Source organism: Schistocerca piceifrons, chromosome 4 (assembly GCF_021461385.2).
Source record: "Schistocerca piceifrons isolate TAMUIC-IGC-003096 chromosome 4, iqSchPice1.1, whole genome shotgun sequence".
NCBI lineage: Eukaryota > Metazoa > Arthropoda > Insecta > Orthoptera > Acrididae > Schistocerca > Schistocerca piceifrons.
Genome location: NC_060141.1, coordinates 233,448,942 through 233,856,093, shown reverse-complemented (window position 1 = coordinate 233,856,093; position 407,152 = coordinate 233,448,942). Strand labels below are relative to the sequence as shown.

Genomic DNA, 407,152 nt, shown 5'->3' with positions numbered 1-407,152 from the left:
AATCTCGAGCAGCTTGCACCATTTTATATTGTCGAACGCTTTTTCCAGGTCGACAAATCCTATGAAATTGTCTTCATTTTTCTTTAGCCTTGCTTCCATTATTAGCCGTAACGTCAGAATTGCCTCTCTCGTCCCTTTACTTTTCCTAAAGCCAAACTGATCGTCACCTAGCGCATTCTCAATTTTCTTTTCCATTATTCTGTATATTATTCTTGTAAGCAGCTTCGATGCATGAGCTGTTAGGCTGATTGTGCGATAATTCTCGCACTTGTCAGCTCTTGCCGTCTTCGGAATTGTGCGGATGATGCTTTTCCGAAAGTCAGATGTTATATCGCCAGACTCATATATTCTACACACCAACGTGAATAGTCGTTTTGTTGCCACTTCCCCCAATGATTTTAGAAATTCTGATGGAATGTTATCTATCCCTACTGCCTTATTTGACTGTAAGTCCTCCAAAGCTCTTTTAAATTCCGATTTTAATACTGGATCCCCTATCTCTTCTAAATCGACTCCTGTTTCTTCTTCTATCACATCAGACAAATCTTCACCCTCATAGAGGCTTTCAATGTATTCTTTCCACCTATCTGCTCTCTCCTCTCCATTTAACAGTGGAATTCCCGTTGCACTCTTAATGTTACCACCGTTGCTTTTAATGTCACCAAAGGTTGTTTTGACTTTCCTGTAAGCTGAGTCTGTCCTTCCGACAATCATATCTTTTTCGATGTCTTCACATTTTTCCTGCAGCCACTTCGTCTTAGCTTCCCAGCACTTCCTGTTTATTTCATTCCTCAGCGACTTGTATTTCTGTATTCCTGATTTTCCCGGAACATGTTTGTACTTCCTCCTTTCATCAATCAACTGAAGTATTTCTTCTGTTACCCATGGTTTCTTCGCAGCTACCTTCTTTGTACCTATGTTTTCCTTCCCAACTATTGTGATGGCCCTTTTTAGAGATGTCCATTCCTCTTCAACTGTACTGCCTACTGCGCTATTCCTTATTGCTGTGTCTATAGCGTTAGAGAACTTCAAACGTATCTCGTCATTCCTTAGTACTTCCGTATCCCACTTCTTTGCTGATAGTCTATGAAGCTGCAAACGTTGTCGAACTGTTCGTGCAGCGGGTTGTTGTCTTGCAAACGTCCCCATCTGTTGACTCAGGGATCGAGACGTGGCTGCACGATCCGTTACAGCCATGGAGATAAGATGCCTGTCATCTCGACTGCTACCCCGATTCCATATTCTGCTAACAGTCATTGGATCTCGACCAACGCGAGCAGCAATGTCGCGATACGATAAACCGCAATCGCGATAGGCTACAATCCGACCTTTATCGAAGTCGGAAACGTGATGATACGTATTTCTCCTCCTTACACGAGGCATCACAACAACGTTTCACCAGGCAACGCCGGTCAGCTGCTGTTTGTGTATGAGTTATCGATTGGAAACTTTCTCCATGTCAGCACGTTGTGCCGGCCGCGGTGGCCGTGCGGTTCTGGCGCTGCAGTCCGGAACCGCGGGACCGCTACGGTCGCAGGTTCGAATCCTGCCTCGGGCATGGGTGTGTGATGTCCTTAGGTTAGTTAGGTTTAAGTAGTTCTAAGTTCTAGGGGACTTATGACCTAAGATGTTGAGTCCCATAGTGCTCAGAGCCATTTGAACCATTTTTTCAGCACGTTGTAGGTGTCGGCACCGGCGCCGACCTTGTGTAAATGCTCTGAAAAGCTAAACATTTGCATATCACAGCATCTTCTTGCTGTCGGTTAAATTTCGCGTCTGTTGCTCGTCATCATCGTGGTGTAGCAATCTTAATCGCCAGTAGTGTATTTTGTTTTTGCCAGCGCGTTAGTGAAGATAAGTTGACTGATGAATTCGAATTGTTGAGTAGTCCCAGAATGTACGTAAACTGTTTTGAGAAAAAGATTAGTTACATATTTCATTTTTGTAATGCTTTTAAGATTTGTTAACAGAGCTATGTGTAATTTGATGATTTGCATTTATTTTGGATTAATGAAGTTAGATAATACTTGCTGTTTAAATCTCACTGTTTTGACCAATTGTGAATAAGGTAATTGCAATTGTCAGATATTTTTGAAAGGACAAACTTAACTTGCAATATAATTTTAGTAAAAAAAACTGAGTGTTGGTAATTCACCATAATCTGTACCGCCTCCTAGTCCAGGTCATAATTTGTTTAAAGAAGTTGAATTTTCTTAAGTGTTCTCGTTTATCAGTAAAATGAATTTCGTTTGCATCTCAAGTATCATGGCCAGCATTGCACACTGCTGAGCCTGTAGTTAGCATATTCATATTTTTTATGAGAGACCAGAACATATCGCATTGCTCCGTTGCTGCATAAGAGGTAAGACAACTTATTTGTTATGTGAACAGGGCCACATGATTCAGTGCTTAAGTGGCTGAATGTATTTTTGCAACCACTGTATTTCGTTATTAGTATTGGGAGCTGCATTGCCCAATCGATTCGTGCAAAGTTTTGCTAACAATAACACAGAGTAAGCACACCACTTGCGCTTACAACACTCAAAGCGGCAATTCGAGTTCTGCATCCATACCACAGTTCAGATTATATTCAACTCAATGATAAAGTTTCTTATTTCATTATTATAAGGAATGCTACAATGTGTAAACTTTCATAAGAGCTTTAAACTAAACTAATTATGTATGCAAATTTCTTTAGAGATTTAAACTTTTGATTCCACAATTACTCGGAAAAGGAATCTTGCTTTTCGCAGCAGTTTTCTTAGTGGTTGGGACGGAGGACGGCAAACCGCGGGTTCTGAGCCACGAAACGAGTTGTGATGGGAACGAGCTCAGATTTCAAACAGTTTCAGAAAAGGTCAGCTTATTAGAACCCTAATTAAGTTAAAACCGTGTACTGACCTATGTAGTTAACGTCTGAAATATTTGGCTCTCAGAAGAAATTTCAGCCGTTATGTAGTTGATACTGGACTCTGTTGACTAATCAGTTTGCTGGTCACTCGGTTATGGTATCCATAAACGATTCCGGATGCACACTCACAGCTTCAGTTCTGTCTGTATCTCCCCCCTGTTTGCCAATAAGTCCATTTCATACTGTATATGTAAGAGCAGGTGCTACATACCATCTGGCCGACTTTATGATGTTAGTTTTTCAGAGGACATATTAAAATAGACAAAAACGCAAGCCGTTTCGTATTTGTCGTGGATCAGAAGAAATTCTTCCCACGTAGCGCATGTTGAGTGCATAGCTTATTTTTTTCGTGCGTGTGTAGTCCAATGACACGAATTGTAAGTCGCGCTCTGTGGAGATTTCGACCGTATGATTAGAAAGTTTCTTTACAGTTCCAAATTTTCTCCAAACGTTCTGTGTTGTCGTAAAAAGTTTTCATGATGCTTAAGAACTTCAAAACAAATTATGATGCGATGCATTTTAGGAGCTCCTCTAGCTGAAACTAAAATTCGTCGTGTTACCAGGACCGGGAGACCATTTTTCCCCACAAGTGACATATAATTTAGCGCCTTCCCCCCTCCCCCCTCCACCTACACACCCCCCTCGTGTTCACTAGGGTTCCACTAGTTGTCGGTCTTTTAGTGAACTGTCAAAACAAGTTCGCGCCCTCTTGGATTCTGTGCTAGCGACATTAAAAGCTTTCGTGCTCTATCTTGTCTGCTTTTGTTGCTGACACGTATTGCGCGAGCGATGGAGTGGAACGAGGGGATTTCGAGCTGTTAATCTAAGAATAAAGGTACCATAGGTACTTCTGCGGCCTGGGGGCCTCAGTTGTGCGATTGGAATCATGATTTTCTGTCAGAAAGCTCACAATCATAGTAGTAGACGGAAAGTCATCAAGTAAAACAGAAATAATACCCGGCGTTCCCCAAGGATGTGTTGTATGCCCTCTATTGTTCCTGATCTATGTTAACAACATGGGAGACAATCTCAGTAGCCGTCTTAGATTGTTTGCAGATAATGCTCTCTTTTACCGTCTTATAAAGTCATCAGATGACCAAATCGAATTCAAAATGATTTAGAGAAGATATCTGTATGGTGCGAAATGTGACAATTGACCCCGAATAAAGAAAAGGGTGAAGTTATTCACATGCGTACTAAAAGAAATCCGCTAAATTTCGATTACGCGATTAGTTACACAAATCTGAAGGCTGTAAATTCAACTAAATACTTAGGGGTTACAATTAGAAACAACTGCATTCCTTTTTATTAAATACGAAGAGCACAATAAATTTGTTTGAACGTTTGCTGGTTAATACTACGAATATACGAAAGACCCGATCATTGGCTTTACTTACTTTCTTGATAGCTCTAATTACTTGGCTGCTGTTCCACTGTTATGCTAGAGATATTTTATGATAAATAAAAATGTTTTATCTAGGATCACGGTATCTGCCTTCTAACATACTACAGAAGATTTTCTCAAGAAGCATAATTGATAGGTCGCATATACAGTTCACATTTCTTTAATCAGATGTCATTTACATTACGTTCGCCTGTTTAGCTGGGTGGTAACGTGCTCACCTTCCATGCAAGTGGGCCCGGGTTGGAGATTTTCTCCGTGCGAGGACCGGGTGTTGTCGTCACCATCATTTCATCCGCATCACCGGCACGCCAGTTGCCCAATGTGGCGTCAACTGAAATAAGGCTTGCACTTGGCGGCTGAACTTCCCCAAATTTGGCCTCCCAGCTAACGATGCCATACGCTCATTTCCATTTTTATTTACATTATCTTCCTGGTATGTACTTCAATAAAATCACTGAACTGTTTGGTATATGCCACTGCAGATCCCAGGAAGTGTGATATAATGTACGCAGAAACTACTGAAATACTAAACAACTACTAAGAGAAATGTATTCAGTTGCTAGTGTAAATAGTAGCTTTCCTTCAGATTATATTCGCGTCACTCATTAGTGTTTTGGTTTTAAATGTCCTCCTCAGCTGTAATGAGAAACCAGCGGAAAGCATCAACCGCATATGTGTAAAGTGTTGGTTGAATACAAAGGAAAGCGAGAGATGCTATTCAGCGTTAAGTTCACTACCGCCACTCATTTCACGCTTACGCACAAAATCTAAAGCCAAAACTTGAAATATGAAGTTCAGCTTCGACAGGGAAAGCAAAAGGAACTTGTCAACGCAGGTTCGAATCCTGCCTCGGGCATGGATGTGTGTGATGACCTTAGGTTCGTTAGGTTTAAGTAGTTCTACGTTCTAGGGGACTGATGACCTCAGAAGTTAGGTCCCATAGTGCTCAGAGCCATTTTGAACTTGTCAACAACGATTCATACGAGAATTCCAAATGGTTGAAACTGAAGACAGTATTGTAGTTGAAAAGAAAAGATTAAAAGCAGGAATATTGAATACAACTAATCAGGTTCTAGGGAAAAGTAAAGCATCAAACCGGAAAAGAGGTCAGAAAACTTGAAATACAGAAATAGCGAACAACATTTAAAAAATGCTTATAACGCCTATTTACAAACACGAACAAATGGAGCCTGGCAAATATATAAGCAGAAAATAAAGAAAAGAAACAGTCTAATAAAAAGGAACAATAGCGAATCCTGGGAAATATTCATTGCTAACGTCGAACATAATATTCACGGAAGACGAAATGTAGCGATTAAACTTATGAAACACATGAAAAAACGGACAAAGATACTGTAAACATTAACATGATAACAAAAAATCAACGGAAAACGTATTGTATAAGAACTGATAATAACTCTGTAGGCCAAATAGATATAAAATAATTAAAAATAGCCTTGAATGTGTAAAAAAATAGAAAAACTGCTGGCCTAGATGGCATTAATACTGTTATACTAATTAACATAGTCTGTCAGATCCAGAAACAGAGAGAGCCATTTTTCCTGCCGTAATGTTCCTGAAACGGTTTTGTTGCATCTCACGTGTGTTACGTTTTGATGACAGGTCTGATCCAAGAGCACGAAGAGCAAATAACAAGAGCTCTGTGGAATGAGTGAGTCAAACTTTTCAGAGCTATATAATCCTGGAACAGACGTAACTGTGGATGAACACCTGTTGGCTTTCCGAGGACGTCGTACATTCGAACAACATACTCCGAGCAAACCTCCAAAATATGAGATAAAAATATGAACATTGTGTGACAGCGCTACTTCTTATGTTTTGTAGAAACAAATCGATGGAGGAAAATTAACTAGACAAGTACCTGAGAAAAATTAAGACATGAGGGTTGTCATAGATCTGCCATGACCTAAAACAACAAAATATCACATATGACAGTTTCTTCACATCATACGCATTAGGCTAAGGACTTCTCAATAGACATCTTACAATGCAAGGGTCGGTGAGAAAAAAGTTAGCCTAAAGTCCTTAATAATACACTACGTGATCAAAAGTGTCCAGACACATCCAAGAACTTACGTTTTTCATTTGAGGTGCATTGTGCTGCCACCTACTGCCAGGTACTCCATATCAGCGACCTCAATAGTCAGTAGACATCGTGAGAGAGGAGAACAGGGCGCTCTGAGGAACTCACGGACATCCAACGTGGTCAGCTGATTGAGTGTCACTTGTGTCATACGTCTGTACGCGAAATTTTAACACTCCTAAACATCCCTAGGTCCACAGTTTCCGGAGTGATAGTGAAGTGGAAAAGTGAAGGGACACGTACAGCACAAAAGCATACAGGCCGACCTCGTCTGTTGACTGACAGAGACCGCCGACAGTTGAAGAGGGTCGTAATGTGTAATAGGCAGACATCCATCTAGACCATCACACAAGAATTCAAAACTCCATCAGGATCCACTGCAAATACTAAGTTAGGCGGGAGGTGAGAAAACTTGGATTTCATGGTCAAGGGGCTGCTCATAAGCCACATATCACGCTAGTGAATGCCAAACGACGCCTCACTTGATGTAAGAAGCGTAAACATTGGACGATTGAACAGTGAAGAAACATTGTGTGGAGTGACCAATCACGGTACACAATGTGTCGATACGATGGCAGCGTGTGGGTATGGTAAATGCCCGGTTAACGTCATCTGACAGCGTGTGTAGTGCCAAAAGTTAAATTCGGAGGCGGTGGTATTATGGTGTGGTCGTGTTCTTCATGGAGGGGGCTTGCACTCCTTATTGTTTTGCGTGGCACTATCACCGCACAGGCCTACACTGATGTTTTAAGCACCTTTTAGCTTACCACTGTTGAAGAGCAATTCGGGGACGGCGATTGCATCTTTCAAGACGATCGAGCACCTGTTCACAATGCACGGCTTGTGGCGGAGTGTTTGCACGACAATAAGATCCCTGTAGTGGACTGGCCTGCACAGAGGTGTAACCTGAATCCTATAGAACACCTTTGGGATGTTTTGGAACGCCGACTTTGTGTCAGGCCTCACCGACCGACATCGATACCTCTCCTCAGTGCAGCAGTTCGTGAAGAATGAGCTGCCATTCCCCTAAGAAAGCTTCCAGCACCTGATTGAACGTATGCCTGCGAGAGCAGAAGCTGTCATCAAGGCTAAGGGTGGGCCAACACCATATTGAATTCCAGAATTACCGATAGAGGGCGCCACGAACTTGTATGTCATTTTCAGCCAGGTGTCCGGTCACTTTTGATCGCATAGTGTATAACAAACAAAGATATTTTTCTTTTTTTTTTACGAAGGATGTCAGTGTCGTATCTTACTTTCCAAGGAGGAAGAAACAAGTTGTCCTGATGAGCACACTGCACAACAGTGAAGAAAAGATCAACAGGGGAGACAAGAAAGAAAATGGATATTGGACTATACTGCAAGTATCGGAGCAGTTGACACACTGGATCAAGTTATTGGCACCTATGCATACAAGAGGATAACAAATTGCTGGTCAAAGATCGTCATCAATAATATTAGTGGTACGTCTGACTAAGATGCTTTTGTGGTATGGAGAGGTGGTTGGTTGGTTTGTGGGATTGAAGGGGCCAGACTAAAAGGATGGAGAGAAATAAAGCCACGCTCTAAAAAATATTCTTTACAAGAGAAGAATATTTCTCGATGAACTGGGAAGATTTCTAGTTCTTCCTTACATAGAAGCCAGAAAAATGCTGCCACGAAATGAATAATAGGCCGCCACTGTTAGAATTATACAAAGAGGCTGTCTATCAACACCAAACTGCAGCGACGGAAACCAAAACTGCAAATGCGCCAAATGCAAATTCTGCCTATTAAGTTGTGACAAGACATAATGAAGTGTTCAAAGAGTAACAAACACGTCTGTAATGGTCACGTTATGTACCACTGCCAAAATTGTGGAATTAAAGTGAAAACTCTATTCTAATTTTTCCCATGATTGACAGTTTGTACACTAAATAAAACTCTATTGCGGAATAGATCATTGAGGACCAGAGCTTAGATCATTGTTGAGATTGTTGGGACATAATAGTGTAAAATTTGTTTATATTGCACAAAATAAACCTATAATTAAAATTATACTAATTTTTAACATTTTGTAATCATCATATCTTTTAAATACTATACTCAATCTTTATAATCCGAAAGAGCATATGTTTATAGCATTTTTGGAGAAGGTGTCAAGATTAACTATATTTGAAAATAAGAATCTAATCAGATCGAAGATATTAATAAATGAGAAATTTTTAGAACAAGTGTCCCACTTCCATTATCTAGGATGTGATATCAATTTTAACTATGGTAAAGAGACTGAGACTAAGGTCAATAAATAGCAAGATATCTGCGGAACAAGTGGAAGAACTTCACGAAGAAAAACAAGAAACTTAGCGTAAATGAAATTTTATTAAGTTTTGGCTGGACCTACTCTTGTATATGAGTCCGAATCATAGACAGTAAAAAAAAAAAAAAATCACGTATACTAGCAGACTAACAGCAGAGATGAATTTAATGAGATGTTTAGGAGGCTGTAATAAAATGAGTAAACTAAGGACGGAAATAATAAGATCAGATTTAAAAATCTTTTCAATTAATGACAAGACAGAAGGGAATAAAATGAAATAGAAAGATCATGATGACAGAACGACAGAAAACAGACTGGGAAGAAAGATGATGAATTATCAGGCGACTGGGAAGAGTGAACTAGGTAAACCCGTAAGAGTTGGGTGGATGAATGATAGAGACCGGAACAGATGACTACAACACCTAATCCTTGAAAGAGATTATGATGATGATAACGTACAAGTTCAGATACCTAAATTCTTAAGATATTGCAGTATCTCTGTTGTTAAGAAATACGATGCAATGTTCCTTCGGACATTATGCGTGTGTGAAGGAAGATGACGGAAGATGGGAGTTTCGGTTTGGCCCTGAATCTTGCAAGGATAACGAAATTGCCTAAGGCGACCACTCCCTTAAAGCGAGAAATCCGGGTTGGAATCCCGGTCCGACACAAATTTTCACTGTGGTCGTTCACTTATACAAGTGATGGTTGTTCGTATTCGCAACTGTGAATGTATTTCAGATGCCTAAATTCTTCTTTTCCAAAGCCAATTTGCTTACCTCATCAAAAACACAGCGTTTGTCATGAAAAATAATCTTCTTCGAATATCAATGTTTGGCTCTAATTATGTACCGTTGTATGCTGTGTGCCGGTTATTAGCGCCAAAAAACGATACCGCAGCAGTATGGACTCTGCTCATTATCTCGCGTTCTCTTCCCTTCGCTTCAGTGTAAACGCTTGCTGACAATTACAAACGAGTTTTAGTGAACACTGGCGAACTGTCTGTGAATTTTCCTTCGCTTGTATTCGCTTCCAATCACTCTGGCGTAAACGAGGCTTAACACGACCGTGGGTTGTAGAGCACCGGCGCCCATGGCACCAGTCGGAAACTTTTCTCAGCGTGCCGGCTCCGGTAGCGTCCATTGGCGAGGTCACAACAACTTTGAGCCACATTTGCACGGGATACGTCGAGAAGGCCGTGATATATATAAACTATAGTTTTATAGATCATCTGTGACTCTGTTCCGTATCTTAGAAACAATAACAAACTATATATGTGGAATCTGTTCTTTCGGACATGTCCGAACGAACAGACACCTTTGTGACCTAGCAGCCATTATGAATTAAGACCCAAAGGAATTGTAAAAATTGTTTGCGAGCGGGTATTAATTTAAATCAATGCAGAAAGTTGGCGGTTTGGGTCAGACCAAGATTCGAGCCCGGTTCTCCCGTTTACTAGGCAGACGCTGTGATCACTGAGCCATCTTGACGCAATTCTCATCGCCCAAACACGGCCTACCCTTGAACGTCTCCCGTTAGACCCAAATTCTCAGCTTATCACGTATTTCGAATGTAATTTCTCTTGCCCACCATCCTCATTACTCGTAGCATTTCACCGATTCCCGTAAGAGAGGATGGTGCCCATCTGCACTGAAATGCCTGGCCGTCCTCGTCTTAATTATGACGGGAGGCATTCTAGGGAAGCCCCTGTAGTTGCGATGACCACTGTGTCCGGATGTCTCAATGGTACAGTATGGCTTCAGCGGCCGCCCGGAGAGGACGTGCCATTCTTCCACCTCCAGAGCGTGTACGCCCGTGTTTGTTTACATTGCACTTAGCTTGCACACAGGCTTCCTGCACAGCGAGCATGGTGAATAAGTTCAGAAAATCGACAATTTTTGTCGGGAATATGCACGTCCGAAAGCCTTAGATGTGGAACGTTTCCTCCATGAGGTGACGAAAACCTCACCATCTGAACTACTGAGTATCCGTCTCTCTATTCTCAGTAACACCGTTTGCGTCAAAATGATCAATGACGCTGCGTGCGAGCGGGTTTCAGACGCTACCAGACGTTGACTGTAAAATCGGAGCGCTCTATGTCCAACACACGGGACTAGGCACTAGAACTATTCTCATGTTCGAACTACCATTAGAGGTACCTGCAGCGGCTTTCGGGCATACTTCTTTGTACACGCCGATAAGGCAGAACGCTGGGTCCTCTACCTCATATACCATGGGTTCAGATTACCACTGTTCGGGCAGCCATATTCAGTGTTATCTGAATACCAGCGGATGTGTGGCCTTACGACGGATGGTTGCGTACTTGTTCTGGGTGTGGAAAAGAGGGACACGTCAGATCTGAATGTCTGCAGCGATGGATAATACTACCATCGACTGGAAGAACGGTACCTCTTTCGTCGTCTACGATACTTCCGATCAAATGTGTGACGGAACTTAAGTCGCCACCAGCCCCCCGATGGCTCTCGGAATCATATGATTACCTGATGGATAGTTCCGATCGTCTCTGAACCAGCAATGGACGAGGTGACTGACGATATGACTGAACCCACGTTCTCAGTTTCGGTGGACGTGGCCGACGCTGATGCCCGATGTGATTCCTTGGTCGGTCGACTCTCTGGTTGTCCCGACGGTGGCCTTCCTTTCTGACCGGTGTGACTCCTTCCCCTCTTCGAACACGGAAGGACGATTACGTAAACAACGCTCCCCTGAACGAAGCAAAAGGAGGCGCCTAAGATGTCGGAACGGGACTCTTCTCCCTGTCCAAATGACATACTGTCTGTTGACCAAACCGTCTGAGAACGTGGATGACAGCGTCGTCAGTGCGTCTGTGAAACGGCGACCCTCAATGGCTCTCGCATCCTTGGAGCGGAATGTTCCTGCCGCTGAAGACCCTACCGAAGAAGGAACGATACCAGCCGATCAGGCGGCGCCGGCAGGCGTTGAACATATGGATACCAAGGCGATAAAGTCACCACTGTCGTGAAGCTAGGACTCTGAAGAAACATCAGATCCCGTTCTGGAGCCAGCGCCGCTGGGGTTGGCGACCGGCAAACGTCAACTTTTGCGCTGTGCGAGGGGCGCCGCGGGCTGTCCCCGTATTTTTACAGCAGTAACCTGTAGCCCTTCATCCATGTGGGGCGCACAGCAAGATCCATCTCTCCAAAAATAAATGATATGAACTTTGCAACTAGACATTGCACTGTTACAAGTTTGTGCATTCAGCAGTGCTATCACGGATATCAGTATATCGCTTCAACGCCTCACATGGGGTTCACCTTGTCATGGAGTGGAGGTGACTGACGACATCATGCATCTCCTGTCTGCCAGGGGTATGATCTGCTCCACACGTGTCATTATGTCTATCCACCTCCTGGTACGGGGCGTCGGCTTGAAAGGGCACGATTATATACGGAGGAGACTGTCCCGCTTACTTAGGCCGAAACGAAAATCATTTTTTGAAAAGGATGAATACCCGAATTTTACAACGTGCCTGGAGTTGAGTTTCCTTGTTCGTGATCTAGCCATTCGAAAAGTCGGTTAGGCCACATTTATGTTTCCCATGGACTGATTGATGCAGTGCTGGATGTAGAGCTGTGGCCTTTGGTGTTCACTAACCACTGTGCGTACATGTGTACACTGCTTCTTCTCCACCAGGAGGTTTTGAGGAGTACGGCACTATCGGGTCTTAACACTCTGCATCTGTGGGACCCTGATCTTTTCCAACGATTCACTGAGACGTGGACAAGGTGCGAACAGCGTCTCCGATCCTACGCTTCAGTGGTGGGCTTGTGGCTGGAATGTACCAGACTGATGCTCCCTCGCACATTCGTCACTTACGGCACGGAGGTGGCCGCTTGGCACACGCACACTGCAGACTTCTACTTCAACGCCCTCCACCACTTTGATGGAGGGCCATCTTTCATCGAAGTGCAAACTTAATGCAGCATGGTTAAGGCGAAGATAGTAGCGAATACTCGCCGGAAACTTCAGGGGGCTGCGTTGTATGCCCGCAAACCTGATTTGGCGTGGCTGCAGAATGCCTCCACGCATCATATTGTGCACGGTTGCAAACACCGCAAACAAAACCGAGTCACCGAACTCGTCGATGACGGTGCAAAGCAGGTTACCAGCTTCGTGGCCATAGTTGATAGCTTTGTCGAACATAATCGTCGAGTCTACCGTGCCGATGATGGGGCCGTCCTGGAATACGATACCGTCGTCGTGGACATTCCACGTATCCTCACAACCGAGGAGCGGTTACGTTAATGGAATCTTTCACCTTCAAGGAAGTCACTGCCGCTGTCTTCAGGGGTGTACTGTGCAAGTCGACAGACATCGGTGGGTTCCCTACTGAATTTTATCGTACGTTTTGTAGTTTACACGAAGGACGGAGATGCAAAATGAACTGATCACGTCTGCAGCTACGATTGCGCGAAATTTTGTGGGGGGCATTATCGTTCCCTTCTACAAACCGACACGTGGAATTACGACGGTCCACTGTTGCCCTATCACCTTATTTAACACTGATTGCCAGATTTTTGTGCAGGCAACGTGCTGCAGACCCCTCTTACCACGTGTCCTCTCCGCCGACCGAACGACGCCAGGTGGCACAGTTAACGTCCAGACAGCCACTGGAGATTGTCATGACGTGATTGCGCTGGCAGAGGCGTGTAGACTTCGTGCGGCAATCGTAGCCGTAGATTTTGATAACGCGTTTGACAAGGTGCGTCCTGTAGAACGGATGAGCTTCCCTGTCAAGTTCATTAATGTCATTCGGTAGTTCTCTAGCAGCTCTCGTTCGTTTGTCCATCCCCTATTCATGTACGTTTATGCAGTGGCGCTGGTGACGCTCGTAGGCCTGCTGACGGCGCTCTTGCCTGGATTCTGCTAACGCGGTTACACCTTCCGATTTCGCGACTACACAGATCACCTCTGCTGCTGGTTTTTCCTCGGAACTATGTCGCACTGTTCTCCGACACAATTTCGGCTCATGGAAGGGCGGCTGGATTTGTGATGAATGTGCGCAAACCGTGGTACTGTCTATGGTCGCGGGCCATCTCCTGTAGATCTGGCGCCCCTATCCGGTGTCCAACTATCACGGTATAAGTGTATATGCATGTGTGTGTGTGTGTGTGTGACCACTTATCCTGGAATAATTATATATTTTTATTTTTACAATTATATATTATATGATTTTGGTTGGGGTGGCTTTAAATATTGTGGGCTAGCATGAGACTTTTAATTAACTTATACCGCGATAACACTCGTACGGACATCGGCTGCCCCGAAGTAGGTACGATATAATATTTTTAAAAACAACGCGCGGCTCATCGCCTTCTAATAAATAGTTTGCGTGAGCGCTGCTTTTTAGAAAAGAAAATATGCATATTCTTACGCAAACTGTAATTATTAATATGGGTCTCAGGGGCTATTGGTTATTTATGTACCAAACTACACAAAAATTAACTGAGATATTGCGGAATGTAATGATTTTCAATATTTCTTGTTCATTATTTGCAAGGCAAAACTAGAGAGAATCTCATCGGCCATTAAGCGGCCAAATTGAAACATACTGAACTCATTCAGTGCTGCGGATTTTAGTAACTGAAATTTATTACTACGCTTTTTAACTTTGAAATTAATGAAAGACCAAAATTGGGAAGTATCTAGCATTTACATTTAATAACATGAATTGTCAGCGTAATGGCCGATTAAATCCTGCTAGGGGAGATGAGCTCCCTGGACTACGAAGTTCTGTAAAAATCTTGTTAATCTTAATTAATGGTTGCGACCATGAGAGGTGACAACTAAGTCAATAATACACACTTTCTAATAAAAAATATAAGCATATTTTACTAAATTACAACCAAACTTACATTAAATATTACCCAGCGCTACAATGGCGGCCTACCGCTACACGAAACAAAAACAGGAGAGCTCGTTCAATCAAAGCATTGTCTCTGATCTTCATGGCCTATGTTACCCAGAGATTATACCAAAAAAACTGTGTTTTGTTACTTACATCGATGTTTGTGTTTTGATAATATCAACTTACGGTCTTTACTATTTGTTATACATCGCGCACACGTACATAGTCTTGAAATAATTTACAATTAACAAGTCTCATAACAAAAACTTATTTTCCCTTTCTTCAAATGTCGATTTATGTGACATACCGTCACACAACGTATCCGCTATTTTGGATCACCCCCATAGGTGCAAAAGAGCTTGGTCTTACGAACGTACGCTATCATGCGGCTGCGTTTTTTCACGGCCTCGATGTATAAACAACGGACCAGTGTCGGGGCCTCCATTACGCGTCATTTACTTGCCGTTCTTGTGCCCGTGTTCCATTCCTTATCAGTCCCTGTCGCTAGCATAAAGTTCGCCTTTGCACGCATCATGGCGTTAATTATGAAATTCTGTTATGCTCACGCCGAACTCCCACGAAGCTGCCGGCAACGGGCAAAGGAATTCTACATTCTTTTATTGCGTAGTGTCGCCTGCTACGTCTTAGAACTCAAGTTCCAATTGTTGCGGTTGATTTGATTTGGCTGCACATTCATCATAGTTTCTTTCCGGAACGTATCAGGTCGGCTTGGTATTTTGCGACCTTTGGGAAGTACCCAACTAATCAGCGGCTCCATGTGATAGGACTGGCAGACTCTCCCTCTGCGCCGTCTGTCAAAGTGTCGACGATGATCATCACCGCTACAATTGTGTAGCCGTTGCGGATGTATGGTTATTGGGGCGACAAATGTTCGCGTGTTTTCTGCGAGTGGCGCCGCGTTTTATTGACCCAGAGTCCTTTCTTTACCCCACGGTGGAATATTTTCCCGCCACAAGGTCTCGGGCAGCTCTCTGGATAAAGCGCTGGACCTCGGCATATCTACGAGGGCTATACAGAAAGTAAGGTCCGACGGGGTGTGAAATGGAAACTACAGTGCAAATCGCACGAACCTTTGCACAGATGTATTGGGCAGTTTGTATTATGCCTACCGATCGCGTCACGTCGCTATTTTCAGTTCTGAGCGTACATAAAGATACTTAGACAATAGTGTCTCCCGTCAAGTTTGAGGGCCTGGTATGAGATTGCACCTGATATAATGCAGTCCACATAACATAACTGTCATGCGTTTCCTTCTGCATGACACTTCTCGGCCGCACTCTGAAGGGGCAATGAGGATGCTCCTGCAGCGTTTTGGATGGGAAGTGTTCGATCACCCACAGTAGAGCCTGTACCTCACTCTCCCTGAGTTTCATTTCCGCTCGCATCAACCGCTGTCTGTTCTGGCACAGACAACGAGCTGTAGACCAGCGTAGAGAATTGGCAGGAAGCACAGGCGGCTTGCTTCTATTGGGGGTGTCGGAGCGGCGACTATGTGGAGAAGCAGCTGAAAGGTGTAGCTAACTTGCAAATAAAATGTTTTTGATTTTCACAGTGGTTTTCATTTTACGACCGATCGGACCTTACTTTCCGAACAGGCCTCGTATATTGAGATGCCCATCACTCGCACAATTTTTGGTTTCCTGTGAAGAATGCTCAGTATTGTAGAACACTCAGTATAATGTCGTTTATTGAAACTGAACTACACTTCTCGAACAATCACTATATACACACAAAGAAAACAAATAACAAGTAGACGACTATTCATCAACAGCGTCGGTGAGGTCCGTCGGAGCTGGTCGGAGCTCGCCGACGAACTGGCTGTACTGCTGCTGCGCTGGCCTTATAAAGCCGGCGGAGGTCGGCGGAGTACTCCAACTTTCCCTGTGTCTGTGACGCGACCTCTGCAGAAAAAGGTTCGCATTAGTCTCTAGCAAGTTCTGTTTATTTTTGAAGAATTGTTTTCCTCTTGGTTGCACCTGCAAGTGCTTGTGTATGTTATATGGTACACAGGGGTGTCTTGAGTGTAGTCTGCCTGGCAAGGGCCGTCTGTGGCAGACGTAACAACCTGCTATGCGGTAGGCTTTGAAATGCGTAGTTAACTGCGCAGCATAGTTAGCCCAGTCTTCGCTTTGTCCAGTAAACTCTGAATTTAGGTGCTTGAACCTTTGGTGAGTTTTTTTGTCGCTGCCACAATTCCTTTCAGTTCTCGTAAGAATTGTTCAGTACTTTGTCCCTGCAGTCGTATGGCTTTCATCAAAGACACATCTGGAAAAGACCTCGTGGACACTCAATATAACAACACACAAACGGAAAAATAGCACTGCTGCAAGAGAGGATTACTTTAATTGTTGTGTTTGGCTTCTTGGACACTAAGGTTGCTAGTAATAATGAAATTAAGTGGAAGGCTCTGAATAAGTAATTCTTTACTAATTGCAACACAACATTTCATTCCTCGGGCACAGCTATCAAACAGCGCACGTGGACTTGCCCTTCAGAACACACTAAATTAGTCTCGAACACTGAGTAGCGAATTGATACACTTTCAGAATGGCCATACTGTGACTTCACTACAGTGACTAGAATATAAAAGTTATAGGCGCTCGTTGACACAGTTTCGCTAGCGTTGGCGTGCAGGCACAGGGATCCGACCTCGAACTGACCTGGCCTCCTGGTCTCTGGCGGCGCTATTTCAGGACAGAGGGGCAGCGGTGGTGCCTCGGAACTACGGGAGGCACAGCTTCACATATACACTACTGGCCTTTAAATTGCTACACCAGGATGAAATGCAGATGATAAACTGGTATTCATTGGACAAATATATTATACTAGAACTGACATGTGTTTACATTTCACGCAATTTGGGTGCATAGATCCTGAGAAATCAGTACCCAGAACAACCACCTCTGGCCGTAATAACTGCCTTGATAGTCAGGGCATTGAGTCAAACAGAGCTTGGATGGCGTGTACATGCAGCTTCAACACGATACCACAGTTCATCAAGAGTAGTGACTGGCGTATTGTGACGAGCCAGTTGCTCGGCCACCACTGACCAGACGTTTTCAATTGGTAGGAGATCTGGAGAATGTGCCGGTTAGAGCAGCAGTCGAACATTTTCTGTATCCAGAAAGGCCCGTACAGGACCTGCAATATGCGGTCGTGCGTTAACCTGCTGAAGTGTAGGGTTTCGCAGGGATCGAATGAAGGGTAGAGCCACGGGTCGTAACACATCTGAAACGTAACGTCCACTGCTCACAGTGCCGTCAATGCGAACAAGAGATGACCGAGACGTGTACCCAATGGCACCCCATACCATCACGCCGGGTGATACGCCAGTATGGCGATGACGAATACACGCTTCCAATTTGCGTTTACCGCGATGTCGCCAAACACGGATGCGACCATCATGATGCTGTAAACAGAACATGGATTCATCCGAAAAATGACGTTTTGCCATCCGTGCACCCAGGTTCGTCGTTAGTACACCATCGCAGGCGCTCCTGTCTGTGATGCAGCGTCAAGGGTAACCGTAGCCATGGTCTCCGAGCTGATAGTCCATGTTGCTGCAAACGTCGTCGAACTGTTCGTGCAGATGGTTGTTATCTTGCAAACGTCCCCATCTGTTGACTCAGAGATCGAGACGTGGCTGCAATATCCGTTACAGCCATGCGGATAAGATGCCTGTCATCTCGACTGCTATTGATACGAGGCCGTTGGGATCCAGCACGGCGTTCCGTATTACCCTCCTGAACCCACCGATTCCATATTCTGCTAACAGTCATTAGATCTCGATCAACGCGAGCAACAATGTCGCGATACGATAAAACGCAATCGCGATAGGCTACAATCCGACCTTTATCAAAGTCGGAAACGTGATAGTACGCATTTCTCCTCCTTACACGAGGCATCACAACAACGTTTCACCAGGCAACGCCGGTCAACTGCTGTTTGTGTATGAGAAATCGGTTGGAAACTTTCCTCATGTCAGCACGTTGTAGGTGTCGCCACCGGCGCAAACCTTGTGTGAATGCACTGAAAAGCTAATCATTTGCATATCACAGCATCTTCTTCCTGTCGGTTACATTTCGCGTCTGTAGCACGTAATCTTCGTGGTGTAGCAATTGTAATGGCCAGTAGTGTTTTTTTGATATCAGCGTGGGTATTTGTGATTTATGTACACGCGTATAGCTGTTAGAAAACACAATAATGTGAATATATGTACGTGCACAGTAACGATTCAGCTACCAATGGTATTCAAACTGCTGCTCAGTACTATTCAGTGCAAAGTAACTTCAGAAGTGTCGTATAATTTGTCAATGAATTTAATAACTAGACACAGCCAAATGTCTAGCGTAGCTCCGATTGGTGCCGAATAATAGGCGTTCGATTCCCTCTGTCTCCTGAGATTTTTTCCTGAGGTAGGGAGGTTGGGAACGGACTCCACTAAGCCTCGTGGGGCTAGCTGACGAGCTGCTCGAATAAAGAAGGAGAATTCTTCTACGGGGAATAACGGTTGTAGGTACTGTTGACATGCTAATCACATGCCCCACAGTCATAGATCGCTCCAAGTACTACCCCATTGGCAGCAGTCGGAACAGACGTAGATCTAATTCGCGAGTTAAAAAGAAAACATATCTTCAGGAATGATTTTATAGCACTTTTTGAAGTTGTTTCTCATATGTAATTTTAGTTTTTTAAATGAAATGAGTGAGAAGTTTATATGTTTATCTAACCATTGTCCTGGGAACAGTAAGGAGGCGCAGCATTAACATCACGAGATTCCAGTTTGCGCCGTCAACCATACGACTGTCAGTCTCACCTCTGCCCATTTGCACCTCCCACTACACCCGGCTGGGCCCCTCCTATAAACCACTGAGCCGTTAGGTGTGATTGTTTGATTGTTGCAGCTCCTATCAGAACGACAATATTTGAACACTTTCACAGACATACGTCCATACAAAGTTTTCTCAGTCTTATAACAAATCACATTATTGACGGTTGTAACAACTTAAAGGGGGCACGTTCATGAAAAACTCATACTACTTAATAGACGCACCAAATCCACAATTTTGAAGATACTGCGGTGAAATTTTGTAACAGGCATTACATGAAATTAACACGTTTACTGGTAAGTGTCTTGGATTATACACTACTGGCCATTGAAACTGCTACACCACGAAGATGACGTGCTACAGACGCGAAATGTAACCGACAGGAAGAAGATGCTGTGATATGCAAATGATTAGCTTTTCAGAGCATTCACACAAGGTTTGCGCCGGTGGCGACACCTACAACGTGCTGACATGAGGAAAGTTTCCAACCGATTTCTCATACACAAACAGCAGTTGACCGGCGTTGCCTGGTGAAACGTTGTTGTGATGCCTCGTGTTAAGGAGGAGAAACGTGTACCATCATGTTTCCGCCTCTGATAACGCTGCTCGTGTTGGTCGAGATCCAATGACTGTTAGCAGAATATGGAATCGGTGGGTTCAGGAGGGTAATACGGAACGCCGTGCTGGATCCCAACGGCCTCGTGTCAATAGCAGTCGAGATGACAGGCTTCTTACCCGCTAGGGTGTAACGGATCGTGCAGCCACGTCTCGATCCCTGAGTCAACAGATGGGAACGTTTGCAAGACAACAACCATCTGCACGAACAGTTCGATGACGTTTGCAGCAGCATGGACTATCAGCTCGGAGACCATGGCTGCGGTTACCCTTGACGCTGCATCACAGACAGGAGCGCCTGCGATGGCGTACTCAACGACGAACCTGTGTACACGAATGGCAGAACGTCATTTTTTCAGATGAATCCACGTTCTGTTTACAGCATCATGATGGTCACATCCGTGTTTGTCCACATCGCTGTGAACGCACATTGGAAGCGTGTATTCGTCATCGCCATACTGGCGTATCACCTGGCGTGATGGTATGGGGTGCCATTGGTCACACGTCTCGGTCACCTCTAGTTCGCATTGACGGCACTTTGAGCAGTGGACGTTACATTTCAAATGTGTTACTACGCGTGGCTCTACCCTTCATTCGATCCCTACGAAACCATACATTTCAGCAGGATAATGCACGACCGCATGTTGCAGGTCCTGTACGGGCCTTTCTGGATACAGAAAATGTTCGACTGCTGCCCTGGCCAGCACATTCTCCTGATCTCTCAGCAGTTGTAAACGTCTGGTCAATAGTGACTGAGCAACTGGCTCGTCACAATACGCCAGTCACTACTGTGGTATCGTGCTGAAGCTGCATGGGCATCTGTACCTGTACATGCTATCCAGGCTCTGTTTGACTCAATGCCCAGGTGTATCAAGGCCGTTATTACGGCCAGAGGTGGTTGTTCTGGGTACTGATTTCTCAGGATCTATGCACCCAAATTGCGTGAAAATGTAATCACATGTCAGTTCTAGTATAATATATTTGTCCAATGAATACCCGTTTATGATCTTTATTTCTTCTTGGTGCAGCAATTTTAATGGCCAGTAGTGTATGAGTACTGTTTCATTACTGTTTTCTGTTTCTTGGAACTGGTGCTCAGATCTTAGTGACTTCGACAACGTTGCTGGGATACACTGCGTTGTGACTACGTTCGACGACTTGGTTGCACTGTTAATTCTTGCCCATGAAAGATTTCCTGTGGCACCCCCGGTACTTCAGCGCTACTCTTATGTATGTGTGTGTGTGGGGGGGGGGGGGGGGGGAGGGACTGGGGAGGAATGGTGTGGACTATACGTATAGATTGCGTTACATAATATTGCCTGTAAATTATTCCTGCACACTATCAGTCCGTAATTGTTAGGAACTGCAGGTCTTTGGAACGTTGCGAATGAAGTTAATGTGCGTTGCTGCTCTGCAGAAATATATTATTTTGACGCACAACGGACGTACGGTACTCCAGAAATTATTCATAATATTTTACAGCTGTTTTTACGTTACGTGGTCTATGCGTATGCCGTGGCCTACAGATCTTATTTTTAAAAAGCAAATTCAGTTAATACACTGCAGGAAAAGGATTGTACACCTGCAAAGGCGATTTCCATCCAACGATGCCATATGCCACCTGGGGGATAGTGGGTGTACTAATAATGGCTTCAACGTCGTCCATCAACAGATAGTTTAGTGTCTTAAGCTGCCAGAGCGCCTTTAAATTAAGAATTCGACCACAAGAATAAGCTGCAAAATCTGACTGTGAGAAAGTAATTTGACAGTGCCTATCTGGTACATTCGTACTGGCAAGAATGCTGTCTGATTCAACACTGTGAATCATTAAATTTATAAACTGATAAATTGGTCCTGGAAAAACTGTTTTTTTTTAATTATTTAATTTTGGCTTACACGTTACACAGTGGAAACACCATGATACTGCTCTTGTTTTGAAAACACGTTGCATTTACTGAGCTACCACTAACAACTGAGATTCACCTGGTGCAATGTGCTCTCTTTTCTTTTCTTTCTTTTTTCTTGAAAAAAAGGGGCAAATCATACTTGGTTTATAACAGATCTGAATAAATAAAAACTATAACTCATATTTTGGCCGGGACCTTGGATGCAGACGATTAGATGCGATAAACAGTAATGTCAACAATTAGTTTTCTGATCAGAAAAGTTCTATATTGAAAAATTTCCTCCTTCTTTGCTTCAAAAGCATTAACGCACAAAACAAAATTTCAGTTCTTGAGTGGACAAACGGAAGTAGTCTTCAACATCAAATGAGATCTTTTCAAAAATGCATCTCGTAAAAGTGACGTTAAATATTCAACACTTATTCCTACTTCCAAATTCAAATTGAAAATTGTGCATGGCTGCTCATCTTTCCCTGTACTCAAGTCGCAGGATGTCTGAACCAAGAATGCTTAACTACAAACTGCTGCAATAACGTAAAAAATCTGAAACCACTTACCGTAAATTAAATCCTCTTCCACTAAAATAATCATAGTAAAATATTCTTCTCAAAATGCTTCAATCTATATCTTAATCTCCAATCATTAATCAGTTAATCAAAATGATCTACTTTCTCAGAATATAGCTGCAACCGTACCACTCGGCCTGTGCCGTACAGTGGTACAGTACTACTCATGACACACCAATGCCGACTACTGTTTTTCTTATCTCACGATTAACAGTGCGCCAAATCTCCCGCGCATCTTGCAAAGCAGAGATCGTCCAGAAAAGCCTCCAAGCGACACAGGATCTCTGATGACGCTGTGCGCTTATAATTTGCAACAGGACAAATGCGATTACGCTTTCATGACGTCCAGATAGTAGAGAAATGCCCATGAAATTATCCACAGCTCCATATCACAACCCTTAGGCCTTCCGGCCAGAATTTCGCAGAGTGAGATATGAAGCTGAAAAAGGTTAATCCGTAAAATTCGTTAACGAAGTTAAAAACTTCTGACGAACGTATTTTTTCAGTGCAGTTGATGACAGCTATGCTGTCTCTGTTTTAAATCGCACATTTTTTGCTTAATCCTATCAAAGTGCAAATGTCCAAGCGTAAATATTAATCATATGTGCAATCAAAGAATTGTGTACAGCTAACTATTGTAACATATTTCATACGTGGGCAAACATAAACATTGCAGAATCAGTCAATAATGCTTAGTCAGAGTTTTACAAACTCTAATGCAAAACAGGTAACATAATCTCATATGAAACATGCAGTAAAAATATGAGTGAGCTCATTCCTTATCAGTAAAACAAAATAATCTCAGTAAATAGGCACTGACATACATAAAACCGTAATGAAAAACCGTATGACAGATCTCAGTTACAAAAGAATGTATCTGTCTTATAGACTCATGAATTAATATTTTCCTGCTTAAAACTATCCAACATACTGTGGAACACATCTACAACAATTGCATCTACAAAATGCTACTTTCTGCAGAATTTTACGAGCTCGCCTTAAGCCTGTGAAAGTGGATGAAAAAAAATAGAAAGAGTTCAATTTGTTGTGCCGTTTATGCCTTTGGAAAGAAATATGTTACTGCCGAGTCATTCTGTCAAATACAACTTAAATTTGTGCCCACAAGGATACGTATTGTTTAAGAGGTATCTGCTTAATGTACTCCAAATATATGTCAGGTAGAGTGAAAACAACAAAGAGTTAATGTACATCATGGAATAAGCCGAAATCATGTGAAACGAAGTGGTGTTGACCTGCTCACAAAATAACTGTAAAATTAGGAACATGAACACAGGTAGAATCCGTCATAACCAGAATGAACAAACAGTTACCTATAGGCAAAAAAATCGTTTAGAACATCATGACAAATTAAATGTAGTATCCTTCTCACAATCTCATAAACAAATGTTTTCTCAATGCATACGAAATCCCAGTTACAGGCAAATAATTAATAAAGCTGAAAAATTATAAAGTATGCAATCCACAAGTTCCTTAACAATATTCGCATCTTCCAATAAATCAGCAACACATCACTTAAAATATATCACATAAGGCCACTTAACTGTATCAAAATCAAATCTGCGTAACCTCATGTAATTTTTTTTTTTTTTCAAGCCTTCTTCTTCTGACTGGTTTGAAGCGGACCGTCACGAATTCCTCTTCTGAGGCAACCTCTTCGCCTCAGAGTAGCACTTGCAACTTACGTCCTCAACTATTTGCTAGATATATTCCAGTAAGTGTCTTCCTCTACAGTTTTTGCCCTCTTCAGCTCCCTCTGGCACCATGGAAGCCATTCCCTGATGTCTTAACAGATGTCCCATCATTCTGTCTCTTATCCTTCTCAATGTTTTCCGCATACTCTTTCCTCTCCGATTCCGCCCAAAACCTCATCATTCCTTACCTCAGTCTACCTAATTTTCAACATTCGTTCACACCTCAAATGCTTCGATTCTCTTCGATTCCGATTTCCCGCAGTCAACGTTTCAATACCATACAATGCTGTGCCCCACATGTACATTCTCTGAAATTTATTCCTCAAATTATGGCCCATGTTTGATACTAGTAGACTTCTCTTGGCCAGAAATGCCCTCTTAGCCAGTGCTAGTCTGCTTTTGCCGTTCTTGTTCCATCCGTTACTGGTTATTTGCTGCCTAAGTAATCCATAGTGACCATCAGTCCTGATGTTAAGTTTTTCGCTGTTCTCATTTCTGCTACTACTCATTACTTTCGTCTTCTTCGATATACTCTTGAATTTTAATATCGCTCCTGAACATTTCTTTTATTTCCATTCTTCGATATATAGGTTGAACAGTAGGGGCGTAAGAATACATCCCTATCTTACACCCTTTTTAATCCGAGCACTTCGCTCTTGGTCGTGCACTCTTATTATTACGCCTAAGCTCTAGTCCATACTATATATTACCCGTCTCTCCCTGTAACTAACCCCATTTTTCACAGAATTTCTAACATGTTGCACTATATTACGCTGTCGAACGCTTTTTCCAGGTCGACAAATACTATGAACGTGTCTTGCTTTTTTCTATAGTCTTGCTTCCATTATCAGCCGCAACTTTAGAATTGTCTCTATGATGCCTTTATCTTCCCTAAATCAAAAACTGTTCGTCATCTAACAAATCATTATTTTTTTCCATTCTTCTGTATATTATTCTTGTCAGCAACATGTATGCACTAGCTATTAATCTGTCTGTGCGGTGTTCTCGCACTTCTCAGCTCTTGCAGTCTTCGGAATTTTGTGGATGATTTTTTTCCAAAAGTCAGGTGGTATGTCACCAGACTCACACGTTCTACACACTAACGTGCATAGCCGTTTTGTTGCCACTTTCTCCAATGATTTTAGAAATTCTGATGAAATGTTATCTACCCTTTCTGCCTTACTTGATCTTAAGTCCTCCAAAGCTCTCTTAAATTCTGATTCTAATACTGGATCCCCTACCTCTTCTAAATCGACTGCTGTTCCCTCTTCTAGCATATTAGACAAATCTTCCCCTTTCATGGAGACCTTCAATGTACTTTTTCCACCTATTTGCTCTCTCCTCTGCATTTGTGGAATTCCCGTTGCAGTCTTGCTTCTAATTTCACCGAAGATTGTTTTGACTTTTCTGTATGCTGAGTCACTCCTACCGACAACCATTTTTTTTTTGATTTCTTCACATTTTTGATGCAGCCATTTCGTCTTAGCTTCCCTGTACTTCCTATTGATTTCATTCCTCAGCGACTTGTTTTTGTGCATTCCTGAATTTCCCTGAACATTTTTGTGCTTCCTTCTTTCATCGATCAACTGAAGTATTGCTTTCCACCTATGTTTTTTTCAACTTCTGTGATTGTCCTTTTTACAGATGACCATTCTTCTTCAACTGTACTGCCCACTGAGCTATTCTTTATTGCTGTATCCATATCCTTAGAGAACTTCAAGCGTATCACGTAGTTCCTTAGAGCTTCCGTATACCACTCCTTTGCCTATTGATTCTTTCTAACTAATCTCTTAAGCTTCTGCCTACTCTTCATCACTACTACATTGTGATATGAGTCTATATTTCCTCCTTGGTACGCCTTACAATCTATTATCTGATTTCGGAATCTCTGTCTGACTATGATGTAATTTAACTGAAATCTTCCCATATTACTCTGCCTTTTCCATAGCCACCACTAAAATTCCTCCAATACGTCATGATTCATCTTCAAACCAATATAAATGTACCTAAAACATTTCATGATTTAGCCCAGAAATGTTGCCTTTGCCATAATTCGACTCAGTAGTTCTTAGTGAAAACAGAGAATTCTTCCAACATTTTACAACTCCTTCGAAGAAATGTTGCCTCATCTGCCCAATCGTCCAACCTTATTTACCTTTACTTGTAAATTCCACTGTATAGCACTGTCTCTCTGCAAGAAAAATTATTAGCTATTTCTCGTAGCTGTGAAACCATTTTTTAATGTGTTCATCACTTGTTTCACCTTCATTTCATTTTATTTGGTTCACCTAGTCATATCTCTAAAAATAAATTGCATAATGCGTGAAATATAATCCGCAACAGTAAAGCAAATTGTATCAACACATGCATGTGAAGCAGAAGTAGAATTGTTCGCTTTGCATCATTAAAAAATTCAAAATCTACTCCGAAGGCGTCCACTTACATCTAACAAGATAAATGATAAGGTGCATATATACAGGTTCAAATAAAAGTTTGTCTTATTCTGAATGTATACAAATGTCCAATAATGCCATAGGAAAATGCTCGTTGTGGCTGCATTCTCTCTCCAGCAATGTGTTTAGACAGCATAAAAAGTGGAAATTAGGCGTATGCCATGGCTGCGTTTAGTCCGTAACGATTCCACTTCAAATACGTTGGGACGACAAATTCTACGAATGCAGTAAGGATCGCGGTAACTTAAGATGAATTTGGTGGAGAGTTTACGTTTGTGTGATATTCGGTGTGAAGGAACCAAGACTTTTCACCTACCCAGAAATTTCTGTCTCTGTGTTTTGTCTTTTGAAGTCGTTTTCTCTTCTCTGCTGCTTCCTTGATGTTTGTTAGTCCAATGTCTACTATTTGGCTATGTCGTAAGCATCGTTGCTTAGGAATTGGTACAACTTCTCTAAATACGTCTGGTGGTATGTTACTTTTGAACACTAAATAAGGAGAAAGTAACGTAATATCGTTTGGTAAAGAATTAACAATATCCTGAAAAATGTTGCTGTATTTGTCCCATTCTGTGGTTTTTTTTGTTTTGTTTTTTGACAGTAAAGTCTGCTTAATTCCCCCATCTACTTTCTGATTCTTTCTGTTGGATTGAATCACCCACGATAGTGGTATGTAAAATTTGGCTTAATCTTTCTATTGTTCAAAGTACCAACCCAAGAGCTTGATCTAAATTGTGGTCCATTATCAGAGATAGCTTTATCAACATACCCCACTTCTCCCAAGAAGTTCTTAACAAATGCCGCTGAGAAAGTTTTTACAGTTGCGTTCCTCACTGGTGTGAACGAAAAGAGTTTGGAAGTGACCTTGAAAGAAATATACACAGGGTAAATTGTTTAAAGTTTTGTTAGAAAATATTAAATTGAACCAGAGATGGTCAAATGTAGTATCGACTGTGTAGTAGCGTAGCTGCTCAACAGCGATCGGTGATTCAAGGTGCTATGGGTAATGTACTAGAATAACTTCAGATCGAGTGATGTATGGAGGACTCTTAAGAGTAAAGACGTGTTGTATCTGATGTGTGCTGGATACATACTTACTATATAAGGGCAGTAATGATTTTTTATTTGCAAGATGATATGATATTTGCTAATTGTAAAAGGAGTCTCACAGAAGTTGGAAATAATTAAGGTAAAGAAAGTTGTTTTGTTACTAATGCAATGCATGTATTCAGAAATGATGACTGAGACAATGTATAGCACTCACATATAACGATTTTGTAAAGCTCATTGTTAATGTACAATCATTTTGTTGAGCGTGTTAATTGTGAATATTATTAATTTTCAAGGAATCAAAATACATGTCTTAAAGTTAGTGCCATATTGTTACTTACCACAAGTCAATACGAGTTCCCAGATCCATTTCATTTTTTATAAAATATTTTTCTCAGTCATATTCGATTTCATTAAAATGTTTGCTAAGCAACAGCCTTGCACAATAGCTGTTTTGCTGACTATACAATTTGAAGTACTAACAGAGAGCAGTGCGAAGAGCGTTACCATTGCGCATATAAATGTACGAAATTTTATTATTTCAGGAGTAGTATTCATTAAGCATAGGGACCATTATTTTCAAATTTGTCAAGTTTTGTTTTATTACGAGGGTCAATTTGAAATCAATACTATTGCATCAGATTCAGTTTCCGTATTACGTAAATTCATTCAGTTTTGGTTTGGTTTGAAGTTATTGACAGTTTACATTCTCGCAGCTAAATTAAATTTACATTCTTGCAGTCAGAAAAGCTCCATACAGGGTAAAGTGCATAAGGGACGAGATAAAATACGCGTTCACAAGCCATTCTCATTCTAAAAGTTGTGTCTTAGACTACTGTCAGTTACATAATTTCAGTCATATTTGAAACGTGCGTGTTTCAAAGTCTAAAGCTACAAAAATGTGCGAATAACCTTGTCTATTAGTCGTAACAGGTCCATACAACCGTCAATGGCTGCTAAGTGACGTAGTTTTACAGAAATTATAAGGTAGAACTGAACAGAAAATGAAGTAGTTGATGTTTCATCCTTTTGACATAATTTGCATTTAGCTGGAACTCGTCTAATCCGTTTTTCCATACTGAAAATGTAAGAAGTTTGTCGAAGTATGTAAAAATATTTTCGTGCTCCATACTGAGCGTATCTTAAATGAACGTACCATGTAAGTTTTCTAACTAAATCTTCTGGAATAGAAATAAGCCATGTACCCAGGTTTCAGACATTTGAAAAGAATGTTGTTTTTTAAGATGTACAGGAGTCTAACTGAAGAGTTGGTTTTCTCACGACACTGTGGTTTAATGTTTTCCCATATCTTGTTCTGTTGCAATGTCTCTTAAAGCTGATGAAACGTAATTTTCTAATGCCACTTGTTTATGAACAGTAAGCTGAAACTGGATTGATAAAAATCAGTAGATGAACCAGTTTGTGTTCCTCCAATAGATCGTGATAAAGTATGTGCTACAACATTTTCTACACCAAGAGTGTACTGCTCATCTTATTAATCGATCATGAGAACGTTTGGGTGTCATGAGAAATTGCTAGGCTCGGTGGTCTGTGTAAAATTTAGTGTGTCTTCCATATAAGAAATATTGAAATTTAGTGAAAGCCCCAATTATTGTAAATCCCTCGAGCTCAGTGATGGAATAATTACGTTCAGAAGGCGATAATAAGCGACTTGCAAATGCGATAGTTTCTCGAAGAATAACCCCATTTTCTTCAATCTCTTGGTATAGATATACTCCAATTTCCGTCTTTGAACTTTCAATAGCCAAACAAAAGTCGTGAGAAATATAGGGATGTTAAAGTAATGGTGCATCTAGCAAAGCCTGTTTTAAAGTGTCAAATTCTTTGTGAACTTGTTCGTCCCAGCACCAGTCTGTATTTTTACCACTAAGCTGACATAACCGTGGAGTGTCAAGAGCCTTGTAATGAATAAAGCGACGAAATAAATTTATAAGGATAAGAAAAGATCTCACTTGGCGTTTAGTTGTTGGAGTAACAATATGTCGAATGGCCTGAAGCTTGTCCGAATGTGTTTAATCCCAGAAGCTGAAATAGTATGTCCTAAATATTTAGTTGAATTCTATCCAATTACCGGTTTATTCAGAGTAACAGTAATCCCATATTTTGAAAACATTTCTAACAGTGAGTTTAAAGAGCTATTGTGCTGCAGTGAGTATTTTATCGACATATTGATGCCGTACTTTAAGTCTTCAGATAAATTAGTTTAATCCTCTGATAAATGCTGCTGAGTAAATATTCAAGCCGAAAAGGACATTGCAAAATTGGTAATAGATTCCAAAGCAAAGAAACACTGAGCATTTTCGACAGGTTGGATGCAGCCCAATTTGCCAAAAAGCAAAGAAACGCTGAGCATTAGCGTCAGTTTGGATGCAGCTCAATTTGCCAAAAACGAGACTTCAAATCGAGAGTGGAAAATACGGTCACGCCATGAAATTTCTATAAGAATTCGTCTAAGTTGTGTGGTGTGTCTGTTTCTGATACAATGATCTCATACAATGATCTCACTTATTTGTCTCGAATCCAGAACACGTATGAGAGACACGTCTTTCTTCGGTACGATGTGTAATGGACTGTTGTAATGGCTAACTACTGTTTCAGTGATGCCTTGCTGAAGCATAGATTGAATATCCTGTTATACTTTATCTCCATAAATGAATGAAATAGTGTAATGTCTTCCTACAAAAGTATTGTGCGGTTTCACTTGAAATTCTTAAGGAAATTCGCTGATGGTTCCCGGAATGTTGCGCATGGGTTTTAAGCATCTGCTGTAATTGTTGTTTGTCGTGGTCAGATGTGGCTGTGCAAGGGTCTGTCTTAGTCTGTATTACCTCTAAAATGTTTTTTGAGGATTCATCATCTTTATTTGCTTAAGACAAGTCTGTGTTATTTAACTGTGTCGTGTAGCAACGCTTATTTTTGTTTGAGGTTAAGAAATGTAGTCTGTTTATGTCCTGGTCCTCTCTCGACAAGCTTTGTTCGACGTTTAAGGAAATATGAGCGTCGTTTTGTATAGCGGGATGCAAGAATTGTTGAAATCTAGTATTGATTTGTGTTTGTTCAGAAAATCGATACCTAGTATTCTTTTTGTTGTAAGTAGAGGTACGATCAGAAAGTTTTCGAAAAAAAGTGTGAGCGTGCAGCATGAATTCCAGACGTGTATGTGATTTGACATCAATTCCTTTTCCTGCAACAGCACCTTTTATTTTAATTTTGTGTAAAGGTAAAGTAGGACAACATTCGTCTTTGTCACACTTGTTGAATGCTGAATTGCCGGTAACTGTGGCGGGAGAGCATAAGTTTAAAACTGCATTTAAATTGTGTTTTTCTGTTTGTACACTGATGACTTGGTGGAAAATGTGTTCCTGTGGTTTTTCTTTCTCTCATATTAGTAAATGTCTAATGTCTCCTGAACAGATCATATTTTCAATAATGTTGTCTGAATCAGTAATGTCGTGTGCCGCATCGCCGAGCACATCTTCAGGGTCCTGCGGTTCCAGTCATTGTCGACCTCTGCTGTCGCGTCTCTGTGTGTTGGGTGATGAAACTTCAACTTTCTTTGATGTTCTTTGCTGTTTAGGATTATTCAGACAATGCTGTTGTGGATGGAAACTGCTGTCTGGTCCATTTAAAGAGAAATTTTGTTGGATATTTTGAAGTTTCTTCTCCAGTTTTCGTTATCCTGTTCCCAGAACTGTTACTTTGATTCTGATAGTGTTGTCGGTTGTCGTGTGAGTTCTGATGGTATGGTTGTTGTCTGTGATTATGTAAATTGCTATTCCTCTGTACTTAACTATTTCCCGAATTATTATTATGTGTGTGCCTGTGTTTATGTGTGTGACTGTGAACACGACTGTTGATGTGAGGACTTGTTGTGGTGCCTCCTGAGTTGAAGGTCCGCTAGTTGTTGAGATGAAAATTATAACTCTGCTGGTAACAGTTTTGATATGAGCCATTGAAGTTCTAATTGTTATAAGTTTGGTTCTGACATCGGCTGACGTTGCCAAAATGGTTTCATCTGTTGTCATTAAATGACCCTGTCTGACCGCATTGTTTCTGTCCTGGTAATAGTAGTTTTTGTGTGAAAAATCATTATTCCTGTACTGAACGTATTACTACTCAATCTCTAGTAAGTGTAAAACGTCTCCGAATGCGTGAATATTGTCTTTCTGGTGTCCTGTCAGTAGAGAAATGTGTAATGATCTTGTAATTTGCGAAATGCTAAGTTGGATTAACGCTAATGGGCTGTGCAGTTATAACAAATGTTGGTTTTGTTGTACCACATGTTCAAAAATTGTTTAAGCGTGTAAGTAGGCTGTTTAGGTTTTTATGTTGGTAACGCCACGTAGCGCGCTGTATGAAAATCACTGACTGTACTGTGTGCAGTCTGTGGCTGGTTTCCATTGTTGGAATATTTGCTATTGTAGTGTTGGGCAGTTGGATGTGAACAGCGCGTAGCGTTGCGCAGTTGGAGGTGAGCCGCCAGCAGTGGTGGATGTGGGCAGAGAGATGGCAGAATTTTAAGAGCGGACGTTCTGGTTCAAATGGCTCTGATCACTATGGGACTTATCTTCTGAGGTCATCAGTCTCCTAGAACTTAGAACTACTTAAACCTAACTAACCTAAGGACATCACACACATACATGCCCGAGGCAGGATGCGAACCTGCGACCGTAGCAGTAGTACGGTTCCGGACTAAAGAACCTAGAACACCTCGGCCACAATGGCCGGCTGCAGAAGCAGTCAACTGAACAATTGACATAGGAGGGAATAATGGTCCAGTGCAAACGCACCTCCATATTCAATCTTCTCAAACCTTCACACGATCACAAAAGCTATCCAACACGTACTAAGTATTAGTTCGCTATTCGGTCGTCTAGAAGACAACATGGTTATGTCATCTACATTGATACACCCCAACAGGCCTCTCCATTCGGACAGCTCCTACTGTAACGGGTCATCGGCGCTACACGCGCATAGAGTGTACGAACCAGTCTCGGATTTGTGAAGATGCTGCTCCATATGATTGTGTGTTGGTTAGTAGTCACCGGCGTGGTAGTGTCGAGCGCCTTTCTGAAATCTAGGAAAAGCGAGTCTACCCGTTGACAAGTACTTACTGATAACAAGATATCGTGTTTGAATAAAGCAATCCATTTACGTGTAAGATAAGAATCTCAGAAATATTCAGTTCTGTCATTTAGGATTAGGTTTCCGATCGGTAATGACGATGGGACTGACAAAAATGCCGTACCGATGCGTCAGTGTGTTTTTGACTAAAGTCACTATTGTATGCTGCTGGCCAATGAGCGTCAATGTTATTCGAGCGTTGTTGTGTAATGTGGAAACTCGTTAGTGCCCCTCGTGACTTTGTGTTGTGAACAGGCCAAGCGTAACGAGCAACTGCATGCGGCGGTGAGACTGACGCTGCCTCAACAACACGTCAGACGTAACGACGGTCCCCACATGCTGTGTAAGCCAGCACAAAAATTCGGGCAAAAGTCTCCGTTTATCAAGAGAATACACATAAAAACTACCCCTCATAAATTTCACATTTAACTGAAAGAGTGAAAATGGTATGTGCAACATTCTATTGCACCTTAATATTGCATGCATAACAACGCTTGTGGCTAAATTTGCGTTTTGCTATGGTAAGCTGCATCTACATGATTACTCTGCAATTCATAATTACGTGCCTGGAAGAAGGTTCATCGAACCACCTTCAATCTATCTTTCTGCCGTTCCACTCTCGAACGGCGCGTGGGAAAATCTAGCACTTAAATCCTTCTGTGCGAGCTCTGATTTCTCTTATTTTTTCATTATGATCATTTCTCTCTATGTAGGTGGGCGCCAACAGAATATTTTCACAGTCGGGGGAGTAGCCCCTCAGTTAGCATCACGAGGTGGAGTACACCCCTAAAAATGGCAACAGCGCATGGCAGCCCGAACGGTCACCCATCCAAGTGTAACGTCCCCTTAGAAAAATTATGAATGACTGTGCTGATAAATCTCTAAAGTTATTTGATTTTCAAACAGCTGAGCAGAACTGAACATACTCTGACACTTCCCTCTTCACTTATTCTGATGATCGCTAAACAGACACACAATATTGTTTTTAGCGCAACGCAATCTGACTTTCAATAATTCCTACAAAAGAATGGCACTGACTAACAATAACGTATACCTTCCATGAATCACTTACCTCACATAAATCTCCGTTTACTGCAATACAGCGAGCGCCAATACTGTCACCAAACAAAAGATTCTAACTACTGAAGGCACTAACTTCTAATAGGCATTGATAGCAAATGAAAAATTTTGATAGAGAACAAACAATGTATTTACCTTAATAATGTTCAAAAGTCATCATATACAGGGTGAGTCACCTAACGTTACCGCTGGATATATTTCGTAAACCACATCAAATACTGACGAATCGATTCCACAGACCGAACGTGAGGAGAGGGGCTAGTGTAACTGGTTAATACAAACCATAAAAAAATGCACGGAAATATGTTTTTTAACACAAACCTACGTTTTTTAAATGGAACCCCGTTAGTTTTGTTAGCACATCTGAACATATAAACAAATACGTAATCAGTGCCGTTTGTTGCATTGTAAAATGTTAATTACATCCGGAGATATTGTAACCTAAAGTTGACGCTTGAGTACCACTCCTCCGCTGTTCGATCGTGTGTATCGGAGAGCACCGAATTACGTAGGGATCCAAAGGGAACGGTGATGGACCTTAGGTACAGAAGAGACTGGAACAGCACATTACGTCCACATACCAACACCTTTTTATTGGTTTTTTTCACTGGCGCACATGTACATTACCATGAGGGGTCAGGTACACGTACACACGTGGTTTCCGTTTTCAATTACGGAGTGGAATAGAGTGTGTCCCGACATGTCAGGCCAATATATGTTCAATGTGGTGGCCATCATTTGCTGCACACAATTTCAATCACTGGCGTAATGAATGTCGTACACGCCGCAGTACATCTGGTGTAATGTCGCCGCAGGCTGCCACAATACGTTGTTTCATATCCTCTGGGGTTGTAGGCACATCACGGTACACATCGTCCTGTAACGTACCCCACAGAAAGAAATCCAGAGGTGTAAGATCAGGAGAACGGGCTGGCCAATTTATGCGTCCTCCACGTCCTATGAAACGCCCGTCGAACATCCTGTCATGGGTCAGCCTAGTGTTAATTGCGGAATGTGCAGGTGCACCATCATGCTGATACCACAGACGTCGACGCGTTTCCAGTGGGACACACTCTATTCCACTTCGTAATTGAAAACAGAAACCACGTGTGTACGTTTACCTCACCCCTCATGGTAATGTACATGTGCGTCAGTGAAAAGACCAATATAAAGGTGTTAGCATGTGGACGTAATGTGCTGTTCCAGTCTCTTCTGTACCTAAGGTCCATCACCGTTCCCCTTGGATCCCAACGTAATTAAGTGCTCTCCGATACACACGATCGAACAGCGGAGGAGTGGTACACAAGCGTCAACTTTAGGTTACAATATCTCCGGATGTAATTAACATTTTACAACGCAACAAACGGCACTGATTACGTATTTGTTTATATGTTCAGATGTGCTAACAAAAGTAACAGGGTGCCATTTAAAAAAACGTAGGTTTGTGTTAAAAAACATACTTCCGTGCATTTTTTTATGGTTTGTATTAACCAATTACACAAGCCCCTCTCCTCACGTTCGGTCTGTGGAATCGATTCGTCAGTATTTGATGTGGCTTACGAAATATATCCAGCGGTAACGTTAGGTGACTCTTCCTGTATATATATATCTATCAATTCATGACATCCATCTTTACAAATTTCCTTTTTCTGGCAGACACACGTCCAGATCGTCCGCTTATAGTAATCTCTCAAAACTCTTGCATCTCTCTCTCCACATCTACCACTGCTGGCGGCTCACCTCCAACTGCGCAACGCTACGCACTGTTCACATCCAACTGCCCAACACTACACAAGCGAATATTCCAACAATGCCAAGCAGCCACAGACTGCACACAGCACAGTCAGTGGTTTTCATACAGAGCGCTACGTGGCGTTACCAACATAAAACCCTAAACAGCCTACTTACACAAGTGCCGGCAACGCCCGACAGCGCTTAACTTCTGTGATCTGACGGGAACCGGTGTATCCACTGCGGCAAGGCCGTTGCCACATAAATTGCTGTTAAAGGCAATAATAAATGAGTAAATTAAGAATAACAAAAGGAAGTCTGTGTTAGTCACGTGAAGAATTTTAAGGTTTCCTAGATCAGTGGGCCGATGACAAGGAGATTTGAGGTGCTGCTTAAAGACGGAAAATTTTTTCACCTGATCTTTATTTATTAATAGACGCCCGCCAAACCTAACAGCGAAAGATCTCCCTGTCTGACCGATATGCTAGGAGGAACATCCACTACACTTAATTTTATAGACACCTGACTTAGAGAATAAATGGGTTGCTCGTTATGGGTGAGCGTGTATTCCATGGGAGAGCCCTTCGAAAAATCAACTTGGACGTTAGTATGCCGAAATGGCTTAGCCAAACTGTATGAAAACGACCCAAGGGATAGGATAGCCAAACGTGTGATGTCGTACACCGCGGATGTAAGCGAACAATTAATAGTGAAGAGTACAAGGTTTTTTCTTTCAGCACAAACAGTTCACCAGAGATGGGCTGCAACCATTTTTATGTGCTACAATGCTAAGACTGTCTAATTCTTTATTTATATCGCCCTCAGAGAGAGGGAGTTCATCCGTGTTATAACAGCTCTAAAATAGTTGAATTCATAGGGACTCGGATGATTAGAGGATGAGTGGAGTGTTGACACACTAGTAGAAGGCTTTGTGCAAATATCGAAAGCAACTTTACCGTCATTCAGCCGTAGATAGAGGTCAACATAATGTAAGATTCTATATTGGTCAATTATTTCACGGGTGAACATTAACTTAAGACGCAACCGATTAAACTCCTCTGTGACTCAATCTGTTCACGAGTAGCTTTGGAAAGAATCAAAACATCATTCACATATCTATTGTACAGGATGATTTTTTCACTAATGGGAATTTTCGTTTAAAATATTCGGTTTGAACGTGACTGATAAACGCATCGGCCAATAAATCGGAGGGGCAATGGCCATTGCAAGGCCGTCTTCTGGTTTATGAAGTAAATTGTTAAAAGAAAAATATTATTTGTGTTCATGGGACGGTTTCTTCATGGGCGAGTTAGCATCGTTATAGTTTGTTTTCCGGTCTAGTGTTGCTTCATAATTTTAGTTAATATTTTAACTGTCCCTTTATTCTTATTAGTGCCCAGTCATTTGCCAAAGGTGTATTAGCCTATCCATTATATGCCTGTATTTTGCATTCGTGAGATTTTCCTGCTAACTGAATAAACCAGTTTGCCTAAGTTAGGTACCCCTTGTACGCTGCAGCAGCTTTGTTTCCTATTGCCATTACCTTTTTTCGTATTGCTTCTATATGATGTTATGCCAGTGGCAATCTGACTGTTACCTAACATTTCTTTGGGGCTCTGAATCACATTAGACGTTTCGGTTACGGGTAGAAAAAAATTGTATTGGTGATGTATTGTGGATGTCTGGCTGTTACCCTCCAGTTCTATGGAATTCTTAACTCTGCTTGGCACATTGGTAACGATTAGAAATACTTTCTATCGGTAAGTTCAGTTATGGTACAGTATTTTGAGTTGAACTTTATACTGAAGAACAAATGTGGCCCAGTGCTCCAATCGGTGCATGTCTTCCTTTTGTTATTCTCAATTTCTTCATGTACTATTGTTTTTAATAATAATTTATATTTATGACAGTTTCTAATTCCTCCAAATTGTCTGATGATGCCTAAAACGCGAAAGCGCCACATGTGAAGTTTAAGTAAACCTATCTTGTGCAACCAAGACTGTTTTTTTTTTCTGTTCTAGAGATATATTACGGTTGCTGTACCTGTGTCACAGCGGTATTTGTTAAGTGGAGTGGTTTTAATTTATTCTGGCTAGAGCGCTTATCGTGACATTTAATGGTCAGTTCCGCATTACACAGCAGTGTCCGGATACTTTTGATCATATTTCGTATATACACCTCTCGCTGCCGGCCGTTGTGGTCGAGCGGTTCTAGGCGCTTCAGTCCGGAACCGCGCTGCTGCTACGGTTGCAGGTTCTAATCCCGCCTCGGGCATGGATGTGTGTGATGTCCTTAGGTTAGTTAGGTTTAAGTAGTTATAAGTCTAGGGGACTGATGACCTCAGATGTTAAGTCCCATAGTGCTCAGAGCCATTTCAACCATTTGAATCTCTAGCTGCTGCACAATTTCCATTGGTATGTGCCACTAGTTTCGTTCTACGTGGATCGTCTTTGGCACTGTACAAAAAGTCGTTTTGGCACCTTAGTTTCTTACGTGTCATATAATACTTAATGTTGACTTAAATATGCAAGACTAGTAGTGGAAGCTTCTGAAGTTGGTTGTTTGAGCAGCTGAGTAATACGCATCTTCCGTTTCAAGTTTTCATCAACAGTTTTCATCAACAGTGTCCTATTTCCTGGCTGCTGTTCATATACTGCATCAGCTTCTTAGTTACGTGAACCGTCTAGGTAGCTTTCTATGTTAACGGCAAAGGAGTTACAGACCCAGCAATAGCATCCACGTGGGTTGGCTGCCATGCCGTAGTTATGACCCGTGCCGGAGGAATACAGTGACGCTGCTATCGAACTACCGTGATACAAGAAAATTATTATACCAAAAGAACGTCATTGTACAGCAGTAGTCTGCTTCTTTTTTAGTGTAAGGTAGTTCTCAGACGATAGCTAATCTGGGGGGGGGGGGGGGGGACGAAATTTCAGGGACAGTCTGTTCCATACTGCTGTACGACTAATATTGGGAGCATCAACAGTAGTCATAGCATCTAGTCTTGTGCAGAGTGACAAATTTACACTTCTCACGTATGCTTTCCAAAGCACAGTTTATTTCTTTACACATGAGCTTATCCAGCTTGCCTTTAGCCCGGTATGCTGCTGTTGACAAGATTAACAAACACAACTGGGTAGCATTTTTTATGTCTTCGGTCGATCCACAGTCCGTAGTTCGTTGTCAACTATGTATGAGGATGACAGGAAGAAATTCCAGAACAAAGTGACAGAAAAAACATCTTTGTTGAAGTATTTTCTTTTATTTTGTTCTTCACCACCTCCCATGAAATATGGAAAGGAAAGAGCTTGCAGTACAAGAGATGTTTCACAGTATCGACGATGAACAAGTGCTCATATCTCTTAAGGTATGGAAATAAGACTACGTTTATTAGATATTGTTTCTTATTTTTCTCCATATTGCCACATGCAAAGGTTTGTCAATGGGGTTCTGGTTAACACAGCATATACTGCACAGGGTATCTCTCCTAAGAGTGTCAGGCGCAATTTCTCTGGTGTTTCGGCAGATATTTGAAATTTAATTTTTGCAATGTGTAGCTGGAGTCAACCCAACAAATACTGTTCATCAGGTGTTCTATGTCGTTGGAAAGCGTCTGTTTCCCGTTATGAACAAAGTGATTTTTAAAACGGAATTTTACCTATCCATTTGGTGGAGCGGTTCCATATTAGTCTAGCACGACATTAATTTTATGGATATACAGCACATCAAGAGGGACAATACACCAGCAGCGACTGAGCAGCACTGCTGCTTGGTGGCAGCAGTCAACGCTTGCCAGGGTACTGTCAATAGTTGCTGGAATACTGGCTATTATTCCTCTTAATACATGTCGATAAAACGAGTGTCTCACTAGACTAGGTTTTCCCAGATTTCCGAGGAACATTGGTTTTCGACGTTATAACGATTTCTGTGTTATTAGTTATGATTAAAAATTGAAGTATTCACTGAGCAAACGAATTTTTATTATTTTTTAATAAAAAAATTATTTACCTTCAAAATAGGTAAGGTATTCCATCAAAGTACCAGGATTCTCAAAGTGTTGCGTTTCAGAAAAACTTGCGACCGTTCTGTCCAATAGGCTTGTGCAATTGTTATGTCCTAGCCAGTAATGCCACCCGAGCCCGCTGCCAAAAGGTTGGCAGCATCAAAGTCTGGACGCCGTCCGCATAAGCAGCGCCAGCGAGACAGCAAATCGCCGCAAGTCTGCGCGCGCCACCGCTGGCTTCTGGGTTCTTAAGCGCTGGAGTCGCGAGCGCTAGGACAGTTCTGTATTCGCCGCTCAGTTGTATACTCGCCACCGAATTGTGTACTTGCTAGTCAGTTGTGTGTTCATCGTAGCAGAGTTGTTGTTTGTCGTCAGCCGACGCTGACCTAGCCGCTCCGACTCGAACCAGACAGATTTCTGTAGACACCGAGTTCACTACTGTGTTACTGTATCTTCATGAATAAAGATAAGTACCGACTTTTATTTAATCTGAGTGTTTGGGCTTTCATCTTTCTGTTCACTGTTCCAGCGGACCGGTCGGCCCGCTATTAAAAGTGTGGCGGTGACTTCGTAAGCCATTTCTACAGCCAAGTGTTTGTCGCTACGAACACCGCCACAAAACTGGCGACGAGGTCTTCCGAACTCGTGTGCATGACTGGTTCAACTTGTTCTTGTTATACTACTTATAGAGATAAACTTTTGGGGGCTGGTTTAATTTGTGTTCACTATGTCTGCCGAATTACAACAGTTGATCTTGTTACAGAGTCAGCAAATACAAAGTCTGGTGGAAGCAATCGCCAAACAAGCGGCTAATCCACCAACACAAAAGGAACAAGCACAGGCAGCACCACAATTCCGGGCTTTTGAGGAATCCAGAGAAGAATGGCGAGAATATTTCGCGCAGTTACAGGCGCACATGACAGTCTACAAAATCACAGGTACTGAGCGGCAGCTTTATTTAATTTCCACTGCAGGCGCGGAAATCTATCGACTACTTTGTAAGTTGTTCCCGGAATCCCAGCCAGAAGCTTTAGACTATGACGTTGTTGTTAACAAGCTTGCTGAGTATTTCGAGTCGCGAGTTCATGTGGCAGCAGCCAGATTCAAGTTCTTCAGATTAAAGAAACTGCCACATCAATCTAATAAACAGTGGTTAACAGATTTACGGGGCCTCACCCGTCAGTGCCGATTTAATTGTGTGTGTGGAGCTTCCTACAGTGATGTCATGTTACGAGACGCTATTACGCAAAACATTGCAGATTCTCGTATTCGTGCTGCTATCTTAAAGTTGCCTGACCCGTCCTTAGAGACTGTGATGAACATCATTGAAGCCCAAGATACTTTTGACTATGCTGAGTGTGAGTTAGATCAGCCATGTATTTCTCAAATTGCCTGTGCTAAGCAAGTTATGTCACGCCCGCGGCCCCACCGGCAGAGTCAGACTGTAAACACTAGCCGGCCGCGTCATGTTAAACACATTCGTCAGCCGCGTGTGCAACATGATAAAGTTAAGTCTTGCCCTAAGTGTGTTCTTGCACATCCTCGTGAACGTTGCCCGTTAAGAAACGCGGTTTGTCACTTTTGTCAAAGGAAAGGACACATCCAGACTGTTTGTTTGCGTAAACGCAAGAACAATTCTAGTGCTGCCCAGCCCATGGATATTCATGTTCTTCAAAGCCAGCCCGCCCAGAAGGTCGCGTTTAAAGACTCTTCCACGGTTCGTGTGGGTAATAAACTTGTTCGCAATAAGCCACCCACCTAGCCCTCTGCTATGCGACCCAAGCGTAATTCAAACGCTGTAAACAGTAATGTACAGACTGCAAGTGAAGCGGGAGTTGTTCCACCCGCCCAACCCACGAGTTGTCGTAAGCAGCGAACACGCGCTAAACGCGCTGATTTTGTGTCTTCCGCCTCCACTGCACCGATCCAGAGACAGTGTAATAAACTATTTGTGAAGCTACGCATCCAGGATAAGACCTTCAATTTTCAATTAGACACTGGTGCGTCTGTGACTCTCATAAACAGTGCTACGTATGCGGCTATCGGCCGCCCTAAACTTTCAGCGGCAAAACATTCTTTGGCTACTTATAGTGGCGAACAAATTCCTGTGTTAGGTGTATGTAGCGTGCCAGCCACATTCCGTGGCAATACCAAAACAGTTTCATTCACAGTGCTCCGCGCTACAGACAGTGTAAACATTTTCGGATTAGACTGTTTTGACTTGTTTGGCCTATCTATCCAAGACAATGTGTTGCAAATTAATTCTGTTGTTGTTCCTCAAGACAGCATAACCGATTTGTGTAAACGATACAGTGACATATTTAAAGACGAACTAGTTTGTGCTGCGAACTTTGCCGCTCATATTACGTTAAAAGATAATGCTCAGCCTCGATTTTGTCGTGCTCGTCCAGTGCCTCACGCCCTCCGGGCACCTGTCGAAGATGAACTTCGTCGTTGGCAAAACAACGGTGTTATTCAACCCGTTTCAGCGAGCCAGTGGGCTTCTCCCTTAGTTATTATAAAGAAACCGTCTGGCAAGTTACGTTTATGTGCTGATTTTAAGTCGACAGTTAATCCTCAGACTGTCATTGATTCTTTTCCTTTGCCTAGGCCGGAAGAGCTGATGGATAAGTTAGGAGAAGCTCGGTTCTTTTCCAAAATTGATCTCCGTGAAACATATTTGCAATTGCCCCTCGACGAGCAATCACAACAGTATTTTGTCATAAACACGTCGTTGGGGTTGTTCCGTTTTCTGCGTTTGCCTTTTGGTTGTGCGTCCGCTCCAGCTGTTTTTCAGCGTTTTTTGTCACAACTTCTGGCTAATGTGCCATCGTGTTGCAACTGTTTAGACGATATTGTTGTGTCCGGTCGGACGCCTGCTGAACATTTCCGTAATTTGGAGTGTTTGTTTAAAGTGTTGTCTCAGGCAGGCCTACGTTGCAACATCGATAAATGTTCATTATTCCTTACGGAGATGGAGTATCTGGGACATGTTATTAATGCTCAAGGCATTCATCCCTCCCAGTCACATTTAGCAGCTATTCGTGATTTGCCCGCCCCTCGCAATCTGCATGAATTGCAAGCAGTTCTTGGCAAATTGACGTATTATATTAGGTTTATACCTAATGCATCACAGATTGCTGCACCGTTGCATCGTCTCCGCCGTAAGAATGTTCCGTTTGTGTGGTCAGCTGACTGCCAATCAGCCTTTCAGCAGCTTAAAGAGGCTTTATTGAATGATCGTTGTCTGGTCCATTACGACCCTAACAAGCCTCTGGTGTTAGCTTGTGATGCCTCTTCTTTCGGCCTCGGTGCTGTGTTGTCTCACCGAGTCGGTAACACCGAACGTCCTATTGCGTTCGCTTCCAAATTGCTAAACAAAGCTCAGTGTAATTATAGCCAATTGGACAAGGAAGCGTTGGCTATTGTGTTCGGTGTCACAAAATTCCATCACTACCTCTATGGTAGACCATTCTATTTGGTAACAGATCACAAGCCCCTGACGTCACTGTTTCATCCGTCTAAACCAGTTCCTCAGCGGACAGCTCAGAGACTACAACGTTGGGCTCTTTTGTTATCACAATACCAGTATGAGATACTGTATCGCCCTACGGCTCAGCATGCAAACGCTGACGCGCTTTCTAGATTGCCGATTGCTGCGGATGATGTCTTCGATTCCTCCGAAGACTCTTGCCATCAGATTGACGCCGATGAGCATCAATCCCTCCGGGATTTTCCGATTGATTATCGTCAGGTGGCACGTGCGACAGCTACGGATCCTCATCTGAGTTTACTATTACGTTTTGTTCAACGTGGTTGGCCGTCCAAGGCAAAGGACATATCGGATCCTGTGGTTCGTCGCTATTATCCGCAACGTCATCTGTTGTCTGTTTCGCACGGAGTTTTGCTGTTACGCACCGAGAATGACCAGCTTCGTGTAGTGGTTCCCCAAGTGCTCCAATCCAAGGTCCTCGACTTGTTGCATCAAGGTCATTGGGGAGTGGTCCGCACCAAGCAGCTTGCCCGCCGTCATTGTACATGGATCGGCATTGATAAGCAGATTACGCAGATGTCTACAGATTGTTCGACGTGTGCTGAACACCAAGTTGCTCCGCCTCAACGCTATTTTGAGTGGGCACGCCCTGCCGGTCCCTGGCAGCGAGTACATATTGATTTCGCTGGTCCATATTGGCATTCTCGTTGGCTCATCGTGATAGATGCATTTAGTAATTTTCCGTTTGTTGTGCCCATGCAGTCTACAACGTCTGCACAAACTATACAGGCGTTGACTTCAATTTTTTGTATTGAGGGTCTTCCAGAAGTTTTAGTGTCTGACAATGGTCCACAATTTACCTCTGCTGAATTTGAACGTTTTTGTTCTGCCAATGGCATTCGCCATGTTCTTACTCCGCCATTCCACCCTCAATCGAATGGTGCAGCGGAACGTTTTGTACGCACATTCAAGGATCATATGGACCGCCTTCGTGCTACGCACTCTCGTCAGCAGGCCCTCATCACGTTCCTGTCGTCGTACCGGACCACGCCACGCGACGGCCCTTCGCCTGCGGAGCTTCTCCACGGCCGTCGTCATCGCACCCTACTACGGTTGTTGCACCCCCCGGATCGACCCGCCGCTTCTGAGCATCGCACGCGTTTTCAGCGCGACGACGCCGTTTTTTTCAGAGTTTATCACGGTCGCCGTCGTTGGGAACGTGGTACCGTGATAAGTGCCCAGGGTCGCGGTTTTTATACTGTTCAAGGTGCTACTGGGGTGCACAGGAGGCATCAGAACCAGTTGCGCCGCGCTGGCCGCCCGGATTCTGCCGCTCGTTCTTTGTCCACAGATTTGGTCCGCGGCGGGTTCCAGCCGCGCCTTCCGACTTCGCTGCCGCCCCCAGGGCAGCAGCAGCAGCAGCCGTCGCCGCTACCACGCCGACAGCCCGTCCCGTTGATGCCTCCCGCGCAGCTTCATTCGGGAGCGCCCCAGGTGGTCGCTCCGGCGCCTGCGGTCCCTCTTCAGTCGCCACCGCCTTCGGAGCTGATGGACGTCGACCCCTCAGCCGGGCCGCCTTCGCAAGCGGTGGCTGTGCAGCCTGTCCTGCAGCCGCTTTCCTTGGGCACCCCCAAGGAGTCTGACACCGCAGCGCCTTGTCCGGCGCCCACTCAGCAGCCGTCGACGCAGCGACAGGAGACGCTGCCTCTCTTCGTGGGTCCCGACGCCCCGTCGCGTCCAGTACCAGAAGCTGCGCCCGTGGTCACAGGCGTGCAACCTGACCTCGGTTTTCAGTCGGTGTTTCCCGAGGCCCCCCGCAGCCAATGCTGGGGTGCGGATCGGGGACTGCCACCGACAACAGTCTCCGCCCCGGTCTCTTCTGCTACGCCTGCGGCCCGACCCCTCCCCTGCCGTCGACGCTCGCCACGTCATTATTCAACGACGGTGCGGCGATTTGGGGGGGAGGAGTGTTATGTCCTAGCCAGTAATGCCACCCGAGCCCGCTGCCAAAAGGTTGGCAGCATCAAAGTCTGGACGCCGTCCGCATAAGCAGCGCCAGCGAGACAGCAAATCGCCGCAAGTCTGCGCGCGCCACCGCTGGCTTCTGGGTTCTTAAGCGCTGGAGTCGCGAGCGCTAGGACAGTTCTGTATTCGCCGCTCAGTTGTATACTCGCCACCGAGTTGTGTACTTGCTAGTCAGTTGTGTGTTCATCGCAGCAGAGTTGTTGTTTGTCGTCAGCCGACGCTGACCTAGCCGCTCCGACTCGAACCAGACAGATTTCTGTAGACACCGAGTTCACTACTGTGTTACTGTATCTTCATGAATAAAGATAAGTACCGACTTTTATTTAATCTGAGTGTTTGGGCTTTCATCTTTCTGTTCACTGTTCCAGCGGACCGGTCGGCCCGCTATTAAAAGTGTGGCGGTGACTTCGTAAGCCATTTCTACAGCCAAGTGTTTGTCGCTACGAACACCGCCACAAAAGCAATTCCGGTTTGAAAACCATTTTGCTTGTGATGGGAAGCAATACTTACCGTCGACAAACGGCATCGTATGATGGACACGATGAGCGAAAGTTGTTTTGATACTTCGAAACACAACTCTTCTAATGTTCATGTGCTCATAACCTTTAAGGTATGCGTTTTAGAGCACATGTTTGCTGACAATTTTTTTTCTTATTTTCTTCCATACTACCACTTCCTAAAATATGGAAAGCAAAAAACTTGCAGTAGAAGAGATTTGTTTCTCAGTATCGAAGATGAAAAACTGCTCGTAGCTCTTAAGGCATGCATTTTCGCCCCTATGTTTACTGAGACTTTTTTGCTTCTAGTATAGTGACCTTTCAAATGTATGCGTTTACGCCATTAATTAAGATATACGCCATATATAAAGAAAAATGGACTGTCAACGGCCACCATGTCACAACTCACACACACACACACACACACACACACACACACACACACACACACGCGCGCGGGCGCACTTGAAGTTTGTATAATCAAATGTGCAAGCAAATGTTCAGATTAGGAGAACCAGGACTCATAAAGAAAATTAACTACAGTTGTAGCGCGGCAGAGATGCGCAGAAAGGATTACACAAAATCTAAAACGAAGCAAAAAAACCTCAGAGTCTTGAGTAACTTCTGTGGTAAAATATACATTTTTACTCAACTGTAAAAAACTAACAACGAGAATTGTAGTTAGAAACATGTTTAGAGCTGTTTCGTCCTGTATTTATTACGTACATAGATACAGTGAAGGAAATATGTACTGAGAATGGTTCAAAAATAAAGGACGCAGTCAAACAAACAGACTTTTCTTTAGTCACAGGGTTGGAACTTAAAAACAAATAAGATATTAAGAAATATCTAGAGTGTTTCTGCCTGTTTCTCCGTCGTTTGTTAGAAAGTGAAATAATGATGAGATGTATTTCAATGCTTATAAAAACGAACAATATTTGTGTTTATGTGTCATTCGTCAAAACTTAAAGCGAATTAGAGCGAAACACTTGTCTTTCAAAAGCAATTAATTAGCCTATTGCAGTTACATTTGACACATGGTTCAGGGGTCCGAAATACACTTTATCCGTGGGAACAGAGAGGAAACACAACAGGAGAATCAGACGTTCCTGTCGATGACCTTGAACTTGAGTGGCGAAGCGGCTTGATGTATTAGGGCAGTCCTCCACGCAACATCATTGTGTAACTCCACACGGAAGCGTCGGATAATCTGTGAACAACGAGACCGTTTTCAGGTGACACGCCTTCAATTCTGCAGGAAAGAGGAGCAAATGAAAGAATATAAAGAAATTTGAATAATGATGTGGAGATTTCAAAGTAATTTCTAGGTTATCGCAATAACTGTTATATATTGGTCACGAAACATAAGGGGAGGCGTTCAGTAAGTAGTGCAACACACGTTTTTCTCAACACAACTTGGTTTTATTCAGGATTCCAATACACCATATTATTCCCCATTCTTTTGACATCAAAAACCCTATTTCTCAACGTAATTTCCGTTCAGTGCGATTGCTTTACACCACCTTACTGGAAAGACCTGTATGGGCACATGTTACCAGTCTACTGGTCGATGTCGGAGCAGACGTCCTGCTACATCAATAACCCGCCCGTCATACACATACTGCTTCCCGCAGAGTGCATCATGCATTGGACTACGCAGACAGAAGGCGGAGGGTGAGAGATCTGGGCTCTCCTGCGGTGGATGAGGAAGGCCAGTTCGATGAAATTTTGTGATCTCCTCTCTGGTGCGCTGACTTGCGTGAGGCCTTGCGCAGTCATGGAGAAGGAGAAGTTCGTTTGCACTTTTGTGGCGACGAACACGCTGAAGTCATTCCTTCGAGCTCCTGACGGTAGCACAGAACACTTTAGAGTTGATCATCGCAGCATGAGGGAGGACATCAAACAGAATAGCCCATTGAGAGTCCCAAAAGACCGTCACCATGACTTTACCGGTGGAGAGCTCAGCTCTGAACTTTTTCTTTGAAGGAGAGGTAGTGTGGCATTACTCCATCGATTGCCGTTTTGCGTACGGTTCGAAGTGATAAACCTGTGCCGGCCCCTGTGGCCAAGCGGTTCTAGGCGCTTCAGTCAGGAACCGCGCTGCTGCTATGGTCGCAGGTTCGAATCCTGTCTCGGACATGCATGTGTGTGATGTCCTTAGGTTATTTAGGTTTAAGTAGTTCTAAGTCTAGGGTACTGATGACCTCAGATGTTAAGTCCCATAGTGCTTACAGCCATTTGAACCATTTTTGATAAACCTATGTTTCATCGCATGCGACGATGTTAGACAAAAAATTGTCACAATCAGCCTCGTACCGCGCAAGCATTTCCGCTCAGATGGTCCTTCGTCGCTCTTATGCTCTTTGTTAGGCGGTGAGGAACCGAGTGGGCACACATTTTTTAGTACCCCAACTGGTGGTCGAATGTGTCAGTACTGCTGTGAACCGTTGATCACCACAAATGAGAGTGTCCCAACGTTGAAACATTGTATGAAATACAGCTGTGTGCATCCTGCCGGCACGCGGGAGAGAGCATAAGTTTGCGTGACCTTGTTGCGATAGAGACAGACGCCTCGCCCAACGACTTACCGTGCTTTTGTTCACTGCCAGGTCTCCGTAGACACAGTGCAAGCGCCTACGAATTTCGGTGATGCTCTGGATTCCCGCCGTAAGAAAGATTTCACGTTAAACTGTTAGTACCCTTTTCTCCGGCAGGATAACTGAGGTAGATTAGAGACACTCAAGTCACAGAAGTGGCGTCCAATTGAAAGGCTTTCACCTGACCACTGAGCTACACGAAATTATTAGTGGTGACGAAATCTGATCAAAAGTATCCGGATACTATATTTAATATGGTATTCACCAATAAATGTCACGAATCAGGAAGTCTCCAGAAAAAAAATTGTAAAAATAAGTTGTATAAGGGGCAGCCAAATGGAAATGAAACAGATCGAAAAGTAAGTAAACTGTTTATTATTTCAAAGGTGATCTCCATAACTGTTAATAAATTTTTCCCTTTTTGAGATAAGAAGTTCAATGTCTTCACGGAAAAATATTTGCGGTTGTCTGCGGAACGATGATTGTCAGAAGCAAATTGACGTCCACGAATATCTTTCTTCAGGGCTCCAAAAATTTGGAAATCGCATGAGAAGAGATCGGGATTGCGTGGAGGATATGTAAGGGCTTCCCAGCGTAGTCGAAACTACCTGCTCACAAAATGCCGGCCACTTGTTTTCAATGCAAAAGCAAGGCCTTTTTTGCTAGAATTTTCATATTAAATATCAAATAATGACAGAGGACAAGGATTTCTGGTCAGATGAGTGTAGGATAAAATCAACAGCAGCAAAAAATGGTATAACGGGAGTAGGCTTCGTTAAGGGCAGGAAGGTATGGCAGAAACTGTGTTACTGTGAACAATTTAGTGATAGGATTGTTCTTATCAGAATCGACAGCAAACCAACACCGACGACGATAGTTCACGAATACATGCCGAAGTCGCAAGCTGGACATGAAGAGATAGAGAAAGTATATGAGGATACTAAAAGGGCAAAACAGTAAGTAAAGCGAGACAAAAATCTAATAGTCGTGGGGGACTGGAATGCAGTTGTATGGGAAGAGGTAGAAGAAAACATTTCAGGAGAACATGGGATTAGTGGTTCATGGTGTGGGTTCCTGTAGTCATGTCCTAGTTCATGAACCACGGGCAACGTATGAGTGGCCAAGTAAGTGGTCCCGACAGTCGGGATACCATTTACTTTGGAATAAGGCTGGGCATCTCGGACGTATTCTGAGTCGTGGTCACCTTTGTGCTCATACGGCAAAGACTACCAAATCCACCGGTTAGTCCCTCAACCGTTAGGGGTAAAACTCAATGGGACTCAGGGCAAGTAAGGCTAGCAACCTGCTTCCCTGGTACTTTAAATATGATGCTGGCAACAATCAGAGCAAAATGCCTCGGACCTTTGGAGGTGACGGAGTCCCACCTCTAACTGACAAACCAGGGACTCCTAAGATACGACTTGGCAAACAAATGGTAATGAGATGGGGAGCTATTAATATCAATGGGGGCTACTCTGGGAAGAAAGTAGAGCTGGCAGAGGCTGCAAGTAAGATGGGGCTGGACGTTTTAGCTGTTAGTGACATTCGGTTAAGGGGTGAGAAAGAAGAGGAAGTAGGAGAATACAAGGTCTACCTGTCAGGAGTCAAAGCAGGAATATCACAATGGGGTGTAGGGCTTTACATCAGGACAGAAATGGAACCCAGCGTAGTTGCAATAAGGTATGTAAACGAACGACTGATGTGGATAGATTTGACAGTGTCTAGCAAGGGACAGATCAAGATAAGATGGATAGTTTTTATGAGGCACTCAGTGATGTAGTTGTTAGAGTAAAGGACAAGGACAGTGTTCTGCTCATGGGTGATATTAATGCCAGGATTGGAAATCGAACAGAAGGGTATGAAAAGGTTATGGGTAAATTTGGAGAGGATATGGAGGCCAACAGGAACGGGAAACAACTCTTGGATTTCTGTGCCAGTATGGGCTTAGTAATCACAAACTCCTTTTTTAAACATAAGAATATTCACCGGTATACTTAGGAAGGCAGGGGAACCAGATCTGTCATTGACTATATAATAACAGATCAGGAATTCTGGAAGGCGGTGAGGGACACGCGTGTATTCAGGGGATTCTTTGATGACACTGATCATTATTTAATCTGCAGTGAAATTGGGATTGTGAGGCCGAAAGTGCAAGAGGTCAGGTCCATATGTAGGAGGATAAGAGTGGAGAAACTTCAGGATAAGGAAATCAGACACGAGTACATAACAGCGATCTCCGAAAGGTACCAGTTAGTTGAATGTAGTCAATTACAGTCATTGGAAAAGGAATGGACAAGGTACAGGGACACAGTACTAGAAGTGGCCAAAGAATGTCTTGGAACAGTAGTGTGTAAAAGTAGGATGAAGCAAACAGCTTGGTGGAATGACACAGTCAAGGCAGCCTGTAAAAGGAAAAAGAAGGCGTATCAAAAATGGCTACATACTAGAACTCAGGTAGACAGAGAAAGTTATGTTGAAGAAAGAAACAAAACCAAACAGATAATTGCAGCATCCAAGAAGAAATCTTGGGAAGACTTTGGAAACAGGTTGGAGACTATGGGTCAAGCTGCTGGAAAACCATTCTGGAGTGTAATTAGCAGTCTTCGAAAGGGAGGTAAGAAGGAAATGACAAGTATTTTGGACAGGTCAGGAAAACTGCTGGTGAATCCTGTGGATGCCTTGGGCAGATGGAGGGAATATTTTGAAGAGTTGCTCAATGTAGGTGAAAATACGATCAAGAATGTTTCAGATTTCGAGGTAGAATGGGAAAGGAATGATGATGGAAATAGGATCACATTTGAGGAAGTGGAGAAAATGGTCAATAGATTGCAGTGCAATGAAGCAGCTGGGGTGGATGAAATTAAGTCGGAACTAATCAAATGCAGTGGAATGTCAGGTCTTAAATGGCTACACAGGATAATTGAAATGGCCTGGGAGTCGGGACATGTTCCATCAGACTGGACAAAAGCAGTAATCACACCAATCTTTAAACATGGAAACAGAAAAGATTGTAACAACTACAGAGGTATCTCTTTAAGCAGCGTTGTGGGTAAAATCTTCTCAGGTATTGTTGAAAGGAAAGTGCGAGTATTAGTTGAGGACCAATTGGATGAAAATCAGTGTGGGTTTAGGCCTCTTAGAGGTTGTCAGGACCAGATCTTTAGCTTACGGCAAATAATGTAGAAGTGTTATGAGTGGAACAGGGAATTGTATCTATGCTTTATAGATCTAGAAAATGCATATGACCGGGTTCCAAGGAGGAAGTTATTGTCTGTTCTACGAGATTATGGAATAGGAGGCAAACTTTTGCAAGCAATTAAAGGTCTTTACATGGATAGTCAGGCAGCAGTTAGAGTTGACGGTAAATTGAGTTCATGGATCGGAGTAGTTTCAGGGGAGACCTGTCTCCACTGTTGTTCATATTATTTATGGATCATATGTTGAAAACAATAGGCTGGCTGGGTGAGATTAAGATATGTGAACACAAAATAAGCAGTCTTGCATATGCGGATGACTTAGTTGTGATGGCAGATTCGATTGAAAATTTGTAAAGTAATATTTCAGAGCTAGATCAGAAATGTAAGGACTATGGTATGAAGATTAGCATCTCCAAAACGAAAGTAATGTCAGTGGGAAAGAAATATAAACGGATTGAGTGCCAAATAGGAGGAACAAAGTTAGAACAGGTGGATGGTTTCAAGTACTTAGGATGGCAACATAGTGAAAGAACTGGATGCGAGGTGTAGCAAAGCTAATGCAGTGAGCGCTCAGCTACGATCTACTCTCTTCTGCAAGAAGGAAGTCAGTACCAAGACTAAGTTATATGTGCACCGTTCAATCTTTCGACCAACTTTGTTGTATGGGGGCGAAAGCTGGGTGGATTCAGGTTACCTTATCAACAAAGTTGAGGTTACGGATATGAAAGTAGCTAGGATTATTGCAGGTACTAGTAGATGGGAACAATGGCAGGAGGGTGTCCACAATGAGGAAATCAAAGAAAAACTGGGAATGAACTCTATAGATGTAGCAGTCAGGGCGAGCAGGCTTAGACGGTGGGTCATGTTACACGCATGGGAGAAGCAAGGTTACCCAAGAGACTTATGGGTGCAGCTGTAGAGGGTAGGAGGAGTCGGGGCAGACCAAGGAGAAGGTACCTGGATTCGGTTAAGAATGATTTTGAAGTAATAGGTTTAACATCAGAAGAGGCACCAGTGTTAGCACTGAACAGGGGATCATGGAGGAATTTTATAAGGGGGCTATGCTCCAGACTGAACGCTGAATGGCATAATCAGTCTTAAATGATGATGATGCTGATGATGATGGGATTGGGACATGGAAAGAGAGAGAGGAAAGACTGATTTTTCTGTCATAAATTTCAGCTAGTAATAGCATATATTCATCTCAAGAATCACAAGAGGAGGAAGTATATTTGGAAAAGGCTGGGTGATACTGGAAGATTTCATAGAGATTACACCACGGCCAAACAGAGATTCCGATATCAGATACTGGACTGCAAGGCGTGCCCAGTAGCAGATCACAGTGTAGTAGTGATGAAGAGTAGGCTGAAGTTCAGTAGATTAGTCAGCAAGAAACTATACGCGAAGAAGTGGGAAACGGAAGTAGTAAGGCTATAGATACGTCAATAAGGAACAGCTCAGTGGGCAGTACAGTTTAAGAGAAATGGACATATCTAAAAAGGACGATCACAGAAATTGGAAAGCAAAAATATAGGAAAGTCAAAACTACCTTCGGTGACATTAAGATCAGGGCGGTAGCATAAAGAGTGCATTGGGAATTCCATTCTTAAATGCAGAGGAATGGGCGGATAGTTGGAAAGTACATTGGGAAGATTTGTTTGATGTGATAGAAAATGAAACAGGAGTAGATTTAGAAGAGATATGGGATCCTGTATAAGAATCGGAATTTTAAAGAGCTTTGAAGGACTTAAGATCAAATAAGGCTGGAGGGGTTAATAACATTCCATCAGAATTTCAGACATCATTGGGGGAAGTGGCAACAAAGCGATTATTCTCATTGGTGTGTAGAATGTATGAATTTGGTGACATACCATCTGACTCTAGGAAAAATATGATCCAGACAATTCCGAAGATTGCAAGAGCGGACAAGTGCGAGAATTATGGCACAATCAGCTCTACAGTTCATACACCCAAGTTGCTCACAAGGATAATATACAGAAGAATGGAAAAGAAAATTGAGGATGTGCTAAATAACGATCAGTTTGGCTTTAGAAAAGGTAAAGATATCCGAGAGGCAATTCTGACTTTGCAGTTGATAATGGAAGCAAGACTAAAGAAAAATCAAGACAAGTTCATAGGATTTGTCGACCTGGAATAAGTGTTCGACAATACAAAATGGTGCAAGATTTTCGAAATTCTGGGAAAAATTGGGGTAAGCTATAGGGAGAGACGAGTAATATACAATACGTACAAGAGCCAAGGGGGAATAATAAGAGTGGACGAACAAGGACGAAGGGCTCGGATTAAAGAGGGTGTAAGACAGAGATGCAGTCTTTCCCCCTACAGTTCAGTGTGTACATCGAAGAAGCAATGGTGGAAGTAAAAGAAAGTTCAGAAATGGAATTAAAATCCAAGCTGAAAGGATTATAGGATTCGCTGATGACATCGCTTTTCTGAGTGAAATTGAAGAAGAATTATATGATATGCTCTATGGAATGAACAATCTAATGAGTACAGAATATGGATTGAAAGCAAATCGAAGGAAGACTAAAGTAATGAGAAGTAGCAGAAATCATAGCAACGAGAAACTTAACATCAGGATTGGTGGTCACGAAGTAGCCAGCAAAATATCCAAAAATAACCAATGATGGACGGAGCAAGGAGGATATCAAAAGCAGACTAGCACTGGCAAAAAGGGCATTCATTGCCAGGAGAGGTCTACTATTATCAAACGTGGGCCTTAATTTGAGGAAGAAATTTCTGCGAATGTATGTCTCGAGCACAACATTGTATGATAATGAGACATGGCTGTGGGAAAGCTAGAACAGAAGAAAATCGAAGCATTTGAGATGTGGTGCTACAGACGAACGTTGAAAATTAGGTGGACTGATAAGGTGAGGAATCAGGAAGTTCTGCGCAGAATCGGAGAGGAAAGGAATATGTGGAAAACACTAACAAGGAGAAGGGAGAGGATGATAGGACATCTGTTAAGATATCAGTGAATGACTTCTGTGGCACTAGAGGGAGCTATAAAGGGCAAAGACTATAGAAGAAGACAGATGCAGGAATACATCCAGCAAATAATTGAGGATGTATGTTGCAGTGCTACTCTCTACTCTGACATGAAGAGATAGGCACTGAGAGTAATTCGTGACTTACCGCATCAAACCAATCAGAAGACTGATGACCTTAAAGAAATGGTAGTTGCGAAAGATGGACACATGTTAATGCCTATTAAGTTGTGTCTGGATGCATTTGACCAGATGATGAACATCTGGAAAGTAGCAGTATCATATCTAGGTGTCTACACCCCGAGCACCTAAGCAAAACAAGATTTCTGACTAAATTTCCACGACAGAACTCGATTACAAAATATCGTCGAACAATTTCTTGAGTGTACCTCATTAGTCTGGTTACTTTATCATTTAGAATTAGTAGTAGTAGTAGAGGGGTTTTTTGGGCGCACGACAGCAAGGTCTTCAGCGCCCGTTCAGTAACATAGTGAGACGGGTGTCAAGAAAAAAACTCAGAACATTTATATAAAACGGAACACAAAACTGGACATTAACTGAGGGCATAGAAGATCCATAGAAGAGTGGCCTACTTCGTCACGGATTTGTTTAGTGCAGGGGCGTCACGGATGTGGTCATCCAACTAGCAGACACTGCACATCGCTGAGCGGTTTTACCGTTAATAATTCCGAGAGCGGTCCGCAGCTCGTGGTCGTGCGGTAGCGTTCTCGCTTCCCACGCCCGGGTTCCCGGGTTCGATTCCCGGCGGGGTCAGGGATTTTCTCTGCCTCGTGATGACTGGGTGTTGTGTGATGTCCTTAGGTTAGTTAGGTTTAAGTAATTCTAAGTTCTAGGGGACTGATGACCATAGATGTTAAGTCCCATAGTGCTCAGAGCCATTCCGAGAGCGTACTTCTAATACTAGACAGAAAGCATGTTACCAGCCCCTACATTTGTATCACGAAACGAGCACAACAATTTAATCACAGAATTTTCACCTGATACGGAGACTCAGCAACTTGTTTCCACACACTGACCGCAAGTGGAACTGTGAAGATGGGAAACGGCTTTCGTTCTAAACGTTCTTGCCGCCACAGCCCACGAAGTTTCTCTCGGTGTACTGAAACTAGAGCAGAGTCGTAATAAACTGTAATTCATCTATCCGCCTGTACCACTTTTCTTCCTTGTTAAAGGAAAATAGACAAAAAATTAATGTTAGCAATTTTCCCCCACGTAAATTATTCTTCATATCCCAATGTCTACCATCTGCAGGCACAGACACCTACGAAAACAATAAAACGAAAAATGAAATGTCCTCAGCCACCACATACCAAAGAAGACGATGGTTAGAACATGTCGCGAAAGTTGGCAAAACTAGAGAAAAAGTATACGAGCACAGGGTTGACTGCCTGACTGGGTAGACGGTGAAAAGAGCCTGCATTCTATTTTAGCTTTTTTACATTTTCACATGCATATGAAAGTTCAGTTTTCACTCAAAGACATTATCAGAATCATGTCCTGAAACAGTTTCTTTTTCTGCAAGACCGTGCCACAGACTACCGTAAAGTCGTAACACAACACACACAAAAGTTAGTAATACAAATATGTAAATACACCTGATGTAGAAGGTTTAAGCCTTGAAACGCGTTGTGGAAAGTTAATCTGCTTAGTCAGGCAATCAAGGCTCTTTTAGAATACATAAACACCATAGAAAAGCTTCCACTGAAGATACAGCGCGTTCAATTCAACAGAAATTTCCACAGGGGTAAAACCATTCCACGTTACGTCAACACTGATGCCAAAGAAGACACAACAACTGCAAAGAAAACTTTGGAAAAGGCGTGAAAACTATGGAGGAAAAATGATCTGAAAGAACTTCATAGTAAAAAAAATTCAGTGCACAGTTTTATAATGCACAGTTACTGTTAGGAAAGTTGGTTCATTAACTAGAATATGACTCCATTGTTGAAAATGTCAAAAGTTACACCGAATACATTGTGCTGGTAAGGAAGCCAAGTATAGGAAGAAAAAATTAGCAAACCTCTTCAAATGAGTTACTTCCCAAACTGAACGAAAACCACTGAAAGAAACAAACCTTTTACAAAAAAATGGTTCAAATGGCTCTGAGAACTATGGGACTTAACATCTTAGGTCATCAGTCCCCTAGAAATTAGAACTAGTTAAACCTAACTAACCTAAGGGACATCACACACATCCATTCCCGAGGCAGGAATCGAACCTGCGACCGTAGTAGTCACGCAGTTCCGGACTGCGCGCGTAGAACGGCGAGACCACCGCGGCCGGCATACCTTTCACACACCCTTCCTAAACAACATCTACATTCACTGCAGTAGAAGAGGCATTACAGGTTTAAGGAGTGAAACACAAAATTCACAGTTCACTGGACCAAAATGGGTGAGAGAAACTCATCACACAGATTTCAGCCATTGTCTTTGACAAGCAAAAGGACAGAATAGTAGCCTGCTAAAAAATTTATGAAATTATTGAGAAGGACGCCGCAAAACCATTCATAGCACACGGAGAAGGGGATAAGTGCTCAAATGTAAAATCAGAATTAAACTGAGTACAGATAACGCAATAACTGTAAGAAATGACAAGGGACATGTAGATGTGGTGCCAAACAGAGCAACATACATAGAGTAAAACTTGAGACTTCTTCCTACCTAACAACATAAGAGGAATACGTAAAGCTCCAACTGCCAGAATACAAAAAGACAGTAAAGTCATCTAAATAACATAAAGTTTTTGGTCACCATCCAAGAAGCAAGAAACATTGCCTACATTGCCTATAGTGAATTGTGGAAACAGTCCAACATTCAAACTCAACAAAAACTCTTCAAAATTCTTAAATTAACATATACATTTAATAATAATGCACCACTTAGAAAGACAGTAGAATTTACAAAACATGTCAAAATCATAAAAGTTCCTGGTGGTGCCACAGTTACCTCATTTGGCATAGAAAACATTTTTTAATCTTTACCAATAGATCCCACAATACAGACAACTGACTCCAACCTAAGAGAAATATTAAAAAGTCCATTCCAGTCACATTATTGAACTAATGGGCTTTTTAAAATCCAAACTGTCACACATTTATCTCAAATTCGACAATAAACACTACAGACAAAAAGATGGCCTAGCAATGTCGTCAAACTTTTTGAACCGTTAGCTGGAATATTCACAAACAACTTGTAAGACAAATTTTCCGAATTACAACTATGACACCCTCAGAAATATTATCTACTATTACATATATATATATATATATATATATATATATATATATATATATATATATATATATATATATATATATAGGTGATGTAATCATTTTAATCAGTGGCAGAAAAGATTTCTAGACCTGATCATTAGACTAATGAATAACAGATACGATTTCAAATTCATCAGAAACCTACAACAACACACACCTGTCATCCACAAGTCTTTTATCACCTCATAGTTCACAAAAAGCAGCACTCTAGTTTATGATAAACAAAGCAATCCAACTACCACTCTTTGGAGGTAATTGTAAACAAGGAATTAAAATAATAAAACAAAAAGCTACTGCAAATGGCTATAACAACTCCATAGTAGACACCCTGTAACACTCAATGATGGCGAAACAATCACAGCACAAAAATCCAAACATAAAATAAGATCTTCCAAACAATACCACTTCTGGGTAGTATTTCATACCAGATTTCCAGTGCCTTCAAACACAAGGCATAAATAAGTCTTTCATCACTGTCAACAAGATTTGGCAGAAGCTGCCTCATAACAGTAACAGAAGCAGCCCACGCCACTGTACACGTGTATTCAGAATTTAATGTTTGGACTGTGACAGTTTCTACATAGGCCAGACAGGGAGATCATTTGATAATGGGACCAAGGAACAAATCACAGCACTGAAACACAAAAACTGCTACATGTCAGCAATAGCCACCCAACTGCAGGAAAGAAAACACCATCTTCATAACACAAGTATCAGCATCTTACACATCCAATCTAAACGCAGAAAATGAGCCATCCACTCCAAATGTGTAAACATCAAGGTAAACAACCTGAGTACACCCTAAATGACAACATTTACAACTATTTTATATCTGTTTATAACAGCAGCCTGTATTATCAAATTTGCAACACACACACACACACACACACACACACACACACACACACACACCACTCCCCCATCACGTATAGAGACATAAATAAGAAACAGAAGTCGTCAGAATCCCTGCTGCAATATCCGAAACCTACTCGCAACATGTGATACATTCTCGCGACACATGCGAACACCTAGACGGCATAATGTGTTAGATTATGAACAAGGTTCAGTAGTATCGTTTTCTGTGTTTAAAAGCAGCTGCAAGCCTACCAACGAACCTGAGTACGTGACAGACTACGTAACATGCACACCAAAACTCTACCCACACTACCACAACCCCAATAGTACAACTCGGCGTTTATATGCTGAAGCGCCAAACAAACTGGTATAGGTATGCGTATTCAAATATGGAGATATGTAAAGAGGTAGGTGATCTGATTCCCTTTCCCCATCTACTCCTGTTCCTAGAACGAATACGATGCCTATATGTCCCCCCCATCTATTGGTTTCCCCCATGCTCTCCCATCCAAGCCCACTTCCGTGCCTGTACCACAGTATCCCGCCTGGTCTCCATCTCCACATGCTCCTTACCCTCTCCCAAGCTGGCTTCCGCCAACTCCCCCTCCCAGATGATGTCCTCGTGCCTTCCATCTACCCCTCCTACCAGATCTAATCCCTGCTTCTCTCCCCCTCCTCAGGGCTCCCTCTCTCCCTTCTTCCTCCTTTTCCCCTGCTGAACACTTTCTTTTTCCTTTTCACCCCTCACCCCCAAGCTTCCAGGTCCTTTCCTTCTCCACTCCACTGCCCCCCTCCTAACCCCCTCCCAGTTTCCCCCTACCATCTCTCTCCCCCTTTTGGGCTCCCCTCCCTTCACCCGGTGGTAGGTCCCCTTCAGGGCAGTGATTTTTAACATTTTCATTGTGATGTCAATGTTACTCCAGTGCCATGTCCAATGCTATGTTCCACCAGCACCAGCGTGTCGCCAGCATCATTCATTTGTGTTCCCACTGTGGTGGTTCTTTGTTTTTGTGTTGACTCAGTGTTCATTCTCCTCATGTGTGTATGGCTCTAGTCTATGTTGTTTTTGAATCTACCATTTCTACTCATCTCTTTTTGTTCTTGTTAATTCATTATTATATACCATTCCATGTTATGTGTTATTTTCTCATTAGCCTATGTTTTCGCTGTATCTCTCTTGGCTGAAGAGTGGCGTATTGTGCCGCTGCCAGCCCGCCCCTTTTTGGGGAGTGAAATGGCAATAAAGAAAAAAAAGAGGCAGAATATGGTGCTGTGGTCAGCAATACCTGTATATGACAGCAAGTGTCTGGCACAGTTATTAGATTGGTTATTGCTGCTACAATGGCATGTAATTAAGATTTACGTCAGTTTGAACATAGTGTTATAGCTGGCACATGGGCAATGGGACACAGCATCTCTGAGGTAGAGATGAAGTGGGGATTTTCCTGTACACCCATTTCACGAGTGTATTGTGAATATCAAGAATCCGGCAAAACATCAAATATCCTACATCCCTCTGGCCGGAAAAAGTTCCTGCAAGAACGGGACCAATGACGACTGAAGAGAATCGTTCAACATGACAGAAGTGCAACCATTCTGCAAATTGCTGCAGATTTCAATTGTCAGCATGCAAGCCATTCAACGAAACATCTCTGACATATGATTGCAGAGCTGAAGCCCCACTCGTGCACTCTTGATGAGATGCACAGTACAAAGCTTTATGCCTGGCTTGATCCTGTCAACACTGACATTGGACTATTGATGACTGGAAACATATTGCTTGGTCGGACGAGTTTCGTTTCAAATTGTATCGAGTTCATGGACGTGTATGGGTATGGAGACAACCTCATGAATCTATAGACCCTGCATGCCAGCAGGGGACTATTCAAGCTGGTGGAGTCTCTGTAATGGTGTGGGGCATGTGCAGTTGCAGTGATATTGCACACTTGTTCTTTTAGATCACTTGCATCCAATCATGTTCATTGCGCATTCCGACGGACTTGGACGTTTTCAGCAGGACAATGCTACACACCACACGTTCAGAATTGCTGCAGAGTGGTTCCAGCAACACTCTTCCGATTTTAAACACTTCCGCTGGCCACAAAACTTCCCAGACAAGAACATTATTGTGCATGTCTGGGATACCTTTCAACATGCTGTTCAGAAGACATGTCCACCCCCTCGTACTCTTGCTGATTTACGGACAGCCCTGAGGATTCATGGTGTCAGTTCCCTCCAGCACTAGTTCAGACTTAGTATAATCCATGTCACGTCGTATTCCGGCACATCTGCATGTTCGCAGGGCCCTGCACGATATTAGACAGGTGTACCAGTTTCTTTGACTCTTCAGCGTAAGCTCACGTTTCCATATTTGCTTACTAGCAGCCACAGATGACATACTCTATGCTGAAGAAACGTCAACAAAAACACAGAAAATACGCCGAAACAGTGACCAAACTAAAATGCCAAGCTGTGGCCTAAAGTAAATATGGTATTATGAAACTCTTCATAGAACACAATATTTGTACACATGTAATAATGTTATATAGTGTTTATAACTATTTTTACATGTTTCAGAATCAAAGAACCTAGCGATGATGGCGATATTTTCATTGAAACTAGTTTGGGAACAAACAAATAAAACAAAACGTGTTTTGCATAAGGGTGGACCCACGGTCCTATGTTGTTTATAAATTTAAGCGTTAGGAAGTCTTCCTGAAAACATTTGCATGTAGGGTGCTTGTGCAGTAGTGAGACATGGACTACAGGGCCTTCAGAAAATAAGGGAATAGAAGCTTTGGAATATGGTACTACAGAAGAATTTTGAAAATTAGATGAATGGTTCGAATAACTAACCAGGCTGCACTGATTCGAACTGGAGGAGACAGAAACTTGTGGCAAAACTTGAGTAAAGGAATCGGTTGATTCGACATAACTTGAGACATCAATTAGTCATCAATTTGGTGGCGGAGGGTAGTGGCGGGAGGCTTAAAATTGCAGAGGGAATCCATGATTTGAATACAGTAAGCAGGGTAAAATGGTTGAAGCTGCAGAAGTTGCGCAGAAATGAAGCTTGTACAGGTTACAGTTGCAGAGAGAACTGTGTCCAACAACTCTTTCAGCTAAAGACCACAACAAGGAGGAAGGTAATATTTATCAACTCCTTACTGCATTTTCCATCCTTCGTTGTCGGCAAAGGAAGTAAACCTTCCAGTTGCATCACAAAGTTGAGAACAACAGGTATTTAAACTTTATTTTGATAACTGCATGATAACAAAAACGATGTCACTACGTTGGCCATAGCCCGCAGAACGTGATACTCGATTTTTATCATACTGCTTATTTGTATGTCTGTATCTGAAAATGCGACTCACATCAGGCGAAAAAAATCTATACTGAGTTCTAACTGGTGGAAACGTTATTCAGAAGTAGAGAAGAAGGAGAAAAAGGGAAAGCGCGAAATGTGAACAGATAAATAAGGGGAATTTATATATAGCACAAATAAAGATAAAGGTGAAATAACAAACAAATTAATATAAAAAGAAGACAAATATTTTCTGTCGCCGCTTGTCAGAACATATCAGCAATATTTAAAAGGAAACACTTTCCTAATGTTCTGTAAAATTATACTTTTTTGGCCACTCACCGGCATGCAGAAATAAGAGAGCGTGCTGAAAAGTAATCCCTCCAGAAATTTTTATGTAGAAACTGTTGATGGGTTTTTAAATTTCATATTTCACACAAACGTTATGGTCATTCTACGTCATTATTCTTCATGTCTACATATTTGCAGCCCTCTCTCGCTAGAGGGCTCCGAATTGTGGCGTGTAACGTGGTGGCCTGTAACAATTACTCTGAGGTGACAAAGTCATGGGATTGCGATGTGGACGTATACAGATGGCGGTAATACCACATACACAAGGTATTAAAGGGCAGTGCACTGACGGGACAGTCATTCGTACTCAGGTGATTCACTTGAACTGGTTGCCGAAGTGATTGTGGTAGCACGTCGGGCATCAACCGATGCTGAACGCGGGATGGTGATTGGAGCTAGAGGCGTGGGGCACACGATTTCGGAAATCTGTAGGGAATTCAATATTCCGAGGTTTACAGTATCAAGAGTGTGCCGAGGATACCAAATTTCAGGCATTACCTCTCACCAAGGACGACGCAGTTGCCGACGGCCTTCACTTAACGACTGTGTGCAGCCATTTTTGTTTATAGTTTCCGGTGCTAACAGACAAGCAGCACCGCAGAAATCAATGTGGGACGTACGACGAACGTATCTTTTAGGACAGTGCGGTGAATTGGCGTGAATGGGCTATGGCAGCAGACGGCCGATGGGAATACCTTTGCTAACACCACCACATCGACTGCACCGCGTCTCCTGGGCTGATGGCCATATCGGTTTGACGCTAGGTGACTGGAAAACCGTGCCCTGGTCGGATGGTTCCGATCTGCGTTGGTAAGAGCTGATGGTAGGGTTCGAGTGTGGCGCAGACCCCACGAAGCCATGGACCCAAGTTGTCGACATGATACTGTGCAAGCCTGTGGTGGCTCCATAAGGGTATGGGTTGTGTTTACAAGGAACAAACTGGGTCCTCTGGTCGAACTCATCCCATTATTGTCTGGAAATGGTTATTTTCCGTTGCTTGCAGAACATTTGCAGCCTTTTATGGTCTTCGTGTTCCCAAACAACGATACAGTTTTATGGACGACAATACGCCATGTCAGAACATTCTGGACAATTCGAGCAATGATTTGGCCGTCCAGATCACCCGACATGAATCCAATCGATCATTTATGGGACATGCATTCGTGCACAAAATCCTACACCGACAATTGTGGACGGCTATAGGTGCATCGTGGCACAATATTACTGCAAGGGACTTGTTGAGTCCACACCACATCGAATTGCTGCACTATGATGTGCAAAAGGATGTCCGACTCGATATTAGGAGGTGCCCCAGGACCGTTGTCACCTCATTGTATGTCGGCGCATGAGAAACAGTGTGCTGTAATCGAGCTTCTAACACCAGAAAACTTCATTCGCACATGGAGAACCACTCTTTCAGCAATATAATGCCTGACCAAACACGAGCCTGCAACAGGTGCAAAAATCCGACGCCTTGGCTTCACTATGCTCAGTTATCCTACACACAATCCCTACTTGGTCCCATCAAATTTTCATCTGTTTCCAAAACTTAATGAACATCTTTGTTAATGCTAACCCCACAGCGCAAACACTAAACGAGTCTTGTTACTAAATGTTCCCTCTGACTTCTCCAACGACTGTGTTACAAGTCTATACTCTTTGCTATGGTACTCTTTGGTACCTGAGGTTACGTAGGCCTGAGATGTCATTCACGTGTCAACTATCAGTGTTGGATATGCAACCTGCCTGTGTGCTTCATGATATTGATAAATTATGGTTATTTTCGTACGACAGTTTTTCATCGTTATACCTGGTATGCTTACGTATTTTCCATAAGAAACATGCCTTTTTCGATCCAAGAGATACATAATTTTATATCTATTGTCTATAGTGTTGATGTATAGAGGCACAGTTCCTATATTTTCAATATTTTCGCCCGTGTATCCAACACACATTTTTTTCTGATTGTTCAGAATTCCAATGATGATGACCGAAATAACCGACACCGGTCAAAAATAAATTTAAGTATCTACATCTGATGGCAAAAAAAAAAAAAAAAAAAAAAAAATGCTTTTCTTTAAATATCGTATGGCTATGGATATGAGTGTTGCCCAGAAAGTAATGCGTCACACTTTTTCTTCTCATCCGAAAACAACGCTATGACTGCGAAACGGTACGTGTGCATTATTTGAAGTCTCCTGAGTAAGCGCGCCAAGTTTCTGTCACTTCCGACAAATAGTGAAGCTGCACGACAGTTTCAAAGTGGAGTCTGTAGGTGACGTACGTTACAAGCAACGTTCCGTCATTGAATTTCTCACTGCAGAGAAAGAAGCTGTGGGGAATATTGTGTTAAGTCTTCGACAGACGTACAGTTGGTCGCTGGGCACGGAGGGTGAGGTTATTAGAAGGCAGGTCGAAGGAGCTCCACGATTTGCGGCGATCGGGGACTGTCCACAGCTGTCACGCCTGACAAGTTGCAACGAGCTGATGTTGTCATTCGTCATTCGTGGAAGACATTTTGAGGACGAGGAGGAGATGATTCACACAGTGAAGCACTGGCCCCGCCACCAGGACAAGGATTGGTACCGACAGGGCATACACGCCCTTGTTTCGTGCTGGAGGAAGGCCACAGAACGGGATGGAGATTATGTGGAAAAATAGGGCGTGTAGATAAAATACCATTATTGCATGCCTGTAATCCTCATTATGTTTAACAAAGAATTATTGAAGAAGAAAATGCTGTGCGTTACTTTCTGGGCACCCTGGTATTTACTGATAAAGATTATAAAATGATTAAGGTTGCAGTTCTCTGTGACTTGTAGAACGGCAACCAGAGTTCTCTATAGCTGTTCATTTGTAGTTTTGTTACCAGGTCTGGTACGGTATATAAGCGCCATGAACGACTTCAGATGTTGAGCGATTACTCCGGAGGACTCGAAGATGCTACCTATATGTGTGAGACACCGTTATCAGCACCTGACTGAGTTTGAAATAGGCCTTATTGTGGGTCTTCATTAGGCCTACAGGTCGAATCGCCCAATATCCATATCTGTAAGTACTTGGATGTGACAGTGGCTCGATACTGAACTTCACAGGACCGTGAGGGTAGCCATACACGTTGTCAACGTTCTATTTTAGCACACCTGACCACCAAATGGGGGTATCGTCGTGTTGAGAACCAAGTGCACTGTAACCCTTCCACATCTGTTACCCATCTGAGAACAAGTAATGGACACTCTGAAACTTTCTGGGTCATTCCACACAATTGGTTTGACACTAGCAGCCGCCGGGCTAGGGAATTATTCTACCACGCGTAGGTTGGTGTGTCGTGATGTGATCCATGCAAACTTCTGCTCTTTCTATTGCAATCAAGACTTTAATAACAATGGAGAAGGTAATGTTAATCAGAACACTGGGAGGAGCTGTGGTCTAAATAACAGTAGATTTATTCATTCTTAACATCATATCACAAAAGATGGCTAAAGAAACGCCACTTAAACATTTTTATCTTCAATAATATAGGGTCTATGGTTAACAAAGTGATCAGCTGGGGATCAACACACCACACTAACCAGAACTAATCGCTGTATCTGACTTCATAAATGTGACTCCGTGGTATGGCCCAGAACTAAGCTATTATCAAGCATCTACACTCTACTATTCCATTAAGAAAAATATGGTTCCAAAAACAGGGTGCTGAGATGTACTGTTGTATATATTGGAGCCCTACGCCGTAGCAGCGAATACTTTACCCGTCTGCAGGTGAGACCGGCACAGCACGACGCGGTCGCCGACTGGACTCACGGACAGCGATAAATGTTATTAAAAGCGCGCGTCCGGAAGTATGCAAATATGCGGTCTCGCGTTCGGCTGATTCAGAATGCAGGTACCTCCCTATAAGCCTCTGAAACCCCAATGGATTCCAGTGTGCTGGTGGACCCATTTGCTGGTATGCCAAACCAATTTGACTCCGTGACATGGCTAGTTGTGATGGAATACGTCAAATGTTTAGACAGCTGACACAAAATAAATAAGTACACCCACTCGTCACTTATTGTGTGCATGATGCAAGAAGCAGTACCTCTGATAGTTCAGATGGTGACTGGCACGGGCTCTAAGTGGCACACTAGCAAAGGACACAAGTCTCACCATTTAGGTTCAAAATGTTTCAAATGGCTCTGAGCACTATGGGACTCAACTTCTGAGGTCATTAGTCCCATAGAACTTAGAACTAGTTAAACCTAACTAACCTAAGGACATCACACTCATCCATGCCCGAGGCAGGATTCGAACCTGCGACCGTAGCGGTCTCGCGCGGTTCCAGACTGTAGCGCCTAGTACCGCACGGCCACTTCGGCCGGCGACCATTTAGGTAAAGCCACTTTAACACAAGCCAATCACGAGCTGGAGCACGGCATTCGAAGCTGAGAGACCGCTCCTTGCTCTGCATTCACAGACTTGACTGACCAAAAAACTTTAAAAATTAATTGGGAGGAAGGAAAAAAAGATTGTGCTTTGTGGCCTCTTTCGCACACTTTACTAAACGTATGACCTGGATGGAACATAGCCCTCCATAAAAAGATATTTATCTCCCCTATTGCATACATTTCGAACTTTCCAAAGAATGGCCATAAAGTCGCTAAAAGCCTCATGCCTTCACAAATATCTTTTGTAGCAGAGTAGGGAGGCCTGGGCACCTCTGCCCTGTCCCACAGAAATTCGCAGAAACTCACAGCTGTCTCATCGTCTTCCAACCTAACAAGGGCCCATCCTCTGCTTTATTGCCGGTCATCAATGCTCTGCTGACAGCTCCAGCGACTCCTCGGTGCTAGTCAGCCTACCTTGACATGGCCGCCGACCGACCGGCGCCACCCAATGTGTCTGAACAATGAGACCGAGGGACATGGCAGTCTGCAAACGTTTTCACTCAGGTTCCAAAGAAAAAAACGCTCTCCTCGGCCCTCAGCCGCCATACGCTTTTACTGCAGTCAGTTAACTCCGCACCCTCTTCCTTCGAACGCAGGTAAAGCTTACTGCTATTCCTCCACTAGAGCACACAAGCAAGAGCATGAACTACTGCCAAACATTTCATCATATGAATGAAGTCAGATCATATCAAGTATAGCAACCAAGTAATAAAGATCATCTTCCTTAAGAACATTAAGCAGTATGAGACTATATCAAAAGTGAGAGTGGCCTGCAATCTCTCACCCAGAGCGCCGATACGAAAGTTTGTAGAGGGGAGGGGGAGGGCATACCGGGGAGGAGTGGGGTAGGAAGTGCCCTGTTAAAAACCGGCCTAATACTGAATTTTAAATTATTTTGTTGAAAGAAAAACACCTGACTAGTTCACTTTTTCTTTTCTTTTCCCTGAGAGCCACGGCAGGCCGCGGGCCCCTTGCCCCTGGGCACCCTTACCGTGGCTGGGAACCTGGGCTGCTGATGAATGGATTCTCACTGTGTTCGGCGGTGAACTGCGGCTCTGCTCTGTTCTAGATTACCATCGTCAGCGAGGTTCCATTCTTAAAGTGTTTTGGGGAGGCACAGCGGTGTTGCTCCTCGTATCACTGTGAGGAAGCCAGTGGTTATTACCTCAAGTCACAGCTGATACTAATCGAGGGAACACTGGCGGCACACACCGTGTCACAGACATCCTTTGTCCTCGTGTGGTACTTACTATGTGACGACACAATGATGCCATTTTGGAAGCTGACAGTGCTCTTCTACGCATGGCACGCTTCTGTGAACTGTCTGCGTGATACTGAGGTATTCCCCTTGCTGGTTATCCAGATGTGTCCCTACGAGCCCGTGTGTTGGACCACTTCGGACGTTACCTTCGTTCCAGCGCTAGTGTCCATCAAATCAAGGACCATTTTGAACCTGTGGGTCGTCTTAGCTCAGGAGGGTACACAGTAGTTTTGTGCCAAATTTTCCAAACGGACCAGTAGATGCATCGAGGCTAGAGACGGCGCAACGTCATACTGATAAGTAGGGTCGTACTCCCAAGCTATTTTTGTATTTGACTCTATTTTATAATCGGTGAAGTTTTGTTTCGTTTGCTCCACCACTTGCGGATGCTTCACTTTTTTGACAGACATGGAAAATTCTATGTTTTCGTTTCTTAATATACACTCCTGGAAATGGAAAAAAGAACACATTGACACCTGTGTGTCAGACCCACCATACATGCTCCAGACACTGCGAGAGGGCTGTACAAGCAATGATCACACGCACGGCACAGCGGACACACCAGGAATCGCGGTGTTGGCCGTCGAATGACGCTAGCTGCGCAGCATTTGTGCACCGATGCCGTCAGTGTCAGCCAGTTCGCCGTGGCATACGGAGCTCCATCGCAGTCTTTAACACTGGTAGCATGCCGCGACAGCGTGGACGTGAACCGTATGTGCAGTTGACGGACTTTGAGCGAGGGCGTATAGTGGGCATGCGGGAGGCCGGGTGGACGTACCGCCGAATTGCTCAACACGTGGGGCGTGAGGTCTCCATAGTACATCGATGTTGTCGCCAGTGGTCGGCGGAAGGTGCACGTGCCCGTCGACCTGGGACCGGACCGCAGCGACGCACGGATGCACGCCAAGACCGTAGGATCCTACGCAGTGCCGTAGGGGACCGCACCGCCACTTCCCAGCAAATTAGGGACACTGTTGCTCCTGGGGTATCGGCGAGGACCATTCGCAACCGTCTCCATGAAGTTGGGCTACGGTCCCGCACACCGTTAAGCCGTCTTCCGCTCACGCCCCAACATCGTGCAGCCCGCCTCCAGTGGTGTCGCGACAGGCGTGAATGGAGGGACGAATGGAGACGTGTCGTCTTCAGCGATGAGAGTCGCTTCTGCCTTGGTGCCAATGATGGTCGTATGCGTGTTTGGCGCCGTGCAGGTGAGCGCCACAATCAGGACTGCATACGACCGAGGCACACAGGGCCAACACCCGGCATCATGGTGTGGGGAGCGATCTCCTACACTGGCCGTACACCACTGGTGATCGTCGAGGGGACACTGAATAGTGCACGGTACATCCAAACCGTCATCGAACCCATCGTTCTACCATTCCTAGACCGGCAAGGGAACTTGCTGTTCCAACAGGACAATGCACGTCCGCATGTATCCCGTGCCACCCAACGTGCTCTAGAAGGTGTAAGTCAACTACCCTGGCCAGCAAGATCTCCGGATCTGTCCCCCATTGAGCATGTTTGGGACTGGATGAAGCGTCGTCTCACGCGGTCTGCACGTCCAGCACGAACGCTGGTCCAACTGTGGCGCCAGGTGGAAATGGCATGGCAAGCCGTTCCACAGGACTACATCCAGCATCTCTACGATCGTCTCCATGGGAGAATAGCAGCCTGCATTGCTGCGAAAGGTGGATATACACTGTACTAGTGCCGACATTGTGCATGCTCTGTTGCCTGTGTCTATGTGCCTGTGGTTCTGTCAGTGTGATCATGTGATGTATCTGACCCCAGGAATGTGTCAATAAAGTTTCCCCTTCCTGGGACAATGAATTCACGGTGTTCTTATTTCAATTTCCAGGAGTGCAGTATCTATACAGTAGTATAACGTCCAAATGATATGACGTACTCCACTATTCTTGTAATAAGATATTATCGAAATATTTCTTTTTGTTGTGTGTTCTACATCACATTTATTGAGAACTGCTTTTCGTTACACTAAGTGGAAATTTCACATCAGTCATTCTGCTTACAACAGTAAACTACTTAGTTCTAATCGTGATAAAAGTTCGAAATGTGTTGTGAACGTTTGTTATAGGGTGACAGAGGATAAAGATACTGCAGACGCTTCAATATACACTTCACGCACCCTGCAAAGCATCCCACAGATGCGGCTCATGCCGCTGTGATTAACCAATCACAGCCACTTGGCTCGGGCCAGAGTTCAGACGGCGACCTTCCTGCGACCGCTATTTGCAAACTATGGCTGAGGCCTCCAGAACGCTTCAGCCAGGCCTGAAGCCACACGACATGCAGACTTCACTGCGTCCTTCCTAGTCGTGTCACGTAATTGTGTACAACGGCCGAGTTCTCCCAGAAAGTACCTGCACCTGTTTACTGTTCGAATGAGTGTCGAATCTGATGGGCAGTTCGGCTTACGGACACCGATGTTTATACTATTCCTTGTAAAACAAAAGTTTAGTTTAGGTTGTCGCGAAGAAGCAACGTGTTCTACTGTGCTGTCTTGTATAAAATTTAGAAGACATTTGTGTAGCCTAGTTTTGTAGAGGGGCATAGTTTTCTTGCTGGATTCAAAGTAATCTTCAAACTTTCGGTACATTAAACGAATAGTCATTTAAAAGCTGGCCCAATATACAAATGTTTTTAAAACGTTCATAGCCCGGTCTCTGAGGGTTTCTTTTGATATCAGTAAAAAAGGAGAACAGTGTAGCAGGGCCGTCAGTGTTCATTTAACACAAGTGCATCGGTGACTAGTGGATGGTATGCAAGATTCGCATACTCATTATTTAACTCTGCATCGGAGTATGTACTGTGTTGAAACTTTCAGTCAGGTTAACTCTCTGTGCCGGAGTGGGTCTCGAAAGCGGAAACTTGTCTTTAGAAGGGAACTGTCTTTTCGATTTAAGTTTTCCCCCTTTTTTATACAATCTTAAAATCGCCAAAATCGCGCTTTTCAGCATTATGCTCAAAAAGATTTATTGAATTTTGCTTATTTCTTGACTACTTCGAATGCCAAAGAAGAAGTCTTACTTTATGTGTAAGCTTATGAGTCTCGTCCTTTTAAATGTGAAACCTGTTAAAATTAAGCGCCAATTCCTCCGAGGAACACAAAGGTAATATAGTTCGTTGGGCACAGTGAACTGAATTAATTATTAGGAAAAATGACAAATCGTAGGAAAAATAAGATAAAAGTAAAAATAAGTGGCAACAATACTGACCAATAACCTACAGTGATCTAAACACAGCTAAGAACATCCTCTTCTTCTAATATTAAAAGGTATGTATTAAAAAGTTCTGGTATGATATCTTGTAGCTGTAATCAAGTCAGGTTTGCAGGTTCCAGTGCTAATCAGGCATGCAGTATCTGTAATCCTCTGCCTCTGTGTGTCCAGTTATTGTGGGTAATTAATATGGGTAAGTAATACAATGCTTAAGCATTTATGTGTAGGTTTTATGTTTGGAGCTGACTGGGTAGCATTCTAGAACTTGTATCGCTAGGTACCAGTACAACGGTGGGGTAAGGATGCCGCTACATGATATATTTACAATTTGGGAGCATCGCTATGCAGAGCTCCAGATTTTTATCCCTAGTAAGAAATGCGTCTGTGACCACTTCCCACCAACTGGAGTGGACAGCAGTGAGCAATGGTTTGTTACGCACATTCTCCCAGTTGCGTGGCCAATTCCGTCTGCGCCGTCTGTGCAGTACTGGATGTGGAGTGGGTTGTTCCCTGAAGTTTTTATAAGTTTAAGACTTTGGGAAATAAGTATTTATTTTCCTATACGATCCATTTCAAGTATTGATCTTCACTCTGTAGCGGAATGTGCGCTGGTATTTCCTGGCAGATTAGAACTGTGTGCCAGACCGGGACTCGAGCCCTATACGTGTTCTATTCCAACAATTGTTAAGCTCAATGGAGAGAAGTCTTCCGAAGTAAGAGTGATTTCAGGTGTGCCGCAGGGGAGTGTCATAGGACCGTTGCTATTCACAATACACATAAATGACCTTGTGGATGACATCGGAAGTTCACTGAGGCTTTTTGCGGATGATGCTGTGGTGTATCGAGAGGTTGTAACAATGGAAAATTGTACTGAAATGCAGGAGGATCTGCAGCGAATTGACGCATGGTGCAGGGAATGGCAATTGAATCTCAATGTAGACAAGTGTAATGTGCTGCGAATACACAGAAAGATAGATCCTTTATCATTTAGCTACAAAATAGCAGGTCAGCAACTGGAAGCAGTTAACACCATAAATTATCTGGGAGTACGCATTAGGAGTGATTTAAAATGGAATGATCATGTAATGTTGATCGTCGGTAAAGCAGATGCCAGACTGAGATTCATTGGAAGAATCCTAAGGAAATGCAATCCGAAAACAAAGGAAGTAGGTTACAGTACGCTTGTTCGCCCACTGCTTGAATACTGCTCAGCAGTGTGGGATCCGTACCAGATAGGGTTGATAGAAGATATAGAGAAGATCCAACGGAGAGCAGCGCGCTTCGTTACAGGATCATTTAGTAATCGCGAAAGCGATACGGAGATGATAGATAAACTCCAGTGGAAGACTCTGCAGGAGAGCTCGGTACGGGCTTTTGTCAAAGTTTCGAGAACATACCTTCACCGAAGAGTCAAGCAGTATATTGCTCCCTCCTACGTATATCTCGCGAAGAGACCATGAGGAGAAAATCAGAGAGATTAGAGCCCACACAGAGGCATACCGACAATCCTTCTTTCCACGAACAATACGAGACTGGAATAGAAGTGAGAACCGATAGAGGTACTCAAGGTACCCTCCGCCACACACCGTCAGGTGGCTTGCGGAGTATGGCTGTAGATGTAGATGTAGACGAAGCATCTTCAGCAGTTGGTTAGTTTCTGGACGTTCTGTGCTTTATAATACGTTATAGCTTCTTCTTAGGTAGATCTCTTCCAATGCACGCTCGGGGCGTGTATCCCAGCCCACCATTGTTCAGAGATGTAGCGGTGACAAAAAATGTTATCATAGAAACGTTACGCAAAATACGCCGCAGAGCTACGGCCAACGGTTCCCCTCGCTAGGTATCTGGATAATGGGAAGACCGCAGCATTATACTGGAGTGTAGTAAATATCTACCTATTGATGAAGAACTCCTTTTTCAGCCTCTGGAGGACTCATATTTTTCGGTCTTAAGGTCGAATGGGTAGCGCAACATTTTTTGTCCCAGTTGTGGATTCCATACCTCTAGGATTTACTACGATCCATAAACCCAATTACCACCGTCGTTCCTCCCCTGTTGCTCAAGATTTGTTAGTTATACAGGATTTCCGGCCGATTTACTACTGATTTATCCGTGCTCAGTATAGGGCCTCCGACCTGTACATACTCTTGAACAGTCAGGAAATCGTGAGTCCATTCACATAGCAGAGACGTTACTTGATAAGCATGCAGTTTGATTACAAGCCGCTTGTGAGGTACGGTGTCAAAAGCTTTGTGGAAGTCTAGAAATACGGAACCAATTTGAAATTCTATGTCGATAGCACACAACATTTCGTGTAAGCAAAGAACTAGTTGTGTTTCACAAGAACAATGTTTTCTAAATTCGTGTTGGCTGTGTGTCAATAGACCGTTCTCTTCGAGGTAATGTTTGAACACAATATAGGTTCCAAACTCCTGCTGCATATCGACGTTAATGATGTGGGCCTGTAATTTGGTGGATTATTCCTATTGCCTTTCATGAATACTGGTGTGACCTAAGCAACTTTCCAGTCTTCACATACGGATCTTTCTTCGAATGAGCGGTTATATATAATTGTTAAATAGGGAGCTGGGAGCTATCAGTATACACTGAAAGGAACCTAATTGTTATACGGGACTGGAAGACTTGCTGTTGTTAAGTGATTTAAGTTGCTTCACTGCTGCGACGATATCTAATGAGTTAACCATGCTAGCAGCTGTTTTCGATTGTAATTCTGGAATATTTTCTTCGTCTTCTTTGATGAAGGAATTTCAGAAGGCTGTGTTTAATAACTCCGCATTTTCAGCACTGTCACCGGTAGTATTTCCATTGCTATCGCGCAGAGAAGGCATTGATTGTTCCTTGCCGAGAGCGTACTATACAGACGACCAGAATATCTTTTGAGTTTCTGCCAGGTACCGAGACAAAGTTTCGTTGTGGTAACTACTACAAGCATCTCACATTGGAGTCCACACTAAGTTTCGAGCGTCTGTTAAAGATCGCCAATCAAGGGAGTCTTGCGCTCGTTAAATTTGGTTTGCTTTTTACGCAGGGTCTGTTACAGTGGTAGGAGGTGTTTTGTGTACCGAGGAGGATCAACCCCGTTGTTTGTTAATTTATTGGGCTTAAATCTCTCAATCGCTGTTGATATTATTTACTTGAATTTAAGCCACATCATGTCTACACTTACATTGTTAACGTGGGAGAAGTGGAGATTGTCTCTCAGGAAGGCGTCAATCGAATTTTTATAAGATAATTTGAATAGATATATTTTTCGTATATTTGTGGTGGATTTTGGGTTTAGGTTATTGAATCTCGCTACGACAACCCTATATTCACTAATCGCTGTATCCGTTTTGATGCTAAGAGATGAAGCTTGTTTTCTCAACCGTTTACTATTCGCATGGACTTATGAACTAACTGCTCTGAATAATTTCCAGATAATGCGTTCTGCACAATTTCGGTTGATGTTATATGCATACCTTCGGAATTAAACAAGTATTTTCGCCGGCACACCGAGGGTAAATTAAAATCATCACTAACTATAATTATAAGATTCGGGTATTTGTTTGAAATTAGACTTAAGAGTTCTTTGAAATTTTCAGCGATTGTATCATCCGTGTTGGGAGGTCGGTAAAAGGGTCCAATTATTATATTATTCTGGTGGCCAAGAATGACCTCTACCCATACCAACTAACAGGAACTCTCTACTTCAATTTCGCAAGAAGATAAACTACGTCTAACGGCAACAAAAACGCCATTACCACCTGTGTTTAGCCTATCCTTTCTTAACTCGGATAGGTCGTACGCAAAAATTTCGTCTGAACTTGTTTCCAGCTTCAGCCCGCTTTCAGTGCCTATAACGATTTGAACATCAGTGCCTTCTATTATGGCTTAGAACTTCGGTACTTTACCGCGCGGGGTAGCCGTTCCGTCTCAGGCGTCCTGTCACGGTCCGCCCGGCTCCCCCCGTCGGAGGTTCGAGTCCTCTCTCGGGCATGGGTGTGTGTGTCGTCCTTAGTGTAAGTTAGTTTGAGTTAGATTAAATAGTGTATAAGCTTAGTGACCGATGACCTCAGCTGTTTGGTCCTATAAGACCTTACCACAAATTACCAAATTTCCTTCGGTACTTTCCCAATACAACTATGACAGCTCTCAACACTGATACCTATGGTTCCTAGACCTAGGATCTTCCTTTGGTCGACCTGCAGCCATTTCCCCGAGGCCCTCTAACCTAAAAAGCCGCCCAGTCCATCCCCCGCAGCATCCGCTACACATGTAGCCGCCTCCTGCGTCTAATGGGCTCCTGACCAATTTACAGGAACCCAAAACCTCGCCACTCCATTGCACAAGTCGAGGAATCTGCAGCCTACAGAACCGACTGAGCCTCTGATTCAGACTCTCCACTCAGCTCTGTATCAGAGATTCCCAATCGGTCCTGTCTACTGTGCTACAAATTGTGTGTTGAGTTTTCATGTCGCAAGCAAGACTGCCAAACTTTACCACTTCTAAGAGCCGCTCGAAACTAGAGAGAATCTCTTCTGGTCCAAGGCGACACACGTCACTGGCACCAACACGAGCCACCATCGGCAGCTGGCTGTATCCTGTGCTTTTCATTGCATCCAGAAAGACCCTTTCCACGTCTGGAATGACTTTACCTGGTACGTACAAGAATTGCACGTTGGCTTTCTTCACCTCCTTGTCAGTCATGTCCTTTAGGGACCTCAAAACGTGCCTAAGACATCCCAATTACCAATAATCCCACCCTTTGTGGTTTCCCAGATCTTCGAGGCTGAGAGGTTTCCCCTGAAACAGAACAAGTGAATGCTTCTGTCTGAGGGACATTTTCACCCACAGATAGCACCCGGAACTGTCATACAGATTGCCCCCCCCCCTTTCCTCTGGGAAGTCTTTCACGGACTGCCACATCCCTAGGCGGCCTTCTAGTCGATCAGGGGTGAGGGGTAACCTCAATGCTAGCAGTGAATGGGATGGCCACCGGCGCGAGTCGATTGGTGGACTCATGGATCATGCTGGACGTCCGTTGAACCCGCCAGCCATTCCACAGCAGTGATGCCCATCCACTGCAGCCTCAGGTTGTGTAACCATAGCTGACACAGCATGCAGCCAAGAGTGAAGTCTCCTTTACTGATCTCGCCTCCGTATTCAGAAATCACAGTGCCTGTCCATACTGAAGACTAAACTACACAAACAAAGGACTATCAACATGCGCTACGAAACACTACTGTAGATTCTGACGAAAACGCAAGGACTGTGTGTAATAAAACAGATTAACACGTCAAAATTCCAAAACTAAACTACCAAAGCACTCAGCTGAGACTAAATAATTTTCTAATGTTTAGTAACTTGTAAAATGTCACAAAATCGTTTACTCAACGACAGAAACGAAAACGCGATAACTGTTTCTAGTAGATATCAAATTAAACCGCAGAAATTCAAAAACTAATCTTCCAAACCACACAGATGAAACTATATAATCGTCTCCCCGTTAGGCACTCGTAAAATGTCACAAAATCGGTTGCTCTGTCTTGGTCGGTGGCTGCTGACTGACTGACTAGTGCCAACGGGCGATAACCACATCAAAACTAGAGTAGATGATAGTAGTTTCGTCTGTCTAGTAGCTCCGCTTCGATCGAATACAAATTTTCTGAGACGGAGCAAATTTGACTCAAAACGTTTCGGATTGGCTCATGTGTAATCACGGTCTGATAAATCTCAGTGTAAGTGTGAGTGCCCTGAACGTACCTCGGCACAGTTGGAAAAGCAGGACATTCAAAGACTCTATGACATGTGAAAGCTTAACTGCACCATATGCATTCTTAAAAATCTAGTGAAGTCGCAGACACGAATGTCAGATCTCATTAGCTGTACTACGCATCTAATTTTGACCAAAAGCGAACTGCACTGATCTCGTAGCCACATAGAATATTATGGGTACTCTTCTGAGTTGAATGTTGAATGCCCGTGTGGAAAACTTGAAAGCAGCATTAAACGAAGCTAAGAGTCTGTAGATTTTAATTGATGTTCGTTGCTGAGTCATAGGAATGAGTACTGCCATCCACTACTTAAATACTGCTGCTAGATCAACGCCAGACAAGAGTTCATTATACAGGTTGGTCACAAACAGTCTGAGAACATTGTGGTGGTATTTCAGAGTAGCTTATACCGAGAAAGATTTGTGAAGACAAAAATTTGATATGTTGTGACGTTTCCGAGTTAATTAGCATCGAGGTTAGCCAATCAGGCCTTTGCGCGCGCTGACTTAAGGGGCCTGCCAGATACAATTACTGTGAGTTGTTCTCACAGCGTAGATGATAACACACGAGGCTGCTCAGTCTTTTGATTGATTTCGATTCTTACTACGGTCTCCTGCACAATTTTTGTATCGTTCTCTCGATCGGTTTTAGGAAAACCAAACGAAGAACACGTTTGGCGACACCGTTTCTGGTGTGTCGCTTGGATTTGCGCGTCAAAAACCTAACTGGTTAATGTCTATGCTAATTAACTCGGAAACGATGCAAGGTATCGAATTTTTTTTCTTAGCAATTATTCTTCAGCACAACCTTCCCTGAAACACCCTTACAAGCTTCTCAGGCTTCTAATCACCCTGTACACTTTGGTGAGCTGTGTGCCTAAGACGAGTGTGCTACGCAGGCACCGTGCCCTTACAGCTCCACTTCTGGCAGTATCCCCATAGAATGGCTCCTGCACGGAAGCAGAACTTTTCTTCAAATATTATTTGTTTATCTTGGTCAATTATGAAGATCAGACCCTCTCTTACATCTAACCAGGCGTTCCAAGTATTTTACATTACATTTATTACGAGAAGGGTGTTGCAGGTTACATCTAACAAGGCCGTATTTTGAATCTATAGATCCTTAGGCTGATCATGTGATGAGGGTCATACTAGGGGAAATGCTGTCATAGTTAACTCGAAATCAGCGTTTTAAAGCAGTTTGCGCATTGAAAAACTCTAAGGCCGAACTGAAGGTGTATTACTTAGTTGAATACGATGTTACTCTGTAGTTCATGATTTAGTGAATCAGATGTGGTTAAAAAACTTTTAAAATTATCAAGTTCTTCAGCAAGTTGAGATTCGCGTCCATGAAAAAAAAATAGTATTTCAATTCTCAAAACAAGATGTTATAACTACATCAAACTCCCGATGACCTGGATGCAGAAGGTTGGCGATCTTTGGAATAATAAAAAAGAAACCTGAAATATAGTTTCATGGTTATAATAAGTATTTTAACTTAAAATGCACTATTACGCAGATGACTCATATTTTACTTCCGGAAGATAACGCCAGTCAGAGTTTATCTCTTTGTCGCACATCCCTGAAATTTTTTTTCCGTTGTGTCCGATTTTATCTTCAGATATATGCGAGGTGTCCATCCTTGAGGCATATTCGTCGCCAATTACCTCTGTCCATTTGTCTGCCCTAGAAACTAAAAATCGATAGTTTCCAACGCGCAAGTAATGCACTAGGGTTTCGAACGTGAAGTCTAATATGTTTCGTATGAACAGTAAATAGTAGTTTCCGGTTTCCTGTGCGGATTTGCGTTAACCTGTATAACAGGAGCTTGCTGTACATGCAAACATATCTGACAGGCAAATGCAAGATTCAAATGGCTGTGAGCGCTATGGGACTTAACTTCTAAGGTCATCAGTCCCCTACAACTTAGAACTACTTAAACCTAACTAACCTAAGGACATCACACACATCCATGCCCGAAGCAGGATTCTAACCTGCGACCGTAGAGGTCGCGCGGTTCCAGACTGTAGCGCCTAGAACCGCTCGGCTACCCCGGCCGGCGGCAAATGCAAGACAATAAAATAAATGACGAACCAGGAAACGGTCGTAAATAGTTTTATTGGTCAAAAATCACTACCGGTTTCGGCCGATTGTAGGCCCATCTTCAGGTGAACAAAAACCGTCAAGCGCATGGTAGCAATAGACTGAACACAAGGCTTCAGGCAAGTGAAAGCCGCATGTGAATCCGAGATACTATTCTCGGGCTTATAATCGCCCAACAACAGTAGTGATTTTCAACCAGTAAAACTCTTTACAACTGGAACAGTTAATTACCAGGCTCTGTCATGTTGATCAGTTACGGATGCCCTTTTAACCAAATCTTATGTACATATTATCTAATCGTTTTGCGCCTGCGGCTGGTCCCGGCGGAGGTTCGAGTCGACCCTCGGGCATGGGTGTGTGTGTTTGTCCTTAGGATAATTTAGGTTAAGCAGTGTGTAAACTTAGGGATTGATGACCTTAGCAGTTAAGTCCCATAAGATTTCACACACATTAGAACATTTTTTTGCACCTAATCTGCGAACTAATGAAACTTGTTTTAATAGACTATCCAGTCACATTAATTTGACCACCACCTTCGTCGAAGTCAGTGTCCGACACTCATTCTCAGACGGCAGATGGCAACACTTGCAGTGAAGGGTACATAAAGCGTGTCGGGGGGACGCAGAGAATAGTGCTGTCGTAATACGGAAACGGAAGAATTTATCTGACGTTCAAAATGGCAAGGGTGGAAACATTTTTGAAATGGCTGAGTTTGTAGACTGTTCGCTTGATGCGGTGGTTAAAGTGTACTATGGATGACAAAATGGCGCTATTTAAAAGTGGCGCCGAAGCAACTGTGATGCGCCACAGCTCTTAGTTGACAAGGGTGAACGACGACTGCAATGTATACGGGCGAAAAGACATTCAAATGTTGAGCAACTGTCATGGAGCCCGAGTCCCTGACGTTTTACGCTCACTAAACGAACTTATGGCGGAACTCGCTGCTCTTCTTTTGGACTGAATCGTTCGTAGAAAGGACCCACTTCGCCGCGCGACGACGAGCCTTTCTACGTATTTGTGGTCAATCCGTGACGTATTGTAAGTAGGCTGTTTAGGTTTTTATGTTGGTAACGCCACGTAGTGCTCTGTATGAAAATCGCCGAGTGTGCTGTGTGAAGTCTGTGGCTGCTTGGCATTGTTGGAATATTCGCTATTGTAGTGTTGGGCAGTTGGATGTGAACAGCGCGTGGCGTTGGGCTGTTGGAGGTGAGCCGCCAGCAGTGGTGGATGTGGAGAGAGAAATGCCAAAGTTTTGAAAGGTTACTGTAATCGGACGATCTGGACGTGTGTCCGCCAGAAAAAGGAAGTTTGTAACGATGGATGTCATGAATTGACACACACACACACACACACACACACATACACACACACACACACACACACACACACACATATATATATATATATATATATATATATATATATATATATATATATATATATTGTTAGTTCTCTATCAAAATCTTTCATTTTCTACCTTTCCCTATAAGTAGTTAGTGTCTTCAGTAGTTTGAATCTTTTATTTAGCTGGCAGTATTGGCGCTCGCTGTATTGCAGTAGTTCGAGTAACGAAGGTTTTTGTGAGGTAAGTGATTCATGAAAGGTATAGGTTATTGTTAGTCAGGACCATTCTTTTGTAGGGATTATTGAAAGTCAGATTGCGTTGCTTTAAAAATATTGTGTGTCAGTTTAGTGATGATCAGAATAAGTAAAGAGAGAAATGTCTGAGTACGTTCAGTTTTGCTCAGCTGTTTGAAAATCAAATAACGTTAGAGGTTTCCTAGCACAGTCATTCATAATTTTTCAAATGAGACGTTTCAATTTGTTTTTGCTGAAGGTCAACTGCCAATCCATACACCAAGCGTCGATCCTCTACTGGTCTTTCTGGACTTCAAAGCAATTTTCTAGCGTTGTGATTTCTCTAGAAATAACAGTGTCATCGTGAACAGCCTCCTGAAGCTCCCGAGACTATTTAGTAGGTAATTTGCACATGGGGAGTGTTCGCAATTAAAAAGTCTGTTAAATAATTTTTTGAGAGGAAGGACTAAAAAGATAAACCACTTAATTTAATAGATCAAGCTTTATGTATGTCTGATAAGGCTTAAAAGGACCGTTTTGCTTTATTATGTCCACTCATTGAAAGCAATTATTGCCTCACTACTCGTATGAAACATCCAGTAAAATATTTGACATACGATTTGTTATTAATACCGTATTATAAGATATACAAATCTTTTTCCCACTATATTAACTTACAGGCCTTCAAAGTACTCGGTTTTCGTAGTAGCTGCGCTTTTAAAGCCTATAATAGTTTTACAATTGTCACTATTGCATGTTGATATTTGTTGGATCGTGTCTACAGGTGCCTTCCCACCCACCTTTTTCCCGGCCGGAGTGGCCGAGCGGTTCTAGGCGCTACAGTCTGGAACCGCGCGACCGCTACGGTCGCAGGTTCGAATCCTGCCTCGGGCATGGATGAGTGTGATGTCCTTAGGTTAGTTAGGTTTAAGTAGTTCTAAGTTCTAGGGGACTGACGACCTCCGCTGTTAAGTCCCATAGCGCTCAGAGCCATTTGAACCAACCCCTTTTTCTGCAGAATAATATTTCGACAGGAAGCACAAAGTTAGCTGATTGCTTCTCGCAACTTAGTCCTTTAGCTTTTTCAAACTTCAGTCAGCACATGATACCAATTGAGAGGTTCTCCTTGTGTGTTCCCTTTCCTGTTAGTTATGGAGTTTTCCAAAGTTTTTGTGCTAAGAAAGTTCTGTGAAATTAGGTTTATTCCTCTTCGCTGAGTTTATCATACTGATTGAATTGTCAAGCAAGTAAAGGTGGTGTTCTTTTTTTTTTTTTGCTAGCCTGCTTCGATTTTACCAAGGCAAGCCGCAAGAGGCAAGAACGAATGCCTAGAGTCTTGGAACTTCAAGTCTTCAGATTCTACACTCCTGGAAATTGAAATCAGAACACCGTGAATTCATTGTCCCAGGAAGGGGAAACTTTATTGACACATTCCTGGGGTCAGATACATCACATGGTCACACTGACAGAACCACAGGCACATAGACACAGGCAACAGAGCATGCACAATGTCGGCACTAGTACAGTGTATATCCACCTTTCGCAGCAATGCAGGCTGCTATTCTCCCATGGAGACGATCGTAGAGATGCTGGATGTAGTCCTGTAGAACGGCTTGCCATGCCATTTCCACCTGGCGCCTCAGTTAGACCAGCATTCGTGCTGGACGTGCAGACCGCGTGAGACGACGCTTCATCCAGTCCCAAACATGCTCAATGGGGGACAGATCCGGAGATCTTGCTGGCCAGGGTAGTTGACTTACACCTTCTAGAGCACGTTGGGTGGCACGGGATACATGCGGACGTGCATTGTCCTGTTGGAACAGCAAGTTCCCTTGCCGGTCTAGGAATGGTAGAACGATGGGTTCGATGACGGTTTGGATGTACCGTGCACTATTCAGTGTCCCCTCGACGATCACCAGTGGTGTACGGCCAGTGTAGGAGATCGCTCCCCACACCATGATGCCGGGTGTTGGCCCTGTGTGCCTCGGTCGTATGCAGTCCTGATTGTGGCGCTCACCTGCACGGCGCCAAACACGCATACGACCATCATTGGCACCAAGGCAGAAGCGACTCTCATCGCTGAAGACGACACGTCTCCATTCGTCCCTCCATTCACGCCTGTCGCGACACCACTGGAGGCGGGCTGCACGATGTTGGGGCGTGAGCGGAAGACGGCCTAACGGTGTGCGGGACCGTAGCCCAGCTTCATGGAGACGGTTGCGAATGGTCCTCGCCGATACCCCAGGAGCAACAGTGTCCCTAATTTGCTGGGAAGTGGCGGTGCGGTCCCCTACGGCACTGCGTAGGATCCTACGGTCTTGGCGTGCATCCGTGCGTCGCTGCGGTCCGGTCCCAGGTCGACGGGCACGTGCACCTTCCGCCGACCACTGGCGACAACATCGATGTACTGTGGAGACCTCACGCCCCACGTGTTGAGCAATTCGGCGGTACGTCCACCCGGCCTCCCGCATGCCCACTATACGTCCTCGCTCAAAGTCCGTCAACTGCACATACGGTTCACGTCCACGCTGTCGCGGCATGCTACCAGTGTTAAAGACTGCGATGGAGCTCCGTATGCCACGGCAAACTGGCTGACACTGATGGCGGCGGTGCACAAATGCTGCGCAGCTAGCGCCATTCGACGGCCAACACCGCGGTTCCTGGTGTGTCCGCTGTGCCGTGCGTGTGATCATTGCTTGTACAGCCCTCTCGCAGTGTCCGGAGCAAGTATGGTGGATCTATAATATAGGCTAAGCTGTGAGTAAATTAGGTAGGACACTTAGATTTGTTGGCAGAACACTACGGAAATACAACCACTTTACAAGGGAGTTTGCTTACAAATCACTCGCGCCACTCATCCTACAACATTTTTCAAGTGTTTGGGACCTGTACCGTACCAAATACGACTAGCCGGGGGTATTAAGCATATACAGGGAAAGACAAGGCGGATTGTCACAGGTTTGTTTGACGCGTGGGAGGGTGTCACAGATATCTTGAAAGAACTAAAATAGCAGTTTCTTGAAGACAAACGTAGAGTATTCCGAGCATCGGTACTTACGAAATTTCAAGAATCGGTTTTAAACGGTAACTCTAGGAATATACTATAATCTCTAATCGCTCCAAGAGGAATCGTGAGTACAAGATTAGATTAAGTGCAGCAAACACAGAGCTATTTGAATAATCATTCTTCCCGTGCTCCATACATGAATGGAACGGAATAAACCTCATAACTGTTACAATGGGACGTACCCTGTGGTATGTTGAGCATGGAATGTAGACGTAGATCTGCTGGATGAAACTTTAACTACGGACTTGGTTTGACACTTCACTGAAACACTCTGTTTTTATGATACAACGGTAGAGTCTATTGAAAAATAGCCACATATGGACTTTTTTCATGTTCCACCGGAGGCTTGTGACAATCTTAACAGTGAACGTAGTCCCCCCAGACAGTGCCAGCTGCTACGCTGCGACAGATACGTACCCTGGCCACCAGCGTGTAGACCTCCAGCTCTGCGAAGCGCCTGCCGATGCACATCCGGGGGCCGAAGCCGAAGGGCATCGAGGCGAAGGGGTGCGCGTCCTGCGCCTCCGACCGGCCGTCCGGGCCCTTCAGCCAGCGCTCGGGGCGGAACTGGTCCGCCTGAGGGAAGTACTGCTCCGACAGCGACAACCGTGCGTGGCCCATCATCAGATCCACCTGCCGGCATACACGGACAGCTCAGTACGATCTCAGAGGCGCTGCCTTATCGCGGTACTCATTATCGGACCATTCTCCAGGATGGCAGACATTGCCTTTGCGCAAATCGTCTCCTTTCAGCGTATGCTGATGAAATAATAGAAATACACTACTGGCCATTAAAATTGCTACACCAAGATGAAATGCAGATTGTAAACGGGTATTCATTCGACAAATATATTATACTAGAACTGACATGTGATTATATTTTCACGCAATTTCGGTGCATAGATCCTGAGAAACCAGTAACCAGCACAACCACCTCTGGCCGTAATAACGGCCTTTATACGCCTGGGCATTGAGTCAAATAGAGCTTGGATGGCGTGTACAGGTACAGCTGCTCATGCAGCTTCAACACGATACCACAGTTCATCAAGAGTAGTGACTGGAGTATTGTGACGAGCCAGTTGCTTGGCCACCATTGACCATTGGTGACAAATCTGGAGAATGTGCTGGCCAGGGCAGCAGTCGCACATTTTGTGTATCCAGAAAGACCCGTACACGACAAGCAACATTTGGTCGTGCATTGTCCTGCTGAAATGTAGGGTTTCGCAGGGATCGAATGAAGGGTAGAGCCACGGGTCGAAACACATCTGAAATGTAACGTCCACTGTTCAAAGTGCCGTCAATGCGTACAAGAGGTGACCGAGACGTGTAACCAATGTCATCCCATACCATCACGCCAGGTGATACGCCAGTATGGCGATGACGAATACTCGCTTCCAATGTGCGTTTACCGCGATGTCGCCAAACACGGATGCAACCATCATGATGCTGTAAACAGAACCTGAATTCATCCGAAAAAATTACGTTTTGCTATTCGTGCACCCAGGTTCGTCGTTGAGTACACCATCGCAGGCGCTCCTGCCTATGATGCAGCGTCAAGGGTAACAGCAGCCATGGCCTCCGAGCTGATAGTCCATGCTGCTGCAAATGTCGTCGAACTGTTCGTGCAGATGGTTGTTGTCTTGCAAACGTCCCCATCTGTTGACTCAGGGATCGAGGCGTGACTGCACGATCCGTTACACCCATGCGGATAACATGCCTGTCATCTCGACTGCTATTGATACGAGGCCGTTGGGATCGAGCATGGCGTTCCGTATAACCCTCTTGAACCCACCGATTCCATATTCTGCTAACAGTCATTGGATCTCGACCAACGCGAGCAGTAATATCGCGATACGATAAACCGCAATCGCGATAGGCTACAATCCGACCTTTATCAAAGTCGGAAACGTGATGGTACGCATTTGTCATCCTTACACGAGGTATCACAATAATGTTTCACCAGGCAACACCGGTCAACTGCTGTTTGTGTATGAGAAAACGGTTGGAAACTTTCCTCATGTCAGCACGTTGTAGGTGTTGCCACCGGCGCCAACCTTGTGTGAATGCTCTGAAGAGCTGATCATTTGCATATCACAGCATCTTCTTCCTGTCGGTTAAATTTCGCGTCTGTAGCACGTCATCTTCGTGTTGTAGCCATTTTAATTTCCAGTAGTGTAAATATTGACGCAAAATGCAAAATTGTAAAATTAGGCGGCCAATGGGGAAACGTGTAACGCTGAAGCGCCGTTTCACCGTTTTTCTGGGAGGGAAAGGGACATATGAAGACCAGGACATAAAGTCTTTACGAATTTTATTCCGTTTATTCAGATGGATAGTCGCTATGCCTCACAGACTGGCGCGTGAACAATATACGCAAATGTCAGCATTTAAGCTTAATGAAGCCGGTTGGAGTAATCGGCGAATCACTCGACATTTGAATACGAACGATGACACGATCCGACGCTGTTCGCAGAAATGAGTGAACCATGACCGAACACAGCGCTAAGAAGAACGAGGTCGATCTACAGCGACGACAAAACTCGAAGACTGATCAATCGTCAGAGAGACACTCAGAGTCCTGGGTTCATGATGAGCATCGATCCGGAGTGCAACTGGTACTTCAGTGACCACAGCGGCTCCTAGAAAGAGGGCTGAGCCCACGGCACCCCTTGCGGGAACCACCATTTACCTCTGTATACCATCAAACCCCTTTGCAGTGTTCTCGACCACGTTCGACCTGGAATCTCATTGGCTGAAGCAGAATTGTTTCAGAGATGAATCCCACTTCGAAATGAGCCCCGATAACCAGCGAAACCGTTTCTGGAGACGCCCCGGACAGCAGTGGGATACGAACATGACTGTCACCCGCCATACAATCCAAGGAGTGAGGATCTAGAGAGCCAATTCATTTCCCACTACGACCATTTAGTTTTCATCCGCAGCATGCCCCTACAACTAGCTCGGGAGTCTGACAATATAACGCGCCAATTGGACAATATTTGGCACGATATCCCTCGGCAGTACATCCAACAATTCTATAAATCAGTGTCAAGACGAAGACTGCTTGCGTAAGGGCCAAAAGTAGAACAATGTCTTATTAAACTAATGAACTTGTAAAGCTCTTTTTTGAATAAATCATCGAATTTTTCTGAAACTGTAATCATTTGTTTATCTGTAAATTACATCAAGTCTATCGATTTCCGTCGTATTTCAGTAATTCCGTCGTAGTGTGTATTTTTTTAAATTTAGTCTTAGACTGTACCTTGAAGAAGGCGATCAAAAAAATGGTTCAAATGGCTCTGAGCACTATGGGATTTAACTTCTGAGGTCATCAGTCCCCTAGAACTTAGAACTACTAAAACCTCACTAACCTAAGGACATCACACACATCCATGCTCGAGGCAGGATTCGAACCGGTGACCGTAGCGGTCGCGTGGTTCCCGACTGTAGCGCCTAGAACCTCTCGGCCACAACGGCCGGCGAAGGCGATCCAATGGCAAATAACCAGCACGGTTTACGGCAAAATATTTCCTGTGTAATGTCTTTATTCACACAAATTAATGAGTGCTACCGAAAGGAGATCTCAAGTTGATCTCATAAGTTTAGATTTCCAGATAAAGTTTGACACACTTCCTTTCTAGCAGCCTGTAATCAAATTGCTGGCCTGTGTAATATTGTCCAGTGTCGCGAACAGAGAAGTGAATTCCTGTTAGAGAGGCCGCACACCGTTAGTTCTGACTGACGGGAGGTCGTCTAGCGATAATCGATATTTGGGGTTCTCCAGTGGAGCATTACCGACCATCTGCTGTTAATAGTCTTACATAAATGGTTTAGGAGAAATTGTCTGCAGGCCTCTTACTTTGTCTGCAGATGATACCTGTGTTTATCATCTTGACGATCAAAACGAACTGCAAAGTGATTTAGAGAAGATAGCTGCATGGTGCAAAAAGTAGCTATTGCTCTTAAACAATAAAATAAAGTTGACTGTTTCAACTTGAGTAACATACTAAAATAATTCCGCTAAATTTCAGTAACACGATACATTATACAGTTTTAAAGGTCGTAGATTCAAATAAATATCTAGGGATTACCATTACGAACAACATACTTCTTTTCCATCACATAAAAGACGATGTGGGGTAGGCGTTTTATTGGCAGATCACTTACAAGATGCACCAAATACTTTAAGTACATTGCCTACATTACACTTGTTCGTCCTCTGCCAGAATGTTGCTGTGCGATATAGGATACTTACGAGATAGGATTAACGGAGAACATAGGAAACGTTCAATGAAGGACAGCACGTTTTGTATTATTGTGAAATAGGGCAGAGAGTTGCGACGGTCGGCGGAATGGGAATGGGGATGCAAATGCTTAAACCCCGGAGGAGCCCACAACTCCGACGGTCGGCGGAATGGGAATGGGGCTGGCTCTCGTTGTCTAGCTCGGGGATGATCTCCTATCCTTCCTGTCGCCAGTCACGTGTGCTTAACACCTGTTATCGTGCAAAAATAAAATACTCTCGATGCTGCTGACGGACAAGTACAAATGTTAACTAGGGTGCACTCTAAGAGGCTGAAGTGGAATGACGAATCGAAGGTGTGTGTTAAGTTCCTTGAAATGCACAAGCTTTTACTCATAACTAAATAAAGTTCACTGGTGGTATCTTCCAAACAGTTAGGTGCCGGTTTATTTATTGGTTTGACCCCTAAAAGCCATGATGAACACGCTACAAATTTTAATTGAAGGTCTTGAATGCTGAACAACATCGACTGAAATTTAGCAAATTGATCAGTTCCATAAAACACGGCCTAATCCCGAGGGTTTAAAGTTCACTTGACATTAGTGCGAATTCGTTAGTGTCGGATGACAAAAAATATTCGTCCAGACTGGTTTAAGCACAGTTGAAGTGCAGTGGCACTGCTTCAGAATCAGTCACCTAAATGTGGTAAAATAATAGTCCAATCTGACCGTATCAGAAATTAAGTCCCGTTTACACCCCAAAACGTAGTTTAGAATCATCAAAAATAAAGTGTCCCACATCAGCGTTTCGGCGGCTAAGTGTGACGACACTCGAATGGAAACAGAGTCCCACAGCTACGATTCTTGCAGCAAAGTGCCGTTTGCTTACAAAAACGGTCACCAAATACACAGCCGGCCGGTGTGGCCGAGCGGTTGTAGGCGCTTCAGTCTGGAACCGCGCGACCGCAACGGTCGCTGGATCCAATCCTGCCTCGGGCGTGGATGTGTGTAATGTACTTACCATAGTTAGGTTTAAGTAGTTCTAAGTTCTAGGGGACTGATGACCTCAGATGTTAAGTCCCATAGTGCGTAGAGCCATTTCAACCAAATACACAACGCGCGAAAGACACAAGTCACTACTGTGTTCCTCACTGAAAATATCTCAAGTCCTAATCATATTCCGTTTGCACTCACACGTGAAATTCGGCTAAGTTCAACACTTCTGGAACCGCAAAACTGTCACCAAAGTGTCGCGTCGAGCAACACGGGTCCGGCGTCAGCAAAGGCGCGCCGAACTCGGACCTGGAGCTTTTTTTTTTTTTCTTTATTATAATTTTAATCACCTCATACAAGGCGGGCTATCAGCAGCATGTTACGCTGCTCTTCAGCCTTGAGTGGTACAATAATATGACATATAGGTGGCACAGACAATACAATAAAAACGGCGGGCAAAAATGTAGATACAAAAAACAATAAACATGAAGCTGTTCACGCTGGACGAGAAAAAACACTAACACTTGTTGACACGGCGCACATAACACGGATGACTGCGACGGCACACGTGAACAGTGGTGGCGTGACGGCGAAAGAACACTAAACACAAAACGAAGGCACACACACGAGACACTGATGGCGATGAATTCCGGCGCGCGAAAGTCCACCGAGTGTGTACGAGTCCGGGGACCTGCCAAGAGAGGAGGAGGGTGGGTGGGAGAGGGAGAGGGGAGAGCAGAGATGCCACGGGCAGGGGAGATAAGGGGAAGGGAGGAAGGGGGAGGGGAAGCCCGGGGGAAGGGGTGGAGGAAGGGGGATGGGGGGAAAAGGAAAGGGAGGGAGGGTGCCTAAAGGAAAGGACGCAGGAAGTGGGGGGGGGGAGGATCAAAGATGATACAAGGGGTAGATGGAGGGGAGGAGGACATCATCAGGAAGCCACCTTGGGAGAGGGTAAGGAGGGTGGAGCGATGAGACCGGGTGGGACGTGGGAACACAGGCGCGGCAGCAGGCGGGGGTGGGATAGGATGGGCGACACAAGCCTGTGAGGAGGATCGAGTTTGCGGAAGTTGTACAGGATCCGTATCCTTTCAAGGAAAAGGAGGAGGTGGGGGAACGGAATGAGATCGTATAGGATCCGCATGGGGGAGGGGAGACAGATGTGATAGGTGAGGCGGAGAGCATGGCGTTCAAGGATTTGAAGGGATTTATAAAAGGTAGGGGGGGCGGAGATCCAGGCCGGATGGGCGTAACAAAGGATAGGGCGGATGAGGGATTTATAGGTGTGGAGGATGGTGGAGGGGTCCAGAACCAATGTACGGCCGGAGAGGAGCTTGAGGAGATGGAGTCGGGAGCATGCCTTGGCTTGGATTGTCCGGAGATGGGGGGTCCAGGAGAGGCGACGGTCGAGGGTGACAACAAGGTACTTAAGGGTGGGGGTGAGGGCGATAGGACGGCCATAGATGGTGAGATAGAAATCAAGGAGGCGAAAGGAAGGGGTGGTTTTGCCTACAATGATCGCTTGGGTTTTGGAGGGATTGACCTTGAGCAACCACTGGTTGCACCAAGCGGTGAACCAGTCAAGATGGGATTGGAGAAGGTGTTGGGAGCGCTGCAGGGTGGGGGCAAGGGCAAGGAAGGCGGTGTCGTCGGCAAACTGGAGAAGGTGGACGGGGGGTGACGGCGGCGCTGGAGCTTTGTGTCAGTTCTGCTAAAATACTTTCGATCCGAAATGCCCCAAGCCACGTCACGTAACTGCTTTCCATTGACCACCACTTCTTTGCATAAGTTTTTACAAAGAAGATAAATCTTAATTCTGTTTGTACCATTACATGCGCACTCAAATTTTCATCAAAACACACACATTACACAAATTTGTAGCTGCAATAGTTGGCTCAGAATTAATGTTTGAATATTTTTGCGATTGTCTTTGCAGAGTGTGAAAATAGTTTTTGTATATTTGTGCCACTAAATAACATTGCACTTCTTTATGAGGCACCACTTTCCATATGAATTTGAAGCGCTCTTTCTGATGCACTAATGAGGATTTATGTATATACATAGGTTAAACAAATTTGGGCAAAACTATGCAAAAATTATTAATAAACAAGGACAACATATCATAATAATTACAAATATCACAAACTAAACATGTTGAAATGTGTGTAACGACACACGCTATCACGCACCGCCTTGCTATTTGTGTACCTGTCTTGTATTATTTATTTTAATTAATTATTAGCAACAAATTAATAAAACTGGCGTTTTACGAATCAAATATTAACGTTGCAAATTATACAATTATGTTAGTTACTGAGTTTAGGTGAGAATTTTATAATGAGCACTTGCTCTACTCTGTACCAGAACTGGTTCAAAAGTTTTAAATTATTTAGTAACTCGCACTTGTTGCAGGTTTGTTTATTTATTATCTTTTTATGTAAAATTCGTATAAGTCGTATCAGTGTCTCGGCTGATTCATCTCAACTCATTTTTCAGTTGCCGTACTGTAGTTTGTCGTACTAACTTACATTCACGTGTAATCAACACAAACGTGGATAAAGCGCGGTCTTAAAGCCTTGTGCAGGAACGGGATAAACCCTCATGGCGTCACGTAACCGCCAGCCGCTTGAAACTGACACGTCCACGGAGAGCGATCTGCCGCTGATCACTTGCTCGCCGCCGTCTCCCCCGCCGGCCTCAACGACCGTGCGTCCGCCCTTGTTTTTCTTCCCTTTTCTCTCCAAACAACAACAGATGACCGCGCTTTATCCATCTATGTGTTGATTACACGTAAATGTAAATTAGTACGACAAACTACAGTACGGCAACTGAAAAATGAGTTGAGATGAATCACCCGAGACACTGATACGACTTATACGAATTTTATAAAAAAAGATAGTAAATAAACAAACCTGCAACAAGTGCAAGTTACTAAATAATTTAAAACTTTTGAACCAGTTCTGGTACAGAGTAGTGCGATCCGCGACAAACTTTTATCTCCAAACAACAACAGATGACTGCCGTGTCACTGTGACACGCGAACTGGAGTGGCAATCATAGAAGCACAGGCGTTTTTCATTGCCCCTCGCTTGGAAACATTTAGGTATTCGTTTTCCCATGTGCTGATGGAATGGTACATTACTAGTATAGAAGTGTTTCAATGAGTCCTGTGCCAAAGAGGTGTTACTGAAGAACAGTCATATACATGTAGATATTTTACAGACCGTAAAAGATCGAATACTTAAGCCGATTGAAGATTGTGTGAGCACGGACGCTTCAGTGGCGACGTTGTTGGATAAATGTTTCACGGTTTTCATGTCGCGTCAGATTTGAATATGCGCGATTCCAACGACTTTCTGTGTCGTAACTCTCATTATTTAACAGTCACACTACACTGAAGAGAAAAAAAAACTGGTAGACCTGCCTAATATCGCGTAGGGCCCAAGCGAGCACGCAGAAGTGCTGCAACACGACGCGGCATGGGCTCGACTAATGTTTGAAGTAGTGCTGGAGTGAAATGACGCCATGAATCCTACAGGGCTGCCCATAAATCCGTAAGAGTACGAGGGGGTGGAGATCTCTTCTGAACAGCACGTTGCGAGGCATCCGAGATATGCTCAATAATGTTCATGCCTGGGGTGTTTGGTGGCCAGCGGACGTGTTTAAACTCAGACGAGTGTTCCTAGAGTTACTATGCAGCAATTCCGGATGTGTGGGGTGTCGCATTGTTCTTCTGGGTTTGCCCAAGTACGTCGGAACGCACAATAGACATGAATGGATGCAGGTAATCACACAGGATGCTTACGTACGTGTCGCCTGTCAGAGTCGTACCAGGCGTCCCATATCACTCCACCTGCACACACCCCACACCATTACAGAACCTCCACCAGCTTGAACCCTCCTATGCTGATATGCAGGATCCATGGATTCATGAGGTGTTCTCCATACCCGGACACCTTCATGCACTCGATACAATTTGAAACGGTACTCGTCTGACCAGACAACATGTTTCCAGTCATAAACAGTCCAATGACGGTGTTGACGGGCCCAGGCGAGGCGTAAAGCTTTGTGTCGTGCAGTCATCAAGGGTACACCAGTAGGCTCTCGGCTCCGAAAGCCGGTAGCGATGATGTTTCGTTGAATGGTTTGCACGCTGACACTTGTTGATGGCCCAGCATTGAAATCCGCAGCTGTTATCGCAGGAGTGCAATTCTGTAACGTTGAACGAGTCTCTTCAGTCGTCGTTCGTTCCGTTCTTGCAGGATCTTCTTCCGGCCTCAGCGATGTCAGAGATTTGAAGTTTTACCGGGTTCTTGATATTCACGGTACACTCATGAAACGGTCGAACGGGAAAATCTTCACTTCATCGCTACCTCGGAGATGCTGTGTCCCATCGCTCGTGCGCCGACTATAACACCACGTTTAAAGTGATTTAAATCTTGATAATTTGCCATTGTAGCAGCAGTAACCGATCTAACGACTGCGCCAGACATTTGTTCTCTTAGATAGGCGTTACAGACCGCAGCGCCGTATTCTGCCTATATACACAAACAGGCAAAAAGAAATACAAACGTCTCAAAAATGAGATCGACAGGAAGTGCAAAATGGCTAAGCAGGGATGGCTAGAGGACAAATGTAAGGATGTAGAGGCCTATCTCACTAGGGGTAACATAGATACCGCCTACAGGAAAATTAAAGAGACCTTTGGAGATAAGAGAACGACTTGTATGAATATCAAGAGCTCAGATGGAAATCCAGTTCTAAGCAAAGAAGGGAAAGCAGAAAGGTGGAAGGAGTATATAGAGGGTCTATACCAGGGCGATGTACTTGAGGACAATATTATGGAAATGGAAGAGGATGTAGATGAAGATGAAATGGGAGATATGATACTGCGTGAAGAGTTTGACAGAGCACTGAAAGACCTGAGTCGAAACAAGGCCCCCGGAGCAGACAATATTCGATTGGAACTACTGACGGCCGTGGGAGAGCCAGTCCTGACAAAACTCTACCATCTGGTGAGCAAGATGTATGAAACAGGCGAAATACCCACAGACATCAAGAAGAATATAATAATTCCAATCCCAAAGAAAGCAGGTGTTGACAGATGTGAAAATTACCGAACTATCAGCTTAATAAGTCACAGCTGCAAAATACTAACACGAATTCTTTACAGACGAATGGAAAAACTAGTAGAAGCCAACCTCGGGGAAGATCAGTTTGGATTCCGTAGAAACACTGGAACACGTGAGGCAATACTGACCTTACGACTTATCTTAGAAGAAAGATTAAGGAAAGGCAAACCTACGTTTCTAGCATTTGTAGACTTAGAGAAAGCTTTTGACAATGTTGACTGGAATACTCTCTTTCAAATTCTAAAGATGGCAGGGGTAAAATACAGGGAGCGAAAGGCTATTTACAATTTGTACAGAAACCAGATGGCAGTTATAAGAGTCGATGGACATGAAAGGGAAGCAGTGGTTGGGAAGGGAGTAAGACAAGGTTGTAGCCTCTCCCCGATGTTGTTCAATCTGTATATTGAGCAAGCAGTAAAGGAAACAAAAGAAAAATTCGGAGTAGGTATTAAAATTCATGGAGTAGAAATAAAAACTTTGAGGTTCGCCGATGACATTGTAATTCTCTCAGAGACAGCAAAGGACTTGGAAGAGCAGTTGAATGGAATGGACAGTGTCTTGAAAGGAGGATATAAGATGAACATCAACAAAAGCAAAACAAGGATAATGGAATGTAGTCTAATTAAGTCGGGTGATGCTGAGGGAATTAGATTAGGAAATGAGGCACTTAAAGTAGTAAAGGAGTTTTGCTATTTGGGGAGCAAAATAACTGATGATGGTCGAAGTAGAGAGGATATAAAATGTAGGCTGGCAATGGCAAGGAAAGCGTTTCTGAAGAAGAGAAATTTGTTAACATCCAGTACTGATTTAAGTGTCAGGAAGTCATTTCTGAAAGTATTCGTATGGAGTGTAGCCATGTATGGAAGTGAAACATGGACGATAAATAGTTTGGACAAGAAGAGAATAGAAGCTTTCGAAATGTGGTGCTACAGAAGAATGTTGAAGGTTAGATGGGTAGATCACATAACTAATGAGGAAGTATTGAATAGGATTGGGGAGAAGAGAAGTTTGTGGCACAACTTGACCAGAAGAAGGGATCGGTTGGTAGGACATGTTCTGAGGCATCAAGGGATCACCAATTTAGTATTGGAGGGGAGCGTGGAGGGTAAAAATCGTAGAGGGAGACCAAGAGATGAATACACTAAGCAGATTCAGAAGGATGTAGGTTGCAGTAGGTACTGGGAGATGAAAAAGCTTGCACAGGATAGAGTAGCATGGAGAGCTGCATCAAACCAGTCTCAGGACTGAAGACCACAACAACAACAACATACACATCTCTGTATTTGAATACGCCTGCCTATACCAGTTTCTTTGGCACTTCAGTGTAGTACTCTCTGTGGTACTTTCACATGATGTAGTTAGGTGAATTCCGTCATAGCGACGACAAGAAGACACGTAATTTCCATATGTTACCGTAGATTATTTCATTGTATATGATGTAGGAAAGTTACGACCTATGTAGTTATCTTCGATGGTTGATATCTCAGACGGCTTTTGTATAGTTTGTCGTGACCGGGAGCCAGGGACCGCTGATGAATGGCGTCACATTGCGTTCAGCGATGAATTCCAGTTTTACGCTACATCTGCGTGGTTGCTCTGCAAATCGCACCTAAATGCCTGGCAGAGGGTGACCCCGGGTGACCATCGTTGGTGAGAATGACGATCACCTGGAGACAGATTTCATTCTTCCCATGTTTTGCAGCTGCAAGGCGATGTTACTTCTAGCGTCATGGTGTGAGGCACCATCGTGTTTGACTTCACAGCACAGCAGGTAGCGATTGAGAGGAGTCCGGTGCCACCACGGTACATCACGTACATCCTGCATCACAATATGTTACCTCTTACGTGACTGTATCGCGGGGCCAGTTTGCTACAAGACACATGGTACGTGTCACCATGAACTATCTGCGTGAAATTGAGATACTCCAGTGAACGGCAAGATCCCGAAATCTGTCTCCAACAGTTCACGTGTGGGTCGTGCTTGGACGTCAAGTCCGTCCCAGTGCCAGTATCTTGCACATCAAGCACCAGTTACTACAATTGTGAGTCAGTTGTTGTCTTCGGAGAGCATACAGCAGCGTCATGGCACCCTTCCCAATCGATTTAGTGCATGCATCCAGGCCAGGGCTGATGCAACGTCATAGTGACAAGCGGGTTTAGTCATCGTAAATTTGACTAGCTTTTTTAATTACTGTAATGATTTCACATATCCTCTTATCCGATGAAGTTTCATTTCGTTTCGTCCTCTTCTGTGGATTGCTGCACATTTTTGTCGCGCACGGCGCGGTCTATTGCGTCCTGTCACGGTTCACGCGGCTCCTCCCGTCGGAGGTTCGACCCCTACCTCGGGCATTGGTGTGTGTGTTTTCTGTAGCGTAAGATAGTTTACATTAGATTAAGTAGTGTGTAAGGTTAGGGACCGAGGATCTCAGCAGTTAGGTCCCACAAGATCTTACCATAAATTTCCAATTTTTTCCACGCTTTGTAGATGTAGAATCATTCAGACCTCACTTTGTAGCGGAAATAATGTGCATACCTTTTGATCCTACACGGACAATACCAACCTTAGAATGTTGAAATTGAAAGAAAACTAGATGTTTCATTTATTTCACGCCTAAACTTACTTGCACACTCTGCAAGCCACTGGGCGTTGTGGGCCGCAGGACCCTTTGTACCACTATTGTTATCTTCCTGCACTAACCCAGGGCCATGATACGAGGACTGTTCTGTAAATTTACATAGCAAGTTTTCTCTACAATAATGGAATTTATCTTCCGAAGTTTCTCACTTAATTCGCCCGAGCATGTGAATGTGCCTTATGTCTCTGCGGTCTTTTGCTTGTATAGTTCACGGGGGTCGCCGTGGATTATCAATTTCACCTTCTTTCACTTCAAACCAGTTGGAGAAGTAACCATTGCCCTGCTGTCTTAGCTCCAAGACTCCTTTTCCTCAATTGCGATGGCTGGTTCAGCCTGAAGAGTTACTTAGAAAGCCAGCTACTACTGAATGCTATTGAACTTTCCTTCTTTGCAATACGTATTAAGCTGCTGCATAAATTCGTAGAATCTCTCTTTTGAAAGTTGGTAATCCTGTTGCTATGGATTTATTTATCGACTGTAATTTTTAATTTATAGTTCAACGTTGCTGTTTGAGTATACATATTGTCAGCTTGTCATTTGTAGATAGGTAGTGGAACTGTGAACCCTAGAAACTAGAATGCCAAGTGAAGAAATCCGAACGTTTCCGACATATTCTTATATTCTTATGTTAGAGTTCAATAAAGGGGTGACAGCAGCGGAGGCAGACACAAACATTTACGCCGTGTACGGGGATAGGGCCATGAACAGAGTACGTCCAGAAAGACCCATGTCTTTGTACTCGAGAACTAGCAGATGTAATGAATTGCAATCATCCTACCCTCATACGACAATTCCGTACAATGGGGAAGGTTCAAAAATCAGGTGTGTGGGTACCGCATGCCCTAAGCTAAAATCACAAAAAACAGCGGGTTGCCTTATGCGCGTCTCTGCTTGTTCATCAGCAGGGTCGTGAACAGCACCGACCAGTCCTATTCGTTACTGGTCACGAGAAATGGTCTTTGTGCTAACGTAAGGAAAATAAAGGAATTGTTGATCCCAAACAAATCAGCAACTCCACATGCAATGACCTGCACGCATTCACTAAAGACAATATTACCTGTCTGGTAAAACAGCGACGGTGTGGTGTACTACGAATTGCTTCCCCGAGGAATAATCATCACTACAGATATTTATTGTTAACAACTAAGACGTCTTGCAGCCGCAGTCTATGAACAGCAACCAAGATGACTACGTGAAGTGGTGCTAATCCACGATAACGGCCGCTCGCATTCTGCTAGACTGACTATGATCACTACACGGAAGCTGGGTAGGGAAGCCATTTCGCACTCACCTTATTCACCGGATCTTGCGCCTTCAGAGTTGCACTCTTTCCGCTCTTTATCGAACAACCTTCAGGACACTTCCTATCTGGATGACATTGCGGTCCGAACATGGTTCGACGAGTTGTTCGCCTCAAAACCACGTGACTTCTACATTCGCGTAATTGAAAAGTTATCCTAGCGTTGGAAAACTGTTGCAAATAGTAAAGGAGAACATATTATTGATGATTAAAGTCTCAGTTATGTGTATCTGTTGTGTTTATTAAACTTATTAAGAAAACTCTACGAACTTAGGTACCAACGCAATATACTCGTATTAAACTCCCTATACATTGCATTCAACAGGTGCTTACAACTCGAGCTATACAGCATTAGCAGTTACGCAACAGCTGTCAAACAGCGACAGACACTTCCCTGAGACATCAGTTGCACCGTCTCCAAACTCCTGGGGGTTCCATGAACCGCAGCGTATCTCCTAAGCGAAACATCAGCAGCATGGAGGAATCGCTCGCAGCATCATGTGCGCAACGCACCGTCAATATGCCTGTCCGCCACCTCAGCACGCAATACACGAGCAAATAATACCAAAAATTACACGCATAGAAGGTGTGTTGGAAACATATATTGAACTAACAAGAAAATTCTTTTTTTTCCCTTCTTTTTGGACATCATTCGTCGGATTGAAAGATCAAGGTAGAACATGTAGCTTTAATTGAAACCTGTCTGTTACACCTCAGACCTCCGTTACAGTTTCGCATGGATTGCACTGACCACTCAAGAATCTATCTGCGCGTCTCTACATTCGTGTCTGCTTCCTCTCATGTTCTGTTTATAAGGTTTCTAGTGTCTTGCATGCGCATTATTTGACGGATATCCCGCACTTTGTTAGATTCCGTCAAACAAAACTGTCTTCCATTCAGCTAATTTTACATTTCCGTCTCATTTTACACCATTAATTTGCTGAGCTGAATTCGACACGCTTTCATCCAGCGAATGGCAGGTGTATCAAGACGTTCGTATCACAGTTATACATGGACGAAGCTGTACCTTGCTGAACGTCTTTTGCAAATCTAGGAAGACAGAATCCATCTGTTAAGCTGCACCTACCATTTGCAAGATGTCGAGTGTGAATACAGCAAACTGCCAATATTTTCATCTCAGAGTTGCAGTTGCAACCTATCGCCTCAATTACATGCTGAATGTATTCCAATCTCTGTCTTCATAAACAGTTTTTAAACTCTTCAGCTCCCTCTAGTACCATGGGAGTTATTCCCTGATGTCTTAACACATCTCCTGCCATCCTGTTAATTCTTCTTGTCAGTGTCTTCTGTATATTCCTTTCCTCAAGAGTTCTGTGGAGAACTTCCTCATTCTGAACATTCTTCTGTAGCACCAAATCTCACATCTTCTGTTCCGGTTTCCCACAGTCCATGTCTCACTAACATACAACGCTGAGCTCCAAATGAACGTACTTTGAAATTAATTCCTCAAATTAAGGCCTATGATTTGACAGTAGTAGACTTCTCTTGACCAGGAATGCCCATTTTGCCAGTACTAGTCAGCTTTTTATGTCCCCATTGCTCCATCCGTCACCCATTATCTTGCTGCCTTGCTAGCAGAATTCCTCAGATTCTTATACTTTGTGATGACCAAAGTTTCTAGTTGTTCTAATTTCAGGTACTTCTCATTTCTCTTGTCTTTCTTCGATTTTCTCTCGATCCATATCCTGTACTCATTAGACTGTTCACTCCATTCAACAGATCGAGTAACTTTTCTTCACTTTTACTGAGGATAACAATGTCATCAGCGAATCTTAGCACTGATATCCTTTCGCCTTGAATTTTAAATCCACTTTTGAACCTTAGTTTTATTTCCGTCATTCCTTCTTCGACGTACAGATCAAACAGTAGGGGTGAAAGGCTACATCCCTGTCTTATACCCTTTTGAATCCGTGCACTTCGTTCTTGGTCGTCTACTCTTATTACTCCCACTTGGCTCTTGTACATATCTTATATTACCCAACTCTCACTATAGCTTACTCCTATTTTTCTCGGAATTTCGACATCTTTTACCATTTTACACAGTCAAATGCATTTTCCAGGTCGACAAGTCCTATGAATGTTGGAGTTTTCTTCAGTCTTGCTTTCATTATCAACCGCACTGCCAGAACTGCTTCTTTGGTGCCTTTGCCTTTCCTAAAGCCGAACTGATTGTCATCTAAGAGACTGTCAATTGTCTTTTCCATTCTTCTGCATATCATTCTTGTCAGCAGTACGGATGCATTACCTGTTAAGCTCAGTGTGCGATAATTCTGTTTGTTATCGGCTGTTGCTAATTTAGGAATTCTGTGGATGACGTTTTTCTGAAAATCTCATGGTACATCGCCAGTCTCATACGTTCTAGACTCCAGAATGAATAATCGCTTTGTTGCCACTTTCCCCGATGATTTTAGAAATGCCGATGGAATGTTATCTATCCCTTCTACGTTATCTGATTGTAGGCCTTGCACAGCTCTTCTAAATTCTTATTCTCATACTGGATCCCATCTCTCTTCCCTATCGACTGCCGTTTTCTTTTTCTATCTCGTCAGATCTATGAAATAAGTCCTCCCCCTCACAGAGACCCCTCAGTGTACTACTTCCATCTATTCTCCCTCACCCTTATGTTTACAAGTGGACCTCATTGATTTCATAACCTTAAAGCCCTTGATTTTAATTACGCGGAAGGTTGTTTTGATTTTTCTATATGATGAGTCAGTCCTTCCCACAATCATTTCTTTTTCGAAATCTCCATATTTTTCACGTTGCTTTTCCGCCTTATCTTTCTTTCACTTCCTGTTTATTTCATTCTTGAGTGACTTGTGTTTCCGTATTCCTGAATTTCCCTGATCAGTATTCGACTTCCCTCTTTCGTCGATTAACTAATTTCTTCTAATACCAATGGTTTCTTCAGTTACCTTCCGTTTACGTACCTTTTTTCTCACCTACTACTGATACTGCCCTTTTTAGATATGTCTTTTTCTCTTAAACTGAAGTACCTAATAAGATATTCACTGTCGCAGTATCTACAGCCGCAGAGAACTTCAAAAGCACCGTTTCTTCATAACTAGTCTCTTCACTTCACTGGTCTCCACTGTATCTATATTGAGCCTCAGACCGTTGGCTGAATGAGGGTGAGATCATTTCCGGAAGTCTTCGGCAGCCATTGCTGATGATTTTTATTCAGAATTTAACCAGTGGCGTGCTTCGAAGCCAGGACCGAGGACGTTTTGATATCTGATCAACGACTCTAAAAGAAGAAGCGTTATGCAGCTCTTGCATGAAAAAAAAGAATGAGAGCACGAAGTAAGTCTTCTGAAACACGCATAAGCAGCGTCGACACGCCATGGACGCCGCTGCCCCATCTTAATGGCATATCTTCTCGTAATGTGTAGGTACCATGGTTTGTTAAATCTCCTACGTGTGAATGCATCAAATTTATCTCGTGCCCTGCATGAACTAGGTATGGGGTGGATCGTGGAAGATGCTCCACGAGAAGTTTGAAAAGTATTGACGATACTTAGGGTTCCCCCCAACAGCACGATGACGATCGTTTAAATAGTTCCCAAAATCCATGAGTCCTATGCCACCACCTCCAAACAAATAATGAATCGTGTGGCCTCTGATGCCCACGACAATGTTGTTTTTCGTCCTCGGATGATAAACAGCGTCGGTGTAAAGTAGAGTGTGTAAATCGACGTAATCGGCAACGTCTGTAAAAAGAGGGCTAAGATTTTACATACACATAACTATATCCCTTTCGCCGGCCCACAATATAGCCGGTGTTCGTCTGTATCCTGAACGTTGCAGTTTACACATAAGGCGAATCGGCAAAATGGATCTTACGGAGTCTCTCTCAACTAATCTGTTTTCTGTGCACCGTCACGTGATAGGTCGAACGCACGTCTGAATGTAGCGTTACCGCATTGACAGTGCTTCATACTACCTTGCAATGCACGGTAAGATATGTCAATTCCACGTCATTAGGTGACCGGCAGCTAAGAAGGTTGCGATGGTAGTCATTATCCGTTGAGCTAGAGACAGGGAGAACGTCCTATAAGTAGCTATAAGCCCTACTCCAGATAGAACCTCCCAAAGCAGGAAAATGGCACAGTTATTTCGGCAAGCGCCAGCGGAGGGTCAATGGAAGACGGTCTGCATCAGTAAGCCAGTGAGGCTGGTCGCGCATCTTCGCCAAAGCTTGAGGTGCATACCACAGTATAAAGACATTGCTCGATCATGAACATTGACAAGGCCAAGTCCGCCGCATTCTTATGAAGAGTGAGGGACTCAACCTTAAATATCATTCTAGCGCTGACAAATGAAACGAATGCCACCATGAGGCACCGAGCTATGTGTTAAGGCATCGGTAGCGTTTGCGCTACAAGCGGGATTCGTGATGCCTGATACACATTAATAAATTCGGTCCGTTGATGAGGGTCCAAAGCGCGGAGATAGTGATCCAGAAGTCCAGCACGGATATTTTGCAAGAGGCTTCGATAATTAGTAGTCGTCGTGCGTGAGATGTTGTCCGCGAAGGCGATACAAAGACAGCGGATGTTGTTGCACAGTCTGAGTGGCTCGGCGCTTGTTAAGTGTCATCCGAGTGGCAATATTCAAGGCCACCAATTTGTATACATTTACACTGCTCACCAAAGCATCACCATAAGTGGCTAACTAATCCATAGTTCTGCGGGCATCATCTTCATCAGATCATCTGCATAAGCTGTGTACCTAGAAGCGGTGCCACCAGGAGAGATTCCCATGAGACGGCGTAGCAGAAAACGCAACCAAGATTATAATGCTAAAGCGTACAATAACGATAAGGGTCATTTCTGTCTAACAGAACGGCGAATCTGAAAGGTGCTCAACATGCTACCGTTGACAAGCACTTTCGATGTAGCGCCACGTAGAAGATGGAGCACTATGTCGACGTAAACGCCCCGCTAATGCATTTTCTTGAAAACAACAGTTAAACACATTTGATTGACGCGATCAAATGATTGACTAAAGTCTATCGTAGCCAGAGCTCCCGGTACACAAAGCATCTTAGCGAGAGCTATCAAGTCCCTGTAGCGGCACAGGGCGGCCTGGGTATTATGCGTCCCACTCATCGGTACCTGATCCATTGGTACGACATGAGATGTTGGAAAAGATTTTCGTATCACAATTCAACAATGTTTGGTAGTCCGTAATACATGACCCTCCGCGAGGTTTATGGATTAGGATGATAACATATTCCACGAAGGCAGCCACAAGATGCACCTCTGGCGTCATGAGCTCTTGACAGGTAGTCCAGTAAGGTACCAACAGCCCCTAGAACGTCCCATAAGACTCCAAGTGTAACCTATCCAGTTCAGATTCTTATTGGCTGCCACACTTGCTATGGCATCCAAAATTTCTTCTTCTGTCATCCGTTTCAGCAGTTCCTCTTGGAGTTCCAGAGTTACCGGGGCGCGCGTCAAGCCAGCCAGAGTAACAATGATCTCTGGATTAATCTCCGCGTGCAGGTGAGAATAATTCTTAAAGCAAGCACTGCTTATGTCTCTTTGCGTGATCTGATGGATGACATTTTCTGTCGTTACCTCATGGATCAACGCCATGCGCTTCGTTCCTTGACTATATGGGACATGGCGTTCGTGGGCGATCCCGACCGTTGGACGTGTACGAATGATGGTACTTTCCAGATGTTGACTTGTCCATGTCACAATCTTCGCTTTGTTCTATTGACAGTCATCTGGCGGTCTGGTGATAGGGGCATAACAGAACACTCCCTGAGGATAGCGTAGTAGAACTCTGTAGTGCTGCGCCTCCACGTCGCAGCTGCCCCACTAAACGACTTCAAGGTGCATCGAAGACTCGGATTGGCACAGTCCAACCACCAATGAGTGGGGTCAGTAGATGGTGCTGGCAGCAACTCCGTTGCCAAGACCGCATCACTGAGAGAGTGGGAGGTATACATCCTATCAATTCTGCTAGACAAATATTAATACAAGTGCGTGAAACCCGGTGTACCAGTAAGGATAACGTCTCAGGTGTCTATCAAACTGAGCTCGCCAATGACAGTGCTGAGTGCTGGACATAGTGAATGGTGACGCCTTTGGTCCTTGGGAGATCGCATATAATTAAAATCGCCCTGGACTCACCCCTTGTGACTTTTATCTGTGGGGTTACGAAAAAGACCGCGTTTTTATTCCCCCCTCCCTACGCCTGACATTCTTGCAAGTCTGCGACTTCGCATTTTTGAAGCTGTGAATCCGATAACGAGAGACTAACTGCTCCATGTATGGCAGGAAATGAACCACCGTTTTGATATTTGTCTTGTAACACATGGTGTTCACGTTGAATGCATAAAAATGAGCACTTTTCTCTTTCCAGTAAGGCTGGGATTGTGTTTCTATCGTTTGTAGTTTCGAAGCAATACCTGTTTGAAACCTGTGGTTTCTGAAACAATACCGGAAACAGTCCATGTTGTGACGTTCCAGAATGAATACAGAGACGTCACAGAACAAAAGTGACGCATCACCTTACATAAAGATTTATTTGGAGACAGATTATCTCATTTTCTGTTGGATTATGTTCATTGTGATACTATGTGTGCCGAGTATTAATACGTATGTAAATTTCATCATAATGTTGCAAGGTTTGCAAGAGCGAAAGGAAAAGAGTGTAAAGGGGAGTACGCTCGTAGACACCAGAGCGAGGAACAGCTGAATGCAGAAATAAGCAAGGGAGAGATTGTATAGTTCAGTGCAGCTAGTTGCAACGAGGGCTACATGACAGACTTTTCGTTTCAGTGGTCCATTGCTAACGCTGTTCTTTTGCTTCTCTACAGTCCTTTACAAGAAGGCATCGTCGTAGTGCGGTTGATTTAGAGTTTCTTTGTAGCTGTCAGGTAACTGTTGTAGGGAAGATTTTCGCTTGGCGTAAAATTGCACGGAGGCTCCCCCTTTATCTGTGCAGCTCAAATCTCGGTCATGCTCGGATTTAGCATATACACTCCTGGAAATTGAAATAAGAACACCGTGAATTCATTGTCCCAGGAAGGGGAAACTTTATTGACACATTCCTGGGGTCAGATACATCACATGATCACACTGACAGAACCACAGGCACATAGACACAGGCAACAGAGCATGCACAATGTCGGCACTAGTACAGTGTATATCCACCTTTCGCAGCAATGCAGGCTGCTATTCTCCCATGGAGATGATGCTGGATGTAATCCTGTGGAACGGCTTGCCATGCCATTTCCACCTGGCGCCTCAGTTGGACCAGCGTTCGTGCTGGACGTGCAGACCGCGTGAGACGACGCTTCATCCAGTCCCAAACATGCTCAATGGGGGACAGATCCGGAGATCTTGCTGGCCAGGGTAGTTGACTTACACCTTCTAGAGCACGTTGAGTGGCACGGGATACATGCGGACGTGCATTGTCCTGTTGGAACAGCAAGTTCCCTTGCCGGTCTAGGAATGGTAGAACGATGGGTTCGATGACGGTTTGGATGTACCGTGCACTATTCAGTGTCCCCTCGACGATCACCAGTGGTGTACGGCCAGTGTAGGAGATCGCTCCCCACACCATGATGCCGGGTGTTGGCCCTGTGTGCCTCGGTCGTATGCAGTCCTGATTGTGGCGCTCACCTGCACGGCGCCAAACACGCATACGACCATCATTGGCACCAAGGCAGAAGCGACTCTCATCGCTGAAGACGACACGTCTCCATTCGTCCCTCCATTCACGCCTGTCGCGACACCACTGGAGGCGGGCTGCACGATGTTGGGGCGTGAGCGGAAGACGGCCTAACAGTGTGCGGGACCGTAGCCCAGCTTCATGGAGACGGTTGCGAATGGTCCTCGCCGATACCCCAGGAGCAACAGTGTCCCTAATTTGCTGGGAAGTGGCGGTGCGGTCCCCTACGGCACTGCGTAGGATCCTACGGTCTTGGCGTGCATCCGTGCGTCGCTACGGTCCGGTCCCAGGTCGACGGGCACGTGCACCTACCGCCGACCACTGGCGACAACATCGATGTACTGTGGAGACCTCACGCCCCACGTGTTGAGCAATTCGGCGGTACGTCCACCCGGCCTCCCGCATGCCCACTATACGCCCTCGCTCAAAGTCCGTCAACTGCACATACGGTTCACGTCCACGCTGTCGCGGCATGCTACCAGTGTTAAAGACTGCGATGGAGCTCCGTATGCCACGGCAAACTGGCTGACACTGACGGCGGCGGTGCACAAATGCTGCACAGCTAGCGCCATTCGACGGCCAACACCGCGGTTCCTGGTGTGTCCGCTGTGCCGTGCGTGTGATCATTGCTTGTACAGCCCTCTCGCAGTGTCCGGAGCAAGTATGGTGGGTCTGACACACCGGTGTCAATGTGTTCTTTTTTCCATTTCCAGGAGTGTAGTTTTCCAGTGCAATTAGAAAAAAAATTATTACACATGGAAGTAAATTATAATGCGAATTCTGAGTAATATGTTGTGATGAATGAATGATCATTAGCTGGTCATTTAGGGAAGTGCGCATCGGACTAAGTGAATAGAACGTTAAATCCGAAGAAAAATTTTGAAAGGTAATTGTACCGATTGTTTTCTGAAAAGATATTTATCCACGAGCAGTGCCGTACCTAGTAAGAACGTAGCTGCTGTACTGTGGCGATATTTTAATTTTGGGCTTAGAAATGTAGCTGAAGTGAAATGGATGATACTGAAAATATTTCCGATAATTCGAAATGTTAGCAGCACTGCCAGTAAGAGGTACGATAGTTGTTGAAACTGTGTGTAACAGGAACAGCATTATTTTCAACTTAAATCCGTACTGACTTGATTTTCTGTCGTGAAACCGCAGTACAACAGCATAATGAATCAGTACTTGAATGTTATTCACCAGCTGTTTTAAATGTGTGACCTATTTACTGCAACAGTTTTCGTGACTTCAGTATCTCAGTATCAAGCTATGTAAGAAAAGAAAAGTCATTACGTTGGATTAACATACATACTGACAACCATTTAAATCGTATGAATCTCTTACATACTTTAAAGTTAACATGCCCTTACGCACTATCAAAAACAGAGATCTCATCAGCAAACAAGCATCGTCAAACATATAAAATACTGTGCTGAACATCTCTTGTTGACTGATAACACTCTCACGAAGTATGGTTGTTAACTAAAGGCAACTAAGCTCATTTACTAAAGATTGTGCTGTGACACAACGTATACATCCCAGTTCCCAACAATGCTACTGTCTACAACGTCTTGGACGTTTATATGCCAAGTCCTAGAAAATAATAAAACCCAAAATTACACCAATGTTGCAATGTTAGCATCCATACAGAATAATCAACAGAAAATATTGACACTTTACGACCACTAAGTAGATCAGGTTGGTGGCTGCTTCTCAACGAGGACATCTCAAAAATGAGCCCAGAAATGTTCCTAGGACCCTTCTATCTTTTCATTTAACGCTTTGACGCGTTCGTTTCTTAGAGCGCAAGACATCGCTATTTCCTCTGTATTTGACAGCAACCACCCTTTTCCTTCAAAATTCAATATCTTCACGCTGTCTGTGATGCTTCCCAACAAATGCTTTTCCTTTCTTAGGTGCTTTGCCACCGCCGATGAATCATTCTCTTTACGTTACGCTCTTTAAATCTTACTGTAAAATTTCTTTCCGTTTGGCCCACATACCTCGTCATTCATAAGCTCCCACTTTCTCCAACCAGTTCTCACCAGTACCAGTCATATTCTTCCGCCTCTGCTCCAGTATGTTGTCCATCCTGAAAGTAATTTTAACCAATTCGTTGTTGAATACTCTCGCCAGTTTATGTGAAGTAATTCACCAATATGATCTACATTTCTTCGGATTTATCTAACTTTTTTGGTTTGTATAAGCTACCGCTATATCAACACTATCTATTAAATCAGTGTCAAAACTGTTTCCTGTCGCTATTTGTCTATGTATTTTCATTTCTTGTTGTTGGGGCTTACCGGAATGGTATGCTATATTGTGTTTACGGAGGTGGCAAGACATCGGCCACAGCAAACACTTTTCCTGAGAACATGCACAAAGGAGACACTCTGGATTTCAAAGTTTATGTTGTTGTCAAGTACACAGTTGAGGGAGAGGGGGGTCTTGGTTGTGCGTTGTCAGAAGCAGGCGTGTGGAGGTCTAGTTTCGGAATGCTGTTGCTGTAACCTGGAAGTTATTAAAGAAGGTAATATCCAGTCGCTTGCTCTAATTGCAGAACGGGCGAGGTCGCGTTTTGGAACATTTTCAGTTTTGTGAATTTTCGTAACTTGCATTTATTGACAATAACGATGCCTTTGTCTCATTACCTCGTAAATGCATGAACTAAGGGAGGGAATACATCACTCTTTACCTCTTTTCATCTTTAAATAATGAATGTAAATTTTGTTTGAAGAGTGAATTGTACGGATGTTTTAAGTTTGGCCAAAACTATTAACTTAAAGAGCTCTGTAATGCAGTCTTGTTCCAACCTTTTTAATTTCGCTGATTAAAACACAAACCTGAAGCGGAATTCGTTTTTTTTAATTATTAGACATTAAGCCTCCGCATCCCAATTTCTATTCAAGAGATTTAAGAGAGAAATATTTTGGGCTCTCATTACAGATCGCGAGATCTGACTACTAACTGCATGTTAAGCTTGCGCAGTATCTTGTATTGCACATGAGAAAGTTATTTGAAAGGATGATAAAGCAGCCTGATTTACATCAGACAACAGTTGCAAGGCATAGCTGTTCATCCTTTGTTGCAGAGGTAAGTCAACGTGATTATTAGCGCCAGAACTGAATGGTGTGTTGAGCACGTAGGGGAACAGTGGCTATCCATACAGGTTACTTTCACATTCTGAAGTTGTTTAGCATAATGATTGTGTAATTGTTTTTCACTGGAAATGTAAGTACTGAGATCACGTATAAAGTTTACTCAGTAATTTAGTTATTGCACGTGATAGGTTAGATGTGTTTTGTACATGATTGCATGTAATGTTCGTAATAATGCACGTAGGTACTTCAAACGCAAAAGCTTCACACGCACCGAAGTAATAGTTTCATACATCAACAAGAGAGCATAAAGTTGCACTACGTACACAGTCAGATTAAAGTTTAAATATTTTGCTAAGATGTCAAACTATTAATCTTCATTCGAAGAATTCCACTTTGACACTGACAAAGCTGAAAAGTTACATCTGAGTGCCATCAAAGAAAACCTACAGATTAGAAAACTTACAACAGAACCTCTGAACGTGGGTTTCCTGTATACTTGTAATCTAATCGTTTGTTATTCTTCTGTCCTCAAATAAATTCAAAAATCCTTCTTGCTCTACCGTAAATACTATACTCTTATGCATCTTGCCACCTTACCAGATAGAATTAACAGATTACACCGAAAAAGCCCAAACAACGACAGATCGTTTTATATTATTGTGAAACAACAAAGGGAGTGGTATGGATATGGTAAGCGAGTTGGAGTGGTAACCGCTAAAACAAAGGAGTTTTTCGTTGCGCCAAGAACTTCTCACGAAATTTCAGTCATCAACTTCCTCCTCTGAATGCAGAATACATATTGAACCAACTACATACACAGGTATGATCACCATACTGAAAGAAAATGATATGAGGTCATAGATTCTACATCTACATCTACATATATACTCCACTAGCCACCAATCGGTGTGTGGTGGAGGGCACAATTTGCGCCGGTCATATTCCCCCTCTGTTCCACTCGTAGATCGAGCGAGGGAAAAACGACTGTCTGAACGCCTCAGTACGAGCTCTATTTCCATCTTTGAATGGTGATCATTATGCGGTTTGAAAGTTGGTGGTAATAATATATGTTCTCATCCTCGGCGAAGATCAGATTTCGGAATTTAGTGAGCAACCCCTTCCGTTTGGCGCGTCGTCTATTTCCAAGTGTGTCCAATTTCAAACTTTCTATGAGATTTGTAACGCTCTCGCGATGGTAAAATGTACCAGTCACGAATCTTGCCGCTCTTCTTTGGACCTTCTCAATCTCTTGGATCAGATCCAACTTAAGGGCCCATACAGACGAACAATACTCTAAGACTGGACGAACTAACGTATTGTAATCTATTTCCATTTCTGAAGAACTGCATCGCTTCAATATTCTACTAATAGAGTTCGACTTGCCCACTACTTATGTAATCTGATCATTACATGTGAGATCATTTCGAAGAGTCGCACCCATGTACTTGGTGGATGTTACCACTTCCAAAGACTAGGCATTTACTTTGTACTCGTACATTAATGGGGATTTTCGCCTTGTTATATGCAGTAGGCTACACTTACTAATATTGAGAGATAACTGCCAGTCATTGCACCACGTTTATTTTCTGAAAATCCTCATTGATGTGGTCACAACTTTCGTGTGATACTACTTTCCTGTAGACAACAGCATCATCGGCAAACAGTCTAATGCCGCTGTCAATACCATCAACCAGATAGTTTACGTAAATCGTAAAAAGCAGCGGACCTATTACGCTGCCCTCGGGCACACCTGAAGTTACGCTTGTTTCTGTTGAAGTCACCCCATTCAGGACGAAATACTGCTTTCTGTCTGTTACAAAACTTTCTATCCAACCGCATAAATCACCGGATAGACCTTACGCGCACTTTTTGCAGCAAGCGACAGTGCGGAACTGAGTCGAACGCCTTTCGAAAGTCGAAAAATATGGCATCAACCTGGGAGCCGGTATCTAGGTCTTATGGGATCATTATGTTATCCGCCCGTCCGTCTGTCTGCCCGTCAAGATCCCTTTTTGTCAGGAACGAATAGACGTGTCAAGTTGGAATGTTTGTCACATACTGAGGCTTTGGCCTCTTCGTGGTGTAAAAAACGTAAAGTTACACGTCATTTCAATGAAAAGATCAAAATTATGTTATTTATGTTATTTTGATACACGCAAACCCACTTTTCAAACCCTACAGGATATTTCCCATTGACCTAAAATCAGGAAATTGGGCAATAAGCAACGCTTCACAGTACAAGGCAGGAAGAAAATACGAAAAATTGTTAATTTGTAATTATACCACACGAAAGTAAAATATTTTTCGGAGGACTCTGTCTCTCCGTCTGTAAAAACTTAATATGTTTACGTACACGTAGTTTCTGACTGTACTTAACATTTTTCTTTAAGAAAAAGCTTTTTCATAATCTTACAAGAAGAGGTCCACCATTTTCCCAGCTGGTTTACAACCCATTGTTAAACCATTCTCTTGTACGTAAACATTTTATAGTAAATAAATTACACATTTTCGACAACTATCGCTAACATTCTTAGGAGTAGAGCTTGCTTGAGTTTCTACAGACTGCTGTAACAAGTTTATTTTGGGAATATTCTGTTCAGTGAAGTGCCAACGCCTGAAGTGGCTGAGATCTTTCCTGCGTTTCTTTTAACAGACTTGATGTGGAGGTAGCACTCTAGTAATTTTTAATCAGGATTCAGGATGGGGCAACAGCATAGTTAAAACGCAGACCACAGTGGAACATTCATCCCAGCCATCGAGAATCTGGACGATTTTTGCCTGTTGTCGATATCAATACTGGCAAGATATCGGTGCCGAGAATACCAAGACTTTCGAGAATGATAATTATTAAGTTTTTACAGACGGAGAGACAGAGTCCTCCGAAAAATATTTTACTTTCGTGTGGTATAATTACAAATTTTTCGTATTTTCTTCCTGCCTTGTACTGTGAAGCGTTGCTTATTGCCCAATTTCCTGATTTTAGGTCAATGGGAAATATCCTGTAGGGTTTAAAAAGTGGGTTTGCGTGTATCAAAATAACATAAATAACATAATTTTGATCTTTTCATTGAAATGACGTGTAACTTTACGTTTTTTACACCACCATGGGGCCATAAGTCTCAGTATGTTCCAACTTGACACGTCTATTCGTTCCTGCCAAAAAGGGATCTTGACGGGCAGAAAGACGGACGGGCGGATAACATAATCATCCCATAAGACCTCTATTATTATAATAGAGATATGGAACCCTAAAGAAGGAAAAAAATTCAAACAGCTATATTTATTGTACAAGAGAATGTCAATATGCTTGTTTAGTATCTTGTTTTAGTCTACCTGACAACTTACTTGGCAGCTAAGAAAGAACGTAAGAAGAAATAAGAAAGAGCCAATCACCTGCAAAATAGAAAGATTTATTTAAAAATTTATTTAAACCGCTTCACCTTGGTTTCAACGTTTATAAAAACTACTTATTCGGAAGGGATAGTAAAAACCCAAACACGTCAACAGTAAAAACATATTAATTGTAGAAAAATATCTCGTTACGAACACAAAAAGATTCTTCGAACTTATTGGGTTGTATGTTGTGGCCGAGATGCGTTAAAATATAGCCGAAAGTTTCACCTGCATAATAATTAAGGCGTGAATAACATGTGGGTGTCATTTATATTACTTCACCAATACAGCTGGTGCACTAGTGTCGCGTACGCAACGCTTGGGCTAAGGATATTTAGAGACAGTGCACGTCTACGTAGAGTCTCGATTTTCGCTGGATTATAAAAGACATGACGCATGGGAGCCGTTAGAAACCGTATAGCATTATTTTTAATCACTCAGATGAAAAACGACGAACAGTGAAGACTAAACGAAATCACCGGTAGTTTCAGAGAAGGGCTGAAGTCGCCGAAACAGTTTCCATCACTGGCGAAAGCGCATATTAATTGTGACCAATGGCTTAAATTGGACAAAAACTGGTGTCTCAGAAGGCACAGACGATGGGAGACCAAATAGTTAGGTAGGCCTGATTATTATCCGTTCGATGTCGCTCAATGATGATGTGAGCAGTCTTCTGAGAGGGATATATACATCACTCACATTCAATGACTCATGGCCATACATGGAGTGTCGAGGTGCTGACTGGCTACCGACGCACTGCCCAACAGCTTTACGAAGTACCAACAGACCCTACCAAGTGAGTGAACAACGAAACTTACCTACTGACATTACGTACGAGAAACTCCCATCTTCTCCTGTCGCCAGTGACTCTAACACGAGGTGCATGTATCAGCATTCAGAGCTTCATGTGGAATAATTAATCCACCGATAATCTTCCAATCGGATCAAGGGCTCTGTGATGTAAAGGGCAATTATTTGATTTATGTGTTTCATGGAAAACGGAAGCTAATAATATATTTTTTTTTAAAGCACGGGTATGTAGCTCCCTATTAACCTCTTTTCCTCCGTGTAGCTCTGATAGTTACTGAAATACTTCAGCGTGGAGCCTAGTAATAATTAAAATGACTAATGTAACACGAGGGTCAATGCATAAGTTTTCTTGTGTGCGCAGCTAACAAAAAAAATGGTTCAAATGGCTCTGACAAGGGAACCTCCCCATCGCACCCCCCTCAGATTTAGTTATAAGTTGGCACAGTGGATAGGCCTTGAAAAACTGAACACAGATCAATCGAGAAAACAGGAAGAAGTTGTGTGGAACTATGAAAAAAATTAGTAAAATACACAAACTGAGTAGTCCATCCCGTGATAGGCCACATAAATGACTATGAGAGTCAAGGAGCGCCGTGGTCTCGTGGTTAGCGAGAGCAGCTACGGAACGAAAGGTCCTAGGTTCAAGTATTCCCTCCAGCGATAATTTTAATTTTTTACTTTCAGTTTATGTGACAAACTCTTATGTTTTCAACACTTTTTTGGGAGTGATTATCACATCCAAAAGAAAACCTAAATCGGGCAAGGTAGAAGAATCTTTTTACCCATTCGCTACGTGTACACAGTGGATAGGCCTTGAAAAACTGAACACAGATCAATCGAGAAAACAGGAAGAAGTTGTGTGGAACTATGAAAAAAATTAGTAAAATACACAAACTGAGTAGTCCATCCCGTGATAGGCCACATAAATGACTATGAGAGTCAAGGAGCGCCGTGGTCTCGTGGTTAGCGAGAGCAGCTACGGAACGAAAGGTCCTAGGTTCAAGTATTCCCTCCAGCGATAATTTTAATTTTTTACTTTCAGTTTATGTGACAAACTCTTATGTTTTCAACACTTTTTTGGGAGTGATTATCACATCCAAAAGAAAACCTAAATCGGGCAAGGTAGAAGAATCTTTTTACCCATTCGCTACGTGTACAAGTTAGGTGGGTCGACAACATATTCCTGTCATGTGATGCACATGCCGTCACCAGTGTCGTATAGAATATATCAGATGTCTTTTCGTGTGGAGGAATCGGAGGAATCGGTTGCGATCGAATGTTTTCGGTTCCCATTGGAGAGGCACGTCCTTTCGTCTACTAATCGCACGGTTTTGCGGTGCGGTCGCAAAACACAGACACTAAACTTATCACAGTGAACAGAGACGTCAATGAACGAACGGACAGATCATAACTTTGCGAAAATAAAATTTTCAGCCGAGGGAAGACATGAACCAAGAACCTCTCGTTCCGCAGCTACTCACGCTAACCACGGGACCACGGCGCTCCTCACCTCGCATTTTCCTTGATGTTGCCTATCTTTCACATGGACTACTCAGTTTGTATATTTTACTAATTTTTTTCATAATTCTACACAACTTCTTCCTGCTTTCTCGATTGATCTGTGTTCAGTTTTTCAAGACCTACCCACTGTGCCAACTTATAACTAAATCTGAGGGGGGTACGATAGCGAGCTTCCCTTGTGAGCACTATGGGACTTAACAGCTATGGTCATCAGTCCCCTAGAACGTAGAACTACTTAAACCTAACTAACCTAAGAACATCACACAACACCCAGTCATCACGAGGCAGAGAAAATCCCTGACCCCGCCGGGAATCGAGCCCGGGAACCCGGGCGCGGGAAGCGAGAACGCTACCGCACGACCACGGGCTGCGGACTGCGCAGCTAACAAAAGCAGCCACTACGTAAAGGTTAGAAACAGAACCATGTCAGTTTTAAATCGTCTAACTTCATAGAAATACTTCGGGAAAATGAATTTGACTCTTCAATGTGGACTGTGCACTCTTCTGCTCATTGAGCAATAACCTGTATGGGACACCAGTTGGCACACACTTACCCCTTTGGCGATGCGGTAGCCACTCAGCACCAGGTTGTCAACCACGCACCGCCGAACGTTGAACGGCGCGATGGGCTTCAGCCTGGAACGTAAACAAGGCAGTGTATCACAACAGTGCAAGACACAGCAAGCACTCGTGTAATTTGCCAGATGTGTGTGGCTCTCAGATGCAATCACTGATGCAAGGAACGCTACCAATCTGATCAGCAAAATTTCGTCCTTATGGGAGCATACGTTCAGTGTTTACATTACGGAAAAAGAAGCCCATTTTAGGAATAAAGAATGTTGCAGGCACATGATGGTTATTTGGTGTGTTTACCATTGCTAGAAGTTAAACTATTTTGGATCATGAGACCTTTTCAAGTCTGTATTTATGCAGACTGAAGCCGCAAATGAAAATTTGTACCAAAGCCAGGGATTCTAACCTGGGTCTCTTACTAACAGCAACACGACACTGGCACTGCAGCTTTCCACAACTACGTGGATCACCCTAGCGCACCTCTCCCTTCAGTCCAAATTCCCAGTCACAACTCTGCGCTGTTCACTTACTAGAGGTTTGCCAAATGGAGATTGCAGACAGCGTAACAAGAGAACGTGCAAGTGCAACTAATCCCCATGTTTCGGACGCTGAGAAAGGTCGTATCACTGGTACGACAAACAACAAACTGATTGGTTGCACAGACATTTGTCAGTGATACTGGAAAGAGTGATGAAAGCATGGTCTCGGGACAACAGTGTAGCAAGAAGAAGAGGCGCAGTTCCTTCCAGGAAGAGTACGCCACAAGACGATTGTTCGACTATGTACGACGTATAGACGGATGGCAACAGATGTACTTCGAGCAGGAACAGGAGTGAACAGATCGACGAGACTTGCGTGGCGGTTAAGTTTAATACCAACCGGTCCATAGATGATATGGGGGATAATCACTGAAAACAACGGTTATGGAGGCCCATCTTTCTCCAACTCCTGGTATCATGGTGTGGGGGGGTATTACGTACAACATGAGTACTAATTTGGTAATTATTGAAGGAATGCTGAAAGCTCGCCAGTGTGAGCCAATAACACTAGTCAACAACCATTTTGCATTTGGGATGTGGTGTATAGAATCCGAATATACCTTTGCGTTTTTAAGGGTTTTTTTATTTTTCGTATTCATTATTTCGCTTTGTGCTGTTCTTCTGTTTTGATTTTGAACTGTTTTTTGATTTTCAGAAGAGAGCTAGAAGATCTACAAATCATCAGTAAATGGTTGGTGTGGTAATACAGTGGTGTTAAAGAGATCCTCAGTGAGTGTTTCCTGTGAAAGATAGTGCAAATGTTTTGTGTTTAAAACTTACACTAAGAAAAATGGCAACTAGTAAATCTCACTGCAGCCCAAACCATCTCGATATCTTTTCTTATGTGTGTGGGAAATTCACTCAAAATGCCCTAGAAAAACCGATCAATGATTTGGTTAAGAAGGTATAGAAATTGTATTTTGATTTTCCTGTTGGCGATCAACATAAATATTTTGCACCTCATATTGACTGCATAAACTGTACCACAACCTTAACCGAGTGCTTGAAAGGAAAACGCTGAGACCTGCCATTCGCTGTTCTGATGGCGTGGTGCGAGCCTAATGACCATTATTTAGACTGTTACTTCTGTCTTACAAGTACACTACTGGCCATTAAAATTGCTACACCAAGAAGAAATGCAGATGATAAACGGTTATTCATTGGACAAATATACTATACTAGAACTGACTTGTGATTACATTGTCACGCACTTTTGGTGCATAGATCCTGAGAAATCAGTAACCAGAACAACCACCTCTGGCCGTAATAACGGCCTTGATACGTCTGGGCATTGAGTCAAACAGAGCCTGGATGGCGTGTACAGGTACAGCTGCCCATGTAGCTTCAACACGATACCACAGTTCATCAAGAGTAGTGACTGGCGTATTGTGACGAGCCAGTTGCTCAGCCACCATTGACCAGACGTTTTCAATTGGTGAGAGATCTGCAGAATGTGCTGGCCAGGGCAGCAGTCGAACATTTTCTGTATCCAGAAACGCCCGTACAGGACCTGCAATATGCGGTTGTGCATTATCCTGCTGAAATGTAGCGTTTCGAATGGATCGAATGAAAGGTAGAGCCACGGGTCGTAACACATCTGAAATGTAGCGTCCACTGTTCAAAGTGCCGTCAGTGTGAACAAGAGGTGACTGAGACATGTAACCAAATGGCAGCCCATACCTTCAAGCTGGGTGATACGCCAGTATGGCGATGACGAATACACGCTTCCAATGTGCGTTCAACGCGATGTCACCAAACACGGATGCGATCGTCATGAAGCTGTAAACAGAACCTGGATTCGTCCGAGATAATGACGTTTTGCCATTCGTGCACCCAGGTTCGTCGTTGAGTATACCATCGTAGGCGCTCCTGTCTGTGATACAGCGTCAACGGTAACCGCAGCCATGGTCTCCGAGCAGATAGTCCATGCTGCTTGCAAACGTCGTCTAACTGTTCGTGCAGATGGTTGTTGTCTTGCAAACGTCCCCATCTCTTGACTCAGGGATCGAGACGTGGCTGCTGGTGATAGGAGGCCGTTGGGATCCAGCACGGCGTTCCGTATTACCCTCCTGAACCAACCGATTCTATATTCTGCTAACAGTCATTGGATCTCGACCAACGCGAGCAGCAATGTCGCCATACGATAAACCGCAATCGCGATAGGCTACAATCCGACCTTTATCAAAGTCAGAAACGTGATGGTACGCATTTGTCCTCTTTACACGAGGCATCACAACAACGTTTCACCAGGCAACGCCGGTCAACTGCTGTTTGTGTATGAGAAATCGTTTGGAAACTTTCCTCATGTCAGCACGTTATAGGTGTCGTCACCGATACCAGCCTTGTGTGAATGCTCTGAAAAGCTAATCATTTGCATATCACAGCATCTTCTTCCTGTCGGTTAAATTTCGCGTGTGTAGCACGTCATATTCGTAGTGTAGCAATTTTAATGGCGAGTAATGTATTTAGGGACATTCAAGCAAAACTAGACATAAAATAAAGAATCCAAGTGTATCTTCAGTGCACTTGCCTGTGCCCGGTGATGAGGGATTGCCTGTTCCTGTCTGTAACTTGAAAACCACGGAACCAGAGATCATGTCAAGTGAGCCAGAAAGTAGTGAACATGTAGAAGAGTAATGCCATCAATATCATGACACTTGGCCTCAGCTCTTTAATCAAAAGGAATAGAACTATTTGGTTCGCGGACTAAAACTTTCGAAACAGCAAGCTGAACTCTTCGGGTCGAGACTGCAACAATAAAATCTTCAAGCTCCAGGGACAAAAATTTGCTGTTTCAATCAAGGGGTGCTTTCTTCGCTCAGCGTTTCGATATGCCGAATTCAGTGTGTGTATGTAGAGCTGTCAATGGTGTGATGATGCAGCTAGGAGCACAACATAATCCACAGGAGTGGCGACTATTTATTGACTCCAGTAAACCCAGCTTGGAAGCAGTACTACTGCATAATTTCCAACGGAACCTTTGGTTTACGCAGTAGACATGAAAGAAACTTATAAAACCATAGCTTTACCGCTAGAGTCAATCAAATATAAGGATCATGAGTGGCAACTTTGCTGCGATTTAAAAGTTGTTGCACTCCTTACAGGTTTACAGCCTGGACTCACGAAATACTGCTGCTATTTGTGCCTTTGTGACAGCCGTGACACCAAGGACGACTATGCAGTCAAAGTATGGCCTATAAGGAAGTCATATGTTCCTAGAAACGAAAATGTGAACAACACCCCATGGCTTGAGCCCGATAATATCATTTTGCCTCCCCTTCATATCAAGTTGGGCGTTATCAAGAACATTGTAAAAGCTCTGGATAAAGAAGGCTGGGCCTTTAATCACTAAAATAAAAGTTTCCCGAATTAAGTGAGGCAAAGCTGAAAGAGGGTATAAGAAAAACTGCTGAAAGATACAACCTTTGATAACAAAATCACAGATATTAGGTAACAGGAAAGACAAAAACTATGTTACCATTGTTAATGATCTGTTGGATAACTATCAGAACATAGGGTATAGTATATCGCTTAAAATTCACTTTTTACATTCTTACCTTGATTTCTTCCCGGAAAATTTGGGAGCCGTAAACGATGAGCATGGTGACGCTTTCACGACGACATAGTTACCAAGGTCATTGGAACCTTTCGATAATGGGTGACTACTGCTGGGATCTTGTTAGGGAGAGTGATGAAACGGCAAACAAAAGAAGAGCTCCGTCGTCGAATTTTTCAAAAGCCAAAGACGACTAAAGGTAAAAATGTCACGAACTAATTTGGACATTTTATTGGCATCATGGCCATATACGCATGCAAAATATTATTGATTTCAAACGTTCTGAATGCGTATCTTTGTTTGACTTAATTGTGTCTATTTTCGCTATTACCATTTTTTATTCTGCTGTGTATCTAGGAAATGTGCCATTATAGACAAAAACTGATTTTACCATTGTATTCAGCACCCCAAAATTAGGTAAATCCACCTATTTACAAACCATATGCAGAAAAAGTTTAAAGTTGTTAACTAGTGTATTCGTAAACCGTGTTCTCATACTATTGACGGCCAGTATCATGGTGTAATATCAGAGCGGGAAAATGTAACACTCGGTAACGCCATTAACATCATAAAATGTTATGAGAAATGTACGGATCCTTCACTGCTCTCGAACGGTATTATTGATCAAGCACAGATAAGTAATATTACACAGTATTTTCGCAAGGCCGTAAAACTCTCTCCCCGGGAAGATTCAGAACGTAGTTCAAATAATTTATAATATAATTTTACTTCCTCTGATTTTTCAGTAAATATAGCAGCATAGTAACTAAATTCAAGTGTCTATGTTTTCATTGTTAGCCAATAATTTCCCTAACACTACTGTGTGTTGAATATGTCTTTTTCTTGCACTTGTATGCCGTTATTATACAAAACCGTACCAAAATTTTGGTAATGTGTGTTCAGTGATGTTGTTTGATAATTTTACGTGGCAGTATCTTTGTGTTGTCTGGTAAAATGTGGGCGAGCTGTGGTACCCACCATTTTGGCTCCGATAAGCCACAGTAAAGTAGATTATTTCTCATTGGTACAAAATCTACTCCTAAATAAAGTGGAATTTTAAATCTGATAACTGGACGATGACAGAAACTTAAGTTACGTTTTAAGATTCGTCCTATTGCAAAATTCCCGAAGTCGTAAGTGAGATTACTTATTTTCTGGGTTATCATCGGATAATATGATTTGTTCAGACTTTTTGTTTTATAATTTCATAGCTGAGTACCCGGCGTATTTATTCTAATCTTCTATTAATACATCTCCACCTTCCCCACTCTCTGCTCATTTCCTTTTCCTTCCCTCTTTATCCATGTCCTCCTGCCTCATTCTTCTGTCCATCTGATCCTTCGCCCTTTGTCCATCTTCTCTTCCTCTCTCTCTTTGTACAACTCCTTCTTAACCACCTCGTATCCATTTCCTCCTCTCCATCTCTCCCCCTTCTTCCTATCCATCCATCCTCTTTTCTCTATCTATGCACCTACTTCTCACCTCTCTTTTTCAACCTCCTCCACTTTCCCTTCCCTGTCCATTTTCTCCTCCTCCTCTGTCTTTGCATCTCCTCCACCTCCTCCACTCCTTTCTCCTCTTGTCTCTGTCCTCACCTGCTCTTTCGTTTCTCTATCCTTTTGTTCCTCCCTCCTCTATCTATCTGATCCTTACACCTCTATTTCCTCCTCCCTCTCTACCTTCTCCTCCAAGTGAATCTACTCCTCCTCCTCTCTCTCGTTGTCCATCTCTTCTTCTCCCTCTGTCCATTACCTCCTGCCCCTCTCTCTGTCCATATCCTCCTCTTTTGTCATAAAAGTTTTCTGGGTATGGTACCACGTCATAATGTATAGAACTACTGCTGTTGGAGATAAACCAACGTTTTGGTCACGGTTGCAGTGGCCTTTTTTTGTTTCTAGACCCAGAAGAAGGCCGCTGCAACCGTGACCAAAACGTTGGTTTATCTCCAGCACCAGTAGTTTTATACATTATGACACAGTACAATACCCAGAAAAGTTTTATGTCGACTGACTCTGGCCGTGGTAGCCTACATAGTTATATCCTCCTCTTTGCGTTCTCTATCCATCTGCTTCTCTCCTCAGTCTCTCTCTCGATGTCCTCCTGTTCCCTTTCCCTATCCATTTGCTCCTCCCCCTCTCTTTCCAATCCTCCCCCGCCCTGTGTGTTCATCTCCTCTGCCAACTCTGGATCTCTTCCTCCCCCTCTTCTTTTCTTTTTTTATCCATCTGCTCCTCTGCCCCCTCTAAGCTAACCTCAAAAAAATGGTTCAAATGGCTCTGATCACTATGGGACTTAACATCTGAGGTCATCAGTCCCCTAGAACTTAAAGCTACTGAAACCTAACTAACCTAAGGACATCACACACATCTATGCCGAGGCAGGATTGGAACCTGTGACCGTAGCGGTCGCGCGGTTCCAGACTGAAGCGCCTAGAACCGCTCGGCCACAACGACCGGAAAGCTCACCTCCTTGTCTCCTATCTATCTCCTCCTACACTAACATCTCCAGTCCATCTCTCTGTACATCTTCTAATCTCTCCAGTCACTGCTACCTCCTCCTCTTTCCTTTCCTGTCTATCTCCTCCTCTTCCCTCTTTCCTCTTTCTATTTCCTCCTCTCACCCTACATATGTCCTTCCCCCTCGCTGTCTATGAAGCTCCTCCTCCCCCTTCTCTATCCACGATATCACTGCCATCACATTGGAAGTTTCCTGGTTCTTAACCCCAATGTTTTCCTTTCCAGATGTGTACCAAGTCTTGTTAAAAATGATCCACGGATTAAGGAGGTGCCTTTGCCCACGGCTTAGACCGCATATGCAGATGTTGACATATTTCACACATATCTGTAGGTATAGTCCACCTGTATATTCAGTGAATTTCGTCCTGCAATGTTATTTTCACCTAGTTCAATGTTTATAACGTCATGTCTTCTGAACTGTGTGTCAACACTGACATAATTTTGCAGGTATATTCACTGGTATATGTCAATACTGTCTGCAGTCAATACTGTCTTCAGAATGTGTCGCGAATGCAATTAGTAGTAAAGGACTAGGTATATCCGCGGGTGGCTCAATATCGGTGCACACGTCGAAGCTGCGGAGGAAATGGAGGAACTGAGGAAGCTGCCAGGCTGGAGAGTCTATGCGGAAAAGTAACCCTAAGTAATGGTAGGTGAATGAAATGTGACAGATAGACTGCAGACATGACAACAGATCAGGACAAACAACCTAGACGACAACGAGGCGCTTTGCAAAGACGTCGCCGCAATGGTGACAACAAGGCCAAGAGCAGTAGAGAGAAAAATCCCAGACATGAGCGAAGAGAGTAACGGGAGACAAGAAAGGCAATTATATAGCAGTCCTGGTAAGCGAAGATAGATCGGAAAATATCAAGTTCGAACTGACTGGCTTTGCTTTACTTTTTTCTGTATTGTTATTTCAATTCCTCACAAAGGGGGCGGGCTGACAGCGGATAAAACCAGCTTTACAGCCAAAGATTACAGAAACTGCATTTAAAAGATGTTTAAAATATGTAAAAAGATGAAAATTAAATGAAGATGCAGTGATGAGCAGCAGGATACCTGTATTGGTTATTATTGGGTGGGAAACTGGGTGCTGTTACTGGTTATGCGATTAATGTATCGGATCTGGGAAGAGAGGAAGAGTGGGAAGCGGATGAGTTGGTACAAGATGAGTTGTAGAAGCAGTGTGGATGCGGATGGCGAGGCAGAGTGTTTGTCTTTCCGGGATTTCAAGGGACTAGATCCAAGCAACGTTGGCGTAGTTTCGGATGGGGCCGATGAGGGATTTATAGGTGAGGATAATGGTAGAAGGATGTGGACCCCAGATGCGGCCTGTTAGAAGTTTTAGTAGTTTCTGGCTTTGCGCTGGATGACCACCTACATACCGGCCTCATGGAACGCTATGGCCGTCGTACCCAGCGGCGCGCGGCCGCGGCGCCCCCTAACGGCTAATAAGTCCATCTCCTTTGACGGGAGTTCACCCATCGTGGCGCCCGATGCCAGAGAATTAATAAATTAAAACGTCATGCCTGATGTGGCAATTTTACTGCATAAAAAGTGGAAACGTAGCAAGCGATTAAATTTTTTCGTTTCATCATTTTGTGAGGGCTGTCAGAGAGAAAAAGTTTCGTAAAGGTTTGAAATTCTGTGTAAATTTTGTTAAAAGTCGCTCAGTACTAGATGAATCAAGTCTGGCATATCCGTGTTCTGAGCTGTATATACTGGAGTCATTCCAGACTAGGAATGGGTTCTTTCGGATGCCCTGAAGAGAAGACGGTGCAGCCAACTTTGCAGATGGCTGCTTACGTCGGTACCAGTGATACGTGTCGCTTGGACAGGAAGATATTCTCTTTGGTTTCGAGCGGCTATTAGAAGTGGTAAAGGCTGCCAGTCTTGATTACGAGACAAAATCAGAGCTCACTATTTGCAGCATAGTGAACAGGACAGATTCCGGACCTCTTGTACAGAGTCGAGTGGAGGGTCTGAACGCAGGGTTGTGGTAGCGGGACTCAATACAGTAGCTCCCAAATCCTACAAAAATAAACCAAAAATATATCTATTCAAAAAAGCAGATAAAAATTCGCTTGACGCCTTCCTGAAATACAATCTCTACTCCTTTCAAATTAAACAGATGTGTCTTGAATTAAAAGAAATAATATCGACACCAACTTAGAAGTTTATAGCAAATAAATTAGCAAACAACGGATCTGATCCCCCGTGGTACAAAAGAAAGGTCAGAACACTGTAGCAGAAACAACGAAACAAACATGCCAAGTTTAAATGAACGCAAAATCCCCAAGAATCGCGATCTTTTACAGACGGTCGAAATTTAGCGCGGACTTCAATGTGAGATGCTTATAATAGTTTACACAGTGAAGTTCCGTATCGAAACTTCGTGGAAAATCCAAAGAGATTCTGGTCGTACGTGAAGTATGCCACAATAATTGCCTTTTCCGCGTGATTCAATGAAAATACTATCGAGGACAGTGCTGCGAAAGCAGAGTTAATGAACACAGACTTTCGAAATTCCTTTACCAAAAAAGACGACGTAAATATTTCAGAATTCGAATCAAAAACAGCTGCCAACATGAGTAACTTAGAAATAAATATCCTCAGTGAAGCAATTTAATTCAGTTAATAAAAGCAGTTGTTCTGGTTCAGACTGTATACCAATTATGTTCCTTTCAGAGGAGGCATACTGAACAACCGTATACAACCGCTCGCTCGACGGAAGATCCGTATTCAAAGACAAAAGTGCACAAGTCACACCAGTATTCAAGAGAGGTAATAGGAGTTGACCACTAAATTAGAAACCCACATCAATAACACTGATAAGTAGCAGGATTATTGAATATGTATTGTGTTCGAACAGTATGAATTACCTGGAAGCTCCCCCTCTATTGTCACACACTCAACACGGATTTATAAAATAGCGTTCTTGTAAAACGCAACTAGCTCTTTACTCACACGAAGTGTTGAGTGTTACTGACAAGAGATTTCAAATTGTTTCCGTATTTCTAGATTTCCAGAAAGCTTTTGACACCGTACCTCACAAGCGGCTTGTAAGCAAACTGCGTGCTTATGGAATATCGTCTCAAATATGTGACTGGACTCGTGATTTCCTGTCACAGAGGTCACAGTTGGTAGTGGTTGACGGTAAGTCACTGAGTAAAGGAGAAGTGATTCCCGGGGTACTCCAAGATAGTGTTCAGGTCCTCTGCTGTTCCTTATCTATATAAACGATTTGGGAGAAAATCTGAGAAACCCACTTAGGTTGTTTGCAGATGATGCTGCCATTTATCATCTAGTAAAGTCATCAGAAGATCAAAATAAATTAAAAAATTATTTAGATAAGATATCGGCATGTTGCGAAAATTGGCAGTTGACCATGGATAATGAAAAGTTTGAGGTCATCTACATGTGTGCTAAAAGGAAACTTCAGTTACACGATAAATCAGTCAAATTTAAAGGCCGTAAATTCAATTAAATACCTATGAATAATAATTACGAACAACTTAGTTGGAAAGAACATATAGAAAATGCTATGGGGAAGGCGAATCAAAGACCACGTTTCATTGGCAGAACACTTAGAAGATGCAACAGATATTCTAAAGAAAGTATACATTACGCTTCTCCGTTCTCTTCTGGAGTACTGCTGGGCGGTGTAGGATCTTTACTAGGTGGGGTAACGAAGTACATTGAGAATACTCAAAGAAGAGCAGCATGTTTTGCATTATCGAGAAATAAAGGGAGAGATTGTCACGGGCCTGATACAGGGTTCGATGTGGACATCATTAAAACAAAAGCCCTGTGGCGAAATCTTCTCACAAAATTTCATTCACCAACTTTCTCCTCCGAATGCGAAAATATTTTGTTTATGCCGACCTACAGAGGGAAAAACGATAATAATAATAAAATAATGGAAACCAGGGCTCGCACGGGAAGATATAGGTGATCATTTTTCTCTCGCGCTGTTAGAGAGCGGAATAATAGTGAATTGATGGGAAGGTGGCTCAATAAAACGTCTGCCAGGCACTGAAGTGTGATTTGCAAAGTATCCATGTAGATGCATATGTAGAAGTAGACTTCTTTCTCTCCCAGCACGCCCACTCCTTTGACAGATAGGCGGTTCTTAACTCCACGGCGATTCTTTGTAGGCAGTAAGTGATATATGTACCAAATTTGATTGAAATCGGTCAAGTGATTAAGAAGGAGATGCGGAACATACGTACACACATACACACATACAAACATACATACATACACATACACATTCTGGGTGGTTATAATTACAGTTCAGCTACTCACGGAGGTCCAATGTGGGCTATAATTATCGTATGGCAGCGAAACTTGGTAAACGTGCTAATCTCAAAATGTGGAACCGATATAAGCTGGAAAAACATTAGTTCCAACTGTGGCCGCAAGGTGCAAATTTGGCTCTGTAAACTGTTTGGACATCCACGCTGTTGTGTAACATGCCATAATGTGAGTGACCAGTATGGCTATCAAGAAGGGAGACCGTGCGCTGTTAGCGAAAGTGTTTTACGTGAACGGCAGCAGTTACAGTGCTTCACTGAGAGACTATCGCCGACTGAAAGGTCTAAGGAGAAGCCCGATGTCACATAATGACTTAAAGAAGATGACAATGGAATTCGGAAACATGGGTGAGCGTGGTGTGGCACCTGGAAGAGGAAGGCGTCCTATCTCAGAGAGGCGAGGTTGCTGTTCCTTTTACTGACCACTCAACACGTTCCCTGTGTAGCGCAAATGCTAGTGCAGTGTCACGAGAACTTTCCAGACCATGATAAACAGTATGGAAAGTTTTGCGGTGTATTTTATAGTGGTACCAATACAAGATGCAGACGGTGAAGCAGCTGAAACCTCATGATCAGCAACAACTTTCTGAATTTGCTCTTCGGTCTCTGGCACGGGTCGAAGTTGATGACATGTGGGCGAGCAACATTCTACGGAGTGAAGAGGCACATTTTACGCTACAGGGTGCAGTGAAGACACATAACTACCCAATTTGGGGTACTACTAAACAGCGCGTTGTGCACAAAGAGCCTTTTCACTCCCTGTATGTCACTTTGTGGTGTAGATTCAAAGGACTCTTATTCTCGATCTGTTCTTTTTCGAAGGGAATACGCTCGGAGGGGCTGTCAGGTGCACCGTGACATCTGCAGGTTACCGACACCTCCTTGTACCGCATGTGATTCCTGTTTTCTAAGATCACAGCCGTATGCTAAACGCTGTTTTCATGCACGTTGGGCAACACCTCATGTCACTCGCAAATGAAAGATCTGCTTCATGTAACCTTCCACGAGCGTGTTATCTCCAGAGGCTTCCAGATGCTTGGCCTCCAACGTTACCTATTTGCATCCATGTGACTTTTGGCCCTGGAAATATCTAAAAGAAGGCGTTTACCAGGGAGACGTTGGGTCTGTACATGATCTGAAGGTCAGTATACAAGTACATGTTGCGCAGATTCCATCGGGACTGCTGGGAGTCGTTATTGATCACGTCGTTTCACGTATGCAGTATCTTGTCTATGTCTCCGGTGCTCACATCGAACACATTGTGTAAGCGGAGGTTAATAATAAAATCAGCATTATGCCTTTCGCACTTGCTTGACCTTTTCTGTCCATGTACAGTTACTAATACATTACATACGGAAACATTTACACACATCTTTCTTGCATTCACGGCGCCAGAATTGCACCGGGCGGCCAAAACTGGAACTATTTTTTTCCGCCGTAAATCGGTTTCACATTAACGCGCTAGAATATCTACCGACTTTCCTTGCTATACGACAATTAGTACAGACGGTGGACAAATATGAGCAGCTGCCTCTATTTATAACGACCCACCACACACAAGGACATACTGAAAATTAATGAGTCCGAATTTTTCATTTGAAAATTCTTAAGGTTTTGTAAATAAAACAAACATTATAAACATTCTACGTCTATATTCTTCATGCCTGCATATTTGCAGCCTTCTGCCGCTAGCGGGTTCTTAATTGTAGCGTGTAACATGGCGACGTGTTATGTAGCTATGTCGGTGCGTAAGAAACAGCTTGCTGTAATCAAGCTTCGAATTCCAAGCGTTCCTCCTGACGTGCAGCACCGTGTTTTGCAGCCTGACAGAGCCAGACCACACATGAGCGCTAGCTACTACATCTGCAACAATGCGATGCCTTCGGTTAACTGTCATCGATCATCCTCTAAACAGTCCCGGCATGGCCACATCCGATTATCGTCTGTTTGCATAACTTAAAGCACACCTTCTAGGATTTCGCTTTGACAGTGATGAAGCAGTACAAGTAGAAGTGAGGTTGTGGCTTCGTCAACAAAGTCAAATATTATTCAGGGGCGGTATCAAAGAACTGGTTTCTTGACGGGAAAAATGTGCACGCCCCCGGGTTGACTGTGTTAAGAAATAAATGTGGAGAAATTAAGCATGAAGATGTCGAATGTTAATAATGATTTTATTTGAAAAAGCTTCAAAAGTTTTCATATTAAAAATTCGGCGGAGTCACTTTTGAGTACACCCTCGTGCATTTCTATCACATGTACGGATTCAAGGGCTTTTCGTAATTTATATATAGAGGGGTTTTGTTTACTAATTTGGAATGAGACTTTCACAGTTAGTATGGTATCGGAACGAATTCTTTCCGGATCCAATGTGACTAAATGTAACTTAATCGTAGTTCTGCTTTAAACATCTAGGCTAATTCAAGGTCAAAATTCAGCAGTTTAATATCTTAACAATCGGTTTCGTTACAACTTCCAAGAAACTGCAGTTAGAAGAAAAACACCATGCTAAAAATTTAGTCCGCAATTTTAAAAATACCTGTGTCACGTAACTGATGTTAAAAATGTAAGAGTAACAAACGCCCACAACTTTGACATCACAATTTACACTATATGCGAAAAAAACCAAGTGTGCTCTCTTCATTACCAGTGTTCAGCTTAGAATTACGATTGTGAATACAAGTTGCGTATAATTACTATACTAAAGTGTGTTTCCTTCAGCCGTTTTTGGCTATGATGCGGAGCTCAGTCTTTGTTAGTTTTTTCTTGGTAGAAGGAGGGATTTACTCCGTGTGGCTTGCCTTCCTCAACTTCCTGTGGTTTGTCGTCTCTGCCAGTGGACTCCAATGTATGATTTGTTGTCGACAACAGGTCCACACAGTGTGTGAATGAGAGTCTACTTCGGTGGAATGCTTTCTACATCTCGTCAGACCGGAAGACTATGCAGGTTGGCAAGCAGCTACATCTATCTCCCACAAGCTACTTTACGATGAGTGGTGGATGGTACTTTGTGCACCAGTGTTAGTTCCCTCTTTTCCTAATTCAGCCGCGTGTGGTTCGCGGGAAGAACGATTCCTGATAAGCCTCCGTGAGCGCTCGAATCTCTCCGAATTTATCTTCATGGTCTTTTCACAGGATACACGTAGAAGGAAGCAATATATTGGTTTACTCTTCTAGGACCGTCCCGTTCTCGGAATTTAAACAATAGACAATACCGTGGCGCAGAACGCCTGTCTTGGAGTGTCAGCCATTATAGTTTTCGCACTTACAAAATGAACCCGGAACGAAACATGTTGCACTTCTTTGGATCTTCTTTACTTTGGTACGGATCCCATGCTGACTACGAACAGTATTTAGGTATTGGTCGAACGAGTGTTTTGTAAGCTACTTCTTATTTGGACATACTACAATTCCCGAGGATTCTTCCAAAGGAGCAGTGTGGAATCTACCTTAATGCGACTAATTTTATGTGTTTATCCTATTTGAAATGGCTCTGTGCAGATACTCTTACATTGTTCTATCGTGTATTCATTCAACAAAGGCAGTTCCTATGTCTTCACAAAAGGTAAATTTATGTTGAGGATCAATTACCACTCCCTGCCCCAAGCATTGGTCCACTGCACGTCTTCCAGCATTCAGCTACAGTTTTCTAGCGTTGCCACGTCTGTCTACACAACACTATTACCCGCGAAAAATCTTTTGAAACTTGCGACGCTATCGGCTAGATCATACACAGGGTGAGTCACCTAACGTTACCGCTGGATATATTTCGTAAACCACATCAAATACTGACGAATCGATTCCACAGACCGAACGTGAGGAGAGGGGCTACTGCAATTGGTTAATACAAGACAAAAAAAAATGCACGGAAGTATATTTTTTAACACAAACCTACGTTTTTTTAAATCGAACTCCTTTAGTTTTGTTAGCACATCTGAAAATAAAACAAATACGTAATCAGTGCCGTTTATTGCATTGTAAAATGTTAATTACATCCGGAGATATTGTAACCTAAAGTTGACGCTTGAGTACCACTCCTCCGCTGTTCGATCGTGTGTATCGGAGAGCACCGAATTACGTAGGGATCCAAATGGAACGGTGATGGACCTTAGGTACAGAGGAGACAATTGCAATCTCTGGCGTAATGAATGCCGTACACGCCGCAGTACATCTGGTGTAATGTCGCCGCAGGCTGTTTATATGTTCAGATGTGCTAACAAAACTAACGGGGTTCCATTTAAAAAACCGTAGATTTGTGTTAAAAAACATACTTCCGTGCATTTTTTTATGATTTGTATTAACCAGTTACACTAGCCCCTCTCCTCACGTTCGGTCTGTGGAATCGATTCGTACGTATTTGATGTGGTTTACGAAATATATCCAGCGGTAATGTAAGGTGACTCACCCTGTATACAGAGGGCTCCAAAGAATGTATCCACTGTTTAAAAGTCCATAACTTGCAAACTAATCGACGGAGTTGTCTCATTTTTGGTGAAGTGTAGCTTAAAGGCCAACTTAAAGATATCACTGTAGGTGTTCGAAATGGTCACCAATAACATCCACACACAAACGATACCGCCGAACTGCAGCACGAACTACTGACTGCAACGTGTTTAGTTGGATGTTCGCACATGAATGTACGATGTATTCTCGAAGTTCATCTAATGTGCCTGGCTTTTGTCGATAAACGACGTCCTTTAGTGTTCCCCACATGTAAAAGTCCAGAGGAGTTAGGTCTGGGGAACGTGGTGGATACTCCACAGCACCTCTACGACCTATCCATCTTCCTGGTAGATTTTCGTCGAGATACGCCCTAACACGATTTTGGTAGTGGACTGGGGCACCATCTTGTTGAAAGTAAACTCTTCCGTCTCCATAAAAGTCTCGGATGGCAGGTGAAATGGATGTCTGAAGCTTCTGATGGTACACCTCACCGGTAACTGTGCCGTCAAAGAAGAAAGGTCCAATGAAGCCACGGTAAAACAACCCACACTACACATTTACTCTTGGCAAGTTCACGGCTATGTCTACGTGGACTTTCGGATTTTCCGCTGCCAAGTAGATGCAATTGTGGCGATTTACTGTACCACTGAGTTTGATCTATGCCTCATCAGACCATACAATCATCTCTGCAAACTCTTCATCGTTGCGCACCATGTTAATAAACCACTCGCAGTAGTCCATTCTACGATCTGGGTCGTCCTCGTTCATTGCGTGTAGAAATCGTGGGATGTAGCACTTCCACTTTGCTGTCTTCAAAATTCGCCGAACACTTTAGCAACTGACTCCAGTATCACGGGCACACTGTCTCACAGACTTCTTGTGGTGAGCGAGTGAATTGTTGTAACACACGACGGGAGTTAGGTAGACTGGAATCGTTAAATGTGTCGGTGGCTTTATTTGATACTCATTTCGCCATTGCCGTTGAACCTCATTAATGTTTTCGTACTTAAAATTCCGCTTTAAAACTGACTTCCTTTCATCGAAGGTAAGGCTTGCGCCAGCCATGTTTACTCGAGTGACCAGGTGCAACTAAGAACAAATCGCTGACTATCTGGCGACTGTCATCTGACAAAACAAAACAGCCGAATACAACGCTTGTCTGGCGATTGCCGGAACTACAAACTATTACACTACCAAAGATGAGACAACTCCGTCAATTAGTTTGCCAGTTATGGACTTTTAAACCGTGGGTACATTTTTTTGGACCCCTCTGTATACAGGGTGTTACAAAAAGGTACGGCCAAACTTTCAGGAAACATTCCTCACACACAAATAAAGAAAAGATGTTATGTGGACATGTGTCCGGAAACGCTTAATTTCCATGTTATAGCTCATTTTAGTTTCGTTCTTCCACTACGCTCAATGGAGCACGTTATCATCATTTCATACGGGATACTCTACCTGTGCTGCTAGAACATGTGCCTTTACAAGTACGACACAACATGTGGTTCATGCACGATGGAGCTCCTGCACATTTCAGTCCAAGTGTTCGTACGATTCTCAACAACAGATTCGGTGACCGATGGATTGGTAGAGGCGGACCAATCCCATGGCCTCCACGCTCTCTTGATCTCAACCCTCTTGATTTTCATTTATGGGGGAATTTGAAAGCTCTTGTCTACTCAACCCCGGTACCAAATGTAGAGACTCTTCGTGCTCGTATTAAGGACGGCTGTGATACAATACGCCATTCTCCAGGGCTGCATCAGCGCATCAGGGATTCCATGCGACGGAGGTTGGATGCATGTACCCTCGCAAACGGAGGACAGTTTGAACATTTCCTGTAACAAAGTGTTTGAAGTCACGCTGGTACGTTCTGTTGCTGTGTGTTTCCATTCCATAATTATTGCGATTTGAAGAGAAGTAATAAAATGAGCTCTAACATGGAAAGCAAGCGTTTCCGGACACATGTCCACATAACGTATTTTCTTTCTTTGTGTGTGAGGAATGTTTCCTGAAAGTTTGGCCGTACCTTTTTGTAACACCCTGTATATAGTATGAAAGGTTATGGTCCTATAAAAATCCCTTGGGACAAACTCAAAGTTGCTTTCACATCTAATTTCTAGAATTCCTGATCATTTTCGAGGCCGTTTTTTTGTGGTACTTTATGATCCAAAAGTTAGGTGAGAAATTTTGAATTTGACACTCGTAACACAACAGAGCTGTCACGCTAACCGCGCAGCTACACAATAGTCGAATGCCTCGTAATAAAATCATTTGAAGAGTTCCAGCTTAATAGTCCACTTGCCAAAGTTTCGTTTGTCTCGTTATAATAACTGTAATCTAGGAAATGTGAGCCGGATAGAATTATTGATGTAAACAGTAGTTCTGTATTCAGGCTGACTGTGTAGCGATGGTGATGCCACTTGACATGTTCACTTGAAGATACTGCGCCAGATTGCATCTTTCCAGTGACAGTGTTAGCCGTACACAGCTTTTTGTGGTGAGGACACTAATGCTGGGCACGCACCTCATGGCCTCCCTGAAGCACGCCCTGAGGTAGCGGCACTCCTCCAGCTTGCTGGCCGTCAGCGGCTGACTCTGCGACTCTGGCAGCTGGGCGTAAACCTCCTCAAACAGGCGCTGCTGCGCCTCGGGGTTCTTGGACAGGTAGTACAGGCAGGCCGCCGCCGCGTTGGAAGTCTGGAAGAGTATCAAGACGTGAGAACTCCAGACCAAACACTAGCAGAGGAAATTACTGCTCGCTAAAGCATTCTGAGACTAATTAATTTAAAGAGACCCCCTTCAGTTGCAGGAGTACTAATGATTTATTCCATCCACGACTGCTTTCAGATTGCTGAAATCCCATCTTCAGGTGTACTAAACTGTGGCATAAAAAGAAAAAGAGAGAAGAAATGTAATACAACGTATCTAAAGAAGCAGAAGAGGAGACTAATGAAACAAGTCGACTCTCTTGTAGTACTTGTTCATGCACAATATGCGATTGGGTTGATCATTGCAAGGACTCCAAATGACTGCATCTTAGGCGGGATTAGGAAAAAAAGAGGAGAGGGGCTAATCATCGAACGGACATAAAAATGTGACGTGCGCACGGGTAAGACGAAAGAAAAAGAAACCAAAACCCAACACTGTGCTCACCGTATCCGTCGTCGGGCAGCTTCACGGTACGAACGCCAGCCACGATTGAGTGGAAGGCCACACCAGAGGTATGGATGCGCTGTCCGGCGCAGACACCAACGATGTACAAGCAAGAAAACTTAACGTCGTTATTAGCTAAGATTAGGTAAATCTGAGCTGATTCGTCCAAGTGCTTACAATACTTCATTTAAAAGGATAATAGAATAGTCCAGCAGTGGCAGATCATCAAGCTAGATAGCTGTGACACGTACACTATTGGCCATTAAAATTGCTACACCACGAAGATGACGTGCTACAGACGCGAAATTTAACCGACAGGAAGAAGATGCTGTGATATGCAAATGATTAGCTTTTCAGAGCATTCACAAAACGTTGGCGCCGGTGGCGACACCTACAACGTGCTGACATGAGGAAAGTTTCCAACCAATTTCTCATACACAAACAGCAGTTGACCGGCGTTGCCTGGTAAAACGTTGTTGTGATGCCTCGTGTAAGGAGGATTGTAGCCTATCGCGATTGCGATTGATCGTATCGTGACATTGCTGCTCGCGTTAGTCGAGATCCAATGACTGTTAGCTGAATATGGAGTCGGTGGGTTCAGGAGGGTAATACGGAACGCCGTGCTGGATCCCAACGGCGTCATATCACTAGCAGTCGAGATGACAGGCATCTTATCCGCATGGCTGTAACGGATCGTGCATCGACGTCTCGATCCCTGAGTCAACAGATGGGGACGTTTGCAAGGCAAAAACCATCTGCGTGAACAGTTCGACGACGTTTGCAGCAGCATGGACTATCAGCTCGGAGACCATGGCTATGGTTACCCTTGACGCTGCATCACAGACAGGAGAGCCTGCGATAGTGTACTCAACGACAAACCTGTGTGCACGAATTGCAAAACGTCATTTTTTCGGATGAATCCAGGTTCTGTTTACAGCCTCATGATGGTCGCATCCGTGTTTGGCGACATCGCACATTGGAGCGCACATTGGAAGCGTGTATTCGTCATCGCCATACTGGCGTATCATCCGGCGTGATGGTATGGAGTGCCATTGGTTACATGTCAGACCTCTTGTTCGCACTGACGGGACTTTGAACAGTGGACGTCACATTTCAGATGTGTTACGACCCATGACACTACCCTTCATTCGATCTCTGCGAAACCCTACATTTCAGCAGGATAATGCACGACCGAATGTTGCAGGGCTTTCTGGATACAGAAAATGTTCGATTGCTGCCCTGGCCAGCACATTCTCCAGATCTCTCACCAATTGAAAACGCCTGGTCAATGGTGGTCGAGCAACTGGCTCGTCCCAATATGCCAGTCACTACTCTTGATGAACTGTGGTATCGTGTTGAAGCTGCATGGGCAGCTGTACCTGTACACGCCATCCAAGCTCCGTTTGACTCAATGCCCAGGCGTATCAAGGCCGTTATTACGGCCAGAGGTGGTTGTTCTGGGCACTGGTTTGTCAGGATCTATGCACTCAAATTGCGTGACAATGTAATCACATGTCAGTTCTAGTATAATATATATGTCCAATGAATACCCGTTTATCACCTGCATTTCTTCTTGGTGTAGCAATTTTCATGGCCTGTAGTGTAATTACATGTGACAAGGCAATGGTACATTGGCAAAATGAATGAGCAAAGTAACAGTAAAAACAGTGGTGAAAAATAATGGTAACATAGACCATGCTATGTAAATCGTCATGTGAATGATACATTATGCGCTCAGGTGACTTAAAATAGAATAAAAGAACATTAAAGATCTAAAAAGTGATTACAGCTACGTGAACAGCTAATTGACAAAACAAGTTGAAAACGCTGAACGCCCTACATTGTACAAATTCTGATAGTAATTTTTAAGACTGTTTCTCCTGTTTCCTATGCTTTGTTTATTCATTGTGCCCATGGACCACTGCCTTGTTGCCAGAAACGTAATGTATTGTTACAGGTCTGAGGATTATTTACCCTAACGGCCTGCCACAGCTAGCTTATATTCTATTGTTCTTTCAAATACAGTATTGTAAGCGTTTGTACCAGTGAGTCCCGATTTTCCACATCTTCGCTAATAGCGATGTCCGTTTACTTGCCTGTACACCACTGGCACTGAGACGCACCGCACATCCAGACTTGCGTGTTGTCACCCCATTCAGTCATGGTTGGCATTCACACACTGCGGCTGCCCAACGGTGGGCGATGTTAAGTACAGTGTTTTTTGTTTCTTCTCCTTTGTCCCACCCGCCCGGACGGTCCATGTTTAGTTAAGTATGATTATTAGGCCCTCTCCTCTATTTTTCCAGCTCCGATCACGCTACAGTGATTTGGAGGACTTGCACTGAGCGGCCTGACCTCATACTACACACGACGAAATACAAAACGTGGACCGCCTTGTTCCATTGCCTCATCCTCTGGTTTTTCACTCCTCTCCTTCGTATATTAAACTTTTATACACCTGATGGTGAGATTTTAATATCCCGAAACCCGTTGAATAAATCTTTAGTACAACTGAAACATAATTAATCATACCTCTCGGTAGCGGATGTCCCACATATCAAATCTAATTCATGCTGCGACTGTTAGCTTCTATCACTGTTCACATAATGCAGGCAATCAAAGTCGCAGCACCGCAGTGCTGCGACAAAACGACAGTGCGACCTAGTCTGTAGCGCCACAGACTGTAAGAACGGCGAACTTCTACATCTATACCTACATCAACATCTAAATCTACATGTCTGCTCTGTATTTGAAATGCTGCTCATATTACCAATCACTATTTCTCGACTGTTACACTCTTGAATAGTATGTGGTGAAAATTAACACTTAAATCTATCTGTTTTAGGTCTACTTTCTCTTATTTTAGGCAAGTTGGAATCAACAAAGTATCATCACATTCGGAGGAGATAGTTGCTGATTGTAACTTCGTGAAAAAATCTTGCAGCAATGAAAAACCTTTTTGTATTAATGACTGGCTCCAAAGGCCAACCACGCGTTGGTCTGACCTGCTGAGGGATTAAGTTTTATTAACCCCCATCACCTCCCCAAGAACCATGGACCTTGCCGTTGGTGGAGAGGCTTGCGTGCCTCAGCGATATAGATAGCCGTACCGTAGGTGCCACCACAACGGAGGGGTATCTGTTGAGAGGCCTGACAAACGTGTGGTTCCTGAAGAGGGGCAGCAGCCTTTTCAGTAGTTTCAGGGCAACAGTCTGGATGATTGACTGACCTGGCCTTGTAACACTAACAAACGGCCTTGGTGTGCTGGTACTGCGAACGGCTGAAAGCAAGGGGAAACTTCAGCCGTAATTTTTCCCGAGGAAATGCAGCTTTACTGTATGGTTAAATAATGATGGCGTCCTCTTGGGTAAAATATTCCGGAGGTAAAATAGTCCCCCATTCGGATTTCCGGGCGGGGACTACCCAAGAGGACCTCGTTATCAGGAAAAAGAAAGCTGGCGTTCTACGGATCGGAGCGTGGAATGTCAGATCCCTTAATCGGGCAGGTAGGTTAGAAAATTTAAAAAGGGAAATGGGTAGGTTAAAGTTAGATATAGTGGGAATTAGTGAAGTTCGGTGTCAGGAGGAACAAGACATTTGGTCAGGCGAATACAGAGTTATAAATACAAAATCAAATAGGGGTAATACAGGAATCGGTTTAATAATGAATAAAAAAATAGGAGTGCGGGTAAGCTACTGCAAACAGCATAGTGAACGTCTTATTGTGGCCAAGATAGACACTAAGCCCACACCTACTACAGTAGCACAAGTTGATATGCCAACCAGCTCTGCAGATGACGAAGAAATTGAAGAAATGTATGATGAAATAAAAGAAATTATTCAGATAGTGAAGGGAAACGAAAATTTAATAGTCATGGGTGACTGGAATTCGGTAGTAGGAAAAGGGAGAGACGGAAATGTAGTAGGTGAATATGGACTGGGGCTAAGAAATGAAAGAGGAAGCCACCTGGTAGAATTTTGCACAGAGCACAACTTAATTCTCGTAGCTAACACTTGGTTCAAGAATCATAAAAGAAGATTGTATACGTGGAACAAGTCTGGTGATACTGACAGGTTTCAGATAGATTATATAATGGTAAGACAGAGATTTAGGAACCAGGTTTTAAATTATAAGACGTTTCCAGGGGCAGATGTGGAATCTGGCCACAATCTGTTGGTTATGAACTGTAGATTAAAACTGAAGAAACTGCAAAAAGGTGGGAATTATAAGGAGATGGGACCTGGATAAACTGACTAAACCAGAGGTTGCACAGAGTTTCAGGGAGAGCATGCGGGAACAATTGACAGGAATGGGGGAAAGAAATACAGTAGAAGAAGAATTGGTAGCTTTGAGAGACGAAGTAGTGAAGGCAGCAGAGGATCAAATAGGTAAAAAGACAACGGCTAGTAGAAGTCCTTCGGTAACGGAAGAAATATTGAATTTAATTAATGAAAGGAGGAAATATAAAAATGCAGTAAAAGAAGCAGGCAAAAAGGAATACAAACGTCTCAAAAATGAGATCGTCAGGATGAGCAAAATGGCTAAACAGGGATGGCTAGAGGACAAATGTAAGGATGTAGAGGCTTATATCACTAGGGGTAAGATAGATAGTGCCTACAGGAAAATTAGAGAGACCTTTGGAGAAAAGAGAACCACTTGGATGAATATCAAGAGCTCAGATGGAAACCCAGTTCTAAGCAAAGAAGGGAAAGGAGAAAGGTGGAAGGAGTATACTGAAGGTCTATACAAGGGCGATGTACTTGAGGACAATATTATGGAAATGGAAGAGGATGTAGATGAATATGAAATGGGAGATATGATACTGCGTGAAGAGTTTGATAGAGCAGTGAAACACCTAAGTCGAAACAAGGCACCGGGAGTAGACAACATTCCATTAGAACCACTGACAGCCTTGGGAGAGCCGGTCATGGCAAAACTCTACCATCTGATGAGCAAGATGTATGAGAGAGGCGAAATACCCGCAGACTTCAAGAAGAACATAATAATTCCAATCCCAAAGAAAGCAGGTGCTGACAGATGTGAAAATTACTGAACAATCAGTTTAATAAGTCACGGATGCAAAATAATAACGCGAATTCTTTACAGACGAATGGAAAAACTGGTAGAAGCCGACCTCGGGGGAGATAAGTTTGGATTCCGTAGAAATATTGGAACACGTGAGGCAAAACTGACCCTACGACTAGATTAGGTGCTAGATTAAGGAAAGACAAACCTACGTTTCTAGCATTTGTAGACTTAGAGAAACCTTTTGACAATGTTAACTGGAATACTCTCTTTCAAATTCTGAGGGTGGCAGGGGTAAAACACAGGGAGCAAAATGCTATTTACAAATTATACAGAAACCAGATGGCAGTTATAAGAGTCGATGGACATGAAAGGGAAGCAGTGGTTGGGAAGGAGCAAAGGACAGGTTCGTCTTTTCAGCGTCAGCATCAGAATTACTGGCGCCTCAAATTGCATATCGTCTCTGAGACAGTTTCCCCCTTTCAAATAATTTCCGGGAATTCAGCCAGGTAACGCTTTCAGCGATCGCTGAAATTTCGGCGGGAGAACACCCCGCCATTTTAAAGGCAGTTTGGCTTGAAAATGGCGAGGTGTTCTCCCGCCGAAATATCGGCGGTCGCTGAAAGTGTTACCTGGCTGAATTCCCGGAAGTTATTTGAAAGTTGTATACGCCAGGTGAAACTCAGGTCTCACAGTTTCTAGCTTATTCCGCGATAATATGAAACGAGCCACTCTCTTTCTGAACTTCTGCAATGCTTTCTGTCAATTCTGCCTCGTATGGCAATACCAGTATCCCGTACTAGTAATACCAGTATCCCTTACCACGCAGCAGTACTCCAAAAGAAGCAGAGAAGCGTAGTGTAAGCGATATACCATGCGGTAACAGAAGTCATGGGATACCTCCTAACATCGTGTCGGACCTTCTTTTGCCCAGTGGAGTGCAGCAGCTCGGCGTGTCACGGACTGGACAACTCCTTGAAGTGACCTCCAGAACTATTGAGGCATCCTGCCTATATAGGTGTCCATAATTGCGAATATGTTGCTGGTGCAGGATTTTAAGCACGAACTGACCTTCCGATTACGCCCCATAAATGTTCAGTGGGCTTCATGTAGGGCGATCTCGATGGCCAAGTAATTTGCTTGAATTGTCCAAAATGTTCTTCAAACCAGTCGCGAAAAATTGTGGCCCGGTGACATGGTACAGTCTCGTCCAAAAAGTTCCATCGTTGAACGGGTCTCCAAGTAGCCGAACATAACCATTTCCGGTCAATGATGGGTCCAGTTTGACTAGAGGGTCCAGTATATTCCATGTGAACACATGGCTTCGTGCTTTCTGCACCACACTCGAATCCTACCTTAAGCTCTTAGCAACTGATATTGGGACTCATGTGACCAGGCTACGGTTTTCTAGTAGTCTAGCGTCCAACCAATATGGTCACGAGTAAAAAAGAGGCGCTGCAGTTGTTGTGCTGTTAGCAAAGGCACTCGTGTCGGTCGTCTAACGCCATAGTCCATTAACGTCCTAAGGGATACGTTCGTCGTACGTCCCACATTGATTTCTGCGGCTATTTCAGGCACCGTCGTTTGACTGTTAGGACTCACAACTCTACGCAAACGCCGCTGATCTCCATCATTAAGTGAAGGCTGTCGGCCACTGTGTTGTCAGTGGTGTGAGAAAATGTTTCAAATTGGTATTCAAGGCACTGCAAATCTCGGAATATTGAATTCTCTACGGATTTCAGAAGTGGAATGTCTCATGCGTCTAGCTACACCTACCATTCCGCATTCAGAGTCTGGTAATTCCCGTCGTGCGCCCATAATCATGTCAGAAACCTTTCGATATGAACCACTTGAGTACAAATAACAGCTCTACCAATGCACTGCATTTTTATACGTTGTGTATGGGATACTACTGTCGTATGTGTATATGCATGTCGCTGTCGCACGACTTATGTCACCGCAGCGTATGTTTCAAAATCGTAGTGGCACTGCTATGGTTTCACTTGATGATGCAGCGAAGACAGGCACATCGAAAGTGGTCTACTAAATGACAACACTGGGCACAGGAGTCTCTCTTTCAGGCGAATTGCGATTTGGCGTCCAGCATCACGATGAACGTATTCCCGCGTAGAGCAGCCGAGGAGAGCGTACATTTTCTGAGAGCATTATTTATTATTCTATTAGCTCAGCGCGTGACGTCATCGTGTAGACTGCCACAGAGCACGCAACACTGTGTAATCGGTGCAGCAGACTATTACATTCTCAACCTGGTAACGCCCGTGTCTATGGTCTATTTAGTGTCATGCGTGACATTGTTTTAAACAAGGTAATGCAACACGAAATTATTTCCATCCTCTCCCAGTCCATCTCAGTACAGTACGTGTTCATCGGATATCAAGGTCAGCAGGTACTTGAGATCTCTCAAACACCTAACACATTAGGCGTTGGGTTTCCGGTGGAATGGTACTCAACCTTTCGTGAGCCGCGAGGATACAGGGAAGTCCACGCGACGTCTGTCTTCTGCCTTATTTGATAGAGTCTTACGGAGCAGTTTTAAGTTTTGAATATATAAGAAACCATCAGCCTCGATTGCGGTAATGAAACCAACCTTTACCTAGGTTGCAGTCCAAGTAATTGAGCCTTCTTCAGAAGATGTCTACGAGGGCATGGTCTAGAAATAAAACTAAAACAGCCTGAATAGACCTATTCAGGCTGTTTTAGTTTTATTTCTAGACCATTACCTCGTCGACATGTTATAGAATCAGGTTTATCTTCTGAAGAAGGCTGAATTACTTGGGCTTAAACCTAGGTAAAGGTTCGTTTCATTACCACAATCGAGGCTAATAATTTCTTATACATTAGATTACCACAATTGCTGTCTGGGCTGCAATGTTGAAAATATTTAAATTTTGACTCAAATACAGGATCGTCTATGTCATCGCTATCGACTCCAATTTCTTCTCCTAACACATCAGACAAGTCCTCCCAATCATAGAGACCTTCGCCGTTTTCTTCCCACTCTCTGCTCTTGTTTCTTCTTTTAACCGTAGAATCCCCCTTGCGCATTACATGTTACCACCCTTGCTTCTAATTTCACCAACGGCTGTTTGGCTTTTTTATGTGCTGAGTCACTCCCACGTAATGACCATTCCTTTTTCAATTTCTTCACACCTTTGCCGGCCGTTGTGGCCGAGCGGTTCTACGCGCTTCAGTCTGGAACCGCGCGACTGCTACGGTCGCAGGTTCGAATCCTGCCTCGGGCATGGATGTGTGTGATGCCCCTAGGTTAGTTAGGTTTAAGTAGTTCTAAGTTCTAGGGGACTGATGACCTCAGATGTTTAGTCCCATAGTGCTCAGAGCCATTTGAACCATTTGAACCACACCTTTCATGTAGCCATTTCGCCTCGGCTGTCCAGAATTTCCTATTTATTTCATTTCTAAGAAATTTACATATATTTATACATTGATGGTCCAGAACATTATGACCACCGATATACACCCATCCATGAGATAGCACTGTCATCTGGAGAAGAACTACTACTAGTCAGACACAAGCACGGTCTATCCGTGTGTAGAATGGGGAAGGCGCGCAATCTATCTGACAATGGGAGGCCACGACGCAGAGATCATAGATTTACTTCAGACTTTATACACCCTTAGTATGCCATTTAAACAACTTACTGTGCACGTAGTAGTGTGCACTACTCTGGCAATTCTGAGGAAATCACACGAGAAGTTTCACCCGTCTATTATGTACTGATGTGTCTGTGTGTAGGTGACAGTTGTAAGAGTTCTTGGTGGTCAAGTGATGCCGGCACGGTAGCTTAGCGAGTTCAGTCAGAGCTGGTTGCCCTCTGCAATAAATAACTGAGTGGAAGGATCAACTAATGAATTGTAATGGATGTCATGTAATGTCCGCAACGTCCAAACACAACGATCAGTAACGAAAACAAAAAATGTGGTTAGCGTTCCAGCTTCATAAGACAAACGCTTATGAAGCGGCAGTTAGACTCCTGCTCTAACTTAATTATTAATCTGCATTGTTTTCATCGACTGGTCATATATTTTAATTTATATGACATTTGATAGATAATATAAATTAGAAAAACCTTGTGTACTTGCATAACTTTTAATGAATTTCACGTTATTTGACTGCTTACTGTTTTAATTAAATTTAATCATTAGAACATACACATTTATAATCATCGACAAGTAAATGAAGAAACGCATAGATTCCCTGAAAACGTATGCCTGTCGCGATTTTGGGAAATCCTTTACACAAGCAATCTGGTAAGGTACCCGAAACTATTTTGCACCTCGACGCTTAGAACTGCAGATTCAGATGGTGCAAATGGCTCTAAGCAGTGTGAGACGTAACATCTGAGGTCATCAGTCCCCTAAACTTAGTACTATTTAAACCTTACTAATCTAAGAACATCACATACATCCATGCCCGAGGCCGGATTCGAACCTGCGACCATAGCAGCAGCGCGGTTCTGGACTGAAGCGCCTAGAACGGCTCGGCCACAGCGGCCGGTCGAGCTGCAGACACAGATGCAGGTACTATTGGCAGTTAACCTGCCTTCCGGTGAGATTTTGCTAATGTAGTAACAAGGATTAGTACAAGTACAAATGTTTTGAATATCAAAGAATTTACACTTATACTCCAAAAATCAAGGTTCGAGCAGGAGCCGAACCGTAACCTCATACACGTTCATCTTACGAAGCGGGAAGTTTAACCAACATGAACTCTACCGTCTGGCAGCTATGCACCGATACATCAGTTACACAATAGACGCGCAAAACTTCTCTTGCGAGTTTCTCGGCATTGTCAGAGTAGTGCACCTTGCTACTTGGACACTATGTTGTTTTAATGGCCTGCTAAAGGTGTACAAGGTTTGAAGCAAATCCCAACGTCATGGACTTGTCTTGTGTGTTTGACCGAGTGCAAATTGTGATGGCCCGGAGGCTCAACACGAGCAATTCGGAAACTACACGACTTGTCGGGTATTCGAGAAGTACTGTGGTGAGCGTCTTTAACACATGGTGAAACCAAGGCGAAACCACGTCCAGATGTCATGGTCTGGGCGGCCACACTTCATTACAGGTGTCGGACGTCGTAAGCTGGGCAAACTGGTAAAACAGGACAGACGGCGGACTGTGGCGGAACCAATATCAGACTTTAATGCTGGGCAGAGTAAAAGTGTGTTTGGACACTCCTAACGATAGGACCCAGCAGCCGACGACCCATGCGTGTGCCGATGTTAACACCACAACAGCTGGAACTAAGACTGACTGTCCACAATGAACGTTGGCGGATTTAAATGATCTGATCAATAGAGATACCTTCTTCATAAAGTCGATGTGAGGACGCGAATCCATCGTCTTCCAGGGGAACACCTGTACTGTGTGACGGAAACAAGCTGGCGGTGGCTCCGTTATGCTCTGGGGAACAAATAGTTCAAATGGCTCTGAACACTATAGGACTTAACATCTATGGTGATCAGTCCCCTAGAACTTAGAACTACTTAAACCTAACTAACCTAAGGACAGCACACAACACGCAGTCATCACGAGGCAGAGAAAATCCCTGACCCCGCCGGGAATCGAACCCGGGAACCCGGGCGTGGGAAGCGAGAACTCTCCCGCACGACCACGAGATGCGGACCTCTGGGGAACATTCATTGGGGCATCCATGGGTACAGTGGAGCTCGTGCAAGGCACCTTGGCAGCCAATCAGTATCGTAGACAGGTTGCAGACCATTTTCATCCCTTCGTGAAGATCATGTTTCCCAGAAGTGACATTATTCAACAATAATGCGCCATGTCACAATTCCAGGAGTGTGATGGAGTGGTTTGAGGAACACAGTGGCGAGTTCCAATTGATATTCTGGGCCCTCATCTCGCCAGGCTGAACCTGGTGGAACATATCTGGGATGTGATTTAACGTGGCGTCAGAGCTCATCGTCCCCCTCCCCGGAATTTCCGGGAATTAGCTGAGTTGTGTGTACAGATAAGGTGCCAGCGCCCTCTACCGACCTACCATGGCCTCATTGCTTCCATGGCGCGACCCGTCGCAGCTGTTATCGGTGTCAAAGGTGGACACACCGGCTATTAGGTTGGTAGTCATTAAGTTCTAGCTGGTTTCTTATATATACAGGGTGTTACAAAAAAGGTTCTAGCAGCACAGGTAGAATATCCCGTATGAAATCATGATAACGTGCTCCATTGAGCGTAGGAGGAATAAAATGAGGCCCAATCAAGACATCACCAACAATGCCTGCACAAACGTTCACAGAAAATCTGTGTTGATGAGGTGATTGCACAATTTCGTGCGAATTCACACATATTGATTGTGAAAATTTACAATTTGATCATGTCGGAATGAAACCTCATCCGTAAAGAGAAAATTTGCACTGAAATGAGGATTGACACATTGCTGGATGAACCATTCGCAGAAGTGTACCCATGGAGGCCAATCAGCTGCTGATAGTGCCTGCAAACGCTGTACATGGTACGGAAACAACTGGTTCTCCCGTAGCACTCTCCATACAGTGACGTGGTCAACGTTACCTTGTACAGCAGCAACATCTCTGACGCTGACATTAGGGATATTGTCAACTGCACGAAGAATTGCCTCGTCCATTGCAAGTGTCCTCGTCGTTCTAGGTCTTCCCCAGTCGCGAGTCATAGGCTGGAATGTTCCGTGCTCCCTAAGACCCCGATCAATTGCTTCGAACATCTTCCTGTCGGGGCACCTCCGTTCTGTAAATCTGTCTCGATACAAACGTACCGCACCACGGCTATTGCCCCTTGCTATCCATACATCAAATGGGCATCTGCCAACTCCGCATTTGTAAACATTGCACTGACTGCAAAACCACGTTCGTGATGAACACTAACCTGATGATGCTACGTACTGATGTGCTTGATGCTAGTACTGTAGAGCAATGAGTCGCATGTCAACACAAGCACCGAAGTCAACATTACCTTCCTTCAATTGGGCCAACTGGCGATGAATCGAGGAAGTACAGTACATACTGACGACACTAAAATGAGCTCTAACATGGAAATTAAGCGTTTCCGGACACATGTCCACATAACATCTTTTCTTTATTTGTGTGTGAGGCATGTTTCCTGAAAGTGTGGCCGTACCTTTTTGTAACACCGTGTATATATTTCCGTATTCCGTGTGTTTCCCTGAACATTTCTGTACTTCCTTCTTTCGTCTATTAATTGAAGTATTTCATCTGTTACTCAAGGTTTCTTCGAAGTTACGTTCCTTGTACCCATTACTGTCTGTCCAACATCTGTTATTGCTCTTTTTGGAGATGTCCACTCCTCTTTACATGAGTTACTTAGTCACGTGTTACTTATCGCGATGTCTACATCATTATCGAACTGCAAATGCGTCTCGTCACTCCCCTGTACAACAGCATCCCATTTCCTTCCATACTGATTCTTTCGGACGATTGTCTTAACTTCTGTCTACTATTCATCATTAATAAATTGTGATCTGTGTCTATATACGCATTTCGGTACCCCTTACAACCCAATATCTGTTTTCGGAATCTCTGTTGGTCAATTGTGCAATCTAGCTGGAACCTCCCCGTGTTTCTCGTTCCTTGCCAAGTACGCCTCCTACTCTTGGGATTCTTGAGCAGAGTATTCGCTATTACCAAGTGAATTCGGTTAGTCTTTCTACTCTCTCATTCCTACTGCGAAGCCATATTCTCCAGTAACTCTTTCTTTTATTCCTTCCCCTGCAACCTCGTTCCTCCTCCATGACTATTTGATTTTCATTCCCCTTTACATACTTAATTACCAGTTCAGTATCTTCATATACTTTAGCACTTCAGCTGCTGATTACGACGTCGGCTTATATACCTGAACTATCGTTGTTGGTGTTTGTTTGCTGTCGAATCTAATAACAACCCTATCACTGAAGTGTTCACAGGAGCTCACTTTCTTAATGAATCCTACCACAGTTATACCACTTTCTACTGTTGTTGATATTAACGTATATTCGTCTGACCAGAAATCCCTGTCTTCTTTCCATTTCACTTCACTGATCTCAATTGCATCTATAATGAGCCTTTGCATTTCCCTTTTCGGATTTTGTAACTCTCTTTCTCTGTTAACTACTCTGACCGAAAGGAGTGGTGGAGGGAAGAAGCCAGAGACGACGAGCGAGTCAAGCTGGCATAAAATACGAGAACATAAAGAGACTGCCGGCCACAGTGGCCGAGCGGTTATAGGCGCTTCAGTCTGGAACCGCGCGACCGCTACGGTCGCAGGTTTGAATCCTGCCTCGGGCATGGATGTGTGTGATGTCCTTAGGTTAGTTAGGTTTGAGTAGTTCTAGGTTCTAGGGGACTGATGACCTCATAGTGCTCAGAGCCATTTGAACCATAAAGAGAATAGCATCGAGATGGGAGTAAGTATGAACTAGCCCACCAATTTTCGGTGTCAGGAGACAAAGCCTTTGGACGGCACCTGTACTTGATATCCTCTCCACGCTCACACCCCTATCCTGACTCACATGAATTACAACTAGCAATCACGCACACATGCACACTAACCACCCACCGTGTCGACGCCGGCGAACATCATGTCCAGTGCCATGACGCATGCGACTCCAGGGTCATCGTTCTGGAGCAGCAGTCTTTCCAGCACGCTCGACTCGCCCGTGCAGTTCTCGCCCTTTGCCTTGATGCGGTCCATGGCGGCGTTTATATGTCTCATCGATGTCCTGAAAGATTTCAATAGTTTAGCATTGCTTGTGAGTACCTTGGTCTACTGTTTATACTCTTGTCCATTTCCAGCGTACAACATCACGTATAATTTTTGTGATTTGGCGAAGTTTGATATTGGGTGTTAATGATCGGTTACAGCTTTTAAAGCTTAGCAGAATTGAGTCACCCAGTCACATGCAGCCTGACATCCACTTTTGATAAATATTCAGCTCCAGAGGACGCAAACTTCTCTGCAGTGCAAGTATCATTTCATCCCAGTTTCATTTTCCATTTACTTCTTTACCATATAATACTGTGTTCTATGCGTAATCCCGACCGTGCTAAATCCGGCACAAGTGAAGTGTTTTGCATGCGGTGAAATGATTTTGACTATTTTAGCTAGTTGATGAACTCCACTTTAATGATGATGTATTTAATTCTAAGAATGGGGTTCTCCCTTGAGCAAACATAAATACTTTTTTAACACCCACACAAAGTTTGGTGCAGCTTTACTATTGTCGGGCCGAAGCCTGTTCCGATAATAAAATATTTAAAAACAAACACGGACGAAAAGTAAGCTTCAACCACAAAATGGATTAGTGACTGAACTTTACAGACGGCAACAACCAGGCAACTATATTATTACAAATTTCATCCTCCACCCACATGGCATCCTCGTAAATAATAAAGGCATTATTAGATTTCTTTGACGTATTCCCGAGATAGCTTCACATCTATCGATTTAGTAGCTTTACAAATGACATACCGAGCTCTGTGTATTAGAAAACATTGGATCCAGTCAAAAATTTGGTAATTTTAGCACTCGATAAGCTCATTTTTCGTTCTTTACGTGACACTGCGGAACTCTATCGAACGACTCCTGAAAGTCAAGAAACACGATACCCACCTGGTCGAATAGTTTTCTTCATCGATCTTCATCTCTTGGACGAACAGAGCAAGCTGAGTTCCACAAGATTTGTGTTTAATGAACCCAAACTAATTTTTAAAGACGAGATTTCGTACTTTAAAAACGCTGTCTTGACATCAGCGATGCTGACCGGTAATTATGTGCATCTTTCCGTCGGTCCCTTTAGTAAGCGGGAAAGACCTGCGCTTTTTTCTTATCACTTGGTACCCTTTGTTTCTCCACTATCTTACGTCACATGGTGTAGAATCTTACACGTATCTCCGGCAAAGATTCTTTACTAGTGTTAAGCGGTTTTAGTTCATTGTCGAGTCAACGATCACCTATCTCAAGGTCTGGATATTCGTAGCGTGTGTGAAACAATTCCAGTTGACCGAATCCAGCATTTCAGCTTTCTCTCTGTCATCTTGAGTTTCATCGGAACCATCAGCCACTTTAATGGTATGTCTGATGTTCCCTTCAGCGTATGATGGACTGTCGCTCGGTACTTCCGATCTGAGCAGTCATTTGTCAGTCACAGTTGACAGATGCTTGCCGAGACTGAAGCCTTGCTCACAGCAGCCGCTGCATCCCCTAATGCTTGCTGACAACTCCCACACCAAGACGGCGCTACCTAATTACCGATCCCCACCTGTACTCATCTGCATCGACGTTGATACTCTACAATTCACATCTAAGTGTTCATCTAACCACCTTCACAATGATGCGAGCTCTGGTTTCTCTTATTTTATGATATCGGCGCCAACAAAATATTTCGAGAATAGAGATGGCGATTGAAATTTCGTGAGAAGATCCCGCGGCAAGGAAAAAGGCCTCTGTTTCAATGATGTTCACCCCAATTCTTGTGACAGTCTCTCCCGTATTTCGCGATAGTAAAACGTGCTGCTCTTCCTTGAAATTTGTTGACGTCCTCCTATCTGGTAAGGATCCCACACCGTGCATCAGGGCTCCAAGATAGGACGGACAAACATAATGCAGATTCTCTTTAGTATATCTGTTGCATCTTCTGCCATTAACATGGTCTCTAATTCGCCTTCCCCATAATAATTTCTGTGTGTTCTTTCCAATTCAGATATTCGTAAATGTATTTCCTAGGTATTTAGTTCAATTTACGGCCCTCAGATGTGAATGATTTATCTTGTAATCGACGTTTAGTAGATTCCTTTTGACACTCATGTGGATGACCTCACTCTTTTCATTATTCAGAGTCAATTGACAATTATCGCACCGTGTTGTTGTGGTCTTCAGTCCTGAGACTGGTTTGATGCAGCTCTCCATGCTACTCTATCCTGTGCAAGCTTTTTCATCTCCCAGTACCTACTGCAACCTACATCCTTCTGAATCTGCTTAGCGTATTCATCTCTTGGTCTCCCTCTACGATTTTTACCCTCCACACTGCCCTCCAATACTAAATTGGTGATCCCTTGATGCCTCAGAACATGTCCTACCAACCGATCCCTTCTTCTGGTCAAGTTGTGCCACAAACTTCTCTTCTCCCCAATCCTATTCAATACTTCCTCATTAGTTATGTGATCTACCCATCTAATCTTCAGCATTCTTCTGTAGCACCACATTTCGAAAGCTTCTATTCTCTTCTTGTCCAAACTATTTATCGTCCATGTTTCACTTCCATACATGGCTACACTCCATACGAATACTTTCAGAAATGACTTTCTGACACTTAAATCAATACTGGATGTTAACAAATTTCTCTTCTTCAGAAACGCTTTCCTTGCCATTGCCAGCCTACATTTTATATCCTCTCTACTTCGACCATCATCAGTTATTTTGCTCCCCAAATAGCAAAACTCCTTTACTACTTTAAGTGCCTCATTTCCTAATCTAATTCCCTCAGCATCACCCGACTTAATTAGACTACATTCCATTATCCTTGTTTTGCTTTTGTTGATGTTCATCTTATATCCTCCTTTCAAGACACTGTCCATTCCATTCAACTGCTCTTGCAAGTCCTTCGCTGTCTCTGACAGAATTACAATGTCATCGGCGAACCTCAAAGTTTTTATTTCTTCTCCATGAATTTTAATACCTACTCCGAATTTTTCTTTTGTTTCCTTTACTGCTTGCTCAATATACAGATTGAACAACATCGGGGAGAGGCTACAACCCTGTCTTACTCCCTTCCCAACCACTGCTTCCCTTTCATGTCCTTCGACTCTTATAACTGCCATCTGGTTTCTGTACAAATTGTAAATAGCCTTTCGCTCCCTGTATTTTACCCCTGCCACCTTTAGAATTTGAAAGAGAATATTCCAGTCAACATTGTCAAAAGCTTTCTCTAAGTCTACAAATGCTAGAAACGTAGGTTTGCCTTTCCTTAATCTTTCTTCTAAGATAAGTCGTAAGGTCAGGATTGCCTCACGTGTTCCAGTGTTTCTACGGAATCCAAACTGATCTTCCCCGAGGTTGGCTTCTACTAGTTTTTCCATTCGTCTGTAAAGAATTCGTGTTAGTATTTTGCAGCTGTGACTTATTAAGCTGATAGTTCGGTAATTTTCACATCTGTCAACACCTGCTTTCTTTGGGATTGGAATTATTATATTCTTCTTGAAGTCTGAGGGTATTTCTCCTGTTTCATACATCTTGCTCACCAGATGGTAGAGTTTTGTCAGGACTGGCTCCCCCATGGCCGTCAGTAGTTCCAATGGAATACTGTCTACTCCGGGGGCCTTGTTTCGACTCAGGTCTTTCAGTGCTCTGTCAAACTCTTCACGCAGTATCATATCTCCCATTTCATCTTCATCTACATCCTCTTCCATTTCCATAATATTGTCCTCAAGTACATCGCCCTTGTATAGACCCTCTATATACTCCTTCCACCTTTCTGCTTTCCCTTCTTTGCTTAGAACTGGGTTTCCATCTGAGCTCTTGATATTCATACAAGTCGTTCTCTTATCTCCAAAGGTCTCTTTAATTTTCCTGTAGGCGGTATCTATCTTACCCCTAGTGAGATAGGCCTCTACACCCTTACATTTGTCCTCTAGCCATCCCTGCTTAGCCATTTTGCACTTCCTGACGATCTCATTTTTGAGACGTTTGTATTCCTTTTTGCCTGTTTCACTTACTGCATTTTTATATTTTCTCCTTTCATCAATTAAACTCAATATTTCTTCTGTTACCCAAGGATTTCTACTAGCCCTCGTCTTTTTACCTACTTGATCCTCTGCTGCCTTCACTACTTCATCCCTCAAAGCTACCCATTCTTCTTCTACTGTATTTATTTCCCCCATTCCTGTCAATTGCTCCCTTATGCTCTCCCTGAATCTCTGTACAACCTCTGGTTCTTTTAGTTTATCCAGGTCCCATCTCCTTAAATTCCCACCTTTTTGCAGTTTCTTCAGTTTTAATCTACAGGTCATAACCAATAGATTGTGGTCAGAGTCCACATCTGCCCCTGGAAATGTCTTACAATTTAAAACCTGGTTCCTAAATCTCTGTCTTACCATTATATAATCTATCTGATACCTTTTAGTATCTCCAGGGTTCTTCCATGTATACAACCTTCTTTCATGATTCTTAAACCAAGTGTTAGTTATGATTAGGTTGTGCTCTGTGCAAAATTCGACCAGGCGGCTTCCTCTTTCATTTCTGTCCCCCAATCCATATTCACCTACTATGTTTCCTTCTCTCCCTTTTCCTACACTCGAATTCCAGTCACCCATGACTATTAAATTTTCGTCTCCCTTCACAATATGAATAATTTCTTTTATTTCATCATACATTTCTTCAATTTCTTCGTCATCTGCAGAGCTAGTTGGCATATAAACTTGTACTACTGTAGTAGGCGTGGGCTTCGTATCTATCTTGGCCACAATAATGCGTTCACTATGCTGTTTGTAGTAGCTTACCCGCATTCCTATTTTCCTATTCATTATTAAACCTACTCCTGCATTACCCCTATTTGATTTTGTGTTTATAACCCTGTAGTCACCTGACCAGAAGTCTTGTTCCTCCTGCCACCGAACTTCACTAATTCCTACTATATCTAACTTCAACCTATCCATTTCCCTTTTTAAATTTTCTAACTTACCTGCCCGATTAAGGGATCTGACATTCCACGCTCCGATCCGTAGAATGCCAGTTTTCTTTCTCCTGATAACGACATCCTCTTGAGTAGTCCCCGCCCGGAGATCCGAATGGGGGACTATTTTACCTCCGGAATATTTTACCCAAGAGGACGCCATCATCATGTAATCATACAGTAAAGCTGCATGCACCGTAGAGATGACTTTAATAGGCGATAAACGACACAATCATCTACAAACAACCTAAGACGGTTGCTCAGACTCTCTGCTAAATCGTTTATATGGATAGGGAGCAGCAGAGGGCCCATAACACTACCTTGGGGAACACCACAGATTACTCTAGGACTTCCCTTCAATTACTACGAACTGTGACCTCTCTGACTGGAAATCATGAAGCCAGTCACATTACTGAGACGATATTTCATAAGAACGCAATTTCACTACAAGCCGCTTCTAAGATACATTGTCAAAAGCCTTCTGCAAATCTAGAAATACAGAATCAATTTGAAATCCCTTGTCAATACCACTGTGAGTAAAGAGCTACTTGCGTTTCACAACAGCGATGTTTTCTAAATCCGTGTTGACTGTGTGTCAATTGACCGTTCTCTTCGAGGTAATTCATAATCTTTGAACACAATATAAGTTCCAAAATCCTACTCCATATCGGCGTTAATGATACTGACACGTAATCTAATGGATTACGCCTACTGCCTTTCTTGAACGTTGGTGTGGCCTATGCAGCTTTCTAGTTTTTCTAGTTTTTGGATACGGATCTCTCGTCGAGCGAGCTGTTGTCGTTAAGTATGGAGCTATTGCATCACCATACGCTGAAAGGAACCTGATATACAGTCTGGACCGGAGGCCTTGCTTTGATTAAGTGATTTAAGTTGCTTCACTGTTTCGAAGATATCTACTTCTAAGTTACTCATGTTGGCAGTTGTACTTGATTCGGATTCTGGAATGTTTACGTTGTTTTCTTTGCTGAAGCAATTTGGATAGGCTCTGTTCAGTAACTCTGCTTTAGCAGCACTGTCATCGAGAGATATTTCCATTCCTATCACGCAGAACGCAATTTCACTACAGTGATTGTGTCTTGCCGCTGACATACTTTACAAACGACCAGAATCCCTTTGGATTTTCTGCCAGGTTTCGAGACAAAGTTTCGTTGTGGAAGCTATTATAAGCATCTCGCATTGAAATCCATGATAAATTTCGAGTTTCTGTAAAAGATCACCAATCTTGGAGATGTTCCGATCGTTTAAATTTGGCATGCTTTTTTCGCTGTTTGTACAACAGTGTTCTGACCTGTTTTGTGTACTAAGGGGGATCATCTACATTGTTTAATTGTTTGTTAATTTATTTGGTATAAACCTGTCTCTGAATTCAAGCCACATCTGATCTACACTTCTGTTATTAATTTGGAAGGAGTGGAGATTGCCTCTCAGGAAGGCATCAAGCGAATTTTTACCTGCTCTTCTGAACAGATATATTTTTCTTATATTTTTGGAGGATTTGAGAGTTACAATATTCAGTCTCGCTACGACATCCTTAGCTTCACTAATCCTTGTATCCGTTTTGATGCTCGTTATTAGCTCAGGATCGTTTGTTGCTAAGAGGTCAAGTGTGTTTACAGAACCGTTTACTATTCGAGTGGGCCCATGAACAAACTGCTAGAGATAATTTTCAGAGAATTCGTTTAGCGCAATTTCGGACAACGTTTTACACGTAACTCCGGATTTAAACATGACAATCACCACCAAGAGTAACTGTATGTGTCGGGTGCGTGTTTGAAATTTGACTCAGGTTTTGTTTGAACCTTTCAGCAACTATACAGCCTGAGTTGGAAGATCGTTGAAAGGATCCAATTATTATTTTATTCCGTTTGCCAAAAATGACCTCTACTCGTATTAACTCACTGGAACTATCTACTTCTATTTCGCTACAAGATAAACTACACTCCTGGAAATGGAAAAAAGAACACATTGACACCGGTGTGTCAGACCCACCATACTTGCTCCGGACACTGCGAGAGGGCTGTACAAGCAATGATCACACGCACGGCACAGCGGACACACCAGGAACCGCGGTGTTGGCCGTCGAATGGCGCTAGCTGCGCAGCATTTGTGCACCGCCGCCGTCAGTGTCAGCCAGTTTGCCGTGGCATACGGAGCTCCATCGCAGTCTTTAACACTGGTAGCATGCCGCGACAGCGTGGACGTGAACCGTATGTGCAGTTGACGGACTTTGAGCGAGGGCGTATAGTGGGCATGTGGGAGGCCGGGTGGACGTACCGCCGAATTGCTCAACACGTGGGGCGTGAGGTCTCCACAGTACATCGATGTTGTCGCCAGTGGTCGGCGGAAGGTGCACGTGCCCGTCGACCTGGGACCGGACCGCAGCGACGCACGGATGCACGCCAAGACCGTAGGATCCTACGCAGTGCCGTAGGGGACCGCACCGCCACTTCCCAGCAAATTAGGGACACTGTTGCTCCTGGGGTATCGGCGAGGACCATTCGCAACCGTCTCCATGAAGCTGGGCTACGGTCCCGCACACCGTTAGGCCGTCCTCCGCTCACGCCCCAACATCGTGCAGCTCGCCTCCAGTGGTGTCGTGACAGGGGTGAATGGAGGGACGAATGGAGACGTGTCGTCTTCAGCGACGAGAGTCGCTTCTGCCTTGGTGCCAATGATGGTCGTATGCGTGTTTGGCGCAGTGCAAGTGAGCGCCACAATCAGGACTGCATACGACCGAGGCACACAGGGCCAACACCTGGCATCATGGTGTGGAGAGCGATCTCCTACACTGGCCGTACACCACTGGTGATCGTCGAGGGGACACTGAATAGTGCACGGTCCATCCAAACCGTCATCGAACCCATCGTTCTACCATTCCTAGACCGGCAAGGGAACTTGCTGTTCCAACAGGACAATGCACGTCCGCATGTATCCCGTGCCACCCAACGTGCTCTAGAAGGTGTAAGTCAACTACCCTGGCCAGCAAGATCTCCGGATCTGTCCCCCATTGAGCATGTTTGGGACTGGATGAAGCGTCGTCTCACGCGGTCTGCACGTCCAGCACGAACGCTGGTCCAACTGAGGCGCCAGGTGGAAATGGCATGGCAAGCCGTTCCACAGGACTACATCCAGCATCTCTACGATCGTCTCCATGGGAGAATAGCAGCCTGCATTGCTGCGAAAGGTGGATATACACTGTACTAGTGCCGACATTGTGCATGCTCTGTTGCCTGTGTCTATGCGCCTGTGGTTCTGTCAGTGTGATCATGTGATGTATCTGACCCCAGGAATGTGTCAATAAAGTTTCCCCTTCCTGGGACAATGAATTCACGGTGTTCTTATTTCAATTTCCAGGAGTGTACTTTTAATTGCAATAAATACGCCGTCGCCAACTGTGTTTAACCTATCTTTTCTGAACACATTTTGGTCTTTCGCAAAAATTTCGACTGGTCTTATCTCTGGCTTGAGCCACCTTTCAGTGCTTTCTATTAGCACTTGGAACTCTGGTATCTTCCCAACACAGCTGCGAAATTTACAACTACTCTATCCATGGTCCCTGGATTTACTTTCTTCCTGTGTTCGACATGCATAGTTTGAACTGTAGCTGTTTCTATGTTTCTCAGAGACCCCGCAACCTATGAAACCACCCAGTCCACGTCACACAACCCCTGCTACCCGGACAGCCACCTCCTGCTTGTAGAGGACTCCTGACCTATTTAGCGGAACACCAAACCCAGCCACCCTATGGCCCAAATCAAGGAATCTGCAGCCTACACGGTCGCAGAACCGTCTGAACCTCTGATTCGACGCTCCACTCGGCTTCGTAACAGAGGGCCTCAATCGGTTTTGTCGACTAAGCGGCAAATGGTGAGCTCCACTGACAGACTGGCAGCCTTTACGAGTTCTGATAGCCGCTCGAAATCAGAGACTTTCTCTTCGGATCAAAAGCGACACACATCATTGGTACCGACGTGTGACACCATCTGCGGTTGACTGCACCCGGTTCTCTTCATGTCATCCAGAAGGACCCGATCCACGTCTGAATGACTCCACTCGGAATGCATATGGAGTGCACATTGGCTTTCTTCCCCTACTTGACAGCCATGTCCAACAGGTGCCGCATTAACCCGCCTAACATTGAAGATCCCATCTATCAATAAACCTATCTGTATAACTATTTGTCAGTGTTCCATTTTTTCGAAGTAATAATCAGCAACCTGGAAAGTGACCCTGATATAATTATTGATGAAACTGACATATTATTGTTTCATTTTTTAATACTTTGTTCTCAGGGATAGATGTTAATTATTTCAGAAGTGTAACTGTAATCATTCTAGCAGTTGTTGGAAAAAGTATTTTCGGGAAACAAAAGTAATATTTATGTTCTTCATGACATTCTTTTATCTGGTGCTTCCAATACTTCCTTTTGAGATTAATTTTAAGTATTGCACTCATGTACAAATGTTTAAAATAAACAAAGAAACTTAAGGCTGTCGTCAACCTGGTGTTTGGTTTCAGCGCCACAATTGTAACTGGTATGACATTGTCTTGTCTTGAACTTTGAGCTGTCATATCATGGGCTCTGAACCACACTGAAACTTGGCGTTTTTCACTATCGCAAGTAATTTCCGGAGGTGGAAGGTCTGATTAAGGACCACATGATTATAGGATACCAGACGAATCGTCCTGGCAGATTAAAACTGTGTGCCGGACCGAGACTCAAACTCAGGACCTTTGCCTTCCAGGATACTAGATTTTCTATTTTGCAGTCCGATACTTACTCGTTGAGTCACATACCAAAATTTATTAAAGCCTCTGTCACCAGATAATTAATTTCTAGTGTGGGGTGAATATCTCAAAGTTGCCATTACAGTTTCAACATAAATGTAAATGAGTGGGAGTTCTACGTTTGTCAAGAAATTAAGTTTGTGAATAACATGTATTGTTCAGCGGCAATTTTGTCAGCACAGTTGATGATAATTTTTTAAAAGTATTGATGGCCTCACAGTAGAGATGCACTCACACGTAGAAGAAGTCGAGGGCCTTGACGTAACGCCGCCACGTAGGCGTGCTGATGAGTTTCCAGGGCGACAGCCGGAACTCCAGCTTGAATGTGGCGTCCAAGATGAACTGGACCGCGTCGATCATCTTCTGAGGCTCGGAATCCGCCGGTAGGTTTGGCTCTAGACAGCCTAGGCGTGAATCCAGAGCCACCAACGACACAGCTGCACAGTGGAGGAGGACCAGCGTCACAACACAGCGTTGGCATCACATCGCTACCGCACTTTCTGCCGTCGCCAGACTTTTTACATACTGGGTATAAAATCATCTGCTACAGTTCGTACTGCGAACGCTGACTGCACTATTGCCAGCCTTCACCTGCGGAGGTACCGAATTGACATGAATCTAAATATAAGTCTTCTACAATGACGGTAAATGAGGCATTGGCTTGAGATGCACATAAATTCACTTTGTGTGATAGTTTGCTATAGAAGACAGACTCAACGACGCTAAAACCACATTAACTGCCAGTGCTCTTCTTTCGCCGAGGATATCCGGGGCCACGAGTTTCGATTAGTAATGTGGAGATTTCAGTGGCTTCAGTTACTACTGACGCTGGCCCCAGCATAACTAATAATTTAGCGGCATTCCGAAATAGTTTAATTTCAATATTTCATTTTGAAAAGATAAGACTAGTTTTCCTGTTAAGTCCTTTATTTATCTCCATGACCAGTTTCACAGCGATTTAGCTACATCATCAGGTGCAATCTGTACAGAGTGATAGACAAAGACTCATATAAGGCAAGAAAACATATCTAGAATGAAAAGTGTATAAAGGATGAACGTACAAAACCAAGTCATAGAGATAAGAGAATGGAATGATCCAGCTGTCACCGTCAACGGTTCTTTCACTAAGTAGCGGATGTCAGACACAAAATAAAATGAAACGCTCCGTTGATACCTATAGAGGACAAAGCTGATCAAAGCAATTCCTAATGAGAGACTGCCACGTAGGTAACATACTAATAAATCCCACTCACAATGAGTAACAGTATCTGGTGACCAAGTGGGGTCCCCATATACCGAAACAACGATCGTAGCACAGACCGTAAATGATCATCTACGGGATAATCTGAAATTTTAACAACTATCGGTGCCTCATCTGCCTGAGACGGATTCAAAAACATACTGATAGAGGCCCAGTCAGTCAGTTCCTCAGAAAGACCAGTACAAATTATTTTAAAGCTTAGTACGAAACTGACATGAAATGAAATGGGGCTGAATATCGTTTCTTACCTAAACAGCTCAATCTGCAGAAAGCAACGCACTGAGAAGCCAGATGACAGGAGGCTGAACTTACTCACAGCAAGCGCATGCTTGATGGTGTACTAATAGGCAGTGCGTCAAACCGCAACTGCAAAAATGCCAGATAGAGACTTGGAGAGAAGTTTAATGTGGAGGGCACATGCGCACCCGCAGATAACTGAACAAATAGAATAGTACCTGAGCTGATGGGAAGGCTGGAGAATGAATTACGATGTATTAAAACGAATGTGAGTTCGTAAAAACTGTTATTGGTGCCAAAGTTCTCCACCGAAAAGCAAAGCATGGTTCCAAAGTAGATTCAAGACAGCAGGAATTAAAAGTTCTTAAATACGACATACAATGATAATTTACAGAAAGACTTAATAAAAGCCAGCATCTAGACTAACGTGATGCGGTTTACAGGAATCGTGCTTGATTTAAAATTCAGTAAAAAGGACGAAAAACTCATTGCTACTAACAGTATGAGTGTGTTGTCAGGTGCGAACTTAAGGGCGATTTCTAATTACCCACATTATGGTTCTCTTTGGATCTTACTTCAAAACTTCTACCCTTCTCGTCGGTATGTCTCATTGGACAGCCATGGCGCCAGTTACAATGTAGGACAGTTGTTTTAATCTTGGCTTCCACACCTGGACCACGCTTGTGAGAATAAGGTAAGCTGGTTTAATGTTACTGGGGTGCAGTCGTCTACCGAAGTGTTCGGAAATTCTGCCAAGGTAAGGTATTCTGTGATACTCATGCTTGCCTCACGTATCCTGATTTGCATTTTTAAGTTTTATGGTGTGTTGTATATCACCCTGCAAGGAATTTTTAAGAATAATGCCTTTTTGCCTTCTTCAGCCTCTTGACATCTGGTTTCGCAATGTTGCTTTCTGCCAATTGAACTGTTCATGTACGACACGATATTCAGCCCCGTTTCACTTCATGCCAGTCTCGTGCTAAGCTCTTAAATAGTTTTATACTGAATATTTTGGGGATTACTGCAATTCAAGATTGAATAACTGCGTCTTTTCCAGTATGTTTTTCAATCCATTTTAGGCAAATGAGGGAGCAGCAGCTGCTCAAATTTCACATTATACCGTAGATGATTATTTACGGTTAATGATGTGATCACAGTTTCGGTATACGGGGACCGCGCTACCTCACCAGATACTGTTACTCATGGTGGGTGGATTTTATGCGAATTTTTCCTACCTGACACTGTCCTATTACGAAATCCTTTTAGTAGCTTTCGTCCTTTCTAGGTACCACGGGGGCGTTCGGTGTTATTTTATACTTGACGTCCGCTATTTATCTAAAAATTTGCCAACGATAAACGCTTCGTCATGCCATTCTCTTCTCTCGATCGGTACATGACTTGATTTTGTGAGTATATTCATTTTCAATTTAGTTATATTTTCTTGCTTACATCAATCTTTGCCTATCACTTGGTACAGATCTCATTTTGATGATGAAGCTAAAATACTGTGAAACCATCCGTACCTGTAAATAAAGGACTTACATCTAAAGCGGTCTTGTCTTTTCAGAATGATACGTCCATGCTGTGGCTGCGCTGACTTCAAAGTCTGCTGCGTAAATCTTTCTATTTAATAACTGTAATGTTACAATTTGTATATCATAAGAATGTTGAATCGAAGATAGAGTATTTGTCCGAAAAGCTTTGTAAGCAATTAATACACCGACGGAAAGGTAAAGGTTAAAACATGAGCATTTTTATCAAACGAAGTATAATATACACCATGTTTGCCGTGATCAGTATTTGTTGCTTATACTAGCTTACTTTCAGCATCTTCGGCACATGAAGCATCCATGCAGATGAAGAACAGTGAGAGTACATAATGGTTACTGTAAGAAAATGAAGCGCCTACAGCCATCCTTATGATCTTATTTATTGCGTAGCTATCAGTTTCGCCGCTTCAGTGCACCTTACTTGATGCTGGAGGGGTTATCATGGACCATATATACGCTGCATCAGTGGCCAACATAACTGGTTTACGCAGACTATCTGTAACCGTGATGCCAACACGCCAATCATCAACTGCAAACTGATTGGAGTTGCAAGAAAGTTTCTCTAGGTAGTTGGTAGTGAAAGGCCGTGATCCCCAAGACCTCCAGGCAAAAGGATGGACATACAAAAAAATAATGGTTCAGGTGAATATCGCAACGTAGTAACCCTAAAGAACGTGCAAGTGCAGCTTATCGGCATGTTTCTAACTTTGAGAAAATTGTTGTCATTGGCACGAGGAAGACGGGAACATCATACCGACAGAGCGCACAGAATGTTGGCTGTATCGTAATGACTGTAGAACGAGTACTAACGAGGTTGACTCCGGACAACAGAGTTGCAAGAAATGTAGAGTTGGTTGCTTTCAGAAGGATTACACCCCAAAAGATGTTATATTTGTCGACTCACTCTTATAAATAGACGGAAGAAAACAAATAAAACCCTCCCAGAGGTTACAGGCAGTGTGTCAACACGAATCAAAGGGAACAAATGACTGAAAGCTTCGCTGAGATCTCATTACGCCATTTTCCGCTTCCCACCGACCTCGTACCGTACACAATATGGTATAGGGTCACAGTGAACTATGACGCTGAGTGCCATTGCGTGGTTTTTAGGGATGAGTCTCAGTTTGGGTCCTGGCGTTTCCATAGACGACGTTGTGAAAGGTCACAAGAAGTTGCTGTTCTCGAGACTGATACCTCTCCATCTGATGGAATCGTGGTGTCGGGAGCTACTGCATTCGGTTAATTTGGTAATTACTGAAGGGAGTTTGAATGTTTGCCAGAATTCTGAAATAATGATAAATCGTTTTGTCATAACACCTCTTAATTACAGTTCCAAAGAGGATAATGCAAGAACACACACTGAATTTAACATTACCATTGCCTTGCACAATGTGTCGATCGTTGACTAATCTATCCGTTCCTTTGATTTATCACCCATAGCTGCTACAACATTATGCCTTGAAAGTCGGGTGCACTTCTGGATATCCTTGTGGTCGGTGCGTCCGACACTGGTTCCGGGCGGAACACCCAACACTTCGAGATATCAACAGCAGCGGTAAAGCACGAAGAAGAAAATTTTTGAGATGTCTCAAAAGGCTAATATTTCATGTTGCAATATTCCTACAATGGTTCAGTTTGCGACGCCTTCGCTTGAGATCTCTACTCAAGTTGAGTGAGTTTTCTCAGGTATTGGAGCATTTGGTCTGCAGGAAAGAGTAGGCTTTCACTATCTAGTGTCCAAAATTCGCTAAATGTTAAAATTAATTCAGAAATTTCTTGTTGTGAATTGTATTATGTAATTAAGACAAACAAACTGTCTTTTATAAAAATCATGTGATAAATACAACTGAATAAATAGATTAACGTTTAAGTACTGTTTTAAGAATTTTATGTGATTTCAAAGATAATTCCTGGCTAGACCCAGAATGATACGGAAATATGTCCTGGGATGGGCCCAAAAAATATTGTAAGCCTACTCCGTACGTATTTGTTTAAAGCCACTTACTAAAGATCTGTCCACTTGTTTATTGGCTCTGAATCGATCCACATATTAAACAGAAAGACGTTGCAATAAATATGGACAGGTTTTATTTGAATTACGAACTGTTTTTGGACATTTCTTTGGACATAGGTAGTTGACATTGTTCGTTGAAATTGCTGAGCCATGTACTTCAGTTTGTGTGATCGTTGTGACATAACAGATGTACGTGTGTCCTGACACGAATGTGTGAATGTGTGTGTTTCTTTCTTTCTTTCCTCTTAGCTTTTGTGTTTCGTGTTCTAAAATGTCACTGCGTTGCGTAACTTACAGCGTTTTAAAGTGGCGTCGCAAGTACGAGTAAATGCGTGTAGTGATGAGTATTTTACATTTTATTTTCTGCACAAGTGCTGAAGCGGCTTACTTTGTTTGTATTTCTTCTGTAATTAATTTTTACATGATATTTTGCGTGTGATTGTATTCTTACGTGATGCGTAACTATCAGTGATACTCTAGGAGATAATCATTCCCAACTATGGTTGATTAGGAACGAAAATAAATGATTGAAGCAAATTAGGGTTTAATGTGTGTCACTGCTCTGCAATGTAACATCTATTCAGACACATAGATAGTAACCACAGCTCTAAATATTTCCACAGTGTAGCTGTTTAGGGTGACTTCAGTACAATTCCTAGTTTTAGTTGCATTTGATGAAAGTATCAGAATAATTTTCTTTGGTATCATACATTCAGACACGAGATGTTTTGCTACAACAGCAACTTTCACGTGCTACGTCACATGACATGTGAAAGTTGCTGGATTTGGACGGGTTACTCCTGTAACTTAAATATCAGATCTGAAGATGGTTCTGAATGAACCGATACCGGTCATATGAATAATAAAAAAATTTGCAATCAAGACGGATTTTAAGTAACATTATAAAATCACTGATTGCTGTTATCACATAAGACATTATGTCTGTTTTTGCAAAACAACATTATGCCTTGAAAGTAAGATGTTGCTTCCCATTAATGCTCTTGATTCATGGAGGCAATGTCTGCGGAAGCTTACGCAAGTCTTCTGGATTAAGTTCACGAAAAACAAAGAGGCTTGGATTGTAGAAGTATCACCTTCCAACACGACAATGCGATTATAGCCAAAAATGCATTGCATCTCGAAAAGGGACGGATCTGCAGTAGAAGTTACCGTAACGTCCTAACCATACTACAGATATAGCAGCCTCTGAATTCTAGACACACAGTTAATAATGAAGTATCATTTTTTCATCTATATCTACTCTGTTTTCGTACCCAAAAACCTTACCAGTCATCCAAAAGATGGCCAGATGACAGTCCACCGAAATATCACCAGTCTATTTGTTGAATGACATCTTGATCTTATCTGACTTGGCAAGTGCACCGTCAGCTACCAACAGTCCAGATATACAGGGTGCGCGGACCTCCTCGCAAAGAACGCAACGCACAATGAGCGCTTTGATCTCAACGATTTCAGTGCATCGCAGCATATCCCTGAACTAACGGAAAGGTGATAGGAAAGTGGGAAGAAATACCGTCCAGAGTGCTCGGAAGCATTAGAGGGTGTTTTAGGATCAAGGTATTCGCTTACCATTCATAAAAGAAATTCTGTTCGCACTATACAAACGTACAGAAGTCAGTGAAACTTGTCCCAGATTTTTGCGACCCTCTCGGGAGTTACTGAAATCGCTGCAGCTACCGCTGGTGCTGTGTGTGTCGCACTTCACTCATAGTTTTTGGAAGGGGAACCTCACTCTCACCTCCGACTCCCCCCCCCCCAATCTCATAAGAAAAAGAACGCACGCATATCGTGAGATCGGGTGACCTGTTAGGCCGTGGTGAAATGCAAGATCCGTACGCCCCTGCTACTGTAAGAGGTACAGTGTCGTAATCTCAACAAATATCTCGCCGCACAGTTGTAACTGAGCTGCACCCACCAAAACTGAGAATGCAAAACTCTTTTAATTGATGTGTTCTCGCCGTCTCGGTAGGACGCACATCGAGTAACGACGTCTCACAACTGCTGCCTAAGTAAACTTATAAGTTGCGTTGCGTCAATGAAAATTTACCACATGTTTTACCTTCATTGATACAGCCAAAAAATAAGATCGAGTAATCTATGTGAAATGTATAGAATGATGTGGTTTGAAGCTGTCTCATGAAAAGTTGCCAATTTGACGGGAAGGTCTGGAATATTTGTGTCTCAGAGACTACTTACACTCAAGAGACCACTTGCAGAGTTCATTTAGGAAATCGTCTGGCATCTGCTGCTTTTCGTCTCTCAGCTGCACCATTCTGTGAAACAGTAATTAATTAGTATTAGTCTGTTACTGTTTATGTACAATCAGTAATCAGCTTTATAGACTTATTTTATAGAATTTTATAAACGTCGAATACGTGCTGAGAACCGACTTCGGAGTTTTCAGCAACGGAATCCACGTATAATGTTTTCTCAGTGAACAAGCCCCGTCTATTTTGAGTAGAAACTTAAGTACTCGAAGATATTAGTCACTTTCATCGTCAGGAACTGCTGAGATTGATCTGTGGCTCGTATATAGTGATGACCTCCCTTAATTCTACAGGGCTGACGTCACGGAAAATTTCAGTTCCTGCCGGTGGAGATGGTAACTATTGCCTTGAGAGCGGTCCTGTAGTAATTTTTAAAAATGAACTGCAAACGATTTGCGACTTGCTTCACTAAAATCTGTTTACTGCTAAGCGGTGGTCTGCTTATCAAGCGGTCATCTAGCAACAAATGACTAGCGTCAACCAAAATATTGAAAAAAATGTTCTCGGTTTTCAGGCCCCGCCATTTCGAATAAAATACTCCAGCCTTCGTTGGCTATCACCGCTAACGCCGTTACGAGTAAAAACCACTGACCACCGGTGCCGGTAAGGCTTCCTGCTTATGTAGGCACGAGTGCAGCCTCTGGCTAGAATAAGAGAAGGACGTGTTTGTAGAGGGTGAGTTGGGCAGCTCTTAGCAGCTCTGGTCCGCCGCGAAACCGAGTGAAGTGGCACATTTGACACTGCCACTACCGCTTCGCTACAAGCGTCAGGCATCCGTCTTTGCTTTCTGTCGGTATCCAACACCCGCCCCATGTTTTCTAAGTGAGCGTTGCTGGTCCCTGTGAAAATTGTTGCTATTTATTCTGATCTCAGTTGCCTCCTTTCTACCGGAATCCCAATATGTTGATCCACGAACCAAGACTCTCGTGTTTTCAAACTGCATTTTGTGCCCGTTTTCCAGACAACGCCCATCTATGGCCAACTTGGCCAGCTCCTTTGTTTAACAGTCGCTTGGGGTCATGCGCAACGCTTTGGAGCTGAGCGAATAGTTTGACGTATATAAATGTCGCCGCATTCGCAAGCGACATGATACACGCAGGGCATACGAAGAGCTATCTCGTCTTCAACAGGGCGCGGCATACCTCCTATCACGGGGACGGGCCACAACAGTGGTCTCGGTCCGTGTCTCTGCAGCCCATGTCCTAATTTGCTGCTGATGGCCCACAGTTTGTAGAAAAGCAGCCGGCTTGGCCTCTTCAGCCGATTGACAAGCTGTACTCCGTCGATGACATCTTAAAGTGCTTTGAAGGTATCGCTCGCTATAAGTATTCTCTCTGAACACGTGTTTCCAATGCTGCAATTCAGAATGTGAGAGGTCGTCGTCAGATATCATCTTTACTATGTGCGGTAGCGTGTTCACGAGTATGCTGCGCTCTAACAGAGCTCTTCAGGTGCCCAGTGTGCATAGTGATCCTTGCGTTTGTGGCAGCAACAATACTAGGTGCGACAATAAATTAATGAGACTGATGTGAAAAAAAATTTTGCTTACCGTTTTAGTCAAGTTTAGTGTTGTCTCCTTGAAAGTAGTTCCCTTCAAATTGCACACACTTTTTCCAGCGCTTCTGCCATTGATGGTAACATTTCTGGAACTCATCTTCTGTAATATCCTCCAAGACCCTCGTCACAGCTTTTTGGACATCTTGTGCTGTTTGAAAACGGTGTCCCTTGACGGCCGTTATGACTCTTGGAAATAGAACAAAAGTCGCATGGAGCGATATCTGGTGAATAAGGTGGCTGTGGTAGTAATGAAATTTGTTTTGAGGCTAAAAATTGCTGTACTTACAGAGCAGTATGGAATAGCGCATTATCGTGATGCAGAATCCAATTATCAGCAATGTTGGCACGAACACGAAGAACTCTTTTATGAAGTCTTTATAAAATTTCTTTTTAGTAATGTTGGTTAACTGTTTGTCCACGAGGCACCCACTCTTTATGAACGATTCCCTTGGGATCAAAGAAGCACACAAGCATGCATTTCACTTTTGACTTTGACATGAGAGCATTTTTTTGGTCTGGGTGATCCCTTTGAGCACCATTGCGAACAATGGCGTTTTGTCTCTGGATCGTACTGAAAAAAACCAACTTTCATCACCAGTGGTTACACGGCTCAACAATTTTGGATTGATTTCCGTTTGCGCTAATAGATCGGCTGCCGCTTTTTTCCGTGTTTCTCGCTGTTGTGGTGCGACATTTTTGGGGACCATTTTTGCACAAATCTTTCTCATACCAAGATCTTCAGTTATTATTAAACGAACCATTTCTCGATTGATGTTCGGTTCTTCTCCAATCATTTTTCATAGATAATCTTCGATCTGATCGTACGAGTTCACGCACCCTGGCCAAGTTGATATCCGTCCATGAGATTCATGGTCGTCCACTGCATTCTTCATCTTCAACATTCGTTCTGGCTTCACTAAACATTTTATGCCAATGGAAAACTTCAGCTCTTGATGTGACCTCCGCTCCAAAAGCCTTCTGAAGGTTACCGTAAGTTTTAGTCGCGTTTTCACCCAATTTGACTCAAAAAGAAATGGCATACCGTTGCGCAATATTATGTCGTTCCATTTCCGTGACGAGAGACACAAACACGTGTTAACTTATTACAGCACAACTCACGACTGAGTAGTTGCATCGATGTGCTGCTTGGACTAGAAGCAACTTATAGACCAAGGTCATAGATATTGCGCTTACGCAAGCCTGCAGGGTTGCCACATCTTGCAAGGAAAATCAGTCTCATTACTTTACTGTCGCACCTCGTATAAGTCAAGGTATTCAGACAGCTGCAGAGCGTTGTACAGAGCACAAGCGACATATGAAGCAAAGGGTGTTGTCAAATCGGCCATAGGTCAACATTTACTAGGAAAAGAGCGCAAAATATAGTCTGAAAACGGGAGGCTCTTGGCTCATGGATCAACATATTGGGATTCAAGTATAAAGGAGGCAATTGAGATCAGAATAAGCAGCAACAGTCTAGAGGTACGCACTTAGTAGGGTGTGGAAATGGGCACTGGATATCGAAAGAATGGAAATACGGATGTTACAGCTTGTAGGGGGGGGGGGGGGGGCGGTTTCAAACGTGGCGCCGGCCCCTCGCCCCAATTGACGTCACTCGATCACGTGTCAAGGCTCACGAGAAAGACACGCCTTGGCGCGTACTTCGCAGCACGTGAAGCTGCACGTTTTACGAGTGCAAACGGCTGTCTCCGGAGGGGAACCCGTAACTATTTCAATGAGTTCAATAATTCTTGACTGCGTGTTTAAATGCATGATCACGATAGCACAAGACAAAGGTAAGCCCTTTACTGGGTACATTTTCAATTACATACAGATTTCCCTTGGACCATACAAGAGGCTGAGCACCTGCGAAAGAGGCTGAGCACTCGCGAAACACGGTGGGCAAGCCGATTACTGTGACGTCATAAGTTCGTTGCAAAGCTCGTTCTCGAGGGCGTCGGTCCTCCGGCGCGCCGGACCTACTGTGAGCTTGGGCACCTTCCGCGCAAGCGTCGTTTCGGCCCTCTCTGATGCAACAGACTGGAATCCAGCCTATGTACGCGGAAAACTGTACCAGCCCAGGCAATCAGTGGCTTTTACTCCTGAGGACGGCGACGGAGATAGCAATCGAAAGATCTAGTATTTTATTTGAACTGACGCTGCTTGTAAACCGAGAACATTTTATTCGCACATGCCGCCGGGAAAGACTACGGGAACACGAATCAAGGTACCACTGCACAAAAGAATGAAGATATGAACACTTGAAATGTTAACACCAGCACAGAATTTATTTTGCATTTGCAAATATGGCAACACGTCCCTCTACTCTATACACTAAATCTTACGGCACATAGCGGAGTGTTCTTCGTGTTCTCCTCTTATAAAACATCTATCCTGATTCATTGCGCATTATACGTTGTAAGCGTCAGAGTTTGTAACCAATTGAACCAGTTCTAAGTTCTCTGCTTTCCTCGTCGTGGTCAGTCAGGGAGAAGAATATGCGAGGAAGTAGTATGTTGCTCTCCCGATCTTGTAATTTACTCTCTCGAAATATTAACTGAAAACTTCTCCGTGATGCACAACGCCTCTTTAGTACAGGCTCTGATCGTGGTTCCTTTTCGGGTAGGGGGGTGGGGGTGGGGTCCAGCTTGTTACAATCTCTATCCTCTATCTCACACCACCGAAATACAAATTGTCTTCATCCCCCTTTTTAATGTTCTAGATATGCGAAACATTTCAATAAGAATGTTGTTGTTGTTGTTGTTGTGGTCTTCAGTCCTGAGACTGGTTTGATGCAGCTCTCCATGCTACTCCATCCTGTGCAAGCTTCTTCATCTCCCAGTACCTACTGCAGCCTACATCCTTCTGAATCTGCTTAGTGTATTCATCTCTTGGTCTTCCTCTACGATTTTTACCCTCCACGCTGCCCTCCAATGCTAAATTTGTGATCCCTTGATGCCTCAAAACATGTCCTACCAACCGATCCCTTCTTCTGGTCAAGTTGTGCCACAAACTTCTCTTCTCCCCAATCCTATTCAATACTTCCTCATTAGTTATGTGATCTACCCATCTAACCTTCAACACTCTTCTGTAGCACCACATTTCGAAAGCTTCTATTCTCTTCTTGTCCAAACTATTTATCGTCCATGTTTCACTTCCATACATGGCTACACTCCATACAAATACTTTCAGAAACGACTTCCTGACACTTAAATCTATACTCGACGTTAGCAAATTTCTCTTCTACAGAAACGATTTCCTTGCCATTGCCAGTCTACATTTTATATCCTCTCTACTTCGACCATCATCAGTTATTTTACTCCCTAAATAGCAAAACTCCTTTACTACTTTAAGTGTCTCATTTCCTAATCTAATTCCCTCAGCATCACCCGATTTAATTTGACTACATTCCATTATCCTCGTTTTGCTTTTGTTGATGTTCATCTTATATCCTCCTTTCGAGACACTGTCCATTCCGTTCAACTGCTCTTCCAAGTCCTTTGCTGTCTCTGACAGAATTACAATGTCATCGGCGAACCTCAAAGTTTTTACTTCTTCACCATGAATTTTAATACCTACTCCGAATTTTTCTTTTGTTTCCTTCACTGCTTGCTCAATATACAGATTGAATAACATCGGGGAGAGGCTACAACCCTGTCTCACTCCCTTCCCAACCACTGCTTCCCTTTCATGCCCCTCGACTCTTATAACTGCCATCTGGTTTCTGTACAAATTGTAAATTGCCTTACGCTCCCTGTATTTTCCGATGCCACCTTCAGAATTTGAAAGAGAGTATTCCAGTTAACATTGTCAAAAGCTTTCTCTAAGTCTACAAATGCTAGAAATGTAGGTTTGCCTTTCCTTAATCTTTCTTCTAAGATAAGTCGTAAGGTCAGTATTGCCTCACGTATTCCAACATTTCTACGGAATCCAAACTGATCTTCCCCGAGGTCGGCTTCTACCAGTTTTTCCATTCGTCTGTAAAGAATTCGCGTTAGTATTTTGCAGCTGTGACTTATTAAACTGATAGTTCGGTAATTTTCACATCTATCAACACCTGCTTTCTTTGGGATTGGAATTATTATATTCTTCTTGAAGTCTGAGGGTATGAGGGTATTTCGCCTGTCTCATACATCTTGCTCACCAGATGGTAGAGTTTTGTCATGACTGGCTCTCCCAAGGCGATCAGTAGTTCTAATGGAATGTTGTCTACTCCCGGGGCCTTGTTTCGACTCAGGTCTTTCAGTGCTCTGTCAAACTCTTCACGCAGTATCTTATCTCCCAATTCGTCTTCATCTACATCCTCTTCCATTTCCATAATATTGTCCTCAAGCACATCGCCCTTGTATAAACCCTCTATATACTCCTTCCACCTTTCTGCCTTCCCTTCTTTGCTTAGAACTGGGTTGCCCTCTGAGCTCTTGATATTCATACAAGTCTCTTTAATTTTCCTGTAGGCAGTATCTATCTTACCCCTAGTGAGATATGCCTCTACATCCTTACATTTGTCCTCTACCCATCCCTGCTTAGCCATTTTGCACTTCCTGTCGATCTCATTTTTGAGACGTTTTTATTCCTTTTTGGCTGCTTCATTTACTGCATTTTTATATTTTCTCCTTTCATCAATTAAATTCAATATTTCTTCTGTTACCCAAGGATTTCTATTAGCCCTCGTCTTTTTACCTACTTGCTCCTCTGCTGCCTTCACTACTTCATCCCTCAGAGCTACCAATTCTTCTTCTACTGTATTTCTTTCCCCCATTCGTGTCAATTGTTCCCGCATGCTCTCCCTGAAACTCTCTACAACCTCTGGTTCTTTCAGTGTATCCAGGTCCCATCTCCTTAAATTCCCACCTTTTTGCAGTTTCTTCAGTTTCAATCTGCAGTTCATAACCAATAGATTGTGGTCAGAATCCACATCTGCCCCTGGAAATGTCTTACAATTTAAAACCTGGTTCCTAAATCTCTGTCTTACCATTATATAATCTATCTGATACCTTTTAGTATCTACAGGATTCTTCCAGGTATACAACATTCTTTTATGATTCTTGAACCAAGTGTTAACTATGATTAAGTCATGCTCTGTGCAAAATTCTACAAGGCGGCTTCCTCTCTCATTTCTTCCCCCCAATCCATATTCACCCACTATGTTTCCTTCTCTCCCTTTTCCTACTGACGAAATCCAGTCACCCATGACTATTAAATTTTCGTCTCCCTTCACTACTTGAATAATTTCTTTTATCTCGTCATACATTTCATCTATTTTTTCATCATCTGCAGAGCTAGTTGGCATATAAACTTGTACTACTGTAGTAGGCATGGGCTTTGTGTCTATCTTGGCCACAATAATGCGTTCACTATGCTGTTTGTAGTAGCTAACCCGCACTCCTATTTTTTTATTCATTATTAAACCTACTCCTGCATTACACCTATTTGATTTTGTATTTATAACCCTATAATCACCTGACCAAAAGTCTTGTTCCTCCTGCCACCGAACTTCACTAATTCCCACTATATCTAACTTTAACCTATCCATTTCCCTTTTAAATTTTCTAACCTACCTGCCCGATTAAGGGATCTGACATTCCACGCTCCGATCCGTAGAACGCCAGCTTTATTTTTCCTGATAACGCGGTCCTCTTGAGTAGTCCCCACCCGGAGATCCGAATGGGGGACTATTTTACCTCCGGAATATTTTACCCAAGAGGACGCCATCATCATTTAATCATACAGTAAAGCTGCATTTCCTCGGGAAAAATTACGGCTGTAGTTTCCCCTTGCTTTCAGCCGTTCGCAATACCAGCACAGTAAGACCGTTTTGGTTAATGTTACAAGGCCAGATCAGTCAATCATCCAGACTGTTGCCCCTGCAACTACTGAAAAGGCTGCTGCCCCTCTTCAGGAACCACATGTTTGCCTGGCCTCTCAACAGATACCCCTGCGTTGTGGTTGCACCTACGGTACGGCCATCTGTATCGCTGAGGCACGCAAGCCTCCCCACCAACGGCAAGGTCCATGGTTCATGGGGGGGTCAATAAGAATAACAACAGAATATATAAGTCGTTTGATTTAACAAATGGTTCAGTTAGAATAATAAAAATAAAACTTTTTATAATAATCGTTTCTTTACATCGCTGCTAGGTACAATTACTTTATACACTGTGTAAGGCCCATTTTTAACGTACTTAATACTAGTGACATTATATATAAGACCATTGCAACAACTGTTCAAAAATAACGTTCTCCTAAAATAGCGTAAAAGAACGTGGGTTTATTTTATGAGGATAACGTGGAGTCACAGGAGAAATGACATACATGGCATAATTTGCTACTAAAAAACCATCCATAAAGTAAGTTATAATGCGCCTAGTGTATCTGCAGATATGACTTGTTCCTACATCGGACTTAAGTATTACTAATGTATCGATTGTATAATGATTCCGTTTTAGATACTTGAAAATAGCGTAAGGTCGAAATTGTACAATCGCAAATGAAATGAAGAGAATGACAGCTGAAGGCATTACGAAATCTTTCAAAAAAGTCGTCCTATTACTTTTCTTTTCTTTTTTTTGGTGGGAAGTCTTTCCCTCTGTCTTCTCTTACTCAACGTCCTGTGGTTTGTCGGTTCTGTCTTTGAAGTCGCGAATCGTGTCTGACTTGTTGATGACAGCAGGTGCAGGCAAGTTGTGAATGATGTGCGCCTCTGCCAGGGAAGGACCTCAAGCAAGAAAATGAAAAATTACCCTCTGTTAAAAAAAGTTTGTAATTTATGAATTTCCGTCCCATTATAGAGACCTAGTTTTTATACGAATGTATTCTCCGAAAGTTGAATGCGAAATTTCGAATTTAATGTATATATACTCTAGCACTAAAATGTTTTTCTATAGAGGGGGGGGGGGGCGGCACTAGTGGTGCTTGTTCGGCGGTTTACCTGGCCATGTGATTGGTAAAGTGTCTCCATCAGTAAATAAGGTAAATGATACATCTTGAGCACCCTGTCTTAATACTCATGTACAGAAGTTAACACGATTCTCATAATCGATTCCACGCAGCTTTTCATGGAGTGAGATGTGAAAGGGATGAACCGATGGAGAATGTATAGGATACTTGCCTCACACATGCCACTTCGTCGTGCGATTGTGCATGAGCTAACGTTCGGATCAACTGTAACAGCAGCAAGAACATTAATTTACCCCTCTTCTGTCGTTACTTGTTTTCTTCCGTTACGTTGTCTAGGTGTAGCACTATAACTTTCACATAAATCAATGAAGAGGTTGATAAATAATTGTCGAAATGGTTGAAGCGTACAAGAACGAACTGCATTCTTCCTACACTCTCCGTACACCACGAGCATGTTGGCTGTTTCTGCATTGGTTAATGCTATCGTCCATTCACGACTTGCTGCTTGCACTGTTACACATTAACTGACTAGCAAGTCGCAGTGCACTCAAGGAACATACAAGCACACTGTAGGCAAACATAATAACAACGTACCTAGCAACTACGCAGGCGAAGAGCACATGCAAATGTCAGTGTGGAAACTTTTGAAAACTCGGTTTCTCATAAACAACTCGCACTAGAATTCTACAACAAACATCACTGAGATTTTAATTTAGCTTCTTTTAGTTTGTTAATGTCAGTAAGTACTGTTCCATTTAAAAAGGTGTATGTTTGCACAAAAAATACAATTTCCAAGCATTATTACAATATGTTTATTGGGTAACAACACGAGACCCCGACTACCAATCCGTTCTGTGAAAATTACTTGTCAATAGCACTTTCCATTTCCGAAATATTTGCGGTGCAAACTTTAGGTGATACGGCCTGTATACTATGAAAGTACTAACACTTTTTTGTTGTAATACTCAAATTACTTACTGGTTGGATGGTGTCTGGATCAAATACAAAAATTTAAATAAAAAGGGAGCTTGTACTGTGTCGGTTACGAGAATAAAAATTACTGCAATAGCAAGTAGTCAGACTTCATACTGACGCTAGCCGCTCAGGCCTATGGAAGCCCCATCACTCACCTGTTGACGAAGTCTTCGGCCACCTGGTCTATGGGCCCCACGTAGAGCTTGGCGGACCTCGGCTGCAACATTGCCTGGTTCACTTTGCGCCGGAAGTCGTACCACTCTTCTTCCTGACTGCAGAAGGAAATAGTGACAAATTTCACTTTTTGAAGAGAAGATAGCTATGCTATAAAAAGAATGCTGTAAGTGTAAGATGGCGATAGTACTTCGTTCGCTGACACTTTAAGACCGAAAGCAGCACCCGTGAGCGGCGGATTCGCAATATTTTTTCGTCGACACTTATGAAATGACCTGATAGTAAGAGCCTAGTAATGCACAACATGGGTGTGATGTGTATCAGTTGCCGGACTCCATCGGTGTTGGTTTTCCGCCGGCCGGGGTGGCCGATCGGTTCTAGGCGCTACAGTCTGGAACCGCGCGACTGCTACGGTCGCAGGTTCGAATTCTGCCTCGGGCATGGATGTGTATGATGTCCTTAGGTTAGTTAGGTTTAAGTAGTTCTAAGTTCTAGGGGACATAACCCCAGAAGTTAAGTCCCATAGTGCTCAGAGCCATTTGAACCGTTCGTTGGTTTTCCCTTTTGCAGAACAATTAGACTAGCCCAAATAATAAGCTAAAGTAGATTAGAAATATATTATAGCTGCTGTGTGAACAATGTATTTTTACTTAGCTTTGTTTAATCCGAGTTGGGAACATGATGCTGCTGTTGATGCTTTCATTAATTTCTGTTGATGTTGCAAATGTTACGTGTGGAGTGTTCGGTGTATCCGTTGTGCGATATGGTATAGAGGTGAAGATACAGGTGGCGGTTAATTGTGTTCGAGCTGTACAAAGCAGTTCTCGGTCCACTGGACCGGCCGGAGTGGCCGAGTGGTTCTAGGCGCTACAGTCTGGAACCTCGCGACCGCTGCGGTCGCAGGTCCGAATCCTGCCTCGGGCATGGATGTGTGTGATATCCTTAGGTTAGTTAGGTTTAAGTAGTTCTAAGTTCTAGGGGACTGATGACCTCAGAAGTTAAGTCCCATAGTGCTCAGAGCCATTCGAACCATTTGAACCATCCACTGGATTCCGCAGGTTAAGAACCGGCACTCGCAAGCACAGCACAACAACAGCGTTTGGAAACGGCTTAAGCAACGGCATAAGCAACCGAGCAAACTATATCATCGCATGGTCCAAAAAGCAAGCAGAGACCTGATATCAGGGTGATGCAGTGTTTCTTGACTTCGAGAAAGCTTTCGATGCATCACTTCCAACACAAAGTACACGAATACCAAATATCCGAACAAATATGCTACTGGATTGAACACTTTCTAGTGACAAGAGCTCACTGTCATTCATGATTGAGAGACATCGTCACCAGCTATTCCTCTGCATGTAACTGTTTCCTGAGTTATTATTGTGTGCGTGTCTGTGTTTATGTGTGTGACTGTGAACATGACTGTTGATGTGAGGACTTCTTGTGTTGCCTCCTAAGTTGAACGTCTGCTGGTTGTTGAGATGAAAATTATAACTTCAAAAATGGTTCAAATGGCTCTGAGCACTGTGGGACTTAACATCTGAGGCATCAGTCCCCTAGAACTTAGAACTACATAAACCTAACTAACCTAAGGACGTCACACACATCCATGCCCGAGGCAGGATTTGAACCTGCGACCGTAGCAGCAGCTCGCTTCCGGACTGAAGCGCCTAGAACCGCTCGGCCACAGCGGCCGGCTCTGCCTTTCAAAATCCTTTTACAACAGCTACTTTCATGTCTCAGTAGGTATCCATAACTAATTCACAGTGACATGCATTTATTACATTTTTTACCAATAACTGCCAACAGCATGTTAATACATGCACATTGGTTTATCCAAAGATGTTCGTCATCTATGAGCATTGTAATCGTTCCATGGTCAATTCTCGTAACGCGTGTCCAACAACCGCACACGCTGCGATACTCGCGCCGTGGTAGGTAACGATATTGTGGCTGCTGGAGAGCGCGTTCCTTCCGGCGTTGGTCTTTCGAGGCGTTGCCAACGGATATGTGGAGTGACCCGCGAACTGAGGACGAGACCGCTCCGTCGACTACTCGTAGCAAGGGGTTCTACCACATAGCCCCTGGGATTTTATTCCTATACTGAGATTAGCGTCTTCCAAGTGGTCGTTTCTTTCTACACGTCGGCTCGAAACGTGAGTGTATTGTGAATATTGTCTGCTGTTAGTTGGCTACCTGAACGGCGAAAACAATTTTATGAGGTACTGCCACTCTAAATAATGTCTAAAAGTGGTAACAGAATGAAGGAACTAGCAATAATAATATATAGTCTGTTAATGGCCAAAAGTTAAATTCACGGTGGACATTCGTATTGCAAATGCTCTATACTCTTGAGAACTGAAAGAACAGGAAAAGTGTACTCAAACATTTCGAAATTTCATACTGCCGAGAAAATATTTGAATATAAACACATAAAACAATATTTAAAAGGCAGTACGTATCTCTTATCTTTTTTGCTTAATGTCCTGCTATTCAAAACTTTTCTCCCTCAATAAAGGTAACTTCTCCAATGTGGAAACCTGTTTCCAATAAAAGATTTTCTCATCTATTTAACTTCTTATTTATGCACTGAATAGCCTCTTCTTTGTCCAGCTAGATAACTTTTTAATTTCTACATTTGGATTACCGTGTGAGACGGCACTCGAGGGAGAAATATCAATCCCTCATGTAACCCCCACAATGTGACACGAAAACAGCAAATAGTAAAATGAAGATTATGAAGACATAACAGTAACAGGAGTGAGGGAAGCGATGGTTAAATAGAACAAAAATACCAAATAATCTTGGCTGCAGAAAACTGTGCTATTCATAAGTACGTGTGACGTACTGATCGTAAAAACACTAAAAGTTCACAATTCGCTTGAGCACGCCATCGGCCACTGGAAACACAATCAATCATGACCTGCAGGTATCTCGGAGTTGCCACCTGCATACAGTTAAGTTGGAACGACCAAATAAATGTAGCCGCGACGAAGGCAGATGTCAGTCTCTGATTCAGTAGAATACTTGAAAGGAACTAAAATTCAAAAATGGCTCTAAGCACTATGGGGCTTAACATCTGAGGTCATCAATCCCCTAGACTTAGAACTACTTAAACCTAACTAACCTGAGGACATCACCCACATCCCTGCCCGAGGCAGAATTCGGACCTGCGACCGTAGCAGCCGCGTGGTTCCGGACTGAAGCGCTTAGAAGCGCTCGTCCAAAGCGGCGGGCTGAACTAAAATTCTCATTTGAGAGGTACTGCTCTGTCAGCTGTCGAGCACTGTCCGTAAGTGTGGTACCCTTAGCAACTACGATTAACAGAAGAACTAGAACAGATTTAAATTAGAGCCGCACGATTCGTCACGGTTTTGGTTAACCGTGAGAGTGTCACGAAAACTCTCAAGCAGCTGTGACACACACACACACAAACACACACACACACACACACACACACACACACACACACACACACAGGTTACAATGGAATTGCTGTGCATGACGGGGAATATTTCTAAGAACACACGTTCAGGTGAAGAAACCAGCTGTTTTCTCATACATGCAGCTAGGGTACAGATGACTAAAATACAGATATTCGGGTTCATACACAGGGTGCTAAACGATCCTCTTGAGTTCGTCGTATAATCTCTAAATGGAGCGGGAATGGGAGAATACAAAACTGACACATTGTGTAGCTTAGTCCACACTTTGTCTGGTGGCTTGTGAAATACAAATATGTATATATTGTAGTATGTAAACACTAATTTCTGTCCAAGAAGTCCTTTATAATACAAAAATTGTTAATGATGATGATGATTATGATCGTATGGCATTGATGTCCAGGAGTCACCAGCTGGGGAAGTGCGGCCACCGGGTTGCAAATCTTTATAGGTGACACAGCTCTGGGGGACTTGCGTCTCGATAATGATGAAACGATGATGAGGACAATAGAACACCAAGCCGCCGAGCGGAGAAAATCTGCGTTACAGCCGCGAAACGAACCCACGCATAGAGCATGGCATTCACACGGGCTGACCACTTAGCTGTGGGGGTGGAAATTATTAAAGAGAAAATATTTTAACCTACATTTAAAAATACGTCTGCTTCATGCCAGATATTTAGATGAGTAGATTTTCATAGCTGTGTACTTCATTCGTTTCACTGACAATGACAGATCCAGTAGATAGAAATGAAAATTATTTGTAATTCTCATAGGCCGCGATGGTCTAGTAGGTGAAGCGTTAAACTCTCTCCTTGGAGGTCTCGGGTTCAATCCCAGGCCGGAGCGGGGATTTTCCTCGTTAAATTGCTTCCACGACGGGCCCAGACCTACTCAGTCTGCTAAGAAATTGAGTACAGGGGATATTTCCTGATGATGAAAGGCGGATGGGACGACCAGCTTGCCACCGTCCTTCTCCTAGTGATACGACGAACGAATGTCTTCACTCTACAAAAGCTCGTTAATATGTTGAGTTCCACAGACTTTACTGACTTTATTGTATCTCGGGAGCACTTCCCTTACATATACTCTTGTATCCAGTGCTACAGTCACTAAAAAAAGGTAAAATTACGCCTGTGGATGGGCCAAGAGTTCAGATGCTAGGAGCAAATGTTAATCAGATGCGCTAGCCTCTGAATTTCGGGTTAAGCAGAGAGTACTTTTAACATTTTGATGCAACAGACCATCTCACAAAGAACCTCTGACACAAGATGTTGACAGGTTAAAATACTCAGAAAGAAATTAGGGCACCAGGTTAGATCAACAAAGAGACTGGAGACTGTTTTTCGCAGTAGGTAAGAGTGTCGCTATATGTCAAGAAAACTAATGTCGAAATAAATCATTTTCACAAAGACCACATATCTGCAGCAATATTCTTTTGGGTTATCGGTATGTGGACATGTTTAAGGAAAAACCAGTTATCCAATTCGAGATGTAAAAAAGGTCATAATTAACAGAGTGTACACACAGACCTCATGGTATAAGTACACCCACGTTCAGAAAAAGCAGAACACCTTGATCGACTGAAGATAGGACGTTCATATTAACAGGACATGTATATTAGTATGTTCTGCAGAAATGATTGGGGGACGAGAATGGCATCAGATAGCGTTTTCGGACGAATCCAGGTTGTTTGTTTGAAAATTATGGTCGTGTTTTGTGGAGAGCGGCATCACAGTGATAGCATTCGCACAAGACCTACAAAGTACAGCGCCAGCTCAAGGCCTTATGTTGTGGGGTGCTGTAAGGTACAACCACAAATCACAGTTGGTGCGTGTCCAGGGCATTGTGACCAGTGTGACCAAGGTGAATAACATCATCTGACCCGCAGCCATTTCCTTCCCGCACAACGCCCGAGGCGCTATTTATCAGCTAGACAATGCATGACCACATGTTGCTGCACAAACACATGCCTCCTTGGTATCACAGGACGTAAGCCATTTGCCCTGGCCTACCAGATCACCAAACTTGTCGCCAGTCGAAAATCTGTGGAATATTGTGTAACGACGGGTGCAGCGCTGTGATCCAGCGCCTATCAGCACAGATGAACATGGGTGAATGCAGCATAGATGGCTATACCATAGGGCGTCATTCACGGTTTATACCCGTCGATGCCATCACACATGGAACTAGATATCAGTGCCCATGGCGGACTCTGTGCCTAATAGGCATCAGGACACATGTTGAAGTTAGTTGACTGGAATGCTAACTATTTCTGAAGAACATACTAATGTACAAGTCCTGTGAATATGAACGTCCTATCTCTAGTTGTTCAATGTGCTCTGTTTCCTCTGAACATGAGTAGCTGGTGGGTATCGTACACAGAAAAAACAGTGAGCTATTGTTGTAGTAGAGAGAGAATTATATTCGTAAAACCCAAAGGAAAAAGGAAAACATTCTCCTTCCGTCGTAAAAACTGCTTTTTTTAAATTAAAAGGTACGGTGAATTTTAAACCCCGATATCCCATCTCCAGGTGCGTAACAAACTGGACGAAAGAGTAGGCACATGTAGGAGACATTACGCAAAAGCAGTTAAAACCGTCTGACGTTGACTAGTACTCTATGAGGAAGAGAGTTCGCAAGTGTCTTCGGATGTGCCATATCCAGTTGAAGCCAGTTGTTCATGATTAGATCCCGCAGAGATTCCATACTGTATACATTAACTGCTGCGTTTCATCCGCTGATCTTAATAGTCACAGACGCTTCCTAGGGAATTAAAACCGGTCATTTAGGCGGCCAGTCGAGTTGTGACTGGGTGCCTGAATGATCGACAAACCAGGAACGCATGCGTCCAGATCTCTAAACAAGGCTGGAGCTATCTCGTAAGTTGGAAGTGTCCATAAAAGTCACCGTGAATACATAGAATAATGGGCAACACCTAATATCTGAGGATGATGAAATAAAAGTCCTGGTTCATGTTAATGGTGATCTGGGTAAGTCGAACCAAGTTACTACACAAAAACCATCACCAAAACAGCGGAACAGTATCCAGCCCGAACTACACACTCCATACATTGCCGATTAAACGCCTCTTTGAGGCAAGGACGCCTCGCATCAGCTGGAAAAAATGCAAAATTGCGATTCGTCGGGTGACACAATACATGTCCAGTTTGTGCACCTTTATATTACGCTGTCAGCAGTGGCATTTTGGTATATAATCGACTCCAGACAGTACAGCATGCAGTTCTCTAAGCATTGTTCGCCTCCAAACTGGTTGAAATAGATCTGTATTCGCTAGCAGTAAAAATTCCTGTTGGTGTTGAAAGCGACTTCTATTGCCAAAAGGCGACATTCGTCTACAGTCCGTACCAGTTAAAAATTGTTTTCGGTCACGATTAACATCGTGTGGCCATGGAATCACACAAATACCATAGCTAAGTTCTTTGTGCTGAGACAAAAATAAAAGACAGCGCTTAACGTAGGAATTATCCAAATGGGACGAAAGGCGGTAAACGTGAAAATGTGAAATTCATTCAAATTTATTCAAGGGAAAGAGCTTCTGAACAAGTCAAAAACGCGTTGGTCCACCTATGCCCGTTATGCAAGCGGTTATTCGGCTTGGTATTGATTGACAGAGTTGTTAGGTGTTCTCCTGGCGCATACCGTGCCAAATTCTGTCCAATTTGTGCGTAATATCGTCAAAATCACCAGCTGGTTGGAGAGTGCTGCCCATAATTCTACAAACGTTCTCAACTGGGGAGGCATCCATCGACTTTGGTAGCCAAGAGACGGTATTACAGGTACGAAAACAATCAATAGAAACTCTAGCCGTGTGCGGGCGGCAATTATTTTGCCGAAATGTAAGCCCAGTATGGGTTGCCGGGAAGAGCAAAGAAACGGGTCGTAGAATATCTTCGGCGTACCGCTGTGCTGTAAGGGTGCCACAGGTGGCAACCAAAGGGTTCAAAATGGTTCAAATGGCTCTGAGCACTATGGGACTTAACATCTGTGGTCATCAGTGCCCTAGAACTTAGAACTACTTAAACCTAACTAACCTAAGGACATCACACACATCCATGCCCGAGGCAGGATTCGAACCTGCGACGGTAGGGGTCGTGCGGCTCCGGACTGAGCGCCTAGAACCGCTAGACCACCGCGGCCGGCCAACGGGCTCCTGGCTAGAAAACAAATGGCTCCCCAGCCCATCACTCCTGGCTGTCGGGCTGTACGGCGGGAGACAGTCAATTTGGTATCACACTGCTGTGCGGTAGTCTCGAGACACGTCATCGGCCTGGAATCTAATTTATTGGAGTAGAATTGTCGGTCAGTGATCCCGCTTCGTACTGAACCCCACTGACCACCGAAGACAAGTCTGGAGACGCCCCGGATTATCCTGAATATCGTCCGCCATGTGACCCGATAACCCGTAGTGCTGATCTCGGATGGCACTTCTTTCCTCTGTGGCACGATTACACTACAGCAGAAAGCCGACGACATTGTACGCGCCGTTTTGTTGCCCTTAATGGCAACCATCTTTCCCCCCTCCTTCTGCACACGGCAAGACTTTCTACTTCAGTTTCAACATTTTGTTTTCAAGCCTTGCCTACTGGGGCTAAAAAAAACAGTACACAATCCTCTGTGAACAGTGAACACAAAAAAACAAAAAAAAACAAAAAAAACAAATGGAACAGAAATTAATTATCTGACTACAAACATATCTGTACTGACATTGCTAATATTAATAATAAACACTGAGTGGCAAGCCGGCCGCGGTGGTCTAGCGGTTCTAGGCACTGAGTCCGGAGCCGCGCGACTGCTACGGTCGCAGGTTCGAATCATGCTTCGGGCGTGGATGTGTGTGATGTCCTTAGGTTAGTTAGGTTTAAGTAGTTCTAAGTTCTAGGGGACTGATGACCATAGATGTTAAGTCCCATAGTGCTCAGAGCCATTTGAACCATTTTTTTGAACTGAGTGGCAAGACATGCTCTGTAGATGTTTTCAGAATGAACGCAATCCACACCTGCCTCTTACCAAGTCATAATCAAACTGGATGTCAACAGAGCCAACAGCAGCAGCAAACCTTCGGTGGCGTTAGCGTCGCGCCTCACTTACAAGCGCACGTCCGCAGCCAGTGGGCGTGTCGCCTTTTAAAATGGGGTTGCGTCTAATCACCTTTATTAAATCTGATATCAATACAGTGAATGACGACAACAAATTGTACAACTGTTACACAAATATAAATACCAGTGTCGCGTGTACCCGCTACATATTTGAACATAAGACAAGCATTTGATGTACAACTGCGCGTCCACGGCCAACGGTCACATCGAATTAAAATAGCAGTAATAAAAGCGCCTTTATTAAACAGTCACATTTAATATAAAGTACGATGAAAGAAATCACATTTATTACTTCATTACATACATATAGTTTACATACATAAAACATTTAAAACTGTACGTATCGTTTGTTTAGGCAATAGTTTTGTAAAGATCAGTTACACAGACCAACTAAAACAGAATCATTACTCGTACATAATGTCATGCGTGATCACATTGAAATTGCCTTGTCCTGTACTCAAAGTGCGTATCTGTTCATGCGAGTCCTGTTGTAACTTACAGAGAACGAATATTGAAATACGGATTCTGAAGCATTTTGCGTAATTCCAAACAATTTAGCATTACTGGTCATGCATGCTACATGAGCAACGTTTGTCATATTGTGCCCCTATGATCAAACCACCTGTTACATACGCACATGATGCAGTGAAATAATATTGTACAGTGGGGACTGCTTGTAAATGAATGTAATATTACAAAAAATTAATTTTTTGTATTTCAATTGATGATCGCCAATGCCTTCTGTCTTGCGGCTAGTTTCAGTTCGTAAGTCACGTTGCGTTATACCGGACAGAACCACTTCGAAACTCACGTGTTCAACCATGAGCAACTAAACTCACGTGTTGCTCACGAGGTAACGCTACCGAACCGCGCGTCTACAATTTGGCTGTCCAATAGGGAGGTTTGGAGGAGGTCACGTGGGGGTGGATTCGCGGCCAGCCTCCGGGAGCGGACACGCCGTCCGCCCACTTGTGCTGGCAGCTTCCGACACGGATAGACGCTCTCCTCTCCTGCTCTCTTGGGCAGCTGCCCGTTCAGTTTCGGCGGCTTCTCTAGGACTGCCTTCAACCACTTTTTACTGAAGTAAATCATCATGCCTCTTATAAAATGTTTAACTACATCACCTCAACGGGTGCCTACTGTTTTCGCTTCCTCGCAAATCCTGACACTTTAACAAGTTACTAATTAGGCATTCTAATCCAGCTACAGATGCTCTTAAATGCTCTCATACGAAACATTGTTTCGGACTCAAACGTCCTGATATAACAGTTTTGGTAGCTTGGCATATACGTCTAATTGCTGATTACACTCAAATGATATCCACTATAAAGCCCTCTCATGCGAAACATTGTGCTACGGGTTTTAAATTTGTGGTTAATTCTTATGGGACCAAACTGCTGAGGTCATCGGTCCCTAAGCTTACTCACTACTTAATCTTACACTAAGGACAACACACACGCCCATGCCCGAGGGAGGACTCGAACCTCCGACGGGAAAAGCCTCGAGGACCATGACAAAACGCCTCAGATCCCGCGCGGCTGCTACGTCTTAGTACTTACCATTTTATTCACTGTGAGATTCTCATACATTATTTTCGGCACCTAATCCAGCAATTAAATTGGGAGAGACCATTGTATGTAACCTGCATGCGAAAATCTACAGACATCAAAAAAGTTTTGCATCACCTCAGTTCCGAGAGTTCCGGAACCTGTACAGAAAATTGGAATAGAGATAAACATAAACATCATTTCTGCCCTTTTTATTGCTCATGGAAACCACAAATTTCATGTTGTAGCACTATACAGCGAGACCTTCAGAGGTGGTAGTCCAGATTGCTGTACACACTGGTACCTCTAATATCCAGTAGCACGTCCTCTTGCATTGATGCATGCCTATATTCGTCGTGGCATACTATCCACAAGTTCATCAAGACACTGTTGTCCAGATTGTCCCACTCCCCAACGGCTAATCGGCGTAGATCCCTCAGAGTGGTTGGTGGGTCATGTCGTCCATAAACAGCCCTTTTCAATCTATCCTGGGCATGTTCGATAGGGTTCATGTCTGGAGAACATACTGGCCACTATAGTCGAGCGATTTCCTTATCCTGAAGGAAGTCATTCACAAGATGTGCGAGATGGGGCACGAATTGTCGTCCATGAAGACGAATGCGTCGCCACTATGCTGCCGATATGGATGCACTATCGGTCGGAGGATGGCATTCACGTATCGTGCAGCCGTTATGGCGCTTTCCATGACCACATCTACATCTACGTGATTACTCTGCTACTCACAATAAAATACCTGGCAGAGGCTTCAATGAACCACCTACATGCTGTCTCTCTACCATTCCACTCTCGAACGGCACGAAGGAAAAACGAGCACTTAATTTTTTCCGTGCGAGCCCTGATTTTTCTTATTTTATCGTGACGATCATTTCGCCCTATTTAGCTGGGTGCCAACAGAATGTTTTCGCAGTCGGAGGAGAAAACTGGTGATTGAAATTTCATAAGAAGATCCCGTCACAACGAAAAACGCCTTAGTTTTAATGATTGCCAATCCAATTCACGTATCATGTCTGTGACACTATCTCCCCTATTTCGCGATATTACAAAACGAGCTGCTCTTCTTTGTACTTTTTCGATGTCATCCATCAGTCCCACCTGATGAGGATCCCACGCCGCATAGCAGTACTCCAGAATAGGACGGACAAGCGTAGTGTAAGCAGTCTCTTTAGTAGACCTGTTGCACCTTTAAGTGTTCTGCCAGTGAATCGCAGTTTGTGGTTTGCTCTACCCACAATATTATCTATGTGATCGTTCCAATGTAGGTTATGTGTAATTGTAATCCCTAAGTATTTAGTTGAATTTACAGCCTTCAGATTTGTGTGACTTATCGCGTAATCGAAATTTATCTGATTTCTTTTAGTACCTATGTGAATAACTTCACACTTTTCCTTATTCCGGGTCAATTGCCACTTTTCGCACCATACAGATATCTTATCTAAATCATTTTGCAAGTCGTTTTGATCATCTGATGACTTTATAAGACCGTAAATGACAGCACCACCTGCAAACAGTCAAAGACGTCTACACAGATTATCTCCTATGTCGTTAATATAGATCAGGATCAATAGAGGGCCTATAAAACTTCCTTGGGGAACGCCGAATATTACTTCTGTTTAATCGACGACGTTTCGTATATTACTACGAACTTTGACCTTTCTGACAGGAAATCACGAATTCAGTCGCACAACTGAGGCGACACTCCGCAAGCACGCAGTTTGGTTAGAAAACGCTTGTGAGGAACGGTGTCGAAAACCTTCTGTAAATCGAAAAATATGGAATCAATTTGACATCCCCTGTCGATAGCACTTATTACTTCATGAGTATAAAGAACTAGTTGTGTTTCACAAGAACGATATTTTCTGAATCCGTGCTGACTAAATGTCAATAAATCGTTTTCTTCGAGGTACTTCATAATGTTCGAATACAGTATATGTTACAAAACCCTACTGCAAATCGACGTTAGTGATATAGGTCTGTAATTCAGCGGATTACCCCTACTTCCCTTTTTGGGTATTGGTGTGACTTGAGCAATTTTCCAGTCTTTAGGTACGTATATTTCTGTGAGCGATTGGTTGCATATAATTGCTAAATATGGAGCTATTTTATCAGCATACTCTGAGAGGAACATGACTGGTATACAACCTGGACCGGAGACCTTGTCCGTATTAAGTGGTTTAAGTTGCTTTGTTACACCAAGGATATCTACTTCTATGTTTCTCATCTTGGCAGTTGTTCCTGATTGGAATTCGGGAATATTTACTTCGTCTTCTATGGTGAAGGAGTTTCGGAAAACCGTGTTTAATAACTCTGCTTTAGTGCCACTGTCATCAGTGACTTCACCGTTGTTGTCGAGCAGTGAGGGTATTGATGTGTCTTGCCACTGGTGTGCTTTATGTATTGCTAGAATCTCTTTGGATTTTCTGCCAGATTTCGAGACAGAATTTCGTTGTGGAAATTATTAAAAGCATCTCGCATTGAAGTACGCGCCATATTTCGAACTTCCGGAAAACTTTGCCAATCTTGGAGATTTTGCGTTCTTTTAAATTTGGCATGCCTTTTTCGTTGATGCTGCAATAACGATCTGATTCGTTTTGTGTGCCATGGAGGATCAGTACCACCACTTATTAGATTATGTGGTATATATCTCTCAATTACTGTTGATACTAACTCTCTTTGAAAACATTCCACAACTTTTGTACACTTACATAATCAGATCGGAAGGAGTGAAGACTGTCTCTTAAAAAGGCGTTAAGAGCATTTTTATCAGCTTTTTTAAATAGATACACTTTGCGTTTCTTTTTGATGGTTGTAGGTGTTACAGTACTCGGCCTAGCAGCAACTGCCTTGTGGTCGCTAATCCCTGTATTCGTCCCAACACTCATTATTTGTCCAGGATTATTTGTTGCTAAAAGGTCAAGCATGCTTTCGCAACCATTTACGCTTAGAGTGGGCTCATGAACTAATTGTTGAAAATAATTTTCTGAGAAAGCATTCAGTACAATTTCGGATGATGTTTTATGCCTCCCGCCGGCTTTAAAAGTACTCGTATAATTTTTCCAGCATAGCGAGGGTAGATTGAAGTCACCACCGACTACAATTGTATGAGCGGGGTACTTATCTGAAATGAGACTCAAGTTTTCTTTGAACTGTTCAGCAAGTATGTCTTCTGAGTCGGGGGGGTCGGTAAAACATCCAGTTAATAGTTTTTGTCCGATTGTCAGGTATAACCTCTACCCATACTATTTCACATGAACTATCTACTTCAATTTCGCTACAAGGCAAACTACCTCTGACAGTAATAAATACTCCACCACCAACTGTATTTAATCTATCCTTTCAGAACACTGTTAGATCGTTTGAAAAAATTTCGGCTGAACTTATTTCCGGCTTTAACCAGCTCTCTGTACCTACAGCTATTTCAGCTTCAATGCTTTCTATTAGGGCTTGGAGCTCTGGTTCTTTCCCAACACAGCTACGACAATTTACAATACCAATCGTTTCTACAACTTCCTTACTGTGTTTACCTGCCCACTTTCTGACGGACGCCCCTTCTGTCGTTCCCTCAGACCCTCTAACCTAAAAAGCCGCCCAGTCCCTTCCACACAGCCCCTGCTACCCGTGTAGCCGCCTCCGGTGTGTAGTGGACTCCTGACCTATTAAGCGGAACACCAGCGGCGTATGTCGGCCCCACATAATGCCACCCCAATAACACCAGGGTACCTTCACCCTGCTGCACTCGCTGGACAGTGTGTCTGAGGCAGTCAGCCTGACCGGGTTGCTCCAAACACGCCTCCGACGATTGTCTGGTTGAAGGCATGCGCGACACTCATCGGTGAAGAGAACGTGGTGCCAGTCCTGAGCGGTCCATTCGGCATGTTGTTGGGCCCATCTGTAGCGCGCTGCATTGTGTCGTGGTTGCAAAGATGGACCTCGCCATGGACGTCGGGAGTGAAGCTGCACATCATTCAGCCTATTGAGCACAGTTTGAGTCGTAACACGGTGTTCTGTGGATGTACGAAAAACATTATTCAACATGTGACGTTGCTGTCAGGGTTCTTCCGAGCCATAATCCGTAGGTAGCGGTCATCCACAGCAGGAGTAGCTCTTGGGCGGCCTGAGGGAGGCATGTCATCGACAATTCCTGTCTCTCTGTATCTCCGCCATGTCCGAGCGAGATCGCTTTGGTTCACTCTGAGACATCTGAACACTTCCCTTGTTGAGAGCCCTTCCTTGCCCAAACCGCGGTGTTGACTGTCTAGGCATAGTTGAATTACAGATAACACGAGCCGTGTACCTCCTTCGTGGTGGAATGACTGGAAATGATCGGCTGTCGGACCCTCTCCGTCTAATAGGTGCTGCTCATGCATGGTTGTTTACAGTTTTGGGCGGGTTTAGTGACATCTCTGAACAGTCAAAGGGACTGTGTTTGTGATACAGCAAGGACAGTCAGCGTCTATCGTTAGGAGTTCTGAGAACCGGGGTGATGTAAAACTTTTTTTGATGTGTGTATATACCCTTAACTAGAAACTGATAAAATAAAATTAAAATTAATAAATCTAAAAAGTCAGGAAAAGAAATTCAAAAAATCAGGTCACTGTGTCCGACATTCGTGTATGAACATTTTCGTGTCATCTGCAGACAGCAGTTAAAATCCATTTAATCCTACAGATCATGCCATATACACCTTAGCGCCTGTTAATATCCTTGCATTTCCAACCAGCAATTATCGGGGAACGGCACTGGCGTTCCAGAACGCGTGATAAAGACAGTGGTGACATTGAGTGGGCGATCAATGAGATGTCCAAGTGTTATAAATACATGGGTGGGTACGGAGTGCTTACATTTCAGTGATCTTTTCAATGTGCGTGTTATTAATCAGTTTAAGAAATAACCAAAAGAAGAAGACACTACTAGCCGCAAATCAATTTGGGGTGCGTGACTATACGATGAGAAGCGCTGTTTGGTCAACCAACATATCCACTCATAAAATCACTATCCTTATTGTAGCGAACAGTTCCTTGTCCAACTCCCAATGTACTTTTGGGGAACGCAACTATAAAAAATGTATAACGTTATCGGTTTAACACTGTTAGAATTCAGCCATTGTATAGCTGTACGTACCTTGTTTATCTAAAATGATATTTACGGAGTCAGTCTGCTTAGGTTGGTGGTAAGGTGCTTGCCTCCCGTGCAAGCGACACCTGCTTCGATTCCCTGCCGGGTTGTAGATTTCCTCCGCTGGTGGACTGGGTGTTGTGTTGCCCTCGTCATCATTTCACCCTCATCACCGGCGCACAAGTCGCCCTAAGTGGCGTCGAATGAAATAAGACTTCCACTTGGCTACCGAGCTTCCCCGAATGGGGCCTCCCGGCCAACGATGCCAGAGGCTCATTTCCATTTTACTATTTACGGAAACTAAACCTTAAGTTGCACTTATAAAAACATGCAAACGCACTAAGAACAAACTTTGTGCTTCGGGGTTTCATTGCCCCGTGTATCATCAACACTGTTGTAATAACTACTCCGCCTGTGCGGAAATCGTCGTGTTAAACTTCATTCGCTACGGGGTCTATCCTAGTGGTAACCAGTAATGTGACGTACTACGCCTGTGACCCGTATGTGAAGCAGTGGCATAATTACGTCAGCCCTCGTGCCTACATCATCATCACTGTCACTACACCATGCTCGCGTGTGCCTTATCTCTGACCATATATGTCACTCCTCGAAGAAGCGCAAGGCCAGTACTTTAATCCGTAGGAACCAAGCTGCATAGTGGTGTTAATTATTAATTATTTTTAGTAAAATCTATGATTTGTGAGTGATAACGGAATTTTATTTCCTTATATGTAAAAGCATGTTAGCCTGGTACTTTGTGAACATGAGGTGGTACTTACGTGCCGACGAGGCCGTAGCGGCCGCGGAACCAGTCGGGCCTCACGTGTTTCCGGTAGTACATGGTTGAATCGTTGCCGGACCTCATTGGAAACTGACCTTCGTTGCGGAATGCCTAACACAACAGACAACTCTCATTTAGACTCACGACTGTGCGACTGTATTGTACGATTGTGAACATTCTATATGAACACTAATGCGTCATCTGTAATGTTAACAAATTAATATTTTCGTAGTGATGGAGCGTTATAATGCAGAAACCAAGGAAACGATTAATCATTAGAGAGCCATACATGAATACTGGACTGAACTTCACCAATACAAGTACGTACAAACTCACACCTGTATACTCCGTGTTATCATAAATAATGACGTAAATGCATACAGCTGAAAGTACGCAAAACACGCAGCAAAAATGGCTCAGTAAACCAAGATCTGCAAATGAAGCACTTGCAAGATACTTGCGACTTTTAGGTTACCAGCCACTATTGGCGTGCTGCTGGTTCTTGGTATGGTCTTCGTTTACATCTTCGAGACGTGTATTTGCAAATGGAATCGATACAATGGTACAGTTCACAGTCAGGGTGCCTCTCATGTCAGTTGTTTGTGGAGCGTCAAGCTGCACAAGCGTTCATGGTAGCATGGAACGTTACAATAACGAGGGGTATGTGGATATACATTTCATGTGTGCTAGGGCTAACGGCTACGCACGGAAGGTTGCATGATTGTATCACGAAGCTTAATGTGCCCGAAATCTACTCGAATGTCTAACGTTTACAAGCTTACGTCACCGCCTCCCAGAAATTGGGAGCTTTCAACATGCTGTCAGAACGGATGGGCCCGTACGAATTACACGTGTACTTGAAGATGAGATACTGGAAATAATCGAACACTCCAAGAATTGGACGAGGGGACTTGCCACACAAGTTCCTGGAATGAGTCACAGTAGTGTTCGGTGAATAATGCATCGCAGTGCACTGTACGCGTAAAACCTTCAGTGAGTTCAGTGTATTAGGCAGCCTGACTTTGATCCTAGACCAATGTTCTGTCAGTGGATGCAGCAAAAAGCTATAGGCAACTCTATGTTTGACAATTTTGACAATAACATTTTATTGGCAGAGGAAGGAGGATTCACTCGTGATGGTGTGATTACATCCAAGACCTTAACCTAGATAATTAAGTAATCAAAATTTACATTTGTGCAAATATGAAGTTTGTGAAAAATTCTGGGAGTAGAAATTTTTATAAAATATACTATTAATGAGGGTTCTAAAAGTGAAATACATGCATACTGAATTGAACCTAACAGTAATCTGCTAAATTATATGTTATTATTTTTTTCTATTAACTTTTACACCTCTAGATCTACACGTTCCATATCACTTCTAGACTACAGAAACTGTCAGTATAGATTTGCATGTTTGGAATTACATTGTATCACTTTAGAATACGTCGGTTTTTATGCATACCCCACACAGAAGTCTTTTCGAAATCAAAATAATTTTGAGATGGCCCATCAGTATTAATCATCAGTTTACTCTTTCCACAGGAAGACTATTTCTGATTTCTGTTTTTATATTGTTCATGCAACTAAAGCGACACTCACAGTCAAGTGTTTTCTGGGGAATGATAGAGGCGTACTCTATAATCAAATCCATAAGAGGAAATTCTTAAGTCATCTTATTAACACAAATGAACTCTATTAGCTCTTCGAAATTAATTCCATTGCATCTACTGTTCAGTGGCTACTTAAATAATGCCCCCCTCCCCCCTCGCTGCAGGGCTGTCCGCATTGCCACCCGCACCGCCCCCGCTAGTTAGCCTGTACGCTATTCGTTCGTTTCTTTCGTCAGTCGAATCGACTGAAACGAGTTATAGAGTAACTGTACTTTCCTATGTAGCACGCCCTTAATGAACATGTTTTTGTTATGTAAACGTTGTCTGTTGGTCGTAGATCTGACTATCATAGTTTGCACATGCTGTACAAAATATTTGCTTGTCTACCTGCATCGACTACTACAGTAGTAAAAAGTTTTTTATCACTGCGGCATACAAAGACATGGCTGAGGTCTACAGTGAAGGAGGATCGACTTAATGGCTCAGCTCTGTTAAACACTCACCCTAACATTGATTGTCCTATTGAAGATGTAGTTAACCAATTTGCGAAGAAGAATAGGCGCACAGAATTCATCATTTAAGGAAGAGAATCACAAGTGTAACTTTTTTATATCATAAAATGGCATTGTCTTGTAGATGTATATAATCAGTTTAAGTAAAACTTTCTTAAATTTTCCATGTGACTTCATTATTTTTTATTACAGTAAAATGAAAGGTAGCTCAATATATCTTTGGCTCCCCCTCCTTGAGGTTTTTCGATATCCGCCATTGGTGTGTATACATATCTATGACTTGCTCATTGCCATAGTGGTCATCATTTTTATAGTATTAAGGATACAGTATATTAAATTCTCCTGTCTTATCTAAATCTGCTAATCACCCGTTTATATTTATAAGCAAGATACCTAAGATTTGCAGGTCGCGTATTTAATATCTCTTCTATGCTGCAACGAATGTTGTATTGTGCTTCCACGAAGCTGTAACTTCTTGAAATTCTGGAGGTACTTTATCAATAAAAGGACTGTCATTTGGACCATGTTTCAATTTAGGGTCCTAGAGCTCTTTTAGGGCATAGTTCATGGAAATTTGCATGCAGTCAAAATATAAATTGACTTTTGAAAATTCAGATACAATTTATTAACAAGAAACACCACATCTTTAGTAAAACAAAACACTGTCAGAAATGATAAGCAGTTTAAATTTTTTAGCAGTTATCTTTTCCCAGCACAGGCACCAAGGAATTCCAATTTACAGATTGAATTTACCGCATGTCTCAATGAGAGCAAGTGAATGGCAAAAGTCTTAACAAATTTTTTCCTTGGCTCATTAAGTATTTCTTCTGTAACTTTTAATGCTTTTGGAATTCATACTACACGCAAATGATTGAATTTCTCCAGTTTAATGCACTTTGCACCATTCATATAACATTTCCACCAATTGTTTATTTGGTACGTCTATTGTAGTACCAGATTTTGTTCCTTTTTATGTCCGTTTTTAGTTTCACTAGGACTAGGACTTCGTTCCTTTTTTTTTTTTTTTTTTTTTGCTTAAAACAAATTCATCAATCACTTCTTAAAATGCACAGTCACACGCAGTGTGCATTTGATGAGAGTAAGTGTATTACCACGGATACCCAATCAATAATGAGGTCAACTAGCTGGGAGGGAAAGCGCATATCGTTTGCCTGAGTGACACGTTGTTAAGGCGTGTTTATACCCCTAACTTTGTTGTGTTTTCAGTCTCAGTTGTTTGGTTCTGTGTGTGATTGTTGTTGCTTTCTGGGGCGGAAGGCGGCATTTCGTTTGTTTTCGTGACAGATGGTTATGGCTTCTTTGTGTTTGTAGCCTAATTGGGATTCTCCTGCACCAGTGCCAGCTTTCGCAATGCACAAAAGAACGAAGTCCTACACGCACCCGCTCTCTCCTCTTGGAGGCGGAAAGAAAGGTGGGTGGAAAAAAAGTTTGTTTCTGTGGCACAACATTGTCACAGTTTTGCGAAATCTATTTTAAAATTCGTGTCATTCTTCGATCTCGGGTAGCGAAAAGCGACAAAAGCGACTGTGACTTAAACCCTGGTCATCTAGGCACCAATCCGCGTGCTGTGCCCAAGTCTCTACATCAGCTACCTTTCTTACTGAACGTGTGTTTACTTACCAGGTGATGGTCTTACAGCACCAAAAAATGAACAGAACGACCTTCTGGGATGGCGTTTACATAGAATCGAATCACTGGTGGCTGGTAACCACAGAGCCACAATCATCTCGTCAACGGTTCGTTTGCGGAACTGTGTTTACTGAGCTATTTTTACTCTTATGCGCTGTTCATCATAAGAGTAAACCTAATGTAAACAAAGAAACGCTATAATTGGTGAGAAGCCGCAAAACACGTACACTGGCGTTGTTACGCTCTTAGAATTAGGTTCTACTACTGTATTAGACGTATTATTACTAAGTTACGTCAAACGAAACTTTAAAATATTCTAATGTATTAACAACCATCAACCTGTTTCTTAATCAACTTTAGCTATGTAGTTTTTATTTCACAAGTCGTGTACAGTCACAGTCTCTGTACTCTTGTACTCTGACCGTCGCGCTGTCAATACACAGTATGAAAACGGCTGAGGCTGCTTCTTGTTCCGTAGAGCAAAATGCATGTGGAACACGATTCAAGAGTGCCGAGAAACAGGTTGTTCTTAATGTTTTTCATGACTTTACATCAAAAATCGGCTCTGAAATTTACCGAGGAACTGTATTTAATACAGTTGAGACCCATTTACATATTGGATGTATAGCGGAATCGGTAGCGTACTGGCGCAGTTCATTGATCGCTGGTTCAAGTCTCGCCTGGGTCATCCTTTTTTTCGTTCAATTTGGAATACCTACATCTCGCAAAACGAGGATAATGGAATGTAGTCAAATGAAATCGGGTGATGCTGAGGGAATTAGGTTAGGAAATGAGACACTTAAAGTAGTAAAGGAGTTTTGCTATTTAGGGAGTAAAATGATGGTCGAAGTAGAGAGGATATAAAATGTAGACTGGCAATGGGAAGGAAAGCGTTTCTGAAGAAGAGAAATTTGTTAACATCGAGTATTGATTTAAGTGTCAGGAAGTCGTTTATGAAAGTATTTGTTTGGAGTGTAGTCATGCATGGAAGTGAAACATGGACGATAAATAGTTTGGACAAGAAGAGAATAGAAGCTTTCGAAATGTGGTGCTACAGAAGAATGCTGAAGATTAGATGGGTAGATCACATAACTAATGAGGAGGTATTGAATAGAATTGGGGAGAACAGGAGTTTGTGGCACAACGTGACAAAAAGAAGGGACCGGTTGGTAGGACATGTTTTGAGGCATCAAGGGATCACAAATTTAGCATTGGAGGGCAGCGTGGAGGGTAAAAATCGTAGAGGGAGACCAAAAGATGAATACACTAAGCAGATTCAGAAGGATGTAGGCTGCAGTAGGTACTGGGAGATGAAGAAGCTTGCATAGGATAGAGTAGCATGGAGAGCTGCATGAAACCAGTCTCAGGACTGAAGACCACAACAACAACAACATCTCGCAATATAAAATTCATAGTTTTTTTAAATAATAGATATATTTGTGTTTCTAATTACATACTGCACGCGAAACTGTTTTCATTTCCAGTACAAATTCTTAATTATCAATATTTTATGAAAGATTATTAATAAAGGTTGCTAAAATCAAGAACACCTGACAGTTTATATTTTTAGGAAAAACTGATAAGTCAAATACTCTTTATTTGGACTATGTCCATTGCTTTATAGCGCAATCGTAGCCTGACATGTACAACGGTGATAAGTGTCGTAGAAACATGAGAAACAATCGTTTTCGCAGCATCGAGCACGCCATATAAATGCTGAATTTTTACATTTGCCATTGTACTATTACAATATGAACCCAACAGAACGGATCTGGAGCCAACTTAAGAGATTTGCCGAGGGAAATAAGAAGTCTGTTAAGCTACCAGACGTACATGTCACTGCAGAACGCTGGAGGGATGGAGAACGGCACGTCAGAAAATAAAAGGAGAAAATGCGGGGCCCCCGTGGCTTCGCGGATTCTATTGTTCATCGACTCGTTGTAAACGTAGTAGATGACAATTCCAGAACTGAAATGCATTTCTAGGACTGTGATAAGGAAGGCGCTAAGAGATTACCAGACGACCGACTGTAATTAATACCTTCAGTGGTTTCAGTATTCAGCAGTACAGTGACGTACCTCCAGTATTCTTTTGCATCACACATAGCTCGCTCAGTAAAATCACCCTGTGTTTAAATTAGGAATTTTCATCACCCTTATTTGTAATTAGAGTACTATGTTAGGTGAGAATGAGATCATTTTATGGTTCCCGTCTCGCCACGTGCGGTTACGGAGTTCTCCCGAATATTATTTCATTCTCCTTAAAAATTAAATGTCATTCAAAGCTATATTGTTTCACTGGTCGTCTCTTTTTGCGTATGAACTGCAACTGCTCACATCATTGCAGATTAGGTGGACCAGCTGGCTGGCCAGTGCTGTGCAATTTCAATGCACTGGTACAGCAGTTGTCCAGCATTATCGCTTAATCTATGTGCGTGTAACACAGCATACATCGTATTCTGATGATTGTATTTGAGTGTAATGGACAGAGCTTGATTACCGCTCCATGTGGAACGAATCCAATGAGATTCAAGCAAACGCGGCAGAATACATGATGTAATGTTTACATCTGATTTATTCTTGTGATGCAAACAGTATACTGTCGTGTACTTAACAAATGGTTCAAATGGCTCTGAGCACTATCGGACTTAACATCTGAGGTCTTCAGTCCCCTACAACTTCGAACTATTTAAACCTAACTAACCCATGGTCATCACACACATCCATGCCAGAGGCAGGATTCGAACCAGCGACCGTAGTGGTCTAGCGGTTCCAGACTGAAGCGCCTAGAACCACTCGACTACACCTGCCGGCTCGTGTACTTAGAAGTGTTTGCTTTTACGCTATTAATTATGATACACCCTGTACACACAGGTAAGCCGAAACATGATTGCTGACTTTACAGCGTGTTGGTGTATGTTTGGCACGCAGTACAGTAGCAGTTCTGCATGTCGTGTACCCGACTAGTCCTTTGTCGTTTCCGGAGGTACGTGTCACCATGAATCTATGCACATGTCACGCAGTTCCCGTAAATTATGGGCCAGCGGTTTGTAGACGCAGCACTGGTGCCCAATAGCTTCCTAGATGTGTTCCGTTCGGTTCAGTTCAGACGGTTGCCTGGACTTCCACTGGGGTCGTATTCGTCGGATAACACGTTGTCCGTAAGGTCATACGACTACCGTCGATCGATGAAGTTCGTCCACTGCAGATGAGTAACATCCGTCATTCGGCCAACAACCAATAGTCGCGAGGAAATTGAACTGAAGACTTACCTGACCAGATCATTACCAGCGTCAAAACTTGGACCAATGCAAACTACTTTCAACGTATGTCTTTCTAAGATACGACAAGTGATTGAATTTGAGTTTGGAATAATGGAAACTGCAACAAAATAGTGCTGAATCTGATAAGCCTGATAATGTAGCAATTATACTCAAATGTATATACTTGTTTCACAACATCGCAATTGCCAAAGAACTGCATTACTTGCCATCTGACACAGTCGACAAGAAGTTATGCATCTCTCGGCGAGAATCGCAGTGTCACTGCTGTGTAATCCATTCTAGTCAATTTTATGATATTTTGCTCAGGGTAAGTACATGAATGAAAACGGTTTGAGTACTTCAGAGAATCTTCACGGTAAATAATAACAGCCAAACAGTTGCAGGATAAAGATTTACTGAAATCCTTGACTACGGTTTCGGTATATCTAAATATACCTTCATCAGAAGCAAAGATACACTACAATCACATCCTGCAGTGAAGGTGCATAAAACAATCGTCGTCAGTTCAAAAAATGGCTCTGAGCACTATGGGACTTAACTACTGTGGTCATCAGTCCCCTAGAACTTACAACTACTTAAACCTAACTAACCTAAGGACATCACACACATCCATGCCCGAGGCAGGATTCGAACCTGCGACCGTAGCAGTCGCGCGGTTCCGGACTGCGTCGTCGTCAGTAGTGAAAGTTAAAATATCATCTCCATCTGTACAGCATGTTTATGAAGAGATGGTCGATGCGAACACGGCGTACTATTAGTACTTAGCCTGACGACGATCGTTTTATGCACCTCCACTGTAGGATGTGATTGTAGTGTATTTTTGCTTCTGATGAAGGTATACTTAGATATACCGAAATCGTGGTCAAGGATTTCAATAAATCTTTATCCTGCAACTGTTTGGCTGTTATTATTTATGCTGAAGATTTTCAACAGTTGCTTATTCACCCATGTCTAAAATTTTGACTTCAGAGAATACTAGTTACGTAGGGTGAACGTTTGATTGAAGATGTTTTTCCCAATTTTGATTTTAAATAACCTTCCAGAATTTTTTAAACAGTTTTACTGAATGGAGAGCTTGCAATCGATCTGTGATGTACGAAGAGAGCAGAGAATTCTACAGAAAAATATAACAAAATATGTCTTTTCCGTACTGTTTCCGTCGCCAAGCCGCACTAAAACGATCTGACAGACGTAGACAAGGTGGGATTACGGGACTGTGGAAAGTCCTATATAATTCTCAGTGTGCTTTTAAATAAAATTTCTAGAATATCTTAAAGAGTCTTATTCACTGTAGGCTGTGCATAACGTACCGTATGTTCAATAAATCGGGACACACAGTATTATATTTTCTGCTATCTTATGATTACCATTGCCCTTACTTGCACACTCATGTCTTCTGCAACTTTCAACCACAGCTTCGTCTGTAAATCGCGATGGTGGTCTCTCTTATCTTGCTATTCCAAGGGTGACCTGCTCTCATTCACAACACTTAGCACCTTCTCTACGCACAAAGCTGGTAATGAAGTGCTAAACTTACACAGACACAAGGAACAACAAGCAGTCGTCTGCAACGATTACTTCGGGGCAGTGCAACTTTACTGACATCCGTCAGTCAGTCGTCCGTGTACGGCCGTATGTTTGCAGTGGACGCCTGTATATGGCACTATAAGCCTTGGGAGTGTTCGGTCGCTTGCGGTCGTATACGGCCGTCCAACTCGTCGGACGGATACCGTTCCAATGGGCCCTCAGTCTTAGGTCGCCATGACATACATCAAGAGTTCACTATTATTCTGGCCGGCCGCGGTGGTCTAGCGGTTCTAGGTGCTCAGTCAGGAACCGCGCGACTGCTACGGTCGCAGGTTCGAATCCTGCCTCTGGCATGTATGTGTGTGATGTCCTTAGGTTAGTTAGGTTTAAGTAGTTCTAAGTTCTAGGGGACTGATAACCACAGATGTTAAGTCCCATAGGGCTCAGAGCAATTTGAACCACTATTATTCTCTTCGATCACCGTAAGACGTTTCTTGTATCACAGACTGTTACACAGCGTGAAGAAATCAACGAACATGAAGGGCTGCAGATGGTCTGCAATAATGTTGACGTGGTTCGCAACTGTCATGATGCCTCCAATGACTAATAACAATTCAAATGAAAACCCAGAAGTATCTCCCGCGTAGCACAGTGCTGCTTCCTCTGGCTTGTGTTCGTGGAGTGATGCACGTTTCGAGCAAAAGGCTGTCTGAATGATGGAGTATCCGGACACGGCCATCGAGCAGTTTTGATAGAACACGTGATTCTTACGACTAGGCGATCCATTTCCATTGATATAAGATCCTACCCAGCGGTCCTATGCCCGCTGCAATCGTAACTGACTATGCCGTTGGTTCAACGTTTGAACTCGTAGGCGTTGACTGCTGCGGAGTTCCATATTAAAAAATGTGCGCTGAACGGTGCGCTGTTTTAACACTCGTTCTTTCACCAGCATTGTACTCTGAGGTACGATCGCCGCCTTTCCAGCTTTACAGGCCGGGAACACCACAGAACTCCACCTTCAGTGACGACGCGTCGAGATGCTGAAACTTGTCACCTACTCGCGGTTCCACATCAACTACTTTCCATAAGATGCTCACGATAATAGAACGTTAACAGGCAAGCAGGTTCGCCGTTTACTAGATTCTCGTTTCCGAACGCCGGGCCGTAGCAATCTGCCCATAGTGGAAGTTACGCATTTGCGGCCCGTATAATCAATGAAATGATTGTTCATTCTCCTCTACTCCGCTTATATAGTTATTTGTTTTCACTTCAGTCAGCCAAATGTCTCGAAAGCGACGCATCGTCGCATCGTACGATAAATGAGATAGTTTTCTGTACTACAACAGCCACCTACTGCCCTCCCATTGTGCGTGGACCGGGTCAACTTTGTATTTTCAAACGGTAATCACACGTCACCCCCCCCCCCCCCCCCCCCCGCAATTTTTATTTTTTATTGGGAATCTATACAAAAAATACGTACGGTTTACTCAAACCATTGTCTCCCATTCGCGTTGACAAATATGAAATGTGTCTGTTTTTGCAATTAAGAACCGGTGCATTGGCTTGTACATTTCATTTAAGATGTAACTGCAAACCTTTGTACGCTTGCTTAGTTGGATGGTAACGTGCTCTCCTCCCATGCAAGCGGGCCCGGGTTCGATTCCCGGCCGGGTTGGAGATTTTCTCTGCTCGTGGGCTGGGTGTTGTGTTGTCCACATCATCACTTCATCATCGTCATCGGCGCGCAAGTCGCTCAATGTGGCGTCGACTGAAAAAAGACTTGCACTTGGCGGCCGACCTTTCCAGATTGTGGCCTCCCGGCCAATGATGCCGTACGCTTATTTCCATTTTGTTGTAAACCTTTGTCTTCTAAAGATTGATACTGACCATGAAACGTTACTTGAGTATTGAAAATGTGATTCTAGAGCACGAATGATATGGCTAGACATTGATATTTCTGGCGAATAAGCTACTTGTATGGTAAAGTAGTTTTCTGTTTTTGGGGGGTTGATTGTGATTAGTCCCCAAATCCTTCGAATGTCTGATTTCGGTGGTTGTCCTCGAACCCCGCCATCAGGGCGACTGATCACGGTGTGTGTTTCCACCCAACCGCCGTAAATCTAGCGTTGCTCGATTTGTGGCTAGCGGCGGAATAAAATCCACAACCATTGTAATAAGGTATAATATCTATGAAATGAAAGTGAGAGGCGCAACTACCATGGATACGTACATATCCCGTAAACATTCACACGCTCACCTCATCACCCAGGGCCTAATCACGCGGCACGCCCCAGTGCAGTGCAGGGGCCTTACATTGCGTTTTTCCTCCTTAAAATACAGCTGCCTTTCATTGGGCTAAATGGAAATGTTCCCTGAGGCCCAGAATTCCCCTACGATCCTCCAATGGCGATGAAATCCTACCCCACTGTGCTTCTAATCCTATCTTTTACGCGTATTGTCAACACCTGAGTTCCTATTACATTTCGTTTAGGAACACCATAAGCTAATTTCGTTTATGTTCAGAATTCTCGATCCAATCTGAAGTACTGGGTTCTATTAGTTAAACGTACATCGAACTAATCACACGTATGCGTCAGACGCGTATGCGCCAAACACCTTTCGTGGATCTAGAGAGACGCAACCTACCTTTTCAGGTGCATCTATGGGTTGCAAGATATCGTGTATGAATGAAGGAAACTGTGATTCACAAGTGTGGTTTTCATCTAAACCTGCCGGCAGCGGTGGCCGAGCGGTTCTGGGCGCCTCAGTCCGGAACCACGCGACTGCTGCGGTCGCAGGTTCGAATCCTGCCTCGGGCATGGATGTGTGTGATGTCCTTAGGTTGGTTAGGTTTGAGTAGTTCTAAGTTCTAGGGGACTGATGACCTCAGATATCGGGTCCCATAGTGCTCAGAGCCAGAGCCATCTAAACCTGCAATCTAGGACAAGTACTGAACTTTCTGCAACGTTCTATGTCGTCCCGCATCATTCGTCGGAGACCAGCAGCAGCCAGACAAGGGAATTACCCTCCGTTGCCTAGGCTGACGTTAACACAACACAGGTGGCTACGTTTGGCCTGGTGCTGTAACGGCGAAGCATAGCTGCTCATGAATGACACCATATAGCGTTCAACCGTGAATAGCGGTCTTTCCACTATCCCGGAGGACTATCGTCGGCGAGTATGGAGTATGGTGACCCCGGGGAGAGGGAGGGGAGGGGGGTTTAGATCCCTTTTTTCCGATGTTTTCGAGAGGCACAGTACGGTTACGGCTGGAGTCATAAGGGGGGGATCCATCAGATATGACTTCCCGTGACTACTGTCGTCAGTGATTGAGAGAACTCAAACGCCCACGTTACGCCGCGGCGTCCTGCGTCCTCTTTTATTACCTCTCATGCGACAGTGAAGTGTTGCAATTTTTCAACAGGACAAGGCTCATGTAGACGTGGCACGTGACCCTATGACGTCTGCATAACGTTGAATTACTCCCCAAGATCGCCAGATCCACTGCCGATATAGCTTGTGTGCAAGTAGGTCAGATGTCAATTGTCCTAGTGTCAGTGTCCAGGATGTAAAGCACCGTTTACAACAGTTCTTTGTCAGCTTGCCTCAGGAGAGGATATAACTGATTTGTGACATCCTTGCCAATCATATGAGTGGTGCATCCAGGACAGAAGCGGCACAACGTCATACTGACAGCTGGGCTCCTACTCTCAAGTTCTTTGTAAATTTGACTCGGTTTTGTAATCACTGAAATAACATCACGTACCCTCTCAAACCGCCAAGTCTCACATTTATGCTTCCCCTTGTAGGTGCTTCGCGCTTTTGTCACGTAGTGTACGTGACAGAGTTTTTCCGCGTACTCTAGACAGGTGACAGGAAAGCATAATGGTTTACAGATCTCTCTGGCATGTGTGTTACAAGTAGTGGTCTGTCACTTACGGTAAACCATTACAGATGATTTTCGAAATTAGTGGTCCGTCTGTCGTACTTAAATTTATGATAATGTGGCGGAGAAAAAGCGGTAACTAGGTGACTATGTTCGGTGTATAACCAGAATACACAGGTTTTGGCATCATATAGAAATTTCAATGTTACCATAAGCCTCCTTAGCACCTAAGAAAGACTGCAAACGTATAAACAATGTCTGAGAAGTTCAGTTGCACATTCCCAACAGACACGAGCGCCCATACGATTGTTTTTGGGGGTGGGGGCAAACCCGGGGTATGAAGTATTTTTAATACTTTGGAAGACGAAATTCGACTTGTAAGTAACCGTAATTAAGTTCCAGTTCAAACCATGTTGAAAACCACCGCAATACTGACTTTTAAATCATTTTTATAGAAAATCATTTCACTGCACTATATTTTTTGCCCCCATGAATGGGCACCCTTGGTAACAGACACTCCTAGTGAGCCCATCGTGGTGACATATTTCCCGAAACCTAAACTCCTGTAAGAGAACAATGTACGAGATACAAGACATTACTTCCGTGCACCTTTTATCTTTTTTGTAAATAAGGAGGAGGGGCTACTGGTTGGCCATGAGATTCGCGATTAGCACGATGGTTGCTGCCCTTACGTCAGTCACTACTCTCCTTTTAAAATGGATGCAATAATCGTTGTTTTTAACGTGATGGCACCAATGGTCTTCTTGGGGATCATGCAATCGACACCGGACACGCTCCGGCAAAACACTGTGCACATCTCGTAGCTTGTGTTGTCAGCCGCTAGAATTACTGTTTGTTGGTGGCAAATACATATAAGCGTGTCGGCTTCCGGACCTTGTATTTTCTCAGATAACATTTACGAGGGGCACCGTCCGTTGCTTGTCATAGGCCCACAGGAACATATTTTAATCGGTCAAATGATGACAATTCATCCTGGTTTTAACACAGACAGGACAACCGTCATTGACGATGGTTCTACCAACAGAAAAAAGCTGAGAACTTTGCTAAACCAAGTCATATGTTACTCTGCGACGTTCTATTATAACTCCTCATACCATATGACACTGCAATATGTATGCCAAAAGGTGCAACTTTAAAGTTGCGAAACTGGTTGTGAGAGTCTCTAGGTGCAACTTTAAATTTGCGAAACTGGTTGTGAGAGTCTCTAACCAACTTCAATAAATGCAGCTACTGCAAACTATTGGAATTTCATTGTTTTATATTTTAAAAACTTTAACCCCTGTATGTAAACATCTCTGTTATACTATATTAACAGTCAATCAATTAGGTATCCATTACGCAGTCCTATAATTGGTGTGGATACAGTGCACTCTCAAATTGAATGCGTCCGTTTCTTCTCAACTATTACAATGGTATCTCCACTTGTAGATAAAAGTTGTTGTCATTTCAATGTGAGAATACGTTATTGATGGTTCATAGTACAAACAGATTTCATCTATCGTTCTTACAGGATTTTCTGTAATGATTCATGTTAGCAAGTATCAGCTTGGGGTTGACGAAGATAACGTTTCGTGATCCACACTATAAAATAGAATCAGTGTTATTAGCAGGCTAGTATTGCTTTTTATTTTCATTTCACCTAAATGTACTATGGGTTAAGCATAAAATGGCCTTTCAAGGAATGCGGCAGTTTTCACCAATCGAAACTGTGTGCTACGACTCACAAAAACTATATTTATTATAACCAACTACTGCATAACACCAACGTCTAATCAAGCTATGTAATGTAGAGAAAAAAACACAGACATCATAGCCAGAAGTTAAAAAACCAGCTGCACGATCTTATGAAGGAAGGAAGACGGTGATCCGAAGAGATTTTTTAAAATGGTGATGTAGCACTTAAACTGCATTTTTTTATACACTAGGGGAAATTGGGCTGCATTTACAGTCATCACAACATAACCAAGGAAAGTGCTGAAACAAGACAGACATGAACCTTGGTCAAAGACGACACTACAAAAACATGGAGATAAGAAACCGATATCTAGAAAATACAACTTCGCTATGACAAGAAAATTATTCATAACAATAAATAATTATTCCGAGTACAAAACAGATCCAACGAGCTGTAAGACGTCATGGTCTCCTGACATTCATGCTTACATATTCCGCACATATTCCACACATCAAGACGCTTCATTCGAACCCAAACTAGATAAGATAAAGTCAATGTTGTGTGAATTCATGTAAACGATATGCAAATAACAAATATATCGCAAGTGCGCACCAGGGTTGAAATTCTCGAGGCTGGCGTACACACACACATTCAAGACACGACGGTCACAAAAGCTTTTAGTTTGGGAGAGGCAAACCACATGCCAGGAGGCCGGTCCCTTGGGAAGACAAGTCAACCTATCTACGTCGGTCGGCGACTGCCCGTAGAGCAGACAGCGTTTGCCTGAGTGAAAGGGAGAACAACCCTGTGTCTGGCTCAAAAGCAAATTCCGCTACATTGTGTGGGAGCGCCCAGCCAACGCATTCTTTACAAACATAGCACGCAGTTTCAGAGGTTTTCACAGGGAGACAGCAAACGACAAACGCCGAAGCTACAGATTTCCGGATTGGTCGCCTTAAACGAAACGTCATTCTCCCGATTTAGAAGAGCAATGCTGATTGTCAGACGATATTCCTGACGCCTTGAGCTAAAAGAGTAATGGAAGAGACCGAAAGATATACCCCTTCACGTCTGGTGTGGCGAGGGGCCGTTCCGTTGTCGCTGTTGGAGCGAGCACACGTAACGATAGCGTGTGCGCTCATACGTGTACTCAAAGGGCGAGGAACTAGCCTCTCCTCAGTACTTCACGGGGAGAGCACCTCTGTCGAGAGCGAATCGGAGTGCAACTCTATATTGAGTCCTTGCGATTAAGCGTTGTTCACTGTGTTGGCCGTCACACTTATTATGCGGTGTGAACGGACAGAGTTATAATTAAACGCCTGCGAGCGAATTTTTGAGTGCCATCGCGGTGGACTGGTTATCTGACCGGTGTAACACGCCAATAGTTAGACTAGGGGAGAATAGGAGTCCTTGATAGGAGTCCTTGACTTCATCAAGGCGTAGGGAGAGTTTGATTGGCAAAGGTTAATCCAGATAGAACGAGAGTTATCTTATTTGTCAGCAGCGTGCAGCGCCGACAGCAGTCATCGCAGCTTACGGTATTGTGTGCTACAGCTCTTGCGAGCCCCATATTTCCTCCACAACAGTACACTTCATGCATTTCACACGCGACAGCCTCGACCATACCTAGCAACATTCTAACGAATAATTATTCAAGTTGAATAGGTGTGGCTCTCAGCCATTCTGCCAAGTCAATAACGTGTAACAAAAACAACGCTGTACTATTGTACATATAAGTAAATTTTTTTTCCATCTGATTCTTCGATAAATTAGTGTAATGGATGTTCTGATTTCAATTCTTTTTTGTTTCATGCCATTATGTTAAGGAAACTGTAAACAAATTTCAATGTGAATATTAATGTGTATGTCAAATGTCAAGCAATATTGTAATAGAATTGAAATGTAACAAATGTTGAGACTGTTGTAAGATGTTTAAAATTGTAACTGTGCGTCTGGTCCATACGTAGGCAATGTGTTAGAATACGTAGAATGCAAAACCTCGGGTGAATACCCTGTCTGAAGGGGAGCGGTAAAAGGTGGATGGCAGGCGAGCGCGGGAAAATGCGCACGGGCGCTGCACGGCATAACGGGCTCAGCAGTAGTAGTCGGAGTTGGGCATTGGTCTGAGCAACACGTTCTGGATCGAGGAGGCTCTCCTGGAAGACGTAGTATCATTGAGCCTCGGATATGCCGTTCCGACGCCTATACAGCATGGCTAAACTCCATAGGCACTAAATGGAAAAGCATTGCGACGCCATGAAGAAGTAAAGTGCCGATATATCAAGAGCCATTGCTGTGGTTGTACGAGTATGTGTGCTCTGTGCCTCGCCATCTCGCCGCCCGCCAACCGCCGCATCGATACGAACAGGTTGAAACTTTTAGTACTGTATTCGTGTGGACCAGTGTTACTTTTGTTCCATACTGCTCAATAACAACTTAAATTTTACCAGAACTGTCCTATCATTTAATTATCCTCACAACTAACCTAGCCAAGGTCCTTTCCAAATGTTGTGCAATCCTAGTGTCCCGAAATGAAGAATTAAAATTTATGTTAATAATAATTACCTGCAGACCTAGCTATGTTAGAATGATATTTAAAGAACTTTTTTGTTAATGAACTAATAGACGAATTACAAAGGTCTGACAAAATTGGAAGATAATTTTGATATTGATTTAGTAGTGAAGTTTAATCATTTCGAGACAGATATAATGGTATTTAAATGAGCAGGAAATAAAATGAAAAGAGTAGTAACTAATATATTGCAAATCTTGAGCACATAATGATTTCAGTAATCGAATTTTTTAATGCAGTGATCATAACAGTTTCAGGGTCCCCCCCCCCGTCTCTTTTATTCATTTGAATTCTGAAGTGTTCTAGACTGACTTGATCAGCAAAGTTAAAGTCAATATAAAAAACCAAAATTTATCAGTGTTTTACCTTTATCAAAATTGACATTGTGTGTGTGATTCGAAAGTGCTATTTCTAGGGTAACCTATGCCCAATTGAAATCAAATCAATAGACAGTACGAAGTTTTGTAGTAAAACTTATAGTGTAGTGTTATGTATTTATGGTTTATCCCTATCAGTACAGAAAGTGAAATTATCAGTTCAATAGATTTTCTGGTTCTAAAATTTACCATATTATGCTGTGTTACTACATGTCACACAACAGAGCTATTGCGAACATTCACGCGAAGCTTAACTAAAGAAAAATATAACCACACTAAAACATAATACACTGTACACTAACAAGTTTAGAAAAATTAATATAGTAAAAACAATTTTTGGAAATGGAAAGGAAAAACAGAGACACATACTGGCAACAACAAAGAATAACAACCTTTGTAAAGTCTCTATTTGCCTACCAACAAAACATAAATTGTAGAATTAAAAAATAGAAACAACAGCTATAAAGAAGTCACTAGAAAAATTGTTGAGTTTATTGGCTAATCTAAAAGAACAATTTTTGCCTGACTTTGTCAATGGTTTCCTCGGCATTGACAAACCCCACACAAAAATTTTGTCAGAAGGAGGGAAGTATGTAAGACATCGTGGTCTCCTGACATTCATTGCTTACATATTCCTCCCTCACAATCATATTCCGCACATCAAGACTCTTCATTCCAACCCAAACTCGATAAGATAAAGTCAGTGTTGGGAATTCATGTAAATGATATGCAAATAACAAATAAATCGCAAGTGCGCACTGAGGCTGAAATACTCTAGGCTGGCATACACACACACAATCAAGACACGACGGTCACAAAAGCTTTTAGTTTGGGAGAGGTAAACCACACGCCAGGAGGCCGGTCCCTTCAAAGGACGAGTCAACCTACCTGTCAGCCAGCAACCGCCCATAGAGCAGACAGCGTTTGCCTGAGTGAAAGGGAGAACAACTCTGTGTTCAGCTTAAAAGCAAATTCTGCTACATTGTGTGGGAGCACCCAGCCTACACATTCTTTACAAACATTGCACACAGTTTCAAAGGTTTTCACAGGGAGACAGCAAACGACAAATGCCGATGCTACAGATTTCCAGATTGGTCGCCTTAAACGAAATGTCATTCTCCCATTTTAGAAGAGCAATGCTGATTGGCAGACGACATTCCTAACGCCTTGAGCTGAAGGAGTAATGGAAGAGACCGAAAGATGTACCCCTTCACGTCTGGCATGGAGAGGGGCCATTCCTTTGTCGCTCTTGGAGTGAGAACACGTAACGAGAGCGTGTGTGCTCGCACGTGTACTTAAAGAGCGAGGAACAAGTCTCTCCTCAGTACTTCACTGGGAGAGCACCTCTGTCGAGAGCAAATCAGAGTGCGACTCTATATTGAGTCCTTGCGATTAAGCATTGTTCACTGTGTTGGCCGCCACACTTATTGTGCGGTGTGAACAGACAGAGTTATAGTTAAACGCCTGCGAGCGAATTTTTGAGTGCCATCGTGGTGGACTGGTTATCTGACCAGTGTACCACGCCAATAGTTGGACTAGGGGAGAATAGGAGTCCTTGATAGCTGTCGTTGACTTCATCAAGGTGTAGGGAGAGTTTGATTGGCAAAGGTCAATCCAGACAGTACGAGAGTTATCTTATTTATCAGCAGTGAGTGGCGCAGACAGCAGTCATCACAGCTTACGGTATTGTGTGCTACAGCTCTTGCGAGCCCCATATTTCCTCCACAACAGTACACTTCATCCATTTCACATGCAACAGCCTCGACCGTACCTAGCAACATTCTAAGGGATAATTATTCAAATTGAGTAGGTGCGGCTCTCAGCCATTCTGCCAAGTCAATAACAATCTTAAACTTTGTATAGAAATTTCGCTAGCGAATCCTATCCTTAAGAGGTAACTTCACATTCTGAAAAGAACCCGGAAATAACTTGTGCAATCCATAACTAAAAGTGCAATTGTGATTTCTCAGAATTTTTGCAAAAAAAATAACTTTCGTTAGTTTCATGTTTTTCTTACTCTAACTAGCACTACTCCAGTAGCCAAGTATCCCACTAGTTACGTAAGAAATTTTGTGAATTTTTTGTTTCATTTTCGTACAGCGGACGACTCCAGAAGGTATTTATTGCTGAAAGTTTTTCAGACATTTCTCTTTAGAACGTTAGGAGCGTCTGTCTGACTTCTGTAGTAGTGTGGGGGTGGAAATTGCATCTTGCAGGAGCCACAGGGTAAAGGATACATCTCAGATTAATCCGTTGCGCAGAGTGACAGAATAGCACCCACATGTACACCACAGAATGCTTGTCATAATATCTAGGTATAATTACATATCTCTGACCACTAACGAAAATTCAAACTTCGCAGCAAAATAAATTTGTATTATTTCTCATAAAATGGAAGACATCAAGCACAAAGCACATTTGGCACTACTACCATAATTTAATTCCCTTTTGAGTCACCAGTCACCTGCCTAGTTTATGTGTCCCCCACGAATTCCTCTTTGTGCTAACCAATTCATGTGAGAGTAGCACTTCCAACATATGCACTCACTTATCTGTTGTTGGTATTCCAGTCTCCGTCTTCCCCTGCAGATTTTACTCTCTAGAGCTCCCACTAGTACCATGGAAGCTGTTATCTGATGTCTTAACATATCCGTTTATCTTGACAGTACATTCCATACATCCTTGTCTTCGCCGATTCTTCGCAGATACTCCTCATTTATTACCTTATCTATCTAAAAATTTTCAACATTCTTCTCTAGCATTACATTTCAGATGCTTCGATTCTCCTCTGTTCCACTTTTCCTACAATTTATAATTCACTACCATACAACGCCGTGCTCCAAATGTACATTATCAGAAATTCCTCAAATTAAGGCCTATATCTGATACTAGAAGACGTCTCTCGGCGAGGAATGTCCTTTTTGCCTGTGCTAGTCTGTCTTTTATTTCCTCCTCACTTCATCTGTCATGGGTTATTTTGCTTCCAAGGCAGAAGAATTTCTTAACTTCATCTATTATGTGATCACCGATTTTGATGTTGTTTCTCGCTATTCTCATTTGTGCTACGTCTCATTACTATCGTGTTTCTTCAGTTTACTCTCATTCCGTATTCTGCACCCAGTACTGAGCCGTGGCGCCATCTCTTTATCTCTGTCGCCAGCCGTGTGTTGGCTCTTCGCCTTAGCGTGCTTTACTGTGGTGTGAATGGCCACGCGGTGCTTAAAAGGAGCGGGCTCAGAAGGGCTAGGAGGTCGGTTTTCAGCGACTTTGGAGGGAGTAACACCGCTGAGTGGGTCGGTGCGGTGAAGCCACGTTGGCGTAGCTGAGCTAGGGTTGTCAGCATCCACCATGGAAGCCGTTGCTGTCCTTGGGCTTTTAGGCTTGTGTGTGGCTGTGTCCTGTCCTGTGGCATGACGCAGTAACTCCAACTTTCATGCTGCTGTTACAGATGGCGTCCTTCGTAGCGGGTTCGCCGTTGTACGTTCTGTGGTCCGAAATACCAAGTTGTTGGCAGATATTTTTCTGTTGGAAACGATGCCATGTTGTGACTGCACAGCCTTACTTTCTGGCTCAGCAGTGCCCGAGTGCTGCCCCTTCAACACTGCTATGCATATTTAAATCAGTTCCTTGTGCCTTTAAAATAAGTATTCTGTGGTCGTGCTAGGCACGTAACATTTAACATGTTTTAACATGAAACCAGTGAAAAACTCTAAGCTCCAGTAGTTCAGTTAGTGATTCTTAAACTACATTTATCCCAGGAGGTGTCGTTCTATACTCTGTAAATTTCAAATCTATTTCCTGCACGTTACTGGTATTTGGTGTTACTTAGGTTAGTTAGGCCTGTTAATCGCCCAGTGTTTCTATAACATGAGTTCTGTGGTGAAATACTGATATGTTGCCCACTTGCGCTATGGTTATTTGAAGAGGAAAAGTAGAAACTGACTCATAATTAAATTAACTTCCTTGTCTGAAAGTCGGTCTATATGAGCCACAGTATGAGCTATGTGGTATTTACCGAAACAGTTGGTTCCTCTGATCAGTTAATTTAATATTTGCTACCTTAGATTTTTGGTGAGAAAAAGGATGACGACTTCACAAGAGTCATATTTTGGGTTTCCCTTGTTTTGTACAGTGCAACTTCTTTGTCTGTGTCGTGTCGGAGGCTGCCTTAGGTATTGATGCCTTTAGACGCATGCTCTCTCAAGGGGTATGACTCAATGTTGTTGAGAAAGCGCCTTCCCTGAAAAAAAACATTTTAGTTGTAAATAAAGCTATTTTAAGTAACAGGAAGTACAGGGTACTGATTTCGCAGGACACATCAGGCTGCAGAGTAGACAACCTTTAATAGCTGTTTGAAAAATTTGATTTTTCTATTTTTCTCGAAGATAAGTTTGTTTAAGTGCTGTGAAATCGGTCATACTTAGTCCCCTTGACATGGAATTGGTTATATCCTTGCGATAATTAATTTTCTTACGGAACTGAGATTTCTTTTTAACATGGAGTTTAAATTATGTTGAAGTATAACTTCACTAGCCGTTCCCATTTGCTCACGTTACAAGAGTGATTTTGTTTTACATTGAGGCGTTCATATGTAAATATTCTATTTTTCGTACGAATTTACGCTTTTAATTATTGTGTGTTATATTTCACGGGCTAGTCGCCGGCGGCTCCGAGTTATAATTTCAATATACTGTCATTTTTAGTTTTTCATTTTATTCTTACATTTTGTTTGAACAAAGTTTACCGGGTGCTGCCTGTGCTGATACCTGTGAGTTGTGTTGTGGTAAATAAAGGAAGTAAAAAGCGTATTGTATTGTATCCTTAAATGGGTCTGGTCCTCTTACTCCTGGAGCCATGTGCACTGCACAAAAAACCTTTCGACTAGACAGTGAATAAAGACTAGATGGGTAGATCAGGTAAATAATGAGAAGGTACTGAACAGAACTGGGGAGAAAAGAAATGTGTGGCACAACGTGGCTATAAGAAGAGATTGGTTGGTAGGACACATTCTGAGATATCAAGGTATCATCAGTTTGGTAGTAGAGGAAAACGTAGGGGGGGGGGGGAAATCATAGAGGGAGACCAAGAGATGAATTCAGTCAGCAGCAGTTTCAGAAGAATGTAGGTTGCAGTAGTTACTCGGATACGAAGGGGCTTACACAGGATAGGGTAGCATGCAGAGCTGCATCAAATCAGTCTTCGGACTGAAGACCACAATAACAACAAACCCTAGAATTCTTCTTCAACTGCTTAAGACGTACCTGTACATGAAAAATAGCATGACTTGCATATTAATACTATTGACATAAATTACACCTCTATCAGCATTTGTTGAGGACCACAATTTCGAAGCGCAATTGACATCCAGATTTAACATTTACACTTGTACATTGTCAGGTTAGTTTATTAAAATACACGCTCCTGACTTATTCGCACTACTGAGATAAATGAAATGTTAGTGCATGAGCCTAGTTGGTTATTTGTAAAGTCTCCTACATACATATTTGTTGGTTTTGTGACATTACAGAACACTTACGGGCACTGCTGATGATCTAATTTGCGCCTGTCGTCAAGAATTACCAACATAAAGAATGTTATTCCAACGTCTAATGACATCAGAAACACTTCCGATGTCAAAATCTGTGAGATATTAAAGTGATACCAAAGTAGGGTGTTAGCTACATCCAGGTTGTTAAAAAAGTGGTCACTTTTTACTGTTACGCAGTGGAGCACTTTGGGAAAACTGTATTCGTTCCATTTCTTGTGTTCAATATGATTACATTTTTGCCTCATTAAAGTAAACATTACTGAAAGAAATGAAATTTTTGAAATTTACTCCGGTGTATCTCAGAGGGGGGGGGGAGGGGGGGGGAGGTCGGCTATTGGGGAATCTAGTATTCCTTTCATTCTTCCATAATTTATTATGAAGCTTTTCTCTCATTAAAATAAGAATTAGAGGGAGAAGAGACCGAGACGAAGCCGTTTAATTTAGAGAGCTGTTTAAAATAGAGATATGATGTGAGCTATAGGGAATGCCAGTTACTAGGGGTGGTGTCAGCTGCTGGGGAAGACTCTATTCCTTTCAATCCCTCAGTAATGTATTGTTGATGTTGACACATTGAAGTAAGAATTGCAATGGGACAGGAAATTTACTGTAGTGCATAAAACAGAGAGGTGGTGCCAGTTACTGGGAAGATGTTAGCTCAGGGGAGATTTCAGCCACTGCTGGTATTTGCTGCTGCGTTGTCATTTAGCCATTAGTTTCAGCTAGCAGTGAAAACTGTTTTCCTCTCATTCCATCTAAGGTATATCATAATGTTGTTGCCTCATAAAAGTCGGCATTACAGAGACGTAGAGAGAGGAATTTTACTGTGTATATAAGGCTGAGCGTCCACTGGAACCGTATTCGTCCGATTAGTTGGACGGCCTTGTACGACAGCACGCGGCCAATTAATGACAAGACATATAGCGGCGTAGGAACGCGTCCACTGCTGACGGTCGGATCGTAGTGGCTCTGAGCACTATGAGACTTAACTACTGAGGTCATCAGTCCCCTAGAACTTAGAACTACTTAAACCTAACTAACATAAGGACATCACACACATCCATGCCCGAGGCAGAATTCGAACCTGCGACCGTAGCGGTCACGCGGTTCCAAACTGACGCGCTTAGAACCGCACGGCCACACCGGCCGGCGGATCGTAGTGAAAAGGGATTGACCGGATGTAGCTGTTGCAGGCGAGTGGCTGTCGTCGCTTGTGTGTGGGTAAGTTTCGCACGTAACTAGCAACGATGGACGAAAAGAAGCTTAGAAGTTTTTTGAAGGAGAACACGCCACCCTTCGAACAGCGAGTTTAGAGATATCACCACTGCGGCCTACAGAGGAAACTATGGTTGGAAGTTGCAGAGGACATGAGTGTGGAAGCTAAAAGAAAACACTAAACATAATGTAGCAAAAATATAATACTGTGCCATCCTATATTGAATATGTGATAAGTGGTGCACAACGTACAGTCAAAAAGACTGTTTAGAAAATTCTGGAAACTGTATTTAAAAACAGAATTGAGAAGAAACTAAAATACTCCACAGTTCTATAATCCCGTCTTTCCAACGTCTGTCATACCATGTTAGTGTGGCTTGGTGACAGAAAAAGTGTCGATCTTGGAAAAAGCATATTTTGTTGTATTTTTCTCCTGAATTCTCTGCTCTCTTTGTACATCAAAGTCAGGTTCAAAGCACTCCATTCAGTAAGGCTGTTTCAAAAATTCTAGAGACTCTATTTAAAATCAAAATGAGAAGAGCACCTACAACCATACATTCACCCTATGTAACTAGTATTTTCTAAAGTACACAAACTACTTTCATCCATGCACTTCCCCTGAGCGAAATAATGTCACAAATTTATCTCGTGTGGCTTACGCGGCACTGACACAACAACTGCCGCCGAGAGAAGGTTATGTCGATTGTGTTAGATGACAAATGAATGCAGATATTTGTCTCAACCCTTCGTGTGAAATGTGCCGTTGTGTAGCCAGCATATACATTCGACTACAATGTCCAGATTATCAGACTCATCAATTTAATCACCAGTTTGCTGCAACTTCCATTGTCATTATTCTTAGAAAGACCCCTGTTGAAAGCATTTCGCAGTGACCGAAGTTTTGACAGTACGGATGGTCTCACCAGGTGAGTCTTGGACTCACATGCCTCACGCCTTTTGGTTGCCAGCCGTGTCTCTACTGTTACTCGGCTACAGTTGACGAGCTCCATTGGTCAGTCGTAGTTGTACAGTCCCTCGGACAACCTCTAAGTCAGACAAATACCGCTCCAGTGGACGTCCCGGCTAAATCAGAGGGATATCAGCTGCTGGAGAACCGTCAAATACTGCAGGTGCCAGCCACTGGTGAGACATCAGCTACTGGGGTATCAACTGCTGGACTTGTGGGGATGTCAGCTACAGGAGACAACTATGTTCCTTTCATTCTCTCTGAAATATATTATGTTGTTGCTTACTTACAGTAAACGTTATAGAGAGAGGAATTTTACTGTTGATATAAATCAGAGAGATGATGTTAGCTGTTGGGGTGTCATTTAGAAGGGAAAACTGTATTCCTTTCACTCCCCCTGTACTATGTTCTAATGTTCTTCCCTCCTTGAAATAAGCATTACAGATAGGAGTTTTAGTGTCATGTATAAACCAGTGAGACAATTTTAGCTACTGAGGAGATGTCAGCTACATCGTGTGTCAACCAACTGGGAAACTTCAGCTACTGGAGGTCTCAGCTGCTGGGTGTGTGGGGATGTAACCTACCGAGTGAAGTCAACTACAGAGAAAAACTGTATTCGTTTCATTTGCTGTAAAATATGATATTGTTGCCTCATTAAAGTGAGCATGAGAGGGAGTTCGAGAGAGTAATTTTACTGGCGTATATATCAGGGAGATGATGTCTGCAACTGGGATTGTCAGCTACTGAGGTTTCCGGCTACTTAGGGAAGTATCAGCTAATGGATAAAACTGCATTCATTTCATTTCCTTTGTAATATGTTTTAATGTTGTTTCCTCCTTAAATTGAACATGAGTGCGAGTAAAAGAGAGGAAATTTACTGCAATTTATAAACCAGGTACTGAGGAGTCAGCCAGTTGGGAGAGAGAGAGAGAGAGAGAGAGAGAGAGAGAGAGAGAGAGTTAAAATTTACTATAGTTTATTTAGTAGAGAAAAGAAATTTACGGATTAACGGATTATAATGATGCAGGTGAGACACACGTGGGAAAATTGTGTGAAGTTTATTGATATTGCTTGCACACATGTCAAGAGAGAGTTAAAATTTACTATAGTTTATTTATTAGAAAAAAGAAATTTACGGATTAATGGATTGTAATGATGCAGGTGAGACACACGTGGGAAAATTTTGTGTAGTTTATTAATATTGCTTGCAAACATGTCAGCTGAAATTAATGCTGAGGCAGCATAGTAGATGAGGCAGCTGTAGAAATATTGTACACAATTTTTGAATGTTGTGGGGAAACTGATCATCTTGCCTCTGGGACAGTATAACTTGTCCCAAAACCATAGCCGGTTGCCCCACAACAGGACATGCGTTTCGCACGAGGTAAGTAATTCTGAAGAATTCCGTCTACACCGCTTGCTGATTCAGCAAGTGATTCGCTCTGTTTGAGAGTGGAACAGGAAAGGAAATGCTACGTAGTGGCCTCCGCCATCGCCCTCCAGCATACAGTGGATTGTGGATATGTATGTAAATGCAGATCCTTTTTCAAATTAGAGTAAAACACACACACACACACACACACACACACACACACACACACACACATACACACAACCACGCCTATGCGCCTGTACGGTGCTGGCTGAACGAGCAGTGCCAGTGGTGTATGACTTTCAGCAAGTGGACTAGCTTATGGTGGTTGTTGTGTCAGGTGGGGTGGGTAGAGAGGGGGGTGGGAAGGTAGAAGCCAGGGAAAGGTACTGGGTCTTAGTGGCTAGTGGCTAGTGGCTTGGAGGGTTTGCATCTAGGAATGCAGAGATGGAGGGGTGGCAGTCACATGAGCTAGTCATGTGATTCACGGTTGTCAGAACCGGTGGGGAGCAGTGCACTCTGAAAGTGATGTGGGAACGTGAATTGGGAGGGAGTGACAGAACAGAGGAGGGAGCGAACAGTTGGCTGAAGGGTGTGGGACAGTGGGCCATCGGAGACTGAGGCCAGGACAATTTGGAGAGTGGATGAGTTGTTCTCAGGATAACTCCCATCTGCATACATCAGAGAAGCTGGTGGTGGAGGGAAGGATCCAGATTGCCTGAATTGAGAAGTATCCGTTGAAACTGAGTGCGATGTGCTCAGCTGTATGTTGTACCACCTGATTGATAAAACTGTTCTTGGCATCAGTTTGGCGGCGGCCATTCATTCTATTTGAGAGCTGTACAGTGTTTGCAGTACAGTTCGTGTATGACATGGCTGATTTAACAGAAGCCTGGCCTCTCATTGGGTGGGGTAAGCCTGTGACAGAACTGAAGCAGGAAGCGCTGGGTGGGTGGACTGGGCAGATCTTGCACCTTGGTCTACCCCAAGGAATGGCTCCTGTGGCAAGGAGTTGAGAGAGGGAGTGACATACTGATGAAATAGGATGTTGTATTATTGGGTAAATGGCGGAACAACACTTTAGGAGGGGTTGAAAAGAACTTTGGTAGGGTGTCCATCATTTCAAGGCACAATGAGAGAAGAAGTCTTGACAGTGTATACAGCCTCATTGGTTCTGTCCAGGGTGATATTTGGTGACGAGATTGGCCCACATTTGCATTCAATTATTTTTTATTATTGAATTCTTGGCGTTAGCGGGAGGATTCGTGACGTATGAGCATATCTCACTTGAAATCTGTTTGTGGACTAGGTATGGGGGTACTGCCTGTCTGTGAAGGCCTTCGTGAGACCTTAGGCATACTTGGCAAGGAAATTCGTTTCACTGCAGATACGTCATCTCTCCATGGCTAATTTGTTTTGGAGGGATTTTTTGGCTGGTAGGGATGGCAGTTGTCGAAATGCAGGTGCTGTTGGTAAGTAGGATTAACGTGGATGGAGGCATTTATGGAGCCACCCATCAGGTCTAGGTCAAGTCCTGGAGAGCAGCGTTTTGGTAGAGGAGGACCATGTGAAGCAGATAGGAGAGAAGATATTGAGACTGCAGAGGAATGAGGATTGGGTGCCTTGAGCCAGAGTCCAGATCATGAAGATTTCATCAGTCAATCAACCTAAACCACACAAGAAGTTGGGAGTTAGGGAGGCCAAGAACGTTTCCTCTAGATGATCCATAAACAGACTGGCGTAGGATGGTGGCATGTGGATATTGACGGCTGTGCCATGGATTAGTTTGCGTATCTTCTCTTCAAAGAAAACGTAGTTGTAAGCCAGGATTGGTAAATTATATAAGGAATGAGTGTTCTGTTTCGAATTTAAAAGACGTTATAGCAAATGAGTGGTGGGTCTGCAATGTAAAAGATGTTGACAAAGGTAATGTTCGTGAGGCGTGCACAGCTCGTGTTCGTGCCATTTATTGTTTGTCATCTTCTATTACTGTAGTGCTGACGAACGTCCTGCCTTACTTGCCTGTGAGCGGCAGCAGCAGCACGTATCGCTCTCTGGAGCGACCGATAGTATTTCCGGGTCGTCGTGTGTCTGACTAGTCAGTTGGAGATGGACCAGCAGTGCAGTCGGGATGCAGCAGCAGTGAAGTCGAGAACGGAACGCCGGTGAGGTGCGGACAGCCAGTGCTCACCGGTCGCTGGCGACCCACATGAACTGTCCAACAAAGGGAGATTGGAATGGGACGACTGTTGGTTGGTCGTTCGGTTGGTCGTCTCATCGGCCGGCGTATATTTGGTCCTTTCACTACTTCCATGCCTGGAAGTTGGTCAGTTGGCGTGGAGCAGTGACAAAATCTCCACGGCGCGTAGTTTAGTCGGGGCCACTGGCGGCCTCTACGCGCGGTCGGAGTGTGTAGGGCTCTTCCCATTGCTACAAGGTCTGTGGCTCACTGATTCTTGACATGAAAGTTGAGTTTTGACATAATCTACGAGCAAGTCATGATTGTTCACATTGTGTAGTTTGGATTTCGTTGTCGGCTGTTGCTACATTCCAGCAAGCAACAACGTGTGTTTTCAAGGTGGCAAATTTTAGCCTTCCTCCAGTGGAGTTTAACTGTACTTGGTTATTTTGAAATGAAGTGCACCAGCGAAATGTTCTGCCTTCTGGCCGTTAACGTTCAGGTTACCTGCCCTGGCTGTTGACGTAAATTCAGGCAGTGTATTTTCCTTATCGTGTTGTCGCTGTACAGCACAGTGTGTACTTGATAGCTCAATGTATAATTGGTTTTTGGCGGCAATACCTTCTACGTTTTTCCATTGAACTCCCTGTTGCGTGCTGGTCGGGGTGGAGCGGAAGTTATCTTGTAGGTCGGTCCGTTGACTGTCTGTTGGTTGGATTGTCGTCGGATCGAGAATGATTGGGCCGACTGTCCGTCTCACCTAAGCGAGTATTAGTGTTTTAATCCCAGGCCGACCCTCGGAAACTTCTGAACGCCGTTGGGTGTACTGCCTTTTCTTATTTGTTCTTGTTGTTTGTATTTGTACGACTTCTAGCCGATTTTAAATTAAGGTTGTTTTGCCCTAAAGACGTAAAATTGTTAGGGCCTTCAGCCTAATTTAAAGATCTGTTTTAAGTAAGGCCTTTGACCTTTTTAAAAATTTAATTTGTTGAGTCTTAAGTGATGGGCCTTCATCTGAATTTGAATTAAAGTTGTTTTGCTCTTAAGGTGTCAGATCGTTTCGGCCTTCAGCCTAATTGAGGAAATTGATTTACGGTAAGGCCTTCTGCCTTTTAAATTTATGATTTTGTTTGAGTTTTAAGTTATTGGCTTTCAGCCGATTTTAAACTAAGGTGGTCTTGCCCTTAAGGCATGAGATTGTATGGCGTATTCCGACGGTTATTAAGTTCCAAAAATTAATGCTGTCTGTTTTTCTTTTAATTTTCTTGGCTCTTGTAATGTTTGGTCAAATAAATAAAATTGTATGTTCGAGTGTAACTGACAGCCGCTTACTTTGGCCACTTTCCACAATTTAAACTACCTGTCCTGTCCTGCGGGTTGAGCAGGGCGTCTCAGTTCGATTGCTGCAAGTCCATTGGCATGAGGGATACTGGTGTATAGGTAGGTTCCTTCAATAGTAATGAGTAGGGATCCAGGCGATTAAGAGCCTGGGATGGTGGAGAAAGGCGTTATTATCTAAGGTTTAGGAGTCTAGGTTTCAGATAACTTGTTGGAGGTGTTGGTCAACAAGAGTGGAAATTCTTTCAGTGGGAGAAAAACAACCAGCTACAACGAGGCATCAGTGATCATTGGATCTGTAGGATTTTGGAGAGCGTGTGGAAGGTGAGTGTGCAAGGTGGTGATAGGATACTGAGGGAGATGGGGGAGATGTTCTGCAAATGGCCTATGTATTTTTCATGCATCGAAGATTATGCTGGTCTTCTGTGATGGGATCACTATAGCCGAGCTCGTAGGTGATCAGGCAGTTGGTGGAGGCCTTCTGTCAGCTAGTGACTGTGACTCATTATGACGGTGGTGTAGCCTTTGTCTGCCAGGAGGATGACTAGGTCAGGAACAAATTTCAGGATGTCCGTGGATATTCTTTCTTTTGCCGGAATTTTAGTATTATTGGGAACGGATCTGAACAAGGATGGTGAGCCCATGTTGAAAGTAAGGAATTCCCGGAAGGTGATGAGGGAGTATCGACAATCCCTCCAACAAAAGCCAACCTAATCTCAGTGTTGAACCTTTCCTCTTTCAGTTCATAGCACTATCCAGCAGGGGCACTCTACCGTCAGACACAGGAAAAGAAAATAATCGAGGCGTTTGAGGTGTGGTTCTGTAGAAGGAGGCTGAAAATTAGTTTGAATGATAAAATAAAGTATGAAGAAGTTCTCTGCAGGTACGGCGAGGAGAGAAAAACGTGGAAAGAATTGACAAAAATATATTTAACGAATAACGCACATGTTACTCTGAGATGAAAAGGTTGGCGGGCCACATCAAACTTATCACAAGACAGTACTCACAAAAAAGAAAGAAAAATGATTTACTTTGATTTTAGGCTTGTAGTGAACATCCACATTTGTAGCATGACTTTTCGGCTTTCACATCGTGTATTGGGGTACGATTTATATTGTTTGTCAAAGGTGGCTATAAATGCATTATGTTGGCTAATTCTCTTTCTTTAGTGAAGAGAAATACGGACTTTTGAAAGTCCCTGTTAATGAATCGCCAAGTTAAATTTCGTCGATGTTATGGTGTGATTCACTTGGTGGCAAAACGAATACACATGTAATGCAGTAAAACGTACATCATATGTTCTTCATTTTTATCTTATCGAACCAAAGTTAATTCATTATATCCATGGAAGAAATGTAGACACTGTAAAAACTGGAAGAATGGGCTATACAGATACGACACCTCGGTTGAACATCCCGCAAATCGCATTAGAGCGACTTATCAAGCAAAAGCTTGAAAACAAAGACTATCGTGTTAAAAGGTATTGGCCGATAGAATTGTACCTTTACTTTGCAACAAGAAGTTCAATTAGTCATATATTGTCTAAAGTGAAACTGAACTTTTTGTACTGAGAATTAATAAATTTCGACATTCAGACAATGAACTGGCTGATGCTAACAATTTGCTTCATCTATCTGACAACGATAGAAAAGCATGATTAGAACGTGTGAGAGGAATTTTCAGGCGGCGTCAAAAAGTTTACAAAAGCCAGAAGCTACTGGACTTAATAAACTAACACTTGACAGATTTTTGACTTGCTGCGTAGTGTTATACATGAGTGCAATCTTATAAGGGATAACATATTTAATAACGATGCCACTGGAATATCAGGGACTCTTTTTGTGGTGCAGACTGTCACCTAGGCTGACGGAGATGACACTGTGACAGTGAAGATATGCTTTACTGCATGTGGCGTGTACGTCCACGCAATGTTAATTTTCCCTAGGGAACTGATAAGACAGAAATTCCAGACTAGTCTCCACCTTGTACAGTATCAGTAGTTCACGAAACAGGGTGGATGACTAAAGAAAGGGCTAGCTTTAGAATGGTTCAACATTTCGCATCGTCGACCAGGGTGAATAAACGAAATTCAGTTCTGCTCATGCTAGACAGAAATTTGACTCACACAAGAAGTTAGGAATTAACGAGTGTAGCAAGGGATAATGGACCCTTACTTCTCTGTTAGCCACCACACATCTCTCACAGGCTCCAGCCATTGGGCTTAGCCTACATGAAACCTTTTAGCAAATACTATGACGACGAATTTCTTAAATGGCTGAGATCAGTCCTGGAAAAGCGAGCACATTATTCCAAACTGCGGCCTTGTTTGACAGTGCATATTCGCAGTATTCAAAAATGATTCAAATGGCTCTGAGTACTATGGGACTTAACTTCTGAGGTTATCAGTCCCCAAGAACTTAGAAGTACTTAAACCTACTAACCTAAGGACAACGCACACATCCATGCCCGAGGCAGGATTCGAACCTGCGACCGTAGCGCCTAGAACCGCTTGGCCACTCCGGCCGGCACTTCGCAGTATTCAATGATGTCACTTGCTGTTAAAGGTTTTCGAAAATCTGGAAACTTGTTTATTAAAAGGAGCGTCTTTAGAGTAGATTATTTCATACCATCAACAGCCACTGCGAACTACCAAGAAAACTTAAACAAGGCCGCCATACTCGTCTAGCACAGCAAGATTGGAGGTTCTATCATAGGCTACTCCTACAACACAATCATCGAACATGTTTCCTTGACGAATATCAATGTCTCCAGAACCTAATCTCCACATTTCCAGTTCATGTGCCAATTAACGACACCAAAAGTAAGACAGAAAACCAAAATAGTGTCAAAGAAAAGAGCCAAAACACTTATTTTGACCTTTTCTCCTTTTGAGGTGGAGCTAATAACGCAGAGGCTGAAAAAATGGGAAACAGATCCAAACCAAACAAACATAAGTCTGCAAAAGGGTGACTTGAATTAGTCCAAGGAATCCAGGAAAGTCTGAGTTAAGGAAAAACTGCATTAAAAATACGCAGGAAGAGAAGACATGCTCGAAAACACCATCAAAACTACGGAAGCTGTCTTCATTCAATAATAGCGGTATATTAGAAGAAGCCAATGAATGTCTTATTGTCTTGACGGCTCTGAAGAGAGTTTGATAAAATGTAGCGTTTGCTTCACGTAGGCTCACAATCCGTGAGGAGGGGGAGGGGGGGGGGAGTCGACAGTGGTGAGGACGATGTTTTATGTGAAGCATAAAATCTTATATTTTATAAGCCACTTGTAAATACGTGTTTATATGTGAAATATATGTAAACCGTTAGATTTTCATTTATGGCTAATTTTGTATGTGAAATATTATTCCACATTTTTGCCCAACCCATCTAGCAAAGCAGAGCACATTACCGTTTTATAATTTTCTCAATAAAAATGTAAAGTTGTATAATTAAGCATTGGTATGGTGTGATTATATAAAAATAATACTATTCTGAATAGGTCTGAACAAATTTAATAACGACTTACTAGTTTTTGAACCGCAAAATGAGTGTTGAAAATTAAGAACCCCATTCCGCCACATTTTTCCCCTACTAGTGAGTGCATCGTATCTCTTCCTCTCTTCAGAAGAGAGCATTCGCTACTATCACTTGGAACCAATACAGAATGCTGGAAGTCTCCCACCCTGTCACTTCCTTCCCATTAAGGCATATTTTCTAGTAAACTTACATCTACTTCTACATCACACTCTGCAATCCACCTGATTGTGTGTCACAAAGGCTGGCTCTGATACCACTAATTGATCCCTGTACCTTATTTCACTCGCGAATGGCGCTTGAGAAGGATGGTCATCGGTAAGCCTCTGTAATGGACCTAATTTTCCGAATTTTCTCGTCGTGGTCATTAGGCGATATGTTTGTGACAGGAATTAATATGTTATCCGACTCTTCTCGGAAAGTCTTCCCTCGAAATTTCAATAGTAAACCTTTCCGTGATACACATCACCCCTCTTATAACGGTTACCTATGGTTGCACTTCTTTCTCCATATCAATATATTTTATCAATTTTTTTATTTCCACTGTTTTTTCTCCATTTTCTCATCATCTGGACATATAAACATCTACAATGGTCTTTTCCATTGCCTTAGTTTCAATCCTCAGATGAATAGTTTCGTCGCTGGTTTCCCTGTTAGTAACCCGCCCTATTTCCTTACTTACTACTTATTCCGATACGAACATCTGATACACCATTCACTGACCTACCGCTTTTCAGAGCTTCTAATGTAAATTCATTAAATGATGTAGAGCAATTTACTAAAGAAAGGAGAAAGTGTGGTCATTCTCTCATCGACTCAGAAACCTATATCAAGTTTCCCTATGTACCACTCCGTTTAGATTCTCCAGTTTCCACATAGCTTTAGATGTACCGATGCTCAGAATGACAGCTTTATTCTTCGTCTCTTCGTCCTCCTGATATGCCCAGAGATCTAAGTTACTTCTGAAATTGATCATCACAATTTTTTGTTAGAGTTCTGCGTGTCCTGTGGATTCACTTTGCCTGTCTTTTAATTCATTGGTGTCTATTGCTTGGAGCTTACTTTTGATGATTGCCTTCGCTGTTTGCTCCACGTTTAGGGAAAACTTGTCTCCTCAATGACGAAAGGATTCACTCAGCGTCTATAAGATTCTTCGTCGTATTTTAAGAAGGCTTTTGACAGACTTAAGATGACTTCTTATATCGGAAGCCTCCAGCCGCTATGACTGATCAAAGAAGCTGTTGGCATCAGAGCTAGGAGCCAGCAGACATGGCTTAACTATCCAAGACTGTCTAATGCCTGCCTTACTTACTTTTCAGTCCGACCACGTCTCTCGTGTTCTTCTTATCACGTTGTTCAGTTTTGATTTCAGTAATACTGTATATTACCCGTCCTTCCCTAAAGGAAACAGTAGTTTTCTGTGGTACACGCATCTCATTAAATTACCACGACTGAAAAATCAGATAAACTAGAGCTGGTATGGGAGGTTATCAACAGTGGTTCCTCCCACACTACATTCACGAATTGAAGAGGAAGAGGGGGAATGATGCACCAGTAGTACCCTCTGTGAAGTGATGTGCCTATTATTGATGTATATGTTGACTGAAGCCTTGAGAGCAGCATGGAAGACATGTCTTGATAGGTGAAAATCTACACTCCTGGAAATTGGAATAAGAACACCGTGAATTCATTGTCCCAGGAAGGGGAAACTTTATTGACACATTCCTGGGGTCAGATACATCACATGATCACACTGACAGAACCACAGGCACATAGACACAGGCAACAGAGCATGCACAATGTCGGCACTAGTACAGTGTATATCCACCTTTCGCAGCAATGCAGGCTGCTATTCTCCCATGGAGACGATCGTAGAGATGCTGGATGTAGTCCTGTGGAACGGCTTGCCATGCCATTTCCACCTGGCGCCTCAGTTGGACCAGCGTTCGTGCTGGACGTGCAGACCGCGTGAGACGACGCTTCATCCAGTCCCAAACATGCTCAATGGGGAACAGATCCGGAGATCTTGCTGGCCAGGGTAGTTGACTTACACCTTCTAGAGCACGTTGGGTGGCACGGAATACATGCGGACGTGCATTGTCCTGTTGGAACAGCTAGTTCCCTTGCCGGTCTAGGAATGGTAGAACGATGGGTTCGATGACGGTTTGGATGTACCGTGCACTATACAGTGTCCCCTCGACGATCACCAGTGGTGTACGGCCAGTGTAGGAGATCGCTCCCCACACTATGATGCCGGGTGTTGGCCCTGTGTGCCTCGGTCGTATGCAGTCCTGATTGTGGCGCTCACCTGCACGGCGCCAAACACGCATACGACCATCATTGGCACCAAGGCAGAAGCGACTCTCATCGCTGAAGACGACACGTCTCCATTCGTCCCTCCATTCACGCCTGTCGCGACACCACTGGAGGCGGGCTGCACGATGTTGGGGCGTGAGCGGAAGACGGCCTAACGGTGTGCGGGACTGTAGCCCAGCTTCATGGAGACGGTTGCGAATGGTCCTCGCCGATACCCCAGGAGCAACAGTGTCCCTAATTTGCTGGGAAGTGGCGGTGCGGTCCCCTACGGAACTGCGTAGGATCCTACGGTCTTGGCGGGCATCCGTGCGTCGCTGCGGTCCGGTCCCAGGTCGACGAGCACGTGCACCTTCCGCCGACTACTGGCGACAACATCGATGTGCTGTGGAGACCTCACGCCCCACGTGTTGAGCAATTCGGCGGTACGTCCACCCGGCCTCCCGCATGCCCACTATACGCCCTCGCTCAAAGTCCGTCAACTGCACGTACGGTTCACGTCCACGCTGTCGCGGCATGCTACCAGTGTTAAAGACTGCGATGGAGCTCCGTATGCCACGGCAAACTGGCTGACACTGACGGCGGAGGTGCACAAATGCTGCGCAGCTAGCGCCATTCGACGGCCAACACCGTGGTTCCTGGTGTGTCCGCTGTGCCGTACGTGTGATCATTGCTTGTACAGCCCTCTCGCAGTGTTCGGAGCAAGTATGGTGGGTCTGACACACCGGTGTCAATGTGTTCTTTTTTCCATTTCCAGGAGTGTATCATGATTGCTAGAGGAAAGATTGGGTTTGGGTCCGAGTGCAGTACACAGTTTTAATCCGTGGTAAGTTTCAAAAAATAGCCCATACTCCTCTTCTGAGTGTAAGACTGATGCCACAATGACTCGCTTAACTTTCGAAACGGGATATTTCAAAGCCCAGGCCGTGAGATGCACTTCGCGTAGCTTTAAAAAGTAGTAGCTTTATATTTATATAAGGTATTTTCAACGAAGACCAGCTGACTGACAGTACGAATTAAGTTTGAAGGACACTTGACTTTTGGGAAAAAGCAGAATCATTTAATTGTGACAGCTATGATAAGTGTAATCTGTATACTTACTTTCTCGATATCATCTGCATTAAACAACATCACCACTGTCGGTTTTCCAGGAAAACCATCCAATTTCACTATGTCTCCGTAGTAGTCCCTGATCGCCTGAACTACTTCAATAGAATCTTTTTTTGCCGTTTCGCCTGTAAGTGGAAAAAGTAGTTCTAGTTAGAAAAATTCCTTTACTGATCAGCATTGATACAAATAAAACATCTACTAGACAATTCTCTATATCAAACAGGTTCATCAACAACAACCGTTCTCCACTCGTAAAAAAGACAAGTGCGGAACGATTAAATTATGAATGCTACACAGTTATCTACAAACTGCTTCACTTAATAAGCATAGTTTACGAAATTTCTGTAAAGTTAACACTCTTTCCTTTTTTCATGAATGAAGAGCTACTTTTCTGTATATTTGAAGATGGCTATTGCCTGCCGAAACCGATGATTTCCGTTAAAATTTTCTATGATAATGATTGTGAGTAAAGATTTTGTTTATTATTTGGAAGACTTTTCGAACATAATTTTTATTTTCTCTTCAACTCGTTACATGTTAAGAAGATATTTTGTTAGAGCTAATGACAAAAAATAATAAAACTGTATTTAAGCATAACATGATACACACAATCATTTTCAGGCGTAAAAAAACATACTCGTTTTCATTCTTAAGAGACGCTGTACCTCAATTACACATTCTACTTGAATTACGTAACTATGTCATACACACGCACACACACACATACACACACACACACACACACACACACACACACACACATATATATATATATATATATATATATATATATATATATATATATATATGTCATGAAATAAGCATCAAACGAAAAAGCTATAAAGAACGAAACACGTCTAGCTTGAAGGGGGAATATCAGATGGCGCTATAGTTGGCCCGCTAGATGGCGCTGCCATTGGGCAAACGGATATCAACTGCGTTTTTTAAAAATAGGAACCCCGATTTTTTTATTACACATTCGTGTAGTATGTAAAGAAATATGAATGTTTTAGTTGGACCACTTTTTTCGCTTTGTGATAGATGGCGCTGTAATATTCACAAACGTGTAAGTACGTGGTATCACGTAACATTCCGCCAGTGCGGACGGTATTTGCTTCGTGATACACTACCCGTGTTAAAATGGACAGTTTACCAATTGCGGACAAGGTCTATATAGTGTTTATGTATGGCTATTGTGAACAAAATGCCCAACGGGCGTGTGCTATCTATGCTGCTCGGTATCCTGGACGACATCATCCAAGTTTTCGGGCCGTTCGCCGAATAGTTACGTTATTTAAGGAAACAGGAAGTGTTCAGCCACATGTGAAACGTCAACCACGACCTGCAACAAATTATGATGCCCAAGTAGATGGTTTAGCTGCTGTCGCGGCTAATCCGCATCATAGCAGACAAATTGCGCGAGAATCGGGAATCTCAAAAACGTCGGTGTTGAGAAAGCTACATCAACATCGATTTCACCCGTACCATATTTCTATGCACCAGGAATTGCATGGCGACAACTTTCAACGTAGTGTACAGTTCTGCCACTGGACACAAGAGAAATTACGGGACGATGACAGAATTTTTTGCACGCGTTCTATTTAAAGGACGAAGCGTCATTCAGCAACAGCGGTAACGTAAACCGGCATAATATGCACTATTGGGCAAGGGAAAATCCACGATGGCTGCGACAAGTCGACCTTGGCAGGTTAATGTATGGTGCGGCATTATGGGAGGAAGAATCATTACCCCCCCCCCCATTTTATCGATGGCAATCTAAATGGTGCAATGTATTCTGATTTCCTACGTAATGTTCTACCGATGTTACTACAGGATGTTTCATTGCATGACAGACTGGCGATGTACTTCCAACATGATGAATGTCCGGCACATAGCTCGCTTGCGGTTGAAGCGGTATTGAATAGCATATTTTATGACAGGTGGATTGGTCATCGAAGCACCATTCCACGGCCCGCACGTTCACCGGATCTGACGTCTCCGGATTTCCTTCTGTGGGGAAAGTTGAAGGATATTTGCTATCGTGATCCACCGACAACGCCTGACAACATGCGTCAGCGCATTGTGAATCCTTGTCCCAACATTACAGAAGGCGAACTACTCGCTGTTGAGAGGAATGTCGTTACACGTATTGCCAAATGCATTGAGGTTGACGGACATCATTTTGAGCATTTATTGCATAAATGTCGTATTTACAGGTAATCACGCTGTAACAGCATGCGTTCTCAGAAATGATAAGTTCACAAAAGTATATGTATCACATTGGAAAAACCGAAATAAAATGATCAAACGTACCTACGTTCTGTATTTTAATTTAAAAAACCTACCTGTTACCAACAATTCGTTTAAAATTGTGAGTCATACGTTAGTGACTATTAAGCGCCATCTAACACAAAGCGAAAAAAGTGGTCCAACTAAAACATTCATATTTCTTTACGTAATACACGAATATGTAATAAAAAGTGGGGTTCCTATTTAGAAAAGCGCTGTTGATATCCGTTTGACCTATGGCAGCGCCATCTAGCGGGCCAACCATAGCGCCATCTGGTTTCCCCCTTACGCACATTTTCTCTGATTTTTCGGTATATATTTGAAATTTGGTTATTGTAATATATAGCTGGAGTCATCCTAGCATCAACGTACAGCTTCGGTTTGTTTCCCATGAAAAAAAAATGGTTTTTGAAGCAGACGATTATGAGCCCATTGGATAAAACGGTCCCAAATTCGTCTTATCTATATTTATTAAGAGGGGCTGTGTCCGCCCCCGCTATCTGAGTGGTCAGCGCGACAGGATGTCAATCCTAAGGGCCTGGACTCGATTCCCGGCTGGCTCGGAGATTTTCTCCTCTCAGGGACTGGGTGTTGTGTTGTCCTAATCTTCATCATTTCATCCCCATCGACGCGCAAGTCGCCGAAGTGGCGTCAAATCGGAAGTCTTGCACCAGGCGAACGGTCTACCAGACGGGAGGCCCTAGTCACACGACATTTACATTTAACAGGGGCTTTAAAACACGAAGCGTAAAGAGTACTCCAGCTGCGGTCCTTAACTTGCCCCGTACCGGGTGCTACCGCCATGCAGCAGTGCTACTAAGTCGGTGCTGAAGAACTGGTTATTCTTCGTCTTTTACCGTTCCTGCTAGCAGATATCGCTAAACCGAATATCGAGCTAGACTAATTTGGGACCACTCAATCGACCGGGCGCGCAAAATTCCGCTTTTAAAATGATGTCGTTCGTAACGAGTAACCAACCGACGGTTTCCGTTGAAACTGGATCTCGTATGAGTCGTATGAGACCCATGTTGATCAGTAGCTCTCTCGGTCGATTCCATCTACACACTGCAAAAATGAGTTTGGAAATATCTACTAAAAAAACCAGAGAAAATGCGCCTTACGACTGCAAGCTAAAATATTAATATTAGGAGAGACTTATGTGTATATACAGAGTGTTGAAATAAAAGTATTCTATATTCTGAGGTGGTAGTATGGAACTGAATAAAATGCCCAATAAAACTTGGGGTTTAAAATGTGTACCCTAAGTCTTACGAGCACTTGTTCACTAGCCGGCCCCTGTGGCCGAGCGGTTCTAGGCACTTCAGTCCGGAACCGCGCAGGTTCGAATCCTGCCTCGCGCATGGATGTGTGTGATGTCCTTAGGTTCGTTAGGTTTAGGTAGTTCTAAGTGTATGGGACTGATGACCTCAGATGTTAAGGCCCGTAGTGCTTAGAGCCATTTTAAACATTTTTGAACTTGTTCATTAAAAGAGACGTGTTCCAACAACAGCGAAGTTCAACAAGGGCTCAAAGCCCTTGAGGTATGTATTTTAGGGTCCATGTTTATTGAAAATTTTTATCTTGCTTTGGTACATACTATGATATTTCAAAATATGGAAAGCAAAGAGCTTGCAGCAGAAGAGATACAGGACATGGACAAAAATGGAAACACCAAAAGCGCAACATATTACCGTTCGAAATACGGTGTAGGAAAACGGTTGGACTTCAAAACAGCTTACAGTCGGAATGGATAAATACTGATCATGTATGGTTTTCAGTGGATTCTGATGCCATTCTTCCTGTAATATAGTGGCAAATTAAGGTAATGGTGATGGAAGTGTACAGCATTTACGCACTCTCCTTTCCAAAATAGATCACAAAATTTTGATAATATTGAGATCTGATGAGCGTGGTGCCCAGGAGAGATGTGACAGCTAATCGTCGTAATCACAAAACCAGTCATGGCCAGTGTGAGCTGTGCAGACAGGGGCCCTGTCATCCTGCAACGCGGCATCAGCTTTGGGGAACTAACACTGTACTCTGGGACAGACCTGGTCAGTCAACATGGTCATGAAATCGTTGGCAGTAAATCGACCCTGCATAGGCACCACGTTGCCCATGGGGTACCACGGTATGGCTATCCAAATGATAACCGAACCTTCGCCATGTTTCACTCTACAGACGTAGTCTCGGCCAGAAGTTAGAAAGTGTGTGGCGATTACTTTTGAATGGAACCATTCAATGGTGAGGTATGGCGGACGTTCAATTTTAATTTAACTGCACCTTATATATAGTCGACGCTCAATACTTTTGACACTCAATAATTTGAAACTCAGCCCCTTGAAAAATACTCGATAAATTGGAAAATATCGAAGTGTTTAAGCCCTCTAGGTAATCTAAAGTTGAAGTGTCGAGGGCATCTCACCAACACTTTTTAATTTGATGTCGCGCTCTCACACTCTCTGTAATTTTAAGTTATGTATTTCTGCGATTTCAATTGAAGTCACCTTACCTTTGACATTGCTAGTACAGTCTCGGACCGTCCATAGTTTTTTTTTTCTGTGACCTATGTTCCATCCAGTCTGCAGTCTGCTTTCATTCTGTGTTGAACACCGGCCTAATTTCTCGACTCTTTTAAACATTGTGAGTGCTATGAGGAACAAGGTTTTTACTGAAGCTATGGAGAGTGGACTTTCGACAAACGATGTTCGTCACCAGTACGCCGTTTAACCATTTATACTGTCGATGATTTTAAAAAATAAGGACGATTTCACCGGGAGTGTCTCAGGCACAGGAAGTAGAACATCACGTCAGGGTGGATTTCCCTGTCTTGAAGGGTGCTTTCTCAAGTGGAAACATTGGCGTAGAGGTCAGAACGTTCCGTGAGTGCTTTGATGTTGGAGGAAAAAAGCCAGGTCTTTAGCTCAGTCTCTCTCGTTTAAAGAATTTTCGGCAAGTGTGACGGAGGAAAACTGAGCAACACTGTCCTAGCCTGCAACATGGACGGATGTCAGAATCTGAAAACACTCACTGCAGGAAGAAAGTTAATTTTTTCTCACGCAGAACATCAACATTGCAACAATTGGCCCAGGGCATAACACGAAATTTTAAAACTCTCTACCGCTGGGTAATTGGTTTAGTTGCGCTGGGTAGCACTGAGGGAGGTGAGAAGGTGAACATAGCAATTTTGACAGCCTATAACCATGACTGAAAAGCGGGAGTTTGTAATGCAAAGAGAGAACGAGCAGCAACCAACAAAATAACGAGAATTAACAAGTTCAGTCCCACCAGACTCACGGAGGGAACTTCTATCCAGTTGTAGCGAACTAACCTTTAAGGTTTTTATTTACATTCCCGATGACATCGGTGTCCATAATGTTCTAACCGATGCTGAACTACTGACCAGTCAGGATGACGACGAGGAAGATAACGAAGAACAACCCTCAACTCCAGTGATCGAGAGTGTTGATTTAACATTTAGCTCTTCGAGAATAAACAATAAAACTTACAAAGGAACTGCCCAAACCAATCTTCTTGGTGGTCCTTGTGTAGTTCTTCTTGCAGGATGTCTTTCAGTATTGATAGTACTGGTAATTTGGCCATGGTAAGAGATGTACTACTGTGGCTGTATTGAGATGTATTTCTTGAGGGTTTTAGCGAAAGATATGTTATAGTGTATAAAAAATTTCATTTGTCGGAGTTGTCTGTTATACTAGCGATATGCCATTAACCTTGTCTACGGCGACAGGAGAAAGGTGGGTCCAAGAGACGGCGTGTTTCTGTGTATGAATGGACATGGTACAACAGAAGATTTTAGACTAATTGAAGACGTAACATTGTGTTATCATTGGTTCAAATGGCTCTGAGCACTATGTGATTTAACATCTGATGTCATAAGTCCCCTAGAACTTAGAACTACTTAAACCTAACTAACCTAAGGACATCACACACATCCATGCCCGAGGCAGGATTCGAACCTGCCTCCGTAGCAGTCGCGCGGTTCGGGCCTGAAGCGCCAAGAACCGCTCGGCCACCACGGCCGGCTGTATTATCATAATTAATAAACTGACCTAACTAACCTAAAGACATCACACACATCCATGCCCGAGGCAGGATTCGAACCTGCGACCGTAGCGGTCGCGTGGCTCCAGACTGTAGCGCCTAGAACCGCATGGCTACTGCGGCCGGCCCCTATGATTTAATTACAATACATTGATTAGTATACTCACCTGTTAAACGCAGACTCGATTGCATAGCAACACGAACCTGCGTAAGTGTGGCGCGCTACCCGCTAATTCGTTGTGGCGTGCTGTTGAAATCAGAAACAGCAGGTGCCTTCCGAATGCACTGATACTATCCACAATGCGTTTCCACAGTTCAGCTTCACTGCTAAATGGGCTAGAATACACGAAAGCTTTTAAATAGATAGATGTGACAGGTTGAAAACGGCGATCTGGGAGGCCATAGAATTGGTATGCCACGACCGATATGCTTGTTGTAGAAGATTCGTGCTACGTATTCCCGAACAGTCCAATGAAAGTTCGTCAGTGGACCGTTGCGCATGTTACATATACGCATCGTTGCACCATAAGGAACATTATCCAAATAGTGTATTAGCCAGTGTTACAGAAAATGAAGCTACAAACGACCATCAAGACTGCCAGGTAGGAAACGGGGCCGGATCGGAAAACCTCTGGCTTCCAGCCCTACTTTTATTAGGATTAGGATTTCCTTGTCCTGTTGTCACCCCTTTGTACTTATAATTATAAAACACCGTACCTGTACTATGCAACGCATGTGTAGGAATCTTAAATCTAGGAAAAAAAACTTTTAATATCATTGTTTGTCTGGTGGCTAAAAAGTTGAATACATGTTTGTGTTGCACCACATCGTTTTGTTGCTAGCAAAAGCTTCACACTAACTATAGACCGCACTTCACAAGACTCGGTGGTAGACTGGTCATTTCTTGTGGTTACAGAGGACAATAGATTATGTGTTTAGTGCCCTCCTTCCCTGTAATCGCTGACGCAATGGTGAAACTGACAACAGATGAAGGTGCTGTCAAAACGTCTCATGAATTAAGTGCAGGTATTACATCATAACGAGGATATTGCTGTGACTCACACCAGAGCTGTTCCACTGTCGCGGTGGAATAGTCGCCTTCCCTTTAGTGTGTTCGAAAGATGTGATTTGTCTTAAGGACGTCTGTATAAGTTTCTACTCCGTCTTCGACCTACATTTCAACTGTTATTAGCGAACTCATATTTAATTAGAAACAAACTCACATACAAGTAAACAGGGGAAGCTTTATAGCTGTGAACTTTTACAGTGAACCAGTGTCATCTTCCTGTTTCGACTTTTTTTAGCACACTTTGATTATTATTAATTGCACCTTAATAAATGGCGGTGTGGAAATGTTATATATTCAGTAACTAACATGGACCACGTTCGTAATTTTAGTCCCTGATTATTATATAAAAATTCAACTCTAACTAGTTCCAGTTCACAACTGCTGTCGTCGCTAGTTGCACGCTGCTGATAGTCAGTCTGGAAATTTCTCCACTACTAGAGTTTAGATGAGACATCGAAAAAGACAACGTTTCTTATCATTGGCGTGTGACTGTTACTCTTACCAGTCGAACAGCTTCATACTCTAACGCAACTTGCTTAATAACTCTGAGATCCCTTCTTTTTATCTGAATTCTGTGTTTAATATTCGTCTCCTCATTTCGTATCCACTGCTTGTCTATCGTAGACATTTATTTCAATTTTAATAATCACTGATATTCATGTACCTCAGATTTCTATCTGCCTCCGTCGGCAGAACAACTCACTGATTCACATTGACCACACGAGAAAGCGTGCATGCTGGAATCGCAGAATTTCGCATCTTTAACAGCAGAATGCCTAAAGAATGTCCCTTTTTCAAGGAGCTTGAGTCCCGATAGCTGAGTCGCTTACGAGAGGTGTTGGCAGTGGCTGCACTTACCGAACTAGCCTCGCTCTATCCCCTCAGTTTCAAGACCTTCGCATGGAAGTTCGTGATAGTACCTTTGTGTATACTGATGATTATCAGACTGACCGTGTTGTCGGGTGTGCCTCCGTCATTAGCACTGACGTTTTTCGGTATGGGCTTCCAGGAAAGCTGTCACTTGCTAACTCCCGATGGAGCCACTGTGATGTTTATGTGGGCCCCGTGTCAGGTCGGTTTGACAGGAAACGGGGTTGCTGACGCTGCTGCCAAGGATACAATACTCATATCTCAGACCACTATTTTTTACATTCCCTCCGATGATCTCTGTGTTGCCGTCTGTCAGCAGGTGGTGTCACTTTGGCATCATGGGAACAAGTTCTGGGTTATTACGCCTCTCCCGGAGACTTAGAAGACCACCTCTCGGCCCTCTCGCCTTGAGGAGATATTTTTAGCCATCGCCATTTGTTAAGCGGTGCTCCTTCACCACTTTTGTACTCATTGCGCTCAGCCTCTGGTGGTCCGTCGTTTCCTGACGGATTGTCCTTTTTATTAACCACTTACGTTTTCGTTTGTATTTGCCGTCTGAGTTAGTGGCCATTTTAGAGACAGGGGTGACGGCTGTCGACTGCGTTTTACTTTCTATCCATCGCAGCAATATGGCGAATGCCATTTAATTTTTAGTTCATGACCTCCGTTTGTCTATGGCGTATTTTATAGACTTTCACCACATCTCTGTTTTTAGCTGTCTTCTCTTCCGTCGATTGGATTAACGTGCAGTCGTTTTTAATTCGTCTTTGTCTTGGTGTTCTTAAATTCTGACATGGGCGCGTATGATAAGGTGACCATCCGTCCCGTTTTTTTTTCGGGACAGTCCCGATTTTTGTGTGTCTGTCCCGAATCTTTTTAGAGGTAATTCGGGACACCTGTTTGTCCAGAAATTAACAATCGTGACCCAATTTGTCCCGAATTAGACATTCATTTCACCTGTGTCGGTATATTTTATTATTAGTTTTAGTTATGGTGGGAAATTATTCGACAAGAGGGTACGACAAATTATCGAAACCGTTATCAAACTGTTTCTACTGTGCAAACACGTGTTGGCCGCAGCTCGAACAGTTAATGGGCAGTCAGAGACCACGGCAACTGGGAAAAAGTCTTACTCGAACGCATTCGTGCGGTCGAAACAGTTCTAACCGTAACTCGAACAGAAGAAGGAAGAAATCTGCATATTTTCTGATAGCCATGGAAGAGGCAGAGGAGGTTTTTTAGCAAACATGCAGACGAAATAGAAAGTAACTCGAACAGACGAACAATAATATACGCTCTCGTTGACTTTGGCGTCGCCAACGCAGTGTATGCTGGTCTCTAGAATCGGTGTGCGCCATATTATATCAGATTGAATTTTGTGTTACGTCGTGTTATGGTATATTACGTTTGATAACTTTAGTTGTTTTTCCTCGTCAATAACAATAACAATACTTCTTCGCAAGAATGAGCTCAAAGGAGCGCAAGTGCTCCTTCAATGCACAATTGCAGAAAGAATTTCCATTTATCAGTGACATTAGTTCTTCGGACTCAAAAGAAAAAGTGGTGTGCAACACATGTGGACAAGTGAGAAAACACAGTTGGCTGTAGAAACCATGAAAACAATGTTAGTAAGTAGAATAAATTATGATGAAACTTGTGTCGAGTTTTTTCATATGTTGTTGAAAAATACACACTTGATAAAGAAAATTCACAGCACAGATAAATACAGTTACCCTAATCACACTCATTCATCTTAGAAGGTATTAATAAAATTTAAATGTGCTTTTCTTTGTAACAAATTTAACTGATATTTTGTATTTATTACATTTAATTGAAACCTTCTTCTCATATAATGAATAAATAAATAAATATAGCATATTTTGCAAGATTTTTAATGTGTCCCGGATTTGGGCCTAGGAAATATGTTTATGTCCCGAATTTGAGCCTAGAAAATGTGGTCACCTTAGCGTATGACCTTGTTGTCTTTGTGTCTTAAAACAAAACAAAACTTACCAAACTTGGGGAGGAAGTTCAAGAGGCCACCGACGATGGGCAGCTTTTTCGGGCCGGGTATCTCCTCGAAGGGCCTCGCGCTGAGCCATTCTTGAGACGGAGAGCGGGGCGGCACCTCTGTGGGGGCTGAGACGGTGGACAGCCACCTGCCGGCGGCGAAGGCGGCTGGGGGCAGCACTGGCAGGAGGCGGTAGTAACAGCTGGCGGAGCATCCGGCCACGGCGAGGACGGCGCCGGCCATGGTGGGGGCCTGCCAAGTGACTCACTGGCTGCGTGCACAGTACTCTACCTATGCTGAACTAGGAATATATTTAAGAATTATAAGAAGGTCAACACACACCCTTTGCAACAATGCCAAGAGAAAGAGACTACAGACGGGGAGAGACAGTCCTTTATACGGTTAATTAGTTACATATTCCGTAGGTCATTTGAACAACTCCTTTATAGAAATGATGTGGAGCGAGTTTACAGGATGTGTATACATCATTAACGTTAAAATTTATAAAGTAGTGTCCAGGAGAAATAATTTAAATTTTTAAATTACATTTAAAACTTGTTTCGCTATCTGACAGACATGCTATATTACTCGTCAAATGAACAAAATATTTTTGTGCTACGTATGGAGCTCCTTTCTGAGGCACTGACAGCTTTAGCAACGGGTAATAAAGGTCGGTTTTCGCTGTAGTATTGTACTTAAAGTATTGGGACAGCGTTTCATGTGAAAAGGTTTCCGATGTGGTTATGACAGGAATTAAGAGACTTTGAACGAGGAACGATAGTCGCAGCTAGACTCGTGCGACGTTCCATTTCGGATTAGAGAATTCAACATTCCGAGATCCACAGTGTCAAGAGTGTGCAGAGAATCCCAAATTTTAGGCAATACTTCTCACCATGGGCAACGCAGTGGCTGACGGCCGTACTTAATGAGCGAGAGCAGAGGCTTTTGCGTAGATGGTTGTTTTGGGGGAGGGAACTAAACAGCGAGGTCATCAGATTAGGGAAGGATGGGGGAAAGAAATCGGCCACGCCCTTTCAAACGAACCATCATGGCATTTGCATGAAGCGATTTAGGGAAATCACGGGAAACCTAAATCAGGATGGCCGGATGCGGGCTTGAACCGTTCCCCTCCCGAATGCCGGGTCCAGTGGGTCAACACTGCGTCAGACAACCGCTGAAATCAATGTGGGAAGTACGTCTAACGTATCCGTTACGACAGTGTGGCAAAATTTGGCGTTAATGGGCTATGGCAGCAGACGACCGTCGCGAAAGCCAACAGCACGACATCGCCTTCAGCGTCTCTCCCGGGCTGGTGATCATATCGGTTGGACGTTAGGGGACTGGAAAACCATGGCCTGGTCAGATGAGTCCCGATCTGAGTTGGTAGAAGCTTATGGTAGGGTTAGAGTGTGGCGTAGACCCCACGAATCCATGGGCCGAAGTTGTAAACAAGACACTGTGCAAGCTGGTGGTGGCTCCATAATGGCATAGGCTGCGTCTTTATGGCTTGGACTTGGTCCTCTTGTCCAACTGCACCTATCATTAACTGGAAATGGTTATGTTCGGTTTGTTGGAGATCATTTGCAGCCATTCATGGTCCTCATGTTCCCAAACAACGATCTGATTTTTGTGGATGACAACGCCACATGTCACTAGACCACAGTTGTTAGTGACTGGTTTGAAGAGCTTTCTAGACAGGCCGAGCGAATGATTTGACCACCCAGATCGCCCAACTGAATCCCATGGAACATTTAGGGGACATAGTCGAGAGTACAATCCGCGCAAAAAATCCTGCACTGGCAACACTTTCCCAATTATTGATGGCTATAGGGGCACCATGGCTCAATATTTCTGTTAAAAAAAAATGTTCAAACGTGTGTGAAATCTTATGGGACTTAACTGTTAAGGACATCAGTCCCTAAGCTTACACACTACTTAACCTAAATTACCCTAAGGACAAACACACACACCCATGCCCGAGGGAGGATTCGAACGTCCGTCGGGACCAGCTGCACAGTCCATGACTGCAGCGCCCGAGACCGCTCGGCTAATCCCACGCGGCTCTCAATATTTCTGCTTTTAACGGCTTGTTGAGTTTATGCAACGACGAGTTGCTGCAATATGTCGGGCAAAACGAGGCCCGACACAAAACTTGAAGCTAGCTCATGCCTTTCTCCCTCTTTGTGTGATCATTACCGTTCTTCTGAGATAGTGATTGATTATATATGACGGCGCAGTTAAAATGCCTAGCTCCTTGAAAAGTTACCTACTCGATGTACGTAGGTCAAAACCCCATATTTTTCTTACTGTTCGCTTTTTTACAGTCAATAAGTGATTTCGTAGGACACTATTGAGTGGAAATATGCAAAATATGTCAGATGGTTGGTACGTTTGCTTACAAGATTAGCAATTATGGGAAGGGCAAAACTAGCTCTACTTAACTGTTTTAGAAGTTCACTAATACGTGTCTCTGTGTTTAAGTTTTCATCAATTAACACATATGATCATTAAAATTATGACACCTAAATGTACAGAAAATAAAGAAGTTTTAGGTAATGTGCGTACATTGTATAACAGGAATAACCACGATTAAAAATTTTATTTCATTTGAGGGTCTACAATGCGTGGAACTGTCACCTCTGGCTGCACTAACATCTGCACAAAGCTTCATTGGACTTTCATTGTTGTTTTAATTTCGTGACTGAGAGGAATAAATACTAAAGGGTTCAGACTGAAATGACCATATTTATATGAACAATTCCTTTTGATACTAACAGATGTCGTTGCTCGTTACAGTCTCAGAACAGTGGCATACACTTTGAAATATTCCAGATGGTATTGCAAACTTTAATAATAAGCTAACAAATAAACTTTTTACTGTGATTTTATGTTTCGCAGTTGAGTGGCTTTTCGGTGTATGTTCCTGTTTTAACATAATTTCTCGTTACAACATGATGGCTACAGGGTGTGTCTAACGTCACCGGAACTTTTCAGTTCGTGATACAACAAAGCAGGCTCAGGGGTTTCACTTAAAACTTCTGATATGACAGGCTGTGGTTCATGCATTTAATTTTACTCTAACGTTTCATCTACGACTGCAGGAAACATTTTCATATATAAAGCGGCGAACTGCTGAGAGATGCAGGGCACTCTCTGATTCAGTGTTACGCTGCTTCATGTTCTTAGGGAATATGATCTTTACTGCAATTTGACTTCATAAATCATGATGAAATGGTGGGGAGTAGTTAATGCTTTTGCTTGCGTGCTCTAAGGAAGGAATAACGGTAAGCTTTACGTGCACTCAAAGGAATAGGGCGACGATTTAAACGACTGCAGTAAAAGCACAGAGACGGTGGGCCGAGGGAAGCGCATTTTTTCTGCTGGAAACATTTCCGGATGGCAGAGTTCTGCAGTCTCATTGTGCAGACACGTTGGTCGGCGCCAGTCGGTCGACATCCATGTCCAGGTAGACTGACTAGCGCCAAGAAGCTGCAATGGCCAGCGCATTGTAGACCAGCAATAAAGCAGAGGATGGGCCCTTGTTAGGCAGGAAGCCTACAAGACAACTGTGAGCATTCTGCACATTTCTGTGGGACACGTCACTGGCGCCCAGATGTCCAGACACTGTTACAAAACATATTTTTGAAAGCACGAGGCTTTTATAGAGTTTATGGCCATTCTTTGGAAACTTCGAAATGGACGCAACAGGGGAGATAACAAGCTTTCTATGGAGGGGTGTGGTTCCACCCTGGTCATGTTGTTAGCAAAAGACATGGCGTAAGTGCATGGGAAAGAGGGCCACGAAGCTGAATCTTTTATCCATGTCTCCTAATTAACTTTAAAGTCTCTGATTGGTCAAATCGGTGTATGCAGAGTATCTAATGCCATGCTCCAGCTCGTGATTGGCTTGTGCTAAAATGGGGGAAGTCTAAGATGTAAATGGGCTTTTGCTACTGAGCAGAGGAGGAAAGCAGACGGAAACAGAAGATCACTTCGCTAGTAAGGAACTGCAGGTCTCTACCTGAATGGAGATACTTGTGTCTTTTGCTAGTGTGCCACTTAGAGCCTGTGATGTGAGTGATGCTTGGCTGTACTTACTTATTGGTCTTGAATCGGCCGTCCAAACATTTGACATATTCTGTCACGCATTGTCGTGGCACGGAATCAAATTGGTTTGGCAGACCAGGAAACGGGTCCAACCGCACACTGGAACCCACTAGGGCTCCACAGGCTCATAGGGAAGTTCCTGCGTTCCGAATTACCCGAACGCGAGACCGCATACTTGCATTTTTAGGGAGCGCGCAATTAATAACAGATTGCGGCCGTCCATGACTTCAGTCACCGAACGCATTGTGGTGTGGCACCCCGACCAGCAGAAGGGTAAAGTATTCGCTGCTATGGCGTAGGGATCCAATATATGTTTCTCAGCACCTTGTTATTTCGATCCATATTTTTCTCTCTTTGGAACAGTAGAATATAGATGGTTGATGGTGGCCTAGTTTTTATGCCATAAGCCGTATTCATGTGTATGAAGTCAGATAAAGCAATTAGTGTTCCAGTTAGTGTCGTGTGTCGATCCCCAGCTGATCACTTTGTTCGCCATAGACCCCATGTTAGTGAAAGCGTTTGTCAAATAAAAATGTTTGTGTGACGCTTCTTTAGTCTACATCTACATCTACATGGATACTCTGCAAATCACATTTAAGTGCCTGGCAGAGGGTCCATCAAACCACCTTCACAATTCTCTATTATTCGAATCTCTTCAGTCATTTTTGCTGTCTTGTGATGTTAAGGATGAATAAATCTATTGTCATTTAGATCACAACTTCTCCCTGTGTTCTGATTAACATTATCTTGCCATTTTTTTAAGTCGAGATTCTAAAGGAGAGTAGCAAGCTTGCACTGCAACCATAACTCGAGGGAGCGCCGAATATATAGGCAGTGTAGAGGGCACCACAATCCATCACCGAACGTTGGCTACGAGATTATCTCTGCTAATGCGAACATTCTTGATTGAAAGTAATCGATCGTTACTCTTACGGTGCAACACTGACATACAAATTTTGACTAATTTAACACCTTCCCGTCTTCTGTGAACGTACACTTGACAGCAAAAAAAGTGGGTCAGTGCCGAATACAACCAACATAACGTAGCTGTGTAGTAGGTCCTCTAAACACCGCCGGCCGAAGTGGCCGTGCTGTTCTAGGCACTGCAGTCTGGAACGGCGAGACCGCTACGGTCGCAGGTTCGAATCCTGCCTCGGGCATGGATGTGTGTGATGTCCTTAGGTTAGTTAGGTTTAACTAGATCTAAGTTCTAGGAGACTAATGACCTCAGAAGTTGAGTCCCATAGTGCTCAGAGCCATTTCAACCATTTTTCTAAACACCAAAGCCCCGTGGGGTACAGTCATTTGACTACACACAATGGGAACCTAAGAGACTACTAGAGACCAAAGTTCTTCATGGCAGTCAGTCTAATCGTCAACTAATATCGTCATACAAAACATATTGGAAAACACGTTCTTAGTGATGAGACACCCAATAACACTCATAAACTAAACTTAATTACAACAAGTGACATTCCAAAAGTTATGAGAAAACGGATTATTTTACATATATAGTACAGTAATACTTAGTCAAAATTAAATACTTGAGACAATATATGGGGCTAAAAAGCTGTACAGCGATTGGAAAAAAAGTTTTTCGCTCTCGAAAAGGTTTTCCATCAACATGCTGAACGTCGCTCAACGGCGAGTGGTCTGGAAACTGGATGTTGGACGAACCAGTAAAAAAACGCGATTAACGGCAACAAGCACTCTACGGAAATCTCAACATTAACAGCAAATCACCAATAATATCATTGTTCTCATTACACATCAACAGCTACGTGTACACAAATTCGAACGTTAATTATGACAAGACCAACGTCGTCGTTCTGGACCTGGATTCAAACCCAGCACCTATAGCCATTGGTAACTAAGCTAAGCTTTGTTTGTGCCTTATTGAGACCCGTTCACTAGGCATAAAGAGACGTGAAGTATAGACGTTTGCACCAGTATCAGTAATCAATGCAGATCCTGAAAATAAATGACGAAAATGTTTGTACTGTGCTGGGAATCCTGTCACAACAGTTACCTTGCTGGGAACTACCCCCAACGACGTTTAATATCGTGTCATTCACAAGGAACAAGGTATGCTCATGTCGAAAATCGAAATGACATCATCTAAAGCTTGTGACAGGGATGCGAACCCAGCACCTAATCGGATTGTTAACGAAGTACGTAAAATCAGAAGTTAAATATCAAATATTTTCACCAATAGCGAGATGTGAAGCTTAAATGACGATAGAATTGTTTTTGCCTTACTGGGATTCGAACCTAGCATCTAGCGCCGTCGTTTTGTAGCCAGGAACGGACGATAAATAGCTATTGTTGGTTCACTAGTAGCAAGATGTGCGCATGTTTAACTAGACAACAGGCGACGAAAAGTTCTGTGCTGAATGGAATTCAAACCCCGCACACGTGGTCATGAAGACACATGAACTATCAAGTTCTTTTCCAGTAATAGCCAAGAGTGGCATGTTTGTACTTTTAATGATGTGATGGAAAATACTCTGCTGGCTAGAAGTTGAATCCACAACATATCGTCGTTGGTGATCACATCGAACAAAACGTCAAACCGAAATCCGTTTTCGCCAGTAGGATGGAGAGGAATGTTTAAACTTTGAAAGATGTAAGGAAACGTTTGATCTTGTAATGTTGTGATAAAAAGCTCATCATGCAGCTGTGAGTTGAAACGAACACGTTACAGCTGACAACGCACGAAGAGACGTTGAAAATGCAACTATTTTTCACTAGTAGTTCGGAGTGCACATGCTAGGGCTTGAAATGAAATAATGAATATTTTGTGCTGATCAGGATTCGAAGCCAGATGGGTGCCTTTCGAGGAGGCGCAGAAGAGTTTGCGATCTTGGGGAACACAGTGAAATCGAATTCGAATCCCAGTCCAGTACCACAATTTTCATCATCTCAGTTTCAAATAAAGTAAGAGCCCTGTGAAATTACATGACCATTGGTACATTAAATGAAATACGTTTTCTAGTTTACGACGGCTTGCTGGTGACAGAGTCTCTGTCTTCCGGGATTTCTCCAACTGTCACAGCTGAAACGAATGCCGCTCTGCCCCACTCGGCAGCGAAGAGATGTTATCTTTACTGCGGATATTGAACTACGGAGCTTACTGGCGTTCTGCACTTGGCGTTACTAGGGGTGAAGGAGAGTTACTTGTGTGTGTTAAAAATCTACGCCGGACGTGAGATGTGAACCTACACGTTTTACACACCAATATTAGATTAATCCACCAGACGACAGAACCCCCTGCCAAGCATATAATTATGAATTGCAGAGTATTCATTTAGATGTAGATGCAGATGTCAAGCGACGGGTAACAGGAAGGAGGGCGGGATCTGGGAATGGACAGAAGTGCAAAATATAAGTGTGAAATGCTTGCAAAGTATTGCTTACTTAGATGTGTGTCACAGTTCGTTTTATCTTAGGACCGAGAGATAAGCAAGGACTGTTTTCAGAACGAAGAGTGGGTTATAGGGAAGGGGAGATCAAAGAATACGGTTTCATAGGTGTTCAGAGGAATGATAGAGAGTAAAGACAGCAGCAATAAAAAGAGAAAATGTAGCGTCAATGGAAACCGCTAGATTTTTTTATAAAGTTTTGAGGGAATGGAATAGAAGGGCACTTGTGACGATAGTGTCATAGAGTGTGAGAGAGAATAGAGGAGATATTAACAACGAGTAAACATAATATGAAATCGTTTGCGTATTGTGTGGAGGATGGAGGGTGTATTCATGGATGGAGGGGAAGAGAGAGATGTATTTGAAATATCAAAAACTAGTGTGACAGAGTCCATCTACGCTGATTAGCTTGTAAGTATCTAGACAGGGTATAAATGAAATCAAAATAGAATATTTAACAAACTGTATATTCAAAAGAAACCCACTTGAATTAAAAAGGCAACTCAAAGGAAAACTAACCCATATTTTATTTTTTATGTTGCCACGCGATCTTCCACTAGCTCCCAATGAGGAAAAATGGCGAAAAATAAGACATAACAAAACATTTTAAGGACTCTAATATTTTATCCAGAATCCTTCATTATTTTGTACTTCCAACATGCGTTTTGGAATAGAATGTATGAGCCGTTGGACGTAACAGCTGGAAGAAGCAACTTCCTCCCAGGCTTCCAGGACGCATCTCAAAGAGCGCCCGCAGTAGTTGTTTGGTTTCGTGGCCAGTTCTCTGTTAATGTTCTGGCGACCTCAGCCCACATGTTTTCCATGGGGTTCATATCAGCCCGTGGCGGCCGGTCCATGGCGTTGACTCCAATCGTGGAGAGCCGCTGCTGAGCAAATACAGACTTGTGAATGGGAGAATGGTCCCCTTGCAATTCGACGTCCCCTTTTGCGTACAGCATTCGCACTGACGGAAGCATCATGTTTTCCAATATGTGGGCATACTGCACGCTGCCCAGAGTTCCTTCTATCCTGTGAAGAATTCCCGGTCCTCTCGCAGAAATCCAACCCCAGCAGGAAACAGATATCCGGCCACTTCTTCTCGTCGTGATTATATATTCGCGGCGATGGCGACTCCCTTGCGGCCTGTAATCGATTCGTGGACCGTCGTTACTGGTGGAAAACACCTCATCACTGAAAATGGCGTTGTCCAACGACGCCCTCAGATGGAGCTCCGCAAATGCTAGCCGCTATGAAACGTTGTCTTCGCTGAGCTGTTGTTTCACGGCGGATCGTCGTGCATGCAGTCCAGCGTCCCTCAACCTTTCATCGAATCGTGTCACTGGAGCCGGGGAAGTTGGTCTCTCGCCGCAACTGCTTCGCGTTCAGAAAGGGATTTTCTCTGCTCCTAGACACCAGGTCCATGTCTTCCTGCTGTGAGCTCACTCTCTTCCTGCCTGAGCCAGGAGCCCTGTTGGTGGCGCCTCTTTCAAGGCAGATCCTCCACCATGTCGTGGCAGTGGTATGTGGTACGCCATACCGTCTGCCAGCTTCTCCGATGGAACATCCTCCCTCGTCAATGAGAGCGACGACTTTATCTCGAATAGACCTCTACAAGTGAGCCATTACGACAGACTGCCTGATGTGTATTTCTGCTTGCCGCTCTTACACTGATGCCAGGAGAGGAGGTAAACATATTTACGTCAAACGGAGCGGCAGAGGCAGAGGCGTGGGGCGCAGCCGTGCTGGCTCGTTCCGGGCTGTTGGCCCACCAACGCCACCGCCAGCTCGCTCACTTCCGTCTCGCCTCGACCAGCCTGGCTGGCCTGTAGCTCGCGAGCCGCGGCTAATACAGACCCGGGCCGCATGGCATGATCACCCCTTGAAGGATCAAAAGTTACACCTAACCTACCGAAGTCTGTAGTAGAAACTAACGCAGCTACACCTGTTATGCTATAACATGTGCAGGCACACCTACAGTTGACGATTCATTCAAATATTTGACGAACAATAGGTTCAAAAATACATTCATTTTAAACATATCTACCACAAAATATTTCACCTAGCTAGCAATAGCATGACGCAGGAAACTATTCTTTCTTGTAAGCGCTCTGCATTAGATGTAGCCTTAAGAAAACGTGTATTCAACCACGACAACTAAGAGGAATGTAAATGTAGCCCGCCGGGGTGGCCGAGCGGTTCTAGGCGCTTCAGTCTGGAACTACGCGACCGCTACGGTCGCATGTTTGAATCCTGCCTCAGGCATGGATGTGTGTGATGTCCTTAGGTTTTCTAGGGGACTGATGACCTCAGATGTTAAGTCCCATAGTGCTCAGAGCCATTTGAACCAATACGTGCTGCACGACGGAAATTACTTTCTGCTGAGGCACTTCATTTACATCTCAATGATACACGACTAGAAGAGAACATTGCTCTTTACAGCGGCCAATCCACTTGTAAATTAACACCATGATATCGCAGATATTAGGCCACACGTTACTCGGGATGAGAAAGGCCTTAAGGTTTGCAACTAAAGATGCTACTCCTAGCTACTACAGAATAAGAATTTGATTATTAACGTGTCTTTATATCCATGTGTGCAGCGTTCGACTCTCAGTCAGCATAGACGTTTTCGTCGCCTTATTTCTAGTTAAACGTGCGCACATCTCGCAAATGATGGACCAACATTGGAAATTTTTCGTCTGTTCATGGTTAGACAACGACCGCGGTAGGCTCCGGGTTCGAATCCCGGTCAGGCAATATAACTTCAGTCGACATTTAAGGTTCCAACCTCACTACTGGTGACAAACTGTGATATCTACATTCTGATTTTACGTACTTATTCAACCATCCGATTAGGTGCTGGTTTCACATCCTTGTCTCCAGCATTACATGATGGCATTTCAATTTTAAACATGTGCAACCTTTGTTCCTTGACAATGCAACAATATACAACGACTTTCGAGGTTAATAACCAAGAAGGTAATTGTCTTGTTAGGGTTCCTGGTTTCGTACAAACATTATCGTCATTTACGTTCAAGTTGATAATTGATAACTGATACTGATGCAAACGTCAATATTTGACGTCTCCTTCTGCCTAGTGATCGAGTCTCGATAAGACACAAAGCTTTGCTTGGGTATCAATGGCTTTACGTTCTGGGTTTGCATCCGGATCCAGAACGAAGACGTTGACCATGTCATTTAAAGTACAGCTTTGTGTACAAGTATCTGTTGATGAGTAATGTGAACAATGATATTACTTATGATTCGCTGTTAATGTTGGGATTTCCGTAGAGTGTATGCCGCCGTTAATCACGTTTTCTTGTAACTGTTTAGTATTACATAAAGTTGATGCGATATCACTCACCATTGAACGCTGAACGACGTTCAGCATGTGTTGGGTAAACCTTTTAGACGGCAAAGAACTTGTTTCCAATTGCAGTACAACTTTATAAATCTATATACTGTCTCAAATATTTAATTGTGTCTAAGGATTACTCAACGATTTATGTGACAAAATTAGTTGTCCCATAACATTTGAAATGTCACTTATTGTAATGTTCAATCTCATCTTTTAAATAAGTCGGTTCACAAATTTTGTACGCCTTCTCTACCAAGGCTTTTATCGCACCTCTCTTTTTTTTGTCTCGAATTACGGTTATAAACGTTATTAAGGTCACGATCAGTATGCGCGTCATTTACATTCACCCTATGCATCCATGGCCCAACATCCTGTCCCCTTGCTTGGTGACAGAAACATCCAGAAAATTCAGTTGCCCATAGTTCTCCATTTCTGGGATATTGGATTTTCGGACTGATGCTGTTGGGATGTATCAGGAAGGCACCGTATAGCGGACGTAGCGGAACATGTTTACCAAAAGGGTGAACATGAAATAAAATTCGGTGAGACGAGCGTCATAACGAAAACATAGCATAATCATGCGCGCATGTAGAGAGAGGCTGTTGAGATTTATAAACTCTGTAATAATTTAAAACAAAGAAGAAGGTGTTAAATTTTACAAAATTTAGATGTCAACGTTGCACCGTAAGAATGACTATTGATTACTAGCAGTGAAGGGTATACAGGATGTTACAAAAAAGTACAGCCAAACTTTCGGGAAACATTCCTCAACACAAATAAAGAAAAGATGTTATGTGGACATGTGTCCGGAAACGCTTAATTTCCATGTTAGAGCTCATTTTAGTTTCTTCAGTATGTACTGTACTTCCTCGATTCACCGCCAGTTGGCCCAATTGAAGGAAGGTAATGTTGACTTCGGTGCTTGTGTTGACATGCGACTCATTGCTCTACAGTACTAGCATCAAGCACATCAGTACGTAGCATCAACAGGCTAGTGTTCATCACGAACGTGGTTTTGCAGTCAGTGCAATGTTTACAAATGCGGAGTTGGTAGATGCCCATTTGATGTATGGATTAGCACGGGGCAATAGCCGTGGCGCGGTACGTTTGTATCGAGACAGATTTTCAGAACGAAGGTGTCTCGACAGGAAGGCGTTCGAAGCAACTGATCGGCGTCTTAGGGAGCACAGAACATTCCAGCCTATGACTCGCGACTGGGGAAGGCCTAGAACGATGAGGACACCTGCAATGGACGGGGCAATTCTTCGTGCAGTTGACGATAACCCTAATGTCAGCGTCAGAGAAGTTGCTGCTGTACAAGGTAACGTTGGCCACGTCACTGTATGGAGAGTGCTACGGGAGAACCAGTTGTTTCCGTACCGTGTGCAGCGTGTGCAGGCACTACCAGCAGCTGATTGGCCTCCACGGATACACTTCTGCGAATGGTTCATCCAACAATGTGTCTATCCTCATTTCAGTGCAAATGTTCTCTTTACGGATGAGGCTTCATTCCAACGTGATCAAATTGTAAATTTTCACAATCAACATGTGTGGGCTGACGAGAATCCGCACGCAATTGTGCAATAACGTCATCAACACAGATTTTCTGTGAACGTTTGGGCAGGCATTGTTGGTGATGTCTTGATTGGGCCCCATGTTCTTCCACCAACGCTCAATGGAGCACGTTCTCATGGTTTCATACGGGATACTGTACCTGCGCTGCTAGAACATGTGCCTTTACAAGTACGACATAACATGTGGTTCATGCACGATGGAGCTCCTGCACATTTCAGTCAAAGTGTTCGTACGCTTCTCAACAACAGATTCGGTGATCGATGGATTGGTAGAGGCGGACCAATTCCATGGCCTCCACGCTCTCCTGACCTCAACCCTCTTGACTTTCATTTATGGGGGCATTTGAAAGCTCTTGTCTACGCAACCCCGGTACCAAATGTAGAGACTCTTCGTGCTCGTATTGTGGACGGCTGTGATACAATACGCCATTCTCCAGGGTTGCATCAGCGCATCAGGGATTCCATGCGACGGAAGGTGGATGCATTTATCCTCGCTAACGGAGGACATTTTGAACATATCCTGTAACAAAGTGTTTGAAGTCACGCTGGTACGTTCTGTTGCTGTGTGTTTCCATTCCATGATTAATGTGATTTGAAGAGAAGTAATAAAATGAGCTCTAACATGCAAAGTAAGCGTTTCCGGTCACATGTCCACATAACATATTTTATTTCTTTGTGTGTGAGGAATGTTTCCTGAAAGTTTGGCCGTACCTTTTTGTAACACCCTGTATTAAGCGTGTAGTGGGGATGTGGAAAACAGTGCAGTCATTGTCACAATGCGAAAACAGACCGATTCATCTGAGGTCGAAAAGGGCACGATCCTCGATTTACGGACAAGGTGTTGAAGCATTTCCGAAATGGCTATGTTTATAAACAAACCGTGTGCCACCGTGGTTAAAGTATTCCGTATATGGAAAAATGGGGCTATCCAAAGCTGGCATAAAGGCAACTGCGCTGCACCACGGGCAATAGATAACAGGGGTGAACGATGTGTACGGGCAAACAGACTTGCAGCTGTTGAGCAACTGACCGGCCAGAGGAACAATGGGGCTATGAACAGTGTGTCCTCAACGACCGTTCAGCGAATGTTGCTCTTGGATGTCCACTGAGCGGCGACAGGTGGCTTTTTGAGATGAATCACCATTTATGTTTCATCGGATAGATGGCTATTGGCGTATACGGCGTGAAACGTCTGAAAGAAAGCACCCTGCAGCAATCAAGGGAGCGTTTTGGTCTGGGAAATGTTTTCGTGGCATTCCCTGGATGGTCTCGTATTCGGGAAGGTGCAGTATGCATCTATTCCTGAGGGATCATGTCCACCACTACACGCAGTTTGGCTTTCCTTGGCACTATCTACCAGCAGGACAATGCAATGCGTCACACAGCTCGCAGTGTACGTCCGTGTTTAGAAGAGCACCAGGATGCGTTTGCCATACTCTCCTGGACACTAAACTTCCTGGGGAGTCTGTGGGACCACTTCGATCGGGCTGTTGGCGTCATGGGCCCTCAAACGAGAACTCTAGCACAGCTGCTCACAGCACTACTGTCGGCTCCACGTCCCTGTCGACACCTTCCAGGACATCACTTAGTCCCTTCCTACTCGTCTCTCAGCAGTCCGCTTCGCAAAAGAGGGCTTTTCACGCTTTTGAGAGGTGGCAATATTAATGCGACTGGACAGTGTATTATTGGGGGGGGGGGGGGGGCGTTGTTGTTCACGATGTACATTAAGCGTCTAATGGTTGACGCTGTTTGCGAACGACGCTGTTGAACACAGGAATCTGTAACGCCAGTAGGCTACAACGACATGCAAAAAGACCTACAGAGAATCGAATATTTGTGCACGAACTGGTTCACTCGGAACGTAAATAAATCTAACGTGCTGAATGTAACTAGATGATGCAGCTGACATCAGTCATCCCTTCTCTTCCTTCTCCCTCTCTCTCCCTTCACCTTCAAAATATGTGGAATAAAATGACTGGACATACGTATTTTATTATTTGTCGAATGACGGCATGGGACAGTTCGTGAGAATAGCAGGTGACACGCTGAGATTCAGTGGTAGAATCCATAGGGAATATAATTCCTCCACTAAAGGAGTTGCTTAAAACGTACTCGTGTAATTCTTGAATTTGTTCTCATTACGGTAGCATTATTTTGTTGGATTAATGGTAGCGGTAGAGATGACCCAACGAAGAACGGTGCGTTTCGTCCCTGTATCGTTTAAAAAGACGGAATGACTTACAGAGACCCACACACACTACAGTGGCTGGCGTTACTACGCAGGAGATGTGAATCACAGACAGATTTATTATTAAAATTTCGAGAGCTTGTCTTTCTAGAGGAGTCGGGAAGGTGTTATTCGGGAAGTTATTACTTCCTCCCACGCACACCTCATGACCACGATGGACACTAGGGGAAATTTAAGCTCGTAACGAAGCTTAGTGATATACAAGGTAAGTCACTAACTATTGCCACCTAGAATAACTCCGAAAGTATGATAGTAGCTGAAAAGCGTATGGGACAAATGTACCATGGGACAACGGGGGGACACAATATGACGTTGGTTTTTTTGTTGCTGTATGGGATCGCGTCAGAGATATGAAGGTCAACTTTGTTTTCTTTTTAAATGGGATGCTATAGTTTGACACTTATTTTCTGATAGCGGCCATCGAGGTGAATCCAATGATGTGTAGCAGTAAGGTCTTTGAGGGTCAACGAAGGTCACAAAGGTGTCACGGACGTCCATTTACGGAAGGTGTTCGAAGTGATGAGAATTGGTATCAGTGCAGTGATGCAATCTTCTTATCATGGATTGAGTGGTATTCCTTATCACTGCGGCACTTATCGAAGCATATGCTCTGACAGTTCTCTCTCGTATATTGTGCAAATAGTAAATGTTTGCCGAATACGGGGTATCCATCTAACGTGCCATTGCAATGTAAACACAATTCGACGGTTTCGCAATACAACACTAATAGGAACGGTAAGACTAGTATGGTCGACTCAAGGGAATGTGAATGCTGTATTGCTTCGAAGAACAAGTCGATATGCTTCTCATTTACGGAGAATGCCAACGAAATTCAGTTAGAGTTAGAGACTTACACGCTGAAAGATATCCTCAACGTACTCACCCTACACGTCGTACATTTAAAGATGTGTATGATTAATCGAGAATAACTAGATCTTCAACGCCTCGGAAACACATTCGGCAGAGGAAAGTTGCCACTGTGGTTCGAGATCCTTGTATTAGTTCGCGCCAAATCGCAAGAGAATCTGGCATGAGCCAGAGTAGTGTTGTTCGTGTTCTGCATCACCATAAATATCATCCTTACTATATCAATCTACACCAAGAATTAACTGGTACGGATTTTATGTGTCGCACTGAATTCTGCCGATGGGCTCAACTTGAGATTCAGAGGTATGACACACTTGTTAATTTGATTTTATTTACTGACGAGGCTACAGTCACGTACCATGGAAGTTTTAATTTGCATAACATGTGTTATTGGGCAACTGCAAATCCATCTTGGCTGCGGCACGTTGCACACCAAAAACCGTGGTCGGTGAATGTATGGTATGCGAACCTGTAGGACAGAATTATAGGCCCCTATTTCATCGAAGGAAATCTTAATGGCTGGAAGTACCCTCATTGCTACACGATTATGTCTGTTATTGGAAGAAATGCCTTTAGGAACAAGGAACAGAATATGGTATCAACACGATGGGTGTCCGGCACATTCCCAAATCATTGGGCAGGACGCGGAGGAGATGTTCGTGGCCGGCTCGTTCGCCAGACTTGTCGTCCCTGGAGTTTTTCTTGTGGCCATTCGTAAAAGACATTATTTATAAAGACGATCTAACTACACCTGAAGATATGCGAGAGAGAATTGTCAGAGCATATGCTTCGATAAGTGCCGATGTGATAAGGGATACCAGTCAATCCATGATAAGAAGATTGCAGCTCTGCATTGATACCAATGGCCATCACTTCGAACACCTTCTGTAAATAAACGTTCATGCCACCTTTGTGACCTCCGTTGCCCTTCAAAGACCTTACTGTAACACATCACTGGATTCGTCTCGATAGCCGCTATGAGAAAATAAGTAGCAAACTATAGCATCCCGTTTAAAAAACCAAAGTTGACCTTCATATCTCCGAAGCGACATATCTCTGAAGAGACACCACCTGGCAACAAAAAACCAGCGTCATATTATGGCCCCCGTAGTCCCTTGCAACCTTTGTCCTACAAACTTTTCAGCTCCTATCACTCTTTCGGAGTTTTTCTTGGTGAAAATAGTTTGTGACTCACCCTGTATATTCTTCCCATAAATCACTCGCGAATGGAATAGCAAAATTCGAATGCAAGAAGATTGCTCCTGGAATATGGATGCGGATGATGCAGAATGGCCATGGAGACGGACTGCATTCCTGCACAGCTGCACAGTTTATGTTTTGTGCGAGACAATAACTGCTTTCCAGTGTCCATGATGATACTGGTATTTGTCTGACATAAGCATATTTATTACGAAAGAAACCAAGTGTGAACGTTTGGGTGACGACGAGGGTTTTTCAATGACTCGTCGCTGCGGTGGTTTTGTCAATTTCTGGCGGCACATGACTGCGGAATCCTCGTGGCCGCGGTTCCTCAGGCAGGAGCCCATCTCGCAGAGTAAACAACCCGATAACGAATTCCTCATTTCTGTGTGTCGCTGTGGCGTCTCTCTTGACTCGCTGTTTGGAAGCGCTCTGGCGGTCTCAAAAAGAAGCAGCTGTCAGTGGCGGAAACTTTTTAGGAGTTGCGGGGGTAGGTCTGCCTGCTGTACGAGCAAAACGTGGCTGAAACAGCAAACAGCGGCAGACTCCGTCTCGTGGAGTAGATTCTGGGTTTTTAGCAGCCACTTCTGTAATACAGTACTTCAGCACAGTTTCTGACAAAATTGCTCTCTCGTGGAAAACTTCTTCATGAAGTAAATAGAAAACTTTGGAAGACTTTATAATAAAATTCGTGTACTATCTTTTCAGTATCGTTTTTAGTTTGACAATGTACATTTCGAAGTCACAGCTTCATCATCAGGGCTTCAGTTATGTGACGACCTTCATCGCAATGTGAACACATCACAAAGGTATATCTGAGAATTCCACTGATTTCTGCTGTATAACACAGCTCAAATGAAGTAAATTCTACCTTTCAAAGATACTTTGTGTATGTTCATAGGAGGGGCGTACCGTAAGTGATAGAGAACATTTTTTCTCAGATAGTTTTCTTTGAAAAATGGGGAATTTGTTATGGGACATCGTGGAATTCTCTTGCCTCAGCCTCTGCAGTTTCATAAGTACCAGTAGATCGCGGCACTATACGTAGCCTCCAAAATGGCGTCTGTAACGGAGGTGCTTTGCAAGCAGAGAGCTGTCATTGAGTTCAGAAAATCAGAATATAGCAGATACTCAAAGGCGCTTACAGAACGTCTAAGGAAACCTGACAGTGAACAAAACCACTGAGTTGTTGGGCGAGGCGTCTCTGGTTTTCGCAACAAGGTCAGCAAACGTTTCCGATGTACCATGTGGCGTTTGGTAGCGCACGCTCTACAGTGTTGGAACGAGCGGACACATTCAGTAGAGGTGATCGACGGATCACACTGAAATACCTCTCTCCACAACTGGACGCCTCCTTTCTTAGTCCTGATGTACTCGTCCACCAGTTGGGGTACTCGAAGATGTATGTCCGCTCTGTTCCTCGCCTCTTAACTGAATACGAGGGGCGTTTGAAGAGTCCGTGCAAAAATAAAAACTACTTACATATTTGGGGTAAACCTTTTTTATTTTTCAACATAGTCTCCTTTTAGACTTATACACTTCGTCCAATGCTGTTCTAATTTATTGACCCCTTCCGAATAATAGGAATTGTCCAAGTCTGCAAAATAGCTATTACTTGCTGCAATCACCTCCTCGTTTGAATAAAATCTTTGTCCCACCAGCCATTTCTTCAAATTGGGGAACAAATAGTAGTTCGAAGGAGCCAAGTCTGGAGAACAGGGGGGATGTGAAACGAGTTGGAATCATATTTCCATTAAATTAACGACCACAACTGCTGAGGTGTGTGCTGGTGCATTGTCGTGATGGAAAAGGACTTTATTGCGGTTCAATCGCCGAAGTTTTTCTTGCAGCTCGGTTTTCAAGCGGTCCAATAACAACGAATAATATGCAAGTGTAATAGTTTAAGCCTTTCCCAGATAGTCGATGAGGATTACCCCTTGCGAATCCCAAAAGACAGTCGCCACAACTTTTCCGTCCGAAGGAATGGTCTTCGCATTTTTTGGTGCAGAGTGTCCCTTGGTAACCCATTGTTTAGATTGTTGTTTGGTCTCAGGAGTATAGTAATGTATCCATGATTCATCCACAGTGACGAAACGATGCTTAAAGTCATGCAGATTCTCTCTGAACAGCTGCAAACCATCATTGCAACACTTCACACGATTCCGATTTTGTTCAAGCGTGAGCAATCGCGGAACCCATCTTGCGGATAGCTTTCTCATGTCCAAATGTTTATGCAAAATATTATGTACCCGTTCATTCGAGATCCCCACAGCACTAGCAATCTCACGCACCTTAACTCTTCGGTCATCCATCACCATATCATGGATTTTATCAATGATTTCTGGAATCGTAACCTCCCCAGGGCGTCCAGAACGTTGAGCATCACTTGTGCCCATATGGCCACTCCAAAAATTTTGAAACCACTTATAAACTGTTCTAATCGAAAGTGCAGAGTCACCGTCATGTTTATCAAGCTTCTCTTTAGTCTCCTGAGGCGTTTTGACTTTCATAAAGTAATCAGCACATGAAATTATTTTTCGTCCATTTTTTGACAATCACTCGACTTCCTTGATTTACACGAATGCCAAACACTAAGAAATAGACCAATGTGGCTGAAACTTAGTGTAAATTCTTTCCAAAGATGCTTGTAACTAAACATGACTTCGATACGCGCCGGTTGTGCCATCTCTCGGACTTTGCACTGACTTTCCAAGCGCACCTCGTACCATAAAGCGGAACCATGTGTGCGGTACTGCTTGCACGTTACGAGACTGATCGAGACAGTGTTTTCTCAAACTTCGCCACAGGCTTTGAAACGTGGGTTCACCAAAACGGCAATCCATCGAGTGGTGCCACGCTACCTCTTCCTTCCCCGAAAAAACATTCAAAGCCACACCCTCAGCCGGTCAAGTCATGGCGACGGTCTTCTGGGACTCTGCAGCGGTTATTCTCTTTGATGTCCTCCCTCAATTGCACTGTGCTGCTCTCAGCAAACGAACTTTTCCCTCTCTAGGACAACACAAGGCCTCATATAAGTTTGCGCACCCGAGAGAAGCCCACAAAACTTCATTGGACTGTTCTTCCTCACCCACCCTACAGCCCGGAACTCGCACCTTCTGACTTCCATCTGTTTGCCTCGATGAAGGATGCACCCTACGAGAAGCAGTACGTGGATAATGGGAAGGTTATTGAGGCAACAAGACGTTTGCTCCGACATCGACCCGCACAGTGATATCACGCGGGCATACAGGCTCTCCGAGTAAGGTGGCGTAACGATGTCGCACTGAACGGCGGTTATGTTGAAAAATAGGGCTTTGCAGCTAAAAGAGTGGGAAATAATATGAGGTTTTGGAATCCTGAATGAAACAAATTTGCTTTCAGAAAAAAAATGAGCTTCTTTACTTATTGAACGCCCCTTGTGTAACACTGTGTACAGCAGGTGGCGGTTGGGATATCGCATACAAAAAAAAGAGCAAAATACACAGATACCCAATTCTGGCTTATTGACATCGCAATGAAGTCCCTCACGTAACAGGTGAAGCCCTGATTATGAAGCTGTGGCTTCGAAGAACGCTGTCGCAGTTTTACTAGCAACAAGCAATGTGGCTACTGTCAGACATACAACAGATTAGCAGTGAATTGTGGAGGCAGTGTCAGCTTCCGTAGCAGTGTGATCAGCGAGGCTGACTGCCATTCAGAGGACCTGTGTTCGATTACCGGTATTGCCAGGTACGTTTTTTTGGTGAGAGACCTGGAACGGAGACCAGTTAACATCGTGATGCTTATTAAGGAGCTAATTCAATTAGATGTAACTTCTCCAAGGCTTCCAAAGCCGACAACGGCCTGGAAAGCGCTGTGCCCACTCGGCGTCACTCTGCATGGCAGCCAAATGATGTCTTCGCAGAGGACGGTACCTGGGTCGGTCAGTCCATAATGGCCCGTCTGACGCCAGAGGTTTCTCCTTTCTTTTACAGGCAGTGACTAAGGCCGTTGCTACACACAACATTTGAACTAATGTTTACGTGGTGCTGTACGAATTCTGTGAAGTCACTTCCTGCTATTTCACGTTGAGGAGTCATTTCCTCACTTGAAACACAAAATAAGTTCTGCGATATTTCAGCAATATGCTACGTGAACTGGAACCGACAGGATGCTAGAACGCTCTCTAAGTCGAAAGTAGAAAGCGAGACGCCATACTTTATTTGGGGTGTTCAGTAGAAGCTCATATCCGAAGGATATTATGTTCTACATTACAACCTACTAATATATGCTATCTCTAAGGACAAAGACATTGAAGGCCAAGAGAACGAATCGTTATTGGTACGATCTGTTGTAACAAAATGCCGGGAAGCATTATATTGGCGGTCGAAGAAGTTCTGTATTTAGTTATTTTCGCGTTTTAACTCGCGTGTTGAGAATAAGCTGTTTTAAATCAATGACCCATTGGAGATTTATGAAAGCGTGTTATCCGTTTAAAGATTTGTTATAATTAAATTTCAATAACATTTCCCCTATTAAAGTCTCCGGAAAACTGTAACATGAAATACAAAGTCTCTAGCAGCAGAATTTATGTGTAGCGTAGTTGGTTGAGGCGGCACAGTACGGAACCGAGGGTGAGCCTGGTGTTAACATCAGCACATGCATGGATCGTCGGCTGCACAGGCCCATTGTTAGGGTGTTCGGCGAACTGTGTGTTCAGGCACATGTGCAGTATTAAAGTGTGATGTCAGTTACACCACAATTTGCCGCCCGTTCTGTTTTACCAGTCTGCGGTGGTGGTGGTGGTAAGTTCCTGTGGGACCAAAGTGCTCTGGTCATCGGTTCCTAGGCTTACACACTACTTGATCTAGCTTAAACTAACTTACGCTAAGGACAACACAGACAAATCCACGCCCGAGGGATGACTAGAACCTCCAACGGGGAGAGCCGCGCGAACCATGGCAAGGCGCCTCAACATCTGTAACGAGGGGTGTCCACCTAACGCCCATGATGTCTGAACGTGTTTTCACCCTGGATTCGCCACATGACGCTCACCACAGCACTCCTCGAACATCCGAGAAGTCGTGCAGTTTCGGAAATCCTCGTGCAGAGCCTCTGGGCTATCACAACAAAGATAGATCGCACACTCACTGATATTACATGCACCAAGCGTGCGTCTGACGCATATAGGGGTTTACATCGATAATAGATCGGTGGTCATAAAGTTATGACTGTTCAGTGTATGTATACCACAGACGGAACAACATGACTATCATATGATCAAAGAATGAACGTTTTAATAGAGCTAAAATAGGAATTCTCCGCGTGTCCATTTTCGTGAATAAACTGTATGGTGTGCGTGCCAAACAAATGCGACAACTGCCGCTGGAGGGCACTGAGAGCATAAAATCACGTTAACCAGCTCGTGGCATGTGTCCACGGCGCTATGTCACGGGATGATGGATATCCATCTGCCTGCTTGTCAACGTTAGCTGCCGCATCCTGCGTGCCGAAGGCTTAAATGTACATACCATAACAATTATGAAATAATTATCTTTATTTACTGGTACCAGCCACTTTCTACAAATGTTACAATTTAATTGGGTGTATCGTGACGCACTGAGAGCTTCATTTATTTTTCATCAGGCGCGTTGGCATACACAATACATCCTAGATGTAGATCTAACGAAATAAAGAACTACGGAATACAAACTAAGTGCATGTTCATCTACATCAACAACTGTACACTGCACGACAACTTCCAGTGTACTTCTGCTACCAGTATCATGTCCCCCATCCCTGTTCCATTTGCAAATGGTGCATAGAAAGAAAGACTGCCGGTAAGACTTCATATGAACTCCAGTTTCTCTGATTTTCCCACCGTGGTCACTTCGCGAGACGTATGTGAGAGGAAGTCGTATGTTCCGACTATTCTGCTTGGAACGTACGCTCTCGAAATTTTAACAGTAAGCTTCTCCGAGATGTGCAACGTCTCTCTTGTAACAGTGGCACTGTAATTCGTTGAGTGTTTCTGTAACGCTCTCACACTTATTAAACGATCCTGTGGAGAAGTGGGCTGCTTTTCATTGGCTCTTTATTATTTTATTAATACCACGTACTAAGTGTGCGGACAATGATCAAGAAGCGGTCGTAGGAAAGGTTTTTCAGCCACCTCTCGTGGATGACTTACGATTCTCGTAAAGAAAGTTTTTTATATTCTTTCTACTTAGGTGTTTTGGAGAGCTACCACTTGATATTTTACGGTTGTTACGTTTCTGTTGATTCACTGACAGTGTTGTCGAATAGTATTGGATTCCATCGTCAAATTTTGCGCAATGCGTTACTTTTAATTATGTTCAGAATCTTCTGTCAGACCCTGCACCCACCATCATTACTCTGCACAGATTCGTGGATTTGGCTAAACACACCTAATGCTGCAACTTTCCTACAGACAATAACGTCCGTGAACAGCGTGGTAGGCTATATAAGGGACGTAAAAGCGTCGGATGTTATCACTGATGGACACGGAGATACCGAGTACTCAGGTGAGACAGCGTTATTACAACATGCCAGAGCTTGATCACATCGTGGACCTTCATTTGGCCGGTTGAAAGAGTCGTTCAGACCCAGATTTTTGGGACATCTGGATGTGACAGTGACCCAACATATGAACTGCGTGGGAAAGTGAGGGCAGGTGTACTCGTCACTTACCTCCTGGTCGATAATGTCTACTTCAAGGTTGATTCGCCATATTTCACACCAAGTACATCACCACCCGTCCACATTCATGCCTGCAACCGAGAAAAAGTAATGGACTCCTTGAAACGTTCTGTGTCATTCCACACCATTGGTCGGACCCCCGCAGCAGACGAACTGGGCAACCACTGTCTCATGGTTGGACTCCTGTTGACAATTAACACCACCACACAGACGGTTGCGTTTGCAGTGGTACGATGACCGTGAATGAATGGCATCGAATTGTGTTCAGCGATGAGTCACTGTTCTGCACAACCCCAGAGGACCACAGTCGCCGATTATGGCGGCGAGATGGGCGGAGGTATCATTGTTCCAGTGGTTTTTAGTGGTACGGCAGTGTTGCTCCTGCCGTCATGCTGTAGGGAGCAATTGGGCTGGTAGTGATGGAGGCAACTCTGACGGCACAACCGTAAATCACGGACATACTATGTCTCATGTTTTATCTCCTATGCTACAGTTTCGCGGTGGCATGTTTCAATAGGCCAATACTCTTCCACATATGTTCCATGCATCTATGGTCTGCGTGATGCTGAGGTAATCTGGTGGCCAACAAAATCTCGAGATCTGTCCGCGTCAGAACATTTGTGGGACCAACTCGGAAGTCAGCTCTGTCCTAGTGCCAGTATCCAGGATGTCAATGATCGCTCACAGCAACCGTGGGCCAGCTTTGCACAGGAGACGATACAACGGCTTTTTTGTAACCTTACCAACCGAATAAGTGCATGCATCCGGGTCAGAGGGGATGCAACGTCATACTCATGCCGTCAAGTTCTTCCTAATTTGATTCGATTTTGTAACCACCAAAATAATATCTCATAACCTCCAATACGAGAAATTCCATTTGTCTCCGCTTGTCTTCTTGGTGCTTAACTTTTCGTCAGGCACTATAACAACACCATATATCGGCCGATGGATATGATAGATGTTACCTTTACATCTGACGGTTTCGTCTCATCCGATAGGATGCGATGAATCCAGTTAAAAATCTGACTCTTTACTTGGTAAGTTCGTATGATGTTCACTGAACGACAGTGTGGAACAGTTTCGAGAACCTTACAGAAGTCAAAAAACACTGAAGCCAACTGGGCGCCAATGTCTACAGCGGTACTGATGTCATGGACGAACAGAACGAGCTGAGTTTGACAACATCTCTGATTTGGGAAATCATTCTGATTTACATAGAGAAGGTTTTCGTTGTCCAAAGTGTATAACGTGCTAACATAATCCACAGTGCATAGTCTGACCAAAAAAATCACAGCAGCAAAAAATAACTAATGTAGAGTAATGAAATTTCGGGAATATATTTGTCTAGGCAACATATTTAAGTGATTAACAATACAAGACCATGTATTAACGTTAGCGCGAGATAAGCCGTTGCAAATGTGAAATGCTGGTGTATTAAGAACTGTCGTAACCGCCAAAATGTTGAATGTAAACATCCAAACATGAGTGCACTATGTTGGAAACGTGCCGTACGTCAGTTTGTTGGATGGAGTTCCATGGCTGTTGCACTTGGTACGTTAATACAGGCAATCAGGAGATCATCGACAGCATCGAAGTTGCTACATTCCAGCGGGTCATGCAGAACTTCGCTATTCGTCTGCGCACACATCATCGGCAAAGATGGCAGGCATATCGCACATAAGTAAATCCGAAAATCTGAAGTGACTCTTACATGTTAAATGAAGTGTTTGTGTACGCCGTAGTTTGTAGGTAATTTACGTTTTTTTCATATAGTTCAATAATTGTTACCCTGTAACTATGGTCAAGACATCTACAGCCTACATTTAAAGCAAACTTTATTTCCATCTTCATATAATGATGTAGGTTGAAGAAATGAATTAAAGTTTATGCGACAGCAGGGACTTGAACCCAGGTCTCATTGTGTACTATGCAGGAATGCTGACAGTTTCACCACCTCAGCACTATGGGTAACATTGCTCCAAGGTCTACCTAAGTCCAGTGCCCTCTCCAACAAAAAACTTCAATTCATATCTCTGGCCTACTTTCCCTTCTCAGATCGTCACTATTCCCGAAGCTCTCCAGCACTGGAATAGCACTCCAGCATAATGGGGAAATCCTGTACCTCAGGTGTAGGTGATCTTATAATTAAATTTTCCTCGAGACATTTGAGTCATCTACAATAATGATGGAAGCTGAAGAAATGAATTAAAATTTATGCCAAGGCCTGGACTTTAACCCGTGTCTCCTTGCTTACTAGGCGGTAGTGTTGATCATGTCTGCTGGAGATATGAAGTTTTTCATGGCACTGGACTTCGTAAACCGTGCAGCAGTGTCAGCCATGGTGCTGCAGTGGTGTGAGACTCAGTATTCCTGACTAGTAAGCAAAGAGGTGTGGCTTCAAGTCCCGGCTGTGGCACAAATTTTAAATCATTTCTTCAGCTCCCATCATTATTGTACATAAAATGAGACTCAAAATGTCTCAAGGGAAATTTAGTATAAAATCTGTAAGATGCATCCTCATAGTTGTGCTATTCTTAGGCCACTGGCGCGATGTTTTAAAAGACGTCATCTTTCAGCTGTAAAAATATGCCTACCAACTTTCAGTTATGTCGCACAGCTCCAGCTTAATGTTGCGATTTTTCTCCCACAGTGCAGATATTATCTTCCATTAGTTCATCTTTAAAGAGAGCTTTCATTCCATCAGGTGGAAATTTTGTGTAGTTTCCGTAGTTCCTAGAAATCGTCCAAATACTTTCATCTTAATGAGAAATTAGCAGCCGGTCGTTGTGGCCGAGCGGTTCTAGGCGCTTCAGTCCGGAACCGCCCTGCTGCTGCTGTCACAGGTTCGAATCCTGCCTCGGGCATGGATGTGTGTGATGTCCTTAGGTTTGTTAGGTTTAAGCAGTTCTAAGTCTAGGGGACTGAAGACCTTAGATGTTAAGTCCCATAGTGCTCGGAGCCATTTGAACCATCTGAAGACAGTAGCATCGTTAGCTAACAACCCAATAGTAAAAATATTTTACATATATCGGTCTGCCTTGGGGCAAACGCGAAGTTTATTTCGTTTCCGCTGAATGTAGCGGGTTGCATCAATCAGTAATTCATCGATCAAATAACCTACCTGTGAAAATAACAAGTAGCGTCGTACATCGTCTACCAGTTGCAGTGTTGAACGCCTTTCGGTAGCAAGACAAGGCGGAATGTGCGTGTTCTTCTGCATTTACTATATGAAACGTGTTACATGTTTATCCGCAAAGCGAATTTTGTTCCGTAAAACTCGTTTACTTTTTGAGAGGAGATTTATTTCGTCGGAGAATGTCATTACGTTTGAGCTTAAGTTATACTATAGCATTATCAACTAGATTTAAATCAACATCTACATCGGTACTCTGCAAAACATTGTGTGGATGGCAGAGGGTACTACCCATTGTACCACTTATTAGGACTTCTTGTTCCCATTCGCGTTTTGGGTTCGGGATAAATTATAGTTTAAACGCATCTGTGCGTGCCATTTCCTGCGAGAGCGATACATAGCGGGCTGAAGCATATTCCTAGATTCATTGCTTAAATCTGGATACGGAAATCTTGGGATAGTTCACCCCCGTCTTCAAGTGTCTGGTACTTCAGTTTCTTCAGTATTTCGCTCATATTCTTCTATGAGTGACAAAAAACCTCTGACAGTTCGTCCTGTTCTAGTTAGTATATTTCAAATATCTCCCTTTAGCTCCGTTAGGTAAGGATCCAACACACTTGAGTAACAGCGGCACTCTAGGAGGGATCGCACGAGTATTTTGTAATCTGCCTCCTTGTATACTGACTGCATTTTCCTGATGATTTACTTACGACTGAAACTTTATGGTCATTCAATTTCGTGTCCCTACAAACTGCTACACCCGGTTATTTGTATGAGTTGACTGATACCGACTGTTATTCATTGATTAGAAGTCACGGGATATTACCTATTTTCGTTTTGTGAACTGCAAAATTCAAACACTAAAGAGTTCGTTGCCAGTCTTTGTACCACATTGAAATCTCATAAAGATTCAACTGAATATATTCGAAGACACTACTTCACTATGGATAAACGCATCATATGCGAAATGTCCGAGGTTGCTGTTAATATTGTCTGCAAGATCATTGCTAAATAGCATGAATAGCAAGGGTACTAACACAATTCCCTGGGGCACATTTGAAGTTACTTCTACATGTATCGATGTCTCTCCATTGAAGATAACATGCTTCATCCTCCCTACGAAGAAATACCTAATCCAGTCACAAATTTCACTTAACCAGTGATATAACTCTGTAATTATGTGTATTAGTTCTCACTTCGCACTACTCCAAAACTGTTCATTTAACAATCTTCGTATATTCTGTACCAAATCTTAAAGTAGAGTATTATTTTGGTTGTGAGGACATCGAACGGAAGATATTAATTTGTCGGGAAGGTTGTAAGAAAGTGTTTTACATTTCTGAAGTAAATCGCGCTGATGATTTTAGATTACTGCACCAGTTTTAGGACTTGTTAGACTTGACTCAGATATTGAACGAATTAACAGAGGCACTGCTGGTCTAGTGAAATTCCTGTGGGAACTTAAATGAGGAGCTTTGGATGAAAGGCGACTTAGTCCTCACGAAACCTTATTGAATGAATTAATAGATCTTGAATTCGATGAATACAGTGTGTTATCTCTGTTTCAGCATCCGTTTGACGTCTTCTACTGTACAGCCACTGTGTCATACTTACATACAATTTCAGACATGGGAAGGACATCATTTGCAGAGTAGACCGATTTATCTAACGACACTGGCCACAGTATGCTTGTATATATACAGATGGCCTGCAGCCCCTCTAATGGCACCCATCCAATGATTGCACTTCCACCCGAAACCTCTATCTACACAGCGGAGCTACTGCCGTAGGAAGGCCACGTGTTAACGCATACAGACATTTAAGCTTTTACGCATATCCGACAAAAATATTAACAAATATATTCCGGATTTATTAGAGGCCATCACAGAAGTGAAGATAAATGACACAGACGTCCATTTTCCATGGATAAAGGGACAACATCATGGAATTTTCCATAATGAAATAGCAAAGATGAGCGCTACAGATGGCGAATTCCGTCTAACACCAATCTCTGGTATTGATTAAAAACCTACGATCAAGAAAACCGCTTACCATGACTGGAACCGTGAATGATATGTATCACAGTGTATCACCATTTGCGATTTCAGCCGTGTCGAACAAGAGCTCATTGGAGGCAGGGTGGAGGTCTTGTGTTTTCTGATGAAAGCTGGTTCTCCCTCGGTGCCCGTGATGACCACTTTCAGGTTAGAAGCAGACCAGCTGAGGGCCTGCAACCAATCGGTCTGCGTTCTAGACACACTGGAACTACACCTTGAATTTTGATCCGGGATGCGATGTCTTTTGACAGCAGGAGCACTCTCGTGGGTTTCCCATGCATTCTGACTGCAAACTTGTACATCGAACTGATGATTCGATCTGTTGTGATGCCATTGATGAACGCCAAAGCAGAGGGTAATTCCCACCAGGATAAAATTCGCCCACATACCGCTGTTGTAACCAAATATGCTCTACAGATTGTCTTCATGTTGTCTTGGCCTTGCTAAATCACCAGATCTATCTCCAGTGGAGCTCATGTGGAACAACATCGTAAGACAACTCCAGCGTCAGGCTCAATCAGCATTAACTGTCCCTGTATTAACGTACCAAGTGCAACAGCCATGGAACTCCATCCAACAAACTGACGTACGGCACGTTTCCAACACAGTGCACTCATGTTTGGATGTTTACATTCAACATTTTGGCGGTTACAACAGTTCTTAATACACCAGCATTTCACATTTGCAACGGCTTATCTCGCGCTAACGTTAATACATGGTCTTGTATTGTTAATCACTTAAATATGTTGCCTAGACAAATATATTCCCGAAATTTCATTACTCTACATTAATTATTTTTTGCTGCTGTGATTTTTTTGGTCAGACTATGCAGTGTGGATTATGTTAGCACGTTATACACTTTGGACAACGAAAACCTTCTCTATGTAAATCAGAATGATTTCCCAAATCAGAGATGTTGTCAAACTCAGCTCGTTCTGTTCGTCCATGACATCAGTACCGCTGTAGACATTGGCGCCCATTTGGCTTCAGTGTTTTTTGACTTCTGTAAGGTTCTCGAAACTGTTCCACACTGTCGTTCAGTGAACATCATACGAACTTACCAAGTAAAGAGTCAGATTTTTAACTGGATTCATCGCATCCTATCGGATGAGACGAAACCGTCACATGTAAAGGTAACATCTATCATATCCATCGGCCGATATATGGTGTTGTTATAGCGCCTGACGAAAAGTTAAGCACCAAGAAGACAAGCGGAGACAAATGGAATTTCTCGTATTGGAGGTTATGAGATATTATTTCGGTGGTTACAAAATCGAATCAAATTAGGAAGAACTTGACGGCATGAGTATGACGTTGCATCCCCTCTGACCCGGATGCATGCACTTATTCGGTTGGTAAGGTTACAAAATAGACCGTTGTATCGTCTCCTGTGCAAAGCTGGCCCACGGTTGCTGTGAGCGATCATTGACATCCTGGATACTGGCACTAGGACAGAGCTGACTTCCGAGTTGGTCCCACAAATGTTCTGACGCGGACAGATCTCGAGATTTTGTTGGCCACCAGATTACCTCAGCATCACGCAGACCATAGATGCATGGAACATATGTGGAAGAGTATTGGCCTATTGAAACATGCCACCGCGAAACTGTAGCATAGGAGATAAAACATGAGACATAGTATGTCCGTGATTTACGGTTGTGCCGTCAGAGTTGCCTCCATCACTACCAGCCCAATTGCTCCCTACAGCATGACGGCAGGAGCAACACTGCTGTACCACTAAAAACCACTGGAACAATGATACCTCCGCCCATCTCGCCGCCATAATCGGCGACTGTGGTCCTCTGGGGTTGTGCAGAACAGTGACTCATCGCTGAACACAATTCGATGCCATTCATTCACGGTCATCGTACCACTGCAAACGCAACCGTCTGTGTGGTGGTGTTAATTGTCAACAGGAGTCCAACCATGAGACAGTGGTTGCCCAGTTCGTCTGCTGCGGGGGTCCGACCAATGGTGTGGAATGACACAGAACGTTTCAAGGAGTCCATTACTTTTTCTCGGTTGCAGGCATGAATGTGGACGGGTGGTGATGTACTTGGTGTGAAATATGGCGAATCAACCTTGAAGTAGACATTATCGACCAGGAGGTAAGTGACGAGTACACCTGCCCTCACTTTCCCACGCAGTTCATATGTTGGGTCACTGTCACATCCAGATGTCCCAAAAATCTGGGTCTGAACGACTCTTTCAACCGGCCAAATGAAGGTCCACGATGTGATCAAGCTCTGGCATGTTGTAATAACGCTGTCTCACCTGAGTACTCGGTATCTCCGTGTCCATCAGTGATAACATCCGACGCTTTTACGTCCCTTATATAGCCTACCACGCTGTTCACGGACGTTATTGTCTGTAGGAAAGTTGCAGCACTACGTGTGTTTAGCCAAATCCACGAATCTGTGCAGAGTAATGATGGTGGGTGCAGGGTCTGACAGAAGATTCTGAACATAATTAAAAGTAACGCATTGCGCAAAATTTGACGATGGAATCCAATACTATTCGACAACACTGTCAGTGAATCAACAGAAACGTAACAACCGTAAAATATCAAGTGGTAGCTCTCCAAAACACCTAAGTAGAAAGAATATAAAAAACTTTCTTTACGAGAATAGTAAGTCATCCACAAGAGGTGGCTGAAAAACCTTTCCTACGACCGCTTCTTGATCATTGTCCGCACACTTAGTACGTGGTATTAATAAAATAATAAAGAGCCAATGAAAAGCAGCCCACTTCTCCACAGGATCGTTTAATAAGTGTGAGAGCGTTACAGAAACACTCAACGAATTACAGTGCCACTGTTACAAGAGAGACGTTGCACATCTCGGAGAAGCTTACTGTTAAAATTTCGAGAGCGTACGTTCCAAGCAGAATAGTCGGAACATACGACTTCCTCTCACATACGTCTCGCGAAGTGACCACGGTGGGAAAATCAGAGAAACTGGAGTTCATATGAAGCAATGATTTTGGGGTTATTCCTATACACCTTGACCCTGATATAGCCCCACAAAAAGGAGTCGCAAGTGTTCAGATCCGGAGAATATGGCGGCCAATCGACGCCCATGCAAATGGCCTCTAGCTACTGCAGAGCCAGAATGTGGTCCCAGAAGTGCTCCTCCACGATATCTAACACTTTCCTGCTTCGATCGGGTAGAGATTCGTCTTGCATGAACCACATCTTGTCGAAATCAGGGTCACCTTGGATGATAGGAATCGAATCACCTTCAACTACCGTTTGGCAGTCACTGTACTATCAAGGAATATCGTATCGATTATTCCGTGACTGGACATTGTAACAGCACACAGTCACCTGTTGAGGGTGAAGGGATTTTTCGATCGCGAAATTCTGATTCTCAGTTCGCCAAAAGCGCCGATTTAGCTTATTGAGGAAGCCATCCAAATGAAAGGGGACTTCGTCACTAAATCAGACCATGCAATTCCCATCGGCCCAGCGGCCAACTGTGCAGTTTGAAAGTCCTAACGCAAACCGTTCAGAAATTATGACGATTTTATTTCATATAGTTCAACAATTGTCACCCTGTAACGTTGAGACCAACAGTTGTCACCCGGTAACTTTGAGACTGGAAGTGGTAAGCTGGTGTTACTCAAGAACGCTTTAAAGGCGACAAAGACGCCACTGTCAAAACCTCACTGCATTTGAAGAAGGTCGTGCAATACCGCTACGAGAAGCGGCATGTTCCTTCTGTGATACTGCAGAAAGGTAGCCAAACACTTTCGCCTATATATACTGGCATCTCTCCTCGATTCTGGTCCATCTATGTGAAACAAAGTATTCTTGAACCTCGTGTAACGTCTGTCATTCGTGTCATGCTGGTACACAGATGTTACAATGCACATGTGCAGAGATTCAAAATACTACTTTCTGGAAGCTGTGAACAGAAACAAACCGTCGAATGCCGATATGAATCATTTAAAACTGGCGTGCACAGAGAAGTATGAGAAGTATTGTACAAGAAAGTGGTTGCAAGAAGTTTTCCTCCACCTAAAAGTGTTACCTCTTTACTCTGCCGATTGGATGTAAATAAGTACACTTTGACAGCCGAATCTTAAAAGGAAGTGAAATATAAATTTCAACTGTGTACTATAGTTCTGTTGGTTCAAGCTATCACATGAAGAAAGACCAGTCTTTCGAATAATGCGCTGTACCTTTGCAATTTTCTTTTTTTTTTTAAATTGAAACTTAAATTTGTATGCGAAGATTCAAGCAACGATATCTTTGTACACTTTTTTAAATTAAGAAGTGTTATTAAAAATGAAGTCTCAGAGTGCTTTGAATATGATGCTTCAAACGCAACCATTTTAAAAATAGATTTGTAGGTAATGAAGTAATGACTATAATTGAATCGGTTATTATGAAAAGACCATTAAGTCCATAAAACATGATTTTGAGATATTCAAAGGAAACTTTTTTGTACTTCAATGGTAGAAGATATGAAGTACTTGGACTTTTATACTCTGGTGTACCTGTAAACCATTAAATCTACGTCTTCAAACCATCATTTTTTGTTTTCACATTCTCCAAATTAATTTTTTTTTATCTTGGACTCATGACGTTTTTGAACCAAATTGAAATTAATAATAGTACAGCTATAGAATTTTGAGAATTAATTAATAAACACAAATTACAAATAGCATCTTAACATAATCATTACAGATAAACATTGTTGCAACATTTTCTGTAGGTTTCATACATTTTAATCTTCTTCAGCTGTTGTAGGCCAAATGAATAAACCAATACAAAGGTTTTGTGATCCTCTGGGAGGTACTGTTACAGTTTACTGTTATATCAAACTTCCTGGCAGATTAAAACTGTGTGCCCGACCGAGACTCGAACTCGGGACCTTTGCCTTTTGCAGGCAAGTGCTCTACCAACTGAGCTACCGAAGCACGACTCACGCCCGGTACTCACAGCTTTACTTCTGCCAGTACCTCGTCACCTACCTTCCAAACTTTACAGAAGCTCTCCTGCGAACCTTGCAGAACTAGCACTCCTGGAAGAAAGGATATTGCGCAGACATGGCTTAGCCACAGCCTGGGGGATGTTTCCAGAATGAGATTTTCTCTCTGCAGCGGAGTGTGCGCTGATATGAAACTTCCTGGCAGATTAAAACTGTGTGCCCGACCGAGACTCGAACTCGGGACCTTTGCCTTTCGCGGGCAAGTGCTCTACCAACTGAGCTACCGAAGCACGACTCACGCCCGGTACTCACAGCTTTACTTCTGCCAGTAAAGTTTGGAAGGTAGGAGACGAGGTATTGGCAGAAGTAAAGCTGTGAGTACGGGGCGTCAGTCGTGTTTCGGTAGCTCAGTTGGTAAAGCACTTGCTCGCGAAAGGCAAAGGTCCCGAGTTTGAGTCTCGGTCAGGCACACAGTTTTAATCTGCCAGGAAGTTTCATATCAGCGCGCACTCCGCTGCAGAGTGAAAATCTCATTCGATTTTTAAATCGTTTATCTTAACTTTGGTTATAGGACATTTCACTCCGTGTGCTAAGGTTGTCGGAGGCTGACATTTCCTAGGGGTTTTAAAAGTCTGAAAGAGATTTGTGTCAGTCCATCAATGAATGATCGGGCTACTAATACCCCTGGGTTGTGGCTGTCATACTCAAACATATTGTACTGTGAAACACTGACGTTGACTTTCATTGAATTGTTTTTTCCCATTGTTTCTAAATTCTGGGAATTGCATTTAGAAATATCTGGTCACCTGTCCTTATAGTTCTTGTTATCCTCAAGGTAGTTGACAATGAATGAATTCTTTTTATTGGCAGAATGAAGAGTAAGTACAATATATTCTTTCACAGTGTAAACTCTATCAGATTGTCGTAACTTTCTTTGTTTTGTCGTAAATTTCTTACTATACGCCCAAACACCCTATCACAATGTAGGAAAGATTGCCCCCGGATAGGAAAATATTGAAAGATTTTTCAAACATACCACTTGCAGTATTGTTTTGTCCTTTGTAGTTAATGTACGCTTCTCCTCATAATCTATCCTTCTTTATTATGAAGTGTTTGAATTTATCAGAATACTGTATGCCTTTCGTCTTGTTATGGGGTTATGGCTGTTATTCACTTGAGTCCATGCTCTCTTTTCTGATTAAATTGTCACTACTATTGAAAGATTAGACAACAGCCACACAAGATTTGTATTACAATGTGGTGCCAACAATATATCATGAAATCGGTACTGGTAAAATTTGATTGTTGTTAATGTAGGGACATAAGCCATAGGTTACTTCCGGTGATTTAAAAAAATATTACATAAAACTAATGAGAAGATGTAGTATGAGAACGTCATGAGTCCTAGACTCATGACGTTTTAATACCAACTAAAATTTTTGGCAACGATTTGCTTGGCTTTAAAGGCAGAAACTCATGACGCTCTCGACACAGATGCATGCTTCTACAGATGGAGACTGCAAAAGAACTGAAATCTGAATTTGTGAAGAATTGGACTCATGACATTTTCATAATAACTGATTCAATTAAACTGTTTGATCTATCCACCGTGCTGATTACTAAAGTGACGGAAAAAATTGCAACACCGAGAATGGGCTGGCGACCTAAATGAATGTTGGTAGACGTGTTTCTACATCTGAAAGATGACGTCTGTTCGCATTTCTCGCCAGTCGCGCAAGAGTGGCGCTAATAGCGCCATTACGAAAATGCAAATTAGGTTTGCTTTAAATACACGTAGTACTGGAGGTGAGCGTTAGTCACCTTTGAGATACGTAGTTGTGTGTCGATATTAGGAATGCCTTTGAGGTAACAAACACGTCATTATCAACAGTTCACTGCATTTGAAAGAGGTTGTGTAATAAGACTACGGGAAGCAGGCTGTACGATCGCTAGAAGACTGGGCTCCGGACGACCACGTGGCATTAGCGAGAGGGATGAACACTGTGCTCAGCATACGGCTGTGAAGCATCGTACTGCATCTACAGCAGCAGTTTCAGCATCAGTTGGCATCGAAGTGACACAACGAAATGTTACACATCGTTTACTACAAGGACAGCTCTGAGCCAGACGGCCTGTAGCGTGCATTCCATTGACCCTAAACCATCGCCATTTACGACTTCAGTGGTATCAAGCGCGAACTCATTTGCGGGCAGGGTGAATGTCTGTTATGTTTTCTGATGAAATCTGGTTCTGCCTTGGCGCTAGTCAGGGTCGTGTGTCGGTTAGGTATAGGTTAGTTGAGAGCTCGTAACAAACCTGTCTGTGTGCTAGACAAATGATAGTCGTATGATATTAGCGCAGTTGAGGGCCTGCAGCCAACCTGTCTGCCTGTTGGATACACTGGACCTACTTCTGGAGTTACGGTCTGGAGTGAAAGTTCGTATGACAGCAGGGCAGTTGAGAGACTGCAACCAACCTGTCTGCGTGCAAGTCACACTGGACCAACATCAGGAAATTATGGTCTGGGGTGAGATTTTGTACGACAGCAGGAGTACTATCGTGGTTATCCTATGCACCTTGCATAAAGCTCGCCTACATACCGCTTTTGTAGCCCAACGATCTATATAGAGTGTCGACATGTTGCCTTGACCTGTTCGATCAAGAGATCTGTCTTCATTCGAGCACATATGGGACGGCATCGGGTGACAACTCCATCGTCGTCCCCAAACAGCATTAACCGTCCCTGCGTTGACCGACCAAGTGCAACCGGCATGAAACTCCATCCCACAAAACGATATCCGGCAACTGTACTACACAATGCATGCACGTTTGAGTGCATGTATTCAACATTCTGGTGGTTACACTGATTATTAATGCATAGTACTAGCACAACAATTGCAATGGCTTATCTCGCGCTTATTTCAGCCTGTGATTTTGTAGTGCTAATCACATAAGTATGTTACCTAGGGAAATGTATTCCCGAAATTTCATTACTCTACATTCATTACTTTTTGGTGTTGCTATTTTTTCCGTCAGTGTATAATCCTAAGTTTTACGTAATTTATGAACAGTTTTAACTATTGCTGCATTTATTGTCTATGTGATTAAGGGAAATACCAGTAAAAAAAAGTGCGATCATTCTACTGCAAACGTCGTACGTCTCACGCAGAGGTCATGTGACTATAATAAGAGAGATTGGGACATGCAGAGCCATATAGATAGTCTCTTTTTCCGCGATCGGAAGGTCGAAGGAAAAGAATAGGACATCGATGATACTGGTAATAACGAACTCCCCCCCACGTGATGTTTAATGAACCCCCTAGTTTGTGTGTAGAAGTACTGCACTACTCCCTGTTTATCACTCGCACGTATCTGAAGCCGTCGGAGACAGACCGTGCCTTTGAACGTTGAGCGTTTCGACTCTTGACGTCATAGCGTTGAAAAAGCACACTGGGGAGGTTCTCCGAACGCGCAGGGCAATACCTAGCATGTCAGACATTTTGACGTGCGTTTAAAGCAGGCTAATGAGATGAAGAAGGCCACCTACTTCAGATGACGTCATCTCTCTTCAGCACAGACTCGCGAGACGCTATTTTGTTTCAACTGAAGCTTATGTGTACCTATGCCGCTTCTAGGCACCAGCAGATTGTGGGTCTTTTGAAAAGCCGTCGTTAATTGTACGATTTGTTCTAATAAAACGAGGAGAAACTGTAACTTGCATACTGTGAAAGGCAACCGAATATTGAGGGTGCATCAAAACCGCATTGTTCTTGATACAATTAGTTAAAATTAAATATCAGTTAAGAGCGATTAAAGCTTTGAGGCGGGGGTGAGATAGAAAGTATAGTTCTACTTCATCTGTGGTAGGTGTAACGTAAGAAGTGACACAGTTTAATAGTATAATAAATTATGTGTTGCTGGTTCGCATCCCGCTGTCTCCATATATGCCGGCCATGGTGGCCGAGCGGTTCTAGGCGCTTCAGTCCGGAATCGCGCGACTACTACGCTCGCAGGTTCGAATCCTGCCTCGGGTGTGAATGTGTCTGATGTCCTTGGGTTAGTTAGGTTTAAGTAGTTCTAAGTTCTAAGGGACTGCTGACCTCAGACGTTAAGTCCGATAGTGCTCGGAGCCATTTTCTCCACACACCCACACCCACACACACACACACACACACACACACACACACACACATATATATATATATATATATATATATATATATATATATATATATATTACAGCAGAAGAAAGCTTGCATTAATTGCAATAAGATAACTTACACTTTCTTGTTCCAACTTTTGTATTTCACACGTTATAAAGACTCTTCTACTGAATAGGAACAGTGAACATATGAGAATGACGTTAGGATTTTACAAAAATGTGAGAATGATGAACTAATTTTTATCTCATGTGAGGAACTACTACAAATTTACACTTCGCTACTTGTAATGGAACCTTTATCAATCGATGTTCTTATTGACTGGACAAGCCGGACCACTTCTTTCGTTTTTCTCTTATACCGTATTCATGAATATTGAAAGTTTTATTTATGTGTCCTACGGACGGAATAACATCTAGTATATGGGCAAGGATGGAAATATGTTTTGTCGCGTATGTTTCGCGAATGAATAGCGTGAAGTATTGAGAGTGCATAGCTAATGGTATAATGTTGCACATGGTGTGCCAGTGAAGTATGCTAGGAAGCAGGAGGAACTGCATTTTTGTGATAAAGGTAGTGTGGACTTCGTGAGTAGCACCACAGAAGCTTCTGGAAAGAGCCGAGATCAGGAGGTCATCGCGCGATCATGTGCGACGCGCGTCATGCGAGCCTATATAAGCGGCATCGCCGGCGCTGCTGGGGATTCGGATTCCGATTCCGATCTCAGTCTGCCTCAGACGCTGAACTTGCGTTACTGTGCTCCCGGGACGGGTCGGGTTCGATTCCCGGCCGGATTGGGGGATTTTCTCTGCCCGGGGTCTGGCTGTTTGTGTTGTCCTCATCATTTCATCATCATCATCATTCCTGACAGTGGCTATATTTGACTGTATAAAAATTGGACTGTGAATAAATTGGGACTTTGTACGGGTGCCGACGACTGCTCATTTGAGAGCCTTACAAACCAAACATCATCATCATATCGGGACGGGATTTCGTTTCTAGTGGCACTTAGCTGCACAGAGTACATGCAGGATTGCACAACATCGTCAGTGCGTTAGTGCCTCGTAGAATTCGACAGTAGTTTCCAGTGATACTTCGTTGTTCGGTCTCTGTTATTCTTCAGAGTTCCTCGTCCTTTTTCCCGCCGAGTTTCCTTAACTGAAAATATTCCAGGTTGTATTCTCGGGCAACAGGTCTACGTACTGGACGAGCCGCTTTACAACTCGAGACAGCGTCAGCTCCTTTCCTGATTGTCTAGCAGGACATGCCGTTTCAATAGAGCTAACGTAGAATTTTACGCCTGTTCATTTTTTAAAATAATGTGATTTGCCAGTCAGTTACAATTAACTGCCGCTGAAGCGCACTGCGATCGCCTATACCACGAGAGGCACACATACCGTGTCCACTAGCTGCATCGTTTTTGATCGTTCAGCAGTACGATGAACTCGGCATGCTCAACTTTGACTTTCGAAAGCACGCTCCGCGTGTCGGTGGCTTAAAGTGTACCGAACTTTCGATAGTCAGTCTGTGTAGGCCTACGCTGCGCGCAGCGCAAGTACCTGATCGTAGAAGGACCTTGTGCTCGCCGTAGCGCCTCTAGCGGACTGCAGCTGACCACTGTTGGGTGGGAGAGGATGCGGCGAGTTGTGCAGCCAGCTATCCCCACCACTCAGACGTGTCTGCTTTCAGTAGGGGGTGGGGGGTAGGGGGGAGGGAAGGGGGGGGGGGCAATAGGGCACGGAGAGCTGATATCACGAATTAAGCCGACAAGCGGCAAGGTCGCGCCAGCAGTGGTCTCTTCAACAATAGCCTGGGAGCCGACTGCGCACTAGCGCTCAAAGTGACCAGTAGTAGCAGGATTGGTACTGTGATATAATTCTATCGAAGTCCCCGCCCTTTTTATAAATCCAAACCTATTGTTTTAGATCAAAACTTCTTCGTTCACGATTATCTAAATTTAAATTCTACGTAATAAAATTTGGTTCTTACGCAACAACAAAGACACTTTCGGCCGCTACATAAAATTGCTTCAAACCAACTATCTCTTTCCATATCGACCCTTTTACTTGTGTTTACTTTATTAGCTTTCTTAACGCAGTTCAAGTTTTCGTACTTGGTTCGGCTTTTAGAAAATATCCCCAGGTTTAATAATGTATACTGAAAGTCAGGATCACCTCTTTCTTGCAGTGAAGTAATACGTTTTGTGGGTGATAGCTGCCACAAACTAATCTTGGAAAGCTTCGTAGGAGAGCAAATTTCATCTTGGTTTTGAGCCTTTTATAGAAACGTCTTTTCACGTAAGTGATGTACTTCAGTCGAAGCATGACATCAAGCTACCTCCATTCTGGTAACTAGTTTCCTTCAAAACAGATTTTTGATTACTCTTAATTAAAACATCGACAGACACATAGTTAATTTCTTAATAGACTCTATCACCAGAAAAACGACGCACCACACATTGGCAAAAAATTGATATATTTAAGTGATAACCTTAGCAGTTAAGTCCCATAAGATTTCACACACATTTAAACATTTTTTAGTTGAGGTGACGGTTGAAAATTTTCCGTCACAGCTGCAACTTCGTCCGCTTACGCTAAATCGCAAATGCCTTGCAAATATGTTTTCTGCGCCGAACTATCAAGATGTCCAGAATTATCCATTAAATTAATTCGTACTGTCAATAATTCAGTTTTACGTGGTTTAGTCTTGATCTGTTCTCTCTGTACAACGGTGCTGATATATTTTCGATAGAGTATGTGCATCGGGTTACGTTTGTGCGTGCGTACTGTTATGGTAGATCTCCTGCCATCATTAGAGATACAAATCTCCCTAACTAAATAATACAGTCAGTGTACACGTTTCTCAAAGCTGCAATCAGCAGTACACTTCAATTATTTCTTTGCGTGCTTTTCACGCCGGAAGGTGACTTATCAGCTGGAGATGCTGTTCATCACTTTATGTACGACGTGAATTCGTTATGTCTTTAAATTAAACATTTCTAAATAGAAAGATTAGACGAACTGACCGATCCAAGCATACTCACGGCACGTATCTTAACTATTTATTAGTTACATACATCTGGTAAAGGTCACGCTATGAGGATATTACTAGTTAGTACCTCCACAGAATTCAGTCAAATGTTCGTTTATTATCACGTTGCGCAAAGTGAGCTATTGCCACCCATCTCTCATGTTCCACAATAAAAATTTGCCTACTATCCGGAGTTCAAAGAGAAGGAGAAGCTTACACAGTCTTCCTACGATAACTGTGAGAGTAGCTAAAAAACGCTTTGACACAGATAACATGCTTTTTTCAGTATGGACCTGTATTGTTTCGAACTGGGTTGAAGGTGGCAACCCTGAAACAGCAAAATACTTCATCGCGTCGAACTCCTGTTATCTTTTTATATTCACCGTCAAGAGAGCCCGTACGATAGATTGTAACAGGAGGAGGGAAGGGGCTAGATCTGAGGGCCTGGAGCATTTTTAATATTTAGGAAGACAAATGACGACTTGTAAATAGCCGTGAAAAAGTTTCGAATCCGATCCGATTAAAAACCTGAGTAATACCCACTTTTAAATCATTTTCTTGAAAGAGAAATACCTGATGCGTTTTACCCTTTCCTTTCTCTGAGAGCTAGGGAGCAGTGGCGTGGATTACCACCTCCCCTCCGCAGCGCCCAGGTATGAGAGCCATGATGAACGTTAATAAACAAACATTACTCACAGTTTCGTTTTCTTATACAGCTTTTCTTATTTATAAAGATAAATATGTCTACAGGGGTTGGTCGTTTGAGACTCTGCTGATGGGGACTCACCTTTGTAAAGTAAAGAGTAAATTGTTGATAGATGTCAGTTTCTAACGACTATCAGGTTTGGAAACTTTGGTCGAAGAGTCGTAGAGCAATATCTCGAAAGCATACGGTAGAACTAGCTGGTGACTTTGAACTACCGATTATCGACTGCTAAAACTCTGCATACATTACCAGTGATAGCGACGTGCAGCTTTGCGAAGTAATTGAGAAAACACTGTCTAACATCTTGTAAGCTACCAATACTTTTTTTCGAAATACTACAGTTAATTTAGTTTCCAGACAATCGGATCTATCGGAGGGAGACAACTTGCAAACAGGTCACGCCCGGCAGAGGGTGAAACCGTGTGCCTATCGCCCGAAACCTGCCTGAAATTAATTGCCACAGAAAATTAGTAACTGTTGTTGACAAGCATCGTCTGCAATAAATGACAACTTCTATTAATCTGGTTTATTAATCTTCAACCAAGAGAAAGCATCTAACCAAATGGTCCTCATCCAGTGTGACACAACTAACAAGCCAAAATAAGTATGTTCCAAAGAAGCCACACTTCAGTCACGTTTGTTCAGTATTACTGAGAATACAAATATAGTAAGACGGCTGTCACGACCGGATGACAAAGCTGCTGGTATACCCTTCGGGATGTCAGGTCGTGGTCCAAGAAACTTTTCCGTCCCTGACGTTTCGTCTAGGACTGTGCTGGACATCTTCAGAGACGCTCCTGCGCTGAATCTTGCCGACTGACTGGTCGGACGTCCGAGAGCGACCTATATACTGCAGGAAAGGGCGCGTGGTCGAAGTAACACGTGATGAGCAGAGAATATCCTTGTCAAAGATAAAACTATCGATTGTCGTCTTGTCAAAGATAAAATATACTAGCGATTCTGCAGAGCTACTGTCCATATGTCGCAAGGTTCATTGCCTCTTCGTTTCTATTAAAATTATCCTGGTGATTATAGATTTCAATGGCTTTTCTGCATAGTCAATTTTATCTACAACGTCAAATTATTAACCACGACTATGTAGAGGAGCCATTGAAATTTATAAGCATCAGATTATTTTAATAGAAAAGAGGAGGCAACGAAACTTAGCGACATATGGACAGTAGCTCTGCAGAATCGCTAGCGCCTCTGAAGATGTCCAGCGCAGTCCTAGACGAAACGTCAGGAATGGTAAAGTTTGTTGGACCACGACCTCACATCCCGAAAGGCTTACCAGCAACAAATACAGTAAGATCACGTGTAAATTATTTCGTATGCTGCTGCTCATACTGACAATGAGTATTTACACGAATCGTGTAAGTTGACATCTGGTTCACCAATTTATTTGACTGTAAAGTACAATCTCAATCTCATTTATTCACTGTTGATAGCGCTCTCGGTTAGTAGACCTTCATCAGACAGCTGTTGTAGGTAAAAGGGATCATAAGGCAAAAAATAATAGCGTAATATCGGCACAAAATAGTAAAATGTGGAAAATGAGTTTGAATGTATCTGACATTTGCGGCTACAGTAGTGGGCATAGAGGTGATATCCAGTTACGCTAGTCAAATGCTGAGCAAAGGCCTAGTGAGTGAAGAACAGAGGTGTGATAGTTACAAAGGCTAAGCCACGCTTATTCATGTGGAATGTAACTGAATATAATGACACGTGTGCGTTACAAGTAAAACAATAATATAAGAATCCAGGAATGTTTTATAGTTTTAGAAGTAAAGGTGTTTAACAGTAAGATGTTTGTTAGTATGGCTATTTACCACATCGGTCGCAAATTTAGATAACAATAACGGGAAACAAAAAAAGCTCATAAATAATATTACCAACTTGGCTAACTACACACTTTTAAACTAAGAAACTACTCAGTATAATATTAAATATAGACATAAGACCTCATATCTAAATATGTCAGCCACTCAGTACCAGCCACTACATCGCTCAGTTTCCCTTCATCACCACCATCTTCTGCCTGCTGTTTTCCTTATAATCACTGACTCTCCCCTGCTAGCGGTTCTAGGCGCTCAGTTCGGAATCGCGGGACTGCTACGGTCGCAGGTTCGAATCCTGCCTCGGGCATGGATGTGTGTCATGTCCTTAGGTTCGTTAGGTTTAAGTAGTTCTAAGTTCTAGGGGACTGATGACCACAGATGTTAAGTCCCATAGTGCTCAGAGCCATTTGAACCATTTGACTCTCCCCTGGCCGTCAAGCTCGAACTACTATTTCCCTCGTCCCCCGTCGGCCCCCACTCCACTCACATCACTGCGGAACACACACACACACACACACACACACACACACCAAACAGGTTGGCGACGCTCACAAACTACACAGAAACAAATCAATAAACATGAACACCGTGATGAGCGCGAAACACATGAAACCATAGTTCTGCTTCGGTTGTGATCGGGCATGAATGTGTGTGTTCTCCTTAGCATAAGTTAGTTTAAGTTAGATTAAGTAGTATGCAAGCCAAGGGACCGATGACCTCAGCAATTTGGTCCTATAGAAACTTACCACAAATTAAATTAAATATGCTGTGAAATTTTATGATGTGAGGTGAGGAAGAAATACCGCCAACATAGTGTGAGAAGAGTGGTATCAAAACATGTGAAAAATTGCCAAGACTGAATGTCAAACAAGATTTCTTTCGAGTTCAGCTTCAGTTAAAAACGATGGGAAAAGCAGTGGTTTGCAGAATATCTAAAAAAGAGACGGAAAGCATTGTAAGTAAATTTCGCGCCAACTTCATAAGAAAATACAGTCTTCAACTATAAGACCAAAGTATTCAGTCATGTTATGTATCCATTTTTCCAGAATCACCACAGAAGGTGCTTTGTAAATAAAACCGAAACACGTCTGTTGTAAAATAGTCTAATTGCAATATGTTTAAGATGTAACTGCAGTAAGCTTAAAACGGAATAAACCACTAATAAAATATGAAATGTAAGTAACAATTAGATGTTACTGGTATAACATCGAAAAAGTATGAAAATACTACCTACATTGCTGACACGGTGGGCATAACTTAACGTAAGCCAGAAAGAGATTGAATGTCGTCCAGTGGTCGTCATGGTGGACTAGGAGAGGCTGGACTCCACAGTTTCCACGGTGATGTCCATCAGCAGTAGTTGTCCGTGTGGCGTGCATAAGCCATACTGAGGTACAGATGTATGAAATATTGTATTGTGGTCGTCATGGCGATGTAGTCACAGTGAAGTAAGCCAAACACGTTTGCTTTACTCGCCTGAGATGATGGATGCTACTCTCTCCACAGTAATGTACATCGACAGTATTTGAATGAAGACGTCTTAAATGAAGGATGTAATTTCCATGAAGAGGCCTGTACTTGCTGATATTAGTAGTATATGCGATGGTATAGGACAAAACACCCAACATTTTGCGCAAAAGTTACAGCCTCCTTAAAACCGTATCTTTTTGCCGAAAGGCTGCAGCCACTTTCTTGCGGTCACTTTTTTGCGAAATCTTGGCAGTTTGAAGGAAGGGCGGTGGCTGAGGACAAACCCGCATCTTTTTGGTCAAAAGATGATGAGCACTTTTTGGCCGGCACTTTTTGGCGGACACGTTGCGGTGAGCACTTTTCTGGGAAATGTTGGCGACTTTCCGTAATGGCGATGCCTCTTTGCACCCGTACTTCTCGGCCAAAAGATGGCAGTCACTTTTTGGCGGCCGTTTTTTGCGAAATCTTGGCCACTTAAAGTAAGTGCGGCGTTTGACGACAAACCCGCATATATTTTACGAAAAGATGGCGAGCACTTTTTGTCAGCCACTTTTTCTACGGCCGCTTTTTGAGAGCACTTTTTGTCTGCATCTTGGATTCTATTTCTGCTGGTTTGATATACTACATGTGAAACACCATAGAATTATAGTAGTTTGTTAGGTAAAGTTCAAAATATCTTTTGCCTCTGATTCGCCCAATTTCCTGCGTTTGTAGGTCAAAAAATGAAATAGGTATTTTAGGCTACTTCAGCATCTTTCTCGCAATTCCATTTCATAGTTCGTTCATACTTCACAACAGGCACTCGAATTTCCATATTCGTAATTGCCACTTAACTATGGTGTGGTCGAGAATCTGCAAATGTCAAATCCATCATCCTTCTTTTAAAACCATCTATATGAAGCGTTCTACCCCGATGAACCATGGACCTTGCCGTTGTTGGGGAGGCTTGTGTGCCTAAGCGATACAGATGGCCGTACCGTAGGTGCAACCACATCGTAGGAGTATCTGTTGAGAGGCCAGACAAACGTGTGGTTCCTGAAGAGGGGCAGCAGCCTTTTCAGTAGTTGCAGGGGCAACTGTCTGGATGATTGACTGATGTGGCCTTGCAACACTAACCAAAACGGCCTTCCTGTGCTGGTACTGCGAACGGCTGAAAGCAAGGGGAAACTACAGCCGTAATTTTTCCCGAGGGCATGCAGCTTTAGTTTATGGTTAAATGATGACGTTGTCCTCTTGAGTAAAATATTCCGGAGGTAAAATAGTCCCCCATTCGGATCTCCGGGCGGGGACTCCTCAAAAGCACGTCGTTATCAGGAGAAATAAAACTGGAGTTCTACGGATCGGTGCGTGGAATGTCAGATCCCTTAATCGGGCAGGTAGGTTAGAAAATTTAAAAAGGGAAATGGATAGGTTGAAGCTAGATATAGTGTGAATTAGTGAAGTTCGGTGGCAGGAGGAACAAGACTTTTGGTCAGGTGAATACAGGGTTATAAATACAAAATCAAATAGGGGTAATGCAGGAGTAGGTTTAATAATGAATAAAAAATAGGAGTTCGGGTAAGCTACTACAAACAGCACAGTGAACGCATTATTGTGGCCAAGATAGACACGGAGCCCATGCCTACCACAGTAGTACAAATTTATATGCCAACTAGCTTTGCAGATGAAGAAATTTATGAAATGTATGATGAGATAAAAGAAATTATTCAGGTAGTAAAGGGAGACGAAAATTTAATGGTCATGGGTGACTGGAATTTGAGAGTAGGAAAATGGAGGGAAGGAAACATAGTGGATGAATATGGATTGGGGGAGAGAAATGAAAGAGGAAGCCGTCTGGTAGAATTTTGCACAGAGCATAACTTAATCATAGCTAACACTTGGTTCAAGAATCATAAAAGAAGGTTGTATACATGGAAGAATCCTGGAGATACTACAAGGTATCAGATAGATTATATAATGGTAAGACAGAGATTTAAGAACCAGGTTTTAAATTGTAAGACTTTTCCAGGGGCAGATGTGGACTCTGACCACTATCTATTGGTTATGAACTGTAGATTAAAACTGAAGAAACTGCAAAAATGTGGGAATTTAAGGAGATGGGACCTGGATAAACTGAAAGAACCAGATGTTGTACAGAGTTTCAGGGAGAGCATAAGGGAACAATTGACAGGAATGGGGGAAGGAAATACAGTAGAAGAAGAATTGGTAGCTCTGAGGGATGTAGTAGTGAAAGCAGCAGAGGATCAAGTAGGTAAAAAGACGAGGGCTAGTAGAATTCCTTGGGTAACAGAAGAAATATTGAATTTAGTTGATGAAAGGAGAGAATATAAAAACGCAGTAAATGAAACAGGCAAAAAGGAATACAAATGTCTTAAAAATGAGATCGACAGGAGGTGCAAAATGGGTAAGCAGGGATGGCTAGAGGACAAATGTAAGGATGTAGAGGCTTATCTCACTAGGGGTAAGATAGATACTGCCTACAGGAAAATTAAAGAGACCTTTGGAGAAAAGAGAACCACTTGTATGAATATCTAGAGCTCAGATGGAAACCCAGCTCTATGCAAAGAAGGGAAAGCAGAAAGATGGAAGGAGTATATAGAGGGTCTAGACAAGGGCGATGTACTTGAGGACTATATTATGGAAATGGAAGAGGATGTAGATGAAGATGAAATGGGAGATACAATACTGCGTAAAGAGTTTGACAGAGCACTGAAAGACCTGAGTCGAAACAAGGCCCCAGGAGTAGACAACATTCCATTGGAACTACTGACGGCCTTGGGAGAGCCAGTCCTGACAAAACTCTACCATGTGGTGAGCAAGATGTATGAGACAGGCGAAATTCCCTCAGACTTCAAGAAGAATATAATAATTCCAATCCCAAACAAAGCAGGTGTTGACAGATGTGAAAATTACCGAACTATCAGTTTAATAAGTCACAGCTGCAAAATACTAACGCGAATTCTTCGCAGACGAATGGAAAAACTGGTAGAAGCCGACCTCGGGGAAGATCAGCTGGATTCCGTAGAAATGTTGGAACACGTGAAGCAATACTGACCCTACGACTTATCTTAGAAGAAAGATTAAGGAAAGGCAAACCTACATTCCTAGCATTTTTAGACTTAGAGAAAGCTTTTGACGATGTTGACTGGAATACTCTCTTTCAAATTCTAAAGGTGGCAGGGGTAAAATACAGGCAGCGAAAGGCTATTTACATTTTGTACAGAAACCAGATGGCAGTTATAAGAGTCGAGGGGCATGAAAGGGAAGCAGCAGTTGGGAAGGGAGTGAGACAGGGTTGTAGCCTGTCCCCGATGTTATTCAATCTGTATATTGAACAAGAAGTAAGGGAAACAAAAGAATAGTTCGTTGTAGGTATTAAAGTGCACGGAGAAGAAATAAAAACGTTCAGGTTCGCCGATGACATTGTAATTCTGTCAGAGACTGCAAAGGACTTGGAAGAGCAGTTGAACGGAATGGACAGTGTCTTGAAAGGAGGATATAAGATGAACACCAACAAAAGCAAAACGAGGATAATGGAATGTAGTCGAATTTAGTCGGATGATACTGAGGAAATTAGATTAGGAAATGAGACACTTAAAGTAGTAAAGGAGTTTTGCTGTTTGGGGAGTAAAATAACTGATGATGGTCGAAGTAGAGAGGATATAAAATGTAGACTGGCAATGGCAAGGAAAGCGTTTCTGAAGAAGAGAAATTTATTGACATCCAGTATAGATTTAAGTGTCAGGAAGTCGTTTCTGAAATTATTTGTATGGAGTGTAGTCATGTATGGAAGTGAAACATGGACGACAAATAGTTTGGACAAGAAGAGAATAGAAGCTTTAGAAATGTGGTGCCACAGAAGAATGCTGAAGATTAGATGGGTAGATCACATAACTAATGAGGAGGTATTGAATAGAATTGGGGAGAAGAGGAGTTAGTGGCACAACTTGACAGGAAGAAGGGACCGGTTGGTAGGACATGTTCTGAGGCATCAAGGGATCAATTTAGCATTGGAGGGCAGCGTGGAGGGTAAAAATCGTAGAGGGTGACCAAGAGATGAATACACTAAGCAGATTCAGAAGGATGTTGGTTGCAATAAGTACTGGGAGATGAAGAAGCTTGCACAGGATAGAGTAGCATGGAGAGCTACATCAAACCAGTCTCAGGACTGAAGACAACAACAAGAACATGAAGCGTCGCCAGTATATGGACTTCCTACAACGTTACCGTTAAATCCTCTTCCCACGTGATTATCATCCTTAAAAAGCGGCCAGCCATTTTCAGAGGGTAAAGTACTTCATTTTATTTTCTTTCCAACTTCCCGTTGTTATGAAATTTCCCTCGAATCTTGTGTCATCGTCCAGAGAAGACGTTAGGTGATACAAAACTGTTGAAGAAACGCCTGGATGGTCTACCTTGTAGATAGTCTGTCCTCTTTTCTTGACAATTGCTGCACTCCATACTTGACTTGGAAAATTGTCAACTAGTTTCACACTTGATTTGGCTTCATAGGCAGTGTAGTCTGAACCGTCTTAATGTGTCGCATTATTATTAAACCAGCCATCACCAACTCTGACGTCTATTTCTACATCTTTGTTTGGCAACTTCAAATTATTTTTAGTCTTCTCGTTTAGAGGGAAAGACTGCCACCGTCAACTTTCCATCTTGTTCATCTTTATTACAGCATTGCTAGAAGCACAGTTACATTCGCACCACCAAAATCTATCACAAAATCGTTTTCATCGTTTGTAAATCCCTTATAGTGACTTGCAGATTTTAAACTTTATCATGCTCTGGGAAAAATAACGGATAGCTTGGTTCATATATGATAGGACTGCCAAAGTGCAAATGACCACCTAGTTCAAAGAGATTTGGCTTAAATGAGGCGATAATGTTCGTTTACCTATGAAAATGATCAGAGTCCTTTACAAACATGAGGTCTGCTAAATTAAAATGGACTTCGATTTTATCGAAAGGAATCGTTTTCGGCAGCTGTACTGCAACAGCGTTTATTGCGAGCTCCCCACTTTGATTCTCCGTGAAACACAGCCGCCCGATACTGAGCTCTCTATCAAAATACAGCTTATGGCGTGTGCTCTGTATTTGGCTTAATCTTCAAATTATCAGCATTGAATGGCTGTTGACTCTGTCTATAGTTCTCTAAATTATCTTGACTGTGTTGGCCTATGGGAATAGTCAAAGTGTTAATGACACGGTTTTTCTCAAAGTACCGTCTGTTGCTTTCACATGTAACAACTGGAGTTAAAAATGTCGAGTGAAAACCAATGAGTCCTACTTTTGTTAACACACTTCGTATAGGTACGTTCAATCTTTTTTCTAAGATCGAAGACTTACCACTGAGTTCAAAAACTGTATTCATTTACAATAATAAATGACGACTCAATTGGAGGCAAAAATCAGAATTCGTGAAAAGAAACAGAAAAAGGAACATGGTGAACTTTCGCCTAATTCTATTCGATGTGCAACAATAGGCCCAAGTGACGATGGAAAACAACGTTAATGATGACAATTATATCTTAGCTACAGGATTGTTAAACTGTAAGTAAATTAACCACCTACATGTTTCCTCTAGAAGTTTAGATCAGCTGAAATATCAAGAATTTATGAAAGTGAAGATAAACACAAAGAAAAAATTACTACTTTTATTAGCACCATTGATGAAATTATTCCACTACATGAATGTAAAGATAAATCCATTGTTGTTTTTGAGGATTTCATTCTTGAAAATCAAGATATAGGCAGAGAATACTTTACCAGAGGACGACATAAGAACATTTACTGCTTCTATCTAGCGCAATCGTACTCAAATATTCCCAAGCAGTTGCTGAGAGATAACTTTAATTTGCTGAACATTTTTAGGCAAGATGAAACAAATTTAAAGAACATCTACAACGAATTTGTGGAGATTTGAAGTGGAACGACTTTAGAGAATTTTGGAGTAATTCTTCGAACAAGGATTTTGTCCTCATAACTATCGATATGACTCGGAAAGGGCATTCAGGCAAATAGAGAGATAAAATTAAACCGTTTATCAGATTTTAATGGTACAAGATCCATTAAAAAATTACACCGATTTTATTCCCCCTTGCTATTGTGTGGGTTATCAAGACCTAGCCACTTCACATCAACTTTATCATCTTTCTTTTTGAACACTTTTTCCACGAGACAAACATTTGGGTGTTTCGTCTACTGTAATTCCTGCACATAGAAGCTTCCTTTAATTTCGCTACCACTCATACCCTTCAGCTTATTTGTAGGATTTGTGTTGCTGACATCAATGACTTCAAATAATTCAGTAGACCAATTTGCTGTACAACCTTTCTCGAACAAGCCCTTCATTTTGCTGATTCTCACTTTATCACCTGGCACGTACTTGGGTGATTCACCTCTGAGTTCAAACATTTTTTGCTGTAGCGAATTAGTTACATCTACAGGTTTCATGACTATTGAGCTACGCACACTATTGTTGTAATTGTATATCAACTTTGGCAGTAGGTCGAGCCGCCTGTTATTACCTTGAAGTGCAAACCATTTCCACATTTTTTCCTTGAGTGTTCTGTTAAACCGTTCGACGACTGACGTCTTAATCTCTGAAAACGTAGAGTAGTGATTTATGTTTTCATGCTTCATCATCTCTCTAAAGAGATGTTGTAGAATTCTTTACCGTTATCTGTCTACAACTTTTTCGGCTACCTTTCTGCCAATACACGTTTGAAAGCGCTTGTAACGTTTTCACCAGATTAATCTTTAACAGGAAATTTTGAAAACACGTCTATCACAGCCAACAAATAACGCAAATTCTTATTGATTTTGGATGTGTTCATTAGGTTACCAGATTTCAACTCACCCACGTCTGCTTGCCACGAATCGTCTATACCAAATGCTATAACATCTTTTCTTGGGAAGTTCTTTCTCACCGGTTTGAGCAGCTCGTTCCTAATTTCTTCTCGAACATTCTCAGTCTAACACTTCACCTTTTTTTTTACAAACTTGCTCTTCTTACCCTTACATTCTGCACAATTGCCCTCGATTCTGGCTCGACCATTTTTTGTAGTAGCTGTCTGAGGGTGAACAGCAGCTGTAAAATTTTGCACCTAAAGCACCAAATTTTTCTCGTCGTCATTCATTTATAATTAACTTTGCATCTTCCTCTCTAGCGCATCAATTCTGCCTTTCTTGTTATTTATCTCTTTACTCATATAATCATCGAAAAATTTCTCAAAGTCTTTTTTGCTGTAGTATTCAGTAAGGTCAGCTTTGCTCGCATAATTATTCAATAGTGTGAGAATACTTGTGTGTTAAGACTTGGTAACAAGATTATTTAATTGGTTTTCTAGATATCTTTCGGTAACTACATCATGGCCGTCTATAGCGTCTTGTACATTTACATCTGTTACCTTTGAATTCAATATAACCTTTCGTTATTTTAAAAACTCTATTTAATTCCTTTCGAAATTGTACAGCCTCACCTTCGATTTTCTAAGTTAAATCTCCCAAGTCAGCTTTACAAGCAGTTGATTTTAGTGCTTATAAAATTGCTTGATTTTTGAAGCTGATTCCCCCAAGTCAGCTTTACTAGCAGTCGATTCTAGTTGCTTAATCAAGTCATCTTCATCTTGCTTTGTCTTGTTCCCAAATATATCCATTTATTATACCGAGAATTTTATCAAACTACCACCCGTCTGTAAACAGCTTGTAAGAGGTCCATGATTAAGGAATTTGTTGCTAGCGCACTCGAGCAGATGTGATATCGATGGATTGCTCACGTGCTGGCTGTGATATGTAAGCTGTAAGAGAATCTCAGACCAGAAAAAGCAAGGGCAATCACCATATTACCAATATTAAACCCTTTATTGAATGAGCATACTTTATGATTTATCACACTGTAATACCATTTCTTGATATTTATATGACCACTTATGCGATTATATCTATGTGACTACTTACTGATGATGATCGTATTTTATCTCGGCAAGTGGCCGACAAGGTAAGGTTAGCAGGTCGCTTTTGTTGTCGTTATGTATCAGACCGTGCACATTTTCTATTTTTTGTGTCTGTATGATTGTTTTCCTATCGAAAGTAGAATTTTTCTCTGTATGCACTATGGAATCTTTAAGATGTAAGAAACACCAGTTGACTTTGACATTTTTGCCCTATGATATCTCATTATCGTGACTATTCTACATTTTTTGCTACTACATTATGATACTGTGTACATTTTCGCACTTGAAAACTGTGTTTTTGACTTAATACGTTTTCTGTCATGCTATGCTGTATGGTTAGTTATATCACTAGAAATAAGTTTTTATTTAAAGGGTATATGATTTTGATGCAAAATATTAATCCATATTCGTAATTTTCAGAAAGGAATATCATGTAAAAGAATTAAATTATACAACCACAGTGGTTTACTATGAAATGGAAATTTTACCATCAGAATGAAATGCAATACCTTGTCATGAAGAGTAAATGGATAAAAATTAACAAGCATTAACAAGAATATACTATACACACTGTATAATAGCAGTCTTAACTAGTTATTTTTCTTTCAGAATACGAGGCGATTGATACAAGCTCTCAGACAGAACTACATATGTTAATTTTAGTGATGAAATATGCTAGAAGTAAGAAACTGTATACTATATGAAGTAATGAATGATAATGAATACATATGTGAAGAATTTGATAATATGAATAACGAAGTTTTTCTTTGCGGATGATGATAATGATGAAGTTTATATATTTTCTATTAGTTAAGTAATGCAATGTAGTTATTTAAGTATTTCTTGCAGTTCCTTTTGACAGTATGTCTTATGTCGCATAGTATAATGACTAAAAGTTTTAAGAAAGACAGCTAGAGTACATACATATTAATTACACATTTCATTACCTGTTAATTCGAAGTTTACTACTTTTCAGCGTAATATACATTTTTTTCTTTCAGGTCAATAATCCATTCTGTAATTTTCAGGGGGGAAGCTTTTCATGATATTAATATGCTTTAAGCAGTTAGTTATTAAACCTGTTTTAGTACTTGCATTTTTTGTACCCAGTTGTGTGTATCATTCATGAATGTGATCACATATACTCTACTTGTTTCATAACCTGATACAGGTGACTCATGACGAATGACGTTAATAATCCTTATTTCCAGCAGTAAGTCAAAAACAAATATTTTCATGCCCAAGCAATTGATTATCGATCCCAATGGACTGCGTTGCTAGCACAATTTTTTTTTTATTACCAGTCCCAACTATTACCCATGTACAACCAAATAATGCCACCAGTTTAAGATATATTTCTAGTCCTAAATATAATGCAAATTTTTCTGATGTATTGATTCCCTTATGTCTATGTATTATTGAACTACAGACCTTGAGTAATAGATACAATGTCTTACATTTTAAATATGCCTTATGTCAGTTGCATGATATCATATATAAACACTAGCAGCTTGATGCTACATGCAATAACACTTGTTTTGAACGATGACTTCTGAATAATACTGATGATTACTGTAATGAGATGACTTATGCATAACTGAATGCCAATGATTGCTGTAATGAGATGACATGATGCCCATAATTACTGTAATGAGATGAGTTATGAATGATGTTTTGTAATACTATATAAATGCTATGCCAATGATTACTGTAATGGGATGACTTATGCGTAAATACTAGGCCAATAATTACTGTATTAAGATGACTTATGAATAATGTTTGGTAATACTCCATACACTCTACATAAATGTTTAGTAAGATGACTTATGGTGCCAATAATTAGTGTAGTAAGATGACTTATGAATAATGTTCTGTAATATTCCATACCTAGTACATAAATTTTTATTTAGTAAATGGCCTATGTGTGCCAATAATTATTCAGATCGGTTGATACACTAGTGTAATTCTGAATGATGACTAGCATAAGACTTAATGTATCCTTCACCTTCTGACCTAATTACCAGCAATGACTGCAATAACTGTACTATATTTGGTTTGTGCACTCATTCTACATTGACATAAGAGTATGGATTCTACAAGAATGTGGTGTTGACATATCAAGCTATCCACCATCTTGAACGATGGAGATGTCATTGTGGTCCTACTGTTTGGTGTACCTAATGTACTACCAAAATGATAACATACGATATTAATGACAAAACTCTACCATCTGGTGAGCAAGATGTATGAGACAGGAGAAATAACCACAGACGTCAAGAAGAATATAATAATTCCAATCCTAAAGAAAGCAGGTGTCGACAGATGTGAAAATTATCGAACTATCAGTTTAATAAGTCACAGCTGCACAATACTAACGCGAATTCTTTACAGGCGAATGGAAAAACTGGTAGAAGCGGACCTCGGGGAAGATCAGTTTGGATTCCGTAGAAATGTTGGAACCCGTGAGGCAATACTAACCTTACGACTTATCTTAGAAGAAAGATTAACAAAAGGCAAACCTACGTTTCTAGCATTTGTAGACTTAGAGAAAGCTTTTTACAACGTTAACTGGAATACTCTCTTTCAAATTCTGAAGGTGGCAGGGGTAAAATACAGGGAACGAAACGCTATTTACAATTTGTACAGAAACCAGATGGCAATTATAAGAGTCGAGGGGCGTGAAAGGGAAGCAGTAGTTGGGAAAGGAGTGAGACAGGGTTGTAGCCTGTCCCCGATGTTATTCAATCTGTATATTGAGCAAGCAGTAAAGGAAACAAAAGAAAATTTCGGAGTAGATATTAAAGTCCATGGAGAAGAAATAAAAACGTTGAGGTTCGCCGATGACATTGTAATTCTGTCAGAGACAGCAAAGGACTTGGAAGAGCAGTTGAACGGAATGGACAGTGTCTTGAAAGGAGGATATAAGATGAACATCAACAAAAGCAAAACGAGGATGATGGAATGTAGTCGAATTAAGTCTGGTGATGCTGAGGGAATTATATTTGGAAATGAGACACTTACATTAGTAAAGGGGTTTTGCTATTTGGGGAGCAAAATAACTGATCATGGTCGAAGTAGAGAGGATATAAAATGTAGACTGGCAATGGCAAGGTAATCGTTTCTGAAGAAGAGAAATTTGTTAACATCGAGTATAGATTTAAGTGTCAGGAAGTCGTTTCTGAAAGTATTTGTATGGAGTGTAGCCATGTATGGAAGTGAAACATGGACGATAACCAGTTTGGACAAGAAGAGAATAGAAGCTTTCGAAATGTGGTGCTACAGAAGAATGCTGAAGATAAGGTGGGTAGATCACGTAACTAATGAGGAGGTATTGAATAGGATTGGGGAGAAGAGAAGTTTGTGGCACAACTTGACTAGAAGAAGGGATCGGTTCGTAGGACATGTTTTGAGGCATCAAGGGATCACAAATTTAGCATTGGAGGGCAGAGTGGAGGGTAAAAATCGTAGAGGGAGACGAAGAGATGAATACACTAAGCAGATTCAGAAGAATGTAGGTTGCAGTAGGTACTGGGAGATGAAGAAGCTTGCACAGGATAGAGTAGCATGGAGAGCTGCATCAAACCAGTCTCAGGACTGAAGACCACAACAACAACAACAACAACGATATTAATACAAGATTTCAGTGCCTTGGCTACACTGATGAACACTTCAGGGAAGAGAACTTCAGATTGTCTCACTTGGTGTTGTGCATCTGTTGAAAGATACGGACTTTTAGTGCAGCTATGTGCAACTCACTGTGCTACAACCATGATGCTATCCTTCCCAATCCTTTCCTAGTTCTTATAAATTGCTAAAGACTTTTGTAGTGTCTATGCACTTTATTTCATCTCTTAATGTGATCAGTTCCTGTAAAAGTGGTAAAGTTTTATACAGTACGTGTGCACTTTATGTCATTTGTTAATATATTTTGTACTCATTGCGTATACACTTTGTAATTTCTTAATATGTTCTGTACTCAGTGCGTGTACACTCTATTTCATTTCTTAACATATCCTGTACCTGTATTATTTATCACTAATGTTATATATATGTATATACTCTGTGACTGTAGACTTAGTAACTAAATAGATTATAGAAAAATTTGTTAGTAATCGCAAGTCCAATTGACTCAACATCGTTGCCAAAGTTTTGCCTCCCTCCAGTGTATGGTTATGTAAGAGGTTCATGATTAAGGAATTTGCTGCAAGCGCACTCGAGCAGATGTAATTTCGATGGATTGCTTATGGGCTGCCTGCGATAAGTAAGCTGTAAGAGAATCTGAGACTAGAGAGCAGTTTTGTATGCAGTAGGAACTGTGTGGCAGTAGGGGTAAGTAGTAGCTAGCGTCGCGTGTATGGAGTTGGCTGGGCCGGTCGTGGGGGAGCGATGGCGGTGCCTGAGCATTGTAGTATAAGGTGAAACCAAAATCGCACATATGTAGTATTGTTATATCAAGTCCCATGTAAATGTTTTAAAAAATCTCTTAATAATAATCTTTCTCATAAAAGTAACTTTTGACAATCATTCAGCTCAATTTAAAGAATTTACTTATTTCTCCAATCCATGGCCATCCCCATTATTGTAAACAAAAATCAGTTGTTTCCTTTTATACATGACAAATCTATCGCCCAGCAATGCACTGAGCTGTGCCAGAAAAATTTCTTATAGGAGCAGATATATATGCGCTATCCGGTGACCTTATTGTTATAAGAATTTTCAATTTGTTCAGAATGCATTTTCAGGGCCATGACGCAGCACTGCTGACGTCTAAAATTTACCAGTTTAAATTCATAGTAAATTATTGAAAGGTTATAAGTGAGCCACAATTTGTGTTAGGAGATTAGTCACATTTTATTATTAGTAGGTTACGGAATAATAAACTGTTGGGAGACTGCAGTTTCAGGGCTATGAAGCAGCACTGCTGACGTCCAAAATTTACCAGTTTAAATTCACAATCAGTTAATTAATGAAAGGTTATGTAAGTGAGCCACAATTTTATTGAGAGATTAGTCACATTGTATTATTGATAGGTTACGGAATTTATCTGTTGGGCAGTTACACTGAATGTGAATTATATAATTATATTTTTAACTGTTGGGAGGTTTAGGAATTTTTCTGTTGGGAGGTTTTGGAATTTCTCTGTTGGGAGGTTACACTAAACGCGAATGTTATATACTATAATTATATTTTTTCTGTTGGAAGGTTACAAGCTTCAAGGCTAGCAAACATAGGTGGCCACATATAAACTGATCAATATTTTGAACCCTCTCTTCGTTGTAAAACAAGTCGGCTCGGCCTAGATAGGTCACTAACGCTTCTGGAATATCGCCACCAAACGAGTCAAACACAAATCTTTCACTGGCGCTCTTTAAGTAACATATCCAGTGAGTGCCTACGTGAACAGACATGTCTAGGTTGAAAATTCCTGCTTCAACTTTTGCTGCTTTTTGCGGTAGTTGATCGATCATAAAAATGCCTTTAAAAATTGCAATTATCAGTTGCTTTACTAATTTTTCTACATCAAAGCTTGTTAGCGGATGGCTATACTTTTGCATCATTTCTTTGACTACTTTTTTTTTAGACGTGATTTCAGAGGCAAACTTGTCCCCTCTTTTCTTTTCTCCATTTCTGGTTATGTCTCTTCTGGTCTGCCAACTCAGCACCTTCCTTCTGTTTTTTTACGGACAACGCTCGTAATTGCAACAGCATCACCGGCCAACTATAAAATTGCGCCTAATGCAGCTTGAATCAACGGCAAGAAGCCGCCTTCGGGTTTACTCAGACCAGAACCTTAATTTTGCTGAATATATTCAAGCAACTTTTTCAAAACAGGAATAGATAGTTAGGAGTAAACTAATGCCTTTCTTAACTTTACTGGATTTCTGTTTCATCTGTGTTTCAGTAAGAAAGTTATCAAGAAAACCGTGACTTTTCAGTTCGTCGTTGGAGAGCTTTAGCTTAATAACTTTGGCTCTTGGCTTGCCGCTAGGTGATACATTAAAATCAATACTAAATCCCTTCATTTATTAACAGGAAAGAAAAAATTATAAAGTCCATCCATTATCGTTAAACCAATACCTAATATTATCTTTCCATACATTATCCCCATAACAGTAGTAGAAGCTAATCTTTCGCCCAGCGATGCATCTTTGCTGAAAATTCCCGCCTTTGCCGCCTTCTACATTTCTTTATCTGCTTGATGCCTATTTTCCAGATCTTTATGATCTCTCTATGCAATGCCATGCCTCTTGCAATCTTCATCTAAAGGATTAATTCCTACATCTCCACGTGCAAATCTTCCTTCTAGTTTAGTGAAACGTCCACAAAATCTCATGCCAAGCAGATGCATCTCGTGCATTGGCAGATTATTTAATGCCCAGTTGACTAGGCCTTTACGATGCTTTTTTTACTTCCAGAATGTGTAACGGAGATTATTCACAAATCTAATCAAATACGGAATTCCCTTTGGACTGTTCACTATAAAGTCGTAAAATTTACTAGTAAGCATTTTCGTTATACCTACTTTTTCGTTATGATAACTATTATTTCCTGGATTCTCTTCACCGTGAATCAAAATGAGCCTATCGATTAAATCTCTGAGGTCGTTCATCCAGACATACTCGACAGATTTTGCTGTATATTTTTTAACAAAGCCCATTCCTCCTTTGCTGCTGCTGCTGCCTGGTGACTTTGACGTCGAACTACTATGTACTTTCCTTAACGGCTGCCACACCGGCTTATTGATGCTGTTGTACTTTTTGCTGCTGTCTGACTTGGGTTTATTCGTATTTGAATCATTGCGGTGAAATACTGCTTTCTTTTCCTTCAGAGTAGTTGCATATTCTTCAAGGTCATCAGGCGTGTAGTGTTCGACTGATACGTTTTTTCGCGTTAGCAGTTTCATCAATCCATCGCTGGCAGTGAAAGCGTTACCTTTACAGACACAGTATCATTGTGAAACGTTACTATGGAATCACCTAGTAGTGCCTTCCATGGTCAAACCATAAGCCAAATACTGTATCACCGAGACCACCGAAGTATTTTGATACTTTAGACCCAAGATAAGTTGTTGAGTAGTCTGTAACAGCCTTCATCTTCTCCTGCTCTTCCTTCTCAGTTTGCTGCAGCATGGGCTCAAGTGTCTTCGGAAAGAACACATTCAAAATTTAAACGGAACTTTACGTGATTTATTACCTCATGTTGTTCCTTAAACAGTCAACGAAACTCAGAAGCCTCTTATGTATGCAATTTCATGGACGTCAGCATATTTTTCTACATTTTTCTACATGTCATACATGGAGCATATGATAGGTTGCTATGTATTTAATAGTCTTATGATGAACGGGAGCAGACGACATACTGCTGACACGGTAAGCATCTGAGGATTGACGTAATGGCCAGAAACCGGTCATGGCTGTAAAATGAAACCTTTTAAAAACTATTTGTGGATCGCTGCATCCTCCATAAGCAACCGTTAACTGAATATCGGACATGGAGTTCAATAATATCTGGCACTGACAGAATAATACAATAGTGATTCAAATAAAAAATTTTATTTATTTATTATTATTAAGTGGGAGAAGGGCGAGGGTAGTGTAGGACTACGTAGGAACAAACGAGGGGTTTCATTCGGTAAGTGATTAATTTAAGAGACAGACGGCCAGTGTGGCCGTGCGGTTCTAGGCGCTTCAGTCTGGAACCGCGTGACCGCTACGGTCACCCGTTCGAATCCTGCCTGGGGCATGGATGTGTGTGGTGTCCTTAGGTTAATTCGGTTTAAGTAGTTCTAAGTTCTAGGGGACTTATGACCTCAGATATGACCTCAGATATGACCTCAGATGTTGAGTCCCATAGTGCTCAGAGCCATTTGAACCAGCCAATTTAAGAGACACATGAAGGAATGCGCACTGGAGACCACTATAAGCATTTTTCGCCGTTTTCTACAGTTTTCATTGTTGTTAGACATGAGTCTATGTTTCGAGGAGCATTTGTAGATATTTTGGGTTCTCTCCGTTGAAGTACTACATGAAGGCTATGTGGAATATGGTGTTAATTCTTCAGTTTTTAAAACTAGTTGTACATGATCCAATCACATTAATGTGACCACCTGTCAAAAGCGTGATAAACCGCCTTTCGGTACACAGACGCATAGGAAGAGAATCAATAGGGTTCTTGAAGATGCCGACTGGGATATCGGGCCATACCGACTCCAACGACGTGGCCAGTCGTTTTAAGTTTCTCTGTCGAGGATCCAGGGGCGAACAGCCGATCGAGATGGTTCGAGAGGAGTGCTGCAAACCCACCCTGATGCTTTTCGAATCACGCACGTACACTGCCAGCTGTGTTACACGTTGCATTGTCCTGCTCGTAGATACCATCGTGCAGAGGAGAAACGAACTGCATGATGGGGTGGATATGACCACGAGGGGAGATGCATACTTGATCCATTGCCTTCCGGAATGATATGACACAGAGAACGCCGTGGAAACATGGCTCAGACCATAACGCTCCCTCATGCTTGTAGAGTGTTTCAATTCAGACGTTACACGCCGTACACGCCAAAGATCATCTATCCGATGGCCCATACGCAACAAAGGTCACTGAACGGCCATTCAGGAGACACTGTTGGTGGTCCCTTGGTACATCTGGGCGGTCAGTTCGTGAATAGTTGCACGTCTATTCACCCGCACGCATCTCCGCAGCTGTCGCTCATCACTGTCATCTGATGTTCAGGGTGCAACACAGCTGCCTCAAGGCTGCTTTTAGATAGCGCCATTTTGCCATGAACGGTAAACTTAAACCACAGTAAACTTTAACCACACAATTGCAGACTTAGCTATTTTGGAAATGCTTGCATCCTTGGCCCAAAAGCCAACGAGCATGCCCTTTTAGACGTCAAATGAATGAATCACTTTGTTTCCGCATTACGATGACCTTTTACATCCCCACCACTGCTAGTGCTACCATCTTCCGTCTGAGAAATATTATTGCAATTTGACTTTGAACATAGACGATGGCGATGGGCACACTAATGTGACTGGACCGTGTACATGAGCATGCTGTGCGTTAGCACGTGTGTTCACTTTTATGAAAACAGCAATTTTTCGGAGTAATTTTTATAATTTCAGGAAAAGACTTCACCACATAAAAGATAATGTTATTATTTAAAAATGGAATAAGAGAATATACTAAACATCTGTTACAGGCTTGACCAGAGGCAGAAGTCTAAAAAATGTTCCGAGGTATAATACTCTCCCCTAACACAAAAAAATTACGGACATATCGTTTTACGATGAAGTCCTTATGACGTGTAACGAAAGCATTCAACCGCTTCGAAGGTGGGTGGTTATCTCGCGAGAAGAATTATTTTGGTTGTGAATGCTACCACTCATGTACCTCGGTTCTCACGTCTTCGTCGTTTCTGAAATATTTGCCTCCCAGCGCGTCTTTGAACCGCCCCTAGCAAATGTAAGTCGCTTTGGACAGACTAATTAGGAAGGTGGGCGTTCGACGGATTCAGATTTCATATTCTGTATTGTTCGTACAGTTGAACGGGAAGTATAGGGCCGAAAATCATCGCATTGCACCTAAACGTCTGCAGTCAGATGTTCCCGTCGTTCATTGCTGCTTCCCGAGCGAAGGTGATTTGGTTGCAGATTTTTGTATGAATTACTGGACTCTGTTAATTCCCTCTACATGTAATGCTTTAAAATCACCCTCTTTTCCACCCAAAGTGAGTGATAGTGATTTCTCCTCCCGACGATTGAGTCCGTTTCTTTCTTATAATTTTCGTTTTCGAAAAGCTATTGCCTCATTCCAAGTTGAACTTTTGGAATCAAGTTCGTGACAGTGCACTAAGGTTTCATCTTCTATAACAGTTTTCGCAAGAAATCCATTACCTTCGACCTGCAAACTTTGCAGAAGTCCCTCACAGGCATCGGCGGTATAATCTCTCAATTCAGTAGTCAACAATAGACAATGGTGTGTGCTGAACCAAATCTAATGTCAAAAGTAGTGGCTGTTTTGTTTATAGGAATACACCTGTTGTCCTTCACAAGCTCTTCCCCTGGGGCAGTGGTTTCGTTAGTCACTATTCAATGTGCGTGGCCAGGTCACGCTGCGTCTACCACAAAAATACGACTGTTTTAAACTTTCTGTACCGCTTGTACACTTTCTGCAGGGACGTTGACGAATATAGTGTACCTTCATCCTGTGACATACTTTCACTACTCACGCACTGTTGTCCCAGAGCGGTGCACATCGGCGATGGGGAGGCCAAATTTGAACTGACACAGTTTCCTATTTTGTGGTGCAAAAAAGCTGCAGCTGTTGGTAATTTTTCGAACGACAAGGATAACGTGGAAGTGAAAGAAGCAGAAGAAGGGCCGTGATGGCTACAGACCCAACAAATAAGGGTGTTTGAACTAAAGTTATACTTTCTGATCATATATTAATTGCAGTTCTAGTATGGTTTACTGCACCAAAAATTGATGAGACACCTGCGAAGTGTAATGAAAAAATGGCTAGATCTACAGATACGACTCCATGTGCTATAGCTCCTGCTGTCAAATGCTAAATTGATGCCGGCCGAAGTGGCCGTGCGGTTAAAGGCGCTGCAGTGTTGAACCGCAAGACCGCTACGGTCGCAGGTTCGAATCCTGCCTCGGGCATGGATGTTTATGATGTCCTTAGGTTAGTTAGGTTTAACTAGTTCTAAGTTCTAGGGGACTAATGACCTCAGCAGTTGAGTCCCATAGTGCTCAGAGCCATTTGAACCATTTTTTTGCTAAATTGATAGTATAACTTTAGGAACTGTATTGCTCTTTTAAGGTCTTCATTTGGATCATCTTCGTAATAGTGTTCTTTAAATCGCCTTAGGAAAATCTTTAAAGCTGCTGTCGTATTGACGGTCCGTTAAAATAGTAATAATTAACGTGGAGCTACGTTACACGTGTAATGGGCAGCTCGTACGCACGATCACGTACCCCTCGATTAGCCGACCTCTGTTAGACAAGCAGCTCGGTCTTGAGGCACCGAGCGCCAGCCTCCCTGGATGGCTATCAGCCGCTCCCTCCCCCTCACATCCATATTCATGGAGTCTCAGGTTTACACTCGACACCCGCCGCAACTGAGCGCCAACACATTACAGCACACTTAGGAATTGCTTAGTGGCGCCGACACCGGCAACTGTTGAACTGATCTACCTCCTACTATACGACATTGCTCAGCACACACAACATCAACACTTCTCCTCGTCCTGAGTATCCTGCCGTCATCGTATTGGTCAAGTCGCTGTCAGTTTCGCAAACAGTGATATAGTGAATACTATAACAAAAGCTGTATCGTTGCATGAGACGATGAACCCCTGCATGTTCTGAGGTGATCCAGCAACAAAATCTGTGGCTTCACGTAGATTACACAGTTCGCAATGGTTTATAAAATTAGAAAGATGAATATGACACCAGGCTAAGAAAAAGAAGAAAGGCTAGAAACTTATCGACTTTAGTTTTACTTCCTTACAGTTTTCCCACTACTTTTACTACTTTGGTGGAAAAACTGCACTCACATCAGACACATAGACTTTCAGATAGACAGTATCTAAACCTGTGAAATGCAGAACGTTTAATAGCTTCTGCCATCTAAAGCTATAACACTGTATTCCAAAAATTAGTGTATTATCGATTACAAAATGTTTCATTTTCAGACTTACTGATAGCTGCAAAAATGACAGCAATATTTAGACCTTATGTTTCGTTCCAAATTCCTATAGTCGAGGTAAACGGAACAGACACACCAATTGCCCAGGTTGCTTCTAAATATTATTTTCCCTCGTAATAGAGGAGAAAAGGGAGGGAATGTGTTATGGAATTGATAAGTTACTGGGGCTAGAAAACATGTGGTTATTGTTGTGGTCTTTAGTCCAGAGACTGGTTTGATGCTGCTCTCCATGCTACTCTATCCTGTGCAATCTTCTTCATCTCCCAGTACCTACTGCGACCTACATCCTTCAGAATCTGCTCAATGTATTCATCTCTTCGTCCTCCTCTACGATTTTTACCTTCTACACTGCCCTCCAATACTAAATTTGTGATCCCTTGATGCCCCAGAACATGTCCTAACAAGCGAACCCTTCCTCTAGTCAAGTTGAGCCACAAATTTCTCTTCCCCCCAGTTCTTTTCGATACCTCCTCACTAGTTTTGCGATCTACCAATCTATTCTTCAGCATTCTTCTGTAGCACCACATTTCGAAAGCTTCTATTCACTTCTTGTCTAAACTATTTATCGTCCATGTTTCACATTCATACATGGCTACACTCCATACAAATACCTTGAGAAACGACTTCCTGACACTTAAATCTATACTCGATGTTAACAAATTTCTCTTCTTCAGAAAAGCTTTCCTTGCCATTGCCAGTCTACATTTTGTATCCTCACTACTTCGACCATCATCAGTTATTTTGCTCCCAAAATAGCAAAACTCATTTACTACTTTCTCATTTCCTAATTTAAGGAGATGGGACCTGGATAAACTGACTAAACCAGAGGCTGTACAGAGTTTCAGGGAGAGCATAATGGAGCAATTGACAGGAATGGGGGAAAGAAATACAGTAGAAGAAGAATGGGTAGCTCTGAGGGATGAAGTAGTGAAGGCAGCAGAGGATCAAGTAGGTAAAACGACCAGGACTAGTAGAAATCCTTGGGTAACAGAAGAAATATAAAATTTAATTGATGAAAGGAGAAAATATAAAAACGCAGTAAATGAAGTAGGCAAAAGGGAATACAAACGTCTCAAAATTGAGATCGACAGGAAGTGCAAAATGGCTAAGCAGGGATGGCTAGAGAACAAATGTAAGGATGTAGAGGCTTATCTCACTAGGGGTAAGATACTGCCTACAGGAAAATTAAAGAGACCTTTGGAGAAAAGAGAGCCACTAGTATGAATATCTAGAGCTCAGATGGAAACACAATTCTAAGCAAAGAAGGGAAAGCAGAAAGGTGGAAGGAGTATATACAGGGTCTATACAAGGGCGATGTACTTGAGGACAATATTATGGAAATGGAAGAGGATGTAGATTGAGATGAAATGGGAGATACGATACTGCGTGAAGAGTTTGACAGAGCACTGAAAGACCTGAGTCGAAACAAGGCCCCAGGTGTAGACAACATTCCATTGGAACTACTGACGGCCTTGGGAGAGCCAGTCCTGACAAAACTCTACCATGTGGTGAGCAAGATGTATGAGACAGGCGAAATTCCCTCAGACTTCAAGAAGAATATAATAATTCCAGTCCCAAACAAAGCAGGTGTTGACAGATGTGAAAATAACCGAACTATCAGTTTAATAAGTCACAGCTTCTAAATACTAACGCGAAATCTTTACAGACGAATGGAAAGACTGGTAGAAGCCGACCTCGGCGAAGATCAGTTTGGATTCCGCAGAAATGTTGGAACACGTGAGGCAATACTGACCCTACGACTTATCTTAGAAAATAGATTACGGAAAGGCAAATCTACATTTCTAGCATATGTAGATTTAGAGAAAGCTTTTGACAATGTTGACTGGAATACTCTCTTCCAAATTCTAAAGGTGGCAGGGGTAAAATACAGGGAGCGAAAGGCTATTTACAATTTGTACAGAAACCAGATGGCAGTTATAAGAGTCGAGGGGCATGAAAGGGAAGGTTGTAGTCTGTCCCCGATGTTAATCAATCTGTATATTGAGCAAGCAGTGAAGGAAACAAAAGAAAATTTCGGAGTAGATATTAAAGTCCATGGAGAAGAAATAAAAACGTTGAGGTTCGCCGATGACATTGTAATTCCTTCAGAGACAGCAAAGGACTTGGAAGAGCAGTTGAACGGAATGGACAGTGTCTTGAAAGGAGGATGTAAGATGAACATCAACAAAAGCAAAACGAGGATAATGGAATGTAGTCGAATTAAGTCTGGTGATGCTGACGGAATTATATTAGGAAATGAGACACTTACATTAGTAAAGGGGTTTTCCTATTTGGGGAACAAAATAACTGATGATGGTCGAAGTAGAGAGGATATAAAATGTAGACTGGCAATGGCAAGGAAAGCGTTTCTGAAGAAGAGAAATTTGTTAACATCGAGTATAGATTTAAGTGTCAGGAAGTCGTTTCTGAAAATATTTGTGTGGAGTGTAGCCATGTATGGAAGTGAAACATGGACGATAAATAGTTTGGACAAGAAGAAAATAGAAGCTTTCGAAATGAGGTGCTACAGAAGAATGCTGAAGATTAGATGGGTAGATCACATAACTAATGTGGAAGTATTGAATAGAATTGGGGAGAGGAGGAGTTTGTGGCACAACTTGACAAGAAGAGGGGACCGGTTGGTAGGACATGTTCTCAGGCATCAAGGGATCACAAATTTAGCATTGGAGGGCAGCGTGGAAGGTAAAAATCGTAGAGGGAGACCAAGAGATGGCTACACTAAGCAGATTCAGAAGGATGTAGGTTGCAGAAAGTACTGGGAGATGAAGAAGCTTGTACAGAATAGAGTAGCATGGAGAGCTGCATCAAACCAGTCTCAGGACTGAAGACAACAACAACAACACATTTCCTAATCTAATTCCCTCAGCATCACCCGATTTAATTCGGCTACATTCCATTATCCTCGTTTTGCTTTTGTTAATGTTCATCTTACATCCTCCTTTCAAGTCACTGTCCATTCCGTTCTACTGCTCTTGCTGGTCCTTTGCTGTCTCTCAAAGAATTACAAAGTCATCGGCGAAGCTCAAAGCTTTGATTTCTTCTCCATGGATTTTAAGTCCTACTCGGAATTTTTCTTTTGTTTCTCTCACTGCTTGCTCAATAAGCAGATTGAATAACATCGGGCATACGCTACAACCGTGTCTCACTCCCTTCCCAACCACTGCTCCCTTTCATGTCGCTCGACTCTTATAACTGCCATTTGGTTTCTGTATAAATTGGAAATATCCTTTCGCTCCCTGTATTTAACCCCTGACACCTTCAGAATTTAAAAGAGAGTATTCCAGTCAACATAGTCAAAAGCTTTTTCTAAGTCCACAAATGATAGCAACGTAGGTTTGTCTTTCCTTAGTCTGAGGGTATTTCGCTTGTCTCATACATCTTGCTCACCAGATGGCAGAGCTTTGTCAGGGCTAGCTCTCCCAAGGCTATCAGTAGTTCTGATGGAATGTTGCCTATTCCAGGGGTCTTGCTTCAACTTAGGTCTTTCAGAGATCTGTCAACCTCTTCACGCAGTATCATATCTCCCATTTCATCTTCATCTACATCCTTTTCCATTTCCAATATATTGTCCTCAAGTACATCGCCCTTGTATGGGCTCTATATACACGCCTTCCACCTTTCTGCTTTCCCTTCTTTGCTTAGAACTGGGTTTCCATCTGAGCTCTTGATGTTCATACAAGTGGTTCTCTTTCCTCCAAAGGTATCTTTAATTTTCCTGTAGGTGGTATCTATCTTACCCCTACTGATATATGCCTCTAAATCCTTAAATTTGTCCTCTAGCCATCCCTGCATCGTCATTTTGCACTTCCTGTCGATCTCATTTTTAAGACGTTTGTATTCCTTTTTTCCTTTCATCAATTAAATGCAATATATCTTCTGTTGCCCAAGGATTTATCCTAGCCCTCGTCCTTTTACCTACTTGATCCTCTGTTGCCTTCACTATTTCATCTCTCAAAGCTACCCATTCTTCTTCTACTGTATTTCTTTCCCCCATTCTAGTCAATCGTGGCCTAATGCTCTGCCTGAAACTCTCTACGCCCTCTGGTTTCTGCAGTTTACCCAGGCCCCATCTCTTTAATTCCCCAATTTTTGCAATTTCTTCGGTTTTAATCTACAGTTCATAACCAATAGATTGTGGTCAGAGTCCACATCTGCCCCTGGAAATGTCTTACAATTTAAAACCTGGTTCCTAAATCTCTGTCTTACCATTATATAATCTATCTGAAACCTTCTAGTATCTCCAGGCCTCTACTATGTGTACAACTTTCTTTCATGATTCTTGAACCAAGTGTTAGCTATGATTGAGTTATGCTCTGTGCAAAATTCTACCAGGCGGCTTCCTCTTTCATTCCTTAGTCGCATTCCATATTCACCTACTACGTTTCCTTCTCTTCCTTTTCCTACCATCGAATTCCAGTCACCAATGACTGTTAAATTTTCATCTCCCTTCACTGCCTGAATAATTTCTTTTATCTCATCATATATTTCATCAATCTCTTCGTCATCTGCGGAGCTAGTTGGCATATAAACTTGTACTACTGTGGTAGGCGTCGGCTTCGAGTCTATATTGGCCACAATGATGCGTTGACTACGCTTTTTGTAGTGGTTTACCCTCACACCTATTTTTTTTAATCCATTATTAAACCTACTCCTGTATTACCCCTTCTTGATTTTGTATTTATAACCCTGTATTCACTTGACCAGGAATCTTGTTCCTCCCACCACCGAACTTCACTAATTCCCATTACATCTATCTTTAACCTATACATTTCGCTTTTTAAATTTTCTAACCTACCTGCCAGATTAAGGGATCTGACATTCCACCCTCCGATCCGCAGAACGTCAGTTTTCCTTCTCCTGATTACAACGTTCTCCTGAGTAGTCCGCGCCCGGAGATCCGAATGGGGGACTATTTTACCTCCGGAATATTTTACCCAAGAGAACGTCATCATCATTTAACCATACAGTAAAACTCCATGCCCTCGGGAAAAATTAATGCTTTAGTTTCCCCTTGCTTTCGGCCGCTCGCAGTACCAGTACAGCAAGGCCACTTTGGTTAGCGTTACAAGGGCAGATTAGTCAATCATCTAGACGGTTGCCCCTGCAATAGTGAAAAGACTGCTGCCCCTCTTCAGGAACCACACGTTTGTCAGGCCTCTCAACAGATATCCCTCTGTGGTGCTTGCACCTACGGTACGACTATCTGCATCGCTGAGGCACGCAAGGCTCCCCACCAACGGCAAGGTCTATGGTTCATGGGGGGGGGGGGGGGGGGGGTGGCGGGGGGTAGGCTAGGAAATATAGAGGATATAAAACTACAAACTGTATTACATCACGATACAGTAAGTGGAAAGGAATACAAATGCTATACAGGTAACGAGTGAGACTTTCAGAGGCATATGTAGGTAAGAACAATTACTTAATGTTACATATTAAGAAGAAAACGCGTTACCGTATTCTTAACCCTTGAATATGCACATGAGTGGCAATCCAATAAATGACAATACCGTTTGATGACCATATTAACCTCCAAATACGTAACTTAAACAAGTGAGATGAGGCAACCAACATTTAAGAACTATCTGTGCCTCCTAACGGAAATGATTATCATTTTTCTGATTTGCGGTTTTGACTTGAATTGTAAAGTACTAGGCATCAGAACTAACGTGCACGACGAGATTAAAATGAAATGCTTCCAACATAGATTCCCTGGATGTACGTGTGACCCATCACTCCTCAGATTACGCATTTGCATAATTCACAATTTTATCGCCATTGTTATAATGGATTAACCATGACGAACTCCAAATATAAAATCTTTACATCAAAAGAGGCCAGTTTGAATGCAAGATTTTAGGGGCAAAATGAAATAATGAAATGCTGGAGAACTATTTAAGAAGCGTGAATAATGACAATGCCGGCCACTGTGGCTGCGTAGTTTTAGGCGCTTCAGTCCGGAACCGCGTTGCTGCTACGGTCGCAGGCTAGAATCCTGCCTCGGGCATGGACGTGTGTGATGTCCTTAGGAGTTAGTTAGGTTTAAGTAGTTCTGGGTTCTAGGGGACTGATGACCTCAGATGTTAAGTCCCATAGTGTTTAGAGCCATTTGAACCATTTTTTGAATAGTGAAATTCATGAAACACAGACAACAGAATTAGACGTGGTGAAGGCGAGACTTTTCGTAACAATTTAATTAAAGAATTGCATGGTCCTCGCTAGCAGGAGCCTCTAGTCGATTAACAAGTAAAATTTTAAGCTAAATCTTCAACGGCGAGCAAGTTAGGGTACCAAATATGAGAACTTTGCAAAAACAGACAAAATGTCTGCAGAGATACAGCAATCACTTTATTATGCAATGGTACTTTCAATCCGTCTTGATTGCAAAATATTTATTCACATGATCGGTTTAGGTTCCTCTAGAACCCTCTTCAGATCTGCAATTTCGGTTACACGAGTAACCCCTCCACACTCAGCAGCATGTGAATGTTGCTGAGTGTGGACGTGTTACTCCTGTAACCAAAATTGCAGATCTGAAGAGGGTTCTACAGAAACTTAAACTGATGATGTGAATAAATATTTTGCAATCAAGACGGATTACAAGTACACTCCTGGAAATTGAAATAAGAACACCGTGAATTCATTGTCCCAGGAAGGGGAAACTTTATTGACACATTCCTGGGGTCAGATACATCACATGATCACACTGACAGAACCACAGGCACATAGACACAGGCAACAGAGCATGCACAATGTCGGCACTAGTACAGTGTATATCCACCTTTCGCAGCAATGCAGGCTGCTATTCTCCCATGGAGACGATCGTAGAGATGCTGGATGTAGTCCTGTGGAACGGCTTGCCATGCCATTTCCACCTGGCGCCTCAGTTGGACCACCGTTCGTGCTGGACGTGCAGACCGCGTGAGACGAAGCTTCATCCAGTCCCAAACATGCTCAATGGGGGACAGATCCGGAGATCTTGCTGGCCAGGGTAGTTGACTTACACCTTCTAGAGCACGTTGGGTGGCACGGGATACATGCGGACGTGCATTGTCCTGTTGGAACAGGAAGTTCCCTTGCCGGTCTAGGAATGGTAGAACGATGGGTTCGATGACGGTTTGGATGTACCGTGCACTATTCAGTGTCCCCTCGACGATCACCAGTGGTGTACGGCCAGTGTAGGAGATCGCTCCCCACACCATGATGCCGGGTGTTGGCCCTGTGTGCCTCGGTCGTATGCAGTCATGATTGTGGCGCTCACCTGCACGGCGCCAAACACGCATACGACCATCATTGGCACCAAGGCAGAAGCGATTCTCATCGCTGAAGACGACATGTCTCCATTCGTCCCTCCATTCACGCCTGTCGCGACACCACTGGAGGCGGGCTGCACGATGTTGGGGCGTGAGCGGAAGACGGCCTAATGGTGTGCGGGGCCGTAGCCCAGCTTCATGGAGACGGTTGCGAGTGGTCCTCGCCGATACCCAAGGAGCAACAGTGTCCCTAATTTGCTGGGAAGTGGCGGTGCGGTCCCCTACGGCACTGCGTAGGATCCTACGGTCTTGGCGTGCATCCGTGCGTCGCTGCGGTCCGGTCCCAGGTCGACGGGCACGTGCACCTTCCGCCGACCACTGGCGACAACATCGATGTACTGTGGAGACCTCACGCTCCATGTGTTGAACAATTCGGCGGTACGTCCACCCGGCCTCCCGCATGCCCACTATACGCCCTCGCTCAAAGTCCGTCACCTGCACATACGGTTCACGTCCACGCTGTCGCGGCATGCTACCAGTGTTAAAGACTGCGATGGAGCTCCGTATGCCACGGCAAACTGGCTGACACTGACGGCGGCGGTGCACAAATGCTGCGCAGCTAGCGCCATTCGACGGCCAACACCGCGGTTCCTGGTGTGTCCGCTGTGCCGTGCGTGTGATCATTGCTTGTACAGCCCTCTCGCAGTGTCCGGAGCAAGTATGGTGGGTCTGACACACCGGTGTCAATGTGTTCTTTTTTCCATTTTCAGGAGTGTAACATTAAACATGAGAACGGCTGAAAGCTGAAACCAAAAACTAATAGAAAAGATAAATGTAGTCAAATTCACTACACAAATACCAACTTACTCAAAATAGATAAAGTATATCAAGTACTCTCCAAATTACACAGCGTGGGACAAATAAAATTGGCCTGGTGATAAGAGTTCCAGAGTACAAACAAACACAGCAGAGGAAATGAAATACAGTACTAATCTGACTATAGGAGATGTTGAAAGTGACCACTATTCATCGCTTGACATTTTTAGGCCCTTGTCAGAAAGTTGCTGAAGGCGGATCGATGCTGGAGTGCTGGCATTGCTGCAGCCTCATCAGAAATGTTCTGCAGCAGCTCTTGAAGAGTACAAGAGTTATTGCGATACACCTTAGATTTTAGTGCTCTCCACACAAAGTAATCGCTTACTGATGGATCAGCTGACCTGGGTTGCTAACCGAGGATGCGACCTATCTGACTGACCATGGGGGGACTGAAGACCTCAGATGTTAAGTCCCATAGTGCTCAGAGCCATTGACTGACCAGGCTAACTACTCTGTCAGGTGTGAAGATTGTGTGTATGTGCTCCAAGGTTTGGCCAGCTGTATGGGCAGTTGCTTTATTCTGTTGGAAGTAACTGTAGGTCTTTTCCTCCTCCGTTAATGCTGTCACAAATCGTTTCAACATGTCGGCAATGTAACGCGCCAAAGTCAGCGTCTGATGACAGAAAATGGGAGCAATAGTGCGGCGTGCAGACACTGTACACTAATCTCCAACCTTCTGATCATGCAATGCTGTTTCGTGGAAGTCATGCGGATTCTCCACTGCACAAAATCTGTGATTCTGTAAGTTGACATAACCACTCAGGTGTAATCATGAGGCTTCACCAGACATAAATAACAGATCCATGTCCAAGGCATTCATTGTTATCTCATTGAACAGCCTCTCGCAAAAGTGAAGGCGCTGAGGAGCATCTGCTGGTTTTAATGCATAAACAAGACCTCGATAGGGATGCATGTGCAGGTCCAGGTGGAGTAGATTTGTCTGATGATCGACGTGAGATGCCGGTCTTTGGCGACAGGCATCGGGTGGATTTGGTAAGACTCTGAAGCATTTTATAGTGAACTGTAGACACATTTTCTGGTGTGGGGGTACGTTTCGGAATATTTGCTGATTTGTGCAAAACAGATCCTTTCTGACGACATTTTCGAGCTAAGTGTTTCAATGCAGTCTTTGCTGGCACATTGACACCATTAAACTTCTCAGTAAACAAGTGACCACACTGTTTCCATGATGTCACGGGATGTGGTTATATGCATACATCCACGTCCAATAGGAGCCACTCATCCGGGCCTCTTTTATTTGTCTCATCCTCTAATAAGACATATCAATTCAATCAGCTGGCTAGCTATACAAATCAAACAACAAATATACTCAACGATGATTAACAACAAGCCCATCAAACAGGACTGACAGGGCATAGAAATGGCACCGCATCATAGATTTACTAACCATTTATGATAATGATTCTAAGCAATGGTGCCCACAGCCGGATCCGAAGAGGAAACGCACCGCTCCCACCCCTAGCTCTTAGCGAAAGGGAAAAAAATACAGTGTAGTTCGAAGTTTTTCTTCCAAGAAAATATTTTAAAAGGTGATCGGAAGTGAAACTTCTTTATGGCAACTTACAAGTCGCCATTCGCCTTCCAAAGTATTAAAAATGGTTCATACTCCTAGGTGTAGCCCCCCTACCCTTTACAAACCGTCGTATGGGCGCCCTTGATTCTAAATGTTGCCTGTAACATAATAACTTCGTTAATACCCTTGCACTCACATAATTTAAATAACCTATAAAAAAGATAAAAACCAAATGAAGCAGATTTTACTAGTCAAATTTTAATAAATAAGTACCATCGAGCGACATACCCGACACAGGTCGTAATAACTGCTCTGTAGAAGCATTAAACAGAATAAGTTAATATGAGCACAAAGCAGCAAGGGGAAATCTATGTACTAAATGCAAACGCGCGAGTACCAACTTGGCTACGCGGCTACTGTTCGTAGTGTTAACGGACATTAGAGCCTAAACACGTCCGACACGCAAACAGTTCTAGTGCTATGGTGGCGGCACTCCCAAGAATATGAAATGACAAGATGACTGCCAAAAAGTAAAAATCAAGTATCTATGATGCCCTTACTCTACGCTCTAATTATTGTAATAAACATACTTAAACGTATGGATGAGAAACGCAGCATACGAATTGACTTTTAGCACAGGAACCGTCAGGTAGAGTGCAAAAAAATAATAAAGAATAGAATAAGGGAATCACCTTTTTTTTATATGCCTGGAAACAGAAATTCTCTAATTATAATATTAGTTAGTTTCCTAATCTTAGTGCGAGAGAGTAGTTGACATATTGGGTTGTCGTTCTTGTTTCATCGTAGAGCTAAGATAATTTTTTATTAGTTTCAGTTATAGAAAATGTCTTTCGCTTGAAGCGACTGAGACACAAATCGCCAAGAAGTGTTGGATTACAAGTGATATACAGACTAATGATTCACTGAAGCCCCACTTAACTATAAATGTAAGGATTTCTTGGGTTGTCCGTCCAGCAGCAACGTTCACACTCGTATCGGACGCACGGAGATGTCTACGGCACATTTTTATTTCTTCCAGCATCTGCTCCTTATTAAACTCATCGTAAATTACAATCACATTCTCCTGTGCTACAGCCAGAGCGTCACTGGAAGCATCAAGCATAATTCTTGTTTCAAGAATTTTGAACATTTTATTCATTTTATTTAGGGCCGTATATTGTTGTGACAATTCCTGTACAAATGAAGCTACGCATTCAAACTTTGAACGACGAACTTCTTCTTGAATCGATGATCCAGCGTCATGAGCTAGTTCACCTGGCATTGTTTTATGTACCCTCCTTCGTGCTGGTTGATCAATGTTGAAGTCCATATTATCGCATTTTTAGTGCCAAAAATAACAGCATTATCTGCAATTATTGTAGTTCATTCAGACACCAAAAACTCATATTAGGTTTTTAATTTGGCAATTATTTTATGGAAAGTCGTGTTTGGAGAGTATAGATATTGTTAGAGACAATGTTCTTCATCCAGTATCGTGCACCGAAAGTTGATGTAGGTCAAAAAGGTAAAATAACGTCGCTGAAAGGAGGGAGCTTGCTGCAGATCTAGTACCAAGATTTTCAGTGGATGGATTTTGCGTATCTCCCAAAACGCTCACAATTGTTTGCACTTTTGGTTTATGGCTTTCAGTTGATTGTAATGAACACTCCAGCTAGTGAAAGACAATAGTTTCAAATGTTTACTGCAATGTAATTCCCATTTACATTCAGGAGGCGAGAAGAGTGTATATAACTTCTCGAATATGTGGCGTTAGAGGGAACTCATGAGAATCCATGAACTCCACAAGGATGTCAGGAGAATGATTAGCACATTGACTGAATAGAGCTTGAGGATTGACCTCTAGAATTTTTTGTTGTGCTCCTCCATGTAAACCTGACACTGACGCGGCGTTGTCATAATCATGAGACCAGCACAACGCAATATCCAGCCCATTTTGTTCCACCTCCTTTTGTACATATTTTGACATTCCCTCTGCATTCTTGCCCGACATAAAAAAGAAGGTTTCTCGAACTTGCACAATATTGTTTTCTATATGGAAGGATGTAATTATTTGACTCATTTGGTCGGTACTGCTATCAAAAATGGTTCCGTAATGTTTAACCTTTTTTATATCTGTAGTTACGTTGCGAGACCCCACTCATGCATAAACATCTATCCTAGACAGTGTGACGTATAACTTTATATATATAAATTTTCGGTGCCTGCAGTGTGACGTTTTTCAGTGTCACACAAATTTTTATTTTTAAAGGGGATCACTTAAGACTATATCCATGGGTTCGCCCTTCAAATTTCTCCCTCATATTACAAAATTGTCGTCTGATGTAGTACAAACGGAAAAAATAAATTCCTTTTAAAGCACAGTTTCGTATATAGTTTATATTCAAAACCTTACACCTGTGTCACACAACAAATCCTACATCGAGGATAGTTTACACAAGTTTAAGGGAAGAAATGCTTCCGATAATTATGATAGTATTTAAAGAACATCAGCATATGAACAGGTAGAAATCAACAAACAGTACATGGGACTATGTTAATTCAACTGTAAAAAGCTAAGGAGCATATTATTAGCAAAATGAGAAATATGCAAAAGTGAAATGGCAAAATGAGCACTTTTCAATTGGGAGTAAATCAAAACAATCAGAATGGCTGAAAGAGAGCACAATAACATGAGCCATAAACGAATAAGAGCTAAGCAAGTAAGCAGATAATAGAATAGGCAAAAATGAGATGCCAACCAAATGAGAGCTGGCCGAAATTCGTCGGCACTTATATACGGTTGTGCTCCTGGCGGCGCCTCGCGGCCCGTACGCAACACGCGCGCAGTGCACTCATAGCGCTCGCGGCGGCGTCTAGCGGCCCGTACGAAAGTTGTGCAATTGCTGTCGCAGGTCGACCCTTAATCTATGATGTTACAACGGGTTACCAGATTCAGATCTATCCTCAGGGTACAATGATAATTAATAAAATCGTGCAGTGGATATTTCGATAACGTTATTGGATACTAACGACCTCGTGCAATGTACCCTGAGTGTAGTCTCTTTAACTCTTTCATAACTCTTTACTATGAACGAGGAACCAACATGTAATTACGTAATAGTTTGAAGCGGTTAACAATTTGGTTCACAATCGATGTAAAGTTCTAGACAGAAGTTCACATAAATATTCATCATTACGTGTTGGAAACGGATAAGCATGTTAAGGAGACACGCTAAGCTGAATGATAGGTAAGGAATGGTAGCAAGGCGTTGAACCGACAGTGAATGAAGATAATGTTGTAATTGGGGAAGAACGACCAGAACATAGGTCGCTGCTTCGCACCGCCTATCCAACCCATCTATGACGCTGCAATGTGTTCTTGCCATGAGGTGTGTCCTCTGCCGTAGAGTCATGGATCTCGTGGTGACCCAAGGCCACTGCCGTCAGATATGTGTTTCTTAGTCCTGAATGTTAATCTCGCAACACGCTACTCGCTGTCCCTGCACGAATAATCTACATCTACATCTATGTGATTACTCTGCTATTCACAATAAAGAGCCTGGCAGATGGTTCAATGAACTACCTTCAAGCTTTCTCTCTACCGGTCCACTCTCGAACGGCACTCGGGAGAAACGAGCACACAAATTTTTCTGTGCGAACCCTGTTTTCTCTTATTTTATCGTGATGATCATTTCTCCCTATCTAGATGGGTGCCAGCAGAACGTTTTCGCAATCGGAGGAGAAAACTGGTGATTGAAGTTTCATGAGAAGATCCCTTCGCAACGAAAAACACCTTTGTTTTAATGATTGCTACTCCAATTCACGTACCATATCTGTCGCAATATCTCATCTATTTCGCGATAGTACAAAACGAGCTGCCCTTCTTTGAACTTATTCGATGTCATCCGTCAGTCCCACCTGATGCGGATTCCACACCTCACAACAGTACTCCAGAATAAGGCGGACAAGCGTGGTGTAAGCAGTCTCTTTAGAGGACCTGTTGCACCTTCTAAGTATTCTGCCAATGAATAGTAGTCTTTGGTTGGCTCTACCCACAACATTATCTATGTATTCATTCCAATTTAGGTTATTTGTAATTATAATCCTTAAGTATTTAGTTGAATTTTACAGCCTTCAGTTTTGTGTGACTTATCGCGTAGTCGAAATTTAGCGGATTTCTTTTAGTACTCATATGAATATAACTTCACTCTTTTCTTTATCCAGGGTCAATTGTCACTTTTCACAACACACAGATATCTTATCTAAATCATTTTATAACTCGTTTTGGTCATCTGGTTCAAATGGGTCTGAGCACTATGGGACTTAACATCTATGGTCATCAGTCCCCTAGAACTTAGAACTACTTAAACCTAACTAACCTAAGGACATCACACAACACCCAGTCATCACGAGGCAGAGAAAATCCCTGACCCCGCCGGGAATCAAACCCGGTAACCCGGGCGTGGGAAGCGAGAACGCTACCGCACGACCACGAGCTGCGGACTTTGGTCATCTGATGACTTTGCAAGACGGTAAATGACAGCATCATTTGCAAACAATCTAAGAGGGCTATTCAGATTGTCTCCTATGTCGTTAATATAGATCAGGAACAATTGAGGGCCTATAACACTTCCTTCGGGAACGTCGGATATTACCTCTGTTTTACTCGATGACTTTCCGTCTATTACCACGAACTGTGACCTCTCTGTCATGAAATCACGAAACCAGTCGCACAACTGAGACGATATGCCATATGCACGTAGGTGGTTAGAAGACGCCAGTGATGAACGGTGTCGAAAGACTTCTGGAAATCTGAAAATATGGAATCAATTTGTCATCACCTGTCGGCAGCACTCATTACTTCATGAGAGAAAAGAGCTAATTGTGTTTCACAAGACGATATTTTCTGAATCCGTGCTATGTGTCAATAAATCGTTTCGTTCGAGGTAATTCATAATGTTTGAACACAGTATATGTTCCAAAACCCTGCTGCAAATAGACGTTAGTGATATGGGCCTGTAATTCAGCGGATTACCCCTACTTCCCTTTTTGCGTCTTGGTATGACCTGAGCAATTTTCCAGTCTTTGGGTACGTATCTTTCTGTGAGCCAGTGGTTGTAAATAATTGCTAAATGTGGAGCTATTTTATCGCCATGCTCTGAGAGGAACCTGACTGGTATAGAGTCTGGACAGGAGGCCTTGCCTTTATTAAGTGATTTAAGCAGCTTTCTTACACCGAGGATATCTACTTCTATGTTTTTCATCTTGGCAGTTGTTCTTGATTGGAATTCAGAAGTATTTACTTCGTCTTCTTTGGTGAAAGAGTTTCTGGAAGCCGTGTTTAATAACTCTGCTTTTGTGGCACTGTCATCAGTGACTTCACTGTTGTTATCGCGTAGTGAAGGTATTGATTGCGTCTTGCCACTGGTGTCCTTTATGTATGACCAGAATCTCTTTGGGTTTTCTGCCAGATTCTGAGACAGATTTTCGTTGTGTAAATTATTATAAGCAACCTGAACTGAAGTACGTGCTATCTTTCGAACTTCTGCAAAACTTTACCAATCTTGGGGATTTTGCGTTCTTTTAAATTTGGCATGCTTTTTTCGTTGCTTCTGCAACAGCGATCTGACCCGTTTTGTGTACCATGGGGAATCAGTACATCACTTATGCACTTATGTACTTAGTACCATCATTTATGTGATACATATATCTCACAATTGCCGTCGATACTATCTCTTTGGAATCATTCCACATCTTTTCAACGTTTACATGATCAGAACGGAGGTCGTGGAGATTGTCTCTTAAAAAGGCGTTAAGAGCATTTTCATCAGCTTTTTTAAGTAGATGTACTTCGCGTTTCCTTCTGATTGTTGAGGGTGTTACGGTATTCAACCTAGTAGCAAGTGCCTTGTAGTTGAGGTCAAGTATGCTTTCGCAACCATTTACGTTTCGAGTGGGCTCCTGTACTAATTGTTCAAAATTATTTTCTGAGAAAGCATTAGGTATAATTTCGCATAACGTTTTATGCCTGCCGCAGGCTTTAAACGTATAATTTTTCCAGCATATCGACCACCGACTATAATTGTGTGATTGGGGTACCTATTTCAAACGAGACTCAAGTGTTCTTTGAACTGTTGCTAAACGGAAGGAGTGCAGTCTGAGTTGGAGGGTCGGTAAAACGATCCAATTAACAGTTTATTCCGATTGTCAAGTATAGCCTCTACCCATACTATTTCGCAGGAAATATCTATTTCAATTTCGCTACAAGGTAAACTACTTCTGACAGCAATAAATACTTCTCCACCAACTGTATTTAATCTATCCTTTCTGAACACTGTTAAGTCGTTTGCAAAAATTTCGGCTGAACATATTTTCCAGCTTTAGTCAGCTTTCCGTATCTATAACTATCTGAGCTTCTGTGCTTTCTATTAGGGCTTGGAGCTCTGGTTCCTTTCCAACACAGCTACGACAATTTATAACTGCAATACCGATCTATCTACAACTACATTACTTTGTTTAAACAGCCGCCTTTTAGATGGACCCCCTTTCTGTGGTTTCCAGAGACCCTCTAACCTGAAAAACCGCCCAGTTCCTTCCACACAGTCCCGCTACATGGCGCAAGTCAAGGAATCTGCAGTGTACACGGTCACAGAACCGGCTGAGCCTCTGGTTCAGACCCTTCATTCGGCTCTACACCGAAGGACCACAGTCGGATCTATCGACGATACTGCAGGTGGTGAGCTCCGCCTTAATCTCGCAAGCAAGACTGGAAGTCTTTACTATTTCCGCTAGCCTCCCGAAACCAGAGAGAATCTCCTCCGATCCAAAGCGACACACGTCATTGGTACTGTCATGAGCCACCCCCTGCAGTTGGCTGCACCCTGTACTGCTACCGTTCATCTCCATGTCCATGGACCGCGGCGTTCCTAGCTCTCGAAGCGAAACCTGAAACTCTAAACTCAAGAGTGCTGACAGCCTTTCTTTTACATCCACGAACCGCGCCTTTCCCTGTTATTTCGCGCCTGTTCCTAATTCTGTGCAGTCTCCCGCTTTGCTGTCAGTACTCACCAGTTCAAAAACTGGGACGAAAGGTGCGTCACGACCCTTATACCAATGACAATACGTTTAATCCCCGCGACGCGATTTCGCGGCTGTTGGATACGAAAGAAAAAATAAGTTATGTTCTTCCCGCATTGCCTGGGTGAGTAACTCACACTATTATATACAGTCCCAGCTCGCAGTGTTTTTTTGGTCAGCTTTCTAAGATATTATCTGCCCTCGTAGCCCACATTCCTTCTGGATCTCGAAGACGACCACTGTAAAGGTGCGTTTACACATGTGCGCCTTGCGGCTGTAGCTTGCCCCACACGGATGTAAAGGCGCACCAGTGTGAACACAGGTGTAAATGGAGTCACTCGCACTCACATGTTGAGGACGGGCCATGCACTACCATGGGTGCCTGTTACGCGTGTTGGGGAAGCAGGCTGCAGCCGCATGGCGACTAGACGCAAGGCGCACATGTGTAGACGCACCTTAATAGTGGCCAAAAGGTTGCTTTCTTCAGTATCACTATTTACATTAAGTCGGGTTACAGTACTCTGAAAACTTTTATGTCATCTGACTCTAGCCACGGAACCTTACGCAATTACGTTACATTTATATGATTTCATTTTACAAAAACTATATTAATTAGTATTATAATACGCTTTCATGTAGTTTTAATGCTCATTATCAACACAATCATCTTACTAAATCTAAATGGTACCTAGAGTGTATGCCGTTAAAAGGCTAGTTTTTACACAATTCTCTATGTCTGAGATGGACAATTATTCTGGCTCGGATTCCACTTTGTGAAATGGTCACTAGCGGAGAGATGCACCTTTTAAAAAGATTGAATTCGTTAGTTAACTTAGCATTTCAGGAAATGTGTACATAGTACCATAAAAGTCAATAAATATATATAAAGTAAATGTTAACAGTTATATATTTATTTATAGGTGGAAGCTTATTTAATTTTTGAATCTGTTTAATGAGACAAATACATCGTACCATACTATTCAACAATCAGGCGTTAGATTCCTTGTTGCGATATTCATCACAGCCTGCTAGATAATGTCAGTCAAGCAGCTTAGATATTTGCTTATGTTGATCTTCAAGTAAGAAAAACATTGCTCATGAATGTACGTAGAGCCAAATACAAGGAATATATTTCCAGAAAACTTCTTCATGCATGGAAATTATTCAGCAAACGAACATTTGTAAAAGTCCAGAAATGTCAAAGCATTAAACATATCTTTCACCGTGTGATTTGACTGCACGTCATTAGGTTCATGCTGTAGCTTCTCCGCTACTGTGCCAACATCAGCGGTGATGGGATGAGAGAACAAATTGAATTTAGTCTCAGTTTTCTTACAGTCCTCAAATCCTTTTGTCACCTACTCGTTCAAACACTGAAACTATTATAACCTTATCAGAAACACTTTCAGGCATTTTCTGTTTCCTTAAGAAAGGAAATGAAAAAAAATTTCTCCACCTGCATGCCATGCCACTTGACCAAGTTTTGCTTTGATAGATTTTACAAGCTTCAACTTTTCAAATGCAAACAACTACTTGCCTGCAATGCCACATTCAATTCATTCAGGCTAGAAACATTATCTCATACCTCCATGTCCCACGAAATAACTATATATATCTCCTTCGTGTCTATAAATAAGGGGATTCATTCTGCTATGCCCAGACCCTTTTAATACTTTACTAAGCCTCAACAAACTTACGCTGTTGTAGTAAATTAGGTCTTCCCTCTCTGCCTCCACATCCATTTGAACTGCCGATGATGAAGCACCCCTGCTCAGATTGCGTGCACCGTGCACCGCACTTCTACCAGGTGCTGCGCAGCTTTACAAACGCTCTCCTGACGCAAAATGTAGTCAGAAGACAGAATATTGGTGCCTGTGTATTAACCGTACCTACACTTTTCCACATAACGATCTGACCCTATCTGTTGTAATGCTTGCCGTTTTCTTCCAGGACAAGTCACTTTTCTCCACACAATTCACAGCACAATCTAACAAGACGCGACCAGTTGTTCTGTCTTTAATTACTTTAGGCCAAGTAACTCTTCTGTAATGACGAAATTTCCATTAATTTCATGGATAAAGATAAGCAGTTGTACAGTGTCTTCTGCATTTGTCCTCTCGCCTGTTGCCAAAGAAAACCTAACAAAAACTTTGCTAGCAGTATTCAGCCGTTCTGTGAGTTCATCTTTGAGTCCTTTCTTCCCTAACAATAGTACTGCTTGACAATGAAATGTTTTCAAATTTGCTTCTGACGCCATGGCACAATATGCCTGCACATTCTGCCACACTGCTCAATAAAATCTCCATCGGCAAAAAGGCTTCTTGCGTTTAGTTAGATTATACGATACCAAGAAACTTACTTATGTGCTACTGTTTTGAAGCATTAATTACTTTGTAAATAATTGTTGTTGCTTCTTCAGTCTTTTCACAAAAACCGCAGCTTTTGTTTTGTGCTGTTCTTGGAGAGTCTGCAACCAAATTTGCTACGTTTTGTTTCGTAATACCTTTTTAGATTATACTCCTTGTATACTGCTACCGTTTTGATGGCACAGTCGGCACAGTTTCATTCTCTGCGTTAACGAAGAAATATGTGTTTCTCCATTCTTCATTAAAAACACGACATTTATGTCTGGTTTTAGGTTTTTTCAGAGCGTTTATGGTTTCAATAAAGTTGGAGATTTATATATTTAATATTGCACAGACGAAGTATAAACCAGATGAACTGAAAAAAACAGTTTGTATAGTAGTACATGCATAAATGGACATTCGACGCACTGGCTGTCGGGAGCGATCGTAAAAGGGAAATATCTTTCTGGTAGCTACCGTCAGCCGCCGCGCCGAATGTCAACTTGGTTTGCGTGATTAGTATCTACACTGTGTATAGGTAATGATATGGCCGTCCTGGTAGAAAACTTCGGTTGAGTACAGAACGGGAATCTCGGTTCAAGGCGGATGTTTCTGAACGTCTTGACTGACCACACAGAAACCTTTAGTGGGCCGCAGGTGAACTGCTATTTTCCCATCCCTGCTCTTTGTGCTACCTACACTACCATTTGCAATTTAATATGTATCTGCAGTCATTCATACATCTCATATACTCTTGAGTTACATGTTAGTAGTTTAATTACGTTTTCTTAGGTCATGCGTTAGTATCACATATTATTGATTTGCATGCAATGCCCTTCTAATGCACATAATATTGTGGTCCAGTCTTTATCTACTTTTTGTTATTATTCCTACTAGTAATAACTCTATGACAATATTCTACCGTCACCTGATAAAACTACCCTTCCTTGTCAAGCTTTCCCTTTCCTCTTTCACTAGTCATTCGCATCACCCCTCCATTACACTTTCACGTCATCTACCCCATTCTTTCACGTCTATCCCAGATATGTTTAATAGGCCTCCTCCTTCTTTCAGTGTCGACGTCCCGGGATTGTGAGAGTTCCTCCTGTGATTTAGTGTTTAGCCATATAATGGAAAGTACTCCCAGTGGGGTGGTTTATGGAAGTCCTCTTTAAATATCATTGTGGCCATCGGTGAATTCTGGAGTAGTGTCTCCGGCTCCCCCATCCTTCTCTGCTCCTTTTTTCCTGGTCAATGCATACAGGGTTATCCTACTCATATAACCGAACAAACAATCACGTTTTTAACAGATCCAGCCTCCATTCCTCTTATCCGGACGTCCATTTATGAACACTCATCTTGCATTTCCCTCGCCTACTTTTCAGACGAGCATCTCTCCCCTACCTCATACACTGGTGAGCCAAAACATTATCACCAAGGCCCGCGCCAGCCGGAGTGGCCGTGCGGTTCTAGGCGCTACAGTCTGGAGCCGAGCGCCCGCTACAGTCGCAGGTTCGAATCCTGCCTCGGGCATGGATGTGTGTGATGTCCTTAGGTTAGTTAGGTTTAATTATTTCTAATTTCTAGGCGACTATTGACCTCAGAAGTTAAGTCGCACAGTGCTCAGAGCCATTTGAACCAATGCCCGCCGCCAGGATGTATACTTCACGGCACGCTGAGGGCACTTGCGAAAAGAGAATTATTGAGAGGCGCAGAGACCAACGGGGAATCGTCCTAGCAACAATAAATGACGCAAATGCGGAAATCCGACGACAAATGCGGAAATCCGACGACTTAAGCGGATATGGCAAAAGGCAGATTGTTGTGGCCCAGGGCCTGTGAGCGAGCATCTCGGAAACGGCGAAGCTGGTCGGCTGTTCGCGTGCTACTGTCGTGAGCAACCGTGGAAAGTGGTTGAAGAACGCTGAAACCACGAGTAGGTGACAAGAAGTTCGACGTCCATACCTCATTATAGACCGTAGAGATCAAAGGCTTGCTCTCTCTTTCTCTCTCTCTCTCTCTCTCTCTCTCTCTCTCTTTCTCTCTCTAAAGCAGGATAGGCTGCGATTTGTGGCAGAATTGACGACAGAGTGCAGCGCTCGCGCAGGCACAACTGTTTTGGTTCAAATGGTTCAAATGGCTCTGAGCACTATGGGACTTAACATCTGAGGTCATCAGTCCCCTAGAACTTAGAACTACTTAAACCTAACTAACCTAAGGACATCACACACATCCATGCCCGAGGCAGAATTCGAACAAGTGTTTTGGAGCGCACCGTTCAGCGCACAGTGTTGGACCGGGTGTTCCAAAACAGAGGGCCCTTACTTGTTCCCATGTTGACCCAACAACTGCAGTTACAAAAAATGGTTCAAATGGCTCTGAGAACTATGGGATTTAACTGCTGAGGTCATCAGTCCCCTAGAACCTAGAACTACTTAAGCCTGACTAACCTAAGGACAGCACACACATCCATGCCCGAATCAGTACTCGAACCTGCGACCTTAGCGGTCGCGTGGTTCCAGACTGTAGCGCCTAGAACCGCTCGGTCACTCCGGCCGGCCCTGCAGTTACGATTACAGTGTGCACAGGATCATCGAGATTGTTCCGCCGATCGATGGATTCGTGTTTGCTGGTCTGATGGACCCTGTTCACTGTTAAACTAGGTCGTTGGTCTTGTCCAGATACTGCTTCACCCAGGCAAAAGACTGCTCGGAAGATGGAACGCTCCACGGTCTAAGGCTGTTTGGAGCAATATTAGGTTATGGGGGACAGTCACCTGGGCTACTGTGGAAACTGCGGTAGTAATAGAAGGCATCATGACAGCAGTGGGCGAGTTGAACATTATTAGGGACCACCTTTAACCCTTTAACTCCTCATGCTTGATGTCTTCCACAACAGCCATAGCATCTTCTACTTCTACATGATTACTTTGCAATTCACATTTAAGTGCTTGGCAGAGGGTTCATCGAACCACAATCATACTATCTCCCTACCATTACACTCCCGAACAGCGCGCGGTAAAAACTAACACCTAACCTTTCTGTTCGAGCTCTGATTTCTCTTATTTCATTTTCATGGTCATTCCTACCTATGTAGGTTGGACTCAACAAAATATTTTCGCATTCGGAAGAGGAAGTTGGTGACTGAAACTTCGTAAATACACTCCTGGAAATTGAAATAAGAACACCGTGAATTCATTGTCCCAGGAAGGGGAAACTTTATTGACACATTCCTGGGGTCAGATACATCACATGATCACACTGACAGAACCACAGGCACATAGACACAGGCAACAGAGCATGCACAATGTCGGCACTAGTACAGTGTATATCCACCTTTCGCAGCAATGCAGGCTGCTATTCTCCCATGGAGACGATCGTAGAGATGCTGGATGAAGTCCTGTGGAACGGCTTGCCATGCCATTTCCACCTGGCGCCTCAGTTGGACCAGCGTTCGTGCTGGACGTGCAGACCGCGTGAGACGACGCTTCATCCAGTCCCAAACATGCTCAATGGGGGACAGATCCGGAGATCTTGCTGGCCAGGGTAGTTGACTTACACCTTCTAGAGCACGTTGGGTGGCACGGGATACATGCGGACGTGCATTGTCCTGTTGGAACAGCAAGTTCCCTTGCCGGTCTAGGAATGGTAGAACGATGGGTTCGATGACGGTTTGGATGTACCGTGCACTATTCAGTGTCCCCTCGACGATCACCAGTGGTGTACGGCCAGTGTAGGAGATCGCTCCCCACACCATGATGCCGGGTGTTGGCCCTGTGTGCCTCGGTCGTATGCAGTCCTGATTGTGGCGCTCACCTGCACGGCGCCAAACACGCATACGACCATCATTGGCACCAAGGCAGAAGCGACTCTCATCGCTGAAGACGACACGTCTCCATTCGTCCCTCCATTCACGCCTGTCGCGGCACCACTGGAGGCGGGCTGCACGATGTTGGGGCGTGAGCGGAAGACGGCCTAACGGTGTGCGGGACCGTAGCCCAGCTTCATGGAGACGGTTGCGAATGGTCCTCGCCGATACCCCAGGAGCAACAGTGTCCCTAATTTGCTGGGAAATGGCGGTGCGGTCCCCTACGGCACTGCGTAGGATCCTACGGTCTTGGCGTGCATCCGTGCGTCGCTGCGGTCCGGTCCCAGGTCGACGGGCACGTGCACCTTCCGCCGACCACTGTCGACAACATCGATGTACTGTGGAGACCTCACGCCCCACGTGTTGAGCAATTCGGCGGTACGTCCACCCGGCCTCCCGCATGCCCACTATACGCCCTCGCTCAAAGTCCGTCAACTGCACTTACGGTTCACGTCCACGCTGTCGCGGCATGCTACCAGTGTTAAAGACTGCGATGGAGCTCCGTACGCAACGGCAAACTGGCTGACACTGACGGCGGCGGTGCACAAATGCTGCGCAGCTAGCGCCATTCGACGGCCAACACCGCGGTTCCTGGTGTGTCCGCTGTGCCGTGCGTGTGATCATTGCTTGTACAGCCCTCTCGCAGTGTCCGGAGCAAGTATGGTGGGTCTGACACACCGGCGTCAATGTGTTCTTTTTTCCATTTCCAGGAGTGTAGATCTCGCCGCGACGTAAAACGTCTTTGCTTATATGCCTTCCATCCCAACTCGCGTATCTTATCTGCCACACTCTCTCCCCTATTACGTGATAATACAAAACAAGCTGCCCTTTTTTGCACCCTTTCGATGTCCTCCGTCAATCCCACCTGGTAAGGATCCCACACCGCGTCGCAATATTCTAACAGAGGCGAACGAGTGTAGTGTAAGCTGTCTCTTTAGTGGACTTGTTGCATCTTCTAAGTGTCCTGCCAATGAAACGCAACCTTTGTCTCGCCTTCGCCATAATATTATCTATGTGGTCTTTCCAACTGAAGTTGTTCGTAATTTTTACACCCAGGTATTTAGTTGAATTGACAGCCTTGAGAATTGTACTATTTATCGAGTAATCGAATTCCAACGGATTTCTTTTGGAAGTCATGTGGATCACCTCACACTTTTCGTTATTAGCGTCAACTCCGACCTGCCTCGCCATACAGGAATCTTTTCTAAATCGATTTGCAACTGATACTGGTCTCCGGATGACCTTACTAGATGGTAAATTACAGCATCATCTGCGAACAACCTAAGAGAACTGCTCAGATTGTCACCCAGGTCATTTATATAAATCACGAACAGCAGAGGTCCCAGGACGCCTCCCTGAGGAACACCTGATATCACTTCAGTTTTACTCGATGATTTGCCGTCTGTTACTACGAACTGTGTCCTTCCTGACAGGAAATCACGAATCCAGTCGCACAACTGAGACGATACCCCTTAGGCCCGCAGCTTGATTAGAAGTCGCTTGTGAGGAACCGTGTCAAAAGCTTTCCGGAAATCTAGAAATACGGAATCAACTTGAGATCCCCTGTCGATAGCGGCCATTACTTCATGCGAATAAAGAGCTAGCTGCTTGCACAAGAACGATGTTTTCTGCAACCATGCTGATTACGTATCAATAGATCGTTCACTTCGAGGTGATTCATAATGTTTGAATACAGTATATGATCCAAAACCCTACTGCAAACCGACGCCAACGATATAGGTCTGTAGTTCGATGGATTACTCCTACTACCCTTCTTAAACACTGGTGCGACCTGCGCAATTTTCCAATCTGCAGGTACAGATCTATCGGTGAGCGAGCGGTTGTATATGATTGCCTGTGTTTGGCTCATGATGTCACTCTGTTCATCCCCCAGAGGTTGGACTCCTATTGTAACGATACTCCCTCAGAGGTTTCACATTGCTGATGAGGTGTTTACGTCCCGTATCTCCCTGTCTTTATGGTTTCTACGTCCACGAGTTTGGCATGTATTATCCGTCGGATCTTCAGTGGTCCGTAATATAGCATCTTCCACCAGGATAACTCTCCGTGTCACAAGGTTAGAGTCGCACTACAGTGGTTTGAAGAGCGTGTCAGTGAACTCATGTTGTTGTCTTGGCCATCAAATTCCGCTTGTCTGAATCCGATGAAACCTAACTGGGACGCTGGCGGGTGCCAGCTCCGTGTCTACGAACCAACCGTCCGTAAATTACAGGATGTGTGTGACCTGTGTGTAGGCATGGGGTGCCACAAACCTCTGGAAACCTCACAAGTACCGTCGAATCCATGGCATCCAGAATCACAGCTGAATGGCGTTCCAGCACTGGAACAACACCATTTTCAGAAGGTGGTCATAATTATTTTGGCTTGTCAGTGTATGATTACTATGGTCGCACTATACATGTACGCTTCCTCTCTCTTTTATTCTCAGTAACTCACTACACGTACTCTAGAAGTGGGTCTGCAGTTACCTACATTTATCAGGTTCTTACGGTCCAACAGTGTTGACACTCGTCATCACTTACTCCTTACTACACAACTGTTACTCCTCTTTTCCGGCTTCGCAAAGCGTCAGACCAGTTCCATGAGTACTTACAACAGTGTGCCTTCCTATTTAATTCGATTATTCCTTCTCTATTCAGCCACAGTATTCCTCATAGTTGTTCTTTATCTTACGTACCATGTACACCCTTTCGATTCAAGTCAGTCTCCCTACGGACTGACACATATTTTACTGGATTTACGAAGAGATATTGTACCATATGGTTAGTCTTCTCATTCCTCACGTCATCTTTCGAGCATTTATCAGCTTCCACTTATGCCTGTGTTTGGCTCATGATGTCACTCTGTTCATCCCCCACAGGTCCCGTATCTCCCTGTCTTTATGGTCTCTACGTCAGCGAATTTGGCATGTATTATCCGCCGGATCTTCGGCGGTCCATAATGTAGCAGAAAGATCTTGTGACACACCGCCTTTTGTCTGTCTGATATAGTCTGTCGGTAAACTGAAGAGCGCGCGAGCGAGTCCCCTCCACTCTGCCCACCCTGCTACGTCACAGGGCGCTTCTACAGGCTTCTTCCGAAACACAACATTATAGAGTAAGTAATATTACCATAAGAATAGAAGTCAGGATTCTGCTACAAAGACAGAACGGAATGCCTGTTCATGTCAATGTATGTTGTTCTATTGCTATTCGTAAAACGAATCCCATCTATAGAATGTAAGGTTTGTTCCTACTTAGTGTTTCTACTAAAAGTTAAGAAGTTTCCTTTGAAGGACTGCATTGAAACTTATCAATTCTTGTAATACGAAGAACGTTTAAAATGTAACCAGAAATTTATAATTTCGTGTGTTGTATTACTGATTTTGCCTGTCTTCGTAAACAAGTCTGAATAGTATCTGTACAATGTTATGCATATTGGGTACTTACTCTGTTGTCAGTTGTCAAAAAGGTTTATATATTCTGGTAGCAGAAACGATTATTTTTTTTTTGTACAAAAATAGATTAGAGAATCTGTACTAAATTTTGTTATAAGAATGGGATAAAGTTTATCAAATTTTTAGAAATGTTAAATATTGCTTTTGGTGAGTCTGAGTACACCAAGGGCATACAAGTGGTATAAACATTTCAAAGCACGCCTTAAAGGACATCGGTTTTACAAGCATTGATGAGATTCAAAATGTATTGTTAAGAGACACATAAATTATCGCAAGGAAAAAGTTCATAAAATGTTTTGGGAATTGTAAAAAAGCACTTGCATAAGGTTATAGTTTGCAAAGGGGAATATTTCGAAGAGGATAACACTGCTGTAGATTAACAAATAAAGTTCTTACCAAAAATTAAAAGTAATATGTGAACGCATCTCGTATGTCAAGCTGTTTACATGGAAGTCGTGAATCGGTGTAAATGTTTCGAAGGAAATGTCAGCAGTGTTTAGAATAGCTATTCCGCACATGTTTTAAGCAATATGTCTTAGAATCAGGTGAACATTAACAGAGATACAGTGACAGAATACATTGAAATGCTGCTGTTCCATAAGCATCAAAGATTTTGGTTATTGAGTCACATTCTACTAGCGAAGAGTTAATTAAATTTACCACGAAGTTCTTATATTATTACTGATGTTTTACAACTAGTGATAAAGGTATTTATTGCATTGGACCACATTTGGCTGTATTCATCTTGGAAAACCGTTTAACACTTTTATTACCATGTAGTACGTTTCTATAAAAAGAAACTTTATAGCGTATGAGCAGAGTCACGCTTGAGAGGACACACAACGTATTTTTTAAGAAATTATTCATTGCCTGTTAACTACATCGTATTTTAGAGGTAATCACGTCTCCAATAATTCCACCCTTAACCAGTACTGTCTTTAAAGTTTCTCCACTTGGAGGCAGAATGCACTCCAGTCATCCTGAGTTATCGTTTCAAAACCTGTAACAATTGGGACAAGTGTTCGTATGTGCTATTTTTCAGTTACTGTAAAATTTAGTTTCGAATGGGAGCTCAGAAAATGGGTACATACCGTCTTTCACCAAGTGTAGCAACTTCGTCATGTAAATATCTCAAAGAATATTTCTTCCTCTAACGAAATTTTTTAGTTTTTAGCCCACGCCATTTCAATTGAATTTAAGTCTCAGTTGTATGGTGCAAGTCGCAGCACAATGTGTCCATGAACTTCAAGTATTTTATTAATTTCAAATACTTTTTCCTCCAGCTTATGTTCTTTTAATTAAATCAAATAATTTTGTTTTTCTCATTGACTAATCAGCTTCCATCTTAATTTTTAATAACAAAGTAATCATTTCCCTCTTATTCGAAGACCTAGTTGGAGCTTTGTTATGCTCCCTGTTGCAATGTGAAGCGTTGTCCATAACAATAACACAGCTCGGTGGCAGATTCGGAGTTACTTTAGTCGGTATCCAATCTGATAAATTTTCGTCGTTCATTCGCCCATGGCAGTCTCGGTTTATAAATCAACTGTGCGTTGGGTAATAACCCATCTTTTGATCCAATATTGACCAATCTAATCCTATTGCATCAGCTAACATTGTCCATAATGATATCTTCGCCAGAGCTCTGCCAACATTTTCTGTAAGTAATGTTGTTGTCCAGCCAAGTTTCATCAATATAAAAGAATATTCTGCCTAACTCCCTTAATTTCCTCACTTGGATCAGGTAGTTACATCTCCAGTCAATTATATCCGTTCTCTCTACCAGAATCTTTCGTTTACTTACAGATATTTTCCAGGTAAATCCCATTTCAGGCAGTGTCTTATGTAAAACATCTTTCTGTCAAGGAAAATCTATTTTTTGTTTCATAGCAGTAAGTAATTGCCGTAATGTCGGCACTAGTTTTTGGTTTATGTAAAAGTCCTCCATCGTTTGTCGTATGACCGACTTTGTGAAATTGTCTATAACGATGTGTTTCCTCCCGAAAGTATTAGTTTTCTTTCGTGGCGATTCCAGTAATCTATGCGGCTTATTTTCGTGTTCCTTTCTTAAGTGTCCTGTTGTGGCGAGACTAACTTTTGCATGAACTGCAGCCCTTTGATTGGGACTGGTGAAATTAGCAAACAGTTCTTTTTGTGTCGCCTCCTTAACACACGCTGTTATAACATTAGAGACGACTGAACGCTAGTTACTCCTTAGATACCGCCTCTTCGTATTCTGCACATTTTCTTGCAATGCAGGGCGATTATCCATCACTTCCGGATACTTAAGTATATCAGTGAGTATACAAAGTTATCTGACTGACACTGGAAACTGCGATCCCCGAACAGAAACAACGTATATCACTGCACGCCGATCTACACCGCTGGACAGGTAACGGGCAACTGATTCTGGGCACCCCTGTAGGCCTTTGACAGCGTTCTTCTGGGAAAGGCCACTTCCCCCACTAAAAGCGCTGCTAGCTCTTAAGTTTACAGACAGACTATAGCCTGTGCGATCTTACTAACATATTCTGCCCTACTTCATAATTGTGCATCTTTACTGTGTCATCACTCCTCTCTTTCCACTTGAACACTGTCATTCTTATCTCCATAAACTCTGCTTCGATTGCTGTTCTATGTCTCAGGTGTTTCCTCCGGCCGGCCGAAGTGGCCGTGCGGTTAAAGGCGCTGCAGTCTGGAACCGCAAGAACGCTACGGTCGCAGGTTCGAATCCTGCCTCGGGCATGGATGTTTGTGATGTCCTTAGGTTAGTTAGGTTTAACTAGTTCTAAGTTCTAGGGGACTAATGGCCTCAGAAGTTGAGTCCCATAGCGCTCAGAGCCATTTGAACCATTTTTTTGTTTCCTCCGTGGAGATTTGATTATCTCTGTAATCTTGTTTGCTCTTGCATTACTGTTCAATACGGTCACTTGAGCAGAGCCTGTTGCACTGTTTGACAAGTTATTCATCAACTATTGGAAATCACTGAATATGTCCCGTGACACATGTTGTTTCATTACAGTTTAATTGATGGAACGAGTCCAGTTCTTTCGTCATTCCTTCCAAGGGATTCAACGCAGTGTGGTATGTTGAAACGAATACTATTCATATCCCGCGTTTCTTTATCTTTTTTTCCATTGCCATGACCTAAATTGTTTCCATTATCTGATATAACATTATCTACTTGGACAATTTGATTCAGGGATATTCTCTGGAATGTGTCCATCACTGTCTTGGTTGCTGCTCTGTGCAGTAACATTAAGGTTAGTAGTGGGGCAAAGGGGGTTCTGGAGCTCTTTGTGATATCAAATTGATATGCTAATTAACTAAATTGATCAATTAAACCATCCCTACCCCTAACCTTTACCTATTGCTCTGCTAAGTGGTTTTTGATCCTCTGGAGTTTGATTTATGACCCCCTGGGGATAATCTGTCCCTGTGAGAACCCAGAACATCTCCCCCTCCTCCACCATCCCTATGGGAAAATGGACAGTCTTGTTTCTTACCCTACCCACTTCTGTTATGAGCCACTTTTCCCCTTCCTGGAAAATTCCCCAGCCTTTCCATAACCTACAACATCTCTCCCTTCCCTCCCCACTGGGAAATTGGCGGAAAATAGGCTCAGTCTGTGCTGAGCTGTTGATGTGGAAGGGTCTCACGACACAAAACACAAATCAATGTTAACTGACGTAAGAATGTATTCTTCATTCACTCTGCATATCCTTGTTTTAATTAGTTTGCAGGGAACAAAGCTTCTCCCACCCCTATCCAACTTCCAGCCACCCCACACCCATCTGGAAATTTGCAGTAAAAATCTCAGTCTCTACTGAGCTCTTGGCATGGAGGGATCTTATGATATGAAATTCAGATCAGTGACTGTTCACCTAATAATATATTCTTCAATCCAATTTCAATGTTCTTTATTTTACCTCCCTTCCCCACTTTATACCTCCCATTCCTCATCTGGAAATTAGGAAGAAAAGACTCAGTCCTGGTGAGCTGCAAAACTGGGACATTCTCAGGACACGAAATGGGCAGTAAATTCTAGCAATAAATTGTTTATTTATTTTAATTTAACAATGTAAAATTTGATTAAACAAATTAATTAAATTGGTTGGAAACGGTGAGCTATGGTTCTCGTTATTTGGATGTCACAATTGAGGTATCAAAAAAGGCTAGAAATAATGAATTTGCACTAGTCTATCAAATTAATTGTTTAATAATTTACAGGATACAAAGTAGGGAAAAAAGCTGAGCCAGGTGTACTCCAAATAGAACGCTTAAAACACTCACTCCACTTTACAATGATGCTGCATCGTAATTAAAAATATTTTCAACATTTGTGACTCACACACATTCATCTTGTAGATCAACTAATTGAATTTACGCCATAAATATATCATACTGCTAAATAGATCTGAAATCTTGTATGCACCAACATTCGAGAACACAAGCAGCCTCCTCAACCTCAATGTGTCCACTAAATATATCTGGCAAAAACTAAACTACATTTTCGAGCGCAAAGTGTCGGCCATCTACTGGGTGCAAGTGCCAGGAGCCATGGCTGCGCAAGAAGGGAGAGGATTAGAGACCCACACCCACATCCATATCCACTACAATGGGAGTTGTGCATCCATCTCCTGGCATCCACATGCCAGCCATATCATATGCTCAGAGGCTGGGAATACTGCACTGTGACTGGCCGCCCATCAATAGATCAATTTACTTGGAGGAATATTTGATCAGTGCAAACTCTCTCCACATTTAATTATCTCAAATTTTAGTGAAAATGACAGAATGCACACAACACACATGTCAATTTCCGTGACCGCTCAGCCAGCATACTGGTTAATTCACTATTCATCCGCTCAGACGGCTCCACAAACGCTGCCACCAGGACTTGTCCCCATGGCTGCAGGCAAGAACTGACTAACTGGAGCCTCTCTTTGTGACTAACCAGCAGGCACAGGCTAAGCTGCGGCTTCCAGTCAGTCAAGCCCCAGTGACAATCTCTGTAGGTAGCTGCCACACACTGTGAAACAAGCAGGCATGGCTTGGTTTTATAGTTCCAACTGCGGTTCCACCTTCAATATGGACTCTCCCCAGTTTAAAAATCCACTTCAGCTAATCTGAGACAGGGGTGTTGTTGTCCAAACAACCTTAATTTCTCATCCAAAATTTAGTTTCTGCCCTTTTATATGAGTTATTTTCGAAGACAGAAGAAATCAGAGCAGGGACAGTCCCTCAATTGCTCCCTGCCATAGACACCATGTGTATGTGTGTGTGTGTGTGTGTGTGTGTGTGTGTGTGTGTGTGAGAGAGAGAGAGAGAGAGAGAGAGAGAGAGAGAGAGAGAGGTCCATTTATTCAGTATATATACATGTCTGTGATTTTTCATGGCTGCTTTTTCTCCTCTATAGCGTCTAGCAGCCTTGAACTTCTTGGCAGAAGGAGGAGTCCAACTGATGAAACTTTCAAATGAATGTGGTGGCGTAAGCGGCTGCCTACTTGGTAAATTTCCCAAGTTCATCTCTGTCAGTGCTGAGAAACAATGTCTCCTATGTGGGGATAAGAATATGATGGCAGTAGGAACACTGGGTAAAAGCAGCAAGAAAGCACGTAAAGACAATATAAGTTGGAAATGGGAAATGTTAAACACTACTTCTTTGTTGGAGCAACTGTCTGGAATACCAAACTAACTTCCAGTTCCTACAATTCTTTTCCTATACTTTATGCTTAGTTTCTTAGAATTTCGTACATCTATTCACCACCACATCAGAAAGCCACCTTCCTGGCAGCGAGTGCGTCAAACATTGTTCCTACTTCTGTAGGAATGCGATAGAAAAATCCTTGATAATGGTCATATGTAGGAAGAAACTGTGAGAAGCCGTACTAGGAAATATAGCTCTTAGACTCTTCATAGGAGGCGGTATGGGTATGAATGTAGGTCAGAAACGACACGCTTCATCTAAGTGGTTGGAACGTCGCACGTGATTAGCACGGTAAAAAAAAAGTGTTAACTTTGTCTGCCATTGTGACAGCTGAAATGTTTAAGTCCACCTCATGTAGAAGGTGGTAACAGGAAAGTGTCTAAAGATCCGTGCACAAGGCACATAGGTTGGAAATGGCTGAAACTAAAATTGGTATTCTGATAGATTAACTGTCTGGAATATTGCAGTAGATACCAAATTCGAATTGTTTTGCCCTTTAGCTTATTCTTATTTTCTTAGCATTTCAAACGTCTAGTCAGCATCTCATCAGAAATTTACCTTTCTGGCAGTGACTGTGTCACAGGCGCTTCCCGCTTCTGCAGGAATTGATAGGCAGATCCCTGTGCTAAAAATAACTTGATTTTTATGCTGTTATTTAAAACTGAGGAAATAGACTGTTCGAGTTTAACCCTGCCTAAATGCCAGTGATACAGAAATTGATTTCAGAAATCAGTATAGAATGGCGTGGAAGACTGCATTTGTAATGGAACATTCGTTAATTGTGGAAGGGAGTACCCTACACAGCGTTACTGTTCTTAAATAGCTCTGACAGTCATTTGGGACCTATGTTACACCGATCTGATTGCAATGCACGATAGTGTTACTGGGTGATATTTATTTTTTCCTATTAAATTAGGTTTCGAAATTAGAATGGGGTTTATATACGTGTATATGAAACTGAGAAGTAGTAGAAATGAGAACAGCGAGAAACTTAACATCAGGATTGATGGTCACGAAGTCAGTGAAGTTAAGGAATTCTGCTACCTAGGCAGTAAAATAACCAGTGACGGACGGAGCAAGGAGGACATCAAAAGCAGACTCGCTATGGCAAAAAAAGCTTTTCTGGCCAAGAGAAGTCTACTAATATCAAATACCGGCCTTAATTTGAGGAAGAAATTTCTGAGGATGTACGTCTGGAGTACAGCATTGTATGGTAGTGAAACATGGACTGTGGGAAAATCGGAACAGAAGAGAATCGAAGCATTTGAGATGTGGTGCTATAGACGAATGTAGAAAATTAGGTGGACTGATAAGATAAGGAATGAGGAGGTTCTACGCAGAATCGGAGAGGAAAGGAATACGTGGAGAACACTGATAAGGAGAAGTGGCAGGATGATAGGACATATGCTAAGACATGAGGGAATGACTTCCATGGTACTAGAGGGAGCTGTAGAGGGCAAAAACTGTGGAGGAAGACAGAGATTGGAATACGTCAAGCAAATAATTGAGGACGTAGGTTGCAAGTGCTACTCTGAGATGAAGAGGTTAGCACAGGAAAGGAATTCGTGGCGGGCCGCATCAAACCAATCAGTAGACCGATGACAAAAAAAAAAAAAAAAGAAAATCAAATTGAAGGCTCTAGTTTTAAAGGAAAATTTGTTAACGATGGGAGAGAGTATTACAAATAGCATCACTGTACTTAAATACTCCTGACAGACGTTTGAACATTAAGTTACTTGGCCCTCATTCCATTGCAGCTCTGAATTACTGGATATTTTTTTTCTTCCTGAGCAAATTACATTTCCAAATCAGAAGGGGACCTAAGGCGCAATGGTATGGAAGACTGAAGTTTTAGTAGCACATTTGTTAGTGGTGGAATGGAATACCACACACAGTATTACTTTACTGAAATAGGTGTGAAAAACATTTGGTAACTGTGTTACAGACATCTGATTCCATTGCTTCGCGTGATGGGCTTTATCTTCACTGTAGGCAGATTATATTTAGTAACCAGGATGGTATCCATATGCACATATATGGCATGGAAGACACTAGTTGTAATGGAACATTTGTTTATGGTGGGAGGGACTACCACGCACAGCATCACTGTAATTACATAACACTGGCTGACGTTTGGAATCTATGAGACAGTATTTCGCTAATAACTGTTTTTTGTACACTTTGAAGTCCACATTTATTGCATGGAAAACTTGCTGGAGTAGGTATACTATCATTTTTCAATGAACTTTCTTTGACTGTAGAGTGATTGAGCGACTGAAATCACTAACATCACATCTGGATCTCAATGCTCCCAACATCTCAAGCAAAACAATACCACAGAACTACTCTCGCTCCACTGCGAAACATACCACTTTCTGCCGATCAAGTGTGTCCATGGCACTTCCTTGACTTAGAAATAGTCCTATGATGACTCTCGAGCAGTTAATTTCAATGTGACAACACCAAGTGCAATGACTATTGGTGCACTAACACTGTTGTTGTCGAAGACGTGAATGCTGAGATAGAACATGTCGTTCTTAGCCCTCAACTGCTCCTCGACAAACAGGATGAAGCGAAATTAGTGCACTCGGGCTTCGCAGCACGACTGCTCACATGCCAGCGATTTAAAAAAAAAAAAAATTCTCTCTCAAAATTCCGTCCGGCGAGTACATCCCGCAGAAAAAGGACGGTAAAGAGTGGTAATCTGGCAACACTGTAACCACATGTATGGGCACTGCCTCTGTCAGCAGGTTGGAATTGTTCTGTATAGATGGTGCAGTGAATAGAGTTTTGGGTTAGCATTCATGAGGTCGAGGGTTCGATTCTTGTTAAGGCGCAATTATTTATTTGCAAATTTCATTCTGACATTTCATACTGTAATATATACCATTTCTTATGTTATATGTATCATAAATTTACAACATTTTGTAACGCTGAACATAACAAATATTTGATTAGGCAAATAATAAACAGACAGCTGAAACAAATGTCCTGTCATAGCGCAGCATAACTTCAAAAACAATATCAGTTTCGAGATGCTAAAGATGATAGCACAGAACAACAACACAACATCTGCTTGTCATTTACATTACATGTAATATGAGCGCTCAGATGTCGCACATTATCAACCAGTGACAATAATAACAGAATATGTTGTCCTTAGATGCTGTACACTGCGCAACCCGCAGAGAATTCCCTCCCTAGGCCCGACAAGACGCCTCCTGAGACGCGGCAAGGTAGGAGTAGGCAAAATGCAACAGGGAATAACAATATTAATGTGCTGATAGAAAACTGCAGGAGCGTCTATCGACACGTCCCAGAACTGCTCTCATTAACAAACGGTCACAATGCCCACATAGTACTAGGGACAGACAGTTGACTGAAACCAGATGTAAACAGTGATGACATTCTAAACTCAGATTGGAATGTATACCGCAGAGACTGGCTGGACAATGAAAGGGGAGGCGTGTTTATAGCGATAAGAAGTGCAATAGTATGTCCGCAGCTCGTGGTCGTGCGGTAGCGTTCTCGCTTCCAGCGCCTGGGTTCCCGGGTTCGATTCCCGGCGGGGTCAGAGATTTTCTCTGCCTCGTGATGACTGGGTGTTGTGTGATGTCCTTAGGTTAGTTAGATTTAAGTAGTTCTAAGTTCTAGGGGACTGATGACCATAGCTGTTAAGTCCCATAGTGCTCAGAGCCATTTGAACCATTTTTTGCAATAGTATCGAAGGAAATTGACGGAGATCCGAAATGTGAAACAATTTGGGTGAAGGTCACGGTTAAAGCAGGCTCAGACATGCTAATTGGATGTCTCTACAGGGTGTTACAAAAACGTACGGCCAAACTTTCAGGAAACATTCCTCACACACAAATAAAGAAAAGGTGTTATGTGGACATGCCTCGGGAAACGCTTAATTTCCATGTTAGAGCTCATTTCAGTTTCGTCAGTATGTACTGTACTTCCTCGATTCACCGCCAGTTGGCCCAATTGGAGGAAGGTAATGTTGACTTCGGTGCTTGTGTTGACATGCGACTCATTGCTCTACAGTACTAGCATCAAGTACATCAGTACGTAGCATCAACAGGTTAGAGTTCATCACGAACGTGGTTTTGCAGTAAGTGCAACGGTTGCAAATGCAGAGTTGGCAGATGCCCATTTGATGTATGGATTAGCACGGGGCAATAGCCGTGGCGCAGTACGTTTGTATCGAAGACAGATTTCCAGAACAAAGGTGTCCCGACAGGAAGACGTTCGAAGCAATTGATCGGCGTCTTAGGGAGCATGGAACATTCCAACCTATGACTCGCTACTGGGGAAGACCTAGAACGACGAGGACACCTGCAATGAACGAGGCAATTCTTCGTGCAGTTGACGATAATCCTAATGTCAGCGTCAGTGAAGTTGGTGCTGTACAAGGTAACGTTGACCACTGTATGGAGAGTGCTATGGGAGAACCAGTTATTTCCGTACCATGTGCAGCGTGTGCAGGCACTATCAGCAGCTGATTGGCCTCGACGGGTACACTTCTGCGAATGGTTCATCCAACAATGTGTCAAGCCTCATTTCAGTGCAAATGTTCTCTTTGCTGCTAGAACATGTGCCTTTACAAGTACGACACAACATGTGGTTCATGCACGATGGAGCTCCTGCACATTTCAGTCCAAGTGTTCGTACGCTTCTCAACAACAGATTCGGTGACCGATGAACTGGTAGAGGCGGAGCAATTCCATGGCCTCCACGCTCTCCTGACCTCAACCCTATTGACTTTCATTTATGGGGGCATTTGAAAGCTCTAGTCTACGCAACCTCTGTACCAAATGTAGAGACTCTTGGTGCTCGTATTGTGGACGGCTGTGATACAATACGCCATTCTCCAGGGCTGCATCAGCGCATCAGGGATTCCATGCGACGGAGGGTGGATGCATGTATCGTCGCTAACGGAGGACATTTTGAACATATCCTGTAACAAAGTGTTTGAAGTCACGCTGGTACGTTCTGTTGCTGTGTGTTTCCATTCCATGATTAATGTGATTTGAAGAGAAGTAATAAAATGAGCTCTAACATGGAAAGTAAGCGTTTCCTCACACATGTCCACGTAACATATTTTCTTTGCGTGTGAGGAATGTTTCGTAAAAGTTAGGCCGTACCTTTTTGTAACACCCTGTATAGGCCCCTTGGCTTAGCAGCTGTTGTGGCTGAGCACGTGAAGGATAATTTCTAAAATATTTCGAGTAGATTTCCCCACCATGTTATAGTTCCGGGTGGAGATTTTAATTTGCCGGATATAGACTGGGAGACTCAAACGTTCATAACGGGTGGCAGGGACAAAGAATCCAGTGAAATTTTTTGAAGTGTTTTATCTGAAAACTACCTTGAGCAGTTAAACAGAGAACCGACTCGTGGTGATAATATATTAGACCTTCTGGTGACAAACAGATCCGAACTATTTGAAACAGTTAACGCAGAACAGGGAATCAGCGATCGTAAAGCGGTTACTGCATCGATGATTTCAGCCGTAAATAGAAATATTAAAAAAGTTTGGAAGATTTTTCTGTTTAGCTAAAGTGACGAAAAGCAGATTTCAGAGTACCTGACGGCCCAGCACAAAAGTTTTGCCTCAAGTACAGATAGTGTTGAGGATCAGTGGACAAAGTTCATAACCATCGTACAATATGCATTAGATGAGTATGTGCCAAGCAAGACCGTAAGAGATGGAAAAGAGCCACCGTAGTACAACAACCGAGTTAGAAAACAGCTGCGGAAGCAAAGGGAACTTCACAGCAAACATAAACGTAGCCAAAGCCTCGCAGACAAACAAAAACTACGCGAAGCGAAATGTAGTATGAGGAGGGCTATGCGAGAGGCGTTCAATGAATTCGAAAGCAAAGTTCTATGTACTGACTTGGCAGGAAATCCTAAGAAATTTTGGTCTTACGTCAAAGCGGTAGGTGGATCAAAATAAAATGTCCAGACACTCTGTGACCAAAATGATACTGAAACAGAGGATGACAGACTGAAGGCCGAAATACTAAATGTCTTTTTCCAAAGCTGTTTCACAGAGGAAGACTGCACTGTAGTTCCTTCTATAGATTGTCGCACAGATGACAAAATGGTAGATATAGAAATAGACGACAGAGGGATAGAGAAACAATTAGAATTGCTCAAAAGAGGAAAGGCCGCTGGACCTGATGGGATATCAGTTCGATTTTACACAGAGTACGCGAAGGAACTTGCCCCCCTTCTTGTAGCGGTGTACCGTAGGTCTCTAGAAGAGCGTAGCGTTCCAAAGGATTGGAAAAGGGCACAGGTCATCCCCGTTTTCAAGAAGGGACGTCGAACAGATGTGCACAACTATAGACCTATATCTCTAACGTCGATCAGTTGTAGAATTTTGGAACACGTATTATGTTCGAGTATAACGAATTTTCTGGAGACTAGAAATCTACTCCGTAGGAATCAGCATGGGTTTCGAAAAAGACGATCGTGTGAAACCCAGCTCACGCTATTCGTCCACGAGACTCAGAGGGCCATAGACGCGGTTTCCCAGGTAGATGCCGTGTTTCTTTACCTCTGCAAAGCGTTCGAAACAGTTCCCCACAGTCGTTTAATGAACAAAGTAAGAGCATATGGACTATCAGACCAATTATGTGATTGGATTGAAGAGTTCCTAGATAACAGAACGCAGTATGTCATTCTCAATGGAGAGAAGTCTTCCGAAGTAAGAGTGATTTCAGGTGTGCCGCAGGGGGGTGTCGTAGGACCGTTGCTATTCACAATATACGTAAATGACCTTGTGGATGACATCGGAAGTTCACTGATACTTTTTGCGGATGATGCTGTGGTATATCGAGTGGTTGTAACAGTGGAAAATTGTACTGAAATGCAGGAGGATCTGCAGCGAATTGACGCATGGTGCAGGGAACGGCAATTGAATCTCAATGTAGACAAGTGTAATGTGCTGCGAATACATAGAAAGAAAGATCCCATATCATTGAGCCACAATATAGCAGGTCAGCAACTGGAAGCAGTTAATTCCATAAATTTTCTGGGATTTAAAATGGAATGATCATATAAAGTTGATCGTCGGTAAGACAGATGCCAGACTGAGATTCATTGGAAGCATCCTAACGAAATGCAATCCGAAAACAAAGGAAGTAGGTTACAGTACGCTTGTTCTCCCATTGCTTGAATACTGCTCAGCAGTGTGGGATCCGTACCAGATAGGGTTGATAGAAGAGATAGAGAAGATTCAACGCAGAGCACCGTGCTTCGTTACAGGATCATTTAGTAATCGCGAAAGCGTTACGGAGGTAAACTCCAATGGAAGACTGTGCAGGAGAGACGCTCAGTAGCTCGGTACGGGCTTTTGTTGAAGTTTTGAGAACATACCTTCACCGAGGAGTCAAGCAGTATATTGCTCCCTCCTACGTATATCTTGCCAAGAGACCATGAAGATAAAATCAGAGAGATTAGAGCCCACACAGAGGCATACCGACAATCCTTCTTTCCACGAACAATACGAGACTGGAATTGAAGGGAGAACCGATAGAGGTACTCAAGGTACCCTCCGCCACACACCGTCAGGTGGCTTGCGGAGTATGGATGTAGATGTAGATCATACTTCTCAGGATCCTTCACAGCTAAGCTGCATCCACAGTAACATTAACAATAATAATATTAATAATAATGCATTGAGATACGTACTAAACAGCATGTCGTTACCAGACTCAATGTTGAAAGCCATAATTAGTGGGACCATTGTGATAACATATACAATTAGTAACCGAGTTTGGACATCATTCGCAATGCACGTTGCTAGTCCTACAGCTAACGTAAGGCCCTAACGAGATGTAATGGACCTGAACGAGGCAAGAATAATAGTTGCTACTGATTTATTTATTTATTATTCCGTGGGACCAAATTGAGGAGAAGTCTCCATGGTCATGGAACGAGTCAATACATGAAATTATAACACGATATTAGAAACACATAAAATGAAATATAAAAAAAAACATATTCAGGTGACAAGTCGTAAGTTTAAATGAAGAAAATTAACAATGTAACACTGGAATTTGCTTAATTTTTTAGCTCTTCCAGGAGCTTATCGAAGGAGTGAGTCATGAGGAAACTCTTCAGTTTAAACTTAAAAGAGTTTGGGCTACTGCTAAGATTTTTGAGTTCTTGTGGTAGCTTATTGAAAATGGATGCAGCAGAATACTGCACTCCTTTCTGCACAAGAGTCAAGGAAGTGCATTCTACATGCAGATTTGATTTCTGCCTAGTATTAACTGAGTGAAAGCTGCTAACTCTTGGGAATAGGCTAATATTGCTAACAACAAACGACATTATAGAAAATATATACTGTGAGGGCAATGTCAGAATTCCCAGATTTTTGAATAGGGGTCGACAAGAGGTTCTCGAACTTACACCACATATAGCTCGAACAGCCCGTTTTTGAGCCAAAAACACCCATTTTGAATCAGAAGAATTCCCCCAAAAAATAATACCATACGACATAAGCGTATGAAAATATGCGAAGTAGACTACTTTTCGTGTTGAAGTGTCACTTACTTCAGATACTGTTCTAATGGTAAATAAAGCAGCATTTAGTTTCTGAACAAGATCCTAGACATGGGCTTTCCACAACAGCTTACTATCTATCCGAACGCCTAGGAACTTGAACTGTTCTGTCTCGCTTATAATATGCCCATTCTGTCTGATCAAAATATCGGCTCTTGTTGAATTGTGAGTTAGAAACTGTAAAAACTGAGTCTTACTGTGATTTAGCATCAAATTATTTTCCACAAGCCACAAACTTATTTCATGAACTACATTATTTGTTACTGTTTCAATATTACACACAAGATCCTTCACTATCAAGCTGGTGTCATCAGCAAACAGAAATATTTTTGAATCACCTGTAATAATAGAAGGCATATCATTTATATAAATAAGAAACAGCAGTGGCCCCAGCACCGACCCTTGGGGAATGCCCCACTTAACAGTGCCCCATTGGGACTGAACATCACTACCACTCTCAATATTGCGGAGAATTACCCTCTGCTTTCTGTTCTTAAAGTAAGAGGCGAACCAATTGTAAGCTACTCCCCTTACCCCATAATGGTCCAACTTCTGCAGTAATATTTTGTGGTCAGCACAGTCAAAAGCCTTCGTTAAATCAAAGAAAACACCTAGCGGTCGCAACCTTTTATTTAATCCGTCCAAAACCTCACAGAGAAAAGAGAAATTAGCATTTTCAATTGTTAAACCATTTCTAAAACCAAACTGAACATTTGACAGCAATTTATGTGAATTTAAATGCTCCAGTAACCTTGTATATACAACCTTCTCGATAAGTTTAGCAAACACCGATGGCATAGAAATAGGTCTAAAATTGTCAACATTATCAATGTCTCCCTTTTTATAAAGTGGCTTCACTACCGAGTACACTTTAATCGGTCAGGAAACCGACCACTCCTAAAGGAAAAGTTACAGATATGGCTGAGTACTGGGCTAACATACATAGAACAATACTTCAGTATTCTGATAGATACCCCGTCACATCCATGAGAGTTCTTGGTTTTTAGTGATTTAATTATTAACTCAATCTCCCTCTTGTCAGTATCATGGAGGAGCATTTCAGGTAACAGTCTCGGAACACTTTTTTCTAAGAGCGCTATATGATTCCCTGTTGGGACTAGGTTTCTATTTAGTTCACCTACTGTATTCAGAAAGTGATTATTAAATACTGTACGTATATGCGACTTATCAGTAACACGGACATTCCCACTACGCACTGATTCTATATCCTCGACCTGTCTCTGCAGACCAGCAACTTCCTTTACAACTGACCATGTGGTTTTAATTTTATACTGAGACTTAGCTATTCTATCTGCATACCACATACTTTTCGCCTTCCTAATAACATTTTTAAGCACCTTACAATACTGTTTGTAATGGACTGCTGCATTTAGATTTTGACTGTTTCTAACGTTTTGATATAATTGCCACTTTGTTCTAAAAGATATTCTTATCCCTCTAGTCAGCCACCCAGGCTGCCTGTTTGTGCTAGTGCCCTGTTTTAAACGTTCTAACGGAAAGCAACTTTCAAAGAGCATGAGAAAAGTCTTGAGAAAAGCATTATATTTATCATCTACTGTATCAGCGCTATAAACATCTTGCCACTCTTGTTCCTTGATAAGGTTTACAAAGGTCTCTACAGCAACTGGATCAGCTTTCCTGAACAGCTGATGACTATATTTAACACGTGTTACAGCACAAAAATCTTTTAAAGTTAAAATTTGTGCATCACGATCTGAAAGGCCATTCACCTTTTTGCTAACAGAATGCCCTTCTAGTAATGAGGAATGAACAAAAATATTGTCTATAGTTGTTCTACTGTTCCCTTGCACTCTCGTTGGAAAGAATACGATTTGCATAAGATTATATGAATTAAAGAGGTCTACCAGCATCCTCTTCCTTGCACAATCACTTATACAATTAGTATTGAAGTCACCACATATAACTAACTTTTTGTATTTCCTATAAAGAACCTCCTCTAGCTTTAGCAAAAATGTTGTGAAATCGGAGTCTGGGGATCTATAAATAACAACTTCTGTTTAGCTCCGTTACATTTAACCACACCTGCACAACATTCAAACACCTTTTCAGTGCAGTACTTTGAAACATCAATTGACTCAAATGGGATGCCGTTTTTCACATACATGGCTACTCCCCCACACCGCAAAGAGCTCCTCGAAAAGCTGCCAGCAAACCTGTATCCTGGTAAAGGAAGCCTCTGAATTATCTCCTTATTTAAGAAGTGTTCAGATATACCAATAATTTCAGAGTCAACATCTATAACCAGTTCACTAACTTTATCTCTAATACCTTGTATATTTTGATGAAATGTACTAATTCCCTCATTACTCGGATACCTAAGCTTTGTCAAAAGTGATTCCCTTGTTAGACAGACTTCCCTTAGGCAGGAACACCTATCAGCTGACTTCAATCTAAAAAAGATGCAGCTCTAACACCCACTACTGCAGGAATTTTCTCATGAGTGATCCCACCAACCCCAACTATGCTGTCACCTATAAGCTTTGCCAACGTCCCCTTCCCATACCTGTTGAGGTGCAGGCCACGTCTAGTGAAATCCGTCCTGCTGATAGACTCCACCGACACCACTGAAATGTGACCCATGCTTTCTGTCATCAGCGCACCCCCAAGTCTCATGTTATTACGCCTGACGGCTGTATTAAGATGAGGCCGATCGTGACGCTGAAACAGTTCCACGAAATGCACATTCGTGTTGCCAGTCTGAGTGGCTATCTTTTCCAGGTCACCATCTATGTTATACTCCCCATCCCTATCAGAACTATTATCAGCCCCACCCACAATCACTACCTGATTCTCTTTAGTAAAATCCCTACATAACCCCCCTATGTTAACAGTCACCTGAGCCAACCCTGCATTAGGCTTCACAATGCTGGTGACCTGGTACTCACTCCCAAGCACTTCCTGCAACTGCTGGCCTACACGTCTACCATGAGAACTACCTAACAGCAGAACCTTCTTCTTCCTCTTCGACTTTGTAACTGTTCTAGACACGGTAACTACTGAGGTCTGCTGCATACTTTCTAGATCTACAGCTACTAGAGATTTCTCTCCACTAGACTCTGACAGTTGGTCATATCTATTGTAAACACCAATAGTAAAACTATCTGAAAATCTTCTTCTCCTAGCAGATCTCTTGCCAACAGCCAGCTCCCATTCCCCAACCCCCTTCTCCCTCCTCATCCTGTCTAGCCCCTCCTGTGCGTTTTTCAACTGCACCTGAAGGGCACAGATCTTACGCTCCTGCTTCTCTATCAACTTACTCTTGCTACATAACCTGCAGTTCCAGGAGAGGATCTCACCAGAATGCCCACTGGCTTCCCCACTGCATCCCGCCACCCCCCCCCTCCCCGTGTGAAAATACTTCGAACAAGTCTCACACCGCAATCCACTACTCACGAACCTACGGCAAAGCCCACACTTCTCACTCATGGTAAAATTTTACTTTTTCTAAGTTCCGCTACTACAATAAGAAGATGTTTAAAACCTGACTGCAATAATCACAAACTTACTCTACAAGGGAAGTAACTACTATTATTAACAGTATTAATAAACAACAAATGTGGATATAACAAAAGACTAATACAGAAAGAGAATCAAACGTCTAATGACACAGTAACGCAGCTGAAAACAGTTCCCAAAAGGTTCTTCTGAAATTGTTTCACCAGAAAACACCAAGAACACCGGTTGAAGACTACTAAAGTTCCTAAATAAACCACTATACACAAACAATTAATTAGTACTTAGCTTTCGATGCGCCGCTACAGCTGCAACTGGTCAGCGCGGAATGTAAACACAGGCAAGAGGTTAAGTTGCTCGATACGAAACACTCACAAATATCGGGTCACAACACGAGAAAGGCAGAGTTGAATGAAGAAACCACTAATACGTCACTTATATAGTAAATATTATCATAAAAACCGTTAAAATATGAATCTGAAACCTAAAAATATACGAAAACTTAGAGAGCGATCTCACACGCAGTCACTCGCTTATGGCGTCACACCAAAGATCTATGGGACCATTGGAGGAGGGTGCTAAGAAGTCAGGTTTCGCGTCTAGTAGATGAAGTGGCGCGAATAAATTCACGCCCACGATGTGGAAAGGGCTTCTTTCAAAGCTGATCAATCTGCCATTTTTACGATTGTAGTATGTAAGTGCAAATGTTTTCTAGAGGACCCGCTGCAATCACTGCTGACGATTAAGATGCCGAATACCGTACCACCTGGACTAAATTTAGCATATAAAAAACATATGCCCTATACAGGATCAAACCATCGACCTCCTGCATGCTAACCAAAACTCTGCCCACTGCACCAACTGCACAGCACAACCGATATGTGCTGACAGAGGTAGTTAGAATAGATGTGGTTACAGTGTTGCCAGATTGCCACTCGCCGGACGAAATTTTGAGAGAGACTTTTTTTTTTTCTATCGCTGGTATGTGAGGAATCGCGCTGCGAAGCACGAGTGCTCGAATTTCGCTTCACCCTGTATGTGTCAGTTTTCTGCACAGCTTCCTCCACTTAATTTGAAGAGCCCCATCTTCGTACCTCACTATACAGTCTTAATTTCCTGTATGACTTTGCTATTGTCAGTTGCAATCCTGACAACAACGCACATAGACCCATTTGTGGTTAAAACGATACATACGTCGATTTGACAGCTCAACACTACATAGTCACTGTCTACAAATCCTGCGAGCGTACACCTGTTGATGTTACATGGCTGATCTGCAAGGCAAAAGTATCATATGGCTGTGATTCTCATGATCGATTTAATTAATTAGTCAATCAATTTGATGTCAATGACGTGCCATCGGGAGTGTGGAAGCGAGAGCAGGGTTACAACGAACATGATTTGTAAGTTGGGGTGGTAATCAAGCATTTTTTGTTGTGGTGAGATCTGTCAGCGAAATTTCAGTCTCCCACCTACACAGGGAGCGATGGGCATTATAATAAAATCAGCTTCATTACGGAACTTATAAAGTGGTATGTAATATTAAACTAATATTTACAACTCCACTCTACTGCTGTTTGCCCATCTTAAGAGATTATATAGGTAATGAAGCATGCAGCTACCTTAAGAGAGTTCAAAAGTGAGAAGAAATCCTGTGACGCAGAAGAGTATGCTCTTAGCACTCCGTCGTGAGCCAAAAATGAGTTTAATGTTCTAGTTCTGTGATGAAGAACATAAAAGATATTAAGCTAGTAAGAACAGATTTTTTAGCTGATCCCTGATGAAAGAATATTTAGAGGAAATATAGCCTATCCCACACTGTTGTAAAGGATTTTCGCAACAGGTAATGGTACTATAGTGACGTGAAAACGCATATTTGGTCTGACTTCTTCTGTCTTCGGAAATAACTCATACACAAGGGAAGAATTTACATTTCGCGTGAGAGATATGGACGACAAAATTTCTGTCTGGAATTGTGTGAAAAGATTTTATAAACTGGGGACAGCCTATGTCAAGAGTAGAATTTCAGCTAGAATTATACATCCAAGCTACACCTGTTGGTCTAGCAGTGTTCTGCAGCCAGATGCAGGGTCGGCTAGAAGACGGACCTGAAGACTTGCCTTAGCCTGTGCTGACTGCTTAGTTAAAAAGAAAGGTTCCAGCTACTCGGATCTTGCCCACAGCAATGAGGACAAGTCCTCCCGATATGTTCACAGTGCCATCTGGAGGATGAATAGTGAACTAACCAGTATGCTGCTTGAGTGGCGACAGAAGCAGATATGTGTGTTGTGTGTATTGTCCGATTCTTACAAGAGAATTTGACAAGATTCAATATGGTGAGTGGTAGCACTGGCCGATTATTCGCACATGTAAATTGATCGATTGACAGTTGAGCGGTCAGGGTGACAGTGTCCCCAGCCTATGTGAGTCTGGTACGGCTGGCGTGTGGATGTCAGGAGATGGTTGCGCAACCGCTTGTGTGGCTGACGCAGGTAAGGGTCGCCAGCACTCTGCTGCGCCCATGCGGCCATGGCTTCCAGCACTCCTTCGCTCAGTTGACAGTGCACGCTTAACGATTCTGAGTGTGCTTTTTCCTTATTTTTCCTTTTTGTTTAGCCCCATGTGTTTAGTGGACAAGTTTTCGTGTGGAAAGGTGCTTGTTTTCCCAGACGTCAGTACATACTAGACCTCAGATATGTTTAGCACTACAACCTACTCCTGTCATCATCATCATCATCATCATCATTTAAGACTGACTATGCCTTTCAGCGTTCAGTCTGGAGCATAGTCCCCATTATAAAATTCCTCCATGATCCCCTATTCAGTGCTAACATTGGTGCCTCTTCCAATGTTAAGCCTATTACTTCAAAATCATTCTTAACCGAATCCAGGAACCTTCTCCTTGGTCTACCCCGACTCCTCCTACCCTCTACTGCTGAACCCATGAGCCTCTTGAGTAACCTTGTTTCTCCCATGCCTGTAACATGACCCCACCATCTAAGCCTGTTCGCCCTGACTGCTACATCTATAGAGTTCATTCCCAGTTTTTCTTTGATTTCCTCATTGTGGACACCCTCCTGCCATTGTTCCCATCTACTAGTACCTGCAATCATCCTAGCTACTTTCATATCCGTAACCTCAACCTTATTTATAAGGTAACCTGAATCCACCCAGCTTTCGCTCCCATACAACAAAGTTGGTCGAAAGATTGAATGGTGCACAGATAACTTAGTGCTGGTACTGACTTCCTTCTGGCTGAAGAGAGTAGATCGTAGCTGAGCGCTCACTACATTAGCTTTGCTACACCTCGCTTCCAGTTCTTTCAGTATGTTGCCATCCTGTGAGAATATGCATCCTAAGTACTTGAAACCGCCTACCTGTTCTAACTTTGTTCCTCCTATTTGTCACTCAATCCGTTTATATCTCTTTCCCACTGACATTATTTTCGTTTTGGAGATGCTAATCTTGACACCATAGTCCTTACATTTCTGATCTAGCTCTGAAATATTACTCGGCAAACTTTCAATCGAATCTGCCATCACAACTAAGTCATCCGCATATGCGAGACTGCTTATTTTGCGTTCACCCAGCCAGCCCATTGTTTTCAACATATGATCCATAAATAAAATGAACAACAGTGGAGACAGGTTGCAGCCTTGTCTTACCGCTGAAACTACTCTGAACCATGAACTCAATTTACCGTCAACTCTAACTGCTGCCTGACTATCTATGTAAAGACCTTTAATTGCTTGCAAAAGTTTGTCTCCTATTCCATAATCTCGTAGAACAGACAATAACGTCCTCCTAGGAACCTGGTCATATGCCTTTTTTAGATCTATAAAGCATAGATACAATTCCCTGTTCCACTCGTAAAGTGTCTCCATTATTTGCTGTAAGCTAAAGATCTGGTCCTGACAGCCTCTAAGAGGCCTAAACCCACACTGATTTTCATCCAATATGTCCTCAACTAATACTCGGACTTTCCTTTCAACAATACCTGAGAAGATTTTACCCACAACGCTGATTAAAGAGATACCTATGTGGTTGTTACAAGCTTTTCTGTTTCCATGTTTAAAGATTGGTGTGATTACTGCTTTCGTCCAGTCTGATGGAACCTGTCCCGACTCCCACGCCATTTCAATTATCCTGTTTAGCCATTTAAGACCTGACATTCCACTGTATTTGATGAATTCCGACTTAATTTCATCCACCCCATCCGACTTATTGCACTACAATCTGTTGACCTATTTCTGTTGCGAATTTAACTACTTGATTTCCAAAATGTATATTTCTGATTCTGGAACACTGAAAATATGTTTTACTCTGGAGGAGGGTTATCTTAAGGTGGTTGTGAGTGTTTTAAGAGACCCACTGTGTCCTACCATTTTTTATATCTCAGTTGTGACATCATAAGGAAGTGCTGTTTTTCCCCGCCCATATAAAGAGAGAATATATGACCCATTTTGTGCTAAGAGATCCACCCAGTCCAGTAATTTGCACCGACGGAGTCTTTTTCTACTAATTTTCAGGTGAAGTAGGGGAGGGGAAGTGTGGGAGGTTGGGGGATTTCCCAGGTGGGAGAATAGCAGCTCAGAACTGAACTGGTGAGGGGCAAAAAAGTGACCAGACAGGATGCTTATGCACGTGTCACACATCAAAGTCCTACCTAGACGTATCGGAGGTCCCGTATCACTCCAACTACACATACCCAACACCATTACAGAGTCTCCACCAGCTTGAACAGTCCCTGCTGACATACAGGGTCCATGGATTCATGAAGTTGTCTCCATACCTGTAAACGTCCATCCGCTCTATACAATTTGAAACGAGGCTCGTGCGAGTAGGCAACATATTTCCGGTCATCAACAGCCCAGTGTCGGTTTTGATGGGGTCAGGCGAGGCGTAAAGCTTCACGTCGTACAGTCATCAAGGGTACACCAGTGGGCCTTCGACTCCGAAAGCCCATATCGATGATGTTTCTTTAGATGTTTTGCGTGCTGATACTTGTTGATAGCCCAGCATTGAAATCTGCAGCAATTTGCTGAAGTGTTGCACTTCTCTCACGCTTAATAATTCTCCACAGTCGTGGTTGATCCTGTTTGTGCAGGATCTTTTTGCGCAATGTCGGATATTTGATATTCACGGTACACTCCTGGAATGGTCGTAAGGGAAAATCCCCACTTCATTGCTTTTCAGATATGCTGGGTCTCATCGCTCGTGTTCCGACGACAACACCACGTTCAAGCTCACTTAAATCTTGATAACTAATCGTTATAGCGGCAGTAACCGATCTAACAACTGCGCCAGACACTTGTTGTCTTGTATAGGCGTTGCCGACAGCAGCGCCGTATTTTGCCTGTTTACATATCTCTATATTTGAATAAGCATGCCCATCCAGTTTCTTTGGTGCTTCAGTGTATAATTGTAGCCCCTTCTCGTATTTGGTAGGAGTCCCATTAAATCAGTAGCTGCCAGTTTCCATAATCTGTGTGATACATTAATATAACATATGAACTTGGTTCCAGGTCATTGTTGGTTTTCTGGCAGGACCGCTAATACCCTTCGGGTTCTCCTCTCCATGATCTTATAGTAGCAAGTCACTTGCAATTTCACATACCATTTCCTTGCTGTGTTGTCTGCTTGGCTCATACGTTTATACGGTATTAAATTATTTATGATTACTTCTGTGATGTGTAATGGGCACTGCGATCCATCTACACACCGACAGCAAAATAATATGCCTTTCTTTAGGAGGTAGATCTGATGTGTAGGGACCTGCTCTCTGTATCTCATCTTCTCTTCTATTTCTCTCAACGTGGGGTTGTGGCCTTGCTCTTTTACAATGTTCCACAGAGATTGTGAAATAAAATTTTCAAATCGGACGCGTTTCATTTAGTATATACTGTATTGATCGCCTTGTAAGTCGTTGTCCTTATCTTCAATTAGATCCGTCAGTGCAAACAACAGTGAGAGGGCCACCAAATTCTTCATCCAAGGCACACAGATCATAGTGCATTGAAATTGCTGCCGGTAGTGTACCTGTAATCTCCCATAAATCACCATCCCCAACATCAAAAACCATGGATTCCTTTCATACGGAAATATCTGAACTTTGTTAAGTTCCCACAGAATAATGAGTACCTCCTCTTCCGTCACGTAATACTTCTTGCCTTCCTTCGTGAGCATCTTTCATCTTGTCTCCCATTCTCCCTCGTCTTCTTGAAGGATAACCTAATCTAAACCTGTCTTAGCACTATCTGTTATCATAAAAAATCTGTTACAGTTCCAGGTGGGCTGATATTCTTTTATAAAGCCTGGTAGACGACAGGCCATCACCTGCAAGCAGGCAACCTAAACCACAGGACGCTGTTGTGTTATGCTTGATTGAAGGGGTGACTACGGCGCGACTGAAATAGCTGTTTAGGACGAGAATAATTGCCCTAGCGATGTTTTTATAACTTCGCATGAATACTTTACTCGTTTCCGTGATCTATGTCGTCAATGCACACCGGATACAAGCTGTTCGACTCTATGCTAGTCGATTAGATTAAAGGCAGTGGAAGAAAATTTCTGCCGGTAGGCTTATCAAAGGTTTCGGAGTAAAGACACAGATTATCCGTCCACATTACGGATATCAAGTTTCTCCGATTTGAAGCCTGCGTAATATAAGTAAGCGATTTTTGGCTTCTTTCTCTCTACATTAGTCTGAACCTCTTTCTGAGGCAACGTTAATTTGGACTACAAAATACGCTCAATTAGACGACCTGAGTGCACATTCTCTCGGAACAGTGCTAGTTGGTGTTGTAAATCTTGTCTGAAAGAGTTCGAACTGTATGCACCAGAATCTTTAGCAATTAATTTCTCCTCGGCGGATGGTGACCGCTCGAGGCGTAGAAACAGAGATCAGTTATCGTGTGTTTTCTATAAACACATTGGCTAACGGATCCGCCCGGTCTTCTCGTAATTAAGGTATCGAGGAAAAGTATCTGGTACGCGTTTTGGAGATGCACTGTGAATGTTATAATAGACAGAGCTTAAATATTCCAAGAACTCTTCAAGCATTTTCGTTCCATTTGGCCGCATCACAAACATCACGTCCACGTATCGATAGAAATACGTGGGTTTGAACTTCGCGGAAATTGTTGCTTTTGCTTCAAACTATTTCAAAAATAGCTCTGCCACGAAATAAATTTATGGTAAAAAGTGCCTAAAAAGTTCAGCGAAACAATCGTCGAATCTTACTGCGATTAGTTCCTCGTAAAGAGAGATACTAAATCGAAACTAACTATAATATCCGTGTCCCAGACCCATAATTGACTGAGGTGCTGTACAAAGTGAGTAGTGTTTGCGAAAGGGATGTTCACAGTTCCCACACATTTGACGCGAATCCGTTTCAGATTTTTGCGTTTTGCCAGCTGGTATTTAGTAGGTGCGCTGAGCAACACATCTTAGAGGAATGCGTTCCTTATGTGTCTTAGGAGGCCCTTACAGTCGGGATTATGCAAACGCTCGGCTTCTAAGACACTTACATGGTAACCTAACTTACTGAAAAAAGTCGCCATATTTCACTCGGTTCTATTTGAAACAATCACAATCGCCTCGGTGTAGGAAACGTCAGAGAAAAGCTCAAAAGTGTTCTTACTGTAGTCCATAATGACGTTAGGACTAGTGTGTTAACCGTGTCGCTGACAGAATTACAGTTTCCTTGTACCGCAGATGACTCTGTGGTACTTTTATTATGACGTATTAGATCTTACAATTGACGCCTTAGTTAAGTGCTCTAATGAACCTGAGGAAGACGATTCGGTATGCTGTCAAAATACTGTGCAGAAAACATCTAGGCTGAGCACATGGCAACACACCATTCATCAGTCACACCGAGGAAACCACAGAGATCATGTGACGCAATAAGACCTTTCTCGAATATTAATCAAACTAGAAATGACCGTGTTTATCTAATACAAGTGTAGGAACCACGACATGTTTTCCCTACTTTCTCACGATCGTATATTCTGAGGTAACTGAAGCTAAGAATATTTATCTTTTCCCAGGATCACCTGAATGTTACATTCACGTACGTAGGAAAGGCTTAAAACCATAACATGATGAATATTCACACATCCGTCATCATCATAATGGTTTACCCTAAGAAAATAATTCACCAAACGCGCTAAACAAGTCTTTGTGGGCTACGGTCCGCTCACGTAATGGCAGACATTACATAGCACTCGTATTTGATCTACACAGGACAATGAACCACTAGAGAATTAACACGAACTCAAAAACCATAAAATGCAAATAGCACAAATAAATTTGCATAAATGATTAAAAAGAGGATGAAAAGTAAAGTCTGAATAACTTTGGTCTCATTAGTAAGTTATTTGCTGAAATAAGCACAATGTCGGAAGTTAATGGGTTTTTAGAACTATAACGTCTATAATAAAAATGATTTAATGAACTAAACAAGTTTTATTTATGATTGTGAAGGTTATAAAGAAATCTAGTTCAATGTGATAACTTGCAGCCACATAAACTCAGTGACAAAGAGAAACTACCACTGCTTTTGCAAAAAGCCTTTACAGCAGTCGCTAAAGCTAAAGTTTTTTGTCAGTGTTTTTCAGTCTCAAGCTAAACTTACCTATCACAGTCGGCGAGTTGGCGAGGTCAGCGTCGTCAATAATTCTTGACCGTGCAGTCCTGCCATTTCTCCAGCCCGTAGTAGCCCGTTTGGAATGTAGGACGAACACGCGATGTTCATAGAATTATCGTAATTCAGTTAATTCATGACGTATCCCGTCGTCATAGTGCCTGTTAGTTGATGTTAGTCACAGTTTCAGATTTATGGGTTTCTGTTCGATCACAGTTCGCGCATTTCACAGGACAACAGTCTGCTATATGCACATTAAGTTATTTGTAAATCGAATTAAGAGTCTGCTGTAAACATAAAAAAATCAATACCGTACACAAAAGCCATCGTTGCCACTTCAATCGTACGGCGATTGGTACGCCGTACATTCAAGATTAAACTTCTTGATGTCAGTTCATGAGACAGAAATACGTTACGATATTTTAGTTTAATTTCACAGTCCGCGGTATATACCGAACAATCCGTGCGTCTACAAACGAAATAGTGCAATTTACTGCGTTCACGCAGCTTTGTGGTGTGTACGTCATCGTATTTAGGCTTAATGTGCCGAGTAGCCGTTCCGGCTAATAATCAACGCGACACGTGTGGCTATAAATTCCTCGTCCGCGATTCATACCGAAATCATAAAAACACCGTCCCAACAATTACTTTCCTCAACCACAGACACAGTACACACCAGCACGTATGCGGTACTGCAATCACCTTGTTGTTCTCCTCGCTCCAGATTCTTTGTTCATGCTTTTCTCTGTCGACCTATCGATATGGTTCTAGACGGCTTCTCATCTCGCTTCACATTACACTTCCAAAAATTTCCAGTACGTCGATTTACAGTTTCGTACGGAATTAGAACATCGCATTACTCTGTTTACGGAAAATTAATTTAAATAACATTTCAACAAGTGTGAAAACATGCAACATCAAAATATAGTCTTACAAAGAAATAATTTACAAAGGTCATCCCGAAATAACTCTGTGAATGTATCAAGAGAAAAATAAAAGGAAAGCACAGGAAACAGGGGGAAAATCTACATAGTTCTGCAGTGTAGTAATTGTGGCCTCCATTTATCACGTGGTGTTCTCCCGAACATCTCAATATAAAATGTCTCAAAAACAAATGTATGTTGTTGTTGTTCATTTATAACATAACTTAAAATACTGCTGTCATCATTTGAGCATATACAAATTTACGTACAAATTATCATTACAGCAAACAGGCACAAGAACGATCCTTCCATTTCTCTTAAATTCGTAAATTATTCTACCTGTAAAACAAATAACATGAAACTATATGTGAAAGATCAATTCAGACATTTAGCTCCAAGTGTTGTGGTATTTAGCTTGTTACTTTGTTATGATACAAGTAGTCTCTCAACCTATTCACTGTTACTAGCCTACACAATTGACTGAAATTTACAGACTTCTACAAATTCAAATTCTATTTACAACCTAACATAACTCTTTTTTGTTTGCATCCCGTTCCTTGCTAATCCGCAGTTATCACGTTGTAGACAAATTTACAGAAAATATTTTAAGTAGGAATACATTATCACTCATCGCACTATGACATACTGTATTATCTCCCTTAAACGGCCTTGCAAACTCGAAGAAATAAGATTTGCACATTTGTATTTCAAAAACAAAATTACACACCCTGTACGGCTCAGATCATTTCTTCCGAATGCAGTTAGCGGCAAATACTTCTATTTATGGGCAAATTTACAAATTCCTGCCTAATTTGGATACACCAGTTTCTATTCAGTTGAAATTTACTATTGCTGTGAATCTTTTCCAGATCCATTATAACTAACACACTTTCAGTGTTTAATGATGCACACCTTTATATTATTCATCACTTCCCACATTGTTTGCTAATCCAATAAAACATGTTATCCCGTTACACACACCTTTTAACGAATTATATTCAATCCTCTGTCACCTAGAATACTCTATACTTTTTCTCTTATTTTCCTCTTTCCTATTTCTTATTATTTTATCTTCCTATGAGCATCATTCGCACCTTACTTTATACATTTCATCATTAACTATTATTCACACGTACTCCTTTTTAATTTACTAGTTACCTAATACCTATCTTTATGATTAAAATTCATAACAAATAACTGGAAGTAAATTGTGCTTTGTGAAAGATATGCTTATAGTTTTCTTGTACATCTTGTGGGTTAAAAAATAAACTATGTCTAGTAGTGTCACACTAGCTGTGCAGAAAGTGAAGACTTATTGTGGAAAGCTTTTCAGAAAGTGTCCTGTGGTATCTAAGTTCAGGTCATCAGATATATGAAATCATTAACGTAAGCATCTTTGAGGAAATAATGTACAGTGGAGATCAATCTTGATGGAAATTAAAAACGCTCCACCAGGAATGTACTGTCGAATTCCAAACTGAGAGGGTAAGAAAAAATTGGATTCGGATGAAGTACGTATATCTCGAATCGTCGATTCTATTCAAGGTACAGCAACCTAGAGAGGGTTGTAATGAAGTTTTTAAATTGAAGCACCAGCACATTGAGTATATCTGTCACATCGTGTGAGGTGGACTGCAAAAGCTCATTATTGTTTGAAAATATTTTTTCTGTGATGAAGTTGAATTACGACCGCAAGTAGAGAATGGCTCCACTTGATCGTAATTAGTCTTATGAATCAAGAATGGAAATGGTCAGTGCAATGAACCGTGAAGCAGAACAACCAGACCGACATATAAACTAAATAAAATCTTGGAAATCAAAAATAATGGGAGTGAACTATTCGTTTCTAATAAACAGCATCTTTAAACATTTGATCTGAGTGAAAAGCCGATGAAAAATGATTCTTCGTAGTTACATCAAGAGAAAGAAGTATTTGATGCTCTACACCTAGGTTTAAAACTGAAAGTTACAAGTGATCCAACTGAAAGAGGCGTCAAACTCATGGAGCACAGGATTTACAAAAAAAGAAATGTGTGCTTCAAGTTGTGTCTCAGTATAGACATAGGACTCCATTGAATAGAATGAGACTTTACCAAACAATAAGAATTTTCAAAGAACACAAGCGTTGTAGATTGTATTATTAAGGTTAATGCAGCAACGTGAATTGTTAGCATGAAACCAATACATGTATTGGCCAATCAGCTACTTCTAAACAATAATTTGATAAGAGTAAATATGATTTTAATGCGATTTTTCGATGTTATTATTGCGAGGTTTGAATGAAAAGTAGTGCCTCCACCTTCGTTAATTGAGCTTGGATGTTTATATTTTAATAAATCAAACGCAGAATTAATCCTTAGAATGTGATCTTGAATTACCAATAATGACTTTTCCACATGATCACCAGCCAGTTGGATAAATCTATGCCAACGAAGAACAAGTTTCCTGAAGCCGTCACGGAAGAAGTCAATACTCTATTCCCGCAACTACAGTCTCACACTTCTCTCAATGTCTTCATCAGAAGCATAATGATGTCTCCGCAGAGCGACTTCCACTATCGGGAACAGATGGAAGTCAGACAGTGCTAAATCTGGACTGTATGAAGGATGCCATACGGTAGTGAGATTCAGTCTCAGAAGTTGTTGTGGTGGCACGTGAAGTGTGTGGTTTGGCATTGTCTTGCTGCAGGAAAACATGTGATCTACACGTTCTTGTGAAATGCCGGTTGTGCTTGCAGTTTCTCTCTGAATGATACGACGATCATCCTGAATCAATCTCTCAACAATTTGCTTGTAAAACTCGGTGGTTGCTGTCACAGGACGTCCAACTCTGTTTGTCACGCAGGCCGGATGTTCCCGCCTCAAGTTCCTTAAACTTACTCGCCCAACGACGCACAGTACTCACGCCAACTCTATCACCACAAACTACTTTCATTCCCTAATGAATCTGCTTTGGAGTGACACCTTCTGCTGTCGAGAATTCAATGAGTGTACGTTGCTCAAATCGCATTGACCAACCGTCTGCGCAAGGTTTCATACTTTACACTGTAACAATACAACCGTACAATCCTAAGGCTTCCCGCCAACTGGAGCTGTAGAGAAGAGGTTACGGAACAAGCCAGTACCTGCCACATACCAATGCTGCCAACTGCTGAAGAGTTAAGAAGGTGGAGGCATTACTTTTCAGTCAACCCTCGTACTTTTTCAAATGTAGGACAGGGAACGGCTTTTTCTTTTCCTAGAGAATTCAAATTATACTAAGGCCTGTGCTGTGAAACATAACCAGCAGCTATCAGAAAGGAAATTAAAAACGAACTGCGAAAATAAGAGAATGTAATGCATATGTGTGTGGTTTTTGGAATGACAGACGTTTACCAAGAACGTACATTCGAGTCAAGTGAATACATTGAGTGTCCTCTGTACTTCAGAATCCGTGTACGAACACGAAAAACGTATCAAACCAACTCGCGACTTTTCCACGTATGTCCTTACATTCCGCTTCGCGTTTTTAAGGACTAGGCTCTCAGTGTCTGCTGTGGAACCCATGCGAGTGTTCCGAATACCTATATCTGTCACTCTTCCGTACAATAATATTTTGCATGTGGTATGTTGTACACAACCATTTAGCCCTCTCCAAGGAAACTAACGAAGAGGAAATATTTAGTCATCACCTCATAAATACTTTAAAATGTAGTAGACTAAATGATCGACTTACGATGTTGAACATGCATTTTCTAATTTTCTGCAAGACAAGACAAGGCCTAAGGTTACTGACATTATGGTGGGGACAGTTTATAAAATATTCTGGGCTATTATGCCGTGCTCGGATTGATTTTCCATTAAAACCCAACATTTCGTTCCCACCTGCGGATGACATTTTCAAGGGGGATCGTAGCTTCTTTGAATGTGATATCCACACCCAAACTTGCTACAGATCGCAACAAAAAATCTGTTTACTTGTGCTCCCGCCAATGGCGTGACGTCACATGCTTTGAAAACCCGGATCCAAACAGCGACTGTTTGTGTCTGTCGTCCGCTATCGTGCCGTGGTGCAAGACTCGTACATATCATCTTCAGCACTGGGGTCCAGATGACCTGCAATTTCATGCCGTCCCCCTTTCTACTGAGATTTTTTTGGGGTGTTTAACATTCTCTATGGCCAGATGTCATGTCAGGACTCTACTCGGCCCTATCACTCACTGTTCTTCTTTACGAAAGAAGATTCAAGTGAAGAGGTAGGGCCCGATTTCACAGATTCTCGAAGGGCGATCAACATCGACACGTAATTAAGAAACGACCTTATGGCTGCGTCATGGATCGCTTTCCCGTTATGCGTGATTCACTGCCAGACTGCAAAGAGCCATCACGGAAATTTAGTCCCCAGATTCAGGCCAATTTTTCATACATCTTCTAGAGAAGAATGCTCTCATTTACTTTCTTAATCTTCTTCTTTTGTCTTCTTTGTTTTGTCTGCCAGGCTTTACTTTTGTTTCAATGTTACAGAATTCGTCCACTTCTCATAATATGCGGTCGCCAATCATTAATGAGATCGCCAGCCGAAAGTCTGAATAACTACTATGTAAACTGAAGAGGAAAGGAAAGGGAAGGAAAGGGAAGGAAAGGAAAGGAAAGGAACTATTGATATCAGTTGAATCGGGACTTCGTGCAGAATCAGCGGCGTTGGCTGAAAATGCATACCCGATCGGGGCTCGAACCCGGGATCTCCTGTTTAACTAGTGCGCCACAGTGTTCATCCCAAATGTGTGGGTTATCTCGCCACATCCCCCGGTGACTCACACACCCAAGCGATTCTACCTATACGCCGTCCCCGTCGTTGTCCTCTTGGTGGCTACTTTTAGATTCACACAGGTTGTAGAACCTAAATGTGCATCCTCAATGAAGGTCCGATGGAGCAGACAACAAGCATTCTTATGGCCTGAACAACCAACGTTTGCGGTGCGGACGAGCCGGAAGAGAGTCACTGAGGGTCTGGAACGTGCCGACAAGAAAGTAGAGCCATGCCAACTCCAGTTCTGTGGTCAGGGCTAGGTTTCACGGTTGAGTATCCATAGCGCGAACCGTCCGATCGAGGTGGTCCCATAGGTACTCGATTGGGTTTAGTTCCGTGGAGTTGGTGGTCATGGTAGCATGGTAAACCTATCTCAGTGCTCTTCCAACCACCCACGTACACTGCGAGCTGTGTGACACATTGCATTGTCCTGTTGGTAGATCCTACCATGCCGGGAAGAAAGAGGATGCATGTAGGGATGGTCATCTTCCCCAAAGGTTGAAACGTACCCTTAGAAAAATTTATACAAGACTGTGCTTAAACTGACACACAATATTTTTTTAGCGCAACGCAATCTGACTTTCAATAATCCCTACAAAAGAATGCCCCTGACTAACATTAAACTATACCTTTCACAAATCACTTACCTCACAAAAATCTTCGTTACTCGAACTACTGCAATACAGCGAGCGCCACTACTGCCAGCTAAATAAAAGATTCAAACTACGTAAGGCACTAACTACTGATAGGCATAGTCATCAAATGAAAGATTTTAATAGAGAACAAACAATGTATTTACCTTAATAGTCATAATATATATAGCAGTTCACGACATCCAGTCTTACAAATTTCAAAACTCCGCCATCTCTCTCCCCACATCCACCACTGCTGGCGGCTCACCTCCAACTGCGCAACGCTACGCGCTGTTAACATCCAGCTGCCCAACACTACAATGGCAGACAACAATGCAAACTAGCCACAGACTGCACACAGCACAGCCAGTGATTTTCATACAGAGCGCTACGTAACGTTGCCAATAAGAAAACATAAACAGCCTACTTACAAGGTAGAAGCATATTTGTGTTGATCCACTTCGTCTTCCAGAATGACGGGATCACCCAGGCAACACCACAAAATTTCCCAGAACGTAAAATTCCCTCCTTCTTGCTTTCAGCGTTTCACATCGTACACGCCAACGGCCATCTGTCGGCTGGAGCATAAAACGTGAGTCTTTTGAGATGGCCAGTTGTCACCATTCACACTCAGTGGACGTCCAGTTGCGGTTTTTGTGTAAAAATTCCACCCTTCACCGCCGCTGAACGGTAGTCGGCATGGGTGCATGAACCAGGGAACTGGTGTGGAGGCTAATACACTGCAAAGTTCGCTGAACGGTCGTTGACGAGGCACCGTTGGTAGCCCCTTAGTTCATCTGGTCAGACATTTGCTGAACAGTTGCACGGCCATTCGTCTTTATACATCTCCGCAGTCGTCGTTCGCCCTTTTTATCTAGGCCCGTTTTGCACCACAGTTACCTCGACGCCAGTTTGGTATAGCAGCCATGCACGGCATTCTTTAACCATCGCGCCAGGTGAAAGGTTTACGAAACTAGCCAAGTTGGAAATTCATCCGCTGCTAGTGCTGCTAGCTGGCGTTTGTGATTGGTTATTGCACGTTTACGTCGAAGACAGGCGGTAGTCACGTTAATGTGACTGGACCGTCTAATTTCATTTGGGATGCTTCTCATACCTTTCATCTTCCTTTGGTTTACTCTCAACCCATTTTCTGTGCTCAATAAGTGTTTATTTCCTTCAATAGGCCCAGTAATTACTCATCACTTTCTATAAAGACAGAAGTCGTAAATACACCTTATCCTTTGGCCCTGAATTTTAATCACTTTTCCGTACTTTCCTTTTAATTATGTCGTTACTACTGCGATGTACAGGGTGGACAATAAAGCACGAATGCTGCATATCTGCCTTACCCCTCTTTTAATACGAGCATTTGTCTCTTTATCTTGTGTATATCGTACACTGATCAGCCAGAACATTAAGACCACCGATCAACTATCGATATAAACCTGTCGAGGCCTGCCTAGGAATGACTGCTAGTCAGACACACGCACGGTGCATGTATTATTAGTGAGCGTGCTGTCCGTGTGTAGAATGGGCAAGGAACGCGATGTATCTGAGTCTCACTGAGGGCCCTTAGTTGTAGCCCGGAGGCTCGGCACGAGCATTTCGGAAACTACAGGACTTATCGGGTGCTAGAGAAGTGCTATGGTGAGTATCTTCAACAAGTGTCGAAACCTTCTTTATCATGCGCGATGGCAGGGCGCGAATCCGTTGTCTTCTAGGCAAACAGCTCCGTGACACCTGTGCTGCGGGATGGGAACAAGCTGGTGGCGGCTCCACTATGCTCTTGGGAATATTCACGTGGGCACCCATGGGTCCAGCAGAGCTCTTGCAAGGCACTGCGACGGCCAAGGAGTATCGTACACTTGTTGCAGACCTCGTACACCCCTTCATGGCATTCATGTTTCCCGACGGCAGTGGCATTTTTCAGCAAGGTAAGGCACCATGTAATGCGCCAACCAACAAAGCCAAGAGTGTGATGGAGTGGTTTAACGGACACAATGGTGAGTTTCAATTGATGTGCTGCCCCCCCCCCCCCCCGGCACCCCCCCCCCCCCTCCCTTACCACCACCACCACCACCACAACTCGCCAGAAGCCGATCGAATACATGTCTTGCTGTTATCTGTACGAAAGGCGGACCTACCCGATATTAGGGGGATGGTCATATGTTCTGGCTGATCAGTATGTTACCCGTCTTTCCATATGTTTTTATGCCTATCTAGGGTTGATACGTCATGTCATGGGGAAGAACTTTTGTTACAGAAAATGTTCACTGACACTTTCAGACGACGCTAGGTGTCCTTTTCTGTGGTTAATGCCCCTGACAGCCGGCCTATGCCTTCAGTGCAGCCTATAAACCAGTCATTTGCATTTTGCGGAAGGGGTGAGCCCAGTGAAATTATTGTTCCTGGCTCGCTTCTAAAACATCTTCCACCTCTTAGAGGCACTCCTTTTTAAAGGTTCTAGGTTGAAAATATATCAGTATACTGGGATAGGCATTTGTAGCCCATCTAGTTAGTAGAGTATGCTAGTTGGGTGAAATCTCACTGTCCCAAAACCGCCGAATACAAAAGGACTTCCTTTCCGTTGTCGCACTGCAACCTGTTTTCGTCGTACCATCCCTCAAATTCTCTTTGACTACGACCATCTGGTCAGAAAACTTCTTTTCAGTCTCTGCAAATCTAGCTACCAGTCCGTCGAATTTCGCGTTCTTAGGCTGCAAATCTAGCTTCCAGTCCATCGAATATCGTGTTCATAGTGCTTCTAATTTTCGATCCCCAAACTTAAAATTGTGACCCCTGACTGTCACAATTTATTTCAAATGAGCTCCCATGGACTGGTTTTTATTGGAACACCTACAGCCGACGGAGGGCTTGCCGGATCGCTAGCTTCCTGATCTAATCCACAGTCACTTACCGATTTTTAATCTGCTCTGCCACAGCTGACAATAGAATCTGACAATACACAAAAATTGCACTGGCTGCATGTACTTAGCTCTGTTTAGTATTCCCGAGGTCGCCTGCGGTGTTCGCCGATCCAACCCACAGGACTCACACGCTGTAGAGGTCACGGCGATAGGTCCGTGAGGCGCGACGTTTCCTAGACCGCGAATTAGTACCCTGAATAGATTCTCGTAGCGATAACTGCGTAGATTCTTTGTCTCGTGCTGAAAACTTGATGACTGGAGATTTGGGATGTCTCGAGCAGCTATCATCTTACCTGAATCGTTGCGATGTCTCGGACGTCGATCGTCGTTTAATGTCTTACTAAATTCTTTTGTACTGTCCTCACAGCACTCCAAACTACCATCCATGTGTCTTCGTAGCAGAGCCCCCATTACAAGCTACGACTCCCGACTGAGTACTACAATTTATCCTAGGGAGGGGAACTTAAATTTATGATTAGATTTTATCTTAAATTTGGCTCGTCAGGTATTGTCTAGAGACTAAACACATACTGCTCAAAAACAGTTCCCTTTATGTTAAACTAAAGTTCGTAGTCGCCTAGCAGACCTGGTAATTATGTTCTAATTAAATTTAAGTAGCATGAGTTGGATTTTACCTCTGAAACTGGGTGACGAAAAATCTCGTTTAAATTACTCTTGGTTATTTGATAGCATAAGCTGATCAATGACACTAGCTGTCTTTGTCACACCGCGGTAGCCAGTTTACCATACACACTAAGAGGCGAAAAACTGTTGTAACTCTTCCTAAGCTTGACCACAATTCCCAGCGCGAGTTTACTGCTCTAAGATAATGCCACTGACATAAGTATTCCAAGACGAGATAAATCCCATGAATGCTCAAAGGTCTAACAGTTCAAATAAACATTTGTAATCGAGGTATACTTTCGATAAAAGCATGGTTCGGAATCAATACAGATCAGGAGAGACGACTCTTTATAAATTGATACGTCTGAAACCTCGAATCCCGGATTGAAATCTCTAGGTCACTCGAATGGAAATAGAGATTAAACACCATGTGGACTCTTTCGAGTCCAACATTGAAGTTCTCGGATACAACCGAAATCGAATAGTCACTGAAACGTCTGGACTTCGTGACGCTCCGAACCGAAGTCTACCAACAATCATAAACTGATATGTCAGTACTCTCTGGAGTTCCAGACTGAATTTCACGTCTCCTCAACATCAGATACCAGCTCAACTTTTAATATACCGTCCATACGCTTCAGTTCGTCTACGACTGGCTGACATCACATCATTTCCTGACAGTGTCGTGCATTAAGGTACAAAGTTATGTAACCAATTGACCATCCTAATACTATAATTAAACATTAGTTACGCATTAAATCATACTTAAATGCTGATTTTAATGATATCAAACGCTACATGTTTACTATGTGTCATCTCTCATAAAACTTACGTAACTTGGATCATTTCATTACCATGTGCAAATTTTGTCATGGAATTTCAGTATATAATTCTTCTCCACATTTCGCTGATAGTAATACCATTCACGTTTTGATTAGAGAAGACAGTTTGGGGGGGGGGGGGGGGCGCAGCCAGTCCAACGCTGTTCTTAAAGTAAAATGCGTGTTCAGTCTCGACCAGAGCCAGCAGCATGCACAATCGATCTGCTGAAAGCGATTGTAGGCAGACTGAACCACTGGCGACTGTCTCTTGCACGGTGCTTAACAAATGCGCCAACAATAGCCCAGGTATCTAATAGAGAGTGGCTACCTTCCACTCTTGGGATTTGAAAGTGTGCGATCATGTGGATCGTTTATGGAGACAATGACCGTTTGGAAACCCTTTCAAAATGATTTAGAAGCGCCTCGCCACCTTGCAGTATCTAACCGTTACTTGCCCGTTTCGTCGCAAAGCGACTAGCTGGTGACCAATAGCATCTGCCGCCTTTCCACCTGCTTGGGTTAGAAAGCGTGTGACTAGAACCTGCCAAAGACAGTATACAACTCCCTTTGTAGTACGTTTAAGTCACACAATCTGTTGCCGTCTGTATGGACTTTAAAGTGTAACACGTGGGTTCTACAATTCATTCAGCTCAGAGCGTTCATGAGTGAAGTTAAATATTAAACTAAATATGAGTTCTCTCAGCACTTTGCAATGAATTGTAACTCCTCATGTAACTTACGGGAAGGCAGACGGATAACATCATAGACAAACGCCGATATTACAACGGGAGCATACCTTGCCATTTTCAAGGCAGTACTGCAGCAAGTAAGCACTGGAAAATTAAACCTCTGTTTACATGGCGATTCCAGAAAGGTACGAAACACACCACTGTAAACATTAGATTATAGATAGTGAAAACTGATTATCAACGGATGAGGTAGCATTAACTAAGTCCTTCAGTTTTCCACGAAAAATTTAAACAAAAACCTGCATCTCTATTTACAAAGTTACTTTCTTATTTTATTTTAACTGCTTCCTTAACAACACTGCCCCAATAGCTGGAAATGAATGCCACATTCCTGATAATCTGACCAATATATGAGAAGCAACAGCCGCAAGGAATAAGGTAGAACCAAGATCACCAATTATTGTACCTATAAAGACCATAATCTTAGATGGTGGTCGACTAACACATTCACTTCATATTTCCGCCAGATCGATAAGTCCTGTTTGAAATGCCCTCTGCCTAATGTAGAAATGCCGTAGACCACGGAGCCAACTCGGTATTATCATCACCGCCATCCTTTCCAACCTCGGTTGTGAAGAAAATATTGGGGTTGGCTGAATTTAGATGCTCTCAAACGTTGTTCATGTTCATACCGTCATTTGGCCAAACGACAGAAAGATTGTCTACAGCCGCGCAGAGTGGCCACGCGGTTTGAGGCGCCATGTCACGGATTGCGCGGCCCCTCCCGCCGAACGTTCGACTCCTCCCTCGAGCATGGGTGTGTGTGTTGTCCTTAGCGTAAGTTAGTTTAAATAGTGTGTAAGCCTAGGGACCGATGACTTCCGCAGTTTGATCCCTTAGGGATTCACACACATTTTTTATTGTCTACATATGGAATAACACGCAGGTTTCAAAGCCACCGACACCGAGGCACATTCCTCGAGGTCATCCGTAAACAAATTGACACTAAGAGGTGAGAAAGGGCTTCCCATCAAAACTTCTTCGGTTTGCTCGTAGTACTGTATTTTGGTTTACTTTCAGAGTTTCTCCACTCTTCAGCAGTTCTCCAGTATTTCCATTCGCCAGCTTGCAGGATCATAGCAGTTTTCCTCTTTCAGATCTCCATTTATCATCCTTGCAATTATTCCCACTCACCATGTTAAACTCGCCATTCATGCTTCCTCCTTCCTGTCGACGACCATTCCAGGAGTACTTTTGGCCATCGTCCTTGATTCTTTCGCCGTGCACGGCCATACAAGTGAACAGCTCTGTTCTCAGTTCTTTTCATGACTGGTTGTTCCATATCCATTACCTTCCAAATTTCCTCATTTCTTCTATGTTGGTTCTGGATATCCTCACCTCCTTCCTTATTCCATCCATCCCTGCTGCTTGTATTCTGCTTCTCTGCCACTCCCCGAAGGTCAATACTTCAGCACCGCACTTCAGTATACTTTCCACTACTGTTTGCAGGATCTTCTTCTTTCTTTCTTCTGATATTGCCCGGCCCCAAAGAACTCCATTTAGAATTTTAATTGCTCCTCTTGGTTGCTGGATCCTGGTTTCCGCACCTGTTTCGTAGTTTCCCGAGGAATGGATAGTTGGCCTTGAGTATTTAAACTGCTTAACTGTTTTAATAGTTCCTTGCGTCAGTACTACATCCCTTCCATCTCCATAAACTACCACTGTTTTACTCATGGTTATTCCGAGCCCGTCTCGTTCAGATGCTTCCATTAAGTTATTTATCATGAATTTGACATCCTCTCTACTTTGTGCTATCAGTACTTGGTCATCGGTAAATAATAATGAGTAGATAGTACCATGTTAGAAAGGAATCCTCGTACCTTTACAAGATTAATGTCACGGTTCCAATATTTACGGCATGTATATTTGAAACAGGGTCGGTGACATATTGCAGCACTGTCTAAGTCCTTTCGATGTTTGGAATGCTTCACTGAACATTCTCCGTACCTTAAATGCTTCGATGATACCGATCATGGAATAAAATGTATGTGGAAGTCAAGTAGGTTCGTCAGTTCAGATGTTTGGTAAATGATCTCACAGTGGGCATAAGAAGATCTTCGGATGGCCATGTAAACTAGGAAGAACAGCACAATAACAATGAAGACTTTTGATAGTCCCCCGAGATAAGGTACTTATCTTCACGCGGCTGTCAGTCTTCATCTCCACTCTTTTTGTGAGGCAGGACTGATCCTCAGATTAGGCGTATCAAACAGTAAACAATGCATCTTTTGAAAGTTTTTCTGCAAGTAATATTGAGAGGCTACCACATGCCTTACTCATACTGTGGCATCAAGCAGTCAGGCCTGCAAGATGAGTGGTCTGCCAAGCGAGTGGATTCATTCTTATTTATCGAGTAACATGAGCTCTAGTACTCACAATTAAGTTACATATTATTCACCTGTTTGAATATTACGCAACGGAAACGGATAACGCATATCTGACTATTAGTAATTTACACAACTGTGATTGCTCACTACACTCTGGCAATACCACATTTTCTTTCTTACCCAACGGGTTTGACCAACACGTGGCCATTGCACTGAATATGAATTGCGCACACATTATAAATTCTGGGTATCAAGACTACACACTACTCGAAGAACAAGGCCACCAATCTTATTCTTTTCACTATCCTTTTTATTCCGATAAATTATATTATGATTTAAAGATTAAACACATCATTACATTTTATACAACAATTACACATGTGAAACTCCGCCCAGTGGGCATGGCTTTACATTGGTGATTCTCTATCTTAACGCTAAAGTGTACTTTCTGGTTCAAATGGCTCTGAGCACTATGCGACTTAACTTCTGAGGTCATCAGTCACCTAGAACTTAGAACTAATTAAACCTAACTAACCTGAGGACATCACACACATCCATGCCCGAGGCAGGATTCGAACCTGCGACCGTAGCGGTCGCTCGGCTCCAGACTGTAGCGCCTAGAACCGCACGGCCACTCCGGCCAGCCGTGCATTTTCTGGATAGGATGGTGGATCTCTTGCTATATCTCACACTTCGACTCTCACACCCATCATCACGAAAACTTCCTCCAGACCGAGCGGCACAAAAAGGAACATGCATGACCCACTGCCTCTGAACCTACCTTGCTACTCTCCCATGCAAACCGCACATACGTAAATTACATGAAATACATCACACTGGCAACATACATCTCAAAGAATAGTCACACGTTAAAATCACTTCACTTTCAGCTTTCCCACTTCAATTAGTATTCATCCCAGTTTCACATGACACTGCCCCACTTCGTAACTTTTCTTTCCTACTACGAACTCTGGAGGATATGTGCACGTCTTCCTGTGCAATGCAAGCCAAGTGGCGTTGCTGGGTAGACGGCTGACTCACCTTGCTTCGCCCTCACAGTATTATAGTTTGAATCAAGCGTCACACGGAAACATAATACGCAAAGTAATATTAAGAACATATTCGTCACACACGCGAGTCCTCAACTGATACCATGGACGAGTACTTCTTTTTATCCTTTGTTTCATACACAGATTGAGACTCACACAGTACTCACCACGTGGAAGTACTCGTCTCTAATTTTAAGTCCTGCACACGCCATTTCTTAAATATTTCCAATTTATAGTACACACACCAGTAATTCAGCTAAACTTTAGCACTCGGAAGTATTTCAACTTATTGCTACACGTGGTTTCATTGTGACCGTTGGTCACTTCCGACCCCCTTAATATTACCTGACTGACATTTAATTCTCCCCACAAACGTTCCTGAAATAGAGAAATTATTATTCCAAACTACTCTTAAGTATTCCACATGCATACCATTCTCTCCACTCATTTGTCTTTACGGAGCACACCTAAGACAGGTCTTACCAACACAAGATCCAGCACCAGAGTGCTGAAACATGGCCGTTCTTCAGGTCATCTCGCACCTCTGTCGAGGTGGGGGAAGACCATGCTACCCATTGGTCAGCCATATTTCAGGCGCTCAAAGCTCAGGTAAATTTCATCTCTTTGGTTCCATCAAAGGTGACCAACGGACCGTCTAGAAGATGATCATATATTGAACATTCACTATCTGTGGTTAGCAGACGACCATACATTCATTCATTTCGCAGATTTCACCAAATTGGATGTAGGGATTTCTTTTGTGGGAGTACACATGTGATCAATTAAATACATCGTCATTCTTTTCTATACTGGTATCTGGCTTCGGTGTATTAAGTGAAATTGAGTTATTATTACAAAAAATATGTTGTTCTGAGAAGAATAACGAAGAATGTTGTACCTATTTTCAATGTCGGGTGGTACTGTACCCTTTCACCACCGGCTACCCATGCAGAAAAAATGGCACGGTACTATCCTTGCAATGCGAGTGTAGTTCCAAACATTTTTTTAAAGAAAACTGTATTCGAACAAACGTAGTAAGTCATCATAAAAACCAGGAGGACACCTTAGCCCTTGGTGACCTCAAATAGACGACCAAATGCCGTTACTTTTTAAAAATATTGACACAGTTGTTGCATTATTGTACTCTCCACAATCTGGAGTAACGTACACATACAAATTTACAACAATCCAAATGACAAATAAAACATTACACCATACAAATAAAAAATAATGGTGAAATAAAAATTTGCTTAGTTACCGGGATCTCCATTATTGTTAGGAGTAATCCAAATTTCACTAATTCTATAAGAAATAAAAAAAAAAATACTAGTTGTACTCATAAAATTCTAAATAGCTCACTGTCCAAACACAGAGCAAGTAATCTGACATTCATAAATTGCGTTGTTATAATCTTTACACGGCATTACAAAGAAAAGTCAACAAAAGAAAAAAAATTGCGTACACTAGTTACATGTAGAATGTCAGGCTCCATACCATTACGCTAAAATATACATCAAACCTACAGAGAAATAAAACTGAAAAAAAAACAATGAAATATACCATAAGTTACATACTGGTTACGTAACATAGTTCATCTAAGACATCTTGTCATACCTCATAAACTATCATCACTTAAACAATTGCCACCACTACTCTACTGTGAATTTGACCTTATCCTTGTCCACCAGTACAAATACGTGCTGCTGAGCTAGTCAGTCCAACTTTGATCAATACACGCAGTAAATAGTTAGCAATAAGTGCTTGAATCCACCAGTAACTCTCGTATTTTACTCTACTGCTCGCTTCTCTGTTGTTACATATTTAGACGACAAGAACCTGCATTTCGACTAGCCTCCGTTACACTTCAATGTGAAATATCACCACTGTGATAATGAAATAAGTGGCTTCAGTTAACACACCAACAAGATCGTTACTGTCCACGGCATCAAAATGCATCAGTTAATTCCGATATTTGTTGTGCAATGCAAACTCTTGTCCCCTGTGGCAACCTTACTGACCAATGCATCAAGAGCCGCTACATTAGTATTACGCCACTGGCTAATAATTAAAGCATCCTTGTACCAAATATTCTAATAAACGTGCTACGTGAACTTGATAACCCAGAACAAACAAAAAAACACACTAACTATTCTATACACACACTTTAATGAAATACAATTACACTTGTCATCCCTTCAGGAATAAAATATATAAAAAATGTACACAGTTACAAATACAAATACATTATTCCCTGTCTTGCGAGTCACACGGAATCATTTCATTCTGTGATTTTCTTGGGGTCAAATAGTTGTTGATAGTTTTCCTAGAAACACTGTCTTGGTGTCAAAGCTCTCCCATGGTTACCCGGACGAAAGTCTTTAGGTCACTCAAACTGGCATTTTTAACATGCACTGAACAGTAAAGTGTATCTCACATTAAACACAAATGTCATAGTCACTCTCAGAGTACCATCCACACGAAGCTGGTCGTCCAGAAATGGCCCTGCAACTACTATTATCCATGGTCCTGCCCTTTCAGTTCATGGTGTAATTAAGTCTTATGTTCCAACAAAGAGCACTTTTTCCTGCCTCAATTAAAGAAATGTCTCCTACTACAAATGCAAATGTCAATGTCCCACTTTACTTTCTTGTGTTCATACAATAATTAGTCACCAAACGGCAACTGTCCTCTTTAAGTATACCAAGCATCCCACATGCAGTTTACAAATAACACTTAACAAGTCACTGCCAAAACTTTATGGATCCCACTGTTCAGTGGTCAAGACAAAACAAAACAATCGCCCTGTCTGCTAAAGACAAAATCTTTTCCACCTCACAACATGGAAACACTAGTCCTACACTTCCCACCTTATTGAGACATACGAGCAGTCATCTTGTTTCACGGCTCCACAGCCCAGTACTAGTTAATAGGTGCTGTTAAAAAATGCCCGCCGGACTCTGCCGCGCGTAGTTCATTCTTCCGTCACACCGCTGCCGCGCGAGCCGTTGAGCAGAAAAACCACCCGCTGTTGCCTCTGCGGGGTACTGTCTCCAGTCATAAGGGTGGTGCAACTTATGAATGGCCAGTGGTAGGTGTCTGTCGCCCCAGGCCGTTGACCTGCTGTAGCAGGCGTGTGGAGTGTACCTCGACCACCAGTGGAGTGGGGAGCACAGCGGCTCTGTCGCCTCTCCCATGGCGTCAGCTTGGCCTACCACTTTCTTATGAGGTCCAGGTGCGTTCTGCGTTGCACCTCAGCGCTACGACACCCAGTCAGTCAGACCCTTCCGTGCATATCGCAACATTACAGACAAAAGGATATTCTTACAGTATTTAAATACTCATTGGTAATAAAAGAATCTTTGTTCTAAAAAACATAAAATCATACACCCTAGTTTCCTACACTTACAACATCAACATTTATCCCTTTTCTATGTACAGCCCACACTTGTGCTATTGATTGTACCTGTCGTCCCTCATACAAAACATGAATGTGTTAAAAAAAGGAATAAGAAACAATCTATACAGCTCATAATTACAATATCAAGTAGTAGACTACTTTAACAACCTATCACAGTGAACATATTAGAAACTGTTGACTCCAAAACTAAAGTATACAACACACCTTTGTGCTTGTGACAGACTGAAATTAATACCCCTTGAAAGTGTTCTAACAAAAAAATAAGAAACAATCTGTACAGCTCACAATTACCACATAATGTTAAATAGTAAACTACTTTAACATCCTAACACAATAAACATTTTAGAAACTGATGACTCTAAATCTACAACATACAATGCATCTTTGTGCTTCTGACAGACAGAAATTAGTATCTCTTTACATATTTTACCTTTTATTATATATATAACAACATTTCTAGGACATGTATGTAGCATCCACATGACATAATATCCTGACCTGCCATCGAGGTTCATCCAAATCAAATAATAAAGCACAATAATGTTTTACTTATGGATCGGAAGCATCCCCTTTACAGGAGTGTGTGCATTGATTACACTATCCTATGACTCTCACTCAACTGACACCTCATTTTCCTTCTCATTCAATCCATTAATACACCAACAGAATAGGTCCAGAAGTCAGCTAACCTTAACACTACCACACTCATGACAACATCCCATACCTTTGCTCCCTTATACTCAACCACATAACACAGGGAGTTGTTTCAGAGATAGCATTCCAGCCTCCGATTACGTCCTTTCACTCCGACACCTGTCTCCATCGGCTTACCTCTTTCCGATTATTCATCCTGCTAAATATCAACTTAGAATTGCGACATTTCATCTAAGAACAAAAAATACACAAATTATTCATCCTGGAAAATAACTGTACACATTCTTGGGACCTTTTTGATTAGTTATGCTCGTACCAGGCTTCAACAACAACAACAAAATATTATTTTTTCCATACTGCAAATGTTATGGTAAGAATTAGATTTACACTTATATTTCTTCTTACGTCAGTATTCCACAACGTTCTCCATCTGGATCTCATACTCCCTTTATGTCCTTTCACGTTGTGCAGTTGCCCTCATCTCTTCATTCGTATTTCGGCTTTCCGTCCGTCCATTACTCTATCATTTCCTGGTCTTCCTTCGCCATTCGCATCAGTCTCGATTGCAGCATACACAGGCTTCTCTGTAACATACATCTAAGACATCTCCACATTATTAATTCTACTCACCTTTATTTACCACTGTTTCATCACGTCGAATCTCTCTTTATTAATCACACTGCTTCATGTCGCTTCTCTCCTTAAATATCACCTTTATCAACTACTATTTATCACTTCGCTTCTCTCACTATCTACCATCTTTATCCACTCATTACTCATCACTTCGTTTCTGCTTGATCCTTATTCATATGACAAAAGAAATACGTACATACACCACTCTGTCGACTCCTGTTCATGACTCATTCGACCAGTCTATTTCGTCATACTTCCTGACATCCCGCCTGAAAATTCTTATGTTCGATTTGACCCTGCACAACGTTACACACCACAAATAAATACACTGACTATCTACCATAACTTGCCTACTTTCGATCTATCCTTAACTTTTCCATTATTTGATGTTAGAAATGTGATGAAGCCCACGCGATCGTTTTCCCTTGATCGTCTCAATCAGTGCAGCATTTTCATGCACAATCCGCCTCACTCTGAGTGGTCCACTATACACAGCAAAGAATTTGCTAGTTAGTAATCTGTGCTTACATGAAAATTAAACGTGTGCAGAGAATATACAAGCTGGGAGGAAGGGACAGCACAAGTGTTAGAAACTTTGGTGCTAGTGGTCTCTCTCCCTAACACCAGATTCCGAACAACCATACGCAGCACTTCATTATAGCTGCCACCACGACAATGACATACTATACGTCAGATGGCAGCTAATCTAAAAACTTCAGTCACATTGCTGATGTGACCTGTAACAGCAGTGTAAACGTACCCTATGCAATACAGATCACAATGTTGACTTTTTACATTACTTGTTAAGTACCTGCAATAGTCAAATCGCACTAATTAAACTGGACTCATTGGCATTATTACATAACATTTTCAGCAACTGCTTTCTTGAGGAAACAGTCCTTTTACTTTAGTGTTCCAAATAAAAATTTGCAATTTTTGCTCTGAGAGACCAGCCTAACAGATGACATTATTGGTGTTTTATTCTATGATCAGAAGTATGGTATTTGCATTCCTACATATCGGTAGAGTATGTCTGCTACATAGACAATTTTCAGTGCCAGCAGCATGTGTTTTAAGGCAAGATGCTAAGGGCTGATATGTTGGATTAGTTTCTCCTATCATCAGTCCATTATCACAAGAATCAAATGCCAGGATTCCATGCTCTCCTGTCATTCTGATAGTTTCTGCCGTTCCTTTCCTCGACTCTGTCTGACTTACGAGTCGTATCTTCGTTCACGATGTTGCTCTCATTACCCAGTTCCTGTAACATGTGCTGAAATGACGCAGAATCGTCTAAGCCTCTGCCTGCTATCACTATATCTCAGCGCAGTTTCACTGGCAACTTCGTTATACAGATCCTAATTAGCTCCCCAGGTTCGTATGGCACATCCAAATACCTATTTCGTCTCAGCATTTCCTGATAACACACCACTGGATCTCTTATACCACCTTCGTTACAATTTGGCATCATCAATACGCTTTGCTTAATCTGTTCCTGCTTACTTTTCGACCAGAATTAATTTAAAAACTTCTCACAAAATATCTTGTAGCTACCACAGTCTTCAATAACTTCCTGCATTTTCGCTCTAGCCTCGTCCCTCAAATGGTTACACACAAACTTCATTTTGACGAGCAGTCCCCAGGATGAAGGTAATGAATCTTGAATCTGAGACAACCCCAGGTATGGATGTTGGTAGTTATCAGGATCCGGAAAACAAGTATACGTTTGTACCGACACGAAGTGCCTCCTACATTCTTCCTCCGCATTTATGTTTTCCGACCTTGGACTATACCCAGTTGGGTTTGCCACCCGTTTTATCCGACACAACCGTTCTTCTAACTCTCTGAGTTCGTCTTCCTCTTTCTGCCTATTTTCTTTTTCTGAATTTATCCCACTCTCCCTCTGCAGTCTACCTGGTGGTGTGTCACCTTCGCTACTGCACGCTAATTGCAACTGTGCTAGTTCTTCCCTATGTTTCCTATTTATTTCTAATTGTGCCTCTTTAAATTGAAATAGTGATTGTATCTCCTCCTGCTCGGCATAAACCTCTCGCTGCGTACTGTCAGAGCCTGTCTCGCCTCTTATACTGATCTTTTCTACATCTACGCTAATCGTATTCATTCTGACCACTACCTCCGCAACTTCATCCCTGTGTTTATTTAGCGCCACTTCCTGCCGGGTGACTTGAGCTTCCACGCTGTCTAATGCCCCTTGTTTATCTGCAAGTAAGTCCTCCACTACCTCATTGATTCGCTCATCCGGCAACACGTCCTACGTTCTGTAATATCACTCTCTATTGCAATTATTCGTACCTCCAAATTATTGGCTTTTTCTTTCACAGTGTCACATACTTGCTTCAACGCACCCAGATTCTTCTCCCCCTCATCTAACCGATTATTAACTGCGACAGACGCTCATTGATAACTGAGTGTAGCTTCCTCATTGCCTCTTTATTTCCCTTATCAGTTGCCTCCAATCTTTCCTTATTATCTTTATCCATCGCTTCCAATCTTTCCTTATTCGCTTCCAATCTTTCCCTGTTATCTTTATCCATCGCTTCCAATCTTTCCTTATTATCTTTAACCATCGCTTCCAATATTTCCTTATTCGCTTCCAATTTTTCCTTATACTCCCTATCTCTCTCCTTATTATCTCTATCCATCCTCTCTAAAAACTGCAATAGCACATTGTCATTTGCTACTTTCAGTCCGCTCACCTCGTTCGCCTGAGAAACGTAGCTTTGCTAAGGGTAGCTGCACTTTCACTGCATACCTGACCTAGTCCTGGCTCGCCCGCATCGTCGGGAAAAGCCCCCGATTCTGAACAATGCCCGCTGCCTAACGGATCGCATAGACGCGGTCCGCTTACCAATTCAGCCCCTTCTCAATTCTCGCTCATTAACCGAAGGTCGACAACTACTTCCTGCTCCACTATGCCACCTGCTACGTTCACACCAGAATCACTCTCCTCCATGATGACTTCACTTTTCGACTGCAACCTAGTTACTACGGACATTACGCAAGAAAAAAAAAACAATTATACAATGATCTTCCAGCCTTTGACGACGTAGCAATGAATTACATAAAAAAATAAAAGATCCTCGCCAATCCAGAAAGAAATTGCAAACAAAAAATTTTACATCTTAGCACTATCACAATATACGTGAAAATCTTAACAAATCCCATCAAAAACAATCTTAACAGCAGACCCTAACAGCACAATCCTGGCAGGGTCGAAATTATGAGAGGCTCCCACATGCCTTACTCATACTGTGGCATCAAGCAGTCAGGCCTGCAAGATGAGTGGTCTGCCAAGCGAGTGGATTCATTCTTATTTATCGAGTAACATGAGCTCTAGTACTCACAATTAAGTTACATATTATTCACCTGTTTGAATATTATGCAACGGAAACGGATAACGCACTTCTGACTATTAGTAATTTACACAACTGTGATTGTTCACTACGCTCTGGCAATACCACATTTTCTTTCTTACCCAATGGGTTTGACCAACACGTAGCCATAGCACTGAATATGAATTGCACACACATAAATTCTGGGTATCAAGACTACACACTACTCGAAGAACAAGGCCACCAATCTTATTCTTTTCACTATCCTTTTTATTCCGATAAATTACACTGCTGGCCACCGTAAATGCAACACCCTGAAGGAAGCATCCGAATCAAGTGAAATTTACACCATGGGTTTGCAGCGATGAGATATGGAACTGATTAGAATTTCAGCGCAGACGCACATCACGCCCGTCTGTGGCGCCACCTCATAGCGCCATTTAAGACTTGGCGATTTCGACGAGTGTACGTTCGGCACGTGTGTTTACCTTGTGGTTGTTTCACAAGACGATCAGTTATGCCTCGTAGACAACAACGAACATCGTTTGATCAAGTATCCGAGTTGGACAGAGGAAGGATAGTGGCTTACCGAGATTGTGGATTACCATACAGAGAAATCGCTAGTCGTGTTGGACGAAACCAAACAACTGTAATGCGGATATGTGACCGTTGGATGCAGGAGGGTACGACGGACCGACGTGGTCGATCGCATTCACCTCGGTGCACCACTGCACGTGCTGATCGGCAAATTGTGCGCATGGCAGTGACGGATCGCTCAGTGACATCCCGAACCATAGCACAGCACATTGCGTCTGTAACGCATCATCCAGTGTCTGCGCGTACCGTTCGACGCCGTTTACAGCAGAGTGGTCTGTCCGCAAGACTTCCATTGCTTCGTCTACCATTGTCGCAGAACCACAGACGTCTCCGTCGCCAATGGTGTGATGACAGACGGATGTGGACGGCAGAATGGAATTACGTTGTCTTTACTGACGAGGCACGCTTCTGTCTGCAGCAACACGATGGTCGGATTCGAGTGTGGAGACACCGTGGAGAGAGGATGCTGGACAGCTGCATTATGCACCGCCACACTGGTCATGCACCGGGTATTATGGTATGGGGCGGTATTGGATATTACTCTCGCACGACTCTAGTACGCATTGCCGGTACTTTAAATAGCCGGCGCTACATATCCGAGGTGCTGGAGCCAGTTGTCCTTCCTTACCTTCAGGGCTCGGCCACAGCCATATTTCAACAGGATAATGCGCGACCACACGTGGCACGCATTGTCCAAAGGTTCTTCGTCAATAACCAGATTAAAGTGCTTCCCTGGCCGGCTCGTTCACCGGATCTTTCGCCGATAGAAAACATGTGGTCCATGGTTGCTCAACGAGTGTCTCAGATTACATCCCCAGCTGCCACACCAGATGATCTTTGGCAACGTGTGGAAGCTGCTTGGGCTGCTGTACCCCAGGAACACATCCAACGTCTCTTTGACTCAATGCCGAGACGTGTGGCAGCGGTGATCTCCAACAACGTCGGCTACTCTGGCTACTGATTCTGGCAGGAACCACATGTCACAGACGTCTGTAAACGTAATCATTTGATACTTGGTCAACACGTTATCTACAAAATAAATTTTGCTGTGCTACCTCTTGTCTTTCTTGGTGTTGCATTTACGGTGGCCAGCAGTGTATATTATGACTCAAAGATTAAACACACCATTACATTTTATACAACAATTACACATGAGAAACTCCACCCAGTGGGCGTGGCTTTACATTGGTGATTCTCTATCTTATGGTCTCGTAATTATTGAACGCTACAGTGCACTTTCTGGATAGGATGGTGGATCTCTTGCTATATCTCACACTTCGACTCTCACACCCATCATCACGAAAACTTCCTCCAGACCGAGCGGTACAAAAAGGAACAAGCATGACCCACTGCCTCTGAACCTATCTTGCAACTCTCCCATGCAAACCACACATACTTAAATTACATGAAATACATCACACTGGCAACATACATCACAAAGAATAGTCACAACGTTAGAATCACTTCACTTTCAGCTTTCCCACTTCAATTAGTATTCATCCCAGTTTCACATGACACTGCCCCACTTCGTAACTTTTCTTTCCTACTACGAACTCTGGAGGATATGTGCACGTCTTCCTGTGCAATGCAAGCCAAGTGGCGTTGCTGGATAGACGGCTGACTCACCTTGCTTCACCCTCACAGTATTATAGTTTGAATCAAGCGTCACACGGAAACATAACACGCGAAGTAATATTAAGAACATATTCGTCACACACGCGAGTCCTCAACTGATACCATGGACGAGTACTTCTCTTTATCCTTTGTCTCATACACAGATTGAGACTCACACAGTACTCAGCACGTGGAAGTACTCGTCTCTAATTTTAAGTCCTGCACACGCCATTTCTTAAATATTTCCAACTTACAGTACACACACCAGTAATTTAGCTAAACTTTAGCACTCTGAAGTATTTCAACTTATTGCTACACGTGGTTTCATTGTGACCGTTGGTCACTTCCGACCCCCTTAATATTAGCTGCCTGACATTTAATTATCCCCGCAATTGTTCCTGAAATAGAGAAATTATTATTCCAAACTACTCTTAAGTATTCCACATGCATACCATTGTCTCCACTCATTTGTCTTTATGGAGCACACCTAAGACAGGTCTTACCAACACAAGATCCAGCACCAGAGTGCTGAAACATGGCCGTTCTTCAGGTCATCTCGCACCTCTGTCGAGGTGGGGGAAGACCATGCTACCCATTGGTCAGCCACATTTCAGGCGCTCAATGCTCAGGTAAATTTCATCTCTTTGGTTCCACCAAAGGTGACCAAAGGACCGTCTAGAAGATGATCATATATTGAACATTCACTATCTGCGGTTAGCAGACGACCATTCATTCATTCATTTCGCAGATCTCACCACATTGGATGCAGGGATTTATTTTGTGGGAGTGCACATGTGATCAATTAAATACACTCCTGGAAACTGAAATAAGAACACCGTGAATTCGTTGTCCCAGGAAGGGGAAACTTTATTGACACATTTCTGGGGTCAGATACATCACATGATCACACTGACAGAACCACAGGCACATAGACACAGGCAACAGAGCATGCACAATGTCGGCACTAGTACAGTGTATATCCACCTTTCGCAGCAATGCAGGCTACTATTCTCCCATGGAGACGATCGTAGAGATGCTGGATGTAGTCCTGTGGAACGGCTTGCCATGCCATTTCCACCTGGCTCCTCAGTTGGACCAGCGTTCGTGCTGGACGTGCAGACCGCGTGAGACGACGCTTCATCCAGTACCAAACATGCTCAATGGGGGACAGATCCGGAGATCTTGCTGGCCAGGGTAGTTGACTTACACCTTCTAGAGCACGTTGGGTGGCACGGGATACATGCGGACGTGCATTGTCCTGTTGGAACAGCAAGTTCCCTTGCCGGTCTAGGAATGGTAGAACGATGGGTTCGATGACGGTTTGGATGTACCGTGCACTATTCAGTGTCCCCTCGACGATCACCAGTGGTGTACGGCCAGTGTAGGAGATCGCTCCCCACACCATGATGCCGGGTGTTGGCCCTGTGTGCCTCGGTCGTATGCAGTCCTGATTGTGGCGCTCACCTGCACGGCGCCAAACACGCATACGACCATCATTGGCACCAAGGCAGAAGCGACTCTCATCGCTGAAGATGACACGTCTCCATTCGTCCCTCCATTCACGCCTGTCGCGACACCACTGGAGGCGGGCTGCACGATGTTGGGGCGTGAGCGGAAGACGGCCTAACGGTGTGCGGGACCGTAGCCCAGCTTCGTGGAGACGGTTGCGAATGGTCCTCGCCGATACCCCAGGAGCAACAGTGTCCCTAATTTGCTGGGAAGTGGCGGTGCGGTCCCCTACGGCACTGCGTAGGATCCTACGGTCTTGGCGTGCATCCGTGCGTCGCTGCGGTCCGGTCCCAGGTCGACGGGCACGTGCACCTTCTGCCGACCACTGGCGACAACATCGATGTACTGTGGAGCCCTCACGCCCCACGTGTTGAGCAATTCGGCGGTACGTCCACCCGGCCTCCCGCATGCCCACTATACGCCCTCGCTCAAAGTCCGTCAACTACACATACGGTTCACGTCCACGCTGTCGCGGCATGCTACCAGTGTTAAAGACTGCGATGGAGCTCCGTATGCCACGGCAAACTGGCTGACACTGACGGCGGCGATGGACAAATGCTGCGCAGCTAGCGCCATTCGACGGCCAACACCGCGGTTCCTGGTGTGTCCGCTGTGCCGTGCGTGTGATCATTGCTTGTACAGCCCTCTCGCAGTGTCCGGAGCAAGTATGGTGGGTCTGACACACCGGTGTCAATGTGTTCTTTTTTCCATTTCCAGGAGTGTACATAGTGATTCTTTCCTACACTGGTATCCAGCTTCGATGTATTAAGTGAAATTGAGTTATTATTACAAAAAATATGTTGTTCTGACAAGAATAACGAAAAATGTTGTACCTATTTTCAATGTCAGGTAGTACTGTACCCTTTCAATATAACAATATCCGTATTAGCTCTATGTGAACGTAAAGCAGGCCTCTCAGCTGCTGTTCTGTTACTCTTTGATGGACGTGCCCTAGTCAACACAAAAAATTTCTCCCTTCGATATTCCTTCCAAACTTCAGGAGATAGTTTAAAAACAAACCGTTCATCAGAACTAATTAAACCAACTACTGGCAGACTCTTGGGCATCGGTGAAAGATTTAAGATGCGTCATCAAAAGCTTTCTCTGTGACATTTGTCACAGAACGCTGAGATGTAATATTAGACTCACGGAAACGTCGCCAAATGCCGGGCAGTTAGAAAATGATATTCCCAGTCAGACGGCGACCATGAAGCACCGACCAGCCAATTCCAAGAAAAGCGGAAATTTTTATTCTTTATAGGTTAGATAGGAGGAAAGGTCCTCGTGGGGTAAAAACCCACGACGAGTTTTTGAACTGAATGCCATCATTTCTGGAGTTGACCACCACGTGGTAGGTTTGTATTATTGTAACTTGCAGTTTCATTAAAGTTCGTCCCAGCAGGTAGCTCCAGAGGTGAGAAAATGAAGTGAGTCTACTTTCTACTACCTACATGTAACTTTTGTGATGTTTTCGTTGAACATTGTATAACATAGAATTTGAAAACAAAAAGATCAACGAATTAATCGTTGGCAGTACTGCATTTAAGCTTCACTTTTGGGTGAAAATGGTGCATTTGTCAGAAAATCGCGATATACGGCAAAAACCTCACAGGTGTCTTAAGGTAAATCCTCGCAGCTCCAGCAACGCGAATACAATTCCTAAGATGGGATTTAACTCACACTGCGTGAGTTTATCTCATTGGGGATATAATTCTGCTGTCTGAAATACAGATTTATGGGAAACTTTCTGGGAAATCATTGATATATGTGTTCCCAACGTCAACACCCAACATAGAACGAGTGAAAAAATAATGCACAGGAAAAGAAAAGATTGATACTGAAAAGGAAGAATGTGCTAAAGAAAGAAAAGAGTGTGCTATAGAAACAAAAAGCCGTAAGCTAGAATTCATTACATCAATGCAAAAAAGGGAAAGAAAATAGATATAGATCAAACAGCCAGGTGATTATTCTTCGGAGTCAGATTCAAACTTTATCGCATCGTGACAGTAGCTCAGATATAGGTATTGACTTCCTATTTTGCCAAGAAGTATCCGAAGAAGAAGAACAAGAGCCTGGGACGTCAACCAAGACTAAGAGGACCTAACGAAGTACACTGTTTTCTAGGCACCTAGATAACTTAGCCTCAGTAATTGAACACTTTCGGGTTACCATTCTAATTCTTCTCTCGTACAGTGAAAGTATTATTTTTGTAAAAGTATTTTGAGGCACGATGTTCAAATTTACGAGGTATTTCAGTTGAATGTTATGTTGTGTAACTTCGCTCCAACACAACAATGATACGTAGGGTTATTTTAAGTGTTTTTATTATGCCGTCATCCATTTTTATCCATGTTTATCTCAAATGTGACAAAAACCCGCAGTGTGGGAACTTACATCTACATGATTACTCTAATTCACATTTAAGTGCTAGGCAGAGGGTTCATCGAACCACAATCATACTATCTCCCTATCATTCCCCTCCCGAACAGCGCGCGGGAAGAACGAACACCTAAACCATTCTGTTCGGGTTCTGATTTCTCTTATTTTATTTTGATGATCATTCCTACCTATGTAGGTTGGTCTCAACAAAATATTTTCGCATTCGGAAGAGAAAGTTGGTGACTGAAATTTCGTAAATAGATCTCGCCGCGACGGAAAACGTCTTTGCTTTAATGACTTCCATCCCAACTCGCATATCGTATCTGCCACACTCTCTCCCCTATTACGTGATAATACAAAACGAGCTGCCCTTTTTTGCACCCTTTCGATGTCCTCCGTCAATCCCACCTGGTAAGGATCCCGCACCGCGCAGCAATATTCTAACAGAGGACGAACGAGTGTAGTGTAAGCTGTCTCTTTAGTGACTTCTTGTATCTTCTAAGTGTCCTGCCAATGAAACGCAACATTTGGCTCGCCTTCCCCACAATATTATCCATGTGGTCTTTCCAACTGAAGTTGTTCGTAATTTTAACAACCAGGTACTTAGTTGAATTGACAGCCTTGAGAATTGTACTATTTATCAAGTAATCGCATTCCAACGGATTTCTTTTGGAACTCATGTGGATCACCTCACACTTTTCGTTATTTAGCGTCAACTGCCACCTGCCACACCATACAGTAATCTTTTCTAAATCGCTTTGCAACTGATACTGGTCTTCGGATGACCTTACTAGACGGTAAATTACAGCATCATCTGTGAACAACCTAAGAGAACTGCTCAGATTGTCACCCAGGTCATTTATATAGATCAGGAACAGCAGAGGTCCCAGGACGCTTCCCTGAGGAACACCTGATATCACTTCAGTTTTACTCGATGATTTGCCGTCTATTACTACGAACTGTGACATTCCTGACAGGAAATCACGAATCCAGTCGCACTACTGAGACGATACCCCATAGGCCCGCAGCTTGATTAGAAGTCGCTTGTGAGGAACGGTGTTAAAAGCTTTCAGGAAATCTAGAAATACGGAATCAACTTGAGATCCCCTGTCGATAGCAGCCATTACTTCGTGCGAATAAAGAGCTAGCTACGTTGCAAAAGAACGATGTTTTCTGAAACCATGCTGATTACGTATCAATAGATCGTTCCCTTCGAGGTGATTCATAATGTTTGAATACAGTATATGCTCCAAAACCCTACTGCAAACCGACGTCAACGATATAGGTCTGTAGTTCGATGGATTGCTCCTACTACCCTTCTTAAACACTGGCGCGACTTGCGCAATTTTCCAATCTGTAGGTACAGATCTATCGGTGAGCGAGAGGTTGCTAAGTAGGGAGCTATTGTATCAGCGTAATGTGAAAGGAACCTAATCGGTGTACAATCTGGACCTGAAGACTGGCCCGTATCAAGCGATTTGAGTTGCTTTGCAGCCCCTAAGATATCTACTTCTAAGAAACTCATGCTAACAGCTGTTCGTGTTTTAAATTCTGGTGTATTCCATTCGTCTTCCCTGGTGGAGGAATTTCGTAAAACTACGTTCAATAACTCCGTTTTAGCGGCACAGTCGTCCGTAACAGTACCATCGGCACTGCGCAGCGAAGGTATTGACTGCGTCTTGCAGCTTGCGTACTTTACATACGACCAGAATTTCTTCGGATTTTCTACCAAATTTCGAGACAATGTTTCGTTGTGGAAGCTATGAAAGGCATCTCGCATTGAAGTCCGTGCCAAATTTTGAGTGTATGAAAAGTTTAGCCAATCTTTGGGATTTCGCGTTCTTCTGAACTTCGCATGCTTTTTCCGTTGCCTCTGCAACAGCGTTCGGACCTATTTTGTGTACCATGAAGGATCAGTTTCATTTCTTACCAGTTTATGAGGTATAAATCTCTCAATTTATGTTGCTACTATGTCTTTGAATTTGAGCTACATCTCGTCTACATTTGCATAATCAGTTCGGAAGGAATGGAGCTTGTCTCTTAGGAAGGCTTCTAGTGACACTTTATCCGCTTTTTTAAATAAAATTATTTTGCTTTTGTTTCTCGTGGATTTGGAAGAAACGGTACTGAGCCCAGCTACAACGACCTTGTGATCACTAATCCCCGTATCAGTCATTATACTCTCTATTAGCTCTGGATTGTTTGTGGCTAAGAGGTCAAGTGTGTTTTCGCAACCATTTAGAATTCGCGTGGGTTCGTGGACCTACTGCTCGAAATAATTTTCGGAGAAAGCACTTAGGACAATCTCAGAGGATGTTTTCTACCTACCACCGGTTTTGAACAAGTATTTTGACCAACATATCGAGGAAGGTTGAAGTCCCCACCAACTATAACCGTATGAGTGGGGTATTTATTTGTTACGAGACTCAAATTTTCTCTGAACTGTTCAGCAACTATATCATCGGAGTCTGGGGGTCGGTAGAAGGAGCCAATTATTAACTTAGTTCGGCTGTTAAGTATAACATCCACCCATACCAATTCGCACGGAGTATCTACTTCGACTTCACTACAAGATATACCACTACTGACAGACACAAGCACTCCACCACCAATTCTGCCCAATTTATCTTTCCTGAACACCGTCTGAGACTTTGTAAAAATTTCCGCAGAACTTATTTCAGGCTTTATCCAGCTTTCTGTACCTATAACGATTTCAGCTTCTGTGCTTTCTATTTGCGCTTGAAGCTGAGGGGCTTTCCCAGAACAACTACAACAATTTACAACTACAATTCCGACTGTTCCTTGATCCAAGCACGTCCTGTATTTGCCATGCATCCTTTGAGATTGCAGCCCACCCCGTACTTTCCCGATTTTGTGGACGAAAATCCTGCAGTTTTTGTTTTAGGTGAATTACAAGTTTGTCCACGAGTAATAATTATACAGAGATGGAATTTTGATGGACTGTAGGTAGAAACCCAGCTTATGATATCACACTGAAATCGCGGAAAAATCTACCAATAGTTGATTAAAATATTAGGAAAACTGAAAATTTCGGGGCTTTCGCACCAGTTACCCTACGTAGAGAGAAACGTGAGTCTGATATTTGTTTACCTCTACGAGAAGGGAATGTTTCGTTTGTCACTGAGGTTGTATAAGCTCCGTGGCAGTCGAGTAAGATTGTAAAGTGCGTTATCTTCTTTTTTTGAGGTGTCATGATTAAAATGTTACTCCAACGTTTGCCAAAGTTGTGCATCATATTGATTCTCGTGCCACCAGTCGCACCATGCACTGCGCTGGCCCAGGGTCCATCTCAGTCGTTGACAGTTGGACCTTGTTTCCAAGAAATTATTTCGGCTTCATTGAGTGACTGATTTCAAATTTTCGCCTTTTTCTTGGGATTGACTGGACGGTGCTTCATGATCACAGTCTGACTGGGAATTTCATTCTGTGACTGCCAGACATTTGTCGAAGTCGGAACGTTTCCGTGGCTCGGAGTCTAATACTGTATTTCTTTGGTAAATCTGACGGAGTAAGCTATTTGACGACGTATCTTTATCCGTGCTAGGGGAAGTTTCAAATTTTGCACCGACGCCCAAGCGCTTGCCAGTGGTTGATTTAATTAGTTTTGTTGAACAGGCTGTTTTTTAAACTACCTCCTGCAGACGAGGAGGAGGCTAGTAGAGAAGCACGTCGTGTGTTGACTGAGGTGCGCCCAGCAAACAGTACTGTAACAACAGCTGAGAGCGGTGCTTTACGTTCACTTTGAGATGATCTGGATATTGTTATTTTACCTCCCAACAGAGGTAGTGCTGTAGTTGTTTAGGACAAGCGGGAATACTTTCCAAGGCTGCAATGTTTACTGCCTGATTCGGCGTATCGCAGGATTAGTACAGACACCATAAAAAAATGTATAGAGATATACCGACAACACCCTGAAGGAAAGTACCTTGTCGCGGGAGACTATGAAGAGTCTTAATTGTGCTGTTCCTCCTGTGTTACATGGCCTTCCGAAGTTCCTCTTACGCCAGTTGTGAGTAACATTGGTGCTCCGACATACCTTGTAGCAGTACATCTCGCTTCTCTGTTGAGCCCACTAGTAAGTAGGTGTGAGGATCACATTAAGAACCTCTTTTAATCCGGTGGTCTCTCTCTCCATTCGCGTTCCTCAGTCTGATCCATTACAGTTTACTGAGACAGGGTTTCCTGTTAAATTAATGAAGCTATTTCGACAAGTGTTAATTCCCTTGTACTTTTTGTTCAATGACCAGTGTCATGAGCAGACAGATCGCGTTGCGATGGGAAGCCCTTTGTCAACTATTATTGTCTATTTGCTTATGGATTAATTCGAGGAACGTCCCTTGGAGTCGGCGGCTTTGAAACCTTGTCAGATATGTACACGAAAGTTTTGTTGCTTGGTGAAATGGCAGAGAGAACATACATGGCTTTTTAGAGTGCCTCACTTCAGTCCACCGGAATATTTTTACCACGTTGTGGAAAGGGATCGTTGCCTTCCCTTTCTTGATGTGTTGGTGAGCAGGGAGCTTGATGTCACGTTAGGACACGCCGTTTGCCGGAAACCTAAGCACAGTGACATGTATTTACAGGCTGGTAGTGGTCACCACCCTCCTCAGCGAGAAGCAGTACTTGGTGCCTTGGTTCACAGAGCCCAAGTCATCTCGGAGCCTGAGTGTTTGTCAGCTGAGTTAGGCCACCTTAAGTTCACCAATGGTCAGCATGGTTATAGTGAAAAACCTATCAGACATGCACCAAAGTTTTCGAACGATATGTGTTATGCAGGGAGCATTTTCAACGTGATTCATCGTATTTTGCGGAAATGCGACGTGAAACTTGTTTTTCGAGCACTGTATACGATCAGGTTCCTTAAAGGATGATGAGCCGTCCTGAGGATCGAGTTAGTGCTGTTGTAGGTTTCCGTCTTCTGTTGGAGGCCAGTCTGTATCGTTTAGTTGACATGGCAGCGGTTGTTTGTCTTCTTCTTGTGTTGACTGGCGCCGCTAGGTTTTGCAAGCGTTGCCTGTCCGCTAGTGGCAGCAGCGGCGTTCTCGCGATTCTCCAGTGACTTGGGTTTGTGTTGCTGCTCGTAGTGTCGCCGAGGCCAGGAGCAGCGAGTGGAGTGCTTGGCGAATCTGATTAGCTTTCCTGGGCTTCTATTTACTATTTACTACCTTCATCTTGTTACAATTGCCGGCCGGTGTGGCCGTGCGGTTCTAGGCGCTGCAGTCTGGAACCGCAGGACCGCTACGGTCGCAGGTTCGAATCCTGCCTCGGGCATGGATGTGTGTGATGTCCTTAGGTTAGTTAGGTTTAAGTAGTTCTAAGTTCTAGGGGACTGATGACCTCAGAAGTTAAGTCCCATAGTGCTCAGAGCCATTTGAACCATTTTTTTCTTGTTACAATTATTAGATTCAGCCAGCGGTAGTATTCCTGCCTGGTGGCCGCTAATGCCCCGGTTACCTGCCGTGGGAGGTAGTGTATGTAGCAGCAGGGTACATTTCCTCGCCTTGCCACCGCTGTCCGGTCTCCCTAAGTTCTTGACCAATTTCTTTCAAATTTTAACACAAATTTGCGGTCGAATACAGGTGAGTTTATATATATACCAAGTGGCTCTTCCATAGGTGTGCATATTCTAATGCAAGAATTTTAAGAGACTGAACACACGAACATGAGGCTTTTGGTAACAATGTATCGCTTTATATATCATGTATAATTATTTATTGCCGCCCCTGTCCGGTGAGGCGTGTACGTTTGACAGCTTCCTTGATTGTAGGTTGGTTGACGATTCTTCTACCTTGGTAGTAGCAATTCCTTTCTTGTTCCGGGGGCTCTAAGCACGGTATTCTGCGGGTGGAGTCCAGACCGCCGGTTCCGGGTTTGGAGTATTTTTACATCTTTGCATTTGGTTTACTGGACGTCAGGTGGCCTCACCAAGATAACCATTAGTCACTCGTTAGACTACCACTAGTCTGAGTTACCATCCTGTGGTGTGAATGCTACTCTTGGCTGCATTTCGCATCGCTCCTGAAAGTGTTTTTGGCCTAACTTACTTAGAGACCGATTCGTGGAGCACCGTCTGTGACTAACTAAAGTGTTTTTTTTATTGTGTATTTATTGTGTTATTGTATTACCAAGCTACCATCATTTGTCTCACCTGTTTGGAGATCAGTTGCCTGTCCTTTGGAATTAACCTTTGTTATTATATTTGCTGTTTTATTATATTTTTTGTTACATTTTTTAATAATTGCCATTCTTGGCGTTAAAGGCCTTCACCCATGAAAGTGTTTACTTGCCTTAAAATTCTAATTGTGACCACATTGGCTTGTTTTCAAAACATTATTTGCGGTGTCTGTATTTTATGTATGTTTGTTAAATTTTTTTAATAATTGCCATTCTTGGCGTTTAAGGCTTTCAGCTGTGAAACAATTCTTAATTTATTGCCATTAAAACCTTCATCCGAGAGCATGGTTACTTGTTTTAAAATCCTAATTTGGTAATTCTACTTTAGCAATGAGCTTTACCATCTTTGGTGATGTGTCTTTTATATTTTAATAACTGTAATTGTAAGTTACAACGAGTTTAAACAATTCTTAATTTATTCCCATTAAGGCCTTCAGCCGTGAAACAATTGTTAAATTATTGCCATTATTTTAATTAGTTGTTGATTTTAAATAAATTGCGTGTGATTAAAAGAAAAGACAACCAAGAGTAACTGATTACGGCCCTGTCCACAATCGTAACAGAATCCTGCCTTCCTTGAGTACCAGGTTTCAAATGGTAGCAGAGCGTGTTACGATTGTAATATCGCCGTTTCAGTTACTGCTGGTTTGATTTGTTGAATCTTGTCACTGTTGTACGGTTTCTGCCTTTGGTGTTTAGTTCTGTTTTAGGTGATCAACTCTGTGTTCCGGGATCGGCCTATTGAGGAAGGAACACATCAAGATAAGACGCCAGCCTGTTGAGGGCAGTGCTCCGGACTTAGCAACCCGCTTGTGTGCTATCGCTCTTCAGCCGGTTGACGTCACGCCGGATGTTCTGGGTGAGACAAAGGCACCCATTCAGTTCTTCTTTAAAGCTGTTAGGGGTCTTGAGGACAATATCAGCTTTTAGAGGGCACTCAACCTAGTGGAAGTCAGTTAGACAGAGTACACGCACAGTTGGTACATCTAGTCAACCGGATATCTGACTTAAGGGCATTAAAATTAGAGGATTGTGAGAAGGAATCAACAGCTGAATTGGGGTCCTTGGTTAATGAATTGCAGTTTAAGGTCACATGTTTAGAACTTGATGGGATGAGGACCGGGGAGCAGGATTTGTTACCTTCCGGGCGGTGCGTTAGCGAGCGCGGGAATAACGCCCTTATGTCCAACGAGGGGTTAGTTGGGGCGTTTGCTAACTTGTCTAACCCCTGATGCATCTGTTTAGAGACATCACAGAACTAGCTATAGACCGACTGGAGCAAATAGAAAGGTTGTTATGGTTGTTGGTTCGCTTCGAGCAACACGCTGATGCGTTTGGTGTTGCGCATCAGGTAATTTTGTCTCTATTGTATCCTTTAACTAGAGGCGAATTGATGACACTGGTATCCAGGGCCATGGCAGAAAGGTTTTCATTGCAGCAGTTGAGGGAGCTTGTGATCAGCGAAAGATTGACCATGGGAGTTCGTAAACAGCACGAGTGTCGCTATGTTTGGCAGATTCAGCAAGATAGCGAGGAGTTGCACCAACATATGGAAAGAGTTAAGACGGCCTGTTTGGCCTTGTTAGTCGACTTGCCTGAACGGGAGTTAGTGTCAGCTGTCCTGAGGGGAATGCTAGCGGCGGATAAGTCACACTTTGCTTTTCGTGGTCATCCCTCCACTAGGGGAGAACTGAGTGCCGCCGTTGTAGCGATATCCGCGTTGCCGCTCTCGGACGATGGACACTATGAAGTTAAAGTTCAGGGCGTGGGCGTCACCGAGCGGTACTCTGGATTACCAACATCAGCTGAGTCTGCTAAAAAGAGGAATCGCGGCGTTATTTTAGGTGCTGTCGAACTGGGCATTTAATTCGTACTTGCGTTCTGCCGCGGACACCCAGAGTCAATAAATTAGCTAAAGTGGAATCGCGGCGTTGTTTCAGGTGCAGTTGGGCAGGGCATTTAGTTCGTACTTGCGTTCAGCTGCGTACAACCAGCGTTAATAAATCACGCCTGGCTGGTCAGCGACCCCAGGATCGAGCCATTAAAACCTGGTGTGCTCCATCTTCATCCCCACTGCCTTATATTTGTTCTCGAGTAGGTGGTGAATCTAATTGTGCCTCTCTGGATTGTGGTAGTTCCTGTTCATTGTTGAGCTTCGAATGGTTTCTTGAATTTGGTCATCTTGCGAGACTTAGGACGGTCCCGTCTTCTGTGCAGAGATGTCGGGTTGCCAACGGGCAGGTGTTGCCTCTACATCAGGGCTTCCCAACATTTTCAGCTGGTGGAACCCATCTTCAGTCTAAAATCCATGGCGGACCCCTAGTCAGTCAAGAGCACAGTAACTTTAAATTTCAGAGCGAAACCCATGGGAACTGAAAGCTTCTTAATGCAAGTTCCATTTTCCCAATGACCCCCCCCCCCCTCTAGCCCCCCTCCCCCAAAGTATCAATAGTCTTTGGTTTAAAGACGAATGAAAACAACTAGAAGGTCAAAAGTCGACTTATGAAATTGGTAGTGCACTGACAAAGCAAGTTTAACATTTAATGATGCCTGGGGCCGCATACGTGCCAGCGAGCGCTGTGATTGGTCGACAAAGCTCGCTCCGCGCATGCGTAAAAGGTTTCAGCGCATCTACCGCCGTGAGTCGGCGCACAAACGACCCCCTTATTGTTGCGAAACAGTCGATCAGAGAAGCCGTATTCTCCGGCACTAAACTGCGTATGCGTTCTCACTTAGGAACCGCAAATGCTGCTTGGGAAAACGACCTGAAGTAAAAGTACACGTTCTTTACACGAAAAAAAATAGTGATGAATTTGATTTTCGCATTTTACTCATTATTTTACACGATTTGGTGAAGGGTGGCCGCGGACCCCCTAGAAAGAGCCGGCGGACCCCTAAGGGGTCCGCGGACCACACGTTGGGAAGCCCTGCTCTACATGGTTGAGTACGAGGGAGTATCTCCGTTGGTGATTTCTCGTGGCCCTAGTATTTGGCCTTGGTTAAGGAGCTGCCGGTCTATTTGATTTTGGGATATGATTTTATCGGTAAAAGTGGTCTTGTCTTGGGTTATTCAGGGTACAACTTTTTCTTTAAGTTCGCTTCTGGTCAGAAATTTGGGTTCTGTGAGTGTACGAAACGTACGGTGCATCGAAATGTGGGAATGCTGGCTGTTGATGCTAAGGCTAGTGAGTTTGTTCTAACCCATCTTTCTTCCCAGCAGGTCTCTGAACTGAGGTGTTTGTTGGAGAGGTTCCCAGAGCTTCTCTGTGATAGACTCGGGGTCCTTGACTACCATATTCGTTTGTGTGACCGTACTCCCGTCAGGCAGTCCCCATATCGCCTCTCACCGCCTAAGATGATGCTAAGGGAAAAGATCTCCAAAATACTTGAGCAGGGAGTTATTAGGAATTCTACGTCCGCTTATGCCTCCCCTATATTCCTCGTTCCCAAGGATCAGGAGCGGGATTTTTGGCCTGTTGTTGACTACCGTTGCCTTAATGAGAAGGTCGTCCTTGAATCGGTCCCTTTACCTGATCTTCATAACTCGTTTACTTGGTTTGCCGGGGCTAATTGGTTTACTGTACTAACAAAGTAAAGACGTTATGGCATTTTGTACTGATAGGAATCTGTTTGAATTTAATAGGGTCCCCTTTGGTTTGGACACTGGCACAGCCGTCCTTACTCGTTTGCTGGTTAATATTCTTGGAGACTTCAAATTAGTCTGTGTTTACAATCACCTGGACGATTAGGTAATTTATAGTCGTTCGTTTCAAGAGCATTTGGAACATATGCAGCAAGTTTTTTGTAGATTGCCGGGGGCCGGTTTGACTATTAAACCCAATAAGGTGACATTAACCAGGCACCAGGTATCTTTATTAGGTCACCTGGTATCAGGCGAGAGTATTTGCATCGGTCAGGAATGGATTAAGGCCTCGAGAGCCCTTCCGCCGCCCACTGATAAGCGAGGGATTACCTAGTTCATAAGGATGGGGAATTATTTTAGGCGTTTTGCTCCTAATTTTGCTCAGTTGGCGGCTCCTCTAAATGAACTGCGCCGAAAAGGGTGCGTTTTGAATGGGGACCTGCTCAAGAGGCCGCGTTTGAGCATATTAACGCGGCCATAGCCAATCCTCCCATTCTCAGAGTGCCCGATTTTAATAAGAAATTTACTGTCCAAACCGACGCATCGAATGCAGGAATTTCGGCAGTCCCTACTCCAGGAGTTCGAAGGTCAAATGCAGCCATTAGCATACGCGTCTCGTCGGTTAAGCAGCGCCGAGCTTAAATATTCTACTAATGTGGGGCGTTGGTCGTCTTGTTCGTGCTGGATAAGTACCGGTTTTATCTCGAACATAGAGTATTTCAGCTAGAGAGCGACAATCAAGTCTTAAGCTGGGTACTAGCCAGGCTGAGTAAAACTGGCCGTATCGCCAGGTGGGCGGTACGCATTTAGGCGTTTTAGTTCGAGGTTAAGCACATTAGAGGCACAAAATGCGCTCGAGGACGTCCTCAGCCGTATGTTTACTGAACAACCACCTAGTGAGGGCGCCCAAGAAGCTGCGAAACGCAAACTTAGTTGTGTCGTGTTAGGCGATATTCCTCATTTGTTTAGTGACATTGCCGACCATCAGGATCAGGACCCCACTCGGGGGGCGGTTAAGAAATGGCTTTCGGCGGGTGAGCATTTGGAAGAATAGATTACCAGGAGCGGCATTTTGTGTAAAAGGGTGGGACGTACCAAGCAGGTTAAGATCAATGTATCAAGCACCCTAACACGCCTGGTTTTCCATTATTTTCACAACTCGTTGACAGGCGGGTATTTAGGAACCTATAAGACCTTGCAGAAGATTAAGGAGCATCTGACTTGGCCACCTTTTGACTGAGACGTTAGATAAATGGTTTCTCGGTGGCAGTTGTGTCCTGTGGCCAAACAGAATAACGCTCTTCAACAAGGGTTCCTTAGTTCTAAGCGTGAATCTTGCCTCATGGACATATTCTATATTGATTTTGTGGGGCCCTTACCTCGCATCAAAAGAGGCCATCGGTATGTATTAGTCATTATTGACGCGTTTTCAAGGTTTACCTGGGTTCTTCCAAGTCGTAATGTGACTGCTGCCACCACCACTGCGCACTTCACTAACGTGTTAGTGTATTTGGACCTGCTAAGCGAATCGTTACTGATAATGCACCGGCCTTTCGTGCGGCTCCCTTCAAGGCCTTCTGTTTTCAAAGCGGTGTTAAGCATGTAACTACCACTCCGTATTATCCGCAGGGGTCCTTTGAGAAAAGGGTCCATCGTAACCTTAAATCCGCACTGATTATCTTTCATCAGAAGTCTCCCAGTAAGTGGGATTCTAGTCTCCCTTGACTTAGTTTTGCATTTAATACCGCCAGCCATGAGGCTTTGAAGGCTACTCCGGTTTCCTTGATGTTTGCTTATCATGTTAATTCCTCCCTTTCGAACTTATGGGGAATTCAAGACCTAATTCCTGCGGAGATCACCCCTCAGATTGTCAAGGAAAATTGTAATCGTGCCAGGCGCAATATTCTCAGGGCCTACAACAAACAAGATGGTCGTTATAACCGTAATCGGCGAACCTTCAAGGGTAAGCGGGTATATCAGGTGTATGTCTGTAATTTTCCCGGGATGGGGGTGCGTGTTGGCAACTTTGGTAAGTTTACGCCCCGTTTCCTGGTTCCGTGTACGATGATGCATACTTTAGGCCCAGTTAATCTTCTGGTCAAGGACAACCGTACTGGTAAGCAATACCGGGTCCACCTTAATCAAATTAAATTTTGTTAGGCCGCTACTTGGATCTGCTAACACCCCCCCCCCCCCCCCGCCCCTCCCTTGAGAGGGTGAGGTTGAGCCGTGCTGCGGCTCTCGTTGGCACTATCGTAGGTTTCCGTCCTCTGTTGGAGGCCAGACTGTATCGTTTAGTTGACTTGGTTGCGTTTGTCTGTCTTCTTCTTGTGTTGACGGGTGCCACTTGGTTTCTCAAGCGTTGCCTGTCCGCTAGTGGCAGCTGCGGCGTTATCGATATGTAGTAACTGTGACCCTTTCTTTGGGGTGACGTAGCTGTGCTTCCGTGTCGTGTGAGTGAGGAGTTCGGTTGGGGACGCAGGACGAGCCATATCCATGCAGAGCGAGAACACGCTGGATCCACTGGTGGCGCGCCTGGACTGCTGGATCGAAGGACGTACGACCTCGGCGAAACCGGATCCTGCAGGTTTTAAGTTGAGTGCATTTCAACTCGAGTAGACAAACCGCCATCATTGTGAAATCTCGCGATTCTCCAGTGACTTGGGTATGTGTTGCTGCTCGTAGTGTTGCCGAGGCAGGGAGCAGCGAGTGGAGTGCTTGTGGAAGGCGGATCGGATTCGCTTTTCTGGGCTTCCAAATACTACACTACTGGCCATTAAAATTGTTACACCACGAAGATGACGTGTTACAGACTTGAAACTTAACAGACAGGAAGAATATGCTGTGATATGCAAATGATTAGCTTTTCAGAACATTCACACAAGGTTGGAGCCGGTGGCGACACCTACAACGTGCTGACATGGGGACGGTTTCCAACCGATTTCTCATACACAAACAGCAGTTGACCGCCGTTGCCTGGTGAAACGTTGTTGTTATGCCTCGTGTAAGGAGGAGAAATGCGTACCATCACGTTTCCGACTTTGATAAAGGTGCGATTGTAACCTATAGCGACATTGCTGCTCGCCTTGGTCGAGATCCAATGACTGTTAGCAGAATATGGAATCGGTGGGTTCAGGAGGGTAATGCGGAACGCCGTGCTGGATCCCAACGGCCTCGTATCACTAGCAGTCGAGATGACAGACATCATATTCCCACGGCTGTAACGGATCGTGCAGTCACGTCTCGATCACTGAGTCAACAAATGGGGACGCTTGCAAGACAACAACCATCTGTACGAACAGTTCGACGACGTTTGGAGCAGCACGGACTATCAGCTCGGAGACCGTGGCTGCGGTTACCCTTGACGCTGCACCACAGACAGGAACGCCTGCGATGGTGTACTCAACGACGAACCTAGGTGCACGAATGAGAAAACGTCATATTTTCGGATGAATCCAGGTTCTGTTTACAGCATCATGATGGTCGCATCTGTGTTTGGCGACATCGCGGTGAACGCACATTGGAAACGTGTATTCGTCATCGCCATACTGGCGTATCACCAGGCGTGATGGTATGCGGTGCCATTGGTTACACGTCTCGGTCACGTCTTGTTCACATTGACGGCACTTTGATCAGTGGACGTTACATTTGAGATGTCTTACCACCCGTGGCTCTACCCTTCATTCGATCGCTGCGAAACCCTACATTTCAGCAGGATAATGCACGACCGCATATTGCAGGTCCTGTACGGGCATATCTGAATACAGAAAACGTTCGACTGCTGCCCTGGCCAGCACATTCTCCAGATCTCTCACCAATTGAAAACGTCTGGTCAATGGTGGCCGAGCAGCTGGCTCGTCACAATACGCCAGTCACTGCTCTTGATGAACTGAGGTATCGTGCTGAAGCTGCATGGGCAGCCGTACCTGTACACACCATCCAAGCTCTGTTTGACTCAATGCCCAGGCGTATCAAGGCCGTTATTACGGCCAGAGCTGGTTGATCTGGATACTGATTTCTCAGGAAATATGCACCCAAATTTGAAAATATGATCACATGTCAGTTCTAGTGTAATATATTTGTCCAATGAATACCCCTTTATCATTTGCATTTCTTCTTGGTGTAGCAATTTTAATGGCCAGTTGTGTATTTACTACCTTCAGCTTGTTACATTTGTTAAGTTCAACCAGCGGTACTCTTCCTGCCGTGAGGTTTATTGTATGTAACGGCAGTGTACGTTCCCTCACCTTGCCGCCGATATCCGGTCTCCCAAAGTTCTTGACCGATTCCTTTCAAATTTTAACATAAATTTGCAGTCGAATACAGGTGAGTTTTTATATATACCAAGGGGTTCTTCCATAGGTGTGCGTATTGGAATGCAACGTTGTGTCGTTCTTTCAAAGGAGTCGGGGAAGAGTTTTAGGAGATTTAACACACGAACATGATGCTTTTGATAACAAGGTATCCTTTTATATATCATGTATAATTATTTGCATAGGATATTGCGCTCCAGCAGGTGTACAAAACACGATAGTATTGGAATGAAACGATGTGCCAAAATTTCGAAGCAATCGGTGCAGATCTTTCGGAAATATACCATTTTGATCAAACGAACATTTACATTTTATATATATATATATATATATATATATATATATATATATATATATATATATATGAGCTGTCATGGAATGGCCTGTATTGGAACTTCTACAGCCGACGCAGGATTTGCAGCCTCGCTGGCTTCCTCGTCTGATCCACAGTCATTTGTCGATTTTTTATTCTGCTTTGCAATGGCTGACAATAGAATCCTACAATTGCACTGGCTGTCTGAACGAAGCTCTGTGTAGTTCTTGAAGTCGCCTGCTCTGTGAGCCGATGCAACCCCCAGGACTCACGTGTCGCAGAAGTCACTAGTCTGAGTCGGTGAGGCGCGACGTCTCCTAGGTTGCGGACTCGTACCCGGAATGGATCCGTGTAGCGAAGACTACGGTGGCGCGTTCTGTCGTGCTGCTGACTTGTTGATTGCAGCTGTGGAATGTCTCGAACGGCCGATGTGTTACCTGCAGCGGTGCTCAATAAACTTTTTCTGCTGTTGTTCCTGCTCTCATAGCTATTATCCATGGGCCAGCGTTATAAAATGTGAATATATCCTTGCTCAGAAACCCCAATGAAGCTTAGGACTGCCGGCTGAAAACTGTTATTCCAGAAGAAACTGGGTGTCACAAAAAGTTTAAATTACTCTTGTTAATTTGAAAGCAAAAGCTGATGAATGACACTAATTATCTCCATCGCACAGCAATAGCCAATTTACCAGACACACTAAATGAAGTCTCGCTCATATTTGCCAAAAACTATTGTAACTCTTCCTAAGCATTGCCACAATTCCCAACACGAGTTTAGCGCTCTAATGTAGCGCCACTGGCGTAAGTATTACAGGACGAGATAAACCCAATGAGTGCTCAAAGATGTAATTGTTCAACCATATGGAATTCTTCGTAATGCTCCAGATAAAAGCAAAGACCGCAACCAACACAGTCCAAGAAAGACAGCTCTTCACAATCTGTTACGTCTACACTTTTGAGTCCCCTACAGAAATACCCTGTTCACACGAACGTAAACAGATACGAAACACAGTGTGGATTCTCTGACTAAAGTCCTCGAATAAAATGGAAATGGAATAGCCACGGAATCGTCTGTACTCCGTGGAGCCCCAGGCGGAAGTCCACTAACAATTCGAAACAGCATCGTCAGAGCTCTCCCGAGTCATAGGCTGAAGTTTCTCATCCTTTCAACATCAGTTACCAGCTTAAATTTTAATACTCCCTCCATACGTTTTAGTTCGTCTACGACTGGGGTACTGCGTCTGTGTCTCTCAAACCATATCATTTCTTGATAGTGCCTCGCATTAAGGTACAAAGCTACGTAACTGAACGAATTGGTCACCATTAGCAACTACAAATGAACAAAATTTGTATTGTAAATTGCACTTGAAATGCTGATTTTAATGATATCAAACACTATATGTTTATTATGTCTTATCTCTCACAAATCTTACGTTGAGTTGGGCAATTCCATTAACATACATTAATTTTGTCATTGAATTCAGTACGTAAATCTTCTCTACATTTCACTGACAGACACTGCCATACATTTTTCGATTAGTTAGACAGAAAGAAACATGGGACAGCCAGTCTAATGTTGTTCTTAACCTTACGTGCGTGGTACCACTGTTCGTTTCGTGCAACTGTTTCAGCGTCATGATCGGCCTCATCTTATGTAGCTGTTAGGCACGTTAACATGGGGTTGGGGAGGGCGCTGATGGCAGAGGGCATGGGTCACATTTCAATGGTGCCAGTTGGGTCCATCAGTAGATCGGGTTTCACTAGGCATGGCCTGCATCTCTCAAGGGGAGGCTGACAAAAATTATAGGTGACAGCGTAGTGAGTGGTGGTGGGATCACTCATGGAAAAAATCCTGTAGTAATTGGTGCACCTTTTTAAGTCGAAGTCAGCTGAGAGGTCTCTGCTTAAAGGAAGTCCCTTTAACTAAGGGCTCACCTTCAGAGGACATTATGTTTCCCAGTAGGGAAGGAATTAGCGTATTTCATCAAAATATAAGAGGCATTAGAGATAAAGTTAGTGAACTGCATATAGATACTGGCTCTGAAATGATTGGTATCTCGGAGCACCACTTAAATAATTTCACAATTCGGAGTTTTCCTTTACCATTTTACAGATTAGCTGGCTGTTTTTCAAGGAGTTCCTTGCGGGATGGAGGAGTGGCTATTTACGTAAAAAACAGTATTCCGTTTGAGTCCATAGACGTATCACGGCACTGAACTGAACAGGTATTTGAATGTTGTGCAGGGGCAGCTGAATTTAGTGAATCTAAACTTCTAATTTTTGTTGTTTATAGGTCCCCTAACTCTGACTTCAGAGCATTTTTGCTCAAGCTAGAGAGCGTTCTTGATTACCTTTGTAGGACGCACCAGAAATTAGTTATAAGTGGTGACTTCAATATACATTTCGTGTATGACGGTGCGGGAAAAAGGATGTTGGTAGATCTAAACTCATATGTTCTGATGCAGAGAGTGCTTCTTCCAACTAGGGTGCAGGAGAACAGTAGCATAGCCATAGGCAATATTTTTATTCATACTTCATTACTAGATGGGCATTCTGTTAGTAATAGGGTGAATGCCCTTTCAGACCATGATGCACAAATTTTAACACTAAAAGGCTTTCGTAGTCAAACAAATGTCACGTATAATTACAAACTGTGTAGGATAGTTAATCCAACATCAATAGAGTGTTTTTCAAACCTTGTTAAGGAACGAGAGCGGCAGGATGTTTACAGTGCCGGTAACATTGATGATAAATATAATACTTTCCTTAACACATTTCTCATGCTCTTTGAGAGTTGGTTTTCACTAGAACGTTCTAAACTGGGTACTAGCATTAGTAGGCAGCCCAGGTGACTGACTAGTGGGGTAAGGATATCTTGGAGAACAAAGCGTGAATTATATCAAAATGTTAGAAGTAGTCACAATCAAGCTACAGTAGCCCATTACAAACAGTACTGTAAGGTGCTTAAAATGTTATTGGGAAGGCAAAGAGTACGTGGTTTGCAAACAGAATAGCTAATTCATAGGATAAAATTAAAACCATACGGCCCGTTTTGAAGGAAGTGTCTGGTCAACAGCACAAGGTCGACGCTATAAAGTCAGTTCGTAGTAAAAATATTTATGTTGCTGATAAATAAGATATATGTACAATATTTAATAATGATTTTCTGAGCACTGCTGGTGAATTAAATAAAACTAGTTTCTACAGGGAATCATATAACTGTCTTAGCAAATGCCTTTCTGAGATTGATGGCTGCAACACTCCTCTGTGATGCAGCAAGGGGGTGATTGAGTCAATAATTAAATCACTGCATACTAAGGACTTTCATGGATATGATGGAGTGCCTAGCAGAACAGTAAAGTACTGTGCTGCACATGTTAGCCCTGTATTGAGCCATGTTTGTAATTTTTCCTTTAGGAATGGTCAATATCCTAAACAATTAAAGTACTCAGTAGTAATTTATTTGTGTTATTCTGTAAGCGAAATTTAGCGGATTCTTTTTAGTACTCGTGTGGATGACTTCACACTTTTCATTTTTCAGAGTCAGTATCCACTTTTCGCATCACATTCGTGTCTTGTCTAAATGGTTATGCAATTTGCTTTGATCATGTCATGACTTTATAAGAGGGTAATTGACAGTATCATCTGTAAACAATCTAAGAAGAATCTTCAGATTGTCTCCTAAATCATTTGTGTGGATCAGTAACAGCAGAGGGCTCATAACACTTCCTTGGGGAACGCCAGATAATACTTTTATTTTACCCAGTGACTTGCCGTCAGTTACTACGAATTGTGACCTTCCTGACAGATAATCACGAGTCCAGTCGCACAACTGAGACGATACCTTACAGGCAAGCAATTTCATTAGACGTCGCTTGTGAGGAACGGTGCCAAAGGTCTTCTGGAAATGCAAAAATTTTCTATCAATTTGACACCCCTCGTCGACAGCACTCATTACTTCGTGAGAATAACGAGCTAGTTGTGTTTCATATTTTCTGAATCTGTGTTGGCTGATTGTCAATAAGTCGTTTTCTTCGAGGTAACCCCTACTGTTCGCACATAGTGTATGTTCCAAAATCCAGCTGTGAATTGAAGTTAGCGGTATGGCTCTGTAATTAAGCTTATTACTCCTATTTCCTTTCTTGGGTATTGGCATGACTTGTGCGATTTCCAGTTCTTAGGCACGGATATCTTTCGACGAGCAAGCGATTGTATAGTATGAAGCTTTTGTGTAATTACACTCTGAAAAGAACCTGACTGTTATACAATACGGACGGAGCCCTTGCCTTTATTAAGTGATTGAAGCTGCTCCGCTACACCGAGAACATTTACTAAGTTACTCGTGTTGGCAGTTGTTTCTGATTCGAATTCATGAATATTTATTTCGTCTTCTTTGTTGAAGGAACATCAGAACAGAGTTTAGTAATTCTGCCTTAGTGGCACTGTCATCCTTAACATCACAACTGTTATTACGCTGTGACGTTACTGATTGTGTCTTTCCGCTGGTGTACTTTACATGCCACTAGAATCTCTTTGGATTTTCAGGCAGATTTCGAGGTCGAGTTTTATTGTGGAAACTACTAAAAGCGTGGCGCATTGGAGTTCGAGCTAAGTTTCGATCTCCTCTAAAACATTTTGAATCATGGGGGTTTTGTGTTCTATGAAATGTGGCATGCTTTCATCGCTGTTTCCGCAACAGTGGTCGGACTGTCTTATGTACCATCGGTGATCAGTACCATCTCTTATTTTATTTGGTATAAACATGTGGTGTTGTATTAACGATAAGATAATGAGACGGAGACCTCCGTGGTAAATCACAGCGAGTGGTCTTACGACGTTGAAAATATTAACGACTTCTGTCCAAACTACAGTTGTGCGTAGCGGAAGTGATCATGTTTTGTAATCAACGGCACGTCATAGATTCGCGTTAAGTGCTGAGTTTGTTTAACAATGATAAACCAAGCCCGACGCTTCTTTTCTCTCAGAGCCTTCACACACAGATGTGTGCATCGCGGTGCTGTACGGAAGAACAGAGACTCGTCTGAAAACACAGCGTCGTGCCACTGCTGCTCCCAGTGTTGCCACTGGGCACATCACTGTCGGTGCACCTCACTCTGCTGCAGTGCCAAGAGAAAACACAACAGTGGTGCCAACACTGATAGTCAATGGTGTTCCAGACTATCCATGTGGATAAATGTTTCAAATGGCTCTCAGCACTATGGGACTTAACAGCTGAGGTCATCAGTCCCGTAGGACTTAGAACTACTTAAACCTAACTAACCTAAGGACATCACACACATCGATGCCCGAGGAAGGATTCGAACCTGCGACCGTAGCGGTCACGCTGTTCCAGACTGAAGCGCCTAGAACCGCTCGGCGACTCCGGCCCTCTGTCCGTGTGGATACTTTGTTTTGCTGGGAACATGTCCATTTTCTAAATAAAAGTATGAGACATGGCTGCAAGATCTTGGTCAGATGAGTGAACAATACGCCTGTCCTTTCGAGCGATAGTCGCGTGCGGCCGTTGAAATGTCGCATAGCGTCGAGGGTATCCCTTCGGAACCCACCAAGTCCACATTCGTCGACAGTCGTTGGATGCCAAGGAACATGAGCAGCTGTATTGCAGAACGCTAAACCGTAGTCTCGACAGAGGACGATCCTGCCGCTGTGGAAATCCGTCTCGTGCTGGTAGGCATGTCTGCTCCTTATACAAGGCCTAACACGATCTTCTCACAAACAAACAACATTGAAATACGAATTCTTAATCAGGTAGCCGCTGTGTAAGTTATCTTTATGTAATACAAAGTAGATGCCATTACTGCTTGTTATTTTGAGCTATTGGATTGTAATGATAATTATTTGCATACCAAAGCATGTAGTACCTTGTCTGTCAATTTGGCACTATTTACATGCCGTCTTCATGGTATTAAGTTTTAATATGTTACAAAACCCCACTGAAAACTGGATTTTCCGTGCTCGTACCTCAAATTTTAGTGGTGATGAAAAGGTAAGATCAATCTTTTAGGATAACCCTTGGATTAGGGACCATTTATATACCCAAGAGAAGCATCGGTCTTAGTACCACTATCTTACAATACAGGGTCAAAACTTGAATATTACACACAGCCTCCAACTTAGGCATATGGAGCAAATCGATTGGCTCTTTTTGCATTTGATCTGGTCGACGGTGGGCTTAATGGGGGTTATGGGGGCGTCATTAGTGTATGGGTGATTCGTCGGAAAACCCCAAGGAAGGGCATTTTCACTACATTTTCACCGTCAACAGCGGCCCAAAATCCAGCTGAGAATTGGAAGATGCCTACGCACAACAACCGGCTGACATTTTTGCGAGATTCTGATGTCAAAGGACTTCAAAATTTTCTTCATATATTTATCCCTTTCCAAGATACAGAGTTGCAATGTTACCCTACTTCTACACGTAAAATCCGGTATCAGACGAAATCTGAATGATAAATAATCGCAGCATATTGCTCAAATTTTAATGGTATATTCTCTTGGAACTTATCTACATGAGACTTCTCCCCATTTTTAAAAACATTTATCTGTTATGGAGAAATGCCCCAAAACTTGTTTTTTTGGGTACCAACACCCAGTCGCGAGTTCCGAGACGGTCGTGCATAACAGATGGCTGTAAGCTTTACGATGTATTCCTGATATCCCCATCTCGAACAACCTAGAATTTTTTTAATATCTTTATTTGCTTCCGAGATACAGAGGTTCAAATTTACCCTGATTTTAGGCGTAAAATACGTACTCAAAATCCGCGGAGAGGCGAAATTGTAGCATGGAGAAATATACTTTAGTGGTTCCGTTGTCATCTGGGAACCCCCTGTTGTTGTGCTGAAGCAGATGTAAAACTTTTTGCGCATAAAATTAGTTCTCCGTTACTTCAGTTTGACATAAGTAAATTATCTGGATTTTAATGACCAAAATATTTCTTTCCGTATGTGTTACATTCTGCATCAAGAAAAAAGAATGGGACTAGCTGAAAGATGCCCCTATCGGAGCACAAACAATGGGAATATTTTCCTGTTTACTTAAAGGACTTTGACTGAAAAGTGGGGTACCAGCTGCCTCATTCTACCCTTCCCAGCAAGTTTAAAATTTTTCCCAAAACTGTTGGCATGCGAACATAATCGTGCTTTTTTATATTGAGACAGAATACAGTGGCAGCGGCAAAGAGATGAAAGAGTAACAAATACAGAAAGACAGTGGTTGTCATAAAAAGAGCAAAGAAGTCAACGGCAGCGTGAGAGAAAGAGAGGCAAACCTTGGCAGTGGAATATAGTTGACAGTGACAGAACAGTGCTAGAAAAACATAAATGAGTCCATGCCGGGGAGGGGGGGGGGGGGGAGGGGATGGGGGTGAGAGGGGCAAGGAAGAGAAAGTCTTGAATTGTGTGAGAGTAAGTGATATTGAGAGGTAGAGCATATGACAATGAAAATGATCAGAGAGAGATAGTGACAGTGAAAATTCAGCACTACTGGGAAGTAATTAGTGAGATATTATCAGTAAGAGAACAACATGGAGGCAGTGACAGTGAGAGGAGGGTGTAATAGTAGGACAGAACGAATGGGACTGTGGCTATGACAGAAGAGACATTGGCAGAGAGACACAGAGAGGTAACGACAATAAGTTGGGCTTAACATGTGAGTAAGGGCAACTGAGAGCGAATGAGACTGAGCGACTTACAGCGAAGTATTAGTGAATGCGAGTGAGGTATCGTTAGGGGAGCTTGGAGAGCTTGTGGGAGTTTGATGTGACTTACATGTTAAAATGGGCGAATACGTTAGCACACCAAAATTGTTGTGAAAAATTTGAAGTGGCTGAGAAAAGTAGAATGAGGCAGCTGGTTCGCACTTTTCAGTGTTTCAAATATGCAGAATCATTTTGTGCTCCTATTAGAGTACTTTTCCTCTGGTAATAGTAAACGTTTATCTGTACCTACACCGTGACAACACACTCAGCTGTTAATTATCTATTTTTGGAAGAGGTAACAGTACAAGTAGCAGCAGTTTTCTTTTACACAGCGGGGTTTATGGTCAGTCGTCTTATCACATCAACATACCGGATGCGTCTGACTCTGGGGTCATTTACAGAACGCAGATTGGTTTTGAGTCAATGAGCTCATCATATACTGCAGCGTACAGCGCCCGAGTATGTGAGATAATAAGATGAACCAGGACTTGTCGAATTCGCGGGGCGGATTGACGACCATCCCTGGCGCTCTGGGTAGAATGGGTACAGTTCATTGGCAGTATACCACGCTTGTTTAACAGTTAAAGTATAATCACAAAAAGAACATAGTGTACGGAATTCGGAGACACATGGCGCACACGACCTCCATCCACTAGGTGTGGGACGGCCGTGGCGGTAGGAAAGGCATCAGGTCGCAAACTTACATAAAATATGTTCGCTAAAACTTGAGAACAGCGGAGCTCGTACTAGAGGGGTGAACGCTGAAGAAAAGAAGCAGGAGAAGAGTGGCCGTGAGCGCCGTCGGGGTGGTAAGTTGGCCCTGTAATGGTCCATCCCAAACACTTTGGCGGAATGGCCTCCATAAAACAGGCTGCAGGCGCCATGTGAAAACAGCACCTCTCAAGCACTTTCTGTTGTACGTTGTCCGGTTGAGTTGCTTTCCTCCAAGGCGCATTGTGGCACCAGGTGTGAATACGTGCCAGATACGTAACTTAAGACCGTTGCTGCTGCCAATACACAATAAACTATTCAGTTATATTTTGTGCTGCAGCGAAACGATAACACCTGAGAATTACAAGCTACGGTAGCTAGGCAGTAAAAGCAATCTCAGTCACTCGACTAAGTGTAAAAAAACGTGTAATTTCTTATCTCTCTTTGAGGATAATCTCAGTAATAGTTTACAGTTAATAAGATATAGAAATCAACTTGTCAATAGACATCCCAACTGAAGGGGTAGTTAAAACTCACTCGTGATTTTAGGAATTGCTAATTGTTGATGGAAAAGTGAAGGTCCTTTCTACAACATCATCAATAATTTGCAAGCCACCTTGTGGCTTGTGGCAGAGGGCACTCCTGATACCACTATGATTTTCCTCTCCGTTGTTCCATTCACGAATGGTG

The 407,152-nt window shown here is 42.9% G+C and overlaps 1 protein-coding gene and 1 pseudogene across 3 annotated transcripts; both read right to left on the bottom strand.

The window, feature by feature from the left end:
• Nucleotides 1-46,444: 46,444 nt before the first annotated feature.
• On the bottom strand, nt 46,445-276,613 carry LOC124795172 (probable cytochrome P450 301a1, mitochondrial). 3 transcript variants are annotated; one of them, XM_047259067.1, is made up of 12 exons: nt 276,546-276,613; nt 237,230-237,479; nt 226,918-227,051; nt 190,237-190,349; nt 174,197-174,313; nt 164,542-164,618; nt 157,498-157,699; nt 147,344-147,506; nt 133,100-133,272; nt 115,181-115,262; nt 84,206-84,421; nt 46,446-46,940 (listed from the first exon to the last, which is right to left on the bottom strand). In XM_047259067.1, the coding sequence occupies exons 2-12, from the start codon at nt 237,468-237,470 to the stop codon at nt 46,830-46,832; spliced, it is 1,629 nt and encodes a 542-aa protein (XP_047115023.1). In that variant the 5' UTR covers nt 237,471-237,479; nt 276,546-276,613; the 3' UTR covers nt 46,446-46,829. The 3 variants fall into 3 exon arrangements, with proteins under 3 accessions (XP_047115025.1, XP_047115023.1, XP_047115024.1); XM_047259068.1 differs by having other exon boundaries at nt 237,230-237,528; nt 276,546-276,576; XM_047259069.1 differs by lacking the exon at nt 84,206-84,421 and having other exon boundaries at nt 46,445-46,940.
• Nucleotides 276,614-347,542: 70,929 nt separating this feature from the next.
• LOC124796944 lies at nt 347,543-347,714 on the bottom strand (annotated as a pseudogene).
• Nucleotides 347,715-407,152: the final 59,438 nt, after the last annotated feature.

Excerpts from the sequence above, each read along its gene's own strand:
- LOC124795172 (XM_047259067.1), bottom strand. The coding sequence starts at position 237,470 with ATGGCCGGCGCCGTCCTCGCCGTGGCCGGATGCTCCGCCAGCTGTTAC. Across the intron at positions 227,052-237,229 it reads GAACTTCCTCCCCAAGTTTG|GCGAAACGGCAAAAAAAGAT; the intron begins GTAAGTTTTGTT and ends TTCCACTTACAG. Across the intron at positions 133,273-147,343 it reads TGTTCGCCGGCGTCGACACG|ACTTCCAACGCGGCGGCGGC; the intron begins GTGGGTGGTTAG and ends ATACTCTTCCAG.